General features: G+C 45.5%; 15 protein-coding genes across 17 annotated transcripts; 9 read left to right on the forward strand and 6 right to left on the reverse strand.

Moving 5' to 3' along the window:
• Window positions 1-40,128: 40,128 nt before the first annotated feature.
• FAM13A (family with sequence similarity 13 member A) lies at window positions 40,129-175,295 on the forward strand (the record flags this gene model as incomplete). The annotated part of the gene is made up of 23 exons (XM_082482901.1): window positions 40,129-40,155; window positions 43,561-43,750; window positions 48,904-49,113; window positions 58,437-58,617; window positions 67,979-68,138; window positions 99,659-99,831; window positions 125,962-126,003; window positions 135,540-135,584; window positions 137,209-137,388; window positions 140,224-140,410; window positions 143,332-143,408; window positions 144,119-144,161; window positions 149,270-149,420; window positions 157,139-157,352; window positions 157,736-157,874; window positions 158,969-159,050; window positions 159,189-159,409; window positions 160,723-160,806; window positions 165,047-165,142; window positions 166,701-166,784; window positions 170,956-171,152; window positions 172,763-172,864; window positions 173,904-175,295. The coding sequence occupies 23 exons, from the start codon at window positions 40,129-40,131 to the stop codon at window positions 174,028-174,030; spliced, it is 3,012 nt and encodes a 1,003-aa protein (XP_082339027.1). The 3' UTR covers window positions 174,031-175,295.
• A 6,947-nt stretch (window positions 175,296-182,242) lies between these two features.
• On the reverse strand, window positions 182,243-231,694 carry HERC3 (HECT and RLD domain containing E3 ubiquitin protein ligase 3). Its single transcript, XM_082482026.1, has 24 exons — window positions 231,411-231,694; window positions 214,876-215,035; window positions 213,343-213,419; window positions 212,588-212,809; window positions 210,119-210,210; window positions 208,983-209,113; window positions 208,225-208,385; window positions 207,624-207,700; window positions 206,712-206,836; window positions 206,101-206,160; window positions 203,587-203,698; window positions 202,686-202,875; window positions 200,772-200,935; window positions 200,127-200,240; window positions 198,854-198,877; window positions 198,678-198,767; window positions 197,051-197,221; window positions 196,275-196,418; window positions 194,755-194,921; window positions 193,588-193,654; window positions 191,713-191,795; window positions 187,250-187,433; window positions 186,417-186,519; window positions 182,243-184,333 (listed from the first exon to the last, which is right to left on the reverse strand). The coding sequence occupies exons 1-24, from the start codon at window positions 231,634-231,636 to the stop codon at window positions 184,125-184,127; spliced, it is 3,153 nt and encodes a 1,050-aa protein (XP_082338152.1). The 5' UTR covers window positions 231,637-231,694; the 3' UTR covers window positions 182,243-184,124.
• Window positions 231,695-240,335: 8,641 nt separating this feature from the next.
• On the reverse strand, window positions 240,336-260,410 carry LOC309671763 (putative E3 ubiquitin-protein ligase HERC4; the record flags this gene model as incomplete). Its single annotated transcript, XM_082483059.1, has 23 exons — window positions 240,336-241,536; window positions 242,162-242,261; window positions 242,631-242,814; window positions 243,857-243,930; window positions 244,133-244,199; window positions 245,223-245,389; window positions 245,476-245,616; window positions 248,842-248,964; window positions 249,043-249,147; window positions 250,326-250,424; window positions 251,576-251,754; window positions 252,078-252,261; window positions 252,438-252,540; window positions 253,106-253,165; window positions 254,370-254,464; window positions 254,778-254,854; window positions 255,186-255,325; window positions 256,119-256,249; window positions 256,819-256,910; window positions 257,673-257,894; window positions 258,478-258,554; window positions 259,137-259,269; window positions 260,341-260,410. The coding sequence occupies 23 exons, from the start codon at window positions 260,408-260,410 to the stop codon at window positions 241,322-241,324; spliced, it is 2,838 nt and encodes a 945-aa protein (XP_082339185.1). The 3' UTR covers window positions 240,336-241,321.
• PYURF (PIGY upstream open reading frame) lies at window positions 245,780-246,269 on the forward strand (the record flags this gene model as incomplete). Its single annotated transcript, XM_082482662.1, has 2 exons — window positions 245,780-245,977; window positions 246,134-246,269. Exons 1-2 carry the CDS (start codon window positions 245,817-245,819, stop codon window positions 246,267-246,269), a joined length of 297 nt encoding a protein of 98 aa, XP_082338788.1. The 5' UTR covers window positions 245,780-245,816.
• Window positions 246,309-247,017, forward strand: PIGY (phosphatidylinositol glycan anchor biosynthesis class Y; the record flags this gene model as incomplete). The annotated part of the gene is made up of 1 exon (XM_082482664.1): window positions 246,309-247,017. One exon carries the CDS (start codon window positions 246,309-246,311, stop codon window positions 246,537-246,539), a length of 231 nt encoding a protein of 76 aa, XP_082338790.1. The 3' UTR covers window positions 246,540-247,017.
• Window positions 260,411-263,794: 3,384 nt separating the features above from the next.
• On the forward strand, window positions 263,795-281,595 carry IGFBP7 (insulin like growth factor binding protein 7; the record flags this gene model as incomplete). The annotated part of the gene is made up of 5 exons (XM_082482098.1): window positions 263,795-264,278; window positions 276,795-276,904; window positions 278,448-278,564; window positions 279,657-279,783; window positions 281,361-281,595. The coding sequence occupies 5 exons, from the start codon at window positions 263,795-263,797 to the stop codon at window positions 281,378-281,380; spliced, it is 858 nt and encodes a 285-aa protein (XP_082338224.1). The 3' UTR covers window positions 281,381-281,595.
• Window positions 281,596-281,665: 70 nt separating this feature from the next.
• POLR2B (RNA polymerase II subunit B) lies at window positions 281,666-301,975 on the reverse strand (the record flags this gene model as incomplete). Its single annotated transcript, XM_082483060.1, has 25 exons — window positions 281,666-281,802; window positions 282,698-282,893; window positions 284,208-284,368; window positions 284,462-284,575; window positions 285,058-285,165; window positions 285,426-285,515; window positions 285,606-285,856; window positions 286,152-286,246; window positions 287,576-287,672; window positions 288,121-288,289; window positions 288,399-288,597; window positions 288,836-288,990; window positions 289,470-289,581; window positions 289,713-289,852; window positions 290,133-290,276; window positions 291,386-291,572; window positions 291,958-292,077; window positions 293,131-293,327; window positions 293,869-294,033; window positions 295,097-295,255; window positions 296,181-296,400; window positions 296,667-296,779; window positions 299,877-300,027; window positions 301,660-301,732; window positions 301,957-301,975. The coding sequence occupies 25 exons, from the start codon at window positions 301,973-301,975 to the stop codon at window positions 281,713-281,715; spliced, it is 3,525 nt and encodes a 1,174-aa protein (XP_082339186.1). The 3' UTR covers window positions 281,666-281,712.
• A 218-nt stretch (window positions 301,976-302,193) lies between these two features.
• NOA1 (nitric oxide associated 1) lies at window positions 302,194-313,089 on the forward strand. 2 transcript variants are annotated; one of them, XM_082482897.1, is made up of 7 exons: window positions 302,194-303,221; window positions 303,949-304,113; window positions 304,953-305,149; window positions 307,498-307,629; window positions 309,832-309,948; window positions 311,441-311,558; window positions 312,149-313,089. In XM_082482897.1, the coding sequence occupies exons 1-7, from the start codon at window positions 302,234-302,236 to the stop codon at window positions 312,352-312,354; spliced, it is 1,923 nt and encodes a 640-aa protein (XP_082339023.1). In that variant the 5' UTR covers window positions 302,194-302,233; the 3' UTR covers window positions 312,355-313,089. The 2 variants fall into 2 exon arrangements, with proteins under 2 accessions (XP_082339023.1, XP_082339024.1); XM_082482898.1 differs by lacking the exons at window positions 311,441-311,558; window positions 312,149-313,089 and adding an exon at window positions 311,582-311,746.
• A 9,779-nt stretch (window positions 313,090-322,868) lies between these two features.
• REST (RE1 silencing transcription factor) lies at window positions 322,869-334,386 on the reverse strand (the record flags this gene model as incomplete). The annotated part of the gene is made up of 3 exons (XM_082482315.1): window positions 322,869-324,728; window positions 327,822-327,905; window positions 333,486-334,386. 3 exons carry the CDS (start codon window positions 334,384-334,386, stop codon window positions 323,029-323,031), a joined length of 2,685 nt encoding a protein of 894 aa, XP_082338441.1. The 3' UTR covers window positions 322,869-323,028.
• A 14,442-nt stretch (window positions 334,387-348,828) lies between these two features.
• On the reverse strand, window positions 348,829-359,259 carry SARAF (store-operated calcium entry associated regulatory factor). The gene is made up of 6 exons (XM_082482918.1): window positions 359,180-359,259; window positions 358,526-358,701; window positions 356,881-357,271; window positions 353,646-353,754; window positions 351,527-351,645; window positions 348,829-351,010 (listed from the first exon to the last, which is right to left on the reverse strand). The coding sequence occupies exons 1-6, from the start codon at window positions 359,247-359,249 to the stop codon at window positions 350,985-350,987; spliced, it is 891 nt and encodes a 296-aa protein (XP_082339044.1). The 5' UTR covers window positions 359,250-359,259; the 3' UTR covers window positions 348,829-350,984.
• A 357-nt stretch (window positions 359,260-359,616) lies between these two features.
• On the forward strand, window positions 359,617-365,141 carry LEPROTL1 (leptin receptor overlapping transcript like 1). Its single transcript, XM_082483126.1, has 4 exons — window positions 359,617-359,650; window positions 359,977-360,052; window positions 361,344-361,530; window positions 362,591-365,141. Exons 1-4 carry the CDS (start codon window positions 359,635-359,637, stop codon window positions 362,705-362,707), a joined length of 396 nt encoding a protein of 131 aa, XP_082339252.1. The 5' UTR covers window positions 359,617-359,634; the 3' UTR covers window positions 362,708-365,141.
• Window positions 365,142-365,995: 854 nt separating this feature from the next.
• On the forward strand, window positions 365,996-381,241 carry SRP72 (signal recognition particle 72). The gene is made up of 19 exons (XM_082482896.1): window positions 365,996-366,141; window positions 367,298-367,418; window positions 369,945-370,068; window positions 370,890-371,033; window positions 371,814-371,925; window positions 373,089-373,120; window positions 373,746-373,870; window positions 373,961-374,018; window positions 374,206-374,337; window positions 374,747-374,875; window positions 375,412-375,484; window positions 376,052-376,116; window positions 377,063-377,158; window positions 377,623-377,726; window positions 378,358-378,435; window positions 379,069-379,206; window positions 379,468-379,505; window positions 379,818-379,977; window positions 380,977-381,241. Exons 1-19 carry the CDS (start codon window positions 366,027-366,029, stop codon window positions 381,149-381,151), a joined length of 2,019 nt encoding a protein of 672 aa, XP_082339022.1. The 5' UTR covers window positions 365,996-366,026; the 3' UTR covers window positions 381,152-381,241.
• A 1,584-nt stretch (window positions 381,242-382,825) lies between these two features.
• Window positions 382,826-393,143, forward strand: ARL9 (ARF like GTPase 9; the record flags this gene model as incomplete). 2 transcript variants are annotated; one of them, XR_014269162.1, is made up of 7 exons in its annotated part: window positions 382,826-382,981; window positions 383,451-383,619; window positions 386,336-386,511; window positions 387,629-387,949; window positions 389,807-389,840; window positions 392,036-392,086; window positions 393,106-393,143. XR_014269162.1 is itself a non-coding variant. In XM_082482860.1 (4 exons), 4 exons carry the CDS (start codon window positions 382,826-382,828, stop codon window positions 387,806-387,808), a joined length of 681 nt encoding a protein of 226 aa, XP_082338986.1. In that variant the 3' UTR covers window positions 387,809-388,759. The 2 variants fall into 2 exon arrangements, 1 of the variants encoding a protein (XP_082338986.1); XM_082482860.1 differs by lacking the exons at window positions 389,807-389,840; window positions 392,036-392,086; window positions 393,106-393,143 and having other exon boundaries at window positions 387,629-388,759.
• Window positions 393,144-399,844: 6,701 nt separating this feature from the next.
• Window positions 399,845-403,538, reverse strand: HOPX (HOP homeobox). The gene is made up of 3 exons (XM_082482993.1): window positions 403,481-403,538; window positions 403,050-403,225; window positions 399,845-400,544 (listed from the first exon to the last, which is right to left on the reverse strand). The coding sequence occupies exons 2-3, from the start codon at window positions 403,191-403,193 to the stop codon at window positions 400,467-400,469; spliced, it is 222 nt and encodes a 73-aa protein (XP_082339119.1). The 5' UTR covers window positions 403,194-403,225; window positions 403,481-403,538; the 3' UTR covers window positions 399,845-400,466.
• Window positions 403,539-534,561: 131,023 nt separating this feature from the next.
• Window positions 534,562-539,458, forward strand: DUSP4 (dual specificity phosphatase 4; the record flags this gene model as incomplete). The annotated part of the gene is made up of 4 exons (XM_082482984.1): window positions 534,562-534,964; window positions 537,937-538,073; window positions 538,476-538,695; window positions 538,928-539,458. The coding sequence occupies 4 exons, from the start codon at window positions 534,562-534,564 to the stop codon at window positions 539,311-539,313; spliced, it is 1,146 nt and encodes a 381-aa protein (XP_082339110.1). The 3' UTR covers window positions 539,314-539,458.
• Between the last annotated feature and the right edge of the window lie 2,697 nt (window positions 539,459-542,155).

Here is a 542,155-nt window from a genome sequence, read left to right on the forward strand (position 1 = left end):
TTTCAATCCTGCAAAGCACTGAGGATTTGGATATTGTAATCCTGCAGAGTACTAGAGTTAAATAGGGGTTATTTTTATTCCATTAAAGATTTTTCATGAATCATGATGACAATTTATTTCTGTCTCTAGTACCACACACCTGACTTACTCTGTAGATCTTACTCTTACGACTTACTCTGTAAATCTTACAGGTTTACACAGTGCAAGTGAGTATTAATATCTTTTTTTCTCTTTTTCCTGTGAAGCAGACCTGAGGTGGTCCCCTTTTATTTAGGAGGCCAGACTTTTTGAGTATATCAACTACCAAGCCTTCAAAGCAGCTGTTTTGGGGCAATTTTTCCCCAGCAGAGAGGTAAAATACTGTGAGATACAGTATTTTAACCTAGTTCAATGAAAAGCGTTGCCCCTAGGCGTAGTGCTGAATTGACTCCTCGTGTTCCTCTGGTATATTTTGGGGGGCTTTATGGCACGTCCTTCTTCCATTTCTGTACATTATTTCAAGTCCTCTCCCACTTGATGTTGAATTGCTAATTCTGAAATACCACATTGGAGTGTGTTGCCACCACTGCCTGCCAGGAGGAAAGTCTCCTACCTTTTTTCTGTTAGTACTACTGTATCCACCCCCTTCCTAGCAGTGTCCGAGATGTGAGTTTTATGTGAAATTTTGTGTGGGATTAATATTGGCAGTCTCATTAGGTCAGGTTAGTCGACAAGTTCAGTGTCTCTTCCCACATCGTGTCCGTTTCAGCCCTGAAGAGGTTCCCAGAGCTGTCCGTGATGTTTGCTGTGTCCTGTCCAGGTCTAAGGCTTTGCGCTGCTCCTTTCGCCTCCCTTCTGCCCCCTCCTTCGCTAGCTGCTGCCCAGCCTGTCTTCCTGCGAAACCGTGTCCCTTGGCTCAGCTCGCGTCCCTCTCTCCACTGTCCCCCCTCGCTGTAGCGTTGTCAGCCTCTGAACTGTCCCTTTACAAATATGCTCAGTCTGGATATATAAATGGATTGTCGTTTTTTTTTTTTTCCAGAGGAGAATAAATGGCTATCGCTCATTCACCTATTTCCATGAACTTTATCCTTTAGCTTAAGCTCTGCGAAATATTTCTAGCATCTGGGTATGAGTTGATTTATTGGGACCAAACTGGACTTGGCAATGAATGAGCAGGGTGCTGGGCCAGCACTGGAATTAACTCTTCTTCATGAGGAATGGGAGATCTCTCCTGGTTCCCTGCAGCTGCTTTCAGCTGTGAGTCTTCACCAGCTGGTCCAACCATACCTCCCTCCCCACCCCAAATGACCTTTCTTCCAGGAAAATTTCATCAATACATACGTACCACAAAACACCGACGGGCAAGTTACTAAGTGGATGCATCTGAACAACTGCAGGGGCATGACTGGAAAAACCGTAGTGATCAGCAGAGCACTGTGCTTTTGTATTCTGGGAAAATACAAGTGCAAAGACAAACTACAAAATGCCGGTGAGGCTGCCAGGTGGGCCCAGAAGTCCTGCAGGCATGCGTTTGAAGCCAAGCAATAACGTGCCAAAAACCAACACAGAAAAAATGAGTCGATAATCACCAGCGCACCTCATGGAAAATATTTTAGGTTTTCATGTTGCCTTGCTAGGGCAGACTGTAGGCAACCTGCTAGTTTAATACCGGTAATTTATGCTTTCTCCTGTGTATAATGTCTAGATGATGATGTGAATCCTCATAGGGATGATGCATCTTTCACCAGCAGCAAAACAGAACCGTGTTTTGGGTAGCAACTAGCAAATATCGTGCATGGGAGTGGTCTTGTAGCAGCCAAGAAAGACAGTTCTTGGTGTCACGTCAGCATCAAAAATGAAGGTATGCTTGGAGTAGCGGTATGGCAGAGGGCAGGGGGAGATGACCTGTGTGTCACCATCCCACTCTTTTTCTTTGCCCAGTGACTCAGAATCATATTGCATTGGTTTAATGGATAAGAAGCAAGGAAATCCATTTGGGCTAATAAAAAGAGGGTTTAAAAGATAAAGCAGTTTGTCATGCCCAAGAATAAATCGGGAAGGGGGGGGGGGGGGGGAGAAAAATATCTGTGTTGCAGCCTAGCCAGTTGAAGCAGCTCTTAAATTCAGTTTGTTGCAAGATGAGAAATTTTGGGAAACAAGATAATTGTCAGGACACTCTTCCCTGTTGGTTGCATCTTCTGGGACGGTTGGTAGGGCCAGAGCCATTAATAAAAGCAGTGAATGAGAATGGAAGAGTTACTTCTAGTTTCACTTCAGGAACTCTCCACTGGGAAACATGAGAATAAGCATGTTCCAGTGTTGCCAATACAAAACCTGAGTCGAAGGAGAACCTCATTGTAGGCAATTTGCAATATAGTCCTGGATTTCGTGTGAGGCTGTGACATCCACCACTGTCTGTGTGTACTTGGTTGGTGTCTGCCAGCTTTGCATTGCCTTGGGCACAAGTGCTGAAGTCCTGCCTTGTTTCTGCTGACTTGGTTGGGAAAAAAAGAGTGGGGAAAGAACTGGAGGGACAAGGAGAATATCTGTCTTCTTTTCAGAAGAAAACCTTCTTTTGAATATACAAGAAAGAATTGCTGAGAAACATCAGGAGGGAGGGACCAAAAGATAAGTAAAGTGAAGTTCATGTAGGTGCTTCACAAGGCATTCCCATTCCTGTCTATAAAGCCAATGTTTTGCCTAAGTTTTGCCCGTTTGTTCATTCTGAGCTCACACATTTTTCATATTGTTGGTGTCCCGTGGCTTTTAGGAAAATGAGTATTTCCAAAGGCTGTCTATTTTTCTAGTATGTGTAGATATATCCAAATATGATTCAACAAAACCACTAGGCAAACAATCTCAGTTTATTACTGCTACTACCACATAAGCTTGTAAAATGCACCCACCGTTTGGAGAAGTATATTCAAGGGTTTCAGACAAGTTGAATATATGCTCTAAAGATAACACCAGCTTTTATCTTGAATTTCATTACTATGTTGCCATGTTAAAGTCTGAAGTGGAAATACAAATGAAAATCAGTGTTGAAGGTGATGGAAAATTCAAGTTGGCTGGCACTGGTTTTCAGTTTGGAAACTTGATGGAATCTACCATACCAGTGTTTCATAACTGAGCTCAGTATATGCCAGGTTTTTATGTAAGTACAGATTTGTATGGAGCTTGTTAGCTTCATTGTCTTGTTCGGTGTCTATCCTTCGACACCTTTTAGAAATGAATGCAAAAGGTTACCAAGACAGAGTAAGTCTTTCACACCCAGCTTATGGAAATGGCTCCTCTGAATGAGAGACAACTGATCATCAGGATTCATTGTCTTTGAAAGTTAAGGGCTACTGTCTGAAGGAAACTTTCCTCTCTTCCCCCCCACCCCACCCCTCCCCCCCAATTTTTGTAACATCTCAACCTCGGCTGGTTTATTTTTTGGTGACTCTAATGCCTGTATGAGTGGCCAGTATTTTCAGTCATCCCAAAGATGTGCACATAGATCCTCATCCAAATGCTGCACACTACCAAATATCTCTATCTCTGGAGTCACTGGATACTGCAGTGGTCCATGGACCTGAACATCAGATCCCGTACGTTAAAATAGCTACAATGTTCTCTTAGGGGCCTAAATTACCCCACTTGAGTCAGTGTAGATGTTTAAAAGAAAGAATGAAGTATTACAGCTGAATTGCGCCGAACTGAAATTAATATCATCCTTTTTTTAAAAAAAAATATCTGAGATTTATTGTTTTATCTGCTTTGTGTTCTTCCATCCCAGAGTTTATAATGTGGATTTTGTATCATGTCCTGGCAAGGAAGATTTTGCAATGTGAAATGTATCTTTCATCATTCAGGCTTCTTTAAAGAAGAAAATTATGTTATTACTGAGCCAAATCACACAGAGAGGAAATATCCTTTCCTCTAGGAAGAAGTTTGCTGTAGGTAAGCTTGTGTGTGTGTGTGTCCATGTTTAAAAAGGGTGTACATGCTGCAGGTCTCATGCATTACTCATACCCTAAGACAATTTTTCCCTTTGCCCTTCTGATTGAATGCTAGAGATTTAGCATTTTCCACAGCTTTGAGGCAAGTTTAGATCACTCTGCAATACAAAACCAAGGATTTTCTCCTTAACTGGTCTCTAAAAAAAAATCCCACAGCTATATGTATAAAACAAACAAACAAAAAAAACAGTTGGCCAACCCCCGTGTCTAGACTGTCAACAGAAGGTGCAGTAGCTGGGGTGTACAGAGATGCACACTGGCTCCTGAGCTTCGCGGTAATCCACACTTGTATGTACAAACTGGTTTCTGCACACAAAGACTGGTGATAGGTGATAGGCGATAGGAAGCATCTGAGCTCATTAGGAACAGAATCACGTCAACTGAGTCCTGTTTGAAATACTAGACCTTAAGTTTTTGTTAGGTTTCCTCTTAGACTGACAATCTCTGGCGTAGAAATAAATGAGAACTCTGCCAGCAAAGTCTCCAGCAGTTGTCTGCTGCAGAATACATGAGTCTCTCAGGTGCTTCTCAGCAGCTCTGCTACAACAGGTGACCCTTCTGCTGGAGGGTCCTCCTAACAACACTTCCCTTAGTCCAATTCATAATTAATAGTTTCAAGTACATCAAACGCACATTTAGACACTGCCCTGAGGAATGTCTGTAAAATGGAAGAGAAAGATCCATGTGTTCGTGGTACATAAAATCACATCTCAAGCTTGAAGTTGAGGTCTCAGTTGCAGCTGAAAAGCATTGGGAGTTTCTATATAGAGTTAGAGAGGGCGGCTGAACTTCGAATACCTGGCTGTTGCAAGGACCACAAAACTGATGGCCGTGCATCAGTCAGCAGCAGAAGAAAACCAGCTTGGGGGCTTCTAACGAGAACTAATATTATTGCGGCTTTATTATTTTTATAGTTACACTGACTGAACGTGATGTACTGTATGAAGTAAAGCTAGTATTAGGCTTCCAGGTGTACCGTGGCATCATTCGAGACATACCAACAGAAGTTTGCATGTGAAGAAGTCTTACAGTGATACTAAAGCAATGTTACCCACCTGATTGAGTCTTTAGGAATTTAATGTTCTGTTGTTTTACATCTCCTGGTTTCCATGCTGAGTACAATAAAATGAACACTGTCTTAATTATTCTGGGTCTCTGTTTGTAGGCTGACATGGGAAAAGAAAGGACTTTTAAGTGTCATTGGCTGTTCTGGCTAAATCTGTGGATGTCTGTAAGACAGAGCAGCTACAAAGGCCTTTTTGATTTCAGGCCTGAGACCTGGCACCTTGCAAAGCTCAGTGCGGTGGAAGCCACCACGTGCTGTCCCTGCCAAAGAGACCCATCTGCTTCCTTCTGTGTCAGTGCCTTTGTCTTTTCACAGCTGTTCCTGAGCACAGGCTTTTCTTTGGTGGCCCTACTCTACCCTTCTGCATGAATTCACTCAGCCTTTCAGCGGCCCTTTCAGTTGCCACACAGCAACACATTATTCATGGGGAAGCAACCCAGGATCCAAGGTGGAAAGGGCAGCGCTTTAACCCTGCGGTGCCACTGCTGTAGCAAATTGTCACCGCCATCCACCAGCACGCCTGCACACCACGCACAAAGCCACGAGTGTCAGCATCAAAGTAACCTGAAGCATTTTCCTCCCAAAAAAGAAATCATGTTTATCTCATAGTACAAAAGAGCATAAGATAACAAATGATGGCAGTGAAGTGTTTTGATCCGGTGTTGTCACAGGTATGGTATTTTAATGTGCCCATTTACTACTACCGGGCATGAGGATCCCACCTCGGCGTACTCTTTCCTATGGCGAGGGGAGAAGAGCGGAACAAGCCCTGAGATAATGTGGTTGCACGGTGCCTGTGCTACCAGGGACGTTCTGGCTGCTCAGCCCAAGCTGGAGCCCTCTTCCCAAAAATAGTTGTTTCCTTCGCTGTGTTTCTGTACTTCTTGTGTCTTGTGGTTGGCTGCTAGGGTTCAGGCTGCTTCAATTAACTGCTCAGTGCTTTGGGCAATCACACAGGGTATTGTATTAACGAGCTTTGCTGGATTCCTTGTGGTATGGTTCAGGTTCCTGCGTGCCAGTGGCTGCCAAAGATTAGTCCCAAACTCAAACTGCCAGGAGCAGGCGGTATTTCCCTACAATAGTTGGGTTCATTCAACTGTGTGCCGTAATTGGCAAGCTCTCTTTGTAGGCAGGAAAACTGAGGTCTCCCTTTCCTACTTCATCCCCGTAGTCTTTCTACAGTAGGGAAACAGCCTAAAGATCCCCCACCCCCAGAGGACTGGCCCAGCAGGACGAGGACCAGTACAGAAAACAAGCTATCATCCTACCAAACCAATAATCACCAGTGCACATTTTCCATCTGTCCCAGTTTTTATATCTTATAACATAGCAGTTTCAGGGAGAGAGTGCCTTCATATATAAAGAATAAGCCTGGCTTCTTTATGCATCAGCTGAATTACTGAGGATGTCAGCTCTCCAAGCAGCAGCACTACATCCCGTGGTCGCTGCTTCACTTCTTTAACCAGCTAAAGAAACCCCCGTGCCTTTAGGGATTCAAATGCCATCAAAAACACTCTTTGGCAGGTGGCAGTATTGTGAGCGGAAAACTTAAGATTTCCTCATCCACTTTCAGATTGCTCCTTGGGAACTATAAATTGCTAGTTTTACTAGCCAATGTTCTAAAAAGTAGGCACTTAAATCTGCAGCTGAGCATTTAGATACATATGGCCTCAACTGTGAGAAGTGTGGAGTGCTCCTAGCTCCTGTTGAGGTCAGGTCGTGGACGCTTGGTATCTCCACAAAGAAAGCCACCGTTAATGACACACCTATACCCAGTACAGTAGTAGGTACCTCATAGTAGGCAACTCCGAGCAGTAATGACAGCCTGCATGTTTGGACCAACAGAAAGTTGTCAGAGGAAATTAGGAAATGGGAACGTGTGCCCCATTGCTACTTGTATTTCAGCAGTGTTTGCAGGAGTGGGGGGTACCGCTGCTTGCATCGCAGAGCACCCTGCTCCCTTTGCACTCGCAAGAGTCACATCAAGCGGGATCAGCAGCTTGGCAGAGTGGGTGCCAGCCTGCAAAGGAATTTGCCTTTGCTGTGCCATCTTAGTGATGAATTAACTTCTTAAAAAGAAGAAAGTTTTCTAATAGCCTGCTGTGGACTGCGGCACAAGGAAGGGATTTGGGTCATTCATGCTGAGGTTCTGCCTTAATTCCATAATTCTATTTATTTCTTTTCCTAATTAGAAACCTGCTCATGGCAGTGCTTTTTCTCTAAATCCACTTATATAACATCAGAAAGACATAAGCGAGCTGAGCACTTAAGAACGTGTTTCTCACGGGCTGGTGAAACACACCCTGGCAGCCTGAGCACAACCTCTTGGCACCCGCCTTTTCCGCGGCGCCTGTTAGAACATGGCTGGTGCGTAGGGACGGCTGCTGTGTCCTGCAAAGCCTCCGCATCCACGCTGAGCCAGGGACTGCTGGGCTGCCTCACCTTGGGCTCAGGAAGGAGGAGAGATGAGGTCCACCCGGGGAACGGCAGAGGTGAGGCCATCCATTAAGCCGCTCCTCCTGTGATTTGGGAGCGCCTCATGTTTCTTCCCTCGTGTTTTGTGTCTTTTCCTCTTTTAAGGACAGTTACTGAGCTATTAATTAATGAGACAAATTGCTTGTAAGGTTTAGTAAGTCTTAAGCTAAGGGAAAAACCTGTGGGGAGACACTGGCTCCATGCATTGGGTTACTCACCCTTCTGAAGCGCCTGGGCTCCCATTAGGTTTTGGATGCTTTGAGTGACTGCTCTGTAGGCAGAGGCTTCCCTGTTTTTTCCTGGCTCCAGCAAGGAAGGAATGGGGAAAAAATAGGGCTGACACTTGCTTGGGTCATATCCAGATGTCTCCCCACACCCAATGTGACCTCATCTTTATGGATAGCAGCTATTTAAAGCAGAAATGCTGGCTGAGAAAGCAGAGAGCTATACAGCAGTTTAGGTAGGACACTGCGATCAGATGAGTCCTACAAAACACCTGAGGCAAATGCAAATGCAGTATATGCTCCGATTTTGGTTAATGATACGAAATATTCTTTAGTACGGGTTTATCTCCTTGCCTTTACTGACATGGCTCTGCATGCTTATATATTTCCTGCTGGGAAATTTTCCCTGGTATTCACCCTAACTTCCCTGCCGCACAGCTTATGCTACAGCAGGCTATAGCTCCTTCATCCACCCAGCTTAAGCAGCGCTCTCTCTCCTCCCAAACTCACCCACCTTTCCAGCCTGACTCAGTTGACGTCGAAGGACTGTTTGGAAGAGTGAAGCAGCTGGTCGTTCACTCTCATCTGCTCTTCCCTTTTTGGAAGCGATACTAGCAATGGTCTTGCATTTCTTCTTGTGAGTTCCTGTGCCTTGGGGACATACCCTGAGATCATCAAACTGAGAGCAAACAACACAGCCAGTACATGGCTTCTGCTCCCTGGGGCGGGCGTAGGTGAGCGGCCTCTTCCTCCTCTGCCACTCATCTCTCACATCTCCCTCTGCCCTTGCAAAGCCAAAGCCAGGTTCTCTGGCCCGTTCCCCCGTGGCAGCACAGGTGGAGCGGAAAGCTATCATATTTTCTCCACTGGATATTTCCCTGAGATGGCACGCTTCCCACAGGCACAGAGCTGTGGTAACCATCTCATAATGTCCACTCCTTTGCTTGCAGGGAGAAAATCTGTCCCGTTTCGTTTGTGCACTTTCTTTCTAGCCTGGCTGACATACAGGCTGGAATAGCTACTGCAAACTAATTGCTGGTGCTATGAAGAGAGCCTACGAAATTGGGGGCAGTCCCTAAATGGTCCTCATCTCTGCTGAAATAGAAGCTGGAGCTTTTGTAGAACCTGCCCCTGACAAAAAGGAAGCTATATGGTATAGCTTACAGCTTTTTTTCTAGCGACACATGTGGAGGTTGTGTCCCGCTGCGGCACAGATGGTCCTTTCTGTCTCCAGTGCAGGTTAAAAAAGTAAAAGAGAAAACTACACTGAAGCCTCCCTCTACTGGGGCACACTTCTCTCTTTTCTTCATCCAAGCACATGTAGTGGCGCAATGTACACATTGCTCTTTCCTGGGAGTCTGCTCTGATGTCACACTTTTCTACCATTGCACAGCATCCAATACCAGCTCCAGAAGAGCTTTCATACTTCTTTAACCTGTTTGGCAAGTTTTGCTTGAATAAATTATTTGGGGCTTTCAGTCCTAGGGCTTATTTCTTTAAAAGGTTATATGCCTAATCAAAACAAAACAAAACAAAAAAAAACAACAACAAAAAAAAAAAAAACACCCAACTACATTTCCAGATGCTCAGAGGAAAAAAACGTTTGGTTTCAGTGTCTGAGAATGTGGCATGTGCAACAAACAAGTGCGACTGGGAAGAACACCACGGCACAGAACTTTGCTTTGATAGTGAAGAGAAAGGTCTGTAGGGGAAGGGGTGGGCTGGTTTAAATGTTCCTTTTCCTGGGATGCTCCACACTTTTCCAGATGAATGAGTTATATTTTGCAAAGACATTTCAGCACTGTTAATACAGTTCAGTTTGGCTTTCAAAAATCAAGCAATTGACATGTTTTCCAAAGTGCTGCAATATGGATGAAAATGAGCAATAGCTCATTAAAAGAAAAATACCCATTTGTGTGAAAAATCTCTGAGCAGCTTTTCTGTAAGACTGGTTTCTAACCAGTGGTCTTGGCAGGCTGGACCTTGCCAGGGAGGACAGTAAGAAAGCAAGCTCCCATCTCTCCCCACCTTTGCAAACACCAGGTGTATTGGTGGTGTACATTAAGCTCAGGAGGCAGTAGAGGCTCTACAGGGTGGGAGGAAGGCAGGGGCACAAGTGCTCTTCATTACTTAAGCCCAGTGAGCAGGGGGAGATGAAAGGCAAGAGCCTAAAGGCAGCTGATATCAATCTGGTGAGTTGCAGCAGTGACCTAGGTATAAAAGTGGGCAAGGGTGTCTTGCAGGAGAGATGGCAAACCTTGGGTGATGGTTTGAGAAGATGGGTCATCCTGCAGAATAGCTGAGAGGCTCAGGGAGCTGCAGGTAAGGTGCAATATTGAGTTCTTGCCTGTGTGATTGTTATTCAAGGTTGGTTCAAAGAGTTGTGAAACTTGAATCTGGCAAGCAGAGGGTAGAGAGCCTGGGTTGAGAGGAAGGATCCAAGGTGGGGTAACATGCTACATGGGGTGTATAGTGTTATTAATGCATAGCAAGGAAAAAGTGCAGCTTCTGGGAGAGGCTTTGATTCTCTGCACAGATGTGAAGTGGTTTGAGATGCTGGGCTGGGTTTATGGTTCTTGCTTTGCAGAACAAGTAGAGTCAGATCCAAAGAAAAGAAGGACAAGAGAGCCAAGGCTGCAGCAGGTGTTTCTGTGGTCCCACCAGCCAGGGCAGCCCAGTGAGTACAAAGTGGCACAGCTGTCTGGACTTGCCAGAAAGGCAGACAAAACCTTGTAAGGCCAGGATTTCACCCAAAGGTTTTCTTGCATCCCTTGGAAAGAGAAAGAGAGGGAAATATAGCTGCAAAAAGAAATGTGAAGTTCCTGGTAGAGTGTTTGCATTGGTTTTAGCAGGAGAAAAATGCGTTGGCTGGGCTTTGATGGATAGAAAAGGCAGATGTAGGTGGATTGGGTAACCTCCCAGAGTACTAGAGAAATGGACACAAAAGCTTTTACATATATTAAAAGGTATTGTCAGCAAACTCTTAGCATTAAGACTCCAATAGAAGAAGGAAAACACGCTCTGGTAATTTGCATGTTCTTGGCAAGTTATATGGGATTGTCTCCTATCTTAAATTAGATCTATCTTAAATGGAGCTGAATTATTGAGTCCTCTGCCTTGTAGCTCTCATCCTAGCTCTGCCTGCCTTGTTTACCAGGGACCAAACATTGCCTGCAGGTATACACACCACACATTGATTTTAATGTCACACTAACACACTGCACGCAAACACCATAACAGTTCTCGGGAGCAGCACCAGCCACAATGTCACATGCATATTTGACTCTTTCTCACCCTGTGCCTTTGGCATGCAAGTGCCTGAAGGGGATTTGGCCCTGCAGAGTCTCTGTTTCTATTTGGGGAGGGGCAGAATCTGAGGTTTGGCTCTCCAAACTGCAAAGATTACCTTGAAATTGTGCCTTCAGCATAATCGATGCAGCTATATGCCTTAAACCTGCAGGTAGCACTAAATCACTTCTTGCAGTGCAAATTAATATCTGACTGAAGAATCAATTTTAAAGCCCAAAAAGACTGTTGGCAATATTAGTGCACAGAACTTGGTCCTCCCCTGCTGTTAGCTATGGCATAGCATAGAAAAGCCAGGAAAAGTGAAGGTCACTTTTTCTTCTTTGTTTGAGCAAAAGGTTAAGACTCTTTGCTTTGCTTCTAAGTGAAGCAAATAAAATTTTTTTCCTTTCTGAACTTTTAATGAGCTGTCAAACCTTGATAGAAACTAAGAGGAAACGGCTGATCTTGGCAGGACTCTTGCACTGCAAAGCTAATTGTCCCTTCTGGAGAGAATGACCCTCCCTAGGTCTATACAGCTGCAGCATGCATGTTGACCAAGCTTACAGCTTCCTTGATAAACTGTTTCAGCAAACTACAGACTATTTCAAGCCCAGGGAAATCAGAAGTGTCACGTGAAGTAACGCTTCTGTGTTACGAGCAGCAAAACATCTCACCCTGTAAATGTACTTTTTAGCAAAGGAAATGCCTTCCCCTTCTGAGTGCCTGCTGCCATGGCTCAGGGCTGGCGTGCTCTATGTCTGAGCTCCCCCTCCTCCCGGTATAACCTTTCTGAAGAATTTTGCAAATGGATCACTCTGCCTTAAGGAAACCACTGAAACCCAAAGGGAGCATCTACCAAGCATGACTTCTTATGTTGTGGTGATATAGTGCTTGCATACAGACTCTTGCTCACAAGAGCAACAAATTTGCAGTAGAGCGGGCAAATGTGTTGGCCTAGGGTTTAGTTCTTGCATGTCTTGCTCTAGTGAGACACCCCCCAGTAGTGCTCTCTTTGCCTATTGAACCGGCAAGGGACTGGTTAGTCCCAGGACCATAGTCTTTCCTCACTGTGTTGCTTTGTAGAAGTTACCATCAAAATGGCCAACCTGGTAAATATGGAGGCATTTTTGATTCTTATGTACTTAGCCGCCACTTTTATTGTATGCTATCCGAAATCCACCAGACAGTAGGGAATCTTGGGTACTGCTGTCTAGGTAGGTTTCAGCTGGTGATCTAAGTGTACTGGGCTTTTAAGCCTTAGCCTTAATGTATGAGAGAAAGAGGGTCCTTAATCTTCTAATTACCTGCCATATTCAGAGAAAGTCTTTCCTTCCATGTCACTTGAATACATGCCTGTGCCCTCTGTTACCTCCAGTCTAAGAGAATGTTTTTCTCTAGGATGTGCTGATTGCAGGGGAGCCGGAAAATGCTGCAGTCACACTGCAGGACACTTACAGCTTCTGTACTGAGCCCAAGTGTTTTAACCCTATTGCCTTCAACATGCAAAGTGCTCAGGTATGGCTTTGATGGTTGTTTCTTTTAAAGCCACTCAGCTGTTGATCAGCTCATGGCCTGGAGAGGGTACAAGGTATGGAGGCCATAGTAAGGCAATGCAGCCTTGCAAGTACCAAATAGTGTCAGTGCTGGAGTCTGGAAATGGGAATGTTGTCTAGCTGAGTCACTTGGGAGTGTTTCAGGCAAGACCAGTAAGCTCCAGCTCAGTCAGCTGGGTGCAGAAATTGGTTAATGTGTTGCTCTGGCATATTAGACACACAATCTGTTTAGGTGATTAGGAGGGTCCCTTCTGGTGATAAAACCTGCAGAAGACCTGCTCTTCACTGGGGTTTTCCATGTCTCAGAGGACATAACCTTGCAGAAAACAATTCCTTCCAGAAGTTGAGCTACTCTCTTCCCATGGGGCTCAACAGGGAGAAAAGGCCTCCAGATTGGGTCCCCAGTAAGTGGAGGCAGACAGCTTTTGCATCCTTTTGCTAAGCAGGGAACCTCTGCTAATTAAATAATGCTGCTCCCTGGAAGAATTTGTAAATCAGTGCTTGTCTGCCAACCTGCCCAAGCATTGGCACCTTCCAGCCAAATCTGCAGTAGCATCACTAACAGACCTGTGACGCATCTCAGTGCCACCTCACCGTCTCTGGTGCTGTGATATAGGGACACCTTACAGCGTGCCCTCTGCAGAAGCGTGAATAAGGCACAGCATCTGCACCACTTGCTCCGTACTGCCCCGGCTGCCCTCAAGTAGTACATGCTTTGGTTACTCTTCAATGCCATCTCCTCAGCCCTGTGATTAGTACTGGCAGCCTTACCTGGATCACTAGGAAAGGAGGTGGCCAAGGCTTTTCTTAAGGGAATGCAAGGTTACAGGAAACCCACTGGAGCCAATCTCCTGTTGCCTTCATGTCCAACTTTGGGCCAAACTGTCCTTGTGCAAGATGGAAACAGCCTGGCTGCTGATCAGCAGCCAGCTCTGCCTGGGACTGTCACCTGGCCCAAGAAGACCCAGCTCCCTCCTGCCCAGGCCAGGTGGGATGCTATGTTAATGCTGTCCTCTTCCCAGGATCACATGCAGGTGTTGTAGAGAATGGCTTTTTTGTTTGGCTTAATCCCACCTCTACTTTATCTCTTCAGTAGGACTCCCCCCTGGAAGTCTTATCACTCCTTCTGTTCCTCAACCATAAGAATTGATTAGATAAAAGAAATGCCTGAACTGTGGGAACTCCAGGAGGATCTCTGGCACCAGAGCACAGCAGCATTGCTCAGCAGGGAGATTCTTACCAGGAAACAAAATTAAGAGCTTTAATTTCCTCCTGAAGCCCAGAGGGAATCTGCCTTTACCTATTCCCCAGCATCCTATTTGGCTTTTAGTTCAGCCAGCCCCTGGACTGCAATCACCAGCACTCTGGGCATTGCAGTCGACGCAGATGACTGCCCTGGAATGTAATGAGACTGCAGCGTATCAAGAATAATAATACATATCATACTTCTCAGCTGCACTGCATTCTTCTTGTATAGAAGGACAGGGACTCTGGTTTATGTAGCTTCTTCTAAAGAGACACACTGTGTCTCACTTGCATTTGAAAACAAAACAAAAAACCCCACCATAGCTGTTATACGTGGGGTGAAAAAAATCACCTATTTCTTCCAGTTCTAATCAATGGGCTTTCCACAAATGTGTCTGCAGCTTCTCATATTGGTGTTTAGTTGATTAGAGGTTTGTGTCTGAATCAAACCCCAAGGGCCAGATTATCAGCTGGAGTTAACGAACATAGTGGTATCGACTGCAACAAAGCCATTGGTCATTTTATAGTGGCTGATGAATTGACTTTGATTCTGAATAACTCCATACACTACTGCACTTAAGACCTGAATCTGACTTTGACTGCTGCTTTCCTGTAGATAGTAAGACTCAGCTTTGCACATTTTGGGGGGGGTTAGATGTACTACACCGTTACATTTTTGAGGCTTACCTTAACTGAGTCCTTGCCGAAAACCCAGTGTTCAGAGTCAATGGAGCCCATTTTACTGACTATTTCTCCACCTTCCAGCCCTGAGACCTTTTGTTTTGCTTTTCTGCTCTATTCCAGTTGTCAAGAAAGGGGACTGCAGACCCAGAGGGGAAGAGAAACCACCCTCGCCGCAAGCTGTACAGTGCCTGGTGTAAAGGGGCTCTGCCTCCTGAGTGACCCTCTTGCTGTTACCTGACTATGAAGTCACTGAATATTTGTGAGAAGCTGACAGGGCTGTTAGTGCTATCTGTAGGGCATTTGGTCCATCCACTGAAGCACGCTTGATTTAATTGGTTATTCGCTAGTGTTTCTATTTAGGAGTGATTGGTGGGACTTGCTTGTTTGCTGTAGCTGTTTCCACATCTGGATGTGACCTCCACAGCCTGCAGAGCTAGAGCCCTTTGATCCCTGAAGTCTCCTGGGGGTTTCCTTCCCCACACGTGCAGGGCCTGAGAATGCTGCTGCGGCCACATGGCCGTGACACACAGGTCTGTTTCCTCCCTTCTGCTTTGGGAAGGGCTTCAAGTCTTACCTGCAGACCTGACTGCAGTCTTGTGCCTGGTTAACATGTGCACTTCTCTGTGTAAACCCAGTCCAATGCTGTGGTCTCTGCCAGGAAGCCACAGGAAACATCTCATAGCTACCATATGCTGGGTTGCTAACAACACTAAACAGAAGGTTTGGGGTGTCACTGATCCTGATCACCATCAAATGATGCTTTAATCCCATTCCCATGGATGTGTAATTAGGTTAAGTTTTCAGCAGCTCCTTCTCTTCACCAGGTGTTTTATGCATGCTGTTGTAGTGAAAGGCATTTGGCATCCCAGATTTTATGGGTCAGTTCAGGCGGAGATGGTTTGGGAGGGAGAGAGCATCTGCAAATTCGGGCTTATCTCTGGAGACATGCCTGAGAGATAATGATGATCAGTGGCATAATAGCTAATAGCATCTTGAGGCAGCTGAGCTGGTAAGAAACAGTCCAGTTGTGGAGGTGGAGCTGGCATAGCCTGTATGGTCACTTGAAACAGATGCGGGAGTGGGGAAATATTCAATTTGCACCAATGTGGCTTTTGTCTCTGTGAAGGCGGCATGATCAGGGGATGCTGAAACTCCTGATCTTCTCTTCTGGGGACTTATCACTCCCAACTTAAGTGATGGGGAATAGCAGGCTCTACTGGCAGCCCTAAGCCCTGAGGGGATGAGAGCTCAAGGCTTAAGTGTTTAAGCAGCCAGAGGCTCTGTGTATGCGGAAGCAAGAGGTAGTAAAGAACTCAATACCAGAAGAAGTCATCCTTATTCCAAGGGCAAGTGTTGCTCTGGCAATTCTTTCCTATCTCCTACTTTCTGTCTATAATGCACTGATTTCTAAAGCTTTCTGTCTTTTACTGTGGGTCTTCTGTTTGTTGCAGAGGAAGTGGCCATGGTCTGTGATGGTATGTGGAAGAGTGTTTTGTGGCTAAATTATACCACCACTCTGCAGAAAACATTACTTGATCATCAATGTCTGTCTTTTTTTTTTTTTTTTGCTGCTTGCCTATGTGAGAAGGAAAAAGTGCACTGCTGCCTTAGCTTTAAGCAATATCTTCAATACTTCTTGAATCTACTGGCTAACTGCTTCTTATGCTAGTCAAGGAAACACATAGAAATAATTAGATGAGTGAACATATGATGGTTTAAGGCATTAATAGCATATCTTTAACTCCTCAGATGTATCCAGATTCAGGGAAAAATTATGAAAACGGCAGGAAATTCGGTGAGTCTTGACAGGTCATTGTGATTTTCTCTTATTTTTTTTTTTTTTAAATGGACAAGCTGAGACTGTCTGTTTAGTGTTATTACTCTTGGGCTTAAAGCATAAGCTGTGATGGTCTCCTCTGCAACATTCCCTGCAGTGAATTAATGAAGCTATCCCAGTGCTTTAATACCTAGTCAGATTCTCATTTACTGAATCTTTATAAAGAGTAAGTGTCTTGCAGTGAAATTGTACTATTAAAGTAGTAATTTTAGGGAGGGCTTAAGTAACAGCAAGCCCATTATTTTCACCAGGCAGAATTTCACTATGCTGAAACTGAGGGCTCACACAACTGCTTTTATATTAATTGTAATACTGTTCTTTCTGGTAGATGGGGTCTGGAAAGATCAGAAATGGGTACAAGAGGAATGACACAAAATTTTTGCTTGGCATTTATATTTATAATCTCGGATCACTGCAAAATCCTGGCCGTTTTTAAGACTTCCACTGATATCAGAAGTCTTGTTTGGTTGCTGGTGGGTTTTGTTATGTTTTGTTTTGTGTGGGTTTTTTTTTTTTCCCCCCCTTGGGGAGCATGTTGTCTTTCCTTCTAAATTTTCAGCAGAAAAAAAAAACATCAGGAACAAGTTTGTGCCACCTTACGGCCCAGCTGAAAACCAGGTTACTTTCTAAGTGGCTTCACACAGGCACAGTCTTCAGATGTCTGTCCTGTTGTGTCTGCAGGATGAGCCGATGGGCAGCGACACATTGACTGGGTAATGGCTCTCTCCAGCAGCAGGCTAGCCTGCAGGAAGCCTTTGGCACAAGTTCAGAACAACATTTGGGGTCCAGAGCAAAAAGCACACGCAGCACGGAGCTCAGAGTGAGGCAACAGCCCTGACCGATAACTGAGGGGTTCTTCTGGTGGCTGGGTGTGTTGCGAAGCGCTCATCTTCAGATGTGTCGTGCACACATCCCCTCTTGTTGCTGGGTCATTGGGGGTGGTGTTGCCTGAGGAAGGCTATCTGCTGTTCGCTCTGTTATTGACAGCACCTGGCAGGTCCCTAGTGAATTTTGCCTCTTAGTGTTAATGTCTCAAAACATGCTTATAAACCATTAAGTATATAGGTGCTACTTTTCATGCATTGCTTCTGACAAAGTCAATGTGTGTGTCCCAGGTGTCCCCAGCTAAAAAATGCATAGCTAAGCTAACTGGGACCAGTATGTATGGATTAGCACTAACTTCAGCTTTCCCAGCCCGATATGCCTGTATACATCATTTCAGTGGGGAGAGCATCCTTCAGATTACACAGGTGTCCTTCCTGTTTGGATAAAGCTTCTACAGAGCAGTGAAAGAAGCTGTGTCTAGGGGATATAAATAGACAACCTTTTTGAATGAAAACATGTCTGTCATCTTTAAAACAACAGCAGTGAGAAACAGCCTAGGGATATGTGTGACAGATGCCCTGTAATAGATATTACAGGAGCCATCTATCAGCAGTGTCTGTCCACTGTTGTATCTGAACTGCCTTTGGAACTAGACAAAATACTTTATTCTGATAGAGGAACCCAGAGCAAAATTAAAAATCTCTTCTGATTTGAACCAGATACATCTTCATTACAAATAGAGTTCAGACCTCATCTCGTGATCACCAAATCTGAATCTTCATTCCTCCCTGACAGTTTAGGGTGTTCTTCTATCAACAGGGTTTTCCTAAATCTTCCCATCCATTTCCAAGTCTGGCTCCAAGAAGGATTTTAAGACAGTACCTAGCTCCGATGCCAAGGTATGCAGGACTCGGAAGTCATGTCACTTCTATTTGAACTAGATCATATACATTAGCAATACCACCTCTTATGTAAACCAAGTAGACAGATGTTCCTTCCTTGGTCTCTTAGTGGAAGAAGCATGTTTTGGCTACAGAATGCAGATGCCACCAAACCAGGGAGTCCAGAAAAACGATGAACAACTAGTAAGTGCTTAAAAACTCTTCTTTCTAGCCATGGGCAAATGAGTTACGGAAACAAGATATCAAGAGCTGCTAAAATTTTCTACAAGTGTATCTTTCTGGTGCTTCAGTTCTGCCTCTGCCCCTGGAAACAAGAGCTGTACTATTCCAGCAGCATTAAATTCACTGCATTAAATACTGCCACTTGTTGCATGCGTATTCTCAGCACTCTTATACTGAGCCTCTTCCTGCTGCAGAGGCATTGGCTGCAGTGGGCGGAGAGTGTACATGCTTTAACTTCTGATTTTCCAAACATTTGGCATTTAAAATTTTGAAGTGACTGATGCAAAAGCTCTCCAAAGTTATAGAGGCTTTGCTCGCTCCCCATTTGTTGCCTGTCTTTTGTTGTGTTGTTTTTTGTTTTTTTTTTTTCCAAATGATGCCAATACCTGGCAGCAGCTGTAGCAGGTCAGTGTCATCCAAACCTGGTGTTTTGGCTTGGCTGTGGAAGAGGCAGAAACTGCTGTGATTTAATGTTTCATGCACTTGCAGGCAAAAGTTGTAATAAATCATCACTGATAAGAAGAGATAAAATAGCTGTGTAGAGATCAACTTCATGGTTCAGTGGAAAGTGTGTCCAGTAGGCATATAAAGTAATAATCTTGGCTATTCTTACATTGTTTTCCATTAAATTACTTTGCATCAGTACTGTCCATCCCAAATATTTAAAATATCATCAGAAAACTGACATCTTCGTGACAATGCATATAAACTGTTTATCTCTGTCCTCTAATTTTTATGCCTGTAGCTAAGTGGTCCAGAAACTTGTAATCAGGAAGTGATAAATTATTGTACATAACAGCACAGCCACTTCAAATACTGTCAAATAACAGTTCCTGTTCTGTGGAGGGGCAACATGCATATTCTGTAATGCTTCTCTAAATCCTCCTTCATTCAGTGTAGCAAGCTTTGGTCTTACTCTTTTTTTCTATAGAAAAGACCAGCTGAAAATGAAGTAAAAACTTTCTAAAGCAAACTAACAAGGTGGGGGGGGGGAACCCACTGGGGTTATTTTCATACTGAGCAGAAATTTTGCTCCTTTCCTATCCTGAGCCTCAGTGGTGCTACTTTTGCTTAGTATCTGGCAGGTTACTCTGGGGAGACTGCTAACTCATGCCATGCAGAGTTATAAAACAGGTTTTATCTTGCTGGACTGACTCCACAAAGGTCTGCTGCATCAAACCCCAGCTCTATTTAGCCCTGCTCAGCTGTGATTCGGCTGCTGTTCTGTGTCAGGCTACAATGCATTGGGTTATGAGGAAGTTTGTGTGCTAATTGCAAGCATCATGATTTGAGTGGGGCTCAGCCTCCTCCTTCCTTTTGCTCTGGTTTGTGTCTATCACTGGGAATGCAGAAGGAAAAAAAATCAGCAGAAATTGCCCCTAGATTTCACCTGTCTCTTGAACTAAGTGGAAAATGAGGGCAGTGGTCAGCAGGGTTCACAACTATAAATATCTTCCAAAATGAAGAGTGACTTAAAACTACACCTCAGATTTTTGGCCTCTAAGAGCCTGAGAAAACTACGTTGACTAATTTGTGTCTCAACGGTGCTTGAGGCTCCAAACAAGAAACCAATGGCACTGGTGCCAGCAGAAGGAGTATTCACACTGACCAAATAAAATCCCCTTGTGCTTCTTGCAGGATGGTCGTCTACTTAGTGTATTAGTGAGAGCTGTTGTTCGCAGGATTTGGTTTCTGTGGTTGTAGTATAGCAAAATCCTGAGCAACTCTGCAATAAGTAGTGGTGGACTATCCCTGTGTTAGGTCCCAATGGGAAAATGAAGCTCAATCTTAAGGCTGCTCATAAGGTTACCTTGTGATTGGTCCTTCTGTACACTGTTGGCAACATTTCTTATTTTCCCTTTGCCTGCAAAAATCCTAGTTTTGATTCTTAGAGAAGTAAATGTTGATCCAAGTAATTTGTTGCTAATGTGGGGTTTTCCTGGGTACTAGTTTGCTTCTGCTGTTTGCCTCAAACTTCAGCACTTGTGATAATAGCGCATGTGTGCACTTAGTATACTATAGATCATAGAATAGGTTAGGTTGGAAAAGACCCTTAAGATCATAAAGTCCATCCATACACCTAACACTGCCAAGTCTACCACTAAACCATGAAGATGTTAGAATTGGGGACTGAACTGAACAGGCATGACTGGCATACAGCTGAGATGAGTTTGAGGGTAGTCATTAAAATCTGTCAAATACTAATACTCAGTTCTTTTCTATAGCAACCTTCTTTGCTGTCAAATACTAGTACTCAGTTCTCTTCTATAGCAACCTTCTCTGCTTTCCTGCAATTCAGGGCAGCTTCATCAGTTTAACACTTCTCTGGATGGTGAGGGACACCAGCGAGTCTCCTAGGCCTGCAGAAAGTAGACAATTAGTCAGACTTAGAGAACTCAGTCATTGAGTCACCAAGAGACAATATTTCTGAGAGCGTGTCAGGCTTCCCAGCATCTTAGTGCTAATATGACTCAGCCTACACTAGAGGAACCATTAGTATTCCAGGAGTTTCACTGGCATTTCCTGAAAGTTTAAAATGCATTTGCTGCTTTCGTGACAAAAGAGGAAATGATGGAGCAGCCCTTAGTGCGGTTGGTATCAGAAAGGACTTTTGCACAGGAGCAGGTGCGTTTTTAAAGTGCTCGTGTAACCTTGCAGGCAGAAGGTAAAAAGAGAAAGGAAACTGGATGCAACTCTGTTGTACTAGCCTGGAACTTCCTTTAGGCATTCTAAACCTGAATTTTGTGTCTGTATCCAAGGCGAAAATAGATGCTGTCCGTTTAGATTGTAATGCAAACACAGCAGCACTGGCAGCTGTGGAGAAGACATAGTAAAGAAGACATAGCTAACAGCTCTGTAAAAACCACCACTTGTGGGATAATTGGCTGTTAGTGCCTTCAGCTTGAGTATATTGCAATGACCATTACTTCATGATTGAGTTGAATAAGGCAGCTATACTGCTATACTTCAAAAGTTATATTTTACCCACCAGGAAAAGTAATACAAAAAAGCTTAACATAGATCTGAAGCTAAATTCAGATTTGTGGCACCTGCTGCTGGAATAACTGTTGAGAATAAATGGTATTAAGCATTCCTGGTCAAAACAATTATTTATCACAAGGCAAATGTTTTAAGTCAGTCTTTGTAATCCAAAGATTTATCTTTGAGATCTGTCTTTTACCCCACCAAAGCCAACAAACAGTACAAAATAGGAACGCCAGAGTTGTTTCTTTTTTTTTTCAATGTTATTAAGAATGAGCTTTAGAAATACTAGAAGCTGATGAAACTGGGCAGACATTTCTTTCACTTGGGTAAAGCTGCCCTTCACTTTTACAAATTGCTCAGTCAATCACAATCAAATACTTCTCCCAGTTTTGTTAAAGAGCTTCCTGTTCCTACTTGGTGAGAATTTTTTCTTCCTTCTAGATGCAGTTCACACAATCATGTACTTGTGGCTGGAAGGTGACCCTGGAGATCATCTAGTCCAACCCCCAAGCTCAGAGCAGAGTCAGCTAGAGCAGGTTGCTCAGGGCTGTGTCCAACCAGGTTTTGAGTATCTCCAATGATGGAGACTTCACAACCTCTCAATCTCTTGGGCCAAACTGTGACAGTGTTTGACCACCCTCACAAGAAGGAAAAAAAAAAAAACCCACACTATTTTAAAATGGCATTTCCTGTACTCCCATTTGTGCCCATTGCCCCTTGTTCTGTCACTGGATAGTACTGAGAAGAGTTGGGCTCCATGTTCTCTATCTCTCCCCCCATATCAGATATTTTTATACACTGAGATCTTCCCTCAGCTGTCTCTTTTTGAGTCTGTACAGTCCCAGCTCTGTCTTTCCTTGTATGACAGATGGTCCAGTTCCTTAATCATCTTGTAACCCATTCTCTTGACTCACTCCAATGAATCGATATCCTCCTTGTATGGGGAGCCCATGACTGGACCCACCACTCCATTTGTGCCTCACCAGTGCTGGAGAAAGGATCACTTCCTTTGACCTGCTGGCAATGCCCCTCCTAATGCACCCCAAGAAGTTGGTGGTCTTCCTTGTCACAAGGACACATTGCCGGCTTAAGGTCAACTTGGTGTCCACCAGGACCCCCAGGAATATCACTCAAGCATTTGTATTGTCTGTACAGCTGTTGGGCAGCAGTACAGCAAAGCGCATGAATTATCCCTTCTGCTGTCAATACTCATGTGCCCAAAGTTAAGCACATATTTAAAAGCTTTGGGAAATGGGCCTTTAATTTCCATCAATGTGAAATGCTTCAAACACAATCTGCTGCTATTTAAATCTTATCTGAGACATCTACAGAGCACAAAATTGTACACATTCAAAGATCAATTTAAAGAATTGCTGCTAGCAAAGGAAAATGATAGAAAATAAGAGAACAGCTAAGAGTGGTGATTTTTAAGGAGGATTAGGAGCTGGACCAGACTGACGTTCTCATGCTTGGTATGCATTTGCAAAGCTGGATGTGTGTGTTTAGATGCATTTGGAAAGGGGCTGTATAAAGCCCAAAACACTGATCTTGAAACACAGAAGACTTAAGATATGCAGAAAAACTTAAACTCATCCCGGCTCTGAGCACCTCTTTTCCTCAGATAAGGAGTTGCCTTTACTATGTGCACTGACATTTTCAGCTACAGAAATTCAAGTCTTGGTTCTATGGGGCCTCGGATGTTTACATCTAAGCCTGGTAATGCAAAGAACACAGAGTGTCTTGCCAAGTGTGTCAGTCCAGCGTCCCTGGGGACACTTCTCTCTCTGTGTATCTTGACCCCCTCCTTCATTAGCCTTTCTGCTAGGACACACAGTTCTTGATTGTAAGGACAACTTTGTACAGGGTAGAAAAGGCGTTTAGCTGGTTCCTGTAACTATGACTGATTTGGAAGTCAGAAATGAGTGTTCACTTTGTAATACTGCTGATGTCATTTCATTTCTCAGGGTGGAGGAGTTGCCTTTGTAAATTGTTTCCGGCGAGAGCTGTGTCTTTACACAGTCTCTGCCTTGCTGGGAACCACGGCTTTTGCTTAATCTGCTACTTTGAGAGTAATAACAGTTAATTATTGTAATGGGACCAAGATCACAAGTCCCTGGTCTGAAAAGCAGCAGAGCAGTTACCATGTGCCAACAGGGTAATCAGTGCTGGCTTTTGAGAAGAGCTCTTCCCAAAAGGTTATAGAGATGACAGCCTGACCTCAAGTTGTTAAGGGCTTTCTTGTAAAACTGAGGGATTAGTTTGATTTAGATTAGCCCTGCCAGATTCTGACCTGGCTGTTTGCATCCTTCTTCCTGAAATTATCTTTGAAGTCTCAGTGAGATTTGGTGCAACAAGGCTTTTTGCTACTTAGCATCAGTTTGCTGTTTTCTTCTGTCTTCTCTCTAGAATAGGTCTGTGGGAACACACAGAAGAGAGGCTGCACTGAGGTCAAACATGAGCTGACACAAAAATGCAGCCCTTCAGTTTTTGCAAGTGCCCTGAGGCTCCTTGAGATGAGGAATATGAGGAAAACATAAGCATTTAATATTGTTCATGTAGGTATAGTCTTGATTAACACATGTGTTAATAGTGCTATCAATAGCACCACCTACTGCCTTCGGGACAACAGGACACAAGTTCTGTGTTACGATAGCAGAGATGAGTAGTGAAATGAGAAGAGGGCATCTAAAGAGGTTGCTCTCATCACCTCCTGGTAGCAATGGTGCTGGAGAGCCACTGCATCCACCTGTGTGCACAATGCAGGCAACCTGCTGGGAGCCGGTATGGCAAATCCCTGTTTGTGCTTTGCAGATCTGTTTTCAAGTTATTGGGACCCTCTTCTCAGACATGCATCACCAAAGCATCCCATCTGAATTGGTAACAAATACCAGAAATTATTTTTTTTTCCAGCACTTTGCCGTGTTTTCTCCACTTGCCCTTGTCAGTCTTTAAGCCCGTTTAGAGGCCAGCATCACCTTCTCCTCCTCACTGCCAACCCACTGCATCTGCTTCTCTGCAAGGCCATCACAACGCAATTTCCTTTCTCCCCTCCCCAAGATACAGGCTATGAATGTTCCTGAACCTTTGTTTGGAAACTAAGCAAGCCAGGCAAGAGAATACAGATGAAGAGACATGGATATGGCTGGCCCAAACTAAAATAATGAGCTGATGCAAGCCCTTGTGGGTTTTATTAACCATACAATGTACATGTTTAATAGGAGACCACAACACAGCACGCAGTCTGAACACCTACCTGAGCATCAGGGGATGACAAGGTCCCCATTCTTTGCATAGGTCAGATTGAATGGTGATCTGCATATGATGCCATCTTTAATTTCTTTTCCCCTCCCAGGATACTTTGGACCCCTTGGTTCTACAGAGCCATAAGCCCTTAGCCTTGTCTATGAAGAGTGAGCTTTATCCCAAAGTGAGTGCTCCAGCCCCACCCCTGGAATTTGATTATGAAAAGCAACCACCTTATTCACTCCAGATTTACCTTCTTGTCAAAAGGAACAAACTTTTCTTGTTCTTTTGGCCTTTTTTGTGTTGTTCCAGGACAGGACGTCTCACTTAAAATTCTAATTATTTTTTTTTTAAGAGGTATTCAATTTGTTACCCTGCTGCAGCATTCATGAGCCACTGCTCTGCCCCAGGGAACTTTAAAAAAAAAAAAAAAAAAAAAAACCAAAAAAAAAAAACAAACCCCAAACAGAATAATGAGAAGTGGCCAGCATCAACACAGGAATGAGGAGTTTTAGGAAAAGAGCAGTTGTTTGCAGTACTGCAGAGCCAAGGACACCTGAGATATGTACATGGATTTTCAGGGGGAGTCTGTGGTGTCTGCCAAGGGCTGAGCCTGTATGCCTGCCCACCCTGTAGGACGGTGGGGAAAAAATGCCTCTTTCCCCTTCCTCAGACAATGGTAGGAACCTAATGTCTCTGCGGCTCCTAATCATCTCCAGACTGGCAGAAACCAACAACTGGGTTCAGCATTGACTGTGGTTAGGGACAAGGGCTGGGATGGGTGAACAGAAAGATTGTCCCTTTGTGCTGCTCCGACAATCTTCTGCAGCAAATAAGCCAGACTGATAGCCCGGCATAAGGCTCAGGGTCACACACTCAGCAACAAAAATGGAAACATTTCTCATGTGGTAAATTACCATGGGGTTCTCTGGAGAAAAAATATTGCATGATCATGTCATTAAGGGGTCTATAATGATGCATCTGCCTTTGGGGTCAACTTAAAGCTGTACAGAGAGCCCTTGTTATAGCTCTTACTCAGTTCTGAGTGTTAGGCTATGCAGATTAAATACTGCTCTTTTGCTTCAAGATTTGGGGGTGTTGTGTAAATTTATGCCATAAGAAAGTCAATAAGTGACAGCAGTTTAAAGATCTGCTTCACAGAAAAGTAAAAAAGAAAAAACAAATCCAAGCAAAAAAAAAAAAAAAAAACAACCAAACAATTGAACACATCAATCCTGTCTGGATTTGAAGATCAGATAGCTCCATAGCTAATATCAAACAGGAGAAAAATTCAAGTGCTTACAAGACACTCAGGACCATGTCTGAATATTAATTATGAAGCTGACTTAAACTGAGATGCTTCTATGGGGATGTTTCTACTGGCTTAATTGTAGTAATAGTTTGATGGGGCAGCAGTGATGCTGTGAACAAGCACATTAGTCCTCAGGAAGGTCAGGGACCCTACTAGTACCAGTCAATTAATTGGCTAACCTATGATTCGACAATGCTGAAACATCGACAAGTGCTTGTGGAGCATTTCAGCACTGCTAATCACTCCTGAAGCACTTGGGCATTCACTGCAGGCAACAGGAGGCAATTTTACCATTGAGTAGTTCCTGGGCTTGGCGAGATCTCCCCTCCCCTGCTTCCCCATGCTGTACCCCCCCTTTCCTCCCCATCAGCATACACATTTTTCAGCTCAGTGCCTTTCTCTAGCCCCCTGCTGCTGTCTTGTCAGGGCATTAATCACAAATACATCTAATTGGAATTCTTCTGGGACCCGTTAGCCTTCATGCCATTAATTTGAATCGGGGTGGCTTGAGAAAGGGGATTTCCTCCCTGCATCCCTGAGCTGGCGGACAAAGCCCTGGTGCCCCGCTCCTCAGGAGTGGGTTTGCTTTCAGTGCCCTGATGGGTGCGTGATTCTGTCCATTGCCAACCCGTCCATTACAACCAATTGTAAAAAGCAATTGACAGCCTGGTTGCCACAAGGCAAACTCCAGGTCCCTTCTTTGTACTCCTGGACACGTGAAAATGTCTTCAGCCCATTAGCAATGACCTGTAAGTTTTCTCTGAGGGTCCCTGTGCTGATTGTGAGGAGGGATTGGGTTTTTTTTCACCCCACCTTGAATAGTGGGAAAGGAAGAAGTTGCTTGGGTAGGGAGAGAATAGAGTGGGTTGGGCAAACCCATGAGGTTGGGTGGATAAGGACATGTGCCATTGTGTGTTCTATAATCCAGTATGAAAACAATTATTAACAAGTATTCACAGCAGGCAATGAGCCACAGAGACCCATGAAAATGACCTGCTTTCTGCTTTCACCTCTTCTGAATCCTGACCTTGCTTTAAGGGGACTCATCAAGACAGATCCCAAGGAGCTGAGGGCACAGTGAGGTCCTTCAGCAAGTGGTGCACATCAATGCTGCATCCCCGTGCTGGTTATCATGTACCTCTGTATGCTGTGTTGACTTTTTAGTGTTGGTTTAGCATTCATGAGTGCTACAGCTGTTATGTTATACATGTCTATAGTGTACTTGAATTCATACTTCTGGGAGCAGAATCATTTGGAGAGTCTAAACTCCCCTGCAATTCCAACACTGCCTTTGAAAACTGGTCTAATACCACCAGCAATAAGTACCCCTTGCTAACTCAGAGCACTGACTCAATGTCAGGAGGACATATGTGTTCCTGTCTCTGACTGCTCATGGTTTTGTGGTGTGCTGGGTGGTGACAAGCAGCAGTAGTTGCCCTCTGGGGAGCCAGAGCCATGGGTGGCCATTGCTTTGGGTGTTCCCAGGGCATAGTCTCTCCCCACTGTTTTTGCCCTGAGTTGCAAATTAAGCATATAGAGGTCTTACTAGAAGGACACTGCAGGATCCATCTATACTTTCACTGTGAAATAGGGATTGTGCCCCTTTCTTGGCATGGTGAATACAACTATGCAATGAAAGCAGGCTTTATAATTGTGATGCACTAAGGTGACAATTGTTTCATCTACATCCAAGCTGTACCGTTTCCATTGACCTTGTCTGGTGCCTGTATGACCCTCAATACCTATATGGGCTGTGAAACATAAACAGAATTATCTGTGCATGGAGACTTTACTGTCTCTGCTGAGGACAGGCACAGCAAGCAGCAGCAATCCCCACTGCTTTATGTTCCCTTTTATAGGCAAGGGTGCTGCGACTCCAAATCGTTAGGCACTGTGTGGGAGAGATACAGTAAAAATGACCTTACAGCCTCTCTGAGCCAGCACAGACACTAAATCAGTTCACAGCTACAGCAGGAAAAGGGGGGGGGGGGGGGGGGGACGGACACGACGGGGTAAATCAGAGCAATCAGCCATGTCTAAGTTAGATCTACACATGTCCATTTTTGCTCAGCGGGGCTCTGACAAGCTGGGATGCACTAGAGGAGAGCTGCTGCCTCCACTGCTTCCCACAGAAACTTTCAGGCATGGAGAATCTTCTCTCTGCAGCAGGAAGCACACTGTGTGTATGCACACAGGTACACTTTTTTGATTAGCCAACATTGCAAAGAAGATGGGTTGCAACCCAAAATTATGGTTCATAGTTGGAACAACTCCTGAGCTGTGGGCAGTATAAGATCATGAAATGAATCTGAAACCTGTGGCTGAGCCCCCCCCCACATCTTGCTGATAATCAAGCTTTTAAAAAGCTGCATGAAAGAGCTGAGCTGAATTCTGTGCTAATTCAAGCTTGTTGAACTGCATTTCCCAAGACACTTGTAGGTGGCAAAAATGTGGAACACCTGTCAGAGGATGCATCTTCTCCAGGCAGAAAATTTGTTATTCCAGATGTATAAGAGGTACAGAGCTCTGTGTGACTCACAGGATGAGTGAGCAGGCAAGTAGGAGAGAAGGGCGCTGCTGCAATGGGTAGAACTTCATTTCTTAAACAGAAGAATTTTGTAATGGAATCACTGAAAAACAGGCTCTTCAATCCCACTTCTCCTCTTGGAATAGAATTACTACTCAAATAATTACATGCTTTTTACTGTAGCCTGGGTTCATGAAATGCCTCTTGTTTCATCCAACACAACCCTTGGCTGATTTATTGAAAACAATAATTTATTGTTATTTATTATTTTACCCTTTTATTCAGCTTTATTCCATTAAGAGCTTGTGGATTGCGAAGTCGTGTTTGAGTTTTCTATGGTCACGTTCATCGTTTGGCTTACATCGTTGCAGAACTCTCCCCTCTGGCCTGGCTGCTGTCCCAAGTGTGTCAGGATCCCTTGCTGCCCTCTCCTCTTGCGGACAGCCCATGGAAAGGCGAGCTGAGAGAAGCTGGACAGACTCTCTGCTCCCCTCACTCAGTCATCCTTTATTTGTCTGTCTCGTCAATGGGGTGCTTGGTACTGAAGAAACAAACGAGGAGACAAGGCTGTTGGCCGTGGGGTTTACAGTCCAAGCAGCTGTTAGCACGCAGGCTTCTTGAAAATTTCCGGATGAACTACTTTTCAGTGGAAAAAAGCTGCTTGACTAAATAAGCATGTTTGTGGAATGTGTCTGCTTCCCATGGATAAGTCCTCTTTTGCTGAAAAAGGGAAAGTCCCAAACTCAAAGAAAAAAATCAATTTGGAAACTCAGTTCCTGTAAAACAGTGTGACCTGGGGTTGCTATGTCATGTGTCTTTCCCTATTGAGCCTCCCCTTTGACCACAGACAGGAAAAAACCTGCTGGGTCCCTTCTGGCTAAAACAGCACCCCCATTGCACAATCTACCTTCACACTACTTAGGTTTCTTGCCTTTACTTCCCCATTCAAAAAGCTGCTCCAGAACTTTGCTAGGTTTTTAAATATTCTTATTTTTTCCACCCTAACGTTATTCAATAGCCACATATGCCAGTTTGACTTTTTGCTGATGATGTTCCATACATTATAGCTTTCTTCTCTCTCTGCTGTTTGCTTACTGCCATAACATAGTAGAGGTAATCATATTTGTTTTCAGTCTTCATTTTGCAACATCAAAGTGAATTTTTTCCTTCGTGTTTCATCCTGCTAGTTCTTTTCTGCTCCTTGTCTTCATTTAGATTAATCTTTCATGAAGCAGGACTGAACACAGTACTGCAGATGAGCTTATGCCCGTGCCTCAAACCACAGAATTGATATTTCTTTGATTCAGATGGAAACGCATCACATCACAGATCCTAGGATTTTCACCAGGGTTCATTTTTATACTGCAGCCAAAGCACTTCTTGGACTTCCAGCTAAAGCAAAGGATAGGAGCAGGAGTCATCTGGCCAGAACATCAGTGGGATGTGGTGGGGGAATTTCAGAGTTGAAATAATTGATTTTCAGCCAAAATGGTGTGCCTAACACTTTACCTCCCCCCAAAAAATCAGCATTTTCTCCTGAAGAAAACTCTTGCTGACCAGCTTTGCTGAGCTCCAGATCTCTCTTTGGTACTAGCATTCAGGGCAGTGAACAAGCCTAAAAATTCTGGACAAAATCAGATTTGCAAAACTTGCCTCTGGTATGATTCAGTGTTGCTGGGCTCCAGGGTGCACAATTTCCAACCAGAACAGGTAATCGATGGTTTTGTTACAGTTGCTTTTTGACAGCAATTTCAGTGGGCTTCAGCTGGGATGATAACTTTTACACTAAATCAACTTGTCAAATGCCATTCATTCTCAAAGTGCTTATTTTGCACACTCTGTAAATGCCCGATAAATTAAAAAATAACTAAAAATAACTTACAGAATGATGGCAACCAACACAAGATCTTCCTTCTTATCCTCTGCAGAGCAGCTGGGTAGCTACAGTAACGCCTCAGAGGTTTACCGTGAAGGTTGACTTTTGCTCTCCTGGGCAATGACAAACTCTTGAGGGACCAGAGATTCTTAAAACAGGTCAGATTTAATGCAAGTGTTACATGTTTGCACCATGGAGCCTAAGCGCTAATTCCCTGTTGTGTGGGTCTCACCTCCAGCACCTGAATCCTGGCTCTGCTCATACAAATTCAAAGGCAGGATCCTTTAGCAGTATCAGATGTGGCTCTCTGCAGTCTGGTACTCGGAGACGTTTTTGTTATTTACACAGACTTGTCTTTTCAAGACAACACCAAAACCCACCAAATGTGTAGAAGTTTTATTTAGGCCCAGCCCACACATTTCTCTCTTACTGATTGTGCTTCATTTTACCTTGCAGTAAGGGATGTGAGATTTCTGTTGCCTCTTTGACTTGGCTCTAACATTCACAGCCTCTTCTGAGGCAACGTCTGCTCGTAACACTCTTTTTGCAATGTTCAAAGTCAGTAAGAACAAAGTTTTCTGACAAAATAATAGAAGCTCACAGTCATGGTCTGCCCTGGGTAAGACTTCACAGTATTTTGAGTTGGGACACATTTGCAAGTACTTTTATTTTTTTCCCCAGTTACACTTGAAAGGGGGTGAATGACTCTGATGGTAATTTGCCAACTGATGCCTCATCTTTAAGGCTACCAAGTTAACTCGCAACAGTCGGGGCAAAGGTCTGTGTTTTGTGGCTCCATTTCCCTAATGGCAAAATCCTCAACAAACAAACTGAATAGTTTTGGTAGATTTTGAGGGGGTTTTGAGTATTAGCTTGTGTCGGCAAAATCAGGCAAGTCTCCAGGGGTGCTGGGGAGTAGCTGCTTTGAAGGGAAAGCCTGGGTTTTTACATTTGTAGTGCAGAGAGGCAATGAAAAGCAAAGTTACTGAAGAGCAGAAAATCCTGACTGCTGTCAATAGCCAGCCCTGCTGCCTTGTGTTGCTTTTGGGGCCAGCCATCTCCTGGGCAGGCAGCAGTGGGGACATAGCTGCCGGCTTTGCCTGAGAAAGGGACGTGAGATTAAGCTCATGCACACAACAAATGAAATTTAAAAAAAAAATAAAAAATTAACCTGGTCTGCTGCATGTAGCTGGTCACTGAAGGATGAACACTTTTAATATGAAATATTGGAGGTAATTCCCTTATCAAAAGATGATGGCAAAAAATAATTTCTTGCCTTCCTGTTTTTTTCCTCTCTTCCACCGTCCATCTCCCTGGGGAATCCTGGAAACTCTTCCCTGCTTTCTGACAGTTGCCTGGAGTGGCTGGTATTCTCAAAATAACAGCAGCCCAAACACACTGGGCTGTGTTGCAACCTTTTCACAAAGTCCAGCCCAGATTCAAGGGCTCAGATTCTCTTTTCAGTTGACTTAAGTCTAAATCTTCACTTATGGCTAAGGTTACCTCCTTACCAGGTGTTAGCTCAGCTCACACAACATTGCCCAGCTCACAGCTGTATTCTAGTGGGGTCTCCATCCCTCTAAACCTGGGCTCCTGGCCTGCACTGGGCACAGAGGTGTAGCCAGACGCAAAGGCTGTATTATACTGGTTTTCTAGGTCAGAAAATACAGGCTGAAACTTCTGAGGTCTTTGGAATAAGGTAGACATCCCATTAATGTCCCCAGAAACATGTCTCAACAGCGGCACAGGCTCCCCCACTCCTCTTGTCCCATGAGGATCCTACATATTATGCTACTGCAAGCTGCAGTCCTGCCAGCAGCTGCCTGGATCTGCCTGGCTTTAAAAGTGTGTGTAGGTTTCACCCTGGATCAATTTTAGGACCATATAGCTCACTGTGGGATAGGGTAGCAATGCCATTCTCTCTCCTTGTAGAGCTGTTGATCTTTAGCAGTTTAATTGCTAATGTTAACTCACAAGCTGAGGTGGGGAGAGAAAGAGGGGACAAAATTGCTTATCTGTTCGTAAAGCTCGTCACTATTCTTGCAGGGTTTCCAACTAAGTAGTAGTATTCTGCTGTAGGCTTATTATATTGAATTGGATATTGGGAAATACTGCTTCACTGAAAGGGTTGGCAAGCACTGGGACAGGCTGCCCAGGGAAGTGGTTGAGTCACCATCCCTGGAGGTACTTAAAAGACATGTAGATGTGGTGCTTAGGGACATGGTTTAGTGGTGGACTTGGCAGTGCTAGATTAATGATTGGGCTTGATGATCTTAAAAGTCTTTTCCAACCTAAACAATTCTATTTTTTCACACTCTGACCTTCCCATGCCATGTTTCAACATATATTCCCAACATATTTCAACTGTTTTCTTTGCTTCTGCATTCTTAATAATATGTCCCAGCAGCTGGTGTTGGGTAAAACACACAACTCTCGTGTTTGGGATGCAACATGCTGCGCTTCCCTGCTCTGGGTCAGCATGACCACGTACATCACCCAGCATAAGTACTAACCACTCTGAAATACGGCTGTCTCAGAGGTGAAACAATCCATGCAGTGGGGGTATTAAAACGTTTGTGCTCAAAGTGAGACACCCACAACCAATGAGTATGTTGAGACTGCCTTTGCGGCAGTGTGCTAACAGCTCTGCTGGCAATGCTCACCTGGTTTCTTGGTTGATTTTGTAGCCCCTAAGATTTTCCTTCCCAAACTGACAGGTAACATTTAAAGATCTGCCTGAAAAATCAGATTGGAAAAAAAAATAAAGGGAAAGAACTTTGGTAAAAGTATATCACCAGGGACAAAAAATACTTTCCTAAAAGCTAAGGACAAAAAAAAAATAAATTGGAATAGCCAAGTAGTCTACCTCCAAAATAATACTGGATGCTTTTGATGTACTGTGCACTGTGAAAATGTAACATCATGTTATCATCAGTGTCAGTTCTTGCTGTAACCTCTAGTAACTAGAAACCGGCTTAAGAGAGAAGTAGTGTGTGTACAAACTTCATAACGAGGTTATCTGTACAGCCTGAGCGTGCAAGCCCAGGGCAAGAAGGCTTTGCTATGCAAGCCTTTCTTTCAAGAAAGTGCCTTCTGGAAAAATGGACCTGTTCCCTGTTCTGATCTTCACAGCAGCCCACACCTCTTAACTCCTGTTTTACTTACAGCGATCCAAACCTTACCAGCAGTCTGTGAAATTAATGGACTTAAGCTCAGGTCTCCTCCACTAAGATGGGATTCAGAAGAGGATGTTGTTCCTAAAGTATAGCAAACAGATTTCCTAAACCAGTTGGCACAGTGCTGGAATGGAGACCTTTTCTTCACCAACCCAGTGCTGAGATTTTAGAAACAACTACTTTTTTTTTTTTTTTTTCTCTTGACCAGGACAGGATTTTCCTTGGGCCCCTCTTACTGATGTGGCAGGAGAGGTCCAGGCAGAGGGCCTGGTGTGAGATTAGAAACTTCATGACAGCAGTTATGGAGCCAAGAGGACACGCCTTATGCATCCCTGCTGGTTGTTTGCGAAAACCATGGTTACCATAGACCACAAAGTAGAGTTTTCTTTTGCTGCTTTGCAACCATTCCCTTTCGCCACAAGATGGGGATGTAAGCACGAGTTTAGGTATGAAAAGGCTTGTTCCCGCGCAGGAATGCCTCTCCATGATCCTTGCCGACTCAAGGACCTTGTTTCGTTGCTATTATTTGGAGCATGCAGACTGAAAAGAGATATTAATTCATGAATAATAGCTGGTGGGCTGCTTTGCTGTTATGGAGGGGTGTTTGGGCCTGAAACAATTCTGTTTCTTATCTTTGTTGAAATTAAAACACCTCCACAATGTAGTGGGCCGTAAAATGTTTGAGCTCCTCGCAACCCCATGTCAAATTTTAAATCATTGCAGCAGTAGTAAGAGGCAAACCTCTCTCTAAAAACACCTATGTGAATTTATGGCACTAAGTAGAGATTAGCGAGCTAAGAGCTGACTATTGATTTAGTCAGCTAAATCAATTCTAAACTTATATAAGCTGCTTTATTTTCTGTTTTCAACTTCAAGAGTCATCAAATACCCACAAATGTTTGGTCCCGAGTGGCCAAGGGAAGAAATCCAGGCTAAAATGTGGCTGGGGCAGGCCTTTGCTCTGCAGATCTGATGTTCACCTGAAGGGGCGAGCGGCTTGGCTGAAATGAGCAACAGGCTACGTTTCATAACATAGCAATGGGCAGCCCCCAAAAGGTTTTGGTAGAAAACACTGTGTCACACGGATATTTATTTTCTTTATGTTGCTGTAATGAAGCCTCTCATTCCTTCTGAGCTAAGGGCAAGTGCTCAGCCATCCATTTAGCCAGCATTTTCTTTGGCATTAGCACTACTTGCACATGTACAAGGGGTTGAAAGGGACTTGAGCACCCAAGATCCCGTCTTGCATCATCCATGCTATGAGATGTTCCATCCTTCTATTACTAGTTTGGGACCACTGATATCTTTGTGAGTAGCTCAAATCACTCTCGCAGGTCTAGCTCTAGGATGTGGGCACTCTACAGAGATCAAACACTGCAGCACTTTGATGGAATTTGTGTTTGCAGTTATATGGGGGACAAGGAAAGCAAAGGAGAGGAGAGGAAGAAAATAAAACTTCATGTACCGGAAGCCACAAACCTTAAAAAAATCTTTCCCTCCCCAAAAATGCTATATCAAAATACATGTACTGGATGTTCTTCGTTGCTTACCTACAATAAAAAATAAATTATTTATAAATACTTTTCCTATTTATCACCACTTATTATTTCTATGCTGTCTTTTATAGTACTGTTTATATGGTTAAATATTCATCATTCAGCGTACTCTACATTTAGAGAAGTCACATGTAGTAATGAGCGCCTCCAACAAATACTGACTTTTTCTAAAAGAAATTTTGTATCAATAAAAAGGGATGTTGAGCAGCAGAACAACATTATTCAGGCTTGATTAAACTGTAAATTGTGTTTCAAGAACAAGAAATTTTTTTTTTCTTTTTACTTTATGATCGTAGCTTTCGTATTGGATTTCTCCTTCTCCCTGCATACTTCCATGCCTTGAAGGGTAAAGGTGCTGTGAAGACATTCCAAATTCAGCCCGCCATTTCTGCAGGGTTTACATTGGAAAGGAGTCACACAACAAAGCCCTGCCCCATCTTTCAGCGAAAGAGCTCTCAAAAATGCCAAAAATTTTGTCCTCCATGTGCTGCCCAGTAGCTTTTGATGTTTCTCTATTTGGACAAGGCAATGAAGTGAAAATGAGCTAGTTCCTAGTCCCCTTCACTTTCTGGTTTTCACACAAAAGTACAAGGTATTAATGTATTTGTTTGCAAAAGCATACAAAGAAAAAAAATTTACATTTGGTTTAGATATTTAGGATGTTTAATCTGTTTACAAGATCAACATCCTGGGGAAAGCCATCCTTCTTTTGACAGCGAAACCCAGCGTCTTTTGGTCTGGTGTTACTGAAGGGCACACACTATCGTTAACAAGCAAAGACGCATGGAAAGCTGATCAAAGTGGAGCCAGGGGTTGGGGGGGGAGAAGGCAGCATTTTGTTTATTCATTTATTTATATTTATTTTGTGTCCCACTAGCACCCAGGGGGGCAGGATGCGGGGCCCTGCTGCTATCCCTGACCACTGGCAGGCTGAGCCCAAGTGCTGGCGCCATCGCCAGCCTCTGCGCATCGTTCTTTAACAGGGGCGCAGGCTGGGTTACTGAGGAGTGAAATCCTCAGGGGCAGTTTGGCTGTCAGGCAGCTTGCACCGCATTTAGGCAGAAATTGTGTAACACGCTTTCATGCTTTTAGTCTCCCACATACGTTTTAACAACCACTGTGATTTTTAGCATGACTTCACCCAGGTATAGCGATTTGCCTGGGCACAAGTTAACTGCTGTGATTATAGTTTTGGTTTGGGGAGGGGGTGAGGGGAGATATTTCTGTGTTGTGCTATAAACCGGGAGCTGGGGTGGCATCAGGAGCACTCCTGCTGCTGGTATTCTATTGTTTTAAAAACACAGCTTTCCCTGGATCGTAACCTAAATTATCACACAGTTTCGCAACGGCACTGTTTCTCTGCACAGCAAAATTACTTAGATCACCAAATCGTCAAACGGTTTTGCGTGGACATGTTTAACTTTGTAATTAGTGAGTCTGAAGAAGCCTTGTATCATTTTAAATAATTTTGTAATTAGTATGACTGCCTTCATCTCATTGATTCAGTAGGTTGGTAACCCTGCTGCTTAAGTACACATTGATTTTGTATTTGGCTATTTGATAGCTATTTGTTTTTCCCTAATTCCTGATCCTTATAGTTAGTAGTTTACTGAGCCAAACCAGTTCAGTAATACTTCAATATTTGACATCGATGTCTTGATCAAAGTGAATCGCATGCTTTTTATTACATGCTTTTTTAAATTTTTTTTTATTATTTTATTTTTTAGAAAAGGTGTCTTGTTGGTGCTTTTCGGATGAGAATTTCCAGTTAGTTACACAATGGTAGAGAAACCTGTCAGCCAGATGCATTGGTCTGGCAATTTGCAGCTGCTCTTGCATGTTTCTTGATTTGTCTCCTTCTCTCACCTGCAGCTGCCAGGTCTTACACCATGCTGGTCACTGGAGCGTGCCCCACGTTTTGTGGGACTGGCCTTCTCATGAGTGCCCTGGAAGGTCACGGCGAGTGTCCTGTGGCTGGCTGCTTGGAGAGAATGGCGTTATGTTCAAGCATGCCAGAGCTGGCAGTAGACATTTATTTCACAGCCGCCTGCTTTTATGCTGGCTGTTGTGAAATGAGTGCCGAATTCTGATGTCACAGTGGAAATGTTGAATAACAGCCAGGTTAAAGCAACATATTGCATCGCAGAGATAATGGGATTATTCACAGAAGTGGCGTGAGGAAGTTCCTTTGAACTTCTAACACTTACCCCAGCTGTTCTTCCCTTCTGGGAATGTTGTTTCAACATCTGAGGTTAAATGCCTTATTTGTAAACAAGTGGAGGGGGAAAAAAACACATTTTTTTCCTGTCTTGAGTCATTGCATGATTTTATTAGCTTGTCCTTTGCTGTGTTTCTACATTAGCTTTTAGCTGTTATGTGGAATTAGAGAGTAGATGATGGTGGTGCGTATCTCAGCCAAAGAAAATATTCTGTTGCGCCCCCTTAAAAGACAGGCATGTTAAAAAGCCATCGAGTAGTTCTTGCACACAGATGATATGAAGAACTACAGCAAACACCTGTGTGACCAAAGGTAGGTAGGCTTGATACGTCATAAAAGCTAGTGATACTCAACTTGTGTGTCTCACAGACTTTTCATCAGTCTTTCACAATGCATTTGTTCTGATTTGAGCTCTCACATCTCTAGACATATTTATGACAAGTTTGCATAAATATTCATCCTGCAGTTGTACTGCCCATGCAGTACAAAATTCCTCAGGAGTAGAAAAGGGAGGAGACAGTGGTTTGATGCAGCACCTTAGCCAGAGAACTTGAAGTGGCATAATCTATCTTCTACAGAGGTGTGCTGCATTGTTGTTGGGTTTGGGGAGTTTTTTGTTTCTCTGTGATAGGCGTGACTGCTTCTGATTTTTTTTTTGTTTTGTTTTCTAAGGGTTTTTCTGAATTGCTTACAGGAAAACAGTGAAGGTTTCCTGAGCAGGGCGCAACCTACAGTCAAATACCACAGCACGTTTTGGCTGACTTCTGTGGTGCCAGAAGTACATCCTGGTGTTCCCCACTCATTACACCTTTCCTTTGAACAGTCATCCTGAAGGGCGGTGGTTCAGTGAAGAGAGAGGAGGAAGATCAGGATATATAGAAACATATCTCTGTGGGAAGAGTAGGTGGTGCAGGAAGGAATGCGCTTACTTCTGGGCTGGGGCTGAGGAAAAGTTCAAGTAAATCGTACTCTGCCCTGCGCAGGGGAAGCTGGTCCCATAGGGTGCTGATGAGGAAAAGTTAGGACAGGACAGAGGCACTGAGGAAGTTCCAGTCTGGTTTCCATTCTTCTGCCACACAGGAGATGAGTATGCTGGCCTTCAGCTCTCTCAAGACTTTAAGCAAGTACATAAGTGTCTTTATTAACCCAGAGAAAAGTTACCGGCGTGTCACAGCCCCAAGTGCTCCAGGGACTTAACAGAAGCATGACTTCCCCAGCTCTGACAAACGGCTGTGGTGGAAAAATACTGTACTCCAGACAGAATACTGGCTCTGGGGCTGCTGCTGCTTGTCTTCTGGATTTGCTTTTTACAGAATGAGAACCTACCTGCTGCCTCTCAACATGTATTTACAAAAGCCTTAATGCCGTAGCTGCCGCTCACTGTGGGTTTGTGTCTAACTCCTCAGCTCCAGGGAGCTGTGGTTTCTCGTTGTTCACTTTCCAGATTACAGTTTGAAGCATGCCACTTGGTTTTACTGTGAAGCTGCAATTAGGACTAAGAAGGAGAGCGCTGTGTGTGATTTGTTAGAGGCTTACAGTAAAGAGGGGGATAGAGGAGGAGGAGGATGTTACATCAGCTCACTTTGAGAGTCTCACAGTGGACTTAAAAGGAAACACTAATACCACAGTCCAACTTTCTGTTGTAAACTCAAAAACTGGGAAAGTAGTCATTTTGGGTTAGACTGGCTTAGAGAGGAAAACAGAAACCAGGTACGAAGGAAATTCTGACTGCAGCACTCAATAAAAAATAAATTGTGAATGAAAACTCAAATCTGCAGGTAGCACTTTCCCTCCTGGATGGAGAGCTCGATAAAATGTTCTTCTTCCTCTCTTTTTCTCTACTTAGTCAGACTTTCTTTTGTCGCTGTACTGGAGGCAGGTATTTCTCAGCAGCACTTTGCAAAGAGCTTCGCTCCTACCCCGATGCTAAGGCCCTGATGAGCAATGCATGCACCTCAGCAGATACAGAAATAAGCGCGCTTTTCTTCCACAAAAAAAAAAAAAAAGGGTCAAATGTTTGAAACACCACAACGCCCCCAATGCCGTTTGGAAACGTGCTTTAAATTTTAAATTTAAAAATGAGGATAAACACTGCTTCCAGCCTGCGGTGACCTGGAGCGGGGCGCTGGGGAAATGAATTCCCCTTCCCGCCGCTGCCATGCCGTCACTGCTGGCAGTCAATACCTCCCCTTACTCGCTTCAACTTTTCTCTTATTTCACCAGCATACCCCTAGATGGAAAAATCCCGGGGGAGCGAACGTTTACACTGCTTCACACTTCTTAAGTTCAGGCCGAGCGCTGCGCCACGTGGGGCTGGGCCGGGCCCTGGCACACCTGGCAGCGCCATCGGAGGCTTCCATGGCACAGGGCTGGGCTTTGCCTCGCCGACTCGACCCCGCGCCGCCCTGTCCGGCGCTCTGTTAACTTTTAAGCGTGCAAGGGCAGGGGACGCTCAGGATTCGCACCAGGCTTTGTTCCTTCCCCATGCCACGGGCCCCGCTAGCGTTACTTGGCTGGAAGCGGGTTTTGGCATGGTTGTTCCCCGCGGCGGCCCGGCGGTTCGGACCGAGCCCAGGCTCTCACACAGGCGGGCCGTTCCCGCTCGGCACCAAGCGGCAGCTGCCTGGGGGGGCGGTGATGCCGGGGTGGGGGGTCGCCGGGACCAGCCGCGGGGCCTGCCCCTCGTCCGCCATGACCCGGGGGAGCCTTGGTGAGGGAGATCCCCCTCTCTCTTCCTCGCACAGCCCTCCTGGCGGCTCCCGCGGGAGGGGCAGGGGGCAGGCCCTGCTCCCCTCGCAGGCCGCGGGGCGGGCCGGCAGGGCGGGCGGTACCCGCGGGCCGGGCCTCCCGCCTTGAGGGGGGCCGCCGTGGGCCGGGGAAGGCGGGGGCGCGCTCAGGGCGGGCTGCGGGAGCCGGCCCAGCCGCCGGCCGGTCATGGGGGCCGGGGCCCTGGCCATACGCGTGAGTAGGGGCTGGGAAGCCGAGGACGGGAGGCCGGGGATGGGGGGGGAGCGGCTGCGGAGCGCGGCCGGGCCGTGGGGAGCCGGGGGGGAGCGGCTGCCGGCTCCCTCCCGCTTTCCCTCCCTCTCTCCCTCCGCCGGGCTCCATCGCGGGTCAGCGGGGGGAAGAGAGGCCGGCCTGGGCCCGGTGCCTTCTCCTGGTCCCGAGCGCTCCCCTTCTTCCCGTTTGGGAAAGGTGATGAAGGTTAATAAAGGCGTTTCCAGGGGTTTGGGTGTTTCTGGTTCTTTTTACCTCTTGCCCGTTTTTTAGGCTAGCAAGCAACGGCGCTGTGTGGTTGCCTGTGTTAAAGTTGTCGGATGAGGTGGAAAAGTGCCTGCCTCTGGCGTATAAATAGCTTTTCTCAACTTCAGGCATGTTGTCTGGGTGGCACTGCGCGGCAGCATCGTGCGGAGATAAGTTGCTTTTTCCAGTCTCGGTGATCCGTAACGGTCGCATTAATGTTTGGACGAATTTTGCCAGTGTAAAATCACTTCTTCCATCTGTAAGATCGTATAACTTTGAACTCGCTGTTTTGAGGGAGTGATTTCATTTTGTTTTTGGTTAGGTACATATTTTGGATAACCATGCGTAATTTTTTGTTCCTAGTTAGCACATCCTTTCCAGATCCTGAAACAAGCTTAAAAATTTCCTATGCTGTTCCTGTGGACATGGGAGATGTCTCTTGGTTCTCTTGCAAATGTAAATAGTGAGTTTTCCCAAGTAAATCCAGCTCCGTGACTCAGGTTTTCAAATGCTGAAATGGAAACAGGCTGGAAACCTGTAACTGAGCAAGACTGTGAGCCTAATTGAAGGCCTTAATTGGAAAAGCTCCTCTGAGCATCACAGCTGCTCAGAAACTGCTCAAAGCATTTTTGCTGTCTTTTGAATTTACCCCAAGCTACATGATTTTTGCCTTGGCATGTGTCTGCTTGGAGTAAAAATCATATATTATTCATTTAATCCTGAATGGGAACATCTCTTTTTAAAAGCAATGTGATATTTTAATAAGTCAGTCAAATTTTAGTTCAAACACTGATGTATGTAGTGTTTATCGCAAGTATTTGTAAGGTGGTCACAGTAATGCTGCTTTTATTTATATATTGCAATTCTGTTTCACAAATACTAAAACACAACGACATTTATACAAGCAACATCTTTCATAAAGATCTGATAAGCATTGCGTAGGACCTGGGAGACACATGTGCTCCAAATAGCTGTGTTTAATAGGAAAACCACAGGAAAGTGAGTGAAATGAACTGCAAGATCATTTTATATTTGAAAGAAGGAGAATCATGTTTAATAGCAACACTACAGATGTTCATATTGCTTACAGACTGCAGTAAAAATATTGTCTCACAAATGAAGATATTTCAAGGGTTTGTTTAAAATAAAAGATGTATACCTTGCTAAAATCTGTCATAACACAGTCAAGTACCAAGACCTAGGCAAGAGGCTGAGCACTTCTTTGTGTTACTGTACAATATTCTGTATGTGTAAGGTTTCTACTACCTGTTTCTTAATAACATGCAGTAGGAATAAGTTCATTTTTAAGTGTCCAGCTAGGGGTGGACTTCTTAAATAGATTGAACTCTATGGAAGCACTTGCCCCTGGTTTCTCCAGTGTGATGTCAGAAACATGAGGAAATTCATCAATAAAAGAATGTTTGGGGTTTTTTTTAAGCAAGGTTTGCTGAGTTGTACTGTGCTTGCCCATATTAGTGAAATAATGCTTAGGTATGGATGGAAATCACAGCTGTGGTAGGTGATGCTGCTGATCTGCCTTCTCGAGTTCTTTCCAAACCTAACAACGCTGTATGCTGGTTTAGGTTTCTGCCTATTATTGATCCTATGAATTAATTCTGTATTATGTTATTCCATTGGGTTTTAGTGGCTATGCTCTCATGTTTGTTTCCTCATTGCAACTCAAAACTTATGAGATTGTTGTGCCTTCAGAAGAACCTATGGGATGTATGCAGTTAAGGGTTTATTGTGGAGTGTTTTTTCCACCCCCTTTATCATGTGAGATTAGATTACATACTCCTTGTCTAACCCTAAAACATTAGTAATTGCATTTCAGATGTAACAGATACTAAAAATAACATAAGATCTTTCATAAGGATCCATGTGGGGAGTCCTGCACTTGGGCCACAACAACCCCATGCAACGCTACAGGCTTGGGGAGGAGTGGCTGGAAAGCTGCCTGGAGGAAAAGGACCTGGGGGCGCTGGTCAACAACCGGCTGAACATGAGCCAGCAGTGTGCCCAGGTGGCCAAGAAGGCTAATAGCATAATTTCCTGTATTGGGAATAGCGTAGCCAGCAGGACTAGGGAAGTGATTGTCCTGCTGTACTCAGCACTGGTGAGGCCCTAACTTGAGTACTGTGTTCAGTTTTGGGCGCCGCGGTATAAGAAGGCTATTGAGGTACTGGAGCGTGTCCAGAGAAGGGCAACAAAGCTGGTGAAGGGTCTTGAGAATAAGTCTTAATGAGGAGTGGTTGAGGGACTTGGGGTTGTTTAGTCTGAAGAAAAGGAGGCTGAGGGGAGACCTTATCGGTCTTTGCAACTATCTGAAAGGAGGTTGTAGAGAGGTGGGTCTCTTCTCACAAGTTACAACCGCTAGGACAAGAGGAAATGGCATCAAGTTGCGCCAGGGGAGGTTTAGGTTAGACATTAGGAAAAACTTCTACACTGAAAGGGTTATCAAAGACTGGAGCAGGCTGCCCAGGGAAGGGGTTGAATTGCCATCCTTGGATGTATTTAAAAGCTTTCTAGATATGGTGCTCAGGGACATGGTTTAGAAGTGGGCCTGGTAGAGTTAGATAACAGTTGGACTTGATGATCTGAAAGGTCATTTCCAGCCATAATGATTCTATGATTCTGTCACCTCACCTGACAGTGGCCAAAATGAATCCCTAGGGAATAGCATCTGGAAGAAGGGTGCAGTGAACCTTCTCCAGGGTACTCTCCCAGACTGTGACAGGCATCCTGGAGACAGCCTGAACTAATGGTTGGCTATCAGGATTTTTTGTGTTCGTGTTTGTCCAGTTACTTTGGTAACCCTTGCGAACTGCATGAGTTACAAAAGCAATCTCCTACAAGTCCCAATTACTTGTAACAAGCTTCCATACAAAAATGTCTTTCTCCCTTATCTTAACTACAGACTCTTTTCCTCTTAGTTACTCTTCTAGTTTTTTCTCTGTTCATTTATATTTTAATACTTCGCAGAGATTTTCCTATTGATTGAAAGGAAGTGAGACCACAACCTTATTCTGGAGCGTAAAAGCCAGTTTTGATGGATGTGCTTATGTTGTAACTATTTCTGCAGCAAATGTGACTAACGCATGTTTTTTCCTTGGCTCCTTTAAGCAAAGCAAATCGGCTGTGAGATTGAAGGAGGACATGAAAAAGATAGCTGCACTTCCACTGAACAAGCAGAGGGACACGACCTGTCCAAAGGTGTTTGGTGTGAGTCTTCTGGAGCTCCAGCAGCAGGGACTGAGCAAGAATGGCATCCCAATAGTTGTGTGGAATATAGTTGAGTACCTCACCCAGCATGGTAAGCTTAATGGAGTCACTTTTGCTTAGTAGCACTTGTTATGGGAGACTCTTCAAAGGGAGGGATCTGTCTCTTTTGTGGTACAGGGACTGAATAAGGTTGTGGCACTAAACACATGCAAAGAATGTTACTGTACATGGTTTGCTGCTTTTGCTTTTTGCCTTGATGCTGAACTTACTTTGTAATAGGATGTTTGTAGAGGGACACTACAGTGTTACGAAGCAGGACACTCTCATAAGTAAGCTGTTCAGTTCATAAATGGAATGTATTTCATTTGTGAAGGTTTGTGTCATTTTCTAGTTGCAAAAAATTTGTAACACTTTCTGACAGTGAGAAGACATAAATATCTATATAGAGAAATTCACGTGCTCACACCTACCCCATCAGACTACATTACTGAATAGGAATACATGTTCTTACAAGTTTGTAGATAGATTCCAGTTATTATTAATCCCTTCAGGGTAGTAGGTGTCCAATGCTTAGTTTCTCTTTGCATTCATTTAATAGGACTTTAGTTGCTGTTGTTGAAATACATCTCTGCAGAAATCTAGAGCAGCATTTACCACTGAGTAAAAAAACTGGCTGGAGGGCCGAGCCCAAAGAGTTGTGGTGAATGGAGTTAAATCCAGTTGGCAGCCAGTCACACGTGGTGTTCTCCAGGGGCCAGTACTGGGGCCTGTTCTCTTTAATATCTTTATCAACAGTGTGGACGAGGGGATCAAGTGCACCCTCAGTGAGTTTGCAGATGACAACAAGCTGGGCGGGAGTGTTGATCTGCCTGAGGGTAGGAAAGCTCTAGAGAGGGATCTGGACTGGCTGGATTGATGGGCCAAGGCCACTGGTATGAGGTTCAACAAGGCCAAGTGCCGGGTCCTGCACCTGGGTCACAACAACTCCATGCAGCACTACAGATTTGGGGAAGAGTGCCTGGAGAGCTGCCTGGTGGAAAAGGACCTGGGGGTGTTGGTCGATGGCCAGCCAAATGTGAACCAGCAGCATGCCCAGGTGGCCAAGAAGGCCAACAGCATCCTGGCTTGTATCAGAAGTAGTGTGGCCAGCAGGACTAGGGAAGCGATCATCCCTTTGTACTTGGCACTGATGAGGCTGCATCTTGAGTAATGTGTTCATTTTTGGGCCCCTCACTACAAGAAAGACATTGAGATGCTGGAGTGTGTCCAGAGAAGGGCAACAAAGCTGGTGAGGGGTCTAGAGCACAAGTCTTGTGAGTAGTGGCTGAGGGAACTGGGGTTGTTTAGTCTGAAGAAAAGGAGGCTGAGGGGAGACCTTCTTGCTCTCTACAACTATCTGAAAGGAGGTTGTAGTGAGGTGGCAGTCGGTCTCTTCTCCCAAGTAACAATTGATAGGACAAGAAGAAACGGCCTCAAGTTGCACGAGGGTGGACTGCGAACTGGCTGAAGGAGAGAAGCCAGAGAGTCGTAGTCAATGGGACAGAGTCCAGTTGGAGGCCAGTAACCAGTGGAGTGCCTCAAGGGTCGGTACTGGGGCCCATATTATTCAATATATTCATCAATGATTTAGATGAGGGAATTGAGTGTACTATCAGCAAGTTTGCTGATGACACTAAGCTAGGAGGAGTGGCTGATACGCCAGAGGGCTGTGCTGCCATCCAGAGAGACTTGGACAGGCTGGAGATTTGGGCAGGGAATAACTTAATGAAATACAACAAGGGAAAGTGTAGGGTCCTACATCTGGGCAGAAACAACCCCAGGTTCCAGTATAGGATGGGGAGCTACCTGTTAGAGAGCAGTGTAGAGGAAAGGGACCTGGGGGTCCTGGTGGACAGCAGGATGACCATGAGCCAGCACTGTGCCCTTGTGGCCAAGAAGGCCAATGGCATCCTGGGCTGTATTAGAAGGGGGGTGGTTAGCAGATCGAGAGAGGTCCTCCTTCCCCTCTACTCTGCCCTGGTGAGACCGCATCTGGAATATTGTGTCCAGTTCTGGGCCCCTCAGTTCAAGAAGGACAGAGAGCTGCTGGAGAGAGTCCAGCGTAGGGCAACTAAGATGATTAAGGGAGTGGAGCATCTCCCTTATGAGGAAAGACTGAGGGAGCTGGGTCTCTTTAGTTTGGAGAAGAGGAGACTGAGGGGTGATCTTATTAGCGTTTATAAATATATAAAGGGGGAATGTCATGAGGATGGAGCCAGGCTCTTCTCAGTAGCGACCAATGATAGGACAAGGGGTAATGGATTCAAGCTGGAACACAAGAGGTTCCACTTAAATTTGAGAAGAAACTTCTCAGTGAGGGTGACAGAGCACTGGAACAGGCTGCCCAGGGAGGTTGTGGAGTCTCCTTCTCTGGAGACATTCAAAACTCGCCTGGACGCCTTCCTGTGCAACCTCATCTAGGTGTTCCTGCTCCAACAGGGGGATTGGACTAGATGATCTTTTGAGGTCCCTTCCAATCCCTAGCATACTGTGATAGATTGGCTATTAGGAAAATTTTCTTCACAAAAAGGGTTGACAAGCACTCGGACAGGCTGCCTAGGGAAGTGGTTGAGTCACCATCCCCAGAGGTATTTAAAAGACGTAGACATGGTGCTTAGGGACATGGTTTAGTGGTGGACTTCGTAGTGTTAGGTTAACAGTTGGACTCAATCTCAAAGGTCTTTTCCAACCTAAATGATTCTGTTGTTGGTGCACAGATCCACTGGCAGTTGTTAAGCAATGGAAAAGATTTTGTGGAGGCAATTTCATCTTGTAAGGAGCTGCATCTGGTTTTACCCTAAGGTTTTTCTTTTAGCTACTTAGTAAAGATAATCCAATTGCAGAGCCTTAGATTCCATGTCTGTATCTTGATAGACCCTTAGAAGCTGGTAGATGCAAACATGGCTTGAAAGTTAGCTTGGATTAAGGTACAGTGCAAATTTAAAATATGATCCTACCTTTACACATCAGCATCTTGCTTGATCTAGTTCGGCTTGCCTTAAAGTGGTCTGCTAGAACACTGAAAGAGCAAAGGTGGAAAACATTTTTGCATCATTTAGGTTTAATCAAAACCAGAAGCTGACAAATGCTCTTGACTGCAAGTTGTGGGCTGTACTCTGTGTTCCATAAAAAGATCTGAATCCCACGCAAGTGTTTCCCAAATATGAACTAAACAAGCCAAGTCCTCTAGTCTGCAGCAAGAGCTAGGCTTCTGAACACCAAGGTGATTATCCAGCCCCAATAAAGGTATAATTCATTCTCTTTCTGAAAAGTGCAAGCAAGCTCTCAAGATGCCTGCTTACATGGGCAGTTCCTGACATGGGTTTCCTGTGCCTGCCTAATGTTTGTTTTGTGAATTAATGGTGAAGTTAACTGTGAAGACATTTTTAACAGAGGCCGAGGTATGAATTCAAACTATTTGGGGGCAGAGTGTTCCATGAATCGTGGTTACTGTTTGTTCAGTGTTGTCTTACAACTCCTATTCTGCAAAGATGCTGTAATAGACATTGTATCACAGTATCACACAGTATCACAGTATGCTAGGGATTGGAAGGGACCTCAAAAGATCATCTAGTCCAATCCCCCTGTCGGAGCAGGAACACCTAGACGAGGTTGCACAGGAAGGTGTCCAGGCGAGTTTTGAATGTCTCCAGAGAAGGAGACTCCACAACCTCCCTGGGCAGCCTGTTCCAGTGCTCTGTCACCCTCACTGAGAAGAAGTTTCTTCTCAAATTTAAGTGGAACCTCTTGTGTTGTAGGGCTTTTTAAAACTGGACCATTTCAGAGTCTGTCTTCTAGCTCATGAGGAACTGACTACCCATTTGTAAAAGCTGAGCTCACTATTGGGCAGCTACATCCTTGAACTAAGTTTCCATTAAGTTGCCTATTTTCAAATTTATAAATAAAACCAAGTTTTCCTATGCTGAATTTAGTAGTATCTGATCATTGTTACCAGCCTGTTCTAGCTGCAATTTTTTTCTGTAAATGACTGAGGAAGAACAAAGGAAGTTCTGTCTGCATGGGGACTCTGTCCGTTGCTCACTCATTGCTGCAGAAATGAAAATCATTATTGAGATGTGGTGTTTGCTGCTGCCCCCAAGATGGCAGTACAGCATGTCACATAAGAATGTGTTTTGTTGTGAATACAGGAATATAGGGTCTGTAAGCAGTATCTTATATTGGTCTAGCAAAATGCTTGTGTGCTTGTACTTTTATTTTTTTCCTTACTAGATCAGTTTGTCTTCTAGTCCAATAAAGAGGTTATTTCTCCCTACAAACTCTGCTGCATCAGTATTGATTTCTAGGATTGGAAGCATTCTGTCAGGCTGCTGCTTTGTGATGTCGGCTCTGAACTGATGAAAACCGTATATATTTTGATTCTTTCGGTGTTACGCTTCTGAAGAAGAATAAGCAGGTCTATACACATAGTGTTAGAAAAGGCAGAATTTTTGAGGTGAAAGTGTTTTAGAGAAAAATTAACTTATTGAGTTCAGCTTTAGGCACTTGCTTTATTGAAGGTTTTGAACCTTAGCATATGCCTAGAAAGTGTTGTTTGTTACAGTATGATTAATCTGGCTTCCTCCGTTGAAACCTCCTTCTTTCTGCTTGTCCCTCACTGGGTGTGGGGTGTCTGGCCTGAAGTTATCAATACCTCTTCTTTTTCATTGTGAAATACTTTGGGCTTCATGTTGTCTGAAATACATATTTGCTCACTGAGATTTGCTATCGTAAATTTGCAGTGCTCATTATGGAGTTACTGCTGCAATCAGCATGCATTCAGATATGCTCACTTCATGATGGTCACAGGTAAGAAGCTGTTACCCTACAGCATGAAGCTGGAAGTAGTCACATATGCATCTTTGGCAGAGTCCCACTGAAGGTAATGGGCTACTTGCAAAAGTGAAACAACGGAACTGTTTTGTAGAGGTGCGAGGTTATAGCAATGCCACTGAGTTTTGTGGGTTTTCAAAGAGTATCCTGGGCCTCAAGATCTGGTCACTAGTATTTGTTAACTATCATAATCCAATTACTTGACTAGAAGGGATTTTTTGGGGGGGGAAATAGTATATTTTTTTAAAACTTTGTTGTATTAATTGCTGTCCATTGTATTGTTACAAGTGTATTATTCACACTAGAATATCTGTTTCATCATATCACTGGGACGTCTTAGTTCAGATCAATCTCATATGCAACATATAATTACAGGTATGACGCAGGAAGGCCTCTTCAGGGTAAATGGCAGCATGAAAATGGTAGAACAGTTGCGTCTGCAATATGAGCGTGGAGAAGAGGTGGAACTTGTTAAAGATGGTGATGTGTACTCAGCAGCCAGTCTGTTGAAATTATTTTTGAGAGAGTTACCAGATGGGATTATCACCTCTGCCTTACATCCCAGATTCATTCAGCTTTACCAGGGTAAGTGAGAGGTAAAATCTTCATCCTTCAACACTCTTTCTTTCTGGTTAATTGGTTATGCAGTGAGCATAACCAATACTCTCTTAGTTTACCTACTTTGTTCTGCGTTTTCTTTGACTTTAACTCTCACTTGCTCACAGAGTGCTCACAGATGTGCTATTCTGTTACAAGAGACAGAAGATTCTTTCTTATGTGTTTGGTAAAGTCTGGGCTATTTCTCATTTTCCAATCCAGTTATATCTGCTGAATATAAACTGAAACAATTAGCTGGTTTCTTTGAGCAAGCTTGTAGACAATAACTGCAGTCTCGTTAGGACACAGGTTTGCTTCTGTTTTGCTAGGGTGATTTCTGGCAATTTCATTCTAATGGACTCTGAAAAAGTTGTAACAACTTCATCTACTAATCAAATTGAATATCCATTGGGCTCAAAGCATACATTGTCTAAGCTTCTACTTCTCACTAAGTAATGTGCTTGTCTGTCAAAAAATGAGCCAGTTTGTAAGGTAACAGCAGACTATGTTTTATTCCCCATCATAACACACAATGTAGAAGACTTCTTTTTTCTTTCTTTTTTTTCTCCCCCTTGAAGTGGTGGATCAACCATAAGAAAGAACATCACTTCTGCTTTAGAAGCTTGAAACTTGCACAGCTGTCTGTCAAATGATTTCTTAATCTAATTTGTCTGCATCAGTCTGTGGTGGTGTTGTGTGGAATACGTGGTGGTTGGCCCTGTTCCTTGACCATGTGGGTCAGTGGCAGTTCTTTTCTCTTGCTGCAGGCGGTTGATGCCTCTTCTTGCTGCCTTCCTAAGAAGCTGCAAAGTGAGCGGGTAAATATTACTAGAGATGTGCTTTTTTTCAGTAAAGCAGGCAAGTGTGATGCATGATGCAGGGGAAGAATGTGCGCTCTGATGTGCATCTGCAGTGGAAGGCCGTGCAAGGTTCTCACACTCTTGTCGTGAGGTTTCCCTTCTGCTTTTCCTGCCTGCAGTGGAAATGAAGTTTAGCCATTGCTTGGAAGAGGGAGAACACAACCATGTCCTTTCTTTCTTGTTTGGGGCAGTACAGACTGTTGAGGGTGCACTAGAGAAGAGCTCTGTGCCTTCCCTTGAGTGCAGGCATTTCAGCTTGAATCAGGTTGCATGTGGGCTGTGTAAAATACCTTCCTCATTTAGCGAATCTTTCTAGGGCCGAAGCATAGGGTGCAGGAAGTGTTGTGGAGGAAGGTGCCATTGTTTTAGAAAGTGCTTTTTTTCTGGTCATAGCTGTGCTTTCTTTTGGGTCTTTTAGATTTTACCAGGTCTGACTCATGAGCTGTATTTAATTATGTTCTTTCTTGTAAATCACCGTTTCAGTGAAAATTTTGTTTAAGTCGTGCCTTCCCTGTTTTACATCCCTGTCCCCACAAACATCATACTCATGTATTGCACCAGGAACTACTGATGTACTTCGTGAACAGTGCTGTTTGTGGAAAGTTTCATTCTTACTTCCCACAGGAAATGCAAAATCCTCCCAGTACTTTCTATGGAAATGAGATAGTTATCCTTACTTAGCAGTTTCAGCCACCGAGCTTTTTCTGGAAGAGTCAGTCCAACTGTGACGTGTCTTCATAGTGAAGTTTGCCTGTATTGCAAAATAAGCTCCAGTTATAGTCCCATTATAATTTTGACTAGGAAAAGAAAATCTTATTTGAAAAATGCCAGATTGGCTGTTATGGCAGGGGGGAGGCTTTTGTAAAGTTTGGAGAAAACTGAAGATTTTTTCATGCCCCAGAAAATATAGCATAAATGAGTTGCTATGAAAGGCACTGATGACTTTCATTGGGTTCAGATTAGTTTAAGTGGTAGATGGGCCTTTGTTTACAGTTAAATGATCAACCAGCTATGCAGGATTAAAGGAGTTATCTATTCACTTACCAAAGTATGTACAAGGGTAGTTGTTGCAAAATGGTACCAAGAGGGTGCGTGCATGGGTGTTCTTTCTGTAAACTATGAAGAAAGTAGGTCAAGCTGTTTCTGAGCCAACAGGTTATTAAAAAATAACTTTGAATCTGTAGCCACTTCGCTGCATGTCTACAGTGAAGGCAATTACAAGCTCTGTTGCAACCTCTGTATTCCCTTCTGTTGAAGCTTTGCATGGGAAATGTTTTTTTGGGATTATATTCCTTTGGAATATTTTCAGGGATTGGTATCAGCATTTTTTTAAGCCAGCTGAGATCTTGGCCTGAGAATAACATACAATTACTTTAGTTCCTGTAAAAATTGTTAGGGAGTGATTACTCTAGTTAAAAATAGCTGGACTGAAAAGTACAAATTTTACCTGTGGCTGTAACCCATTTTAATTCCAGGTATAGTCTTTGTTACGAAATCAAAGAGTAAATAATCTTCCCTTTATGAAAAAGCGGGAACTTGACCCATTGGTAGTTCAGGACGTCTGTGCAGCTGGTTTGGCATGCTGTCTGCAGCCTGTGCAGTGTCGCGTGAAACGGAGCTCTGCACGCTGCCCCCAAATCCTGACGCATTGCTGTTTATATAAATATTCAGTGTAATGCCAAGACTATTCAGTTCCAGAAGACATCACATAGCGTATCCTAAAGGCCATTTGGTGTGTCCTGACATTCTTTCTCTGCCCTTGGGGAAGGGCAGTGGCAGTGGGAGCTGAGAAAAACCTCCCTCTGTAAATGATGTTGATCGGAGATGTGTGTAACAAGTGCAAGCCAAGGACACACTGATAGTGATCTTTGTGTTGTCTGGTCTCCTCGAAGTGTCTGACAAATATGAAGGCTGCTCCTTGCGGGGAGTCCTGGAGTAAAAAATGTTCATCACAATCTCTTCTGTGACTGAGGCTTCACTGTAGAGCAGAGCTGTGACTGCCTGTACAGAACAGGCTGTGCTTACAGAGCAGTGAAAGTTTCTTTCAGAAATGTCAGCTGGCAGAAATCAGCAGCCCCCATACAGCAATCCCTGCTTGAACTTGTTTATTCCTTTTGGCTTTTAATTCCTTATCTTTTATATCGTGATCGCTGACTCTTAAAAAATTTGTACATACGAGGAACTGTATGCACAGCTCGTATCCCCTTTCATGGGTCACTTGCTTTCAGCAAGACAGGTTGCTATTGTACTTTTCCTTTTTAGCATACAGAAAGCTTTTCCCTTCTGTGAATTTCTTTTTTGTCCTTGTTGTTGCATTCCATCCTCCAGCGGGGATACAATGAAATGTGTGCTCTTTTCTTTGTTTGGTACTCAGTCTAATTAAGTTAAATGCTATTTGATCACTCTGGCTTCTCGACATTGCTCCGTCCTGGAGAATTTATGTTTTTCAGTGGGCAGCAGCTAGATGTGAGTTCTATCTCACATACCTCCTCCTGCTCGCAGCCTGCCATGGCTGGCAAGGTTTTGTCTGGTGCCTATGAGCAGCCCTGCTAGTTTCTGGGAGAAGGATGGGAGGTGGCAGAAGGAAACTCCCTCCCAGGTGGCTCCCACCTGCATCAACAGGTCACTTTAGGGAATGCTTAGTAGCCAGGAGCTGTTTGAGTTATATGAACAAGTAGAACCAAAAATATAGGTTGTGTTGGGGGATTTTAGAGGCCACATTTCAACCTGAACAGTGACTGTGAAAATGAATGAATGAGTGTGAAAGTGAATAGAAGAGAACTGACCCTTTAATCATAGTAACCGCAGCAGTGCAGCAAATCAGATTTGCTAGATGTCTGTGGTTCTCCAGGCTTTTGTGGCATGATTTTAACCTTTTCCTTTGGCTTTTATTTTGGTGTTATCAGGACTAGTTTCAAACGAGAGAAAAAACTTCTGTTTTCCACATGCTTGTTATGCGGTAAAAACTCTTGGAACTGGATTTCTTATGCAGACGATGACACGCAGCAGAGCTGCAAAAGAAGGGAGAGTGCTCTGCTCCCAATATGTAGGAATGAAGCATAAATATAGTGCTGTGAAGTGCCATAATGATCCAGAGCGAGGGGTCTCAAGTTGGATTGTGATGACAACCTTCCTATGATGAGGACTTCCAGCATTTCTGCTACTGGTGGCAACAAGGCAGGATTATTTTTTTTCCTCTGTGGCAGGATCATGTCTGAAGCAAACTGCTTCTTGGCAGAGGGAGGCTGAAGTCCCTTTTCTCGTAGATGCGGAGGTGGAAAGAAATGCTTTGATTCCTCCGACAGCCTGGTGGGTGCAGTGGTACTGCAATGTACAACCTGTTGCCTGTGTGCTGAAAATTAACTTCCTAGGGCGCGTTGATAGCTACAAACAGATGTAAGCTTTTATGTCTGCTCTCCAAGCTGGTAGTATGCAAGGCAGCTAAAAGCTATGCAGACATGGTAGCATGACACTAAGTCCTAGACTCTCTTCCTCGCCTCACAGCAGAGATAATTAGCTAGGGCATGGCACCACACTGGTACGGTTTTAGTGCTTCCAGGCTGGAGTTGTTTGGGGTCAGACCATTTGAGACATGAGCAAAGCAATTACACGCACCTGTCTGCAGTCATCTGTACCTTCAGTGATGTTCAGGCAGCATGCTCTGCAGGGGGAAGGAGTAGCATGAAGAGGGATGGATTGGGGAATTAGATCGTGTCTGTAGCATGTCAAAGAAACTCAATATGTTCAGAAATAGGATGAACCATTGGAAAATATGCCTCTCTTGTTGTGATCTGTGGGTGTATACTGAAATTAAATGAGACTGAAAACACCCTTGGAAATGTGTCTGTGCCTCCTACGCTGTCGAGGCTCCTGTTTCTAGTTAATTAACATTTTTAGAGAGACTACCTCTCCTTTTGAGTTGTCTCCTTGACTTGTCCCTCAGTAGTGAGTCCCTAGTTCAGCTTTGAGGTGTCACGCAGCCCTTGCTGTCTTCCTTGGCCCTCTTCCACACTGTGTTCTGTGTCCTCTGGCTGCTGAGCCTAGACGTGGCCTGAGGCTGCTGGTTTTGTTCCCTTCCTCAGCCCAGAAACTACCATCTCATCCCTGGTTTCAAGCCCTTCCTGGCTGCTCATCTAGCTAGGCTTCTCTTGCAGACCTCTGCTGGGGTGTCATCTGCCTCACATGGCTTCTAGCAAGCTCCCAAAATAAAAAAGTGAATGCTTTTGACTCAGCCTGGAGAGAACCTTCCCCTTAGCCTTCATTCTTCTTCTACTCCTTTCTCCTTCTGTCTGGTGTATTGGGCAAAATGTTCAAAAGAGCTTCATGTGCTGTGCTTGAAAATCATGAGTGTGTTGGTAGCTGGGCATATCTGGAAATATAACTTGAATTTAGGTTCCTGAATTGCCTTTGAAAATCTGGCACTCTGCTGTTTCCACTATTGACAAGCTCGTGTCTCGTCTCAGGATGCTGCAGAGACTAAAGCATCTGCTTAGATTCATGTCACCCTCTTTAATATGATTGAATAAGAAAGGCTGTACTTGGTAGTCTTGACTTCCATGGGACAGCTTGTACTTCACAAAATTAGGCGTGTACATAAGCTTAGGGCTTTGGTACACTTGATCTTTGTCTGCATGGTAGCATAAACAGCTCTGGTGCTCTACCATTTCTCTGATAGTCAGTACCAGCTGAGTAAGCCTTAGTGACTGACTTTGAAGCAAATTGAAAAATTGTGTAGCAGGTGGACAAAAGGAGGAGGAACGCTCCAAGCAATTGGTTGTCATGACTCAAGACTGGTTTTGCTCTCTAATAAGTTGAAAAGCTGTTTTATTTGAAGTAATACGGCCATGGATAGCAGAGGTACACTTGTCCTGGAAAATGTACAGTGTGTGGAATACTGTGTACACATGTCAGTTTCCAAATTCACCATGAATTGTAATAGTAATTTTTAAAAATAAAAGGTGAAATCCATGAAATAAGTGTCAGCAGCAGGAGAATTAACAAATTAGTTTTGACTTTGATTGTATTAGGAGAAAGGCTTGAGTTCCTTCCCTTGGTTTTTCACTGGAAAAGGAGGAGAGAGAGGAAAGCTCTATTTTCTCTCTTCCGTTTCACAATGACAAGGAATTTCATGGCTTAGTAAATGAGGCTTGCTGCCTCATGTTGTTCAGTGTCTCTGTGTCCTTTAATTGGGGTAATTTTTCAAGATCTTACAATCTGCTATCTGTCTCTGTTCTTGAAAGTACAAAAATGAACAAAGGTTTGGCTGTGCCCAGCGATAAGCATCTCTGATGTTGATCCACACTACGTAATATATCATGGTTAATGAACAGGGACATCGTGCCCACCAAATACAACTGATGCTATGAGGCCAATAGCTGTGTTTGTTGTCAGAGTGCAAACCTGTGTTCGGAATGTTTTGTGGCAGTTATTAGCATCTTTCTAGTTTGGAAGGGATGGAAAATCCTTCAGTAAATGGAAAAGTACTTGTCAATCTATAGCCCCACTGGGAGGCGCAGAGAGGCAATTAGTTCTCAAGGGCATTCCCTAATTAGGTGGTGGAGTGATGGTGGTGGAAGAGGTGTTTTTTCTGAGATGGCTTTGGCTTTCCTTATCATAACTGCAAGCAATTTGTAGTGGAAAATAGTATGTGCTAGTTATTTTGTTATCTAAAGAGAACTATGTTAGGACATGAATTTTAATGATCTGGCTATGTGGAAATTAGTTGTGTTTTGTTTTTCCTTACGCTTCATGAAAAGATAATTAGTAATTAAGTCAGAGACTGTCCAGTTTGCTTTCATCAGTGCAAATACAAATCCAATTAAATTCCATATTGTTATTCCATTTAATACAGCCTTCAGAAACATCCTGAAATTCTGCAGTAGAAATAAAAATAATGAATCAGATTACTTACTGTTACCAAGTTGATTCATAGTAGCAAAGTCATGATTGTTTTTATTCTGTGTAGCTCTAAAAAATTTTGAGAGAAGTACTTGTGATGAGGAAAAAATGTATTTGCTTATTTATCTGCTTCATGCATACTTGATATTTGGCTTTTCTGAAGGAGTTAATTTTTTAGCTATGGAAGAAAAGGATATAATTAATCAGTTGGTAGAAATGTTTGGTCCTGTAATTTGACTGGCATTTTAAACTTTGGCCTGCTGTCATGAAAGAATTCATACTAAGTCTGTGGTACCAAAACAGATACATAAAAATGAATTCTCCATGCATATAAAAATGAATTCTCCATGCGTATAAAAAAGGCTTCTCTCACCAGGTACTGTATTATGCATGTCATATAAGGCAGAAAACTTAAGCTTGGAAGCAGATGAAATCCCGCAAGTTCAACTGTATGAAGTGGCCAGTATGCACCTACAAAACTCATTTATTTCCCAAACTACATGTGGGATAAATCCTGTTTATTATCCACAAAAATATCTGGTTGTAGGACAGAAATCATCTTGCTACTTAATGGTTGAGTTCTCAGGAGTCACTTCCAGATATTTTTATACAGACTGCTGATTTACATAGCTAACCACTTTTTAAGCATTCTCCCCCTTCAATACTGAGCAATCCAGCCCTGGAAAATTTCTGGGAAATGAAAAGTAAAAATGAAGATGAAACTTCTGAAGCATTTGTACATACCTTATGCTGTGTTCAAAGCACCTCCCTTTTGCCTCCTTAAATGTTAGGCAAATGTAAAATGTTCTTTGTTCCTACAAAAAAAGGCATGGGATGTTTTCCTGCCAGTCTTCTCTGCATGCTGATAGCAGGACATATAGCAGAGGTAGCAACTAGTTGCTGAAGTGTTTCAGATGCAGCCTGTTTTATTACATCTTTTTGACTAAAAACGAGTCTCGAAGATTGAGCAGGGTTTGGTCTTGACTGAATGCTGGGTGAATCTCCTCGCTAAGGATCATAACATTCTCTGAATGAAAAAATACCTTGTTACCCTAAGCATGGGGAAGATGTCTGTATTCCCATGGTAAGCCAGCAGCTACTTTGGGACCAGGCAATCTGTTACAGAGAGCACAGAGGGTTAGCATTTAGTGTGAGCTGACTTTGGCTTTGTAGAATAAAGACATCCTTCCAACCCCTAGAACTGCTTTATGTGCATCTCAATTGAAAAATCAGTTACCCAACAACAGTCTTGCAGCATGAACACCATCAACCTATACGGCCGAGAAAGAAGGAAAGTACTATAAATGCACAGTTGCCCTCATGTTAATGGACACTGCTTGTGGTTAGACTGGTGAGGAAAACCTTTGGGGCCTGAGGTCTTCTGTCTGGAAATGCTGTTGCACAAAAACCGAAGAACTCTGTGTATGGGAGAGTTTCAGTGAAATTTCATTTTGATGGAGAGTAAAAATTAATATTTCCAAGTGTTAAGGCATCCTGTTTTGGCATGAAGGGAAGGAAATACTGAATTGTTTTCAAAATTTTGCTTTTATTAATATGCAAACCCAAGATTTTGGTGGGTACAAATTACTTTTTGGAAGATGTTTTGGGGGTGGACGAGGGGAGCAAAGAATTTTGCAGGTTTTGAGTTCAATTCCAGAAGCAAAATGCAATTAAGTAGAAGCTGTGTGTGAGGCCAAGCTTGCGTTCACTGCCTGGATCTGTATAAATACAGCATCTGTGAAGTTCACGCAATTTTTGCTTTAAAAAGAAAAACAACCAAAAACCTGCATGAAAGAAAATTTACCTTAGTCATACTTGGATATTACTCAGTTCAGTATGGGAAACTTTTATCCATACTGAAATTCTAGAAGATTGTACAGTATAACAAGGCTATTCTCTAAAGTTATGCCAAGTTTTGGCTCATTATGGAGCGTAACACTGCCCTGAACAGCCTTTTTTCATAAGCAGGACTACTCACCTAAGACTTAGTACAGAGTTGTCACTCTGAAAAAAGATACAAAATTGAGCTTTTCATAAAATGTTCCCACAGAAAGTACTGTAGTACTGTTATTCTAACAATACCTGTGTTTCAGGAGACTCCTTGTTTTACTGTTCTTGCTTTCTTTTTGAAGGTTTTCATGAGAGGGGACACTAAAACAGAGTATGAGATGGGGTTTGGGAAGCAGAGATGACATCCAGAAGAAGCATAGAAGCTGGAGATCTGGTAGAGCTGGAGTTAAAGCAGATTTGGCTACAGACCGGGTGGGAATAAACATGCTCCAATGCTTTTAGCTATGGCCACTGCTGATTCTGCTCAGGAAAACAGTTACAACATAAAGGTGTGCATGAAACAGTGCCAGTGGTGGCCAATGTGAGCCTCAGGAGAAAGGTGCAGGTTCCCTGAAGAAAATTTAGGGGTTTGGAGGATTCTGTGCCTCTGAAGAGAAACAAGACTAAATTGTAGATGCCTTTGCTTACTCACCCACGTAAATAAATTGATAGCAATGTAGAAAACCATATACATATGGTTTTTTCTTCTCTTGTTTTTCCTAGACACTCGAGACGACACGCAGAAGGAAAGTAACTTGAAAGAACTCCTTAAAGAACTGCCTGATGCTCATTACTGCCTGCTGAAGTATCTGTGCCAGTTCCTGGTAAAGGTTGCTGAACATCATGTAGAGAACAGGATGAACCTTTGCAATCTTGCCACTGTATTTGGACCAAACTGCTTTCAGTAAGTTGGGCTTTTCACTTTTCCCCATATGTTGACAGAGAGTGTAATGGAGCAGATGACCAGAAATGTAGCTCAGAACCCTAATTTGTTAGGGTGATCAAACGGAGGCAATGACTAGGGCTTTGTGATAAATTCTAGTGCTAAAGCTATTGTTTGACCTGAATGGGTTTTGATTTGCTTTCCCATCTCCTCTCACTATTTTGCTGAACAGTTGGTCGGTTTTCTATTGCTGTGTTGACAGCAGAGCAGGAGTATAATAATGAAAGGCCTTCGAACTGTGTAAGTGCAAGGAAACTTGTGCTCATACAGCTTTCTTCCTTTGCCATTAGATAATATGGATGCTTCTCTGCAGAAGGCTTTGAGAAAGTGTACATGGGGGAAAAGAACTCCTGTGCAGCACCCAGGTGCTCTATAATTTCTAGACATGGATACAGCGTACCCTCTGCAGATTTGGCCTTGTGATCTGGTGTCTGTCCTTAAGATGCTGATGATTCTGGGGTCTTTATCCTTCCAGTATATTTAGAAACTGGTCTGGAGGTTAGGGAGTTCCACTGGTCTCTTAAGTCTTCTTACTGGACTCACTAGTTTTACAAGTTTATTTCATCGGGCCCAGTTCCTTAGCGCTGGTGGTGAAGACAACACGTTGTACATTCTAGCAGAGCTTGCAGCAGTAGCGAGAAGAGTTATTTCCAGGGGCCAACACACTTGAGTAGGAATGTTTCTGTCAAGTCACTGCATCTTCACCTCAGTCTTGTCTATAATACACCCACTGGTTGGCATCCAAGATCTGAGACATGGGAGACACGTAGGGAGTTTGGTTCAGTCATCAGTCTTGAAAGATGTGTGATATCTGTGAAAAGAGACAAGTGAGTCCCTTGTTACAAATGTCGGCTTTATATTGATCCTTTTAAAATTTTGCTCTGGAATAGTACTGATAATAATACTAATAATTCTAAACCTAATGAGACTTGGATTAGATTAATTACCTAATGAGACTGTCTCCCTAGGCTTCCTCTGTAGCCAGTGGAAAGAAGCAGACTTGTTTAAACAGAGAAAACATGAGTTAGATTCCTTCACATGTATTGAACCAGTACCACATACCTAGGCTAGATGCTGCCTGCTCTCTTTTTAAAAGAGCATATCTTTTTCCATTGATTAGGAGAGGGCATGTGGAGATGAGACATTTAAACCAAAGCTTGTCCTTGTGACTACGCTGCTGCCTAGTCTTAAGATGTTGCTCGTGAATGATGAAGGTGAATATGTAAGGATTCAAGCATTTGCTGTGTTAGTACAAAAAGATAAAGCACATTTTGAAAACAATTGTCTTCCTCTCCAAAGGAAAGAAAACTCAGAAGACAGTAGCATGTGCAGGAACACATGAATATGAGAGTTAGTGGAAGCACAATACAGCAAATTTCTGATGAGGAGAAGCAAAACAATTTTTAAAGATTACATTTCTATGGGCAGTTTGGGGATTTCTGTCTAAATGTATTCGTAGAGTTAAGAACAAACAAAATAAATTAGAAGAATGCCTAATCTCTATGACTCAAAGTCCCAAGCAGCCATTAGAATAATTTTTAGTTTACTCATCACTTCATTCAGGAAAGTTTAAAAATTAGCTCTGCATACTTGTTGGTGTAGAATGCAGAGAGTTGCAGTTTGGAATTGCAATTGGCATTCCTAAGATTAAACCAAAGCATACTTCTTAAAAGCTGCATAGTTGTTGCCTCAACTGATCTCTGCTCCTAAGATGGCGTAGAAAAGATGTAATAATTTTTTAAGGTATAGGGCTTGTGTGCAAGTGGGGCAGAATGGTAAATTGTATCATTCTGTTGCAGAATACTGAGAAAGGCAGAGTTCACTGGAGGTGAAAACAAAGGGCTCTTGTGGTGGTGTACTAATGCAGCCAGACCTGCAGTTGTGACACACAGTGAAATAAATGCTCATGTAGTAAAAGAGGCAGTGAAAGCAAGGCTTAACACTTAACAAATGGCTAATGCGTTTTTTAGAAGACCCAAATATATCAGGATTATGGATGCAGATTTTAATTTAAACTAAGTTTCACCATCAGATAATTCAGCTATATGTTTCATCAGGTCTTGATCTTTTCAAGGTAGTTTCAGGATTGTGGTCCAGACACAAAGATTGCAAGCAACAGTTCAAATACCCTCTTCTATGTTAATGGATGCAGTCGTAAATTGCTGGAACCGTGACCATCTGCATCAACAAAGATTTGATAGGAGGAGGAAAGAACATGCAGCACTGAACTTCAGGCATTGGGCTTAGCCAGCTGGTTGGCCAAGCAGCCAGAGAGATCCTCAGAATGCAATTCAGAGCTCTGGAGTAAGGCTGCCTGAAGCCTGCTTGACAAGGGCTCTCTTACTACTGGCAACAGGCAGCCCCTAGAGAGACTAGCAGAAATTAAATATCAGCAGGTAGCTGAAGCAAACACTCCTCTCTTTTGGAATTGTTTGTTCAGAGCCGCTCATGGGGTGTTTCTCTGGAACGAGGAAAGAAGGCTTAGTGTCCAGCCTGTCAGCAATTACACTGCTGACGCAGGAAGATCTGAGATTTTTCTGTCAGAAATTCAGACTCACGTCTAAAATCAGCATCAGAGTCTATGTAGTTAATGCACAGTGTTAAAGAAGATAAAGCCAATCTGATTATACCTTCTACAAGGTATTTTAGTGATGTTTTAGCTATTTAAACATATTATCTCCTACTCTATAACTGAAGCTGTTTAACAATTGAATAAATCTCACTGCTGGGCCACTTTCAAGACATTTAGACTTCATTTTAATTCTCTTCATCTTATTCTATTTTTCTACATCATGTTCTCAATAAGTTATGTCATCTCCTAAACTTTCAACCCTTATGACTTTTATCTTATCCACTACTTCCCTTGTTTCTTTACTTGCTGTTTGACAAACTGCACTGGTGCTTTTCTAGTGAAAGGTTATCTTGTGCTTTCTGTATTTCTAACTAGTAGAAGAGGGGAGAAAACAGCTATTTGCATTGTTTGTAATGAAGTGTGATGTAAGATGTAGGAAAATGCAAAGGACAAGGTCAAACAGCTCAAAAAAGGAAAATATGATGGTTTAAGATTTAGAGCACTGTTTTCTTCCAACTTGGATTGTTCTGATTTATTGTGGTGGAAGCCAGAGGTCAATTATACAGAGAAATACAGCCCTTGAGGACCAACAAGCATGAAGGTATAAGAACATAAATGGTTGTCTTTTCTGTCACTGAGTAATCTGTGTGGAGGATTAACGCTTGCAGCGTGGTTACTCGTGGAGGAAGTTATTGTCCATTGACCTGAATTTCAGCTCCTGTAGAGCCGTAGCCTTAGTTATGGCCTGGTGTGTGTCTCTGCTCAGCTCTCACAGCTTGTGCTGAAGAAGGAGGAGAGGACCAACTGGGTTTTCTGTCCTCCTCTCTGCTCTCTTGGAGCTGGGTGTCAGAGGGGCTGCTGTATTCATACTGTCCTTTGGTTGGAATGGTTAGAGATGCGAGGTCTACCAGGTACAGAGTAAGCAGAGGATCCATTTGAACCCTCTTTTGCAGCTCTGTCTCAAAGAATGATCTGTGTGTGTGGCCTCCATCGTTCAAGCCCTCACTAACTGGACTGTATTCCAACAGAGATTAAGCTTGTCATGAGGGATTGCTCCATGCCCCCAAAAGTGGCTGGCAAATGCAGGTATCCAGTTGAAATGCTAGAGTTAGATGCAGTTATTTCTGTATAATGACTACATAATAGAAGTTACCTGAAGGGTTGTACAAGAAAGCATTAGGTATGGAGAAAAGATAGATTGTCTTTAGGTATGAAGATGTAGATTGTAAGGTAGCTGTAGGTATATCAGAGATTCAAAAAGATTTCCAGTGTGTTGCTGAATTTGTAATAGTTAAAATCTGATCTAAAGTTCTGCATGAATGTCTTGCCTTGGTTTCTAGCAGCTTGGGAGTCTACACAGATTTGGTATATGAAGCTGAAGTGAAAGCAGAGGGACTGAAGTAGAACTCCTCAGTGAGTAATGATGGCCTTTGAAACATTATGTGAATGGGCTTTGTCTTCAGGCAGTGCAGTCCCAATCCTTCATCGGTCTTAAAACCAATTGTAAGTCCAGGATCAGGGTCAAATTGAGTACTGAAAGTTGTTGTTCTAACATTTGTTATTGCAAATTGGAGTGTACAAGATAACCTTTCTTACGGGGTTTGTATAGATTTTAAATACTGCATTTGCCAGCAGGGTAAACGAGTTGTTTTTCAGAAGAATTCAGTATACTACACCCTATGATGCCAGTCTAAAGCATCAAGTGCAATATAGGAAGGCCATAAATGTTCTCATCCATAATCATATTAAATAGCCATGAGTGCTTGCCTCATTTTTAGGAAGTGCATAGGGGACTATATTGCTCAGCCTTTCAGTGATATATTTTTACGTTTTCTTCTCCTGTTTCTTTTCTGTTGTATACTCAGCTTTGTAATCTGGAGTCCATTGAATGCCCTATATGTAAAATAAACTGATGATGGCTAAAGATGCGTCGGTCTCTTCGTAAGTGGAGGGGTGTTCCAGTCAAATTCCATCTCAAGTCCTTCGTTCTCCTAGTGAGCACTCGCCCCTTAAAGTTTCAGTTGAGAAAGTTTCTTTTTTATGATCTGGCCAGTGCCAGGTGTTACAATATTTCCTATGACATCTTTTGAATGAAATAGTGATTATTTCAATACAAAATATTCTGTGGTTTGGTTTTGGCTTTTGGGGTTGTATTATTATTATTATCAACCTTTCAGTATATACCTTTATTGAAATACTCCATGAAAATAAGTAACTGCTCTGGGTTGAAAATGTTCTGTCTTCTGATCTTGATTGAGGATTGGCAATAAAGCATACACACAGAATTTAAGTGGAAGAGCAGTTTCACAGGAAAAACTACAATCATAGAATATCCTGAGTTCAAAGGGGCCCATGAGGATCATCGAGTCCAACTCCTGTCTCTGCACAATGCAACCTAAAAGTTAAACCATGTATCTAAGAATGTTGTCCGAATGCTTCTTGAGCACTAACAGGCTTGGGGCTGTGACCACTCCCCTGGGGAGCTTCTTCCACTGCTTGGCCACCCTCTTAGTGAAGAACTTTTTCCTAATGTGTGCAAAAGAAAGTGGTGTTTGAGCTCAATTGTACAGCTCAGATAAAATCACAAGGAGCATTTTTGAAGAGCCTCTGTCTAGAAATGTTTGTAGATAGGAGTGATGTACTTTCTGAGTGGGTGTTAGGCTATGGACTGCCCTTTGTCTACCTTTGTGTAGGTTGCACTTCCAAAACTGCCTACTATCACTGCAGTTTCCTGATGAAAAATAGAGCTTTTGCTGGAGCAAAAGATTTTGCATATAAATGAATCCAGTCAGTAAAGTCTTTGCATCACTGACTGCTTTGCGTTACCTGCATTGCCTGCATTTTGCATTATGCATCTACTGCACGTAATGTAGACAGAGATAGAATTACGAGCAGATTTAGACTCCTAAATCTGATGTTACAGAAAATAATCTAGAAGAGATCTTAAAAGGTAGGTAGTTAGATGACTCATGAGATTCTCCAGTGTCTCAGAAGCTAAGGCACTTGCGTAAAATCTCAGTAGTGACACGTCCTTGTGTTTGGTCCAAACTGGTAAGACTTAAGTTTGTAAATGATGCAGAGCATGTAAATGACACACAGCGAGATGAACACCTACCTCAACTTAGTGTTGCTGTGTCTTCAGCTACCTGTTTGCCTCTGATCTTGCAGCAGAATCTGCAGACGTGAATATGTGCCTGTTTTCAGCTGTAGCAGTTTGTGGTCCAGTGTGTTAAGACAAATCACTTTGATCAGCTGAAGTACAGGGCTGAGTTGCGACCATGAGGTTGCATCTGCTATAGACACAGTAACATCTGTGTAGAGGAACAGAGTGGCCTGCCTGAAATTGTAACCTTTTAAGATTACTGCAGCTCTGCTCTCAGAACCTTCAGTCATGCTTGTTGAAGGGCTCGTGGGCACCTGAGGTACTAATAGAAATGTTTTGTGAGGGCTAGAGAAACGAGACACCCATGCAGTGTTCCTTATCCTCTGAGTGACTTAATTTCTTCTGGGATTCCCTAGGAGAATGGCAAGGGGGCTTTGTGGTGCTCCTCTGCAAAAGGTACTGTACAAACAGCAAAAGTAGCAGTCTGAGAAGACATCATACAGCCCTCGGTGGTTTGCAAATTAGGATTACAGTGCTTGTCATTCCACGCAAGCTACTTCTGCAGATCCACTTAAGGAAATGGTAATGTGCATTCTTCGTCTCAGACAGGGTGGGGTGAACACTGTTGGGAATTTATAATGAGATGCAGAGTTTCACATGGAAATCGCTGGTTCTCAGTTGTGAGAGGGAGCTGTCAGCAGTTGCTGCCTGGGGAAATCAATTCAGTGATCTCAGTCCAGCTTATTACAGGCAGATGACTACATCCCAAGTGCTCCTGGCCCTCGTTTCCACTTGAAGCAAGTTTCTCAGGTGTGATGGATGGTGACAAGAGCCTTGTAGTGATGATGCCTGTCTTGTGCCAGATGCCTTCGTGTTTGGATGTGTTACTGCACAACTCAGCATAGTCTGGCGATTTGCTCTGTCATGAGCCCACTCTGCATTTAGCCTGTTACAGCTTGTTTACAGGGACCCTGTGGTAAATTCATTTAAATAACTCATGAAATGTAAGTAATTCTTTCACAGTGCATTAATCTGACCTCAGGTCACTTCAGTTCGGAGGAAGAGTTGTGACTGAGCGCTTTGATGTGGTTTAACTCATTTGAGACTAGGTTTCTTGAGCATCCCCATGAAAGCAGACACACTCTTGGCTTAAAGTGGTCTGGAAGTACCCAAAGAACAAGTGGACTGCATGGACATGAGTGGCATGGAGCTGTGGTGGGTGGGCCAGGCATGCTGGCAGGACATTGTGCAGAAGTGTGATATACTGCTGTGTGTCATGTTTTGAAATGAAGGGCTAATGACTTGATCTTATTCCCAAGTAATGTTTTAACTTTGAGAACTACTGTTTTTTCTGCTTTAAAGTGGCTTCACCAATAATTTCAATCTTTAATATCCTGTAAAACTTGTGGTGCTAATGCCCCTTTGCCCTGCTTGACTGAGTCAGAGGCTGTTAATGCGGATGCCTCATTTAAACAAAGCACATGTTTTCCAAATGCTTAATGTGGAGCCGCTGTGCTTTTCGCACAGATCAGTCTGAGCATCCCTCTGGGAAGAGCAGGGTGTCTGAGGAATCTAAGGGGGCACACTAGAGAATTAGCTTCTGTCACTGCCTATATACTATGTATCTGTTCATGACTTTGCAAGCTACTGCAAGAACTTAGTGGGAGTTTTCCCGCTCAAATCTCTAAGATAGACCTGAACCCATCAACATTTTCTCTTCTAGAAATGACCACAGAAATTACAGGTTTATGCCTCCCTTCTAGAAAATGTATTTCTGGTAATGAAACTGATGTTCCGCTGCTGTTTCTGGTGCTGCTACGGAAGTAGTTTGTACATATGTGTCTATAAAGGGATACAGTCCTGCCATTGAGGATTTTGTAACCTGAGTAAGATGTACATCTGATTCTATAAACAACACAGTTATAATGCCTAGTTAACATGAAAATTAGACATAAAGGAACCATGACTATGAACACAGTTTTGCTGAAATGTTTTAATAAGGTATTCACAAAAGAATATGAAAAATTTCTAAAGAGTAGGGTGTGCATCATGAAAGTGGTAGTGTGAGGAATACTTTCTCATAAGACTGGGTTTTTCTAGTGGGTTGAAGTGAACTTTGTAGATACTACAACTTTTCAGACTAAGAAAAGCTACAGTAAGATATTCTTTTTTTGCACACATTTTCAGAAAAGTCTAGTAGACTGATGGATCATGTAGTGTGGCAACAGATGGGTTTTAACTTGAATAAATATGTAGGGTGGTGCGTGCTCGTAATCTAAACTTCTTATATGTGCTGAGCTGAAGATCTATTGCAAGGAAAAGGTCACCATAGATAGCTCAAAGAGTATAATAGTCTTTGCCGTGATGGAGGTCTAATAGCAGCAATTAAAGGAAAAAATAAATGAGAAACTGTAAAATATACCCGTTTCAGTGGCAGAGAGATGACAATGGATAAAGTACGTTACACTACCATTAAAATAAAACAATTCATGCTGCTCTGCTTGGTTACATTCAGAGAGGGGTGATAAAAGAAGACTAAAGGTGTGAGCTTCAGCCTTGTGTTCTGCCTATGCATCTCACCATACATGTACAGAATTGTTCAGGATAAGACGTTGGACTTTTCGCAGATTTTATTTAATAAAGTTTAACTGACACAGTAATGTGAGGAAGGGAGGGCAAGAAAGGCATGGAATTGTGCAGAAATTAAATACTGTTTGTGTGCTTTGTGGAAACTTTATAGGCTGGACTGTTTTTCAGCCAGGAAGAGTTATTTGGTGTTAGCTGTTGCCAGTAGGGAGGTGTTGGCTGTAGTTCCCAGCAGATGTGGTTTAGGTCAAGGTTCTGCTCTACAACTCTTTGAAGCTATCTGGAGTCTTTATTTTGACTCGAACTCACTGTAGTACATTTCCAGTCCATTTCCTAGAAATGAGGTTCACGGGGCTGCCAGGCTTACTTTAGTGGTACCCTGTTTTGGAGAAACATTCTCCCAGAAAGTGGAGAAACCTCTTTTTATATGAGTCTTTTAGGCTGTTCTGCAGAAGGCAGTCTCCATCTCCATGTTTTAAAAAGCCCTATGAGTTATCAGCCTACCTTCAAGAGAAATGGCAACTCAAAAATTACATTAAGAAGTCTGGTGTACAGCATGGGGTCACCTGAAGCTGTGAAGAACTTGCTTAACTTTTGCTTTTAGTGTTCTGCTCGGCATGTGGGTTTTCTTAATTTTTTGACTGATCGTTCTTCTATACTTTTGAGGTTATCACAAACCACTTTTTTTAGGAATCTGACTCTTCCCATTAACAGTTTAGAGCATTTAAATGCCTCCTGGTGTCTGTGTTGCAGTCATGAACCCAACTTTTAGCAAATTTGGTGGTATCTCATTTGGTGGTTGTCTCAATTAGATCTCTACCTAGATTCTGTGGAGTAGATAGTTTGACCAACGGATATGGTATTTAATATCTGTAAGAAAAACTGCAAACAAACTGTGGTAGTTGTTAACACCATAGACACAATCCTTCTTTCCCAGACAAAGTTTCCTGTGCCTGTTAGCCAGCCTGTATCCACAATTGAAATGTTACAGAGACTCTGTGCAGGAACTTTTGTATGTTGAGTACCTGTAACACTCTGCCTTGTGTTCTATCCAATTTTAGCGTGCCGTCTGGATTTGAAGGTATAAAAGAACAGGAGATCTGCAACAAGATAATGACAAAAATGCTGGAAAATTACAATACCTTGTTTGAATTGGAAGGTTTGAAGAAGGATGAAGAAAAGCCTGTGTGTGAAGAGCTAGCAAGAATTATTTTGGTAAAAGTGAGTGTCTCTAATATCTTGTTTTCTTATAGCAAATCAATAATGCAGGCTTATTGCAGGCTTCAATTCAGAAATCTTTTAGGTAAGTGGAAGGCAAGTATTGTAATAATGTTCTGTGTTATTGATTGTTATGCAGATTACAAACCAATTCTGCTGATAGGCTAACTTTCATTACTGTCTGGAAGTTGATTCTGTTAAGCTTTATTCTTTGTTAGCTACTCACTGTTATTTGTATAGGAAATATGTCTGCTAGAAATTAAATGCTTTTAAATGGGGAGGCAGAAGAATTCTAGGAAATACTCAAGCATTCTGATGCGATGATCATTTATGTACATCAGTGATGATAAACTTTTGCACTTTAGGACAGTATGAGGTCTCTAGCCTTTGCCACTATGAAGTCTGCTTGGTTCAAACATGTACCTGAATTTAAAAATCGCATGTTCTGACTTAGAACAGCCATTTCTGAGTGCACTTGAAGACAAGCATTAAATAGTGGTTACTACTTGAAGAAAGTACATTGGAGCTGTTAAATAGAAGTGATATAATTAAAGTATAATATCTTTGGTGGGAAGAGGGCATATGTGTAACATCAGAGGATTCTAAAGTTCAGAAAAAGTTGACGAAAATAAGTAGGGCAGCCAGAAGGGCTTTGTTGTGGCTTATGCCGTCTCCACTACAGTAAGCAACCTGAAGTTTGTGCAGGAAATGGTTGTGAGGGTGGTTTGCAATTGCCTTATTTCTTTTTATGTGTTAGCTGTGCAGATAATTATTCCCTTCCAAGGTGTGAACTCTTGAGTTTGAGATGGTTGATCTACATGCCTTCCCTTGGTAGGATTTTGCAAGCACACACTGATAAAACCACTGTAGCCTTCACTGGCTGGAGTGGAAGTCATCAGAAAATAAGTTATAAAAATATAGTGTCTTTGTCCTGAAGTCTGGTGTGAGCCCAAGTTCTGCCAGTCAAGTGAAATCAGCTGAAAACATCTCTGCTTTTGCAATGTATCACTGGAGGGTCTGTTGAATCTGAACTGCAAGGCAATCTGTACAAGTCAGAGCCAGCTGCCTTTAGAAGGGTTGGTTGTTTTCTTATGTGGTGAATCAGAGGAAGTCTTTAGTTGCTTAGTCTTATAGTTGTTACTAACTTTCACCTAAAGTGCTTCTGTGGAAGGAGATAGAATGACTGACGACTTGCAATGTCCTCCCTGGTATATGTTACTGAAGTCACAGTAACTTCTGGGTAATGGAAATGATCTGCCTGGTAGATGACAGTGATGTTTAGCAGCTGATGATCACTTCAGTAACAAAAACAGTTTAAGAAGAAAGTAATTGTAAAAAACCATGGTACTTTAAAGAGCCCAGAAGAAAGGCTTCAGGTATGTCTTCACCTCCTTCAAGCTTCAGCCTGTTGCAAAAGCCAAGATAGTCTTTCACTTCTAAGGACTTACTAGTAATTGGGAGTGCACAAAGGTGGAGACCTGGGATATTTCCCACAGCAGTTCAGAGATCTGAGCTATCAAAGTGCATGGTGACAACCAGAATTACTCCAACAAAATAGCCTGAAAGATAGTTACTCAAGTGAGATGAAAAACGTTGCCCATCGCTTAGCCTCAGGAGACAGATGACTGCCTGACAGGAATGAGCCATGTCTAAACACAAAGGCTTACCTTGTGTTTGTGTCTTTGGATCTTGTTGACAGCTTCGAAATTCTGCTGGCAGTCTGCTGCAAAAATTTGACCTTGTTCTTCGTCCATCTAATTTGAGCAGGAAGTTTTCTAGTTTAACCAAGACACAAACTCAAGAAACACAAGCATCTAAGTTCATGTAGCAAAGCTACATAAGAGGTACGTGTTGAGATTTGACATGTGGCTCATTGAAAGGATGTTTTATACCATTCCCAAAGGTTACTTTTCTTGTATCTGTCGTGGTTTGGCCTCAGCCAGCAACAAAGAAGCACGCAGCTGCTCGCTCGACTTCCACAGCCGTGGGAAAAATCGGCAGAAAAAGGCAAAACTCGTGGGTTGAAATAGTGTAATTTAACAGAACAGCCAAAGGGAAGAAGAAAGAAAAACAGTAACACCGGTAAAGGACTATAAGAACGCGATTACAGTACCGCGCAGCCCGCCCCCGCGTGGCAACTGCCTCCCCCTCCCCGGCTAGCGCCTCTTATAGCCGGGCATGGGTCACGTGGGATGGAATACCTGCCTCCCCTGCCGCTCTTTGGGGAAATTAACCCCATCCTTGCTGGAACCAGGACAGTATCCTAGCAGATATCCCCTATCCTAGCCAATTTGTATAAAAAATGAGAGATGGTGCACTCGAAGAGAAAACCCACGTGGTAGTAAATGAGGTTCAGTAGAGAAATATGATTGCCAGTTTGCTAATGTATGAACTGTTACATACAGTAAGAGCTAGCTGGACTGTGTCATGAAAGAACAAATGCCTCAGATAATTATTTGACATGACCTGCATCACAGTGTCCAGAAAATAGCAAGCCATTTGTAAGCAAAGTTACCGCTTCTTGAAAAGCCATTGATGAACTCATATCTGCAGGTAGCTGGAGAGAGAATTGCCAAGTAATCCTGTTGGAAAGAGTGAAAAACATAGGATGCTGAGGACAACGCTCACAACTGAGGCCTTGTTAATTTTAAGGGTGTTGTATTCAAGCATGAACCATGGTGGAATGGGGGAGCAGACAGCAAGGAAAGGGAAGAAAATGAGGACCTGCCCTTTACCAAACTCAGCTGCATTTATCTAAATGGTTTTATTAGCTTTTACATTGTGAGCAGCAGGAGGGTGAGAAGGGGAGATTTAGATGACCTCACTCACTTCCTTCTGGGGTATATCTGTCATCCTTTCCTCCAAATCACTGGCTGTATTGCCAGTGTTTCACCCTGAGTCACTGCATTGCTACCTTTTCCATGATTGCCTTCACTCTCTCTCCTTTCTCTCTTTTCCATGCTTACGTTTTTCTCCCAAATTCCCAAAGCCCTGTCCCATTATTCTTCTGTACTCAATTCTGATAGCTCTTCATTCCCTCTCCAGAGAGAAGGCTGGCAGTCTGTAGTGAAGTGCAAAAGCTCCAGCACTCTTGATACTGCATGGCCTTCCATCACCCCCAGTTGCTGTGCATGCATGCTGTAGCCCATCCACAGTCTGTATTTCTTTGCCATCCTTTCTTTTATGTTCTTGAATGTGGAGATAGCTTTTCATCTAGATTAGTACAGTGCTTGTGGTAATGTGACCTGCCTTATGTGTTTTCCTGGGTGTATAGTGTGGCGTTGGGGCTTATTGAGACCCTTCTTAAATAAGCCTTAATGCTTCCTTTTGTTCGGAATGCTGCTGTTAGTTTTACCCAAAGGTAAGGTTCCCAAAATGGGGGTAGAAGTAGTTACAGGAAGAAATTGTTTTTTACATTGTGTTGAGAGATTAACCTTATGATGGTCAAAGCCATCACTGTTGATCCAGGTGTTTCTTGGTTAAGACTTTTGAAAGAGCCCCTGTAAACATGAAAATTCTTATACAGGGAGAAGAATGCCACAAATTTACAGGACTGACTTGAATCAAAACTTGAAACCCAATAACAAAGGTTTAAAAAAGTAAGGAGAGACATCAAAAAGTACAACATCGAACAATGTACTTCTCTCAGTGTTGTAGTATGCCTTTCTAGCTTATTGTGTTACAAAATTAGCCCTGCTTTTTCATACATCTTTTTCATGTCTTCAGGCTCTTACTTCAGTGCTGAAATCTCAACTGGAAAAGCAAGAACCTACATTTGGTTAGTGTCTAAAAGTATTGCAAGGATATTATTTGCTCCCGCAGTCTTTGGTTGTTCTTGAGGTGGCTTGGGTGCCTGTCGCTTCACATCGTTCACTCATAATTATCTTTTTTTGAAGCCAACATCCACCTTAAATCATTAGTTTTGAGCAAATATCTAGAAACAGGGAAGTAGTGTCTCATGCCATCCCGTCTCATCCCAATATGGGAACGCACCTCCTGTCGTGCTCAGGGGTGTTTACCATCTTCCTAAACTTGCATGACTCCTGACACTTCATTGTCTGGGTATCTTAAGATTTTCCTACACTTTGGTCATAAAATCAGTGGATTTTTAAAAGCAGGAAGTACTGCACTGTTAAAATGAAAACAAGAATATGTGGATCATTCAGATAAAGTCACGAAAGCATCAAGGTTCTTTTTGAGCAGTGTATTGGAAACGAAAAACAGCTTGAGTGGAGCAAGTTGCATCTTGTCTACCATGTTGGTCATAGCTAGAGGAAATACACAATGCTACAGACTTCCAGAAAGAGTAAGAGCATTTCATCAGGTACAGATTGTGGCAGCTTAAAGAAAATCTGTTTTAAGGAGGCCAAAATTTAATAAATTTTAGAGATGGAGAAAGAGAGACATGAATCTGTAGGGCTGTTGGTAGTTGAACCACCATTCTTGCTGTGCATGTGCACTGAGGAGTCAGAGGAACACCTTCACACCAGTTGTATTTCTTCTTTCAAAGAGTCATTGGGAAAGACAAGTTGTGCCAGGTAAAGGGATTTCTTGGCTTGCTTTCTCAGTGGATCATAATTCAGAAAGTAAGGGAGCTGAAAATCTCTGCAAGCCGTATTCCAGTCCCTGATTTGTTCCCAGGACTGTAAAGCTTCCTCTTGCTCGTTGCTCAGACATATGGTAGGATTATAGTTAGAAATGGTGGGGAGATTTTCTTTGGAAACCTCTATGTTAAAAAAAAAAAAAAAAGTGCAATTTTCACAAAATAGAAAATCTGTCTTAGAATAGTTTCTACTTCAATAGGAAATTGAACTGCCAGGTTTGTGATGCCTTGCTTGGAAGTTTCTCGCTCCTGGGAGAGCTTCCTCCTGGAAGAGTTTCTCATTCCACTGAGTAGAATGAGATCCATGTGATCTTCCAGGCAGGTGGCCAGCAGGTGGAAGTATAACATGTACTTTCTTCAGAAATATATATATATATGTAGATTTGGAAATTCCTTCCCATAAAAGAATTATGAGGTTTGATTATTTATTTATTCTAATTCCAAAATAAGTTGGGGTTTACAGGTCTTGTGTGTGGTCAGCTGTTATTACAATCCTTAAGACTGTTATCCAAGCTTCAGTTTAATTTCCTAACCCAGTAAAGGTTTGGAAGAGTCTCGGTCTGTTGATCAATAGGCTCTGCTAGAGAGAAATGAGTGGAGAAGTGTGCTGAGTGTTCTGATTAGCTATCTACTCTGTGTTCAGATTTTCAGGATTATAAATAGCTATTTTTTATTGGGCAGTGTTACATGTGAACAATTAATTCTCTGATAGTATATCTGCACTGCTGTGCATTTATCACATTATAAGTGTCAGAGTATTATAATAAAATGTTGTTTATGTTTTACTTTGAAACAGAATTCCTAGTGTGCATAAGTATGGTCCTGATAGATTTTTGTGGCACTAAACTGAGTGGTAACTCATGTAATGAAAGATTAGTCAGTCTTGTGTTGCTGTATTGCCAATGTTATCACCTTCTTGAATAAATAGGTTTACAAAACCTACAATAACAACAAAAATAGTAATTTTGAATGAGGACCTTTCATTTCCAAAGATCTTAAAGTGCTGTTCAATCTGCAGCTCCATATAATTCTATGTTGTATAGCTAGCCAGTGTTGTGTTGTTACAACTGTAATGAAATGGGACCTTGAATGACAGTGATTAGACTTTTTTAATGATCAAAGATAGGCAGTGAAGAGGATTTTTATTTAGTTCAAGTGGCAAGGGAAATATGGGTAGGCAAACTATTACAAGACTCACTTGTGGGAGATTTCTGGAATTACCCCTTCCACTGGTTTCAGGAGAAGTGTATCATCTTTAGTAGTATGATGGTTTTTAGCTTAGTATTGTCTTCAAATAAAACATATGACCTATTACCTAGTCACACAGGGTTACAAGATTTTTATTTTCTAATTTTTTCGCCTTTTCCCTCTAATGACTTCTTGACAGAGCACTTGTAGTTTTAAGAACCAGTCTGCTCAGAGCACATAAATATTTGCACTGGAACACAAGCACTGGCATGATGAGGATGTAATGCAGTTCCTGGCTTGAGTACATATTTGGGACAGGAATGCAAAAGGCTTTTCACTTTCTTCCCCCACAGGGTGGTAGAATACATAGCCCTGTTTACCTGAGGCAGAAGGGAAAACAAGTCCATTTATAAGATTAAAATTATAACACTAAAATTAAATTAAAAATCAAAGTTACAAAGTCAAATAAAATTATAAATGTGCAATTTCAACATTGTGAATATGATGTGGGTGCATTCTGATGACCTCTGAACAGGCAGATTTCACTCCCTGAAGAGCTACAGAAATTGGTCTCTTGCTGGCTTTTGCAAAAACTAGTAGTTTCAAAACAGCCCTTTTATTTTAGGTGCAATTAACTTCTTGCATTTTTATCCTGTTTGTTTCCAGTCTTCTAACAAAAGCTGCCACTTCAGTTGGGAGGATTAGTTGGCAAAATGGTTCTTTGTACTTTAAACGGCAGCAAAAGTGCATGCACTGTGTTCTGCAAGCCTGCTCTTAGATTCCTAAGGAGGGAAGCAGTCCAGCATACGTAGCTGCATCTGTTCGTGCTTGGTGTGTGCAAAGAGTGCAGTGCCCAACCCAGCCCTGCAAGCCCCTAAGTGCATTTTTTACATCAAGTAGAGTGCTCCAGCTGACTTTGGCAGCAATATTTTAAAGTGGAGTGCTTGCTTGCTCATTCCAGTTGAACACTCAGACCAGGTCATTCAGCCCTTGGTAGGATTTGAGCCCTTCATTCCTGGGGAGAGGTAAGAAAGGTAAAATGGTCAAAAATGTTCTCCGTCTCGGCTTGACTTTGCTCCCTTTGCAGTCAGTTGTAAAGCTCTATCTCCACTGAAAGCCACGATGTTTCAGATTATTTCCCCAGATGCATAAATCAAGATCTTCACTAATGAATGTTGGGGGGTTTTTTCCCCGCCTCAGCTGTTTTCGCTTAAATATCTTAGCATGAGGATATGACAAGATCCAGGAGAAACTGCTGAAAGCTCACCAACTCCATGGCTGAGTGGGCTCCCCCTCAATAAGTCACCCTTTCTTGCCACCTCAGTGCTCTGCCCCCATGGTTATAGGTTCAGCAGACAGGAGAGCAATCCCTCATTTACGTCAGGAAAAAAGGCATCCACTTCTAATCCACATTACACTGCCCTGGGTAAGCCTGCAGGGTCTAGATGGTTTCCTTTATTCCTCTTTCATGCCTGGGACCGTTTTAGCATCGTGTTAATGGTCAGCTTTTAGTACTGGATTAATTCTTTCCCATCGGGGGCAGCGGGAACTGATCTCCTTTGGAAATCCTTTCTGAAGGTCTCAAGAAACTTTTCCGTTTTGTTCAGTACCCCCTTATTTGGGCAAGTCACACCAGTTTTCTCCTGTCTGGGCCAGGGAGCCCCCAAGGGTAGGAGTGGGTTCACATGGGAGATGTGAAGACGGGTGGAAAGTTTGTGAGGAGAAGCAGCACCTGTGGAAGTCTGTCTCTGGTTTTTTGTTTAGTCTTTGTTCAGCTAGTATTCACTTCACAGTTGTCCACCAGTGAGCAGATGGGCATGTTTATAGGAAGGGTATATAGTGATTCAGCCAGAATGACATTTTAAGACGCGAGTTGACAGGAAATGAGCAATATGAGATTTGTAGGGGAAAGTTTATAAGCCTCCAAACGCTTCACCTATAGCGGATTCAACCTGGAGTGAGGACAGTTATATTTAGGCTGTGATTCAGAAAGGCAAGAGAAAAATCAAGATCCCCAAACAATTCCTTGTGTGATTTTGAAGTAGTCTTCCAGTGCTTGTAGCTCTGATGTTTTTGACAAGTCTGTATATGTAGTATTAAAACAGCATATTTCTGCTCCTGAAGTTCATTAAAGCATTCACAAGATTATAAATCTGTCACTTGTGGTGTTACTAAATGCAATCCTGAATATTTACACAAATATGTTAATGCTAAACTCTATAAAGTAATAAATGATTATGCTGCTATTTCTTTAGCTAGAAATTCACCAACAATATTTTCATTTTAACACATTAAGGTTTATCACATTTAAAGGGAACAGGGACGTGTAACAAATGTCTTTTTCTATCCTGCTGTCCATATTTCTAGTATACTATAAATTTTTTGAACCCAGATGGCAAATTTTGCAGTTGAGATGCTTAGGAACCTTGCTTTTACTCTCTCACAATTTTTTGTTTAAACAAATACCCAGTGATATTATCATTGCCCCGTGATAATACCCACGTAGAAAAAATAAGATCCATATGTGTGTCCCAGTGTGTATTTGCACATGTTGTACTTGAAATGGTTTTCATTCATTGTCTGTTACTGTTTCGTTGTGGGGTGGTGGGTTTTTCTGGGGAGTGACATCATGATATAGCACTTGGGAGCAGTCCCTTTTGGTCAGTACAACATCGTTCGAAAGGGAAGCATCAAAGTCAGCAGCAAGAAACAAGGTACAGTAAAATAAACATGTGAGCCCCTCCTTTAGCCAGCTGTTTCTGAGCATCCTTGCCGTACCCATGGGGAAAAAAGAAGGTTAGGAGGAGGATGAGAATTTTTCTGCTAAGACAAATTTCTTGTTTCCTCCTGTTCACATTCCCCAATGTTTATTCTGTTTCTTGTTAATTAGTCGTTCAGTTAATCAGGTTACAGAAAACAATCAGCATTATTCCAGCTGTTTAAATCAGCAGTCAGTGCTGTCTTTGTAACAAGGACATATTGCAGGCAGTCAGAACTGATCCAAAGCGGTGAGGTGTGAGACATTTTTCAGCCTGTGGAGGTTTAATTCTTGCTGACCTCTGCCATTAGTTTCACCTGTAGTACTTTCAAGGTGGGAGCTTCAGAAGGGCTCAGTGCTGGATTAATTCTTTTTCCCATTATATCTGAGTAGTGAAATGCTTATTGACTTCAGTATAAGTCCTGTGCATTTTTGAAAAGCCCTCCTTTGAGTACTATGAAGATCACTGTTTTGTCCAGGAGAAGCTGGTTGATACATCCTGGTGCGCCTGTAGCATCCACTGCTTTGCAGGATTTCTGGTGCCCCGAAACTTACTTGTAATAAACAGGGCTCAGGGCAGTCCGAGAGCAACAGAGTATGTGATGCAAGGGACCAGACACTCTGTATGTGTCTGAATATGTACGCTCTTGAAAATCTGATCTATCCAGCAGATCCCAGCAGCATTTGACCTTAATTACCAGCAGTGAAGATCTCAGTTTCACTGCTAAGAAAGGGATCTGTTCTCTGTACGCTGGAAATCTTACACCGGTAACTAGAACAATATAGAGACGCTTAGGGCTCCCTAATTTACTGCAACATCAGATATTCCTTTTAAAAGTAACACTGTTGAATTCCATGTGTGAAGAAGTTTTTTCCTGGTGAGTATTTTGATTTTTAGATCAGAAATGCAATTTAGCTTTTCCAAGACTGAGCTCAAGCAACTGTAACATGAGATGCAGGTCTGGAGAGCCTGAGTTTCTCCTATAGCTAGGTCATGTTTTTCTTTTAGATCATACTTTTTCTATTTATGAATAGCATTACAGTTAATAGATAAATCAGACTCCAGTTTTCAAAATTGCAAGGGAGAACAAAATATTCCCCTGTAACTGATCTTAGCTCTGTTGTTACTGAGCACACACACACACGTATATTAGGTACACCCAGAAAGAGAGTAGTGTTGTTGTGTCACTTTGTAAATGTTTGGTTTGGGTTTTTTTAATCTTAAATTCTGCTGCGGGCTCCTTATTTGTACCTCATCCATGAGAAGCTGAGTTGTGTTCATTAACCTGTTGTATGACACCTTAACCCTGCCAGCTAATATATGATGGGCACTTACAAATTTTGGGGATGGGCATGAAAGATAAATGTTTTCACTCAGTGAAGTCTTCATACCCTTTTACAAGTTCTGACATTATATTTGATCCCAGCATTACCAGTTTAACTTTTGGCAGCATTCAGTAACTGGTCCTCCTGGACGGCTGGAGACACATTTTTCTTTTCCTCCTAGAAAATACCGTGATGTTCCACAGATGTAGTTGCCAGCATGGAGGCCTATCATGGGATTATTACTATGTTTGTCATTTCCTTTTCTGTATTGCAGTCCTCTCTAAAAATAATGGATTTCCGCATCTCTCTCTTGCTTTCGTGTCACACTTCGTGACCTTTGTATGTGTTTCGTGGCAATAATTGCAGTAGGTTAAGGTTGTACTGAAGCGAAACAGAGTAACCTTTAGCTGTTTATTAAGAGATACGGTCCCAGGTAAAAGGTCATTTATATAAATAGTCTTGGGAGAACAAAGGAAATGAAAGGGGAACCGAATGGGGTATTAGTTTCATACTGAAAAGCAATGATGCGTATTTTGCAAACTGTGAGATTTTGCTTTTTATTACATCTGTCTGAAACAGCTCTGCTGAATCCTGGTTATTGAAGTATAGTGTAAATGATAGCAAGGTAGAACAGCATATAGATACCCAGCCAGCTTTGCTTTTCTTCCTATATGCCGATAGCAACCAAGGCAAAAATCCCATATATAAATAGTAGCTGTTTCAATCTTTCTTGCGTGGTTTGTTTAGTTAAGAGAACATTTAACAGCTTTGCTAACATCGTTCCCCCTTCTAACAAGGAAGTTTTCATCACTTTTTGGATACAAAACAGAAAGGATATCTACTACATTGCAAAGAGATTATTTTTTTTTAATTACTGTTCATGTTAAATCATTGTCTGTGTTTTTCCTGAAGGTGTCTGTGTCACTGGATGATGACTCTGTGAATTGATATCTGAATAAAAATTAGTTGTTCCATCCAGTTAACATTCATGAAAATACCTGTCACCTCATGAATTAGAAAATGCCTTTCAAAATCGCCATGCCATCAGCTATGCAATTTTAGTCTTCAAAACATAGATTATTTGATACTTTGTCTGTTTTATGGAGCCTTAATCAGCCATGAGCTATTTGGCATGATCACAGAGGGGAAGAGATTCCATATTTTCTTCTTCTTGTGAGTAGGAGGAGAAGCAGCTCTGTAATTACTGTGGCCCTTTTGCTTCTGTGTTGACAGCAGTACTGCATGTTCCTCATGCATGGCGTTCCTCAGTGATCAGTACTGGGACCTGTACTGTTCAACATCTTTGTCAGCAACATGGACAGTGGGGTCGAGTGCACCCTCAACAAGTTTGCTGATGATACCAAGCTGTTTGTTGAGGTAGACACACTGGAGGGGAGGGATGCCATCCAGAGGGACCTGGACAGGCTGGAGAGGTGGGCCCAAGCCAACCTCATGAAGTTCAACAAGGCCAAGTGCAAGGTCCTACATCTGGGTCAGGGCAATCCCAAGCACAAATAAAGGCTTAGCGGGGAATTGCTGGAGAGCAGCCCTGAGGAGGAGAAGGACCTGGGTGTGCTGATTGACGAGAAGCTCAACATGAGCCAGCAATGTGCGATTGCAGCCCAGGTGGCCAACTGTATCCTGGGCTGCATCAGAAGTGTGGCCAGCAGGTCAAAGGAGGTGATTCTGCCCCTCTACTCCACTCTTGTGAGACCCCACCTGGAGTCCTGCATCCAGCTCTGGAGTCCCCAACATAAGAAGGACATGGACCTGTTGGAGCGTGTCCCGAGGAGGGCCACAAGGATGATCCGAGGCTGGAGCACCTCTCCTATGAGGAGAGGCTGAGAGAGTTGGGGCTGTTCAGCCTGGAGAAGAGAAGGCTCCAGGAAGACCTTATTGCGGCCTTCCAGTACCTAAAGGGGGCCTACAGGAGAGCTAGAGGACATTTTCCTAGGGCATGTAGTGATAGGATGAGGGGGAATAGCTTTAAACTGGAAGAGGTCATGTTCAGATTGAACATTAGGAAGAAGTTTTTCACTTTGAGGGTGGAACAGGTTGCCCAGAGAAGTTGTTGAGGCCGCAACCCTGGAGGTGTTCAAGGCCAGGCTGGACGTGGCCTTGGGCAACCTGGTCTAGTGAGAGGTGTCCCTGCCTATGGCAGGGGGGTTGGAACTCGATGCTCTTCAAGGTCCCTTCCAATCTAAACCATTCTGTGATTCTATGTCACGTCTGCACTGCAGTGCTCCAGGGAACTTTGTGCAGGGGACAGCGTTGCTTTGGGTAATATTCCCTGCTCCAACATCAAATGAAGGGAAACCCAGCAATTCTGAAATTCACTGTTTCTTCTGGACTGCTCCATGGACAACAGTGTTGTGCACTTTTGTTGTAGCCTAGGGAGACATGGCAGATGTGAGCCTGCTGACACCTACCTGAAGCAAAGACTGCATTGCACTGTTACATGGGGTGCTGCTGAGAGAAATAGAATATTCCCTCCTCTGTGGTGTACAGCTGCTGACCCAGTAAAGAGTCAGCTGCTGCAGGCTATCCCAGTGCAATCAGCTAATGCATCATTTTTGCAATCATTTGCAGCATTGAATTCACTGGGTAATCCTCTTAATGGTTGCTCATCCTACAGAAGAGTAGTTGTACTGGTTCAGACTTGGGATCCATCTAGCCTGGTGTCCTGCTCCCACAGCGGCTGTAAGCAGATGTCCAGGAAGGAGTAAGAATAGGGCAGCAAGATGTTTCCTTCAATTACTCTACCAATTCGTGACTATCCTCAGAGGCTTTCCTGGTCTTGATGTGTTTTGTGTATTTAGCAATGTCCAAAGTAATTGTCTTGTGTACCCCTTGCATACATGTAAGCTTTTTGCTTCCACCATGTCATCTGGCAAAGAGTGCCACAAATTACTTCCTCTTATGCGAAGAACTGACTCCTTTTGTTTATTGTAAACGTGGCTTTTACTAGTGTCATTTGAAGGTCACGTTTTTTTCTTTTTTCCTGTTTTTTTTTTTTTTTTTTAACTGAAGGAGATAGTGAACATTCCACCTTCTCTCCACCACCCGTGACTTTGTATATCTCTGTCAGATCCTCCCTACAAGCTACCATGATTTTTTTTTTTCTAATGAAAAAATAGTACTGATATTTGCAGCCTTAATCACTGCAATGACAACAGCTGTTTTTTCTGTCAAAGCCACTGCATGGAGTCAGTGAGCAAACAATGGTGTTATAGCTCTTCTCTTTTGGGGCATAAGGCCAAAGACTTCGATGTGGTAAATTGGATGGCATTTTGGTGAAGTTCAGAGCTGCACCTTCTTTATATCAGAAGGGAATCTGACTCCTTGTTTCTGTAAAAAAAATAGTCTGTGCCTTAGTTAAGAAAAAGCTTCACATCAATGAAGTTTGAGTTTGTTTTAATTAAGGTCTTCTTGAAGGTATTAAAAGCTAACAAAATAGATCTGATGCTTTATAGTAGCATTTAAAACTTGAACTGAAAATCCCACAGGCCTGTTTCCTCTGATTACACAGTTTGTGAGGCCAAAAAGAGATTAATTACTGAACCAAGTACGAGAGAGAGGGTGAGCACAGCAATAATAATGAGATTGTTACAAAGATATCTTGGAATACCAAGTTATCAACAAATAAGTTTATCTCTGTCATTAAAATAGAGCACAGTGTATAACCGTGTTTTTTTTCTAACTCTTATTTTCCTCATTCCTTCCTGGGGCAATTGTAATCAGATGCATTTTAAACTCTTGTGATACAGTGTGATAGTGTGCTGCACATACCAAAGACTGTAAATTTACTGTGCTGCTCGATATCTCTGGGACTGCGCTTGACTGAGGCTGAAACTTAACAATTTTTATGCCCATTCAACAATTTGTTGAAAAGGATAAAAGCAAGGGTAGTATTCTCTTCAGTTTGAACTTTGCATCCTAGCCAGATAGTGCTGCGAGATGCAAGTATGCTGTATGAATCCCTCTTACTTAATATTGGCAATGAGTAAAGGAATCAGTGCAGTTTATTTTGTTTGAAGAAAAGGTATAATGAATAACTAAAGCTGACCTACTGTAGCGAGTATTTTCTCGTTCCATTGAAATTTACCAAAAATTCACCAAGGTTCTCATCTAGAGCCAGTCATGCTAACTATTCAGGATGTGGGACATGAGGTCTTTTTGTGCTAGGGTCTTTCTCAGTCTTTTCTGCTGATGTTAGTCATCTCCCTAAAATTAATGCAAGTACGTAACTGAAAATAAATATGTAATTAAACACTCTCACCCTTCCACCAATAATCCTGGTTGGTCTGTCTGTCCAAAGAGATAAACGTAAAGAGAAATAAGTGCAGGAAGAGTAACTGAGTAAGAGACATTGCTAAGTATCTTATACCCTGCCTATGATTTAGTCTCTCCTTTAAGGATGCCCTTGACTTAGTGTGTTTCTTTATTCATGTGGGAGGAAGCTGGGAGCTGGAGTACTCAACCACCTGTCTTTATTAGCGTCAGTGCTTCTTGACGTGAAAGGATTATTCTCTTGAAGAATAAATAGGTCAAAGAGTATTCTAGGCATGCTCTAATCTTTCCTAATCATCAAGGTCTCCATAGTTAATTGGTTTAAAGCTTTTATTGAGGTGGAGTCCCATGCATTGTAAAATCTGTATTTTATATGACTTGCAAAGAATCTGCCAGAGAGAAAAATTTCCTTACTAACATAATAGCCTTCCTAAGGCAGAGGACCTGTTCCTTGGGCCCGATCGTCCAATCTAAGTGTAGGAACACTGGGCTGGGATTTGAATGAAGTTAGTTCTTTTTTGTTTTGGGAGGTATGGACAAGTCTCCAGTGCTCTGTAATGGGTTTTGATAATTATTAGTGTTTGTAGCAGAGCCTTAACTAAGAATCTTATTTGATGGTCAGGAAGGACTGCTATGTTAACCCAGAGCTAAAAGATGTTCTCAGGCATGCTTGAGGGAGCTTAAAGACTTGTTGAGCTGTTTGAGCAATATAAAGTATTTAGAAGTTTTGGTATGATGGTAATAAGTCTTATGGAAAATAACAGTCCATGATTTAGAAATGAGCCAATGGAAGTTATAGCATAAGTTTAGGAAGATATGAAGGTCTCTAAATTTGCTATGTTTGCAAATGTAGGAGATGACTAGAAACTTTGCTTTATGCTGACGTACTTGGGACTGGACCATTTGCCAATAAATATTGCCTATCAAAGTTAGGAAATTGCATGAATAGTCTCTGGCTTTCCCCATGATCTTCTCAATTCTTGCTTAGAAATCATTAGAGAAACTTAGTTCAAAACCTGAGTTTTGACAGTGTCCTTTACAGATCCAGACTATTTACTCTGGCCCAAGTATTCTTGATAGAAGATTTCCCTTAGTAACAGTAGTGGGGCTTGATGGTGGAACTTAATGCCATGTTGAGCAGGTACTCTAGTTTGGGCAGGTTTTGGAGAGACTCTGCTTCATCATTTGGAGTTGTTAGGTGAGAGGTGGCAGTTTTTCCAGGTGGAACTGTCTTTATGGGGAGTGTGGGATGGAGAGGTGGTTGCTGGCAGCTATTGACAGTAAGCAGGACTTGGGTAATTTTTTAGATGTAAACAGTTAGGTTACACTGATCACTAAGCACACACAATTGAGCAAAACAAAGCTTGAGCATGTTTTGTACCCAGTATGCTGTACTGGTGACTTTTTTCTTCATATGAGAATGGAAAGAATGCAATTGCTAATAAGCCTGCTCCTCACAGCATTCTCTGGAGGTCCGTAATGGTTTAGAAGAGGGGTACTCAGGTAGTACTTCTGGATGGGATGCATGCTAGTCATTTTATGGCTCCAAGTTGATTTATCCCAGCTGTACAGAAGGTTTTGGTCATTGGTTTTAAAGGAAATCAGTCTTTAAAGCACAACAGATTTCATCCCATAGTTTCATAAATTTCACAAGCAACACTAAAAATGAATAAATAGAAATCTCAAAGAATTCTCAACTTCAGTAATTCAGAGATGCACAGAAATGCATTTAGGTAATTACATAATAAAATTATGTTTTATGCAAGTACAAAAGTTGGTGTAATTGCATAATCTTTCTTATCAGAAACACGGGCAGACATCTGCTCTTTAAGTCTTTGCAAACGTGAAGACTAAATTTTGACATTTTTAGTACTCCATGTGGAATGCAGGTGCCTGACTTTAAATACTCACATTTGAAAATTATGACTTACGTTTATTGTTTGAATCCCAAAACCAGAGTGTGTTCTGAGAATGCCACAGTCAGGTTTCTGAAGATGTACAGTTATTTAATCTGTGCTAGCAGAGTTAGGAATCAGTATAACTATAGTCAAAAATATCTTAAATGACTTAACTTTTTTGAGCTGCAAGTTCACAGGATGTTTCAAAAACCAAAACATACTCCAAAATATGCTTAGTTAGTGAAGTGTGACATATTATTGGAAATGAGCATGTGTTCTTTCTACTTTCTGGATTTTAAAGGGAAACGTCCTTCAGGAGCTAATATGTAAGAATAAAACATTGACAACAGTGGATTCTCAGCTTGAACGGTGTTTGAGGTTCTGGTTTTGCATTGTTTTAAGTTTTGCAAGTAGCATAGGCAGCCTGAAAACGTGGCTGTTAGGCCTGCCTGGTACCTTCTACTAGCTTTTGTCTTTCAACTTGCATCTTTTGCTTTAATGGTGGCAAGCTCTTCCCCTTGTCTTAATTAACATAAAGATATGCTGTAAAGTTTAAGTAAGAGAAAACAGGCAGTTTGTAGGAGGAGTGGTATAATCTTGTGCTAACGATTGCCTTGTAAAAACCAGCGTCGATTGGAGGACAGTAGGGAGGGGACAGGAGATTTGCCAGTGTTGGAATAAACTGTAAATCTTTTTTTAGAGAGCCACAAAAATACACTTGTGTACACTCTGCCCAGTGCAAATAAGCTCTCTTGCCACAGCCTGTATTGAGCGGACTCGTGGAGGTTAATGTTTAATAGGTTCTTAGCTAGAGCTGCTTGCTGTGTTCTCAGTATATGGATCTCCTGTTCCCTTGGAATCATTATTTTGTATAAACTAAATGCATTTTTATACCAAAGCACATCAATCTTCAGATTGTTACAGAATCCATGATAGAGCAGTTAATAGTGTGCTATCAAAGGGTTTTCTGCTTTTAGTTCGCACACTTCTGTTCTCATTTTTCATCTCCATTCAACGTAATGAAAGCAATTATTGTACTGCATGATTCCTGCAAGCACTGACTGTTGCATGCTCATCTTAATAGTATTCGGGCAAACCTGGTCTGACGCTAACTGCAGGAATGTTAATTTCTAACTTTTGCTAGCAAGTGACAGAAGAATCTGATCTAACACACCTACGTGATTCACTTGAGTCATTTGTCTGCAATGACTCGTACTTAAAATTAGAGGTATACTTATAATGAAGATACAATGCCATGAAAATGGGAGATGGAAAAGACCTGTGAGATCACCTGGAAGATCCTGTTACAGTACAGAATGTATTTTTCTGATTATTCTTCTAGTTCAGAGGTGAATGTTCCAAGAACAGGAAGTTTGTAACCCTTTTTTGCTGGATTGTTACACGGTTCTGTGGAATTTCTAGTGGAATCTCACTCAGCTTATCTGTATTACCCAGTGTTGATTCAGAGGGCCATAAAAAAACGTACTAGCTGAGCTCGGGCACGTGTAGTACCAGTTTATTGGTATGCTTGAAAGTGCTGCTCCCCCTCTCTTCAAAATCCCTAAGGTCTGAACCTGCTTTTTTCACAGAGTTCGTAAACATCATTCTTTATTGCTGAGAAGGAAAAGTGATTGAAGGGTGGGTGGGTAGCTGGAGTAAACCTCTGCGGTCATCGTTTCATTTCTTCAGGTTCCTTTGTTAATGAGTTGGCCATGTGGTATTGCAGGGCAGGAGAAAAACAGAGGTAAAACTAATCTATTTTCCTTGAAGGATCTGTCTGCACTTTATGGGATATAGTACAGTTCAGGCCAGTGCCAACAGTGTCTTTTAGGCAGCAAATTCTTTCATTGCTGTTTAATTCATTGTCATGCTGTGAACAGGAGTACCATACATGGAGAAAGACAGGTTTCTCAGCAGCTTGTTTGAGACTTTGCGACCTACTTACATGGACTTCAGTGGAGCAGCTCTGAATTTTGGCACAGCTTCACACTTCTCTAACACAGAAATCCTTTGGCAAACACATACTTGTTTATACCTCAAACAGTTAGCCAACAGGAAAGATGGATGAATGTCATGGGTGCTGTACTGACTTACCTCTGTTCCTTGGCTTTTGATGGTATCATTAGCATTTGCCCCTTAACGGCATTGCTGATACTTATAGAGCATTTGCTTTAAGATTACTTCACTGGAGGTGGCATATTTATTTTAAGAATATATTGAAATATTAAATGATGTCCATTGTAACTACAGTAACCTACCATAATTTTACTGTTCTCACTATTGTTCTCAGTTGGCAGCTAGATACAGACGTGAGCAGAAAGTCTGCCCTGTGGGAATTTGAAAACAGAAATCATCACCTTAGCCAGCCTTCTAAGTTCATTCCTACGTCTCTCTTCTGATTGTGTTCACCTTGCCATATTTGTGCTTCTTATTCTTGATACATCTTCTGTTCAAACTAGGAGAGTCCGAAGAAACCAAGTGAATGTTATTTAGTTATTCTGAGAGGAACAGTTGTCTCCGTAGTCAGGTGAGAACTCTAAGATTTGGATACAGATACTTATATATCCTTGCTGTCTGTGGGGAAGCTCTTGACTATTCAGGATAGCAACTGAGGCTTGGTTTGTATGTTTCTCAAGAGGCCATAGGTTTTGCTGCTGCACAGAGGTACTCTGACTGTGGGCTAGATAGGTCCACACGAGGAGTTGGAACAGACCAACTGTTCAGCAGTAATTGCTTGACCTGTGGTGCTGTTCCCACTTAAGCATGCCTGAAAGAGGATTAAGCTGATTCTTGATGCTCATAGCGTCCAGTTGCCTTTGTCGGAGCCTGTGATAGAATTCCTGGTTGGTGCAAGGTGTCTCCTTATGAAAGAAACCTTGGGACTCATTACCAAAGCTTCACTTGGTAATTTGAGTTAGCAGGATGCCTGGTATCTCATTGGCATCTCTGCTGTGCTTGATGCTGCTTAAAAATACTGAAGATGAAGAACAGTCACCAGTATGGAGCAAAAGCCATAAGAAATACTCATTTACTTGCTGTGGCCAAGCAATGGTAGAACCATCTTTCCAGTCTCCATATGTGAAACAGAAATGTAAGGGAAAAGAAGGTGAATGATGTTTACAGTCCACTAACTGGTTTTACCTGTGAGGTTGGTTTGTCCCTGCTTTGTACTTAATGGTGATGTTCATAAGTGCATAGACTTAATCACAGAGCATAGGAGAAAACCTCCAGCCTGATGTGTTAGTGCATTGCCTGGGAGTTAAGAACACAGGATTTAAGAAGAGGGAGTTTGAGGTCCTTGGAGTTCCAAAATGAATTTGTGAGAGACTTTGCAAGAGTATGTGGAACCAGGCTTATACATGGGGCAGATTTAGGTTATCAGCAGTTCATATGCTGATTAATTAATTAATTAATATGCTTAATTTCATAAATTTTAGAGTGGAAACTAGAAAACAAAACAAATCAAAACCCAAACTAAACAAAGTCTTTTTCAGTGCATTAAGACCACCTGTGACACAAAGACAGTATATGCCAAACCATTAGCTGATGGAAATTTCAAGAAAGGAGTGCAAGAGAGGATTATTTCATATTATCCTGTAAAACATACACATAAGGAATTTGGTATTACCTCAAGAAGGAGGAGGTATTTTTGTTATTATGTGAATTTTTTCCTGTATATTACTTTGAAACTAGGCAGCGTATCTCCCTGATGTGAAAGCACACATGCTTGGTTTGCATTTGAGCTTTTTTTTTTGTTTTTTGTTTTAGTCCATGAAGGAGCCTTTCATGTACCTTTTACTGAGATGCCTCATTGGTGGGTGCAGTTGTGAAATCAGAGACTTAAGCATTTCATTGCAATTTGCAGTGAACTGGCTGTGCACTCAGCTGTGGGCCCGCTATTCTCTGCCGCACCTGCAGACCCTTGACTTGTGAGGTCTACATCAATCCCACCCTTTCCTCTCTGCTTGGAGAAAGCTCTCTCCTCCCTGATTCAGAACATTGCCCATGCTAGGTTTCCTTCTGCTAATAGATGCCATGCGGCAGTTGGCAATCACTGGGAGCTTGTTGTATCTTCTGGCTTGAAGCTCATACATCTTGTTGCTTTTTGGCCTGCATCCTATGCGTGCTGCACGCTTGCAGCATTTTGATGAAGCTGCCTGTAGAGCTGCACAGGGTAGGAGGCTGAAGGGATTCCCTTAGGCAAACGCACCTGGCCTTCTGCAGAAAAGGGACCTTAAGGTGTTGTTGATTCCCTTCAACAACCTCCTGTTGTGTGCAGTGGAGAATCCCAGGTTTGAAGATAATCTTACTACTGGGTTGATTTCTTGAATTTGAATGTTTTTAGGACAGGACAGCCTTTGGGTTCAAATTACATCTTTCGGGAGTGTACAGTTTTTTATGTTTAGCCTTCAGGAAGAATTTGGAATTTGTTCACTGAATCTGCCCTAGCAGCAGTGTCACCAGCATTATTTTTTCACTGTTCATCCAGACCTTACTTGAGCACTGTAATGTCAGTTATATTTGGTAAAGCACTTAATCAACACCTTTGATATTTGGAATTGCCAGTTGCACAGAGAAAACAGGCAAATCTTGTGTTTTCCTTAAATATTGATAATGTGAGTGTTGTCCCAGGTCATAATAAATGGCCACTTCGCTATCAAAGTATTTTGTATTGGATTTATTTTTCCTACATATCATGAAGCAATGTATTTACAGTAAAAGGCCTTTTTCACTGGTAGCAAAATGATTCAATAAGTTATATGATATGTCTTAAGGAATAGAGCTAATGGGGATAAATGGGATCGTTATTGAAGGCTTTTAGGGAGCTTATATGTGTCATTAAGTCTAGCCTTCTTAGTCATATGCGGACAGTTCAAACTGAGATAGTGCCTGCCTAAATAAAGGAAGTGTGGAAACACACGTAGCATGGGTAAACACTGGGAAATGAAGACACAGTGAAGATATGCACAGGGCTTCTCCCTTCCTGTGCCCTTCTATATTAGGGGATCCACTGAGTAGGCTGGTTTGACTTAGTGTTTGAGAAGCGAGTCTGGGAAGAAGATAAATTTAACCAAAGATTTTCCAGTTAATGAAGCTGGAGGCTGGGGTAACAGTATGTGGTGCACAGGGTAAGTACCACTACAGTCATCTTCACTGATGCCTTAAATTTAGTGCAGGGACTTGCATTATGTAGCCAAAGTATGCAGATTCTGGGATGCCCCATTTCTGTAGACTTGTTTAAAGATGAGGGTAGCTGTTCCTCTGTGCATCTCCTTTTCATTTTCCCGGTACAAAGAACAGTGAGTAGCAAGCTCAAATACATCCTCTGAGACATCATAATTTAAACAGCTCTGATAAACCACAGGTGCAATCTCCTAGAGTGGTTTCATGTGGCCTTAGACCAGAATCAGCCATATGGTACAGATTTCTTCAGACTTTTCTATAGGCAGTGTTTCTAAAGTTTTAAGGTATTTGCTTTAGTAGAGAAATAACTGGGAAAAACTGTTACCATCACAATGAATTTCAGTCTATATTCAGAATCCCGTCTGTTAACTTTGATAAGTAAAATAAGTGTCTACAGCTCTTCATTTAGATTAGCTCTGTGAATCTGGTGCAGTTAGAGACAGTGAGTTTATTGTGATTTGGGTATCTGCAACACCATTAGTAATTAACTTGCTGTTACAGCATTAATTTAAAACTTCACTAAAGACAGGCAAAATTCGGTACACCAGTTACAAACAAGAAAATGGTCGTAAGTCTGAGACAAGTAATTCCTATACCATTTGAAGTCCACGGGCTTTGAACAGTCTACAATAAAGACATGACTTGCACTTTGAGAAATTTTACTGAAACAAAATTACGGGATGCACAGCCAGTGACAAGTGAACTAACTCTGGAGCTAGAAATGTGGTATCTGCATAGCTGTGCTTGAATTTCATAGGCTTTCTGAGACCATTTGCCATCTCCTTACCTCTGGAATCATGCAGTGTTAAAAAATGTTTTAAGTTTGTGTTTTCTTTTAAACATTTAAACAGTTATGCTGTTGCAGTGGATTCTGTCAAATATCAAGGCTGTGGTGATGTGGTTTAAAGGAAGATAATACTCGGTTCTGTGAATCCAAAGGGTCTTGTCCTCATTAAGACACAGCAGTTTGCCTAAAACATCAGAACTTGGTTGAACTTTAAAGCTTCACACATTTTGGGATTGCATCAAATTTGTAACTTTGATATCTGAGTAGGGTGGAGTACAGAGGAGGTGTTTTAGTGATCTAATGCCTAAAAATACAAGTAGAGTAAGAGAAATCCAAATTTGGCAGTGGCAGCTGCACAGATTGTAAGGATGACTGCATTCATCGTGACTTTATGATTGCAGCGTGGCAGTTAATCAAGGAAGGATTGGGGGCTTGGTTCTGAGTAAGGAAGAGAGCTGGTAACTGAATTTTGCAAGTATGCATTACTGCTTATGTTATCTGTACTGACTCTCTGCTAAACCTGGTAAGAATTGTAGACCTATTGATCTTTGTCTCCTAGTATTAGTAATTTAGGATGATGAAGCATTTCTACTTCAAGAAGAACTTGTCAGCTGTAATATGCCTACGTGGTTTTAAAATCAATATCATAGGTGGTAGCTGAAGTGACAAATTGAGGTGTTTTTTAATTACTTTTTTACAGTTTATTACTTCCTGAACTGAATCTGCTTCAGCAAGTATTTGAGCACAAGCCTGGTTTTAGCACTTACAGCAGTCCTGCTAAAGACGACTCTTCTTGCTTTAAGGAAGATATTAAACAGTGCTGGTCCAAATATGGACCCCTAAGGGACACCACTTGTCACTGATCTCCATCTGGACATTGAGCCATTGACCACAACCCTCTGGATGCAGCCATCCAACCAATTTCTTATCCACCAAATCCATCTCTCTCCAGTTTAGAAAGGAGGATGTTGGGGGACCGTGTCAAAGGCCTTACAGAAGTCCAGATAGATGACATCCATAGCTCTTCCTTTGCCTTAAGCTCTACTATTATGGAAAAAAAATGCCAGCATAGTTACATATATTTAGATTATGTTGTTCCACAGCCTCTCTGAGATCTTTGTCCTTACTAGTGTAGTGCACGTAGCATTCAAACCACAACTTTGGTACTTGCTTCCTCCCACACAGAAATTCTGTGCCATGGCCACTGACCTAATGAATCAGGCCCTCATTTGGAGCATAGGAATAGAAAGTGAGAGAATATTACAAGAAGCGTAAGGGGAATGTAACTGAAAAGCCTCACTGCAGAATTATCCCTCCTTTTGAAAGCCCTTTGAGCCTGTTAGATGTGTGGTCCTCACAGCTGCAGGAGAATCATCCCATCCAGATTCATCCCAGAAGTCCCTGACCGTAATAAAATGGTGGTGAATCTGGTGTTGTGTGAGAGCTGACTGCACTATGAAGCTTTGGGAGAACAGTGCAAGTGCAGCATACTTGGTCTGTTCACCGAATGACTTGAAGGGCTTTGCTGTCTTAGCAGGAATTTCCACCTGATTCCCTGGGACAACTTAGGATGACCTAAACCCTCCAACTGAAGTCTGCATCTCTAAGCAAGGCCTGATACAATTTGCTGTCATTGTCATTACTGTTAAATAACCCTGGTAGAGAGCTTACAGCTGTGTGTATGTGTGATTAGAAATCCCATTGAAATAGTTGGTGATTTAAATGGCGTGAACATAATATATTTCTTTCCAGGGGTATCGGTGGCTGAATACCAAGCCTGGGTGACTTCAGCAGGTGGCTCGTTCCTTGGTTATTTGACTGGACAGCACTGGTTGAATTAGGTTGGTTAGCAATCAAGCAAGATGTACATCTGGCTAATGGTCTCCCTTTCTCGGTCGTTCATGAAGCAGAGGTAATACTGATGAATGGATAGGTTAACATGTAAGGTTTGTGTTGATAGATAGCTATGTTGTCATAACCAAATTGAGACTAGAGTGAGAAAGAAAACAACATTCTCAATTTCCCTGCACTGCTCAGTCATGCCTATGTTTTTGCAAAGAAACGTGCCTTTTTCTAATCTGTAGAATATTTGTATTGATATACACAAATTGTAAACCGAAAGAGCTGATAAAATATGAAGCCCCTCAAAGGGTAATATTGACCTCTTTGTTTTGATGGACAACTCTTAACAGTACAATTTGTTTTTTAAGGAAGTTTTTGAGTGAGGTTTCTCTCTTGTCTGGAAGAGTACTATGTTCATGCAGTATTAAATAAAAGAATGTGCTGTATATGTTTTAAATACCTCCTGGTTTTTTGATGATAAAACTTATGGAAACATTTTTATCATCCCTTCAATTATGACATTTAAATATAAACTCATAGGTAGCTTCTTCCAAAAGTTCTGCATTTAGATTTCATAATTACTTACTCAAATGGGTATGAGCTGTCCTACTTATTTACGTGTTCCTGCATAGCTTGGGATATTGAAAGTTTTTCTTTTTCCTCCTAGAGAAGAGGTACTCAGAAAAGCAATATGGTCTGTGCTAAGGATCCTATCTTTACTCCATGTCAATGCACACGTGCAGAGCTCTCCAGACTCGTATTCATGTGGAGCAGTACCTGTTCTTCAAGAACAGAGAGACTAGGGTCATCATACCACAACAGATCTTTAGAATGTATGGCATATTTATCTTTGATCTTTGATCCCAGGAACTTCTGACACCTCACAGGGAGATGAAACATCCCTATGATGCACCCAGTCGGTTATGAAGAATCATGGCAGTGGTATGTGTGGGATGATGCCACCTTGACTGGTCAGCCTGTACCTCTAGGAGAAAGATTTTCTTTTTTCAGCACCCATCGTGATATATGTTTATACTGATCATAAAACTGTCTAGTCTCTATTAAAACTGCAAACACAGTTCCTTGCATCTGAACTTCCTGAGACAGCAAAACTTGAAAGCCAAATGCAGGATGTATGGTATAATAATTCCTCGTGGTGTCCTGTCTTCAGTGTTTTGGTTATGCTTTATTGGGATGTCGCTTTGATCCTCAGTAGCATCTGATACTATTTTACTTGTATTTAGCTGAGAATGAAGTTGTATTTTAAATTACAGAGTAGCAGACTTTGGCATAACCCAGGCTTTCAGCAGCCACAGCCTGTAACTATAGTGTAACAGCCCACAACATTACTTATTCAGGCTGAATCTGATCTTTGTCAAGTGCACTTTGAGGTTAAGCTTCACTAGATAATAAACTTTCAGGAGATTAATATCAAATCATTTGCTCTTCAACCAAAACATCCCTATTCTTTGGGGTTGTCCTTGGATTTATTGGTGTTGTCTTTCAAAGTGAAGCTTTTTATGTATTCACAGACATTGATAGATTTCTCTTTGACAGACCATATCGATTACATTTTGCCTGGGACAAAATGCACCTTTGACACGTGCCACACCACATTGGGCATCTCAGTATGCAGCACTTCATATGCTCAGTTCATTTGCTGGATAGATGAGAATGTCAAAGGGGAAATTATAAAATCATGGAGTGGTTGAGGTTGAAGGGATCTCTGAGGGTCATCTTGTCCAACCCCCTTGCTCAAGCAGGATCACCTAGAGCCAGTTGCACAGGACCATGTCCAGATGGATTTTTAATATTTCCACCGATGGAGACTCCACAACCTCGCTGGGCAGCTTGTGCCAGTGCTCAGTCACGTTCACAGTGAAAAAGTGCTTCCTGATGTTCAGAGGGAACCTCTTGTGTTCCAGTTTGTGCCCATTGCCTCCTGTCCTGTCACTGGGCACCACTGAAAAGAGCCTGTCTCTGTTCTCTTTGTACCCTCCCTTCAGGTATTTGTACACTTCAGTAAGTTCCCTCTTGAGCCTTCTGTCCTCTAGGCTGAACAGTCCCAGCTCTTTCAGCCTTTCCTGAGAGGAGAGATATTCCAGTCCCTTCGTCATCTTCATGGCTCTTCTTTGGACTCTCTCCAGTATGTCCATGTCTCTCTTGTACAACACTGGGGAGCCCAGAACTGGTCCCATCACTTGAGGTTGTGGCCTCACCAGTGCTAAGTAGAGGGGAAGGGTCACCTCCTTCGACCTGCTGGCAACACTCTTCTGAATGCAGTACAGGACACTATTGGCCTTCTTTGTGGCAAGGGCACATTGTTGGCTCATGGTCAATTTCTTGTCCACCAGGACTCCCAGGTCCTTCTCTGCCAAGCTGCTTTCCAGCTGGGTAGCCTCCAGGATGTACAGGCTGTTTCTCCCCAGATGCAGGAGTTTGCACTTCCTCTTGTTGAACTGCATGAGGTTCTTGGGAGCCCATTTCTCCATCCTGTCACGGTCTCTCTGGATGGCAACATGACCCTCTGGCATGTCAGTCACTCCTTGCAGCTTTGTGTCATTCGTAAACTTGCTGATGGTAGACTCTGCCCCATCATCCAGATCATTAAGGCTAGTTACTTGCCTTCAAGTGATCAAACAGATAAGCAATGCTGTCAGGTTAATATTTGCTCGATGATACAGTGTTAAGTATGAAGGGGAAAAAAAAAACACCTAAAAGCATCATAAACCAAATGTGAAGGGCTGTGAGCAAAAACACAAAGCATGATACTGGTTCCAAAAGTCTTCTTGCAAAAAGCAAAACAGCCACTGTACAAGATGGTATTTTAATTAATAGTCAGTGGCATTCTTTTCTGTTTGCTAATATTTTTAAGAACACGATAAGCTGAAAAAAACCCTGCCTTGTAGTTAAGGGTGGTCCTTACCTGGAGAATAGGGGGATTCTTCTACTCACAACCTTTGTAAACCTCACTTGACTCTTTCTTTGTCATTCAGTGGATTGCCTGCTCCAGAGGCAAAATGCAAGTGAAGGTGTGCTGCATGGATAATTACAAACGTCCTACAATACTCGGTACAGAGTGTAACAAGATACAGACTGTAGAAGTGTGTTACAACACGCAACAAGTTTCCATAGGGGCCTTTTTTTGTTTCCTTTTAAACTAATGCTTGAACTTCTTATAGTTTTCTTGTGTGTCTTTGTAATAGCCCTCCCAGGGGTTTCACTGGCAATCCTCCATATACCCCAGAGGGTAAGGTTGCACTTTAGGGTGATCACAAAAAGGGTTACACTGGAGAAAATTAGAATATCCTTTATAAAGTATTTGGTTTGGGTGTTTTTCTTCATCTTTTCTACCATTTAACAACTAAATACGTTTGTCTTCCAGTATTGTCTTGATAATGGATAACATAGCATTTCTGTTTTGCAAGGTATTGTCCTCACTTTGTAAGGTATTGTTGTCTCAAACTTCATTGCATGAAACATATGCATGTGCATGAACAAAGGAATCTGCCAAAAAAATTTCTCTTGAGAGCTCCACCACCCAAAAAGCATTTAAGGTGTCTCTGTCCATCGTTATTTAATCTGCTTTGTGAGGAATTCAAATCACAGAAGTCTCTGTCTGCGTACGGGCATGTCTTCATCTTAGTGGCACTCCAGTGAAGGGCTTGTGTTACGACAGTTGTGCGGGTGGCTTTTTCCCTGGGTCACTAAAAACTGCCGAATGAGATGGTGAACATTGTTCCTTCTTATTGTAAATAAGGATTAAAGACATTACTTACATGGAAAAGTTTATTTAACTTTTAATACATATGAGTTCAAGGGATACTTTTTTCTACATACATTTTTACACTGATACAACTGAAAGCAGTTTTTCACAGAAAGAAAATTAATGTAAGTTTAATTCAGATATAAGTTGCCATTACTTGTAGGCTTTATTGCTAAAGAAACAACTACAATGCAATAATATTGTATTCCACAGCTATCAAAATACTTATAGTATTATAGCTTATAGTTCATCTCGAACAGAGGATGGAGACACTGATTCCTTCCACTTCTTAATGATTTTGAAGTGCCCTAAAAATGCAGTGGTAATCCTAAATTTCAATCTGATCTTTCAAAGATAATTTTCCTGTAGAACTTGTTTGTGATTGGCATGCCTTTTTTTGGAAGTGCCTGCATCCAAGTGATCTTTTACAGCCAGAAAATGAGAAGAATTGAAGACTGTTCCAGAACTTTTTTTTTTCCTGTTAGTGCACCAGAATAGTAAATAGGGTTGGGGTTTTTTTATGGAATTCCTAAGTATAAGGAGCTTCTGTAAATCAGCATGAAGTTCATGAACAATTTGCTCAGAGGGAATCTGATACATGCTGTTCAGTAGATGTTCCCCATTTCACAGTATCACAGTATCACAGTATGCTAGGGATTGGAAGGAACCTCAAAAGATCATCTAGTCCAATCCCCCTGTCGGAGCAGGAACACCTAGATGAGGTTGCACAGGAAGGCGTCCAGGCGAGTTTTGAATGTCTCCAGAGAAGGAGACTCCACAACCTCCCTGGGCAGCCTGTTCCAGTGCTCTGTCACCCTCACTGAGAAGAAGTTTCTTCTCAGATTTAAGTGGAACCTCTTGTGTTCCACCTTGAATCCATTACCACTTGTCCTATCACTATCATTTCCTACCACTTCTTGTTGGGTAAGGCAGATTCTACAAATGCAGTACCTGGTAGCAAAATTATTTAGCTTTGCTAATTGCGTTCTTAAAATCAGGATGCACACGGTATGGTGGGGTGGAAAGACGGGCTTCCTGCTGCTTTCCAGGCTTCGATCGCTGCTGTCATATGTGGTATGTAGAAGTTGCCCATTTTGCTTACACCTGCATGTGCTTCTGTAAAGTACTAATAGGACAGTGTAGGAACTGTTTTAGTTTAGAGGTTCATGCATGCGTATAGCCACCATTTCTTGTTACTCTGGTGGAGAGCTTTTCTGGTATGCATGGCATCATCTCTAGCAGGTGATGATGAAGTAGCATGACGACCACAGTGAGAGATATGCCTGAGGCACAACAGGCAATGGTCACTTCCAGCTGCCAAAAAGCTAAATGACTGGCTGCAAGCTTTTGGTGGGGAAGAAAGGCTTAACAGCCATTCCAGCAGAATTCGGTGAGTCGGTGCCTCCAGATCCCAGGCCCTGCTGCCTCCTGTCGTGCTTCCCTCTTGTAATGCTGCTGATGCATAGCTCCCTGCCTCCCCCCCTCCCCGCAGGCATGGCCTTCCCCTTTTAAAGCACAGCACTGCTGCTGCCATTTTGTAGCAGCTGAGAGACACGTCTGGGGTGTCCACGTGCTGTATGCCCACCTCCTGTGGTGTCAGCAGTCAGTTAACCCTGCAGGTGGTGGGCTAACAGAGTATTGCTGGAAGCCAGCGGTGGTCCAAAGGTGAGATCTTGACTCCGGTCAAAATGCCTGTTGACATCAGCGAAGGCAGAATCTTGCCGAGAGCGTGCGGTCCAGAGCCTGAAACTGGGAAGCTCTCTCAACGTATCTCTCTAGTTTCGCTTTGCCTCTGATATACATATGATTTTTCAGTTTGTCTTCAGAGCTCAGTAAGAAGCATCTTTCTGTCCCGTGAAACTTTTCAACACACACAAAGCATTAGAAAACAACTGTGAGAGAAACAAAGTGTTGAGAAACAGAGGTAAACCCAAGAATTTTACAAAAAATCTTAGGGTAAGCCAGGTATGAAAAGGGTTCAGGAGTCATCCAGAAAGTCTGACTAGCAGATTTGTAGAAACTATAGCAAGCAGCAGAATTAATAAATAAATGGATAATTAGAGTCATGAGGAGGCACCAGCATTACTTCTTTAGAGAAAAAGTGATCGCAGAAGAGCCAGTGAGCATGTGGATAGGTATAGTCAATCTAGTGCATTTGAATTTTCAAAAGGTTTTGGTAGGATTATCAAAGGTTTTTAAAGAAGCAAAGATGTCTTGTGATTAGAAGGAAATACTTTTTATGGATTAATCATTACAGAGCAATAAAAATATATGGTGGGTTTATCAGTGGAGAAGAGGTTGCCTGTGAAGTCCCTCAAGGATCTTTGTTGGAATCTGTGCTGTTCAACCTCTTCAATAGTGACCCAGAAAGAGACTGAATGTGCTGACAATAGAAAATTATTCGAGGTAGGAAAAACTGAAAGCTGGCTATAGGGACCTACAGAAGGTTCCTAATTTACTCTGTATTGGGTGAAAAAATGATTAGTTGAGTTTCTGTCACTATATGCTAACTACTGTCCACAAAAACCCACAAATTATTTAAATGTGTATACCGATGAGCTCCAAATTAGCTATTGTTTTCAGAAAATAGATCTTGATACTGCAGAAATCTCACAAAGCTGTCAGCTCAGTAAACAATCATGAAAGCAAACAAAAAGTTGGGTTTTGATAAGATGCCACCACTGAATCTATCTACATATATAATGCTGCCTGCAGTTCTGCCTACATTTCAAAAAGGACCTAGTAGAAGGTGAAGGGGTCTAGAGAAAAGCAGCAAAAACGATCAAACGCATCAGAACAACTTGTACAGTTTTTCTGTCTGATTAAGAGGCTACCACTGGAGTAGTAGAAAGTCAAGAATGGTATGGGGAAGGTGAGAAAGGAACAATTATTTGCAACTTCTCGTATTTCGAAAACAAGGGAAACATTATCTGTCACCATATCTAAAGTAGAAGTACTTTTTTTTTCCGATTTTAATCAATGTGTAACAATGTTGTGAAACTCCTAGCCATAGGATCTTGCAAAGGCTAAAGATAGAGACACAAGAGAAAACTGAAGGTAATAACAAAGGTTAGGTTCAATGTTTGCTGTTAAACACAGTGAACCAGGTGCAACCTCCAAGCCAAAATAGCCCTAAACCACAGTCTGCCAAAAGCTGGGAAGGGCATGAAGGGCATGAAGTGCATGAAGGGCAGACCTCTGAACTTGCTCTCTTTCTCCCCTAAGTATTCTTTATCTGTCACTAATACCGGACACCTGCCTGACGCAGCACTGTCTCTTGTTATGTTCTGGATGCTTCTGCTGAAGGGTCAGAGCAAGAGCCTTGGCCATCCTGCAGGTGGGCTCCGTGATGCTTGGAAACTTTTTTCTTGGGTTTAGGGAGCCTGGCTTCCAACACTGTGTCCTGGCTGCCTCGGCAAAGAACACCGATCCAGAACATTCATGGCCTGAGAACTTTCCTTGTAGGGTACCTGTTGACATCAAATTGCCATTAAAAGTGATGGGAGAGGGGTTGAGAAGAGGTGTATAATTGCTTTTATCATCTGTTTTTCTAGTCGTGTCAAGAAGCAAATCCAATGGGAAGTTTTTTAGTCTGTCTTCTGTGATAGAGAATAACTTTGTTTACTTTTCTTACCTTTCTTTTTTTAATTTCACTCTTGCCCCTGTTCTTTAAATTGACACACCTTTATTTTTCTTTAAATAGTCTTTATCAAGCAGAATGTTTGATTTATATGTATTTTATGTCATTATTTTGCACCTTGTCATATTCTTTGCTGTTTGTACACTGGTACAGAATGTCTTTCTGTTACAGATTATCTGAAAAGGCTGCTCTGTCCTTTCTTCCTTTCATGTTTCATTTTTCTCTCTCTTTGCTTCTGTAGATGACAAAGTCCACAATGGAAGGATCCAGCCAAACGTGCCTAGTGCCACAACCAAGCCTGTCAGATGGAATACCTCAGCTCAGCCTCCGATTAACAGACGGTGATTCATGTTGGAAGGAGATGGATTTAACAGATGAAATCTCCTTCGTTAACAGTGATGCATTTTGCTCCAGGTCAGTACTCCTTTTTTTGTCTGTGTTTGTTTCTTTGTTTGTTCTGTACCTGCGCCTCCAACTCTGAGCATTCTGAACAATCTTTTTTCCACTGATGCTTACAACATCAGCATGCTGGGCTGTAAGGCCAATTAATGTGTGTATCCCTGTTGAAGCCACACGTTCCAAAAGGTTCCTACAAAGCCAGCTGTGTGCTTTAGTTTGTCTTTCCAATATGCGTTTTCAAGCAAATGAAGGTGGCCTGCTTGGTGAAGGAGTGCAGAATGGACAGGATCAGACACTAGAAATTACACTGACCACAAGGTGCAACCAAAATGTAAGGTATCTTCCCTGAGTAATTAAGCGTATTTGATCTGCCCAGTTTAAGTCTGAATAGATGGCTGACTTTATTCCCATTCTCAGTCCAAAAAGGAAGGGGCTTTTGAGGGATTTTATCTTTCTGGCAGGAATGATGATAGTACTAGTGTTGTACAGACAAGACAGAATAAAAGGGTATCTGTAGAGTATCTATAAGAATATCTCTCTGAATTTATCTGTAAGAGTCTTATCTGTCTAGAGCATCTATAAGAGTATCTGTCTAAAAGAGTATCTTGAGTTTTGATTGCTGGCACTTTGTCAGTGACGTGAACAGGCAATTTGGTTTCTTGTAAAGTCCTTCCCTGAACGTCAGACTGAACCAATATCTTTTCGTTGTTCTCAGGATATTGAATTGAGTCTGTCATTCCCTTTCTTCTTGTGTCTAGTGCAGCACATGAAGGATTCGGATTACTGTGGGAAATTGCTGTATGCTACTGAAATATGGGGTTGGCCTAATGTGGGAAACAGTGCTATTTACATGTCATGAAACACGACACCGCAGTGTCTCTGCATACCAATGCAGAACACAAAGCAGAGGCAGCGCTGCCAGACACGTAACTGAGTGACTTCACTGTGTAAGCAGGAGACGGGTGCTATTCTCAGCACAAGCACAGACAGACAGACAGCACTCAGCTTACGAGATGAGTTAGCAAATTACGCACTAACACCAGATTTTGGTTCATAATAATGGTGGGACAAGTAAGGCAATTATGCACTAATACCAGATTTTGAATCATAATGATGGTGAAGTGTAGATGTCAAATCCGGTTTCTAGCCCTTGCAGGCACACATGTTCTTTAACTTCTAGCTGTGTGGTTTACTGTCCCCAAGCCATTCCCCAAAACTCCTGCAGCCAGAAGACATCACGTTTGTTTACACGTCTTCGTTAATCCAGCTCCTTTTGACCAAGGTGAGTTAGGAAACAATTACTGAAGCAGGTCTGCTGGCAAAACTGAGAAGGCAATACAGTTCTACCAGCTAGACAGGGCCAAGTAGGTGGGGCTGGGTCAGAAGTTATGGCCTCTTGCATTGATGTGCCGGAGCTTGGCAGAGGCTGTGCCCCTGCCTGTACTTCACTGCATGTTGCAAGGTGTAAAGGGAAATCAAGTGTTCGAGAGTTGAAACAAAGTACTGCTGAGTCTCATATCTGGGAAGGTATGTGTGACTGGTGTACTTCATGAGGTGCCCCCCAAAAAAAGTGATTTATCTTTTTTTTTTAGGAGAACATTCTCCAAAAGACTTAATTATTTGCTGTAGGAATTCATACTTTCCTGTCAACGTGTAATTCCTTAGAAGAGTACTGTTGAGGTAAGGGACAGTTGGGCCAATACTAGCACAGGACATTAAGCACTGAATGAGATTTGTTTGTAATTAGTCAAAAGCCTAATCCCCATGCTCAGGCCTTGAGATGAAAGATGTCTGCATCTCTGATTTTATCTGGGAAATTAATAAGCTGTAGAAATGAATTCTCTTGTAATCCCATTTTATTCAAGAATGCCCTATTTTTCCATCCTTTATCACACTTCTGTACATATTTACCTAATTGGGTTGAGCATCTGCACTGCCGTTAGCTTCCAGTACTTTTCTGTCAGTGATCTGCTGCTGCTGCTGAAGGAGTAGGTAGTGCTTGTTGTTTTCTACCCAGCTCCAGGATGGCAGGTTGTTGGGCAGGACGGGATGGAGAGAAGGCCCTGTATCACCCCTAAGAGGAAGAGGGGAGAGAGGTCTCTAGCAGACCTAACACACTTAGGGGACAGCTGTCAGATTCTCTGGCATTAATGTAGTGCTCTGATATATCAGGAGTGGTTTTAAACATGTTTTTGGTAGCCTTGTGTCACTCCTGTGTAATCTAAGCTCACAGTGAGGTGTTACCTGGTATTATCTCAGTGCAAGGCTGTATTAGAAAATTTCCCCTTTTTCAGCAGGACTCTGGCATCTGACCTAGACTATAAAGTGTTTCGCAAACACGCTGCTGTTCTGTTGGGGGGGATGGCAGGTTGTGTCACAAGATACTAACATTGTTAAATAAATGTTATCATCAATTATGTGTAATTATCAGGTATGTTTTAGTGAAATGACTGTATCTGCTCAGCTATCATATGATCTTTGTTAGAGAAGAATAAAGGTTGTTCTTGGCAATGATAACCATTTGCTGTTTCATGAAAATGCTTGTGGTTTGTTCCCTTTCCACGCTCAGATACCATGATATGGGTGGATTACAAGAGGATGAAGGGCTACACAGAAAGGTAGATGCAGAACTACACCTTTAGCAGGCTCACAAGTGTAACAGTGAAGAAGTAACCCCCCCACACTAAGCCTGTCAGGCCCCCCCACCAGCAAGGACTGTAATCTTTAATAAATTTTCAATCAGTTTCATTTGACGGTAGAGCAGAGGTCTTCAGGGAGAAAATTATAGACTTCTGGTCGATTAGTAATTTTTTATACTATTTTAAATACCTTTTAGTATGTGTTGTCATACAGTTGACCTTAAAATGAAGATCTGCATATAAGTAGCAGCTACAGTTTTGACTATGTCTTCTAGAATGGCTTGCCAGTTTTTAAAATATTGAAAGACATGTTAAGCCTCCTTACAGGTATGATACTCCTCATAGGAGAAATTTTTTGAAGGTGCTGCTGTCATTTTAAATATGTGAAATATCAGTTACAGTCAAAACATGTTGCAGAGCATTAAATCTATATCACCTTCTGTTCACAGCTGTTATCTTAAGAAAATGGTATTTGTAAAGTTTATATATATTTTTTTTTTGAACAAAATAGGTGGATTAACTATATGTACCCATAATCCCCACTAGCACATAAGTATGTGCTCCCTTGAAAATTGCCTCATTATTAGAGCTGTGTGTCAAGGGCAAACTGCTAATTATGCCGTAGCAGAAAAACATACCTGTAATGCAGTCTTTGAGCAAATCCCACAACAGTGGAGAAAGAAAGGAGGGAAGGGGCAGGAGAGAAGAGACTGGTCCTCTGAAAGAAGGATGAAAATCTGCAGGCAATACGCAGCCTGTTACATATTTCTGTAAGGCTTATCTCATTTTTTGCAAGAGCTTCCTGTGCAGATCTTCAGAGCAGAGCAGCCAAACTCCTGGACCATGGGAACCACGTACTTTATCTTTACCTGGTTGAGAGCCTCAAGGCCCATACCACAGACCTTGGGAGGCAGCAGCTTTGGGACTAGGGTGTAGGCAGGAGAGAACGGGGCTCCCTGGGGCCTTACCAGACCCTCAGTGAGAGGGGGCTGGGGTGGACTTGCAGCTCTGTGAAGCTCAGAGTTCCTGTTTGGGTCTCTCTCTCTTTCAACTATCTAGAAGGAAAAAGTCTGGTTCAAAAGGTGCATATGTAACTGCAGTAGGAACTGGAGTGATTTTGGATGTCTCTAGAGGTGCTAAAACTTAAATGCTTCAAATAAATTAAAATGGATTTTATTTCAGGGACAAGATGTATTAAGATTTAACTGGATACAAAGGTTGGAGGGCCTCTCACAAGCGATGCTCTTAGCCTTTCACGCTAAACTTCATATACAAGCAAAGACAAGGGATAGCCTTCAGGCAGGAGGGAAAATGCTTCCTGCAGCCAAAATGTGAGGCAGGGGGATTGTTGATGGTGAGCAGAAATGTCTTTCCTGATGCTGGCTCAGAGGTACGCGCTGTCTGCAGACTTTTGTTGTCGCCATCCTGGATCTTTTGCCTGGCAAAGGGGGCTGAAATAGGCTTTGCTGTGTATGGCTGTTCTATCACTTGCTGGAGCTGCACCTCTTTGCAGCCCTGGTACTGTTTTGAAGGAGGATCCCTCAGTGGGAGGGCACCCACCTGTTTGAGGTGCTGTTAGGCTCAGTGCGCGTTCCTAGGTGGAAATATCGATCAAAGGAGTGTGACCGGGTACCCTTTCTTGCTAGCAGTGGTCAGGCACTGGGAACGGGTGCCTGTATGGCAGCCAAACTTTGTGAAAAACATTGTGCAGTTTCTGAGAGCCAAAGCTTAGAGCAACCACAGCAGTCAGTAAGCAAGCCGCCTTCTCTAGTACTTTCTAGCCGTGTCTTTGTGTGCCAAAGATCATAAATTCCTGTTTGTGGCTGCAGTCACAGCTGCAGTGAGATTTGCCAGCGCAGATACCCTGTGCTGGCTTTCTATCATGTGCGTGTTCTCAAAAAGAAGGTTTGTTTATATCACCCTTTTGTTCACAAAGATTCTTATATCTGGCCTATGTCCTGCAAATAAAGGGATCACATGCTGTAGTAGCCTCCCTAAAATAAGGGGTGGGTTAATGTACCCTGCTGCACCCTCTTAATGACACTGCATGTTCTTGCTGTTAATTGTTGAGGTATGAAAACACATGTATTTGTACACTGAGAAGTTTGTGCTTACTATAAACACTTTCCCTATTTGTTGGCTTTCCTTTTAGCAGCTGCGGTTTAAAACCAAGGCAAGCCAAAACTTACCATTACCCTCTGTCATGTGATAAGAACTTGGGTGCCTGTTGTTGCCAGAACAAATCAAGCAGGGGGGCTGGTGTTGTTTGCTTAGCTGACTATTTTTGTTTAGGTTTGGGGTTTTTTTTTGTTTTTGAAGTCTGTCACGGCAGTACATTCAGTTCCTATCCAAAGTAATAATTTGCCTTATCACTCAGGAGCCTTGCTGCCAGGTTTACATAAGGGATTGCAGCCAGGCAGCAGGCAGGGCTGCCCTACGACAGCCCTGGATTCTTCGAGAAAACTGCTCAGGAAAGGAGCAAAGGTCTGGAGTGAGGTTGGTGGGGAAGTGGTGAGGGCGGTTGCCTTACGCATTGTTCAGCAGCAGCCTCTGGTGGGCCCTGCTCTGAGCCCTCGGAGGGGACTTTTTTATGTAGGGTATTGCCGCTGTTTGTCACTTTCTCTTTAGGTTGGTTTGAGTTAGTTTTTCCAAGCTGACTCATTTAACTTCGAGAGTACATTTGTCTCCACCCTCCTATGCAATCAATTCCCTTCTTTCTTGCATTGTGAGATGCTGGCACTAGAAACTGCCTTACATAATGAGTTGTTAAGAAAAGTGTTCAGTTTTTAGAAAACACAGCCATAAAGGCATGTGATTTATGTGTCTCTCCAAGGTAGGTGACTGTGAATGGTGAGTCAGAGTGAGGTCTCAGCTCTTCCTGGGTTCTTCTCCCCTGGCAATAGCCAAGATGTAATGACAGTCATGGTAACGTGCAATTATGTAGATTTTTTTCCGTGCAAGTCACCTGGGTGGATTTCAGTTTACTTTTCCAAGCATTTGTCCTCTCTTTTCCACCCTGCACAGGTTACTCCTTTAGATTAGGCTTTTATACTAGTCTAGCCTTCCTATTTACCTCTAGCCATCTTATCTTTGCCTCTTTATGCAAGATTTACCTGGCGACAATTTATGGCTTCTGAGATGGAGAACATTTTGAATCTGGTGCCCTGACGTGTGCCACCGAAGTGGAGCTTTGTTCTGGAGGCAACAAGGATCATAAATGAAACAAAGATCTGACAACTATTAGATGTACAAAGCAGCACTTCAATGCCATAACATGCATATGGAAACAAAAGTTCTTCTTTCACCCCATGCGCCAAGTATGTTAGCTTTTCCTGTTTCCTGGGACAGCATCCAGCAGCCTTAGAAACCAGAAGGGGACTACAGTAAGTTCACAGAAATTGCGTAACAAAGCTGAAAAAAACTGACTCCCTTTCCATATCTTAGGCATTGCCCTCTCAGCTGGAAGGATTCTTTATATTGTCATCTTGTTCATTTATTACTTTTTTTTGTATCTGCTTTTGCTGTGAGGAGAAAGCCCCTTCATCTCATGAGGCTGATGGCTTCCTGATACCAGCCGGGTCAGACAGTAGATTTTGCTGTAGGAAGTAAGGTGCAAACATCTGCGACAATTTTGAGGTCATTTTGAAACAAAAGCATCAGTGACCTCTTACAGGAGAACACACAGCGAATAATAAGGAATTTAAACCAGCCTTGGAAATCTTTCTGCTTTTAATATTTGTGTTTACAAAAACCAAGACACCCATCATTAATCTGCCTTACTAGCAACTAGGGAAGAGGCAGAGCCCCTGCACCGTGACTTGACTTATTTTTACTGCAGTAAGCGAGCAGTTCCCTCTCCTTGCAGCTTCCTTAGCCTGGATCCTGAAGTGCCTGGTGCATTGTTCAGCCAAGGAGATTCAGCGTAGTGTGTGCCTTGTTTCCTGTAGCTTTGCAGAGCAAGCAGTTTTCTACCACCTGAAGCTGTGAGGTACTCCTTCCTGTGTGGCGTCCCAGAGGGGACCTGGGCAGGCGTCCTGCAGGCAGTCTGCAGGAAGATCAGCGGGCAGAGGTCACAGAGTTCTCAGCCAGGCTTGTTTGCTGCTGCAGCTTCCCAGTTCAGCTGAAAGAACTGTGCATTTGGACGTTGTGTTCAGCACATTGCGGTGTAGGCTGATGGAGTTCAGCTGTGACTTCCCATGACACGCATGCATATTTTTAATCAAAGTGGTCAGCTGGCTGGCTGACAAGAAGAGGGTGGGGATGGCAGGGCAGGGTTGTCACTCACTGCTCTTGTCATTTTACTTGCATCTGTTTGTCTCTGAGCTGTTTCAGTGTTGTAAAATCCTCCTCTTTCATGGTCAGTGGACATGAGAGATTTCCCGTCATTTTATCTGTTGCGAGGAATGCAATCCCAAGCTGGCTGCTTATCTACAAATTGCACTTTCTCACATTGGCTCAGTGCCTTCCTCCTGGCCTGAGAGGGTCGCAGTTAGGAAGTGTGACAATGGTTCTCTTTTCTGTACCAAAGCTTTCCTTTTCATTCTGCACCTGCTGCAAGAAGTGTATTTGCTCTAGGGATGACTGCAAAGAGAAGCCACTAGGTAACTGCAAAGAAATTACTAAAGGCCTCTTGGATGGTAATGACTTTTAGTCATTAAAGCTTTGACAGGACTCCTGGAAACAAGAGATTCCACCACCAATTCCTTGGGCCCTTTCACAGTCTTCAAGCTCTTCGCCTTCAGAAAGTTTGAGTCAAGTAGGGAGCGATAAATATCTAACAAAATAGTATTTTTATTGTCCTGCGTTATGGTTAGGAACCACCTAACCACCATGAAATGGTTACTCTCTGAGAGCACTGCTACCAGTACACCATGTTTTATAAAATATATAAAAATATAAATATATAAAATATATAAAAAAAAAAAACACCCCGAAACTCCAGAAAGTGTCAAATTGCAAAAAAATCCTTTTTGATGGGGCTACCAAGCATCACAGAAAATAAGTTTTTCTCTAAACTCTCGTTAGCTTTTGCTGGACTTGTGCCCCTTGGGTAGAAAACTTGAATTTTTCACAGGACTGTGAAGGTGGGTTGGGAAGTTGAAAGCTTACAGACCTTTCTCCTGTCATTCTGAATGTTCTTGGTAACTAAATGTAAGCTTACGCTGAACTTTTGCTTCCCTTCAGTATCCACTTGTGCAACTCCTACCGCTGCTCAGACCGGCCTGTAGCAGGATAGGAGCGTGTTTGCGCAGCCTGGACACATACGAAGTGGTTAAACTCGGAGCTGATGTTGCAGATGAAGAGCACAGCAGTGAGCTGCCCTGATTGAGCCCAGCATCGTTGTATCTGGCTGTGCATAAACAGTATTTTTTGTTGATGTACGCACAGCTGGGTGCAAGAAAAAGCCCTGGGACTGGCCTGAGGGGGCTGTGCTCCAGTCAAATACAGTCAGGTTTTGATAGATCTGGTCCGAGTGGTCTTGTAGCCAGGATCTCCCTTGCTTCCATGGCAGATGCATCTTCCAGCTCTAGGCAGAGGGGTGGAGTTATTCTCACCCAGCTCACTCTTCTCTTAGTGCCTCCCAGCTGGAGTCAGTCTCTCCCGCCAAGTCATCTTTTCCCACCACCTCTCCCGGGAGCTGGGCCGACTGCTGGAGCACTTGTGAAAGGGAGGACTCCTTTCAGTCATGTCATTAGCTGAAGATGAGGAGCTATTTCTAGAGGGTTTTTCTGGAGGGTAGCTCTGCCAGACTGCCTCCCTTGCCAAAACGGACGGCAGTTTATCTTTCAGTGGAGTAAAAAGCCACGTGCACCAAACGTGAATGGTGTGGCCTGCTCCTCCACTTTGCTCAGCCTCTTCTGATATGGTTGTTATTTTTGTGAGGCTAAGGGTGAACTACAAACATTTCACTTGAAGATGCTTTAGAAAGCAGGAAACATGGTGGGTGCAGAGGCATGCAGTTCAAAGGATAGTCATTTTGTAGAGGATTGGAAGGATGTTTTTGGAAGGTGAGAAAGTGTGAAACCAGTGACTTTTTTGGTGGGAAATATAAATAACACAGGGAGTACCAAGGGCTTGTGTAAAAAATTTTGGAATCTTTTTGCTGACCAATGAATGCTTTTTCTTCAGTGTTTTCTATGGCTGTTTCATTGGTCTGAAACAGCTGAATTTTTAAGGGGTCTTCGTGCAGGCTTTTTTATAAAAATAATGGTTTAGAGGAGTGGGAGAAATTTCATTAGATGTTAATGTTTAGGAATTTCATAAGATTAGCAGAGCTTTGGAAAAAAGCCTGCTTTGAAAATAACTTGTACGCGACCGGACTCCTGCTTGTTTGCTTGCTCTCCCGTGCTCTGGCACTTGAACTAACTGGTGCAAACGAAGAACCTGGTGACCTGTTGCACAGCATGCTTTACCCTGTTCCCACAGCAGATTAGCTGGCAAAACCATTCATTATTTGTTGCTTTCCCAGAAAACCCTTTAGGAACCTACTCCCAATCCTCCCCCTTCTCCAGGAGGGAGGCCAAGAAATAATTTCTGGGCTATTCCATGGAGTGAGAGTCCTTTGGAACAAGTTAAAGTGGCTGACAAGCGGGTGTGGCAGTGCTTGCAAAGGACACCGCTGCTTAATGAAGAGCATCCACAGCAGCTACTCCAGGTCTCCTAGGAGCTTGGGGTGTCCCTCTTGATGGGAAATGCACTTGCACGCTCATCTGTTGGCTGAGATCCGGAGCTCTGAGAAGCTTTCAGCTTGGTGTTTACTTTTCTTCTGTCCCAGCAAGTTTAAGGAACAATTCTGGAATATGTTTCCTCCTTAACAGATTTTAACTAGCTTTGTTTAAAAGGTAATTTGGCCTCCAAGTAGCAGGAAGGAACAGAAGAGCTGCAGTGCAAAAAACCAGCTATATTCCCCACAGATATGCCAACACCACTTGCATTTCTATGCTAGTGCAAAAAATAAAAAGGGTAAAATGAACTCAAGTGAGAGCAACCTGCTTCTCTTTTGGACAAGAGGAGTATTAGTTAACAAAATGAGTAAGAGAATTCTGCAAATTACATCTGGGCAGTTTGTCTAAGTCTTGGTGTTCATAACCAGAGGCAACTGTAAGTTGTAAGAACATTAAAAATTCACCATCGTCTTCGAATTGCATCAGTAGTTAGTTCTCCTTACCATTTAAAAATGTCTCATTTCTAGTCATAATTTGTCTTTGACTTCTAGCCATTGGATCTTGGTCAGCTTGCGAGTACTAGGTCAAATATTAACATTTCCTGCATGCATAGGCTGTTTTCTTTGCAAAGCACTAAATGTATGGGGTTTAGTTCTTCCATTCCCTTCATGAGGCATCTCTGAGCACTCTTCAGTTTTTCACAACTTGCTTGAGAATGGGAATTCCCAAACTGATCCGTCTTCTGTAGCAACCACCCCAGTAGTAAATCCAGACATAATACACCTTTTCCAGGCAATATCCAAGTTGATGCCTCCGAGGACTTTGTTAATTTCCTTAGCCACACAGTCGCTCAGAGCTTGTATAGAAGTGCTTATCTGGTGTGACGTTGTATCCCCCAGTAGGACCTGTCATCTTGCATATAGTTCCCAGATTTGACTCTTACGTGGCTGTACGGAAACTTCTCATGCTGGCTTGCACCCAAAGAACCACCAGTGTTATTTTACATTTTCTTTCAGATCATTGATAAAAGCATTGAGTGATACAGGGCTGAGTACCAGCTTTGCAAAGTTAGTACTTACCCCTTTCAGAGGATTCCCCTTTTACTAAATTAAGTTTTTGACATATTAGTTGCTCGCTCTTCCTGTTTGTGCTCTTTCGGACAGGGCCTATTTAATCATCTGTCTGTTTTGTTTGGATGTGAAGGGCTACAGTTTCCAAATATGGTTTCTATTTACGTGTGACTTGCTTATTTCATGTGTGCACACAAATCTTCTAGCCTGGGGGAGAGTTTCCAGGGTATTTATCATTTGTAATTGCAGATGTTTATATGCACAGATACTCTAAAAAGAAAAATGCATGTATCGATGCATGAATGTGTACATAAATAATGTCATTTTAAATTTTGTATTAGTGGTATTTTGAGAAGTACATTCTTTACTTTTCAGTCTGAAGATTGCTTTACTTTGTATTTCATGTTTCTGCCAGGGGGAAATTATTGCGTAACTTAGTAAACACAGTGGGAATACATTGATGGTATTGAGCAGAACTCCAGCATCTTAAAAACCCTCAGATTTTATCAGACGAGGCAAGATTTTTTTTTTCTTTTTTTAAAAAATAGCGTCTGATTTGTGTATTACAGTGCAGTGAGGCAAGGGGTAACTGCTCTCCAGGAGGCAGACACAGCCACATCTTCATAAAATCCATTATCTAGATCACTTATATCTCATATCCTCTGGTGCTGTTCACAGATCCTCTTCTCTTGTTGCTTTATATGCTGAGAAAATTACTTGGTGTGCAGCTAAGTATGAAAAGGAAAGAAAGAGGAGAAAGCACTTCTGTAATGATGATTGACAGGAGACTTCCTTTCCAAACGTGTGTTCATTCTTTAAATGTCAATGGTGGTGGAGAAAAGTGATTATTCATATTCAGTTCCAGCCAGTGTCTTTTTTTCTTTTTTGAACCTCAGTAAGAAATTTGCAAATCAAATAGTTTGAACCCAGGTGTTGCCTTGGTGTAGGTGCTGAAGTGTGGTGAGATATGTGTTGGTATTTTAGGCAACTTCATAATTTTTTATTGTCATTTGCTGTCTATTCCTGAAGACTCACGATACACTAAGGAGCATACAGTCAGTGGAGAGGAATGCTGTGCCTGTCCTGAGAGACGGTGTTTTTCCCCATCCTCTGTATGTATGTTTGGCTGTACCATAAATAGCCACTGCGGTGCATTGTTGCTGCCAATAGACAAGTTTGGCCTTTCTGAGCAATAGGAATGCAAGAATTGTATGAAACTTGCAGAAGAGGTTTTGTTTTCCATGTTTAACATGGGAGAACAAATTCAACAAGTACAAACAAATCCAAAACAAAATGTTGTATAATCCCAGGTTTTATACGTGATAACCCATCTTGAATTACACTAGTTAAAAAGGGTGCAAGAGGGCAGGGAGGGGGTAGGAATTCCTGCCTCTGTCAAGGAGCGAGTTGGCTTTAATGTAAACATCTGTGAGAAGGAAGTGGAATTGTTTGGAGTTAAGGCTGCAGTTTTCTGGCAGTTTTTGTCTGACTACTGTTGCTACAAATACATCGCTTGTGGTCTAGTACCTATGAACAGGAGAGGTGAAGAATTAAGGGGTTGCATGCTCGTTTAGCAGTGAGAGATTCAAAGGGCCCATTGAGATGACACAAACTGAAGTAAGGTGACGTGTACCGTGGGGCGATTTCCCACTGTTTAAGTAACAGGTACCACTGCTCTTACTGACAGATGGCCACTGTGCCTCAAAGTACGTTTTTCAATTTCACTCTTTCACATTTCTCCATGTTAAAATCTTTTATTGCAATATCTGCAGCTGTTCCAGAAATAATTAAAACCTTGGGAAACCAGCAGTGCTAGCAAAAGTCCACCACCTGAATTTTTTCATCTTTGATCTCCTTTCTTTTAATGGGTGTTGAAGTTGCACGCCAGTGGGTATGCAGAGAAACATGAGCTAGGGTACCTCTTCTTAGTTATGACATTTTTGGCAATGAGGAAGAGGCAGATGAGGAAGGAGACAAGAAAACTGATACCCCATTGAGAGGACTCCAAAAGAAGAGAACAAAACCAGAAGGTGAACCTGAAGGTGCTGATGGCCCAGGGAGCCCTGGGAAACTTTATTGTTCTCCCAAGGCATCTGGTTGATTTTAGCATGATGCCATGAACTAACCTTCTTCACTGATGCTAATTCATAAATTAATCTTTCTGGTTACTACAGCATAAATTTTTGTTAGTGAATTCTTTGTCGAGGATCTTAGTACTTTTAAGCTCATTTATACAGGCAAGTGCCATGGAAGTTATGACAAAATAGCTAGGGTATAAATTCAGACTACAGCAGCTATTTGAGTTATTCCACTTCTGTTTATTCAGCAAGCTGCTCTGGAGAACCCTGACTCCTTCCCCATGTAGATGGGTCCTTAGTTAAATGTGGAAAATTAATATTTTTTTTGGCATCCCAATGGTAACACTCAGTTTATAGAAGTGTAATAAACTATGAATAATTGTGTGTGTATAAAAAAAGACTGACCAGGAAGAGGCAGTTTGATTTATTGTCAAATTGTGAAACAGTACAAGGTGCTTTTGTTTTATACTGAAGCAGTGTTATATATCAGAGTAAAATCTTTCTCTCGTGGTTTTAGTTGCTTAAGAGCACATATGGCACATTTAATTTAGCAGGAAGTCATCAAGATATTCATTTAATTGCCACAGATAAGAGCAGCCCAGATCGGTGATGGCAGAGTGCTTTATCAGCATTGCTGACTTTCCTAAAAAGGGGCCCTGTGCTGTGCCTGGCGTGACTGTGGCGCAGCAGAACAGGCTTGTGCTGAGACAACGGGCAGCAGCATTACTAATGCGCTTCTTCCACTCAGCCTGCTGACAGGAGCAGATATTAAACAGTTCAGCGTGCTGAAGCGGAGCCACTTCTCGACTGACCTCTGCATCTCTACTCCATGCCACTGCTTTCTGAGGCTGCAGCTGCCTGCTGCTCTTGTTTTGAGATAGAAAACGCCCCTGCCTCCTGCTGAGAAAGGTCAGGGTCTGTTAGGCAACCCTGTGAAACCTCTGATATCCTCCTCCTGTGAGTGTCTGTTGCTTCTCCAGAAGGATGATGTGGCTCTTACCTAATTCGCGTGACCTACATCTGTACGGAAGTCTTAAACATACAGGTACTAAGCTCTTAGAATCAGAATCACTGAGGTTGGAAGGGGCCTTTAAGATCATCAAGTCCAACCATTAACCTAATCTGACAAAACCACTTCTAAACCATGTCCCCAGGTACCACATTTACCCTTTTTTTAAACACCTCCAGGGATGGTGAATCCACCACCTCCCTGGGCAGCCTATTCCAATGTTTAATAACCCTTTCAGTGAAAAAAATTTCCCTAATATCCATCTAAACCTCATCTGACATAATTTGAACCCATTTCCTCTCGTCCTATCACTTGTCACCAGGGAGAAGAGGTCAGCCCCCACCTCTCTACAACCTCCTTTCAGGTAGTTGTAGAGAGTGATAAGGTCTCCCCTCAGCCTCCTTTTCTCCAGGAGCCACAGCTTTGTCCCAAACCAGTGCCAGTCCTCACTGGGGTTGAAGGTGACAGTGCTTTTAATATTGACTTGAATTTTTGAAGATTGGCATGTCTGGCTGTACCAGAATTAGCCATTAGGCTTTTACCACCTAAAATGATGAAAGGATCTGTTTTCTTATGCCCCTTTCTCCGTTTGAGATTGTCCCCTTCTCTGTCGCATAAAGTGTGCAGTGTGGTAAGGTCGTTCACAGGTAGGGCAGCAGCAGAAGTGTTTCTGTCCAGTGTCGGGGGAAGTTGAAGGTCATTCCTTAGGCCTTGTGGGCAGAGGAGGTGCAAATTTAATAAAAACAAACAACTTTGGGTATGCTCCTTCAGCAGCCATCAAACATTCCAGTACAAGACCTTCTGACAGATGTTGTACTGCTCATTTTCCAAGGCTGCTGTGTCCTGGGAAGTGGCACGTCCATTGTGTAGGGTTCTTTTGTTACCACTCTTCCCAACCCCAAACTTCCATCAAATAAAACGTTGGGATTTGCTGTTTCAGAGCAGTATTTGGTCAGCAGCCACAGATGTCAAAGCAGGAGTGCTTGAGGGTGGCCCATTGGGAACATCAGCAAAAATAAGTTCAGCTTCTGCAACGCTTACCTCTTCATTTCAAATGTTAAGGGAAGAGTTCTCATATGCTCCTCTTTGCTGTGTGTTCAAATCGACCAGTCGACTGCTGCGCGAACCCTCCGAACCCCGGTAGCATCTGTTGCAACCCAGAGGGATGGTAAATTCAAAGGCCCAGTTGTGCCAGCCCCGATGGACATCTGTACATGGTGAAGGCGTGTGTATGCAGCAGCATGGCTCGGTGCGGCTTTCGGAGAGGGAGTAGCCCAACGGGTGGGCTAGGTGCCCTGCCCGTGGGCATCCTGGGGGTTGTGGGTGGCTACCTTGCACCCTGGGTGGCATTTAGGAAGGGGTGGTGTTTATAGTAACCGAAAGGGATACAAAAGACCTTGTGGGGTGTTTTTTCTTAAAAGGCATCCTGCGGTAACCAACCCCCAGCTTGTGGCATTTCTAGCAGGTCCCAGGACCAACTTGGACATCATAAACCTCTTCTGGTTAACCGTCGGGACGGGACGGGGATGGGGCCGGGGCGGGTGTCCCTCTCTCCCCGGCGGCAGCCAGAGGGGGGCCGGGCCGGGGACCCCGGCGGCGGGGCGGGTCGCCGTCAGCCGCCAACCCGGGGCCGGCGGCCCCCTTCGCTCCTCCCCGGGGCCGGGCCGCGCCGCAGGCTGTCCGCGGCGAGGAGAGGCGCTGGTGGCGCGGCGAGGGGCGAGGCGGGCGGCTGGCTGGGCTGCTGGCTGGCTGGCTGGCTGGCTGGCTAGCTAGCTAGCTGGGCGAGCAGTGGCCCCATGGCCAGCATGGCTTGCGAAGTCATGCCCCTGCAGAGGTACGTTGTCCGGCCGGGGCAGCCCCCGGTCCGAAAGGTTGCGGCGGGCGAGCGGGATGCGGGGCTTGTTGCCGGGCTGCTGGGCACGGGGGGAGCCCGGGAGTCCGGCCCTGCCGGGAAGGGCACCGTCCGGGCGGTGTAATAGGTCCGTGTATCATAACGGGGCTCGGGGGATGGGGGAAATCTCTGGTGTACTCGTGCGGAGGGGGGCGGGGAGGGGAGGTGTCGATGTAGCGCCCCGAAATCCACGCAGTCCTGTCCTTTGGGGGGGGGGGGGGCGGGGGGAGCTTGCCGCGGGGTAGGGGCAGCTCGGAGATGCGTAGGGGTTTATGTGCCGCGGGGCGAGCGGTGGGGGTCTGCGCCCGGGCGAACCTCTCCCTCCCGCCGCTTGGCTGCAGCGGAGGCTGTAATGCGGTAAGGGAGCCCGGGCGGGCTTGCCCCTGTGCGCACCCCTCCTGTGGCTCTCTGCTCACACGCCCGGCGTGGTCTGCCTCTGCAGCGGCGTGGGCGAGAGGTTTAGTTTAGGGAAGAAAAAGGGGCTGTTTTGTTTCCAGGATGTCGAGACACACCTCCCTTCAGCACCGGCTGGGAGTCCGTACCTGTGCTGGCGTGTGCTCCTGCCACGCTATGGCAGGGACAGCTGCAGCCAGGCTTCTGAAATGGCAGTGCACAGACCCACTGGGGTGGGGGTGGTGTACACAGACCTCTTACCGAGTCATTAATTTATTTTGTTTTCCTTTTTTTGATTGGTCTTTCAGTTCTCTAAATCGCGCGCTCCATACCTCCTTGCCTTCTTTGAATGGGCTGAATATCAATCTTTATGTAATCTACGAAACAGTAAATAAGCAATTTAGTGTGCTATTTCAGCAATGTGGTGGTGCTGTTTCAGCAGTAGCTGCGGAGTTGCTGCTTGCTTGGACGCGATAAAATAGCGACTGAAATTGCTGCCCAAACCGTTGTTGCCTTGACAAAGCGCGGGGTCCTCTGCAGATAGGTGTGGAGGAAGTCTCTTTTGCGGTAATGCAGCCACGGGGTTCCATGTTGATGACTGCAGAGAAACAGAAATGCAGTTTGAATGTCTTAAAGAAGTAGTAATTCCTATTTGAAGGACAAGTTTCACATCATATTTTTAACCTTTTTGTGTTTCCGAGGATCTGTGACTGTCATAGCAGCAGTCAGACCAAGTGGTTGTTATTGCGCTTTTCACTATTTACCCCAGGGGAAGATAGGTTTCACAGGATAGCTCTAATTAGACTCTCGGGTTTTGTTGTTGCAAGCGTTAACTCTCAAACAGTTGGACATCTGCTCCATACTTTAAAACTGAAGATTTTTCTTCAGATTCCTGTTACACTTTGAACGTGGCACAGAATTGTTTGAGCTTTGCAGTCAAAAAAGAAGATTCACAAAATTTTGGCTTTTTTTCCATCTCCTTGATCTACTGGTAGGATGTGTATGCTGTACTTTTAGCACCTAATTTTCTTTGGACCTTGGGGCAAACAAGCACAGACTCCAAGATCCCTGTACTGTGGCATCTATCTTCCCCTCTCAGGAAAGCAAATGAGCTGCCAGCAGTGATCACTCTTGGTTCCTTTCCCGGGCAGCTAAACTCCCTCATGCCCGTCTCCTGCAAGTGCCCCACTCTGTGCTCTCTTTGGGCCACAAGCTGCCTGTGCTACACCTGCCACGGGAACCCTCCCGTGCTGAAGCGATAGGAATACATCTCTGTGTGGCTGGTGTGTAAAACTTGGGAGAGGGAAAAAGGCTCTGTTTAAGAAGCTGTGACATTTAAATAGCATTTGTCACTAGAGTGGCAAAGTATTGTATCTACCAAGGCATCTGTAAGCTGTGAGTTTGTCTTCCTACAAATCGTATAATGTGCTTCCATAGAGCCATATGTACTCTACAGTGTCGTTTTATTCTATGTATAGAAGTCTGTGGAATGGCACATGATGGGATATAGTGGCTGGCTGCGAGGGAGTGACAGTGGGGACATCAGGGTTGTGTTTCATTGCATGGGAAGAGGTGGAAGGCCGAATGTATTGAACCCTCCGCTGCGATAGGTGCTGTATTGCCCAAGCCCTGCAAAAGGCACCTGTGAATGTCACACGGGTTGCATTACTGATTTTCCAACAACCTATCCACCGGTAATTGTCTCTTCCATTGCTAATAGGCTAACATGTTTTCTGAATAGCATTAGCTTACTTTAATAACCTAAATTCCTAGTTAGAGCATTACTAATGCTGTTAGTGTATGTTTTAATTCATTTATTCCAGCTCAATCTATTGCAGATTTAACAAAAGCTGTGCAAAGCTGAAACCTGTGGCAGCCGCCTTCGCCAGTCGCATCTGCCAGTTTCCGTAGGAGATAAGAAAGGCAGGTACACACTCGGGCCTTGTTTGTGATCAGTGGCCTCTCTCTGGCTTTGCACTTTGCTGGAACAAATCAAGGCAGAGGAAGAGTGAAGCTGTCACAAATATTTTTAGAAAGTGTGTCTAATAGAAGTAGGGAGTGTGACCGATCTGTTTCTAACCTGTACAGCAGCAGCTGTCTGCATGGGCTGTCTCACTTGCAGTCATCATCATGTTTGATTTACCTTACTGGTTTGTTTGCTTGGGGTCTTTCACAAATACCAAGTATTTTAGTCTGAGAACACTATTTGTATTCCACCGCATTTTCTTTTTTCAGAATGGCCGCCGTGTTCTCTTCAACAGATTAGTGAGCATTTGTGCATGTAAAGTTGTATGGTAAATAAGTTTGATCCTTTGGACCTTGTTATCACTTTCTATCCAAGGTACGGGGTGTGCTTGACAAGCCCTAGTGAAGTATGTTCTGGAATATGTATGTGAAGTGAAGTATGTTCTCTGAGGGTGGAGGGAACTCGTATCTGATTTTGTTTGATTTGCTTTTGGTTTTTCTTTTTTTCTGGTGGAAGAATAAAGAGAAATTCAAACCTGTGGTTCCCATCTTTGTCAAGTCATAGTTGTAGCCTAGTACAAAATGCTATGTGAATTTTTGGCCTTCCAAGCACAGGTGGGTACCCTGTCTTGTCACAGCTGTGACATGAGGGGTGTAGGAGCCTGGGGAAAGCTCTTCCTGGGTACCACTGGGGCCCGGGAGGGGGGAAAGGCTCTGACTAAAAGCAGAAATTCATGTGGAAATTTTCTGCGGTGCTTGCCCCAGGGTATCCACCTGATTAAGCAAGAAAATATGAATATTTACCTAAAAACTGGGCTCTTAGATAACTTTATTTAAGGCGTGCAAGCTTTTAACAAACAATCCTGAAATCGAAATTGCTGGTTACCTAGTAACAGTTCTTCACCATTATAATGCAACAGGTATGTGTGTGTTATGCAACTTCGCACTGTTAAATTCTGAGAAGAGGTGAGACTTTGGCTGGTACATTCATTCCGCCTCTTTCCGACCCATTTTCTAGTTTTATCCTAGTGAGGACTACTGCCAAACCGCAAGTAGAAGAAAAGACACTGCCCTGTCTTTCATAATAAGCCTCAACTAGTATAAGAAGTAAAACAACAAAAGCAAGCTGTTTAACATTGACGTCATTTTATAAAAGATAAACATATTTGCAATCCAGGAGGATAGTGAGTAGAAAATAATTATACAAGATTATGCTGTCAAGGGTTCCAGTAGATTCAGATAGGTTAATATAAATGGAAAATCAGCCTCTCGCTCAGAGTGCATTTAATCGGCGAGAAGTTCTGCTCATTTCAGCTTGCCATGGGATAGCCTGTACTTCCCTGGTGTGGCTTTGAAGTGGGAGGAGGTGTGCAAAAGGGCTTCAGTGTATTTTTTTTTTCTGTTCAGGCAACGTGCCTCAGTCTCAGTGCCCCCTCACACACAGTCTGCGCGGTTATGCCTGTGAATAATGCAGTATATTCCCAATGTGTATGGTTGTGTTGTACATCAGTGTTTCCTAGAATTAAAAGACTCCTGCTCTGGGCTTGGATACTTGTGCTCTAATCTTGGCTGTGGAAAATAGAACAAGAAATAGTACGTGCTCCTCAGATGCGGGACAGAGTGATCCTTTGTATTCACCACAGCTTGTCTCTATGATATAGTAATATTGGCATTTTGAATGCTGGATAAAATAGGACACAGAAGCTCGTGCTTTTGGAGGGCTGATAGGGAGCTCTCCTCCAAAGAGATCCCTTCCTACGGGCCCGCCGATGCATTTCTGCACTCTGTGGTCTCGCGGGCTTAAGACATAACTTAGTTCAGAGACCTTTACGAAAAACACTGCTGAAGGCACAGCTTTGGGAAGAATGGCGGGATCCTTGGAGATTAATATTTAAACCAATACCAATCCCCCCTGCCCAAGATATTGGAGATATTTTGCGTAATATGTGAGTTCAGAATAAAGAAGCCGGGTTGTCCAGCTGGTATTTTGACATGTGGCTCCTTTGGTGAGTAGCTTACGCAGGTACTTAAGCATGAGCTGAACTTAGTTTCAGTGGTAAGCATGGTTAGGTGTAAGTGTAACTATTGTGAAGACTGGAGATAAATATCTGAAATGACATGTTATGGTTTTGACTGTGAAAGTCTTCAGGGAAAATGCAAATGTTTGCATGGAAGTAACACTCACAGAGAAATAGCTGTTAAACGTTTGTTTCTTAGACAGTTACTATATAGTGCATTCCTCCTGATTAAGGGTATAGAGCAAGGGTGGCATTGCTCAACAGTTGATGGTAAGTGTTGACTTTTAATGATGACCATTGTGTCACCACAGTGTTATCATGTTAGATTAAATTTATTGTTACTCTTGCATCAAGGTTAGTATTATTCTTTCTTCTTTTGCATAACATACTTCAATATTCTTGCTTTACTTGAAGGAAGAAGCTCATATTGCCTGCTATTTCTCATTTGCAAAAACATTACCTTTTACCCACTGCTGTGAAGCACAAACAATGAGTAAATCACTCTACTGAGAAAATGAGTATATAGTAAGTTTTCACAAGCAGCTTTAATCTTGCATTTGTCGCAAGCTTGAAATAACTTTTATGGGGAAATGACTTGCGGGGGGGTGAAGAAGTGCTTAAAAATTTGTGAATAAGACAAGACATTCAGCAGAAAGCACTGCTGTGGCCTCAAAACTGAGGCTTCCTTGAAGCTGTTTTTAGTGTTGCTAATGTTGAATGTCAGCATAAGTAAACAGTATCATTAAAATCCCCTGCAATAGCAAAGATGACATGTCTGTTAATCCAAGGTGGCATGGTGGTTCTAAATGGTGAGAGGAAATCAAGAGGAAGGTAACTTTGAAGTCATCACCCAAGCTTAGTCTTCCTTCTCCTGCCCCCAAAAGCTGCATTAACTTTTGATATCATTAGTAATTTGATGCCATTTAATTTTCAATGCCTTTTAGTTTTATTGCATTAAAATTAAAGCAGCAATCATCTTGCCTGAAAAAAGTATTCTCACTAAAAAATAATTAATTTCTTTTGAAGTCCAGAATATCTGTGGCGGAATAGAAACCCAGCCATTTCCTTATCTAACTTTTGAGGTCAGAACAAATAGAGCCTATGGCAAGGCATTAGGAAAACATGACCTTGGCTGAGCAGCATGACCCTGCCAGTGTCTAGACCCTTCATCTCTGGTGCAAAATGTTGACACTTGTGTCAAAGTACATTTTCATGATTGTAAAAAAAAAAAACCAACCAACCAAACAAACAAAAAAACTATGGCTTTTTTTTATTTATTTAATCGACTAAATGTCCCATTTAACTTTTGAAAAGAGGTGTGGAGTAGGAAAGCAGCAGTAGCTTTACAGTGGAGGTTCCAGTGCCAGCAAGCCAGGAGGGAAGGACTGCTGATAATTAAGTGCGAATAAAACAAGGGGTAAGCACCCTGAGGCACCCTCTGACCTGAGGTGTCCATATAACATATGGGATATCCCATATGCATGTAAATAAATTGGGAACTCTCCATCTAAATGGATGTTTTACAGCATCAGCTCAGCAGCTCCCTTATTTTTTCTGAAGGGCAAGATGAGACATCAAAAAAAAAAAAAAGGAAACCATCATTGCGTATTTGAGAATGTGATGGCCGAACAGTTGCCTGTAACATTCCTGTTGCAAAAGGGAGAGGGAATAAAAGGTAACTGTGGTTCTGTAATGGAAATACATCGTTTAACAGGCTTCACCCAAGCTTTCCTATTTCCTTCTTTAGAGGCAGAAAGGATGCATTGCATAAATGCTGTAAAATACATGTGCCTGAAAATCCAAAGATGTGCTAAACTAACTGGTGGGCAATACTGGTGTTCCTTCCAGTCTGACAGACTTTTTCATTAGCTCAGTGGAGATCACAAACATAACAATATTACTTCTTTAGTCGTAAAATAAAGAGAACAAGTTTTTTCAGTTTGGCTGATATCTGTTTTGGCTTTTAGTGAGAAGGAAGTGATCAGATACTTAGGTGTTCTTTAGGAGTGTGAGAAACTGCTTTCCCAAATATTGCATGAAGGAGCAATTCATTTCTGCATAATCCCTTCTCTTATGGGAACTATGTACATGTCTGAGAAGAAAGGGACTGCTGTATTTTGCACTCACATGCTTGGCCAGGTAATCGGTGATAATTGAATACATAATCAATTTATTTTTTTTTAAGTTATTTCATCACTTCAGTGCTTTCTTACATAAAGCATGTATAAAGCTGGACAAAACTGTGATGGTATAAAAACCAAACAAACAACAAAAAACCCAACCACGTAATTTACTACAAAACCTGCTTGCCTAATGGATAAATTCTTTGCTGGGCGAGGTAGGAATTTAGACTATATGAGAGGTGCACATCGGAATGACTTGTCCCCTCCATGCTGTGGATGGCTGACTTAGTTTGCTAGGTCACTGTGCCAGCTATTAGGCTTTCCTTTCTTTCTGGAAGGGTTCTATACCCCTTTAACCAAAGAGGAATTATGCAGTCCAAGTGCAGTACAGTTAAATGTTAAACATATCTTAATGACTTTTCTAGCATTTTCTTTTGAAAGTATACATGATAGAAAGGGCTTCCTAGCAATGCTAATAAACCCTTCAGTACAAGATGTTTTAAAAACAAGTAAGCAGTTGTTTTTTAATAAGCATAGTGTGAGTGACAGTGACAAAGAATCCTGTGTGGAAGGTTTTCAACCAATTTCTAGCCTGTTTATTGTGTAATAGCAACTGATGATCATTTATGATTCATATCTTGTACATTGTTCTTGCTTGCCTGTCTCTTTTATATCCGAAACCACATGATTAGGTATACGCAGGTTTAAAACCTCTTACACACAGTTTTCATTTCTTCCCTTAAACTAATCTGTGCTTGTATGTGTAATAGAAGCACATCGGTTTTATTACCTTACAACACGAAGAATTCATTCTTTCCTAAAGCATTTTAATCAAAACAGAATCCTTGTGCCCTAAGTGATTGCAGCAGGGCTTGGTGGTCCCACATCAATTTGAGGGATTGTGAATTATGTGAAATAGCTGGTTTAAATCTGTTCGTAACTTACACAGCTCGTCCTCCAGCTTGCACAGATGAGTTGACTAAGCTGCATGAAGTTAGGGAAAGATGTTTGGGATGCGCTGTTTTTAATGATTAGGGGAAAATGGATAATGTGCTTTACTCAGGTGCAGGAGATCTTTTTAAAGTTAAAAGATTTTTATGGTTTTCTCAAAAGTCTAGATTTCATACTAGTTAGCTTGGAGCTCTTCATCCCAGATGTGGCTACTGATCAGTGCTGCACGTGTAAAACTACAAAGCACTATTGGATACGAGAGGTTATGCGCAGCTACAATTATTATTGACTGTGTGGAATTTTGAAATGTGATGATCTAAATGAAACTGGTATTTGGTTTCTGATTTCTCTAGAGCTTCTTTCTCCCCCATTCCCAGCTAATGTTCTTAAAGTATTTGTTTCTCCTGAGTTACTTTGTATGAGTGGATAATGGGTTTCCTTGTACAGATATAAAACTTGCTTGAACTTGTGGAGCAGTGGTTGTACTTGCTGTGGAAGAAAAGGAAGGAAATGCAAGAGATTTCAGAGTCCCTGCTGAATACTACTTTCCCATCTGATCTGTCAAAGCAACTAGGGGGAGTATAAATAGAAGTTAATTGGGCTTTTTCAGTATCCTTGTGCTTCTGTGACTTGGAAGTTAATTACATACCCTGAGATGAGGAAGGGGTTTTATGACGGAAAAGAAAGCATGTTTGGTGTGGCTTTGGCAACTGCCACTTGTACACAAAGCAGCATTTGGTGTTGTCATTTGAAGTTGCGTTGATGCACAGAAATCTTGATGCCACTGTGAACTTTACACGAGAAAAGATTTTTCATGTTTTGTGTGTGCCATTGGGACTTATTTGCATTGAGATTACAAGTACAGCCGTTAACGCAATGAACTGAACGTAGCAAAAAGTTTACCAGCAACTTTGTGAGTTTAAAGTAGCTTCTTTACACTTTTTAAAAAAACAAAGTACATTCTGTAAGTGTTAAATAAAGAGATAACGTGTGCAAGCTGAGAGAGTGCATGACATCAGGGGAGGGAGCCTGCACCTGGCAGAGGTTCTTACCTGTGCCTTTGTTGCAGGTCGTCTTCTGGGAAGCGCAACAATGGGCACTTCCAAGTTTCCCTCCGCTTCTTTCTAGGCTGTCTCAAAGCTGTAGCAGTTTCTCGCAAAGACCCTTCGGGTGATGTTTAACCTCAGTCCACACGCAGGCAGCTGCATTACCTACCTGGCTGCAGGCAGGCGCTGCCAGCCTGCTTTGCCCTGCTCCTTGCGCTGGCTGGGTCTGGGAGGAGGGCGACAGTGGCGTTTAGTGCTCCTGCAGCAGCGGCCGACTGCAGCTTGCTCCAGCAGCTGAAGTCAGGCTTGTGGAAATGGCAGCAAAGTTTCCCATAGCAGCCGTCCTCCCAATCTTCTTGGGGAGCCGCTGAAAACTGCCTGGTCACTGTTGCATTACAGGGGCGATGTGAGTTTTGGCAGACAGTGCTGATTTCAGAAGCAGCTTCTCTTCCTTCTGGTCTGTGGTATTTTGTGTTACCCTTCAGTCAGGATTTTGGGCTTCCCGCATGATGTGCTGGAAGGTCTTTTCTGTAGATGTCTGTAGTTGTCTCTATAAATCTCTGCGTACTGTAGGGGGGGATCAAAATGATGCAGAATGAACAGCTGTGATTTATTTCTGACTCATCGGCTTGCTCATCTATCTGTTTGTCCACTTTCCTGGCCTTTCTTACTCCTTTGCATCCTGCCTCCTCCCTCATGCTCCTGCCCCCCCGATGAATTTGGTGTTCTTATTTGTGGATCTGTTATGACGTTGGCTGGGCTTGAAATGAGCCACGGTGAAATCTGCCTGTGGCTATATTCAGTGTGAGCAGGGTGCTTACCTGGCTGCGGGCCAGTTTCAGCTCATCTTGCTGAGGGAGCTTCCTGCTGGCTCCGCTGGAAGCTGCAAAAGGTACCTGTGAGTATTTGCTCTCCTAGCTACAAAACCCACTGAGATGTTCCTTCCCCCTTTATTTTGTGCGTAGAGACGCTTTTATAGACCAATAAATAAAAGCCTTCAAAATTCAATAGATGAGTGAACTTGGGCTTGGTTTTCAAAAGTTGTTCTGGCTTGGTCTACTTCAGATCCCTGTTGAAAGTTGGCTGGGGGTCGGGGCGATCAAAGCCCCCGAGTGACTTGAGGTTGAAGCTGAGCTCACCTTACCCAGAGAGTTCTCCCATATTCTCTCATCTTCTGAAGAAGCTCAAAAGTGATGGATGCCTTCACAACGTGGCTGTGCCCTGGTTCCTGTGGCAAGTTGCTGAGTGCTGGCGCAGTCCCAGGCTGCTGGAACAGCAGTGCTGTTCCAAGAAAGTGCTTGCTTTCCAGTGCCTGTGAGATGTTATCCTTTCTCCTTTTGTTTAAAGTAATTGATGCAGCTTCCCATCTTTTCTGCCGAACTTGCTGTGCTCTTCAGCAGACCCAATTCTAAGTCCCATGGGGACAAACCTCTGTGGCGTTTACCGTGTGCTTGGAGGAAGATGAGTGTTCCTGCCCTGGAGAGTTACAAGGCTTAAATGCCCTTCAAGGCTGACCATTTATCTGGTTGGGATGACTAGGTGAAACTTGTTTGAACCCCTTCTTACAGTGGAACAGTCTTAACTTGACTTAAACCATCAGTCCACCACACCTTTAAGCTTCAGCTCCCCAACAGCCCATTCTTACCCTTGTGCCAGCACAGGCATGATGAGCTGGATCAGGGAACTGATCGGCCACACACCACGTAGTTATGTACGGACGAGGTCAGTTGACCACTGAAACACCATTATGACAGGGGAGCTCCACGGCAGCCAATGGCAGCCCTTGATCTCAATCCTAGGGAGATTTCAGCAGAGTCAAATTGGCTTTCTGCAGGAGTGATAAAACCGGGGAATTCCTATCCTCACACATATACCCGTGGCCGTTTCTTTCGTCTCTCAAGACGTCTTTTTTTTTTTTTTTTTCTCAACTTTTGCTTTAATAGGCAGGTGGTTTAATTCTGGAACAGCAGATGCCAAAAGACTCTGGTGGTTTTGCTGGCAAAATACTTTATTGTTGCTATGGGAATAGTCCTGGCACCACTGCAGAGCCGGCGCGACTCCTGGCCATCTAGCAGGAGATCTGTTACACCACGTGTGTGGACACTGAGCAATGAGTTGGATTCTCAGGATTTAAGGAATGTACAACCAGAGGACAAAACAGGCCATAAGTGTTACTTCTGTAACAGGTGTACTGTTTCACTTTTGTTGTTTCTAATTCTTGAGTATCTTGCTGTAAATGAACTGCAAATATGAGACAGAGCTGCATACTAACTTTAAAAAATATGTTTTGTTTTTAGCTCCCAAGAAGATGAGCGGCCTATGTCACCCTTCTATGTGAGGTATTTACTCAATTGTTTTAATTTATTTTTCTGTGTGGGATTGACTTGTTGAAATTAAATGCAGGAAGTGATGCCGGAGATGTTGAACAGACTGTAATCAAACCGAAGATTAATGTTAAGTTTGTAATTATTGCTCAGCTAGTGGGATGAATGAGCTTTCAGAGATACAAACTCTGTTGATTTTTTTGTATTTAGAGACAAGTCTCGGGGTTTAATGCCAGTCTTGTAAATTCTTAATTAGAAGATGGACATTTGTTTTCTTTTTCCTTCAGTTCATTATGTAGCTTAAGATACCCATCATGAATAGCTTATAATCAGTGGGCACAGGAGAGAGTTCTGCCACAAGCTTTGAGGAACTGGCAGCGTGTGCTGCTCAGAAAGAAACCAGGAACCAGATGGTGAGTCAGCAGCCCGTGCAGCGACTGCTCCTCGGAAAAGCAGGAGAGAGCCTGGGTCCCCAGCGCGCCTGCCTGCAGGGAATGGCCCTCGCGCCGCATTTGAACAAACTGCGTTTCTTGTTTTGCCAATTTGAGGGCAAAGTCACTGCTTGTAAAAGTGGCCTAATTCTGGTGACATCAGGGAAAGTTTGCTGCGCTTGCTTCAGTAGCAGGCTCAACTCCAGTGCTTTCATTTATACTTAGTGGAAGAACAGGAGCCAGGGCAATTAACGGTGAAGGGCCGCAGAGGAGGAAGGGCCAGATATTATAATTGGGTTCTTTGATCTCTGTGGAGTTTAAACAAATAAAAAGAAATCCCTGTGGTGCTTTTTGTGAGAGCGGTGATATTTGGAATTCGTACAGTGATCTCTTCAATTTGTTAATTCTTTTGCATTTATTCCTATTTATCTTTGTAGCTTGTTTTTTTTTTTCGGAGAGAACTTTTCTAACAAACTACAGAAAGTGTGCATTTCATGCGCACTCTTAATATGGAGGCTTGCATTAAAACTGTGTAGTAATGTGGATCAGTGAACTGTTCGGGGACCAGCTTGGTTGCATGGTCTTGTCTTGCCTTCCTGTTGATTCACCTTCGTTCCCTGCAGTGTATTTGCGCAGATGTTGCCTAGTCTGTGCTCCAGAAGCTCCAAACTGCCCGGGAAGGTTCTGCTTTTTCCTTTGGGAGATTATTTTGTAGCTGCTGTAACTGCCCTGTTACGAGTCTTCCCCAGTTTGAATGCTGGTTCGGTCTTTCCATTGAAAATAGCCCCCCTCTTTCTTTTCCTTTCTGGCTCGTTGTGACCTTCAAGTGATCGTAGGCTTTCATTACATTTCCATTTGTCTTTCTGCTTAAAACTGTCCTTCCAAGCACTTTCCCGGGTTGTGGAAAGATGATCCAGGAAGGAGATTCTCTTCAGCTGACCTTGTCAGGATTGCTGAGGAGATGGGGAACGAGGAGCGGACCTGAAGAAACTGGTGTCAAAGCAGGACATTTCTGAGAGGGAGAAAACAGGTTTGGAAATTGTAAACAGAGATGTGGGCATATTTTGGTGGGGAGCAAAGCGTGAGCGTGTCCATTAGAATGAAGGGATGGCTTTCCCTGGGAATGTGTCTTGCAAATAGGAAGGGAACAGTCAGGAATAAACGCATAGTTAGGAAGTTAAGAAATGGCTAGTACGGGCAGAGAGGGAGCAGCTCACCTTGCAACATAAGGCTTCATGCCAAGCTTGCATCTTTTGTAACACTACTGAGACACAATTACTTGTAAATAAAGCTAACAGCTTGTAAGTCTTGCTGTTGTTTATCACACATCAAAAATGTGTGCTCCTGAGGTCAGTTGCCAAGTGCAGTTAATTTGGCAGGAGAGCTGGTGCTGGCTGGGCAATTGGTGGTGCTTCAACAACTGAGAACTTGAGTGGGTGGCCAGTTTTTCTGCAACTTTGAATGTTCTAATTGTTGCCCCAGAGCTGTGCATGATATATGTAGGAATTGCATTTCACACCATGGAAAAGGAAGGGGAGACTGTCAGCTTTAGCCATCAAATGATGGTCAAATTTATTTGTATTGCTACCAGCCACACTTACATAGTTTGAAATACTGTTCAAGTAATCCTTCAAGTGAATCATGAATGTGTATGTACAGACCAATCACTGCTGCGTTTATACAGCAGTTCCATATAGATAATTGTGCAACAAGTTAATTAAATGGAAACAAGAGCTCTTTGGCTTCCAAACGCTACATAATACTTGGCTTTTGACAGACTGAAGGAGCATTGTGTGCCTCCGTAAACCAGTTCTGGTTGGATCAAACCAGAGACTTGGTTCTTCAGTGCTGTACCGTGCCAGCTAGCAATGGAGATGTTTCCCTGGATATTATTTTTAACAATAAGGCAAATGCTCAAGGTCTTAACTTGAAGTCAAACTGTCAGGATGACACCAATACACGATTTCCTAAAATGACACTGATTTGAGGTTGTGGATTTGTTTGTTCTTTTTTTTTCTTTAGACATTGGGCAAATCACGACCAAGTACAGAATTAATGACCACTGGTGCTCTGTAGGGGAATAAGCAGTCATTAATGGTATGAGAGTAAGTAGTAAATGAGGCAAAATGTGACTTAGGTTTGTCAAGAGAGGTGATACTGGTACAACCAAATTATTTTTTATAAGGCTTTCCAGAGAGAGGAAGAAAAGGAGTATACCTAATCTGTCCGATGTCAGCAAAACGCTTTATAGCATGCCATCTGTATGGAGATAATGGGCATTAGTATTAGAGCTTAAAGATGGGTAGGGAGGGGATTGACACCTATAGGTATTGCTGGCAGGAGAGGAAGGAGATTGCTAGTGAAGCTCCTTTAAGTGTCATGGGCTTTTTTTCTTTCATAGCCACTGGCATGATAAAATAGAATCATGTTCATGAATTTGGATTATAGCAGAAATTTAGGAGGGGTGAATGGGATGGGGGTGTCCTCTGCGAGAAAATATATGACAGTGAGATATGATATAGGGTGATTGAGATCGATACAGATATATATAAAGATAACATGAAATATAAGATACAGGATGAAAAATAATAACATAGGTAATAAAGTCATACATCTCAGGACTAATAATGAAAATCCATGACATGAAAAGGGGAGTTTCTTGCGTATGGAAATACCAGGGAAGAAAAGGATGTGGGCATACTTGTTTGTGGAGAGATGTAAGGGAGGAGTGGGATGAAAATACTCAAGTTGAAGTATATCCACTTGACAGTGGATATATAAAGTGAAGTATTTTCAGTATACTTAGAGGAAGTATGGATGCCTTTGTACAAGAGTCAGATGAGGCCTCATACAGTTTCAGTAACTCACGTTCAAATGGCATTAGATTTGTGAAGATGATTAAAGACGTGGGCAGACCCTGCTACAAGATGAAGAAAAGAGCAGGGAAGGCTTATTTACCAAAGAAATGAACCAGAGAACACATATTCCGTCTGGGTTTTAGCCAGAGGGGAAAGATTGTTTATGTTAAGTAACAATGCCTGATGCAAGGGAAAATGTGTACAAACAGGCTATGAATAAATTTGGACAGAAAATTTGTTGTAGCTGGAGCCCTCTTTTGTTGGGCATTGCAAGGATGAGGTGTGCTTGACCAGTTTGTGAGATCTGGGGTTTGAATCCATTCACCTGCTGCTGGCCGAGGTTATTCTCTCCCTCTCTGTACTCCTTGGTAAGACAATTTGTTGACTCAGCTGTGCTCAATACCAGCCAAGGAGATTTCTGCGCTGTTAAAAGAAGAGGAAAACCTTGCTGGGTGATTGATTGTTCTAGGGAGTCATGCCTGAAGGGCATTTATGTTCCAAAACCTTTTGTAACGAAACCTAGTGGTAAAGGGAGTTGAGATTCGTTTAAAAATTTGTAGCGCTGCTCTTGGTATAATTCTGTAATAAGACTGTGCATGCCAGCTGTACCGAGTAATCCGTACTGAGAAACAGTGTGCCGTTTCAGGTAATGAAGCAGCATCTGGCAACGGCAATTCCCTGTAAGCATACTTCTACTCAACATGTGCAATGAGTTTTTAGAAGACACAGAATCTGCAGACGTGCTTCGTGCTGGCGTATATGCTTTAGATTTGACACTAGTCACGTACATGGTTTCAGAGGAGTTTCCTGATGATTACATCCTGAGATAAACCAGGGTGATATTACAGGGGAAAAAAGCGAGAGCTTTGTAGTGTGGAGCTTCCTTCTTAACATGCAGAGCATTAAACTGACATTGGGATGAGAGCTGACATCACAAGCAATGCCAAAAATTGCATTAGATACCCGTGAGTGCAGCACAAGGCTCTGGACAGTTTCGCCTGTTTTAGTACTTCTCTTCTTTTGAAGTACTAATATCCTGTTGGCGGTATTCAGTACAGCCGACTGTTTCTTCTTTGAACAGTTGTGATCTGAGACAACTCTTGTTATATAATGCAAGTCAGGTATTCTCAGCCTATAGGATATTGGGTAAGATGTTTTACTCTACTTGTTCTCAGGTCAATTTTCTGAAGAAACTGAAAAAATCTTGTTGTACATTTCTCGCCCGCTCAGAAGTTTGCTTGGCCCCCTTCCCACTGGACGCTTCCTCCTCAGTATGGGACATGCCATAAGAGCTCCTGGGGCCCACAGGAGTGCTGGGCCCTTTTACTACTCACGATTATGTTGCGTGATGCATGTTAATGTCCTACGTCACATCAGCATTGAAAGAAGATAGACTCAAGGCTGCTGAGTGCCCCTGCTCACAGAGTCCAGCTCACGTGTGGGTCTGAGGCCTCCAGAGGAGCATTTCCCTTCTCTGTCGAGGAACCTGCACAGACAGAGCTGCCCAAATTCATTGAGCTAAGTTGGGTGGTATGTATGAATTCCCTTCACGGTTCTCTCTGCTCCAAGCAGTAGGTGTCAGTGTGCAACCATCGCACAGGGTGATCCCAGCGCAAGTGAAAAACAGCAGGAATCCTGATGAAAACAAGGCAGTTGCTTTTCGTGGGGTTAGTTTTCTGCATAGTAAGAAGGTAGTGTCAAATACAATGTATCACATTTAAAGGAAGTATTAATTGGGTCCGAGCTTGTGAAAGTGTGAAGGTGCTGAGAAAAGGTTGAAAGTGTGTCCTTTCTGTGATGGGACATCCCAGTAAGTAAGAGCACACCTCTTTATTTTTAAACTCATTATTTTCATTTTGTATGCAGACACAATCTTTCTTTTGGGGGAATGTGTGTCAAATGAAGTAGTTGCTTTAAAATAGATCCCACGTGAGTCTGCAGTATTGCATGTTGCAGTGTGCAACAGTTGTGGAGAGTGAACAGTGTTTAGACTATATAAATACCTATGAAAAAGGAATTTCCTAGGTCACAGGTTGGAAAAATAGATTTGGCATGACTTCAGAAATTTCCCATCTGAAATGTCAAAGCCATTTAAACGTCCTCTATCTTGCTGGAATGGCAAAATGGTAAAAATTTTTTTTGCATCTATTGAGGCTTTCTTACTGTTGTGCGTGGCTTAAAAAAAAAAAAAGACAAAAACGGGAAAAAAATAGCTTTGCTTCTTGAATAAAGCAAATGGATCATAATAAAACTCCGCAATGATTTGCCTTAGTTCCAGTCATATAGCTTATGATTTAGGCCATTAAGTATGGTCAGGAATTAATTCATTGACTTCATAAATAAAAACCCAATCTGGGAAAATACTATGCCAGTAAGTCAGTTTTCTCTGGTTGATGTTCTTACTTTGCTCTTTTCATACCTGGATACTAATACATTTTGCTCAATAGTGCCTTGAATGAAAAAAAGCAGGAGGGGAGGTTTGATACCCAACTCAGTTATTTGCCTGTTGTCACGAGATGCCCGCTGCAGACCAAACAGGGTGCAGGTATTGCATGAGATAATTCTCGCTCCAGTGCATATCTTTTAAACCTAAAGTACTAGTTAGAGGGGTAGGGGAGATTTAATGTGCTTAAAGGTGGTGGAAAATGCCACCTTCCTATACTTGAGGTTGAAATGAAATGGGAGAAGAGGCCGTGCAGTAAGAGTTTACCTTATGTGTGAAGCAAGACGTTATCCAGAGCTGATGGGGCACCTCTGAAAGTGAGCAAAAGACTTTGGTAAACAAGTTAGACAGCACTGGGAAGTGCTAGAGGTCAGACTTCCCCAAAGGAAAAGCACAGGGGTCATAAGAAGCCAGTTCCGAAGTGTGTAGCACTTAAAACAGCTGTGTACTTTAATGCAGGTTTTGTGGCTGGCTCTCTGAAAGTAAAAGTTCCCAGCACTGGGAAACTCTCCTGCTGCTTTCTGTCATCTGAGGAGAACCTTTAATTTCTGTCGAAAGTCACCATTTCTCAGCGTGCTCTGCAGCAGCTGCATAATTTAATAAAGACAATCTAGCTATGGAGATAATTGACCATACGTATCAGTGAAATGGAGCAGACGTGAGGAGAAAATAATTAACTGAACATGAGTTCCCGTTGTCCGGATGAGCAAAGCAGCTCTTCCGAGGCAGCTGCCTGCGCGGGCGGGCATGCCGAGAGGGCTCTTCTGGGCACGGCTCACCTCGCCTGCTCCGTGGAGCGTAAATCCAACATCGGAGCGACTTTTGCCACCCAAGAAGTTTGGAAAACCCCGCAGGGTGCACCCCGCCTGCCTGATTGCTCTTCTGGGCTGTGAAATCCTTACAGGGCTGTGCCGTTCCCTGAGTTTGCTACTGCGCTCCAGCGCCTCCCACTCTGTCCTGGGCAGGCTCGACTCTTAAAACAACTGTGTAACTCTCTCCCCTCCGCTCTTTGTTTTGGATGTGAACTTCCTTGATGTAAAAAAAGTTGGTGCGCAGTAAATCAAGCAATTTAGCAATGCATTTGAATTAAGCTTCAAAATGAAACAGCAAGGAAAGCTACCAATTGTGAAATTAAAAGAAATTCAGTGTATCTGAAAAAAACTCTGATTTAAAATCTCCGTCTTATTGAGAACGGGCTAATAAAAGCATTAAAATATCACAAGGCTAAGAATAAAGTTATATGCAGTATACAAGGAAGACATATTTAGAAGGCAAATAAAATCAGAATGTCAGAGCTTCATGTTGTAGTCATCCACTCAGCTGACATGTAGCTGTATACATATTTCTTTGTTATGTGCCAGTAGTTTGAAAATCACCATATTACTGGCTTTCTAACAGAATCTATGTTGTCTGAGTAGTGCTTTTCTAGATACCACAAAGTAACTGTTAGGCAGATATGCGTCATTGTGAATTAGCAAGATTAATGGACTTAAAACTGAATTGGTGTCAGTAAAGCACACAGTCAACCGAAAATTAGACAACTACAGAATGTATTGGGGAGTTATGAAAAATTTTGGCATTTTACTTAGATATTTTTTCAGCTTTATCTTTTGTTTCTTCTTTTTACTACTTTTTGTGTAAAGAAGCTGGTGTGTTTTCAGTTATGATGCGAGTGGTTTGCAGATAGTGACTGTTGGCCTTGAACACCTCAGATGGAGTTAACAGCACGAACACTACCTCGCCTTTCATTAGGTTTATGTGAACCAGGAGGTTGGATTTTTGCATGGTATTAATCCTGTTGGAAATACAGGGAAGAGCTGTTTCCCGAGATTTTCTGTCTTGTCTCATGGGTAGATATACCTACATCCTAGGGATGTTTTAAAAAGAAAAACAGAATCCAAACAATCCTATCTCCCTCTCCACAACCACTTTCCTGACATAAAAACAGAGAAGAAAGGTGTGATATGAAAGACACCCCCGCTCAGTACGGATTGCATATAAATGTTACAGAAAGTTGATACAATACTCACTCCCACACATGTAGGAATGGTAGCCAGCACATGAATTGTATCTTATAATGTGGTTTAAACTACCACACTAGCATCTTGCTTGCTAACCCATCTCCCATGGGAGGCCAGGTCTTAAAAAATAGTTTCGGACTGGGAAGAGGCAAAACATTTTATAAGTGAACAGAAAAGCAAGTAGGATGCTTGAAATGCGCACTTTGAATTGCAAAGCCATCTGGTAGTTAATAGTCAAGATGTTATGTATGGGAAGAGGGGGAATCTTGAATATTTTTTTTCCTATATGGAAATGTCTGTATGTGACTTGCATGTCTGTAATAAAAAATACAGTAATACTTACTTGTACGTCTTGTGTTCATGAAATCGTCTGAACGGCACAGCTGCTTGGGTAATGTGGGACATATTGGCAAATCCGTGACTGCTTTCATGCTGTGCCACCGCACCAGGGTCCTGTGCCGGGGCTGGAGATGAGCACCGGGTGACACCGGGACAGGAAGGGCTGCATGTGTGGTTAGGGCACACTGCTTTCCTTACACACACCAAGGTGACTGCACTGACTCAGACGAAGGAAGCTGAAGCATCTTGTGAGTCTGATTTGCAGCTGGGTGTTTGTGGGGTTTCTACTTCACGGCAGGAGTTAGGCTGTTTCATTGGTTTTATTGAACTGGCTGTAGTGGCCCCTCGTTTACCGCTCTCGTCCTCTGTCACCTGCCCTCTGCCGCAAGTGACTCTCAAACCCAGCGAAGCCACAGAGTGGTTATCATCTGAGAGTGCTGTAGCTTTTTAGCTAGCACTAGATCCATACGGGGAAATGCGAAATATTCAAGGGAAGCAGACAGGAAACCTTTGGTTAATTAAGGGAAGTCGGCTGGTTTTAGTTCTTCTGCATTGAAACGGTTTGGGAGAAACTGGTAAAGACTGAAGGTGATAAATGGCTGTTTTGGCAGGAAGCACATCGTACAGCCAATTCCTCTGCTAAATCCAAATGAAACCCCTAGGCTGTAGCTTACTTGATTTGAAGAAGATCACGGGAGTGATGAACAGGCAAAAAGTGTCACCTTATCTGCAGAGCTGAGTCAGCGTGGGGGAAAAGGGGGCAGGACGGGACTCAGCTTGGCCAGGTTGAATCTGGCCCTGTGCAGAGGGAGGAAAGCTGTGACAGCTGTGTGAGGTGGCACGTCAGCTTGTTCAGAAGGGCTTTGAACAGCAAGCAATGACACCTATAATTGTGTCAGCTCTTCCTCAGCCTGAAAACAGACTGAAGGAAAAGGGAAAGAAGAGAGCATAAATTTTATTTTTAAAAATGTGAAGCAAAGAACACGAATATCAGAGAGCAGCAGGAGAGAAGAACTGTGCAAAGCCTGTGGTTTGCCTTTGTCCTCTGTTAAGATTGAAAGATTCTTAAATGTTAAGACCCCTTTCAGAATGTATACATTTTCAAGTTGGCTGCAAAAGGCAGGGACTTCTGCGATGAGGCTAAAACAACCTGCAGTGGCAGAAAGCTCAGAAGAAAGCAAAAAAATCTGCAACATGCTGAAGTTGAAATACTTTCCGTTAGACCTTGGCCACTGCAAGGGAGTGACAGGGAAATTAATTCTTGAGGATATTGGCATTGTCAAAATGCTCCACGTCACCATGGGAGAGAAAATTCCTTAAGGGGAAAGCTTGTGGCATGCGCATGCAATTGTTGAGACAACTCAGACTTTTAAATCTTAGTGCTGCAAACAACAAGGGTTTTTAAGACCTTATTGTGATAATTAGATCTAACCTTCTCCTCTTTTTTTCTTTTACGCAGTGCTCACGTATCACAAGTCAGTAACAACATTCCTGCTACAGGAGAGTAAGTGTCTCTCTTACAATTTCATAGCTACCTTTTTCATGTATTGGAGCTTTTTAAAAGAGCTGGTTATTCTTTGATTTCTCTTTAAGGATTGTTCTTGCACAAACGAAAAAAAAAAGACAGTGTTTCCCAAACCAAAGCATCTGCAGTGATAATAAATCATTTCCTCCTGAAAAATTCCCAGGCCCTTGGTTCTTTCCTTGGATTGTGCCTGTGATGTTTTGGTTAGGCAGAACTTACGTATTTAGAGAAGCCATTCACACTGTGTCATCCTCTTGCTCTTGTTTGCACCCAGTTGCATCTCAGCAGAGGATGGGGCTTGACCCCACTGCCATAGCTGGGAGCAGCAGAGCTAACGAGTTGGCTCCCTTGCTGGAGCTGGAAATTCCCAATGGCTAATGGGTTTGCAAAACTGATTCTTGTCAATATGTGAAACACAGACATTCTTGCCAAGTTAAATCATGTGGTTTTTTTCATTTGCTAAGATCTTTTGACTTTTTCAGGAACTTGTTGGAGTCTCAGCAGACTTACAACTGTAGCAGCTTAGCAACAAATTTTGTAAATTCTCTGGAGAAGTTAGCCCAGGTACAGGTTCCCGTACTCATAGCTACTCATTTGAAAATTAACCAGCAAATCCTGCAAATATTTTTTTTTCAATTATGGAAAAAGCACTAGAAGCTGTGTATGGACTTTGGAAAGGCATGTTTGAAAAACTCATTCTTCAGCAGACTACTTAAAGCATTGCAAGAAACACGGATGTACAGAAATGTGTTTCCGAATGATCTTTTCACACACAAAAAAAGTTAGATTTTGCCCATAAAAACTTCCTCTGTTGAACGAAAGAAAGAAATATTACAAGAAAATTTCAGTACCAAAAGGAAGGAGATTTGGTTGCGTTGAAAGTTCAAGTAGTCTCACATCTTTAACTGATACAACTGCAGAGGCTCCCTTGCTGTGGCTTGTGTGGATGCCCTCTTACTGCCAGTGGGTGTGATGGTGATCTCACACCAGTGTAAGTCCAGGGTGACTGTGGGTGGATTCATGGCACAAGAACAGTGCAAAACCAGCATGAACTCGGAACCAAATCTGTGCTTGGTCACCAAGTTAAGCATATGAGGAGTTTGTAGTCAGGTACTGTTTGCGTGTTCTCATCCCTGTGTGAGACAGCAGTGAATCACCTTCTTGCGGATGATCCATTGCCTTATTGAGCTCAGATTGCACAAGAGACTTGACCAGTGTCAGCACAGCTGGGTATCAAATACAGTTTTGTCAGGGCAAGGACTATTAAAGTGGAGGGTGAAAATTAGCTGCCAAAGTCTATAGTTGCAGTAAGTAAAATCAGCCTTTTTACTGAAGGTTCAAACATCCCTAGAAATAAAAAAAAAAAAAAAAAAAGGGCAAGATGAATTGGGAAGGCTTAGCTCTTCTGAGGAACCTGAACATCAGGGTATCGGAAGATTTTGGCTTAGCTCTTTGGAGATGTCACAGCCCTCGGACATTTTATACTGCCTTGCCATAGTAATAAAACATAAACCACGGAGATACCCTTGCTTTATTTATTGTTGCAGAGAGGGAGCTCCGCAAAGTCTTTGAGCTCAATTGACCTTATTTTTCGGCTTGACAGGTATTTAGAGAAGACAATCCGCTCAGCCGTGGAGCAGCATCTCTTTGATGTTCATGGCTCAGGCGGCCAGAGTTCAGAGGACTCTGAATCGGGAACATCTTCAGCCTCTTCTAATGTGTCTGCCAGGCAGAGGAGGCGACAGCACAAAGAGCAGGAGGAAGCCCGGAGAAACAGAGACATGTACGAGCCTGATTTCTTTGTTTTGGAAAGTATATTTGATTAAGTGTACCCTAGTCATGTCCTCTTATCAAAGGCAATACTTAGTTCTGTGATGAAATGCGCTGGCCCTTGCCCGGAGTTGAAAGTGCAGAGCTCCATTGCATCAGTTAGAGCTGGGAAATGTAGAGTTTATTAGAGGTCATGGAGTGGGGCAAACCATGATAAGAATCCATTTTTTTACAAGGTATGGTAGAGTTCTTAATTACAGTATTTGGAATTGTTTAATTGCAGTATTTGTTGCTTTAGTGGGAATCCCCAAGCAGTTGGCCCCATTGCCTGTAACTTTCTTTAATTAAAAACATTGGGTTTAGATGCTTTTCTGAATTCAGACTGTCTTAAAAACTGAGATCAAGTTCTCCTTTTGTATGTGGAGGCACAGCTTACGTTTGGGTTTATTGAGGAAGCCTGGGAGTTTGAAAGTGGAAAACTCTTCTTTTTGATTAATCAAATTTAAGAATTTTTATTCACCCTGTTACACAAAGTTTAAACATGATTTAGTGGTGAATTTCATTATATGTCCGTCAAAGAGTAAAAGTAATACCTATTTTTCCTTTCATACTCCTCTACGTGTGGCATATTTTGTGTGGTACAGATGTATTACCACCACAACCTTGCCCAAGGAATAGCTATCTTTGAGAAACTAACTACAGACTTTGAAAGTCCACAGTCTTGTCAGTGCTTATGCATACGTCTAGCTTTAACACAGCACTAGTTCTTGTAAAGAATGTGTATACTTCACTTGGATTGCTAGGTTTTCAAGTTAGATTCCAAAATAAGCATCTAGTCTCTCGTTGCTTTCTCCTGGGTGCTGAATTCCCCAGATCCTATTGGGTCTGCAGCTTCCTATACGAAGCCACTTTTATGCAGGTGCCTTGTGTTAACATTGCAGTCATGCTATTTCCCAAACTGTGTCAATGTTAACATTGTAAAAAAATCCATAGTTACAAAATAAAAGCCATTTCCATAGTGAGTGAGCGTATGCTGTGAAAATGGACTGGGAAATTAGCACTTGCAAGGCACCAAAGTATCTGGCAGCAGCTCTGAAGTAGATTTTCTTGTTTAGTAGCCCCGCTGACAGGCGTCTCAGGTAAGTAGGTCAGAGACTGGCTAGTGTACGTGTTTGGAAGCATATAGTGCTGCAGGGCTTTTTTTCAACATTGCATTACAGAGCTGCCTTTAGACAAGGTTGACACAGTTGTTCAGGTTCGGTCCGTAAAGCTGGAGCCAAGGATTTAAAGCTCATCGGAAGTTTTGAATGCTGGCTAGGTTTCAAATTGTTTTCCCTGGTTCCCTTAGGTCAGGTTGCTGGAGGTTCTTTGGGTGAATTATCAAAATTGACAATTCCTTTCAAAACTTCTTTCTGAAGTTGTTGTTTTAATTGTCAGTGACTTCATCTCCTTGCCTTGTGATGGATCACAAGAGGATTTGTAATGTCACAAGATGGGACTTCAACTAGGAAGAGTGTTTATCACAGAAGTACATACATGAACTCCCAGGCTTTGCCGTCTACATGATGTACAGGCTATGTACGTGTAATTGGTCTGCTCAGGGAGTTGTAAAAACTTCCACAAAGGCAAATGTGTTATTTTAGAAGTTTAATCATAGATTTACAATACCTCTTTGTATCTCTCTTCCACCAACAAAACCTAGAGACTTGTCATCTAGAAAATCACTGAAATTTTCTGGTTTTGTTTTTGATCTGAATACTTTGTCATGTTGGCACTACCTGGATACTAGACAGTAATTGGTTTCTTGTCACACTAGCGCAAGTCTAGTGAAGTCCTCCTGCTGTTTGTGAAAGCAGATTTTGGAGTCTCCCAGCACTGTGTAAGGCAGCCACGCTTAAAACAGTTAGCAAACATTCCGGTTTCAATGCCAAGTGCCAGTAGCCTGCCTTTAGCCTCCGGCGGGGTGAAATGGTGAAGGATGAAATGCGTTGTGTTTCTCCTGTTCCCATAATGTAGTGATGTGTTATGTATGTGCATCTTCATTATTGCACAAAGTAGAGGGAAGACTACTAAACAGGTTGTGAAGGGAAAGCTGCGTGCCGATGGATCCAGCAGGCTAATTGTGCAGGGCAAGATAAGCCATACACCAGGCTGCTGGAAAACATGCACAAACCCCTGCGAGCCCAGAGAGACCGGCGAGTGCATTGCGTGACGACTTAAAGCTAGTTGTCCCGTTCGCTTCCCAACATAGCAGAACAGTCCTCTGTCCTAGCAGTTGTGTTGCCGTTGCAGAGATTCATTCCCTTTTCTGTTTTGTGTAATTCCCAAATAGGAATCAAGTATTTGGCCAAGGCACCATGATCCTGCTCTTGCATTTGAGAATATGAGTAAGAGGGCTGATTATGCGGTGTCATGCACCAAAGGAGATCCTTGGACCGCAGCTGTGAATCACTTTTCTAAATTAGAAGCACGTGTCTCAAAGGGAAATAATGCTGCATATTCTCTAGAAAAGTACCACAAACAGCCAGGAGCTAGTCCAGTTTCCCTGTGAAGTCAATGGGATTCTCTGCGTTGGCTTTAGTGGGAAGTGAATCAAGTCTCAACCATTGATCCTCACAGCTTTCTCACCTGAGGTATATACACCTGGCTTTCACTCCTCAGCGGGATCTGGCATTGCACAGTGTGTGTTGTTTGCTGTAGGAGGAACCAGAGATACTGGTTTCATAGGGCGTAGAAGATGTTGCCGGATCTGCACCAGTCAGCATGATGCATTTCTCTATTGCTACCATAAATGTAGCGGGAGCGTTTTTTATACAACCTCTTGTTGTAATGTCCCTTTTCTTTGTAGGGAAGTCGTCAACAAAGAAAACATTCCCTCTGGATTCAGCAATCTTGAAGACTGTATTCTAGCTGCTCAAGAAGTAGAAAAATTACAAGACAACAGCTCCGGATATCTTAGTGAAAGGAATAAACCAAAACGGCAGAAATCCAGCACCAAGCTTTCCGAGCTTAATGACAACCAGGACAGTCCTGTGGTAAGCTGGCACGCTGTACTATTTGACACCTAGTACTAGGGCGGGAAAAAGTCTTTTTTATTTCAGTGCACATCTGGTTCCCTTGGGTAGGCGTTTTTACCTACAGTACAAGCGTGTCTATTTTGGACTATGGGGAACACCGATCCCACACATGTAACCTTTGTGATGAGGCAAATGAGAAGCCGTATTTCTGCTATGATCCTCTTACTCCATCCATAGTGATTTTCTCTTTACACAACTTTTTTCTTTTTTCTTCTGAATTCAACAAAGCATTTTGGAAAGAGAAAAAAGAAGTAAGTCTTTCTCCTAGTCTTTCAAAAGTCTTGCAAGGACCTTGGAACCTCAGATGTAGGTTCACATGTTTAGGTCAAGTTTATTTTTATATTCCTGCAAAGTTCTTGATAATGAGATGACAAAGGTGTTTTATGCCTTTTCCCTAAAGCCTGTGTGTTACTGTGGTGTTTGCAGTTTGCAGAACACTTTGCAGTGGGTTGGTCCAAAAGATGATTCCTGTAGCTGCCTTTTACTGAGGAGGTAAATGAAACCGATATAACGTCCTAAAAATCTGGAATACTGTAGAATTTGCCCAGTGTGTTCTTGTGTGACTTTCACAGTAGAAGACAGTTTGCCAACTTTTACAAGCTGTGGAATAAAACTAATGCACCCTCCTTCCCTCTCAACGAGACCAGACACTGATTATAGTGTCAGCAGTTGCAAAACTGTACTATGCTTCAACGCAAAGTCTGCTTACGGTAGCAGAAGTGCTGTGTCCTGGTGCCTGGCAGCAGGCATGAATTACCCGGTCACTAGTAACAGTGAAAGCTGTCTGAAAAGACTGTCCTTCCGAGCTGTAGGGCATTTCCTTCAGTTGTACTTGTTTAAGTTTTAGAGCCTGCTGTGAGTGAGTTCCTTCTTAACGTGACATTGTGTTGGGACTCATTTTGTTTAGGTCACCAAATTGCAATGACCTGTTGCTCTTACTCTGCACAGAGATTCTAGAGAGGCGCAGATTTGGCTTCTCTTTGTGATAAAAAGAAGGCAAGATGCCAAAAGTTGTAGGCTGTGATTAGGTTTAGTGCTCAATATCAGTAACCTATTCATGTAATACTTTATGAAAGAGCACAGAGATATAGACACATTCTCACTTAGCATCTTTGCTTGTAGCAATGGACTTTAAAATAGGCAAAGGTCAAGTGCTTACACTTTTTTCTGCACCTCTTCTCTGTACCTGTGGAGTGTAAAGCAGTTTAAGTGTAAATGAGAATTTGACTCAGGATTTGGGAAATGAAAGACTGAGAAAGTGTCCACTTTTGCTGTGGACCTGAATAACATTCATGAAGTCTTAAAACATGCCCAGGAGAAATGTCCTCAAACTTACCTGTGTCCACTGGACTTTGCCCTGCCCCTCATTTTTGGATCTCTTAAGGGGCAAAGGCTAAAAGAAACGTAAAAAGGACTAACCTTGCACAAAAAGCGCTTTGACCAAGATGACCATCAGTGTGGTTCTTGCTTGCTTTGCTAGAGGAAGTGTCGCAGTGGGATTGCCAACTGGGAGCATCGTTATGAAACAGCTTGCAGAGAGCACGGTGCTACTCTTTTTGGAAGAGCAAAGGCTGCTTTTTAAGTTTTCATGAGTGTGCTTATTTCATACTTGCATTTCAGACACTGCCAGCAGGATGTGCGATGGTTTAGCTTTCTTTTGGCTGCATCTTTACGGTTCAAATAATAACCCAAATTAGACTACCTACTTGGAGTATCAAAGGACATAACCTGCACCTTAGCACTTACTAATAGGGCTTCATCATGTAAACAAGTTTGTGATGTTGTATCTTCTTACCCACCATTTTCTGAGCCTTCCTTTTTTTTAAAGCCTGAAAGAGTATTTAGGACAGTGTGTGGAAGCTTTCCTCTTAGCTGTCTAATTGCATCTGACTCAAAAGCGTAAGTCAGCAGTGGAAAAACTGTCAGTTCCGCTTACTCTCCCCAGCAAACCAACCACGAAGCATTAAAAGCCTGTAGCTGCATTTCAGAGGCATGGTAGCCAGGTACCAGTAGGACTTGAAGAATCACATTAAGCAAGGCTGGAATGACTGAGCTGCGTCACCTTATGGGGCTGGAGGTGTAGCAAGGTGAGAGGGGGCTGTGACTGTCCCAAGAAGTCTGTGTGCACAGTTCCCAGGGCTGGTGCAGGAACACTCCACTCTACTGACTGACTTCCTCCTATTTAAGAGGGACTTGCCCCAAAAACAGGGTAGAAAACCTCCTGGAGATGTGCTCAAAGTGGCAATGTGGCTTGTCTTCGCAATACTTTCTCAAGCTCTTTGATGACAACAGTATTAATATTCCTAATGGTACCCAAGACAAATTTCGGACCAAGTTGTCATAACCTTTGAATTTCTTGCTCTGCATTCGTATCAGCACAACTTAACATTACTTCTGCGCATATGGCAGTCTCTTTGCAGTCTTCTGCCCCTTTAAAAAGAAACTAGGGAAGGGTTTGGCTGAGAAGGGGAGTTATTTTCAAAGGTGAGCATAAGTAGTCCTTTTGGGAAGATGCTGTGGATTTTGGTACCTGCTATTAGAGGACTTGTACTCACTACAGAATTGCTCTCAAGCTCAGCCTGTCTTGTCAGCCTGTAAAATAGGAACTGGAGGTATATGATGCAGCGTTATTCTGTTAGGCATTTTGAGGTCATGTGATGAGACAAACGAAGCAGTGAGCAGTTTGGGGTTTTCTGCAGGTTACGGACAATAAAGCGTGGGATTTGTTTTGTTATAAATGTGCAGCAGGCAGTGGTCTGATTGTTGTCGTGTTTCTAGAAGTTCTGTTGGATATTTCTCTATTTGATCTGTTTAATGGCCAGCAGCTTGAATATTTTTCCCTTGTGTATCTTACTGCTTTAACATTTACTGTATTACAGAGTATGGAAAGCTTTAGCTCATCCAGGCCTATAGACAGAACAGGACCTGATGACATGGAAATTTTATCTGAAGAAAGGTGATATTTTTATTTTCTTTTTAATATACGTATGTTTTATTTTCCCTGTGGTTGTAGTACAGCCTAAGAGATCTTCCACCACAGACTATGAGGGTGACATTTAGTTATGCTGCAGAACGTTGTTACCCACCATGTTAGCTTCAAAGCAGAACTGTATGGAGGCACTGCATATGTTGTGCGGGCTCTCCCCAGCACCATACGCCAGGAAGACTTCTCCCAGCCTGTTAGGAATGGCACTGAAGATGCTGATGGTGCAGACTTGAAAAGAAGTCAGCTGTGAAGCACCTGAACCAGCACGCCACTCTCCACATAGGGGACTGGAGAGCCTGTTTCACCTGGCCTCTGGGTTGGGAATCCAGCCCTATTCCTTGTGCTTCGCTCTACTGCGAGAGCTGTACAGCCCCACTGTGCTCTCCTGAGATGGCCATTTCTCTTCACGGTTATGTTTGGTGGGACAGATGTATTGGTTTGGATTAAGGGCACAAGAATTACATTTTTCACAAATAGCTCCTGAGAGGAAGCAAAATGCATAGTTCAGCAGCATGAAGTGCTGCAGCCCAGAGTGTCCCTTCATTTATGGAACGTATTAGCAAGTGTGAAGCAATAGCAAGAATCTAAAAACCTATGTGTGCGGAAGTCCTTCTTGTTTTTGTTCAAGACAAGTCTGGCTTTGTATTTGTAATATGTTGGTTTGTTTTTGTTTTTTGTAGCAAAGAAAGTGAAAACGATGAGGTTTTTTTCAGGCACTCTCAGGTTGGTATTTTTTGGTTTTTGTTTTTCAGTTTTGTGGGCTCTAAATGGGCTTTTTATTGAGTAGAAACAAGTAGCTAGGCATATAGTTCTGTGAAATTTTGTTTCTCCAGAGAAATGGAGTTAGCGCTTGCTTTTGCTTTCCCTCCCCTCCCCTCTGCTTTTTATTTACATAATTTAGGGAGCCTCTCAACCAGTGAGGAGTCTGAAAGCATCTGCTTCAGTCCCTTCGATCCCTCCTTGCCAAAAAGGGAAGCGTCACTGAAGTAAGCACTTTGGTTTAAGTGATGCCAAGATCCCTTATTAATTATTGCGAACAGGGTGTGTGAGTGGTTATCTCCCAGGGTAGTAAGATTAGCTTGTCTCTCTTGATTTCTCTAAAATCATTTTGGTCTTTTATTTATGATTTCCCAATGCGGCCTGTTGCTTTTGAACATAGGTGTCTGTGATCATTTGTCTTAGAAAACTGGATCATCTCCTGCTTCTCTCTAAGGGTTGGTGGTTGGGATGGATGTCTGGAGGGGAGATGTGTCATTGACAGCAACAGCTTTTTCCCTGACTTTCTGTTTCTGCTCAACACCCACCTCCTGCATTCGCTTTATGTTGTTTTTCATCTAACTGTTCAGCAAAGCGAAGATTGGGGTTGGGTTAGGTGAACACCTTTGCAGTCACTGGTTCTTTTGGGTTTGCTTGAAGTACCTCTAGACAGCCAATCATTGAAAATACTAGGGAGAGTTGTCTGAGGCACCTCTCCCTCAGTTGTGCGCCCATTTTAGAGGAGCATAGAAAAGCAGCTGTGGACAGTGTCTGGTTTCTCTGGCTGTCTGGAGTTAACTGACGGCTGACAGTATTTTTTAAACTACCGTCCTCTTGTGTTGTTTTTTTTTTTTTTTTAAATAAAAGCCACTATGCATTTATTGCCTTTGAAAGACTTCATTTTTGGTAGGTATTATTTCCATCTAGCAGGAAGGGTAGAAGAGATTATTTGCTAACAGCTGAGCTCTGACCAACTGTGTTGTAGCTGGAGAAGTTCATGGGACACTGAAAAACGTAACATCTGCAAGGGGTGCTCAGTGCTGCCTTTGATCACTGCTCTGACTTGGCTTAGATGGATTTCCTACATTGCTCCCAGAGGGTCAGTAATCCCCAGTGGTTCTGCACTTGCTCGTGAGCTGTTGCATTTTCCAGAGCGTGAGTTTTGCAATACCGTGTTCCTCACGTACCTGCTTGCGTGTGGAGAAGGTGCTGTCACTGCCATGCCACACAATACTCCCATTAAGCTTTTAAATTAGTCTGAGAGAGGTAGGTTTGAATATGAAATCATAATCTTAAAATAAACTTCTCCTTAGGAAGAGTTTTAAAATTTAGAATTGTAATGGCAGGAGAAGACGTAGCCTTAACCCAGAGATTGTATTATATAGGAATTACAAGGTCAAGAAAATGTTACATTCCTGCAGGGTAGTTTTACGTTCCTTGTCCCTTATAAGCCTTTTGCTTAGGGCAGCTTAAAGACATACCTTCCGTAACAAACAACTCATTCAGGATGAGGAAGGGACAGGAACTTTCTTACTCTTAGCTCTTTCTCACCCTGTCTCCAGTCTGAAGATATTAGGAAACGTATTTGGAATTTTCCATAGCTACTGGTTGTGCAGAGTCGGGTCTCCATGAGGTAGTACAAATACCTTGAAACATATATCCTGAATGAACTTTCAGTGCTTTTGTAGCTTTCATAATCTGCCCTTGGAAGTAGCTAAGCTCAAGAATGTAGACTGTGATTTGAAAAAAAAAAAACCAAACAGATTTCTAGTACCCAGGTACTAGATAAGCGAAGGGAGTTTAAGATCCACACCAACATGGCAGCAAGTGTAGAGGGGGATTGGTGTGACTCAGGATTAAGGCAGCAGAATGGCTGCGTTCTTGCATCAGATTGTATCACCAAGAGGTGCTTAAGGATGCTTCCTGCTTGTGGTCGTAACGGATGGTCAGATGTAGGGGAAGCAAGCCTTTTAAATAAAACTGATTTGAATCCACATGTGATCGAACGGAGTACAACTTCCTGATAAGAATTCAAAGATCTTTCTGTTGCTGTTTATTGCTAGCTGCCTGAGCTACTCTTTATGCTGAATCTCCTTTGGAGTGGGGAGAATGAAAGCAGCCGACTTACCCCAAGTTACTTAGATCTGTAGTTACTGGTACCTGCAAAGCATGGCTGCAGAAGCAGCTTCTAAAAAGCAGAACTCGAGTGCCTAGTTGGAAGATTATTTTTTTTTTGTGGTCATTTATGTAATATCCGCAGAGCACTGTGACTGCCAACTGCTACTGGGATTGACAACTTGCTGCCCTTTTGGTTTGTAAGAAATTGTGGCACATCCGTACCTAAAGCTCAATAGTTCTCACTTCCTTGATTTTCATCCTGGAGGTTGGCAACTGGTGGCATCAGGAAATCAAATAGGAAAACAAGTGATGGGAATGCTGAATTATCTACCAATCTACGGGTTTGGAACGTTAATGCAAAGAAGGTTAAACATCTGCTTTCTGGAGTCTCCTGGGTTTGTCCTTCAGAACACCTAATGATTTATTCATTGTATTAGAGGCTACATCAGTGAGCAAGGAAGGGAGAGTAGCTGGCTGCAGGCACGGCACAGGCCTGTTTTTAAACAGCTTTAAAATATTTCCAACAACTGGAGTGACTTTCAAAGGAAGAAGACATTGATATGATCTTTCTAATACATCTGCAATTGAGGTGTTTACCCATCTGGAAAGTGCTGTTATATCTGCTACAGATATCTTTTAAGATATCTTAATAATTCAAGAGACTGTACACTCTTCATAGAAAGACATTTAACTCTGGAATTAGTATCAGTAGTGGTGGCGAGATGGTATTTTCAGGTTTCTCCCTTTGAAATTGTTAAAATCTAGATAAGTTCCGCTCTTTACGCTTCTTGATGTTATTAAAAATAGCACCTATTTTGAAACTTATTGCTCTATATCTTTCAGCCTTAAAATACTCTGCTGGCAATTTAAATGCAGTTTGTCAACTGGTACAATTTGTTCTTTAGTAAATGTAAAGGTCTGCCTGTTTCTGGCCACTAACCAGTTTTTCTGTTTGTAATGTACACTGACTATTTAGATTCTGGCAAGAAATTTGTTACTGGACCTTAAAGAAATATTTAAGTCCTCCCAACCTGGAAGCAGCTTAAAAGATACTGAATGGTGAATTAGCATTTTTCCATGTACAGCTCTCACAATAAACACATTTGTAATCAGATTTAGTGTCAAGCTGTGCGAGTTATTAGTGCTTGGCAAACTGTCATCCAGTGTTTCCTTTTGTTATAATGTTTCAAAAAGGCAATTTATTGAAATGAAAAGGAAATACAAACCTTATACAAATACAATGCAGAACACTTTTTACAAATACCAGGCTGTTCATCACCCAGGTTTTTAGAACCGTAGAACAGCCCAGGTTGGGAGGGATCTCAAAAGATCACCTAGTCCAACCTTTCGTGGGAAAGGGAACCTAGATGAGATTATCTAGCACCCTCTTCAGTTGCAGAGATTGATGGGATTGAATCCAGAGAAAAACATTTATTCATATGATTTGTCTACTGGGCAGGTTTTTTCCCCTCTCTACATGGAGCTTGCTTGGTTTTCTCTGCTCAAAGGGAGGAAAAAAAAAACCAAACACATCATTAGCCTTATGTGGATGAAAAAAATTAAATGTGCCTTAGTGGCATGTACTAAGGATATTGATTTAGTGCAGTTTGGCCATGCTTCTGGATTCACAAGTAAAATACATCCAGATGTACCAGTTATTTTCTTAAGGCCCATTTACTTCACCCACCAGCATATGCAGATTGTTAACTAGATTATCAAAATACCTGCGGGGCAGGGGGGCAATCCGCGTCGCTACCTGATAGAGCGAATTATGCCTAAACTGTTCTTACCAGGATCAAATAGTTTATGTAGTAATGTAATGCTCTTGGGATAGCTCTATGCTTGTTGGTGGGTTTATACATATCACACTATATGTTTGTGTACGTGCTTTACACTTCCTTTTCCCTACTGCCCTCTGTGAGGCATTACAGCTAATTTATTTTAGAATGACAAAACTGCTCGTGTCATCAGGCACTATTACAGACACGCGCACTGTGTATCTGGTTTGTGGGAATGGCAGTGATTTCTGCATAAATGCACACGACGTGTGGTATGTGCAGGGGTGAACGGTGGTGAGACAAACAGCGGTTGCTTCTAGGTAGCGCTAAATGATGAATCATTTACTTGACAGCATTCTGCCTCTCTCTTTTTTCTTCTTCTTTTTTTCCTAAGTCACTGGATGCCTGTGTGAATATTTTGGCTTTTTCCCAGAGTCCACACTGCTTCCAGCTGAGATGCCAAACCCCACTGCCGTTTGGATTTGCGCAACACTGCTTTAATACCCAGAGCTCCTCCATAAATAGTTCTGCTCTCCCCACGCCCAGCTAGAAAACAACCACAGGAAATCGGGGAATGTGCAGCCAGCGCAGCTTAGCTGGCACTAATTGATCTGAGCCAGCACCGCCTGCATGAGAGCGTTCGTGTACGTAGCCTGCACTGCTTGCTGTCTGCGGCTGCTACCTCAGGAGCTCCGGTGCCTGCTTTTTAGAAGACACCATATTGCTACAGCCTTACAACAGCAGCGGCGTTCTTCTTGTTGCTCCGAGGAGTTGCGCTCCTGTAGGAAGTGTATGCAGCCACCCCCTCTCTCTTCCTTTCTCCCTGCCTTCCTCCCTCCCTTTTCATCCCCATCGATTACTGGAGGCTTTTTCAGCTGCATGCAGTTGTCAGGGCAGGCGGTCTCAGGAACTTGCAGTGGCTTTCTAAAGAAGGAAAAATTCAAGGAAGGCAGATGGACAGATGTTTTTACCGGTGTGAGTGAGCAATTAGTACGTAGGGGTCACTGAGCAGGGGATTTGGATTTGGAGCTGGAAATGTCAGGGTCTGTTTATTTGGATCTTTTTAGCTAAAGGCGTGAGCTTACTGCTGCTGTGACTGCAGGGTGTTTTTTCTTCTCTGCCTCCTGAAACGGTTTTTTTTTCTTTCTCTCTCATTTCTGTGGCTTTATGGGAATATAGCTGACTTCGAGTATGAAGATTCAAGAGCATCCAAGCATTCCTGAAAACAAGTTGCAAAGAAATCAAGATGCTGATGATCAGGAAAACAGCTTTGTGTCAGAAGTGCCTCGGCTGGATTTGACAGCACTATGTGATGACAACAACTGGGAAGGTAGGATTGCGTGATGGCGGGTCGTATGAGTGAAAGGAGAGAGAGGGAAACCTGAGTGGGCTGGGTATTATCTTTGTGTGATCATGTTCCCTTGCCAAAAACAACAGGAAAGCAATTTTGCCCTGAATATGGAACTGAAAGTTTGGAGAAGCTGGACGAGTAACAATTCTAATTGTCACTTAGAGGAAGAAATTAATTGTTTTATTCCTGAAGTTACTTTCATGTGCTGTTTAGTAGTATTAAGTCCATGAGTGTTTAAGGATCACTTATTTCTTGGTGGATGATTACTTGAGTATTGAGCTAGGCTGCCCTACACTTCAAAGAAACCGGGTATTTCACAGTCTAAAAGGAGCTTCCTTCTTTCTCCCTTTTCTTCCACTTCGGTCACTGTTTGGAAATAAATGATTTGGATCTGAAAAGCACAGCTGGAAAAAAGGCTGTCTATCTGCTACTCTGTCTTTTGATGGCTCTTACAAAAAACTTCCTTTTTTTATGTATGCTGTGAAAAAATTCTGATCACCAGCTCAAACAGCAGTATTTTAGTACTGTTTCTTAACTCTCCTCTCTAAAGTGCATGCTTGGCTGGCTATTTGCGCTGACTAACTTGAGAGGGAAATCTGAGGGAACTCTGTGGGTGCCACGAACCTCAATTTCATTGGAAATTGAGATGATTTGAAGGTGTCCAGTGCCTCTGGGATCAAGCCCTTCTCCAATTACTGAGTATGTCTCTGCGTATAAGCAAGAATTCTTCTGTTAGGATGTGCTTTAGGAGAGAACGAGGGGCTTTGACAGGGAAGAAACAGGAAAACGCAAATATGGTATTTTAATAAAGCAAGAGAGGAAAAAAAATTTAAAAAAAAAAGTGTCTGAGGAACACTGAGAAGTTAAGTTCTCTGCTCCTGCCTCAACAGCGTACGTGACCTAGTATATTTTGCCTTTCCCTCTAGGAGGGGAGTAGTTATGACACTTTAGGCATGAGTAAAGGAAACCCGCAGCCGTGGCTGCCTTTCATTCAGCCAGGCAACTAGTCACCATGGTCGGGAGAGAATTTCTCCACTTGCTTGGTAGGCGGGGATTCCCTGGGTGGTATCACCACGCGTGCAGCATGGCTGATCAAAGCACCATGGAAGGGCTCCCAGGAGGCCTTGGCTGCCTTACTTGTTTGCTGAGATGCTAATTAGCACTGGCCCGCAGGGTCTCGAGCCAGGGTGAGCACGTCTGTTCTCAGAGGCGATGTGTGGCTTCAGCCGTCATGTGAACCTTTGGAAATAATGACTTTTTTTTTTTCTTCCTGGGTTACTAATGGGAGTCATATGAATGCATGAAGAGGAGAACACAGCTCCTTTCTGTCTGCCAGAGCCTTTCCCATCGTGTGAAAAAAGTTGCACCTTTGGTACAACTCCTTCTTCATAGGCAGGCTCTTATGTTTGGATTCTAGCTTTCTTGGCCTGCAAATGTGAAACAAGATTATGAGCACGTGTGACCGTGCTTGAAGAGTGCTTCTTTCGGATTCTTCCTTCCTCCATTCTGTTCACGTGTTTCACAAGAGGAGGAGGTGGGCAGCTGCAAAAGAATCAGCTGTCCGGAGCGAGAGAGATGTCATCTATAATACTTGCCTTCTGGAATCACCATTTTGTTGGCGCAGATGAAAGAGCAGCAAAATGGTGCCTTCTGTGTCTCAGCAAGGAAAGACTGAGTCTTTCTTAGCTGTGGATGTGAAATCAAGCTGGCAGCAGCCAGGAAGGGGAAGATGTTAATGTCAACTCTGACTGCTTCTGCAGTCTGTCGTTGAGACTGGCTGTGCAAGGCAGGGTTGTACCACTCAGCCACAGCTCTAGCGCAGCCAGGGCATCCTCCCCTCCCCTCCCCTCCCCTGCCAGCCTGTGTCACTCAAACCTTCACACGTCTCTTCAGGATCTGTGCTGCATCTCTGGTTGCATCCCCAGTGAAATGAGAACTGTGCCTCCAAATGCAGTACCACTGGCTTATTTATTGCTTTGCTCTAGCAAATTCGGTAGGTCCATCTTTCAGAAAGTTACCGATTCCTCCAGGACGTAGTTGAGCTGACTTTTGGGGGCAGGGTTCGCTGTATCATACTGCAGGAGATACAGAGCATCTAGTCACCAGGGCAGCTGCTCGCCCGTTCACAAGCCCGTCCTCGCTTGTGAGGACAATGACACGTTGAGGGGTTGCCTTCAGCCGTAGCTTTCACTGCCTCCAGTCAAATGTTAGGAAAGGGCCTTGAAGAATGGGCACAATATTATGCCATTGACTAGCTTTTATTTGTCGCTCAGGCAGACTCTCCATCTGTTAAGACCAGAGCTGCCTTAAAATCCTCATTTGGGGGCACAGAACTGTGATAACTGCTTCTAGGTGAGCTGACAGGGCCCCCTGCCTTTTATGTTATGCTAGAAGTAATTTTTACCAGATTTATTTTTTTTTTAAGGTTCACTGCATAGTCAGATCTGTACACAAGAAGAGAAATTTGCTGTACTTCTCCAGGCTGTGATGTTCCCTTTACCTAAAGCTGAGCAGAGAGAGGACAGAGACATTTGCTTCCCGCTTCCTCCAGTGCATGGGCTCACACTCTGGCGTGTGCCTGCTTTCTGCCTCCGCCTTGCCTGCTACGTATAGGGGCATATGTCTAGTAATCACCAGGCTATTGGTGTAGTATGGAGGGTGTGAGCAGTGCCCCAGCCAAATTCAGGTGCTGAACACTTAGCCTAGGTGCATTTCCCGTGGTCCAAGAGAAGTAGTTTACTTGTGTGCGTTTGGCGGATGCAAATCAAATAGTTTTATTCTTCAGGCTGTGTGTGAACCGAGCTGTCTCTGTGACCTGGGGTGTCTGACTGCCAGGCTTGCCCGCTAAGCCGGTCAGTCGGTGCCAGCTGAGACGACTTGCGAGCGAGCGTTTTCAGAGCTACTTTCATAGCAAAGGTTTTTAATTGTTGTGGATTACGTTTGAATCGAGTGCTGTGAGCGAGGAGGACAGAGTGTTCTCTCACAGCCCAGCGCTATTGTGCAGATTTCTTACCAAATGTTTCTAATTCAAGCCCAGAACTCGCTATCCTGCCCTCAAGGAAAATCTGGAAGTATGTGGCTCTTCGTAACAGGGGCTGGCCCTGTCAGCAGCCTGGAGCTGAACAGGCAGTTCAGTAAATCGATACGATGCGTGTGATTGCTGCCTACGTCGCCTGATTACTGACGTTTTAAAAAAAGTTCTGTAGATGAGATTTCAAGCGGAGTGTGCAGTAACAAACACTTATGAAACAATCAGCGGACGTTTTTCTGCAAACTTTCAAGCTTAAAAAAACCCCAAAGAATAGAAGCAGAAGTTTAAAACACAATTTGAGTTCTCAGTGTTGAGAACTCAAGTACTGCAGCAGTGAAACCCTGTGGGTAAAGCTGATCTACAAACAGTTTCGACACTGACTTTACTGATAATTTCCCATGAAAAAAAAGGACAGAGTAATGCTAAAAAAAATCCAAAGAGTATAACAACAGGGAAGATGGATTTAGATTTCCTTTTTTCAACAGTGTGGACCGAAATACATCAGTGTATTTGTGTATAACACTCTTCAGCGTAAGAAATCAAAAGGTGATGAAACACACTGCATTTTTATTACCATGCCTAGAAAAGAGTAATTGTATTGTTTACTGATTTTATAGCATCAATATTTTAAATATGTGTTTTTTCATTGTTTATTATGATATATTATAAACAAAATACAAAGTTGGCTTGCTAGCTGAGAGATGTGTCATCTCACTAACTGAAAAGGTGTGGTAGCGCTTTATTTGGGCCATCCTTTTTGATCTACGTAGGAAGAATACCTCCTGATGTATTCAAACAAGATGTTTTCAGTTATTTATAAGATGGGTAAAATAGGTTGTTACTGAGCTAGTGAATGTGTTATTTGTTTCATTATGAGAGGCCTTTCTGAGGTCTTTCAAGTGGGGTTTAGTATTAGGACCTCAGGTGTTTAATTAGTTGCGGCTTTTTAATCCCTTTGGACCTCCTTCAGTTTACAGCAGCTAAGATTTGGCCTTCTTTGTTTATCAGATGTGTGTGTCTAAAAGCAGTGTTAGCAGCATATATCAGCTGTGTGGCTGCAGGGAGGGAAGCGGGAGATGCCTGAGGCATTTTGCCGGCCACATCTCAGGTAGGATGTGTGTGTGGGTACCCCTCTGTTGGCCCTGCAGCCCCCAGTAATTCTGTGGCAAATGTGCAATGCAATGATAAAAAAAGTCAGTTTTTTTCAGCAAGGGAGCTTGGAGCTCACCAGTAATATACCAATTTGAAGCACTTAATCTTTCTTCCTTCTCGCGTGTGACACAGGTTTATTAATATCTCCAGCCCTCTATGCGGCAGGTTGGCAGAGAGGTGGTGTTGCCACAGGCGTATGTGTGCCTACAGAGTTCTGCAGAGCAACACCTGGCAGATGGCTGACAGCTTTGTTGAAAGATTAGCTGGTTGTGGGATGTTGAGAGGGAGTGTAGCACTTCTGAAGGACTGCAGGCTCAATACCAGCGTGTTTCACTACTTCTGTGCCAACTTGGAAAAGACATACTTAAAAGAAATGCGTTGAGAGTCTGACCATAAATAGAAAACTTTTTCACCCTTTCTCTGCACTGGTACAGCCATGGTGGTTGAATGTTCCCAAATATTTTTTTTTTATGAAAGGTTGTCATTGTGGAAAATGGGCAAAAAAGTAGTACATAGAAAGAACGTGGAGATGAGTAGAAAGTTGAGAGTTTTCACTGAGCAAGAGAAATCTGTTCAAGACAGAAGATGAAGAAGGGTAACTGCTCTGTCAAGTTAGTGGCAAAGAAAAGGTAAAGCAATTACATTTTTTGCTGAGATTTTATTCTTCAATTAGCAGAAGGGCAAAAGGGTGACAACATTAATCCTGGTAGCAGATACTTCAAACCTGAACCATTAAGTTCATATATAAGGAATATAACAGCCGTCAGAAGAGGCTCAACACTTTGATAGCGATCTTGGATAAATGAATAACAAAAGGTATTATGTATTTTGTTAAAAAGGAATTGATTGATTGTGCAGTGTCAGAAAAAGTGGCAGCTTACCTTTAGCGTGTTCCTGTATATTTGTGCAATCCAGCAATTCCAGTGCTTCCAGCTGAAGCGCCTGGCACCTGGCCAGTATGCGAGAGAAGTCAGTCGGACTACAGCTCTGGGCCACTTCATGATCTAGTGTAGATAAAAATCCATAATCCTATATACCTAAATATGTTCCTTAATTAATTGCTGTGTTATTTTCTAGGGGTTAGCCGTTTTGCGTCCAGATGAGATTTTTTTTTCTTCTAAATACTTACAGTCAGCAAGGGAAACAAGTTACCCATAGAGTCAGGCCTTCCAGGAGCAAGGGTTAAAACCAGCTGATTTTCTATAGCAGCCATTTCTTATGTCAAGTCTCAAATTTGATTTTTCTTTTAAGGGCTTTTTTCCTTCTCCTTTTTAACACTTTCTCCTTTGGAATGTGAGTTTCTGGTTTTGGGCAGTATTTTGAAATCAACAAAATAGAAAGTACCCATACCTCGGTCTCCGCTAGCTTGCATGAACTGCTTTGCTCTCTGTTGGGGTTTGACCAGAGGCTCTTTGAGTCATTGCAATTCCCTGAATGTCGCATGCTATCTGGTATATAAATCCACCTTGGGACAAAGTCACATGCATCATGCATGATTAATAATGGCTTTGTTAGCTGGTGTGGTAGGAGCTTAATTTGGTTACTGCTAAATATGCTGCTGATTTCTTCTAAGTTTATTCCATCTATGTAAATCTCATGGAGGTGTGATTTAACAATTTCCAAGAGCAAATTCTGTTTGGGGTGAGAGTGTATTCCAAAAATTGGAAGTGAGAGTTGTCTGGAAGAATCACATGCATGGCTTAACCTCATTCCTGCTAGTCAAATGTATCAAATTTGTTCCTTTTGTGTTATTGGCCTTTATTTTGCTACAAGAGATCTTGTGAGAACCTTCTCGAAATCATGAGAGATTCAGGGAAGTGTGCAACACCAAAGTGCTGCAGTTTGACTGAAGGGTTTGCCCTTCATTTCACCTTCCTTCTTATCAGATTCCTTGAGCAAAATATTTCAGGTATTAGGAACTGCCAAGATTGAACACAGCTTAGAAGAAAACTCTTGTTCCAGAAATTAACTGAGAGCAGTGTGGGCTGCGTAAGCTTTCCAGTCCATGGGAAAACAACCTACATACACTTGGGACTTGCACACCTCATCAAAGTAGCCTCTGTCAGCCAGGCTCGTATGTGCTTCGCTTATCACACCACCTGCATTAAGCTCTTACGCAAAACCCTCCAGCCATCCCCTTTGAGAGCAAAGCGTCAGTTTGCGTGCAGCAACAACCTCTAAGCAGAGGCATGCCATTTATATTCATGTGCTAAGGAAGAAGGGAAGAGGAGGGAGAGCATCGTTTGACACTGTGTACAGGCGAAATACCACTGAGCCTGTCATTACTGAATTGTGGATGATCTTGTGCTGTCCTAATTGTATGCGGAGGGGAATGTTAAACAGCGGAGAGGTTCTGTAAGGGAATCCTCATGCAATGCATTCCGAGCCATGAAAATGTTAACCTTGTTCAGCAAAAGGAAATGCTGCTTTTTGTTCAAGAATTGTTAACTTCAAAAGCTCCTTCTCTTTGTGGCAGGAGAATAGACGCACTAGGCACGGGAAATGATGAGTCCATAGCCCTGCAACTGATCTGGGAGCTTTCTATAAGGTTTTTGTTTTGTTACTTGACTCTAGAACTATTTGTTAGATTTATAAGTTCAAAGCCTGGCTCTTAAACTGTCTAATCCTGTGGTGCTAAGTAGGAGCATGCAAATCAGCTTAGTAAACTATCTGAACACAAAACGTTAGACTCCTTAGGGCATCTGGAGGGAGTGATCACAAGATTGAGGCGATTGCTTTCCGTGGGCTCCACTATGCTAATCAGTAATGCGAAGTTGGGTTTCCCTTTCTCTCCCACTGCACCATCTCCCTGTAGAACGTTGCTTTTACTTCCAGCTGGTTTGATCGTCCAGGGGACTGAAGATTTCCTCACTTGTCTGCCATGCTGTTAAGCATCAGGATTGCATGTGAAAGAGAAAAGGGGGAAACTCAGTCATTGTTAATTTACAGGCTGGGCACCCCGTGGAACAAGTAGTAATGTGAGACACCTTTTCCTTGCAGACTAGAAGAACCTATGCTTACTCCTAGTTTTTGAATTTCCAACAGCGGGCGTCAGGGTTATATTGGAGTGCTGGAGGCTACGGGAGGACAATTAATAGGCTATTCATTTACAGCGTTTGTACATCCTGAAACTGAAAAAACAATCCTCCTGTAATCCAGTTGCCTCCTTTATACTGTCATGTGCCAATAGTTCTCTCTTGTCCAGCATAACATTTTCCTCAAAGGAGTTGGCTGGTGATAGCCTCGTTTGGTGTCAGCCTGTGGTAATTACTGCCCAACTTTTGGGTACGGTTTTCTGTTGCACCGAGGAGGTTATTTATGTTTGTGTAGAGTACTCACTGCGGCCAGGCAATGCTTTGCATTGCTTTGCACACCGGGCAGATGCAGGAATGCCTGACGACAAGGAATAGCGGTCCAGGACAAATGGGTCAGGGTTCGTTAGAAAAGTTGCCTGGAGTCTGTCATACGTGTAAAACAAAAACGATAAAACCAGCCTTTGTCTTACTGTTCCCAGAGCCCATCCCTGCTCTTTCCTCATGGCAGCGAGACGGCTTAGACTCAGATGAGGCTCGCCTTTCCCCGCAGGCCGGTCGCTTAATTCGCCAGCTTCTGGATGAGGACAGCGATCCTATGCTGTCCCCTCGCTTCTATGCCTATGGACAGAGCCAACAGTACCTGGATGATACAGAAGTGCCTCCTTCCCCTCCCAATTCTCATTCCTTCATGAGGTGGGTTGTGATTTGCCTGCGCTCCCTCTCGCACCCAGCTGTAAAGGGTTTGCACAGTTGCATCGAGCAACATCTCTTTGAATCACGTATGTCGGATAGCTATGCTGTGTTGGTTTTCTGTTCCTACTGATGGGAAACTGATATTTTTAGAAAAGTTCTTGGTAACTAATCGTTTCTGGGTTTGTGAATTAATATCTAAGGATTGCTGTTGCTCAAAGGCTGTTACAGCATCTTTTGCTCCTTGCCATTACAGAGTAGCAACATAGCTTTCTCACTTTTGTGGGATTTGCCTTTAGTTACACAAGGTTTAAGAGGCCTTCTCTGCATGAAGGTGTGCCGTGGCGGTTTGGATAAGCTCTTTCTGCATTCTGTGCTCTTGGTAGGAGGCGGAGTTCATCTTTGGGATCTTATGAGGATGACAGAGAGGACCTTACCCCTGCACAACTCACCCGGAGGATTCAGGGACTGAAGAAAAAGATCAGGAGATTTGAGGACAAATTTGAAGAAGAGCGGAAATATAGAGTGAGTCTCTAGGACTTGTATGGAGAGGTATTCATTAGCAACAAACGGAAGGAAGGGACATCAGGGAATTCTGTCAAACATACAGAGGGCTTGAAAGCTTTCATAAGGGGGAGGGGGGGAGAGAAGAAAAAAGCTGCTGCCCAAAAAAAGAAAATGTACATCCATGCCAAGCAAATTACCTTTCCAGGCACTGTGTACTATCAGTGCAGCACAAGAGATAGCCTAATAGACTCATAGGATTTTGATCACTGCTTAAGACAGTGTGCCAAAAGCACACTCTGTGTAGGAACAGCTATGTTTCATTTCTCTTTGTTTATTTATTCAAGTTCATCTTATGGGAACCACAATTGCACATCTCATTTGCATGATGGTAATCCCAGGACACCAGTGCATTGCAGAGGAGAGAGAGCAGCCGCCTTTCCTCCTGAGCAAGGAACCACAGTGAAGTGCTGCTGAGCAGTAGCAGTGTACTGTACTCTAATTATTCCTGACATGCCCTTCCGATGCACAGAAAGCTTTTTATGGAACTAAAGCTTTGCATGTGTGCATCTTTATTGGTGATCTAAACCACAAAGGATTGTACTGAAAGGATCTTGACCAGAGTTGGAAAGCTGGAAGAAATTGCTCAGAGCTTGCTGTAGCCTGGCATTTCGGTTATTTCAGTGTCGTTGGATGTCAGGGAGCCTTTGGTGTGGAAACATGCATCCTAATGCTTCTCAAACTGTTCATGCTAGGTTTCCTCTATTTTGGAGGTGTCCTCTTGTTAGGAAACAGTAAGCACAAGGATTCCAATGTGCATCTGGCCCTCTGAGCCGCTCCTACACCTTAATGTTTGCCATCAAAAGTTTTGTGTTTTCGGAAAAGAAAATCAATCTCACGATGCCCCTAAGAGACAGTGTTGTAACAGGCAGGAGCAATTAGCGCAAGGTCTGAAATGAGCTGGTCAGAGGTATGCTGGTGGTGGTCAGAAGCCTGTGCCCATGCTCTGTGGTGGGTCCAAATTCTGTTGTACCTCTTTTTGTGACACACGCTTGTTTCAGTGGGTCTCTCCTGTTGGCTTAACACAGATTCAGCATACTACTCTTTCCTCCCAGCCTTCCCACAGCGACAAAGCAGCCAACCCTGAAGTGCTCAAATGGACAAATGATTTGGCCAAATTCCGAAAGCAACTTAAAGGTGAGCAGCCACCACTGGTGCACCTTGGGGGGAAGCTGGGCTCTGCCTCATTTAAATTTTATGTTAGGCAGCAATCTTGTCACTGTCACATTTTTAAAAAGAAAACATATTCCTCTTCCCCCAAATGTCCCTGTTCAGAGTCAAAACTGAAGATATCTGAGGAAGACCTTGGACCTGTTGTGCGTCAGCGAAGCAACACGCTCCCCAAGAGCTTTGGCTCCCAGCTCGAAAAGGACGACGACAAGAAGCAAGACCTGTCAGATAAATCTGCCAAGCCTGCCGTGGAAGCAACCCTTGATTCTATCCAGAAGAAGCTTCAAGAAAAACGAACAGAGACAAACCGACCTGAAGATATTAAGGTACAATGTAGACAGACCAGATTTAGGCCTTTAAGTACAAGTGGGTAACTTGTGGCTGCACAGTCACTTGTGAAAGCCCTGTGATCTTCTACGTTTTGTCACAAAGTCTACAACCTTTACTCCTGACTCACTTGCTTTAGTTTCTTTCCCTCTGCCTTTAGTATCTGATTTTTTTTCCAGAGCTTGGTTTCTTTTGAATGTCATTGTGTGTTCTTTTTTTGATCCTTTTATATTCCAAGTAATGTTTCTGATTTATTGCAATATTTCCTGTCCTGAATTTGGCTATTTCTGTTGTTATGTTGAAAGGCTTTTGGCAAATTCTGAGTCTTCCAGTGATTCTGGAGATTGGGTCATCTGTTTTCTTCTAGTTCACTCCGAAGCTGAATGCTCTTCTCCCAGGGCGTTTTTATCACTGCTCTTCAGAGTTTCATATTGAGCTCTGTAATCTCTGAGGATTATCAGCAGGGAGGTCTTTGTGTCTGATGCTGCTGGTTCCTGAGGTTTGGGCAGCCTTGTAAGTGAAGTCCTTGAGTCTGCTGACATGTAAATTGTGCAGTGCTTTGTAAGAGAGGGGCAGACAGTATTATCTTTGTTTACAAGATCTGCAGAAGAAGAGACACACAGTGTGTGTTTGGCTGATGGTAGCAAGAATCCACAGCCCGGCTGTTCAAAGAGGGCCTGTGATAGTGTTTGGTGCTGTGATAGGGAGAGAAGGCTCAGTGTCAGGCAAGTTCAGTGGGGGAACTCTGGCAAACTTACTTAGGGAAGTGTTCTCCAACTGTCTGCCCTTTTTTTGGCTTGGTCCCCTCAGCCTGTCTGGCAGAGCTTTTCACTCCAGAGCAGAATTGGCAGAAAGAGGCGGTCTGACTGCTCTTCAGTTCTTGGTAAAATGTGTTTGTGGAAGTCAAAGCAAAGATGGAAAGCTTTGCAAGAGGTACTGGAGCTTGTCTTGGATTTGGAGAACAAGAAAGAACATGTGTTTTGTTGTAGAACTTATACTTCGGATCTTAACTGAAAAAGAGCTGCCATCATTAAAAGTTGCATACCGTTATTTTTTCAAAGCACACTGATAATTGATAAATCCCCCTTAAGTACACAGAATACCTTCATATGCAAAATTTATGTGGTTTTATGTTAGAAGTCTCTTTGGCAGTATAGCTGGGAAAGGAGGACTGGAAGGCAGACATGAGTCTTCAAAACATTAATGACAAAATGACATGACTTTGGTTAGGCCACAAATCAGTACTGTTTGAGTCCAGGAATCTGACTTTTTTTTTTTTCTTCCTCCTCTCTCTCTCTGCCACTTTTCATAGGACATGACAAGAGACCAGATAGCAGCTGAAAAAGTGGCTCTTCAAAAAGCTTTGCTGTATTACGAAAGCATTCATGGCAGACCGGTAAGTACAGCAGCATTTTTTTCATAGTACGTCTTTATATGTCTTTGTCTTTGGTAAGTGATCCCCCTAATGCTCCTTTGACATCACGCTCACTAGAACTTGTCGCTGTTCAAACTACATGTGCATCCTCTAATCCACCTCCCTGATCCTTCACTACCGCTGCTACTGAGGAGTGTGTTCCCTGCGAGGTGATGTCTGCACGCAGCACTGGATTTGGCAGATACCTGGAGGACCGAGCCTGCAGGCTGAATGAGGCGTAATGGGCATTGTTTTGGCACCACACTCACCAAGATCCGCAGACATCCAGTTTGTGGCCCAGCTGACTCACCAGCTTTGCCAGGGATAGAGTCTGCAGAGGAATAGTTGTGTGTGGTCCCCCACGCAGCCGGGAATTTTGCCATTTGCTGGTATTAATGGCTAACTGAGAAGACAAGTGTGGGTACATTGCTCCTTCTGGGAGGAGCTACAGTGTATTTCTCCCGGCACCGTGCTGTTTGCAGGAAGGCACCTGTGCCTTGCTATTGGCCAATCCTCTTGTGCCAAGGGATTTGTGAAAGAGCTTGTCTCTTGAGCATCACAGCATAAGTTGAGAGGAGATTTCATTCTTCCCCTGAGAAATGGATGGTTTTTTCCATGTGCCAGTGGAAGGGAAGGGCATAAGGTTTCTTGCACATTTGATCTTAACAAAGGAAAATTATTTCTGAAGGCAGAGAATTAAGTATTGTGTACTGTTGGTCCCTGCCATGGCAAAAACATAGTGGCTTCCAGGCCACCAGGTTGGCTTTGTATGAATCCCTTCTGTTTCACTGATGACATTGTAATCTTTGCTACCAGCTGTATAGGTAAAGTAACTTAATTTCAGAGTAGTGCTAATCCCTTGAGCAGTGGCTTGGGAGCAGCAAATTACTTTTTATAAGGAGTACTTGATTAGTGCAGCTGACAAATCTGTCATTCTGCTGCATGGGAGTTCTAATCTCTTCCTTCCTTTTGCTCCTGAATTATTTCCTCCTTTGTCCATTGTTTTAAAAAAAGTCTCACTAATTTATTTAAATGCCTTCATGAAGTGCTAATATTGTACAGTCACATATACCAGCAGCTGAAAACAGCATAGTTGTATGAGAGGACATGCAGTTTTATTATTGTGCAAAATAGCAAAAGGCCAACACAAGGAAATCCGCTTACCCTTCTCTGTCTTCTCCGTGAGACTGAGTCTGGTTTTGCTGCAATTTACAAAATGCTTTTACACTATAAATCAACAGGTGGCATCTGGTTGAAGTGAACTCACTTCAATCTGTTTAAAAAGAGAACAAGCCCAGAGAATAGCTTGTCAGCATACCTTTTGTTTTTTTCTCCCCTTTCTGATGCTTTATTTATACAACTGCTTTTTAATTTGTTTGGTTTTAAGTACGCAGTCTATACCTAGCAACACTGAACTGCATGGCAGGGAAGACTGCAGCTGATCAGCTTTTGCTGTTCCCAGCTCCTGGCACTGCAGCAGTGGAAAAATACTGGGAGCTTGAGGAGAATGAGGATAGTTCAGCCAAGTTTTTTTTTTTTCTTAAAGATATTTAACTAAACAAGAAAAACAATGGAGCTCAGATTTATTGTGCAACTAGGTCTTTCTGCACCAGTGATAGATGAACCTGCAAAGGTGGAACTGAACTGTTTTACTTAAGCCAAAAAGTCCATCTCTGCATAAATTCTCGAGCCGCTCTAACAATGCAAGCAATGGTCTGTTCCTCAGCTGTTGCTCTTTTGCCATGTGGAGTGTGCCCCAGAGTTGTGTCAAAGGCTCCATTATTCCAACAGGCTTTTTGCATTTTGATGTTCTACCAAAATACACTCGGGTTTTGCTGGTATTACTTGTGTTTACCTAGTGAGACAGTTTGCCCATGTGCTAAACGTTTTCTTTCAGAGTCTGCTTTCTGTTAAGTGTGCTGGTGTAACTCTGCAGGGCTGACTCAGGCCCCATACACTTAAATTCAATGCCTAAATTAATTCTCTGTGTTCTTCCTCCATACTGATGTTCAGACACTCCAGCATGGTATTCATTTTTTCCATTCTTCAAGATACTTAAGGATTTTCTGCCCATTCCAAGGCTTATGTTTATTTTTCTGTACAGAATCATGGCATGGGGGTTGGAACTAGTTGATCTTTAAGGTCCCTTCCAACCCAAACCATTCTATGATTCTATTTATCAACTTGGAAATGTCATTAATTGAAGGTTTGGTTCTCAGCCTCAGCATAGTCTTTTGGTTTGTTTAAGTAACAGAGACTGTCTGAGCTGACAGTAGCGCTGTGCCTCCTGTTCTAATAACTGCTAGCCTAGTAAAGCTAGGAGTAATATAATATATATATAAGCTACTCAGTTTCTCCAGTTGTATGCTTGATTGGCTGCAGAGAAATGTCCAAAGTTGGAGGCAACTTGCTAGCCAGTGCAATTGACTGCGGACACATCAACATGGAACTTGATACAGAGAGGGCTGACTGAATTGTTTGATGCTGCTCGCATCCCTCTAATCCATGCGAGCTGCTTACTCACTCGACAAACAGCCGGCTTGAGGCCCTCCGATACTGGAGGCAGCCTGCGCTTTGGAGGTGTGGGACACGCAGGCCCTAGAGCTCAGACTGCCCCTCTATATGCCCCTTCTCAGGCTTGAGGGTGTTTGCATTGAACCCAGAAAGGGAGGAAAAGGGCTTCCTTCTTCTTCCTCCCTATTGGTCTGCCCCCAACGTAGGAAATAGGCTTAGTTATCAGCTGCCTCCAGATTCTTAGGAGTTCATCCCTGCCAGTCCCATTCCTGGCAATACTTACAGCTCTTCGGCCCCTTGCAAACCAACACCCTCCCCTGCTCTGGAGGGAGGATGTGAAAGCTTTAGAAAGCTTAGTCCACTGAAAGTCAACTTAGACAAAATAAAATACAGTTCATTTTAAAATTTCCTCCCTGTCTCAAGCTGTGTTCCCTTTCCTCCTATTTCTATTGTAGAAAGGGAGCCTGTACAAAGTTTGCTAGGGGTTGATCTTGATTTTTATATGGCAGCTGTTCAGGTGCTCTGGTGATTAGCAGCAGTAAAAAGTCTTGAGGAAGATAGGCACGACATCAGACTCAGTTAAAGCTTCCCCTCATAAGAGCTTTATAATCTAAAGTTAGACAAAAGATCTAATGGAAGGACAGTCATAGAATGTGGGTCAGACAGTGCTGAATTCAAAGAAAGATGATGATCGGGTTGGTTCTGCTGAGTATTTTTTTTGTTTTGTTACAGCAGGGTTAGAAAACAAGCATTGAAGAGATAAAACCCAACTTCCTCACAACTAGTACTTAGACAGACCTTTGCTTTCCCATACTAGCTGCTGTCTTTAAGGCTTTCCCTTCTCCTGCACTGTCACTACTACTGAGATTTTCAGCTTAGCTTGGATCTGAAAGAAGAACAGAAATGAACGCTCACAGTTTGCAACACACTCAAACTGAGGAGGGAGCATGACACAGCTAGGAGGAGTGGAGTTACGGACAGAGCAATGTAAGGAAGGCTTGGGGTGGGCGTCACAGCGCTATTCTGTCTTCTCTGTGCCCCACATCCCTGCCACCTTCATCCCTTCTCAGCTCTGTGGTAAATCCTCTCCAGCAAGGTTGCTGGGAGGAGGGGTGGAGGGGAAGGGTAGGGGGTTAAAAAGATGAACAACTGCTGGCTTGGACGGGAAATTATGAGGAACAGCAAAGCCAGAAAGTCAGCTTTTGTGAAATCTATAGTTTAACCTACCCTGGGAAAGTCTCCTTTCATTGCAGTACCCAGTCATTGCAGCTCCTTTGTCTTTTCCTAGGTCATAAACACTGCCTCTGAGGTCCCAGCCACAAGAATAAGGGTGGGAAACCTCATGTTGTGCCTTATAATAGTAGACGTGATTACAAGCACAGACTGCTGCCTCTATGGGTCATTTTGTGCTGTGGACATATACCTAAGTTGGTCATTTCAACCACCACGTACGTGGTGGATGTCTCATACATCCTCATTACAAGACACCCCACAGCTTGCGTGCTGCTTCATCTGGCACCGGAGACAGGAGATGCAATGATGTATACAAGCACTCGCACTACTGGTTTCAGGGCTAATGCTGCTAACCTGTCATCCTCATGAAATTCCCTTCAAGCCCCCTCTGACTGATAGCGATCACAGGCACATGCATTATAGAGTGGAATATCTGCTGCAGGCTTAACGGATGTTGCTTCTTTTTTCTTTTCAGGTTACCAAAAATGAACGACAGGTGATGAAACCGTTGTATGACAGGTACCGCTTGGTCAAGCAGATCCTCTCCAGAGCCAACACCATCCCTATCATTGTGAGTAGAGCATTCTTTTGGGGGCTGGTTTTTTGGTTATGAGCTGAGGAAACAGGAATCAGCACACTTTCGCATACAACGCAATCACTAAGGCCAAGTCCCAACCTCTCTTATCACTCAAAGATCAAGTAAATGAATGAATGAATGACACACCGTATACTGAAGTCGGGCAAAGCCGGTCAAGGTACTCTAGTGCCCACCCATGAGCCATGGGGCACATCTCATCTTGTGTTGTTTCTCCTCTTTCCATTGGGCTGCTGCTGTTATTTCATCATCTTGTGTTTGGCTACAGCCTCACTTCCCTTTGCTTACCAATCCACTCTGTAGGTCTTCCATGCTGCTTGGTTACACAGGATTGTATGTCAGGAACACAGACTTGTGTGGGTCCCACAGGAGATACCAGTCTCCTTGGCTGAGAGAAAGGGCCAACAGTCTCCTAACACTTCATTTGTGTTAAAGGGATCCTGCAAGTGGTGCATATTCCCTCATTCAAGGTGGTGCTTTCGCAAGGAGGCACTGCCCCCAGCAGGGAATCCAGCGTACCCCTCTAGGGAGCAAATGTACTATCTCTAATTTTAGACAACTTGCATAGGCCACTTTTTGAAAATCATTTGGTCTAAAAAATACACACAATATACTTTCAGCCTGTCTATGGAAAGAGAATTGTTTTATCGTGGTTCCTGTTTACTCTGTCTGTCATGTATGATCCTTTACTTTATTTGCTGATTCCAAGCAGTGCTGATACCCCAGCTGCTTTTCGTAGACCGTCAGTGAAGTGAATGGACTGGCACAGGATACTCAGCGCAGTCACACTGAGAAGTGGGGTTGCTTTTTTCTGCAAATAGTGGGAGGTGGTCCTGTAGTCAAAACAAGACAAAAAGCTGTTCTTCCTTGAATACGCAAAGTACTCCCCAAAATGTGTGCTGTGAAGACGGTGCTGGTGATCAAGAAGGAAGAAACTGTGTAGCTGCGCATGGGCAGTTTAGCACAAAGCTCTCAAAAGAGAGCTCAGGTCCTGTTCGGACTCAAAACTGAAAGTGCAGAGTGGCTGGCAGGGGAGAGACGAGACTGGCTTTCCCCAGCCCCTTGAGTGAGAACAGTGGGAGGCTCGCACAGAGGCAGGACACATTTGAAAATCTACATCATTAGGCACCTCGGTGGGACATGAGGCTCCTGGAAAGCAAGCCTGGAGAGTCTAGCTGGGCTTGTGCTGTAGCTCTGGAGAGCCAACCAAATCGGGGGAGGGGGGAGGGAGTGTATGGGCCTCGGGATGGGGATTATTTTCTTGCAGCCTTTACTTTGTCCTTCCTGCCCAGCTAGTATCCCAGCATCCAGGCTTTTTTCTTAAAATTGTTTGGCAGTGATGTCCCTTGCTAAGCAACATCCTGAGAGAAAACAGCCTAAGGTTCAGGGGGCATGTTTTTCTTCTTTAAGAAATAGATTTCTCCTGACGGTCCAGCGATGAGCTGAGTGAATGTGTGGGTGAGAATGAGATGAGAGCAGGTGGTGGAGGAGAAAGGGGTTCATAATGTAACATACTTGTTAACACCTGTCACAGGGTTCCCCCTCCAGCAAGCGGAGAAGCCCTTTGCTGCAGCCAATTATCGAGGGCGAAACAGCTTCCTTCTTCAAGGAGATAAAGGTGAAGACCTCCAGCTGCTAACTAATTGCTCAGTTTGCATCGATTTTCCCCTTATACCAATGAAAGAGAATGATTGATTGATTGATTATTTTTTTCCCATCAGTGTTGATTTTTTTGCAGTGTCCGCCTGAAAAATCAGTAGCTGCTTTAAGCCTCGCCAGTTCTGATCAAATTCTTCCCTTGTTGTAGAAAAGACTACAGTATTTCCTTGGCTTTGCATTCTTTCCCATCCTTCCCCCTCCACCTGCACATAATATATTTTATTTGCTTTTTTTAAAAAAAAACCCTCACAATTACCTTTGTTCCTTGCTTTCTTCCTTTCTTTTTAATGACACTAACTTGTTTTGCGGTAGTTTCTCTCACTCTAAAGCTCTGTGGCTTGCACACAGCACCGTGGCAGGAATGAGCCTTCACAAAACTAACACTCACTGGTGGAGCCAACTGGGGCACTTATGGGATCCGTACCTACTCCCATTCACATGCTTATTTTATCCAGGGCTGTTTGTCACCACCTTGTGAAGGGTATTTCTAACCAAGTCACATGAGGATGGAAGTAAGAACAACTCAGTTCTGCTAGTTAAAGCTTGGTCAGATTTGGATGGCAGGATTGTTGTGTTTCTTTCTCGTGCTGCTGCGGGGAAGTAATTCTTGGTGGTGAAGAAATTCTTTTTGGTGAAGACTGCTACAATATCAGGCCTTCTTGCTCTGAGAAGGGAAGTCCAATGCTTCACCAGGACACGCAGTGTGGAGCTGGGCCCTGGCTTGCTTTTGTTGCCCTTGCAATGTAACAGGGCAAAAAGGGAAAAAGGTGCTTCAGCACACTTGGGTCATATCATAGAATCACAGAATGGTTTAGGTTGGAAGGGACCTTGAAGGTCATAAAGTTCCACCCCCCCTGCCATGGGCAGGGACACCTCCCACTAGACCAGGTTGCTCAAAGCCCCATCCAGCCTGGCCTTGAACACCTCCAGGGATGGGGCTTCTCCAACTTCTCTGGGCACCCTGTTCTAGTGTCCCACCACCCTCAGAGTGAAATTTATCCAGCCAGAGTTTGCTTAATGGTGTAAACACTGCAGACCTAGACATTCAAGGTGATTTGATTATTAGGCAATTACAGTAGATTGTATATTAATGGACTATTCAAGGCATATATTTATTAAAACCAGATTGCAGACTGAAGACGTTAAGCTGCTGTTGGGAGGCTGGTTAATCATCACCGAGCTCTCAGTATTTTCTAGGTAACTGCTGGATCAAACCTGCAATAGTAGTCTTGTGGGGCATATTTTTCTTTGGCTTTGTTTTATTCTTTTAGCGTGTCCTCTATTTTTCACGTATGCTTGTACCCAGAGTCAAAACTTAGCTATCAGTTATGGTAATCTCTGATGACCAAGCATGGCTGCTGCTGCCAGGGCACCAGTTCAGCAGTGTCCTGCAGCGATATACAAACCTTGAGAGGTTTCTGACTGAAGATCAGGGTGACAGCCTTAAGCCCATTAATACTTTAACTGCCTTGTTAACACTTAAATGGGGCCTTGTGAAGCTTCGTTTGCACTGCACTACACTCAGAACTAAAGAGAGGAAATTGCCAAAAGGCCTCAAAAATTAACCTCTGTATAGGTCTGCTATGGGCAGAGCACTGCCTACCTTGACGGCCTCAACGCCGTCAGGTTTTTTGATTTTATTTTATTTTATTTTTTAAAAGCATTTGGGAGTGTTGGATAAAAGCTTCAAAGGACATTTGAGGTGAGGTCTTACCAAACATTTGAGTATAATATCTTGAATATTGTCTGTGTTGAAAAAAATCATTAGGAAGCTTGCTTGCTGGGAGCGCTGATGATGGGATACTCTGGAGACTTTATATTTGTAATTCTGGGAAATTTAAATGCCTCATGATTGCCTAAAGATCCAAGCGGGTGCAAGCCAAATGGATGGAGTCAATGAAGATCATTCTGGTTCGAGGTGTAAATGCCAGTGCAGGATTAAAATAAGATTCCCATGTGAGACTTGTTTAAAGTGAAGGCCCAAGATGGCCATTTCCATTTGAGTTCTCTCTAAGAATCCTTTTAGTTCACTCCTTCGTTTTAAACAGCAAAATGCTTTAAGAGGTCTTTTGTCAGCCAGATGTAGTGTTTTGGCACTGAGGTCTAAACAAGTGAAATTTCTACCCTTTCTTTTCCTCCCATGGGCTTCCGTTGGCAGGAGGTAATCCTTGCTGTTTTGGGCAGTGCGCTGATGCCCTGGAGTGAGGCAAACAAAACAGGCTCATGGACATCTGTGGGGAAGACACTTCGCATCTGTCCTTGGGAGCAGTTTGTGACACTGCTTGTGGAAATTGTCCCTTTCCTTTCTCTCCAGAAGGGGAATGCAGAAGCAGCTTGCTCTTCCCAGGAAAGGGCACAGGAGCTCCTCCTTCAGTGCCAGAAAGATTCCCCTAAAATAATGTGTATCGTTTTTACTGCTTAGATTGATTTAGCAAATCCTCCTCCATGCCACAGCAGGATCAGCGTTCTCCTGCTTCAGTCCTAGTTGCCCTGACCCAGCGGGGCAGGACGGCGTGCTTGAGGACTGGCAGAGAGCGATGGTCTCCCCTCCCCAGCCCAGCCTGAAGTTGTTTGCAGGGTTTAAGGACAGTACATGGCTGCTGGTTTATGCCTGGTGATTAAACTGTATAAATTACCTCTGGAGAAATGGTCTTACCTAATCATATGCTAAATATTGCTTTAACTTTCACAAGTTCCCTGCAGATTTTCCTGAGATGTTTTCAAACTTCTCTGTATCTTTTATTGTTCCTCAAAACTTCTCTCCAGCTAATCTTTTTTTTCATCCTCAAGCCTACATCTTGGTTGTAATTCTCAGCCTGTGGCTTTGCATTGCATTTTGATGGCCTAGAGCCTTAACATAAAATGAAAACTCTGGGCAAACGCTGATTTCATGTAGATGTATGCATTTATAAATCATAGGCTTTGGGGATTTAGTGGGACTATGCCAGGTCCTAGTGTCACTTTCTCCCTTTTTACTTGAAATATGGGAGCAATCTCTTAGGACTAATTGGACTATTCACAAGGAATCACATGAAAAAAGCAAAGAAAATGGCTTCTTTTGATCCCAGTGCAACAATATATTTTTGCATACACTTGAAGGTTTCAATGGTACTAGCCCTCAAAAGCTTTTAAAGATATGCATGTGCTTAGATCCTTCCTGGCTAGAGGTACATGATTGTAAAATAAATATATATACATATACGTAGCTGTTTAAGAGACTTACTGTCCATGCTGGCATTTATTACCTTCCTCTAATGCTCATGCCTCCTTTCTTATATCAAGGTTGAAAACTGCCCTCCAGAAATGTCTCTGTAAGTAAGAGAAAACTGTTCCCTGAAAATCCAAATGATTTCTGGTCAGTGTTGCAGGACAAGCCTTACATTTGAGAGCGCTATGAATCAGCAAGTACCAAGTGCAGCAGAGACTTCCAAATCTTGTGCCTAGAAATCTTGCAAAAAATCCAAATACGACCAATTCATCAGTGTACTTTGGGGAAGTTGCACTGGGCAGAGTGTTTCCACTCCAATTTTTAGTGTATTCCAGCGAAATGGTACAGAGCTGATGTCGAGAACATGTTAGCGACAGCAATCCTTTTACAGTCAGTCATACCCCACATTTGGGCCATTGAAAGACTGATTTGAGCTCATTGATACCAGTGTATGAGTGTTTGAGGTCTTGAATTCAGCCATTAGAGAAAGCTGCATCTGAGAGAATATTTCACATTTTAACCTGGCAATCCGTACCCTGCCAGGTGTACGTGTAGAGGATGGCTGGTATGCTTTAGACAGTATGCATAATGACTGTAAGTGGTTTTATTTACATCAGAATACATCGATTAAAGGAACAGGTTGCTAAGAACCCCGGGTATTTTTTCACTCAGTTTTGTTGCCTTGGGTCTCCTTAACCAGTCTGAGTTGGTGGTTGCAGTTTCTCTGATGTGCTTTGGGTATAGGGTGTCTTACTGATGGTCTTCTGGTGTCCTGTACTGCTTAGCAATTAAAGTGCTTGCTCTGCCTATCCACTTCTTCTCATACCTGTTCCCCAGTGCATGTGGTGAAAGGAGGTGCCTGTTTCTGAGAAGGGAAGCAGTAACCTATTCTGTTACCGTGGTGTTCTGTCCCTCTCTATAGGAGGAGGAGGAGGGGTCCGAGGAGGACAGCAACGTGAAGCCAGACTTCACAATTACCATGAAAACAGATTTCAACGTGCGTAGCTTCTTGGATCAACTAGAAGATGATGCTGATGGCTTTGTTTCGCCGGTGGACGATAAGATGCCATCTAGGAGCAATCAGGATATGGGGCTTTCAAATCTCCATGAAGCATCCATGTATGTTGAATTTGCAGGCAACTTCAAAACGTTATTTCTTGCTAAGATAGCATTTTATTTGTTGGCAAAGTGTCTAGATTTAATTTTTTTTTCCATTTACATTCAGAGTCAGAAGGTTTTGCCCTTTATTTTTACATACAATAGACCCTCATATGAAAGGGTTTGGGAAGAAACTACCTTGTCCTGATACTGATATTTGACTTCTGTATCCTTGGAATCTAGCACTACGTAGCAGCTCCACTTCACCAGTGGCAACCTTTATCACGTAAACAACCCTGTACTCAAAAAGGTTTTTTCAGGAGAGGTCAAACCGCCTTGCTCAACTTCAGCAAGGCTTTTGACACTGTCTCCCATAACATCCTCATAGCTAAGCTTAGGAAGTGTGGGTTAAACAAGTGCACAGTGAGGTGGATTGAGAACTCAGAGGGTTGTGATCAGCAACGCAGAGTCTAGTTAGAGACCTGTAACCAGCAGTGTTCCCCAGGAGTCAGTACTGAGTCCAGTCTTGTTGAACATATTCAACAAGCCTGATGAGGGGACACTGTACCCTCAATAAGTTTGCTGATGACACAAAACTGGGAGGAGTGGCCAACACACCAGAAGGCTGTGCTGCCATTCAGCAAGACCTGGAGAGGGTAGAGTGTTGGGCAGAGAGGAACCTAATGAAGTTCAACAAGGGTAAGTGTAGGGTCCTGCACCTAGGGAGGAATAACCCCATGCACCAGTACAGGTTAGGCTTTGACCTGCTGGAAAGCAGCTCTGCGCAGAGCAACCTGGGAATCCTGGTGGACAAGTTGACCATAAGCCAGCAATGTGCCCTTGTGGCCAAGAAGACCAATGGTGTCCTGGGGTGCATTAAAAAGAGCGTGGCCAGCAGGTCAAGGGAGGTTATCCTCCCCCTCTACTCTGCCCTGGTGAGACCACATCTGGAGTGCTGTGTCCAGTTCTGGGCTCTCCAGTTCAAGAAGGACAGGGAATTACTGGAGAGAGTCCAGCAGAGGGCTATGAAGATGATCATGGGACTGGAGCATCTCTCTTAGGAGGAAGAGCTGAGAGACCTGGGTCTGTTTAATCTGGAGAAGACTGAGAGGGGGGAATCTCATCAATGCTTTTAAGTATCTAAAGGGCGGGTGTCAAGAGGACGGGGCCAGACTCTTTTCAGTGGTGCTCAGCAACAGGACAAGAGGCAACGGGCACAAACTGGAACACAGGAAATTCCATCTGAACAAAAGTTGAACTAGCTTTTCTAATTTTAAGCACCTAGGTCTAATGAGAACACACATAGGTGGTAGCTTTAAGTCATTGATTCTTGATCCTATGAAAGTCACCAAAACCAGACCCTCTTCAGCAAGTAAGTTTCATAGAAGTTAATGGTGAATTGTGAAATGCGCCCTTGACTTCCTTAGAGGCTTCAGCTTAAGTCTATGATCGTTTTGCTGCGCTAAATTCAGAAAGCTTTTTGTTGCAAGTAGCATCAGGTTGCCAGAGCTGCTTGCAGGAACTGCTCTGTTGCTTGGCATACGTACAACTGTACATTTGTAGATTTGCTGTATGTTTCCTGTTATAATTGTGTACATACTTGTAATCTTGTTTATATTTAAACCCAACAGCCCTGAACTGTTAGAGCAGCTCCAAGAAGTCAGGGAAGAGAAGAAGCGAATCAGAAAAAAATTGAGAGACTTTGAAGATAATTTTTTCCGACAAAATGGAAGGTAATAATTTCTCAGCTGTCTCTCTGTCCTTCAGCTACTTTTAATCTGTTTGGCACCCACAAAGACCTCCAAATGTGGAAAGTTACCGGAACTCACTGTTACATATTTCTTCATCATCATCAGTGTTCTACCAACGTTCATTACAGTTGCCCATTAAAATGAATTACTTCCCCCCTCCTCCCCCAGAACTTTAGGGACCACAGCCTCGTTGAAAACTTGGTCTTAGGACAAGCAGTGGGAAGCAAAAGTATCAACGGGGAAAATCCAGCTGCCTCTAGCACCACTGACATTGCATGGTAGAAGAGTTTCTCAGTAGTAGAATAATTGGGGTTTTTCCTGATGATGTATGTTTAGATTTCTGTCCTATTCTTGCTTGTCTGTGAGGTATTCAGACAGTAGTTTAACAAGTATGTGTAGCTGGGTTTATCATTTTCAGAAAATGTCCCACATTAATAAGCTGACAGAATGCTGTAATACATTTATACTCTTAAGTTATCGTGTTAGTTTCTTGCCACCAGCTGTCATCTGTAGAGGTTCTTGTAAAATCACTGTGAAAACTTGAGTGTTTCATGTAAGCCGAGAGAAACCTGTTCAGATATCTTCTTCCTTTTCACAAGTGTGCCTGTTCACGTAAGTGATGTGGTGCCAAGCCAGAAGAAGACGTATTTTATTTTGCCGTGCCAACGGGCTGACATTCAGATGGCTGCTGAAACAGAAGGGGCTCTTCTGTCTTTTTTTCAGCTGTTGTGTAGGGGCTGGCAATTTCAGAGAAGCGGGACGTGCTTTCAAATAAAGTCTTGCATTTGGAACCACGGGATTGTGTTTAGCCTCAATACGCAAGCATCCCGCACTTTGTCGGAGCAGAGGGTTTGCCCCTCTTGGTTTTTTCCTCTCAAAGGATGAAAGTTTGGGGTTTGTTCTCTGATGGGGAGTGGAGGAGAGAAGCTGCTTTGTAGGTCTTGTTGAGGGAGGGAGGGAGGCTGCTGAGGGAAGACGCCCTGTTACAGAAATCCTCATGACCTGCTTTCACTCCCACTAGGAACGTGCAGAAAGAAGACCGCACTCCTATGGCTGAAGAATACAATGAATACAAGCAGATTAAGGCCAAGCTGAGGCTGCTGGAGGTCCTGATCAGTAAAAGAGATATTAGCGCCAAGATCATGTAAAGGAGGAGATTGGTTTTGCCCGTAAACAAAGAAGAGAGAGCACCAAATGGACAAATGCATGAAGTGGACGCAGCAGGAGCCTGGCTGGGGAGAGCTGAGGAGCTCCCTGGGAACTGAAGGGCCATTCCCAGAGGCGGAAGGGGGAGAAAAGATGGCTTTCCATCACTCTCTGCACTTGCTGTTGCCCACTCTTTCTCCAGGCCTGATGCCCAAAATGGAGTTTGCCAGTGTAGGAGACATGACACCGCGCTCAGTGACTGCACTGAAGGGATCCTTCTGTTTTGATTTGCTTACATATCCTGTAATATTTAGAATATCAAAGCCAGCCATGCTATTCTGTTTTCCCAGGATATCATAGCAAGAGGCAAAGTAGGATGAATAGTGATTAAATCATCAAATAGCTTCTACTTTAGTTTAACAGGTGAGTGTCCTGACTGATCTCATGTGAAGGCACAGGTCAGATAGCGCCAACACTGTTCTCTTGCAGCTACAGTAAAGATTTGCTCAGACTTCTGACCTGACTGTTCGGAGTCTAGCATCTTCTGTTGCTCAAGATAAGTGCTGTAAGAATCTCTCGGTCATCACCCAGAGCTGGTTTGAGTTACAGTTTTGCCCAGGCTTGAGTTGGGTTTTCTTCCTGCTTTTTTGATGGCCAGTTCGATTGAAGTAGAAGACAGTACCTACATCTGTTTGGGATAGCAAAGAAGATGAGCTGTGCAGCGAGGTCCTTGCCGGCTTGTTCTGCTTGGAAGGAGATACTGTAACATTATGACCATGTTTGGGCAACTGGGAAGAAAAGAGGTTTTAAAAGCTTTAAGTCAGAATCCCTTGGGATTTTGCTAGCTGATCAGTTCAATGTCTGGTGTCAATAAATCTGGAAGATGTCTAGAAGACCCACCCCATTAGTACGTGTGCTTCATCATCTGATACAAATGTAGGAGTCCAAGCTGAACAGTCCACGTGGGTGTCATACATACTCGCTAGCCTAAATTTTGTTCTTTTATGTACACTGTCAATCAGACTATGTGGGCTGCAGCAATAACACTGTGATGGTGGCATCAGAGGATGGGCTTTTCTTCCTGGTGCATATAGGTGGTGTACCAACACAGAGGGTACTGCAGGGAACCGAAAGCCCAGAGCCGTGCTCTGCCCGTGGAAAGGGCCTTTGTCTCAGGTGCAAGTTTTGACAATTCAATGCTTTCAAATTCGTTTATGACTTTCCGAAAAGAAAGTCCTGGGACACCTGTTTCAGCTGCTGGTGTCAGGCAGATGCTGCCTGAAGGAGTGAAAGGCAGCAAGTTCAGGAATGCACTGAGTAGCTGAGGGCTCAGAGTTCTGCAGTCCCGGGCCACCTGGGACTCCCACCCCAGAGGCTTGTGCGCACCAACTCACTCTGCCCTGAGCCAGGGCTGATGTCCCAGACCCTGATGTCCCAGGGAGAGCATCTCTGTAACGCTTTCTTTTGCATCGATCCCCTGGGCAGCTAATGTGCAGAAGCCAAATGGCTGAAATCAAATGCAGTGCCAGTCATCAAGCAAGTCACGCTGGAGGAGGCAAGAAGAGGACCCCCAGAACAACTTCTACCCTTTCTTTCTTTATATGGGCAAGTGGGCTCACAGATAGATATATTTGGGTTGTGGCACTTAGACTTACCCCCTTCCACTTGCTGCATGTGTTGTGTTAATTCTTGCCAAAACTGATGCTGAGGGTGTTTTGGTCTCCAGGATCCCACAAACACTTCAGAAGGCAGCCTTCTCCCTGTGGGTTTGCACGTGCCCATAACTAGTCTGGGTGGGTGATGTTCGCGTGTGAGTGAAAGCACTTAGGAGGGGGACTCCTGGGTTGTTGGGGTTTTTTACTGATTGCAGAATTGCCCTTTCTGTATAAAATCAGTGAAGACTGAATTTTGTGTTTCCAAAGAGTCCGGAGGACTTGTGTGCTGACCTGGGGCTTGGCTTTTCAGAGATGCTGAGTCTCCATTGCTTGAGAGATGCGGGGCTCTGCCTCTGCAGAACTCATCCTTTGAATGCGTTAACCGGGCTGACAAATGGGCTCCAAACCCGCTTTTGAAGATGTTTGTCTGGAAGGGAAGCCTGACCAGGGTAAAACCCTGTCTGAACACAGGGCAGCCCAGGAGACAGAGTTGTGCCTTTGTCCTTCAGCCTGCTCTTACGGGCTCTTCCTCTCAGAGTCCATAGTGATTTTAGGTATAGCAGCCGAGCCAAACTGGCTGCGGTGTCACTCTACTAGTAGAAGTGTGGGATGAGAAAGGATGTTGGGTTACCAAAAAGTCCTTAGCGCCGGCTCGGTTTGGTATTGTTCAGGCCTGGTTCTGCAAAGCTAAATCACGCGTGGTGAGCGTGTGCCTCGGGCTGGTCAGCGTTTGGGATTTTGCAGAATGAGGATGGACTGAAGCTTGGGTGCTTTGCTGGACAGCTTTATATGGATAAGAGAAGCAGTTTCCGCCCTTTCTTCATAGTCGTACATTTTTCCAGCGGGCCAAGGCTTCCCGGGAGTATGTTTTCTCTGCTTATTTTTAAAAGCCTGTTTGCACTGTGTATTGATAAATTATCTGTTTTGCTGGGTTTTGCCCCTGACAAATCTTGATAAATGATATGTAGGGAACAGTCCATTTTATTTTTAAACTGATGAGATTGTAGCATTTTCTGATGCTTAGTTACCGCTGTTTACATGGTATATTGCTAGAATTTCAGATAGTTTATATGAAATGTAAGTACAATTATGCACTTTAGAGAGTTTATATTTTTGAACTTTGAAAGCTAAAAGCAACAAAAACCTGTTAACTGAAATTGTACATTAAAAGAAAAAAAAACACGCCTACCCATCTCTCTTTTTAAACCGTTCTTTTCAAGTCTCTCCCCGTGGCAAAAAAATAACATTCTCCTCCTAGTTGCAAAGGGAACGGCTAGGAAAGACCATCGTAGAGAAGAAGTGAATTTTAAAATTCCAGTCCTGGAAAGACACATACAAACGCTTAACTTTCTGTCCCGGGTTTGCAGATGCTGTGACTCCCCTCTCCCAAGCCTGCGCAGGAGGAGGGCTCTAAGGCCTGAGCACTAAAATGTTGTCTTTGTATCTCCCACAGATGATTTGAGTTCCCACTAACCACAAATAACCACAAACGATGTTTGCCCCGCCACACTCCTCCCAGTCAATCCGAGCAACGTTTGTGCGTTTTGTTTGATGATTTGTCTATGCCAACATCCATGAGTATTGACTGGAGAACATTAATACAAGACTTGTGTTTTTAAAAGGTGTGAAGTACTGTACAAAAATCTACTTTATGTGATATAAATAAGCTGTTATAGTGTAAGACTATAAGACTGTTTCCATGTCCCTAGAACAAACTGTCTGCTGTAGGATGGCAGTACGGTCTGTTGGGCTTCCCATCCGCTGGGGCCATTTCAGACACGCACGGCTGTGTGTTACCACATTGCGGTATAATAAATGGTTGTGGCTTGTTTAAATGATGACGATGGACGGGTTGTGGACAAAGTAAGATTGCGAGAGTTAAAGACAGAGGAAAAACTTGTCATTCTTACAAGTTGCATTTGGTTTTATTCTGTTTACTCCTGAGTAAACAGTCAAATATTGGATGTTTATGTTAAAGGCAGTGAAATTAAAGCATCTGATCTTTTAATCATTCTGCTAAGACATCGGTTGTTATTCCTGGTGTGTGCAAGTTTTGGATGGTAAGTGCTGCAGCCTGAGGTGCTTCCCAAGTCCTCTTTGGAGATGTTTGCCAATTGGTGCTTGAAAGGAGCTGCCGAGGGGAGAGCGGGGCTGTAGCCTGTAACTGTCCCCATGGTGCGCGGGGGCGAAGCTCACCCTGTTTGTGTGGCCACTCAGTGGGGCCGTCCTGGGGCTGCGCTGATGCCATTGCCACCGGTGGCCCTTGAAGATGGCCACGGCACAGAAGCAGAGCTGCCAGTGGCTGGGCATCCGCTGTGGCCTTTGTCATGCGTGAAACCAGTGGGGGCTTGGTGTACGTACAGGGCGCAGAGCTGTACTTTGGCTTGTTCTTCAACTTCCTTCAGCTTCGCTGTTTCTGGTTCCCATCTCTTGGGGAAGGGATCCAAGGACTTCTGGCTGCTGGGGAGGGAATTTGAGTCCAGACTCGTTACTCTAAGCCCAGGCCTAGGAGGGGACTTTGCTTGCTCAAGTGCAGATGAGGAAGTTAACTTTGCGTTGGAGAACTGGAACAACTGATGCGTTCATTGACCCTCTAGTGTGGGACAACTCGGTGGAAATGGTGGGTCACTTCCTTCCTATCTCTGGATACTGCCATATTACCGAGGGGCAAAAGAGACCCTTATCCCAGTGGGTGTGCTTAAAAAGTGCTTTCTGGGTTGGCAGAGGATGCCAATTCCAGCAATATCCCCCTGGATTTGTTACAAAAAGTGCTGTCTGTTAGCGCTGGGAGCATCCGCAGAACCAGAGCAAAACCTGGGCCGTGTGCCTGTTGCCTCCCTCATGGGCTGCGGGGATTTCACGGCCGTGTGCATGGGGAAGTGATGTTGTTGGTCATTTGCCCTGGGGAAACACCGCAGTGGTTCACGTGCACGGACCGTGTTGGGGCCTGACCCTGCTGCTGATGGAGTTCACAGCCCTCTCCTTACTGACTGCAGCAGGAGGGCGGCCCGTGGGGTGAGGTGTGTTCTCGGTGCGGGTACCAGCGCTTGCCCATACCGGGGCTCAGCTCTTCCAAATTCCTTATTATGCGGTTTGTGATACTGGGCCGGCTGCAAGAATTTACGTGTTCAGAGAGTAATCTCTCCCTATGTCTGAGTCACCAAAAATCCTTCTCTCGCGCCGTGAAGACTAGCTGCTTTTCTTAATGTGCTGCCCCTGTGGTCCCTGCTTCGGAGCCGGTGAGATGTCTTAATGCTGGTAAACAGGGTCTGTTGGGGTTCAGGGGCAGATGAGCTCTGTTTCTGCAGGGGATTTCCCTCACAAACATTTAAAGAATGCATAAAACAACTGTTTTCCAGCCATAAAATGGTAAATGGCAAGTGCAACTACTGAAGAAGCGAAGGAGCTTATTCTCCGTAAGTGCAGTGGGTGAAATCCTGGCACTACTGAAAGCAAGTGTTGCCATGGGGTTTAGAAAAGTGTGACTGCACCTGAGCATTTGGGGTTTTTTTTAGGCAAGGAGTAATGACATTAGCCCAGCCTCAGCTGGCTGTGATGAACAAACTCCTCTTCATTTCCACTTTTTGGGAAAAAAAAAAAGATGGGGGGGCTGAAATTGTCACAAAGTCAAAAATAAATTTTGCACTGATTTCAGTACCTGGAAAAGTACGAAGTAACCCACAGCGCTAGAAGGAATAAAAGTGGTGTATCGTACTAGCTTAATTAAGTTTGCTAATGTTCATAGCCTGCGATGGCTACAGCAGAGTGAGGCAACCAGCGGAGATGCAACAGGAGAGCGAGGCAGGCTGACGGCTGAGGAGCAGCTCCTGATCTCCTCCTCTGGCAGTTCTGAGGTATTGTTGCCTTTGACTATCCCAGCTCCCCGTGGCTCAGGCCCTCCGCTTGGGCTGTGAGACACGTAAATTGGCTCCAAGAGTCCAACCGTGAAGAGCCCACCTCCACCCCGTGCGTCCTGGTGCCCAGCGTCAAGAAGACTCATGGAAAACCTGTAAAAAGCTCTTGCCCCGGCAGCCAGCAGTGGCGCGATGCCTCCACAGATATTGAGGGGGACATTCGAGCCTCACCAACCTGTACGGTCACTCGCAGCACGGGGTGTGGGACACTTTCTGGGCCTCGTATGGTTGGAGTGGTCCTTCTGTCTCTCATTCGACACCTGCATCCAGTGGTGAGCCAGTATATGGCGTTGTATGTGCATCAAACAAGACATATTTATGCAAATAACTTCTGGTGTATTTGATTTGGTTGGCGTGCAGAAGCTAGTACCGGGGGGGGAGTTGGTGCCTGACTGAAAAAAAATTAATAATAATCAATTTTTCGGACTTCATTTGCTATATAGAAGCAACCCTGTCATGCAACCAATGTATTCCACAGCTAACGAAACCTTAGCCAACATGGGCTGGGGACTATGTTTATGTGATTTATGTTTTGAATCTACAGCATCTTTTTTAATGTAAATGGGTCGACAAACATTATGTGTCCATTTTGGTACATTCTGTATTTTGTATAAAAGAGGAAAATGAAACTATTTTGCCTGCAGGTGTTTGGCGATGTTTTTTTTGTTCCCAGCTGCTAATGGTGGCTGAGGTGGGTAAGCAACAGGCTGGGCACCAGCACTCACCCGGCCCGTGTCCCCGCAGCCCTGAGCTCTTCTCCCACCTCCCGCTTGCTCTCCTCACCTAAGAGAGGAGAAGTGGGGTTGAAGTTTGATTCCCCCCTGCCTTGCATTAAACATCACCCTGCCCTGAGATGAGGTGGCCAGTCAGGGCCTGAGCAGGGTATGCAGACACATGTGCACAGCTGTGCACAGTGAGCAGACCAGCCCTGGCCACCACCTCTGCCCCAGCTGAACATGGCTGACATCTGCTCATGGAAAATAGATATAAGAGTGTGTGTGTGTGTGTGTGTGTATGCATGCATGCATGATGTATAAATACATATATACCCACATTTTGCAGGTATATACATTATTAAAAAGTATGCACACATATCTGTATATTGTGTATAATACACACATGCATTATAGCTACCATAATACAACACATGCCATAAACTAGATGCACTAGATAAACTAGAGCCAAGTCGTTTCGTTTCATTTCCGCTTGCCCATCTTGCCAATATAACACAAATACGCTGAATACATGGGTTTACGTTGATAAGATGTATTTGTAGGTATATTATAACAGCTCATAGACTCAATCATAGAATGGTTAGAGTTGGAAGGGACCTTAAAGATCATCTAGTTCCAAATGTGAGAGGTGTAGTACTATCAGTAACATTAATTACAAATTATGTTGCAAACATATATATGTCTATTTTTATAGATAAACATACTATATATCTATACATGCATATATGCACATGGTACCAAATTATTAATCCTACGTAGATGCTGTGTGTTCACCTGCACAGTTAAAGGAACGAGAGCAGCGCTCTTCCTTCATAAGCTCATGAATGTTGAAGCCGTAAGGCCATGTGACAGAAATCCTGTACTAAGCCAGCAAATTAACTATATTTGCATACGCTAACGATGTCCCACAGCACTGGGGAGCCAGGTGAGCACCATGAGGCCACATCATTGCTGGCTGAAGCCTGAGGCTGCAGCTGACAAATGGGTGCTGAGCACCCACTCTGTGGGCCTGGTTTTGGGGTGAGACCGGTGTTTCCCCAAGCAAACAGGGCAAGGGGCCCAAGGGGCCAAACTGCACCCCGGCCACGGACGCAGACAGACAACACAGATACACACAGACTCACTCTCCCTCTGCAAGTGCCTGGTGTTGCCGTTCCTCTGGTATTGCTGCCACAGCTCCTGTACATACAAGCCCCTTGTTCATTAACTACTTGCCATTAATTAATGAAGAATCAGCTCTGAGGCTAGTCCAATGTAGAGGAGAAACATGGGGTACTGCAGGGCTGCCACTGCCTCGCTGTCTCCTGCAACCAGCTGGGACCCCATTCTCCTCAGGGTGCTCAGACCATGGGGGACATGGGGACCTTGTCCCAGGGGTGCTGCCTACACCTGCAGGGCTGCAGGCCAGGCAGGAGAGGCCACGGGCTGGAGAAGCCCTTGGTGGCCTTCAGTGCCCTGAGGAAAGGCACCGCTGTACCCCCCTCCTGCCTGCGAGGTGAGAGGAAAGGAGGAGAAACAGTGGGGATGAGAGGATAAAGGGATAGGGGTGAGTGGACTCAGGTCTGGTCTCAATTCCCATCTCTCCCACAGAGGACTTGGACTTCAGTTGAGCCAGGAGGGGCAGATAAAACTCCTCCTGTGCTGTCTTCGGAGACAGCGCGTCCCCTGGGGCTGGGGCTGCCACCCTGCCATGCTCTCATTTAGCGAGCAGCACATCAGGGCCAAATCTGGGTGAGGAAGGTGAAGGGCAACATTCGATCCAAGTGAGCAAGGAGGGGACAGGCTGGGGCACTCACCAGCAGCTGGGCCAAGGGAGAGGACTGCAGAGGTACGGCGAGACCAGCAGGAGAGCCGGTGCCTGGTGCAGCCCCTCCTTCGCTTTCTGACACAAAGGCAGCCACTCGGTCATAATTAAACATCAAATTTATTGCATAATACTGTACTATGTACACACACATTGAAAATAAACATTTGATATAACTGTATATTTTTCTTCAATGCTGCATTAGAAAGAGGCTGGAGGGCTCTCAGTGTAGCCCACAGCCTGTCTTAAAAAAAAAAGGAAAAATAACCCAGAAGCCTAAAACCTTTTGTTACGAGGTGCAAAGTTCAATACTGTATATTGAACATGGTGCATAAATACTATGTCCTAATAACAAGTCAATGTCAAAACCACCCTAGGCTTAAAATGAGATTTACACCAAGACCTGAAAAATGGGGGGAATCATTCAAACTTCATTTACTGGGAGCGCAGGACAAGGGGAAAGAGGATAAAGGCTCTCCAATCTTACAGGATAGATTTAAGTAATGACTTTGCCTACTCAAGTCACAGAATCACAGAATCATGGAGTTTTCAGAGTTAGAAGGGACCTCTAGAGATCATCTAGTCCAACTCCCCTGCTAAAGCAGGATTGCCCAGAGCACATTACTCAGGACTGCATCCAGGCGGGTCTTGAAAATCTCCAGAGAAGGGGACTCCACAACCTCCCTGGGCAGCCTGTGCCAGTGCTCTGTCACCCTCACCTTAAAGAAGTTTTTCTGTGTATTTGAACGGAACTTCCTGTGTTCTAACTTGTGCCCATTACCCCTTGTCCTAATGTACATTTCCAGTCTAATTCATATAGATTGTCCTTTAGGCTCCCCCAGCAAAACAGATGTCAAGTCAAAGGGCTCCTCTGAAACAGCAAAATAAAGTTACCCTAACTGCAAAAATAAACCCAACCTCCTAACAGAGGTTTATCACTCAAATGTGGATCTCATGCTTCTTTCTCTTCCTGACCTGGTGAGATTGGAGAGCCTGTACACACCTCCCACACACCTGCAGGCTCACACACACACACACACACGCACATTCACACACGAGTCCTCTGGAGAAAGGCGGCAGTGGTAAAAGCAGCCACCTCACCTTGTATTGGAATAACAGGTCTGTTCAGATGGAAAAACAGGGCTCAGCAAAGCCCACCCATCTAACTTGTAGACTTTCCAAGATAGAAACACAACACAAGAGAGATGTAATTTGAGAAACCCCTTTTTGTAGGTAGGGTTTGTCCTTCCACAAGCCTGAACACAAACTCCACTCCAGAGGAGTCTGAGGCTTCTTTAAAAAGACACTGCTTGGAAACAAAATTTGAGACAAGTGAGGAAAAACAAGCCAACCCCCCCAAATGATATTCTCCATCAGACATCCCGGTGCAAAAAGACAGAGCATGTACCGTCACTAATACACTGCCCTGGGGGTCACAAATGACCTCCCAGCCCAGTACCATCCGCCAAGGACCAAAGGGCAGAGGGGATATTTCCATTCAAAGCAAGCAAGAACCAGCTTGCATTTAAAAAGGGAGGAAAAAAAGGCGGGGGGAAATCACAGCTTTTCATAAAGGAGATCGCTATTTCATCCTCAATTTCCACCACAGCCTAAATGCAAGGAACATCAAAATACTTAAACTGGATTAAAAGGAGAGGTAAGTTTGTGTGTGTGTAGGGGTGATGATAAAAGCAAACTACAAGGAATTGCCCGGAGGGCAGTGATGTCAAGTTGGAGGGGAGACAACAAAAATGCCCACTGAACTGATGTTGTTCAGTAGACAAGAAAATTCAAAGCAATAGCCTCTCCCTGCTGAAGCCCCACAAAATGCTGGCAGCATCAGGCTGAGACCGCATCATCTCAATCTATTATTATTACTAATAATTATTTTTTCCCCAGAAGTGTTCCGATCCATTCCCTTACAAAAATAAAGCCAAGCCCATCATTTTCTTCCTCCGTACCCAAGTGTCTGTGCCTCTCCCACAGTGCTCACGCTAAGCTAAAGCCCTCGTAGTGGTCGATGGCTTGCACCAGCCGGGCGCTGAGGATCTCCTTGCTGCTGTACTTGGGCAGGTCCAGGAGATTGTAGCAGGTGTGCGCCACGGGCAGGTACTGCTCCCCACTGGCGGTGGACTGGATGACGATGCGCAGGCTGGACATGCCGTAGATGGGAATGCGGTCGCTGCCCGTCAGAAACACTAGGAGAAGCAGAAGGAAGGTTGGACAGTTAGGGCAGGCGACCTCGCATTGAGGGCTGCACACGAAGGCAAACTCCAACCCCATCCACGTGACAGGACCCTGCCTGGAGGGGCCAAAACGCTGACTGAACTCCATACAGGGCATGGCTGGTGCATGGAGAGGTGCAGGAGAGCAGAGGCAAGAAGCAAGGCCACTGTTGGGCGTGCAGATGAGTAAATTAAGTGGCCCACAGCACCCCTTCTCCCCTGGAAATATACGAACTTAAAAGCTCCTTCTCATGCTCAAGCAGGATAAAAAGGAGCAAAGCCAGGGTTGCCTGATGCCCATGGCAGGGCTGCACCCCTGGGGAGAGGCAGAGGGGACCCAGGCACGCTCCCTGCTGCCACCCCTCCCATGCACAGCACTTCGATGCCGGGACCAGGGTTGGTTCCTCCTTGCTGCTCCCCATCACACCCATGGCTCCCCTTGAGCACAACCTTTGTGTACTGTCCCTGGCACAGCAGTTCGGGGTGGGGGACTCCTGCGACCCTTCTACACAGCTGCTAACTTCAGCATGCAAGTTTTGGCCAAGCCATTTTTCCATCTCAATCATGCAGGACAACTAGTTGACTGCTTTTTTCTTTGGGGAAAATATCGCCTAAAAACACCAGCCTTTACCTTTCCAGCAGTCACAGAATCACAGAGTGGATGAGGTTGAAGGGATCTCTGGAGGTCCTCTGGGCCACCCGCCCTGTTCAAGCAGGGCCACCTAGAGCAGGCTGCCCAGGACTGCGTCCAGCTTTTGCATATCTCCAAGGATGGGGACTCCACGACCTCTCTGGGCAACTATGCCAGTGTTCAGTCACTCTCACAGGCAAAAAGTATTTCCTGATGTTCAGCAGGAACCCATTGTGTTTCAGTTTGTGCCCATTTGCCTCTGGTCCTGTCACTGGCCACCACTAAAAAGTGCCTGGCTCCATCCTTTTTGCACCCTCCCTTCAGGTATTCACACACATTGATGAAGTCCGCTGTGAGGCTTCTCTTCTCCAGGCTGAACAGACCAAGCTCTCACAGCCTTTCTTCATAGGAGAGATGCTCCAGTCCCCCAGACATCTTGGCAGCCCTTTGCTGGACTTTCTCCAGTATGTCCATGTCTCTCTTGTACAGTGGGGAGTCCAGAACTTGACCCATCACTGCAGGTGTGGCCTCACCAGTGCTAAGTAGAGGGGAAAGATCATCCCCTTTGACCTGCTGGCAACAGTCCCCCTAATGCAACCCAGGATACCATTCACCACCTTTGCAGCCAGAGCACATTGTTGGCTCATGGTCAACTTGGTGTCCACCAGGACTCACAAGGGAGCAAAAGTTGCTGGCTGGTGCAACAAACTCAAACCACCTGCCCTTAAAACTATCTATTTCTCCTCCTCTCCCCTTCTGTCCCAAATAAAGTGACTCCCATGCAGCAGCTCAGATCTGGGGGTGGCTGGGACACTTGAAGCAATGCACACACACACAGAGACACGCACTTCCCAAAGCCACTTCTGCAGGGATATCCTCTTCTTCTCAGCACACCACCCACCAATACCAGCACAAGGAGACCACCATCAGAGGGGAGGTATCTGCTACTCAGTCACACCAATACGCAGTCTTATTTTCCTGCCACATTATACACCAGTTTCTCCACTCAGCTGTCACCCGACAATTGCTCTGGTGCACCTAAAAAGAGTGCTGCAATGCCTGAAACTCAGCTTGCAGAAGAAGGAACCAGATTAAGTATGGGCACTGGGAACTACTATGAATTCACCTCCTGGCAATGCAAACAGACAGATGCTGCACTCCCTTGTCAGAGACTGCATTGGATCTTGCACTGCAGATATCACAGCGATTTTGAGAGTAGAAGTGAACATCAAAGAAAAAAAAAAAAACACACAAGAGAGGGAGAAAACAGATTATCTGACCAGCAGGTAACTCAGGAGATAGGCATTCATGCTGGATCATCTTCTAGCAGTTAATGTAACGTGCCATAACCCTGGAGCTCTGCAGACACTCCCACCTGAGCCTTTTGATTTCATGAAACACTCTGCACCACTGCAAGATACTTACAGAGAAATTTCTTCTTCTTTTCCAAGGGAAAAGCATGAAAGGTTTCCCAAAACATTCTCACAGTTGGGTGTGTCGCAGTGTAGTCTCCCTTATAGACAGCGCTCTATTAAAAAACAAAAAGTCATATAATTTCATCTGACACTAGAAAGCAAAGACTAAGCAGAACCCAGACCTGACCTCTTCTGGTATCTGACATCAGATCGATGTCTGACAGTTACGAAATGAAGCACAGGATGGGTCACGGGCACTAGAATGGCTCAAAGACCCAGTAAAGGGTTCTCCTAGAAGTATGTGGAAGGCAGGCATTGGGCTTTTAGCTATTCAGCTAATTACATACGTCGTGAGGAATCCTGGAGTACCTGTTCACAGGTTGGATTCATGAACAGGATCATGTGTTCTGCACTGGAAACCCACTTTTACTGCTAAGGTTGAGACAGAGCAAGTAACTTGCTGATCTATGCATTTTGAGAGGATACAACTCTTAATTTGTGTCCAGGCTCGCCTTGGAACCTTTGGCTGTGTACTTTTTGCCCTTGTGCAGTGGAGTGGGTTTTACTGTAGGTGGAGACCCTGACTTTGTTTCTTCCCTTCAGTCTTAGGTTTCATCCCTAACAACAGCAGATGGAAGTCCTTCTCCCCTGTCCTTTCTCATCCTGAATTTCCCCCGAGTAGCAGGACAGCCCAGTAAGAAACTTTTCATGTGAATAGTGGCAAAACGTACAAGGAACATAAAAGAAGACATCTGTGGCTCATCACATCTCACGTCCCAGGCTAGTGCCCACCCCATGGAACTGGGCAATCCTGGTACTTGTGAAAAAGAAGAAAAATATTACCTCTTCCAATTCCTCCCAGTTGTAGTTACTGTTTCCGACTATCATGGCCCTGAGCTCTGTGGGCTGGAAGAGTTCCAGAACTTTCCCACCACACACTTTCAGGAATCCAGTGGAAAAGGCCGTGTACCACTCATGGATGGAGAGGTTGAAGATGTAATTTACGTAGGCTTCAACAAATTCTTCCCTAGTGCATTGAGAGAGAGCAGGCAAAGGAAAGCACTTTTAATCATATGCCTGAGCAGCAGCACTACTAAGTTTTCCTGTTTCTGCCTGTAACGTGTCTTGCAACTTTCCAACAGGTTCGACCCACTGCCTTTCTCTCACTGAACTGAGTCATTGCATCGCGGACAAAGAATTGGGCAGCAAGTACCACCGTGGGTCTGCTTATTCGCCGGCAGTGCCAGCATGGGAAGTCCCCCAGCAGCCCAGGCTCTATACTACCAGTGAACCCACCCAAGTGGCCTTAGATCCAGTTGCCCACGAGGCCAGGAGGGAGCCAGGGTGGCACCAAGCACTGGGGAGGTGTCAGGAACAGAGCCCTCTTCCCTGTGGAACCCTGCACAGAGGTTGTGTTACACAAATCTCAGGATTCAGTCACCAGAGGATCATATCCACCCCCTGGCCCAGCTCCTGCAACCCTCATTTAGGAAGTCCAGGAAATAAGCTACGGCTCTTCTCAGTCTGCAGGTGTCCAGGGTTACTCAGCACAGGGCTCTGTGTCCCCCTGCAATGACCTCGGACTGCCAGGTATGACCTCAGACTGTCAGGTTGCTGTGAGCAAGCACTCTGCCCGGAAGGGGAAACCAAATCAAACAGACAGTGCCCAGAAGAATACCACTTCCAAAACCAAAAGCCTCATGGAGCCCTACGCAGGTACCCTGTGAATTCAGAGGCAGCTACTGCTGACTCAGTCCCCAACGAGTCTTGCCAGTGGTTTAGCCCTTTCAAAGCCAAAGCTGCAGCCTAGAGGCAGACTGAGGAAATCCCGCTCTGAAAAGGCTTGATCGGAAACTGCATGGCCAATTCCCTCCCTCCTGGCCCCAAAGAGAAAGCAATCAAAAGAAATTAAGAAACACCCCTTACTACAGGGCAAGAAAACTGTCTTAGGAAACCTCCTCTTCAGCCTTCACACTCCAGTTGAATACATACAGGACTTGTGCATTTGCAGTACGTGGCAAAGAGAATGACTCCTCTCAGAATGACAACCCTGTTTTGCTTTAAGGGTTCCCAAGAACAGCATTGAAATAAAAACACCATTCTGTAGTCATTGGCAAGAAACTCGTGGCAGGCCCTGGCCAAACCCTGCCTCTGGATTTTGTTAGGAGGTTAAACATACAGAATCACAGAATAGTCAGGGTTGGAAGGGACCTCTGGAGATCATCTAGTCCAACCCCCCTGCCAGAGCAGGGTCACCTACAACAGGCTGCACAGAACAGCACCCAGGCGGGTTTTGAACGTCTCCAGAGTGGGAGACTCCACAACCTCTCTGGGCAGCCTGTTCCAGTGCTCCACTACCCTCAAAGTGAAGAAGTTCCTCCTCATGTTAAGATGGAACTTCCTATGTTCAAGCTTGTGCCCATTACCCCTCGTCCTATCAATGGGCACCACTGAAAAAAGACTCCTCCCATCCCTCTGGCACCCTCCCTTTAAGTATTTGAAAGCATTAATAAGATCCCCCCTCAGTCTTCTTTTCTCTAGACTAAAAGAGACCCAAGTTCCTCAGCCCTTCCTCATATGAAAGATGTTCTAATCCCCTAATCATCTTCGTAGCCCTTTGCAGGACCCTCTCCAGCAGATCCCTGTCTTTCTTGAACTGGGGAGCCCAGAACTGGACGCAGTACTCCAGATGTGGCCTCACCAGGGCAGAGTAGAGGGGGAGGATGACCTCCCTCGACCTGCTGGCCACACTCTTTTTGATGCACCCCAGGATGCCATTGGTCCTCTTGGCCGCCAGGGCACATTACTGGCTCATGGTCATCCTGTTGTCCACCAGGACTCCCAGGTCCCTTTCCGCAGAGCTGCTCTCCAGGAAGTCAGCCCCCAACCTGTACTGATGCATGGGGTTGTTCCTCCCCAGATGCAGTACCCTACATTTACCCTTGTTGAATTTCATTAGGTTCCTCCCTGCCCAACTCTCCAGCGTGTCCAGGTCACGCTGTAAAGCCGCACAGCCTTCTGGCATGTCAGCCACTCCTCCCAGTTTAGTGTCATCAGCAAACTTGCTGATGGTACACTCTATCCCTTCATCCAGATCATCGATGAATATATTGAACAGGACTGGACCCAGTACTGACCCTTGAGGGACATCTTTATTCTGCTCTCTCTTTCCTATTCTCAAAGCACCATGACCTAAGTGCAACACTAGAATTTTATTTGTGCACTGACTTAAAGTATTTCCCCTGACTTTTTTTTTTTTTTTTTAAACACCTGACCATGATGCACCAGCCAATGTGGCAAACTGGGACGTGAAACTATTCTGTGGATGGGGCTGTCGTTTTTGCCTGACATTCGAGCACAGCTCACACCTGCACTCAGATAAGCGGATCAGGGAACACCACGGAATCCCACATCGCAGTCTCCACCTAAGGAGGTCACAATTGAAAGAAATATTTTGACGTTTTGGTGGAGGAATTCTCAATGCATATGCTATGTAAAAGCAGCGAGGGATGGCTGAAAAACTAAAAAAGAAAAATAAGGATGCAGACTGACAAATATGAAAACTTGGAATAAAAAATCATATACTGAAGGGGGAGTTATTTTCCAGCACATTTGTTTTATTGTCATTTTCCTGATAGTCACCTGAGCATTAGGGAAATCCAAGCTGATTAAGCACTTAACTGTTGCTTAATACCTCTCTGGCTGTTACGGTCATGAACCCTTTATCAAGAACATTTTATGTTGTGACACGCAATATGAACTCCAAAGGAGAAAGGGAAAACACAGGCTTCTCCTACTCAGCATTTTTCAGTCAAAGCAATCCTGAGCACTCTTCAGTTCCTGGTGAACTTTCCTCAAGCAGGAAGGGCACTGCCCAAAGACATGCACACAGCAAACTATTCAGGCCAGGAAGGCAGCAAATTGGTCCCTGGCCTCTAAATGTAGGGGTGGAGGAAGTCATTAAGCACTGTAAGGTGGATGAATTGACAGCCATGTCTAGACTTGGATTTAGAGGTTAGCTTGAGTTCAAAACTCTGGTCAAGACAAAGTGATTGCATTCTGGAATGTGTTAAGCCAGTGGAGCTACATACTAGCCTTTCTCCTTAAGGATTTTCTTCTCTTGTCGCCTATCCTGACTTAATAAACAGTTGCAGGAGCTAACCTGGGTGCTCTTCCCAAACATTTGCTCAGCTAAAATCTTTGTTCCTCCCCCTAGGCCAGTACAGCACACAGTAGAAAAATGGCCATTTCTCTTTTGAGTGTACACGCCCAGCCTAAAAACCTAAAGGCCACTATCACTGGCATTTTCATCTTTATTTCACTGTAGCAAGCGTAGATTAAACTCTCCGCTATTTACCTGAAGCCCATCTTTTCTTTGCAGGGAGACAGGCTTACACTGCTTGATCTCCGTGTGGGTTTTGCATAGAAGCAGCTATTTAGCTGTAAAATTGCACCCTTTGGGGCAGTAGTAAAGTAGGTAAGAAGGTAATACAGACAAAGCTTTTGTTACAGCAATGGCTTTAGACACAATCAGAACCCTTTTAAATAATCAGATTAATAGGAAATGACTTCATCTCCAGGTTTGCCAGCAAGGTCTTCAGCAATCCTAGCTCAAGCCCCTAACCATGCTGCTGACTAGTCACTGGATCACACTGTTTTGCCAGCAGAGAAGAATTTGAACACTGCTTCAAGTAATAAAGGCATTTGTAGAAATCCAATTACAGGATTATGAAAAAAAAATAGTTTAGCAGCTGGAAAAAAAGAAAGGAGGGGAAATGGTAGCTGTGCTAGTAACTCTCAGGTGTTCGGTCAAATGGAAAGGAATCTAAGTACAGTATAGCCTTACGGCTCTAATCAGGGATGGTGGTCCCCCATCAGACACACTCAAGGGAAAGTGTTTCTGGCTCCAGAGTTAATAATATAAACAAGTTTGCCAAGCTCACATTTGTTGATCACGTACCGTTCCTCTCTAAACCATCAGGGAGATTAATCTTCAAGGGCCAAAATCATTTGCAATCTCCATTTACCATGAGAAAACTGCCAAGGGTCTATACGAAGGCCTTTTATAGGGAAAATATCCATCCAAAAGGGTCTGGGACATTTTCCAAACATTGGTGGAAAGATGACAAAAACTCACTTTTTATTCAAGTGCCACTGGCATCCAGCAACTTTTGAACAACTGGTCTTAGAAACTGTTCACAGTGACTCCTAATTGTCTCCCACATTTCACCTCAGCCAAATTTTCCGTGGCACTGTACCTGACTTCACCACAAGTATGAGTCCATCCCCTCATAGGCCCAACTTACCTATTGTCCTTCTGCACCAGAATTTTATCTCCATCTTCAATCAGATTCTTCTGCTCTGTCACACCATAGCTTTCCCTGCAGATCTATACAAAACCAGAAACCTAATTTTACCAGAAGTACTTTTCAGGCCATATGCCTGCAGAAAGATACAGAGTTCTCTTTCACAGTTGATGACTGGCATGTGAAGCGTGGGCCAGAGAAAAGGGCATACGCAGAACATTTTTTTCTCTGCTCCAAATGCCCTGCATGCTTCACCACCTTCCATCATTTACATTTGCTGTAGGACTGCTATTAAGTCTAAATGCAAACTCAGAAAAGAAAAGTTTTTCTTGTAGGTAAATTTCCTGTGGGGAAAAAAAAAACAAGAATGATAACTAAAAAACTGTATTTAACTATGCCCACACGCTCTGGCAATAAAAAGGACTCCCTTTTCTATAACAACAGCTCAGTAAGTTAATTCATCTACTCTCATGCGAAATGACATGATCACAAACAGCTTCCTGCTTTTGCCTGGCCTAGGCTGGTACCAGTACAAACATATATTCTGTACATATAAAACTGGTCACGTAGAGAAAAAGCAAAAGGGTCAATTTTCAAATTGCCATATGCAAAAGAGGATCAGATCTTGACATGCAAATTTGCCAAAATATTAATTTCAAGGTTTGGGATATCAGTTATTTATTCATTTCAAAGTTTTAGCAGATGTATCTGCATCTCTTTATATATTATGCAGTATATAGTACAAGAGAGAGTAAGAATGCCCTTTTTGTGTGAAAAGAGAAAAACCTCTTGTGTTACTTCAAAGGTATTGTTTTTTACACAGTCTGCATTACCATCATTATGGCTTCATTACCTCATCCTGGATTGCAGCTCTGACCTGCACGAGACACAGTCAGAGCCAGGTCTGACTTACTCCAGAGCTAAGTTTGATCTAAGAGCCTTTATGTGCTGCCATTTATGAAACAAAGAAATGGACAACACTCTCCTAGCTCAGCAAGGATTTTCTTCACAGTGTGTAGCACTTTTTCCTGGTACCTTGGTTTTACCCCAGGCAGGCCCTGGACAGAGTCAAGAACTCAGATCAAGCTTACATCACTCACAACCTGTTACAGCACCAGGAATTTAAAGCAAAGACATTAAAACACGGAAGCCTTTACCCTGCCCGAGTCAGAGGAGAACAGAGCTTGGAGAATAATGATGCTGTATCTCTTTGTGAGGTTCTAAATATTTGCACATGATCAGGGATATACCCGATGCTCCAATGTATATCAAAATCGAACTCTTAATTATAGGTAATCTCCACTGTGTAATAGAAACTATTGCATGCAGGTTACTAGCTAGAAAAAAATGTCTTTTACTGCGGTAGTAGCACAGGAAAGCTTACTACCTCAGCATGTCTCCTAGCAATAGCCTCCAGCATTTTGTTTCTAAGAAAGTCTGACCAAGTACACTCACTAAAAATTTTTAAGTTAAAAAAGTATTAATATTATGACAGCAAGGAAAATTCTAAGTTGCATTAGCATTTCAAGAATTGATCTAGTGGTGTCAAAGCCTAACTTCTGTTTTCAAGGAGGATTTAGGAATCTACTTCCGACTGTCTAGTGTGAGAAGTTTGCCACTGGCATTTAAGTCACAGTGACAACAAGGCTATTTTAAAAATCACTCTGCTTAATCTTCTTACTAGGTCAGTTTTCATGACCACATACAAAAGAACAAGGGATCTGACAGCAAAGAATTTTAACATTAATATTTAACATTAACATGGGGTATGGGCTACAGGCATCTTTTGGAATAAACCATAATACACATGAATAAGTAAATGGGCTTCAAATGTACCACAACAATCACAGAGCTGGTATCTTAAATGTGCCTTACTGTAAAATTCAAGCAGAATGTCTCTTCTACATCTTCCCCAGGGTACTCTAAAAGTTGCTGAAGACTCCTACATGACAGGTAGGGAAAGAAATGAGAAAAAAAATCAGAGACTCAAAAAGCAAAAGTGAATCAGCAAAAGTAAACAGCATCATAAATGTGGGTAATAGGATTGCAAGAGAGAGAATCTGAATCACCTCAAGGGGTATGAAAGAAATACACCTCAAATAAAGAGATGCTTTGTTAGCAGCACATGCCTAGTACATGGATCTGCTTTAATGATCCTGGCCTTAGAACAGAATTACATTTCTAGTTCTTAAGGACTGCTAGGTACTTATGTCATCACCACAGAAAGGTCTAATAGAGTGGAGGAAAAGAGGGTGGTGGATTATATCTGTATCCACATCATGCAGAAAATATTCTTCTCCTATCCCTCAAAATCCTGCTGCTGTCTTCCTAGAATTTTACCTCATTATTGTTAAATACAGCTGTAGCTTTGTGCAGATAAATCAGATGGCAACTCTGAAGAAAAAAAGAAGACAGCAGTCAAACAGTGGGATCTTAACCTCTCAGCGTCAGAGGGAACAAATACCCCCATGCAATTAGGCAGAAAAGAGTCAATACACCATTTAGAAAAAGTCATTCCTTCACTCCCTTCTTTCTGGCACGGGAGCAGGTCAGAGTTACACTGGATCAGAGATGACACAGTTCGCATTCTACATACAGCTCCTGTCCTGGGCTACATCGTGAGACACGCAGCAGATCTGCTTGCTAACCCAAGCCTGGCTTGGGGGGAAGGGCTGGGGCTCGGATCCGGGGTCGTGCATGCAATCGCACACAATGGAGGGACAGGCCCCCACCCCTGTTTTCAAAGGAGTGTGGTAGGTATCTTTTGGCTGTGTTGATACCCAGTTTCTGAGGGTCGGGAAGGTGGGTACAGAGGTTAGAGCCTAAGCAGATGGATCTGATAGCCTGTGGGAGAGAAGTCGTCTTACATGAATTTCACCACTGGCTTATGTACTTTGCTAGGATCACAGCGCCCCAGGTTAATCAGTCACTCAAAAGGATCAGGAGGTGTTTTATTGAACAGCTTTTACCAAGTTTGGCATTTCTTGTTCCCAGATGGTCAGTCTCCCTTCCCAGAAAAGCTGCAAATTTTGTTTTTCATACCTTCCTTCTGTAGGGGATAACTCCTTCAAATCCTCTAAGCAGGGCTTCACATTCAAGAGTTTTTTGTACAAAGCCAAGGGAAAGTGAAGGTCTACCACTGTGAAGTTGTATATTGCAAGACCACATATGATGCCAATCAAGTGAAACCAGTTGTGTTCTACAAAACACTGCAAAACCACACAGAGAAATCCTGATGAGACACGCTGTCACGCGTGCAATGCACAGTACACTTTCCCTGTACACTTTCCTGACAAAGAAGCCAGCCCCTGCTTTTCCAACTGGGACAAAATCAGAGCGCTCCCACCACGTCCCAGTTTGGTTATGAATTCCTTGCTGGAGTGTGGCACAGAAATGAAGATTCAGAAACCAAGCCTTATTACTTTTGTAAGCTGGGATTAGCTGTGGAAACAGCAACAGCTGCTTTCCACCTTATCTGCCTTTTATTTTCTTTTTACACACCTCTGCATTTAGACATTAACAAAGCTTCAGTGTTTGCTGTCTATGTACTGCAAGAAAATGTGTTAAGAATTCTCTCCCTACCAACCATCCTATCTTCTATTAAAAGCTTATGCATAACCACAATGCCACACAGGCAAATACACCAACATAGGTGTTGGTATACTGGCCTTCATTCTTTCACGTATTTACTCTCACACTGGTACATCAGTCACAGAGTGGCTGCCTATATTTGTTAAATGTTATAAATATGCGACTCTCGTTTTCAGTGCTTACACTGTCATTCTGTCAAAAGACTTGTTGTTTTTATAGCATTAACATGAGGAGTAATTGCTCTGTAATACTGTTCACAAGTTACAAAAGGTACCATGTAACTTGCTTCCTTGTAAAATGTAATTAATAAATTAAAAGAACCCCTGCCAGGGCAGCTATACCTTAAGGGAAGACTGACAATATCATTTCCCATCTTGCTAGCTAGGCAAGTGAAGAAAAAAGGACATAAACCACCACCTCCAGCACAATGCTACCTGACAGGTACAGCACTTGTACTCCCCTCCCTCCCCAAACCAACCAACTTTCACTACAAACTGTGTTTCTTGCCATTTAAGAGCTTCTTTACATAAAGCATTGACAAGTTTAGATCCTGAAGGTGATAGTGATGCATGACTAAGTGTATTGGTTGCAATTACGTGAACAGCAAGGGAAGCACAGAATTCTAATGCACAGAATTCTAATGCCACTACCTCTGGTTCTGGAAAAGAGCACGATTATCACATTCGTGATAATAAGAGTTCTGTTAACTGTCATCTGATACTTAACACAAGTTTTATTACAGAATGAGAATAAAGAGAAAGAGCCAACTCCTTAACAGGTACAGTCATCACCATTCTACTAAAGTTAATGGACCTATACTAATTTACACTAACTGTAAAAAGAGCTCACATTGTATCGTGGGTGGAAAATGAGAGGAAGATAATTTCTTTCCCATAGTTTGCCACTAACTTTCTTGTCATTCAAACACAGCATATTATTCGAGCCTGGGTGTGTAGAGGGCAAGGGCTTACCGTGTCTGAAAACCACAGCAGGTTTGACTCTGGGTAGTAAGTGAACATGCCATAGATGGGGTTGAGGAGTTCTTTTAACAACAGGAGGAAAAATTCCTTTGTCACTCCTCCAGCGTCAACAGCTTCCTCACCATCAAAGATGACCTGTAGAAAAAGCAGGTCAGTAGCAGGGATGCAGAGCTGAGACTGAATCAGACATCTTTCTAATTGTGAGCCATGCAAAGCAGTTTGTCTAAGATGCTCAAATCCACTGCAACTCACGATCCTGTTTCAGTGCTCTGCTTGCAGGGAGGCAAAGGGAACAGGGGGGTGGCGAATCAGATAGTTTGAAAATGTTTAACTCCTTATGCAAATCATAAATAACCACCTGTACTCCCAATAACAGACACAGAAACATGACAGCAGCTGCTGAATTTTGTAGCAACCTCTCAGATGTAAAATATGTCCTATTGTAAGCAGCCTGTTCCTGCAGAACAGCAAAACAGAGACTGCGTAATATCATAGAAATTTTTCCTCCCCTGCCCCTTGTACAGCAGACACACCAGGAAAAGAGAGTAAACCCCCTGCTTGCCTTCGTGTAAACTGTCCACTGCCAAAACACCCTGTGAGTCAGAGAGGAGAAAGACTCAACCCCCACATTGATTAGATCAAGCGTCCCTGTGTGCTATACTTATGGAGAAGCCACTGTACACTGGTGAAGTGGTAACGTGAAGGGCTGACAGGCTACAGAAATGCCAGCTGGATGAGACGGTACTAAAGGTGTGGGGAAAACTTACTTTAAGAGGCTTTTTCAAATCAATGTCTGAATGGATGCTCAGCTCCCTTAAAGCATCGCCAACTAAGTTACTCCTTCGAACATGAAGTACCAAGAAAGGGCTTCTGGCCAGCAGAGGCTCCAGGGTGAGAAGCATGAAGACATTCTGCAAATTTGCACCATTTATTGCAACCTGTAAATAAGAGAGGGGTGAAAAACAGCCACTGCTCAGCTCCTTTCTTCCTATGGAAGGAAAACAGTTAACAACTATATGCATGCCATTCCCTTCTTCCTTACTCTTTTAGTTTGGTTTCCCCAGGCTACAAGGATTACATGCTCACTCTACAAATGCGTGTGTACGTGTGCCTACCTGTCCACCCCATTTCCCACACCAACACTTTTGAGTCCTCTGATTGATTAACCAACTTTGATCAACAGAGAGATCAAATTCCTGAACACTTTTTGACATTAGACGGGTGGGTGGGGAAAAAAGGTTTTATTCATGCTCTTATTGAGTTAAGAAACTCAGTGTGAACACAACCCTGATAAGAGGCAGAGAGTCCATGAGGAGAGCAGTGCTACTAACATACCAAGCGAGGAGCCAGGTGACAACCACATCTGGCAAGGCACCAGAGAACCCATCGCATACAATGCTCTCATCTACATGAATTTTCTGGAGTCAGGTAAGGCACAAAGCCCAGTCAAAGCTTTGACGACACAGAGCGTATTCATTCCTATGCATCGTCCATAGTAAGTGGCATATTCACATTTGTAAATTCAATTTAAAAGTCAGCTGACCCAGAGACAGAAGTCCACTGGAAACCAGACTTCCTCCATTCCAGAACTCACAGAAATAATGGTTTCTTTGGCCTCAAAGTGGTTTGTCTTCATAAAGATTCTCTCAGTGCAACAAAACCTTTACCAGCCTGCTGCTCTGCTAAGATAAGGTAGATACCCTCCTCACAGTAATGTGCTGCTCACAAACTGGGCAGCTGAAAATACAACAGGGTGGCAAAATGAAGGAAGAAGGTGACTCCAGCTTCTGAGTATAGGCCGAGCCTCTTCTGCCTTGCTGCGGGTTATGTGTTCAAGTGGACATAGAAAAGCTAAGAGATGGATATCACATGGAACCAACACCATAGCCATGAGTAACTGTGATGACAGTTTTCCACCCTGAAGGAACCTGACAACTAAGGACCTCAGCAAACTTGTTTCACGGACTAGTCCCAGACCCCAGCTGCACTGGATGAGGGACCAGTGCTCAATGCTTTGCCTCTCTTAGGAGTGACCTGCATGAGCAATGCCTGGCACTAGGAGGTTTACATTGGCACAAAGGTCAGCTGTCCTTGTCACAGCCTGGCTGTGAGCTGGCTTGGCTGCCACCTACAGGGTAAGGGTGCTGGAGCTGAACACCTGCCACGAACACTTCCCTGGAGAGCCCCAGCTCTGCACAAAAGTGAAAGACACCAAGCGCTGCCTCTGCAATATCCAGGGCAAAAAGGTTCTCCAGCTGCTCTGCTCTCCTGTATCACAGAAACAATAAAGTGCTGCACACACTAACTCCCAGTGAACTCCTTTCCTTGCACACATCAATGCAAAAGGCAGGAAAAAAGAAATGGGGCAGGAAAATTGGTAGAGAGAAGGATTACCTGCATCTGTAATTCTGCGTCCGTCTGTAACATCTTGGTCTTAGCCTGAGCATCGAAGATGAAAGGATAAGAACAGAGTGTGACAGCATCCTGCAAGAAAGGCAGGCAGATTTGTTCCTATTCACAGCTTCCACAGCACTTCTTTAAATAAGAGTTGTGAAAAACTATCTTCTTACCTGCATGATAGATGGTCTTACTTTCTGTGAAGGAAAACAGAGAACTATGAAAATCTTTTACTCTTGATTTTGTGTCTTCTACTTTTTGGACAGACTAGTTCAAAGGCAACCCAAAGAGAATCTTTCTCCTCTCCTCCAACAACCTTTCCTCTTAAAGAAAAACACAGGAACTCCCTTCTCAAGAAAATGCACAAGTTCAATTCAAAACTTCAACATCAAACGTTACTAAGAGGACTAACTGGCACAGAAGCCTGTGTTAACCTGCCATAGGTGAAACTTACTCTTATGAAGAAAAACAAGAAAACTACCCCCAAGGCAGAGACCATATGAAACAGGAGAGACCATAAGGCCACAACATGACAATATAAGACCGCTCCTGCAATGCAAATTACTCCTTTCATTAGCCATATTGATACATTTTTAACTATCACTGTTACTTAAATTTGAGTCAGTATTTTATTGTTCTGCTCACTTAAAGTAAGCACAGAGCAGCACTATTTAAACGATGGAAAGTAGGGGATGAGGGACACAGCATACACAACATTTAGAAAGTCCACTAAAACACACAAAAATTCTTGCTACAGTCAGGTTTTACTCTTGCAGCATCCCTTGGTGGATGTTTTTTGGTGTTTTCTCACACTTGGCATTCCTTTCCCTGCTATAATTAAATAATCTCACCAGGGTCCTACACAGCATATTCCAGCCCTTAGTTTAGTTATCTCCTTTCTTACAGATGGGAAAGCGAGGCATAAAAGAGGTGAAGGGTCTTACCCAAGATCACCCAGCAGGTTACTGGAAGAGCCAGGAATAGAACCCACATCTCTTGAGTCTTGGTTCAGTCCCCTAGCCAGAACGCCACACTGCCTCCTCTTACAGAGCAACATTTTAAGATCACTGGCTACATTATTCACAATACCTGCCTAAACAGCAGAAGTAAAGGGTAAAAATTATAATTTTAGAATGCAGGATTTGGCTCCTGAGGTCTTGATTACATTAAAAGGATCCAGTGACTGAATTAATCACCTTGTGCAAGGGTTGAATGAGATTCACATGAATAATCACAGAGATCGTTGCAAGCATCAGTTAAATATTGTTAGCTCCAGCTCTTCTGACAGCCTTATTTTAAGTCAACTTTTTCAAGCCACTGAGTACCCAAATCTGAAAGACTTAACATATAGATGCTCCTATACTGAATACATTACACTCTCACTAAGGATATTAAAAATACAGATCTCTACAACCAGAGAGACAAACATGGACAGCTAAAACTTACCATTCCAGCCTGATGTAAGAACCACATGAGATAATCCTCTTGAATGTCCACCAAGCTGGAAATCTCAGGGATATAAAACTTATCATATTCTACATGTTTAACCTTCTGATTTACCTAGTGAAGAAAAGAGATGGTTTTTAAAATATGGATATATTCAGCATCTTTCTTAGAATACACAGGTTTGCTTTCATAAAATCAATTATAGCAGCTTGCAACAACAAGCCTCAGAAAGTCTTGTAAAAACACATAGTCCCTTATATTTTAGTACAAACCAAGAAAAATAGAGATAAACCTTTCTGATTTATTTTAGTTCCCCATTCTCCTCACACAGAGTAACCAGCACCAACACAGTGGGAGCAGAAAACATCATAAGACAGGTATTTGTGATGCCACAGTGCACGCAGTCTGGTGGCTCAGCAGCAGCATTCTTTAGGGTAAATTTTTCCTAGTGTTTGAGACGGGACTAAACAATCTTCAAGTACCTTGAATTCAGGAAAACCACTAACATCTTCCCCATGTGGTGTCTTGGTGGACAATGACACAGCTCACAAGCCAGGGCCGTGACCACTCTGTCCCTGCCAATTGGCAAAGGGCAGACAAAACTGAATCATCTTGAGCCAACACACACCCACACTTTCCTCTTACCTTGTGGAGTTTCTCCAGAAGCCTGAGAGCAGCTGTAATGTAGCTACTGAACAGGACTGGGATCAACAGTGTCTTTCTTCCACTGAGGAGGTAAACCACTGCGCCTTTATAGAGATCCACTAGCCTGAGGAAATATCTTGGGCACACTTGAGACCACCAGTTATCTGGAAAGCAGAGGAACATCAATATAAATCCAGAATTAAAAGCCAGAGTAACCCCTAAACAAGGGGTTACGGCTGAAAATAGGGGAACACACCTAAAGATTGTTTCAAAAAGCTTCCCTGTTTCTCTCCTAACTGTAGCAACAGGGAAGTCAGCAGAGAGTCAGCTAGATACCAGAAACTGAAAAGTTCTCCCTTTCCACTCTCATACAACCACCCTAGTCATTACCCAGCCCCAATCCCTGATCAGTGCGAGAGCCTGAATTCAGAGTTTCTCAACTTTGAATTCCAGATACTGTTTCACACATCTTGTATTCAAGATACTGTGATCTTGCAGGCAAACCGTCGTCTCTCATGAGTGATGCTCATGAGTGAGCAGTTGCCTGGGCAATTCTCCATAGTACCACATACTTTTCTAGCAGGTGTCAGCGCGTGTCACCCGGCACATCTGCACTAAAGGTCTGAACTCCTCCTCTTCAGAAAGGCTGATTTCTTTCTTGCCAAGGACAGGTAACCCTTACCTCTCCTCTGAAGGGACCCTGACTATTAGCTTCTTTGCTAGAACCAATCTACCTGCAAAGTAGAAGCTGGAGCCTGGGAAACCACTATGTCAACGGTTAGAAACAAAACCAATTTATCCTCTCAAGTGTCAGCACAACAATAGATTCCAGCAGGCAAAGGTAGGAGAATCCTTTACATTTCTAACAATTTCTAACAATCACAGAGGACTACTCTGAGTAGAGGAGAAAACTTCGTTCCAAAGCCTCTTTGAATAAAAAAACCAAACCGTTAAACTTCAAAATAAATTTCACTGAAGCAATGCTCCTGGAGGCCTGAATTCATTACATAGCATTTTACATGATAATATGAGATTTGGTATAAGACAACCTTGAGAAACAGAATAAGATACAAGAAAAGTAAGAGCTTAGCAAACATGAGTAACAATCATTAAGCAGCATATGTTCTGCTTAGCTTAAAATAAGCTCATAGAAAATAATATTAGCAAAAATGAGAAGATTCAGAAGTGGGAGAAGAGCTGGTGGGTTCAGCTTGGCCATGGGCCAGCCAATAGGTTTTTCTGCACCTTATACAGGACATAGTAACTTTATAGTTAGTATATTCTTTTATTTACCTTATACAGAAAAGATATTTTACTGTCGACAATATCTGATTAAATTTAAGAGAATAAGATCATTTAATCTTCGTGATATACAAAATCTATGTTCATATACATTTATGCAAACTTAACTGGAATGAAGTCTCTGAACGTAGGTAAGCTAGATAAGGTAAATTAGATTAACCTCCCTAATAAGCGTTCTTTGAAGTGATATTTTACTTCTAAACCAAAACAGTTCTTAACCCAAAATGTATTTCTCGTTTATTATCCACATCACCATAAACTTTATATTTTATATTACTGTAACTAACTTCCCATACCATACCTGCACGGCACATTCTTCATTTCCTCATAGTTCATGTTTAAAATTCAAGTTTTATATTTATAGTTCTTTTACATGGGAACATAGGTTTTGCGGGAAGGATTACTTGAGTCTTTTTGGTTCCCAGCTGCTTTTTAGAGGTGACTGCTTCATAACAACACAATATCACAAATAATACCCAATTATCATTGCAGCCATTGTAACAGAATAGAAAAAATAAACCAAAACTAAAACACGACTGAAAAACCTAAAGGCAACACTGTGTCCCAGCTGGATACTGAGAGTAACACGCATCTTAAATGACAGCCTCTTACCAAGAACTTTGCTGGGGTTGGTATCTAGGCGCAGAATAGCCATTGCTAGAGGAAGAGTTAACGTGATATAATACTTGGAGTCTTGGAAGGGTGGGAATTCAGGGAGAATCAGATAGATCCTCATTGCCTCAACATCTGGTGGTGAGCTGGAGAGCTGAGGTATCAAAAAACTTTCAAAGCTCTTCAGTATCTGGAGGAAAACAAGACAAAAGAAGGCAACTTATCCTGGGTGATAGAGCACCTACAATATAGATGATGTGTAAGAACTGACGAAATGGAGCACACTCGGAATGGGTGGACTTAATAGCTTTTGCTCACAAAATTTTAAAAACACTCCATAGGACAGGACTAAGTTCCAATTTTTCCAAAATGCATGAACATTTGGATAGGTTTTTCCAGGGCTGGCTAAAGGTTAGTTAACCCTTCTTGTTGAGGTCACACCCCTGCTTTAAAAGTCAAACCCAGAGTAAAAAAAAAAAGCTATAAAAATTATAGCTAAAAAATGGCATGGGGAACATATGTGATTTTATCCCACAGCTCTGCACTCGTGAAAGAAATCCTCTGAGTTAGAATAAATTATACAACCATAAAGTACTCAACTCCTGACAGGCAATACATGAACATAGTCATTATTTACAAGTATAACATACACAGAATTGACTTCAGCAGCCATTTCAAGTATTAAATGCCATGAGATAAAACTTTTTTAAAAACAAGTTTAGAGACACATTCTGAGAAGGTGAAAATCAGCCCAGGCCAATGGAGAAGCATCCATGATAGATCTGGCCTAATGATTTGCAATACAATCCTTCCCTAAAAAAAGCTGTTGTTACTTGCATGTTACAGAGGGAGAAAGCCTTTATTTCACCTCTGGATACCCAAAACCCCAGGAGTGCAATACCTGGTCTAGGAGAATGGAGTGCTGAGAGTTCATCAGCTTCTCAAACAGCACTCTGGTGGAGTTCAGATCAATTCCTGGGATCTTCGGACTGGTTTTAAAATGTTCGTCAATTCTTAAAAAAAAAATCCCACAGACAGGAGTAAGTTTAAGGAAAAGACACCATAACGTGCATCCTGGCATGGCCTGAGAGCAAGCAATGGAGAAATAACCTCTAGGGAATTAATCGGACTAGAAACAAAGCAGAGGTTGGAATCTTCTTGCTAAAGACAAGATGGACAACTATCCCTTCTGAACTCCTCTGGACCTTGGTTAGGGTTGGGATTCTTGCAGAGAAACACTTTATCAATGTCTTTGATTTCCCCAAGACTCCTTCATTGATGTAACAGTCTGCCTAAACAGGCCAGACTGGTTAAAAAAAAATCTATAAAATATGTATCTATCATGCGTATCAGGATTCTCTGTGGAGTCTTCATACACACTACTTTTATAGTAAAATCTGTTTAATCACACCCAGTAAGAAAGGAGAGGGTGATGCATAAGAAGACATTGACTGCTATACAAGAGAACATCAGATGAGGGGTTTCAAAAGAAAACAGGGGAAGATCTTCAGAGTAGCTTTTTGGGAATTCCACCCTCAAATTTTCTAAAACTAAACAATGACCACAATCAAAACACAGCACAGCTGAGAACAGTCTTCACATGGTCTTTAGTTGCAACAAACATGTGCTGTCCTTTCTGCTGTGCTTGAAAGGCTGTAATTTCCTCAGGCTACCTGTATAAGAAGAATAATGAAGGCAAGCCTGCGGAGGATGATAACCTAACAGGCAGATCTAGCAACACCAAATGTCCAGGCCAGCAGGTACATTACCTAGCTCAGCATGCACAGCACGATCAGCATCTGTAGCAGAGGCTCTCAGCATCATTGTATGCAGTAAAGCTACACATAAAACCTTGCAGTTGCTAGTAAAAAAAGGTCATTGCTACCATTCCATTGACCTCAAGGATTTCCCATGTCTGTCACTATTCATCTGAGGCTGTGCCGTACTAGATACTCTGAAGGAAAAGGTAGCAATTAAAGATGGGGTGCATTTGTCAGTTTGCTGGCGTGGCTATAACAACACAAGACGCTAAACATAGCCCACTGTAGTTGAGTGGCTATTTCCATAACAGCACAGGCACCAGGCTGGAAACAGCTCCTCAGAGTCACACTGCGGTACAGAGCACTTCAGGCTGTGATGTGCAGAAGTAGTACTGAAGCATGCTCAGTCACGCAGCCATCAAAAAGCTGCTTTTCCATCTAACTCTGTGTACCATAATGCTGTATTGCAAACAGGTCTATATGGCATTAGGATACTGAAGGACTACAGTAGGGTATTTCTGTCAAGTGCACCATGACATAAGGCTTCACATATAAAGGTACATGGTTAAATACAGCCTCACCTCAGTGTATGGTGGCTTCAAATTTTATTATTCATTTGGTCAAAGATCTTCTGTAAAAGTTAAGTCCTGCACTAGCCAAGACATCACTGAAGTGGAAGGAGAACTGCATTGGAGTGATGAAGTCATAAACCCCATTCATTTCCACATTCAACGGAGATGTGGGACTATTTATAGTGACTCAACAACGTGGATATCTCAACAAGTGTTTTAAACCAACATGACACAACTCTCCTGATGCAGTAACACCCTGTCTTGTCACAACACTAAAGAAACAACCATCGGACAAGCAGAAAAAACCACAAGAACAATGAATAAATTGTTTTCTTTTTCGAGTTCTTCCTGGAAAATATTACTCAAAGATTACTCAGAGTAACTAAGCTTTTCTTCACCTAGTTACAGGTCATTTACTCATCACATCACCATAAAAAATTTCCCCTCCTCCTCATCTTATGCTGTTCCCTCCCCAACATTTACAGACACAGCCAACACAATCCTTTCCAACCCACAGCCTTTGACTCAGCTATGCATATTACACCCTTGTCACCACCTGTTGTTGGTTACACCCATTTGAAATTCCTGCTTTTGTAAGCAGGAGCACAAAACTTTCCACAACTGATGTCACCTAAAAGGAAAGTGCTTCCGTGCTGCCCCAGATGTATCTTTCAAGAACAGCTTGTGTTGAAGTGTACCTCCACAGGCATCAGTCCCCACCAGCTAGCTCAGATGGGTAAGAGACTATTCAGATACCTGGCATCACTCATTCCCCTTAATGTCATATTCCTATCCTTCTTTTTTTTTTTTTTTTAAAAGATGGTGATATTCATTTCATAAGGAAAAATAACAGTTGTGACAACTCCAAGGAATCTGTGCCACTTACAGTACACTGACCATGCACTTTCTTAGACCTTTTGCCTTCCTTACCCAGCTCTGACCACCCACCTCTTTAGTGAACACTCTGCCCCTGTCTCCTGTCTGATCAGAAAAATCAAATCCCACTGCAGCAGTGACTGAAGTAAAGGGATTCCAGTCTGCCTCAAGGGAAAGCCACACTTCAGGACTCTGTTTGCCACTTACTTCTTCTCCAAGAAGCTTCCATTCCAGCAGGCAGCTGAGGACAGGATCTGAACAACATTACTGTTTGCAGCAGGAAGACAAAAGAAAACAGATATAGCGGTTATGAATAGATGTCCCAGCAAGTCTCTTCAGCTCTGTTCCCTTCCTTCTATGGGAAACAACGTCAGGATCACCCCTTCAGAGGCACAGAGGGTAAGTGGTTCATTCAGGATCATGTAACGTCCCTCTTTGAAAGGAGGGATGTTAGCAGTGCCTCCTTTCCGCCTATTCTGCCCTTCTCACGGTGGGCACGCAGGGGAAGGAATTTAATCAGTCTGCTTGCAAGTTCTTGCTGCTTTTCATGAACTCTAAGCACACAATGAAGGACAACTTTAAAAACCATTTCCCACCCACCATTTGCAATGTTCTGAGGCAGCCTCAAATTCCTCTGGTTTTGCTCAGAAGTTCTAACTTGGCAGCCTTGTGACTGGCAACTGTCCTCCCCTTAGAAATGATGAAGAACCACACTTGAAAAGGCTGCAGAATTTCAAGTGAAAGCATGGCACGGAAGCCAACAAAATTATTTAAATAACACTTTCAACAAAAGGCTTGTCCAGTGCCACAATACCTACTTGACAGAATTAGAACTGTTCTTTTCTAAAAGCTTTTGCCTCCAGACATCTATAGTTTCATCATTTATTAAACAGGTGTAACGTGTTTCATTTATGGTCCGGAAATCATCAGCAGGCAAGGAATTCTGTGAGAAGATACAGATTTCAGCAAAGACAAGGCTTGTAAAACAATTCCTTCTTATCCATAATCTCTGGTTTTTATATATAACTGATAGCTTCCTTAGTGTGGTCTTTGAACAGGTTGGGTTAGGAAGCTGAGGCATTACTAAGAAATCCAAAAGGAAAGTCATGGAAAGGTATTGGAAAAAAACCAAGATCATCACCAAGTACATTTTAAAAACAGGAAAAGAAAAAACCCCAAAATATAATTTCCTTAAATGTACCAAAGCCCTCTTAAATACCACCATATATAACTATAGGCTTAGTACATTTATTATAGACCTAATTCCACGCCTCAAAGTGTATGTCAAGCACTTCTTGAAAGAAATAAGAAGACAGAAGCAGAAAAATCAATTCAACATTCAGCCCTCCATCCAACCTATCTTGACAAAAGCCCAGTGTACATGGTCCACAGCCCTACACTCTAATCACACAGAGCCCAGTGTCTCAGCAAGAAAACAGCCCCTCGCTTCCAATCTGCACAGGAAATAACTCCCCTCCCTGCTGATCAAACTGAAATCAGTGTCTTCCCAATGGCTTTTTGACATGCCTCTAAAGGAAGTCAGCTTTCAGCCACTGCTAAAAAGTTGTAAATCCCTGTAACAACTGTCATCATCAGTAAGGTTTGTAAGGCAGAATAGACTCCAAAGCAACATTTCACTTGCAGGAGGTGTTAAAAAAAAGAAAAAAAAAGATGCATTGTGAAGGTTGGGACAGCAGAGCAGACTTGAGAAGATACTTCATTTGTTTTACCTCATATTTGGAGCAAAGGACAAATGTTTGGTCTCCTCCAGAGAAGATATGTTTAACAATGTGATATTTACAGGCATCTGTTGAAGAAAGAGACACCTTATGTTAGAGGGTGATGAATGCAAGCTCCTACTGAGCCTTTTTCCCCACACTTGCACTGCCAGCATCTCAGGCTCTACACTACAAGGAGCACCTGGGTCCCTTAAAGGCCAGGCTGAAATCAGTTGGAACTCAAGCCACCATAGCACTTTCTTGAAATACACAGGGTCTAGCAGGAAGGAAAAGCTGTAACTTTTAAACTGCAATGGGGGTTTTAAAGATAAATCAAAGCCCTCAGAAATCAGTATTAGTACAATTTCATGAAGGTTCAAGATTGCCAAATGTTGAGCTCTACCATACAAAGAGAAAGGCAGAGGGCACACATTAACAGAGAGAGCAAGAGGTCACCCAGTAATTTCCATAGTACATTTGGGACAGGAGGATGGGTTTCCTTTGCTATTTCGGGAACTTTCACAGAACAATGTCAAGATGTCTTTTAGACAGCCATAGGTGAAATGAAACTATTTATGTCCATTTGCGACTCCAAATCACACACAGTACGTACCAGGTTTCCCTGAGAGTTGCCCATTGTGAGCTGCCCAGTGACCCTTGACAGGAGAGGGACAATTAACATTGCAAGTGTGCCCCGTTCCCAGCTGGCCTCTTGTTCCACAGCCAAATGCATAGATCATTCCTGAAGAAGGCACAAAGGCTAAAGTGTGATGTCTGCAACAGAGACAGGTACAAAGTTTAGGCCTTGTTTAACAATTAAAAAACAAAACAAAAAAAAAAAAAAAACCAAACCATAGCCTAAAACTTATGCTCAGTTACCCTGGGCCAGAAGTATCTTTACACTAGCACCAATGCTCAGTTTTTGCCACCTGATGGCACCAGTTTATGGGACGAAGCTCTTTAGGTGGAAGTGACAAAGAGCAGCGTGTGCCAGCATAGAGCTGGTATTAGGCTTACAGGCGGAATTAGCTTAGTCATTTGCTAAGCCTGGCAACAACACAGCACCAGTGCTACTAACTCTCTTTTCATGAAAGAGGCTGGAAACTTGTGACCAAAGGGGCTGCTGCTCTAAAGTCTTGCTGAATTTTTATGATGGATAGATATCTTTTAGCAGGTAACAGCACAGGGGACAACCTCAATTAAAAAACAACCTCCTTTAGAGGGCCTTAAAATTCTCATGGGAAGTAAAATTTAAATTAATTTAATTTTGACACGTAGGATGCAGAAGCAAGACTATTCCTCCTGTTTACAAGGTTCAGTGTCAGCATTAACCTCCACCAAAGAAAATTTCTAACCGCACACAGGACTCACCTGCCACAAGCAATCTGGGATACTTCACTGCCCATTAGCTCAAGAACTCTTCGGGGGTTCACTTCATCATTCATGGAGTCATGTCCCAGTTGCCCGCAGGAACCTGCACCGAACGTGAACACCCCTCCACTCTGTTAGCAAATCAAACAGCATATTCTCCATTTAGGGACCCATAACCCAGCAGCATCTCTCTGACTCCAGTTTCCGTACGAGCCCAAGCTTAAGCAGAGATGGCTGGGGATTTCCAAAGGATTCAGAAAAGAAACGTGGGTTCTCCTAATGCAGCTTCCAAGTAGCTATCTCACTACCCATCAGAGAATGACAGAATTATCTTTAGGTATGTCTACAATAGCCCAGCTTCCCGCCAGCATCACCAGATGAGTCTGAAATCCCATCAGGCTTAAACATGGCTGAGTGGCACCCATTTCCATAGTACTTTACATCCATCTTTGTCAGCTGCCGATCTAAAGGGCTGTGATCTTTTTCCTTCATGAAGAGCTTCTAGGTAACTGATCTTCTACAGTGTTTTTCACACAGGAATCCCAATGTTAGCTGTTTTAATTCATTTTACAGTGGAGAACACTGAGGCACCAAAAGAGGAAGCAACACCCTGGAAGTGGCAGAGGCAAGGCAAGAACTGAGCAGGGATCTTCTAAATCCTAGCCCTGTCCTCTGTCCACTAAACCATACAACACTGGGAAATGGCAGGTTTGGAACTGAAAGCCTCTTGTAAATGCTGTGAGTCCACTAATGTTTCATTTAAACACCCATTCATTTTGACCTGCATTTTATTCTGACGCACAATATCATTCTCTTTTTATCATCCAAAAAACCGCTATTTTCACCACTTTAGATGTGTTTGTTAATTTTTTTTGCCTTTTTTTTTCCTTTGAGCAATTCACCTGAATTTTATTATTCGTTGTCACAGATTAGTAACATCTTCATCTTCAAAAACAGCAACGGATCATGTTAGCAATGAATCTCAGAATAAATTATAGTTAAAACTATACTTTCCGTTTAGTTTCTGGGGTTGGATGGAATATGGTAAGTCAACCTGTTCTTTTCTACCAGGTCATTAATGTGAAACCACTAGGCAGGTGAGACAGAAGCCAGGATTCCGAGGTTAGCATCTTTACCTTTGTCAGGACTGCTGTGTGTTCCTCTCCACAGCTGATGTAAACAACCTTCTGAGACCGCAACAGCTTCACATGACAAGGAGATTCTCGGTCTGCGTTGAAGACAAAGAAAATAAAGGAGCTGTTTGATAAACACAAACCTAAATGTCTGAGAAAACCACTGGTAGTCTGTTTTTCAGATGTGGTTTACGTGTGCAATGGAAGCTTTAACAACTATGGAAAAAAGCCATGGCCTTGAGTACTTCACTGCTGCTTTCCTCCTCCAATTCTTAATAGATTTGTCCTGGCTCAAAGAAGGTTGTCCAGAACAAGAATACAAAAATTGAGAATCTTGTATAAACTCTACATGCACTTGCAGTGCAGGAGGTATGATGAGTGCAGCCTAGCTACACCCACCTTCAGCTTCGTGCTCCATTCCAGACTCCTTGCTGACAACTGCAAACATTTGTTTCCAAAACCTTGCTCAGACCTTTTCCAAACAGAACAATCCTGACACATGGGAGACACCAGCACAACACACACGACAACCTGAATCCCAAGTGTATGTCTAGCCTTCCTTCTGTTGTCATCCTTTAAGAAGATCCTCCTACTTGCAAAGGCTAATCTCTGCCAACCGTTAAATGATGTTTTTCTCCTTCACTCTGACATTCTCATCATTAAAAGTGGGTCTCCCAAGGATGAATACACTACACAAGGTTACATGTTTTACTGATGTAAAAATAAAAAAGCTAAGCATTTCAAGGAGCAGTAGGGACCCCAAAACAGTTAGATATTAAGGGGAGCAGCTGCTTACTTCATACCGACAAAAAAATCAGGTTCTACCTAGAGAAGTTGTCTATTTTTTGAGACTCTCACCCAAGGATTTGACAGGTGCTCTTTTTCTGGGTAGTGAAAGGAAAGTGGTCACATTTTCATGGATTCAGAAATGAGAACAGATTTTTCATTTACTTTGTTCTGTATTTTAGCACTCTGATCTTTATTTTGACAGGAATGACACTTATCTCTACAGCATAATTGTTTAAATAACAGTGCTGCAGACTACTCATGTTCACTCTTCGTGTTCACTAAGTATAATTCACACTGTCTTACCATAGATATCACATATTTACTACAGTGCTATGTATTGAGGGGTAAGCAGGGTATGATTCCTGGCCAACACAGCCCCACAAGCAGATACCCCTTATATATTCATTTAAGATTAGCCCCATGTCAAAGCAAGCCTCTCTTATATAAACTGCAGCTTTGTTGAAATTAGAAGCGTTTATCTGCCAGTCTACGTGGCAGGAATATGGCTGCTCTTATACTAGATCAACTCTAGCTTACATACAGTACAAGAGAATATACTCAGCATTTCTGAGAGAATACGAGGTATCTTACAAGTCTTACAATTGTGTTTTATATTTCTGAAAGTGCAAAGTAAGATGAAATGACGCATACAACATTTGAGCCTCCTTTGCTAAACTGCAGGCTGCTTTTGAGCAATTGCTTTAAATACATTTCAGTTGGTAGGGTGGGTCGTCAAAATGCATCATTCAATTACAGGAACACAAAATGTGAGGTAACGCTTTTCTCTTGCAACACACAGTGTTTATATGCTACTACATTATGCTACCTAACATTTACAAATATATACAACTCATGTACTCACCCACGCAAAATAAATTATCCATGTATGCTACGTATTGCATCCACACTCAGTAACTTGCCTAGATATTTAATGCTACTCAGCAACTATGCAGAAAATGATGAAGAGGTTGATTGGAAGCTCCAAAGAGCATCTTCCATTCACTTGCTTTTGCAAAAAGTTAAGAATGTGTTAACAACAAGCAGAGTAGATCAGGGCTTCGCAGACGAGCGATAATGTCATATCCAGTCATCAGCCTCATTTATAGACCTATCTTCAAGTTTGTTGATGGCCAGGCTTCACCGAACATGGCCACCTGAAAAAAACTACCATAGGCCCTGTGTGTCTGGAAATTGTGCAACAAATAAACTAGGTGTTTTACAATACTGAGATACTATGTGTTGCCGTCATTTTGTAGCATACAGATGCTCGCCAGTCACAAACAAGTTGGCAAACAAGGAGATGGGTTCACCCTGCTGTTTCTCAGGGAGAGCTTTTGCTCCACACCAATTTCAAACAAAATATGGACAAAGCATTTTTGAGAAGAGAAAGAAGGAATATGAGCACCTCCTTTGATGCCCGCATGTTGACACCCACATTTGAAAGATCTTTCTTTTGACCTTCCTGGCTTCCACTAACATCCACAAGGGGAAAAAAAAGTGTATTTGTTCCTACTAAGTTCAAAAAGCCTGTAGAGTCCATCAGAGACTGTTCCTCTGCCCTCTCCTCCCAAGGAGTTGCTGAGGGTTATGCATCTGCTCAGTAAAAATACACTGTCAATGCAAAAGGAGAGACTAGGCCAGTAAAGTCCATCCTTCATTCACCTAGGAGCATAATTTTAATACCTCGTTCATCACTTAATCCCAGCTGTCCTGAGCTGTTCTTCCCCCAGCCAAACACAGCTCCTGAGAGAGAGAGGGCAAAACTGTGGGCTCCACCTGCAGCAACCTGAGCCAAAGGGATTCCATCAAGAGACTTGACACGTTGTGGACTGGCTTGGGAGGGACATTCTTTACCCAGTCCCAGCTGACCATAGCTGTTCTGCCCCCATGTGAAGAACTGGCCATCTGAAACAAGAAAAGAAAGAGAACAGCAAGTAAAAGCTGGTCAACAGAAAAGTAAGTTTGTCAAAATGAACAAGAACAGATGCTGAGGCCTTCGCTCCTGCTCAAGTATTATGATGGAAAAATCAAGCAACACATTCTTTGCACAGTCTGAAGACACCAGGTAAACAAACAGATATACAACTAAGTACAAAATACAACATCAGACTGCTGTAGCATAAAATAGCGTAACAAAGAACAGTCCACACGTTGCATACAGAAGAGTAATAGCCAAGGATAATTTCAACAAAAAAAAATTAATTACACACATTTTTCTACATCAAGATGGAAAGCTTTTAAGTGTTCCTGCCACCGTTCACCGGTGAGACAGTGTGGCCTGTGCGTAACATGGCCTGTGATCCATTTTATAGCCTCCCATTTGGCCTAAAAGCAGTTGGGACAGGGATGTCCTTGGTTTATTATGCAGAAATATGCAACCTTGGACACTGCAAAATAACAGCACAAATCTTGGTAATAAATAATGAATGTTACAGTACCTGCTGCCAAAGCCAGGCAATGCCAATTTCCACAGGAAACCTGCAGTATCGTCTGTTGGTTCAATTTCTTTATCAACCTAAAAAAGACATTGTTAGAATAAGTGTCCACAAATACAGTATCACCTTAGTTCAAAATTATGATTTCCATTCCGATACTCGTTCTACACATACGCATAACCTATGATTTTGAGACTGAGGAATGGAGTTCCGAAGGTGATAGAGATCCATATATAATAGCTGCAAATCTGTGGAGACCATTAGACACTTGACTACTAACTCCAACTACGTTTCCTGCTATAACACTGAATCCAGCCATCTGGAAATGGTGAAAATAACTGGTTCTTGGTGTCTCTCTCACTACACTTTTTCAGGCATCAACATTTCTCATGCTGTCAGGGGCATAGCAGTTACTGTGAGTTACAGCAGCAAAACCGCTTCAGTGCTTTGTGCAGAGAATAGCATGTCAAAGATTCAAGTTATTTCATAAAAATGTTATTTTTATAATGGCACTATCACATTGACATGTGAGCTTGTCTCTCTCTGTTATAACGGAGTCACCTACAAGTTAAGGGCTGTTCTCCCACAGAGCCCTTCCGCTCAAACATCAATGTTTTGAGACTGAAACGCTTTTCCTTTAAATACCGTTTCAACAATGACAGCCACCCTAGACAGATGTCCCAAACTTCCGCTCTGTACTGGATCTGCAGAGGCAGACTGAATGAGAGACAGACTACAGTCGTTATTAATGTAGCAAGACACAACACCATTAAGTACAAAGAGACTAGTTTTCTTTATTATGGCAGTAAGCTGAGACCTATCATCTGTGAACTGCCTTGGACGGAGAAGCCTTGGTGTCTCCCACTGGCCACTGCCACCATCTACTTGTCCTTGCACTTAACCCTGTTAGTGCTCTGACACAGGTAAGACACATTAAATAAGTAAATGAAGAAGATTGAGCGCTACCCTAAAGTTTCTGAGCAACATTCGCTATTCAGAATTGCAGTAGGCTGGCTTAGTAGCTTTGCTGCTAACGGGCAACACCACAAAAGAGTTTCAGAGCTGAGGTGCCAGTTTATGCAGCTATTTATTTTTTTTTCCGTTATTGAAATGTATCTCCTACCTCAGAGGACTTCCTAGGGACTGAAATAGAGACAGATATCACACACAGCATTTCTATTTTTGGGTCCTCCCTCATGCACCTCCTTGCTCTGTACAAAACATGGTGGCATTTTTCATTGAGGAAGCCGAGCACATTCTGATTTTCTTTTCTGTGCCCCAAGCACACACAGGCAGAAGTCCTGGCCTGTCCAAACCTCCTGTGGACTCCCCTGAGTCCCAGGGGAGCTCAAGGACTACCAGTAGAGTATGGAAAATGAGAAGGCATCACTCTCACATCCCTATGTGAGAAGTGCCCGATTACTGCCCCTCTGAACAAAAGTGCTCCCACCAACTCCAGGCTGGAAGGTGAGCAACCCTTGATGCATCACCTCCAAGGAGCTACCTTAAGGAAACCCGAACCTGTTAAAAATTTACCTTGGTACTGCCACTGCGTCTTCGACAGTAGTGAGACCCAACTGTCCATCGCTGCCAGCACCCCAGGAGAAGAGCTGTCCCTGGTCGCTGAGCGCCAAGCTGTGAGACTCTCCACAGGCCACGTGCACAATGTGCTGCCCAGCGAGGGCTCCAATTTGCTCTGAGGAAAACAGAAAACCTCTCCAGTCACAGGATTCATCTCACAGTGACATGCAGACATCAGGTCTAGGCGAATTTGTTTGCAAAGCCATTCTGATGGGTGCACTGATCCCCTATTTATTTTTAAAACACTTCCTACAAGAGGAAAGCTCCCGGTTTTACTGAAAACATACAGCTGCTGAGCTCTTCTGAAAGCCTGATCTGTAAGTCAGGTACATGCCCCCAAGCACAATGACAGTCTACACACAGCCAGCCTCACAGATACAGGGAAACCTATCAGGTTATTTAGGAACAACCAGACTTCCTAGATCTGAGTTTTTTTCACTCAGTTTTGATGTGGGGATTAGCCAGGACCCAGAAGCTGGCAGAGCCTGTAAAACATATTTGACCTTCCACAGCTCTCATATCCAATGAAGACAAGTCATCCACAAAGGGTATGTGTTACGACATCCCCTGTGCTAAGCTTGGAACAGGTTTGAACCTATCAACCTATTACTACCACTGTCAGACACTCATAAAAAAAGTCCCATAAAAAGAGGCAAAGCAAGAAGACCTTATGGAGGAATAAAAGTGTGTGTGGGGGGATCACTCAGTCCTCTAGATGATCACCCACAACCGACTTTTCATCACTACACCATGTTAGGTAACTGCGGGAAAATAACAGAAGAATGCCAAGGCAGATTGTAAATACACTGAAGTGACTTGCAGCTAGGGTGTAGTAAAACACATATACCGTACTAATCTTTAATTTTGTGTGCTTAACAAGTAGAACATCTGTGTTTAGATAACACAAGCCTGTGATAGACTTAAACAGGCTTGAAATTCCCATCCTGCTGTGGGAAGGATCAAAGCACAGAGGTAAACTACGCCTGTGTGAAACCCTGATAAACAGGCGAAAACAGCAGGTTCAGCAATGCTCTAGCAAGGACTGAGCTTCGCGGTGCTTCCATTCCCACTTGTATGCCTCTGCCTGGGTGCTGCTTCGGGGATCCCCCAGTCCGTGAGATAACGAAAATAAATTTACTCTTTGCATTTCATCCATGGTTTTGTGGTTGCTCCCGTGTCCTGCCTGTGCCAGCTCACGCAGCAACTGAAGTATATTTGACAACTAGTCTTACAACATCAACAACCAAATCTTATTCATTGTGCAGAGTTTTTACAAATGCACATGAAAATGTCTTGTTTTGCAATAAAACATTGGAAATGCCACACATCTGATGGAAAAACTCCCCACAAGCCAGACAGAAGCAAAGTTGGTTTTCTTTTTTCTTCCCTGAATAAATACAAATGTTTCAGGTAGATAACGAAAGATTTCACCCTATAAGCTACAAGGCAGTGATTAGTTTTATTAAAGTCCCTCTTGCCCGTGATATGAGAGGGAAGGGTAGTTACATGTCATTCTATGAAAACGATACCCCGTATCAAGAAATCATTAACGTACTTAGCACGAAAAACTGCATACCAATCATTCTAAATGTATTAAGCAAATTTAAAAGGAATAGACCCCAAGGAGGGCTTGCCTTTTAAGTCTGGAATTCAGAAAATGAGAATAATTCCTAATGAATGTTATAGAAGAGAAAGGTGACAATTACTTAGATCTATTCTAACAGAGGAAAATGCTTCCTTTCACTCTAAAGAATTACTGGCAATGGAGGTGCAGATGACAAGTAATAAGTACACAAACATCTAGGAGGGCTTGAGGACTGGGCCTGCCTGCCTTTCAGCCATCCTTTAGCCCTGCAGCTCTTTCCAGCAGGACTAACTTCACCCAGTCCCACTGCCAACCCTACACAAAGACAGACAGGTTTTGCAGGCAGTAACTTGATTTGCACATGCAGTTTCCACACTTGGGCCCATAAGCATCCAACTGTAGCACTGCTTGGCAGCCTGTTTTATGTTCATTTGAACGTATAATTGAGGGAACCTATTTTTATAGTTGAGCTATAAACAACCAGCAGCTGTATGGGCTGGTCAAGGTCAATCACAAACAACAGACAAGGTATCTCAAGAGAACATGTGGCTACGGTCTCTTCCTCTCTGTCAACCAGCAAGACACCAAAATACCTGCTGCAATGTGCTGGACATGCCACCTAAGTTCAGCCAAGCTTGCTTGCCAGGGTGCATGGAGCCTTGCTGTTAGCCAGAGCACCTGAGCTCTTAAAACTGGTCACAAACTCAACAGCCTGTCTTTCTTCCAAAGATGGTCCCTGCCCACTGCCAAACATTCCAGGGCACAACATGAGCCTGACAAAAAGACAAACATGGACAATAAGCAAGGATAGGGCATCCATAATGAAGAATGTGTTTTGCTACCTGCAGCCATGACTGAGCTAATTTCTTCCCTGGGAAAGCAGTATTTGTCATTAAGTATATAATCTTATTTGCGAGCTGCCCGAGCCATGGGAGCACCTTGGGGAAGTGACAGAAGACTCAAGTGACCAAAGAACAGCATCAGGAGCTGCAGGAGGCAGGACTCTGATCACAGCAGTACAGCAACTGGAGAAAAAGTACCCTGCGGTACTGGGAGGCTCTGGCAAGGACTACGTAACAACAGCTTCACACACTAGGACATGGAGAGAACATCCAGCAGTTTTAGAAATCAAGAGTGGTCACTTCAGTCCCCACAGACTCTATCTTTAAATTTAATTCGGCAACACAAACCTGACCTTGCTCTATGTGCCATCCCAGGGGACTAATAAATACCAGCTTGTTTTGAAAGGCTGCCCTATGTCACTGAAAGCCTTCAGTGACTGCACTGCTCACCCAAGAAGCAGCATACAGCCTCACATGGACTTGCTGGGTAACCACAGGTCTGTCTTGGAGCTGGAGATCTTTGTCTTTAGAAATGTATGCCCATGGCCCATCTCACCACATTCCTAAGAGCCTGTATATCGCAGCTTGCCTGCAAAGTCATGAGAAATGTAAACTCCAAACAGTTTAAGTTTTACAGGCTCACACAAATGTCTTCCCAGAGATGGAAAAATGCCAGCCTTCCCCTGGGGGCACAGACAGCCTGGCCAAGCCAACAAGGGTCCCAGTTCACTGGTAGGCTTGCCAAGCCACTGAAAGTACCATCTCCCTGCTAACATGGGTAGTATTATCAAAGACATCTGACAATTATTTCTTTGTTGAGCTCCCATCCCTTCCTCACAACAAAATATGAGGCATTACAGTGATTGGTATACAACTGTTTTAATTTCCAGAGCATCACAACACCATTATTCATTCCCTAGAAGAGATGCATCACTGCACTGAGATGAAGGGTGCAAAGTGTGAAGTTTATTCTTAGTGTTGTGTCTTCAGTAACTGATGAATAAAATCAGTCAAGTGGAGCTTAACAGGCACAATTATATACAAAGCTAAACAGAACAAAACCCTGAAAGCAACAAGGAAGGGCTGAAGTACTTATGCAATACAGTATTTCAACATGTCATAAAACTTTCAGAAAAAACAAACAGAAAACCCCAAGTTCCAAGAAGCACATGCTGATCTTATCTTTTCTTTCTCAAGTCATCAGCTGTCTCAGAACAGCACCAACGCTTGGAAGTCATTTATCAGTTCTTCATATCTGGTGGAGTTCCAGTTTTCATTTCTCTCTTCTGTCCACTTTAACTCACGAATCTCAACATAAACAGACATATCAAGGTTTGATTTCTTTTGACCTTAACCTTGTTACGATCTTTTCATAAAATATACATTGAATCAATGAATGAGGTCCAGGCAAAACACCATCAGGACAGCTCTTCTCTGAATGGTGACAGGCCTGGTTCCCAGGACTGCTGTTCTGTTTTCTTGCCTGTTTGTGTTCACAGGGACACTCCAGCAAAAGTTGAGGACAGGTGCTATATGTTTCTGTGACTCAGCTTTTGAACAGTCAGTGCATTTAGCTTGAATGTCTGGAAATGCCGGTAAAGCTGGGCCAAGAATGAAAGCCCCTGAAAAAGCCCACCTTCAGTCCATAGCTTCACTACTTATAAAACAGGGCTTATACTTTGTCCCCAGTGTTGGAAAGCTATACAAGATCTTCAGTGTCTGCAACTGCTGAAAGCACAAAGCACTCAGTTATATTGCACTGACTGGAATGCACAGGCAATGAATGATTAATTAGCTTTCCTACTCCTAGTAAGTTTATCAGAGAGTTGGTACACCCTTTCTGTGTATAGCTTCCAGCTGCTCGCAGGACAGGCTTTTGCTAGAGGATGAGGCGGAATCCATCAGTCATATCTCTACTGGGATGTACACAAACAGCACCAGATGGCTTCTACTGTCCAAAAACAATGTAGAGAAGCCATCAGCCCTGAGGTGACACCTTCAGTGGCAAAATCTTGATTTCTTCACTGGTGAGAAGCAGCTGTGGCTTAGAAGAGTTTCAAGTGACTTCAGTCTGCCAGGACACCTGGCCAAAACTCCTCATTACTTCCACAGCTTGACAATAAGCAACTCAGAACATTTGCTCATCTTGGTTGTTGCTGTCTGCTAGAAAAGTGCTCACAGACTCTACAATAGGTGTCCTACTAGCATGCCTGGATAAGAAAGAGATGGTGGTAGAAATACAGGGGTGAAACAACTGTTGGCAAGAATCTCCTCTGGGTTAAATGCTAGCAGCTGGCAAGCCTGAGGACAGATGAGCCAATTTCTTCACATTGCCATGCTTGTTAATATAGTCCACATCGAGGATGCCTGAGCATTGTGTAACTAAAAATCAGAAGTGAGATATAACACTTTAATGCAGGAGGCAGCTCAATACTTAATCAGATACCAATATCAGCCTAAACTTTACCCATATGGTTTTTCTGTTCTCCAAGTACTGAAAAGCCTTAATTCTTACAGAAAATGAGCCGAGTTCTCTCCTTTTGGAGATGAATTACACCAACGCTTTAAACCATCTAACAGGATCAAGCTAGAAGCATTAGCGCTTACAGGAGCCTGATCCAACAGCCAAAAACTCCATGAAAGACCTGCTACTGCCTTCAACAGGTACAAGAAAATGAGAAAAAACACTATGGCCCAAACTTACCAGTCACCAGCATTTTATTTAACCACTGTACAAAAAAATCAAGTAAACAACAGTGGATCACCAAACTCCCTGACAAGATTTTTATACATTAAGTAGGAAACTTCAGCTGACTGCTGATTCCCCCAGTCTCCACCAGCACATCCCAGAGATGCTTCTACATATGGACATCCTGGCTGCATTTCTAGTCTGTGATGAGCTTCATGATTTCAGCCCCAAGGAAGTCAGCTGAGCATTAAAATACATCCAAGTGTTTTAATGAAACTGGAAAAAGGAAAAGAGAAAAAACAAAGTGCAGCAACTGAAATGTTGCAACCCAAAGGGCACTAAGAGAGTACACCCAAGATTTCGCCCTCCCCTTATGAAGGGTTCTCCTTATTTTGTCAGCATAACTTTAACAATATCTTCGCATTTCAACGCTTTTACTAGTATTAGCAGCACGAGTACACTCATCAACTTTTCCAGGAAAAATCATCCCCAGTGGAAGTGTGATTCTGCCACTTGGAAACTGGTAACTAGGGAGGGGAAAAGTCATACTGTTTTTCAGGGCCTTTTTTGCTTCTTCCTCTCTCCTTTAAAGCCCCCAAGAATGAGCCTCTGATTTCCCTCTGAACACTTTCAACCCCAAGCACCTAGGTACCTTGGGCTCACAGCTGCCATGGACAACATCTGGAACCCAGGACTGGGAGGAAGAAATCAGACTCTAAGCCACTTAAGCAAAAATACAGATTTTCCAAAGCTATTGGGTGCTTTTGAAAACATAATCTAACCCAGCCAGCTAAAACTGCTCCTGGGGCTTCATTCACACCACCTCTGTGTGCTGTGGTTTGTCAGCAGTAACACCAGAGGAAGGCTCACAGGGAGGAGGTAAGGGCTGAAGGACAGTTTCAGGAACACACCTTTGTGACTGCAGACAGCCTCTGGCATGGCCAGGTGTACAACATGCACAACACGTAGGCAGCTGGAACCACCCTGCCCAACACCAGCCCCACAATTTCACCCCTGCTACCTTCCTTCTCCTTGCTGAGCCTCTCTGAGAAGAGATTACATGCTTGTCATGTCTTGCATCCAGAGTACATGAGTCTGCTGCTCCCAAAGGTGTGGGAAACCTCGTGCTCTGCACAGCACAAGACTCCAAGAGCAAAGCCATAGGGAGGCCACATCCCTGCTGTACAACAGCAACCCTTGCTTTCTGCCTGCTGTTCTCACCCATGTATGTCAGCCCACCTTATTGTCAAACTTCTCTTGTTATGGGGCAAAAGCTCTGAAGTATGGAGCAAATGTTTCCATAAGCATGTAACCTCCTCCAACTTTTCACAACTGAATTTTTACTATATCCATCAACAAGGCTAGGTTTTACAAGTCCAACTCACAAATCTTAAGGTCTTCCTTTCACAAGCTTCATGAACTGTCATTACGCTTGCAGCAGAAAGCTGAGCAGTACCAAGAGCAGCCCAATTAGAGAGACTGGCAACAGCAGCACTGGAGCTGATAAGGCTCTGATAATTTTATTACAAAGAAATGTACACAGAGTAGACTCACTGAACAAAAAATAAATGAGGGGAAGATAGTAAAGGACAGAGGACACACCAAAGCAGGTGACATTCCCAGGAACACTGTTGGTCACAGGGGTGGGAACACTGTCTATAGGTCAAGGCTGAGAAACTCCAAGTAACAGAGACAATGATTCTGCAGTCCCCTTTCATCCACAGGCACTAATGACACTTATCAAGATGACTGTTTCCCTGCACAACACATACAGTACTGCTCATCAGTTCAGATAGCCCAGCTATTCACAGGCTTAAATCTCGGAGAGGCTGGTTTAGTTATTAGCACTTCCTTCACTTTATAAAGCTGCCTGTGGTCATGTCAAGGCATGAATGTAAGAGCAATAAGTGAGAGGCCACCATGACAGCCCAGTATGTCACTTCACATACGCTTTGCCAGCTACTCCCCCTCACAGCTATGAAAGCAGACACCCACCCTGAGAAAGCAAGTCCCTTCCTCAGACATAGCTACAGAAAACCTTTTACCTCCCCACATCACTGCCTTTTGTCTAGGGGACACAGCCTCTCCGAGGAGCCGTAGGCAGACTGGTGTGGGCACAGCTAGACAGAGAAGGCTCCTGGGAAGGGCTGGGCAGGCAGAGAAGGCTTCAGTCTGACAAGTATCAGCTAGCAGAGGGAAGAATCCACCTTCAGACCCTGGAGGTAAACAAGTAAGGGCAGCTCTTTCAAAGAGGGAAGGCACCAAGATTTGTGAGAGAAACATAGGAAAAAACATATGTTCAGAAAACCCAGAGAGCCTGTTTTCCTCTTCAGGTAACTGCAGAGAGCAGTAAAGGTGGTAACTCAGCCAGGTTTGGCTGGCCACTGACAGCACAGAAGCTGAAGCCAGGCTGTGACTGCTGAGAAACCCCCAAGGTCCACCATGCACACCCCAGGAAGTGCTATGGCTCCAGGGCAGTAACTCCAGCATGGGCAGGATGCACTAGACTTTGGGGAGACATGCTGAGGATGGACGCCAGCAGTGGAAGGAGTAATCAGGGAGATGGGTGTGTAGATACTGGATTTGATGTGCTGGTATTACACAGTGGAAACCTGTATTTCTGCCTGAGAAATCCCAAACAAAACTACAGCAATCTTGAGAGCTGTGACAAAGGTCGATGGCAGTAAGCAGGGATAGCAGACTAGGGAAAAGGAAGAATAAGCCCATCACTACAGTCCATCACAGCAACATGGAGGAGTTAACATAGTCCTGTGGTAATTATTGAGCCAACCTTATAAGTGCAAAAGAAGAGGCAACCAGCATAAAATTGACAGCTCTGCCTAAAAGCCAGCACTTTCACCTCCTAGCACTGCAAGGAAGAAATCTGTTTCTTCCCTGCAGTGCTCCCTCAAACACAGCACTGTTCTCTTCCCAGCTGCTTTAACCCAGCTCCTTCCAGCATACATGCTGGCAAACCACAACAGCTTTAAGGCTCAAAGACCCAGGAATGTCTACAGCCTGTCCTTGGGGCTCAGTCAGTTGCTCCAGGCAGCAAATCACTGTCCCAGGAGGTAAGATAAGAGTTTACTATTATCCAACTGCTGCACTCAATCCTGCAGATCCCTGCTGTACAAGTGTCCTTCTTTGGCAGGTGATCATGGCTGAGCAGACGGCTCAAAGTGAAGCACCTCCAAGACCCTGCAAGACAAAGAGCACTGCTATATACCATACACATTGCAAGCCAGCCACAAGGGCTTCGCTCCGTTTTTTGCCTCTGGACTGGTGCTATTTTGCCATCTTTTCACATTATTGGAGCAGGTTTGCACAACAGGAAGCATTTAGCCTTCACATGGGCATTTTATATTTTCTTCTAGACAGGAGGCTACATTTTCTAGGTAGCTACACTTGGCAGAGTCTCACTTGTGGCAGCCCCAGGCTTTGACAAAGTAGCATGTGATTTTCAAAAGCACTCTGTGTGCTCCTCACTCTGTTCCCATTTATTCCAATCCTGCAGTGATTCACATGGGAGCAAGGCAAAGCCACATGTTCCTGAAAAGCTACTCCTGCACAGTGCAGACTGAGTGCAGCACCCTTGCCCTTGCTGTCAATGACATCCCCATTGGGTTCACTAATACTGCTTGAGAATATGTTACTGCAAAGCAGCATGGTGACTGAGAAAGGCAGGTAATGAATGCAGCCCTATTACATTTACATTTACAGAAGTTTTAGTTTTCTCTACTGTAAGATTTGAAGGGCATTCTGAGAATAGGAAATATAAGCATCTGTACATTCCTTCTTGGTGAGTTTATATAGGCAGGCAGCTGTTTAAAAGGCAGGTCAGGTGCTAAGAGAGTGGCATTTCTTCACAGCTCTGCTGTAGGAACAGCTGTTTTCTGCTAGCAGCCTTAAGTGTCAAAAATATTTTATTTCTGAGAGGTTTCACAGAGATCTTTGAGATAAATTTTTCTTTCCAATACAGCTTAAGGAAGAGTATCAGGCTGTTTAATGTTGACCAAGTCAAACTTAATCAGAGACACGGTTATGCATCTTCTGGAAGATTTGATGTCTACAGACAGAGCAAGCAACAAGCATATACCATGAGCCAGAATCAAAATCGGTCTTTCCACATAATAGTTACACACTGAAAAACAAGCCAACTCTTTTCCATCAGGAAAGGGGACATTCATACTGAAGACCCTATACACTCTTGTGAGCCTTCAAGATTAAATCATACAGAAAGCTTTACATTCACCTTTACCAAACTCAGGCTTTGTTACCTCAAAATACGCCTGCATGTTTTCATGCAAAGGAAACCTAGGATAGTAAGGCAAGAGAAAAAGCAAAACATCCTTTCTGAAGAAAAGCACCAAGGCTGCTTTATTGGGAGCGAGAATAGAGTTTTTGGAGTTGGTGGGGAGAGATTTCTTATCTCAGACATCTATTCATAGACCTCCTACACAAAAGTTGCCCAATAACTGCATAGTGCAATTTGTGGTTGTGTCTCGTAACGCATCTTGAAGACAAGAACAATGAACTTCCAGCATCAACAGCCAAACTACTGAAATCTCTCCTGGAAGCTGGGACTCTAACCCCTACCTATGCATTCACAGCTTAATGAAATCATCACTTTCATCTAGCACAACTATTCCGAGTACAAAAAGGTTGAGGCATTCAGAAAATGCGCATCTATCACCTCTAGCTTCTATACTGCTCTTTCCCTTTACCTCACCACCCACCCATTTTATCCTGAACCCATCTTTTAGCTTCAGCATGGTTGCAGGAGAGGGGACAGTCATTAGCACCATACAGCATGCCAACACCAGGGTTTCATGCTCCTTCCAAGCCAGGCATGCAGACAGCCTTTATTTCTCTGTTGCACCTTCAGAAAGCCTTTGAATAGTACACACAATACAGGAATAACAAATATTACCAAGATAGATGCAAGTTTAGGTTGCTAAACTGCCCTACAAATCCCCAATTAAAGGGAAAGAGATGGTCATTCCTACTCCAGCTCTTCCTTTTGAGACAAAGGGACATTAAAATGGTCCCTCACATCCTCAGTAACATAGGCTGTACTGATTCAAAAAAAAAAAAACAACACCAAACCCACACCAGTATCTTGCTTCCCTGCGCTCACTCTTGTTTTCACCCCTCAAAGTGAAATCAAGAGAGATCTTGTTGTTGTAGTAATACATGTGTTTTTAGAAATAGCACTTCAGAGTTACATCTGAGAACACATTACAGCTATTTCAGGCTCAGACTGTAAATTTCTTTACTGACAAGAGACCAGATTTCTACTGGTTTAGGCTCTGCTAAAGAGCCTTATTTCTCTTCAGTTCAAGGTCTCCTAATCCTGCAATCTCAGAGCGTATTGGTGAAAGTCAGTTCTCATGATTGAGACCACACAAATTTTAAAACAGCCCACTATAAATATCTGGCATATTCAGAGCCCTCGGCCAAACAATTCAACATAATGCATGCATATTTAAGATACCTAAGGGAAAGCACTTCCTTTGATTTTATTTCTCATTTGACCATATACATATTGTTTCTAAATGAAGTAATTTTTTAATCTAGCCTTCTAATTTTGAAACCTAAAAATCATCCCGAAGCCCAAATTGCACTAATCCAACTGAGATGGACACACCATAACACAAGTCCACATTGCTGGATGCTGCTGCAGTCAGTAGTGGAAGCATAACAATCTCAAATAGCTTGGTCAGATCCTGTGAGCGATCAAAGGAGGGAAAAGGACAAGTACAAATAAACACACCTGACTCTGCAATGGATGGCCAGTTTAGTGATCTGACTCTTCTTACAAATAAGATTTACAATAGGTGCTAAAACATAAGTTGTGTCCTAATCCTTCCTTTTTTATTTTTCCAGTTTAAAGTCAGCTGCTGCAGGCCAGCACCAAAGACCTGACTCTGCAAGGGCCTCCCTGTCCCCCAGGTCACTTCATCCGTCCCCATAGATCCCTCAGCACACTCCTTTCCACGCTCATCCTCCCAGGCTTGGGCAGGACTGATACCTACAAGCAGAGCTGCCATGCCTCTACTACATCTTTTACAGCATGCAGCTCTGCTTTGGGGGTGTAGAGAGAGTGTGATGAATGCAAAGCAGGACCCTCCCAGACCACAGCACTTGGGAAGCACCGCAATAGCTGCATGCTGAGCCTCAGCTCCATGCCCAAACAGGAGGACAAAAAAAAAAAAAAAAAAAACTGTCTCAGATCCTCTGTGAAGAGCCTGCTTAGTGGACCCTCCTAGTTACTGGTGTTTAAGCTCTTTTTTTCTTGTTTCACTCCTCATGCAAAGAGGAGGAAGGCAGGGGAAATTTACCATTCTTCTGCCACTGTCACCCCACCCATTAGCAGCTTTCAACCTTACCTATTCAGTGCAGCAGCCCACCTCCTCCTCTGCAACCTGCTCACTGCCACGGCTGCTTCCAACACACACAAGCCTTGCCACCTCTCCTCCTGAGCAACCAGGGCCTCCTGGCTGACTTCTCACCCACCAGGAATAAGCTAAAAGAGGAAGATCCATACAGACTGCCCTTCCAAGCAGGTCGCACATCTGAATTCTCAGCTGTTACAGGGTTTATGATTAACAGGCATGCCACAGTGAGCACCAAGGTCTCTGGTCACCGTAACCCCGTGCTGAAGTTCAGGACAAGTGGATTTATGTTTGAAAAGAAATGTCATTGAGTTCAGAGAAATCCAGGGGATCTGGATCATGTAGTGTTTTGTGTTTTTTTTTTTTTTTTTTTTTTTCTTTTGGTGGGTTTTTTTCCTGCCTTTTTTTTTTTTTTCTTTGAGAGAGTGAACCTAATGATGTTTCTAGCCCTGCAGCTATAAGCAAATAGATTCCACAATGCACATGGAAGCAATGCTACCCTGCATATTTGCATCCAGACAGGAAATTCAGTAAAAAAGCATGGGTTTGTCTGCTATATGTTACCATATGAAACATTTGAGGCAAATTTGGCACCATTTTCCTGTAACTCCCTTGAGACATTAGTTACCAAAGCCCAAGTTTTCTCAGTAGCAGAAGTCAAATGAAGTCTGAATGGCTTGCAGAGTACAAATCTCTAAACCAGAAAGTTTCACATCTCAGACTCAAGCATGTTTCTAAAGCTTTACAAATGGCTAAGAACCAGCTAGTTTTACATGCCTCTAATTCAGCCCAAATCCCAAAAGAGCCTTTACCTTTAGGTACCTGGGTCAGCCTTTTGTTCCCCAGTACATGCCTACACATTCAGATAAAACACACTTATCTAAGAATCATCACAGGGAGTCAAGACATCATGTCAGACCTGGAGAAAATCACTCCAAGTGATACTACAGGGCTAAAGAAGTAGAAATTTAGATATAATTACAGAGAATAAATTTTACGTTTCCTAAAACTATGGCAGTACAAAATTATCTCTTCCTATTGAAGACACGTTAACATCTGATGATGCTCAGGAAATTAATGCAAACTCAGACTGATTTTGTATAACAATGGGCTCAATACTGCACAACTAAGATCGCCAAGTTCCTTCTCCTAAGCTATTGTCAGAGACTCTGGGGACTCCCAAGTGTCTAACAACACAAGTAAAAATTAAGACAGATCAGACAGAAGCTTTATTAACTATGGTCACAGTGAGAGAACACCAGGACAGTGCCTCCCCCTCTGCATCCCTGCCAAGTGACTGCAGAGACAAACTATAGACTGTTTCAGGGGAAAAAAAAAAAAAAGTGTGAGGAAAAATAACAATTTCAATATTAACAAAGCCAGATACCCATCCCTGAGAGGAATGGACTCCTCAAGTAGCTTGCTACCCACTACAATTCAAAGAAGGAATGAAACAGTAAATAGCATGACAATGTGGGCAGATGGCCCTTAGTGGAGCCCATAGGAGTGGCACACCTGGTATTACCCTAGCTCAGAAATGGGGAGTTGGAAACAATCACAAGCTGTTAGCTTTTAGTCTAAAGGAATGGTCTAAGAAGTTTATCCAAACTAAAAGAGATCTTAAATATTAATTTTATCACCACAATGTAAAATCCAAGGAAAAGGCGCTTCTAGAAAATAAACCTCTATTGACTCATATTCATTCAGTGGCATGTACTCCCCCAGTACTTTCTGTTCCCTGTAGTGGTGAGCCACAAGAACCACTTCACTGGTTGCTATCCTGTCACTGAATTACATCCACAAAGCTCAGGTGATGTGACAGCAAACACAGCTTTTTAATTATCAAGTTTCTTTCAATTCAAAAGGTGCCCTCTAAGGGACTCCTCTAAGAGGAATTACTGAAACACACTTCTATGGCACTGTTTGAGGTTTTTGCAAGTAGCATGAATGAGAAGCAAAACTGAATCCTCCTACTACAGATACATGTAAATGGGCAGTAAAAAAGTGAAAAAGTATTTATTGGGAATACATAGTAAGGGAAGAAAGGGAGGCAAAGTCTTCAAAAGCACAAATATAACAACTCTTCTCCCACTGGAATTCATTAGTAAAACCTGTAAGCTTTTCAAGGAGAATAGGGTTAGATCCATGTTCAGTGCATTGCAAAGTCCCACAATTTTATTCGTGAGCAGACATCATCCTGGGAAATAATCATCTCTGGATAAACAACATGATCACACATTCTGAAAACACTACTTGAAGCCTTTCAGCATGCTGGCAGCATAAGCCTCACGTACACACACAAAAAAGTGCAAGAGGTAAAAGGGAGTTTCCTCTTACGAGCACAGACCTGGGCAGCAGGAATGAGATAACTCCACCCCTCTAAAGTCATCCAGCATTTTTATACAGCCTTCAAAAGGTCCAAGACCCCCCACATATTTTCATGTCCTGATGTCTAACATGACCAAGCCCGTCTGCAGGCCATGGTAAGCATCTCTGAAGTCCAGAAGGGGCTCTCCAGAGGCTGCCTGAAGGGAGCAATCAGTCTTGCATCACAACCTCCCGCAGCAGGAGATGCAGCTCACTTTCAGAGCTGGGCAGAGGTCAGACACTTTTAGCTGCTCTCACAGGCTAGGCAAAAATCAAACCACAAGGCAGTAAAAACCAAGAGGCCTCACTCAGCCCACACCACCCTGTCTGGCAGAGGCTGGAGAGATCCAGCTTGCAAGACTCCCAGTTCCGGGCATTTCTCCCATTCGCTCCCTCAAATACCTGCTGGCAGTCTTCCCTCCATCTTCAACAGCTCAGGACCCTATGGCCCACACATACATCTTCACTTGCTACCAGACAGAGCTTTTTTCATAGATCCACAACTAAGAAAGTCTTCTGTATAGAAAGGTATGTCAAAGATTCTAAGGTCATTTTTATCCTATGCAGGGAAGGTGGGGTTCAAAGATGGTGGCTCGATTCTTCTTGTTCCTCTCTGCGAAACAGAACTAAGAAATTCAGCTCCCATTGCCGGAAGCCAAAGCAGACCCACACAAAACAGTGTGTGGGATGGGACTCTCCCCCAATTTACTGCTATCATAAAGACTGCTGTGGCTGTTCACCATAAGCTAAAAAGAAAGGCTGTTCCTTACTTTACAGCACACCCCTCCCACCTGCCCCAACCAGCAGAAACTCCACTGCAGGCAAAGCCAGTAGTGCTGTGTCAGTAGATAAACATGATTTCTCAAGGATGGTCACAGGCTCCTCAGAGAACAGCACTGCAGAACCTTTTTCAGAATAACTGCAAGTTATTCTGAAAACCAGTAACAGTCTCGTAATTTAAAGTGTAGAAAGGCACTTGGGATCAAACCCAAATAAATTTTTATTTCTATTTCCAAATCTCAGACTGCTCCTTTTCTAGAGTCCTAGCTGAAGACAGGATTACCTAGTTGCTACAGGTCTACGCTTCAGCATTCAGGATTCGTAAGATCCATTCCCAGCTCTGACCTATGTGCTGTGAAGCCTCCATTTCATTACCATCTTAGACTTGCTTTATTTTGTGGGCAAAGAGCAAACTAACTCAAAAGTGTTTCTCAGAGTACACACCTACAGCACACAGAAGGGTAGCACTGAATTTCTGGGACCTCTGCACTGGAGTCATGCAGCTAGTTAGAGGACTTGCAGGACAAAGTATCCTCATCAGATCAGGTGGAATATTCACTATGCTTGGCTTCCTTTTACTAAGCATCTCATTAATTCAAGGGCCTAAGTTTACAAGTCCTCAGAAGATGAACAGTGGTTGCGCACAGAGAGGACTTAAGCACTCCTGATAGACCTGACCTCTTTTAGTAATTGCCTGAAAATCACTTTTAGGAAAAGCAAAAGAGGGCAGATTCAAGGTCAACTCCTCTAATCCAGCATCACAGACATCCAGCACCTCATGCTTGAGAGAAAGAGACAAAATACACTGACAGAAAAAAAGTAGTGGAATCAGTCAGGTCAGATTTGCACATACTACATGGGAAACTGTGGGTATTTTGTACACATCTTATATCTGTCCTCCAATAATAAGGTATGCTACAGAAGCCCCAAGTCCTACAGAGGGTAGCCTGTAGTTTGAGGAATGATGATGTCTTATTGCTCTAATTACCCATGGAGGGATTTTTATTATGTTATGGAAACATATGGAAAATACCTGTATCTTTACCACATGCCAAAACCAAGAAATTAACGGAAAGTGAATTGTAAGGTCGACATTCAAAACAACGTCAGTAAGAAAGGCTTCAGGGTTTCTCAGAATAACAATACACAATTAAACCACTCCTTCACCCTGGGAAGGAGAGGCATCAGCTGCCTATGGATCAGCACACACAGGTTCTGCCTGTTAGAACACAATGAAGATGCAATTTGAGTCTGGGGAACACGAGGCTACAATGACCTCTTCCTAGATTAAGAAAGCATGAAGGGGAGAAGGCACAAATCAACAAGGTATTTTCAAGAGAGGAAAACAAAATTTATAACTCCTCTTGGCCAAAAGCAAGATTATTCTCCACAACTATACTCACAGATCTATTCTTTTTGAGGTAAATGAGAAAATTCCCCAAAATAACTGAACAAGAGTAGGCATAAGGATACAGTACAACTGGAAAGACAAAGTAGAACACACTTGTGACTCATGGCCCTCTCTTCCCTTTTATAAAAAAAGCAACATAATGCCAAATAACAAAGTCTGCCCTGAGACCATCTGCGCTTGCCTCTGTTTTGATGCATTTCCCAGACAAACTGAGCAGACCTGTCCCCCCCACCCATGCTGCTCAGCTTTAGCTTTCCAGAGCCAGCAAATATTATTCAGCATCATTACTGTGTTATTACACATGATCTTGAGCTCTGTTAGCTGCTCCAGCTCCATAGCAATCAACACAAAGCAGCTTCCATGGTCTTCCCAGCCCACCAGCCTCGACACAGTTTGAAGCACGTGTAGAAAGCGAACTTACCTGGCTTGCTTCCTTCACAGTCATGCCCCAGTTGGCCTTTGGTGTTCAAGCCACAGGTATACACTTCCCCATCTTCCAACAGGAACACAGAGTGGTTTCCTCCACATGCCACCTCCTTCACATTTCTGTCATGAATAAATCCATACACCTGCGGTTCAGGAATGATGACCTGGAGGTTGCTACCTATCCCAGGTTGTCCAAAAGACGAGTAACCCCAGCATAGCATTTTCTCTCTTTTCAGCAAGTCATGTATCCTTCCTGGGCAAGAGAAACAGGGGAGGGAGTGTGAATGAAGCAAGCAGTCAAACGGTCCCACAGAGATGAGCTGCTCAGAGCAGGAGGTGGAAACAACCAAAAAAGGCATTTCCTGCATGATTATAAGGCTTGTGGACCTGAGGGTAAAAAGGGATTTCCACCATTGCACAGACAAACAAAGAGGAATCAAGCCAGCTCAGCTCAGGTGCTGAATCAGCACCTTCATGCCCTGGCCATCTCCATCTGTAAGGCAGTAGAAGTGTTCTGAAACCCAGTAGACCTGAACTTTTATTTCAGCAAAATCACTCTGCTTTGAAAACCAAAAATCAACCTTCTCCCCAAACCAACTGTAATGCTTTTTAGACTAATGGGTCCAAACATGAACTTTGAGTGTTATAGTGTCATATCTGGGACCGCTGCTTAAAGAAGTCTTTAAAAAAAAAAAACAAACAACCTCAAAGCTGGTCATACTAGTCCTGAATAGACAGACACAGGTATTTGTGGTGTACTGGCCAATACAGAACTGTATTATTTCTGATAAATCTAGAATAAGTAGTATTTTACCCAACAAAACACATTCTTGCAACCCAAATATGTGCACACACACACCCCACACCCCCAAACTTCCCAAGAAGTAGCAGTTCACATGGAGCAGCACACCGACAGCTTGGCCGCGACAACAACGTACAGATAACACTGACACAACTTGCCAGCAGTCAGGTGTTATCTTTTGTGCTGCACTCAGGAAAAGTCAGGCATTTCAGAGTGGGATAACACAGGAAGGGAAAAACACACAGCAATATAAAAAGGCCCAAGGAATTACTCAGCTTGAACTTGATGCCGATGCATAAAAGCTGGGGGGAGGGAAAGAGCTCTCATTCCAAAAGCATCAGAAAGATTTCAGTAACACTCCCTTGTCACTCCTAATCTCAATAGGTTTGGGTTATTTGTTAAACATGCTATATTAATAAGACATTGAGAACTCCTCTGCTTGAACCATAAAGTAATTAAAGCTTTTTTTGTAAAGGGAAGAAGAAAGAAGAAAATGAGAGATCTGAGACATCAAATCTTATGACTCACCGTGCCAAGTTTTAAGCTAATGCAATTTACAGCAGCAGCATTTACTACCTCAGCACAGGATCAAAAAGCAGACAGTAACCCTTGAAGCACCAAAGATTCCTCAAGGAAATGAGATTCCTTCTCCTACACTGAGCAGATAGGAAACGTGTGCATCCAGTTTGTTTCCAAAGCCTGGTGCTAATTCAAGCTCTAGGTATTAGCAATAAAGCCTTTCCTAATCTAAGCCCTAAGCAACGAGTGTTCATCTCTTACCCCGCTATCCTTGCCTGTCAGCTGCAGTCCCTTCCACTGAGGGAGGGCTGAGCTGCATGGGGGAGAGAGAGGATTGGATTTTTTAGTTGCACTTCATCAGTGGTGCAATTTCCTACCACAAACCATTTACTAGGATCTCTTATTCGGTGTTTTAAAGCATGCTATGAATCCCATTTATCTCCAACAGCCCTTGCTCCTTTATAGAATAATTCAATTCATTCACATCCACACATGTGCTTATCACTGGTCAGCTCTAGAGCACCCAGAGGTTGTTGTGTACACCCTGTACTTGTTTGCCCTCGGCACAAAAGCCTGATGGAAGATACCCTCTCGCCGGCTACACTATTTCCTACACTAAGAATAGGAATGCCGTGGGACATGGTAAAATTGAAGTGCATGCATGTGCTTTAAATGACACAACTGCTATATTTATAGTGAACTTCATGTTCTGTCTCTAATAAGAAAAAAAAAAAAAAACAACCCAGCATAAGCAACACCCTGAAGGCAGCAACACTAAGGCAGGGAATCATTTCAAAGCTGACATCTGAAACAGCAGAAATCTGGGACTGCCATTTCTCTCAGCCTGGGGAATTACCTTGTTACAAAGATATAAGCAGCACAGTAGCAGCAAACCCAAAGATCCAAAGATCGTATTCCCTGCTAGTATGAGTGGATGTTGCCTCTGAGCTAAAACGACTTCAGCACTATATGACTTGAACTACAATGACATTGTACAATATGAGCTAAATATTAATTTGGGCTATCTTTCTAAAAGCGTTCTTGAACAGTCTGCTCCCCATAGACTACAGTAATTTTTCCTAGTGCTAATTTCATTTAAAATGCTAAAAATACTTCAGTTACTTTTCTTGTGTTCATATTCCACAAGAGAAGTTGCTGTAACGGGCAGGGGGATTCAACATGATTGGCAAGAGATGTTTTTTTCCTCTGGATAAGATAGTATTTAAAACAGTGAGAGTTCAAACTCCCAGTAATTCATATGCACACTAGGGTGATATTTCAGAGGATTTCAGCCATCATTCATACCAGTGGGCAAATTTTTTGAAACACCCTGAAGTTTAACAATCCCTATGGCAGGCGATGAGGCATGTCAGACCCTTCAGAAAAATCTGGTCTCAAATAGATTTTTGGTAAGTTGTGTTTTTTTGTTTTTTTTTTTTTTTTTTTTTTTTTTTTTTTTTTTTTTTTTAAAGCATCTCCCTTGAACCCCACCCTCCCATCCTCCAAACATTTTGCTGATAAATCCCCATTCAGCTGTATTCCAAGGGAAGAGAGCAGCACTTTCCAATCAAGAGTGAAAACCAATATAACCACTTTCCATTTGAGTGTATGGGCACAGCCAAATATTTTACATTGGCCTGGTAAGCCATATTTTTAAGTTTACTTATTTTGAAGACATAACACATTTTAAAAAACTACAACTGTTTTAATATTTGATTTTTTCTCTCCCCAGAAAAGCTGCTGCAAGTCTTAATATATCATGTGTTCAAGTAGGAGCTGTATCCTGAAACATAACAAGGCTTCAAGTGACAATTTCACACTCCATTTCCAGTCTGGTTAAGGCAGTTACTCTGCTTTGAAATTAGGAAGGAAGTAAAAATGCATGTTATACAGCAAACTACCTCTACAAACTGCATACCCTCCTCACACTAAAACAATTATATAAAAAGTTTCTAATGTGGGCAAGCACTAACACAGATGTGTGTCCACACATATACACAAAATACAGGCAAGGTTTATATCCACTTATCTGAAATTTTTTAAGTGACTAATTATTCCTAGCACTTAGTTCAATACATCTTAAAAAAGTTGAATTTTTATCTTCAGAGGACAAACACTTCAGGAGTGTGGGTTTTGTGTTGTTGTTTGGTTTGTTTTTTTTTTTTTTTTTTTTAAAATGCATCAGTTAGTGCATTCCCAGTCCCTTTTAAAAATTGGATTGTGAAAAGTGCAAGAGCTGCAACCACATCACCTATTCCTGTTTTTCACAGATCACAACACAGCCAGCTTGGTATTCATGCTTTAGAGATAAGAATAGATGCAATACAGCAAATCTGATCATTTGCAGAGACTCTCCATATATAGCAAAAAAAAAAAAAGGGAGGGGGTATAACTCAGCCTCCTCAAACACTGACATTCCAGGAATAATTCACCAGCAAAACAGTGAAGGATGTATACTAGAGAAAGGAAAACCTCACAATGTGGGGAACATTTTGAGGAAATCTATTGTGGCTGGAAAATCCACCCTCTGCTATAATAAGGCTCAGCTGACTTAGTAAGTATACATCCTTTGCTGAGAAAACAACCTTGGTGGTTTGGTAAAATAATAATGCCACATGCAAGATCATGACAGGATATGTTTTATTTTGCCCTTTTTTTCTTTTCTTTCTTTCTCACAGCTATCATGACATACACAGTCTCGTCCCACAATCGTACAAACATATTCTAAAGCCATAGCTGCAACCACAATTGCATCCTTTCTGGAAAAGTTAGTTAAGTAAATATTGTGCTTGCAACAAGCAATACTCAAGGCTGAACGCTCTCTAAACAAAGAGATCTGCCAACTGGCAGGGCATCAATAAACGAGTTTTTTTCCTTCCCTGTTGTTTGTGAGATTTCAGCTAGCAAACGCGCTCCTTTTATCAGCATTGCCCAAGAATGAAGGAATTTACTGCTTCCTTCTGCCACTATGACTCTAAGCCCACTTTCTTCTTCCTTTTGCCTTCATTTTACTCCAACTCAACGTCCAGTGCAGACCAGGCTGCAGAGCAGGACAATGCAAGGCGCAACAGTGAATGAGTTAGAGCAGAAACGCAGCATTTCCATTGTACAACCACATGCCCTCAGCAAGAGGTGTCCCGACAGAAAAACATTTAAAAAAACCCCAGATAATTAAAACCCAAACAAGACACACACACCCCCCATCATCTCCATTTTGCAACCCCAGTGCGAACACCTCCCTGCCTTCACCCCAGACACAGCCTTCTTGTGCTTGCTGCTGCTCACCACCCCCGCACCGGCGTTGCCCGCCGGGCATACCGACCTCCCCGCCACACCACCACCCGGGAACGGCGGCCTCGGGCACCCGCCGCCCCCAGCCCCGGCACCCCACGGCAACGATCCCCCTGCCCACCCCGCAGCCACCCGCACCCGCTGATTCAGCAGCAGCAGCCCCGACCGGCTGCTACCGCAGCCCCGCCACCGCCGCCCCCGGTTCCCCGCACCGGCCCGGGGAGGCCCCGCCCGGGGACGCGCGTCCTGCGCCGGGACTCCGCTGTGCTACCGGGCTGCTCCGCGCACCCTCGCACTGCCGCCGTTGCCTTTTTCCCCGTCTCCCCACCACCACCGTTTCGGCAGCAGGACCGGCAGTAGCCCTACCAGCGGCCACGCCGGGGAGCGGGGCTTTCCCTCCTCCGGCCAGGCCCAACCCCAACGCAACGGGCCTGGGCTCGGGCCCACCCCGGCGAGGCTCCGACCGCACCGAGCAGGGCGCCCGGGGCAAGCAACTGCCGCCGACCTCCGCCCTGCTCCCACACCGGTTCTACGGCCACTGCGGCCCGTCTCCCTGCCGCTCATCTACCTACCGCCGGCCCCGCCGCTGCCGCCACGGCAACGAGGAAGTCCAGCCCCCTGATACCGCCGCCGCCGGCGGGAGTGACAGCTCCAATATGGAGCAGTGACCAATGGGAAGCGCGGGGTCGGCTCCGGAGCACAAATCGGCGGCGGGTGCTGCCCGCAGGGGGCGGGGCTTTCTGTCAGCCGGTAGGTCCGCGCTGGCGGGTGGCGGCGCCTCTCGCCGTTCGCCGCCGTCTCAGCGCTTTCCCCGGGCCCGCGGGGCAGGTGCGGGTGCGGGTGCGGGAAGACCTCTGCGCCGCGCACGCACCGACCGAACAGCCCACGGCACCGGGCGAACGTGGGGGCGCTCCCCCGAGGCAGCGTGAGGGGGCGGCTGCAGGCTGGCAAACGCTCTGGAGTTTTAAGCCGTTCTAAATGAAGGTCTGGAGGGGAAGCCGGCCTTCCGCCGCTTCGAAACCGCTCTCTTGGCTCTGTTAAGCGTGAAATGTCACTTATTAATAGCAATAGTCAGTTCCTTTCCCCTCTCCTTTTTCCCCACAGTGCGTTTTACATGGCCTCTGGGCGCCTGATGGGGTTGTCGGTTGAGGAGCTCGTACATTTCATACAAAGTTTCAACCTGAAGAAAATATTTGTGGTATAAAAGTATAAACCTCTGTTGGGAGAAAAAGGAAGAAGAAAAAGGAAAAAAAAAAAAAAAAAAAAAGAGGCTGGTGAGCAAGCAATCCTATAACTCTCAAGCACTCATTTTCTGATGTGAATGCCACCCATCAGAAGAAGACGGCGCAGGCCGGAGGAGCCATCACCAGCTGGATCCCGCACGGCACGTCGAAAACGGCAGCCGGTATTTGAGCAAACTGCACAGCGAGGTTCGCAAGGGCTGGGAGTGAAGGGGGAAGAGTCCAGTGCCCGCAGTGTTCATCTCCCGTGGGCACACCTCTGGCGGTTTGCGGCGTTGGGGTGCTGAGCATGCCATGTGGCACGTACTGGATAAAAAAAAAAAAAACAAAAAAAAAAAACACCTCACCCCTATTTGCATGGATCTGTTTAGCACAGAGCTGCTCTCCAGTGTAAAATTACACCTGTGACGTAACGGCTTTTACTTCACCAGTGTTACAAGCGGCTTCCAGGATGACTGAACGCGTAGAGGAAAAAAAGAAATATTTCCTTTGTTTGTGTTTGTTTCTGTTTTATTTATTTCGTCATCTGGAGACCTTTGCAAAATTGGTGGTGTTTCCCTTTACACTCGGTTTCCTCTGTTTGTTTCTGATTGAGTAATCAAGGAGGTGAAGGTATGCGCAAAAAAAAATCGGGGGAAAAAAAAAAAAAGAAGTAGATGAGGGATCAAAGTCTGCAATTTGTCCGAGGGAGCCAGGTTCATGGAGAACTGTCGAGGCTGGTCCTTTATAAATGGATCAAATTAAATAAAGGCACCGAAATAAACCCATTTTGTTTGTGTCCGCCGCACTCCACTGTGCGGAGCTCCCTCTGGAGGCCGCTGCCTCCGCGAAGTTCTTCCAAAGAGCCCAGGTTTCATCGCACCGTGGGTCTTCCTCCCCTGGGGGTGGTCAGGCTGGAGTCCACATCTCCCTGCTAGCTAAGGGCTGCCCTAGGCAGGCCCATGGCGAGGTTGGACCTTCTCCAGAAGAACATGTAGCTTGCCATTTCCTTGATAGGTTAGGTCATCCAGAAATCAGGTCTGAAGATACCCAGGGATGCCAAAATCTGCAGCTCATCTTGATTTCCAAAGCACTTCTCCTCCCCCCAAGCAGCTGAATAGCAGTCTGGTGTCAAGAACCACACGGGCCAACATGTGGTGAGGTCTCCTGAATGTTGTGGTAATACAAGTTATTATTCATAAGAGTTATCTCCACAAAGGAAGACAGGGCAGCTGGCAGCTTTCACCTGCTCTGTGAACCTTCCAGGAGGAATTTTCCCCTCCCAGTCCTTCACTAGGTGTCATTGGTAGCCTGCTGCTCCTGTGGGCCATGGCACAGACCTCTTACCGGGGCTTACAAGGTAGCGATGCTTTATGTCTCATGTCTCGTCAGTCCTGCCTGTTGTCAGAGCTTTTCACCAGTGTGGCAACCTGAGGAGGGGAGGAAAGCTAGCCACAGAGCACGCCACCACAGGGAAACTGCCCGCATGGGCCACAAGTCTATGCCCCAGGGACCTGGGCCAGAAAGCTGGTGTGGGTAAGGAAAATCCTTCTGTGTGGCCACTGATGTCTCTGCATCGCTCTAGAAGCAATGAACATTTCTGTATTTTTTTCTTTTTTGCCCTTTACCATGTTAGGGAAGAGTTTCTCAGAGGGGCTCAGCTGGGGATTAGCTAGCCAAGGCAATGTCCTGCTACCTCCCACGGAAGCAGTATTTCTACACGGTGCCCTTTGCAGCAAATCCAGCACGAAGCTCACCCCCAGCGCACTTCACCAGGCTTCCTTTCTCACAGCTTACAAACTGCCAGGGTGTCCTGGTTGCCCCAGATCCACCCTGGTTACATCAGCTGCTCTGCCAGGCTCTTGTGCTTCTCTACAGGTGACATTCAGATCAGATGAGTGGTCTAAAAAAAAGTTCCCGCTGCAGGTTCAATATACTTCTGCTGCCTGTGTAAAGCCTTTTAAACTCATAGCTGAGTGCAAGGCTCGGTCACATTATATTCCTCTGCATATTTTATAATGAGCACTGCTTGAGAAAATGTAGACACAGCTTGGTGCTCAAATTCAATGCAGAAAACGACAGAGGAGCAGTGTACTCCCCTTGAAATTATTTATTTCTTTTTTTATAAAAGCAGGGCTTATTTGAGGACAAATTAAAAATAACTTAGAAAGTTAGTCTGGGCTTTAATCTCCCATGTGATGTTGCATCATACGTGATGAGAAGGAAATTCCTTCAGGCTCTAAATAAACCTATTATCATTTAATCTCTAATGGGTTATTCTGAAATCCAAACAGAACACATCTTTTGTGCGCTTGCACAGCAACAAAGATCACTCCGGATTTCCAAGACCTAACAGAGGCTTAGAAAAGCATAAAAAAGGAAACAAGCAGCCAGGAGCAGGCTGGAGAAGAGCAGCAGGCTAAGCTGCCGTGACAGACAGCTGTGAAGGTGTGGCAGCATCAGCCGGGCATGGGATGGGGACCCTCTGGCTCAATGGGGACAACACCTTGGGCTTCTGCCACTTCCCTCTTTCCACAAAAATACACCTGCAGCAGGGTGGTGCCATTCCCAGAGGATACAAGTGTCCCTGTGGTGATTTTTCTTCACTAATAACTATACTGTAACTTAAGAAGGAAGCTTTCTTTTTCTTAATATGTAACAACGTCCTCTTTACCGAGCTGGAAATTCATAAATAATGCCTATGTTTTTCCTAGGAAACATCTACTTTCCTAAAGAAAAAAAGCACTAGCCCAACAGTCACTTCTAAAAAAGGTTTATGTAGTTTACCAACATTTCAAAGAGATGGCCTCCCCAGTCCAAGAGGGTGTGTATGTAGTACCCAACACAAAGTCAAGATGGAACAGGAGGTAAAAATTGCTGTCTTCTTCTCGCCCTCAATTTTTACATTCATCTGAAGCACCAAATGGGAAAGACCTTGACTTGTCAGCCTATGCAACGCACCTATTTGAAATACACTTACCTTTGACTCTCTTGTGAACGGCTTCCCCATGTTGACAAGGACAGAAAACACAGATACACTGTCAAGCATAGGCAGCTGCGTAACAAAGGAAGAACACAACTACAGGTGTGCAAATTTAATCAACCGTCATTTAATTCAACACATTAGTCTTCTTTACATATACATGTCCACTGACACATTTAACACACCAATGGAAAGAAGGGAGGACTGCTGAAAAATCATGATTGTTGTCTTTTTCTATTTTTACACAAAGCAAAATATACAGAAAAATACACACCCTGCCTTTACATTATCAATATGCTGCCAGTGCTACACACTGTTTCCACAATGAGCTTCCAGCAGCCCTGCAAGCCTCTTGTCCACAGGGCTCTGTAGACAGAGCTGCTCTGCAAGCCTAATATTTTGTTTAATTGCCAAACATCTTAGAAGACATAAAGAAACATGACAAATATCATAGTGTTATCACATTAAATAATAAAAAGTCCATAATGCTTTACAAATACAGTTTTTGACAAAGTCTAGGAATGATCAAACCCTCATCCTAAGAAAATCTCTCAGATACATCAAAGGCCACATTCAGGTAAGCAGACTGCTGTTTCAATCCACAGTTTCCAGGAACATGTCTCCTTAGCGCTAGTGGCTCCCCAAGAGAATGCTTAAATAATACAGAGGAAAACTTTACCCTCGCTTCCTCTTGCGACAATGACTGCTTAGCATATACTGGCTGTATGTTTGGTAACATGCAAATCACAGAATCCCTGCTGCTGAAAGCTCGCCAACTAAACAAGACCAGCACAGGGCAGACAGGATGGACGTATATGTAAACAAAGTTGCTTATCAGCTTGCTTCTTGGAAGCACGTTAAAGAGGATTCTTCTTTCCCAACTTTATAATCCAACGATCAAGTATCTGGCCAAAGCTCATTTTTAGAATCAATATAAAAATCTCAGTGAATACACACACTCAAGTGCTTATGAAGTGCAGTAGATAAGGCAGGGTAGAAACCAGTAAATTGGAGTTATTAAGAGAAAAATAAGACAAATGAAACAAAGACTTGTTTTCTTATTTTTGCTTTAAAGTGCTCCTGACCATGAGTTAGGGCAAGGAAAAAGTTCCCTTATGCTCTATGGCATAGAGCAGTTTTGTTCTGAGTATTCCTTTACTGCTGTATCTAGGGAGGAACAAAGTGCGGTAGCAGGTACTGGCAAAAGGATAGAACTCATCTGGATTTTCTACTTTATGTTCGGCAATAGTAAATGTAAAATGTTCCAGTCCATAGCCAGGGATTCGATCAGATCCTGTCAAAAAAACTGGAAGGGGAAAAAGAAGAACAAAAACAAGTTAGCAAATTAAAAAAAAAAAATAAACAAGGGAATGTTATCAGAAGATGAAAATCATGAGGGAAAAATAGTGTAAAAACAGAGCTATTTCCATAAGCTAATGGAATAAGCTTTGTTGAATTTGCACCTGACTATAACAGTCTCTTGCTGATTCATAATTATAAGCGCTCTTGTACTTTTATTTATATAGACTGTGTGGATGAGAAAGGCCAGGCCCGGTTTGACCTTCTACATTTAAAAAGGATGAGCTAGCTTCTGCCATCCTTTGAGAAAGCTAAACTGCTTACAGCAGCATGGTCTGCTCACACAAGTTGAGCTCTCTGACCAACAACTGATAACCACAAAATAAAGGATAAAGGAATTGCAAGGTTCAGGGTGGTCAGATGCACTCAGGCAAGCCTCAAGGAATGTGAGAAGGGTCAGAACTGTGCATGTGCAGTTCTTTGTGTCACTTCTTTGGGGCGGGAGTGGGTTGAGGGGAAACGTGTCAAAAAGTAGTTTGGAACTATAATATTTTTCATGTGCAAGCATCTAAAATGAGTGTTGTGGGGAAGAGAAAAGGGCTATGAAAAGTTTAAAATGCCCGATACATTACCAAAAAACATTTTCTTTTTTTCTTCTGTGAGTTTGTAAAACACAGTCCAAAAATTCCTGATGGTTCGATCTAACTTTTCGTACTCGCTGTATTTCACATTCTGTCAAAGAGGTAAAAATAAAACTGGCCAGTTAATCTTCACTATTTCCATTTTTATTTAAAACAACAGTTTATCCGGTAAATTTTATAATACTGTTCATAGATATTAACATCCTCTTAACGTCTGGAATCTGCTTGTTCATTTATCTTTCAAAGATTCATATGACAATCCTTGATTTTTAGTCCCCTTTATTCTTGTACCTGATGTAGATTAGAAACAGATTTAAACAACACCACAAATCAAGAAAAGAGAAAATCCCTTGAGCTTCTGTTTTTCTGTTCATGACCTATGCACTCAACAAAAGAACAGGTCAGAGAGAGTTTATGCTCAGCAGACATAGCAGAAGTACACTGTGCTTGTATCCAATACCTCTTGCAGCAGATTCCAGTCACATTTTCTGTGTCCCTGGAGAACAATCTGGAGTTCTGCAGGGAGAAACATCTTCCACTTTACAGCTGGGCAGCCTCTTGAAAACCCTTTCTTAAAGTCCTCAAATGGCTTCTGTATCGATTCATTGAACATATAATTCACATACAAGTCAACAAATTCCTTCCTGCAAAGATATTTTGAATGAAACAAGCAATGCAATAGGTGCTTTTTTAAAAGAAGAATTATAGAGAACTTTATTCCTTTACTCTGTATGACCTGCTCTCCTGTATTTACTGAGAGCAGTCATCACTGGCAATTATTTATTCACTGAATAAGCTGGAAGGATCATCACAAATAAAAGGGAATGCTGGCCAACATGGATTCATTTTGATCATCCTTCTTGTACTTCATGTGAACTCTCAAATCAAATCCTATCAGACACTTCACTATTAAGATGGAACCTAGCAGACCTAAATGGTGTAAATTTGGCAAATCTCCCACTGAATGCCCAAGAATTACCCTGAAATCAAAATAAGTATTTGCACAGCTGCTAATCAGTACAGTTTCACTCTTCTATTTGTGATGGGGATTCATTTAGTGACGTTGTACTTGTACAATCAATTCAATCTAAATGCTATACTTTAAGCTTCCTAAACAGCCCTTTCATGCATCCCTGTGGGTCCTCAGATCATCTGCGTAACTCAGGCCACAGAATTTCTCTCTGTCCCCTGTGCTGAGGGTAAATTGACACAATACCTTATTGACAGACCGCTCCTCCTCTGTTACATATAAGGCACATTTCATACAAGGTACATCTTATACATGTAACAAAGCAGGAAACATTCTGCTCATAAAATAACCTCATAGAGGTGTACCTATACCTGGATTTCCCAGACATGTTGTCTGCATTTCCCTGAAAATATTGTTCAGAGGTATTTTATACATTTTTTAGGAATTTCCCTGATAAGCCCAGGCATCTCTGTATATGCAGATGCCAGGATGTCCAAAGATCCCCTCCCTGTCCACTGCTTGCACAAACTGCTGATGTCTAGCACATATGCAGCACATACAACAAGAACTAAAAGCATACAATGCACTGGACCAAGACCAGCGGCATGATGCTGATGTTCAATATTTTCTATGACTATATAGGGATGGGTATAGGTATGGTATTTCATACGGTCATAACAAAACAACACAATAAGAAAAATAAAAATAAAACCGACCTGTTATCCCTAGTGACAGGAATGTTGGCACCATTTTTTTTAAGTTCAACAATGGAACCTCCTTCTTCTATTATCTACACAAATAAATGAAAACATTAGATACTATATTTACATATGACAGATAAGTATGTGCTACATCTATCATTCTTTCCTTCTGTACGGCCTGACATAACACTCTTACTAGTTTGAGTTTACAGACAAGTTGTGCCATTTACAGTGGGACATTGTCTTGCCTGAGTCTGCATGGCACGTCTGAATGGCGTAATAATGTCTTACCATGAAGTCCATGTCCAGGGTCTCAACGTTATGACCAGATTCTTCATCCAAAATTCCCTGAAGTCTCCTTTCGAAAAACAAAGAACAAATAAGAGAGAAGAAACATTACCATTCAATGCACTTTCAAATTCTGCTGAAAACCATACTTGGACAAACAGTATTTAAATTCATATACATACAGAACACCTATACTCACACAGAATCTTCATATATGGCCCTAAACTGATCTGTACACTTATGTGTGCTGCCATAAGCTGAGGGCAAATGCCTTCACCACGAAGGATTCCAGGCAAGTCCATCCCCACGCCCTGTAGGAATAACTTTACACAAAGTTCCATGGCAAGCAGGCTTGGACCATAGCCTTGTTCTTCCAAATATCATCTAGCGAGGAATTAAGTGTGGACCAGTGGGATGATCTGGTAGAACTGTTTTGGGGTGCATCACCTCTCAAAGTATTGCAGGCAACCTGATGTTTCAGCCCACTTCAACAATCACTGGCTCATGGGAAGGGGCTCTCATCTTCTCAGCTATTTATAGCACTTGTGTAGAAAGCTGGGCTTCAGGGGACTTGAAGTTTTACATTGGTAGCAGCAGCACCTCTTGCTGCTCTGTCTGCCTGAAATCTCCTTTCCCGGCATGTGGAAACCCCGCATACAGGTTCTCAGACTTGGCATAACCACAGCATGTGGTAATACTGTGCTTGTGCATAACATCATTGTGGAAACTGGTAATTGGTAAATCAGAAAATACCCCAACATTAGTAACAGGGTGCTCAGTTCTTCCAAGTCCGAACTACAGCTCAAAGTAGTTTTGAACTATATATTCACAGTGTGGACTTAAGCTCATGTAGAGCAGAAATCTGAGTTCTTCTAAGCCACGGGGCTCAGCTTTGTATTTTGGTGATGCCAGCCTCTGTTCAAGAGCAACATCCGTGCCCTGGACAAGGACCACCTTGGAAGTCTGTGGCTTTTTACAGCTCCGCAATGGCAAACATAGCTGCCATGGGTACCCCAAGTATGGCCTTGGGGATCTCTGTGCAAGTGAGGAGACCCGCCTTAGCTGTAGCTTCCCAGCTCGGCCTGGCTCATACCGGCCTACATCTGGCAACAGCTCCTTTAAGTCCTCCAGGGTGGGCGCCAGGCCCAGCAGCTTCTTGTAGAGAGCCAAGGGGAAGGGGAAGGGCGCCAGGCACCCATTATACAGGGCCATTCCGCACAGTGTCCCGATCTGGAAGAAGGTGTCATCGCAGCTCGATACCTGGTTAGAAACAAACATATTTACTATAATCCATGTCTGCCTTTGCCTGGAGCAGTCCCCTCTGCCTCCCCAGCCTGGCCCCTTACCTGGCTAGGGAACCACACTAGGCCGGAGGGGAAGAGGCGGAAGGCCCCGCTGCTGGGCTGGCAGAGGCTCCTGGTGGCGACGCTGAAGAGATCCTGCGCTGGCCCGCCTTCATCCACTCCTGCCTCTCCCACGAACACCACCTGCGAGACCCGAGACACCCATAGCGACGGGGAAACCAGCACCGGAGGGGATTCGGGGGGAAGGAGAGAAGCGGAACCACTGTGTGTGGACCACCGCGCAGCCCGGGGCGGGTTGGCGGGCGCACCGGAAGCGACGCACAGCGCCGCTTCCGGTGCGCCCGCCAACCCGCCCCGGGCTGCGCGGCCGGGAGGGACCGGCCATGTTTCGCGGCGCGACGGCAGTGCTGCGGCGGGCGGCAAGTGGCGGGCAGGGCCAGGGCCCGGAGCTGGGTCAGGGCCCGGGCTCGGGCTCGGGCTCGGCGCGGCTGGAGCCGTCGTTGCTGCGTTTTCTGGTGTGCCCGCTGTCCAAGCGACCGCTGAGGTGAGAGGCCGGGGCCGGGGCTTCCAGGGCAGGAGAGCAGCTCTCGCTGCCCGCCTTTGGCCTGCTGCTGCCCCCGAGGGGCTGCCAAAGGGCAAACCCCAGTTATTCATTCCTCCTTTTGTTTTGTTTTTTTTAATCCCTGACTTGCCTGGCCAGGTACGAAGAGGCTACAAACGAGCTCATTAACGAGGAGCTGGGCATTGCCTACCCCATCATCGACGGCATCCCGAACATGATCCCAGAGGCTGCCAGGACGACTCAGAAGAAGTCCCCAGCTGAAGGCTCAAAGTAGCCTTGAAGACCCACCAGCCACAGTGGTAAACTGGGGCCGATGGCCGGAGGAGGCATGCTCCCTTCCCTGCCCACACTGACGGTACTTGTTCCCCTCCTGTCGCTAGCAGGCTTGTTTTATTCAGCCAGCATAGATGAAACCTTCCCACAGGGATGCACCAGCACAAACAGTTTATGTTTCTACAGTCTACTCCTTCCTGTTACAATACCAGTTTATGTATTCTTCCACCTGTGGACCTGGATGGGGATTAAGCTTTTTAGGCATAACTAGTGCAATGCATTTGCTAACCTCTGGGCTTCCCTAAAGCAATGCAGTTTATTTACCCTCATCAGGTATTGCAGTTGATTTGAGGAGTTCCCTTCTGGCACTACTGACTGTCGTCATTTTTCCAGTGATATCTGCAACTGTACAAAGTCCTCTGCAGCAGCCTATTACTTAATTACTGCTAAGGCAGATAAAGAGGAGGAACAACAAGAAGCACTAATTTCTTCTAGTGTATCCCTTCAAGAGTGGTGCGTGTTTGTAGTAGCACTAATGAAAATCTAGGTGGTGATCACTTTTACGAGGAAGAACTGTACCCAGACTAACATCTTAAATGGAATAACATCTTAAATAATGAGCAATGATAACATGCACCAATATGAAACTCTCTTTGAATTATGAGCTTTTGGTTTGTTTATTTGTTCTGAACTGATGTTTCACTGTCAGAAGAACATAAAATAAATCAGACTGATGTTTAATAACCAAACTTGAGTTAAATGAAGACATTTTCTTGGATGATACCCACATCTGTATGTCCAGTAGCTACTAGCTTGCCGCCTTTTTTTTTTTGTTTTGTTTAAGAAAAAGATGGGAAAATGACAGCACTGCAGAAAAGATGCATGTGGGCATTTGGGGATTTTGTTAGAGTGGCCTCCAACATATTCCTGCTTAGGAGACGTATGTCCCTCTACTATTTGTTAAATGTGTCTGAGTGCCCAAGTTTGATAGCCAGGCTGGGTCATCTTCATTCAAGAGGCATCTCCTGAATAACTCCAACTGAGCCCAGGATTTGGTAGCCAAGTTGGCAGCTACAAATGCTATCTAAGTATGTAGAGTACCTTTCCCCTTAGCACTATCTCCTCCTCAGTAGAGAGGAAAGAGAAGATACTTCTGCTAAATACTTCAACCTTCCCTGTTTGCATTTACAATAACACTAGAGGATGGAGTGACAGACCACCATGAGGGTGTCACATGTAAAGTTCTTGGTACTGTCTGACAAAATGTCTTAACAGGACAGAGCTATGAACGGGACAGTCTAATGCTATGATAATCTATTACAAAGCTTTCTTTTTTATGTTTTGCTACTGTGTGGTTTATATCTGCAACACAAACACACAAATGTCCTTTACCTGCTGAAAAATTCAGAAATGCAGCACCAAGCTGTAAATATTGCAGACCTCAGTGTCTCTTTGTGGGATACTAATAATGCAGTCGAATTGATCAGGCTGCTGCTGGGCAAATAATGCTGTGATGCCCGGTATGACAGGCAGTGCCCGCAAGAGGTGTATTTGCAGGCTGAATCTATCTGCTTGTCAGGGCTGCTTGTACAGTCAGTGGAGAGAGAGTCTAGACCTGGAAGACAGTACAGAGCACGAGCTGTATTGCCTGCATAAATAAACATTTCTTTCAGCTGATGTAGTGAGGAAGGGGGAAAGAAAGGTAGCTCTAGGAGCCATTGTGAATATCCTCCTAAGTGTACAGGAAAGAAAAGCTTTGATGGCTCTGGTGGCAAGAAGGCTCACTTGGAAAGAACCAGAACTAGGTAATAGGGCACTGAGGTTAATAGTTCCTGCTGCACAGGCGTGGTGCCAGACTCTGATGGCCCTTGTGTCACTGACTGGTGTGGCATATGGTCCCTGAGCTGAGCTCTACTCTGGCCAGGTGCCCTGTTCCCACGTCAGCCATCTAATGGCTTTTGCAGGGCAGGGCTAGCGTTGTGATACCTGAAGAAAACACGGCTGGCAGAACCTTTGGGTTTGTGTGGAAACCACAGACTAACAGCCACACGGAGACAGCAGCATTATAATCAGCTTTTCATCTCTCTTGCTGGCACTATCCTTCCTTTCCCTTCAGGCAGCATCTCCATGACAGAAATGGCTTTTGTGGCTATGTCGCTTGCTGGCCTCTAATGCTGGCTCCCCAGCCACCAGGTGTTTCACGTACAGCAAACTAGGCTAGAGTCTTTAAAGTCAGTCTAGCAGTAATAGTAATGGACTTGGCCAATTACCAGTTTCCTGAGTAATCCTATTACATTACCCAAAGCAACCTCACAGTCAGTACCATTGCCACTTGCATTTAACTTACGCCAACAAAGCTTGATTGCTACCTGGAATAAGAATGTAAGATACTGCCCTCCAGATTTACTCTACATCCCCTGTAGAACGTTTTATAACAGTTTGATAAGTAGTTGTTTTGTTTTATGCTCACTGAATACCAGAACCCGTCTACCAATACTTCAGTAACACTGAAAACCAAAGAACACTGCAGCAATATATCCAGAGCTAACAAAGAATACAATTTGGTATCTTACCTTTAACGTGTTCCTGAATTCCAGTGTTGCTGCATTATTTAAATGGGTCCATAGGTCTTGCAGAAGGCTCTGTCTTCTGATCTGAAAAACCCACTGCATGCAGCCCATCAGCATGAAGGGTACCTGAAGAGTGAAATAACAGTGTGTTAGCAGCGGTGTGTTTATCTCTCCTAAATTGTAAAAATAATTGGCCACACTTACATTACTTAAGAACCTCGAAAGAATTTTGCATTCTATATTGTGAACGTTGACCTTGTCGTGCATGTCAAAGATGCATGGATATTTGATCAGCTTCCATATGGCCATCTGAAATGGCAAGAAAGAAAAAGACGTGTTGATTTACTCTTGCAAAATCAGAGTTCGGGCATACATGTGCAGCCTGAACTGCCAGTCTGTACCCTGGCAAACTCCCTTATCTCCGAAACACATCCTTGTTGCTTACATGAACGCTACACCAGCAGAGGCACACTTTCTAAAAGCAGCTTCTAAACACTTCTGTGAGTGGGAAGCCCTGACAGAGAGGTACCTGAACTGTCTGCACAGGCAGACGCTTGATTTTAATAGCATCTTCCATAATGCAGCTAAACCGAAACACATAGTAAAAATGCCCTGGTTACCCAGGTTATGGTACATTGTTGTTAAAAATTGTTGGGTTTATTATCTGTAATATCAAAAGTAGATACCGGTACACAAAATAATCTAATTCAAAGTGCTAAACCTCCAGTACGATAAGGCAGCAACTTCAGGTAATGTCCTATTCGTCTCTTGATTCTATACTGTTTCTCAAGCCTCCTCCTCCGCTCTGATTAATTGGTACAAAATTGGTACATTAGCAAGTGAAAGCTTATGAAAGAACTAGGCAATTGCCCTGCAAATTCCAGCCAAGTTGCCAGAAAACTGCATTTTTTGCCAAAGGAAGCCCCTACTATCCACATTTCCATTTCATGCTGCTTCCTGTGACACCGATTGCATTTGGTAGCTAATTTTCATGCCTCATGTCATCAAAAAATGAACCATTTCACAGATTTTTTTTTTATTACGACAGATTTTTTTTTAGATGTAAGTAAACTGAAATGCTCAGTAGGTTTGTTACACAAAAGTTTAAAGGGATCTCACCATATTTCTCTTCATTAAACACAGTAAAATACAGAGCAACATGAAGTATAGCAACCATCCCTCCCAGTGCTATTTCACACTGGTCACCAGTTCAAAGCAAATAGAGTTGCTTAAGATGCTGGAAGGACAGCCACAACTCTCAGAACCAGGGGGTCATCTCAGGAAAGGCACTATTGTAGCTGCTAAAATACCAGGATGGTAAATGGCTTGCATAATTTAGAAGAGCTGAAGGACTAAGGAAAATGCATTGTCTTTGAGATGTACTGGGCTATAGTCTAGAGTTGACTTCCATATATATAGAGACTCATTTAAATAAAACAGAAAAAAAAAAAAGTTGTTCTGCACTGTTGGTAAGATTTTATACTTACATCTTTTACATTAAAGAATGCACACCATCCAATAATCTCTTTCACTTGAGTCACGTAGAAGTTGTTTTCTTGTACTCTGAAACCCGTCCTGGAGTTCACCTGCATTGACAGATGCAGTAAGACAAGGGGTGCCAGCAGCCTTGGTGAGCTACACATCTGCGTGGCAGGACAGCACTAAGGAGTAACAGGGCGCTCTGCAGAAAGAGCTTGGAGACCCTGCACAGAAGTGGAAGGATAGAAACACTACAAGTAGCACAGCACAACAGTGAGAAGTCTCAGAAAGCCACGTATAAACTAGCAGGAAAGCAATTTTCATTTACAGTGAAGGCCCCTTAACAGGACTCCGTCAGGAAAGGTATGTTTCGCTTCGAGTGTCTTTCATGTTGCAGGAGAACCTGAAGTTCCCTGTTCATGTTCATACTTGTTGCCTGGCAAAGATATGATTTTTGGGGAGACAGTGAACATGTAAAGCTCCAAATGATGTAATCACTTATGGAGGAGTAGCCCTGCTGCACTTTTGAGTTTATTTATCTGGATAAATACGGATCCAAGAGTCTAAACTTTGGGGCTCAAATCTCCATTCTCAGCTAAAAGGATATTCGATTCTGAACAAAATTTAACAACTCTCTCCAATTCATACTAAGTGCATGCTTGAGCTCTTGACTTTCCTGAACTTTGAACATCGTAGCAGGAGAAAAGATGGTTATCAAGAAGAATATAGTTACTGCCCCCTTTCTTCCCCTTGTTCATATGCAGCTAAAGATGCTCTAACTGTTGCCCCAGAAAATTTCTTAGGTAACAGGCTCTTAAAGTACCACGCAGTGTTACTGTGGCAGCCACCATATGCCAAGCAGGTAGGTCATCTTTTAAATGCCATGAGCAGTTGAGGGATCTCACAAGCAGAAAGGGGAACGGGAGTGCTACGTAACGGACACCACATCCGTAGCTCTGCACACATCAATGCATGCACTCCTCACCCCCACCAAAAACATCCCTCCCCCTGCCAGGAGCTATAACATGCTTCAGCTCTTCGTTTCTATAGAGGGTCAGCCAGGCACAACTCAAGAGCGGTATTCCTTCAAAGCTATGCTGGTGTGGAGCCAAAGAGATTCCTGAAGCAATGTCAAATGAAGAGGCCCTGTGTTCCCTTGTAAGAAGGAAAACCAGAGAATTCAAGAAGTAAAAAGGATTAAAATACTCTAATTCATACTGGTACATCCTATCTAATCACGGTCCAAACACTTTCTCACCTGGTAAAGAATCTGCAGAATTTGCAGAGTTGCGGTTTCATGTGGGTGCAGGTCACAGGGTTGTCTTTGGTGGCCTCTGACTTCCATGATAAATTGAGACAGATTTTTCTGGGAAACCTTCTGATATAGAACGACCAGCTTCTTGAAAAAGGATGTTTTTAGATTTGACCACAGGCATTCTGTAAAGGAAACATCTAGTGAAGTATCCATCACAGGTAACATGCAAATAACTGCAATTTCTGGATGAAGCTGCATTTTCTCTTTTTATCAAATAACTAAACCAAAAAAATACTTAATTTTGCACTACAAAAATCAGTAGACCTCAGACTCAGATTTTTTTTTTCTTGTGTCTTGCTGTGTAGTCCCCATGTTTCTATGTCTACCAAAAGCATTTCTCTCAGGCTGAACTCTAACAAATTAGATCAGCAATACTAACTCTTGCTCCACAGCCAAAAATGACCAAACATTTAAGTCATTCAGTTTTATCATCATAAAACCCTACCAAGAGTTTGCAGGTCCTTTGATTGGAGCTTCCTGATGGCTTGTGCTAGCAGCCCGAGAGAACGGAAAGAGCTGCCATCCTCTCCCTGCAGGATGAAAGGCAAGATCAAGTAGACTCTGAAATTTTCTGGTGAGATGGGAGAGGAAGACAACGATGGCAGTAACTTCTCAATCTCCTTTTGCACCTTCAGAGGGGAAAGGCGGGAAAAAAAAAATATAAAGAGAGACAAGGGTTAAAAATGCAATTATGTTTTGCCAAAATCATCTATGAATTAGGTTGGCACAAAATTCCCAAGTTTCGTGCACAAATCCAGAGCTCCTCAGTATCTGAGTAGTAAGAATCCTTACATCGAGTCCTTACCTCCTCGAAGACTTTTGGCTTCTGTCTGATCTTCTCATAAAAACGTTGCACTTCTGAAAAGTCTACACCCGAAAATTCCTTGGAAGTTTTGAAATGTTTGTCTCTATCACAGAGGTAAAATAAAAGAACACCAAATGATGTGAGAAGCTGGTTTTTGTTACTGACTGAATAGGGAAGCATCCTAACATCAGAAAATACTTGGGAAGTTCAGCTCTGACCCCAGTGGGTATAATTTCATCTGTTCTAAGAAGATGTTCTTACTGTGGTATGGCTTGCTTAACACTCTGTCCTTCCTGCCTTGTGTAGCTGTGCACTGTTAATTGTAGGCTTCCTGTATTTCACCCTAAAACGACTCGCACTTCAGTGCCGGGAGGAGCTATTATGGATCCTTTGGGAGCTTAATATTGCCTAAAGGGATTATCATCATCTGTCAAATGGCACTACGAGATAATCTGCTAGGATGTGAGCTTCTGTAGCAAATTTTGGTAGGACTAGGGGACAAAAAAATTAATTTTAGCTTCGACTTTGAAAAATACAGACTTGCTTCTTGCAAATTCAGCTATGACTAATCTTCTGTGATTATCTATGTACCCGGCCTAAAATAACATTTTCTGGCCAGTTTACATGCAGCCAATATATTCTATTACGTCTATGTCGGCACACGCTACCTTTTCTCCAGGAAGCTTCCGTTGATGCAAGCCTCAGATGAAAAGATCAGTCTGATATTCCTGATAGTAAAAAACAAACCAAAGTCAATCCTTTCAACATGAGGAGCAACTTCAGGTTTTTAATTCTGCAAGGACAAAAACTATGTGTACAAGTGGGTCTGCACCTGACCACAGAAAACTTTTCTTAGCACCACTTTATTGAGACCGTTGCAGAAGACGACATGTTAGTGATCTTCGGCCAGCCACCTCTGCTCTCATGGGCCTTGTGAGAGAACCTGCTCAAGCGTCCCATGCCAGCCTGTGCTGCGTGCTGGTGGGTGTTATGATGGAGATATTTTCTCCTGACAGGTTGGGACATTATCTGGCTTTGTTTGTTATGAAAACTAAAAGGCACTGTGGCATGGGAAGGAAGATGAACCCCTCCACAGGTGGGATCTCTGTAGCATGCTGAGGGAAAATCCGTCAGGGTATCCATTCGCTGCTGCACGAAAGCTGGGTTCCCAGCATCTGAAGGGACATTAGACTTACTCACTAGCTGTATTCCTGGTTCTACTCTTATTAAAGCAGTTATTTTATCAAGCAATTTACTGTCAGGCCCTTCCTATTGAGATCTGGGAAGAACCCTCTCTCCCTCACCCTCTCAACAATCACTTTCCATATGATCCAAACCATACTGAAAGTGGTCAGGAAAACATTTAAATACAAATTAGCTAAGATTTTTAAATGCTCAAAATCAGCAGCTGGAGCCAGTCTTTCCCAAAGAAAATAACCTCCCATGTAAGATCTGAAAAAAGACTACATAATCGTGATTCTCAGCCATAAGGGTAAGGCTTCCCACAGTGGTATATACTTACTGCTTTTGAAAATCAGTAAGAAGGGATCACTAATTTTTAAATGCTGACGCACACAAAACGTTCCAGTTTGGGTACTCTGAATTATGATTTTTGCACAAGGCCTCGGTCTGCAGACCGAATCTTTCACTGATTTAACCTGTCAGCTCTTCATCAACTAAACAACCGTTCCATGGAAGAAGAGGAGGACAGGCTTCCAAAGCCAGGCAGCACATCTGCTCTGTTCCTGCAAAAGGGTTATCGAAGAGCTGTTGCTTATCAACAAATCTTTTTCCTGTGCAAGAACTAAGTAAGAAGTGCTGGTTCAAGATTCTGTCTCAGCTAAATAGTCTCCAAGGAATAATTATTTTTAGAGAAAGTCATGTATCGGGAAAAAAAAAAAAAAACACCAAACCATCAGGTTTCTGACTTACTTTTTTACACTCTGCCAGCGTTGCGAACTGGAATTAGAAATCCATGCGTCCACATCTTCAACCCTCAGAGTGGCAATACCATTCAAACAGGAATTCTGTATGAAATGCATGAAAATACTGACAAGATTACAGGTCTAGCAGACAGGATTCTTTTTTTTAAGGAAATCATTACAAGAAGATTTCAGCCTAAGTATGAACAAATTAATGGTCATCCAGCACGATCCAGATGGATTAACCACAGAACAGATATATAATTGCAATGCAAGTTAGTTTCTGGGTAAGCATGGAAAGAACTGCAGGAGACATACATGAACTCGGAGTGCTAAAAGTAGGATGGAAAATCCAAATGTTTCTAGCAGTAATGTGAACAATGGTAAAATTAGAAGGCATGATCAAATAGGCAGATACCTTGTTCTTCTTGCAAAGGACGATACTTTGGCTTCCTCCTGCAATAACTTCAGTCGCCTTCTGTGATGTGTTGTTTTCTGTGAAAGAGTAAAAAGATTTTCAAAGGAACATTTGAAGAGACAGTTATTATCTTCAGAGAGTTCAGTGCACAGATGTGGAACAGTAAAAAAAAATTCCTCAGGTAGTAGCTGTCTGTCTATAATTTGATTCTATGTGGCCATTACCCATGATGATAAATCAAGCAGCAAATGGAATTATCCACTGCAGAATCTGTTCGGATGACCAAGCAAGCATGAGACATAATGTTAGCCTCTCGGTGTAAACATGAAATCACAAAAGCAAACTACTCCCTGGAAGAAACAAACACAGACTGTACAATGTCATTGTACATTGTGCAATGGTCATTACCCTGACAGGATTTTCCAATATTTGCTGGAAAATTGATCGGAAGTGGTATCAACTGATTAGGCTCATCTCCCAGCTGTCCTTCACCAGAACCAAACAAATAGACTTTGTCCAAGGAGGGGACATAGACCAGGGTGTGCCATCTGTTCAGAAAAAGAAAAATGGTCATAATAAGCTAATACCACTGGGCTAGTCAGAATAAAATGTACAGATACATTTTCAGAGTGGATAGCTGAGGCCTGTCTTTAAAAGCCCTGGTGGTCCAGCTAGAGAATCCCTTTAACCAAAGTCTTAGGACCTTTCCTTGCATAAACATTCAGCAATAAAGAAACATATGGACTCAAATTTCCTATACTATCCTCTAATGTTTGTGATTTACGCTGGTTCCACATAAATTGCATAAAAATAAAGTGTTATGCCTTGCTAGCTTCACGCCCTTCTATTTTTAAAAGCACAGTTTCTATGCTGCTGAGCCTGACACAAAGCCCAGGAAAGCTGATGGGACACTTTTTCTGGACCCGTTCCAGAAAGGCAGAATGAAGTTGGGTAATTATCACTGCTCTTCGGTTCTTTCTAAGGAACCGTTTGTCAAAGTGGATTGGAATTCGGTGACTATCCCAATGCAGGCTTTTAAGTGTCTTTTGCCCTTTGGAACCCAGTACATCCTTCATTTCTTAAAAGAGAAAAAAAAACCAAGGGCTTCTGGTGGGTTTTTTTTGCAGCCCTCTCCCTCTGCTCGGCACAGGCTGAGGGTTCTGCTTGCACTGGGGCTGTGGCAGGAGGGTGGGTTACATTTGAAGAGCGGGCAATACTCTGACAGCGCTGACCTACTGGGATACAGGGATTTGAACATCTTGGTGACTCCCCTCCCTGCTGTTCTTCAGTGATTCCCCTAAGACCTCAACCTTAGAAGGCATGTTATTGGTACTTTCCCACCTGCCACAGGCAACCTGCGAAACTCTTGCTCCCCACAGCTCAGCCACCACGCGAGGCGTGAGTTCATTCCGGGTGGAGTTGTGACCAAGCTGGCCAGCCCCTCCAGCTCCGAAGGTGCACACCAACCCCTCCTTGAAGATGAAGAAGCAAACAACAGGATTACCGCACTATTAACAGCATTCAAATGGTCACCACTGAGAGTGAGAGCCAGCAAGACACAGTATGTTACATGGGACTTGATTTAAAACATCCCTGATTCAGACATTACATCAAGCCTAATCTTACATTGTCTAATGTCCAAATCATTTAACTCCTGAGAAAAGCAATTTAACTCCTGAGAATTGCCTGTTATTTAAAAGTTTTACTTGTATGAGTAAACCCTAGTGAATTAGCTATTGTTCACATTTTCTGAAGTCCCCAATATACTACAAAAAAGATAATATTTTCAAAAATACTGAGATTTGAGCTGCACCTCTTTGCCCCAGGATTCACATTCACTGTCTCCCTGCAAAAGTTTGCAGGCAGGTAACTGGAATCCTGGCCAGTTTTCCCAATAGCTTAGTTAGCATCCCTTGGGAATCGTCTTCAGTCTGGGATGGAAGCAGGCATTGCCACCCCAACTTCTCCATGCCGACTTTTAGCAGTGTATCTTTTCTCCCAGCGTGAGGTCTCAGATGCTGACTTTCCATTTCAGACTCACCTTGGAGAGAACTGCGGTATGATCTGCCCCACATGAGATAAATACAGTCTTCCAGTGCTCTAATGCTCCAATGTATGATGGGCAGTCCCTGTCTGGAAAGAAAATAGTACTGCTGAAGTGAAAGAGTACTGGGGAGTCTCACACAAAGGATTTGGAAAATAGGGGCTTTTCGTGCTTTTCAGCCCTCTCTTACAGCAATTCACGTATTTACAACTTGATTTTGAGTTGTTTTCTACCCTCCACTGCAACGTACTCTTTCTTGTAATGTTCTGTCTTTTCCATAGTATTTTCTTTTCATTTACATTAGGTCTGAAACAAAACACAGCGCTTTCACATCTGGTTGCCAAAAGGTACCTGGCTTCAAAATATCTGGCTCTCAAGGGTGTGGACTGATTCAGATCCCGCTGACTTCGGGTTCTGTCTAGCTACAGCAACCCTGTTCTAGCCTTCTACGTTTGAAGACAATGGGTGATTTTAATTCTCCTCTCACCTTGTGTTTACAGAGAACGAACGAAGGCAGAGAGGTATAAAATTAATTTCCTTCATGGAATACTGCCTGGAGAGAGCATGGGAGTGGAAAGAGACCTCTGAGATATATGGTTTTAAGAGTCCACTATCCAGTTGGCCACATAAAATGATCGGAAGTTCACTGTAGAAATACAACCACAAAATCCCTTGTCCCTGCATGCCTCTCCTGGGCATTAAACAAAGAACTTAGCCAGATATACTTTCTTCAAAAGACTTTACTGTCCACTGCTCCTCCAATGGTGCTTGACAGTCCTGAGGAGCCACTCCTGTGTCTGCAGTAAGCTCACTGACCAGGAAAACGCCTTTCTGCTGCTGTCCTTCCTTACCTTCTGTGTCTCCAAGTCCCAGCTGTCCAAAATCGTTCTTTCCCCAGGAGTACACAGCTCCAGAGAGTGACACGACAGCGCTGTGAGCTCCTCCAGCAGCAATTTGAGCAAGTGAGATGCCCTTTAGTCTTTCCACCAGCTGCGGTTGGGGGATGAGCGTGGTTTTGCTCCCCACTCCAAGCTGACCATGAGTGTTCTTGCCCCAGGTGAAGAGCTCACCTCCTTCACGCACAAAACAGAAGAAAACAGCTCAGCCTCACTGCTTCCCTTGAGTCTGTGCACTTTGGGAGTGGGAGCAAAAATCAGTGCTGTTTTCAGGGGTCTAGCTGCAAGGTGAGACCACCAGCAGCAACCAAATCTCCCTGTTTGCTTCTGACCCCTTTGAGGCAGTCCCATGCTGCCCGTGTGACTCAGCACAGCAAGAATAAAGCAGGGTGTTCCCACCTCTAAAGCCATACACTTGGAAGAAGTTCCCAACCAAAGAGGTTCTCCAACTTAAGAGTGGATCAGGTCTGGTGACTGCAGAGTGAGGCAGCCACGTCTGCTCACCACAACACACCTTTGGGGGGGGTGGGGGGAGGGAGGTAGTGCTAAGGAACTGGAGAGAGAGTCAGCTGCAGGTCCCTGGGTGCTGGGAGGAAAGGTCAGCGCTGATAACCAGCACACTTTGTGTCCCCCACCCATCTTTCATTACTTTCTAATGGTGTCACCAACTACTGGAAGGAGTTCAAATGCCCCCTTCCGAGAGCAAGCCTGCCATAAGGTGACTCCCATTTGGAGGAGAACTGTGCTTGAAAGAGGTTACCTCTGGAGAGCGCCATGGCGTGCTGGTCCCCACATGCTATTTGAACGATATTTTGGTTTCCTAGTTCTTTCATTAGCCTACAAAAATAAGGAAAAACAAAACCAAATCAAAATAGATAGATGCTGTGCCATGACACAAAGTAAAGGAAGAAGATCCTCTGCTCACCAAGTTTGAGCACATTTAGTGGGAATTACTTGGAAAAATACAGGTCACCTGTAAGTTGATTTATCCTGCTTTTATGCTAGCCTACTGCAGCAAGGCTAACTGATTTGATTGTGGCTTGCACCATGGGAAGCTGGAAGAGAATCAGGCTCATCCCTGGGCAAGTTAAAAGAAAGTCCCACCACAAACTGCTGTGCCATTTCCAGATGATGGTTACCGTCACAGCTTAACCAGAAGATGGCAAGGTCCTTACTAAGTTTGAGAGAAACCTGTCTCATATGCATCCCAAGCAGCTCAGATCTTAGTATTATCCTCAAAATCAGTGCAGTTCTTGCTGGATAACAAAAGAAGATAAAGTTTCGAGTACTAGGAAGGAATGTGTTCCAGTTCCCCCTCTACAACAGGAACACGCCTCAGTCTCTTGGATGTTACCTTTAGGAAAAGTGGGCCACCTTCTCTGTTACCATCCATACCTCTACCTTGTGAAAGCTTCTTACCTTATCCTAGAGCAGCTGGCTGAAGCTGTAGCCCAGTGTTCCGAAAGCTTCCCATCAGGGGAGAGAATGAGCATATGTGTTTCATCGTGGTTTGAACATTGCATCTTCTCCTTTTTCTGCAACTGCGTGTGCTCTGCAGAATAAATAGAGACAGGCACGACCGTCACACTAAGGCAGCAGGCATCTGAACCATCTCGGCCCCCTCCCCAAGATCTCTGTGGGCTACTGCTTTCACCAAGAGCTTCTGCTCCTCAGGAAGAAGTGAGACAAGTGTGCCTGACTTATTTTCTCGGCCACTTGGGGTTTCAGTGTCCTACCCATTGCTTGGTTTCATGCCAGACAACTCTCCTGGCTATCACTGAAAGGCATTTCTCCATCTCTCAGGCTGTTGTGCCACCAGTTGCCAAGACAACTGGCAAAATGTCAGCAGAAGCACACTCTGTTACTTTTGCACAGCTGTGGAGAATGTCCCAGGGAGATAAAGCACTTAATGAGCTATCTGACCACCCCAGATTTGTCACAGCTGTGGGGATGGGATGCCTTGAAGTCAGATGTTTTACAAGACACTGGAGAAGCCACGGTGGAAAATTCACACATTGCCTATTTACAGCAGAAGTCCCTCCTTGCCTGCAGCTGAGGGTCCAAGTGCTTTCCTGACCCTGACCACTAGATTTATGCAATTACTGGCGTGTGGCCCTACTGCAGCACAAGTGCCTGACAGCCAGGATGCCCGAGCGTGAAAGGCAGTCATCAGCAAAGCCTTCCCTGATTTACCTAACACCTCTGGAGGTGGACCGCTGTTGCCAGACTCACTGTCCACCCTTCTCACACCTTAAGCTTAATCACAAGACGTAACCAGAGAGGGAAATTCATGTCTATTCCCCAGCACGGCCGTCTCCCTCCTTCCAGCCTCCCCCGGTTGCTCACACTGGGACATGTTAAAGCCCCTCATGCAGTGGCTCTCCCTCCCTGCGGGGCAGCACAGCAGATTATTGCACCTTCAGCCGCTTCATCCCCATGGACCCGTCCTCGCCCACGCACCGACGCGTCCCGAAGGGTCTCCCCGCCAAGCGCACGGCTCGGGGAGAGCGTCTCCCCTCTGCCGGGAGGCTCCCAGCCCCGCCAGGGCTCCGTCTACCCCCGCCGCCCTCCCCGACCGTTCCGCTCCGTTCCGCCGCGCCGCGCCGCTCCCGCCGGTCGGTACCTCCCGTGCCCCGCGGCCGCTGCTGGGGGTCGCTCCCCCGGCCCCGCCGCTGCCGCCGACCCGCCGCCATCCCCGCTCGCCGGCCGGCCGACTACTGGGAGGCAGCGCCGGTGACAGCACCGGGGTAGCGCCGAGGGACGCCCCGCCCCGTCGGGGAAACGAGAACCGAAACTCGGCGGGTGCAGCGGCAGGAGGAGCGGGCGCGGCCGGTTCCCGGGATCCCCCGGCGTCTGAAAGTCCGGGGCTGGCGCAAACTGTGACCCCTGCGCTGAAAAGGGGTGAGCTGCCGGGCTTTGGGGAGCTCCCGGCTCTCCCAGGCGGCGGCTGCTGGGGGTGGGCGGGGAGGGAGAAAACAGAAAGCGGGTAGAAGGATTGCCGGGGTTTTCCGTGGGGAAAAGGCACCTGTTTGACTCCGTTATTCAACTCGGAGAGTGACTCGCCTGTGTCCATCCTTTATCGTACTCTATAAGCTCGGAGACCTACTCCTGCTGCTCCCTGTATCCCGAGTAAGAGCCCGCAAAAATCCAGAAGGGCTCTACTGGGCTGCGTGAAGTCAAGGAGGAAGTGAAATGCCCGGTTTAGCAACATAGCGACATCTACGAGCCGTCTGCTTCCATTCTCACATAGTCTCTCCTATCGTCTGCTAAATCTCCCCCTCCCTTCAAAGACCCTGGAAGCTTCCCCCTCCCCAGAAAGGCCGCCCACCCCACCTCCCACACTCTCTCACTGGAGCAATGCAGGCGGGACCATCTTGGTGACGAAATAAGGGATACCCATCTGAACGATGATATGGATCGAAACACATAAGAGCATTTTTGTTCTATTCCTAATAGCTTCCACTCCTGAATTAAATTCTGTCTGCTGAAGAAAAATTTATGCTGCTGAATACTAAGCACAGATTTTGGCGGGGCGTTCTACAAGAGTCCCAAGAAGCACAACCTGAATCTACAGGTTTATACTGGTGTTCACTGAAACACAGTGGAAAAATTTGTTACTGAGACACCACAAGCTTTTAATGTATTTGAATGGAGCAGCCTGTGGTGTACAAAAAGACACACAGAGGCCCCTGGGGTGAAGAAAAAGGGATGTGGAGGAGCCGCGGAAGCAAAGCAAAGTGAACCTGGGGCATACAGTAGTTGACTTCTCCCCAGGGAGGAGCAACCCGGCCTGTCCTTCCCAGCCACTTCCCTACACACACCTATGGGGACCTTATCTCCTTCCACAGTACATGGGAAAGTCTTAAGATCAAGAAATCCCGAGCTAGAGCTGTGAGGCCAAAGCACGAACTACAAAGGGACACTAGAGGTCCTTCTGCACCGATGTATGAACTAACACCTCCTGCCTGAGAGGAAGACCCGTGCTCCTAGCAGAGGAAAGGGCACTCGCCTCCCATTTGGCACAGAAATGACGAGATTGGAAATGACGGAAGGGAAACACATTGATCTCTTTCTTCCTTTTGGAGCTGCATTTCTCTTTCTGCCAAGTGGACTGTGGACAGTGATTTCAGGTTAGAAAGGCTTGCTCTGGTAACCTACTGCAGGTTCCTTAAACACCCTGTGGTTCTCTGCCCAGGAGATATTGGGGCTTGTGACAGTCTGACCAAAAGGACGCTGGGGGCCCATGAGGGAGATGCCTGCGAATTGGCAGGAGACAGAGGAAAGAGGTGAACGGTGCAAAATAGTTTTCATAGCTAGAACTGTATTTGACAGACATGTCCATCCATACTTTAGCCATTTCACCCCTTTTCATCACTTCTGTAGTGATTTACCCATACCAAAAAAAAAAGAAAAAAAGAAAAAAAAAAAAAAACAACAAACCCCCATGTGTCCAACACCTCGAGTTTGGTGTAGTGCTTGCTTATGAAGGCAGCCCTTCTCCCAGGAGAACAGCATGGAGCACTTCCAGGGTGAGGGGAGTGGAGAAATCCAAGGACACGTATGCAGGTGCCATGATGTCCCAGGAGGAATGTCCCATGGTGGGCCCCAGGGAGTCAAGGAAGCACAGGGCAGAAGCACATACCCACCGTGTCGGCAGCCAAATGGGCATAAGCAGGTCAATCCTTCCAGAGCAGATTTGGGAGCGTGGGTACTCGCAGCCCCTCTCAGCCGGCCTGTCTGACTCACGGCACCCAACTCACGTGGTGCTCTACGTGGGAAGGGACACAGTGACTTGGGGACCACCCAGCAGGGCTCAGCCACTGGCAACCCAGCAGGGCAGTGCCGCATCCCCCAGTTTCACAGCGAGGGACAACTCATCCCTCCCCACCCCAGAGTGCCAAAGCAATGCCCGCTGCACAGGCGCCGGCAGTACCAGGGCTGAGCATCGCCTCGGCCTGGACTGTCACACACGAGATGAAGCCCCCGCAGGCACAGCCAGGCCTGAGGGGAGGGAACAAGTGTAAAGGCAGAAAAGAGCACTCTGGGCCACCCCACTGCCCTCTGCCAGAGGGGTTTAACAGCACCATGATGCTTTGGGGTGCTGCACTTTCTGGGCACTGTCCCTCCCGACAGACTCAAGCAGCATCGCCCAGAGCTGCCCGAGGAATATTCCCAGTTTCACCTGGTGGCAACAGCCCCCCACCCTCAGCCCCACAGGGACCCCTCAAGAGCCTTCCCAGGCCAGTTGTTACAAGCCAAGGTGAAAGGTGGCAGCGGCAACAACTTTGACCCAAGTATGTAGAACAGAATCAGAATCATAGAATGGCTTGGGATGGAAGGGACCTTAAAGATCACTTAGTTCCAACCCCCCTGCCATGGGCAGGGACGCCTTGCACTAGACCAGATTGCTCTGAGCCCCATCCAACCTGACCTGGAATGTTTCCAGGGATGGAGCATCTACCACCCCTCTGGGCAACCTTTGCCAGTGTTTCACCACCCTCAGCGTAAAATATTTCTTCCTTACATCTAGTCTGAATCTACCCTCTTTTAGTTTAAAACTGTTACACCTTGTCCTATTGCTACAGGCCCTATTAAAAAGTCCCCCCCTGTCTTTCTTATAAGCCCCCTTTAGGCACTGGAAGGACGCTATAAGACCTCCCTGGAGCCTTCTCTTCTCCAGGCTGAACAACCCCAACTCTCTCAGTCTGTCCTCATAGGAGAGGTGCTCCAGCCCTCAGATCATCTTCGTGGCCCTCCTCTGAACCTGCTCCAACAGGTCCATGTCCTTCTTATGTTGGGGGCCCCAGAGTACTCCAGGAGGGGTCTCCCCAGAGCAGAGGGGCAGAATCCGCTCCCCCGACCGGCTGTCCACGCTTCTTTTCGGTGCAGCCCAGGACGCGAGTGGCTCTCGGGGCTGCGAGCGCACATCGCGGCGGCCGCGGGGGGGCGGCGGCGGCCGTGACCGTGGCCGTGGCCGTGACCGGGACCGGGGCCGGGGCCGGGCCGGCGCCACCGGGGAGGGGTTTCCCCCCGCCGCGGCTTAAGTGCCTGCCGTGGGCGGGCGGCGCCGTGCCGCCATGCCGCCCTCCGCGCTGCTGCTGCTGCTGCTACCGCTGCTGGCGGCGCTGGCCGTGCCCGCCCCGGCGGCGGCGGCGGGGGGCTGCGGGCCCTGCGAGGCGGCCCAGTGCCCGCCGCTGCCGCCGCGGGGCTGCCCGCTGGGCCGGGTGCGGGACGGCTGCGGCTGCTGCTGGCAGTGCGGCCGCGGGGAGGGTGAGGCGTGCGGCGGCGGCGGCGGTGCGGGGGGACGCTGCGCCCCCGGCCTGGAGTGCGTGAAGAGCCGGCAGCGCCGCAAGGCCAAGGGCGGACCGGTCCCGGCGCTGCCCTCCCTCGCCGCCGCCGGCGGTCCGCCCGGTGTCTGTCTCTGCAAGAGCCGCTACCCGGTGTGCGGCAGCGACGGGCTGACCTACGGCAGCGGCTGCCAGCTCCGCGCCGCCAGCCTGCGAGCCCAGAGCCGCGGCGAGCCCGCCATCACCCAGCGCAGCAAGGGAGCCTGCGAGCAAGGTGCGGGGCGGCGGCGGGGGGGACCGGAGCGGGCGACGGGGCGGGAGCGGAGGGGAGGTGTCCGGCTGCGCTGTGTGGCTTCACGGTGAAAAAGCCGGTCCCCCAGTGCGCCTCGTGCTGTTTCATCCCGTCGTGATGCTTACTGGTACAGCCAAGACGGTTTCAAAACCACCTTAAATGGAGCTGGGAGCCCCAGGCGGGTGGTACTGCCTAAACTTGGAGTAAGACTTTAGACCAGCCCCAGAAACGCGGAGAAACTCAGCCGCTCTCTCTTGGCTTCCAGCTGTGCTGGAGCTGCACTGCCCTGCTTCTCCTGCAGTTTGCAATTTGGGATGCTGCGACATGGGACAAAAGGGTTGAGCTATCCAAGGGAGAGTTCGGCAGAGGAAGATCGCCAACAGTGAGAAAAGGAAATGATTAAATGGATGCGAAAGCCACAGAAATTCAGAGCCAACATTCACTGGCTTGCTTTGGTTCGAAATAGAAACAAGCAGTGACTTTCCTGTGAGCTGCTCACAGCAGTTTGCACTTGCAGCGTTTTCAACCAGCAGCTTGATTCTTCCCAAGCTTTTGCTTAGGGATGGTGGTCAAGGAAGAAATTATTCTGCTGCGGAGCCTCTACTAGAAATCCTGGCTTCTGAGAAGGGGTTTTGCTGGGAGGGAAGGAGGGAGGGAGGGGTGAGACAGAGCACGCAAGCCTTTTACTGAACATCTCAAGGACAATATAGCAGCGCCAATGCCGTTTTGGTGGAGGAGTGTTTTCATAAACACAGTATGTGTAGGGTCACAACCTCCACCTCCTCCTTCTCTTTCTTCCCATAACTGAGGCCAAGTATGTCTTGCAAAAAAAATGTTTCTGAAACTCCCAAGGAAAGTATGAAAGGCTGGGTAAGGATTGGGTTACGTGCTTTGATGTTGCCCATTAAATGCCCTGCATGGCTTTTCACAAACCTTGTGCAAAACATCAGGCTTACATATTAGCCAGAAATGTTGTGGTACAGTGTTAACTCCTGGAGGGAAGGAGCTTCAGCCCTCCGGCTAATGTGGGATGAGACAAGAGCAGCCTCTGTCTGGGACTCAATCTGGCATTTGGAAGGAGCCTTTCCTGCCCAGCGGGCTCAGGAGACGGTCACAGGAGTCCTAAAAATGTGTGCTGCTTCTTGGCCCTGCCAGCCCAGACCAAGTGAGCAGATGTGTTTGAAAGATGTACTTCAGGTGTGCACCAAAGTCACCTGGGAGTTTGTGGCAAAACAGGTATTGATACTCACATCATAAGCTGCTGCCCCAGCCCTTGGCTGCACTTCTCTGTATCTGTCCCAAACTGGATGCTGGCTTGGCCTGGTGGGGCTTTGACCCAGACTATGGAGACAGAGTTTGATGAGGTCAATGCAAACACGAGCAACTAGGCAGGATGCTGGGAGGTCACTAACCCACCAACCTCAACTCCTGCGAGACTTTTTCCATTCTCTGGCCATCACAGTGGCAGCTTCTTTGAAGAGGGTCACAGTGCGGGGACAGCCACTCCATGCACAAGCTGCATCCCTTCCTTGGAGAAGGTCCCTTTGGGTGCAAGATGTGCAGCAAGGCACCTTTGCAGGCCATTACCTGTTGTTAAGAACTTTGCTGGAGCACGTGGTGCCAAGACACTGGCAAAATGTCTCCTCCTCTGTCACTCTGGGGAGCTGCTCTTTTGGCTCCTGCTGCTGGGAGAGAAGCATCTCGGGGAAGGGAGCAGGAGGGACATGGGCTGCTCAGCAGTGGTGGGACAACTGAAACTTCCCTCAGTTGTGTGAACCTTTCTTGTGCTGTGGACCTTCTTCTGGTGATACGCATCACTCGGTGGCTCGCAGCTGAGGCCGGGACTCAGCCCACACACGTGGTAGACATCTGGAAGTATTTCTGTAGCCCTCAGGGCTTCCTGGCAGTTAGGACTGTTGGGTGGGGAGGAAGGTGTAATCTCTACATGGGTTTTGAAAGAATGGCAGGAGAGGACATGCATCCCATCAGCCTGGTGGGGTAGAACCTCTTCTGGTATCTTTCCAGATAGGAGACAGCACTTTTCTGAGTTTCTAAAAGAACCTAAATGTTGTGGAAGACAAAGAGTGGAAGTTCTGGCTTTTGCCATTTCCCACCACAAACAGACGTGGTCTTCTTAAGGTGCTGCCTAGGGTGGGATCCCACACAGGGAGACCACAGTCAGGATCCTGCCTGCATTGGTCACTTGTGTGACAGCTTTTGCACAGAAAGAAGTCCTTTGGGGACAGGGCACTCGGGCTTCCTGCTCGTGGCAGATGGGCTCTGAGGTGTCTGCCTGCGCTCACTGGACTATCAGGATTGTGTCCTTTGCGTCCAAGGACAAGCAGCCTTTCAAGTCTGAGAAGAGATCCAGAAAACTTGTGTCCAGCAGCAGGTCCTGACTGTGTTTGATTGCTCTTATTTTTCAAGCAGAGCTGGAGAGGGAGGACTTATTCTGCACACCCTATTTGAAAGCTGGTCCTCGGGAGGAGGAAATGCAGAGCTGCAGCTGCCATTGGCCTTTGCTGTCATTGGCAGGAAGGGTGGAAGCTGGAGATGAGGCATCCAGCGGAAGAAGGAAATGTGTCTGGGAACGGCTTCTTGCTAGATGCTCCTCTTCACCCACCCTAGCACTGCTGCAGGAGACAGGACATGGACAGATACAAATGGGGCAAACACTGCCCATTTATCTCTTTCTTGATTCCTGCTTTTGCTCAAACCTCACCTCCCAGGCAAGGTGGGAATGAGTCTTATTGAAACTACCTCCTCTTCTCCTGCCTTGAAATATGCGTTTGAGACACAGGGATCGGCCACAACCAATTAAAAGACTTGGGCAATTAAAATTCCTTGGTCAACTGGGGTTGCATTTCATACCCTCTCCCTTGCCTTGTCTCCCTCTCTGTCCCTGTACCAGGTATTCAAAGGGTCTGAAGGAGGTCTGCCTGCTGGGAGGGACAGTCCTACGAGTTTGTCATAGGCAACACCATGTGGGTATGACTAAAGCCACCTGGAAACAAAGCGCTCCGCTACATAAGGCTTAACATACAAAATACTCCTTGAGACACACATCTTTTATCCTGTTGAAAATGTATCTATGGTGGAAAAGTTCATTAAAATTATATTTGACAGTTTTTGCTTACTGAGAGATACTGCCCACCAACTGGGAACAACTTGGATGTTTCTTTGTTGTTCAATAGCAAAAGGAAGGAGCCGGTTCTTGGCCCTACGTAATTCGCCTTGACCTTGTCCTCAGCATTCTCTTTCTGCTGTTTGTTTCCCAGAGCTCTTGAATCTGGTGCCTGTGTTCTTTGTACAAAAATAGTGAAGCCATGCAGAAAAAGGTATTTCCGTTGCTGCCAAAACTTCCTGCTGGAGTTCCAAAGAAGGCACAGTTGAGAAGAGTTTGAGAGGGTGGAAGTAACCCTTGCTATACCTGCACTTGGCCGGTGAGGGGATCCAGACAGTCCTTGCTGGACTGGGTTGCACGTGGGCAGGATGGTTGGGAATGGCTGGAAAAAGGCACCCTACTCGATTCCCCCAGCTCCTCGAGGCTGCGGGGCTGCTGTTGATGTGGGGTCAGTGGGGGATGGCAAAGTTGCCTGCCTTTGCTGTGGGGGGACTGGGTGGTGATGCCATGGTGCTCCCTCCCAGCGGGACTCGTGCTGTGCCCCCATGCTTGTACTCACAGCTGGCTCGGGGTTTGCCCCGCTCCCAGCCAGCGAGCCACTGCCTGCATCCCATCTCTACCCTTGCACCCCAGCAGCCTCTCTTGTAGCTATTCCCAGTGCTGAGGCGGTGTGGGAGATGGATGCTGTGAAGTTTTCCAGCTGCGTTCTGGCATTGCCTTTAAATGGATTGGCCCTTTGCTCTCTCCCTATGAATATGAATAGCTCTGCTTAGGTCTGCTGCCAGCTCTTGCAGGCAGGGCAGGTCCAGACATAAAGCAGGAGCCTGATGGTTGGGCTGGTACAGGTGGCCAGAGGTGCCACCACCGGTGGTCCCCTCAGCAGGCGGGGAGGCCACCGTAACAGCTGGGGAGTTGCCATCGGCTGCTGCTGTCACCCAGCTGTGCACAGATGTTCAGAAGACCCTCTTATGGAGTTGGTGCCTTCAGTAATTTAGGCTGAAATTCATTTTGCAGTGAGGCTGTTTATGGCCAGCTAGGACCTGGGACAGGAGGACCATGGTATCCACTGCCAGGCAAAGCCAGCTGGCATAAAGAATTAGGGTTGCGTGGCTCAGCTCAAGCCAGGCAGAAATACAACCTCAAAGCACCAACCCCCATCAAAAAGCTAGAAGGAATTTTGGCATGATGACCTCTTTGAGCTGAAAAATACCAGGCACGGGCTTGTTGCCTAACCAGTGCAAGAAGGGACAAATACCCCCGAGTCTCTCTTATCGTTAGCTACCAGCAAATACCTGCTTCAGGGGACACGTCGTGACTCCTTGAGTTACTGCTGACATTGCCTTATTACAGCCCAAAGGCATGATGGTTTGAAGTCCCTGATACTTGCTCCAGCAAGGTTGGGGTCTCCGGGTTGTTTTGCTGTTGTCAGTCAAGGCCTCGCCTTTCTTCTGTGCTCACTTCTCTCATGTTGAAAGCCGAGTTCTTGTTCTTGCCCAAATGCAGTGTACCACAAAGCAGCTCTCAGCAGACATCAGAGGACAGCGTTTCACTCTTCAGTGAACTGGTGCTGCTTTGTGCCTACCTACAAAGACCTCCCAGAGGTAGAAACTCAGGGCTTCTCTGGGTGAAGCGTAGATTCGCTGGCTTGCCAAGCAGCCTGCTTTATTTCTATTGGTCTCAACATGGCTTAAATCTCCATGGCTCTGTGAAAGTATTTTCCCAGTGTTGGGAACGTGCAGGGGCTTGCCCTGTGGCGATGAGGGCTCAGCACCTTGCAGGATCTGTCCCACAGGCTGCAGAGCTTATGGACAGCAGGACCAGGAGAGAAACTCTTTTAAAGCTGACTGTAACCAGCACTAAAGGATGCCCGGTTTGGGGAAGATCCCAGTCACTGGAGCAGAGCTTTCCTCCCAGAGGGGTATCTTTTTGCCTTGCCAGAAGCCAAGACAGCATCCCTCCTCCAAGGGGTTTTTGCTAAGGTGCCACCCGCCAGTTCTGGGGCTCAGGGAAAGGTGGGTGCAAGGTTTCTTGGATGTCCACCGGGCTTAAAAAATGGGCTGATGGATGTAAGATCACGGCTGCCAGGCTCTTGTGGAGACTGATGGCTGCAGGGGCAAGTGCACCCCCCCAAATTCCTGCCACTTTCCCCCAGCAAAGGTTTTGCTTTGCCGGTGCTCCAGTGTCCCATAAATCTACATCTGTGCTGCAAATGAAGAGGCGCCGAGTTCCCCACAGGTCAATTTTAAAACACGAAACATAAATCACATCTATTGGCTCATTCCGTCCAATTCAGCTGTTGAGGCTTTGCCAGAAATGTTTTAGTTTTGAGGGTGGTTTGGTTGGGTTTTTTTAATCCACTGCCAGGGTAGATCAGAAACAGGGGATTTGGGGAAAATCTTCCTGGGAGATGGCAGGCTGCTGTTATCACTGACCTTGGCTTGTCTTCTCCTGATACAGCTGCCTTAAGTTCAAAGGCTCCCAACTCTTTTAGACACCAGAGACCATAGTTCGTATCCAATCACGTTTTGCAAGAAGCTCCTCTGGATTTGTGTTTTTTAGTTAACAAGTGGCCAAGGGTGCTGTAGTTCTTTCCTCCTGTTCTTCCTTTCCTGGATTTTAAGGGACTTAAGAGAATATCCACATTTTGTGAGTGCTTTCTTCTTTGCTGGGGAGAGAGTGATTTAGACAAGTTTTTGCTAAGTCATCTGTGGTTGGAAGTGAACTGAATTCCCTAATTTTCCTGGGAAGCTGGTTTGGGTTTCCACATCAGCTGGGAGCTGGGGTCTCACAGCAGTGGCCTGCTACCCGCTTTCTCCCACCGCAAAGGGAAGCGATGCGTTCGCGGGTGGATCTTGCCAGCACTTTTGTACTGCGTCCAGAGAGTCCGTGGCAGAGCAGAGCTGCGCAGGTGCGTGGTGGGGTTGCGCCTTTTGTTTTGTACCACGGGGTCCTTTCAGACAGAGGGTGGTGCGGGATGTGGTTCACTGGGCAGCTTGCTTTTCCAGCACACAGTGCACTGGGACCTTCAGACAGAGTTTTGGGGGCTGAAGCTTTATGCTGGCATTGTTAAAATTCATCTGTAACTTTGGGGTTTTCCACTGTTGTAGGATAGGCTATAAATTCCTCCCTAAAAGACATTTAGTTATTTGAGAAGGTTTTGGTTCATTGGAGCTTGAGTTTTTATGGTTACTATGCTAAAATCTTATTAGGGAAGCTGTTTAATACATCACTCAGTAGCTCAGTCTCGGAGAGCACCAGTATGCCTGGGACCATACAAACACCTCCACTACCCAAGAGGATCCCATATTTCACCTGTGTCTTCATTCTCAATCATCATAGCATATTAAAAATCACTAGGAAGGAATAATTACAGATCAGCAAATTCCTGCCCGTGTTTGTTTTTTCTGTTGCTGGAAAGGCATGCTGTGTTTAAAAAAAAAAAGCATTTAATCCTTTGTTGGGCTGAGGTTGATTGAGGTTCATACTAAATAGGAGATTACCGTGTAACAAGTCTAATCAGGTCGGACTTTTGAAAGCCCTACTTGCTTTTCCATGCATAAACGCTGCCGTGCCTTGTTTCCGCGGCTCCCACTGCCAGCTTTTCACATTCTTTCCAGGCTTCAGCTCATGGTCCTCCTTGTGCCATAATGACAGTTTTCTTAGTAAAACTGAGCCAAGGTCAGACAGAGAGAAGAGGGGGAGGCGGTGGCCTCTGTCAAGTTTCTTGATAGAGTTTGTCTGGGAGATCCGGGACAAAAAAACCCAAATACACATGCAGATAGGGCTAGGAAGCAGCAAGCACGTTTACAGAAGGCTACTGCCTGTTTGGCCCCAGGGACAGCATACTACAGACACTGGCAAAAGGAAGGGGAGGTGGGAAAAAATGGCAGGACAGGGGGAAAAGGCAGGAGAGAGGTTGGCTTGTGGCAGTCCGCTAGCAAGGGCAGTGTCATCTCTGCACAGAGGGTTTGGCCTTTCCCCATTTGGCTGTTTCTAGGGGCAGGTGTGGTTATAATCTAGCAGCTCAGCTTCAGAGCGACCTCAGCCATATTGGCCTCTCCATTACCCCAGGTTTGAGATTGGGATTGCATTGCAGATGCCACTGGATGTGGCAGAGAGAGAGAAAGGGCTTGGGGTTTTGTTCTTTGCACAGCCACCCTGTCCTCCCTCCCAGCCCATATGTAAACGCCACGGAGGACCAATAAGTAGCCGTATAAAGGTGATGCACAGGGTCTCTGAAGGCAGCATTCCCAAACTGTGGGATTTCCAGCTGCACTGGTCTGCTTTGCACTGAGCCCGGTGGGGTGGGAAGCAGGAGGAGATCTGTGGCAGATAGATAGTGGCCAGGGGTCCTGCCTCACGCTGATGCTGACTCAGTCTCAAGTCTTCAGGGCTTGGGGCAAAGCTCTGTTTGCATTTGCAGCCTTTCCAGGGCCACTGGGCTGCTAAAGTCGGGGCGGGGGGGCAATCCAAAGAGGCTTAGCATCCATCATCTCCTTTGGTCTGGATGTCTCGGAGCCTCTTGTGGTGACTCCTTAGTCTCTTCAAGGCCAGGCTAAAGGGAGACAGAGAAATGCGTTCCAGAAGAGGTAAAGAAGGAGGCTTGTAAACCTGCCAGAAAGCAGCAGGCAGCTTTGGGAGTGGGGAAGGCCAGAAGCTGTTTGCACTTCCCGTCTGCTGCTGCTTCTCTCAGAGCACTGACCTGGGAGGGAGCAGCTGAGGCCATGTCAGCTAGAACGCGTAGATGCTGCTTACGGAAGGTTTCCCCTTCTCCATATAAAGTCATTTTGAAGGGAAAATACTTTCCCAGCAACTTTGGAGACTGGTGTGGGTCTGTTTTCAGACTTGCAAGGATGCTTGCGACGATGAACAACGTCTGGCTTTTGCTTTCAGTTGCTGTCTCATGGGGGAGCGTTCCCAGTCTGTGTTCCAGCCGGGGCTGTGGCACAGTGGTGTGGGGCTCAGGGAGGCTGGCTGGGAGCCAGGCTGGCACCCACGTGAGCTTTGGCGTGGGGTTTGCAGCTTTGTGTGTTTGTGGTCGGGACTTCCCATGCGCACCCAAGCACCAGGGCATACCCCACAGCGCTTAATGTTGAGCTTGTTTCTGCCTTTAGCAATGTACCTGTAGCCCCCTTGATTTTAGTGACGGAGTTATTGCTCTGCTTGCTGGGGTGTGATTTATTTCTCTGTGTGTGTGGACACCAAAGGAAGATCAGCGAGGACTTGAGCTGTGATAGACCATCCTGGTACCAGTGAGGGGCAGGTGGGTGGGCTGGGAGACACCAGATCTCTGCCTGCTGCGGCTGAGCAGAGAAGAGGTGCCCAGGGCCGGAGGGGTGTCCGGACCAAATGCCAAATGATAGCCTCATCGAGGAAGTCACAGGCTCTGCCGCATGCTGCTGCAGCAGAAAAATGACTGCATAACAGCAATGGGAACTCCTCTCTGGCTGCTGATTTTGACATAACGCAGGCTGTCAGCTCCCTGTGATCTGCAGAAAAAACAATCCCTGCATTTTCAGGCTCTTCTGCTGGGGTGAATGAGATCGCTGGCTCTGTAAATAAGCCCCTTCCCGGGCCAGGGAGAGATATTTGTCTTAGGAACAATGGGCAGAGCAGGGAGGAAATGCCTGAAGTGCCTGGGGAGAGCAGCTGATCTCCATCAACAGCCTGTGCTGTCCTCTTGGCCAAGGAGCTCCTGCACAGTCAGGGCAAGTACGGGCTGGGAGCATCCTGAACATCCACGGTACCCCTGGGTCAGTCCCCAGGGGGGAGCAGAGACCACTCAGCCACATTGATGGTGGGGGCTGGCTCTGGTCTTGGTGACCATTTTCATCAGCAGGTGCAACCCACAAGTCCTGAGCCCGAAGGAAGCAGACGGAGAAACGTTCCCCATTGTGGGCAGTGCTGCACGTAGAGCAGCAAGGCCTCTCAGATGCAGGCTGCAGAACGAGGGCCAGGGGGCTCCTTGCTGGCAGGAATCAGGTCATCTGCTCTGTATAAGGTGGGCTTGTTTCCAGTCCTGCTGAGCGCATGGTGGCCTTGCTCCCGAAGCAAGAATGGTGACTTGCAGGAGAGAAGGTCCTCACGTCCTCTGAAGTCCCTGCAAGGCTCAGGCATCCTCTGCTTCTCCTCTTGTGGCAGGTCACCGTGTCCCTTCTCCATCTCTGGCTGCTTCGGGGGACTGTGGGAGAGATCATGACTGGGACCAGCGCAGGCAGTGAGCAGGGTGGTTGCCGTGCACTGGAGTGTCAGCTGGCTGCGGTGGGAGTCGAGCTACTGCTGTGATTCGACTTCAAATCTGCTGACTTCTTGGCCTTTCTCATTTATTTTTAGTGGAGGAAGAAGCCCAGCTCTCAAGTTTTGGCTGTCTGGATTTAAGTCAAATATCCCGAGAGACCACACTGACTCTTCCCATGACATTGTTGCATCTCTCGGGATATGTATTCCCTCCCGGCCTCAGGGCTGTGCCGGATGGAGGCGGAGGCCTGTAAACGCTTCCAGTTCCTTTTGCAGCCAAAGTCTGTCTCTCACATTCCTCCTGGTTGGATCAGGATGTACATCCCAAGCTTGGGGTCGCCTCATTACGGCCAGGCTCTCACCATGCTGTGGCTGCTGTGTCAAGCCAGCCGGAGCTTCGCTGTGAAGCTGTGCAGGCAATTCTCCTTTCCAGGGAAGATAAACAATTTCTCCTCGCCCAGGAGGTGGGTAGAAATTCCCTCTCTTTTCCTCTGCCAGCAGTTGCTGCAGAACAATCCTGGTGTGACCTGCTCCTGGCAGGGTGAGCAAACATCCAGGGGCAGAGGGTGCCCAGGCCCTTGATACAGGGGGGAGCTCAGTGGCAGCCGAGACAGAGACACTACTGGCAGTGGATTTAGTGCTGCTGGTTCCCAACGAGGGAAGAATTGAGCCAGATCCTGGAAGAGTGTAACTGTGTTAAAATCCACCTGGCTTTTAACATAAGAACCACGATCTCTCCTTTCCTGTGGTGGTCATTCTGGGGCAGCTGTGTTTCTCCTGCCTCGTGGAGAACCCCAGCAACCGGTGATAAAGAGGACAATGTCAACAGAGGCAGACGTAGCCCTGCCTCTCGGGGACAGCTCTGCCCTAGGAAGGGCACCTTGCACATGGAAGGTTTCGCATGGCCGGAGCAGAAGGCAGTGGCAGGCTATACTGTGTGCACATCAGCTGGAGGTCCTTGCAGAGCATGGGGTGAGCTAAGCAGCCTGGGGACATCCAGGTCCCACCAGAGCTGCCAAGCATCCTATTGTTCAAGGGACACCAGAAAAAGAACAGCGGGGCTATGGCAGGAACAGCCACGCTGGGGAAGGGGAGTAGAAGGTGTGACCTGCGGTGGCCCTGTTGTGGCAACGGCAATGCCCAGGGCTGGCCGCAGCCCTGCTGCTGTGTGGGGACCAGGCAGTGCTTCAGGCAGGGGCACACTGGGGGTGCCAGCCCCTTTACTACCCTACGGTGGTGGTACTTGGGGGAACACACCCCAGCGGGGTGTTGCTGAACGTGCAGAGCTGGGCACTGCCTGGAGGGTACAGATCTGCTCAGAGCCACCTAGAGCAAGGATAGCTCCGACACACCCCTGTCCTGGCCAGTGCACAGGAATCAATCCAGGCAGCAACAGAACCAACAGTGTAATGAAACACTGCTGAAATCCTTTTCTCAGCGGAGAGAATCAGTTCTGTGCAGATGAGGAGCACCTGGGCTTCAATGTCTGCCAGGAAACCAGCCCTGCTGATTGTTAGGTGTGTTTTTTTAACCATCGCCTGGGGCTACACATAAAAATTCCCTGCTTCTGCACAGCTGCCTTCTGTTAAAACCAGGGCTGGGATACCTCTGTAACAAAGATATTTGGACATCCCTAGGCTCTTAGTGGCTTCCCACCAGCAGGCCATGTACAATCACTCCTGGAGAGGGAAGCCTCAGAAGAGAAGAGCAAACACTTCTCTGGGATGCCACCAGCTGCTCAGGAGTGGGGAGCCACCTCAGCATCCCTTGTGCTAAGACAGAGGGATGGCTGATGTCCTCTGGTTGGTGATAACATCTGCCCTCAGATCCTGAGGAGGTAAAAAGATGTCAGCTTTCTGCTGGAAGATGTTGGTGCAGTGGGATGCACTTGAAACCTGCTCCCAGCTGCCTGCAAGAGGGCTGCAGGGCAGAGTGCACGTGCAGGGCTGAGGTCAGTGCATGTTTAGGACCTCAGAAGGAGCATCAGGACCCAAATCTGCCCCTCTTTATGGGGCTGGGAATGAGCCATGGTCTCTGAGCCAGCATACCCAGGGGCTTCAGTCAGGCTGGCTCTGGAGGACTTGTTCCCATAGGAAATACATTCTCCTGGTGGAGCCTAATGGGAGCTTCAGTTTCCTGTTACAGCCTGCATCTTCAGAGCAGAAGGGGAAAATCTGCTGTGTTCTTCAAGCTATCAATAAGTGGAAATAAACACTATGTGCTCCTTTGGGCTGCACTTCCTATTGTGGGGAATTAATAGCTGCATTTTGCAAAACAGCCCCACTAAAGAGGGATTGAACAGAAAAGGCCGTTCTTCCCTTTCTGGGATATGGGTTATGTTTCCAACATTTCCCAGCCCGAGGGGTAAACATCTCCAGCCAGATCTGCAAAATAGCTCTGTTCCCATGTGGCATTGGAAACAACTCCCTGTTTAACCAGGGATCGGAGCTCTTTGGGGAAAAGGGAGCTCTGCATTCACCTGGTCCTTTCCTGGACAACCCCCCCGCAAGGAGAGCTCTGCCCTCCTCCAGCCAGTCTCCTTTGGCTGAATATTGCACACAGGTAAAAAGCGGAGCAGCATGACATTGAATTCTACTAGCCAGCTGCCACAGGCTTTGCTGCAGAATAAAATCGTGGCAGGAAAAGGGACGCTGCAAAGCTGGCCAAGCTCTCTGTGGCGTGGGACAGTGAGTGGGACCCACCCCACCTCCCAGGAGGTCCTTTCCTCCATGCCAGCTGGGAGTCAACGATGCACTTGGCAGCTGAATGGTGAGCAAAGGCAGCAGTTTGTAAAAGTCCTGCTTAGTCCCTAAGAGAATAGAATACAAACGCTATCCTACCTCTGACCTCAGTCTTGCAAGTAGATGGACTGATGACCTGAACTGCTCAGCACCTGAGTTTCCATCTGGGTCAAGCGCCCATCAGCCTGAACAGTGTAAGGTGAACAGTGTAAGGTGGGATGCATGTGTAGCTTTGGAGAGGGAAGTGCAGTGTCCAGCAAACTTTGCTCCAAGCAGGCTCCCCCCCTTCACCTTATCCTCAAAACCCATCAGAAGTGACTGTCCCCATGTAAAAGATTAGCAAGGAGACAGGCTTGCAGTCACTCGGTGCTTAAGAGCACGTCTCCCTTTTTGCAGGACCCTCCATCGTGACCCCTCCTAAGGATATCTGGAATGTGACAGGAGCACAGATCTACCTGAGCTGTGAAGTCATAGGCATCCCAACCCCTGTCCTCATCTGGAACAAGGTAAGGGCCCTGCTAGCAGCTCATGGGACACAGCAAACCGGAGGCAGCTGAAACTGCCTGGCAAGCATAAAGGCTTTACAAGCAGATCCCTTCTTAGAAACACACAGCTTTGATGAGTTCTCCCATCCGTGCAGTTCTGTCCAGCCCCAAACATCTGGCTTTGCTTAATCTTTTTCTAAACTCTTGTTGATCCTGAGGCAGAACAGGATTTGTGTTTCTCTTGGTAGCGCCTGGTATTCAGAGCACGCAGGGAATGTCCCTTGGCCTACTATCGTGCTGCTGGCAGCAGCAACTCTGAGGTGGCTGGACACAGCTCGCCCACGTCAGGCACGGGAACTGCATGGGGCAGTTATCTCTGGTAGCATGCCCATTTTGGCAAAGTGCTGATAACACCTGGCATAGGGCAGGGGCCAGTCTTGAGCAGAGAGGATCCTACCCATAGGTCTGAGAGCCACTGCATGGTCCCCATAGCCTCTTCAAATGCCACAGGTTTGTGAACGCCTGTTTCATCTTAAAACTAAGATGAAACAATACTAGATTAAGAAATAAACTAGATTGGCCCAGAGATTGCTCTGTTCTGAGACAGCAAAGTCTATTCATAAGGATCCCAGAGTAAACTGTCGGGTGAGCATACACTGTAGATATATTGACCCAGGCAGCATTTTTTGCTTGTTTACGAGCAGATGCCATGTTTATGCTGACTGTCAGTGCTGCTCTGCTTTGCGTGCCTCTTCCTCGTGGCTGAGACACCGTTTGACCTGGTGATAACAAGGGCTGAGTACCACTTATCCCATGCTGTGCTCTGGGCTCAGACACGCAGCACTGGGAAATGACTGCACTGCTGCTCTCTAGTCGATGCTCTGCCCACCAGGAGGGAGCGCCTGGTTTGCTGCAGCAGAAGCCTGCAGGGCTGCTGCTGGCCTGTTGGGAAGAGGGCAGGTCATGCAGGGAGAGCCCATTCCAGGAGCAACATGCAGACGCTCAGTTCTGTGCTACTGGTACGCTTAAGAAGCCTGATTGTCAGGGAAGTTGATGGGGAGCCTCTCCAAACAAGGACAACAGTCAGCTCCTGCTGTCCCCCCAGTTCCAAGCCAGAAGGCAGCTGCTCCAGCCTGCTGAACTGGATTGATGTACGGCTACCAGCAGGCAGCTGAATCCTCCTTGTTCAGCACAGGCATCATTTGATGGCCTAAACACACCATTGGGACCACACACACACGAGTTCTGTGGGACCAGGTCAGTGCAGGGCATATTTGCACACCCAGCTGCCCAGCACCATCCACACCAGAAAGCTGTGCTGCTCCAACTGTTCCTGCTGAGGCAGGGGGAACGCAGCCCCCATGCAGACGCTGAGGCATTGGGGTAGTGGGGCTGCAGTGCACAGAGGAGACAGTGAAATGCTGGCACGAGGAAAAACACTGCTACTGCACAAAATACGTTCATGTAAAACTAGTGTTGATCGTTCCTGTGCGCAGGTACAGTCCTAACAGTTCTAGCATAAACAAGCCCCAATGTTCTCACAGTTTTCTACCCTTCTGTGTAGATAATTCGGGGACAGTACGGTGTCCAGAGGATGGAGCTTCTGCCTGGGGATCGGGAAAACTTGGCTATCCAGACCCGAGGGGGCCCTGAGAAACACGAAGTGACTGGCTGGGTGCTTGTAAGTACTTTGCGTATGCGCACAGAGCTGCACAAACAGCACAGCACAGTTTGCAAACAACTTGTGAACAAAGAACAGTATGGAAGACACATGGGAACAGACAGGGCATTTAGAGGAAAACAACCTGTGTGAATTAGACACGAAGGGGAAGGGTGGCTGCTGGCTCCCTCCAGTCTTACCTGTTAACCTGTCTAGCATGCATTCTATGATCAGAGAAGGCGAGACTTAAATAAAAGATCTCCTTTCTGTATGTCATTACTTTCCTGCTGCCATTAGTGAGAAGGAGACCCTGTCCATGTCTAGAAAGGAATCAGTACAGAGGCAAGGCATCCCTAATAAAAACTCACACCTGAGGAACCCTTAAAGATCTGGCAGAACCATCTTTTCCTCAGTGAAGCACATCACCTGCCTGAGAATAGCCCAGCGCAGAAGCCATTGGCTCTCATTCAACAGACTTCCTGAGCTTCAGGAGTACCTTCAGGCTAATCAGTGATCACCACACATGAGAGGGAGCTGCTGTGCATCCCACTAAGGGAATTGCGAGTATGGTAGCTCCCAGCTGCAGAGAAGCTGGCAGCAGGGGAGCACAGCTCAGGGCATTGGTTCCTGCACCACTTGCAAAAAAAAAGAGGTGGGAAAAAGGAGAAGGAAAGGTTTGAGCCAATGATTTTGCTGAACTGACTGACTGGACACAACATGTTGTAGGAAGGCTTTTTCTTCCTGCCTCTCTCCCCTTAACCAAGCATGCAGTGCTCTGACACACGTCCAAAATAAGTAAACAATAAAAGACATGGAGGGAGTGTTAGAACACAATCTGGCCTAGCAGAGGAGAAGAAAACTAGGCTGATCCACAGGAGTGGGTGCTTGTCCCAAACCTTACTGAAGAGAGCCACCATCAGAACCAGACTGTTCAGAGCAGGCAGGAGAAATCACGCACTCAGTGTGGTCCCTAAGGATTAACTGCTATTTCATGCACTCTGTTAATCTCATTATGTCTCAAGCAATTAACAAGTTACATAAGATACCTTAAAACAGAATAAGGCCTACCTATGCATAGGATACTTACTGAGGGGGGGGTGTTTCTTCCCCTAGATCTCTCCTCTGAGCAAAGAGGATGCTGGAGAATATGAGTGTCATGCATCAAATGCCAAAGGAGAGGCAACAGCTTCTGCAAAAATCCATGTTGTGGAAACTCTGCATGAAATAGCCCTGACCAAAGGTAGGTAGCATGGCTGAATGCTCAGCAGCTTTTTCCTCTAACAGTTTATTCAGTTATTTGATACTGAAGGATCACCTCTGTTTAATGCTTTCTGAAAAAGAAAAAAAAAAATGCACACTAGAAATACCAGTTAACATGCAGCTTTTACTGGGTTTGGCAGAACTTTCCCAGCAAGTATCAGCTGCTAGAGTTCTTAAGGGATTGTTAAATAACTCCCCCAGTGCTGTAAAGTACTGGAGATGAAGGTACTAAATTAAACACACCTTTTGGGGTTTTTACAAAGCAACTTTCAGTGGTTTTCCAGCCCTAAATTTGTATCGGTCTTTCAGTGTTCTCTGAACACTTCCAAACCTGCCCATCTCTCCTAGGAGCAGTATTGGCACAGCCAGCCCCAAGACAGAAGGGGAACTTCAAGCACTTAAATTCCTGCCAAGCCCCTGCACCTCCTTATTACTCCCCATCCTGGAAAAATCCTAGTCCCTGCCATTCTCTCCACACGCTAGAGTCTCAAACTGAGGAGGGGACAGATATGCCACAGCAGACCTTTATGCAAGACCTGAAGCCTTTATCCTCCAGCCCTCAGCCAAGTTTCAAACCCAGATCCTCTTTGCCAGGCTGCATGCAAAGCTGATGGCAAACCAACCACCCTCATTCCAGCTGTAAAGAAGCTGGCTTAGTACCACGGTCACATGTGCTTCAGAATAAATCGTGAGAGCTGGAGGCAGAGGCAACAGGAACAAAGCATTCAGCTAGAGGATACTGTGCTGCCCAAATCCACTTTTGGACATAAATCCCTAGTTTTAATCCCAGTAGCTTTATACAAACTATATAGTCTTGACTTTCTATATCCTTATATCCCTGAATAGCTGAAAGACTTCCTTTAGGAGAACATTAACAGCACCTCACATCGAAATAAGAGCATAAAATGAATCCCAGTATCACTTACTCATTAGGAACCTTGCTAAAGGGTTTTAGCTAGTCTCTAATCGCTTCCTTTTCAAACATCTTATTTATGGATGCGAATGAAATTGAGTTTTACCAAGTTGTGCCATGAGCAGCGCACTTATACCCCAGAATAGAAAATGTTCACTCCCCCTTCTCAGTAACTCTTCTGCAAGGTTGTAGTACTGCCGGTATTTGCCTCATGGTTTATTTCTTATACACACACCACATATTACAGCTGTTTCTTTTCAGCTGTAGGAAAGCTCTCAAGTAAGCATGCTGTAGCTAAGCAATAAGCTGGCAGTCCACAATTATTTAAAAGTAAATTGATAACATTAATGGAACAAACTGTCGGATGTAACAGGCCCCTCCATAGCTACACACTAGGCAGTTAGGGAGCCTGTGTTCCGTGTCCAGATGATCTCAGCACAGAAAAATGCTATCTATTACCATCCCCCTGCTGCTGCAGTCCTGCAGTAGGGAAGGAAGTAAAGGAGGAAGGAGGGTTGGAACTGGGTTGTTAGGTCTCGCCCTCAGCATAGACATCATAAAACTCACGCACCGTGCTACTGCCCAAGTTGTGATATCACCCCTCGGAACAGTACAGAGTGTAACATGTTTCTGTTTTTCCACAGATGATGGCGCAGAGCTGTGATGTGAGGACTTTCACTTACGCACAGTTTTAAACTAGTATTTTGGAAAGCTGCAACTTCTGACTTTTTCTAGCTCACTAATCATTCCCTCTTAACTCCCTTCCTCTTTAATTACCAATTTGCTTGCACACTTTCAGATACACAAATAAAGAGATTCACAAGTTTGATTACAAATTTTAATTCTATTTACAGGAAATAAACATACTTTTGAACAGCACATAGCAGATGGGTAAAACTGTATTTTAAATGCAACCTACACAAAATGAAACAAAACCCAAGCACTTCAGTCTCACCATTAAAAAAAAAAAAAAAGAAGAAAGTGCCCTTTTAAAGGCTAAACACTCATCATACGAGGTGCAATACTCATAGACATCAGTTCTTGGAAGAGGAGTTTGCAGGCATAGGGCATCCGAACCAAAGATATCTAGAAAGAGATTTTAAAAGGCTTGTGATAAGCACTCCTAAAGCATCATCTTCCACCACCCTCTACACAAATAACTTGTTAAGTTTTTGGCTCAAAAGTGAATCTGAAGTTATGCATCAAAGCATTTAACAAGAATCACTCACAGACAGTAACAAAGCAAGAGGGAAGCTGAGACTGAATTGGGGGGGCTACACAGCACCTATCCAGAACACAATTTTAATAAAACCTGCAGCCAAGGGATCTGATCTTAAACAAGAACCATTTAACAAGGGAACGTGTGCATAGCAAAGCGTGCCTGATATGCAGTAAATGCAATTAAGATTTCCAGCACACATCTCTTCAGTAACCCCAAAGCCACTGTTAGAGTTGCAGCAGTCAGTCCCTAGCACAAGAACGAGCCTGTTTAAGGCAACTATTTTTCTCTCTGCTGACACTCTCCTTTGACATAGTTCTGTAACCAAGCACACACTATAAAGCTTTTTTCTTTAAAAAAAAAAAAAAAGTGCAACACAAAAGACCTCCCATGGGGACCCAGCTCTGCAAGAATAAATATCTTCATGGGGACAGTCACAAGGGCGATGGTTCTAAATTCCTGTGATTCTGAGTTTTACTTCTAAAAATAAGCTCTCAAGCATTTGCTTTTAAAGTGTATGAAAACTCTGTGCTGCAAAATGCTTGAACAGCACTTCCTGCCAAGTGACAAGCCAACACTAAAATTAATAAGGAAACATTCAAATTAACTAGGACACTATAAACACTTAAAACAGTTATGAAACCAAAATAGCAATTGTTCTGGTGCTTCTTTAAATATTTACTTCCCTGTCCTCCTGCTCACCCAAGTGGCATTTCCTCTTACCCACAAAGAGGAACGCTGGCTGATGAAAACCACACGTACCTGAGTTTTATTACGGCATCCCCGGCATTCATAGGTGTGAGTCCTTGTGTTTGCAATCGCCATGATTCCACAGAGATTACAGACATGAACTTGGTATGGGTCTGAAGCTTCAAACAATCTTTCTCTCAAGAACTGGGCTGCTCCATGAGCAATCTGGCAATCTCGTTCCATTTCTCCAAAACGAAGGCCACCATCACTGAAAAAAGAGAAAGAAAAAGAGAAAAACCTTCAACTTTTGAGTCCATTGGAAAAATACATCAGTTCTTGGTGGTGGAACAAGTAACTAAGCAGAAACACAACAGCAGTACTACAATGTAGGAGTAAAGCAGTGTGTTCATTTTCCTCTAACACCTCACAATAAAACTGTTAGGGACAATGCGAACACAATAATTTGTAACTGCTCCTGAGCATTTCTAAAGAACATGTCAGCTAATAGCCACAGCACAACCATATAGCAAAATGAGGTTAACAATTAAATCATTCTCTACTTGTCTGTGGTGGATTTAATCTTGGCTGGCTGCCAGATCCCCACCAAGCAGCTCTCACTCCCCCACGTTGACAGGATGGGAAGAAAATAAGATGGAAAAGCTTGTTGGTCAAGAAAGGAGACTGCTTACCAATGACCATTGCTGGCAAAACAGACTCAGCATGGGGAAAACCAGTTTAATTTATTGCCCATTAAGAATGGAGTAGGATGGTGAAAAACAGAGACAAAACTAAAAACATCTTTTCCCCCACCTTCATCCCAGGCTCAACTTCACTCATTCATTCCCAACTCCTCCTTCCCCTCCCCGTGGTCACAGGGGGAACAGGGGTTGCGGTCAGTGCAATCGCCACTTCTTCTTCAACACTTTCTCCCTGCTCCAGCATGGGCCCTTCCCACAGGGTACAATCCTTCAGGAACAGACTGCTGCAGCATGGGTGCCCCACAGATTGCATGTCCTGCCAGGAGCCTGCTCCAGGGTGGGCTTTTCACAGGCTGCAGTGTGGATATCTGATCTGCCATGGTCCTCCATGGGCTGCAGGTAGACAACTTGCTTCACCATGGGCTATAGGGGCTCTGTTCCGGCACCTGGAGCATCTCCTCTCTCTCCTCCTTCTCTGACCTGGGTGTCTGCAGAGCTGTTCCTCTTACATTTTCTCACTCCTCTCTGAGCTGCTGCACAGCATTTTTTACCCTTTAATAAATATGCTACCACAGAGGTGCCACTAGTGTCACTGATAGGCTCAGCTTTGGCCAGCGGTGGGTCTGTTGGACCCAGCTCTAAGTGGTTGTGTCCAGCACAGGGCAACCCCTGATCCCTTCTCAGAGAGGCCACCCAAGCAGCACCTCCTGCTACCGGAACCTTGACACCTGCACCCAACACATCATCTTAAGCCAAACACATGAAAACAGGTAGCTAATTGGGGTGAGCTGAGTTCTAGCTGCAAAGTTGAGGCAGCTGATTTTCAGGGCTAAAAACTTCAAAGAAAAAGAAAACCCCGTATAGAAACTAACAAACATCCTTACCGAGATCTACCTTCCATGGGCTGTCTGTTAAGTATCTGGATCGGCCCTCTTGCACGAGAATGGATTTTGTCATCTACCATGTGCTTCAACCGCTGATAATATGTAGGACCAATGAAGATCTGTGATGTGATTTTTCGACCAGTGAAGCCATTGTAGAGGACCTGAAGTAGTCAATGCAATCACTGAATCATAAGCCTTACTATCCATCAAATGTATATTAAAAAAATTACAGTGAACTGATATATTGATTATACCTCATTTCCTCTTAGATGGTAGCCATAATCTGACAAAAGATTGGAAATCTTCTGCACATTGACAGCATCGTTAAAAGGTGTAGCATCACCAATTTCTCCCTTGTTTGCGGACACCTACAGAGAAGAGATTTGCAAAAGCCTGTAAGATTTCTGAAGGACTGGTCAGACAACATTAAGCTGTTTCAAACAGTTTTAACTCAATGCCAGAACTTGAGATTCCATGTCCATGACAGCAGCCTATCTCGCTTTGTTTATCAGCTACACAGCTTCCAGCGAGATTTTTAAAAATACATAGTAGCAACAATTTTGGTACTCCTTTTTCTAGGTCGCATGAAATGTTTGGAATAAAAGCAACAGATGAGAGAGTACACTGTAGTCTGACTTAGTGGAGAGAATTTTCAGGGCTTTAGATCTTCCCTAAGAAACCTGCTTTTGCTATCAAGTAACTGGAGAACAATCCTTATGTTTTAGTGGATTAACACCTACCAGGCAGTAATATCTTTACAAAAAAAAAAAAAAAAAGAAAAGAGGAAAAGGAAAAGAAAAAGGTTTTAATTCATATTGCTCAGGCATGCAGCATAAAAGATTCTTCTTACCTTCCCCTGAAGACACTCAATCAAGTGACCAATGGTCATGCGGGAAGGAATGGCATGGGGGTTGATAATTATATCAGGTGTGATTCCTTCACAGGTGAAGGGCATATCCTAGAGCAGGGAAACATACAGTCAGTACTTCCCAGAATATCAGCTTTAAGAAAAGCAGGTCTGTGAATTCAAATTGAATCTTATAAAACATTTCAAAGGCATGTAAGTACCACATAAGAAGCAGCTGTGCTTTCTAAATATATTTTAGCTAAATTTAAGTCAATATATTGCACCGTAGTAGATATTCCACAGACAACTCATTTAAGGCAGTTCCAATGGTAAGAACATCAGAGGTAAAATGTTAAGGGGGGAATCACTACCTCTTGCCTGTACTGGATACCACAGGTTCCTTTCTGACCATGTCTACTGGCAAATTTATCTCCAATTTGTGGGATTCTTACAGAGCGTACCTGTAAACCACAGGAAAGCATTCAATTGGTAACTTCTGAACAAAAGAAGAAAGACGATTAAAAGTAGAAAGCAGATATGTCAGTGCTCACCCTAATCTTGCAGAACTTGTATCCTTCCTGGTTAAGGGTTACCATGACCTGATCTACAATACCAGTTTCACTAGTTCGCAGAAAAGTGCTACAGTCTCTCTTTGTGAAACGTCTGTTAGTGCTTTCCAATTCATCTTCATTTTCTGGCAGCGTTACCGTTTTGCCAATGATGACATCATCCCCAGACACACGTACCCCAGGTGCTATCAAACCATCGTCATCGAGTTTGTCATAGATTGCATGTCTCATACCTTGGGAAAAAACAAAACAAAAACCAAAAAACCTAGACTTCCAAATTTTTCAACGTATTGACTTTGATGTTGTTCTGTAGAAATTCAACAAGTCTGCTTGCAACTTCAGACTACTGCTGAAATGTCTAAAGATAGTTTTATGCAAATATCTTAATAGCAAAATACATCAGTTAATACAGACATTTCTGCTATTTTATATATCCCAAAATAAAGACTGAATCAGTTCAACAACATTAATAACCTTGCCCACAAAAAATTAATTTAAAGACTCAGTCTTCATACACTTCTGTCTTACCTTGGCAAGTTTCACGTGTAGGCTTTTCAAAAACTTCCTCTTGGTCATAACCTTTTTTAGATTCTTGCTCTTTGTATGAGCGATAGAACACAGATCTGAAACAAAGTTATAAAGGCTTTTCCAGTGAAACCAGCATCATTTTTCATCTGTACATCTCAATTTCACTATAATCATCCTTTTATCATATATTATGGCTACTGTTACTAATGACAACCAAAACAAACAATATTCATGTGCCACACACCCTTTCCTCTAAAGTCTTATTAATCTGTCCACCATTTAGGAGGGAAAAACAAAACCAAAAACCACCCCACCAAACAAGCTAAAAACAGTTTCAGGTGGCATTTTGATGGTCACTTTTCAGATATTGCCAAAGTACCTATAAATAACATGCTAATTTTTTTATGAACTGCAGAGACCTTCAGATCTGCTTGACATCTCAAAAGCAGTTGTTATTATTCCTAAATTAGATTATTCACAGCTTCATCATATCGTTCTCATATTACTTTTTTCCTTATACCTGCCATTTTGCAAGCGTTTTTAGGCTTCTAGTGCTACCTTGAATTGCCACACGCGGTACAACTGAGCTGCAATGGGAAACTTTCAATTTATATAGGCTTCTTTCTGGGGCTTTACGGGCTTTTGTTTGCTGCCTCATTTGCCAGCACGCCAAAGACACAGCCTTTCAGATAAATATTATCCATATTTAATTACTCCCATGCAGACCAGAGATTCTAGAAAAGCTTCGCATGAGCCATAAAAGTGTAATAGCCTCATAATTATACTACATTGGAAAGCAGTAGATCCAAGATACCATGCACAGACTTCTTGGGCTCAACTTGGATAAAAGAAAATGAACAAAACTAGAAACTCATTGACCAGCTATACAGCTAAGCACAGACATCTGAAAACTATAATGCACAAAGTCACATCAGTTGCCAGTTGTCCCAATAGTTGTTCCTACTAAGGAGAAGAACATTCCAATCCTCACTGTTAGCAATTGTTATGCTACTAAAGACAAGACTATATTACAAAGCTGCAATATTGGCATTAAGGAGTTCATATAACTGGCAAGAGTTATATGAAAATATAACAGCAAAGAGTCCAAATATTTTTTCATTTAACCACCATACAAAGAACATACTAAAGAAGACCAAAATGGAAGAGTTGGGAAGACAGAGCGGGAAGTCAGGTTACACAAAGGATGAACCATTACTCACTGTGTTTTGCTAAGATACACATTCACCACTTTCATTGTGCTACTCCATCAACCCCCATTAAAACAAATAAATAAAAAAGCTGCTCAGGTTGAAAAGACTGAGAATGGTGTCTTCCAGCATAAGGTAACTTTTTCTTGAGCCTTTGGAAAACTCAATATACTTTTATTTTTCTTCCAAACAGTTAAAAAATTTACGAAGTCTCACCTGAAGAAGCCTCTGTCAACAGCAGAACGGTTCATGATGACAGAGTCTTCCTGGTTATAGCCTGTGTATGATGCAATGGCTACAATCGAGTTGATACCTATAATACATAGAGCAAATACTTTGGAAGGATGCACACATACCAGACAGGCATATCTTCTAACTCAAAATAAGCTGTATTCTCTACAGTGAAGCTGTTCTACACTGTCTGAGATAAAATCTTTATGTCCCACACAGAAAAACCACCTGGTATCAGCAGATGCAACTTTAGGTAGAAAAGAGAGTCACGAGAGACCCCTTGTGAAGAACCTAGCAAATACCAATACAGATTTGCACACTTAGATTTTACCAGACTATATGGATAAAGTAGTTTCAGCTGCAATGTATTTTTTGCAGTCTAGGTGTCAAGCTACAACATTTAACCTATAATTATTTTTTAAGTTACATATATTCACTAAACATTCAAGTATTATAACACATAACATTTGGGATACAGTTTAAACAAAACAGTAATATTTTCATTTGATAAACATTAACTGACAACATACCTGCTGGTAACTCTCTAAATCGCAAGTACTCCATGGAGCGCGTTGTTACAAGGGGCTTCTGAGGATAATACAACACATGTGCCAGCGTATCCATGCGAACATGAAAGTTTGTAATGTAGACTCCCATAGCCTGTTTACCCATAGCAGACTGGTACGTGTTCCTGGGAGACTAGACAGACAAGGAAAGACAGATATATATGTACATAAAGCTCTGTACGCATACACCAGTGGGTTTTCCATCAACTTTAAAAGCAGGATGTTAGAAGTGATGCACTGACCTGGTTGTGATCAGGGAAAGGGATAATAGATGCACATACTCCCAGGATCATAGATGGGTGAATCTCACAGTGCGTGTACGTTGAACAATATGCCACACCTTTCTCTTGCAAGTCATCTGGAGTCATTGCCAGCATCACAGTCTCTTCTTCCAGTGTATCAATGTACTCTACTACACCACTGGCCACGAGATCCTGCCAACTGAACAACCAATGTCCAAAATACTCAGCTAACACATAAAATGGGTCTCTCAGCAGCAACAAGAACAAGGACTTCCCTGGTTTATTATTACTACCACTGTGTCAACATGATAAAAACATGAATTAAGCTACCAGGCAGAGAAAGCATCTTTGTGTTGCACAAAGCTTTAAACATTTTGCTCTACGATCTGGGGATGGAAAACTTAGACATTCAGTTGAATTTCAGGAACATATCTCACCTGTAATTGTTATACTCTCGTTCTTTCAGTTGGTCAATATGCCTTTTCTTCAACAGCAACTTCTGTTTTTCCACAATTAAAAGGGGTCGACAAATTCTGCCTGCATCAGTATAGATGCGGATTTCTCGCTCACGAATATCTCTAATCATTGAGACCTGTACAAGAAAGCAGCACCCCGTGAGGACAAAATCTCAGTCCAGAATCAGAACTATGGAACGCAAAATAGGATAACAAAGTTCCCTAAAGCAAAGACCTTACAGATGCTATCAGCAGCACAGAACAAACATTAACATCCTACAAACAGATGCATTTCAAGATAGTTTTCAACTGTTTTTTCAATTGGATTATCTTTAAAAAACAAAAAAAAAAAACAACAAAAAAAACCCGAAAACCAAACACCAACAAGAAAAAAACATCCAAAGACAAACCTCACAAACAACAAATCACATACAACATCAAACAAACCAACCCCCAAAAAGCACCAAACCCCAGAAAACTCCCAAAACAAACAAAAAAAAACCCAAGTATGTTCAGAGACTTGCAAATAATGCTATTTGGAGCTTGCAAAGTAGTATCAAGGCATTATTCTCTCTCATCTAAAAAGATATCCAAAGCCTAGATGTAAAACTTATACCTCTGACACAATGATGTCCATCTGACGACGGAGCTTCCTTAGGGTATTCATAAGCTGCTCTGGATCTTTGTGTATTCCTACCCAGCAGCCGTTAACAAAGATCTTGGTAGCACTAGAACGAGGGAAAAACAAACAAATAAAAAGTATGCACCAAAACCCCAAAACCTTGAAGTGTAAAAAGCTTAAGTCTTTTAAGTTTAAGACTTAAGTCTCTTAAGTTTAAACAGTTTCGTTTGCACATACTCAGCTATTGCTGCTGGAGATATTTCTTCCAGATTTTCCATACTCCACTCTTCCAAGAACTCCAAAATTGGAGATGGCTGAGACCCCACAGAAATGTAAGCCATCAGTGCTAAGTTCTTCACAAGTCCTACTGCATGACCCTAGTAGAGAGACAAAGTTAACTTGCATTTCCAAATCAAGAGATTTCCAAGAAGATCTGAGAATTTAAACTTCAAGTCCTCTAGGATCTGGACACAAAACACGCTATTTACTTTATTCATTTCTACCATTCAGCTACAGTTAGCTATAAAGCTAAATATTCATGTCAGCATTTCAAAAAAAGTGCAAGTGATCATCACAAGTGCCATGACTACAAAATGAATAGCAGATAAAAGCAGTTAGGCAAGAGTAAGAACTAACATAAATACCACTTTTCATTACCTCTGGGGTCTCAGCAGGGCAAACCATTCCCCACAGTGTATTGTGCAGCTGCCTGGGTTTTGCTAGTTTACCATCTCTACCAATTGGAGAATTCAGGCGTCTCAGATGTGAAAGCGTAGATGCAAAAGTCAGGCGGTTTAACACCTGCACAGAGTAAGGAATTCAGTTAGTCAAGCTTCTTAAGTGTGTTGTTGACAGGCATCATTATACATTACAGCAAAGGATCAATGCCCTCTAGATACTATCTACTTCAAAAGAACTAAAGTAGCTCTGATTTTTGTTACCTACACTTTTTAGTTCACCTCCATTAATCTTAGACTAAGTTTACCCTTAAAATCTATTTTTTTGTAGCACAGCTTACTCTGATCAGGTAACTAGGATGAGTGATACTTGTAAAAAGACTTTTTAAGCTGCATTTTCATCACGAGGGTTTGCCAGTACGATGACACAGACACCTTTTCAAACTTAGTTTAAAAAACTAAGATGACTTAGTTATTAGGAGCAGATCAGCATTTACATTCTCTTCAGATTCTGCTCAAGGCTTCCCAAAAATTTAAGGAAATTTAATATTACAGCCTGAAACATGAGAGTTTATTTAAAAAGCAAACAAGTCCCTCATACACATACACCAACAACACACCGTCCAGGGACAGTTACCATCTTCGTTCCTTTCCTAACTTTGCTTTCCCCAAACGATGATCTCACTAGGGCTCCAAACAACAAAATGTGCTGGCGTTTAAAAACTGTCACCTCTTTCCCGTTTCCACCTTTATGAGAAACAACCTCAACTAAGCACTGGTCTGGGCTAATAAAGTCAGTGCTCCTCATCATTAGCTGTGGAATACATAACGGTTATATTACAAGGTGTCAAGTTTCTTTAACCACCTGTGAAGCACTGGCAATAATTAAAGGAAAGAAATCCAACCTCCCTAAGGATTCCCTGGGACTAGGACTTGACCAGACACACAGGCGTATGCTCTAACACAAAAAGTCTTTACAAGAGCGACACCAGCTGTTTAGCAGGGAAAACAATAGCTAAACAAAAAACCAAACAACAACAAAAAAAACAAACCCCACACCAGACTCAACTACTTGGATCTTCATCTATTTCAGCTACAGAAGTTTCCTTTTAAAAATGGTTCTACTTAACATACAACATGCATGGCTGCCAAGCAATGTTAAAACATCCACAATATAGTTTTACTCTTATGTAAACCTGACAAACGCTACCGTGCCTTATTTAGCTGTTGTACCTGAGATACTCCTGCTCTGGCCTGATGAGCTTTCTTCTGGTCACCCCAGTTTCCAGTTGCCAATGAATACTTCAAACCGTCTGAAATAATTCTCGTTTTAATTGCCAGTTCCAAGTTGAAATCTTTCCCTCTGTCAATAAACTTTTGTGCATATATTCTCACTTCCTTCAGCAAATTCTTAAACATTCTGTAGAAAAGGATGCCAATAAACATGATTAAACAGTACTGTAGCAATTCAGCCTACCCACCACTATTTAGGAAAAACGCCACTGGCCTCCTGAACAGAAGCAAGTAATTTGTAACTAGAGGAGGAGGGGGAGAAAAAAAAACAAAACAAATTAACCTGTTTGTGAACATGCACAAAATATGCTTCAAAAACAGCTGGTGCTAGCCACCTACTATTAGAGGAAACTTACCCACTCCATGAAAAAGTCATAATCATTGGGCTGTGCTGCCCAAAACTGGTTATCAGACAACACAAGTCTGATAGAGTACAGTAGATTTACAAGCACTGAGTTGGCAATGCCTCTACCGTTAATTATCTCCAAAGAAAGTGTACATATTATAGTTACCCTCTGAACAGGAAAGCCAACAGTGGCCCAGCAAGATCCAGTCTTTTGTTGCCATAATGATCTCTGTCATCAAGCTCTCTTCTTCCCAGTGCTGCCAGCAACAATCTATGAACCATATACCTAAGCAAATAAGATAGTTTATAATTTAAATTGACTGCAGATATTCAAAACAAAGACTACATGCTTTCATAGATAAATCACTGAACTGTTTCCTAAAGGCTGTCCATTCTAGATCTTTAGAGTACTGCTGTCCTAAAACAGACCTCTTCAGCATGTACATCCTTAGAAGTGAATGACTCACGGAAAGTTCAGAAGTTAATATTTACATCATCATCAGCTGGGGAAGGACTTTTTACTAGGACATGTAGCGATAGGACAAGGGGGAAATGGCTTTAAACTGGAAGAGAGCAGGTTCAGATTGAACATTAGGAAGAAGTTTTTCCACTTTGAGGGTGGTAAGGCACTGGAACAGGTTGCCCAGAGAGGCTGTTGAAGCCCCATCCCTGGAGGTGTTCAAGGCCAGGCTGGATGTGGTAACCTGGTCTAGTCGGAGGTGTCCCTGTCTATGGCAGGGGGGTTGAAACTTGATGATCTTCAAGGTCCCTTCCAACATAAACCATTCTATGATTCTATGATCATGATGGCAATGCGTCTTCTGCTACATGCCTGTCCTGTACTGTAATACAGGCTACCTTTAAGCATGTGAAATCAGGTGTAAAATGGTAAGTCTCCTGATGCTACAGTTCATCTGCACATCAATAAGCAGTGATTAAGTGGATGCGCTAGTAGTTTTGAAGAGTGGGTTTATGTTACAAACAGCTTATCAGTAGTTATCTACACATTAGTTATCAACCTCTATATGTTGTTCATGCAACACGATGTCAAAGAGTCATTTATCACTATCACCACCTCTAACTTAAGATCCAGAATGTATCGGAGGCTTTTTTGTTTCAATTTTTTTTTCTATTTTCTTGATATTGGCATTTTCTCAGCTACAAAAAAAAAAAAAAAAAAAAATATACCAGTGCCCTAAAGTTTATCACTAAGTGTCCAGAAGACTGAGGTTAAAAACACACTTCCATTCAGTGCGCTCTTCCCACTATATACATATACGTGAATAAAATCTGTATTCAGGGTCCATTTGCAGATGTGTGACAGAAAATACTGACATACCCTAGAAAATAGGCCTTTTTGGTTTCGCAGAAGTCACTGACACCAACATGCGGGAGCATTTCTTTCTGCAAGACTTCTTTAGCATACTTGATTCTCTTTTCTTTGGTGACACCTGGCTTAGCACCTCTTGATCCAATGAAGTTTAGAGCAACATTTTGCTCCTGAATGACAAACGCTTCATCCAGAGAAGGTTTGACCTAATGCACAAAATACAGCAGAACCCTGTAGTATCCAGTGACCGTTGAGGTTGAAGGAAACTAAGCAGTTGTTTGCTGATAATTCTTTTCAGGAACTGCTAATTACTGATGCAGTTCTTTCTGGCTTTGCTACAGAAGCTCTTTCAAGAGCAGCAGAAAACAGTAATGAAGCACACAGGAAACACACAAAAAAATAGCTTAGACTTCAGAAAATAGTTCTCATCCAAGTACACTCTAGGCCTGTTGCTGCTTCAGGTACGAATTGGGATTTTACAATTAAAGTCAATGGCAGCAAGATAAGACCCTACCTTCCCAAATACATGCCAACTCTTTAAAAACTCTATTGCGCTTTCTTCACTTAAAATACTCTTTATAATAGGTTTAGGCAGAGAACTTTTGACATTTCTAATAGACAACCCACAAAAATAAAGTAATAAATTACAATTGGAAAACGAACAATATGAAAATGAAAATGATGATTAGCCACATCTACACATCGCCAAACGTCAAGACAGGAAATAACATATTTAACATATATTACCATCTCCATCATTTCTGGATCTTCAAAATCATATATGATGTGCTCTAAAATGTCCCTGTCAGACACAAAGCCTAATGCACGAAAGACAATTATGATGGGGACTTCTTGTTTGATATATGGCAACGTTGCTACAATGCGCTGACCAATAGCGCTCTTCTTCGCACCCTGAAATGATGGGGAAAAACATACATTAGTCTAAAATGATCTTGCCTTTAAATAATATCATCTCTCTGGACTTGGACGATGTACCATAACTGTATTTATTCAAGCACTACAGGAAACCACAACCTCTCAGCAGGCAACTAAGGAACTATTCTGAAACCTTACTCCAGCAGTGACTTTTTTATTTTAAAAACATTTCTAACTTTAGAAGTCTGCAAAAACATAGAAGGCTTTTGGATACAAAGGAATTTAAATAATACTATTTATTCACTCGTATGCATCCTTTCTCTCCCCTTGTGTATTTGCAAAGAGCAATCCTATCCATCTTCAGCTTTCCTTCTGTCAGCTTAAGTCCAGCTTTTCTAATGCACTGTGTAAGACTCTCCATTCTCGCAATTATTCAAGTAGCTACTCCCCCCTCCCAGAGAGAAACAAACATTGTGGTATGCAGAGTGACAACCACTCAAGAGTGCTCCAGCCATCAGGAGCAAGAGTGGTGTAAGGCTTCTATTAAAGTTACTCTATGAACATGTTTGGGAATTTCCAAACATAAGTGCAATGGTAAATGAGTACTGACACCTTCTGCTTTTGAAGTTATGAACAGCACTTCCTTCCTTTCACAAATGGCACAATTAGATGTTAAATATGAATTAATATGGGGCCTGCAAAACACATCCAAACACTAACTTGGCCATCAGCAAAGACAGGCCCCCTTCTCCTATTCTTGTCCTTTGTCAAAAACACATGAAACAGCTTGTTTGGATTTTCTAACAACTCATTTACAGTAATTCTAAAATGATTTTTTTAGCCTCATCCCACAACCTGCAACAAACTGAATCTTCATTTCAGTCCTCAAATTATCTGTCCCAGAGACAGGCATAATTCTATGACAAACAGAATACATTTTCATTTAATTTTACCTTCTTTATAACTTAATGTCAGAAGAAATTTCTTCTCAAAATCCCAAAAGTAAATGACATGAAGAGACAGGACAGTAACAAAACTCCTAAAACAATGTAACGTTAATGTAAGCCCCAGGGCAGGGGTTATTACTGCTTAGGCTTACCTGCCCACCTCTGGCCAGCATGCTAACCCATATAGTACTTGTTGGTCGAGAGGAATTTTCCAGACAAGATCTACACTCTCCTGTGTAGGCATATTTTGAGTCCTTCTTTGCAAACACATACACTGTGTTTGTAGCCATTTTCTCTTGAGCAATCAGAACCTGTGTTGGAAACAAGAACACCAGTAAACAACAAAGAAAAAGGCATGCTGAAAGCAATGAGCACAGTGTGTTTCTGCAGTGTCTTAAAATTAAGAGCACTGCACAGCATGAAGTCAATTTCCCAAACTCAGATGGATTATACTCTACATTTTAGAAATACAGTATGAAGCAAAACATCGACCTGGTTAAGATAGAATAACCAAAACAAAAGATTCCCAGAACACCATTCTCTATGATGTACTTACAGCATCTGCTAGCTGTGCAAGGTATTTATGTTAGCTTTAGGCACAACATAGACCATGAAATGCTTTCTTTATCAGTTTCCAAGGTCAATGCGCTACACAGGCATTTAAATTTAAATGCCAGCTTAAATAGTCAGAGCCAGATTTATTTATTTTTCCCCATGAAGAAAAATACAATTCGATTTCTTTTGCTGCATTTGCTCAGGTGTCAGTTACAAAAAAATGGCAGTTTCATTGGTGAGGCACAAGCATGGAGAGCATATGATTTGCTGAAGCTGAATCCACAGCAATGTAGGGAAGAACCTGTTCTTATAATAAAATGCATCTCTACGGCTGTGAACAAACTGGAGGAGACCCCAAATGAAGAAGTACCTCAATTTAGGGTGCATGCTGTTCTGCAATGTTGAAAACAGAAAGAAAAATATCTAGAATACTTAGTGGCATTCAATGCAAAAGGGTTTATGAAACTGAAGAAGGGAAACATGCCTCAGAGAAGAAGAAAAGGTGGCTCGATAAAGTCCTAACAGAGGATCAAAACCCTATCTTTCTACAAGATCACGAGTGTCCACAGTAACTGTGATACACAGGAATAAAAGTGCTTATGTTCCTGGCAAAACATATGGAAACAAGTAATAGAACTTTCAGTGTCTGTAAAGATGACTGTGCAAGGTATGATCCCTTACCTTTTCTGATCCATTAATGATGAAGTAGCCACCCGGATCAAGCGGGCATTCATTCAGTTCACAAAGATCACGGTCAGTTAAGCCATTTAACAAACAGTATGTCGAACGTAACATAATAGGAATTTTTCCTATAAAAGTTTTCTGATGCTGTGTCTGTAACTGATCCTCCCCTTCTTTAATAACTGTTTTAGTTATATCCACATACAAGGGGGCCGAATACCTACAGAATAAAAACACCATTGTGTTACCTGCCAGTTACTACTCCAGGTTGTACAGAAGGATAATGAATGCAGTTATTCAAGCACTCACTGGTAATATTAAGCATTATTAACAAATCATCATCTGGATTTAATAACTAGACATCGAAATTTAAATAGAGGAGTAGTTATTATATTTTCAAGGCACTACTAAATTGAAAAAGACTATCAATTAATAATGCAGAGCCAGTCCTTTCTCATATTTATCCACTACAGAGTTCATTCTTACGTAAGGTTTCTCAGTCTGGCTTCATTGGGCATCATAGGTGAGGGTGCTCCATCTCTTTCCCAATGTGTAGGTTTGGAGAGATAGATTTGTTCAAACTTCAACAGATACCGGGGCTGGAAAACAAGAACACATTTACCTTTAATGGCAGAAACATCCACTTTGTTTGTTCAAGAGCAGCCCTAGAGTTTAATACCCAATGCTGCTGCATGCCCTCAGCTCAAGGTTTGGAATCAATCCCTCTTCAGATGACTAGATCAAAAAAACACTTAAGAACTTTCAATATTTTCTGAACACCTCATTAATAAAAAAACCAAACAAAACCAAACCCAAACAAAAGAAACCAAAGGGTCAAAATCATTGGTAAGAGAAAACCCAAATAGGTCTTCTTCCTATAAAATAGCTAATAAATGCCAAATCTGCCAAGTCAGTGAATATATTAACAAATAGAATATGCCTTACATATGCATATTTAGATATTTATTATGTTAACTTTATATAAAACTGCTAGTTTTATGATGCAAAAAGGTGAATCTGCTTCAACACGTACAACGAGATAGATGATATACCAAAAAAGGTGCAAGTTTTTGTAAACCTTTGCTCCCATGCATAAAACATTAAATTTAATAGCTTTTCTTTTCGTTCCACAGAAATCCTTTCACGTTACAGAGAAACTATGAGCATGAAAGGACAGATATCATTCAGCAACAGAAAAATTCTCAGTTTTAAAACAATACTCTTATCAAAGCGCATTTGTGTATCTGGTAGAGGGAGCTAAAACTTAAAAGAAAGCAAGCAGTTACACAACAGTAGCTTTGTTAAGTGTTTCATATGTGTGGTCTCAGCCCTGGTGCACAAGCGTGCCGAGGCAACTTGGCTCTTGGCATTCTTGCATGCAAAAGGACCTAGGGATGAGCCATCCTACTCACAGACCAAAATCCAGGGAGGTAAACATAAGGAAATCATCAGACCTGCATGTATACAAGTTGAAAGACTTGTTTCCTTACAACCTTTTCTTCAAGTAGCTATTTCCCATCACACCCCTTTGCAGAACAGAAGCTAACACAAATAAAGAACTACAGTGCTGCCACCCCAACTACGTATCTGCCTAGAAGCCAGCTGAGAATATCTATTACTAAAACAAAACTTGAATTCCATGCAGGCATTTTAGTGTATCTTAGCCATAAGCAAGAGCAAGCTCCAATGCAGAGGAAAAATAGTCAGTTTACAGTTTATGTCATAAGTGGTTTTAGCCTTTCTAAAATATATTTTCAAAGTCCTCATATTCAGCCCTTTCTCTGGACTCACTATTAAATACAAAGGTGCAAATTATCCATCCCATACATTTTGTCCTACACAGAGCCACAGAAACCACCTTTTTAACATCTGTGCTAGGTGGTTTTGTTTCCTTTAGAGATTAAACACATTATTGCATCAATTTATCAAAAAAAAAACCACAGCCTTCAGAAAAACTGAAGTGTCATTGCTGCTCTGTCCTCAAGATACACTAATAATGAGCCTTCTGTATCCAAGATATTCTCTCTTACTTATTACTAACCAAAACTGCTACTGGACAAGGATAACCGTTATCAAGAACTGAAAACACAGCAACACCAGTTCCTAGGATGATTCCATAGGACCAGTAAACAAAGTAAGACTTGGAAGTATCAGAAAAGACCTGAAAACAATCTGATTTTAAGAAGTCACAAAAGTTTCCTACAATAGTAGGTGTCAGAACCTTGCTGGCAAACATCTTGTAGGTAAAAAAAATTCTCTGAAGTCTTACGCAAAGAAACACCTTTTTCCTGGATTTGCAGCAGCAACCATGTATAGTACCAAGTTTTCCAAGTTCTCATGCAAGCATTCTCAAGGAGAACACATTTACCACAATACTTGTCTCTAAGCATGGTTGTTAAACCCTCTGATGTGCTCTAAATTGCCCAAATTGCCTTCAAAATTTGAGGCAGAGAAGTGGAGGGAAAAAGAAACCAAAAGTCAAATTAGTCCACTACACTCAGTCTCCTTAAATTAATCCAGTATCTTTAAATGAGGCAAGAGGTTGCCTGCAAGTGACTCTGAGGGAAAAAGCAGGTTTCCTTTTTCTCATATCTAGACATATTCCTAAAAACTTTAATTTGGTAAGTAAGAATAAGAAACTAACCTCTCTGATTTGAGTAAGTAAAATACTAGCTTTTGGGCAAAAAGAAGCCTGGTACATACCACGCTTGCAATGTGAACCTTAATCACGTACAGCATATACAGCAATGCAGAACTGCACAACTAGAGATTTCAGCAATAATATAGACACAATAACAGAAAAAACATTAAAGAGAATTACAGCGAGATAAATATTTATGAACTGTTTGTCTAACAAAGAAACTAAAAGAAATCCCAGTTATTCTCCCTACAGCATAACTGTTTGCCTGCAAATAATGTAAAGGAACAGTCAAAACATGTAACAAATTCAATGCTCAGGTGTCTTAAAGTTCCTTTAAATCTCTACAGGCAAGCAGCAAGGTAGCAGGGGAACGGATCATCACTATTTGCACTTATGGAACAGGGAACACATCACATGATGGACATGGATGAAAGCACCACAGCCACTGAAGGAAGTGCACACTCATTGTACAAGAGCATCACTTAGATAATTTGTTATCCTTTGGAACATGGTACCAATGGAAGATAATGCACAATGGCACCTTTTGAAAACCTGGACATATCGTCAGCTGAGGAAAGCTATCAAAGAACTTTTCAGCCATAAACCTTTCTTGCTACTAAAAGCTACTGAAAATCAAAATCCCACCAAACCACGGTTTGCTTTTGGCTTCCTGACTTGCTCTACTACATCCCTGTCAGTGCAGTTTCATACAGTAACCAACAACATGAGCTGCAGCAGGCAGCAGTTCTTGGTCATTTCTCAACTCAATCAACAACTTAACCAGGGGGAGAGAGTAACTCTGTAGGAGAGGAAAGTTGGATTCCCTGGATAACAAAGCTCTTGCACATGTTTATCAGTCATATACCTCACTATCTGGAAACTTGACCATGTACCTCATAGACTCCAAAGAGTTCATACTTCTGTCCTATTGACTGCACAAGCAGTGTTACAACTCGGATGTATTTCCATCTCTTGAGATGGGGGTTGAATAAAACCCACCTAAAATAATTTTGCATTGTAAAAAATCATCACCTCTGCCGGGGGTCTCCACTTACCGGCTCTTCCACTTCTCCTGTGGCATGCTGGGCTTCAGCTTGCAAATCAATTGGTGGAGCATCTTCAACAATTCTCTGCACAGACATCTGAATAAACTCATCAAAAGAATCCAACTGTTGCCTGACTAAACCCTTTTCATCAAAATAGGAGCTAAAAAAAGAAAGAAAAAGAGTGCATTAATGAACAAGAGATCTTAATTTAAATCATGTACTTTATAAATCAGCAAGCTTAAGACGTATTTATAAGAACACCTTCAAAAGCCATGAAATACAGTACAGAATCAAACACATTGACTTGTCCCGAGTCATGAGTTTTGAATACAGATGCTCAAAAATGCTAAACAATTCTACCTCAGTGTTTGAAGACACAGACATTACAAAGTGACTTGCTGCCACCTCTTGGCTAAGCCATGACTGTACGCACAGTCTACCTTAAATTAGAAAGGAAACATTTAAACCTCAGTAAAAGTGGCTTCAGCTAATGTTTTCAACAATGCATGTAAATTACTTTGCTTTAATTAATTTTGCAAGCTGCAGGAAACTGAGTGCGTGCCCCTAAGTCAAGGTAAGTTCTCAGAACTTTTCTTAGCTTAGAACCCTTCTGTTCCAGCCACACAGATTCCCAGCTATGCTCCTCTGGATTTCCCCTAGCCTTTGTATCACCTAGCTTCAGCCCAGCACAATCTAACCATAAAAAAATCAAAACCTAAATTTGAAGCCACACATCCCAACTTTTAATGGGATGACCTAAACATGCCTGCTGCATGAGCTCCTGCCAGCAAGCTCCTCTACCTCATGTTCCTGAAGCCAGGGAACCCACACTACCTCAGCTTCTGCCTCATTACTGCAAAGATCTCTAGAGAAAAGTAGTATGAACTACCTCCTTACCAATAACCTCAGGCTTCCCCAAGAAGGGGAGCACAACTTTGGCTATCATGAGTCTTGTCAGCACAGTCTGCTGTTGCACAAGGGGAAGGAGGAAGAGAAGGGGCAACCTGTACTACAGAACACTTGAGGTTTGAAGGGACGTCTAGGGGTTATGTTGTCCTACTAGCCTGCTCAAGCAGGGTCACCTACAGCTGACTGCCCAAGACCAAGTCCAGATAGCTTCTGAATACCACCAAGGATGGAGACTCCATAACCTCTCTGGACAACGTGTGCCAGTGCTTGGTCACACTCACAGTAAAAGTGTTCCCTCATATAAAGTGAGGTGCAACCTCAGCTGAAGGACTTGCCTCAGTTACCTCCTACCTGACTGAAAGCAAAGGTTGCACGTGTCACTGGGCTGCAAAAGAAAGGACCTCCTTCTGCCCCCAAAATTTCCCATCTCTGTTCTCCATCCAGGCTGCCTATGGGACCATCCTCACAGATTTAGTGCCCTGTTTGCAGCTACGGCTCTAAGACACAAGTCATATATATTTTATGAATGATGCAATTAACAACAGAAACTTTTTACTCGGTTCCTCACAGCATCCCACTCCTTAACAATCACAAGAAACTGCAGGTGCTGGACATTCATGTCTTGTTAGAAAAACACCAACATGGTGAAATAGCCAAGTACTGATTTCCTACTGCCAGCACCAGCTGTGGGCAAAATCACATGCTTGATATGGACTCAACATCACTTCTTACTTCACTCAGAACAGTGTACCCCACCACACAACCTAGCATACCCAAACCTGCAGCTTCCACGACGCGCTGTGAGCAAATGGGGTGCTACCTGCAAGACCAAGAGCACAGATGCTGAGGCGTTAAGAACGGCGAGTTTTAAAAAAAAGGTCACCTAATAACGATCCAGCAGGCTTCTTGCCACAAGTCGGGGGTGATCTCATCGTCATCCTCATCATATTGCATATCTGCCGGGGAAGCGAAACGTTTAACCCGCTGGAGCCATTAAGCTCATCCTCGCCTGCTGAGGGACCCCTCCACCACCCCAGCAAAGCCCCTGCCCGCCCAAGGCCCGCAGCACCCTGCGGCAGACCCCGACCCCACCCCCACCCCCTTTCCGCGGGGCCTACACAGGCCCTGCCCGCCTCGCCTGCCCCGACAGGGGAACGGGCCGCAGCCGCCGCGCCCTCACCTTCGTCCGCGTCGTACATGATGGCAGCGGGATGAGCCGCGGGCGGCGGCGGCGGCGGCGGCGGCGACGGGCGGGAAGGGAGAGGAGCGGGCGGGCGGCGGAGCTCAGCGATGAGCGCCCGGTTAGCGCCGGCGACAGCGAGAGGGGCGGCAGAGCGGTTGCGCGCGCCGCCTCCCAGAAGGCAACGCGCGGGGGCGGGGAGTAGGCCGGCGCGCGTGCGCGGCTGCAGAGCCCCGCCCTTCTCCCGTCCGCCCGCTCGGGGGGAGCCGGCCCCGCCATGCTCCGACTGGCGCCGGTGCTCCTGGCCCGCCTGGCCCGCGCCCGGCCCTGGGCCCCGGTGCTGCGGCGTGGGGCGGCAGCCAGCGGCGAGGAGGAGCGGTTTGTCTTCCCCGAGTACGAGCCGGAGCCGAGCGAGGTGGCGGCAGCGGCAGTAGCAGCAGCAGCAGCAGCAGCGGCGGTGCCGGTGCCGGTGCCGGTGCCGGTGCCCAGCCGGGAACGGGAGCGGGAGCCGGGTAGGAGGCGGCGGGAGCGGGTCCCAGTGGTGGCAGCGGCGGGGCGGCCCGATCCGTCCGTGCCACCGAGCGGCGTGAGCTGCTCGGGCTGCGGGGCTGAGCTGCAGTGCCGCGACGGCGCGGCGCCGGGTTTCCTGCCGGCGGAGAAGTACCAGAGCCTGTCGGAGGGCCCCGACGGCGTGGCGGGGCTGCGGGGTGCCGTCTGCCAGCGCTGCTGGCTGCTGGCCCACCACGGCCGGGCCCTGCGGCTGCAGCTGCCGCCCGAGCAGCACCGGCTGGTGGTGAGCGCCGCCCTGCGCCGCCCGCCGCGCCACGGCCGCGGCCCGCTCCTCCTCTACATCCTCGACGTGCTGGAGCTGCCCGACCCGGTGCTGCCCCAGCTGCCGGGGCTGCTGGGCCCCGACACCCCCGCCGCCGGGCTGCTGGTGGTGGGCAACAAGGTGGACCTGCTGCCCGCCGACTCCCCCGGCCACCTGGGGCGGCTGCGGCGGCGGGTGGCGGAGGCCTGCGCCCAGGCCGGCCTGCGCGGGGCCCCGCTGGTGGACGTCCGCCTGGTGAGCGCCAAGACGGGCTTCGGGCTGGAGGGGCTGGTCAGCCGGCTGCAGCGCTCCTGGAAGTGCGCCGGGGACGTCTACCTGCTGGGCGCCACCAACTCCGGCAAGTCGACGCTCTTCAACACCCTCCTGCGCTCCGACTACTGCAAGTCCCGTGCCCCCGACGCCGTGGACAGGGCCACCGTCTCCCCCTGGCCAGGTCAGGGGTGCTGATGCTCTTCCCATCGTGGTGGGTCACCTGCAGTGTTGGGCACTCAGAGGCCAGCTAGCCCCAGGCCTCCTGCAGGGCTACACTCGGCCACCCCTGGGGTGGGGGGACCGATCACCAAACAGGTGCCTGCCACCACAAAGCATCGCCATTGTGGGCAGTGAGCTCCGGTGCTGTGCTGTGCTTTGAATCGTCACCTTCCTCAGGGTGGAAGGCATGTACAGAGGATGCTGTGTGTCTCGCAGCAGTAAGGGTCAGTGCTGGGTAAACCAGAGCTAGCCCGCTGTGCTCCCCTGGCAATGGGGACAATACCCAATCTGCGTGCCTTGGCATCTCGCTGTCAGTTAGGGGTGCCCTCCAATCTAGAGAGAGACTGGGAGGTGGACAGGTGAGCACCTGTAAAAGAACTGTAGGCCAAACCAAGCTACCTGGGTGTGGGACTTGCCTGGGGTGTATTAAGTCAGTCTGGGCACCACTTGGTTTTGAGACCTGTTTCCTCAAACCATAGGTGAGGGCAGATCTCAAGCGAGTGGATGCCTCCTTTCCACTACCCTGGCTGGGGAGACTAGTGATTTATGGAAGCAGCTGTAGTTCCACCTCTAACGTTGTGTTACTCCAACCCAAAAGTTTGAGAAGGATTTTTTTTTTTTTCCGTGTTCTGCAGACCTTAAGTGTGCCTGGCAGTCAGAGGCCCAAATGTACCTTCTGTTTTTTCCAGGAACAACACTGAACCTGTTGAAATTTCCAATTATTAATCCTACATGTGACAGGATATTCCGAAGGCAGGAGAGGCTGAAAGAGGAGGCAACAAAAACAGAAGATCAGCTAAGCAGTGAAGAAAAAAAGTACCTTAATCAGCTTAAAAAGCAAGGTTACTTAGTGGGTGAGTATTGCCTGAGTTAAAGGTATTGCCCCTCTGCCCCAGTGAAAATACTGCATTAAACAAAGGACTGTTAACTCCTTAATTTGCTATAGAATCCAGTTGGTTTTGGCAAGTAATTGCTTCCCACTCTGAAAGAACTCATTTCTGTTTAATTGTGGGAAGAACATGTTGTCTGTAGTAGCAATAAAAGATTTCCAAAGTTGCATTCAAGTTATTTTGACCAGTTTTTGTTCCCTGAGTAATGGGTGCAAGACCTCTAGCTCCTTTGTAAGTAGTATCATTAGTATTTCTTTTGAGTACTTTTCAGCTGTTGTAGTAGCATTGCAGTGCACCTCCCATCAGCATTTGCTAACCTAGTTCAGTTTACTATGATAATGCGTTATAGGCCATCTGTCATTCCCAAAGAAAGAAAACAAGTTTCATTTTTAAATAATCACATTTTGGCTGCAGGCCACAGTGGTTGTATGTCATTTTAGTATGTATCCAAAAGAGGGTCTTGCCGGAAGATAGCTCTGATTTTTCAAATAATTTTGTGTTTGACAGTCTAAGGCACTGAAAAAAAGAAGGCAGCCTGCTTTACTGTAAAACAGAAATAATGGAGTGTGTGTGATCTGGTCCCTGCTAAGGTTTTGGAGCTTGAGGAGTGCTAAGCAAGAATTGTAGAAGGTATTTCTTAGCATCTTGGCTTTTGAACACACAAATTTCTGCTTGTATAGCATCTTTATCACCTTTATATTACTGATGTGCATCTTTTTTAAGCAAAGGAAGGGACAGATGTCCAATTGAAGGAAAGGCAAGTTAATAAATTAATTACCAGGAAACCTTTCATTTTAATCCAGGAAGAGTTGGAAGAACATTTCAACAACAGAAGTCTAGCCCTGTGGTTGACTTTGACCCTGACATGCTCTCCTACAGCATAGATGAAGATCCCAGACATTCCCCTAGGAAGCGTGAGGAAAGAGAGGAGTTCACATACAATGAAGTGAAGGATGCTCGCTGGTGTTTTGACACTCCAGGGATTGTAAAGGAAAACTGCGTAAGTACTCTGTGGTGCTGTGTTTCGGGATGACAGGGTTTGGGAGGATTGTTCTGCCTTAGCTGTGCATGTGGGAGAGTAATTCTGCTGCAGTCCTGGGGTTAGGATTCTTTTGGTTTAGGCAATTGTGTTGAAATGTGGTTTGTATTTACTTGGGAAGGGTTCATTGTGTTAACACTGTTGCTTTTCTGAATAGTGCATACTGTGATCTTTGCAAAGGAATTGTATGACTGTGTCATCAAACTTGCTTAACATCTAAATGAAGGGAAGTAAGCAACAGGGCTGTAAGCAGATTTATACCAGCATCACCCAACGAAGCTTGCATTTTTTTAGCTCAACCAGCCTACTGAAAAAGGTGGAGCTTTAAAGGATAACCCGTGTTGTGTGACTGAACAAAATCTTTGAGAAAGCATTCTCCTGAAGCTAACAGGATCTGCAGTGTTCCTGTTAATAGTGCCAATGTGTCAGGCCTACCTCAGTGTTTCAGTGGAGCAATGGCTCTGAAGCCAGTGCTGATGTAGTGCACACATCCAAAGAAGTCGTGTTTTGATTTTTGATCGCTTTGATATATCTGTGGAGCTGCAGGTCACCTTTTGGGGAAAATTAAAAAGTACAAGGAGATAGGAAAGTTCTGAAGAGAAGGAAGTGCAAGAACTGTACTGAGACTGCGCAGCTGAAGTGCAGATACTGCTTTCATAAACACTAGAAAACTACTGGCTTTCTAGTAGATGTGTTTGCCAGATCCGGTAGCTGGTTCATGTCCAGTGTAAGGAGAGCCATCAGCTTAGAGACCTGGTTTGGTAACTGGAGATTGGGTGTGTTCTTCCTGTCTTCTGGAGCTAAATAAGCATGGAAATAAGTGGGCTTTCCTGCATCCAGAAATACGTGCTGCCATTTATGATTTTGATTATCATTGCTGTGCCTTTGGAGAGCTACATGTCAAGTTTCAGATCAAATTTTGTTTCTGCAGTCAGTGTTTGATCTGGCTGGAGGACAAGCGTATGGTCTATGTGGCAGATTTTGGCAGGGGAGATTTCTAGTGATGAGCAGGTTTGGGTTTTGTTTCTTATTTTGGAAGAAGAGGGAGGGAAAGTGGCTGTTAGCATACGATGGAATGACATTTTTGCCCTTACTCCCTGGAGGTTTGTTTTTAGCTGCTTCCTCAGGACTCCTTCCAAAGCCAAACTTCTTGAAAGCCTAGAAAATGATTACTGATAACTCTCAAATTTCGGTTTAAGCATTGTCAAACACATCAGAAAACCTGCAGCCAGCAGGGCAAAGCCTCCTCATCTTTTAGAATCAGGATTGAAGGCTGCCGTGACGTTCAAGCTAAAGATTATCTGCCTGTGAACATAAGAAGAGGATTCGCGGTTTTGGCTGCACCACAACCCTTGTTAGTTTTAATGCTGAATTGAGGTTAATCATCATGGCCAGACTGCTACAAACTTGTATTTGCATGACTGTGGCGTGGGGGGAAGCATTTCCCCTGTGAGTTCCCTGTGTTTAGGAAAGAGACGCCATCAACCTGGAGAGTAGTTGTTACCTTCAAGGCAGTGCTTCCTGAACTTTGCCTGCACATTGTTTCATAGCTGCGTTTGAACCGTGCTTCTTTAGGAAGCGATCAGACCGCTGTGACTGCAGCACTGCTGATTAAGTCACTGGCTTTTTAGTAGACTTTGGGGTGGATCATTTTACTGAAACAAGTTAGCACCTAAACAGATGAGCCAGTTAAGCCAGGAGATGGAAGGGAAGAGGAAGAAGAGGAATACAAGCAGCAGGAGCATTTGGGAGCCCTCACAGATGGGCGAGCTTGTTTCACTGTGCCCGGGGTAGGGATCCACACGATGGGGCAAGCTGGTCATCCTGCAGTTTTACTTGTTTAACAGTCTGATCCAGCACTTTTCTCTCAGTGAGATATTTGAGACTCGCTTTGCTGTTAGTATCGATTTGGCACTTTGTGTCACTGCCTAAGTGGATTAACCCAAATGTCAGAGCCAAAGGTGGTCTCCAGTTCATGGTACATGGCTGCACTCGTGTTAAAGCACAGTAAATCCTGTAAATCTTGCGTGAGCTTATTCCAGCCAGACCCAGGATTCGCAAATCCGTGGTCCAACAGGCTGCTGGCAGCTGTTTTACTTTGCTGTGGACCCTGCATTGCCATGGAAATAGGTGACATCCTTACCTCCTCCTGATTCTCAATTACTGTGTGGACCAGAATTGAACTGTTCTGTTAGATGTCACACTGCTCTATTTGATCTTTTTCCTCTAGCAATATAATACCAATATTAATTTCATTGTCCCTATTGAAACATCTGGAATAAGATATAACAGTACAACTTATTTTGCAGGTTTTAAATCTCCTGACAGAGAAAGAAATAAAGCTGGTTTTGCCAACACATGCCATTGTTCCACGGACCTTCATTCTCAAGCCGGGAATGGTCTTGTTTTTAGCAGCCTTGGGACGTGTAGACTACTTACAGGTAAGGGAAGAAAGGATTTTGGGAGCAGCTGCTTCATCTCTTGTTATAGTACCAGACAATAAAAGGCTTTCTGGGTAGCTTTCCCAGACACTTTCTGTGCTGCTTTTGAGATGATGAATCTGTTAATAAAGCACTGCATAAAGTCAGAATGCCTTTGGGTGGAGAGTTGGAGTTGAAAGGTTTGATACTTGTTACCAGTGTGCAATATTTTATATTTTATAATGGTAACTGCTTTTGAACGCTGACAAACGCCTTCAGTGTGATGTGCTTCCCATAACATACAAAGGCACAAGGCAGGGAGGGAGGGAAGGAGGAGAGTGCCTGAATTAACTGGGAAAATAGGTGGTTTTCCTCATTTCTGTGTTTCATGAAAGCTGTCTGCCAAGAGAGAAAAGCATGGGCATTTTTCTTTCCTGACACAGACCTCTCTGAAGAATTTTCCTAAGGAAGCAATTAAATGTACATCTATTTTAGTTTCTGTAAAAATGTTTTTAAAAGGTGCTGTGTCATCTGTGTCCTATCCTCCCCCAGCCTGTTTCTTCCATTTGTTAGAAATCTCATGCCATGCACCTTTATGGAGTTGTGTGGAGCTGACCTCCCATGATGTTTCCTCTGGAACGGGTGGTTTCTTCCACATAGGAGTCTAGCACTAACGATAATGCCTTTCTCAGTAGTTTCCCCCATTTTGGGAAGGGCTTGTGTGTATGGCTATTCCTTTGTTTCAGTCAGCTTTCCGAGATCACCATAGAAGTCTTGACTTTGTACTTTGCTGAGGACACTCTTGACGTGCTGGAAGAAAACCAGAAAGGTGAAGGGAACAGGGTTCTGTAAATAATAGTGTACCAGAGTGGTAGGAAAGTTCCATTGTAGTTAAGGTGAGAATCCAGAGCCCCAGACCAAAAGCCAGTTTGGCAGTACAGAGGAATAATTCCTCACTCGGGAAAAAATTGCTGTTTGTGAGGAGAGCGACCCAGCAGAAAAACCCCTGTCTTTACCCATACTGTGTTGGGCAAAGCTCTCGGGAAAGAACTACGCATGTTTGTTGGGCACTCTCAGGAACTTGAGAAAGCACCTGGATTTGCATGCCAGACAAAGTAGGACAGCGATACAGATGGTGACATCTTGCTGGCAGTAAACTCCCTCTGCAGAAACGCTGAGCACAGACGAGGCCTCTCATGTGATGAAGAGGATAGGGCAGGCAGTCTGGCCACAGGGCTGTCTGAGGCATTGTTTTGTCATGAGGGATGATTTTGGTTCTTGAGAGTTGTGGAGAATGCGTGTGATGTTGGCAGCCTGGGGAACCTGAGGTCAGGGTAAAGAAGTGTCACACCACCTCTCAATGAGAGAGGGTCAGGCTCAGAAACGTGTCCGGTACAGCAGGGCTGGCAGTTAGGCTTCGTGCTGTAAGCCTGTTCTCCATGTAGTGGTGCTCCTAGCAAGCTCAGCTGTGCACACGTAGGGCCCCAGAGATTCTCAGTATCTTTCTTAATCCATTTCTGTATAAGTCTTGCGTATCTTCATCTTCCGGAGACCTTGAAGGAAGACAGTTGCACTCAGACCACGACACAGGAGCCCCTGCCTCAGAATAGATCTGTGAGGAACTCGGAGGAATTGCTGCACTTGGGTTTCCTTATTTCAGGCTGCTAGCAGAGTTTGTAAAGGTCTTTCTCCTCTGTAACTTTGTTTGCTCTAAGTGCAAAAGTTATGAGAGTGCCTGCTGAAATTGCTCCATGTTCAGTCGTTGCATAGCTTGAGAGCAGCTTGGAACCAAGCATGGTTCGATGAGAGAGGCATGTTAGCAATGTAAAGTGATAGGAGAAGAAGCTCCAGGCACACGTCCATCACCTCAAATGCCAAATAACCACACAGAGTTTGTTCTTGGGAGTTAAACTTAAGCAAAAATATCTCTTGGATGATTTGCCTGAGCTGAGCAGATGTGATGGCAAGGCATATGGTATTGGGGGTGATTTGAGGCAGGATGGTGAAGCCATGGGTGCTTCTCCCATGGAAGCTCAGGTCCCCTGCTTATATAAACCCTGGCTGCTCTGCAGTGACAGAGGCAAGGACCCCTCCTTGGACAAGGAGGGCACATCAGTCAAAGAGGTTTTCAACATGCAGGAAAGAAATGGAGCAGGAGGGAGCAATTCAGGGCTGCTTTTCTGTTATCACAAGTAACGTCCTCCTCTTGTTAATGTATTTCAGGGAGAAAAGCCTGCCTGGTTTTCTGTTGTGGCTTCTAACCTGTTGCCAGTTCGCATTTCTACCCTGAGTAATGCAGATGCCATCTACGAGAAGCATGCTGGTCAGGAGTTACTAAAGGTAGGAGGAGATGCTGTCATGGCCTTTTGGTTGCAGGCAGGCAGGCTGTCCTGCCCACAGAAGCGCACTGGCTGGGGCACAGTTGACAGGGAAAACCAGCACATGTCAGGAGTTTGGGACTTCTGCCATGGGAGAGTGGAGATTTGTGGCATGGAACAGTCTTGCACAGACTGCATGGCTGCAGCTGTGGAAAAGAGCGCTGAGGATGATGCGTTTCAGCAGAGCTTCTGTTTCTAGCGTTCAGGCTGAAAAGAAGATTTGCGGTGCTCTGCTCTCTGACACTTGGCTTTTCTTGAACAGCCTTAAAGTGCAGGCAGCAATGGGGTTATTTTCCATGGCAAACTTCAGACTGGGGTTTCAGAACAGATTGCAGTTGAAAAATGTACCTTTCTTATTCTTTCCCTGCTGGATCCTCTGCACGTCCCTGCATATTTTGGTGGTCTGACTTTTTCCTTGGTATTGCCACATACTGTGTAGCACTTGCAGATTGATGGGGAACAGGGTGAGCTGTCCTTGTCCTGGCAGCTCCATCGAGAACACATTGAGAACAAGTGCTGTCACTCACATGAAGGTGGCTGGCTTGAGCCACCAGCTGGGTCCTATAGTGGGCACTGCATCTTTGCTCACCCCTCAGTGATCTCCCACTGGGTTGCTCCGGATGTGATCCTGATTCTGCTCTTGGCAAACCTGAAATAACTCCTGTAGGGTATTCAAGCCAGCTCTTACTTGGCTAACAACAGTCTAATATCTTTATTCCCACATGTGCTGTGATGTTATGGTTTGAGAAACCCACAACAATTTATCGTCCTTTAGACAATTATTCTCTCACCCAATGACCCCTCCCCACCTGGGAAGGGGAATCGGGGAAAACAAGGAAACCTGAGGGTTGAAATATAAACAGATTTAATAGAATAAGACTAGATAATTAACATTAATAACACTACAGAACCAATATTGATACTGATACCAATACAAAATATACAAGGATTATACTCAGCCAATTCCATCAGTGGGAAGCTGTGCTCTCCCAGCAGTGGACAGCAAATGTCGAACACTGCAAGCACTTTGTCTTCGGGAAGAAGGGAAGGGCTCAAAGTTCTGGCACCGGGGCAATAATTTCTCAGAATTGCAGCCATCAAGGGAGAGAGAGAGAACTTCTCAGCAAACTTTCTAATCTATATTGAATGTGATGTTCGTGGTATGAAATAATCTTGTTGGCCAGCTTGGGTCAAGTGCCCGGGTCTCGCTCCTCCTCATCCCTGCACCTGGCGAGCATGAAAACACTGAGACCTTGAAACCCACACACCATAGCTGGCTATAAAGTAAATATTTTCACAAATTCAGACACTGTAGTCTTCTAAAAGTGCACTTTTCCCAAGCATTAGAAGAGAAATTCTGTGTTGCTCAAACCAGAACATGTGCTCGCCAGTTTAAGGTAGTGCTAAAGCGTCTCTTGACTGTTAAATTTTTTTTCTCCATGTTTTGATGTTAGGTTCCCATGGGTGGGGAAGAGCGAATGAAAGAGTTCCCCCCACTTGTCCCTCAGGACATTACACTGAAAGGAATTGGTACTACTGAGGCAGTCGCAGATATCAAGCTTTCTTCCGCAGGTAATTCGATATTTCTTCATTAGTTTGCTTTTCAGGGTGTGCATCCTAGAAACATTGATGGGAAGAGGCCTCTGAAGGGATGAAGCTGTATTTCCTGCTCAGAGCAGGACTGGCACCAACACAAAATCTGGGCGGCCATGACTTTGTCCAGCTGAGGCTTGGCAACCTCCAAGAATGGACATTGACAACCATGCTGTACAGGATGACTACACCAGAATACTTTATGCTCTGGCTGCCATACAAGTTCCACAGCATGAGGAATGGCTGTGACATTTTCTGCTGTCCAGGTGAGAGAAGAAGGGCCATGGATTGGAAAGCTTTATTATTGTGGTTTTGGTAGTTCATACCCTCTCTCTGAAGTTCACCAGGAAAGAGCTGTGTCTGGGGAGAGTAAGATGTGGATTTAGGTGCTGCCTTCTATTGGGAAAGGGCTGGATATTACCTTTGAGCTTGGTTTCTCAAAGAAATCACACCTGAGTAGCTCAGGTTCTCCGCCAACACAGGAGGCACTGAGTTTGCATCAGAACCCTCATTCTGATACTAGTGGCTCATCTTACTGACTGTATGTATTTTTTTTTTTGGCTGTGCAGGCTGGGTGGCGGTGACAGCTCACGAGGAAGAGAAACTGCTGCTCCGAGCCTATACTCCCAAGGGTACCGCGTTGGTGGTGCGGGAGCCTCCCCTTTTGCCGTACATCAGTACCATCAGAGGGGCCCGGATCGCAGGCACTGCTGCCTATAGGACCAAAAAGCTTCCTTCCCTGGTGGAAAACCTGAAAACCACCGGGAAGAGATAGCACTTCATGTCCTCTGAGCAAGGCAGAAGACAGAACAGCCTCTGGAGAAACTTGTTGCTGATTGATATTTGGGAGAGCTTGGACTCCTTTTTAAAAGCAGACAGGCATGTTTTTGAAAGCAGGCTGGGGGGAAGTAAAGCGCCTGATTCCTACTCCACAAGCCCTGATACAGCTACTGAACTGCAGGCATTTTGAATGAGCTTAGTCGCTGGTACCTCGCTGTGAGAGGTGAAACAGCTTCTCCCTGGCACCTGCCAGTATCTATGAACAAATTCCTTTACATGTTCCCTCTTGAAATACAGGATGGAAACTCACCTGCCTGCCCTGGGCTGGCTTTGCTGCCTATAGAGTAGGTCTTCTCTTGCAGACATGCTCCATGGGTCAGAAACTATCACCTTGTTCTTGGAGGCTTTATGGTGTTTTCGGAGTTGAAAGAGGTGGGAGGGAGTGGGGAAGAGCAGGGAACGCTCCAGTGTGGGTATGACGCTCCTAGTGGTTAATAGTAATTCAACAACACCGCCCAAAAATCAGCTCCTTTCAGTCCTTCAAAATTTGAGGCAGGTGAGGGAGTGCAGCACCCTGATTTTGGATATAGGAAAGGTGAATTAATGAAAAGTAGGTCCGTTTGTATGCCTGAAGAGGAAACTTTTGCAACTTGCTGCTTTGGTTTGGTTTCTGTAGCTTGTGTAAAGGTTTCTGGAACTGAGGGTGTAGAATAAAACTCTTTCAAAGGCACTTACTCCTTTGTATCCTTTTCAAATTGCTGACAACACTCTCTTGTATAGGCATAAGCATCCTGCTAACTACACAAAAGCTCCAGCAGCAAGTCTTGTGTTAGAGGAAACTGTATCATGCCAGGTCTGACAGCCGAAGAGAGGCGAAGCTGCTCCAGCTCTGTCCTGCCAGGTCCTACCTCTAGTGAGGCTGAAGATATATTCCCAGTAGGCACAGAGCACACATATGTGCCACACACGTACGTGTCTGGTCACACAGATCACAGACAGACACACAGTACTTGGGAACACAGACAGCACCAACAGCCTGTGTGCACACATGCCCACGCATGGTAGATGCCTCCAGCTGCTGGGCTCGGACACTCAATCTGCCCAGAAACTGCTGGTTCCTGGATGACAGCCTCCCTCTTGCTGGCACCTGGAGATGTGAGCCCCTGAAGCTCCATGCCAGTCACCAGTACAGGCAGCCTGGCACACAGACACAACTGGCCAGGACTGCGCTGGTGCCGCAGATGAGATTCCCTCCCCAAGACAAAGACTTACTTTTCGCTCCTGGACAGAGGGGCTGATGGCTCTGCAAACACGGCCCTGAAAGGGCCCCAGACAGGTTGTTTATTCCTCAGGAGTCCTTCAGTTGTGTTTCTCTGTGCCCCTGTGCAGCTCTAGGCTTGTGCAGATGGGCCTTTGATGGGCTGATGGCCCTGGTGATGGTCCTGGGAGTAGCCTGGTGGGGCGTTATTTGGGCTCCCCATCCCACCACTGTCTGTGTTCTCCTTTGTGGGTCTGGAGCCTGGGCTGGAGAAGTTGCTTTAGTTTGGATGATGCTTAAAGATGCCTGTTCACTGACCTGCGCTGCAGCTATGTTGAGACAGCTCAACGGGGCCAGCCTGCAGAAACCCGGCACCAGCTCCATCTTGCTGCCTAAAATGACATTTCCATCCAGAGAAAGCAGACATGGAAAAAGGCACGGAACTCTCGGCTAAACTGGGAGGCAGGAGAAGGGTCTGGCTGCGATCTGTTCAGACTAGCTTGGCAAATCCAAACCAGGCATCCCCTATAACATTCCTGCGCTGCTGTACGTCTGGGAAAGGCACAACATGAAAGGCAAACAGCTCCGCATGCAGAAGGAGTGACTGGAAAACCTGCCTCTGTTTTCATGTCCAGGGGCTGGACATGAAAAATCTCAGCCAAGGCAAGTGATTGGTGTAGCAGACCCCCTGGTTTTTTTGGGGGGGAAAAGCCTTTTCGCGAGGTTGGGTGGGTTCAGGGGGTGCCGGAGGTGTATCCAGGAGAAAAGGCTTGCTGCCAACATGGGGAGGTGTGGGGAGGAGGCATGCAAGGCTCCTGTGCCCAGCATCCTTTCGTCGCCAACCCTGACATGCAGGTGGTGAGCCAGGGCAGCGCTGGGACTTGGCGTTGGGCAGGTGTTGAAGGGCTTTTGCAAAAGCTGCGCTGCGCCACGAGAGCAGCGGCCAGCTACTGACAGCCCTAGTCGGGAACAAAAATGGGTGCTCTGGACAGATGCTAAACCTCAGCAGGTAGGAGGTTGTAATGTGGAAGCAATTAGTGCCTCAATGAAAGCATAGACATGCCTTTTATGAGCTCCCAGGGCTGAATTACACCAGAGCTGAAGACCTGCTTGGAAATGCTTCTCAAAGGCAGGGTTCATGTCTGGTTTATGCCAAGGCAGCCTGAAAGGTAAGACAGTTTTTACCGTGCCTGTGGACAACGGCTAATTTCATTTTAGAACAGGAGCCAAAAGCAAAGGCGGTTTGAGTCTGTGTGCAAAACTGAGGCATAAGGAGAGGGCTGGGAAGGTCCAACCCCCTGGGAAGGTCTGCTCTTCACCCAGCGTGCACTGGCAGGGTGCAACCACTTAGAGCTGCTCCAGAAGAGCGTAATCAGCAGAACTGTTCAATTTGTTGGAGAACTGCCTAAAAAAACCCAGCTGATGGCTTAGGATGAGGTGGTTCAAATAGAGGTAAAATCCTACAGAAGGACAGCTTTGAAGGTCTAACAGCTAAAGCTGGCTGGCAATGCCTTTGAGCCGGTGGGGAGGGGGTGGGTTGCAGCACCCAGGGGTGTTTGTGTCCCTGGTGGGGGGTGACCCCCGGCTTCCTGGTCAAGCACGGAGCTGGGCTGGGAGCAGGGCAGCGTGGCAAGCAGAACCGGGACAGGCAAGGGGAGGGCTCTGCATCTCCCCGCCACTCTGCAAGCAGGGACGTGCCGCCACAGCCGGGAGCCCGTGGGTTGGTTTGCTTTGGCATGTGTCCCATGTGGCGCCAGCTCACCTCCCTCCTCAAAAAAAAAAAAAAGTAAAAAAAAAAAAAGTGGTTTCCTTTCCCTGCCCAGTGGCTATTCCCTTTTCTGAGCTGCTCATGGCAGGGGACTCCCAGCCTAGGAAAATGGCTGCTGTTTTTCGTGGCAAGAGCAGAACAAATCCTATGTAAAGGCTGAAATTTTGCCCACTGTTAACCTTCCCAAAGTAGGGGAGCGGTGCATTGGGCCGGGAGCCTAATGGACCAGAGGTTTCAAGCATCTGCTTCCTGCTGATTTTCCTGTGATTCACAGCTTGTAATTCCCCACAAACTCCCCTCACCAGCAACTGTCTTCACTGATCTTGTAGCTAAACTTCTGGGGTTGCCCAACATGATTGGTACTGGAGGAGACACTTGATGGTGGGGCCGTGTCCCGGTGGTGCATTGAATTGACCTGACCTGTCCTGGCGGTTCCTCTGGTGGCAGAGGAGAGCTGCGTCCATGCAGGTCAGCTAGCAGCATCCTGAAACACTGGGGGGAATTTTTGACCTGCTGCTGTTGAGGATGAGTTGGTGGTAACATCCCATGCCACATATTGGGTGCCACAGTGTGGCTCTAGCCACATCTTTGAATTATTCCGTGCCTCAGGTCTCCAGTCGGGCCTCACCAGGCAGCACTTAATCAAGAAAGAGGAGAAAAAGAAAGAAAGAAAGAAAAGCCCTCAAACAATCAGGGTTATTCTGTCCAGCTCAGAACAGACCCAGGGCTCAGTCCCTTTTTGGAAGGAGCAGAGCCCGTTATTAAAACCAGGACACCCAGCACAGAGATGGGAAAGGAGCTCAGCATTCTTTCTGGTTTTTCTCCATGATTGTAGGGCTCAGGGATGTTGAAAAGACAGTGCAAGCGGCCAGGCCTGGTCAGAGGGCAGGGGAGCAGGCGCTGTGCTGCCCACACACGTTGGCTGGGGAGTGCGTGCCACGCCGCGAGTGTGGGGTGCGTGCCTGTGACCCCCCCTGCTGTGTGTTAGGTGCTGTGCCGTGAGCGCGTGCTCCTGAAACCTCCACTTAGAAATTACTGCCCCTTGGCCGTTTAACCTCCTGAGTTGCTGCTGAAAGCAGCAGGCACTTGCGTCAGCACGCGGGAGGTGGTCAACATCCCAAGGTGTTGCTGATGTCCCTGTTCCCCACATCCCTACTGAGGGACTGGCAACCACCTTCCCACTCGACTCTCTGCCCCAACTCTCCTTTGTCTGTTTGTGGTGGAAACAAACCCAGGCGCAAACCTCACCTGTCCCCTCACCTCCAGCACAGCCTCTGCTGCAGGCGACAGCAGTTTGGGTGCTCTGACCTATACAGGGCGAAAGGAGACCAAGGATGGCCCCTTTGACTGGCCCGTGGGCAAGGGACAGGTTCAGCTGCCTGGCTCGAGCCCGAGGGTGCCAGAGCACCGCCAGAACACTGCCTTGGCTGCAGGTCTGGTGCTTCCAGCAAAGGAGGGAGATGCAGGGAACTCAATTTACCTAGTTTAAAAATAAAACCTGGCCAAGGGAAGGGTTTTTCCCTTCTAGAATTACATTTTCCTGTGTGTAGGTTATACATGAAACAAGGTAAAGCCACTTGTGTCAGCGTGCCTAAGCTTTCAAAACAAGCAAACAAAAACCAACCACCAAACCAACATCAGGAACCGAGCATTTTGCTTCCTTCAGAGCATCAGCAAAGCCCGAGTGTGGCAGCTGAATTAAGATATGAGCTTGCTCTGTCCCCACACAAGCCAGCAGGAAGGTAAGTCATCCCCCACTTGAGCTAACTCACCTTTTGGGCATCTCGGTGTGTGGGCAGGAGCTCACACTGCCCTGCAAAGCACTGTGGGGCCATGCACTTTGTGTCAGCTACCCAGTTCTGTAAAAAAAAAAAAAAAAAAAAAAAACCAAACAACTTAGTGTAAAGCAGCTGCTAAGCATTTTTTTTCAGCCTGGCAGGTTTTATCCGGGTTTTCTAGCAGGAAAAAACTAGTGGGTTTTCTGCCAAGGTGCAAGGAGCTAGTCAAATATAAGGATGACCTGACTGCAGGTTTACGGGAAAACTGGTTTCTCCCGTTGCCAGCCCACCTGTGTCCTCTCATTTCAGCTAGCTTGTCCCCAGAAAGCTATGCTGGGGGGGGGGGGGGGGCAGCACTGGCTGGTGATACAAAGGGCAGGGCCTCCTCTATCGATCCAGTTTGAAATCATTAACTCACACAGGACAGGCAAAGAGGCACACAAGTACCTATGAGGACAAGCTGAGAGAGTTGGGGTTGTTCAGCCTGGAGAAGAGAAGACTCCAGGGAGACCTTATTAGAGGCCTTCCAGTACCTAAAGGGAGTCTACAGGAGAGCTGGGGAAGGACTTTTTACAAGGGTATGTAGTGATAGGGGGAGGGGGAATGGCTTCAAACTGGAAGAGGGTAGATTTAGATTAGATATTAGAAAAATTTTTTGCTCTGAGGGTGGTAAGGCACTGGAACAGGATGCCTGGGGAAGTTGTGGATGCCCCATCCCTGGAGGTGCTTAAGGCCAGGCTGGATGGGGCTTTGAGCAGCCTGGTCTAGTGGGAGGTGTCCCTGCCCATGGCAGGGGGGTTGGAACGAGATGATCTTCAAGGTCACTTCCAACCTAAACCATTCTGTGATTCTACCCAGCACCTGCCATCTCTACGCCACGCTCTCAGAGTGTCTCCCCTCCAGCCCATGGGCAGGCTCGGGTACCACTCCTGTTCCTGGTCCTTACACTGGCTTCACCATAAGCTGCATAGACGCTGGCTACAGGACTTCAAGGGGAGCAAACCCAATCCTGCCCCTTACCCAGGTGGTGACAGCCCCTGCTAGCCCGCAGCCCTCCAAGGCTGTGTCCCGTGGTAGTGGTGCACCCTGCTCTTTGCTGCCTGGCTACTAACTGCACGGCTCCAGAGCCCAAATTCCCGTCCACTTACTAAGATGACTCCCAGGGGGCACCTTCTATGAGAAAACGTTTAATCAGAGGAAACAAAAGTTCACTTCTTACTCTTCTAGGAGCGCCCCAAATTGTTCAAAGCTGCAGCAGCTGCGTATACAACTACCCCCACAAGTTCATCAAATAAATGTCTTGATCCCTTGGCAAATAGGAATTGTTCTGCATTAGCTTAGCAGGAGGTAAGAATGACCGAGCCCTAGAAGGCTGGTTAGCGTCATGGGCTTAACCAGCTCAGGTTTTCAAAAAGGGCCAGGCTGGCAGAGAGATGAAAAGTCACCTTTGCAAGCTATATTGGACTCCACAGCTCTCAAGACATTTTGAAAATCTATATAGACAGTATCGTAGCCGTAGGGATAAGGGGTGACCTCATTTTTATAAATCTACTGTTAATTCCCCAAATGAGACAGCACCAGAGACCCATTTGGAACAGGAGGAATTGCCACCTGCATTACCTCTGAAAGTCCAATTCAAAATCCGCAGCCTCCATCAAGTTGCATTTCTCACGTGGCAGGGAATATGCCATCGGGCCTGTCCTGCCAAGTCACAGATAGGTACAGCATGAAGCGTGGACCTTGTCCGTACGCATGATCTCCCACCTTGCGTCCTGCCCTCACTGAAGCGGGCAGGGAAATGAATGCAGCGTGTTGAAATGGAAAAAGAACGTATTTCTGGAGCTGTTGTCCCTGTCCGCAGTCAAGTCTGTGTGTGCACACAGAGGGCATCTCTGTACTGGCTCCCCCAGACCTGCTGGCTTGAGATCGTGTAGAGCTCTGTCAACGATGCTTGTTCTGCTCCCGCCTTTAGTTACAAAGGGCTTTCGTAAGCCATCAATAACTGGAAGATAGAAGCCGCAAGTTCCTTAATAGAGTTTATTTAATCATAACTATGCTTAGGAAAATACACTTGTAAGGGTTAATATAATGCAATTTAGTTTAACTTTATACTACATTTTGGACAAAAGACTTATACATGTTTTAGGTAAAAACAGGATGTATGATCTGGCTTGTTGTACATCTATTACAAACATAGAAAAAACTGTCATGCACTACAGTAGAGAGAGCATGAAAAAAAATTACCTTTGGTTTAATTCAGAGAATACAAGTATTGCACTGTAAAAAGCATCAAACATGGTGCAACTAAACATCATAAACACGTTTCCATGCCAGCTTACAAAAGTTTGTTAGCTAGTGTAATTTTAGAGGGGGAAAAATATATGTACACATAGAACAATTCCATTAGCTATTTGGATTCTGTTAATATTGTATGCACGCCACATACCTACACAACTGACATTCAAGAAAACTCTTGAATTTGATTTAATACCTTTCAGCTACATTAGATCTCTTGAAATCAATGACGTTACTGTATCTTAACTGGCCTGTCAGTTGTCAAACATTCTTCTTTAAACGACTACAGTTCCAGCCTAGATCATCAAAATCCAGAAATAGCAATTACAATACCAGGGATTATTAATGCCTAGCTACCCACATCTACATCATTTCTCAGGGCAGTTGTTTTGAGTGTACAGATTCTTACAGCAAAAGCCCAGAACACCACGTTGCTCAACCAAGGGCTGGCAGTGTAGGGGCATCGTTGTGCTAATCCTTCCAACCACATATCAGAGGTTGAACGCTCGTACAGGTATTATTGCCAAGAAACACAAAAATGCTAGCATTGGCAAAACCAACACAAAATAATTTAGGAATATTGAAAAAGACAAAAAAGAAAAAAAAAAAAAAGACATTGTTTAAAGGGAGATACAGCAATGTAAGACCACCGTATACGGTGGGTTACCTGACCTGCACCCCCCCCACCCCTCCCAAATACTCAGTATTAGCAATGTCTAACATTTTAGGTACACATAATGCATTACATCCTTGCTGCTTTACCACAACTTACTCCCAAACCTTGATCTTAACCAAGCAGAGAATTCCGACACAGTTCTGCACCAACATTAGGTATTTCAGGACACTTTTGATGGGTCTCAGAAAGAAGAATCAACTTTTCTTCTTCTTAATATGTTAATAAATTATTTTTAGTTTCTAATCTTGTGGTAAGAAACACTGCCGAACAGTAGCCGACCGTCGTCTTCAAAGAGTTCTTGTCAGATCAAGCATTGAAACCTTGACCACTTCCCAGAAATGTGCAGCAGAGTATCTCAGAGAACCACATCTTTGTTTTTATCTCATAGAGAGAGATTTAAAGTCAGTACACCATTATTTTCATTTAAAAACAAACGAGAAAAATTATCAGGCCAGTCCACAAATTTATTTATCCACATAGCTAAAGTCCTTGAAGTCTCTCACAAGATGGCAAAGGCTCTTCGCAAGGATATGAAGGGAGCTATAAAACCTCTACACAGTACCAGAATTTCCAGCATCTGCTCACATAACTCACAAATGGTGGCAACATTTATATAGAAAGGAAACACTACTATGAAGAAAAAAAATACATCTAAGACTATTACAACTGGTTGTTTAGGAAAACAATTCAACTCGGTTTATTTTCTTAACATTTAACATAAATATAGTTGCAACTTGATCTTCAGTTGACAATGATTGTCACAGCCAAGGTAAGGATTGAACACTATCTAAGCAAACAAAAACTCACTATACATTATACAATTTATTTCTGCCACGAGGGATGCCTTCCCTCTCAAATCTTTGGCCTCCTATTACCAATCTCTCCCAAAAGCAGAAGCAATGTAGCATTGGTGCTCTCTATTCATTCAAGGCAGTGGGTTGGTCTGGAGGGGGAGATGACACGGGGACACGCAGAGAAGGACAGGGTTTACTCCAGAGCTTACACTGAGAGTATTTGTCATGAAGTGCTCTGACAAATACAGTCTGAGCTCCTCAGCTCCACTCCCCACTCTCCAAATGACACCTGCCTCCAAATTTTCTCCCTTGGAGTTGACCACCAGAGAAGCTGCTCCCAACTGCTCCCACTGAAAAGGCAGCTAATGACAGCCAGAAGAGTGCACAGATGGGACTGGAGGGTTTCCTGTGTCCCTGCTGGCTGGGATTTTCTTTACATTTTGCCACTGGTTGGCTACAAGCAGTGAGTCTGCAATCTCTCTTGTGTTTGTGTGTGCCAGAAATTAAATCTGTTTAGAATTAAAAAATCCTGGTATTACATGTAGACCTGAGATGACAGTATGATCACTTAGGTGTTTCTCTCTGCGTGGAAGCAGGATGACTTTATTAAATGCAACTTGAATGAATAAGGAGCAGGAATTCCTACAGTTTTTAATGCCAGGTTTGTTGCTTACCAGTTGATGTATCTTTATTTGTTTTTTTGGTGTGTGAGATGTTAGACTTTGATGAACCATACTTATATCAGTGCTACTATATTTTTTTAAGCTCATAAAGTTGGACTGCTGTCTACCACAGAAATGAAAAGGGGAGGGAGAAAAAAAATCATCTGAACTTGCAGAATTTGCAGACCGTTTCCACTGAGAGTGAGTATTTTCCTGTCTGGTGATCCCAAATTATAAATTAGAATTTATTACTCTGTATGTGTATTCAAAATAGCAGAAGTGGCATTTCCATGACAAAAAAAAAAAATCCTGTAAAATAGTGTTTTGAAATTGCATTGGTATCCTTTTGCTCAAGAACAATACAATTTTAAAGCCAGTCAAAAATATATAGCCAAGCACTTCATAATATCAGCAACTTCATGCACAACTAATAATACCCCAGGAAAATGAGAAAAATCTGCAGTAAAGAGCATCACAGAAAACTGTCACAGGAAACTGTCCCATGGTAAGCAACGAATCTGAACGTTTCCAAATAAAAAAAAAAAAAACTTACACAAACAAAACCAAACATGCATATATAAAGTGTACACGTACTGCTCAAGCGCTATTCCTAAAGGATTAAACTGCATAGGTAAAAATCAAAAACAATGTGCAATATTTTAAGCCCTTAAAGCACAATCAAAAAAAAAAGGCAGAAATTAAAAATAACAAACTTGCTCCCCCACAACAAAGCCAATTATATATCATAGTCATTAAGATATTAATCAAGACAGAGGTTCTCCAATCAAAAGTTGGAAGGACTACTCCCAAATTTTGGCTCACCATTCATGCTTAGGGGATCTGAAATGTATGTTCACAATTATAATTATCTTAAACAGTTATGTTCATCACTAGCCAACTTTGATTTGTTTTACAAAGTGCTCTTTTATGTAATAGAAGCTATCTTCCTGGTAGAAAAACCATCAAGTAGTTTAACACTTTGAAAATCAAGACATATCAAGAAGAACTAAAAAAAAGGGGGGGGGAAAGAAGAGGGAAGAGAGAGAGAAGGAGTTGGCTGCTAGAACAAAAAGCAATTAATGCCAATGGCTCTAATAACATCCAACTTGTGTATTGGTAGCTACAGTCTTATTCCTAAAAATTTATAAAGGAATTGCATAAGCTAACAGACTAGAAGCTTACACTGACTTTAAAGGACACAGCCTTATACACCCTACGTGCCTTCTCTAACAAAGAGATCCAATAGTTAATGAGTTCACCATTACACAAAAGGTCAAAAAATATTTTCAACTTAAAAAAACAAAACAGAACAAAAAAGCCAACAAACCAATGCAGATACTAAAGCAAACCGTGCTTTTTAAAAAAAAGAATCTACAATATCTGTACATAAGCTGTATAAGATCTTACAAAAGACGATTCCCCCAAACCACAGCTACTTCTACTCCTGCCCTTTTGTTGCCTTCTCAAGATAATAGACATTGACTAAGTGGCGATTGAGGTGCTTGCTGTATTCACCTTCCTTTTTAAATGAGCGGTCACAAAAAATGCACACATAGTTCTCCTTGGCCACTGTGTTGTTTGCAGCTCCTTGTGACGTCTTTGGACTTGTTTCCTCTTGTACGGAGCGAGTGCCATTTAACCCCGAGTCATCACTGCCTTCTGATATGTTGTCACTTATGTCACTGCCTTCATGGCTGTGGATGCCCTCATCCTCATCCATTTCCTGAGATTCATTCACTGCTGTGTTATCCGGAGATGATAAGGCCAGAACTACTTTAGGGCTTTGAGTACACCCTTCTGGGGGTGCAGGTGCCAGCACAGCACCTCCTGTTGGCTCTGTCGCTGGCAGGCACGTCTTAGTCAGGTCCACTGGGTCGGAGTTACTCACAGTTTCTGCCACACAGGTTTCCTCTGGCTCCTTCTCAGGAGCCAGTCCTGATACCACATCCATGGGCACATCCAAGTTTTTTTCAGAAGACACTTCGTGGGAAGATTCCTCAGCGCAAGCATCTTCCCTTCTGTCCGCCTTTCTCTCCTCCTTTTCACCAACAGTGTCTTCGCTGTCTCCTGCTGCAGCAGGCATTTCTTGGTCCTCTACCTCAGCTTCTGTGTTTGCACCCTCAGCTGGCAGACAAAGCTGCCCTGGGTCTTGTATGCAGCCTCCTTTGGGATCAGTGCTCTCCCCCTTGAGAGCATGGCCACCATCATTGTTTAATGCAGCTGTGTCAGTAGGATCTTGCTCCTTCTGGTCTCTGCCCCCAGCGTCAGGCTTCACGCATCCATCCTCTTCTGTGATAGGACACTCGTCTGGCATCTCCTCATCCTCGATCTTCTCCTGATCGAGTTTACTGCTTTTCTTACTGTGCTTATTTTTCAGAGCTTTCTTTTTTCTGTTTTTCTTGAGGCAAAAATTTTGCTTTTTAGGCTCCTCCTCTGGTACAACGTCACTTTTCTGAGCTTCCTGGCAGTCTCTGGGTTTAGTTTCCACTTTCTTTTTCTTTTTCATTAGTGCGGAGGTATCATTTGCAGGCTCTTGCTTTGAGGAAGTTACTTCAGCCTCTGCCTTTCTTTTGATCTTCTTTGTTTTACATGTTTTCTCAGTATTTTTCTCAGTTTTAATGTCCACCTCCTTGTTTTCTGAAGCCGATTTCCGACTTCTGGTTGTCACCTGGCCTGCAGAAACATTGCTCGTTGGCTTCTTTTCCTTTGCCAAATTATCTTTTTTCTCCACTTTCACAATTTTCTCAGTTTTCTTTGCAGCTGAATCCCCTTTTGTTTGTTCCTTCTCCACTTTGTCATTAATGCTTTCAGAAAAGTCAGCTTCACTCTTTTTTGTCCGTAGCTTCACCTTTGAAACATCCATAGTGATGTCAGAACAATCAGGATGCCTGGATTTGATGTGATACTGCAGGTTACATTTTTTAGATGCTGCATAATCACAAACAGGGCAAAGAAACTGGCGCGGATTGACGTGGAGCTCAACGTGCTTTTTGAAATTGCTGCGGTCAGCTGTTTTGTAGTCACAGTGTGGGCAAGTCAGAGGCTTCGGCCCATTGTGAACCTGCCTTGCGTGACGAGTTACTTCATGCTGGTTTGAGGCCACATAGCTGCACTGATCACATTTGAATGGCTTCTCACCTAAGGAAGGAAGGGCGGAAGGGAATGATGGTGATTATTAAGCATGGGGGGGTCAGGGGGGAATCGCTTCCCACTAATACAGATACGGAAATATGAAATTCAAAAAGAAAAAGAAAAAATTATCCATGCGCCTTTAAAATTAAGTAAAATCAACATAAGAAATCCACGAGTCACAAACACATTCACAAGACACCAAGAACAAAATACAAAAAAGAGAGAAGGGGGAAGGGTTGGGACGAAGGGGATCCAAAACCAAACAAGCAGTAACAATGTCACAGGTTCTGGCTATGTATGCATACATACCGGCAGAGATCTCTCTACAGTAATATTACCAAATGGAATCCATACCCAACTGGTCCATTGAATGCATTGTAGAAAAATGGAAATGTTAACATTTGATGAATAGCAGTTTCACACAAACGTTTCAAAAAAGTCCAACTTTACACAGATTTAGCATACTTCATGTTTGCATTGAAAAGGAAATGAGGGAAAAAAAGCTAGCAAAACCCAGAGCATGTGAAGGGACACAGTGCTCAGATGATCTTTATCTCTGATAATTCAGTTCGCTGTTACAGTGTCTCAAACACATGACATATTGGCTGCAGACTACTCTTCCCGAGCCAACCAAATGCAGTTCAAACCCATCATGTTACTACTGAAATCTGCATTTACAGTTTTGCAATGACTCTTGCAGAAGTGTTCCTGAAATGTTCGGCTTAGTGTATGCTGCTGCACCAGAAGTGGCTTTCCATTTACACATCAAAGCAAACAGGAAAAACACTTCTAGTGCAACAACTCAAGTCCAGAAATACTTTAAGAACATCTGTCCATGTATAAATTCAGCTGAGGAACCGGGGATGCTCCCAAGCTCTGAACCAGCATCTCAAAACTGACCTGCAAAACTAATGCATGCCACTTCCCAAATACGCTGAAAATCCACTCCAGCCCCTTCTGCTGACGGTACAATAGTACTTCTCCCATCCCTGCAACCTGCTGCCCTGATACTGCCCATACTCATGCTGCTCCTCTGCAGCACGACTCAGGAGACCAGAGCAGCCTGCATTGAAGATAAAGTCACTGTGACTGTGGGGTGTGTGTGTTAGCCACACGGCTGATCTGCAACGCCCTCACAAACTTCAGAAAAGGCTGTGCTGCCTCACTGGCAGGAAGGATGGGGACACTTGTTTAAAAGTCTAGATCATTTCATGTCTGACTGCAGCATCTTTTTATTATTTAAAGAAGGGTTATTTTGATTCCCTACCATCTTAGCATATCATCTTTCCTTCTTTCCTTTTTCCCCCCACTTCCTGGCAACATTTTCCACAAGTTTAAGCTTCATGTGCTTCACTGGTCATCCTTCTTGCCTACACTTCAAGGAACAGTTCCATATTACATACAGTGAGGACAAGAACAGCCTCTCTCTTACATGCACTTGAACAAGCACAGAGTGCCCAGAGGTGGCTGCAACAGGGTAACTCAAAGGTTATATGTGATGAGTTTGTGTTCATCACATCCTCTAAATCCAGGGGGTTTGTTGCACAAGTGGAAAGGACATGTACCAAGATGGCTACAATACAGCTGCAGTTATGAAGTAGGCTCTAAAGCACTGTCATTCACTGTGTGACATTTGAAGAAAGCTCCAGCACAAGTTTGCCTTAAAAGACCAGCCTGTGAACTGCAGGAGTCCAGAAATTGCCACAGAAAAGGTTCACCTGCCCAGGCAATGTGGCAAGACACGCAACAGACGTTACGAGAGCTATTAATAAAACACCCCTGATAGCAAGAGTCCCATGTCCACTCCTACTTCTGTCAGCACAGCTCACACCCACCCTCCCAGACCTTTAAGGGCCAAGGACAGATCCCACTCCTCACCTCCTTTGGATTTGAGACTTCCTTGCACAAACAAGGGGAGAATTAAAATGTTCACGACATGGTTTCCAGGCTCAGTATTGGCAAAACTATTTGCAAATTCGCGTTTAGCCGAGATTCAGCCAAAAATTATTTTTGTTTCTGGAACCAGAATATTTCATTCACAAAATTCTCAAACCAAAATACTGGTACGTTATTTTGAAGCTGGCTATTTTTAATGGGTCGAAATTCCCCCTCCACTACACTTAAAACTGCCTCCCTTCTGGTTTCACTTAAAAGCCTCATCTATTGAACTTGAAAGAATTACTGTTCAGGAGACTTGCACTACTTTTTGCTAGAATTAGGAATTCATCTAGGTCTGGTCAATTCAGATGTTAGCAAACCAAAAGCACAGTCTGAGATCGACCTGAGCTCCCCTAGGAGGGTCACAAAGAACAACTGTGTTGGTGTCTAGCATGCCTATGCTGTTACAAGTCACAAAAATGCTATTAATTCATCCAAAAAGAGATTTGCAAGAGAAAGAGAGCAGGAGATCTTTGTAACACCACATCTTATGACCAGTAATGGGAAACAAAGGCTAATGAAAATTGCTAATTTGGCTATTAGTGCCACAAGACCAAGTTGCTTGTGAACACCCTCCGAGTTTGCTCTTTTCTCCTCTGTGTTTCCTTGCCATAAGCAGACACTATTTTGCATCTTTCTGTAATACTAACCAAAAGCTACATTTCCCTCAGAACCCCTGGATGAGACAAGATCACAGACATTTCAGGGAAGACTCTCAGCTGCTCAGAATTTTTCCAGCTTCGTTGATTTGAACTGAATTATGGCAGCAGACAGAAGACAAGAATCTGCTCCTGTATCATCACAATGTTGTATTTGCTACTACATTACTAGGACTACTAGAGCAGCCATGTGAACCTCAGAATACATCTTGGAGGGTAAAAGGGAAAGGAAAAGATATATTCCCCTGTTATCACTTTTATTAGTGACACTTAGCATTTCCTTAGCAGGTAAAGGCAACCTGTTAAAACAGGAGCTAAAGCTCAGGCTGTACTGGATGAGATGACATCTCACACAGAACTGGGCAGCCTGCAATAAGTGGCCCTGCTTGAGCAGAGGGGCTGAAACAGATGACCTCCAGAGGTCCCTGCCAACTTCAACCATGCCGTGATTCTGTGAACCACCCCCTTTTCCTGAGCCATGCTGCTGCTGCCCCTTACCAACCTGAGTGGGTGCGCATGTGCCTGGTTAAATGGGTCTTCTGAGAGCTGGAATAAGGACACATAGCACATTGATAGGGTCGCTCTCCTGCAAAAACAAACAGCAAATTAGTTAGTGAAACACAGCTGATTCCCAAACTTGGCTACTGAGCCACACATGTGAGGCTGTCACAGATCCCCAACTTGTATTTGAGGGCACATTACCTCTCAGCAAAGGGTCACAGTGAGAATCATATGCCCGAGATGGACATGCAACATGTCATGCTTTATGAACGAGGGTAGTGAAGGGGCAGAGTATGTCTATCTGAGGTCAGATGGTAACTTCAGGCAAAAGGTGATGATGACAGCCACCTTTAGGAAGCCCTAAGCCACCAGAGCTGACTTTCCTACAGTATTTTCTCCCAGCACTCAGAAGATGCACAAAAGACACAGAACCTGTAAGAAACTAGGTATGTTCTCGCTTCACATAACATCTTACCTGAAACCTCTGTGTTTAATTTGGATTAAGATGGGGAACAAACATCCAACCTGCATTTGCCAGAACACAAGCGCAGATCAAGACTGGGTTTCTACTTCCAAAGTTTTATTGGCAGCATGAAATTAGCTTGGAGCATGGAAAAGCATGATGCCCTGCTCAGTGAAACTATGCTGCTAGCAAAAGCTCAAGTGTAGCAGCAACATTTATTTTGAAGACTCTAATCCCTCTGCCTGCAGAGTTATTGTTTCTGGAGAACTAATGGAAACTAACCTGTCATAAATTAGGTCTCCACAAGGGACAGTTAGCTTGTGTAACTATCAGTACAATGATATTGAAAATCCTTTTCATGTGAAGACAAGCCCCAAATAATGGCAGTTAGTTTTAGAACTAAAGTCTGTTAGGCAGGTCCAGATAAGTACCAGGGGTGTTTGCCCCAAACTGCCAGCATAGCCAAGACACTGAGGCTGCCTGGTCTCCACTACAAGTTGTGAAAACACTTTTTAGTGTCAGGTGGATACGCCCAACAGAAGAGGGGAGTGAAGTTTGGGAGAGAAAAGTGACTCGGGTGTAATATTTATTCAAGTCACAGTCAGAATGACACTACAGCATTTTGCTACATCAGTTGAAGCATACAACCAACGTGCTCTCCAAATCACTGTGAGACCTGGACGTCAGCAAAAGCCCTGCATACAAGCTATTTGTTCACTTTCAGAGGCACAGCTCTCTCTGCAGCAGCAAAGACCTTCATCTGCCAGTATGTGATGTGAGGCTCCACTGCAGGCCTTTGCCAAAATAGCAGTAGAAGCAGTCTTTGTAATGCAGACTAATCCCACATTTCTTCCTCCCATGAAACATTTAAACTATCGTTCTTTATTAGATCAGCAGTTTAAAGGTAAATTCACCCTAACAACCGTAACCCCCCCCTTTCCAGTTAAAACAAGGTAGGAGATTGGTGCAATACACACAATAAAATTAAGTCACGTACAAGGGAGGGGTAAGCCTTTTGTTATAACGAGATGGTTTTGTTTTTAAATGACTCCTTACAATCTGAAAATGTGGTCAAAGGTCCTGGAATATTCAGTCATGTCTTCTTCCCATTACCTGAAATTTCATATATTTAAAGTTACCTATGACATTAGGAATGTGGAAAAGGCTTTCTTCTAGGTATTTTATACAGGGCACAACAACAAAATGTACTAGATTTAAAGTATGATGAATGCAACTAGTTTAAAATGTGTTATTGCCACTTGAGAATTACATGCCTGGCTACATTGTAAGGGCTGTTTTATAAAATGCTATTCCCCAAAGGATTTTTATTGTAATTTTACAGGCTCATTATATGCAAACAAGCCACCAAAAAAACCCCTCTCCACAAGACACTTAAAGAATAAGCCCCAACCTAGCAAAAGCTTAAGCAGGCACTTAACTCCCTGGAAATGAACAGGCAGACAGACATCAGTGAACAAATTTAAGATCGTGTCTTTATAAAGCTGTTCTTGCAATGCTATTAAAAGTTCTGTCTGCTTGAAACAAAACTTCTTCCATCAAACTTCCAACACAGTAGCAAGTAAGAAAGATCCCCTATGACAATCAAAATAAATAAATAACTAAAAATTACATCCCAGAGCTAAGCACTGAACGCTGGGACTGCCTGAAGTAGATGTCTTACACAGCCTTGCAGACAATTTTCAAATAAGTTTTCTAGAAATTGCTTCTAACAAGTAAAATGGAAAAAAGAGAACAATGCTGCACTGTCTTGTACACAGTATGGTTCCAGGATCAGCAGCGTGGAGAGTTGATGGGATAAATCAAGTCAAAACTTGGTCTAACATGTCTAATGAACACAAACGAGTCCGGGTAGATCTGTCCCTGACATAAAGGGTCCTTTCTGCACCATCAGCAAAGGAAGGGATGGCCCTGTACGTCTCCAGCCACCTCCTCCTGGGCAGCAGACAGGCCCTTACAGATGTAGCTCTCCCAGCTGACGAGCTTATGACCATCTGCAGGGTCCTTAAACCACCTCTCTGCCAGAGGTCCCCCATATTTGTCAGCAGCCTGCCACACAAGCACTGTCATAAGCTGCAAGGTATCTTCCAGTACAGTGCAGGTTCACGGAGGCCTGCCTTCCAACATGGACACAAGCAAGAGGCCAAGCAGATAACCTCTGCCTGCCTTCTCGTGGTCCCCAAACATGCCGAGGATCAGGATTTCTCCCACCATGCAAGGTACTGGCAGACAGTCCCCTTCCCTGCTCCTGGCCATGTGCTCTGGCATTTCTATGTGTCCTTAGTAAGTCGATTCAGTTCACTAATCAGCAGAAAACCTACCTGGGGAAGAGGAAAGGAATATTTTACTGCCATTTTAGTGAGCTGAATCAACCAGTCCCAGGATAGGGGGAGAAAACTGAGACTGCCTTTCTCCAGCAGCAGCAGAGCATTTGATCCTGTGAAACTGCACTCTGTACAGAGTCAGTGTTTCAGGAAACTGGATGGCTCAAACACAGCAGAATCCAATTATCTGCAGGGAGGCATTTTCCCACACAGAAAAAAAAAGCAGGTAAAGTACAAAAAATAGGAGAGAGAAAAAAGCATCTGTCCAGAATTACTTAACCTATTCGCAATCAGAAAACTAAAGAAACAAATAATTCCAACTTTCTTATTAAAATTCTGAAGCCATAAAATAGGAAGAAAATGCAGTATGTATGTGTATCCCTCTCATCTTTTTTCCAACAAATATTTTTCTTTAGTTTTAAATGAAAACTATAATCCAAGGATATTTTATATAATCCAAAGATATTTTAGTGTTATTCAGAGAGTTTTTATTAAATTCAGTGCTGTTATGTTAACAGTCTGCAAACACTTCTGACTGTAAAATATCTGTGGGTGTTTTTTGGTGGTTTCTGGGGGGTGGGTTCTTTGTTTGGGGAGGTGGGGGGGGTGTTGTGCATTGTGGTTTTGTTTGTGGTTTTTTAAGGCAATTGATTACACATTAATACCAGCAGAAACATTTAGCCTGGTGTATAAATCTACCTGCCAGTAGCTTATTCATTCTTCAAATACTCTTCCTTAAGATTTAACACTCTTCCCCACAAAACCAATGTTACTGGAAACAAGGCACATTCCTACATGAGTCTACTAACATATTTGAAAGTTTTTTCTCTAGTGAGAACTGGCTGAAAGATCTTAACTTTTAGGTAAGAGCTAGCAAAGAAACAACTGCTGGGGTGGACTAAAAAATGCTGAAATCATAATCACTCATATCAGCTTAATTAATGAAAAGACATGGCAAACCAAAGAACCAGAAGCCTTGATTGCACCACCACTTTTAAATGAGAAAAGAGGAACTGGACAATATCCTACATAGTTCAGCATGCTTGATTTTTTTTTTCTTTTCATTTTAATACAGTTCACTGGTAAATTGGTCAAATGCAGCGACAACAGAGTGCTTCCTCAGCAAATACGCTTTCATGGTTAGCTCCTGTAAAACTCAACAAGAGCTTTCAGAGATCAGAGGGGGGTCCTAATGTCATGTACAAACATAAGCAGGGATGAATTTAAAGTCGAGACAAATGTAAAACAGACAGGCACCACAGCATGGGCTCACATTTGGCCATGAGTTCCCCAGATGATTTATTTAGCTTTCTCCTATTACTTTGTCATTTTTACCTGGTCTCTTTCCTGTTATCTCCCACAATACACACAAAGAAAACAAACTGGAGGATAACCACACCATTTTCTTAACATCTCTCACAATAATCTTTGTTTACTTGTTTAGGAAAAAAATATTTAGACAGGACTGATTTTTAAACTGATGGTATTCTCTAAACAACAGCACGTGGCTATTGTTAAGAATATGTCTTAACGTACTAAAAATCCCAGCAGACCCTCCCAACCCCGTCAAAGCATGCTGACGAACACAAACTTCTGCACACTTGAGCTCAAGCCCAGCCCCGAGGCCGCCCAAGTCCAGCCCTCCCCTTCCAGACAGCTGCAGACAACTGAACTGAAGCCTCCAAACCATTCATGTCACTGCTGTGACAAAACATGACTTCAAAGGAGACATTCCCCAGTGTTTTGCTCAGCCAGCACAGCCTACAATAAAGGGGAACAGAGTCAGGTCAGCGCAGCAGAAGATGGTTAGCGAGTCTACCCTCTTCTCAGAAAGCCCTGACAAGGGGCAAATAAAGGCTTCCGAGAAGCTGCAGGAATGTTCTGAACTGCCCTCCTGCTTCCACAAAAGGGATCAGGAGGCAAAGCAACTGTACCTCACCGCCTGAAGAGGGGAGGTGGGTGTAACATCCCCTTGCCAGTTTTGGTCTTGGGCTAGAAAGGAGTCTCCAGTTTGGGTACGCTTCAGGACTCCCCATGTGAGAGGCTGGCAAGGCTTTGATACAAAGCAAGGAGTTTCCTAAACCACGGGCAGACCCAACGCACCCGACAGCAGTGACACCGAAGGTCCTCCAATTCTGCTTGGTATAAACCAGAGTAGAAAGGGGCCTCACGCTTTTCTTTGAGATTACAAACCAACATTAGGAGAAGACAGGACATCAGGCCAAAGGCTCCCTTGAGGGTTTCCTATAGGCCAACAGAAGCATGCGGCTGCTTCTGGGTACTGCAGTGATGCAGACCTTATTAAAAACGAGGCCCCTGTACATTAAGAGGAATTCATTCACTAGGAACACTACTCAGTGCTTATTCTGACTTGGTAGATGCTGGAGGGCTCCTACACATGTGTGTATCAGCTCGCTCGTCTCTGTAATTACCACTTAGTCAAGTTTCAGCTCAGTCTGAACGTACCATTTTCAAAACTACCTATGTGATTTAGGCAGCTTTTGTCAACCCGTTTGTTTTGTTTTTGCAGCACATCAGGCATTTGTGTTGTAGACCTTGACAATCATTACAGGCACACTATGTCATGCCCTCTTCAAAAAAATTAAAATTACTAAACGGGATGCTCTTCATCTCCTCTTGGGCCCCTGAAATTGAGAGATTTTCTCAGTCCTCTGCAGACTGGAGCTCAACCTAAATCCACACTTCCATGAGGCTACAACCTGGTAGCACTGAGATGAGAGAGCGCAGAGCTTTATCAGGGTGGAATGAACTTTGCAAACAGAAGACTCTGAGCTTGCTTCATTCATCACAGTTTCCCAGTACTCTTACCACACTTAAATCAAAAGGATGAAAAGCTTACCTGTGTGAGTTCGAATATGTTGAATATAATTGTTCTTCCTGTCGGAAAAATAGGAGCACTGTGAGCAGGTATACACTTTCCTGGGAAAATGATTTCTTAGGTGTTTCTTCCAGTGATATTCACTGACAGTAGTATAAGTGCATATGGTACACTTGTAGACTCTCTCATTTTCCCCTGCTTTGTTGTGGTGCTTCAAGTGAGCCAGATAGTGATCATATCTGTTAGTGTTATAGCCACAACGATCACAACGGATTGGGCCCTTAGAGAAATCCACCTCTTCTGCAGTGCAAGAGTCAGACTCCTTCACCTGGGCTTGCTTTTCTGCATTTTCTTCCACAAAGAATTTCTTAGCACTGTGAACCCTAATATGATGCACAAACTCCTCTTCAGATTCTGCCTCATACTGGCAAGGCTTACAACGAAACGGCTTACTCTTCAAGCTCTTACACTTGTCCTCTGTACTTTCTGGAGTACCCGGTGCTTCCAATGGGACATCTTTGTCTGCACTGGGAGTCTTAGGAGGGGGGCAAGCGGCTGCATCTTGGGTTTCCACACTAGGAACTTCAAGAGAGCTCAACTCCACATTTTCAGGTGTGTCGCGGTCACTCTCCGCAGCTTGGGTATCTTCCATACCCTCTCCATCGCTGTCTGAGAAGTTGCTGTCCCCCACTGTTTTCAGTTCTGCCATTTGCCTCTCTTCCCCAACCAGGTAATCGCAGCAGTTGCCATTAACTTCTCCCGTCAAGGCCACATTTGCCAACATAATGAGCTGAGGAGCTGCCAGCTCAGCTTTAGAAAGGTCGTGTAAGTCATACATGTCATTGGACAACGCCATACCAATATTAGAACTGCCAGGAAAGAGGCTGTTCCCACCAGACTGTCCCAGCACTTGGGTTGCCATGGCAGTAATTCTGTTGGAACAGAAAAGGAACACCTGTAAGCACCCGAGTTGCAGAAAAGCCTCCTCTGCCTTGTGCTGTCCAAGCAGCCCCCGCCCCAGGTAACACCAGAGGATTAACCCCTTTCGCTGCAGCACCGCGGGGCAGAACCCGGGGTCAGACACTTCCCCTGCTACCACAGGCCACGCTGGGCCTCGGGGGGCGGGCGGGGGAGACCCGTCCCCTTCCTCAAAAGAGCTACGTGTGGTGCAGGATCCCGCCCTGTGGAGGCCGGGAGGGGGGGTGGCACTGACAGCGGGGTCCCACGTCCCCTGTCCCGCAGGGCCCCGGGCCGGGCCGCATCGCTGCCCGCTCCCACGGGGGGGGCCGGGACCCACCCGGGGCCGCAGGCCCGCCATTGTCAGACACCGGGGGCGGCGCTGCCGCCCGCCGGTGGGTGCTGAGGCCGCCGGGCCCCGCCGAGGGCCCCCGCCCGGCTGCCGGCTGCCCGAAAGGACCCCTCCAGGTCCAAGGCCGCCAACAAAAGGGGGCGGCCCGGCCCGGCCCAGCCGCCGCTCCCCCCCCCGCACATCCGCCGGGGGTAGGCGGCCAGGGGGAGCCGTGCCGTGCCCCCGCCGCCGCCCTCCCTGCCTGCCAGGCATGCGGCCATTTTCTGCCTGCCCACACAAAGCGGCCCTCCCCGCGCCGCCCCCGGCCCGCCCGCCGCCGCCGCCGCCGCCGGGGGGGCCTGGCCGGGCACGGCCGCCCCGCCGCTCCCCCTGCCGCCGGCCCGCGGGGACGGGAGGCGAGGCGAGGGCTCGGCTTCCTCCTCCCCCCCCGCGGCGGGCAGAGCAGGGCAGGGCAGGGCAGCGGCCCCGCTGCGGGGGCGCGGGGTGGGGGAAGCGCCTCGGTACCGGCAAGGTCACGGCGGCCGCGCCCACCCGGTGCCCGGCAGCGGGAGGACGAGCGGCGCCCCGGGCCTCCGCCCGGGCCCGCGGCCTGAGGCTGGGGCTGCGCCCGGCCCGGCCCGGCCCGCCCGGCGGCGGCATCGCCTTCCGGCGGCGGCGAGGCCCGGCGAGCGCCCCCGCGGCCGGCGCGGCTCCTTAGCCGTGGTGCTGATCCCCCCCCCCGCTCCCTCCCGCCGCGGCCCGGCCGGGCCCGGCCGCCCCCGCCCGCCCGCCCGCCCGCCCGCAGATCAGCCCTGGACAGCGCCTCTCAGCCGGCCCGGCCCGACCCGGCCCGGGCTCGCCCCCCCAACCGCTTTCCCCGGGCCCCGCCGCACTCACCGGCGGCGCGGGGCCGCCTGGCCGCGCGGCGGCGGCGGCGGTAGCGGTGGTGGCGGCGGCTGCTGCGGGGCGCGGGGCGGTGCGCGCGGAGCCGGGCGCGCGCGAGGCGGGGAAGCGCTGCTGGCGGCGGCAGCGGCGGCGCGGCGGGAGGCGCCGCGCATTCCAGCACACAGCGCGCAGCGGCGGCACCGCCCCGCCCCCGCCCCGCCCGCCCCCACCGGCGCCGCGCGCCCCGCCCCGGCCCGCCCCGCCCCGGCCGCGCGGAGGGGGGGTGGGAGGGTGGCGGAGAAACGGGGCTGCGGCGGCGGAAGGGGCAGCGGGGGGCGGAGGGTGACACACCGGAGACGCGGGTCGGCAGGGCGGAGCCCCGACCACCCCTACTCCCCCCCTTCCCCCCGGGCGGTAGCGTTCGTGGCCTCCACCCGCGGGAGAAGGTCCGTGCCCCTGGAGCGGAACCGGCAGACGGGGGGTTGTCCGTTTTGGGGCCGCCTTTGTCCCGTTCGGGGGGTCGAGCTGCACCGACCCCACCGCACGGTGGTGGTGCCCATGGTGTCCTGACCTCACCACCTACTGCCGGGGCCACCGGCCGGGCAACCGAGCATCATCCACCACGTTGCCTATGAAGTGTAAAAGCGCCACGAGGACTCCCAAAAATGCCCATAACTATCCCTCTTGGTTCCAAAACTAGGCAAAAAAAACCTCACCAAAACCCAACCTGTTGCCGTTGCAGAGCCTTGGCCACCTGTGCACCCTCGCTGAGGCAGGTCCCAGCTGGGTCGGCCATGAGTGCCCATCGTACATGAGGAACACCAACCCTTCCTAGCGGTTGTCTTCGCTCTTGGGTGCTGGTGGGGCTCCTGGGCACCGACAGTGGGAAAAGTCACCCTGGGCCTGGAATTCTTCAGGTTGCGCCGGTTTGGAAATCACAAACTCCTCAGTTTCAGATGACTGAGCCGACATCATGGGGAGGCTGCAAAAAAAAACCCCAAACCCTCTCCTCGTTTCGTTGGGCCATGGTCAAAGACAGCTTTGACATGCCACAGGGCAGCGGGCGCAGAGATGGGGGCAGCCCCCTCCCCCCCGCCCCCAGCTGACAAAGCCGAAATGTTTCCGCAACTGGGGGAAGCAACCAGTGTTTTTCCTAGGTGCAAAAACAACTGGAGAATTCAAATGACATCGGGAATTGTTGTAAAGATACTTTGTTGGATATTGTGTCCGATATTTAAACGGGGTATCTAAGGAGCATCCCCGATCGCCTGTCTCCCAGCAAGAGTTCCAGCTCAGCTGAACCCAGTCGGTGCTGATACTCCCATGCTCCATTTCAAGTTCCGGAACATTCTGAAGCTTCTTCCCCAGACGGCTGAGGGATTTCATACGGCATTTTCCCCCCTGGCCTTTGAAAGTTGAGTTTTTTCTAACCCTTGTCAGCAGAGGCTCTGGTGGGCTGGAGGAGCCCCTGGAGGGCTATAAAGCAGGGCTGGGGAGTTTGGCTTCAAATCAACTGTACAGTATTTAATTTAATGGAGTAGCACGGGTGCGGGGGTCAAGGTACGGGATGGTGGGATGCAGACCGCAGCCTGGTGACTTCTCCAGAGGCACTCGCGTCTGTCTTTGTCAGAATCCAAGCCCACATCAATTTACTTAAATCGATATTTAGACAAACACCGAGATTTTAGGACTCGGCCTGAGGTGTGATGGTGAGCAATGCCCTTCCTGGCCGGTACAGCAGAGGGTTGGTTTGGGGTAGCCGCCTTGCCGCTCTCCTTGCCAACACGCCTGCCACAGCCACGCACCGTTACCCTCAGGTGTAATACACCACCACCGCCTGGTCACGAGTCAGCTCCTCTTCACTCCATTGGCTGAGTTGGGGTTGTGCAGCCTGGAGAAGACTCCAGAAAGACCTTATAGCAGCCTTTCAGTACCGAAAGAGGCTACAGGAAAGATGGGGAGGGACTTTTTATCGGGGATTGCAGTGATAGGATGAGGGGGAATGGTTTTAAACTGAAAGAGGGTGGATTTAGATTAGCTGTTAGGAAGAAATTCCTTACTCTGAGGGTGGTGAGACACTGGAACAGGTTGCCCAGACACGTTGTGAAGGCCCCATCCCTGGAGGTGCTTAAGGCCAGGCTGGATGGGGCTTTGAGCAACCTGGTCTAAGTGGAAGGTGTCCCTGCCCACGGCAGGGGGGTTGGAATGAGATGATCTTCAAGGTCCCTTCCAACTCTAACCATTCTGTGATCTTTTTTTCAGTGTCTGATGAAGACCTGTGGTGATTTGGGGTTTATGCTGGAGGTTGGTGCTTTTTTTTTTCAGGAAAGTGTAAAAGTGGACTCTTGCACCACTTCAGTGCTTTTTTAACTGTGACATTGCACTTGTAGCTTTCAGAAAGCTTCTGAGTAAAACTTAGCAATGCACATAAATAACCTAAGAACCTATCTTTCTTTCAATAAGGCTTCATTTTCTAAGCCATTTTAAAGTTTTGATGTTTCCCACCTCTTTAGAAAAAAATTTAAATGCCTTTTACAATTTACATTTCTAGAAGAGTTTCTTCATTGTATATTAAAAAACAAAACAAAACAAAACAAAAACAACCTGAAAAACTTATTTACTAGCAGTTACAGAAATGCCAGCCATGCTTGCAAATCTTCCCAGCTGGCCCTACTTCTACTTAGGTATTTCTGGTTCCCAAGGGCAACCTTCTTTCTCCAATCCCCATGTCTGCTTGCCTGTCATTTTTTTTCATCCAGAAGAGGAACTCTGTAAAACAGAGTTTGTATATTTTTGTATACTTTGTATATTTTTTTTTCATATATATGGATTTATATATATATCATGTTATGGATTTATTTGAAAGAGGTTGCCCTAAATCTTAGGTCCCTTGCCAAAGCATCACACATTCTTGCAACCTCCATGTGTCGTTTCTCCTGCTCTGAGGATAAACTCCCCTGGTTTGGAGCGGGGTGCCTGGACCACAGCCGCACTCCGGTATTAATCCAGGCTGCAGCTCTGAGCTGCTCTTGGGGCAGAGGGAGCCCAGACTCCCACCTGAGCTTTGCCTTTCCGAAAGATGCAGATGCGGCTGGCTCAGACTACTTGGCTCCAAAAAATCTAACCCAACTTTCAGTCCAGCTTCAGTAAGTGGTTCCAGCATCGCCGTTGCCTGCCTCTCTTCCTGAAGAACTCACGTTTTTCGCAGACAGCTCTTTGCTCAGTGCTCTCCTTATCCCAGCCCAACACAAAAGATGCAGTTCCCCGGTGAAAAGCTCCTTTGAGCTCCAAGTTGAACATTGCCCCTAAGTCAACCCTGAGCCATTCACAAGCCCCCTTAACTCTAGTGGCTGCCCCATCGGATTTGTAGGTTAAAACTCAAGTTACACCACTCTTTAGCTGCACCAGTAGTCAAGTGCTGTCAGTTCTCCAGTGCTTTCCAAAAAAAATCCCACATGTGCACCCCAAGAAATCTTAAAGGCACACGGAAGTGGCTGCAGCAGCAATTATTTTGTGGTCAGGATACTTTCGAGCAGCTTGAATGTTGATAATTCCGCAGTGAATATGTATCCTGAAATAAATGATCCACATCAAAGCCTGTAATGTCTGCAAAAAAAATGCAATAGTAAATAAAAACTTCTGCCAGAACAAGAAACTTGACGTTATCACCAGGATGGATTGTTTCCATTCTGGATCAGCTGGGGAGTAGGGAGTTGAAACTGGGTTTGTAATAGAAAGCATACTTCAATATTAACATCCATCTGTTATGAAAATAAAGGCGCTGCATTTATAACTGCTAAAGCATTTTAGATGACTCGAAGTTCCTAGCTGCATTTATAACTGCTAAAGCATTTTAGATGACTCGAAGTTCCTAAGGGAACTTAGGTTCTTTCCTTTGTGTATAATTTCACAATTGGATTTGACATAAGTGCCCTTTTAGCTTCCCTGGAAGTGTTTTTTTTCTTCACGGTCTGGTTTTCCTCCTCTATTGTTTTTTGTTGGTTTTTGGTTTTTTTGAGTGACCAAATTGCTTAGGCTTCTCTGAAAGCACCACTATTAATGTTATCTTAATAGTATTTTAATGTTTATCACTTCAACAGAGATCTCTCTCGCCTTTCAGAAACCAGTCCGACCAGATTTCTCAACTTTTGTACTCTGCAAGTACGCCAATTTGCTGTAACTGTCTATGTTAATGTTGTAAAAATGTGTTTATGGTTCCAGTGTTCTAAAAAACTAAAGCATGAATTGCTTCAGTGCCAGGAAAACAGACCCTACAAGCACTTGCTTTAAAAATACAATGTGGGCTCTACTGACCTTCTAACAAGCTATTCAGAGCATCACACCATATATGCGCTTTGCAGTATCGTGCTCTGAGACGACTCTCTTTTGGTGCTAGTGGAGAAAAAGCATTGCTGCCTGGGTTAGAAAAGGTTCCCATTTGGGTCATTTCTCCTTGTAATGAATCTCAAATCTTGTTTGAAGGTCAGACCGGGCCAAAATTTTGAGCCTTATGCAGCATCACTTGCGTTTCAGAAATTCTGGCTTTAATCCTTTTGAAAAATCTTTCTACAGCTTTCAGGAAATGCAGGTCTCATGCTGACAGGAACCTAATAAATTACTTTTTTCAAATATTCAGTAAAATTCTCTGACTTGTAGTCATTCCACTGTGGCGTCTCCTCCCTCCTTCCTATGTGACGGTTTCTGCATGTGTGGTGAATGGGGTCAGTAAAACAACACCTATTAAAATGACGCCTCCAAAAAGCTGCTCTTTGGTCAGCAGCGCCGGCTTATCCCACCTCAAAGGGTCAGTGGAAGTGCCACATTAGCTCTTCTGCCTAAAAATGAATGTAATGCAGGGTCAGTTTGCGGGAATACCAACTTTACAGATGGTTATCCAGACTTAGCTACTTGCTCTTTGCTCTTGCAGAAAAGCACACGGAATAGGCTGCTTTTGTTACGGTTTTGCTGCCTGCTTGGGTAGCAGTGGGTACTGTGAAGGGGCAAACTTCAGAGAAACTGTAATTTCACACAGTACAAAAATATCATGCTCAAATAAGGCAAAGACTCTTTCAGATAAGTACTTACTTAAAAATCATTTTTCTGCTCATGGGGCATTTCTCTACAAGCGGTCAGGCTTAAGATTTCTACCTGTTTTTACACAGCCTTTTCAAAATGTCTTTTTGCTGCAAACCTACACCTGTCGCCGACTGCTGTGGCAGTGATTTTACCGAGCAGTAAATCCAGCATTAAGGCTGCCGCTGCCGGACCTAAACCCACCCCAGCCATCTGACTCGGTGGTCAATTTTGTGCTATCAGATTTTACATGGCTCCCAATTATGTGGTCGGGGTTTCCAAACGATTTCAAAAGCCACGGAAGGGAGAGCCGGCAGGTACCGAGCGCTGTGGAAAACCTGCTCTCAAAGTCTGCAGCTGGAAGCCGTGCAGCCGGGTGTCAGGGCTCAGCACATGGCACCGAATCCTCTGCGGCCATTCCTAGCTTCTAAACTGGACAAGTAAAGTTGTCCGAGTAATTGTTTGGAGGGGAGGCTAATGTTGTCCTTGGAGTTACAGTGCTACAGCCTAACAGATGTGCAGCTGCAACACATAAAACTTTTTTAGAAGCCCTTCTATGGGAGTGGAGGAGTTTGCACTGGTGTAATTGGATTTGGAGCGGTACATCTTTTGTCTGGGGCAATGGCAGGGTAGGGAACCGGTGCTCAGTGTTTGACAACAGTTCTCTGGGGGAGCAGCTGTTTCTTAAGCAACAGCCCTCTGCTCTTTGCCACTGGCTAATTGGCAGCGACAGGGATTGTGTGGGGAGGAGAGAGGATGTAATGGGCCATTACTGGGTGAGAGGAAGAATAAGGGAGGAGGAAGGCCCTCTTTAGAAAGGACATGCGGTTGTGCGGTGGGGCTGAGACGACCCCGGGTCCTCTGCCTTGGTTTCCCTTTCATTCCCAGCAAGTCAAACTCCATATAACTGCTCTCCATAACTCTCCTGCTGGGAAGAGCCCGGCTTATTCACCTCAGGTTCAGAAATTCTCCCTAACTTTCCCAAAACACCTCTGTGTTTCACCCACAATCCCCTCGCTCCTGCTTCTCACCAGGCGTCCCGTGCCCACTGGCTTGGAAGCGTTACTCAGCCAAACCCACCCAGGATGTTCACCCCATCTGTAATTGTGCACTTTCTTCCTCTGTTCCCTCCTTCACCGCATCTTCCCCAGCGCAGGAGGCGCTGGCTGCTCCTGCACCTGCGCCAGCACAAGCCCACCCTCTCACCACCAGGCAATATTTATCCCTGAGTTTGAGACTCCAAAGAGCTGTACCTTTCCAGTTCCAGGGATAAAAGAGGTCAGATTGGACAACAGTGAGGGGAAGGTACCCTAAATCACGCGGTAAGACTGAAACACATCCAGCGTTAGATGGAGAGACATAATAAAAGCATCTTTGCCACTTGCCTCAGTGCACAGCTTTTTTACCAGAAGACGTGAAGATGCAATTTCACTGTAGCAAGTCACTGTTTGCTCCAGCCCAGATCTCCAACCTTTGCTGTTTGCACCAGTGCAACTATACCGGGGGAAAAGAAATGAAAACATAGCCTAAATAAACATATAAACTATGTGTCCTTTCCACTTCGCCTCCAGTAATTGTTCAGTCAACAGAAACATCGTTTCACCAGCCTGAAATAATCCCTAAGAATCAGTGAAGTGTACGAGCGTTTTCCCAAGCGCACTCTCTGCGCATTTCCCTGGAGTTTTACAGGCTTTTCCAAACGCCCAACTCTTGGCGATGCTGTGGCTTTCAGTGCCGGGAAAGCCGCTCAGGGCAGGACACCCCGTTACCGGCTGGACAAAGCCCCCGAGGGTGTTTTTTGCCTTTCTGTTCCCAGGGTCAGCTGTAGGGTTGCAGCACAGTTTCACCAGAGGTTTCCCTGATGCGGCCACCCCAGTACAATACTGCCTACTGCCCAGATTTATGCGAGGCCTAACACTTCTTTTAAATATGGAAAATTCTGTGCTCTGTGCAGAGAAAATGTCTTTGCTATTGTCCTTTTTTTTTTCTTTTTTTTTTTTTTTTCATGGGAAGTCAGGAATACAAAAAAAGCCCCACAGTGCTGCGGCTTCACCGATTGACCCAGCTGGGCAGTTCCATCTCAACCCCCAGTTACCCATGTGTCCCTTTTCACTCTTTTCTTTCGAGTATCTCAGCGGCTCATCTCGGACTAACAAAACTCTGCCCACCAGGTAAGAAAGGAACCGGAAAAACCGCATCCCACCCATCCCTGCAGGGCCATCCCTGCCTCAGCCTTTTGTCTGGGGGCCCAGCAGGATGCAGATCGTGTCTTACTGGGGGGAGATTGTGTTTTACTGGGGGGATGCAGTGCCCAGTACAATCAGATTCCTCTCCCAGACTGGGCCAGGGCCCTGAGGCATTACTGCAGGGTAGGAAAATCACGCTGGTCCTGTTAACTCTCCCCTCGCCAGCCAGCCAGCTCGCTCAGAGACCTTCTCTGGAAGAGAAGTTGTTGTCACCTGAACTCAGTGGGCCTCAGTGGCACGAGGAAAAATGAGTTCTTAAAGGAAAAATAAACTGAAAAAGCTTATTGAAGAAAAACGGTGAGGAAAAAGCAAAATTCAAGCCCTGTTTCATGCGAACAAAAGATATTTCTTCTCCCTGCAGTTCTCACCTGGCTTATAAAAGTAAGCTGCCGTGGCTAGATGAAGCTCCTGCAACGTCCCTGTCTCAGGTGGAGATGCAGAATAGCGCACTGAGATTTTATTTGTTAAGATCTGTGAGATCTTACAATCTATCTTCTGTAGAGCTAGACGTTATGTGACCGCTGTAATATAGCACAAGCTGTAATATAGCACAGACTGCAGCTCCATCTCTTGAAATGCAAATGAAGTATTTAATAATTGGCTTTTTGTTTATTTAAGGTGTTCATTAAAAATGGCATAGTTGTCCAAAATGCTGACCATGCCCTTTCTCCTGATTCCAGTGGGAAAGCAGGCCACTTACTGAGATGAAAGAATACGGATTTTATTTCATCATCAAAATCTTAACATTAATGTTTCATGCACAAACTTTCCTGGAAGACAGGTAATACTGTTACCTGCCCTCGCGTGGCACTTCGAAAAATTCACACTTGTTTAGCAGTCTTGCCTGCAAAGTGTGAAGGTGTCTGAATGCAGTAAGGGTAACTTCCTATTCTTATTCTAACAGAAATGCTGAATAAGGGGTTGCCAACTGTTACAACTTTATTATTGTTTGGTCTATGTTTAAATTTTCTGCCAAGATGGTATATTAGGACAGGAATGCAAAATGCCTGTGCTCTTCTCTCTTTCCACCTCTGCCAGCAAAAGCTCTAGTGCAATTACAGGTATGCTCTTTGCAGAATGTCAGTAAACTGTAGCGGGAAAAGCACTTTTCAGCTAGCATTATCTTTCTGTACTAGGAGGCTGTGCCCGGAGACTCCCACTCGTAGATAAGGATGTAAAAGCTGTCATGCTGCCTCGGAGGAGGAAAGCTCCATCTACCCCAGTACCCTGACTCTGATGGAGGCCATTAACACCTTCTGCTTCTGGAATTCAAGATGTAGGGATTCTGGAGTCAGAAGTCACATAATGGCTCAGTTGCTGGTGTGTTTACCTTCCTGAGAAATCACCTAATCCTTTCCATCTCATCTTTGGTTTCAGTAAGGAGTTTCATAAACCAGAGGGCCTGTATTTCGAGGTGTATGTATCTCTGAGCTGGCAAAAGTGTGAAAATGTATGGTTAGGCCATACATTAGGGAGGAGGAGAAGAAAAGAATAACAGGTCCGGCCTGTCCTGACAGATGAATGTATATGGTGTCCTCGTAAGCCATGTGCAGACTGGGGGATGCAGCTCCTTTAGTGTGCACAGAGCACAAGGACACCCTCCAGTATGTCAACTGGCTTCACCAGAGCATCCTACCTCTTTTTTTCCAAAAAGATCTCTGTTGTTGAGCGTTCCTTGCCCTTGCTTCATTTGTCGTTCCAGGGCATGAAACATTCCTGTACCTCAGCTGTCTTTCTGAGCCTCTCCTGACATGCCGTCCAAAGGTCATCAAATACAATTTTCCCTCGCCCACAGTCTCTTGGCTTGGAGGTCCGCCAAGCTGAGGCTAAGTGGTAGCACTCCATGAGGCCTCTCAGGTGCTTGAGCAAACAAAGACTGGAGAGAAACAGATGCCTCGGTAGCATGTTCAGGCTAGAAACGCTCACCGGTTCCTGTCTGGGACTCCTTGCTCTCCCCCTGCTCTTCTGAGGTTGAATGCTGTTGGCGATGGTTCGCGTTGTGTTTCTCTCTCAGCTGCTGCAGAAAGTTCTGTTTCTCAGTTATGCCCAAAGCAGCTTTGCAATGTAAATCCCCCAAAATGTCCGAACCCTAATTTCTCTTTAGCAGCCGCAGGAGCTGAGCTAAAGGGAATGTATTAGTATCTTGGGTAAAACTGGATTACTTGTGGTCTTCCTCTCATGACTTATGTTTGCACTGTTTCAGCTCTATACACATTGACTTAGTTGCAGCCTAATCCCCAGCTCCTTGTTAAAAAGGGAATAAATCCTCCCACCTGAATGAGAGCACGTAGAATTAACCAGCCAAGTGAGAATCAGACTGCTCTGTGACCCCAGGGGCCCTGGCTGGTTTTCTAATAGTCACGATGAGGACGTGGGATTTGCCCCCCTAAGGAAAACAGCACTTCACTGCTGACAGTAGGTGTCAGCAGCACATGACAGTTGGTGCTCCTTGGCTTGAAAGCAAAGATGGAACAACTTTCTGAGCTGTTTCAGCCTACTTTGAGCTTGATTTTGACCTCGATTTTGACCTCCATTTCAGAAACAGCACGGATCAACCCCAAACGGGTCTGGCTTTATTGAACACCAAACCTGTTACAGTTCGTAGTCTCCCACTCTTGCTGGAGTGGTGCAGAAATCACTGGTGGTCTTATTCAAATCCACAGCAATAATAAAGTACTACTCCTACTCCTCCTGGAAAAAGAATGCTGATAATGTATTCTCAGCGTGAGGATCAGCTCTGCAAAGCTGTTCCACCTCAACATTTTATCTACATTCATTACACCTCTTTTTTTCCTTTTTCCCCTCAACCATCATTGTTTTCTGTCCATTAAAGCAGATGTGCTAATCAACGTGAAAACGACTTACAGGAGTTGACTGGGAGATGAATAACTCCCATTACTCAGCAACAGTAAAAGGTATTTTGGATTGCTGGTAATCCCAGTGCTGCCTCAATAAAAACATCCACACACCCTGATTACAAAGGCACAGGAGACCTATACAAGATGGCCAGCAGGGGCCATGGTCTCAGGGCTGTGATCTGAAGGCCAAGTCTCAGAGGATCCTGTAGAACAACATCCAAATACAGTTGTAGAGCAAAGACTGCAGAAGGGTCTCAATGCCAGGGAATTCAAGGCAAATCCAGTAAACAAGCAAAAATTCCCTGTGCAGTAACTCAGAGAAGCTGGTCTTTAAGCAGATGGTGATTTCTCTCTACCGAAATTCACAGTGGACATCTTGAAAACTGAATTCGGCTATGGCTGAGATTGTCCTCAGAGCAAAAGGTATCATACATAGCACCAGTAATTGTCCTTAGGATTTCTTTAGGAATCCAGGATGAAACTTTCAAGCCTGGTAAAATAATCCTGATACAACTGCTATTAGAGCTGCCTAATAATTTCCCGCTGTTGTGTGAGAAGAACGAGCAGACAGGACATACCATAGCAAAGGCTCCACTTCCAAGCCTGCCTGGGTGCCCTTCATCACGCTTGCTTGCCACCCTTTCCATTTCTGACCTTCTCGGTTCATTCCAAGACACGCTGCAGTGGGAAAGAAACACAGACGCAGGGCCAAGCCCCCTTTCTTGTGCTTGGCACTAGCACTGTGGCATTTGCAGAAGCATCTGGTATCTTCAGACATCCATCTACCTACAGGATTTGCTACGGCACGTCTGTGGGGTGGCTGAGCTAGCATATCCTAGGCCAGGCATATCCTGGTTACACTAGTATAAGCCTTCGTCATTCCTAAGGTAGGACAAAGAAGATGTTTTCAGGTCTTCTCCATGCTGCAGTTTCACTGGTTCTTAACCTGCTCCAGCCACCAGCTGCCAATACCGTACCCTCGACAAAAATCCTTCTGACTGAAGGCTGGAAAAAGTTATTTTCACAGATGTACTGCCCACAAAGGTCAATTCACACATCTCACAGTTCACTCCCTTGAATTCATCTCAATCTTCTCCTGCCGTTCCCAGCTTGATGTACTTTTTGCAAGTGCTTGTCACTTCCTCACTGTTCTAAGAAACATTGACACTCAGCAGGAACAGAGGGAACCAGAAGACGGTGGGAAAGATGGATTACAGGCCTCAAAGGGAGTCTGCTGATTATTTTCATTAGCACTGGTAAAGCACACTGCAATAGAAAGGGGATGTCAGAAAGTGAAAAATACTGTAGCTGGACTTGATATTGGGGAAAGCAAGAGAATGGGCTGCAGAGGAAGGTTGTGCCAAAATACGCTGAGGGATATGGAACCACTCCCAAGCAGCACTTAACCCTGAATGGCCCCAATAGGTATGGAAGGGGAACAAGCGACCTGACAACATGTTTCATTATCACAACATGAGACAACACCATTGTCTGTTGGTACAGACTCCATCTCCATGAGAGTTTTTGTTTGTTTGTTTTTTAATTTATTTTTGTGGGTTTGTCCATATACTTTAGTCTGGAGGTAGCTGGGCTATTTCTGTACCAGAATCACTGGTTGATAGGTACTCTGAAAATATTAAGAACTAATACTAATTTGCTTTACTAAGGAGGGAAAAATACAACACTTGTAACTGGTGCTAAGGGGACCGTCTGTGTACAAATACTGCACTTTCAGCTTTTAGGTGGCTGCGCAGGCCGGCATCACTTGCCACTTTATTCCAGCAATTCCTCTGTGCAGCAACTCCTAGTGCTGGAAATCATGCCAATTTCCCTTTTGGAACTTAATGCTGAAAAGTGATGCTGGAAGATTTTTATTTTTTAAAAAAACAACATACCATCTCGCCTCACTGATAAGCCTAACACACACCTTGCACCAAGAGAAAAGAGCAAGCTGCGTAGCATGACAGTCTGCAGAAGTAGCCAAGATCTGACCTGGGAGCTGAGTCACAAGACAGAGAGTGGCATAGAGAAAGCTTATCTCTGTGCATCTTTTTTTTTTTTTTTTTTTTTCTTTCATCACATGCTTCAGGGGAAGTCAGCTGTAAAACCAGGACTTTCGTTCCTGTAATGAGCTTTAGCTTTGTGTGAGGATGTAAGCCATGTCAGAGTACGAGCAGAACTAGTCCCAGGTGCCAAGTGGAACTGCAATTATCCTACAGCAGCATTTAACAGTTTAAAGCATTTACATGTGCCTTGCAACTATGAAGTTGCTGTGAAGATGCTGCCAAAACCCTGTCCAGGAGCAGAAGGAAGACTAGGGCCTTCCAGAGCAGATGTTCAGGAAGGAAGGTCAAGGTCTGCCACAAGTCTGAGCTTTAAGCTGCCTTCCAAAAGTTCTTTTCATTCAGGAGCCTCACCAACATACTTGATCTTTGATCAAGGAAACTTTGATATCAGAATTTGCAGAATCTGTTTAACCTTACATTACTATTGACAAGTGGAACTGCCTCTCTCTGTAGGCCATGTCTTTGTTCAGCAGTGACACATTCTTGGTATAAGAAGCAGATCTGTCAGCTGCTGTCCCAGGGTAGAATTCTGCTATATCCACAGCTGGCAACAGCAGAAGTGATGGTTAACTTCTTCTGAAAGGTTCAGCTCATCACGTTGTAAAACCAGGAACTCACCGACATAATGGAGCTTTTCTGCAGACTTGGAAGCAAAACCTTGATTTACAAGAAATCCTTCATTTCCTCACACGTTCAGTATTTTGTTGTTGAAAATCCAGTCAATAAAATAACTTTATTCCCAGTATTGTTTGGTTTGTTGAAACAATATACAGGTTACCAGCTCTGTGTCTGGGGGTAAAGGATGTTATTACACCACCCAGGAAGCTGATGATGAGACACAGCCAACCCTGAAAAACAGACAGTGCCATCCCTGCAGGCCTCAAGATAGTGCTTTAAATAAGCGAATAAGGAATATTTGTGTATTTCATTACTTTATCAAAGGGAAGGGCAAAAATATCCTACAGACTGATTCAGAAACTATGGTAATTTATCAGGTTTATGCATCAAAACACATTTCACACAGAAACTATAAATACAAATGAAAACATTGTCTAAAACATTTCATAACACATCATAATTTGAGAGCAAGCTTCAGCTTCAAACTACCAAGTTAGCAAAACTCCAGTTTCATTGTTATGCAACTAGTTGGCAAAGACAGTATCGTGTGACAAGTTTCAACCTGAATACACTTAGAAATAAGTAAAAACTCCACATTTAAAATACATTATTTTGCTACATTTATCAAAAAGATAAAGATTTAACATATACTTTTCCTCATAAAAGGTAAAACTTTCTAATAGGCCAACAGTAAGGTCTTTGACATATCCCTACTTTCTAGGCTGATAGAGCAGGCTGTTAATGAGGATATTTCTCCCCAGTCCTCAAGCAGCTTTGAGTAGTAAACCATTATTTTATCCTCAAGTTATCAATTTTATCAAGATTTTCACATTTTCAGCGTAAGTTCTACACTTTTTTGTAGCTTCTGTTGACATCTTAAAGATTTCTATGAGTTTTTTTGTTGCTTAAGCCCAACACTGAATGCAGGCATTATCATTTGAGCCAATTATTTCTGTACTCATCAATGGACATAGTTGCTTTTTGATGAGTAATGCTGAAGTCACTTTCCTAGACTAACCATACTGGCTAAATGTCCTTGTGGAGATGCAGCTTGTACTAGGAAAACAGTGCTTTGCGTTTGCCATAACAGTTTACATCAATTTCCAGGCACAGTATTTTCACAAGGATGAATGCTCTGCTTCTCAGACTGCTGCCAGTACAGAAAAGCTGTGTACACACACACATGCTTCTAAGCTGCGTTAGGATGGCCTCTAGAGAAGACCCGGTGGTCAAGCAGCCCATTTTTCACTCTTCCCCCTTGCACCAATCCTGAGAAATTTGTCTGTTTTTTTTTTTTTTTTTTTTTTTTTCTTTCAGCAATGCCTCTCCCAGGGCACAGTCAATCACAGCAGAACTGAGACACTTTTCAGAGCCACAAAATATCATCACAGAACAAAGCAAGACCTCTCTGCTTCCCAATCTTTGGCAGCACTTTGTTTTTACAAAGTACATTTCAGATAGTTTACATACCACATGACATTGAATTTCTTTTCTTTGCATAGTCTCAAGGCCTGCTATATTTCAGAGATACCATCAGCTTTGAATTAAGAATGCCCCCTTCCCTTCTGCAATGAGCACCTTTGGTTTACTGTGTCCTGGACAGGTCATCTAGCAGGACAGGCAGGGGCTGAGATATAAGACAATTCAAGTTTTCGTAGCATTGCTAACATCCACCATAAAAAGAAAAGTCTGGAGCCTCAATGTGGGCAAAGTGTCTGCAGCCGCTTGAATTTAAATGACCTTGGTCTTCCAGAAAAAGATTCAAATTAGAGAAGGACCATCTTGTCTCATTTCAGGTTATTATTTTTATTCCATAATTTATACACAAAATCCCCACAGCCACTTGGATAAACTCTAAAACATGGAGTGTCCTGGAAGATGTAAGTTTTGGCTCCAGTAGTCACATAGCACAGATACAAACATTATATTAATGTTAGTTGCGCTCCCTAGTTTTGCTCTTTTCCACTAAGGAAAAACCCCAACACCCATCCAAGTATCTGATTGCACTTACAGTAATCTTCACATGAATTTTACAAAGACAAATAAAAGTAGCTTCAAAGAGCAATGGCCCTTAGATATCAGGTGTATTACACACTAGGCCTTTCAGTTGCTGAACCACCAAGAAAATTTAAAACTCAGAAATTCTGAATTAAGTTAAATTAAGCCCAGAACATGAGTAAACTATTTGCTTTGAAAGTCTGGTAAGGCTACCATTGCCATAATCCCTTAAGTACAGACAGGTATATAGGCACCGTAACATCATTCTTGTTAACTTATATGACTTCATTTTGTATCTTATAGTGGATGTTCCAGCACCTGTAATACCCTAAACAAGAGTGAAAGTCCACATTTCCACAGGGAAAGTGAGGACTTCTTTGCCTAGTCTTTCACACCTGTTCTCATACCACTTCTGAAGCCTAATAAAAAAAGTGCTAGCACACAGGATGGTTTAGTTCAATCACTCAGACGTAATAACATCAAGGATTTTATCTTCGTTTTGTGCCTCCAAAGCCTGCAAAGAAAATAAAAGAAGTGTCAACTCCACCACAGCCTTTCCACTGGGCTCTCTAGTTCTAATAAGGCTAAAGGTGGTATGAGAGAGGAGATAAACGTATTCTCATAAAGTACAACAGTAAGCAACTGTGGGCTAACTAGCCTGAAAAAGATTCTATTCTTGCAGATTAGACAACATGCTTTCTACAAAGAAATCATGTTTGTACATGTTTGCTGGAGAAGGGCATGTGTGGTGCATGCCAAAGGGGAAAGCCTTAAACTAATGCACCTTGAGATGAAGACAAACCCAGTGCTGGTGATACCATGTCCATTGTAGACCTGTGGGGAGTTTCAGGTACCACAATGCTGCCCTCCTTCCATAGGAAACAGAAATAAGGGACATTGTTACATGCCCAGCTGTACCAATTGGTAAAATAAAACAAAGAATGCTTACTGAACTTCAACTAACATCTACGTATTTTTGATAGGTCTAAGTCTCTCAAGTTTCAGGAGGTTAAAAGGTCTTTTGCCTTACCAGAAGCAGTTCTTGTTCCTGAACTGCTGCCTTGTGTGGAATTGCTTGACTGCCCATTCATTGGAGGTGCTGCCTTGGGATCCGTCCACATACTGTAATATGGGGAATGTGGCTGCGCTCTAACGAGAAACAGAGTAGAAGGAAGGCTTCATTAGTGACCTTATGAAAAATTAAGTTACCATTCCAAACAAGGGGACTTCATCTCTGAGGGAAAACTGGAAGCAGGCAGTTGTTTCAAAGCTGGAAATGACCCTACTTAATGTAATTAGTATGTTCAGAGCAAGGATATCCAGTGTTGTCACAATAACCACTGTAGACTTTCAACAGGAAATACAAGGATAAGCAATTTTAACAATTGTAAGTGAGGAATTTTTTCCCTCTGAAATTCTGACCTTAGTTTCTGTCAGACAAGAAAATAGATTTTACATCTGAAGCTTAAATGCATTTTGGTAAAATCTACGTCCCAGCCATGTAAGACAAAAGAAAACATCTCTCTGTTCTGTTAACTATTTTGAAAAAGTTGTATCAGTAGACAAACATATCATGACCTTTGGCTCACTGATTGAAATTACTTGCTTCTATGGATATGGAATTTCCTGCTGTTGAAAATTACAAATAGCTATCTCACACTTTGTGGCACCAGCATTTTCGAGCACATCATTTCAAACTGAAGAAAAAAAAAATAGTGGACCAAAATGTTTTTAAAGAAAAGAATCCCAATTTAGGAAGCTTGTTCATGTATTTGGACTTAATATTCAGTTAGGGCTCTAATCTTGAACAATAAGAGGTAGCTTCTGAAATGGGGGGTGTGTGTGGAAATCAAGGAACCAACCTGTATGTAGATAATAAATACAATGCTTAAACACAAGGGTCATGTATTGAAGACTTAAGAAATATCAAGTCAATAAAACCTTGAACACACATTATACCTTTTAAGAATTCTTAGCAGGGCTAATATAATAAAACAAGATCACAAAATCACTTTGGTTGGAAAAGACCTTCAAGATCATCAAAAAGATATGACTTTTCAACCTCTAAAGCTCTACTCAAAGTGAATTTATAGACAATTTCCACTGTTGATGGCATCACTGTCGGAGTTTCACCTTACTTGACTCTACAAGAGACTGCAAGACTGCACATCGGACACAAGAAATTCTCTTACGTCTCAAGTTTTTACTTCCTTAATAAACAAGCAATCCTGATGAGGCTTCTGTCATTACTTCACAATGGAGGAAGATGCTTTAACACACTTCTTCCACATGATCTTACTCATAAACTTTCAATACAAAAAAACTATATGTGGTTATATTTCATCTGTTATATTACTGCATTCCTACAGGATTAGACTTGATACACATGCAGTTATTCAATACATAGAGGAAACTGCTTGGGTTCTAAAGATTCCCTGCTGGAACCTCATATGTGGAATGACGCCTAAAGCAGCGGCAACTGCTCCCTTTAAACTGTTTATCTGAAAATGATGCATTTTCAATGTTTAAAAGTGTTTAGCAAATATGACCAGCAGACCTTTACTCCAGCACTGAAACTGCTTTTGAATGCTGTTATGTTTTGTTTCTTATGTTTGAATGCTGTGTTATATTTTTCCAAAATCCAACTTACGTATGACCCACAAATCCTTCATAAACCCACACCTCTTGGATTTCCCTACATGGGCCATTAGGAGACTACAGATTAAAGGCTGTTTAATCTGACCACACTGAGTATCACAGAAGAGCAGCTGCCATCCAGACTGATTTTAGGAATGTTGACACTGATGCAAGAGGCCTATCTACAGATGGTTTTGTGCATAAAATGATTATCTGTGTTTTAAGGCAGTCTGCAGATGGAGGATTTAAATGCTCTTTTTAAATTTGCAGGCCATCATGCCAGGTCAGAGTAATCAGCTAAAGCAGAATAAAGTATCTCAGTTCTCCCAGTTCTTCTCCCCCAGAAACATGTTTAAAATGTCTCTGCTGCTGGAGCTATAGATTGCTTCTCAAAATTGTACTAGAAATAGGATTTTACAGCTTGAACGATACAGACCGGAAAGCTTAGAAACAATGTAAACATAGTCCCTGAAAGCTTAAATACTTAAAATCTGATAGCGTGCATATTTTACCTGTGACTGCCAGCCAAGTAGCCTAGCAAGCCTCCTGCTCCTAATCCAGTCCAAAATCCTGGTCCTGAATTGGTTTCATGACTGGAACGAGTCCCATAGCTGTCGCCTCCTTAAAATGAAAATGTAAAACGTATCAGTTAGTGGCACCTAATCCTCAGGCCAGCTGTTGCAACAAGACTCTCCCCTGTTAAATATAATGGAAAATTAGATGATAAACTCCCAATTTCAGTAGTTTCTTGATCAAACTTAACTTGAAAGGCCTCACAGTTCAGAAAAAAACATAGAAGCAAACACTAATGTGAAGAGTTTTACTTTAAAATTAGCTTCCACTCAGTCTCACAGCCCTGATGTTTGCAAAACATGGCAAATAGTCCCTACCTGCAGATTTATAATCAGACAAGATAGATTAAAAAACAGAAAAGGAAATGAAGAAAGAATAACCCACTCAAGGTCACAGAGCAGGCCAGAAGCAGACGTATGAACAAAAATCAAGTATATAAAACCAAACAGTGAACTAACCACTAAGACATACTGCTGCTAATCTCACTCAGAACAGCTGCACGTTTTGAGTAACGGTGGCTCAGTCTAATGGCTAACATTACTTTGTATTGTTTCTGGTAATCCTAGTCTGGTATTTGTTATCAAAAGACATGCTAACTGTAATCACATTGCAAAGTTTTTATTATGCGTGAGTCACCAAGTTTGACAAATACCTTGATGCAACTGTGAGCATATCAAGTGGGTTGTGGGGGGAGGGGAGTCACAGACTTTTACATGTGACCTGCATAACATGAGGTTCTGACTCAGAACCAAATGTCTTCCACTTAGAAATAAAAAAAAGAAGATGCAAAACCAAAGTAGAATCATTTTCTGGTCTAGAGAAAAACACGTATGCAAGAATAACCTCAACCACAGGTTTGAAGTGTAAAAGGCAAGAACTGAAGAGAACGTAACAGTCACCCTGAAATATGTCCACCTAAACAAGTGGACCAGAGATTTCATATGTAAAAGTTATACAGGGCCAGGTTTGATTTCAAACTGGTGTGGATCGTTTGAAGTCATGGAAGATAAAAAAAAAAAAAACATTTAAATAATCAGTTTAAGTCTACATTGGATTTGATATTGAATTTAATTTTGAATGCATTGGGATAAAGATCAACTCTCATTGGGATGATACACCCATTAAACTACGCTGATTTGGAACAAAAAATAGTACTTAGTTTACTGTAAAAATTATGTTAATCAGGGAGATGAAGCTACTCATTTGTTCAAAAGCACCATGGCTGAACACTGACTCAGAATAATGAGTCATTTTTTGTTGAAATATCTAAAGTAAACATTAAGGATCATGTCAAACCACTAACAGAGAAAAAGCAGAATTTAATTAAGACAGGCTAGCTAAACAAGTTTCACAGGACACATTCTGCATGTTAAGGGGACTTAAAATGAGGCAAATTAAATATTAACAGCAATAAGTGAACAACATTGCTTTTCATTACCAACCAGATTTTCAAAGACTAATATATTCCTGGAGCACATGGACATACACACTCAGAGATGTGCTTTTGCTCCACTGCCAAAATTTAGTGCCCCACAGCTGCTGAGTATTGCCTGAGAACAATACTCTGTTCCATGTATGCACACTGAAAGCCTACAGGCAAAACTATGTGAGGGCCCTATGAAGGTATCTCTGCAATTCTTAAGTAAAGCTAACAGGTTAAACTTAAGAGTTAATTAAGCTCATCTTGTGAGGTGGCATTAGATTTCTTCTTGAAATCTAAGGAAAAAAATCATTGACACTCGCTATTAAAAATGTCATAAGTTAAACTTTATATTTATGGCTCCCAACGTGCATTTTAACTATATAAATTTTCAGTAATCATAAAGAAAACATATTTTCAAGGCCCTACCCTTGCTAGATTTCAGACTCCTGTAATGAGAATGCATTGGTGCAATTAATTGACAAGGAACAGGACAGAAAATACAGAAAGTAACTCTTCGCTCTGTTTTTGCCTGTGCCCAGTATGACAGAGCCCCGTCTTATGACCAGGGCTCTTATTAACTACCACAATAATGCAAGTGGCATGCCCACACAAGGTCGCAGATGCACACACAGCATAGACAGACTGTGTGAAGTAACTACATGGAAACCAATTTGCAAAGCCACTAGTAATACAGAAGTAGAACACCTGATTTTCTGCTGCAGGAACATCTGAAAGTCTCTGCTTCACATGCCCTGTGCAAGGGCACCCAGCAGAGTTGTAGTGGCACCCTCTGTTGGCCGAGTGGCTTGAGCAAACCCAGAAGGCAGCATTAACAAGCATTACTAAAATATAAGCTTTTGACTAAGTAAACTTAATCCTTGCTATTTATTTACTGGATAGAACCCCTTCTCTATTTCACACACACACAAAAAAGGAAAATATACAGCTTGTCAGAATATAATTTGAGTTCCAGTGCTGTGAGCACCTCACATGTTCACAGGGTTAAACGAGTTGGTCAGACAACAGATGAATACTGTTTATTTCCCTTAGGCACTATGACAGTCTAAGGCAGACCATTTATTAAGTGACAAAAGTCACCAGTTTTCCAGGAAAAGAAAAAGCACATCTCTTCCAAGCAGCAGTCTTGTTATTGCTTATACTCTTTCCAATTTCAGATGAAAGGCACCACATAAGACTCAGGTGCTGCACTGCTAATGATAATTCACAGACACCATTCTCTGCTGTGGGAACGGACTGCACTGCAGCACCTGTTAAACAGAGGACTGGTACATGATACTCAACTCCAACTGTTTTGTGAATGAAATCAAGGCTCTGGCAGCCCAACAGCTGAAAGACCCTTCTGTTTCAAAGTGCTTCTTTGGCATGAGTTTGTTTCTGCCTGCGTGAGACTATTCTCTCTTCCAGATTACTTATGAAAATTATTCTTCCCTGTCACAATCCTCATATTTCAACAGAGTAGGAAAACAATGCTTGCAGAGCATGGGAAGATGGATTTTCGAAGGTTCAAAGGGCAGCTTGCTGCACAGCCTGCCCTGAAAGCCTGTTCTTATTTTTATTTTTTAAGCAAGTTCTTATTTTCACTTTTGAACAAAGAACAGAAAGCAAAGCTGGCTGCAGGCTCTGCAGCCAATTTAGCAGTCAAGTCTATCCCAGCTGCACTTACTGAAGATAAAATAGTACAATCCTGCTTGATCTTTTGAGTACTATAAATGTCTCCGAGCCATCCATACCTGTGAAGCTGGCCTTAAAACCAGGAGGAGGAGGTGCCTGCTGACTCTGCCAGAAAGGTCTAGTGAATCCATCACTGTCACCAAAACTCTGCTGAGGCTGCTGGTTACTGAGGAAGAGCTTGTATACTCCAAAAGCAAGAACCAGAAGAACAATTACAACAACCGCTCCAGCACCAGCATCAGAAGAATCCTTCCTTGAGTGATAATAGCCAGAACCAAAGCTTCCAGAGTTCTTCACTTTCCTTTCACCTTCCTCAGTCAGCTCTAGCCTGAACATCAAACTACAGGAGCCTCGTAAGATGTAAGGATCATCCGGATAATCATAGCCTTCACAGCTCACTTCAATTTGTCCAAAACGGTAGGTATTTTCCAAGTCTGCTTTGCACTGCCACTGAAAAAATAAACACAAAACAAAGTAAAACCTGCTGCTCCAGAGATGAAAATACCTGTCTTCCCCAAATATGCTCTGAAATAAAGCTGTAATTGCTAACAAATCATGTAAAAGACCACAAGGTAAGACACTTCTGAGCACTCTTATTTTGAAAAGGACTAAGAATTTGAGATTAACTAAGAACGTTTTTTTTAAATCCCAAAAGTTAAAAAAAAATCTCATCTTTCCAAACACAGAAGAGTTACAACTCAGGAAGATTTTGGTTTTGTATACTGAACAGGTTTTTCAAGTACTGCTTCTTTAGGTATAGGAATACTTCTAAAAAAAAACCTGTAACTTGTGCAACAGTTACTAATAAATCCTGTCCCACGAAAACTGGATGGCAGCTACAAAAATGTAATATGGAATCCTGAAATCCAGTGCACCTGATTCCATTTGTATCCACAAAGAAATTAAAAGAAATTGGCACAGACATCATTAGCCGTTCATATGCAACTCTTTACAATCAGATAGTGATTCTGCAGTTGAAAGTATTCAGATTCCTCAGTCTCACATTTCCTTGAAGTATCTGAATTCAGGTATCACCTCTAACAGCAAGTGACACACATTTTGGGAAGAAAAAAAACAGTAGCTTCTAAATTAATCATTCAGGACCACACTACCAGCTGCCAATTCAAATTTGACTGTACTTTTATAATACTGCATTAGTTTTAACCATTATCTGCAGCTTTGGTTCCTGGTTAGTCTATTGGCAGAAGCGTAGGTAATAGCTAACAAAATATAAATATACGTCTGTCTATTGAAATACCTGACTGAAGTACTAACAGGCATGAGGAAGTCACAGAAGCCCAAACTTTAGTTTTTAAAAGGCAGAGCTGAAGTGATGCAAATATTTATAGCCCTTTCTACTCTAAAAATTGGAAATCCACGCAGCAATATCAAAGCAAAAGTATCCTCAAGGGTTAACAAAAGTTTGATTTTACAAACTCGAGCAGCATTTTAATTAAAACCAATGAAGCTCTGTTATGCAGTGTTTTTACATTACAGCCTTCAGGGATATTTCAGAGATATAACTACAGAAGTTCTAGAAAATCCAAACTCAAAAAGTACTTAAGTTAAGCTTTAGTTATCAAAGGCTCTCTAACAAAAAGCAAACTGAACTGACACTCTAGCCCGTTACTCTTTTCTCCTTCAGAAGTTACCAAGTCTGAGGGAAGATGATTTCATTAAACGTTTAACAAGTTTTAAAGTTACCTGTACGTCATAGCCATCCCAACCTTTGTTGTAACACTGAACAACCTCAGGGACATGGGAACATCCAGCAGTGCCTCCCGTGCACTGTAACTGAGGGACCGCAGCTGTCCGCCGGGATGTCGTGTACCGACCTCTGTAGAGAGTGAGCGCCTGCACCTCCCTCAGCAGAATCCTCCCTGAAACAGGCAGCACAAAGGCCAACGTTTACCAAGATGCATCCCCCTTAGCCACGAGGGCCTCCTTCCAGGAAAAAAGGCTGACAGTACAAAGGACGCAACAGCGTGCTTCTTCAAGGAGTGAAGCTTTAAGAAGCACCAAACACGCAGAGAGGAACACGGCAGGGTTTCCCCGCTTCCTTCCGAGGGGCTTCTACGTTACTCCTCTCAGAGGATATAACCACCGCTGACCCCACTGTGGAATGATCACTACGGCACACGCCGATTTAAAGGGAGCCCAAACCCTAAAGCCCCCTTGGCGCAGGCCCCGGCCCGGCCCGCCCCCTCCCCCGTACCAGGCCACCGTTAACCCGGCAGCGCTGCGCAGCGCTCGGGCGTGAGAAGCCCCGCCCGGCCGCAAACGCCGCCATGGCGACGGGAGAGGCGGAAGGGGCAGCCGAGGGCCTAGCAGAGGTTAACCCAGCCCCCCGCATCTCACCCGACTGGTCCCAGCATCGCCCGGGGCCGGCGACAGCGCAGAGGAGGAGCAGGAGCGCGGCCACCGCCATGACAGCTCTGAGGTGAGTCAGCCTTCTTCTTCGCGCGCGGCGCCGCCTGGTGCCGGATCCTGCCGGAAGGGGCGGGGCCTGAAGAGGAGCACACGCTCCGCCCCCAAGCCCCGCCCTAGCAGCCCGCAGGGCCAATGGGCGACGAGGGAGCGGCGCGCGGCGGGAGGGTCTTTTGCTTCCCGCGCTCCGGGCAGGGGGCGGAGCTGGTGCTGTGGGCTCTTCACGCGCGTACTCACGTAGCGCACGTCACGTGGCCGGAGCGGGCGCGGGGAGCGCGCTCGGCGCCTGCGCGCTCCCCGACCGGAAGCGCCTCACCGGCGGCGCCAGTTCCGCTTCCCGGCGCGCGCGCCCCTCCGCCGGTGCGGCTCGCGGGACGGGCGGCGCCATGGCCGGCATCAAAGGTGCGTACGGGGAGCGGGGAGGATGGGGAGTGGGGGGGCGCCGAGCGGTTGCCATGGTAACGGTGGGGGGGGCGTTCACTACCCCGCCGTTGCCTTCAGTGGGCCGCGCAGCGCCCGGCGGTCGGGCCGGCCCCGGGGCCTCCGCCGGTGAAGCGGGGGTGTGTGCGTGTAAGGGACCGGGGCTGCCCGCTGCCACCCGCGAGGGGAGCGCTGCCTCGGCGGGGGGGAGAGCGACGCGGCGCGTCCCGGGCGGCCGCGGCCCCGGCTCCGGCCCCGTTCCAGCGTGGGCAGCCCCTCACCTGGTGCCGGTGTGTGCTCTGTTGCAGCCCTGATCAGCCTGTCCTTCGGGGGAGCCGTCGGCCTGATGTTCCTGATGCTGGGATGTGCCCTTCCCCAGTACAAGTAACGTGCACTCCTTTTTCGGTGTAACTCCGGGACGGTTTGGCTTTCATAACCGGGGACTGACAAGGCCTCTGTGTGCAGGAGGGGGTTTGGGGTTTTGTTTTTTGGCGTTTTTTTTTTTTTTTTTTGCTTAAAAAGACTTGGGCGGGGAAAAAGAATGTACGGTCCTAACGTGTCTCCAATATGGTCCCCCCCTTGGCGGGTCAGCAGGTAGCATCACCTGAAGCAGATAGCAAGTATCTGTTATCAGGGGAGCGTTTGCCTTTCCTCTGGCTCCTTGGTGGTAGCCGGAGTGGTGGTGGCTATCGGGGGGGGGGCTTGTCTGGGTACCACACTGGGTGAGGTAGCCTCTGGCATAATCGCAGCTGCTATCTGTGCTGCTATCTGTTCTGCTATCTGTCTGTTGATTCCTGTCTCCGCATTTCCAGGAGATACGAAGCAATAGACCAGTAGTCTAGGAAGTCAAGGCCTGGGGCTTTGATGCTTTGCAAGTGAATGCTGACTTTACAGAAAATCTTTTAAATCAACTTATTTAACGTTGAATAAGTATCAAATACCCTGTTCGTATGCCTTCTTCTACTGGTTGTGAATTGCGGTTTTATACATATATGACTAGCTTTTTTATGCCAGCTTTCTTCTGTTTTAAAACCAGGGCTGGTGCACAAACCCTTAGGAAGGAGGTCGTTATGCAGTCACCCTTCAAACAATGCAATAAAGTTTTATTGAAACAACGTGCAGCTGCATTGGTGTGTCTGAGAAATTTAGCCTGGCGAGCTGCAAGCAATAAAAGAAAATATTGCCAACTATGATAGTGTAATTTTTGTAGGTTTTTGTTAGCTGCATTCAGATTTAAGAAAAAAAAGTCTCAGTGCCCTGAGTACTGGCTGAGAAGAATATTCTGTTCCATGTATGCGCACTGAAAGCTTATGGGCAAAACTATGTGAGGGCCCTATGAAGGTATCTCTGAAATTCTTAAGTAAAGCTAACAGGTTAAACTTAAGAGTTAAGCTTATCTTGTGAGGTGGCATTAGATCTAGGCTTGCTTAGTGAAATCTTGCTTTATGAATATCCTGTTAGCACATTCTCTGCTGCTGCCATTGAGGTCAGCTGAAGCTGCTCACAAACACGGTCTGCTGGATTAATGTCAGCTTGTTCCAAGACAAAGGATTTGCTTTTTCTGGGCTTGTGTCTGTGTTTCCCAAATGGGAATGCTGGATGGGGAAAATGCCTTGCATTGATTTGAGGAAAAACAGGAAGTAAATCAAGTCAACTTTTCTTCTTTCTTTTTCAGCCAGTACTGGCCACTGTTTGTTCTGTTTTTTTACATCCTTTCTCCTATCCCGTACTGCATAGCAAGAAGATTGGTAGATGACACAGATGCTACAAGTAATGCCTGCAAGGAGCTCGCAATATTTCTTACAACAGGCATTGTTGTCTCAGCATTTGGGCTACCGATAGTGTTTGCGAGAGCAGAACTGGTTAGTAATATTTCCATCTATAAAACTATGACTTTTTTTTTTTTCTAGAAAACTTTGTTCTTGATGTTTTCTTATTGAAGGTAAAGCACTCCTGCAGTAAGCAACTTTTATAAATACATTCTTAAGATGCTTGCAGTGGAAACAGAATAAGAATTTTCTTGGCAAGAAAAACTAATACTAGAAATAGAAGCATGGCAGAATGTCGTGATTGCCAGTTGCTTCACGTCATCATGGAATACAAATCCTAACAGCCTATACGCAATGCAGAGAAAACAAGACAGAAAATAGTGTGAGAACTTAACAGGCAAGTAACCAAACAGAAAAGTGTATAGAATACTTTGAAGGCAATTTGTGGAATTGTGGGGCTAAAGAAGCATAAATAAACAATGCATTTTTGCGCTTGCTGTAAATGATACTGGTGTTATTTTTTTCAATTTCTGAGTTGTTGTTACATCTTTCCCAATACATGGCTTTTCATAAAATCCTTTAAAAGATGGCCTTGTTTGTGTGAGTTTCAGAGAGCGCTAATACCTCAAAAAATATGGATCGCACTCTTTTAAAACCTCTTTAGGCAAGAACAGCTCAGATGGTCGGTTTGAATGCGTCACACCCTTTGAGTAATCCACTTGCCTTGGAAAACATTCACCTCCTTTTTTGTTACTGGGATATCTGCTGGCATTTTGAAGACCTGCATCCTTAAATGTCTGTTTAAAAAAGCCTTATACCATGGTTAGCAAGTATAGCTGGGCTGCAGATGTGTTTGATGCTGTTGCCTAGCCTTACATTACTATTTTTGGATGTTGCAGCAAAACAGCTGTGCGCAGTAGCTAGTGCTTTGAACGCGACCAAAAGAAATGTGCAGTGCTGCTTGGCTAACTGTAGATTGATTGAGTCATTTTGCGTAAACTGAGCCTTCTTGGCATAACCACAGACAATGAGATAGAACCTTCTTGTATCACAGACCTGTTGCTGAACTTCGTAATGTGACATTAAGACATCACCTTTTGTCTCATCAGTATTCGGTTCAGAACGTGTCTAACTAAATTTCCCTTGTTTGCAGATTTACTGGGGCGCGTGTGCACTTGTTCTTACGGGGAATACAGTCATCTTTGCCACAATCCTAGGATTTTTCTTGGTCTTTGGCAGCAATGACGACTTCAGCTGGCAGCAGTGGTGAAAGGAAGATAAGAGAACTATCCCAGGCATCTTGTCATGCGGTGGCCATCCATACAAAGGAGAGAATGGGCAATAAAGAGAAGTAGCGTAGCAAGCCTCTTGAGTATTCTAGATGCTCCTTTTCACCTTGTTCATTCTGAGTGTACTACTGTTGCTGACAGGGTTTCTACATTTTTATGAAGTGGAGAGATGATTGATTTCATTTTTACCTATGGTATGTTTTTAGGTGCTCTCTTGGTTTAAAATTGTCATCCTTCTGTCCGGTGTTTATGTGAAGCTTTAAATCTGGAACAAGAACATTTAAACATGGTTTCAAAGAAGATTCAAAGTTGGGGATTTTTTGGTTTTTGTTTTTGTTTTTGTTTTTTTTTTCCCCAGTTAAGCATTAATACTATGTTTCAAAATAACTTTTTTTTTATATAGTGATTAAATTATGTACAAGCTGAACTGAGGTAAGAGATTGTGCACCACTATTGTCAATTACCAGATCAATAGATTGTTGTTATATTTTAGCAGAGGCAAGGCGGGGCGGGGAGTACCAGTTGCAGATTTTTCTTCTGCCCATACCTCAAACTGGGTGATGAATGTTGATAGCCTTCATTTCAGGGGAAGGCTGAGGAGCAGGTAGTTATTTGGGAGAAGTCCTAAATTTTAACACCGCTAGCACTTTTACCTGCTTCTTTATCAGTTCTTGCGTGGATATGACATTCAAATACTCTGTAAATGTATTGACGCTATGACATACAAAACTAGAGTGTATTGTAGGGGAAGGGAAAATGATGTTTAAATTCCATTTTTTAAAAAAATATCTTTTGAACTCTTTCTATTTGTAAGTATTGTATGGTTTTGAACTTTTATGTCAACTTTTTACCACAAGGATGGTAAAATGTTCATTTATGGAACTACTGGTCTGCGTTAATTTGAAGCATATACAAAGCTATTTCCTCCTTCCCCTTCTTAATTTATTTTATACATAGTATATATATATAATAAAACAGCTTTTCAAATGTAGATTAAAACTTTGTGTTAAACTTGCCTAAGAATGATTTTTTTTTTTTTTTTCCGCCCCCTTCACACAATGCAGTTGAGGCATGACTTTTTTGGAAGTCACTGGCTGAACTGGTTTCACTGACTGTTTTTAAGTTCTTATGCACTATTGGTTAATAAGATTTAATGATATGTCTGTAACTGTAGCTTGTGTTCTGTAAGATTGCACATGTAGCTTCAAATATTTAAGATGTTTTCTGCATACCTCTCAATTGTCTGGATTTTTCATTTAAAGAAATCTGCCATTAGACATTCCATCCCGAGATAGTTGATGAGTGCCAGTTAACCAGGTTTGATTGTACCACATGCAGTGATAAACTTGACCAAACGTTCTTCTAAAATATATTTTTGTTCAATTCTTTAAAAAAAAAAAGTATAGGAAACTCATTGTGCATAATTAAAAGCTGACGATTGCTAAGGTTTTGCTTAACAGTGGAGCAGTATGAAAAGGCACAGAATTGGAGGTCTTAGCTGTAGTATTTGTGCGCAGATTTAAACCAAGTATAAAGCTTGAATATTTCAAGTGTGATAATAATGGTAGTTACTTGCATGATGTGCTCAAGGAACCGATACCAGCAGGTATGGGCTGAACGGGTGTAGCTACCTACAGGCGTTACTTTGTTAATGTCGTCCTGTGTGTAAAATAAGAGCTCAATTTTATCTGTGCTGGTAGAGGAGCAAATAGGTGCCAAGACCCTCGTGCTGAAGCCGGTCTATGGCAGATGGTCTTTCAGCCATAGGTAAGTGCTCCACCAGACTGCCTGTGATGGTGGCGATCAGAGGTGCGTGAGGGCTGTAGAATCACTCGTTTTATTGCCTTTTGCAGGGAGACTTCTGCATCCCTGCCCCAGCATGATGGATGCTTTGGAAAATCTCCCAAACCAGTGGCTAAATTTGCAGTCCTTAGCAGTCCTTGTGAAGGAAGAATGCTCAGGACTCGCACAAATTTTCTGAATCTGTTACCAACTCCTTTTTTGTGGTCAGGAACAGTTTTCTTTTTCATTCCTGTGCTGCTAAGCCTACTTCTCAACGTGATGCTACTGTCTGGATCACTGGCTGTAGAACTGACCATGTATGTATTGGTGGTTTATTTTTTTTGTATGTTATTTGCATTATGGCATTACCTTCTTTTGCTTGCACACCGGGTATGTGCAGTATTGCTCTGATTTATGAGCTAGACACTTGAGAGGTGTGATCCTTCCATATAGTACGCACTGAAATAGCGTTACCGTCCCTCTAGAGGGAAAAACTTTGAACGATAAAAATTTTAAATAGCAATCTTGAGTTCTGTATGTTTAATCAAAAATACTCTAATAAAAGAGTATTTTGTTTAAAGTATTAATTGTTTTTTTCTCTTTAATGTGGTTGTCATTCCTGTTGAAGAGATGTCACCAGATTACTCAATAGTCCTTCAGAGTGAACATTTGTGTCATTTACCTCAGACTACTGTATATCAAGAGGACCGTCCAGCGCTGTACTAGTTGCACTGAGATAGCTTTGCTGGTTGTATCTCACATCTGCAGTTTATCTTCAGTTTGTGTTTGAAGTCCAAATTCTGATATGTTGGTGTTATTATACAAAGCGATAGCCACCTTCACCCTCTGAATTATTTATAATTTTTATTAAAAAATACTGGCCTTTGTAATATTTGTAATCATTCATGACACTGCTGAAATTTGAAAACTGATGACTGATGGTAGTCTTTTAGCAGAAGAAAGTAATGGGAATTGGTGGAAAATCCTTTTTTTTTTGTGGGGCAATTGCCCCCTTCCCCCTCCTCGCACATGCTCACTTTGGTCATATCTTGATTTCATTATTTTATTTTATTCTGAGAGGGGAAAAATAGTTGGTTAAAATATTAACCACCCCCCCCCCCCCCCCTTCAGTTAAAACACTGGAAGGGAAGTGGAGCTGAGCAATTTGGCAATAACCAAGGTGCTCCAGCTGCATGCCACTTTTTCATGAAATCCAACCAAACTCCCAGTGGGGCGTGTACGAGTAAAAAGTTGGGAGGGGAACGAAGAAAATTACAGTGCATCAGCTGAGCAGGTGTACGTCACACCCTATCCCCCGCCCAGTGCCTACCGTCAGGCGCTTCTTAGGGAGAAGGCTGGGCCATGGCGGTCTGAGGGGCGGGGCTGTTGCGACGCCCCTCGCGACGTGGCGGGCGGCCGGCGCGCGCGCGCGGCCCTTCCGCTTCCGGGGCAGCCGCCGCTCCGCTCCGCCCTCCCTCCGCCCCCGCCCCCCGACGTGTTTCTCCTCCCGGTTCCAAGATGGCGGCGGCGGCGGCGGCGGGCGGCGCGGGGTCGGCGGCGGCGCTGTGGAGCGAGGTGAACCGCTGCGGCCAGAACGGCGACTTCGCCCGCGCGCTCAAGTCCGTTAACAAGAGTGAGTGACTGCGTGAGGGCCGCCGCCATGTCGGCGCCGGGCCCGCCGCGGGGCCGCCGGGAGAAGGCTGCGTGCGGGCCGGGCGCGGGGCCATTGCCGGCGTCCGCGTCCCCTTCCCCGGCCCCGCCTCACGCCTCTCCCGGCCGGCGTGGTCCGTGCCCCGCGGCTTGGCCTTGTGCAGGGGCGCTGTGGCCGAGGCAGGGCTGTGGTGGGGAGCGGAGGGGGGGGGGAGTTCCGTGCTCCGGTGCGGCTCTGGAGGTTTCACTGTACTGGAGGAGAGGCGACAGCGGAGGGGGAGCCGAGCGGTGTGGCCGCCTAGGCCCCCGCTCCTGCACCGAGACCATCGGTCGCTTCTATTGCACGGCGTAGCCCTTGCTGTGGGCCGAGCCCTCAGAGTTGCTCGTGGGTTTTCCTTCAGGTTTGGTCGTGGGAGGAAGGGAAACCGCTTTTCCCCTGGGAATTGAAGCAGCCGTGTTGAGCGTATGGACCCGCTGACTTGGGAGTGATAACTTGCTCGTGGATGAGAGGCCACCCTTGATATGTGTTGTTTTGATAGTTGGGCGTCCAAAATGGGATTGCATGTTATAAGGCACATTATGGTTAGAAGTTCTCTCTTTGTGGTTTTGTAGGGAATAGAGGCTCATCTCCTGTCCCATAAGATCTGAGAGTTGGGATCAGGTGAAAAAAATCAAATACCAAAACCTGTTTCTTTCTCCTAGTTCTCCCTCACTGTCTTCCACTAACAGAAAGTATTAGCATATAAAGTGACTACCTGTGTAGACCCATACTGTTCTTCTATATCAGGTGCTTTTCTTCCTGTATATGCTTTACGTGGCACTCAGGTTTTGGCACTGTGTTCTCTGCCTGGAATTGAAATGCCAATGAAAGGTCTGTCCAGGTGTGCACAGCTCTTGTTGAAGGCATGTTAGCACAGTGGCCACTTGGGGTAAGTTCAGTATTTACACTGGATTCTTTTATGCTGACAGGATTCGTTTCATGATCTAAGCCAAAGCAAGCCATGCCGGGACCCTTTTAAATTGATGTGACTGCTGTCTGTGCTGGGTTTTTGCAACTGTAACAAGATATGGCTTTTACGCAGCTTTAGTGTGTCTGATAATGGGTTAGATCCTTGTGTTAAAATTGCTTTCCCTTCCAGTACTGCAGATCAGCAAGGACGATGTGACAGCACTTCAGTGTAAAGTTGTGTGTCTTATCCAGAATGGGAACTTCAAGGAAGCCCTTGGCGTAATCAACACCCACACTAAAGTGTTAACCAGGTGAGTTGTGTCTTGCTGTACTCTACAAAATATGAAACAGCCAGTCCTTGAGAAGCTGCTTCAGCTTCGGTGGAGGTGACTAATAGGCAGCAAAATAAAGAGCAGGAGGTTCTCGGAGCCATTGGGATTGGGCTTCTCAGTGAAACACTGATTTATTCTGGGTGTGAGAGGTGGTCTGGATGAGTTTGAGGCAGTCTAACATCTTGCTGTTACTGTTGAAGGGCTTCTCCCTAATCTAGTTTTCAGCTACCTTCTTGAGCTGAGTCTGCTTGTTGATGTGGTTGAGCACAGTAGCTGGTACAAGGGAAGAGGAGAGGTCTCATGGAGAGTGAAGAGAAGAGGGGAAAGCCCTTGCCAGTGGCAGCGAGCTGTTAGCTTTGCTTGGCTGTCTCATCATACTGCTCCTTCGGGTCCTTTTCTTTGCCAGCCTGAAAGTACTGCTTCAGCTTTCAGGGTGGTGCGAGCCCTTTGTGCGTTCCCAAAATCAGGACCTTGGGGACAACTTGTGTTTGAGAACAAGTCAAATTTCTCATTTGTGTCATTAAGCGGACTCTAATTTTCTTCCTAATAAAGATGCTCTTTGTGCAAAGACTGGGATGAAAATCATCACCCAAAAATTGCCTGGCAGCAAAATTTTTGTATTTCAGATACTGCTCTTGCTTCCTGGTTTGAGATAGAACAAAACCAACTTTCTTTTCAGTAATGTTACTTTTCAGTTAAGTCTCTTCTAACTGCCTGCATTTTCTGAAATTAGCAGTATATTTTTTCAAACAGTATCTGCTTCTTGCAGTGATAACCTCTGGTGTTTATAGTTAATACCAAGGAATGGTATGCAGAGAAGCTCTTGCTTATACTTACTGCTATAACAACGAAGGTCACCTAACTTTGTTATGTGCTTCCTTGGAGGGATGGAAGCAGAAGAGTGTAGAGGGTTGCACTTGCAGGGAGGAATGGACAGGACAGGTGGCCTGAAACTGACCAACAGGGTATTCCATCTGCATCGTACTCAGTGTAAAAGCTGAGGGATCAAAGGAGTCAAGCCTCTTTTTCAGTGGCTGGTGTCCAAGGAGGACTCTGTTCTTCTGCCTTTGATCCCAGTCTGTGTGTTCCTGAATCCAGTTCTTGAATGCAGTTCCCATCTGCCGCTGAGTCCAGTCCCAGTGCTTGCCAGTGACGTGAGAGCTCGATACTGGTGTTGTATATATTTCATTATTTTCTTATTTATATTATCTTTTTATTGTTAATATTTCATTATAGCTGTCTTAGTTTTTTTCCAACCCATAAGTCTCTCTCCTTTATTCTCTTTTCCTTCCCCTCTGGGAAGGGAGAGAGGTTAATAGAGAGAGTCTGTCATTCATTTAGTGGCCAGCCTAAACCATTGACATCTTGTTAAGGAACTTCCTAGAAAAGTGTGTTGTAGTATCAGTGCGATGAAGCATATCCTCACTTATGTTCACATCTGAAAAAAAAACTTACCTTATTCACAAATTCTTTCTTTCTTGGAATGGAAGGGGTTTAATTTAACTTTTTTTAGCTTGTTTTTTTTCAGTATATGGTGAGGAGGAGGAATAATTTCTCTAAATTCAACTGCCTTCAGAGTTCTCCCTATAATTTCTTTAGCTTGGCTGTACTATGTGTCTGTCTCTGTATCCTGCAGAGCAGGGAAAGTGGTGGTTCTTGCTGTGCCTTGAAGTTGTCCTGTCCTGCACTGTGGCTGGCCCACTGCTTTGCTTTAATTCTTAATGCTGTTTGTTTGTTTCCAGACTTCGCTAATATTCAGCTGGACTGAGATAATTTTAAATAGACAGAGAAATAGCTGGTGACAAGTGGCACCAATGATGAACTGAGGAAATCGCTGATTAATTTTCCTTTTGGCTTAAGTGGTAACTCAGGGGGTAGGTGGAACATAGCATTCAAGGCTCTGCTTGTTTGATAGTGCTTCCCTGCTGGTGTGAGCTTGCTTTGAAGCCAATTTTATGTTAACACTGGCAAACTCTTTTGCTGCAGTTCTGCTGCGCTGATATTTCAAAATAGGTTAATGATACCGTTGACTTAGTATTAGACTATAAGAGGGACTGTGTTTTACACCATTTCCTTTCCGTGTGAGTCGATTGTCTTTGAAAGTTTGCACTAACAATCTTTTGCTCTAATGATATGTCTTAAGAAGGAGTAAAACAATGAAGTTGGTATGCATTTAAGCATTTGATTCGCATGATCTGTAGGAGGCCAGGGGAGATTTGAAATGCCATGTGTCTGGAGACACCAGAAAAAAGGAACCTCGTGTTTTAGATGAAGTTTTGATATTCCTTTTCTGTTGAACACAAAGTACGTTTAAGATATTTTCAGTGCTTAACAGGTACATAATTCAGTAATCTGGGATTATGTGCTCACCTCTGGTGTTTGGTTCTTTGGGAATGTAGCAGTCTGTGACTAATTAGGGCTGCCTAAACAAGGGTGTTCAGGCGCGTGAATGCCGTTGAATGTGGACTACAGTGCCTGCTGTCAGCCTTTGTCTTGTCTTTGCAGTGACATTATTGCCTTTGAGAAGGCCTACTGTGAATACAGGTTGAATCGTATTGAAAATGCTCTCAAGACCATTCAGAGTGCCAGTCAGCAGACAGACAAACTGAAGGAGCTTTATGGACAAGTGGTAATTACAAGCTTTTCTTCCTGGTGGCGGTTTCATGTGTTGGATGCCTTGTCCCACCTCTAATGTGGGGCAAGTATGGGGACAGAATTTCCCTTTCTGTCTTGAAAGTAAGGAGAGGTACAGTTGCCAACTTCTTCAGTTTATGTGGAGCTTCAGTCACATGTTGCTGGAGAGAGAGCCATCATCTTATTGCTGCTGAACCAAAGCAATACATATGTGACTCCCTCTCCCTTCCTGGGTCTGGCCTGATAATAGCTATCTGGCTGAGGGGATTGAGGATGGAAGAGAGCTGATGAGATTTATTTGTGGTTGAGCCATCTGCTTGCATTAGATACCTGTCCAGGAATGGTTTGCAGGATCTGACATCTGTCCTCGTTTGCAATTTTCTTTTCAATAATTTTACTTTTCACTTGAGTTTCTTCTAATTGACGGTACTCTAAAATTAACGGTGTGTTTTTCAGATGTTATTGCTGCTAGAAACAGACACTGCCCGAAAAATACACCGTTTTTAATTTAGTCTCTCTCATAGAGAGGTGATCTGATCTGGAAAAAGGCTGTTTGAGGGCAAAACTGTGTAAACTGCTGCTTTTAAGGAAGCTCTTTTTAGGAGTAAGAACTGTGCCACTGGTGTCATTGCTTCAGTCCTTCCAAACGTATCTATAGAGTTTGCCCTTAAAGGTAGATGCAAATGTTAATAATGTTCAGCTTAAAACATACGATGCTCTGCTACTACCAGTCCATGGGGAGGGTGGAAGGAGGCTGTAGTTACTAGCATACACAAGACAATACTATTCTGAAGGCTAATCCCTTCCCCTTCTCAGTTGTACAGGTTGGAGCGTTACGATGATTGTCTGGCTGCATACAGGGATCTCATCCGCAACTCCCAGGATGAGTATGAGGAAGAGAGAAAAACTAACCTCTCTGCTGTTGTGGCAGCCCAAAGCACATGGGAGAAGGTGATGCCGGTAAGTAAGTGTGTGCATGTATGTATGTAAGAGTGACAGCCAAGGAATAAAGGATATAAGATTTATAGATGTTTAACAGGATAGAAATGTGTTCCTGTCTCTTAATGACCTCTGGGTGTATTGAAGATCACCTAGTGGTTTCCCCTGTATGGAGGAATAAATGCTGTTACTGTTCTGAGGGGCAAAGAGTTATACTTCATCTTTGATCTCTTGTATTAGTAGAAGTCACACAGAGCAGGAAGTGTATCTCTTTGAGCCTGTGTTAGGCAGAACACCTGTGGTGACTAGCGCTTTCCTCTGTCTCATTACCCTCTTGCCCAGGGTAAAGCTAACTGCCTGGGTCACCCAGCCATGCTCGGAAATGTTTTTGTTAACGAGCAGTGCAGATCGTAATGTTCTATTTTTTTCAGAAATCTTTGTCCTTGAAGGTGTGCACAGCATGCTCAGTTTTCTATTCAGTGCTGTGGATCCACTTTCTAGTTCTCTAGAGTAGCGGTTATTACCTGCCCTCTTTCAGCAGCCTAAGTAGTCTCCAGGTTCAGGCTGGAGTTTTGTTGCTGCCTTGTTAATTGCCTCTGACTTTGTTGTGCAGTGTAAGGGAAGACCCTTTGCACTGTGTTACTTATTTGCCAGATGTGTGCCCCTTTAAAATTGTGTCTAAATTTATTTTGCAAGGAATAGTTTGAATGTACCTGAAAACTATAGTTTGTATCCATTACCTGTCAAATCTGTATAGATCAGTGGGTGTTTATTCAGTGTTACATTTGCTTTCCCTGCTAGGAGGATTTGGGCCTTCGAGAAGCTACCTACGAGCTGTGTTATAACAGTGCGTGTGCGTTGATTGGGCAAGGGAAGTTGAATGAAGCAATGAAAAAACTACAGAAAGCAGAAGGTAAACACATGGTGAGGTGAGAGGGAAGCTTTGTGTGATAGAAGTAGTAACTTGCTCTTTATAGACACATTTAATCAGAGAGAAAGAGGTTTTGAAAATTTGAAAACTGACCAACAGCAGGATTTGTTGTGTAAGTTTCCAGATGTTTCCTGACAGAACTGGTGTTTTTGTAGAAGTGTTGCTCTGGAGCTCTTTTCCAGAGCTATGTGGCATGTACCATCTCCTGGCTCTGTTACATCCCCCTAATTGGTGTTCAGTGCCTTTGAGTAGTTTTTTGAAGTAGGAAGTAGACATGAGTGTAATCTTTCCTCATAAGCGTAAGGTGTTTCATCTATTCTAACTCATGGTTTTGTTAGTATATGTATATATATTAACATATATAAAAACTATAAAAAATAAAAATACTTCATGGTCTGAATTAGGTATGAAATAAGTATAAGCCAATAAACAAGCTTTTTTTTGTGAAGAGGATTTTTTTTTATTGGGTGGAAGGGGATTTTGTGTGTATTAAAAAAAAAAAAAAACTGGGGGGAAAATTAGGAAAAAATAGTTTTCTTCTGATCTAATTGCTCTTGCAGATAAATAGGTCAGTTTTGTCCTGATTTTGATGATAGAATAGCAGCTCTCCCATACAACTTATTAATCGAGCATGTGGTAATTTGAACATATGTGCTGTGATAGTAGTCCTTTGGAGAGCAAAACAAGTGATGTTCTGGTAAGGTATGTGAGAAAGTTAAGAAGTGATTGGTATGTGTACTGAAAATTGATGGAATTGCTGCCCCATAAAGGGTAGTGTAATCTGAATATTGCAGGCTTGCATCACTTAAAATAACTCCCAAGATGGTGATCCCTATGGAAAAGATCAGGAGCTAGGTTTAAGGAAACTTGTTCCGGAGAGAAAATGAGTGTGCGACTCTGCTCTCAGAAGGCAGCTTTTGCAGGGAACGGTATTTGATGTGCATTTGATATTTCTTCTGCATCATCTAGTTGTCATCTTCATGCTCAGTCCCATCCATCATCAGAATTGTAGTCTGATGTGCCCTTGTAATGCTGCAGAAGTTTCGGGGATACATGAAAAAAGCGTATGTTCTGCCCTGCTTCTAGGCTGGGTTTTTCTCGTAAAGCCTTCTAAATTGTGTTCTTCAATTTGTTTTTCCTTTTAGGGCTGTGCCGCCAGTCACTATCAGAAGACTCTGTAAGTTCTTGATGTTGTTCTGGAAAGTGTTTGCTTTACACCAACTTGAACAAGGGTGCAGCCATAAAGTGTATTTCAGATAGCCAGAGGATAGCCAAAGCTGCTGTGCAGTATTACCCAGCAAGACTTGCCACTGCTGCTGGTACCAGCTTGTGAGGCTGGGGCAGCAATCATGGTTGTTGCAAAAGTGTAGCTAACACTGCAGGCTGTTTGCTGCTGTGTTCCTTGCACAGTTGCCTATGCTGGTGCAGGCAGGATGGGTACAGGTTGTCTGAAACCTCCCTGTGACCTACCCCTACTATGGATGAACATGGTGAGTGGATGGTGGGAAGCATAGGAAATTTGTAGTTGCTGTCTTTGGCTCAAGCAGACAGGCAGATTCAGCATACAAGTTAAGGGTATCTTCAAACTCTTGCAAGAGCAGGTGAAGCTTTCTTTTCTCATGGTTTAACCCAGATATGCTTGTATTTGTGCTGTGACTACAATCTTCACCTGTAGTAGCTGGGATACTTTGCTTCTAATACTGCCCAAGAGAGCTCGTAGACATTTGCCAGCAGAATGCTGAAGCCAGGGGAAGAGAGATAAGATGGCAGCTTTTTTTCTTTTTGCCTTGATTTTCCTTCAGGACGTGACGGAGGAAGACATTGAGGCTGAACTGGCCATTATTCATGGTCAGATGGCTTATATCATGCAACTGCAGGGTCGTACAGAGGACGCTCTACAGCTTTACAATCAAATAATCAAGTTGAAGTAAGGGCTTTTCTAAAACAAATGCTCAGTCTTCCATCTGTAGAGACCACTGTTTAATAACAATGTGCTTTCTGCTTTTCTTATTTGCAGGCCAACAGATGTAGGACTGCTTGCTGTCATTGCAAATAACATCATCACAATTAACAAGGTATAGAATTACCTTGCTGCTTTCAATGTGTCCCTTTCTAGTGGTTACTTGGCCTACTTCTCTGCTTCTGTGGAGAGAAGGGGGATACTGAGGAAACTGTTTCCTGAACAGTAGTTAAATTGCAGACCCAGAGACCTTTTCTTCAAAGAATGTAGTGAAATCTTCTCATCATGTGTGATTTCCCCAGGACCAAAATGTCTTTGACTCAAAGAAAAAGGTGAAGCTGACCAATGCAGAAGGTGTTGAGCATAAACTCTCCAAGAAACAGCTCCAGGCGATTGAATTCAACAAAGCTTTGCTGGCAATGTACACTAACCAGGTAGGGAAAACTGATCTGCAGTAAGTAGCTAGAGATTTAGCATTCTCCACAGGAATTTGACTAGGCAAAACTGGATTATATAGCTGTTCTGTATCAGAAGATAAGACCACTTGGTTTAGGCACATAAGTGAGGAGAGAAAAAATCATCCCCAAAAGAAGACAGCCAGTTGTGTAGTGACTTGAGTGTTGCAGTAGGGAGGATGGTGTGGAGATGACTAGGAGATAGAAGGGGTGTGTGGGGTTCTTAGTAGCACTTTAGATGCATCTAAGAGCACTTGCTGTTGGTTCTGTGTACCCATTTCAGGGAAGTCATTGCTAGCATCTCTTCTTAGATACAACTGGTATGTTAGTCCTGCATTAGGTGCTTGCAGAGGTTGAGAAAATTGTATTCTCTCTTCCCATTCCTCAGGCAGATCAGTGCCGCAAGCTGTCAGCAAGCCTGCAGTCTCAGAGCCCTGAGCATCTCCTCCCTGTGCTTATCCAGGCGGCCCAACTGTGTCGTGAGAAGCAGCATGCAAAGGCTGTAGGGCTTCTGCAGGTAGGTTAAGAGAAAGTACGCCTTTTGCCAAGCTCCATTTAAACTTGTGCTTTGTATTCTCGTGTACTGGTTCCCTTAGCTTGTTTCGTCTGGTTTAAATTTCCAGGGGTATATGGCTATGCTTATTTTGGTTTGGTGTAATGCTGCTGGAAAGCATTTACACCCGATTGAACGATGCTGCTTTTAAAGAGAAATAGTTCCCTTGCACCTCTGATTTTTTTTTTTTTTTTTTTTGCTTAGGAAGCTGTAGTAGGTGACTTCTAGGGTAAGCAGTGGGGTTTGCTGCTCTGCTTGCAGGCAGTTTGCAACAGCCTCCTTTTGGGAGGGAGTGAGTGGCCTGGAATGGAAATCTGAGAGGATGATGGGCCACTGGCACGGTTTGGGGCCCTCCCCTGCTGTGTGCTGAAGCCTGCCTGTGGTGGAAAGCTCCTTTTGGCTCTTGCTAGCTTGCTGTGACTGAACGTGAGATATGATTCACCAGAGCAGCAGCCTGGTGCCCACACACATGTTGAATTGTTCTTTCCTCTGACTCTCAGGACTTTGCAGACCAGCACCCTGCCAATGCAGCTGAGATCAAGCTGACGATGGCCCAGCTAAAAATTGCTCAAGGTATCCAGTGTTCTCCTTTGTTGTGAAGTGTCTACACATGATAATGGTACAAGGGGTGAGAAAAACAGGCTTTAGGGCAATCTTTGCTGCAGTCACTGTTGTGACAGGGGTGCAGAGCAGAGATACTTTCAGTCTCATATTCGATATATTTTGTGGCAGGACAGAGCTCATAGCTTAACGTGTGGATGTCCAGGCTCCACAAATCCCTGGCAGAGATGTCTGCAGTCTTTGTGAATGGTAGGGCTGAGTCTGTTCTGGGGCAGGAGAATCTTGGGACCAGTGTGGAGCTCCCTGGTGGTACCATTCCTGTATATAGTTGGGCAGCACAGAGTTGCTCCTGGAAGAGAAGACCCTGCTTGCAAAAGCTTTCTCCTGAACCCTTGCTGGATGTGATAATGGCAGAAAGGTCCTTTGTGTGGAGGCCTGTCCTTTATTCCTGGAAACAGGAGAGAGATTTTGAGAAGGGGATCGTTGTGTCTCCATTGTTTGCCTTTGGCTGGAAGTTCACTGGCAGGGTGAAATGTTACTATGCCACTCAGAGCATGTTCCTCCCTGTCTCTCTTCTAGGCAGCATCACCAAAGCCTGCATGATCCTGAGGAGCATAGAAGAACTTCAGCACAAGCCTGGTATGGTAAGCAAAACTCAGTCTGAACTGTGTGAGGTTTTTCCCTTGTAGTACAGCTTTGTACTGCCTGCTCACTGTTGCCCCTTTCCTGTGGCTTTCACTTGACCTGAGTGTCTGCAGGGAATTTGAGCCCATCTTCTTTGTCTTGGACAAAGGTGGAATTATAACTTGCACCAGGTGACCTGAACTTAGCCACAGAAGTACTCTGCCTGTCAGCAGAGATGCTCTCTGCCTATATTCCCACTCCTTTAGACCTGCGTGTTGCCTGGATTTACTTGCATAACATGACTGGAGCAGCTGCTTCCCTGGTATGTGCTGTTGGGAAGTTTTTGAAGCAGCTTTAGGACAACAGGCGTTAGGGAGAGTGCTATGTGTTCCATCCCCACAGCATCACCCTGGTCTGCATGCATGTCCATGTCTGATATTTGAAAGAGCTTGATGACCTTGTCATCATGCTCAAGAGTACAGCGTAAGCATCTGAGCAGAGGCTGACAGTTGTAGGTCTGTTCCAATTGCAAGTGTGAATGACCAAATGAATTTATATGGGCAGTCAGCAATACCAGCTCCTTACCTTGGGTCACCTCTGATTGTGACTGGGTTGTATCATCTCTTCAGTGCTGATTTCTTTTTTCATGGCTCTTGGGATAGAGTTTCTAATGAAACTGTGTCCAGTGGCAAGCAAAGAAAGTGTCAAGACAAGAAGTTTTTTTCTGTGAATGCAGTGTTAAGCTTGTACCGCAGGAGAAAGATCGCTGGGGATGTTTCTTTGGGAGGGACCTGGGTAGGAAGGTGTCACATGGGTATCCTGCCTGTTACCACAGCTGGTTTTTAGGGACAGAACAGAAAGCTCACATTGAGTGTGCTTTTAGGAAATTCCATCATTTAACTGCTGACTCCGGCTATAGCCAGCTTGTGTGAGGATCTGTTATAAGCTGCTCTTGAATGTTTTCAGGTGTCTGCCTTGGTGACAATGTACAGTCATGAAGAGGACATTGACAGTGCAATCGAGGTCTTCACACAGGCTATCCAGTGGTATCAGCAATTCCAGGCAAGTCAGACCAGAGGAGCTAATGTGCAAGGTCTTGTCTCAGCCTTTTCTAGCTAGTCCAACTCAGCTTTTCCTGTTTGCACAGCCCCAGCAGCTCCTTCAGTTGGAGTTCTGGAGACCTGTGGGCTCCTGGTTTGTGAGCGTTCATTTTATCACTGTTTCATTATTTGAGATGTGTTGCAAACAGGGAGCAGCAGTTCCTGTCTGTTAGGAGAGTGGGGGCAATGGTTGCCCAAATATAGCAATCCGGCCTTCTCCCTGATTAGACAGCATTGTGGAGCAGCAAGCTGCCTTGTCCCATGCAGTTCTGCGTCACGTCCTAGAGTGCAGAGGTGGTATGCTTTCTGCATGACAGGGTGCTAACTCAGTTCTCCTTGGCCAGGTCTCAGGGGCATTAAAGCCAGCTACAGCTGGGCTCTATGCTGTGATAATAAGGAACTAATTATGGCTGCTGTGTGTTTCAGCCAAAGTCTCCTGTCCATTTGTCACTGATAAGGGAAGCTGCCAACTTCAAACTAAAGCATGGCAGGAAGAAGGAAGCAATCAGCGACTTGGAGGAGCTCTGGAAGTGAGTTGAGTGGTTGCTGAAACAGGTCTCCACTCAGAGACCTCTGCAAACTGTCTGGTGCCAGGCAGTGTCTGACAATGTTGGTTGGCTGGTAGCTATCCTTTAGTGTTGCTTCTGCACAGGGGCTTGAATGCAAAGCTGTACTTTGGAGGAGGGGACATTATTCATTTGATCTATAGCTGAAGTTCACTTGAAAACCTGGTTGAATTGTCCCAGAGGCCTCTTGTGTGCAGTGAAGATTGCTTTTGGGACTGGGAGGCATCATTTTTTCTAGTGCTGCATAAACCATGGATGTCTAGGTTTTAGTTCTTATTATGCACTTGATGGGATTTTTTGGGGGGGACTGTTAACTTGCCTTTGCTACTGGGACCTGAAGGATTTTTGTCTTTCATTGCTTGCTTCATGATACTGTGGAGGTGTCTGCACCTGTATTTGTCCACACCAGTGATGTTTGGTGGTGTGCTCTGGAGGAGACCACAGACTGATGTGCCTGTCCCCACAGATAACAGCTATGCTGCAGCAGCAAGCATTGCATGGTGATGCCAGTCTTTGGGACTTTGGGATGAGTGTGTACCTTGGTAACTTGGTCTTTCTTTTCTTTTTTTTATTTTTTTCTTTTCCCCCTGCAAAGGCAAAACCCAAAAGATGTGCATACTCTGGCACAGCTCATCTCTGCCTACTCCCTGGTGGACCCTGAAAAAGCTAAAGTGTATCCTTTTGATGGTGGTATCAGAGCAAAGAAAAAGGTGTTTAGGCATTGGATTCCAGCTGCGTGGGGAGTTCAGACCCACTCTCACGTGAAGAAAGGCAAGGAACATCTCCAGAACAGCTACATATCCAGGTCAAGTTGTCTGGAGCTACATTATTTCCCTACTGTGGGATCCCAGGACCCTTTTGTCTTTGGCCTCCTTCTCTCTGAGAATTGGTAACTTAAGATTAGGTGCAAGCAAAACCAGGAACTCCTCCATCTTTTCTATTGGAATCTTAAACCTATGGTAGTAATGCAGGACTGGGCCTGACAAAACATGGCTAAGCTCTCACTGACCTAAAATACCAGGTTCACATGCTGCTTTTGTCATCCTGAGCAGTTTTCAGAGGAAGTAGCAGCTTCAGTCCCCACATCAAAGAAGTGAAAAATGAGGCAGGTGGCGATTAAGCAGCTCATCCCAGCTTGTGTGGGAAGCTGGTGAGAGAGGCAGAACTAGCCTTGTAGGCCTGTCTGGTGTCTATGTTGCTAACAGGCTGAATTTGTTCAAGCTGAAGTTGCTCATTGGTATCTGGACAAACCTGGGTGTTTATCTTTTTGCTTGCTGGTTTGCATCCCTGAACTCTTCCCTCGCAGTCTTAGCAAACACTTGCCTTCCTCGGACACCATGTCACTGAAAGTAGATGTTGATGCGCTGGAGAACTCCCATGGAGCAACCTATGTTCGGAAGAAAGCTGGGAAGCTCACCGGAGACAACCAGCAGAAGGAGCAAGGGTAAAGCAGGCTGCTGTTGCTGTGGTGCAGTCATTCTTTGAGGTGGCACAAGAACCATGGTTGGTGTGGTGGGGGCATTGTTGTAGAAGGCAGGCTGGTGGAAAATGAGCCTGTTGTTTAACTGCAAGGAGTTTCAGGTAGTTGCAGACCATGTTTTGAGAGATATGGGAATGGTTTAGCTTCTTCAGAGCAAGTTTTCAGATGACTTGTCTTCTGTGTCTGTGCTGTGTCACAGCATCTGTTTCCCTTCTTGCTTTTCAGACAAGGGGATGTGAAGAAGAAGAAGAAAAAAAAGAAGGGTAAGTTGCATTTTCTAGCTGTTGATGCGGCATGGCTCTGGAGAACTTGCCAGATTTTTTCTTCAAATCTCCTTGAGCTCCACAGGAGCTGGAGCCCTTTGCTGGAACTGGGTCCTTGTGAACCCAGATCTTCATGATAGATTGTTTGGATGGGGCATTTTTCCACAGAAGTGAGAGCAACATCCTGATAGGATGATGTGGGTTGCTGGGCTCTTGTGCTTCCTGGCTACTGACATCCCATGTGTATCCCTTGGTGATGTCTCTCTAGTGTGTTGACTCCAATCTCATTTCCTGGCACTGGATGTTCTGCAGGAAAGCTGCCTAAGAACTACGACCCCAAGGTGACTCCTGACCCTGAGCGGTGGCTTCCAATGCGAGAGCGTTCCTACTATCGTGGACGGAAGAAGGGCAAGAAGAAGGATCAGGTTGGCAAGGGGACTCAGGGTTCAACCACAGCTGGCTCCTCTGAACTGTAAGTACCCATTTCGCAGGGCTTGGTGTGGGGAATCACTGGGCAGCTGGGAGGGCCGGGTTTGTGCTGCCTTTCTGTGGCTCCTTCACCACACCAACCATGGGTAGCACAAGTGAAACTGTACTTTGCCAGTTGAACCTTATACCAGCTGTTCTTGCCAAAGATCCCTATAGGTCGCTGAAAACCAAAACAATATGATAGGTGTACTCGAAGGTGCCAAGGTGCAAATAAAATTACTGTAGTCTTTTAATGAGCTTTTCTTAGCTTTGATGATAAGTTGAATTTTGCATGCTTTCTCTCAAGCTATTTGCTTGAAAGTCTTTTGTCAGCTGGAGAACCATTAGCCATGATTTGGGAAAACGCTCTATGTCCTTCTAAATTGACACTGATTATTTGAGCTGGAATCAGGGTTTACCATGGTGTATGAGGTCTGACAGCAAGGTGGTGACTTACTAGTATCTGAGAGAAGGAAGTACTTCTAAAATGATAGCAATGCAGGGAATTGCCAGTGCTGTCCAATAGTTTCTCTTTACACAGCTGTCTCAAAACAGAAGCATGAAAAGCCTTTTGTGGCACCATTGGCTTGAGCAGTGTTTGCAAGGAGAGCTGGCACAAAGATGCCTTTGGTTAAGAAGAGAGAAAGTATATTGGGTTTGCACTGCCTAAGTGTGGGGGCCTGAAAGGATTCTCATGTGTTGCACAAGCTGTCACATGTCTATTCCAAAGTTAGCTTTGCTTTTGTTGTTGGGGATTTATACTATCTAGTGAACATCAGTTAGAAGGTGATTGTCTGCCCTTTGAGACATGTTCCTGTCATCTATCAGCCCTTCTGTATATGTTGAAGTTTATTTATGATCTCCTTGCATGAGTGCCCTCCCATACATAATGCTGTCTTATGGGGCAGCTGCTGTTTTTCCCTGACAGCTTCCTGCAGTAGTGCCATATCTTGCAGGTGGTTGTCAACCCACATGGTATCTCCTTCTCTCGTCTTCCCCACAGGGATGCCAGTAGGACTGCCAGCAGCCCACCTACCTCCCCTCGGCCCGGCAGCGCTGCAGCTGTATCGGCCACAAGTAATGTCATCCCTCCCAGGCACCAAAAACCTGCTGGTGCCCCGGCCACCAAGAAGAAACAGCAGCAGAAGAAGAAGAAAGGATCTAAAGGAGGGTGGTAAAAAGCAGGATGTGTAACCATCCTCCCTCAGTAGGTGATGCTGGTTGCAGAATAAAGGTGAAAAGCAAGTGCTGGCGAAAGGCTCTTGGCATCTGGATCTCTGTCCCGCCTGTCAGTGGTCTGGGGGAGATGGGCTGGTATAGGTGCCAGGATGTGTCTGCTCACCAAGCTGCCTTCCTCACGCTTACCCCCACTGTGACTTAGGGTGTTGGCATCAAACTCAAATGCAGCCCCTAAGAAATACATCCATGTTGCCAAACACTTAAAAGATGTGGAGTAATCAAGAACTTCTTGAAATGTAGATTTATGCTCTTCCTGCATTTGTTGGTTAAGGCCTTCAACAGATTTGTCTGGCAATGTCTCTGACTATGCGTGATGCGAGCACTGTCCTGTATGTCTCATCCTGGTCAGTCATTGACCACTGAACAGCACAAGTGCGAAGGGTCTTGGAAAACAACATATGGGCTAGGTTATACCGGAGAAGATAATCCGAAGGGGAGGCTGTTAGGAGAAAGCATGGTGAAGTGTGTAGCATCTGACTCAGTGTCCCCTTTTCTGCAAGCCAGCTGCCGCCTTCTAGTAGGCTTGGCAAGACGAGAGTGAGCTAAAACAAAGTGGCTGGTTCTGGTGGTGGGCTGCATTGAAGAGGCATTGCACTTCTCAAGTGGAAGCTGTTGGTGAGATGGAGAAGTGCCTGCTCTCCTAGCACCCCACAGGTAGCCCGCAAGCTTCTCTTGAAAATTCTGGCTTGGTCTAAGTAGCAAAAACATTTTTTCATACATGGACTTTCAATGGGTAGAAATAGCACCTCAGGGAGAGTTGCCCAAAAGGCAAAGGCTTCTGTCTCTGAAAGAATTTAAAGCAAAGGTCTGAAGAGGCAGGGAGCAAAGGAAATATTACTGTGGCTTAACCCTCCGCTGGCCCAAGTGACCATGGAGTAAAAATCTGATAAGTAGAATCCAGTCTTTATTACCTTGACTGTACACTGGGAGCATCTGGAAGGGGCCTGAATGTGTGTTGTCCTCCGAGTGAGAAAGAAGAACAGAGCATAAAGCAAACAGCTCTATGAAAGGCTGGCAGAGTCACTCGCTGCCAAGTGGGTGCTGAATAGGAAGGATTGTTCTAAATGACTTGCCTGGGTGATGTACCTCCTCTTAGCCAGCAGCTGGTGACTGCAGGAGAGAGCACTGTCCCGCAGCCATGCGGTTTCTGGAGGGTGATGGGGAGAGAGGAGAAACTGGTGGAGAATGCAACTCCGTGTTCTCTAGGCGTCTCCTCTGGTTGCACCTGGCTGAGACGCTGACCAGATGGCAATGCTGACTTTGTGGCACTGCTGGAGCCCTGACCATGCTGCCAGGACAGTGCCTTGACCACTTGCCCGGGAGATGGATGCCCGGGTAGAAGAAAGCTGGGCACAGTCCCGTTGTGGAGGGGGAGGAGAGGGCAGCAGCAGCAGCAGCTGCGGGGAAAGCAAAAGGCGCCTTGTTGAACGGCTCACTCTTTTTTACCGAGGACGTTCTCAGCTCGCTGCTGAGAGCCCAGCTGATGCGGCGGCAGCCGTGCGTTCAGGGCTGCAGGGGGAGCCGTCTCCGCGCGTAGGCTCTGCAGGGGGACCTCGCTGCCTGTGTCCGCCTGTCCCTGCACGCCGCCGGCCGCCGAGCGGAGCGGGGCGGCCATGACCACCCGCCCGCGGCCCGCCGCGCTGTGCGGGGCGGCGCTGGCCGTGGCGGGCGGCGCGGCCGTGGCGGCCTGGGCCTGGGCCCGCCTGCGCAGCCGGGCCGCGCCGCCCGCCGCCCGCCATGCCGCCACGGCCGCTGCTGCCGCCGATCAGGTACCGGGGCCGGGTGGGGGCAGCGGGTGAGGCCTTTGGGTCGGGGAACGCCGAAGGGGCGTCTCGGTGGGGCTGCGCCGCCCCCGCCCGACTCGGTGCCAACGGGCCCCTCGGCCCTGCCGTGACCTCCCCCCCGCGCTTCCCGCCAGCGCGGTGGGGCCCGGGGCCGGGCGGCGGGGCCCACGGCGGGCGGGCGGGCAGGCCGCGGCCGCGCTCTCCGCCTTCCTCCCCGGTCGCCTGCGGTCGGGCCGGGGCCGGCGGGTGTCCCGGGCTTCCCTTGGCCTGGCCGGCGCTGCGGGCCCGACCTTGTACCGCAGGAGCCCGGCAGACACCTTCTCCCTCTTCACCGTAAAGGGGCTTTTGCTGTTCCTTCGAGAGCCCTTGTTACGCCTCCTTTTTCCCCTCAGCCCTGCTAAGCTTTGCACCTGCTCCAGCTGCCCGGCTAAGCGTGCCGCCCCTCGCTTTGCAGGGTAAAGGACACAGCAAGCAGATACTGGTACTGGGCCTGGATGGGGCTGGGAAGACCAGTGTTCTCCACTGCCTGGCAACTAACCACGTCAAGCGCAGCATGGCTCCCACCGAGGGCTTCAACGCCATCTGCGTCAACACCGAAGAGTCCCACATGGAGTTCCTGGAGAGTGAGTGGACCTGGTTTAGTACAGAATATAAAATAAATCCCTGTCCTGTGCCCCGGGCATCGGCCCTGTATTTTAAAACCCGCATATTCCCTTGTGCCTGCTCTGGTAATGTGAGGTTGTGATTATTTTCTGCTTGGGGATTCTGCTATCCCACCCCACTTCTTGAAGGAGATGATGTACTGATGTTAGAGGGGCATCTGTGTTTGTTCAGGCAGGTCCTCCTGGGAGGTGTCCCGGAGAGGGAAGGATAACAAGTCTGTGTGAAACCACCTGGAGCAGAAGTTTCCCCGGGAAGCCCTGTGTTGTGATCGATAGCTGTTGTGTGTTGTCCAGCTTCTCCTTGGTGCTCATGCCTGGCAAAGGGCAAGAGCAGAAGAGGAGGAAATAATAAGGTGAAAGAAGAGAGGAGGAAGAGAAAAGCTTGGTATGCTTTTTGTTCAAAAGCCTCATAAATGCTATTTTCTAGTCTTTAGTGGCTTTTGAATGCCTGTAGGTTTTCGCTAAATTTTCTGTGTTGCCCATGTCTTTGGGTATCATCTGTGCCTGCAGAGAGTGTCTCCTGTGATGCTTTTGAGGTGTCACAGCTGTTTCTAGGTGCAGCTAGCTGATGGGGAAGGTAGAGACCCTGGTGTCAGGTCAGTCCCTGGTACAGAGAGGCTGATATCCTAGTGTCATCGATGCCTGCCTTCTGTGGAGGCAGAAGCTGCCCTTTGCTTCCTGCTGTTTCTGCACTGTGCTGTACCAGTGCTTGACTGGCTTAGTTGGCAGCCAGCCCAAGGACACCTCTGTACCTTTGTCAGCAGGCCTATACGGAGTTGTGCTGTTCCCAGGTAAGTCTTTGGGATGTGAGGATGAGGCCACTAAGGTGGAGTTTCATTCCCAGTCCTACTACCGTAGGTGTCTCTGTGGTGTCTCAGGGAAATCATCTCTCCAGAGATGCTTGCAGTCTGTGCCCCTCTCCTAGTAGGTTTAAGAAACCTGTGTCTCCTACTGGAAGGTGCTTTGCTTACCTGAGTCCAGAGGAACCCACAGTATCTCTGTTCCTGCCCTGGGGGGTGGCCTTGGCCCAGTGCTGTGCAACCCACAGCAGAACCGTTGTTTCTGAGTTGTCCTTCCCTCTCTGGTCCAGGTTGGTAGTGACTGAGATGTGATGGCTGCGATCTGACCCATGGGAAATGAAATGTCTCAGGCCAGTTTCAGCCAGGTAAATCCGTGCATGGCTCTCTAATCTGGTTACTTACTCAGTCTGTACCATTGTGTAGCCCAGGGGTCAGCAGCCTCTGCTGTGATCACGTGGCACAAGGTGATCATCAGGCAGTAGGGTTTTTATTTTGCTGGCTTAGACAGATAGAAAACTTTTTCTTTGTACCATCGTATAGATAAGTGGGAGGTATCTTGCCTTTGCAAGGGATAGGAGCTCCTGGCTTCTGCTGAGCTCCTAGTGGTTTGGGAAAGAAAAATATTCTCTGTGAGGTGGCTGACCCCTGGGTTATGCTATGCATGAATGCACTTAACAAAGGGAACGGTGTTGAGCCCCCACGTCACAGTACAGAATCAGAGGCATCTGTCCCAAGCGTGACGTGTCAGCCGCAGCCCTTTGGCTCCTTTCCACAGGGGCAGACTTGCGATTCTGCCTGCAGATACTCTGGGACTCTTGAAGAAGAGTCAGACCTGCCCTAGTGAGAAATGTTGCTTCCCTTTCTATGTTCCAGAAACTACTTAATCATTTTGACTTAAGTGAAAGCAAAATTGCTTGGAAACGGAGCAGAGTCACTGAGGGCAGTAAAAGGTGGCTGACTAGCAAGTCAGCTTTGAAAAGAGCTTCTGTATAAGGTAGGAGGCAATTATAGGGAACCCCAGATGTATTGCTTTGAAAACTTGCTGCATTTGCGGGACTCATCCATGCCTTTTGAGCACCTCAGTACTCTTGAGCGAGTGGTTCTGCAGTGTACCTAGAAGACCTGGAGAACTGAAAACGCTTATGAAATACTTCATATACTGTTGCTACTCCTGCTCCTATCAAACTCAGCAAACTACCAAACTCTTTTTGTCCCTGGACGAGAAGAACAATCTCAGGCAACTTGCTGTATATGGTTTCACCACAGAATTGTTATAAGATCTGGTTTTGAAGGAGGACAGATTTCCTCTGTATCCAGCAGCAAAGGGGTCAGGTAGAAATGTATCCTGTGCAAAGGATGTGAAAGCTGTGGGAGTTTTGAACTAGTCCCTAGTGTCATACAAACCTGATGAGAGCCCTCCCTACCTCAGAGCTAAATTTCTTCTTTGGCAATTGTAGGCTTGCTTTGTCTTAAGATGAGACGGGCATGCAGAGATAGGCTATTTGGGGACATTCTCACATGGTGTTTATGGATGCTGAACCTCTTTCTGCTCTCCCTACTAGCTTGATAGCAAGAACTAACAAGGCAGAAAGCAACCATAAGGAAATTGAGCCCGGAATCCTCTCAAAATAAGATCTTAAAACGAAAGACTCCTCCCACCCCCCCACCCCACCCTCCGAGCATGCACATGTGCCTGCATCGGACTTGACTGGGGAAAACAAAGCTGTTTCCAGCCTCGTATACAGTAGCCCAAATACTTTGAGTTTTTGGTCACCCAAATACTTTGGGTTTTCAGCCCAGGGCCTGCTGTCTGCACCTCTGGAAGCGGTGCTGCTTGGATTACTTGGTGAATCCTGTGCTGCTGTCTTCTCTTCCAGTCGGGGGCAGTGAATCTCTTCGTTCATACTGGAAGATGTACCTGCCCAAAGTGCTGTTGCTAATCTATGTCGTGGACTCGGCTGATCATGCCCGACTGCCTGTGGCGAAACAGCTGCTTCATCAACTGATCCAGAACAACTCCACCCTGCCGGTGGTGGTTCTGGCCAACAAGCAGGTAAGAGTTCCCTGCTGCTAGCTGAGCTTGGGCTGGCAGCAGCTGGCAACAACACCTTTCAAAGGAGGCTTCATGCATTTAAGGAGGCCACACGTCTGGGAGCTGGGGGGTCTTTCTGGGACATCTGCTGGACGCAAAAGAAAATAATCTGAGGTTGACTTTTTGGACCTGCAAGATGCAGGTCCTGTGCTTGGAGACAGTGCAGTCAGAGCTGTGGGTGGAAATAATGGTGAGAACTGTTGTAGAGCTGCAGGGTTTGAGAGCTGCAAGGGAGACCACAGTTAAACGTGGAGTTAGGTTTCTCTTCTGAATGTTTACCTAGCAGCAGCCGCAAAGTGAAGCACTGTTTTTTGGCTTCAGATTATCTGGTTGGTTGCTCCTAAGGCTGCTGCTGAAGCATGAGAGAAGAGAAGCTTTCTTTACCAGACAGTGCTTTCTCCTAAGATCTTTGTGGAAGTGTCAACGACCTGGAATAGAGTTTTGCCTGTGGCACAGTCACAGAACAGAACAGCCCAGGGTTTTTAAGCCCACATTTCCTTTTATGAGGGCTGTGTGCTTGGTTTGCTCTATGCTGTTACCTCCTAAATTTCTAGTAACTTAGGCATGTTACTAGTATTTCCTTGTGTTACTTCTGAATGCAAGTGCAGGCTTTGGCTTCATCAAACACAAACGCTACTACTGATTCTCTAGGTCCCAGAGTCAGAAACACTGGTGGCTGAGAAGGTAGGTAGGGAATGACTGTTGTGTGTTTGCCCTGTTCTTGTAACTCTGCTCGGCTCCTGGGGTCTTGGGCCAGCAAGACTTTTGTCTGCCTTGTACAGGTAGTCTTACATACATTATTATCAGAAACACTGGAATTATTAGAAACAGAACTGTACCCTTATTTCTTTGGGAAGAAATTAGGTTAAGGATAAACATTTTTTCCCCATTTTAGGGCATGGGAACTTGATCTCATAGAAGGTACTTAAGAATGGTGCCCACAGAGCCTTTGAGACCCTTCCCCTCCCTGGACAAAGGTAGTGGCTCCAAGCGGGAATGGTGCCGCCACCTCTTGTGATGCAGGAATGCTGCCATCACTTCTTGCAACTAACAGGCTCATTTTGTTTTTGTGTATCAGGACCTCGAAGGTGCATATTGCATCACCGACATCCATGATGCTCTGGCTCTGTCTGATATTGGGGATGAGAGGAAGATGTTCTTGATTGGTACCCATGTGGCAGAGGACGGCTCCGAGATCTCCTCCAGCATGATGGATGCCAAGGAGCTGATAGCGCAGCTGGTTCTGGAAGCACAGTGACAGCTCTTTCCCTACAGCATGACGTGTGCAGCTGAGGGAGATGAGGTGTTAGTGTATGGTCAGTTTGCCGTGTGGTGACTGAAATGTACAGATATTTTTTCCTTGTGGGTGTGTAATTCCTCTGAAAATGATCTCTAGTTGGTAAGAAAATCTAATTTATAGTGGTTTGAAAATACGTTTGAAAAGTAGTCTATTTTTTAGCATATTTGTAGGGGAAAATTAGTCTCAAGGCAGCACAGTTAAGGGGATATATAGCTTAGATGGGCTGAGATGTCTTCTTGCTAGGTGGGAATCAAGCATTGACTTCAGTGGAACAAAGCTGTATCCAGAGAATTTAACCTGATGTCTCAGGCTTAAATTGAAATATGTTTACTTCACGGGTTTTACAGAGCCTTGTTAACAGTGGTGTTCTGTTAAATATGAGACCTCACCTCTTGACAGTGTCAGCAATTTAAAGTGCTGCAACTACTATTTTTGACAGTGACAATTTTTGTTGCTCTCTATTGGAGCTGGTTTTAAAGGAAGTGTTAAATTAGTATTCTGTGGAAATTGGGTTGGTAACTGCTTCTTTTGTGGGTAAGAACAAGAAAATGAAAGTGGTAAGGCATTGTTTCTTTGCCTACAGGGAAAGACCAAAACAGTATAATTTAAGGTAGTGATGGGAAGCATTTAAGTTAAATTGGCACCACAGGTGGAAGAGTCCTGCTTATTTCGGTTTAACCCAGGTTGTCCCTGAGCAAGCACTCTTTCATGTGAAAAAACTGTTGTTTTTTGAAAGTGATTCCTGTTAGCGCAGCAGGTGAGGGCGGGGAGTTGCTGGCACCGGTCACTGTCCCAGTGTCCTCGTAATCATCTGTAAAGGACCTGTTCTGCAACCGCATTTATTGTGTTGAGGGTTTTACAGCTTTGTCCTTTGGAACGGGTGCATAAAGCAGACAATTTTACTCTAAACAGTGGTCTGGCCTTCATTTACCCGAACAAGGAGCGCTGCAGCAGACCCTCCCGGCCTTTTCCTGGGCCCTTCCACCCCTCCTCGAGGGCCGGGTGCCCAGCCGCCCCGCTCTGAGGAGCCCTGCCCACCAGCCTCAGCCTTCCGCCGCAGCCGCAACCGGCGGGGTGCCCGGGCCCCCCCGCAGCAGGAGCGGGAGCCGTTGGTTCCCTCAGCCGCGGGCGCCGCCGTTGCCGTGGCGGCGGGAGCCATGGTGGCTGCAGGCCGGCGCGGCGGTGGGTGGGGAAGGGGCGGTGGAAGCCTACCGGGGGCAGCGGCCCTTGGCGGGGGAGGGTCCCGCCGTCTCGCTCAGGCGGCGGCTACCCCGTGCCCCGCGGCGGGGATCGGCCGCCGTGGAGGGCTCCCGGGCATGGCCGGCAGTTGGCAGCACGGCTGAGAGCGCCTGCTTGGGCACAGCGATGGCAGTGCCCCTCGGGAGGCCGTTGCCGCCATGGGGTGTGGGGAGTGCGGGGCTCCCTGGTGAAATCGCGCCTGGTTTAACCCACAGCACCGGTATCGGTATCACCACGTCTCTGGTTTTACTGCCCCCCGCCCCCCCCTTTAAAACATGGCGGCTCGTTTTGTACTGCTGCGGAGTCCCAGTTTAATACAGCTGCGGCTCCCCCGGGCTCTCAAAACGTGCCCTTGGATGTTATCTAAGGCGATGACAAGGGGTGGCCGCACTGAGGCAGTTGGGAGCCCGCAGGTCAGCAGTGGCCGCTGGTGCTTGTCCCATGAGGAGGAGGATGCTGGTGAGGGGAGGTGGTGCTGGGGGTGCTGCCGGCACCCACCCGGAGGGGAGCAGCCCCTTCACCTGCCAGTGCATCGCTGTGCAGCTGCACCGGGGAGGGACCCGGGAAAAACGGTGCAAATAGCTGCCAAGCAATTGCGTTGTCCTCCGGAGACGCACAAGCTTCATCTGCCTTGTGATTATTTCACGCCAAATTGTAGACAGCCCCGGCTGCAAAGTGTTACCAAGCTTTTAAATTTCCCTCTTCTTGTCTTTGCAGTTTCTTGTTACTTGTCTGCACGTTCACGTGACAGGTAAGAAACCCTCCCAGCCCCGGCCTCCTGGCTTGGGGGTCCGGGCCATTCCCCATGTCTCCTGGGGAGGGCTCCGTGGGGGATTTACGCTGAGCAGTGAGTCAGTATATCGGATAACGCTGTGATAAACAGACAGAGGAAATGATGCCTGGTTTTGCCCTTCCCGCTGCTTCTCATGACAAACAACGTCTGACCATCCTGCCCCTTCAAAACGGAAGCTGTGACCCTTTGCTTTACAAGGAATTGTTCTCAGAGGAGTTGATCCCCCTTAAGCAATGCGTATGGATGAGCTCAGGCAGCGAAGGGGATGTGTTTCTGTGTCTGGCTGGAGCCAGGCCTTGAACCCTTTGCCTGCTGGGAAGGATGAGGAGGACCAAAGGGCAAAGGCTCCCCCAGGGCTGTCCCCTTGTCCTTCAAGTTGCAGAGCTGCTGCAGATGCATCCTGTGTGGGTATGCCTGTCTGTCCGTAGCTTTTGCCTTGATGAAAGAGTAGAAAGTCATCTATTTTTGTAATTGGGAAAAAAAAAAACTGAACGATTGTCAAGTGAGTTGTGGGACCTGATTTGGACACGTGTGACTCGTCCCTTGGCTGGCTCATGACAAAAGCTTTGCACAGCAGTGTCCAAGCCAGCGGTGTGGGGCACTAGGGCCACGTCCACCCTGTGCTAGGTTTGGCTGTGGCTATGTGGTGGATCTGTGCCAGCGGTGGAGACAAAGCAATGAGCCTGCCTGCAAGGAGAGGGTGCCAGCACTGCGATGCAGCTCGGCTGGGGAGGGGAGGACCACTGCATGGTAATCCTTCACCCACTTACACCTTTGCAAGGAAAAGCATCTGGTGAGCTGCTTGGGAATGAACAGCTGAAACTGGTTTTTAGCTCCTGAAGTGACGTTTTCTTTCCTGAGCATGTTCTGTCTTGAACTGGTGGCAGGGAGCCAAAGTCCCACAGGCAGTTCCCTCTGGGATCTCAGTGGGAGCCGTGTTTGCAGTGTTGTGACCAGCAGTTAGGTGTGACAAGGAGATAAATCAGCAGGTGTCTGACAGGGAGTGTGCAGCGAGGATGCTCTAACAGCAGTTCACCATTGCAAGGGTCTCTGTGGTGCTGGCAAGTGTTTACTGGGGCTCAGCATCTCACTAGCGGTATCGGCCCCATCAGAGAAACCACAGGTGTGTCCCCCAAGCACAGACTGTTTTCTGTCAGCAAACACCTCTCTCTATTGCTGTCCCTGCGCCTCTCTAGGGCTATGCTGCCTTATTGCTGGATGATACTAAGCAGGGAAGCAATGTCCCAGGCTTTCACCTTCTGTGCTTTTTCCATGGTGGGGCACTTCCACAGCTGCCTGCATCGTGTGGTTGTTCCCCAGCTGGCTGGGAGCAGGCACCTGCAGCCCCAATGGGTGGATATGGGCTTGATCCGTGACACCAGGGAGTTCTGCAATGCACTTGTGGCACTGACATTGTCTTGTCTTTCTCTTTGTACCGAGGGTCACAAAGCACAAGCGCTTCCCAGGCACTGTGGTTTCAGGCCTGGGAAGCCTGAGCAGCAGGAGCAGACAGCGATATCTGACCTTCCTGAAAGGTTTTGGTCTGATCAATATTCAGAAAAAACATTTTCAGTGCTGCTTCTAGGGCACAGACCGTGTATATTCCTGTGTCTCTGTAGCATCTAAGACCTCTGTGCTAAATGGACTGAAATAAAATGATAATTTTCTTTTATTTGTCTTCACCTGTGCTTCTAAAGCCACGTGGGAACAGTGCTGTCTCCATGGTGCCTTTTACTAAACCACAAGAGTGTTGATAACAGGTGTTTGTTTATCTGGGCTCCTGTAGGCTGGGAGATAATCCATCTTCTACCTGCTGAGGTTACATGGCATGTTATTAACCAGAAAAGTACCTTCCCCCTCTCCCTGCCATGTCCCAAAGGGACCCTGCAGTGGGGGCGGAATTGCAAATTCGTGTCTCTGCAATCCAAGAGATCGCACAAAAATCCATAGGCTGGTGAGTTCACCAGATTAAGCGTATGGAAAATTACTCGGAGAGTGAAATCCCTTAAACGCACTCTCACAAGGTATGCCTCACAAAGGCACAGGGGTTCAAGAGTGTGTTGTAGGTTTGAGTACAGCAGTAGCTTCTTTAGGCTTTGTTGGTTTAACTGTACATTTAATGGCATGTTTGTGCTTTTCTGCAATTTTGACAGGATACAAGAACTTGCAGAACCCAAGAAAGCGGCTTGTGCAAATGATCCCAGGTAAGGAGGTGCCTAGGCAGCCCTGGCTCCAGGGCTGGTGACTGATGGGGCCCCAGCAGGTGCAGAGCCTTTGCCTTTGTCTTGCTACTGCTTTCCTCTCAAGAGCAGAAGTGGTTCCAAAAAGCCAGATTGAGATGTTCAGTGTGTGAGGGGCTCTCTTCAATTTGCTGTTTCTTATTTTCAATCAAAAAACTGGGCTTTACCCGAGTCTTGCCTTTGATGCCCCATCTGAGCTGCTCCACTGAGATGCTGCGGGGTGGGATGGTGCTGTGGTGCAAGGGGACCGGACTTTGTTGGAGCCGCAGACTGCTGTATCCTGGAGGACACAGCCAAGCTTTAGGAGCAGACTTGCTGTCTGCATTACAGGGTCAGTCTATGGTTTGATAAGCCAGGGCAACAGTCTCTTGGTAACATCTCTTCTCCACTGTCTGGATGGGTGTCACTCTGCTTTAAAAAGGCTCCATAAACCCATCATCCTGCTGTTCCCTGTTGTGACTGCCCTGGTACCCTCTCCCACCGTGTCCTCCCTCTCAATGGGGGATGAGCAACTCCAAATTTGCCCTGGGCACGGGAGAGTAACCACTAACGTGCTGAAAAACCTCACCCACTTTCCATGGCACACCCTGACCGTAACATTATTATTATTTTTACTGTCATACTTGTGGTATAGTTAGGTGGTAATGGTGAGGCAAGAAAAATGCAATCATGAAACTCCCCCAGGGGTTTCAGAGATATAATGAAACGACCCTTTCTGCACATCCACTGGGAACTGTAAAACCAGACCCATCACTTGAAGGCTCTTTTTTTTGAGTTGACAACAACCACCTGGACAGTGTTAGGAAATTCAATATCAGAGAAGGTGAGTGCTCAGGGGATGGCAGTGGCACTTTACAGCTGTGGGGAGCCATAGGAACTGTGTGTGTGTCTGTCACATCCTAGGCAGGGAAGGATAGCCCCGGCAAGCACGTTTCACACTTATGCATGTTTCTAAAATTTCACACCCTTGCTGTTATTACTAGGCTTGTATGGGGAAACCAAGAGATGATCTGGACCCTCTCCCGAGGTGCTGTGACAGCTCAACCATCCCCAAGAACAGTGGCACTGGCCAAGCCCAAGCAAGATTATGGCAAGCACCAGTGCAGGTCAGTGGTGTGGTAGCAGATCCTGGGGAAGGAGGCAGCTCAGATGGTGCTCTCTATTCACGGGGATATGCTGGGTCCCAGGGGAAGGGGAAATGCCATCTCCTCTCCTGCCACTGCTGCCCCACAGGGAGCTCCATGCTGCTGAGACCCACCAGGCTGTACTGATGCTTGGAACAGGGGCCATCTGTAGCAGGGAAGAAAGTGCTATGGGAGCATAGTGACCCTGAGTGCTTGATTGCCAAAGTGAAGAGGAACTTGGGGGGTGCTAAGTTTTGGTGCCCTTTTATTTCCTCATACCCACTTCCTGGCTCTGGGGAGGGCTTCTGCAACACATGGTGGGTGCTGGTCTGATTACAGCTCTGGGTTTGGATCAGCTGCCATAAGAGCCAGCCTTGATCTCAGCCTCTAAGGACATGGGAGCATGTTCCTTTGCTGTAACAAAAAAAAAAACAAACCAAAACCCAAACAAAACAACAGATCTGCTTCAGCTTGGAAGCAGAGACAATCGTGTTCATGCATGTGTGCCTTGATGGAAACATGTATGTGTCATACCTGTGTGTACAGAGGGACTGTCCATCCCTAGAGTGTTTGCTGTCTGTACTGGGGCCCAGATAGGAACCTGGGCACAATTAGTGATTCCCTGCATCCTCTTGGAGCCTGGTCTAAATCTTGAGCATAAAGGTTAGGAAGTGCTATGAACAGAGAAATCTTGCAGCATCCTGCTGGCTAGAGGGAATCCAGATCTCTCTTGCTTTGAGTTAAACCTCTGCTGTCACTGCATGGTGAACAACCAGTCAAAGCAGTCCATGTTTGGGAATAGGAGTGAAAAATTATGTAAAAAAAATGTAAACTTCAGTGGGGCAGGGTGATGCTGCATTACTTGAAACAACTAATCTGTTGCTCTGTTGGAGGGGATGAAGCTTTTTTGGAGACAGGATGGTGGTTGCTAGTCTATAGGCAGTCCTAGCAATGAGAGTGGAGATGAAACTGTGCTGCACTCCTGGCTTTCCTGTACCTGGAGGAATGTCAAGACACATGTGTCTATAGTTTCCTCTCCTCTGCCACTATCATCAGTTCAGGGGCTCTCATCCTCCTGAGAGTTTCTACCACTGACTAATGGTGTCCATCTAACAGCCCTTCCTGCCTTTCTGCTCACCTCTGCTCACCTCTTCCCTGGTGCTGACAGGCATCTGCCAACAGCTGTAGCTGATGGAAAGCTGGATGAGCATGGACTAGGGAAGCCTGGGGAGATCCCAAAATGAAAGGAGCTGCAAGAGCACAAGCCATTGCAACAAAGAGGTTTCTAAATTGGCACCTTGCAGAACTGAACACAGAGGTGCTGCCAGGTTTGTGTTGTAGAGCGGCTTCTTGAAATGGTCCAGGGAAAAGCCTAGACTTTCAAAGCAATGCACTGAGGGTGCTTAAAAGAAGACTCTTCATATGCAAACAGCATTTACCTCTGAAGTCAGGAAATCTCAGGGGTAAATGCCCATTTGTTCATGGCTCTTCCATGCGCGCTGGTGACAACTTTAGTACATGCAGCAGGCATGGATGTTTAACCAGACTTAGGATGCCATCTGCCAGAATCATATTCTCTGTCAGTTGTCTTTTACTAACTCTTCTGTGCTCTTCCTCATCATTTCTCTTCTTGTACAGCTCTGGATGGAAATCAATGATCTGGGACCGTCCCTCACTAGTGGATTTTGGCTTCCCTTCTGATCGGCTGCTGAAGTTGTCTGAACCTAAAAAATTACAAGCTGCTTACCTGCAGCAAAGGTGAGAGGTCAGAAAGCCTATAGGATGCTATAGGTAGGCCCTTGGGCCCTGTACCATCAATGCAGCTTCAAAGTAACAAATACAGGAACAGTGGGTGGGTACAACAGAGGGCAAAATGCAGAGCAGGGACTATGCTGGGATTAGGACCTCTGGAATCTCTTGTGGGATAAGTGGGTTCTACGCTGGGAATGGCCACAAGACAAAGCTGCCTTCTGCTGCAGCAAACATGAGGCGTAAACATCCCAGCTGCAGCCTGGTTTAGCCAGTGTGGGGGAATATCTGTGGGTGGCAGTGCTGTGACTCTCTGCTTCCAGACCTCGCCAGTCCCCTGAGTGGCCCGTGTCGCCAGCTGCACTGAGCTATAAGGCCTCCCCACGGATCCTGGAGCTTGCTCGGCCAAAGGTGCTGCATCCAGAGTTCCTGATGGCCAGAGAGGTGAGCAGGTGGTTGAGTGAGATTTGGAGGTGACAGCAATGCAGCAAATTGTCCTGAGTTTTTACACCCTGTACCCTGCCCCTGGATGTGCCTAGTGTGTGTTATGGAGGCGAGAAGCTGTCTGGTTCTGGTGCAGTTTGTGATACTGAGAGAAGCTGCCTTTTTGGAGTTAGATGCTGTCTTTGAAAATCTCCCTCCTGAGAGACAGAAAACAGCCAGGCTGGAGCAGCCTAGAATAGCAGGAGAGCCAAGGGAGGAATCTGGGTTGCATCCACTGATAAAGCAGCCTGGGAACGTGGAGAACCCTGATGGGAATGGCCTATTTAGCTCCTAGGGAGTACAGTTATGTTTGTAGTTGGGCAGCTGTGCTCCTATCTGTCTATATAGGAGGGATGAGCCTGCAAATAGTATGTATATTTTAACAGCATTTTACCAGAAGCCTAATTTAGGGATGTATTTCTGAACTGGCTCCTTTTAGGCGAGTCATTGCTTTGGCAGGGGTGAAAGGGCTTGGGGCAATCTCAGATTACACTCATTTCCACGGCAAAGGCTAAATTTTCTGGCTGCAGTCCCTGGGCTGGGAAATAAGGGAGGCTGTGCTGGAGCAGGCCTTGGCATCAGTAATCCTGTGAAAAATAGGGGAAGTTGTCCCATGCTGGAACAGAAATCACTTTTGCCATAGGAATGCAGTTAACTGCACCAGCACTTTTACCCTGAAATCTGAGCATCTCTCCTTAGCAAGGAATTTATTTGATTCAGCCAGGAAGATGAATACAAAAAACCATATTTCTCCTATGGAAGAAATCTCTCTGAACTTTTACCTGGTTACACAGGCTCTCATTACAGGCATTCCTCTCCTGGCTATGAGTAGGCGACAGTTGGGGGAAAAAGTAATATTGGATAAGGTGTACAAATCCCAGTAGTGCCAAAATTACCTTGTAGTTAGGTTGAAAGAAAAATAACGGGTGCTGGGAAAATAAGAATGCTGCTTCTTGTGACCATATCTGCAGAGGAAGGGTGCTGGGTGCTCATCCATTTGGAGAGGGAGTGTGTCCCTGTGGGCTGCTGTGGACGAGCTCTGTGTCAGCACATCCCTCCTCTATTCTGAACCCATGTAGGTGCCAACACAGGTTACAAAAGTTGCGGCCTTGGCCAGAGCATCCTTGCGGTTGCAGCGTCTCGCAGAGCCCTGTGTCAGGAAGGTGAACTGCTGCTATGAGCACAGCTTTCTGGAATCTGTCATCCGTCCGGTAAGGCAGTGTCACCCAGGACCATGCGTGGCGGGGATGCTGGGCAGAGGGGAGGGACCTGGGTGCCCAGTTGGTGGTGGCTCTCTTCATGGCAGCCCTGGATTTGCTGCTGTCTGTGAGGCTGACATAGCTGCTTCCTGGGCTGGAGAGCAGGACTCGTCCTCTATCCAGAGCATGAATTGGCTCCCAGCAGACATCGCCAGAGAAAGGCAGGCCTGTGCCCAGCCTGCAGTTGTGGGGATGGGGAGAGATGGATGAGTTTCTAATTGGGATCTCCAGTGCCGGGGGATAGGTTGGACAATTGGCTAGGAGTATGAGGAGGCTGGAGGGCAGGTTGTGGGACTGGCCAGGCAGTGATTTCTCCTTCCATGGCTTGTCTGGTGCCAAGCACAGCTATGGACAGGACCGCGTACCATCTGTGTGTGGCCAGTGGCTGTGAACCTGGGTACAGTGAGTTTCAGGCTAGTCACCCTTGAATACCTGTAAGGACCTTCCTCCCCATTCTTCCACAGGTTTCCAAGTTTGCTCAAAAGGCAATTGCGAGCCCTCGGACCCTGGAGCTGGCTAGGGTAAAAAGATTGCATCCTGACTATGTGCCCTCACGGGATGCTCAGTGGCCAGTGACAAAGGCTGCAAAGAACGCAGTGGCCACACCAAGGCTCGTGGAACTGGCCCAGCCTTGCAAAAGGTAGGTGCTGCTTCCCTGCTGTGAGGAAATGATCAACTGTCAGCCCATTTTGTGCAGGCTGTGGCACCTTGCTGATTTGGGTTTGGCCAGAGTGATTAAGCCACTGCTCTTCCACTTCCCAAATGCATGGATTTTATATGGAAGAACGTGCTAATGCTACAAAGACTGTGGTTTAAAAAGCATTTGTGAGGTGGAAGGAGAATTAAAAGAGAAGAAATAGGAACTTTCTAATTCCAGTAGGAATTACTGTTTGGGATTTCTTAATTATTAATTGCAATTTTAAAAAGCAACCAGCTGACACATGGCACAGTGTAGCACATTCATGTTGCCCAGCACGATGCAGCTGGCCTCAGCCCCAGCTGCAGGAACTGGTGGGGAGGATGTTTCACAGAGGGGGAGGGTAGTGGCTGTGACAGCTTCAGTGAGAGACAGGGCACCCTCTCCCACTATCGTCCTGGTGACAGGAGCGGAGGCATAACTGCTTTTGTCCTCCCTTGACAGGGAAGGGCAGGTCTCAAGTGGAGGTGTGTCAGCTGGCAGGAAGCTTTGAGAGCTAGCCCTGCTCCAGTCAGAATTGACCAGCTCTGTCCTCGCTCCCCCAGGCCTTCTATGGGCTCGGTTCAATTCAACCCAGATGCTTTCACTGTGAAGGAGACTGCTAAGAAGGCAATTTGTTCTGCTCGGATCCAAGAACTGGCCCGTCCGGTTAAGTGCTGAGCTCCCTCAGAAACATAGCCCATTGCTTGTGCCAGCTGCCCCGATCACCCCTCGGAACATCACCTTCTTTGGACTCTGCTGTGTCTGGAAAACCTGCTTGAATACGGCGCAGAAGCAGCACCCAGTCAGGGACACTTTCTTATGAGCAGCAAATTTTACTGGGCTTGTCTGGGGAGTTAAATAAAATGGTCATTGCTTAAGAACAAAAGAGTCACCAGGGGAAAAGAGCAGAATTTGACTTAATGTGGGAAGCCACTCTCCCTAGAATGGGTTATGTCTGGAGTTTATCGCTCGTCTTATTTTTCTGCTGTAACAGTTAAAGAAGTAATGAAACAACTGCTGGGGGAAGCCAGCACAGGAACTGTTCTTTCACATAAAGAAGTGTGGCAAACCAAAGCTGACAGCACACAGTAGGTTGATGCAACACAAGTCCTGACCTTGGGTTTCAAAATTTTTGCTAAAGTTCAGAGATCTTCTTAGTAATGCTTAAAGTTTTGTGCTTGTGACAGAAGTAGAAACACAAAAGGCTGCAAAATTCCAGATCCAGGGCTGGATTTGGTAAGGCGAAAAGCTTTAGTAGAGACTTTGGAAATGCTGGGGTGGCATGTGTGTTGAGTTGGCTTGGATTTGGGGCCTGTTTTCTCAAATGCCTGGAGAACAGGCAGATACAGCCTTCTGCTTTACATGCATCTTTGACACAAGTTACACAGGTGGGTTAAATCTGTGCAGTTCAGATATTCAGTCCTGTGACCCTGGGCAGAATAATGGAACTCTGCACTGGGATTTTTGGAGCCTAACTCAAAAAAGCAGAGTTCTCCTCAGTGTAAAGGAGAAGGCACATTGCAAAGACTAAGAATGAAACAGATATTGGTGCCAGACTCTGCAGAACAAAACCTGAGCTCCAGTCAGGTCTGAGAGTGAGTCAGTTTGGCAGCTGGATTGCAGGGGAACGACACAGCCTGTGTGGGACATGGCACAGGGAAATTGCTTTAATCTGTTTCCTGTGAGTCTGCTGTTCTTTGCTCTGGCAACATAACCACTGGCGATGGGGTGGAGATACTGAGGCAAGAGAGGTGCTCTCCAGCAAGGGACAAAAGCCATAGATGAAAGTACCATTAAAGGAGAAGAACAACCAAAAATAAGGATTCTTTCAAGCGTGTGGCAGTTTCAGTGCCAGTGTATCTTAATCTTCCTTATGTTAAGCTGATTCTCCTTCCAAAGGAGTAGAGGCAGGTGACCACAAACCAGAAGAGGATTAATCAGAGGATCCACCAATTGATTCAATAATCCCCTAAGCAGAGGATTTTTGAACCCTTTTGGACAAGGTAAGGTCACTGGGCAATGGTGCTGGATATTTTTTAGCCCATGTGTTGTCCTGTACCAGGATGGATGAGAGTTTGGGCTTTGTGCAAAATCCCCAGTGCAGCTGCATCCCTCAGGCTTGAGAATGGCCAGGAGCAGGCTGGGGTCTGCCCCCCACCCCCCCGGCCATGGGGCAACCCCAGCACTACTAGCCTCTGCCACCCTGGGGCTTGGGCTGTGCCTGGAACTGTGTGGGCTGCCAGGGATGCACCCACGGGTGCCCTAGAAGAAGAGGTTGCCCATGTCTGCAGGCTACCCCTGTGGCAAGAGGGAAAACCCACAGCGCCCACTGAGGCTGCCTTGGAGACGTGTTGCCCTCCAGAGAAGGCTGCCTCCTGCCACTGGGGCAGGGAGCACAAGTAGGGACATAACACAGCTCCTCTCATAAAAAAAACTTTTTTTTTTTTTATTATCACATTGGAAAAACAAAAAAGACCATTTTTTTCCCTTTGGTGACCTTTAATAGAAATGTGAGAAATGCATTCAAGGGGGGCTTGGCTTGCTCTGATTATGGTGTAGGCATTCAGTTTGCCAATATCCAGAGCTGACTCAGGCATCTTGAGCTAACCAAAATCACTTGAACAACACATCTGGTTTTCCAGGTGCCCCCCTCTCTGGATGGTCTGTATATTAAAGCTAGCATACATACTTTGCCTCTGGGGATCATAAGGAAAAGAAATCTTTTTTCCCGCCTTCTATGTTTGAACCTTTCATGGCAACTTTTCTGCAAGCCTGGGACAAGGGAGTGAGATTGTCTTGCCCTGTGCAGCTGCTGTTAATGGTTGGGAATCACTAGACAGGTTATGCAGCCATCAGAAGCTGTATACACACATATATATACACATAAAATATGCTTTTCCTGGTTATGTACACTTTAAATAAAACATGTTAAATAGCAGGGTATTACTTTGTATCTCAAAACCTATTGCAGCAGAAGAACCCCAAGGAAACCCACTCTGAAGAGCTTCACTATCATTTACAGCCAGGTATGGGGATCGAAGCAGCATCCTCTAGTCCCTGACAGACCCGCTTTCTGAGGGCAGCCCTTCTGACTTCCTCCACTCTGCCAGGCGCTGCTTGAACCATTTCTGGAGGGAAAAAAAAAAAAAAAAGATATATTGAATGCACTGGGTTGAGTGAGCCCTTTGCTAAAGGTGCAGATGTCAGCATGTGGGACCAGGTGAGGGAAACTCATGGCGCTGCACTGTTCTCAGGCAACACAGGCAGCAGGACAGCCGCTCCTGACCGAACAGTCTCGTTATCCATGTGGGCGCCTCTTTCAAACTCATTTCTCTTGCTTGCTTCAGACCTTGATAGCACGGGTGAGTCATTGGCTTATTGCTGTCAGTTCTTGCAAACAGAGTAAGAGATTGGCTAAGGAGCTGCTGCATAGTGTCTGTTTAAATGGCTGGAGCAGTGAAACAATCACTGCGGGTCCAAAAAATACAGGAACCAGAAGTTGACCTGCTTCAGAAAGGATGAGAGGGACAACACAGTGGCTCTCAGCAGATTTAAGGACAAATAGATTTTAAAGATGGGTTAAATATGGTCTTAGTCTTCAAGAACTATGCATGGCTATGTTATACTGTAGTAACTTAGCATCCCTAAGCCAACTCCCAGAGCTGCTGATACCACTTAAACACAGCTGCAATTTAAAATGTTAGATAAAATGCAGCTGAATAAAGTCACGCTACCTCCGTAAGAAGAGAGATATAATTCGTGTGCCGGAAGCACAGCTCAGCCTTTTGTTTGGGAATGTGCCTGTGATTTGCTTTGTTGCTGCTCATTTTGTTGCTATATTTGTTCATGGCTATTTTTGAAGCTATTGTGGTCTGTAATGATACAACCACAGCGCTCTCTACAAGTGGCTCTCGCACTAGCACTGCCTTGGACCACATCCAGTCAGACAATTGCTTGCCTAGCCTCCTCCCAAAAATGTCACTTCCTATCCTAAACCATCATCTCCTGTTGACTCAGTACCTCTTTGCATCTCATTTTTACTAAATTTTTTATTAAAGTGGTTGCTATATCTAGCCGATAAAGCACTCCAGATGTCAGAAGCAATGATTCTATGTGTCATAACGTAATGCAGGTACTTTGTAGCTCACCATCCCAGTCTCTATCCTGTCCCCAGCATGACCTTCTTCTCCAGATCTCTAGGAGCACCTGGATTCATGGAAAAAGATGGCTAACAGGGAAAATTTTAAGACATCTCCAGGGTTGTCCTGGGCTTATATGTCCTGTGTTTACAACTTGCTTTAGGAAAAAAAAAAACATGCAGCAGTGCTATTTCTAAGGAGGAAAAAGTATTTCGGGGGTACTGCCTCCTTGCTGCCTCAATCAAGTAGTGCAATGTGGTACCCACCTGTCACCAAAGCACAGTAGAGAAGGGGTCTCCTTTTCCACTCCAGCCAAGGACTATCAGTGCAATGGATGCTAGCCCGGCATCCTTCCCTGGGACAGGCTAAATGCTGGCATCGCCTACTTGGCTCTCATATCCCTTTGGTTTTGCCCGGGCAGAGCCAGACTTGGCAGCTCTCTGGAAAATGCTGCTAACTTTTCAGTGCATTGGATTTATTTTCTATCCCCATCAATGCTGCTATGGGTCTAGTAGCTTATAAAACACCTGCATCAAAACTGGCTGCACTGCAACCTGAAGGAATTGGGAAGGAGCCGTTTGCTTCTGAAGCCCAGGGTAGTCTGCAGGCAGCCAGATGGAGCACAAGGCTCAGTGGAAGTCCCAGACAGTGGCAGTCTGTCCCTGTGGAGGGACATTTGGAGGCCTCTATGTCTCCTGGAGAGGCTGGTAGACTTTCCTGACATCTGGGCTTTGGGGATGCTGAAGTAGTTAATTGCAGCAAGGAGTAGTATGCACAGCTTGAGCATGTCTCACAGCACATCTGCAGGAGTTGCATCTACCCTTTATTGGTTTTAAAATGACTGTAGTTTCTTCAGACCATAAAGCCAGGAGTGGTTTGGGCACCCTAGACTATCGGAAATAGGTTGGAAGGAAAGGACAGCATGCATGGGTTGTATATTCAGGGCTCCACAGCCAGCCTATGCCCCTTGGTGGGTGCCCTTGTTCTGGCTGCAGGAAGCACTAGCCTAGTCTCCAAGCCCAGGCTGTGGATGAGGCTCCCGGGCAGGGGGGTTGCGAAGATCCCAGTGGGGCACAGGGCTGCTGTGCGGGAGGCCACAGGTGTGGGATTAAGGGTCTGTGATTACAGGGGAAGAGGCTTTGGGGATGTGGGGGCAGGAACACGAGGGGTACAGGGAGGTGCAGTGGTGCAGTAGAGCTCTGTGGGTAGAATGTGGGGTTGGGAGTGCACTGGGGGTTGCAGAAATGCAGAGGAGACTTGTGGGTGCAGTGTGGGGTGCAGAGAGGTGCAGAGAGTGTAAGTAGGGAGCGTATGGTGCACAAAGGGGTGCAGGGGGTGCAGCAGGAAGCATGTGGGGGGACGGAAGGGTGCAGGAGATATGACAGAGAGCTAGGGACAGGACAGGCAGGAGATGTGGGGGGAGTGTTTGGGGCACAGAGGCATGCAGGGGGAGCAGGGTTGGTGCCAAGGTGGGGGTGAAGGACGCACACTCACCAGGGTCTGCTCCTCGGAGAGTCCGGTCTCAGCCGCAATGAGGCACAGTGTGGTGGGGTCAGGATGCTTGTTCACCTTGCAGAAGTTGTATTCCAGGATCTCCAGCTGCTCCTCAGTGGGAATCACTGGCTTCTCCGTGGCCATCGTCTTCTGGGCAAGGGCTATAGAGCCAGGCACTGTGGAGAGGGGCTGGCGTCATTGCCCAAGCTGGGGGTGGCCAGTGGGGCCACACTTGCTGAGCCCCAGGTTTGCCATCCCCATCCCCCCAGCTCCTCCCCTCCCCAGTGGCCTCTGGCTGCGTCAGGGTACATCTCCCTTCCCAAAAACATGCTGGGGAGCTCAGCCGGGAGCCCCAGCCCCCCAGCAACTCCTGCCTCGGTTTCCCCACTGTGGCAACCGCACACCAACAGCTCCCAGCTGAGCTGTCTCACCATCCTCAGCTGGCAGGAGACTGCAGCCTGTCCTCTGCTCAGCGCTCCCCAGTTGCTGTATTTATAGCCAGTGTGACTGCCATGGGGACGATTCCTGTTTACAACCACATTTAGGCCTGGGCGTCACTTGGGAGTGATGTCACAGCAATGGGCATGTTGAGGGGGTTAATTTAAAGACATTAATTAAAAAACGTTATTTATCCTCTGGGTGAGGGGACAGTATCTGGCATCCAGCCTAGTGGTTTTTGCTTTTTTTTTTTTTTTTAACTTCTCCCCAGAGACCAGGCAAGTTTGTGCAGGGGAATCACAAACCAGAGGATGCAGGAAGTGTTGGGAGCATGGGCTTGGAGCCAGCAATCACCCCATTTTCTCTCCTGATCAGTGTCCTGGTCCTCTTCCTAGCAGTGTGGCCAGACATCACCCAAAGCTGGTGATAAGCAGGTGAGCTGCTTTTTTTTTTACTAATATTTAATGTTATCAGGCATGGGCATAAACAGTTAGTTTTGTTGTTCCTGAGCATTGCTGAACTGTGTGTTTGGTTTTTGATGTAGAAGTGAAGGGTCAGTCCTTGGAGGACTGTACCCTGTGCATGTCCATTGCCCAAGCACTCACTGCCATTGGCTGTGGTCATTGCTAGGTGCTCCTGGAATGGCAGAAGCAAGAAGTGCACATTCTTCTCCGGAGTAACATTTGTCCCACTTGTGCTTTGCACAAATTTCTGGCAGACTTGGCACAAAAGCACAAGCAAAACAAGTCTTGAGTAAGTCCCCCACCTCTCTTCTGCAGGGCTCCAAGTTTGCTCCCGCATGGCAGAGGGTCAAGCCTGCCAATTCGGTCAACTAAAACATGAGGCGTTGCCCCCACAAAGCATGCAGAAGTCCCTTGACGCTGAATCATTTTGGTGTTTCCGAAACCAAGCTGTTGGGTGTTGGCGGGGGAGGAGCTGGATGCAAAAATGTGGCCTTTCTCGATCTGCTCTCCTGCTGTCCGAGTTGCATGGCCTGTCTCTGTCAGGCGGGCTGGTTGGTGTTGCTGGTTCTCCAGTACTGCCAGGAGCCCTGGCCCGCCTTGGACTCCTCTGGGCTGTCTGGTGCAGACCTACCCTGCCTCCACCTTGCAGTCCAGCTTCTCCTTCTCTTTGGCTTGTATCTTTGGATGTAACCCAGGCACCTCCATCATGCTGCACCCCTACTGCATAGCTTCAAACCCAACTGCTTTCCTGGTTGACGGATAACACACCTTAACCCACTCGGTACCCTGGGGTGTACTGAATGCCTCAGGGCTCTCGCTGGCTGATAGCACTGCTGGGATGGGGCTCAGCTCCAAAACTGCCTTGCATCTTGCAAAGAGCCAACTCTCCTATTTTCAGAGGCTGGAGAGATCCTCTTCTTTGAGCTTTACCTCAAAAAGCAAAGGCCCCACTGAGCCTTGTCTGCAGGAGTTTGCTTTGACTAATGAAAGGATCCTTTGGCATTTGAGTAGAGGCTTATAAATAGACCAGGGCTGGTTGTGAAACAGCCCACTCTGCTTGAGTCATTGGTTACTGATTGTAACACAGTGGTTGTGTAAGGCAGGAGGACCTCTGAGTTTGATGGAGTGTGCTGGTAGGTGGCATCATCCACCATCCTGGGTGGACTGGGGAAACACCATCTTTAACCCCATGTACTGCAAGCGAGCTGGCCTTGTCTGCAGAGTGTTGTGGCCACAGGTGTGTGGCAGCAGCTGCCCGGGCTTTCCTGGCGTCAGCTCAGTTCTGAGGTGTCCATATAGGAAGGGGACAGACAAAGTTCAGTCCCTCATGCGTATGAGCAGGTGGGGGTGAGGTGAATGCTGCTTACCTACCTTGGGCATTTGGAGACGTCTGGAAATGATGCAGGGGGAGAAGGAGATCCCCTGAACGTGAGGTGCTGCTCTCTAGCACTGTGGCTGCTGGGCTCTCCATGAAGTCAAAGTGCATATGAGGCCACAAGTCCTTCCTCCCCTTCTTGATCAGCACCCCACATCAACTCCAAGCTACCTGCCCTTCTCCTAGAAAACCCAGTCACCACAGGGCTCCTCATCACCTCTGGATCATGCATCTAGCCTGGGCCACCAGCAGCAACAGGTCCTAGCGGTTTATAAGTCATCATTTGCAGCCTGCTGCATTAATGTACGTTAATGTGTGTGCATTGATTTGCATAGGGAACACATGCTTCAACTTTCATGTTTCATCTTCGTACCTGTTTCTATTTCTGATAATCTCCAGGCTCCTGAGGTGTTTCCCCGTAGGACACAGTATCTTCTACCTGGCAGCTCAGGGTGTCACAGCACTCAGGATTTGATGCCTGATGGTTTTTTGTTGTCTACCCTCTACCCGTGAATGTAGAACAGTTCCTACCTCTCAAGGCTGTGAGTTGTTTTTCAGGAAAAGGTCAAAACCCTGGGGGTCCTGGAGGGCTCTGCAGGTCTCCTCACATTGCTTCATTGGCTCCCAGAGGTTTTCCAGAGCCACATGGCCCTGTGCAGTGTGTGGGACCCAGCACTTGGCACCTCTTGGGTGCTAAAAATTGAGGGTATATGACAGGATTTGAGGGCACCAGGAGTGCCTAAATGTCCTGATTGGCTGTATCTGGACTACTACTCACCCATCTGCCATTTAAATGGAGCCCTGTTTCAGCCCAAGCCTGGAGCCTGGCCTTCAGGCTGCACAGGACCTCTTCCCTCTACAGGGCGGGGGTGATTTTCTTGCTTACATTTCCTTAAGCCTGGCAGAAATATGGAGAATCACAACTGTTTTGCTCAGTTGCTGAAAAGCACCACTGCTCATTGCTTTTTTCTGCCTAAAGTTTTGTAGGCATTGGAAAAAAAAATGGCTTTTTTCAGTGCAAAGGGTGTAAACCACCTATTTGGCTTTCAGAAAGGCTTGGGGGCTATGGTCCTCATTCAGCTCTGTGAGCAGTCCCATGCCCACTGCTGTCTTCCCTGGGCAGAACAGGGATGAGAGTTTGGTGGCAGGGGTGTGTGTGTTACTTACCCATGCAGAAATGACAATGCCAGATGCACTGTCATAGTGAAACCACAGCACTGGTGACACCTGCTCTTGTCCTACATGTCAAGCTAAAGCATCCTGGGGAATTCACACTTGGCTCTGACTAACTGTCGTGGTTTTAGGTGGAGCAATGTGAAAGCTGCCACCAGCTGAAGCTTGCAAGGGCTTCATCGGTTGTCAGGGCTGTGGGCGGCTCCTGCCAGCATTGCTGTGTACATGGAGGCTGTGCAGGCAGCACCTGGTGCTCTGACTGTGGCTGATGGGGAATTTGAATGCACCTCCAGGGCTATTTTGGAGTGAGCAGACAAAAGGCAATGGCTAATGGACACAAGTTGCAGCAAGAGAAAGTCTTATTAGATATCGGAAAAAAAATCTTCATAGTGTGTGTGGGCTCAACATGGGGACAGGGACCAGAGAGGTGGGGGCACCTCCATCCTTGGTAACCTCTACAAATCAGCTGGACAAGGTGACCTGACCTAGATGTGAGGTAGGAGCAGTGCGGTGGAGAGAAACCTTCCTCTGCAATTATACTGCCCATGTCCTGTGGTTGCATCCAGCTCCCCAGAGATACCCTGGGGTTACTAGCAGAGCTCCCAGCTCTGGCCTGAGATGGGAGAGGACAACCCTCTGCCTCCCAGCATGCCTACCCAGCACTGCTAGCGCAGTCAGCATTTACTATCCTGGCAGAAAACAGACACTTTTCCAGAAAAGACATGATCTCTGTTTGCTCAGCTTTGCTTTTTTGAACAGCAGACACAATAGCTGGCTGGCTGTGCACCTTTCTAATGATTTACTGCACCCGAAGCCCCTGGAAAACTCTCTGAGTAGTAGCTCCTGCCCAGCTGATGGGGCCCCATAGCCCCTGCTGGGCTTCCTGACCCCTTCCCCAGTGCCCTCCCCACTGCCAGGGCTGGGATGCAACTAGAGGCATCTGCATCTGGTTTTAGCTTGCAGCTATTTCCTGCCACTGCAGGGATCAAAATAGCAGTTCTCTATGCAAACGAGCCCTCCTGCCCTGCCTTGCTCTTCTGCAGAGCCCTGTCCTGTCCCCAGCTTTGCTTGGCCTCCTGCTGTGGGGTGGCTGTGGATAACATCAGCCGGCATGGAGCACAGGATAAGGTGGGACAGAGGCTTTAAAAATAAACCGGACCCTGTCATAAATAAGGAAAAACCACCTGTCATGCATCCTGTAAACTACCCGTTCAGCCTTTTAGAAGATAACATCGGATGGGAACAAAGCAAACGAGCACAGCAGCAGCTGAAGCAGAGGCAGGCTCCCGTGGTACCCCCACCCTGGGGTCTCTGCCTGCCTCTGTGCCCCCCTCCCTGCCCCACGCATGAAGCTTTCCCATCACAGCCCTGCTGGGCGCTGCTCCAACCTCCCCAGCATCAGTAGGCGCAGGTCACCTCATCCCTCCACCCCTCTCCCCCCCCCATCCTCAACTGCAAATCCACCCCAGCACCCCCAGCTCAAAGCCTGCACTTACCTGGAGCTGGCAGGGACCAGAAGTGTGTAAAACAAGAACCCCGCAGGTCCTTGGGTGACTGCTTAAGTATCTGCGTGTGTGTGTGACAGGCGGGGACCTGAAAAACCTGCCGCAAATCACAGGAGCTCCCGGGATCCACAGCCACTCTCTGGGCTGGTAATTCAGGTTTGGCATCCACTCTCCTTGGCAGGGCTCAACGCATGGTTGTACACGCTGCGGGGCTCTCTGGACGGGTGGCACGGGGAGCCGTCGGGGCTCGTCCCACCACGCTGTGGGCTAGTGGTGGCCCCGGGCGAGGGCCGCTGGGGTTGTTTTCTGCAGGGGTGCAGGAAGGGTGAAGGCAGTGTGCGGCAGAAACCGTGCTCAGTTTATCTGTGCTCCTGCAGATCCTGCCTGCCCCTCTGGGGGCCCTGGGGCACTCACCACTGTCCCCTCTGCCCGGCTGTGACCAGCTGCCCTGCTGTGAAGCAGCCCCGCTCCTGGCTTTTCTGATGGAGCACCGCAGCAGCTGCTGCTGTGCGGGGCTGGCTTTTCATTTCACTTTAGCCCCCTGCAAATGATTTGTCCAGATTTAAGGTTCCTGACTCTGCTGTTGCTTTAGCCAACCCTGTGATCCCGCCAGGGTGGGTATAGGGGCAGGACTGGGACCTGGTTCTGACCTGCTGCTGCAGCCCAAGTGCCCTCAGAGGCACAGGGCAGCAGCCTGGCTAGGGGTGGGGAGGAGGTCAGGGCATCCTCTTCTGCCAAAGACCTGTATTTGCCTGGATTAAAGTGCGTGGAAGCCTGCAGTCCCCAGTGGGGTGGGCTGGAAGCATCAGACAGCAGCTTAAAAAGAGGCATCTTGCGGGGCGGGGTGCAGTGGGGAGGAGCTGATTTTCTCTCAGCTCCCAGACAGCTGGAAGGGGATGCTAGAAAGTCAGAGGGGCTGGAGAGAGGACTCATGAGAAACCGAGTATGGGTTGCAATGGTTGATCTGCCAGAGCAAAAGGAAAACTGGCACTGGATGCAAAAAGTTGTGGAGCTAGCTGGAGCCAGGGGCAGGGAGACTTGGCCCTGGGGAGAAGTGGCTGGCCAAACCTAGGCAAGAAACCTGCCATACATTTAGTAATAAGCCAAAACCATCCTGAAGATCGAGTGGTTTTGTAATGTGGGGAGAGACACGGGCCAAAACAAGGGGATTGTGAAGAGATCTGCACTAAAGGGCAGGCAGACCGGTGCTGATTTTCCTAACAGGATGACGTTGATCAAGCAAGAGTGCTTTTGCTACAGGAATAGCCTTGCTGCCTGATAAACCAAGTGGAGCTGTTGAGTGGCTGCCAGTGGAGGTTTTTGGGAGAAGACTTGATCCTGCATGCCTTGGGCAGGCACCTGGCCAAGGGGATATGTCCTGTTTATCACTGGTGCTAAGCAACAGGAGCATGGGTAGGAACAGGTGGGAGCAAGCAGGTTGGAAAATGTGTCCAATGGGATGACTCCAGCAGCCGTGGCTGGGGGGATCGGGGTGCGTTCAAGGAGGCTGGAGCAGACCCCTGCAGCAGGACACAGCCCTGGATTTTGAACCCAGCATGGGAGGTCCTGGCAGAGGCCCTGAATTGCATACTGCCATGTGCTTGGGGGAGCTCTGGTGGGTATTGCTACTTACCTGCCCCATGCCTATACTCTGCTCTGACACCTGCTCTTGGCCACCCTTGGAGACAGGACAGATGGGAAGATATTCTGGCCGAGAAAGGCTTTCTTGCATTAGTATGCTGTCTTTTGTTTTCTTCCATGCCGGTGCCCCAAGCATTGCAAAATGTGGGTAACCTGGCCCGCGGGAACAGGATCGGCTCCTCTCTTCCCTTGTTTATTACTGTCAACAGAGAGAAAGTCTTTAATGTGGAAAAACCCATTTTCCCTTAGCCTGTGAACCCAGCCCAGACTTGCAGTGGGAATGCTGGCAGTGACATGTTTCAGGCTGAGACATGCCACTGAAATGGCTTCAGATCTGCTGGGAGTCCTGCAGTGACAGTGTGAAAGTCACGTTGCGAATCCGTCTGTGTCTGGCTGGCAAATAATGCTTTTCTGATCCTGAAATCTTTTAGGCCCCATTTCTCTTCCTGGGAGAGGGTCAGAGTACTGCTGGAGTTTATGCCTCACCTGGTAGAAGGAGATCCTGCCCCCAGAGGACATCCCTTTGTCAGGAGTGTTAGATTAAACAGAAACAAAATGCAGGGTGCATCCAGGTGCATGACAGAGTTTTCCTCCCTATGGGTGAAGAAATACAGCTGTTGTGATGTGCATTTGACAATTTTGCATGATACTGTGGCATTGCAGGGACGATTTGGCAGCTGCAGCCTGTATTCAGCATCCTTCTCCTCTGGACCCCTCTTGCAGATGCTTGAATATTATCCAGTGCTTGCGCTATGGCAACAGGTTGTGGGGGCGTTGGACACATAGCTCATGGCCATCCCAGCCCAAATGTTGTGGCTCTGTGTGGAGAAAGGATGGAAAAAAGATGAAGACGATAGGGGGGAAGCAACTTGTCAAGCTGTCAGGAGAGAACGGGATATAATTCAGTTTTTCTGACTCGTTCATACTGCCTCCTTTGCATTCATGTGTCTCTCCTGAATTTTGCCGTGTTTTCCTTCCTGAAAATGAGGCTTAGTACCAGCACCTCTTGTCTGGGCATTAAGCATAGATATTTTTCTTTTTCTAAGTATATGAGTTTAAAAGTGTGTGCTTTCCAGAGACTCCCCCCCAACCCAATTGTCAGAGAGAGAGAGCAAAACCTTCCCTTCTCCCCCTGAACACACCAATGCAAAGGAAAACTGCAAAAGCCATCTTCTGTTTTGTTTCCAGTGCTTTTTTTCCTGATGTGCTGGGGTTTTCTGGCTACTAACCCAAAAAATGTGTCTGGAAACAAGGCTTTACAGAATTTTTTGGCTTCCATTCAGTTAGAGGAGAGTTTCCTAACTAGCCAGTACCGACTCACAGGATAACTTGCAGCTAATCAGTTGAGATTTCTACCTGCAAAATCCACTTGCCCCAAAACAGTGTAAGCGATGGTTTGCTCTGCAGGGTGCAGCTAACAGTTGCCTTTGTCTGATACCCCAAATCACAGGAACCTGACTGAATCATTGATCTTTTGATCCGTTTTTCCCTGGGAGAGCAGCAACACTAGCTGCAGCTCAAGAGCCAGCAGCACGCAGCACTCACTCAGATCATGTCCCGGGCAGGGGAAAGGGGAGGAGGTGGGCACAGGAGGCTCCTTGCTGCCCTTGTTGCTGGAGCAGGGCTGCCTGCTGGCTGCCCCCGCTCAGCAGCTGCCTTGGCTGCCCTCTCCCTCATGCATTTTCCTTTTGTTTTAGTGGGCAGGGCTCAGCCTGTCTCTCCTCAGCATCAGGACTGATTCAGGCCAGACAGATACGAATCAGATGTGACTTCCAATAAGATCCCTGCCTTTTCTTTGTCCGTGGGATACAGCCGTGTGGATGGAAACTGTGGTGTTTTATTGCTCCTCCTGTTGTTCCAATACTTCTCAGAGAACAGTGTCACCTCATTGGTATTTCCATGTGCAACCTCTGCCTGGGGTACAGTCTTCCTCCCTCCTCTCCCTCTTACTAACCAGATTGTTTTGAGGTGACTAAACTAGGCACTGATACATGCAGTTCCTTGCCAGGAGGCTTTTCAAGCAGTGCTACCATTGCTTGTAGGCAGAGCGTGCCCTAGCACGCAGAGAGAGCCGGCAGGGCATTGCTTGTGTGAGCCCAGGAAAACATGGGTTCCGGCACTGCTGAGAGGCAGGGAAGAGGCTAGAGGAGACACGCAAATCTGCTTTCAACTCTTGGAGTGCTAGAGGGATGTGAAGAGGAGCGAGCACCCTTCCGGAGATTCAGATGGCCAAGCATTTTCTAGGGAGCAAGTCAGGGAGGAGGGAGATTGGAAAATACCTGCTGAAATCCATCCTGGTCTAAACCTCTTGGCCAAAGCTGCCTGGTTTTGGAAGTCCTGACTCAAATACTTGTATACAGGTCAATGAAAGGATGTTACCCCTCCCTGGAGCAGGGAAGAGCTCTGTCAGACCACTACCATGCGACCAATGTGGCCCTCCTGGCTGCATGCACGCTGTCCCGAAGGCATACCCCGAGGAGAGCGAGGGGCCATAGCAGGGTGAGCACGGGCACAGACCAGCCTGTAGCTGTGCCATCAAGCCTGGCCGCTTTCCTCAACCTTCACCATGAGGGACAAGGACCATGTTTTTCCCTGTGCTGTTCCAGGCTGGCAGCGGTCCCTGTGGTTTCTGTTGGACCAGTTTGGGCAGGTGGCATGGTGCCATGGTGGGCGTTTGCTGAGAGGTCACCCTGGTGCCACCAGCTGCTGGGGCATCACCACAGGCCCAGGGCTGTGAGCAGGATGAGGCATCTCCATGCGATACGTGCTACAGCCCCCGGTGGACCTGCGGAGCCCCCATGGCACTGGCAGGTGACCAAGATGACTTGCAGAGTGACAGTGAACAGGGAAGGGATGTAATGGAGGCTGGCCCTCTGCTCCTGCTGCTTGGTGTTGGGGAGTGGCTTCAGAGGCCCTGAACTTAAAAAATGTTTTCCCTTTAGCAACCTGGGTTTTGCTGCTCTTGGGAAGCCAGCGCTGACAAAGGTGTTGCAGCTACCTGGGTGCTAGCTGCCACCAGCCTTCTCTATGCAGCTGGCCATGGGGACAGCTAGGTGAGCACAGCAGCTCTGACAGCCTCGTTGCCCAAGGGAGATGGTCACCTGTAGTGGGACATTCCCTGCTCCTAGGAGCTCCACCCTCCTCCAGCTTTGGGGGCTGGGGCACTCTGCTGTCAGTGTTGGCTGTGTCCCGGGGGTCTGGCAGAGACGCTCCAGGCTGGAGGAGGATGCTCCTTGCCATCTGTCTCAGGATGCTGTGACTGGGCTGATGGATGGGGGTGCTTTCCAGGGAGGAGCAGTGGGAGCAGGGTGCTGTGCCACACAGGCAAGCAGCTGGAGAGTGCTCAACCCAGGGGAGAGCCCAGCAGGCTCAAACAAGCACAGAACATCCTAACAAACCTGAGCTGAAGAAGCTGTACCTGCGCCACCACTTAAGGAAGTCCCACTCTGGCCTGCGGCAGGTGTTTTTGCTCCTTGTTCCGCTGGAGGGGAGTGGCGTGGGGGACATGAGAGGCTGGGGGTGCTGGTTCCCATCGTCAGTGAGGTCAGGTCTTGAGGGCTTGCTGCCAAACTGAGGCTGTTTGGAGCAGAAGGAGGGCTTCTGGCGCTGGCGTGGGATTGCCTTCATGTTGCCCCAGGTGTCTATGTGCTCATCTCTTGGCTGGCTGGTACTGCATAGAGCCAATGTGTCTGGCTTCCCTGGGTGGGTTTTTCTCCCTTCTTTGAAGGCTGTTTCTTGGCTCAGGCCCAGTCCTGGCTAGTAAGATCTTCAGAGAAGGCTTGGTGTAGGGCCATGTCTCCTGTTTCGTAAATCTATGGCCTGAACACAGGGAACTGCTGCAGTAGGGTGTCAGCTTGGCTGCGTTACTTACTCTTTGTAGCGTGTTTTGGATGTAAATGCACCACTTTCAGCCAGCTCCTGATTTCAGCCTGGCCACCCAACCCCCTGACTGTGTTCCATGTTACTGACCACCACAATGGATCAGGGCTCCATGTATATCTAAGGGCTGTCATGAGCTCAGCAGAGTTCCCCCAGCTCAGCTGGGTGAGCAGAAATGCTGTTGTGCCTGATCATAGCAAATATGAGCCATGGAGAAAAAAAGATACATGAGGGGCCAGCTCTGCTCTCCATGCCCAGTCTGCTGTCACACTGGAAATCTGGGTGACCTGGTGGTGGAACACACAGGTGACGATGTACCCTGCCTGGAAAGACCTGGTGTGAGACAGGGACTGTTCACAACCTGCTGGTTTCTGTCAGCTGCAGTTCAGGCCTGCCATTTCTGAAGACCTGGAGGCTTTCCTGAGCCTCTGAGACTGTACTATCTCTTCTGAAGAAAGTCATCTTATCACTCCCTAACGGCTGGCTATTGAACCTAAGCACTCGTTTTATGAAGTTTGCACCCAAAGAGCTTGAATCCAATAGATGGGAAATTAAGCAAAAATTTCAGAGGCATTTCTCTGCTGGGTACCTGCACACCGCACTCCAGATGACTTAAGTGCTTTCTCATAAGTAGTCAGGCCTGTCAGGGTGGTTCAGATAACGCCCGACTTTGGGTAGTGCAGGTGCCAGTTGAAAATGCACTAGCTTCTTGCTATTATAAATTACAGAATAATTGAGATGGAAAGGACCTCTCAAGGTCTCTCTTTGCCAGGTGAAAAACTGTCTGGGGGGCTGGGCCCAAAGAGTTGTGGTGAATGGAGTTAAATTAAATTGGTGGCCAGTCACAAGTGGTGTTCCCCAGGGCTCAGTACTGGGGCTTGTTCTCTTTAATAGCTTTATCAATGATCCGGATGAGGGGATCGAGTGCATCCTCAGCAAATTTGCAGGCAACACCAAGCTGGGCAGGACTGTTGATCTTCTTGAGAGTAGGATGCCCCTACAGAGGGATCTGGACAGGCTGGATTGATGGGCCAAGGCCAATGGTATGAGGTTCAACAAGGCCAAGTACTGGGTCCTGCATTGGGTCACAACAACCCCATGCAGTGCTACAAGCTTGGGGAGGAGTGGCTGGAAAGGTGCCCAGCAGAAAAGGACATGGGGGTGTTGATTGACAGACAGCTGAATATGAGCCAGCAGTGTGCCCAGGTGGCTAAGAAGGCCAATAGCATCCTGACTTGTCTCACAAACAGTATGGCCAGCAGGACTAGGGAAGTGATTGTCCCCCTGTACTCGGCACTGGTGACGCTGCATCTCGAATACTGTGTTCACCTTTGGACCCCTCACTACAAGAAAGACATTGAGGTGCTGGAGTGTGTCCAGAGAAAGGCAACAAAGCTGGTGAGGGATCTAGAGCATGAGTCTTATGAGGAGCAGCTGAGGGAACTGGAGTTGTTTAGCTTGGAGAAAAGGAAACTGAGAAAAGACCTTATTGCTGTCTGGAACTGCCTGAGACAAGGTTGCAGTGAGGTGGGGTTGGTCTCTTCTCCCAAGAAACAAGTGATAGGATGAGAGGAAATGGCCTCAAGTTGTGCCAGGGCAGGTTTAGATTGGATATTAGGAAAAATTTTCTTCACTGAAAGGGTTGGCAAGCTCTGGGACAGGCTGCCCAGGAAAGTGGTTGAGTCACCATCCCTGGAGGTATTTAAAAGATATGTAGATGTGGTGCTTAGGGACATGGTTTAGTGGGACCTGGCAGTGCTAGGTTGATGGTTGGACTTGATGATATTAAAGGTCTTTTCCAACCTAAATGATTCTATGATTCTTATTACATAAACTTAATCATTGACGTGACTTCCCATTCACAATCATTTCACTACTCCTTTGTGCATTCTAGCTGTATTTATGTCTTCTAGCATAAGCTTAGGAAAGGCAGGAACATTGTGGGTTAAGCTTATCCATAAATTTACAGAACACCACCTACTCCGTAACAAAAGAAATCCACAGCAAAGCTCTGAATCCCACGTTAATGCAAAGCTGATTTTTAAGAAACTCACAGAGAGAAACAAGCTACTTGGAGTTTCCGAATGCTTACCAGGTGGTAAGAGTATGCATGCAGATAGCTATTGTAGAGCAGCCCTGAAGCTTCCTAAAGGCCTCTCTCCTCACTTTGACAGATATTCTTCAAACAGAGATGAAGAGAGAGGGCTCACTTCAGGTGTCCATTTACAGACATCTGCAACTTCCTGGGTATCCAAAATATTTGAAGGGTATTGGCAGAGAAGAAAAAGTATTTCCAGGAAACCCAGGCCCTTCCAGGGCAGCAGTTTGAGTCTTGCTGCAATACGCCACGCAACCTACAATGACACCAGACTATTACTAGATAAGTCCAACACCTCAGTCCCAGCTCTGTTCTCTGCTTGAGAGAGTCTCACAGTAGGATTTTTCAGCCCGTTTGCCTCTGTCACTGGGGAAGCTGGAACAGTTAAGTAGGAACAGTTTTAGGTCAACTCTAAACACTGTTGCATCTAATGTCAGGAAGAAGAATTCAGATCTGCTTAAAAGGTAAAATAAAACAAGTGTACCGGAATCTTATATAATTTCTCACCAGCTGACAAAAAAAAAGCACTTTAAAAGGGTTAATTTTTCCTCAATGTAAAGATGAGACTCAGTCACAGAGGAAAATTACTTTTTTTTCTCTGGGTTTTCTAGCTAAGAATGCTCTGTCCAGAAACCTATGCTGCTTCTATAAATGTTTAGGGTTTAGGAAATGAAACAACTGCAATGTGACCAGCTAGAAAATTGTAAAGCTAAGACAGAACCCAATGCAGTCCTACACATGGCAATGAATGCCACAGGTTCTCATCTATGAGGCACCTGCCCACAGAATAAAATTTTTACAAAGTGGTGTACTGTAGGGTCTCTTTCAGCAAACATACTTGGATTCAATGATCGGGGAAAAAAGCAAGTTAACTTTGCCAAGTAAATGAGATTGACTGTGTAGCAACGACACTAATAGTACAGATGAAAAGAAACAGCTCCTAACAGAACGTTTATGCATACAAACCATAATTATTAACAAAAAGTCTATTCCACACCCCTACTAAGAACACAAAATAAAATGAGATTTAAAAGAAAACAAATACTGCCGCCTAGGGAGCAAGATGGAAATCCACAAGTTCAAGCCCTTCGTTCTGACTTGTCTCCCACATGAGTCAGACCATGGCTCCCCCAGTTAGACCTCTCCCTTCTCTCTTGCTCAAGTTTCTGTGCCACCCAGGACAAATGGAGTGGCTACATACGAGTACAGGCTAACACTGCACTGGTACCCCAGAGGAAGAGAGAAGTCTCTCCTGGGTGACTGTTAATGGCCTGTGCCTTTGGAAAAATGTTCTCCGATAGACAGGGGTTTTCAACAGCTGGCAATATTTTTTGAGCCTTAAACGTTTCAGTGGAAGCCTGGTGGCTTTGAGACGTTTCTATCCCACCCAAGAGAACTTCAGGATCTCCAGTCCTGAAAGACTCTGACAGCAATTCAAGGAGAGATGCTTTCCTCCATGTTCAAAGTGTGTTACCACCTCTGGTTGAGAGAAACCTGCAAACCCTCAAAAGAGTGCCTGAAGCAAAGGGGCTGAGCATTTCCAAACTACCTGCAGCTAAGTTGGGAGCTGGAGCCCAGCTGTCCCGGAGAACACACCCACCGTGTCTACTGGGCAACAGTGCATGGAGTACAGGGCACATTTTGTTCAAGTACGTTTCCTGAACAAATTTTTTTTTTAATATTTCCACAGGAGGAAGAGTCAGAAATGTAATCAGCTGTAAAAGCTCTTCTTTTAGCTCAACCAGGAGCAAACCTGTTCATATCTACCCTTCATTAGCAAAAGCCAGTAAGACATCTTCTGGCCTTCATTTGACGTAGATGGATGGCTGCACATTCACCTTGCAGACAGATCAAGACTGTGCTGATCCTGGGAAGCTACAAAATATCATAAAATCCTAATCAAACTAAATATTATCCAACCATCTGAAGTCAGAGAGACTAGAGATCCTTTCATATCTTGTTTCACAATCATGCCATTCAGCTAGTATAATCCCTTGTTAGCCTCACGCAGATGTAATAAGCTAATGCATGAGAATGCTTGGCATAAGGTTTGTTGATGTCTAAAGGTTATTGTAACATCCTTCTATGTTACTGATTTTAGCTAGTTCATAAATGCCATCAGTAGATGCCAGTCAACACTTGGAGCAATCAAAGTGACATGTAGATTTTAATGCATTTGATGAATCAAACACGGTGGTCACCAAACACTGGTGAGTAGTCCTGTACTAGTCAATTTTTAATTTCAAGGAAGCTGGGATTTTATCGGTTCCTGTCATAGCCAGGCATGGCATGACTCTATGCTGTACACCAGTCTCTCTGTTAAAGAGAAATGCACCCCTTTGCTCCAGCTGGAAAAGTATGTTTAAACAATTTGAAGAACAGCAAGAAGTATAAAGCACAATTTAAAATGCAAGGAGAGAGAGCAAAAGGAAAGCTGGGTAACAGAGCTACAGCAGTCACAACAAACTTTCAGAACTGATCCATCCAAAAACCAGTTTACCTGGAGGGTGAATAACAGTAAGATACATGAAAATAAAAGTAAAATTAAAAGAAGTTTACAAAAATAAGGAGATTCTGGGCAACTCCTGATTTCAATGATTCGGTTTATTTACTACAATAGGAAGAGCAATGTAAAAAGTTTAAAAGAAAAATAATCTCAAGAGAAAAGAAATACTTCTGCCTTGGTTTCGTGGAAAAGTTAATGCCACCTGCTCCACGGGGCTCTGGGCACCAAGACTGAGAGTGTTGCTAGACCCAGTGCGATGTGGCTATGGCCTCAGCGCTGGGGTACTTCATCACACTCTGAGCCTGCTCGGTCACCTTCCCCTCCAAGTAACACACTTCCAGAATCCAATGATACCAGAAAGAGAAAGGATGGGAGCATAGTCTGGCTTCAAAAACCTCCTTGCTCGGTGACTTTCCTGAGCAGCGGAGGCTAGAGTCGCCAGCAGTGAAACCATTCCTGCAGCCAAAGAGGCAGCTGGGTGACAATTTTGGGAACAACTAGGTTGTTGCCCAAATGTTGGGCAATCTGGGCATGTGGAAGTCATCAATGTTGACCCACTGCAGCTGCTGATGCAAGACCCACAGGCTGTCTTTCCCTCTTTGCCACTTAATTTTGCTGCTCTAGCACTCTGTCATCTGGACGACTTCCTACCTTACCTGTATGTAAAATGGACCTCTAGCAGCACCACTGAAGGCAGCTGGATTAAATCATAAGAGTGAGGACTCTTCATACAAGTAAGCCTTGTCCTAAGGCTTCATAGGAAGCCTTCGAGTCCTACTCTAGAAGTGTGAGTCCTACTCTTCATGTGAATACGACCAGCATTGTCCTAAATGTAATGTACAATTTTAATTCAAAACAAAAATTAAGGCCATCATACTGAAATTCACCATCTTGTTGAGCTATAAAGCTTCAACTGGTTATATTATTGGTTTTTTTCCTGAGTTTAGGAAAGGATTTTTTTACAGTGAGGATTAAGATATGACACAATGAAGCCTTTCTAGCATTGTCCCACATGCACCACAAAATTCTGTTTTTAAACAAAAATTAAGTCCACCATACTAAAATTCTGAGACATCAACTTTTTGATCTATAAATGTTCATAAACCCAAACTGGAGTACAACATTGTTTTGGTTTGTTTTGTTTGTTTGTTTGTTTTTCTTTGAATTTGGGAAAGCATACAAGTGATGTTTTACATTCAGCTCTGGAAGGATCCAGTTGAGAGCACTGATGGTCATTTCTTTTTCTACATTTTAGTTTTCATCATTGCAAAGCACATCAAGAAGGTGGCACTACATAAAGCAGGAATATCACTTCATAATAAAATACACTATAAGAAATGTTGAAACGTTACTTAAAAAGATACCAAATGTCCATCAAGATTATTTCAGACTTCTGCTCCTACATCATAACCCTTCTCCATTAGTCTTCATAGACAGCAGTCCAGAAGTTACTGCGAAATGGTGTTCACCTCTGAAGACTCTGACTTGTTCTAGACATTCCTAAGCACAGGAATCATTTCACCCACCTTCTCTGTAGATCTCTACTGAATCAGAGGTATCTTGACTTGGGTAAGACTAAAAAGAAGTATGATCTGTGACATACATCTGCACTTCTTCACAAATCTTGCTGTCAAAATTTACCTGTGGGAATTGCCAGAACTTTTTAATGTACAGAAAATGAAGTATAGAAGTCAGGGGCAGATTTGGTGAGTAATTACATGAAGTGCTGGATTCGCCACTTTTCAAATATGCAGAAAAATAGGAAGATTTAAAGTCAGGGCTAAGGTTATATCTTAAGCATTCATATGCTGGGAGCAGTGCTCTAGTGTGATTATAATTGTCAGTCTACATGCTATTTTTAATTTGGATTTGTTTCGTTTAGTGGTGTTTACAAAAACAGATTTTTTTTCTGAGTTTTGCAAAATGAAGTGCAATGCTATGCACACTTTTGTCAAATAATGAAGGAACGTTTCTACAACTAACGAGAGTGGAGTAGTTAAAGTTCCCTTGTAAGCACAATTAGTTATCAAAATAGAAATACAAAAAGAAGCAGCTTATTGTTTCCATCCACTTGTTAATTCATAGCATAGCACACAACTACTTTGGCTTTTGGTACAATTTGAAAAAGTGAAAATTTCCAGATCTGGATGTGGAAACAGCAGCTGGGAGCACACAGGAACTTTCTCAAGAGGATTTGCCACCAACAGAGAAATTGATTTTCCATCCACAACTGATACCTTGTTGGGAGGCACTGGTTGTCTTTTCCATTCACATATTCTTGTCTCCACGTGACCACTTTATCATAAGCTTCCAGCCCTCCAGTTGTGCCGCACATGACATCCCTCTGTCAATGATTAGTCTTTGCATGAAGGAAACGAAAGCAGGCATGTGCTGCAAGAGAAGGATAGCTTTGACCTTTTAAAGGAGCTATAAGACAAAAGCATTGTTTTTTTTCAAAACCAAAGTCACTGACCTGTGAATGTTCATCAGGCATGCGGTGTGCCGTACACCTCTGCCTGTGCTGCTGCTGCCCAGCAAAGCCTGACGAAGACATTGTGTGGGGCCAGGGCTGGAGCAGGTGCCACCTGGCTTGGATCAAAAGGTAGAAGCCATCCGTGTATTACCTACACACCATAAGATGGCCCAAATACAATTCATTTCAAGCATCATGCAGAAAGCAGAGGATCTTAGCAGAACAGAAAGGAACAAACGTAACAAGGGCTATGTACCCATGTGCACGACAAGTGGGTGAAGGAAAGGACCGAACCCCAGTGCTCCCACACCCTCCCTGCGGGAAGGTCCACTAGATCCACTCCAGAGCGCACCCTTTTACACCAGTCTTGAGTTTTCTGATTTTGCTTTTATGTTTGCCGTGGGAAGTGGCTCTTGGGTGCCAGTCCACGGCAGTGACACTGGTGCTCCAAGGAGCAGAGCCCAGAGGGCTGGGGGCGTGAGGGGCAGCCTGTGCCCCCTGCCCACGCCTCCAGCCCTCCAAAACAGCCCTTACTTGCAGCAGGAGCAGAAGGTCCTCAGGTTGCTGCCCCCCACCAGCAGGACCTGCAGGTAGGCACCCCGGGGCAGAGGCTTGGTACATGTTAGGCCACCATCACCAGTTTGGTAGCCACCACAGGAAACCCCTCTGGTGGCTCCCCAGGGGTCACTGGCACCTGCAGTCTCAGATCCTCCCAGAAACCACCAGCAGCCGCTGCCACCAGCACTGCCCACGGCAGAGGTGCTGGGGCCTCCTTGCTCCCAGGTGCTGCTGTGGGAATGGCACTGTGTACCTGCTCATTTCCTTCTCCAAACAACTGACTTACTGGTATACAATCAGGACATCTCTTTCTTACCCTTTGATCTGTCTTGGGTGAGAAAATAAATCAGGGTTCAGGTTATAACTGTACTATGGCCATGGTTATAAACACTGGTTTTAATACAGTAACAGTACTTTGTTTAAACAGGCAAACTTATTTATTAAGACAGGTTCTATAGAAGGTACATTTAATGCATTTCCATTTGGACTGTCTGTGTCCCTCTCATTTTCTTGAAAAGTGGCCATCTGTCATATCAGCATCTTCCCATCTTGAAAATTTGGACATCCTTTTTATTTTCACTGCAAGCAGAAGAAAAATATTTTAGAAGAGAAGCACTACACTTGAATTTAATAGAGACATTTTATAAAGCGGACTCTCCTGTGTCCTTTTATGTGTTCAATTAAGTGCAGCGATGCATTTAATTGTATCACTTACGGCAAACATGACCGCAAAGTGACTATGATGCAAAGATTTATGAATCACACAAACAGAGCGAGTAACTTACCAGAGACAGCCTCACGTCAGGTTCTGTTACCTATAAAAACCTGATAGAGCCATCTGCAAATCTGAGAAGTATCAAACCACATGACAAATCTTGCAATGAGGACTAAAGTGCCCATTACAAAGCAGTAATGCAAGTCAAACTTCACACTCCCTGAAGTGGGAAACAGTTCTAATGCTTACAAGATTTCCCCCTTTCATGTGGGAAGTGGGTAGGATGTGCATCCTGATGCATCTCTGCATCCCAGGCTTCACTAAAATTTGAACCTTTCCTTCATTAAGGAAATTTTAGCCAAGTCTCCCTTAGTTTGGGAACACTCGGGGTTTTTTTTTGAAAGTCCCATACATGGTACTTTGGGGCGGTCCATTTACAAATCTCAGTTTACCAAGCAAGTGCAGATACAAAAAGAAAGTGCTGGAATGCAAACTTGCCCTAGGTCTTCAGTTTGCTTCCCTATCTTAACAGAATCAAGCTGGTTTACTCCTCGTGAAATTCAAGAGGCTTACAATTACCCAAAAGCAGGGATAATCTGTACTAATAGTTATATCAGGGATCTTTTAGCCAGAAGGTAGTGGAGCAGATTAGGAATACGAAAGGAAAAATCAAGCCTAGGGGATGTAAAACGTGTAAAGTTGTAAGGAAAAGCTCTAGCTGAAGGACAGCCCTTACGCTAAACCCTGTAGAGGCAGCTCCAGCTGCTCTGTCTGTTTGCAAAGAGCTTGTGGTGCTGCCAGACTAGGTTTAAATTAAGATCAGCTGTTGCCACTGCTACTGGATGCTAAGTGTGGAAGAGACCTGGGATTTGCATTTGAACACCCACTTAAGAATGGATGCTGCACCTTTGCTCCAGGTGTCTCATGTTATCATGGACCAGCCACAGCAAGCTCACCTGCAGTACTCCTGGTGCCCATGGGTTTCTCCAGGTGCCCACACAGTCTTGAATGGCTACAAGAGCCCAGGGACAGTACCGCCTTGGCCACCAGGGAAGTGCAACTCCCTTTAAAAAGTCCTTTAATGGGCTTAAACATGGGCTGGAAGTGACCTGCAAGTTGGCTGTTGAGAATCACCTAAGTTAATTTAGAACTGACTGGTTTGTAATTCACTAAGGGATATGCCCATATACCTGTTTCTACATCACTACGTTACACTATTTATCTCAGCAACTACTGGTCGTACAGCTTGTTAAGAAGGGCAGAAAGATCTTTGTTCTCCCTTTCTAAGGAGCATGATGAACTGTACTTTAGACTCCTTGAAGTGAAATGACCATTGCTTATGACTATGAACCATTTTTCAAAGCCGAAATTCTTCCAATAAGGCAGAGTATTTTATCCTTGTTGTGTTCATGCCAAGTCAAACACTTTAGAACAACAACTCCAGACTGAACTGGAAAGCCATTGAGTATGCCAACTACTGAATTATTAAAGAAAAAGAAATCAGGATAGTATCTGATCACCCTTCAGTCCAAAATGCATGTTTTCAAGCATGTAAGATGCTAGCAAAAAAAAGATGGTTAAGATAGATTTTTATCTTGTGTGTGTAACTGATTAAATCCCACGTAATGTAAAAAACATGCACATTACATCTCATACTAATAAGATGTAAGCCCCATCACGTGTTACTTAAGGAACTGAGTGGAAAAAACCAGCAGGTTTGCTTAGAGAACCCTTTGTGCTATGTGCAATGCTGTATTGAGGAATCTACCATGCACCCATCTGGAATGGAGGGATCATGCCTAGAAAACGAAACATCCAATAAATGTAAGGCTGGATCTCAAAGCCCATCATTCTGCTCTGAGAAAGGATCAAATATACTGCTTAGGTCATGAGACACTCTCCTCTCTGTAACATGGGTTTGCACTCTCTCTGTGTGATACTTAGCACTTCTCTTTGACTTCTATTGTACTGATTTCAGTCCATTTCTCCAGATCCCTGGGAATTTTGATACTGTCCTGCACAGGTCATTGTATCTCATGCCATTTTGCAAATTTTTTGTTGTCTTGTTTCCGATATCCAATCCATTACAAAAATGATATATTACACCTAAAGGAAATCCCACTTAATACCTCTTTCCAGTTTGACTGTAAAATGCTGATTACTGCTTTTAAACTACAGCAGTTCAAACTGCTGTGACTTCGTCCTTTAACAATTTCAGCTGAATAACTGTTTGTCTGCTTATGTGAATATCACATGGAGCTATGTAAAATGCTTTATTAATGTCATGGAGCAACACTTCCGTTTCCTCCAGTTATCTTGCCAAAAAAATAAATCTCATGGATTGATTGGATTATTTCTGACAAATCTGTATCAGCTTTGCTTGCTCTCCTTTTTACCTCTGGCTGTCTACAAGTCAATCACTTAATAACTTACTCCAGCACTGCAGCAAAGATGGGTAGGCTCCTAATACGTAACATACCAGCACCTCTCTTCTCCCCTTTTCACAGGCTGTACTGTGTGTGCCCTTTGAGTCCCTGGTTGGTTTTTCTTTTTTTTTTTTCTCCAAACTGTAGGTTTACCAATTCTCTTTGCAAATTCTCATTTGCTTGGGTAGTTTGTGCTGTACTCGGGTGAAAATGTTACCAAATTCTGCAGATCTGCATACCTTTGAACATACTTCGACACACTTTGGCACCTCCTTTGACATAGTTTCCTTCAGTGTCCTTTGATACCTTTGACACTTCCCTTATTCTGGCCTATGTTCCCTCTATCTCGGTCATTTGAATTTTGCAAATTATCTGGTCACAATTATTCTTTCTCCTGCCCCAAACTCAGAAACATATTTCAGCCTTCCCTTTCTTGAGATCTATCTATTTGTAATTTTGTAAATGCCCATCACTGCTGTTCTGCTACTCTCACTTCTTCCCTCTGCTGGAAACAGAAATTCTGTTATTTCAGGAATATAAATTGCCTTTCACCATCAAATTCAATTCATACGCAGTTTGTACTGAGAGGACACTCTATAGGTTTTCCAGTCAATCATAGTAGGAGGTAACAATGCTCATTAAGTACTGATTTTCTATGTTTTCAATTTGTTTTAAAAACCCATTAAATTATTAAAGAATAAAATACCCTGTCTCAAGTATCAGGCAATCTTTTTCTTGAGTTTTAGACAATCTGAATGGTAAAATCATATTTTCTCCTAATATTTTGCGTTCTTACTCTTCTCTGTGAAAGAAAGTACAGGAGATGGGATCTTGAACATAAACATTTGATAGTGAAAGCTGCATTTTGCATGGGAACTTTCCTGTTTTCTGTTGGAGAGTGTGGAAGAGATCAGCATTATATTTAACAATAATATGGCACTGTATGAACGTGACAGGCAATGTCACCCTCTGAGATGCTCCTCCTTAAGAATTACAAAAGCGAATATTCAGTAGTTCCAGCTAACAGAATCCAATCTAAGCCGTTTACAGGTGTCATGCTAAAAGCCGTTGCAAAGGATTGACAGTTGAGAAGACACTGCTAACCCTGCAGTTTTTCAGTGTGAACAATCCAAAGCCACTAAACTATCAGTTAATTGGGGTGTGAGGGTGAATATTTTGCTTGCATATCGGCAAGGGAAGGTTAGGAGGCCAATTGAGTGAGTACCTGTTCGAAAGGCAGAGCACACACTCGTTTGAGTAGGTCTGTCCATCGGTCCCACAGACTGGATTGTAGTCCCTTGGACATCCAGGCACACCATACTGGTAGCAAGCAGGCTGGGGAAGAACAGGAACACAAAATACGATACCCCACGTGAAACAGGTCTCTGAAAGACACCGGCGTGCTCGTGCACAGAAAGGAGCGCTCAACAGGAGCTGGCACAGCATTATAAAGTGCCGCATTATCTTTCATGCCACTATGGGTATTTCTCGCTTGAGGTTTGGCTTCTACTGCCCTCAGCTGTGGGGAGAGACCACCTGGGGCACCTCCTGGGGCATCATCTCCTGGGGCATCTCCTGGGGCATCCCAAGCCAGGGCTCTGGGGAAGGGTCCTGGCTGGTGACACAGAGGGTAGGTGGGACCGTCCTTCCCGGGGGGCGATGGGTCAGGCCATACTCACCGGGATGCTGGCAGAGGCTCCGGGACAGGAGAGGAGCCCTGTGGAGAGCAACCGGCGTTAACGGCGTCTGGTCCCGACTGGATTCGCCCCGTCCCAGAAACGGACCGGATTCCCCCCCGCCGCGACCTCCCCCCGACCAGCCGGTGTCTGGTACCGTTCCGTGCCGGTTCTTCCCCCTGCTCCCGGCTGGTTGATGCCCGCTACCGGCGCCCCCCCCTCCCCAAAACCGGCCGATGCCCGGTACCCGGTTCAGATTTCCCCTTCCCCGGGACGGGACCGGCCGGGGCACGGTACCGATCCGCCCCCCCATCTTCCTCCCGTCACTGCCCCGGCGCCGTGCGCCCGGTACCGGCGAGGAGGGCGGGCAGCAACACCAGCACCGGCAGCGGCACCGCCATGTCCGCGAATGGAGCAACGGCAACCGGCGGAGGCGCGGGGGCGGGCGGGGGGAGACACACCGGGGCGAAACGGCCGCGGCGGAGCGCGGGGGGCCGGCACGGGCGGGAGCGGGCGGGCGCGGGGGCCGGGAGGGTTGGGGGAGGACGGACGGACGGACGGACACGCGGATGCCACGAGGGGACCCGTGTTGAGGACCCGTGGGGCACCCACGGGAGCGGGAAGGCCGCGGGACATGCCGGAGAGGCCGGGAGTAAGGATGCGCCGCGGGGAGCGGTGTCACCCGTGGGGCTGGAGGCGCCGGGAGGGGTGGGGACGGCTGTGCTGTCCTCTCTCCTGTGGGCTTGGGGAGGGGGTGGGCACCGCCAGAGGCACCCCCGGCGGTGGAGAAGGAACAGGGGCTCCTCCCCGGGGGTGGTGGGGGGATGTGGGGTTAAGGTGCCCGATTGCGGTCCTTGGCAAGCAAGCCCGTGCCTGCCCTACCAGTACGTCCCCATGGGGACGCTTATCCCTGCCATTTCCACGGGGAACCCCCAAAATATCCAGTCATCAGCAACTAATCAAGCTCTGCTTCTGCGATGCGCCGAGCAGTGCAGAAACCTCACAAGGGCCACGCTTACGGGATGGAAATCTTTAACTTCAGGTCTGTGCCCGGCTGTAATCTCAGCATTCCCTGGGACTCCCTGCTTGACTTCACCTCGTTAGCGTTTGACTTCACCTCCTCTGCTTTGATTGCAGAATGACTTGGGCAACATGAGGAAGTTGGAAATAAGTGTGCAGTGCCATTGTGGCTGTTAAGGTCCTAGCCCCTCGTTTCGTCATAAAGTGACACAAGATGGTTTGTGCTGAGCTATGAATACATCCCTGCCAAGAGGAAGAGAAAATTAATACAGCCCCAGCAATAAAGCCACGCTGCCTGCATCCGAAGTTGCGGGAATCCGGGCCAGCGGGGTCTGGAACAGCTTGGCACACTGTCCTGCCAGCATGACCGGGTGTCTCGGCAGCGTGGCTCTCCAGAGTATCTCATCTGTCAGTCGCTGATAAGCGTGGTTAGCTTTGCAAAGCCCAGGGGTTAGCTTACACAGAGTCTGGCTCTGGAATTTTTTTTTTTATGCAGTTTCCTAAAATCTAAGGTATGGGCTTCTTGTGAAATGGCCTGTGCTCATGTATATGAGCTGGGGCTTACACCTGTCAAGTGTTTTGATAGGTCCTTACACAGGCATCACACTCAGCCTTCTTGCCTCTGTTTCAGCCTCTGGGTCCTTCCAAGCATGGCTTTTCTTCTCCTGTGTGTTTCTGGTAGTGTGCCCTTCCCGCATGGCGTCATAGTGAGGTTATTTCATTATCTGTTGAATATGGTCTTATTCCTCCAGTTAACCTCTGCAAAGAGATTTTCGTTCAGAGTACAGCTTTGAAATGAATACCCATCACAAGGCATGCTTCATACAAAAGCCTCTGGCTTGGATATTGCAAGCAAGGTGCCTAATCAGAATGTTTCATGGCTGATGGAGCATGTAGAGGGGTATTTCTCTCTGATGGATCTCCTTCCCTAGCTTTGCCCAAGTTTTTGCCCCAGCTTTGCCTGCTGAGCCATTTGAGAAGAGTGCATCTTTCTGCTACCTTGTTATTGGTGGGGTGGTTGCTGGATTTGCCATTTTGGGGGGACCTTTAGGTCCCAGAGAGATTTCCTTCAGAGAAGGAGGTTCGTCAGAGGGTTAAATACTGGCAAGTTAGACCGGGATGGGTTTCCTTGCTTCTTATTCAAAGGAAAAGGTGCCAGCTGAAGGTGGAGAAAGCAAAACCAAGAGTTGGAGTTATCTCTTAAGTTGTTTGTTTCTTAAGTTCATGTCACTAAACAGTTATGTGCAAAACTCTTGCACAGAGCTGTGTTTGCACAGGAAAAAACCCAAACACAACAAACCAAGTAAGAGCTCGATGCCCCAGCTGTTGCCAGCCCAGACAAGCTTTCTCCTGGACAAATCCAGCACAGTAAGCACAAGATGGATGTGTACTGTCATCATGTCATCTAGAAGAATAGCTGCCCCCTAAAAAAAAATTCTCCATACTAATGCATTTTCCAATGACTTAATTACATGCTCATCCATTTGTTGCACTTGATCCCAGATAAATGGGGTGAATGGGGCCATTTTGGGTTAACACCGCTTCAGTTGCCTCTCTGTGACAGTAACACGAACTCATTCAAAGCCATGTGTTCTGTCCCAGATGCTTTCCCTTGATGTTGCAGAGAAAATATGGAAAAGTAATCTGCAGGTGCTTTATTAACTCTCAACGCAAAGCTCCTATTTTAAATTGGTGCCAGTCCAGCCTCCTCAGTGCTGAAAGCATTTCCTTTCACTTGTTCAAAAGTCTTTCCACTGAGAGTATTTAACTTTGCCTTATTTGAATAAAATTTCAGATACAGGTCTTTAGAGAAGGGAAAATGAAAAATAAGAGATTTTAAAAAAAGAAGAAAAGATAACTTGCACAACTTTTCTTCTGGCAAGATAGAATATCTATTAGAAAATACCCATTTTCTTCCATAAATTTTTAAGAACTGGAGGCAAGGAAGTTGACAAATATGCAGGGGGCTTCTTAACAGCCTTTGTATCCTGTTAACACATTTCTGATATGAACGCTGAGTCACTGGAAAATAAAATTGAAAATTGCAGAATTATTTGCATGTCTCCTAGAAGTTATCTTCTTGTTAAAATCAGGTAACTGATTAATAAACATGGAAGATGGTAACGATCCTGGCATATAGGCTGCAGGAAGCAATACATAATTAGAAGTTACATCCCTGCAGAGAAGATCTGTTTCTGCCTTACGCTTAGTGGAATAAGCCTGTGCTCAGAAGCTAGAATTTATTTGAACTTTAGTCACTTTTCTAAGTAAGTGTGTATGACGCCCTGAAAGAAAAAAGTTCCTTTGGTGAGTTTATATGTACTTCATATTCTTCTGCTGCCCGGTGGTTAGGTACTAGCAAGGTTGTGACCCAACGCATAGAGATTTTGTGACTGACAGATTGACCAAGGGCAGGTTTCACACCAGAAGTGTGTGCCTGTGTCTTTCTCTTGGAGTAAAGAAGTGTTACACATGAGAGTCTATGTCTGGCCTGGAGAACACAAGGGCATAGTTCAGAGCTTCAGGTTCACCTAAAAAGAAAGTGATTGTATAGGAAGGAGTGACTGAGTACTTACCACTGCTTCCAGCAGGACTGGCGTGAAGTCTGGCTGCATCTTGGAAGAAACAAAATAAACCAAGCTGCTGAGCAAAACCTTTGGGGTTGAAACTCTTCTGGTGCTCCTCGGTCTTGCTCCTGCTCCAGTGAGTGCTAGCCAGGTGCTTCTGAGATGTACCTGCTGCGAAGACTGGCCACTGATCATGACCAACTTACTGAGGGTGAGAGGAAGCCCTTGTATGGCTCCACCTGTATAGTTTATCCTCAGCCACTCATGACTGCCTTGCTTACTGGAGATGTTCGGCTGCTCAGGTCTGCCTGTGAGAGTGTTTCGTCTCTTAAATCTCTGCAAACCAGCTAGGTGAGCAGAGACCTACTGCTAAAAATCCCCAAGTACTCCAGACACATTGGACTGAAGTGGTGACCTCTGGCACAAGGCCATGGCATGAGTAGCCCCAGCTTATTCCAAGATGAGAAAGTTTGTTCCCTATCTCCCCAAACCAGTCTAAGCAAAAGAGGGACAGTTTTTATATACAGTCAGTAATGAGTAGGTCTTAAATGAAACAGCTAGTAATTAAGGCAGGTACCAACAAAGAGCAGTGCAAAGAATTTGGTTGAATGTGGACTGGATTCAACATCAAGGAAAGCCTTTAGATAAAGAATGATAAATGCCATTATCTGATGTTCCTTTTTAAATAATTGAGTCCCCCTGTGAAAAACTGAACTTGCCTCACTCTTGGTGTTCCTCAGAAAGAAAATCTGTTGAAGATCTGTGGACTCTGACATCTTCATCCTTGGGGATTTCCAAGACTCAGATAGACAAGGTTACAGCTTCGGTGAGGTTGTTGGGAAGGGACCCAGAGGTCATTTACAGCTATCACTGCCATGACTCTATGTCCCTGTTCCTGAAATCCATTCAGAGCTTTCATCTGCTTATTCATACTGCGTTTACTTATGCCGCCTATCCTCCTGAAATCAATAAGCATCAGGCACCAGAGGGATGGAGACAGCCCAAAACTCATGCCTGTGCTAAGAACTTTTACCAGTATCATTTTGCAACATTTCAATACTGACAAAACTCTGGATATACAGCTTAATACAGATATCAAAAATGTATTTGGTGGTGCCATTTAGCCCTGTTATTTGAAATGGTATCACCTTTGTTGGGAAAGAGGCATTGGCTGGCATACCTGCGCCGGGATGGGTGTGCCAAAGCTGAAGGGACAACAGGTTGTTATTTGTCAGGTCCTCAGGAACTTATCAGTGAGACACAGGCAATTTCTGGGAGTGCAGAAGTGCCTGCATTGCAGTAGAAAGGTCTTCAATATGTTCTTTACTCTTCTATCACCTGAAAAAAAATTGGGTGAGGATCTGGGTTATAAACCTTAGCAGAATTCTCTGTTATTCTCTGATTCATGGAAAGCTTTTGAATTAGTGGATTAACACTTCAGGCCTCTCCCCGTTCCTCAGAGAGTAAGACCACTGAGCCTAATAAAAAACCGCATTATTTCACGAAGATGGGACAACTGGAGAGCTGTTTTGCACTATTTAGTGAAATGAAATCTCTTTGCAAACAGGGAGTCAGGCTGCTTACAACTTTGCTCAAGCACAAGACCAGCATGGGCTTAGGTGGCAGGGCAAGTTGGGAACAAGCTTAAAGACACCGGTTCTCAGTATAAAATTAGTTCACAGTCTCGAAAGAAAGCTGATCCATCACCTCATCTGCTTAAAACAGTGTCCTGGTTTCAGTTGGGATAGAGTTCATTTTCTTCCTAGTAGCTGCTGTTTTGGATTTTGTATGAGAAAAATGTTGGTAACGTGTACTGTTTTAGTTGTTGCTAAGTAATGTTTATAGTAAGTCAAGGACTTTTTCGGCTTCCCATAGAAGCTGAGAGGGAGCATAGACAGGATAAACTGGCCAAAGGATTATTCCATACCACAGACATCACGTTCAGTATAAAAAAGGGGCTTGGTGAGGGGGCAGGGATCTGCAATCGCTGCTTGGGATGGGCAACTGATCATTGGCTGGTGAGAGCAATTTGTGTTGCGTCACTTTATTTTGTATGTTCTTTTACCGTTATTATTATTTTTCTCTTCCGTTACTGTTCTAATGAACTGTCTTAATCTCAAGCCACAAGTTTTTTTTCCCTTTTTCTCCCTCATCTCCCTACCCTACTGGCTGGGGGAGGAAGTGAGTGAACGGCTGTGTGGTCCGAGTTGCTGGCTGGGGTTAAACCATGACAAAGTTATAGGGAGAGGTTCAGGTGCCAGCAGGACTGGGACTAAGGCACTGGATTGCCTGCTACCTTAAACTGGAGGATTCAGCAGTGTGGTGTGGAATATCCTCTCTGCCACAGGTTGCGATGGATGCCAAAATTTTAAAAATGGAAGAAAAAATATAGAGTTGCAGAGCAAGAAACCATAGGTGGCCTTAAACACACAAAAATTCCCACGTGAACAGGTTCCTGCAGGCTGCTGCAGGCAGGAAAGTGGCACAGAAGGTCTGGCTGTGCATTTGCTCCGGTTTTCTCTTCTCTTGGCCATCTCTGCTGGCGTCTCTTGGAGAGAGGAAGCTGGTGAGAAGGATGCTACAGTCATGCATAACCTGCAGTTAAGGTCCTCCTGCAGCCCCCAGTCATATGGGGGAGGATGTTTACGTCCAGTGAAGCAGCAGGAGGGTGCAGCTGGCTCGCCTGCACTGCTTCGGGCCGTCTGGCAGGGCACAGTGCTTGGGCACGTCCCAGCTGTACTTGTGCCACGCATGTGAGTCTCTTGCCGTAAGTACGGGAGCGTGTCTTTCCACCTGAGTAATTATTGGGATAAAAGCAAGCAACGCCCCTGAAGGAACATAGCACAGGACAATCAAAAATGTTTCTGAGCTGCTTTTCAGCCCATCAGCCTGGGGCGGCTCTGCTGAAAGCCTCTTTCCTAAGTCACTGGAGGGTCCCTGCTTCTGGTGAGACTGGGGGTGCCCAAGAAATGGTTTGGCACCTGCTAACTGGCTGTTTCTGCCAACTTGAACCTGGCACAGCAGCAAAGCAGAGAAGGACAGAGAGGAAAGATATGATTTTCCTGAACATTTTCGTCTCCCTGACAATGATTCCTGTAGGGAAGAAGTCAGCAGCACCGAGCAGATTAGTAAGTTTTTGGTGTAAGTCTGGGTTTGTTGTGCGGGGGGGATTGGTTCCAGTTGACAAGCTGCCTCCCCAGCCAGGTCCAGAGCTCTGAGCTGTGGCATCACCTCTAATTTTGGGAGACTCCTCCAGGCTGTTTTTGTAAAGGCTGGGTTCAAAGGTTCACAGAAAGATGTGGAGGAAACTCCTTGTCTCATCACATTCCCTCACCAGCCTGTCAGTGGCATTCCCACCCCCACACCAATAAGAGATTGCTCTGGGGGTCCTATCTGTCACACACAGCCCGTGAATCATTCACCTCAGCTGTACAATCCCACATTTGCAATCCCACGTAGCCCAAAAAACAGGATCCAGGCCTCAGGGATTCAATTATATACACGCCGCTCCGTCTCTCCTTCCTTGATCCCTCCGTGCCCATTCATTTTACTCCATCCCGCGCTGTTCTCTGCTGTAACAGTCACAGATGGGCAATTTGTCCTCTCCCGTTTCCCACAGGAACCCCATCGATCACCTGCCTGCCTTTGAAATTAATTTACTGGCTGGCCGAGTGCCTGCTTTGCGTCCCTGGCTCCCTCCCATCTGTGTGTAATGTGGGGGGTACTCCCTGGAGGGGGAGGGCGAGCATCTCATGGCGGCTGCATGTGCTGCCTCCTTCTATGGCCCCGAGGAGGGTTGCTGACCTGTGGGCAGTGCTGCTGGATGGCACCGCTGCACATGCTGTGGGACGGCAGGGAAAGGGCTGCTGTGAGTTACCCACGGGCTCCTGGAGGATCTGCTCATGCCCTCAGTTGCCATCACAGCACAAAGCAGCAGCAGCCTTCTGCCCGGCAGAGAAATGCGTGTGGATTGCTGTGATGCTCAGTCTGGAGCGAGGGCTTTAGCAGTTCCCGGAGCCTCCAGAAACCTCCTGAAGGGGTGTCCTGCTGGGCAGAAATCAACAGTTTTCCTTTTCCCTCTCCTCCAGAAGTTTTTTTCTGCTGTTGTTTTCAACTCGACTAAGCGCATCCATCTCCTTGATCTGTCATGGACAGATTTACAGGTGCTGGCTTTGACTTCTGCTGTCTGTCTGGGTGCTAGTTCAAATGATGTATGGCAGACCAGGGCCACACATGCTGCTAGAGGGGAATTGCACTTCATCTTAGTGATTTGCCCTGGGATCATAACCACTTTGGAGGGAGGTGGCTGGTCCCAGTGCCATTTCTTATGTCAAAAGTTTACTCAAAGAGCAGAAAGTTTGAAGACAAGCTGTAAAAGCTTCCTTTAACTGCTGAAGCTGTTAAAGGAGACAGGAGCCTGCCTGGAAGGCTGCTCACCTTTTTCTAGTGCTAAGGCTAAACCCCATAGATGACCTGCAGCTATAGAACAACAGCCAGGCTGGTGGGTCAGCAGAAACTGCGTTCAGTTGTGACAGGGCAGAAATTGTCCATGGGGGGTGTGTGTGAGCAAAACTGCTGCTGCATCAGCACAGTGCTTGAAAGTTAATTGATCCAGCAACGCTTGTCTTATTTCCATATGGGAAGACACTTTGAAAAGTCAAAGGCATCTTCTGTAATGGCCACCTATTTCTCACAAAGTGGGTGGTTTCAGCCAGGGCAGTGTCCATCCGAAGCTGCTTTCAGAGACAACCTCACACCCTCTTCTGTCTCTTCACCCTGCAGGAACAGGCTCTGTGCATGGAGTGGTCACCTGAGAAATGCCTAATCCAAGCAAAGACGTGTTCCCCGTCTTTGTCCCAGCAGAGCTTCTGTCCAGCTTCGGCTGGGTTTGTGGGACATGAGCACTGTATCTGATCAGTGCCAGGGGGAAAGGGCTGCTGGTAGCTTTCACCATGGCAGAGGGAGGGCAGGTGGAAGGGAGGACAGGCAGTAGTGTCAGCATCCACATTTTCCTTGTGCCTTGTTTATGCAGTGCTGTGTCCTGAGCATGTTTCATGGCGTGTGCTGCAGCTCTCTCTGACCCCACAAATGAAGGTATTCTTTCCCTGGGAAAACCCACCCAATGTACTTTATGGTCTCCAGGAGTGAGGATGAACTGCAGATAAGAATTTCAAAGTTGGCTGGTATATCGCAGCCAGGGTCAGTCAGGCTTTGACACCTGTCTGCCTGATGGATTGTCTGGTGAAATGGAGGATAAAAAGACCTTTATTCATCAGGGAAGTTGAGATGGCTTGGAGATGGAGGTGAGTTTGCTGCAAAGTGGCAAGCACCATCCCTATGAAGGCTCGATGCTGCTGAAGGTTGTACCTTCCCTGTGAAGGCCAGTGTGAAGGTGCCACTTCATGATGGGGGTGTGTGTATCTCACTGCCCTGCACCACTGCCAGTCACAGCTGCGGGGCCTGTATTTTCATGAGAAACCTGCCATTGCTCAAGAGAGAACAGCAAAAGGAGGAGGTGACAAAGCCTGGGGCTTGTTGTAGGCACCTTTTCTGAGTGGCACTGCTGGATGGAAGACCTACAAAAGGCAGGAGTCCCCAAAACACTGCCTGGGCTTGAGGGTGATGGAGGAAGGTAAATCTCAGCTTCATTTTCCCCTCACCCTTTTATGGCCTGACCTGGCCCATACTCCTCTGTCACAAAGCTGTGGTTTCTCTTGCTCTTCTTGCTTCTACATTTGGGGCAGTATCTGGCACCTGGGGTGTGTATTGGTAGGCCTGCATTCTAGAGAAAGTTTTTTTTTTTAAATAGTGTTTGAAATGTTTTTTACATGCACAATCTTTTTTTCCAACAATAAAGGCAATTTTCATGTGTAATGGAAAAATCTCAGTTTTCCTCTAGATTTTCAATTCCTCTCTTCCCCATATTTTTGGGGAATATTTTAAGGGCCCTGAAAGGGAAGAAGAAAAAAAATATTTTCTGTCTTTTGCAGATGGTTCTGTTATTGCAGAGCAGAATCATAGTTACAGGGTGGTAAGGCACTGGAACAGGTTACCCAGAGAGGTTGCTGAGGCCCCATCCCTGGAGGTGTTCAAGGCCAGGCTGGACGTGGCCTTGGGCAACCTGGTCTAGTGGGAGGTGTCCCTGCCCGTGGCAGGGGGGTTGGAACTCGCTGATCTTCAAGGTCCTTTCCAACCTAGACCATTCTATGATTCTATGATTCTATGAACTGCTCTGTAGTTCAACACAAGAAGCCAAGGCTCCCCAGCCATTATTGGAAGTACCATGCTTTTGGATTAGTTCCACACCTGCAAGCAATGAGACTTTAGGAACTGCAGGAGCTTGAGATATTTTTGTCTATCAGTGCTCTCAGGCTCCACTTTTCTGATCTGTGGGGCACTCTTGAACTGGTTCCTGTGATTCAAATCTTCCCTAGGAAAAACAGCCAGATCTCATCTGTGCCTTAGGAATCCCTATTTTGCAAGATTCTGGTGGTTTCTTTGCAAGAGATTTTAATGACTTGGAGGGGAGGGAAGGGTGTGAGAGCGACAGTGCCTGAGCCAAATTAAGTGATCCAGCTGAGACATCAGGATCTGGCCGTATGAGGCCAGGACTGGTTGGAGGAGCATGCATGGTTTTTCCCGCTCCCGCTCTGGCTCAAGGAGTCTGCAGACTTATCCTTGTACCATGTGGTGGCAGCCTTGCTCACGGTACGTGCTCCACGTTGCCTACTCGCCTGACTGGTTTTGTTTGCAGCATTTTTTAGGGTGAAGAGCTCAATGGACCATACATGCTGTCAGCTGGATAATACTGTACTGTAATGTAGTGCGTTCATCCCCACAGCATCAGCAATGCACAACCGCTTCCTTCCCTTGCCGTGCTGGAGACTTCTATAATTCATTGTGAAACAGCCCCGTTGCGTTGGACTGGGTGCTCCCACAAATATTGTCAGGGCCACACAAGTGACAGAGCTGTGCAGGAATGAGGTTGTGAGGATATTTGGGGCATGGGAGACCTCACCCAGCCTTGCAGATCCCTACCTGGCAATTCCAGAGGCTTCCAGGAGCTGTGAGCAAGGACTGGTAGCAGGGGCCATCCCTAGCTGAGTCCCTTCCCTGTTTCCCTGCTAATTCACGCAGGATTTATCTGCTCTGTACTCCATCTCGCTCTGAGCCCCATTTTGGAGGGCTGGGGTTTCTTCTGCTGACCAGTTTGCCTGCGCTGGTGCTTGAGGGGAGGAAGGAGACAGGTGGTATTTATTTGGATTGAGCTGCAGTGTTGTGTTTGGTGGGGCTTTTCAGCAGCAATGGCTTAGCAGGTTGTGGGCATACTGGGGAGTGAGTCACCAAGCAGTAATGACAGTAGGAAGAGGAGAAGAAAAATGCTTCAAGAGTTGTTCAGATTTTCCTGACGGGAGCCGGACACAGGGGCAAGGTTTACTTGGAGTGGCAGAAGGCATCTAAGCTGAAAGGTCACCGGAGGTGATCTGGGGACATGGCTCAGCTGTGGTCTCTGTCTCGAATCCTCATATGTCCCTGTCACCAGCTGATGTGGAGATTTCTTGGCAGATGCATATGATGTTGACAGGACAACTTTCTACTTATCAGCTTCTCTAGCCACCAGGAATCTTGTCAGGCTGATGTGGCTGTCCCGAGGCACGTTTGCTTCCGTGCAAGCTGGCTTTACTAGAAATCATCCAAACACCTCATATTTAAACGGAGAAGCACTTACTGCTGTAATAAAAAGCGTCTGCACGGAGATTACAGTGTGCCGTGACTGGTTTACACTTCACTGAGCCCCAGCAGAAAGGATGTGTGTGGTTTGCAATATTGTTTTTTTCCCCTTGATTCTGGCTTTTGCTGCTGTTTCCGATCAGAGATGCATATATGGCATAGCAATTAGTTAGGAAATATTTTTCAGGCTGCATTTTGGCAAATGCAAAGCTACTGTTGGTGGTTTTGCTCTGCAATAAACACTGGCTAGGTGGCCTAAATGAGGAAGGCCACGTTTGTTATGCTTCAGATATGTGTGCCACACTAGAGGACTAGTACCCCATGAGCACCATTACTATGGGATCCTGCAAATCCCAGTTTCCCTACATTTAGAGACCCTGTTGCTTGCAGACACTTAACACCGTGATAACGACCAGAGTATAAAAACCTGCAGAGAGAGTAGGGGGGAAAAGTAGGTAGGAAGTTGATCTCACAGCATTTTTCTTAAACATGCATTTAAACTATTTGGAGAACTGAGTCTGGGCTGGTGGGTTTCCTTTTCAGCTTATAGAACGGAGGGGACCCTTTGCAGCAGATCTACTTAGTGCAGGTGGCTTTGGGCTTCAAGTGGAGGGCTTGGAGCTATGAGGTGAATTTGTTCTAAGAACCAAGTGTAGTGCAGTAACTAATGACAGAATAATATCAGTATGGAGCTTGGGAATGAACTGCAGTTGCTGATGGCAGCGTCTCCAGGTGCAAAGAACAAAGAAGTTGTGGCTTCTTACTCGTGTGTTTGCTATTACTTTAGCATGGAGCTTTTCCTGCTGGTAAGTGGCACCGTGCAAGTTCCTCACCCTGTTGCATTGGTCCAGGAGGAGATTCTCCCTGTTTTACTGTGATTCCAAATAGTTCCTTGCTCATTATGAGGTTTATCTACCGGACTCTGGAAGTAACTGGTGGTTAATGCTGAGGTTGCCCCCGAGGACTGTGGCTATATTGCCTGCAGGAGAGGCAAGGAGTGACCTGGCCTGTGGAGCAGCACACTTAGGTACGCCTAGCTTATGGGAAGCCTCTGTGTGAGCAGGTGTGTGGAGAAATGTGGAGCTGAAGCCGAGGCCCCAAATGACACCATTCTACAACTATAATGTTCTGTCCTTTTAAAAATGCCTTCAACCTTGGGTCAGGCCTGCCATATTTAGGATGGACAGGGTTACTGACATTGCCCCCCAACTCTGTGCTAGAGGTGCTTGGGGCGGTGGATCCTCTTTATTTTGGGAATGATGGTGTTAGAGAAACATGGCTTAGGGGTTCGTCTAAAAGTGGCAACAGAAAGGCATCAGAGATATATTCTAACTGCTCAACTCTGACTTTCCTTGGTTGCTTCCAGCTCTGAGTCTGAGCAGGTGGTGATCAGTGGCTGCAAAGTCTCATATGCCACATGAAAGGAGACAAGAAGGGCTGGAGGGAAGCCCCAAGCTCTGCTGTCCTTCTAAGACTGGGGAAAAAAGGCCTCTTGTCTGTGCATCTCCGAGTAATCTTTGTGGGTGAATTGGATATGCAGCAATCCTCAAAGGTGAATTGATGCTCTGTTCACCTCAGTTGTCTCTTCAGTCCCTTCTTCTGTGTTCTGCATGCCCATTCCCATGGTGACCATACCTGACATGGACATATGGACACCTCTGCAGTTTCTAGGAGATATCAGCAAGCCTCTTCCATGGATGGCTAGGGACTGCACATGGAGCAGAAAGTGCAGTGGGAAATTGGGCCTAGGACCACTGTTCAGAGTAGGCATTGGTTTGAGTCTCCCAAAACGCAGTAAGGGCTAGAAGCAGAATGCCTATGGTCTGTGCTCAGTCGGTGCCAAATCTGGAACATGCACCCCACCAAGAGCATTGCTGAGAAGTAGAGCTTTTTCCAGAAGTTTTAGAGAAACTAAAAAATTTCACTCTGAAGTGCAACCTCAGCCTTGTGCTAGTGGAGCTTCTAGTTGCTGCCATAAGGGCAGAGAGGACAGGCTGAGCTTGCAAACCCCCTGTGGGCATACTCCAAAGCCTATCAACATCGGGAGCCAAAGAAGTTGCCTTGGAAACTGTGACGAAGCTGAAGTTGCAGGGAGCTCCTGGCAGGCTAACTGGAATTGCGAGGTAGATGCTGTCCCTGATGCTGACATCAGGCAGAGCTCAGTAGTCCTGGGGATTGTCATCCCAAGCCAAATGTTAGAAAGGGCCATCCTGGTATAGCCGGAGGCCAGGCAGCTTTTCAGTTGTGGGTCTGCCCACCTTGGGGGCAGCATGAAGAGAGGCAGGGTTTATATCCAGGTACTTTCTTCTCAGGGAAAGAGTGATGTGAGTCAACTGTGCCTGTTCCGTGGTTATCTTATCCTCTTAGAAAGATAAGTGAGCAAAGCAGGTACATTTGCAGCGGTGGAGGAAAGGGATTCTGCATGGAGTGGGAAAGGAGATGGACTGGAAGACCAAGCAGCAGATAATTTGCCCAAGGGACAAAGAGAATGACGCTGGTTACTCACTTTTTTTTTTTTTACACTTGCCACAGGCTAATTAAGGAATCGATGTAATGCTAGAAACCTCTGAATGTTTAATAGAAAAACAGCTAATTAATTAACATTACAAATCATAATCATTAAGGAATTAATCTTTCATGAACTTAATTAGGAATGGTGAGTGACTGGGTGCATGGGAGAATGACTTTTGGAATATGAATTATCGTTGTTTCTTTCCGAATCACTGCTAGTTAATGAAGGCAGAGCAATATTACTGAACAAACAATGCAGAAGGGACCAAGGCTGTGTAATGATCCCAGCTAGGAATGGTAATTGATTCGTTTGTTGGGAAGGCTCACAAACTGGAAATGGTATTTGGCATGATCGTTCTGTTGCTGGAGACGACCATTTGCTTATGGTAATAAAGGGCTAACTTGTCCTTGACTGTCTGCCTGGAAGGCAAAACTCCTGACTGTGGCTGAGGCTTTGTGTCCAGTTCCCAGGGTTGGTTGTAGTCACTGCCCAGGGACCTCAGGTGTTCTCTCATCACAAGGTAATATGACGTAGGTGAGAAACGCAGTTTTCAAAAGGGGAAAAATGGCCATAGTGCTTTGTGAGGGCTGTATAGAAAGAGATTGGAAGGCCTGAGACGACTGTGGTGGTCTGGACCATGAGACTTCCCTATCTGGCATTTTCCAAAGAGGTGTGCGCTGGCTCAATCTGGATTTAAAAACTCCAAGTGATGGTTCCCAGCATATGTGGATCCACCTGTGGATTTCCAGACTGTTACCAATGCATATCTCATTTTGCGCCTGCATTAGAGATCAGCTTCCCACTGTCTGACCCCCTTCTACTGCCTTCTGCTAAGCAGAGATCCTTTCTGCGCCAGTGGTGTGAATGTGTCAGGGCTGCTCCCAGTGGTGCCAGGCAGAGCACTAAGCGAGCAGAAAACCCCGGCTGTGGTTTGGAGAGCTTTATGCCTTAATTAATCAGCTCTGTTTCCTGTTCAGTGCTCGTTTGGCGATCGTTCTGCTACTAATTGTTCTTAAACTTGGCAATCAGACAGACAGAGAATTGATTGAGGCTAAGGACTCATATGGGGTGGGGGAAGAGGCAGATCTTATTGGGGTTTACCCTGGTGAGCACATGCCAGTGGAGTTACACTAATAGAAAAAGGAGGGAACATTGGCCTTCTATTTTTATTTCTGGCATGGGTTTCTGACGTAAGGTTCCTCCAGGGAATAGAAAACTACAAATTGGAACAAAAGTTAATGAACACCCTAACTTCTTGAAATATGACTTAAACTACATGGTTAGATACATATTGCTATGATAACACAGCTCTTCTAGCAGCAATTGCTAGATTTCTCTTTCATTAAAGAAGCTCCTTAAGGACTTATTCTCCTTTTTTTTTTTTTCTTTTTTCTTTTTAATGGATTTAGGTTGTTTGTTCTGGACACAGAAAACAATCTATGTCAGAGGCTAACACAGTCAAAGAATAAAGGATGCTTATGGACACTATCTACTCTTCACTGAAGATTTCTTTCTGATGCTGCACACCTGGAGTTAGGCTGCATGTCTGCTGAGGGATCTGTTTGCATTCTCCCCTTCCTGCAGAGGAGGAATCGTGTTTCTCAGGTGAAAGCGGTAAGAGGCACAGGATGTTTTCGGGGCTTTTCTGTTCCAGGCTCTTTTTGACGGTCCCAGTCCCTTCTGTGAGTACACAATGGTTTTAGCTAGTCCCCAGTCTTTGGGATGCAGAGACTTGGTATGTAGCGCAATGCAGTAAATACAATATCTGCAAAGAGGTAGTGGAACCAACCTTGTGGGTGGTGAAGTGGAAAGAAGACAAGCTAGTCATGGACCTCGCTTACCAGAAGTCATTCTGATTAGGTGCAGAAAGTCCAGTGCTCAAAAGAATGAGCTCTTACAGATTGGGGATTAGAGACCTTTCAGACTGAGCATTTTGCTTTGCTCTGATAATGAGCCCATCTGTAACGTTCAGACTTGCTTCTGGCGCGAGTGCTTGGCCTGTTTCCCCACAGAGCTTGCGCCTTTCCTAGACTAGCATGTGGTTGCGGGGAGCATGCAGTAGCCCTTGGCATTACTTTGTGCGTGATGGCCTGTATGATGACGAGGAACCAGCCAAATGCCAACACAACTAACCTACAAGCAGGAGTCCTATGCAGCATGAAGCAGCACTAATTTCTTCATGCTGGGCTCACTGGACCTTCAGCGAGGGAAGGTTTCCCACTCTTGCAGGGAAGGCTGCAAAAGGCATCAATTCATTTAAATAAATAATCAAATAAACAAAAGAGAACAAGTTCTACTAACATGGGGTTTAGGATCCTACATATCTTTGTGAATTTGGGCTTTAGATATTGGGCAGAATCAAACATTCATATGACTTGAAGGGGCCCCGTGTACTCTTTATGAATTTTACTAAAAGAAAAAAGTGAGCAAGTATGTGCTTATCAAGCACATTATTAGGCTAATTTACTACAGTTTCATGAAACTAATTAAAGAGGAACAAGACAAGGATGAAAATAAGGTCACAATTAAGACTGAATCAATACATCACTGGATTCAACAATTTAATACAGCAACTAATTGAATCAAATTATGAGTTTGGCATCAGAAAGAATTACTTTTTGTGTAAATCCTGTTCAGCGGATGATAAAGGAGACTCAGCTCTATTTGAACTAAAGCGTACAACCCGTTTCCTTGTGGGTTAGTGCATTGACTTTGCTTGGGAGGACTTGAGAACTTGACCCACTGTGTGCAGAAGCCTCTGCAGGGTCTAGGCACCAGGTCTGCCCCTCAGCAGTTGGGGTTGCTCAGTGCAGACTGCTCTCTGCCCCAAAAGCCTCCCATGAGGAAGGAAGCAACACGACTATCCAGAGCAGTTCCTTTTTAACACGCTGTCCTTGACTGTCTCAGTGCTTACATGGTTTTACCTTGGTCCTTATTTCCCTCTGCCAAGTCTATGCAAATGTAAAAGAGCCTTTTCACACCCTTCATATAACAGCAATAACCAAATCAAGTTGAACAGCAGCTTGAAGCAGTGGTCTTTTTTGATCACCTATATGTACTGACAAACTGGGAGATGCACATACTCAAGAAGAAGAGGTCGGACCTGCCAGGGTCCTTTTGCCAAAGAAAAGGTGAAGATCCATTGAGGGATTCCTTGATGGCTTCAAGCACTGTAGCAGAAACCAAGAAATCATTTTGGATGTGAAGCTTTTTCTGGAAGACTGTTAGGAAATGTTGCTTGCTTCACAATTAGGAGCAGACATTTAAAGAAACTTGTGTACTCTGTGATGAAATTAGGCGTGTTGAATGCATATAGATTTAGTATTTCTTTAAATACTCAACAGCATATACCAAAATTGACAAACTGACAAAAAAAAAAAAAAGCAGACTAATGCAAACAATTCCTCCATAAATAAATTAGCAACTGCTACAAAAAGATTTGCCTATTGAACATCCTTCTACTTTGAATTTCAGAAGTTTAGGAAATTCCAGGGGAAGACTGGAATTCACTAGAATGCCCAGATCCTGAACTCGGAGATTGTCAGATTTTTTTCACTTCGTCATATGATCCACTATACATCTACTGAAAATGATCAAATCTTCCAGAACTGATATCTAGTCTCTCAATATCTTCACTGTGGCCTGGTTTCCACTTGGCTGTTTTGAAATGTTAACTCTCAAAGTAAGGGACATTGTGTATGAGTTTTCAGCTATTTTAAAAATAGGTTAAATTTATCTTCAGCTATTTGACTCTATTGTGGCATTGCCTTCTATCAACTGTCCCTGTCCAGGACAAGTCCGGGGTGTCTGGTGGGGCTCGCTGCTCCTTCTGACATTTCTGGGCTTGCTGCGGCTTGTGCCACTCTCTCTTCTCTCATTGCATTAATTAAACTTTATGAGGGAAAGATAATATGTTAACAGTAATAAAGTCCTTATGAACTGGCCAATTCCTCTAGTAGCCAAGTATTAATTTTAAGTGTTTCTCTTCATTAAGAGGTCTTCAAGAATCGCAATGCTGTAGATTATTGTTGCAGAACACTTGAGATTATGCCCTTATAGCAAATTTCACGCTGAAATGAGTGACCGTGAAGCACTTATATGATCTGGCAACTTTTAATAGTTATGTCCTACTCCTAGTGACTACCTACTGCTCTTGCTTCATCGTTCCCAGACTGACACTATAGTGGAAAGATGTCAGTGTAAATGTTACCAAAACTAATGCTTCAATCAGTGCCAGTGCCTGATATTTAATGAAGCCCTGACCTCTCTCAGATTGAAAGGGTTAAAAAAAAAATTAATTTACAAGGCAGGATATGAGGGGAGACAAAGAGTGGCTTTGGGTTTTTTTTTGCCCTCAGTGTATTGAAAAATAAGTTTGAAGCATGATCATCAGCCTTGTTAACTTACTGGGCTGTCCAATGTATCTGATACTGATGCCACTGCTTCTAAAACTATCGCTCTCAAGGGGTCAGCGACGGTGATTTACCGGCTTGCAGCAACTTGAAGAATTAGTCTGGCATTGCTAAATTCCAAACCCGAGCACAACTTCCGAGATGTGAAATCACCTGGGAAAATGTGCAACTATCTAAAATAATTTGCTGTTAATTGTCTCTTACTGCTGGAATGTCTCAGACTGCTTTCTAACTCAATGGGAATGAAATGGACAAAAAAAAAAAAGCAAAACAAAAGGACAAATTAGGGCTCCATGATCTGGTGCGTGAAGAAAAATTGCACTCTTGGGTGAAATTGCAAGTGTCTGCAAAAGTATCGAGGAGCAGTGGAATCTGTAACTGGTATTGCATTAGTGGATGCTGATCTCAGCACCAGCCCTTAAATTATACGTTTCTCCTTTTATTATCAGCAGAGTTACTGAAGATTATTCTAGTTATAGATGAGATCATAGACACAGAGGAGCTGCAATGTTTGTCACTTATCTATCTGATTAGTACAAGGCGGATCTCTGAAATAACCTGACACAGAAGAAGAAATATGCAAAAATTGTTTGTTCCCATTTATTCTTCTTCTGTAGGCAAACGTATTAATAAGGTAGAAATAAATGCGGTGAAAGAACTACATGTAAGTGCCATGTTAATACATCAGAACAGAGTACTTGCTCTTATGTCCAGGTTTTTGGAGAACAAAAATAGCTGCAAGCTAATCCATCAGTCCAACTCACTTTAATTAGGTTCTGTGTGCAGGCAGGGGTCTTTCCCTTTAAGCAGAAGGATGACAGTCCCTTGCTTTTATAAATCATGCTTCTGAGGAGCTCATGGAGGAGGATGGCATCACAGTGCTGTTTTACAAATGGGGCTGTGGAGGCAGAGGGAGAAGTGAGGGGATCTTGCCAACTACAGGTACCGATGCCGTGTAAAGTAGCGTGTGGCTTTATTCCAGTGGTCCCCCTGATCAACAGATTGCAAAAATGCCGGTAGCTTTTTGCCCCATTGCTCAGCCTGACCACATGCACTCAACTGTTACCTGTTACGGGAGCCTAGGCGTTGCTTTAGGTTAAAAAGGAAAATAACACACTGTGTTTAAAAGAAACATGGGGAAAATGCCTGTGAATTTTTCAGGTGGCTCACACAAGTTGCAGTTGGTCTTAAAGCCCCAGTTCCTGGAGTCCCGTGATTATGCCAGGCTCCCTGCTTGCAATGAAAGGGAAAGGGTGAGTTTGGGTTTTGAAATTGCGGAGGAAAAACTAAACACAGAAAGGTGTAAGAAATCTTCTTTCAGGATATTAATCAACACAGTTGGAATGTTGCCTGGTGGGAAATTCTTAGAAAAACTAAGAAGTAAGTGACAAAGAGCATAAAATCAAGAATATTGTTAGACAATTCCCAAATATGGGTGCATTTTAAAATTTCGTGATTCTTGCAGTGGGTAGGAGCTGGCCTGATTTTTTAACAACTCCTCTTGCTCTGCTGGCCACTCATCTAATGTAGGCCAGGATGTGGTTTAGCTCTATTTTCAGGGAAAGTTCTCTGCCAGCTACTTCAGCTTTCTGTGCAGCATCACCCCCGGGGCCTTTCCACCCAGGACTGAGGGCTCTCAGCTTCTGAGTGGTGTGAAAGCCAGTTCTCTTCTCTCACCCCTCTGCTGGGCACGGCTGCCTCTGACTTGCAGCCAGCAGCTCTCCAAGGAGCCCTCTGCCCGCCGGCCTGGGTCTCGGCTCTCCAGCTTATGGGCAGTAAGTACCATCCATGGTCAAACCCCTGCCCTGCGGGAATTGCTGCGGGAGGCAGAGAGATGAGGGAGAGTGCACCAACAAAGCTTCCTGTGAGGAAACAAAGCTTGCGCTTGACGTGCAAGCAAGGTGCGAGGACTCCTCTGATATATATGCGTGCTGACAGATGGTCTGACTTGAAATACTCTCTCCGAATTCCATTAAGCCCAAGGAAGGGAGCGGGCAGCTAGAAGCCGCGAGGAAGTAAGTGGTTTCTTATTAACCAGCCCCCACGCTTCCCAACCCCTGCTAACAGCAGCTGGTGGAGTGTCTTTTCCGGATGTCAGTTATCTGTCCATCTGGCAGGTACTTTCAAGCCTGCAAAGATGAGTATAAAAAGAAGGGCTTTTAGGGAAAAAATGGCAGACTTCTGTTGCAGACCCTGTATGTGCTGGGTTATGAGGGGTCCTGGTGGCTCTTGCTTCAAAGCGGTGCTTTGCCATGGATGTTTTAGTACTGGCATGGATAAGCAAGTTTTCTTTTCCTAAAAGAATTTACTTTTTCGAAGAGAAAATTTAAAGGCTGCTGTCTTGCCTCGCTTTTAAACGCTGTAAAGAATGACCCGGGAAGCTAAGCAAAAGGTTTCTTCTCTTTTTTTTTTTTTTTTTCCACCACAGGAATAAAGACTGATTCAGTTGTGCCGGATCAGGGTGACTGAGTTGTTTGCATTTAGAGCCCCCAAATGAAGTTTAAAGGAGACTGACTAGATTTTATGGTACTTGAGCAGTGTTGCAACCAGACTCTTGTATAAGCAGTGTGCAATATTACCAAGAGAGAGGCAGCCTGGTAGAGACACTTTTAGCGCTCTTCTCTGCCCACATCTTTCAGGGCATCATCTAGAAAAGCACTTTGTTTTCAGGTGTGGATCTGGTCTAGAACAGCCAATGCTCAGATTTGGCAGTAGTGGGCAAGTACGCCTGTGTTTGCAGGTGAGTTAACTGTCAGTGGGGTGAGAAGGATACTGGCTAGAGATCTTGGATGCTACATGTGAATTGAGGCACTTCATTTCCACCTAAGCATTGTGATGCTAATGCAATTTATCCATTGTTCAGTGTAACTGTTAGCGTCTTTGTTATGATTTGTCTGTCCAGATTGAGGTATCATCTCCAGTACCATGCTCTATCCCTGTGCTAGTGGTCTGAATTCCCTCCTGCAGATGGTGGAGAGATGAGCGCTTTGTCTCATTCTAAGATGGGCACCTAAAGTCAGGTGAGATGACTCCCATCTCATATCCAGTCCCTGGCTCAGGGGAGCCATGAGTTACTAAAGATGTTACAGTAATGGAGGCACAGGTCCATATGGTGGAAAGAGAGTGTGAATTTCCTTGTGAGCATTGGTGTTTCTAGGTGGCTTATAAGGTGGATCTTCCCTATAATAATGCAAACTGGGAGCTAACTAGTCCTGGTTTCTATGGCTGACAAAGTGCAGGGAAACAGCCAAGTTTTGCCATTTGGGCAAATGAGTGTGTTGGCTTTTCCTGGTTCAAGTGAATGTGAAAAGGATAAAAAAACATGAGGAAAAGCAGCAGGGAGTTGGAAGATGGCAACTTAGCAAGATGAAGGCCTAGCCCACTCCAAGAAGCAGTAAAGACTAACCCTTTTCCATCTGATCGAGCCTACTGCCCAGGCAGTCAGCCTTAGTTGGGGTGCATGGTAGTCCCAAACATTTTGTGTGAGTGTATTAGCCAACAGATAATTGCTGTGTACTTATAAATTGTATATAACCTGTCTTTCAATTTTCTATTCATTTTTAAATATGCCCATCTAAAAGTGACCCTAAGAGCTGAGGGTTACAGAAAGTGTGGTGTTCTTGTGGGACCCATGGCAATGCTGCTGTCCCCACTTGGCCCAACCAAGGAAATTAAAAGCAATTGTTCAGAGAATAGTTCTCATGTTCCTCTTAACAGACTTCACAGGTACTTTGATGAGGCTAACTCTTCTCACTGTTTCATCTGCAGCCCAAACCAGAAGACATCCCATCCCACTAGCCAGCAGAGGAAGGCAGCAACATGCTGCTGAGATCAGGGATGTTGCATGTGCCCTGTCAGCACCAGCTTATCCAAAATACAGTCTCTGACACTGCTGAAAATTTAAGCCTCAGAAACAAACTCTTTGGAAAGTGTTTGATGGTGTCAGAAAGCACAGCTGGTGTTCCTCAGCAGCTGGTGCAAGACATACCAAAGGGCCCTGGGACTCAGGTTTATGTGGTGACTTTTAGCTTGGTTCAGAATATATTGTATTGATCTGAATGGGAACTCTCTGTAGTATGGAAGGTAATCTGTCTCCATCTATCCATCTGGTATTTGTGCTTTCTGCCTCGCTCTTTGGGAAAGGAGATGGCTTTCCCCCGTGGTCTGGATCTTAGGGTATGATGTAAATGTGTTTTTTTCACAGTATAGACAGGCAGTCATGATCCAGACTACACCTTTCTTTCCCTACTGCTGTGCTGCTGAAGTACCAGACAACTGAAGATTATCCAAGATGATCTCAGAGACAGCTCAGCCTGGATGGTGCCTTGGTATTTCATATGAGCGCACAAACTGTTTCCTGTCAGGTATACTTAACAACGCTCCTCTATTTAACCATTGGCTCAGGCCAACTTCGTGCTCATCTGGAGAGTAGGACTGAGGATGCTGTATCAGAACAGGTCTCTCCAGGTACAGAGGTCCATCATGTTTCCATCCAAACTCACTGATTTGATACATGCTGTGTCCTTAAGGAGGAGACCTGGGTACTTCTAGAAAGAAATATCTGAAACCACTAGAGGGGCTTATTTCTCTCTGTTGATTATAAAGGGAGTCTGGATGATCGGTTCAGATGTAGGTGTGCTTGTTTAAAGGCTAGGAAAATAAATCCCACCACTTCTGGCCCTGAATCCCACCCTTTCTCATCTCTGATCTCTGGGATGGTCAGTATGGTGTACAGTGAATTCTCTATAAAGTATGGTTATTCTTACTGTGGTGGCAATTCCACGGAGCAAAGCTAATCCTGTGGGCTGAGATTTAGGTGAATATCCTCGTGATTTCTCTCATTTGCTGTGAAAATATTTGGCAGACTGTTTCGGTTTTCTAAAGTGTGCAAAGTGGGCTTGTTGGCAGCAAGTGCTAAAAAAGGGTATGTCCTGCAGCACTTGAGTTTCTATACTTCCACATATTTCAATCGAATATGAATGTAAGGTATCCTGTCCTAATGACTGGTGTAAATCATGTCCATGTCCCACAAAGCTTAAGGAGCTTTGTGGAACAGGTAACACCTAAGGCTAGTGGTGTGATGTGCTTTCAGGACTTGCAGTATCATGGAGCATCTTCTCTTCTCATGAGGACACGTAAATTAGCTGACCCGATGCTCACCTTTAGTAGTATTTTTTGCTTTATGTATCTCATCTATGGTATTTTATTTATCCTCTTTGCATATAGAATAGCCCTCATCTCCTTAGAGTGCCTGGTACATATGCATCTCTCGAGACCTCACTGTGTTTATCAGGAGCTCTTTTTCCATTTGGGATGCCCATGCAGCTGTTATGCTGCTGTCTGCTGGTGCGAAAAGAGAAATCCTCCAGCCAGAGAAGGCAAATCACCTGCTCATTTGCTTATTTTCTGTATCATCTTCTGGAGGTTGAAGGCATAGCAGGGAGGAGGAGAGCTAGCTCTGCAGACTGCTTGTGAATGCTGCCTGTTTCGGTGGCACGAGGCCAGCTGGGTTGCCCTTTGGCAGTGTGGGATTGTAAGATGGATTGGCCGGCATGTGGTCTCTGTGCTCGAGTGCCCGGGGAGCTGGCTCGGAGGAGTAATGGAGCACGCTCCCAGGCACGCGCTCGCCATCCATTGATTCAGCAAGCTGTTCGCTCCCGTCTGTCAGAGCTCACAGGCTTCTCCAGGCTGCCTGCGCAGCCCCTGCCAGGACAGGATGAATGAAACTCTGGTAATTACTACAGCGTGACTTCACTAGAACCATATTGGTAGGGTTCAGCAGCAGCTCATTAATTAAATGGTTGCCATGGTGACGGTTGCCCTGGTAGCATGAAATCCTTTCTCCTCCTTTCCCCCTCCTCCTCCCCTCTTTGCAGGGTTTCTCATTCATAATCTCGTGTTTTACATGAATGAAACCAGAGGGGATCACAGAGCAAGGAAAAGAGGTGCTCGAGGAAAGATGATGCCCGTTTCCCCACCGTGCCTGTCCCCTTCTGGGCCTGAATGATCACTCAGCCCTGTCCCTATGTTCGGCTTTCCTTGGATACACAAAGTCTGCCTCATAGCCATCCTATTTATTTTCTCTGGTTGCTTATGGCTCAAATCCTGATTATCCTGAGCACCTGTGTTATTCTGGGGTCCTGGGACCAGCTCCTGTGATTGCCAATGGTGCAAATGAAGGACTGGGCACTTCATTTGCAGCCCAACTGCGGAGACTTGGCAGTCTTCCAGAGCTGAGCCTTTGCCCATATGGGTTTTCTGTGCTTGATTAAATCGCAATATTTCTTTTGGCTCTGAAGCCAGAAAGGACCATTAACTCTTCCAGGCTGGCCACCTGCGTAGTACAGATCAGCGACTCCTACCCAATGCCTTTTGCTTCTTGCCTGAAAGCTTCTGGCTGAGCTGTGATTTCCTTGTCAGAAGGTGTCTCATCTTGGTATAAATATTGATAGTGATGGAGAACACTGTGCCCTGTGGCAATCTGTCCAGGTGTTTAAGCATCCCTCACTGCTAAGAATCCACTTCCCCAGTGTGCATGGTGAGTCTTTGGCATTGCTTCTCCCTTTCATGGTCCTGACTGCCTGTGGCTGCTTTCTCCCAGCATCTAGCACCCCCCTTCTTCACACAGAGCTGGGATCCTTTTTAGTCCCCGTGGATGCACATGGATGGTTGATGATTTGCCCTGAGCTCACCATTCTCATATGAAAAAGATTTTTTTCTTCATGCAATTTTGTGATTCATTTCTCATATTTCTTGTCATATTTAGAGAAGAAATATATCCTCAGTCGATAGCAAGAGATGCCTGTATTCATTGTGTAAGGGTGTTTTCCCAGTTCGAAGTATTCAAAGTAATGACAGGGATGTGTTTCAGCATCCAAGAACAATGTTTTCATAGCACAAAGTTGAGAGCATGTGTTGTGTAGGACTGTGAGGAAGTACAGCCTGCTGGGACGGTGTCAGAGCAACATATACGGTCACAGAGCCCAAACTGACCTTGCCCATATAGCTGCTAGGAGCGGTCACTGGTGCAGGCTGTCCTTTGAGCCGTGTCCTGGGGAAAGACGCAGTTGGTAAGGACCAAAATCATACCTGTACTGTGCGAATGGTTAGGTAGTTTGGACAGTCGGGGTTCTGGAGTTCATCTTTCTCCCTGGCTCTGTTTTATTTAACAGTCTAGATATTGCATTGGAAGTAGGGATAAAATTTAGCCCGTGGGATGGATTATCCCTTGTCTGCCTGCTACCAGGTTTCATACAACTTTGTCCAAAGTGCCTGGCAATGGCAATGCTCTGAAGGAGGCCATTGGAGCAGATGGACCTAGGGTCTGAGCAAAATTGAAAAGTCACACGTTCCTGACGTAGCCCTACCCAGAAATGTGAAAAATTGCCAGGTCTATAACGTCAGCCCTGTTTTCTCCAGCCACGATATGCTCTGGTTGACTGCCTGCCCTTTCAGAGGCACGTAAAACTCTTGTGAAAGTGCTAGAAGTGGGACACCTGGCAGAGGACAGCACCCGCCTCCCTGGTAGCTCACAGCTGTCACGTGTGACTCTGCATCGGGGTTGCTGTAAAGCTTACTGAGCACAAATACAAGGACAAGCAGAGCCAGACCAAGTCCCCATTGTATTCCGTTGCCAAAATACTTTCAGCCCACCTGAGGGTAAAGGAAGAAGGACCCCAGTTGTCTCACTGCCTCTAAATCACTGTGGGAGCGACTAGGAAATATGTGGCTCGGTGTGGAAAAGCGTCCCATATTAGAGATGGGAAACCTGACAGTTTTGGCCTGCCCCTTTTGCGGGCTGTTATTTGGTTTCTCACTGTGGTTTTCCTTCCCCTTGAGTTTTTCTGCGCTAATTTTGTAATAACAGTTAGCGCTGGGTTTCATAACACAGACATACAACATGCAATTAGAAATTGCTTTGTGTGAAATAAAGTAGCTGTGAGTCATATCCAGACAAGTGAATTATCTGTGATTATTCAGCCAAGAAGGGAGACAGTGGTGAGCAGAGGAATGTGCACACCAAGGACTACACATCATTATTAGCATTTCCATACTATTTGGAAGCATAAGGAGGAAAGCAAAGCCGTCTATCATGATAGAGTTTGGCTTATTGGGATGTCTGTGTATAAACTTCCACGTGCTCAAGTCCTCATGGGGAGGAACATGTGATTTTCCTCTGACCCTAAGACTTGTGCATCCAAAGGATGGAGCAGTAACCTCACTAGGGCTCCCTCTGTTTCTAAAATAAAAGGGGGAATATATGGCAGATATGAGTATCTTTTAGAGTTCTAAAGTTATGTGAAGCAAAGCCGGTACTTAAGGACTTAGCCTATAGAGGAACTAAAGCTTCTCCAAGAGAAGATAGGAAAAAAAAGATAGATTTCCAGCATTGCCCTTGTTTGATGTGCCTAGTGGATCTGCTCCTTTTCGTCCTCTGGGAATGAAAGAACACATTAGGAAGGGGCCCTTGGCTGTGCGGAAACTTGGCTGGGAAACTTCAGGGGGTGAAAAGCTGCCAGCTCTGTGAAACAAGGTGGTTTCTGCAGCGGCCTCCCTGTGTGTTTGTTATTTATTGCCAGATAAGCAACTTCGAGGCTGTGACTGCAGTCAGGGGAGCACGGACTGGAGGGCGATTTGCATTTCTTGAGTGGCAGTTAATCAGCCAGCGAGCGAGACAGCGACGGCAATGGGATAATGTGGGCAGGGAGCGCGCCGGCTGCCTGCTTCGCACAGTTGCACACTTGTCACAGCGAGGGTGATTTTTTTGGAAGGCGCACGGCAAAACTGGAGGTCCTTCTGCAAGGCGAGAGTTACGTACAGAGAGGGGGCTGACAGCACTTGCTAAAGAGCATCTTCACAGTCCTCAGTGTGTCTCTTCAACTGCCCAAAGAAGTTCGTTTTTCATCCATTGCCGAGAATCAGTTGACCCTTCCTCAGCCAGTCACAAATGCCTCCATCTGTAAAATGACAGTGAGAAATGCTTAATCTTCCAAGATGAATCTAACAGATGCTTCTCCCAGGAAATGAACTAAAGGTTGCAGCTTTACTTGAGCGATTGTGAGTCAGGTATGAGTCATTTCTCTCTTGAAGGGCATCTGGATGTGCTTTGCTGATAAACACACAAAGAGCACGAAGCCTGGGGTGAAAGGTTATCACAGGAAGGAGAAACTGAAAAAAAAAAACCACAACCACCCCCCCCAAAAAGCCTCTGAGATATACCAGTGTAGCCTGAACCCTATTCTGTGGCCCGCAGGATGCCTTAGCTGGGAGTTTCAGAGACATTGTCTCTCAACTTCCACTGCATGATAACTTGTAAAAAGGAGACAGGAGCCGTCTGTTTTAATTTGGATATTTCTACCATATCTATTGTTTCTGTTGGTTCTGGTTGCTGCAGGTGCCTTGAGCCCAGGGAACCAGGGGTTGTGAATAAAGTACAACTTCAGCTGTTTTTCCGCACGAAAGCAAGGTGGTCTGAGTATAGATTAAAGTCAGAGCCACCGAGTGTGATAGCACAGTGTTTGACAGCCCAGTAATTGATCCGTGTGAAAAAATAGTCATCTGCAGGGAATAACATGGTACTGGATGGCTTTCCAAAGTGATCATAAATGAATGAAGTCAGTGCAGAAATTGCTGGACAAAATTACCTGGTATTGTGCTATGCAAATCAGAATAAGGGATCCCAGTAATTCTGCTTGGCTTTGACAAAATCACGGAAGGAGTGACTGGACTATAAAGATTTAGGTGTAAAACTTGTTTCCAGGAGCAGACCACAACTGTTCTTAGACGATCCTGTTAGCTCAATGGTAATCCCTGCTCCCATAGGACATCAGAGGTAGGAAAGCTGGCTGCAGCAGCAACAAATTAGCATTAATTGTGCTTCATCTGATGGAGCTAATCCTGTCCAAGTGCAGCCAGACTCTGATTTTCATATATTGCCATTCTGAGCATTTTACTATCAAGCTGTTTCTTAGTGACGTACATTTATTCATGGCAAAGGGCTTACAAAAGGCAGCCTAGCATCCTGCCTTAGGAAGCCAGCGAAGCGTGGTCTGTAGGAAGAGCTCATATCTTTTACCAGGCTGACAGATACAGCAGGGAGGGAGAGGGCAGACATGCTGGCCAGAATGTAAGTTCTTTCCCAGGTCCGGAATGTACTTCTTCCAAGTACAGGCAGGTTGGGAGCAATTACTCTGAGTTAGGAGCAATTACTCTGGGTTCAACTTAATTATGCTAATCAATCACACAATTAGAGGGATAAGGGTGGCTAACCTGCAGGGATGAAGAAGTCGCTAGCCTTTTGGGGAAAAGAGAGACTAATAATTAGCTTAGTTTCAGCTGGTAGAGGAAGAGGTGGTGGAGAAGATGGAAATAAAAATCTTGGATTGTGCCTGTAGCTTTAGATGCCTGGGAGGGGGTTACAATTTTTAGATTTTGGGCTCAAAGGCTTACACTTTGCCATGTGGTAGGATAGTCTGTGGAGATGCTGTTTGTCCTGGCTGCTGATGCTGGTGGATGCATGGAGTACCGGTGTTCCTTGTTTCTACATGTTTGTATTGCAGGAGACCCCCTCCCTGTCCCCAGACCAAGAGAGAAAATTCTAGCTCATTCTGTGGGACCAGCCAGGTTATGTTGTTTGGGGATTTTTTGCACAGGTGTGTAAAACAGAGCTCAATTTTTCAGATTTGTTATCATGACAACCAGGGGAGTGACAGGTTTGGGCCATCTCGTAGCCAAGCTGTTGTGCATACCCCTGGCCTGTGCAAACGCGATACCTCCTGCCCCAGCTGCTCACAAACTGCCTTTCACCCATGGCTTTGTGCCTGGCACAGTCGTGGGTTCAAAAGTGTCCAGAGAATGACAGTCAGGCCAGAATGTGACCAAGGCTGGGAGATTAGCCCTTGTAGCCCTCTGCCAGCTCTTTGGGGTTGTCACATCTGCATGGCCAGGATGAAGGAATAGCACAGCGAAGAGCCTGTTCTGGCTCAAGCATCTCTTCCAGAGATGTTCTTAACTTGAATGAGTCTTAACTTGAAGAGCTGGAGCATTTACTGTGTTCCTTGAAAGTCATTTAACTATGGCAATCACCTTGACAGGAAAAAGTTCAGGCAAGAGAGAGCATATCCTTCTTAGAGGAACAGCTGCTGTTGGATAAAGGACACATTTTTGGTCCTTCCTCAGATTTGAAATAGAAGTAGCAGACTTTAAGATAAATCAAGGGTGCTCGGGATTTAATTAGTTGTGTACCACTGAGGTCACCTTTGAAAGAAAAGGTGTACCTGTAAAATAGAGGAGGGAAGAGAGAAGTGGAAGGGTGTGTCTCTGAAGGGAGAGAGATTTCAGCGTGTCCTTCTAATGAAGAGGGCTTTAGTGGCTGAAGCTTTCCCTGCCCGGAGGGGAAAAGCATCTGTAGGGCAGGCCTGCAGGGATAGTGTGTTGGCCTTCTCTGTTTCCTCCTCCAGACCTGGCTGTCACAGACCAGCTTTGACAAAACTGCAGCAAGGCAGGCTGGAAAACTTTCTCAGAAATAGAAAAGTCAAGAAGTATTCTACTCAAAAAACAGCTTCCCAAGGCTGGTGACGTACTTCAAGATGGTGAATAATCGACCTCAACAGCGGAAGGGAAAAAACCCAAAAAAACTATCTGCTCTTCCCTCTGGCAGGCTCCAGTGCCTTGGGAGATGGCTCTGCTGACTCATTCAGAAAGCAGTTTTCAAAACATGACTCCTTCACTTGGATCCAGACAGCTCCTTTCCCTGGGAACAGCAGCCCACCTGCCCTGATCAGCGAAGGCAGGGTGGGAAACCTGCCCTCCTCCTGCGGCACGGCTCTTGCCTGGCTGCCAGCTCGGGTCTCTTGGCACAGGCTTAGTCTACGTTGAATTCCCAAAAGCCTGATTGCAAAAAAAAGCTGGGGTCTGATTTTTGGAAGTCGCTCCAATGTGGTGTTCATCTCCTGTGCTCTGTGGTAGAGCGCCATGTAAAATAGTAAATAAATAGATAAGAAAATACCAGAAACATGAAACAGAAGAGGCTGCTGGTTCGGTTCTTTCCCATTAAGCGTTTGGTTTCTAATATATGAAGCTTGGAGCGTGGTGCAATGTAAATACAACTCCCTGCTTTAAATGTACAAATTCTGTCCCAGGATGGGCCTACGGTACCTGGCAAGACATGCCAGGCAAGAGGTGGCTCAGGGCTTGTCCCATTGCAGGCTCTGTATACGCAGGCTCACTCCTGGCTGCTGTGGGAGGCAGGGTGCTGGCAGCATGGCACATTGGATGGCCCTTTTTGTGCGCGTGAATTAGGAGTCCTTTACCTAGTTCCTAGCCAGAGGACATCACTGTGTCTGTCTTGTGGGTGCTAAGAAGTTTTTTGCTTGGGCACAGATCAGAGAAAGCTACTGGAGAGATCAGAGTAGCGAGAGGGCTGTGTTGGAGGACAGCCCAAACAAGGCCACCTTTCTTCCGAAAGCTTGCTTTGGTACCAGGACTCTTTCCACGGGGGACATTTAGTGCTGGCACCACTGCTACCTTTCCCCCAGCTGTGGTCGCGGTGGTGGGGAAACGCCTGGGGGTGGAAAAAGGAGAATTTTATTCACATAGCTCTCGGCAGGGCTATCTCTGCCCTGAAGCCGGAATCTGTGCTGGAGAGAGGATTTAACTCCTCAAAGTTTTCCCCACAAATTCCCGTCACTTTGGCATGGCTGGAGTCAAGCTGGCATCAGCAGCATCCTTCTCTGAGCAACCTGATGGTGGCGGTGAAGCAGAGAGGAAGCAGGAGAGCTCCCTGTGGGAGCTGCTGGGTGGCAACTTGGGTGGAAGGGGGGACATAGTGGTTGTTCCTTGTCTGATCTGTAGTGGCACAAGCAGGCTCTTGGACCTCAGTTCTCAGTCTGAGGGACTGTGTGAAGCGTTTTATCCCTTGCCTGCTTCCCATGAAGCCAGTCCTTCTTCCTCCCTTTGCGGGGGGGGGGGGGGGGGCAAGTAGCAAATGCAGTTTCTGCAGACAAACAAGGGGCTGAGGAGCAAAGGGGAGCTGGGGCTTGGGCATCTGTTTCACAGGAGATTGGGTCAGATCTGCAAGGCTGGAGCTGGCTCATCTGCCTTCCTGGCTGATGACAGCTGACAGCTGTGGGAGACAGAGGGAGAGGGGGAGACGGGCTTGATGTGACAAGGAAGGGAGCTGGGATTGCAAAAACACACTGATGATGGTTTTGCTAGTAGAATTCCAATTCCAAATCTACATGTGATGAATTAAAACCTGAAATGGTGTTTAGAAAACGCTGCTTGCCAGGCCAAATTAGCAGACTCATTTGTTGCTAGTGGCAGCTCTTTAAAACTCTTAAAGAGGGGCTCCTTTTAAAATGTGGCATAAATAGGATGTTTTCTCAACAGTAACATTTCCTCGCTTGAGCTTCGCAGTAATTTTTGTACCCTTTGGTCTCCTGCAGCTGGTATACCAAAAGAAAATGACAGCACAAAACCCAGCCAAGCTCCTTGGAAATGTAAATAGACCGGAACCACTGGTGTCCTCTTAACACAGCATCAATCACTGCTGGGTACTGGAAGTGGCAACACGTTCGTTACGGTCCAGGCAACTATCACAGGCAGCAGATGGAGAAGGTTTTAGATCTAGTGGCAGTGTTTTGGAGGTATGCATGATTCTCTGCAGAAAGTGGAGCACAGATGGATTCTGCTTTGACCTGCTCACTCAGTAACTGCAAAATCCTTGTGTTTTCAGACCAGCTCTGTATTTATCACTGAGCTCTGTGGCATGGCTTGGAAACCCCGCACATGCTCCCTACTCGTGCTGATCTCTGCTGGCTGTTAGCTGAGCTTCCTGTGGATTTGCAGTGAAGTAGTAGACAGTAAACCAAGGCAGGTCCTTAGCTTCTGGTGGGCTCTTCTCAAGAAATAATTAACCCATTTACTTTCTCCAAGCATATTGTGTTTCCAAAAATAGCAGTCTTTGGAGGCAGTTGCTGCGGGTGAACCGTTGCAGCTCGTGCTCAGCCACAAGAAGAGAATCAGATCTGTCCATACCGGAGGATTCCCATGCCACAGAGACTTCTCCCAGAAGACAGGGGACCTTAGAAAGCATGGAGGGCCATGCTAGGCTCTTATTAGCATTGTGGTGGTGTGAGATGATTTGACTTGGTGATGAAGTGGAGGGTGGCTTTTAGCCATAGTATGTTCTGACTGATAAATACTGGCTTACCAAGTAAGATGAAGTCTACTGCTGATTTCAAGGCAAAGAGAGCAAATCTTTTAAGGAGGAAGGTGATAAATAGAAGGAATATAGTAAATACTGTGTTGTGCTCTGGTTTGCCTTCCAGCGTGGCTGTCATCAGGAAATAAGTGCAGATGTGACTTCTTGGGTGTGCCATCTTCGTGGAGAACAAGCAACAGTCACTCTCCAGTGGACGGACTTACACCTGGCCTGTTTCAGAGGCCTGCTTCTTGAGGAGCTGTCTCTTACCACCTCTTCTTCCTCACTGACTATCAAGGGAGCCTCGGAGAACAAACCAAAGAGGTGTCTGTCTTACAAGTCTCTGAAGTGATGCAAGATAAATCCCACCTGTAGAGACCTTGTCATGTGTCCAAGCCTGGTGAGCTTCCCGTGTCTTCAGTTATAACTATGTGAGGACAAATCGAGTTGCTCCTTTCATTTCTCCTTGTGCACTCAGAAGCTTCAGAGAGGTCTCTGATGAATCTATAGCTTAAAGATGTGTTCAGTGAAAAATATTAACCCAGTTGACACATTAATTCACACATCAGGAAAAATTCAGTTTTCAGTAGCATATTACCAGCCTACATAGACCTTGGGGCAGGACATCTTTCTTCCTCCTGGTTGTCCTTTGAGTCCTGATTGTGCTGTCCATGTGGACAGCCCTGTTGTTTCCCAGGAGACTGTAATCTATTTCCCAGAGATCTGTGATTTTTTATTTCTCTTGGCCAGGTCTACATGACACATACCTGACTGCATTGCTCTGTTGATCAGTGGGTAGGTAATATGTGATCCTGATGGACACAGGAGGCCAGAAGATGACTGTTTTGAAGATTACGTTGCAGCTGTAGTTATATCAGCAATGCTGCTTTCAGAGCTTGTTTTATTTGAGTAGCTCTAGGGATGAATGTTGGGCTGTGCTCAGAAGGATAACACGTTATATTATCCTGAGTGCCTCATGTAGGAGCATGCCAATTCTTGGATGTCCTTGTGGGATGTTTGTTTCTCAGCCAATTTCTGTTTCAAAGCTTGCTTTTTCCAAGAACACCAGGTGGTTATGCGAGTCACTGCTTTTCAGGTTACTGTCTTTTTCATGCCATGGAGCAGTGAGGGGTATGTGATGCAGCTGCCCAGACGAACTGCTGAGGATTAGTAGTCACTGAAGGCTAGTACATACTAGAGGTGATTAATAGCTGTGTTGGTGGTAATATAACTGAAGGATCAATCCAGCCTGTGTGGAACTACAGCTCAGAGCAGGGAAATATTTCATGCCAGTGTAGGAGGATATTCGCACCACCTCTGTCTTTTAAGATGCTTATCATACGTTGCCTCCAGGGAGGGTGGTTGGGAGCCAGAGCCCAGCTTGGGAGATGTTGTACATCCTTTTCTCCCACTTTAACTACAGGTGGAGCTGAGGGGCCACTTTCTAACTTAAGGAATAGTTTGACAAATCTTGCCACATGAAGTGTCACAGATTTCCTTTTTCCCTGAGTATGTCCTCCTGCTTCTCTCCATCTCCCTGAATCAAACCATTGTACAGGAAGCTGATCCCCCTGAAAGCAAAACTTTTTTTTCTCTTTCCCTTCCCCCAGCAATATCACTTCCCTGCTCCTGCTCCCTGCCTGATCCCACAAACTTCAGTCTTGATGCAGTGAAAATGGTGGGCAGGACTAGTCTCAGGATGGTGGCCACCATTATCAAAAGAACCCACAAGTTGGGCCAGGCCTTAAATCTCAAAATGTTACAAGATGAGAGAGGTTGAGATGGATGGAGGGGAAGACGCTGCCTCAACTGTTGCCCTGAAAATAAGGAAGGATCATAGTGAAAAAGCAGGGCATACTTGCAGGATCCTCAACACAGTGCTTAGCCAAGGACAGCAATTGCTCTACACCAGCATGTGGCATCACTTTAAAAGCTGGATGTTGTGAGCCCTGTGAGGTTCTGGCATGTCTTATGCAGCTTTACAACCTACCTACCATCAATAGCATGAGGACAATTGGTGAATGCTTCTTCTGTAAGAATGAATAAGCTCCATCTTAACTAAGAAACAATCTCAGTCAAAATTCAGAGATGAGGGCATTCCCCACACCATCTTCTGCAATGTGGTCTCCAGGAAAGCATGCCTTCAGTGTCCTTCCTTTGGCTCCTGTGTGTGGGAATCTAGCCCCAGTGGCAGGCATCCAGCAATACTGTAGAGGCTGTTCGCTGCCATCTGGCCTACTTTTGTGCAAAATCCAGTGACAATTTAGAAAAACAAGGCATGTCCTTTATGATAGATAATTGGATTCCATGAGCAGAGCAGAGCAGGGAAGTTACAGCTGTGTTCAGGACTCTGTCCCACCACTCAGGTAGCAAGAAGGAGGGTGACAATGCCAACAATCAAAGAAACAATCACTCATTTCATCACCTGAACACTCTCAGAGGGTTGAATGCACCCTCAGGTCAGGGCACTCTAGCCACTGGTTTCTATCAGTCCATCTTTTTCCAGGCATTGCAACTGGCACTGCCATCAGTTTCATGTCAAGCCAGCTGAATCAGAAGAGGTCCTCCACGGTGTCGGGGTGTTTCACAGCCTGTTGGCTGGGGTAACAGAGGGGCATCCTGACAAAGAGCTGCATGGTATGCAGAAGGCAGTAGTCCTGGGAAAGGCTACCTGGTGCCCTTCAGGGATTAACAACCCATGGATCTGACACAGATGAACCCTCTGTCCCTGTCCTCCTCAATATTTCTGTGCCAAGCAAGGGTGGCTGCTGCAGCTGGGTGGCTGCTGGCCCACGGGACAGTTGCCCTCACCTGGACTCCTGTCTTGGAGACCAGTACAGCAGGGTGGGAGCCAAGCAGGAGGCAGAGCTCGGATGTAGATACAATTCGTTGTAAAGGATGTAAAACAAGCAGCACTGTTTACTTTCTGCCCACAGTGGACAATACGCCCTCTAACCTTCACCTTCCCATGCAGTGCTGCGGTCAGGGCTATTGTATTTTTTATTATTATTATTATTATTTTCCTCCCGGTTGTTAGAAGACACGATTTCATTGTTGTAATTTTAATCTGCTAGCTCCAGAGCGTTAGGGTGCTACCTGCTGACCCTCTGTTTCAATTAAAATCATACCTTTTTCCTGGTAGCATTTGTATCGCAGCGACAAGCCTGCTCCTGAAAACAACAATGGTGCATTATGCAGACTTTGACTTCTCAGCTGATGGGAGATAAAATTATAAAGAGGGGTAGGTGAATCATCTGCTCTGAAGCACTGATGAATACACACGAGGTTTTCAGATCGCAGCTCTGTGTGGTACGATGAGTGAGTGGAGAGAGGGGAACAATAAGAGATTCAGACAAATCCAGGAAAGCAAAATGACCGTACGTGCTGGTAGGAGGGTGTCTTTTTCCACTTTCTAGCTGGACTCTCCTGGCAGAACTGGAGCATTGCAACAGTGCTTTCACCCTCTCCTTTTTCAATCTTGTCTTGTGGCAGATTCAGTGAGAAAAAGGGGTTAGTGTGGCATGAAGATGGGGGCCCTTGTCTCACCGGGTGGTCACTGTCACCCAGGCCATGCTCACTGCACCATAGAGTGGGTGAATGAATGAAGAGTCAAGGGTGGCTCAAGAGAGGATTTTGAGAAGCAGTTCCTGAGTACATCAAGGCACATACAGCTTTGGGGAGGGATCAAAATAACAGAGCTTCATGTTAATTTTTAAAAACCCATAAATTTTTCCTTCCTTAAATGTTAAGGAGATAGGGAAGATTCTCCCCTTTTCCCTAACAACTCTCTCCTTTGCTTCTCTCACCTCAAAAAGCAGGGAAATATGTTTGCTTGGAGATCTTTTCTTATGTCTGAAAAACTGAGAGGGTGGAAAAGCTCTCTTGTTCTTCTTTTTGCTTTACTTGGAAGATCTGGAAAAGACAAAAGAAAGTACTGCTTTGAATGTTCGGTTTTGTTCTGTGACTGTCCTTCAAGATATGTCCTTCAAGCTTGTGAGCAAGCTTTTTGAATTTTTATGGAGGAAACAGAGCATTCAGAAAACAAATCTACACTTTTCTGAGTGCCAGATAGTATCTGTGAAGCAAGAATCCTGGATAATATCAGGAACTTCTTTAGCAATAAACCAGTGCCAAATCTGCCCAATTAAGTGAGAAGTCCAGGAGGTGACCTGAACATGGTGCTTTCATGTGTTGTCAAGATAAGACACCACATGCCAGAAGGCTCCTTTAGTTGGTAGGGCCAGGTCCAATAGAAAAATGGACGTTAAGAATAGCTATGGCAGATAAAGTTTGCGGACTATTTAACAGAGCATGCAGTGAACCACTGGTATGAGAAGAGAGGGAGACATCTTTCTGGTCTAAATCAGCTCACCTAAGCTTCCCAAAATTTCTATTACATAGTATGAAGCAGGTTATTTTTAGGGAGAGAGGGAAAGACCATTGACTTTGTGCTGACATCAGATTTCCCTGCCTCATGGTTGAAGCATTTGCTGTGGAAGGAAGGTCTGCAAACCAATGTGGAGATTAAACTGCTCATGCAGCAATGTAAAGACAACAGACATGAGAGGTCTTCCTCCAGATGTAAAAGATGCATAAAAAGGCATGAAGATTTTCCCCTAGCCATTTAAATCTGCCCCAGGACAACTGATGTACTTTCCTTTGGAGCGGTTGTGCTCTGCCCGCACTGTACGGAGAGCTGTATTTCCACTGGGTCACAAAGGCTCACAGTACCCTTCTCTGTAGCACTGGCTCTCCATAGTAATTTAATAACTCACATTTATTGCAAAACTGTTATTCGTATCCCATTAGATTTTGGGGGGGCTTGTGGGGTGTGCGCAGCAGTAAGCAATGTACATTGTCATGGTTCACAAAGCTCTTGTGACACTTGACAAGTGAGAGGAAATTGCATTTTTCCCCGCTGTAAAGCAGCTACAGAGATGGAAGGTATGAAATTAGTCAGCCTTAACGTGCATTAATCAAGGAAAAGAACTTGAAGATGCCCTTGGAGAAAGACAGACTGGGAGGCTGGGCCTAGAGCCTGTTTTTTTTGCTGGTGGCACATGCTAGAGAGGCAGCTCTTGTCAATGGCAGCAGAGGAGCTGGGTATGAGCGGTGGGCAAGAGACAGTTAAATAGCCAGTCTGGAGAGACCATGCTAGCATGAAAGCAGCTAAGACCAAGAGGCTGATGAGGATTTCAGCACCGGGAGCATGAGGAAGGAAAATATGGAAACAGTAGGTCTAAGGGAGGCTTTCCTGAGCCACCTGGGATTTCAGAGTCTTCAAGTTGCTCCCAGTGGGAGAGGTACCATGTGAAGACTGGAAGGGGTACAGCTGGCTCTGCATCTTCTCTGCTCTGACACTGTGCCTGCAGGTGGGGCAGGTGACCGGTCTGCATGGTGTGCATGTCCCCTGGCAGCATGGATCTGCTGACAGACCTTTGCATAGGATGATGCTGCATCCTCCCCTCCCTTGCGAGCACTGTTGTGCTTTCTCCCAGGGGTAGCTGTGACACTGAGACACAGGCATGTTCTGCAAACATCACTGGGCTGGGGGAAGAAGAAAGAGGAGAGAGAAGGTTGTGTCTGCTTCCTCCAGGAAACTGGCTGGAAAATCCCAGGCTGGCCTGAAGTTCAGTGCCTCCGGAGCGCCAGTAACGGTGTTGGAAGCACACACAGGAAGACGAGTCAATCACGAGCCAGCACGTAGACAGCCATAAGCACTGTCCTCAACGCACGGCCAGAAAGCTGATCTTCCCTGTAACTCTGCCTGCAGAATCACTGAGAGCTCACAGAAAAGCCAGCTTCATCCTTGCAGCTTTTTTTATTCAGTGTGTTATTCACCCATGACCCTGGCTTACAGTTGTGCTTTTTTTCTCCTGGGCTCAAAGGCTGTGTGTTGGAGATCCCTGGGTGGAAGATGATTGGTTTTGGTGGTGAATACAGCCTTTTGGGGTTGATGCAAGACTGATTCCATTCCTGAAACTCGAGGTGACTTCTCAGCTCTAGCAATATGAAATGGGAGTACAGCTCACCTTGCAGATGGTTGACTAAAATATTAAACAGTGATTCACCATTACTCACTGTCTCATCAGCTCATAAATTTAAAATAAGTCCTCTTTCTATCTTTTATTTTATTTAAGAAAAAATAAAAGAAGTAAAACTGTATTATGCGTAACTATGCTAAATTGATCCTCTGGAGAGGTCTGCTTTTTACTGGCTTCTGCCTCTTTACATTAGTTGAGAACTGAAGCAAAGGGAGAGGGAAGAAATCTTGCATTTCTATGTTTATAGAGAAAATAGAAACGGTGACATCTCTGGCAAAATAAGGGAGAAGAAATGTGAATGCAATTGTCCATTGTACTACTTAGGAGGATGAAAATGATAGCTGGGCACTGTGATCACAGGCACACCCCGATTTTAGCTATTCTGGGATCCAGCCTAGACCGTGGCCTACTAAAAGCTACCGAGAGCTGTAATACTTGAATTTGCCTCAGATATGAGCCACCTCCCCACCACAGCCATGGCAGGGCAGAAAGCATGTCGCTTATCAGTGTTTGTGCCTGCTGGGACCCATCCAGTGGTCTCCCAAGGTTGGACCGGTGCATGCAGCCCTTTGTGTGCCTGCTTGAGAAAGAAAAGATGCTGAGGGACATTTGCAACATTTCTGCTGACTAATACCAAAATTCAGGGATTTTGCTGTTTTGTGTCATCTCTCATCATCCTCCAGTGGCTGTAGTACTTGCTTTTTTAACATCAAGTAGAACTGAAGTCCCATTTTAAAGGATTATTCTGCTGCTGTGAATGAAAGCTGGTGGGACCATAAGCATGACTGGGCTGCAGAACTGTTGTTTGCTCTCTCCTTGAGCCAAATAAAAGGAGAGAGAGTCAGCCTAAGAAAGCAGCATAGCATTAGCTCTTTCAGTGATCAGCAAACACTTCTGAAAAAGAAAGAATGATGGCAGAAAAGCACTGGCACTAATACCTTTGAATGGTGGCAGTGAGACAAATAGACTGAAATCAGAGCTCCTCCCTTTTATGATAAAGGAGAGACACCCTCTCTAGGGTCTTCCCGTTGTTGGCTCCTGCCTCATGCAGGAGTGAAGCCAGAGAACATACTCTGGTCCACCAGGCGTCTCATGAGTTATGAAATTATGCCATGGGAAGTTGTCTTCACCATGTTATGTCTCAATTGCTGTCTTGGAATGAGTCTTGCCCCGTAAATCAAGTCTTATGATAGAGTCCCGATGTCTGTTATCTCATCATGTCAGTAAGCTCCACGCTCATTCTTCAAGCGTGGGGTAGGCATGCCCGGTGCCTTTGCAGAGGATGGATGGGACTGGTCCCCTGGCAGCCCTGGGAGGCAGGATTTGACTCACACTGTGAGTGCAGCCTGGGCCTCGCAGTAAGCATGATGCATGGGCATTGGAGAGGAAGAAAACCACCACAGGCCTGAGGCTTAGGCTCTCCAGGGCCTCTTTCCTAGCTTTGCAGCTGAAGATGGCCTTTAATATCACTGTTTTCTGTGCCCCCAGCTCCTCTTTGAAAACCATTACTGTGCTGGCCCTGGGGCTTGGTTGGATGAGGAAGCAGTGCCGTAGGCTCCCAGAGAAGTTGCCATTCTTTTGTGTTCATATCAGCTGCATCTCTCCTGGTGGTGCCTTTCCCTGGTTGAGGTGCTGGTTACACACCAGCTGCCCAGGAGCATCACGATCATGCAACCAGGGAGTTTGGGTGCTCAACAGCACGTGTAGAAGAGGGTGGGTGCTGGCAGTGCAAGGTTTCTTATTTCTGCCTTGCACCAAGGTTCATGTTACCCATATGATGTCACAGGTAGGAATTTGAGAGCCATTGTAGACATTGACTGAGGGAAAACCGGCTGGAGAGTGGCTTATTTGCCACTTGGACGCTGAGTATGACAGGAAAAGCACATGGTCCTTCCTCTCCTTGCGCTCTCACCTCTGCCCTCAGACACCATGGCAGCTTGGGAACAGCCTGGCTCTTTATTTTGGTGTCTTAGCCTCTGTTGTCCTGATGAAAGGTGGGTCATGTTTGACCTTGCTGTGCCTTCAGGGTTCCTGTGAAGATTTCCTGCTTTCTTCCATACAGGGGGCCAAAAATGCTTAAGGAAATTGCAGTTTCCCAGGCAACGACACTCAACAATTTCATCAATTAATCAGGAGGAAACTAAGGAAGAGAATGGGAAGCAGATGCTCTAAAGAGGAAAAGGCTATGAATGATTGATGCCATCTAAGAGACGGGGAGAATTTACGCCAGGAGAGACCCCAGCCTGAGGCTGAGGCAATTTCCTGTACAAGAGCTCGTTACAGCAAAATGATGGCAGTGAGCCGGGAATGGCTTCCTAGGCGAATGTCCAGTCCAATATTTAGAAAATTATGAGGCACACTGCAAAAATATGGCCAGGTTGGCTCAGAATGGCACAGAAAGACTCAAAGAGACATGAAGCAGGAGTTGTGTGCTAGTTTTCCACACCATACGTGACAGTTCTCCTATTGAGCTTAATAAAAATGGATATTTGATGCTCCCCAGCCAAAGTAATGGCTAGGTATGATCTCTTCAAGATGTTAATTTCTTGTTGCATTTGACGTCATGACGTGTTAGCTAACCTGTCTGTATATTGTAGTCCATGCAGACATATCTAACAACCAGTACTGCCTTAAAATACCGCCTGCATATGCAAGGGAGCTGAGGTAGAGAGTGGATTTCTTCTGGGGGTCCATGGTGGGATTAAAGGCTGTAGAGGTATTAACAAAATGTATCGGTGCTCTTGTTCAAGCCTTGCTGAGAGTGACAATGGCAAAGGGAGGAAATCAGGCAAAGATTCTCCAGGTTTTGGTGTTTTCTTGCAACTTGATCAGAATGAAAATGGAAAGGTCTTGAAGAATCTCCTGAGACAATAAAGTGAAAAATGTCTTGTCATGATAGAAGTTTGTTACAGTAACTTTGAATCCATTCTTTTATTCTTTGCTTTTAAAACATCTTTTATACTTAATTTTGTTTCTTCATGGCATTTTCTTCATAAGATTTTATTCCTTCCATTTCCCTCCATATTTAACACTGCAACTTTTGTCACTGATGGAAGCAGATAACTGGACTGAAGGATGAAGACAGCATTGTGAGTACCCCTTCTTCTATATGCTGCACAGCTTTTCTCTATATGAAGTCATATGACAGTGTATTCTTTCCTTAACATTTTCATTTAAGTGAGTGCTGCAATAGAGATTTTGCGTAAATCAGAAAGAAAAAACAAACCATCTCTTGCTGTAACCATTTTTTCCTTTTACCTCAGTAATAAATCCTTCCTGGGAATGACGAGCTGACGTAATTTATCAATTGATCGTTGTAATGCACATTGTGGTACTGTATTTTACATGCCTGGAGTGCATCTTTTGATTTGAGCAGACCTCAGATTTCTGTTTGTAAAAGCAAATGAGAAGATGCTCTCAATTGCTATGTTGAAATGAGTATTAATTGCATTCAAAAATCAGTAAGTAAAAGAGAAAGAGTCAAACAATCTAAGTGTTTGTAAGGAGAAAGCTAATCAGAAATATTAGAACCACATTAAATCTATTCTCTTTACTAGAATGGATTTGCTGCCTGTAAGGATATCAGCCCTGTGGGTTTTCCTTTTCTGATACATTCAAATACGATTAAATGCACCTTCCAGCTTAAATTTTGGGTACCTGAGATAGAAGATGTTTCAGCCTTCTATTTCTTTTAGATAATTCATTTTAGGCCTTTCCTTTGGTAAGGAGTGGGAAATGTTATTTCATACCAAACAAACTGGATTAACCAGCTTTTCCAAAGCAGGACCTTTTGGTCCTTCCAGGTGCAATTTTCTGTCAGGTGTGTGGGATGAGCAGGGACATGCGTCTTTCTGCATGTATCGAGTCAGGCTGGTGGGCCATGATGGTTCAACATTGCATGTATATTGAGTCCCATGTCAGGAAGAGGGACAAAATGTCAGGGCCTCAGCCAGGACAATTTTCAAGAGCAATGCCAGCTGGCAGCCTCACATTCCCCAGGTGCCTCCCAGTGCCACAGCTTCTCTCCTGCCCTGGGATGTCTTTTCTAAGTGATGGCTCAATCTGCACGAGCCTCAACTGGAAAAAGATGGTGTGAGGTGCAAATAAATAGGTCTCAGAGATGTTCCTTAGACATGACGGGCTGGGAGGTTGCTTTCTTGAATTATGGGCATGTCCCCTGTTACTGTGGGAGCTGAGCACTTCAGTGCCCTTCCCATGCCTCTCCTTATATTGTCTCCCACATGGTAAGATCGTAAAGAGGGAAGTTAGGACACAGGGAATATGAACTCCCTGGGCACCAAAAAATGTCATCAGGCAGATCTTCAACCATCCTGCTCAGCTGCTGTCTAAACCTTGGGAGAGACCTAAACTAGACAAGGGATCAGTTCTTCCCCTAGCCAATGTCTTGACCTGGAGTCTGTTCTGGGTCAGGCTTGAGCAATGGTGAGTTCAAAGGATGACTGAGGAAGATGTGCTTTCCTGGGTAAAATGACCATCGTGAAGTAAGTCCTACACCAGAAAATGAGAGGCAACTACACAGGGTCTTCAACCCTCTCTCCCATTGTGTTTTGGGTGACAGCCCTTGATGTTGTCTTCTCCTGGACACCTAGCAAAAAAGTCTTTATTTTTTTCCACCTCCCCCTCTTTAGCATCCTGCTAAGGTGCCAAACGCATGTCTTTTGTGTTGGTCTGCTGAAATACAAAACAGCATGGGATAAGTGGAATTTAACATCAGACTGAGTGAAGGAAGAACAGTTAGTTGGGTGGTCCTCTCTGTTCTTGCCTGGCCAAAATATGAGTGAAATAGTAGGCAGGGTGCAGATCTGCACTGAGAAGGGAAAAAGTACTCATTGAAGGCCACAGTTTGTCCATCCCAAAGCAAACGCAAGCCGCACTCCCCCAGGGATGAGAGAGGGGCCAAGCGCCTTCTCAGTGTGCTGCCACAGGGCTGCTGAACATGGAGCTGCTTAGAGCAGAGTGCCAGCTGAAACTGAGGCTCCCACCAAGAAATTCCCGTGGGTAACCTGCCAGACCACGATGCAAGTTTACACGAAACGTGTTTGCTCCTGCCCATAAATACCTTCCAGAAGCATGATTGCAATCTGACACTGCTTTATTGGTTGGGCTGTGCTAATTATAAGCCAACCCAGTGGTAAATTAAGGAGAAGGAGTGACGTGCTCTCTCCGGCACCGAAAGCTTGTTGACTGGCTTAGTCTCCGCTTTGCAACAAAACTTTGCAACACAGATTCAGACGGCAGAAGCTGAAGTTCCTTTGTGCACAGGGAAATATGTTAAGCGTTAGCTGCAATTAACCCACAGATGGCAATAACAAAAGCAATTATATGTCCATCTCAGCAAACTGCAGAGTCAATTACAGATTCATGATGAGGACTCTGCTCATGCCGAAAACTGGGGTGTCATGAGAAGGGGTGACAGATGCACACTGCAGAAAGTTGATGTGCTTGGTTTTGCCCTGTGCTGCTTACGTGATGACAAGGTTCTCAGAGGAAAGTCTTGTCATCTCAGAATAAGTTTGAAGCACCTCCTGGCCAGCAACAGACTCACTTGGATTAAACCTGGTGTAATCAAGGTCAGAAACAGACCAGAGGAATGCGCCTGTGCACACACATACCTACCATCTGTATGACAAGGAATACTACCAGAAGGCTTCAAAATTGCTGAATTAAATAAAGTTCAAGAATCTTCCTGATTTCCTGAGAAAAGTGATGTGTCTCTATTTCAGGTATTTTTTATATTGCTGTTACTCAGTGGGACCTTAACAATATGAACTCGTTTGTTGTGATCAGACACTAAATGGCTTTTTAAAATAAAGAACAGTGGTACTGGTTGTTTGTTTTTTTTTTTTTTTTTTTTAAATCAGAGGACCTGGCCCTTGAGATACGTTAGATGCTGCTTGCCTCTGAAAAGCAAGCATGAGAGAGCAATTACACTGGCTGCACCTCGCCTGCATGGATGTGGACTGTCAGCTGGGAAAGCCTTTTGCTGTGGTTCTGCACAGTGCTGATGAGCTGGGCAGCAGTTTGGCATCCCTCCCTGAAAGACCTGTGCTAGTCCAGGTGCAGAAAGGTGCATAGAGATTTCCTTGATGCTTTCTTTTAAAAGATGGTGTTGATCTCTAGGCAAAGCATTATTCACTCAAGCAACAATGTCCCTGGTGCCTGCCTGGCCCAGGCTTGACCTTTTTGGAAAGTTACAGCTCGGGCAAGTTGTCTGTTTCCCAGAAGGAGGAGAGGCAAAACGATGCATTAAAAAAGTTCTGACACCTTCAAGACCCTTCCTGTTTTGAAGCGGAATGTGATAGTTGGTAGAAGAAACCCAGCTCGGGGTCAGGCTTTCCTAGGTCTAGCTAGAGTTTGCATTGATAAAAGCTATATTTTCTTTTGAGTCAAAACCTCCTACTGTAAAAAATCAAGCACTGGGGTAGAGTCCGAAAGCAGGTAACTCCTCTTCTCAGCTCAGGTCACAGATACCCTTGTGTTTTGGGGGACACAAAGAGCATCTTGATTTTGAATGTTTTGGGGAGAGCAACTCAGGAGTGGAAGGGGCTGAAGGGCCATAGGTGGTCACAGACACAAAACTGGTCTTAGAACGGCTCTAACTATTTCAAAGGAGCGATTTTATCCTGACTTCTCCTGACAGGAAGTGATGGCTGGGGCAGATACTTCCTCAGTCATGGTCCCCAAGTTGCAAAAAGAAGGACATTTACATAGATGAGATGAGTATCCAGGAGCCAGAGGACTGCTCAGCTCCTTCAGTACCACACTTGGACTGATCTCTGCTGATCTTTCACAACCCGCCAGAGGACCTAACACTCCTGTGGACTAGGCTGAGGAAAGCATGGGAAGCTGAATGTGGTCCTGTAATAGGTGAGGACGTGGTTGCATCCTCAGTGGACCTGCTTTTCTTGCTGCAGGTGAGCCTGTGCTAGGGTGGTGGACTGAGTCCCTGCTGATTTGTTGAGCAGGCTGGGAAGGGATCCTACTGCTCCTGGGGGTGCGGAGGGGTGGGGGATAAGACTGTTCTCTGGGATTGTCCTTCTCTACGTTTCGCCATACTTTGCCCTATTTAATCCAGTCATCTAATATATGCTTCTAGACCCAGAGAGTCCATGTGATATTTTGTCTGAGCTGCATTGCCAGATAAAGGGGAAAGTGCATAAAATATGAGAAAAACAAGAAGGCAGAGAAAAGGGAAATCACTAAGGTTCTGGTGTTGAAGCTCTGGTCTCTCCTTCTAGGGAAACGTGTCTATTTACCTTTTTGCAAATTATCTCTTCTTCCCATTGAAAGGCCTCCCATTCAGCTGTGCCTTCAGCAAGTGGAACGGTGGAGTAATGTTGTCTGTGGACGAGATGCTTGTTAGCTTGGCGACTGGTGCTAACAAGAGTGGGACTAGCTTAGGAAAGCAGTTAAACATGAGTGCTCTTTATCTTGGCTTTCCTAATTAGATCTGGGTTGTGAGCTCAGTTGTGAGACCATCCACATCTCTGTTGCGACTCTGACTGCCTCAGCTCGCAGCAGTGCCTGGCCATGGTTCAGATGAAACAACAGTACAGTGAGTGCTTCAGAGATGTACAGTTAGAGAAGAGAGGTGAGTTGTATGGATGTGAATTCTGCTGTGCTACTTGCCCTCTAGGTCAGACAGTGAGCCTTGGCCCATGTTATTTACCAGCCCAGATAAAGCTAGTGGGACTTCAGCCCATGGTTGACACCTATTGGAGAAGTGACGCCTTTGAGTCACACTGCAGTGTCAGCACAGCATCACCTCCTCTATTGACAAAGAAGCAACATTTCCAGCATGCTGCAGGTTTTGGGGAGGGAACTTTGGCAGCTGAGACACAGAGAGCTGCGAGTGCTGGTGCAAAGAGTCCCAAGTGCCATCCTCTGGAGGCCCACCTCAGTATTTGAGTCAGAATGACTCTTCTCCTCTTCTTTCCCTTTCTGAGTCACTGCCACAGTCTATTTCTGGCCTGTGCTTTAGGAAGAGTGAATTGACGAGAATGTGTTAAAGAGGTCATAGCTGATACCGAGGGGTGCACACTAACATGTTTTCCATAACTAGATTAGTCCAGTTGGGCTATACATGGTGACACTTTGATATTCACTGCTGAGAAGAAGGTTGAGGCAAAAGTCCAGCTGGGGTTGAGACTGCCACCAGTGTTGGAGCTTTTTCAGGTCCCCTGGTGCCCTGTCTGTGAAGAGCAGGTGCCTGACAGTTCCAGAACCTAGTCTTAGCCTGGAGAAAGCCTGAAGGAACCCAAGAAAAGTTCATCCATTACACTCTTGCCAGAAGATGACTCTGGAAAGGGGGAACTGACTACTGTTAGGTCACTCTCAGAGGGGATAGAATTTGCACCTTAGAGCAGGATTGCGCAGACACGCTTTTTAATTCAAATACCTCATCTCCTAGATGGGTTCAATTCTCCCTTTCCGGATATCAGGTAGGGGGGAATGTTCCCCACCTGGAGGTGCCTGTGTCTGTCCAGGGACTTCACAATACTAAGCCTGAAGGACACGGCTGAAATCAGGTGAGAAGATTCCAAGCCACTTTGGCTTATGAGGTGGCAGCTGTGAGACTCAATGTTCCAGTTCATCTGCACCAAAGGTCCTGGACAAAAGGAGGACAGGTTTCTGGGATCCAGCCTTTTGGGGAGCAGGCTACAGACTCTCTAGGGTCTCTGGCACTGAGGCAGCACAGGGCCAAACAGTCAGGAGGAACTGTCAGAGGTCTCAAGGCTTGTCTCAGGTTTTCTTCTTTGGTGCTATTGGATGCAGAAGCTGGTGGTACTGGCTGCTTTCCAGGCAGCTGCTTTGTGGGACCTGAGAAGATAAAGCTACAGCAAATGAGGAATATCATGGCCATGGGTTGAAAGAAGCATGCCAGGACCCAGATTGTTGAGAGATATCTAATTGTGCTGACATGAGTCCTGGAGATATGATCTGCTCCTTACAGTGTTTGAACTCAGGCTGATGGCTGTCATATCCTGGCTGAGCACAGACTGCATTAAAAATGTCATTGAGAATAAACTCCAGGCAGTGGAAGATCTCTGCCCACTCAGAGAATGAGAGATCCCCCCTGATAAGGATATACCTTGATGCAGTGGCCAACACAGCCTTCAAAGTGGTGGTCATTGTGGCTTCCACTCTGCTCCTTTGGGAGTTCAAAAGTGCAAGGCATTGAAGAGATCCATCATTTTAAAATTAAGGGATCTCTCCTCAGTTCAGAGGGGAGCTTGGAAAGTAATATGCCATCAATAAAAAGAAGAACAGAAAGCAGTCCTGAGAGAGGCAAACCTCTGAATGGGCTCTGCTAATGCTCTCCAACAGCATATGCCATGGCCTTGGTGTTTGGTGTCAGCAATGTTCTCCAAGTGTGTTGCGACCCTGTATTCACTACAGAACAACCATTTTCTCTCTGCATGTTCATTTACACAAGCCAGATCAGGTAGCTATGTATAAGAGCTGCCTCCTCAAGAAAGAGGACTGAAATTGTTAATTAGGCTTTAACAATAATGAAAGAAGGTGGCTGAAGGGGCTGGAAGATAGATAGAGAAGGCAGAGCTGGAAAACGTCAGGGAAGGCACAAGGTGAGATGACTGATATGCTACAGCTAAATTGAAGCCAAAACACCTCCTAACCCTCACAGGCAAAGGTCCTACAAAAGACACCCTTAATTTATGAGTCTATCGGAAATGATTCTTTCTACTTGCGGCTCAGCATTGCTGCCTGCACATGATGAATGTTCCCACGTGGCAGTGCATGGTCAGGTGGGGAACTAGATGCTTGTTGAAAGGGCAGCGTTCAGGCAGCGGCTGTGACCCAGCAAGTTGGGGGTGTTCCTGGGCTGCCCACTGGGGCTCTACACCTCAGTGGGCTTTGCCGTGCCCCTGCTGCTTTGTCCTGAAGCGGGCTCCAGAAATAGTACGAATTAAAGACATCCCTCCTGTCAAGAAAGAAAGAGACAAGAGGGGCTGAGGGTCTCAAAATGGCTTCTCCACTACATTAAGGGACTATATTGGGACTTGTGCTTTCACAGGACCAGTCAGGCAATTGTTTTACTGGAACAAGAAAAGACATTAAGAAGAAGGGAAAACATTTATGTTCAGTGTCAATAGAAACACAGCATGCCAAAGCAAGAGCCCTGTCCCCAGTGCAACATACATCTCTTCTTAATTAAATCTCCTGCAACCCTCAAACCCCATACAGTCCCAGCAGTCAGCTGCAGATGATGCGTGAGATGAGCCATACCAACCCTCCTACTCTGCACATCTCTGCTTGCTCCGTGCTGGTGGGCTGCTCAAGATAACAACAAAGCCAGATGCAGGGAGAAAGACAGAAGGAGTTGGTCCCTTCTCTGTTAAATAAATTATTTACAAGATTAATTTTTTAGATCTGCTCCCTCCCTGCCACTTTGTGTTTGGTAAACATGGGAAAGATTTCCTAGTCTACCCAGGTCTTTCCTTCTTGGAAGTATTGAGTGTGAAGAGTTTTAACCCATCAGGAGCTTTGGGAACGGCTCCCACTGGGTCTGTACCACTTTTGGATTCGCTTTTTTTATTCCAACCCTAGTTTTGGAAGACGTGTATTTCACAACTAGTTCGAAGAAAGGAGAGCCAGATTATGTGCCTAGGGTCAGGAAAGGGTCTCTGAGCCAGCCAGCCACCTTCTCTGGAGCTTTCCATCAGTCAGAGACCAAGGTCTTCACCTGCCAGTTACTTTACCTTTTGGAGCACCAAGAGCATAGCACAGCTCATGCAAGGCCAGAAAATCTGCCCTGATTAATGAAGCAACATTGTGGTTTAGAAATCATCCCTTTCATTTTGATGAGGAGCAATGTTGTTTCTGAGGAGGACACAGCATCCTGTATCCTGGAGCAGAAGCCTGAAAACAGCTGAAACCTCTTTTCACCAGTCCTCCATTCAAGAAAGTCAGTTTCAAGGTCAAGTAATCTATGGCTCTGGCTCTGGTTCCTCACTGTATTCTTTGGCTACTTATGCAGTTTCTCCTGCCTCCTTCACACACACAGAGCCTCTGCAATAAACCCTGCGAAGCCCTCTGTGCCACGCTGGTTGTGTTTTTCAATGAGCTTACATGGATATGAGTTTGGGATGAAAGCTCCAGCCTGTGGTTCAGTTTGCACCATGTTGTCTCTGGTCTTTGTGTCCTTGCTGGAACACATCTGAATGAAGTCCAGAAACACTTTCCAGTGTCAGACAGTGTAACTCTACCTTCAATAATAATAATTAGACTCTTCTCATCACCCCCATTTGCTGCCATTCTTAGGATCAAAGCTCCTGTAAGCACCTGAAAGCTGTGTTACTCTGAAATTCTGTAGGAGCAGAGGCATTTTGCAGTGTAGTTTCAATAGGAATAGGATAAAGATCTTATGTTTACTTGTCTGTGGGTGAGTCTTTCCAGATTTTCATTCATCTTCTTTACTCAATTTCTAATGGAAGTCTGCTTCTCACAGGATGTAAACAGCATACCAGATGTTTCTGCAAAGTTAAGGCAATTAATTGAACCAACCATGCCTGCTGCCCAAGCAATTTAAAGTAGTTCTTTGCTTTTGTAAGCACCGATTATTTCCTTGGTCAAGCAAAAAGACTGTTGTTCTCTGTGGGGATGAAGAAAAAGAGACTGCCACCAAAGAAAGGTTTGGGGAAAGAAGATGAGGGAAAAAAAGGGTTTGAAAAGCTACCCTGGTCTTCCTTTTTGGGTGACTCCACTGGAACTTAACCATTTCCTGCCATTGGGGATTATTTCCCATTTACAATAGCATTAAAATTTAAGTTGCTCGTCCACTTTGTGAGTGGCAGAAGGAAGGCAGTGTAGCACACCTACATCTTTCTGCTGTTAGATGCTCAGTTCCAAATTTGATGAGATTTGTTGCAATGAGGCATTGCTGTTTTCATACTTGCTTCTTTTAAGCAGGTGCTGATAAACAACAAAGCACCATTTCTGAAGGTTATGATAGGACTGTAAAGACTGAAAAGACTAATACCTGCAGAGAATGAATCATCTGCTCAGCTTATACACCCACCCTGGGATGAGATGAAGCCCATCTGGAAATAGCTACACCAGCTCACTCAGTTTGGATGCATGCACGTCACACTGGCATAGCAGTCTAGGCTTTGGTTTTCCTGTTTTCTTTTTGGTTTTGAAGGTTCCACCAGCTGTAAATGTGGATTTCACTGGTGGGGGAAAAGTGAGGGGAGCTCTCAAACCAGGCAGAAGTCTGCCAGCACTGGGAGAGTTCACCTGAAAGCACAAGTAGCAAAAAAACCCACCACCTCTTTGCGGAGGAAAAGGATTCCCTGGTGAGCTAAAAGCTGAAGCCATATTAGAACCAGGTTTGTGATCTTGATGTTGGTTTTTTTTAAGCTGATCCTTTTCTTATGAGAAAGCCACGCATTTAGTGCACATTCACAAAACTAAATAATTGCTTGTATATCTTCAAACCACAGATAAAGACAGACAGTGAAATTAAAGTGTCACTTTGGCCTGTGCCCACTTTGTGTGTCCCCATGAAAGACCTCTCAGCTCCTAACAGCCTCCTGGTGCTAAGTGCTCTGCTCACAATGCCCAGCCTGACTGATGCTCCTGATTCTCCCCTCTTCTGATGGGACAGGATGTGACAAGCCCATTTTCTGCAGTATGTGAACAACAGCTAAGTCTAGGACAAATCCTGAACAAGAATCTAATCTAATGTTAAACTGAAGACAGCCACACTAGGGAGGACAACCACATACCTGGCTGGCTTCTGTGGTGACTCAGACTTGGCTTGGGCTGCAGTCCCCATCCATCATTAATTGCTGCATTGAAAAGCCCCAGAGCTCAAGTAAGCATTGATGGGAACAATTTCCCCAAGGTAATTGGGGACCTCAATAGCAGAGTTAATGCCCAGAAGCAGTGAGGCCCCACCTTAGGTCCTCCCTAAAGAACAGGAGCCAAGCATGGTAACACAGCCAGCAAGGCATGGGCTTTGCAAAACAGGGCCCCAGTGTGCAGTACCCAGGCAAAGCAGGCCTAGATGACAGCCAGTTTCAGCCAAGAATTATCATCAGGAGAGTTCATGGTGACAAGACATGTCCTAGGTCAACTCAGGAAGCCAGCCTGCAGATGACAGCCCAGACCAATAAGGTCCGTGGCCAGGCCCAGGCATAGCTGTGGCTGAGCAAAACCACAGCACAGATCAAACAGGAATTGAAGGCCCAGGGCTGGGCTTAACTGGAGCCATTGGGTGTGAGTGTGTTTATGTGCACTCAGAGCCCTGACAAGTCAGGACACCTGGCTCACAGCCCTCAACAAGACCACACTGTTGAATTGATAAACTGGGCAACTTGAAGATCAAGTGCCCTGAATTCTGACATTTATTGACTTACAATATTCAAGTTGGACCTTCTTCATAGGTCCCTGTGGATCCCTGTGCAGCTGGATGGCTGCAAAGCCAGTTGAGTCATTCCAGGGTAAACTGGTCCTTCTGTGAGTTCAGCATAAGGACAAGAGAAACTTTTATTGATTTTTTGCTTATCCAGTAATTGCAAAAAATACAGGACACTGAAAAGGTGCTAATGAGCAGTATTGGAAGGGTCGGTGCATATGCATGTTTCTTTGGAGAAGGGAGTATACTTCCTGAGAGGCCGTGCTGGCTGCTAGAGGCTAAAAAGACCTGTGTCATTGGAGGAGATGTGCAAAAATTAGAAGTATTGTACTTTTCCCTTCATATGGTATTCAGCAGGAAATATCATAGCATCAGGAAGAGATTTAGGTGGGAAAGAAAGAACCTCTGGAGATTTGTCTCCAAATCCTGCACCAAGCAGGGCCACCCTACATGCTAGATCAGGTTGTTCAGGACAATTTGAAGTAGAGAAGCTCATCTCCTCCATTCTCTGGACTGGCTCTGCAAGTCAGAGCTCAGAAAGGATCTGGGTCCAAAACGCCAAAAGGAGCAGGCCTGGTTTCAGCATGCTTTTGGTTTACTTATTTTTCTGAAGACCAAATTAAATTGCTAGACCTTATTCATATGGCAGCTTAACACACAAGCCTGGCTCAGTTTCATTTGTGATGGAAGTTGTTCTCAGGAAAACCTTTTCCCTTCCTTTTCCTGATCTGCATCACATGCAGGGATGGAGGGATGGAGCCTCCTCTCGCATGTCTGCCATATGCCCTAGGCGGGTACTGCAGCCAGCTCTGGACTGCAGACAACACGCAAGGTCTTTGGACCATACCTGCCTTGCTGTTCTTGCTTGGGACATGAGCTCATGCCTGCTTGTGCCACGGTCTGTGCATTCCTTCACTGGCCTCCTGGGGTCTGAGTCACTGTGCCCTCTCTTAGGTGTACAGTAATAGCAAAACCAGTGGTGAATAATCAGAGTTAATAATAATGCTTGCCAAAGGTACTTGGTGCACTTTGTTCCCAAATAACTGTTGAACGAAAACACCCTGTCTGCTAGGGACATGCAGTGGCTGTGCAGCATTGTGAGATTTAACAACATCTGACAACAGCCAGCCCCCCTGGCAAGCTGTGGGTTTCACCCAGCCATCACTGAGCCCCTTTTTTTCTGTGAAAGTGCTGAAAGTCAGCTAAGTAACGCTCTGCCAGTGAACGAATTCCCCCAGCGGCACACAGACCAGAGTGGATCCATTCCCTGGGTGCTCACCCAGGAAGTCATTAGCAGCTTGCAGGCAGAGGTCGATCCCATTACCATGGTTTTGTAATGCTTTGTTGGAAAAAATAAGCTGGTGCCGTAGGACTGGAGCTGACCTTGAATGAACAAGAAGGAAAAGCAATCGTGTCTGGAGCTTGCCTCTTTGCGAGCTCAAATGCATTTCTGTTGGGATGCTAATTATGGGGAAAGCAATTTAGGGGAAAAAGGCAAGGTGGGAGCAATGTTTCAGAGCTGGAACAATTGTTTCATCAATGTATTGACTGCCCCTAAAGAAGAGCATTTCTGTGACTCCTTCTACCCTCTGCAGTATGACTGAAAGACACCTGGAAAAGGACCTGACTAAGACCTTGCTCATTGGTGCGATGATTTCTGTGCAGATGTTCTGGGTGTGAGCAGGTAGCAGTCAGCTGCACACATGGACAGCCTCCATTTCTCTGCTGGCAGATAGCTCTCATTTTGGTGCCTTTCCTTTAGGCTAGAATGAGTCATTTCTGTGAATGGAAAGTAGATTCTTTCCACCAGTAGATCCTGGGTAGTTAACAAATACCCAGGCAAAAACAGTGGATCCAAAAGAAGTCAGGTAGGGTATCCATCTGCATGAGTTGCACATTAATCCATGCTCCTTCTCAGCTGGATTTTCCTGCTCTCTGCAGTTTTAGTTTTCAGAGTTCAAGTGCTGGGTGCTGGAGGTGGTTGTGGAGAGGGGGAAGATTAAGATATGTCTTATTATACGCCCATTTTCCTTTTTCTGCGGTTTAGGTGGATCAAGAGAAGCTCCAGCCCAGAAAACTACATGATGAGCAAAGGGGATTTGAAGAAAGTACTGCGTCCAGCTCTGGAGCCCCCAGCACAGGAAAGACATGGACCTGTTGGAGTGGGTTCAGAGGAGGTCCACCAAGATGATCAGAGGGCTGGAGCACCTCTCCTATGAAGACAGGCTGAGAGAGTTGGGGTTGTGCAGCCTGGAGAAGAGAAGGCTCTGGGGACACCTTATAGTGGCCTTCCAGTACCTAAAGGGGGTCTACAGGAGAGGTGGGGAAGGACCTTTTACAAGGATATGCAGCGATAGGATGAGGGAGAATGGCTTCAAACTGGAAGAGGTAGATTTAGATTAGATATTAGGAAGAAATTTTTTACTTTGAGGGTGGTAAGGCACTGGAACAGGTTGCCTGGAGAAGTTGTGAAAGCTCCATCCCTGGAGGTGTTTAAGGCCAGGTTGGATGGGGCTTTGAGAAACCTGTTCTAGCAGGAGGTGTCCCTACCTATGACAGGGGGGTTGGAACTCTGTGATCTTCAAGGTCTCTTCCAACCTCAACCATTCTATGATTTTAAAGAAGCATGCTGTGGTTGATACTCACACAGCTTTAAAGACGGCTCCTGGTGTCACTAGATGCTTTCTCATCCAGAACCGGACTTCCTCTCTTCTGCCTAGCAGGCTCTTCTCTGTGATGGCCTCTATTAGATGAGTCAAAGCATACTATTCACTTTGATGCAATAATACAAGTGTAAGCTGCTTCCTGCTTAATGTGGGTCCATTTGCTTCCATTTATGATGAATTAATATTTTCTTCTATGCTGTGAGTGGTAGCACTAAGCATACAGCAGGTAGCTACTAATTTTGTCAGCAAAGCTGGTTAGGGAAGGAGATAAGAGGGGAAATAATGAATCATTGAAGATAATAGCTGGCTCAGGCACTGCCATGTTATCATCACGACTGCACAGCAGTGTCTGTGCCCACTCACCCGCCTGGCATGAGGTCCATTTGGACCTCCAGAGACACACTGTGACATGAAACTGTCTTTCCTTTAAGCTTCCCAGCAAGCTCTGGGCTCAAATGAGCTGGCAGAGAAATAGCTCAGTCACGATCTCCAACCACTGGGAACCTTCAGAGCATTCCTGACAACCAAACGCAACTTGATCCAGTAGACAGAGGCAAATGTAATGGCTGGAACCAGATGTGAGGCGGGTTAAGAAAAGCCAGGAGGTACCTAGTTTTATTACCTGGGAAGGAAACTAAATCCTGGGATAGCACATGCAGTAGATTCTCCAAAGTCCATGCATTGAGAGCAGGTGTCACTTTCGACATGATCCCATCAGATGAGATTTGTCTGAGAGGGCATACTTTTGTGGGAAAGAGGAGAACAGGGTTTGAGCAGAAGAGAACAGGGTTTGGGAAGCAAATGAAATACTATTGGTAGTTCTAGATTGCCAAGGACCTCTGTAATAAGAAGGTGAATAAGTTGTAGCAGAGTCCTTACCATTTGACCTTAGCATTTCCTAGTGCTGCTACTGTTGGGTCCTCCTGCCTCCCCAGATTGCTGTATTAGACATTCCAGGTTTCATAGTGGTGCCCACACGTTGCCATGGCTTTGACTGTGTAAAATTTTGACAGAAAGAAAAGGCTTTGTTCCAGCACAAACAAACCCTTCAGCTCAATCAGAACCACTTAGAGGTAACCACACAACTTTGCTCTTGTGTACAACAGCAGATACCATGTGATACCGACCCAGGTCCAAGTCCAACACCTCCAAGCTCATCTGCAAACCACCTTGAATTGCTGCAGAAGTGCAAAGTGTTGTTTGTTTTTTATTAAACAGCAGAGAAACTCCCCCTCTTCTTCATTTTTCTTCCCCCTTCTCATCCACAAGTAAAAAAATCGAGGAGGATAAAAAGAGCATCCTAAGGCGGAGAGTTACCACCTGCTGCTGTCAGTGTTAGGAAAACAGTATTGAGTCACACAAATAATTTTAGATGCTTCTAAATACACTGTGCTCTCAGCAGGCAGCCTTTCCAGCTATAATCTTGCCTGCTGTCCCTAATTCTGAGCACACAGTATACTCGACTTCCTTCCTTGTTGCAAATGAGTCACTTACCTGAGCCAGAAGGAGTTCACCGGCTTGGCACTTGAACGCTAATACACAATTAGAGGATGTATTCCCTCCTCCTGAAAAAAAACCCTCCCAACCCCAAACAAAAAATGCAAGGTATAATTGTGATTCCCTACTGAAATGTGATAGCTGGGAAACAGTTTTCACAGAATCACAGTCACAGAATGGTAGGGGTTGGAAGGGACCTTCAGAGATCTTCTTGTCCAACCCCCCTGCCAAAGCAGGTTCACCTAGAGCAGGTTGGACAGGAACACATCCAGGAGGGTTTTGAATAGCTCCAGAGAAGGAGACTCCACAACCTTTCTGGGCAGCCTCTTCCAGTGCTCTGTCACCCTCAAAGAAAAGAAGTTTTTCCTCATGTTGAGATGGAATTTCTTGTGTTCCAGTTTGTGCCCATTGCCCCTTGTCCTGTCGCTGGGCACCACTGAAAAGAGTCTCGCCCCATCCTCTTGACACCCGCCTTTTAGATATTTATAAGCATTTATGAGATCCCCTCTCAGTCTTCTCTTCTCCAGGCTAAACAGACCCAGGTTTCTCAGCTTTCCTCATAAGAGAGATGCTCCAGTCCTTTGATCATCTTTGTAGCCCACCGCTGTACTCTCTCCAGTAATTCCCTGTCCTTCTTGAAATTAAGAGTCCAGAACTGGACACAGTACTCCAGATGCGGCCTCACTAGGGCCCCCACCAGAGGGGGAAGATGACCTCCCCCAACCTGCTCGCCACGGTCTTTTTAAGGCACCCCAGGATACCATTGGCCCTCTTGGCCCCAAGGGCACATTGCTGGCTCATGGTCAACTTGTCCACCAAGACTCCCAGGTTGCTTTGTGCAGAGCTGCTTTCCAGCAGGTCAAAGCCTAACCTGTACTGGTGCATGGGGTTATTCCTCCCTAGGTGCAGGACCCTACACTTGCCCTTGTTGAACTTCATTAGGTTCCTCTCCGCCCAACACTCTACCCTCTCCAGGTCTTGCTGAATGGCAGCACAGCCTTCTGGTGTGTTGGCCACTCCTCCCAGTTTTGTGTCATCAGCAAACTTGCTGAGGGTACACTGTGTCCCCTCATCCAGGTCATTGAATATGTTCAACAAGACTGGGCCCAATACTGACCCCTGGGGAACGCTTCTGGTTACAGGCCTCCAACTAGACTGCACCACTGATCACAACCCTCTAAGCTGTGCCATTCAGCCAATTCTCAATCCACCTCACTGTCCACTTGTCTAACCCACACTTCCTAAGCTTACGTATGAGGATGTTATGGAAGACAGTGGCTCTGTTGATGTGGTAGGATGGGAGAGCTGGCCATGCTCCTTGGAAGGGCAGCTTACCTAAGTTTTGCTTGCTAGTTGAGGAGATGTCAGCTCTCAATGGACGCAGTGCGGCAGGGAACAAGGTCATCAGAGCCCCACAGAGACTTAAGCCCCATAGCTCTCACTAGCTGCATAAAAAAGCCAGGACCAGGCCTCTGAAGAAAAGAAAGTGGAAGAAGTAAAGGGTCAGTCTGGGAGCCAGGATGAGTTTAGGAATCTCAGGAGACTAGTTCATGTTTGTATACTGCTGTCTGGATGATAGCAGAGCTGAGAGGGTAAAAGGAGACGTGTCTTTCACATTTTAGTCAGGGCTTCTCTCTAAGAGGTAGGAAAGCAGAGTGGAGGCCATGTCAGTTTCAGGAGCCTCTCTACTGACAATGCATTTCTCTCTCAGACTGCCTGCTAGAAAGGACAGGACTGTAGAAATAATCTGCGTGCCAAGTACAGCACCCACACTCAGCAAAAGCCATAGCACATACCATGGCTAGACCACAACTTACATCTTGAATATATGAAGCACAAAAGAGCCACAGGCTATCAAATACCACTTCAGAACCCCTTGGCTCACTAGGGAAAGCTGTCTCCTGCAATGTCACTGGTATGACTTCCCTGATGCATTAAATTGGCACACTTGGGCAATGGGAGCCCAACAGCCCCTCTGCAAATGAAGCAATAGCATCCAAGGGACAGTTTTTACATCCAGCAATCTGAATGTTTGTTGTGACTTCTTGCTTCAAAGCACTTAAACATTGAGCAGACCACAAACCGTGTCCTGGTACCAAGAACAAATTACCTGGGAGAGAAGGAATGATAGCAGAGGACCATGGTGGATAAGGCTCCGTACTCCAGCAATACCTGTCTGGGAAGAGTCCCTCACTGGTCCAAGAAGGACTGGTGACAAAAGAAGAAAGAAAAAAAAGAGATAGGACATAGAAAGAGGAGACATCTCTCTGGTGTTATCCACAGAAACTATGGAAGATGAGTAGACAGTTCAGAAGCGCTTCCTGTGAATAACTGGTTGAGCTCCTCCATAGGCTTCCTGTTGGTATTTCCCTCAGCACTTTGCATTTTTTTTTTTGTCTAGCAACCAATAATGCAGTCTGGAAGTTTCAGAGGAAAATCTTGGTTTAGGAGATGAAGTGACACCACTGTAAAGCAAATTCCAGCATTGCCACCTCTTGCAGTATTCATCTGAGCCTTGTACTTGAAGTCTTTCTCTAAGCTTCAGCTTTCACTGATGGAGGAAATCTCAGCTCACTCTATTTTTTTTTAAATAATATTTTTAAGGCAATTTGAAAAATTCTGTCAATCCCAACATGGAAAAGACAAATAGGCAAAATCCAGTCTTAGATGAAGTGGTACATTTGCCCAATTGTGTATTTTTATCAGATTAGAAGAACCTAATTTTACTTTATTTTTGTCTGCAGAAGTTGGCTAAGTGAAAGCACTCCCAGATTTTGCTTTCATTTGCTGTTCTTTTCTCCTCTATGCATCACCTTAAATATGATCTTGTCCAGCTCTTCCAGTTATCTAACATAGGTGAATCCTTGGTTTTATCTGTATGTCTCTTTCTGTGTTGGGTATACACAAATTCTTTTTATTCTCTCAAAGAAAACCAATAAAAAGTTAATTAGAAAAAAAATCTTATCTAAAAAGCTGTTGTAGGTTCTATTATCTTTGTTTTTCAAGGGCAAAAGAAAGGGGAGTGCCAGAAGTAAAGATGTGGAGTGAAAATCCAGGAAGGAAATGGAGAACACACACACAAAAGAATGCAAATGAGAAAAGAGTAATGCTAAGATGCTAAGGGAAAAAGCAATCTTGGGTAGTAGTAAGCAGTCTCCAGAAAAGTAATAGGATCATGACTCAGGGGTTGTTCTGTCGTCAAACGTGGGCCGATGAAATGGCAAGAGGGCAGGCGAATATTAAGCCATGGTAATGCACAGAAAGAGCAAGAGGTCACCAAAGGTGATGGAAGTGCCTCCAGGGGATATCAAGAGCAATTTATTATCAAAAGATGTTGAACCTACTTAAAAAAACAACAATACTAAATGAAACATTGTCCAAGTGTTCTCAGGGGAAGGAGTAAGACAGATGGCAAACAGACCCAATAGCTCCTCCGGGAAAGATGGAAATTGCTGATGGAAATGGCAATTATGAAAGAGCAGGTGATGAAAAAGTAGTGCATCTGAAGACAGACTGAGCTCCTTGAGCAGATGAGACATTGGGCACCTGCTGGCAGAGACTGAAGACACACTTTCAGTGACTGCTTCCCATGTAAAGTGGATCAGACCTTGCCCACATTGTGCACAGAGTAAACAGGGAATGTCCTTATGGTCCTTACATGTCATGTGGCCCTGTGAGGAGAGCAGTGGTTGCCATGAATTCCAAATGCAACATGAGGCTCATGCAGCCAACCTTGGTCACTGAAAGCTGGACTGCATTTTAAAATTCCTTCTCACTATATTGCCCTTTTTGAAAAAGTGGGAACAAATAATTGGAAAAATACTTTGTATCATTTCAAAGAAAAAAGATACCAACAGCCCCCCAAAGAGGTTTTTTTTTCTGAAATATGAAAGACAAAATAACCCTAAAAGTTGTTGGCAAGAGCTGAAACCCTTCTGATCACCTCAAGCGTATGACAAGGGTATGGAAGGCATAGGTATGAGCTAGGATACTTCATATAAGCACTGACATATATGGGGAAGTGTTCAATGCCAAGCCCACTCCTCTACCATTGTGATGACTTGGTCTTCCCATTGCTGTAGGAACCCTGACATCAGGATAAAGGGCTTTTTGGGGAGCAGCACCAGAGACCCTTTCAGCATCTCTCACCCCAGAGGGCTCACTGTGAATCCAGAGCCCCCTAGGAGCCCGGGTCCTCCTCCCAGCCATGCAGCCCTCTGTAGCCAGGGCATGACAAGTCATTGTCTATATGACTGGGCCTCTATGTAAAACCCACTCTAATCTGCTCATGACCATTTTTCGGTGTCACAAAACCCTTTCTTGATGACCTCTGCTTGACATCTCCTCGTTCTTCCTAGCTACCTGCAGAGACAGAAATGCAGAGCTGTCACTTCAAGAACAAACAAAGGTGATGCTGCAGAATAGCGTGGAGGTGATCCCAGCTGGCAGTGAGAATGGAATCCTGAGTGCTGGAGAAAGTTCATGCCCCACCCCCCAAGTTTTTCCCAGTAAGAGCTGTATCAGCATGCAGAGGAAGGAAACTGTTAGTGGCTAAACCGAAAAGATGCCAGCTAGTCCAACAGATCCTTAGCTTTCTGTCACAACTATGTTCAGAAGAGATTGTGGAGGATGAAGAAGGTACTTTAGCTCCAACACGCCTAAATGGCTTTTTTAAATGGGTATTTTTATAAGTCCTTTTGCTTAAAAAGAAATTCCAACAACTAAACCCCAGCCTGGGTTGTTGACTAAAAGTTTCTGTGCTTTGGTTTCACCAAACCCAGTCCAGCATTACCCTGAATGGAAACGACTCGGGAGAGAGGCATAACACTCTGCTTGGGAAGCAGGACGCTCCAACTCAAGGCTGTGGTGGTTTGGCCTCAGCCAGCAACAAAGAAGCACACAGCCGCTCGCTCGACTTCCACAGCCGTGGGAAAAATCGGCAGAAAAAGGCAAAACTCGTGGGTTAAAATAGTGTAATTTAACAGAACAGCCAAAGGGAAGAAGAAAGAAAAGCAATAATACCGATAAAGGAGTATAAGGATGCGATTACAGTACCGCCGCCCGACCGGACCCGAACGCTGCAGCCCGCCCCCGAGTGGCGACTACCCGCCCCCCCCGGCTAGCGCCTCTTATAGCCGGGCATGGGTCACGTGGGATGGAATGCCTGCCTCCCCTGCCGCTCCTTGGGGAAATTAACCCCATCCTTGCCGGAACCAGGACAAAGGCCATGTCCCAGACCAGGTATGGAAGGGATTTGAGTCAGAGCATCAAATAACACCAGGCAAGTGCTTTAGAGACTAACTGCTGAAGGTCACAGAGGTGGAACTGACCTCCTTCTTTCACAGTGCATTGGTTGTCTGAGAAGAACTACTGCATCCCCGTGGACAGACAAGACCAAGACAGCTTTTGGAGCACAGCGAATCCTTCCTGTCTGTGTTTTGTGTGCTGTGGTTCCTCTCCAGGTCAGATGGTGTGGCACAATCCTATGATGATTTCTTTTGTTTAGATGCTAAAAGTTGCTCCGGCTAGATGTGGGATTTTATTCTGATTTACCAGTGAGCTGACAAGACAATGGCCCGGCAATCACTCTGGAAGAGCAAACTGTATGGGAATTGGTTGTATTACAGCTGTATTATAGGCTGCACTGGTTGCAATGCCTATCATTATGATTGCCTGATGCTTCTTATAAGAAACTATTTTGCTTGTGTCTAACTTAGAACGTCAGAAGTGAAATTCTCAGTGTCACCCTCTGCCTCGGGCTGAATTTTTTTTCAGTCAAACAAGCTCACCTGTTTCTGAAAGTGAGGCTGGGGAAAAATCTGTCTTTTGTCCCAGCTAAAAAACAAATTAAAAACTTTCAAGGTTTGGGCTGCAATTTGCAGTTTCTCTGGAAGGCAGTGAAAAAAACATCCAAAACTCAGTGGATGTATAAACTGCTATGAGACCTCAGTGCTCAAGTGCTCAGAAAGACCTTTCTTCTCCTAGTCTCTGTGTAGGGTTGACTGGTAAACCTTTCCCAGTCTTCAGCAACACCATGAGCTGGGGCAGGTGCAGATGTGGTAGGTGAAAGTATAACCTCGTGGGTAGCTGAAATTTTCAGAAGAGAGTGTAGAGTGTTATAACACTGGCCAGTGGCTTGATTTGTCCTTGGCTTTGTTCCTGCAAACAGCTGAGCCAGTTGTCACACAGATTTCAAAATAGGTGGGTACCTGGGAGGGAAAATGGCAGCCCAACATCAGGCAAAGCTCTAAGCATCACAAGACAAGGGTAGCGTTCCGGTAGCTCCCTGTGCATCACAGCTTCTTCCTTCTCTTTGAGACTTGGGCATCAATTTCAATCAAGATGCAATTAATATTTTTTTTAGCTATCTGCATGCCAACAGCTTCCCAAAGCTCCCTGAATCTAGCAGAAAAAGGAAAAGGCTAGTTCACTGAACAGGACTAGAAACCACTTCCACCCTGCGTTTTAATTAGTATCATAAAAATGAAAAACACTTTTTTGTATTATTTTCTGAGAAGTGCTTGTCAGCGTGATTGATGCCTCTGTCTTGGAGTGGTTCTGTGCATTATCAGGGCGGTATCACTCACTAACAGATGGAAACATAGGAATTATTTCCATTTGCAATGGGGAAAAAGAAGGCTTTTTGCCTTTAAATGGCGCAGCAAAAGACCCACGACCCATAACACCCATGCTTAATTTTTTTTTCAGACATTTTTTTGGTGGATTTTGATGTGAGATTAAAGAATGTTGTGATGGGAAACACTGTGGTCATTGCTGGCCTGTAGTGGCCACAGATGTAAAGGAGAGCTGCACACTTCCCCGCAGGGACATCCTTGTTGGTGGCCTCTGGATGGGTAGCAAGGAGGAGTGGACATCATGTGGGTGACCAAAATGCATAGATCTGTTTTTCTCTGGTTCTGTCCTACCATTTAATGCACCTATAAACTGTACATGGTTAAAATCAAAACCCGTGCTTCCACCAAAGCATTTACTGAAAAGCAACCTGATTAACTAGAGCCACCAACTTCAAACGTTGCATGAAACCAAAATTCAGTGGAAACACTTCAGTGCTGCCAATATGTTTATGGCTAGTTTGGATTTGTGAAGAGGAGATTATATCAAGTTGACATAATTTTCTCCTATGATAGGTCATCTGGCCTTGAAATCGGGACAGGTCAGGTGATATGCCTTGACAGAAGATATTTTGAAATTGCCCTAGGTGACAGTCTCAGGATCAAGTCAGGAATTATAGCATAGGTTAGACTCTTGTTAAATAGAATAGAATAGAATAGAATAGAATAGAACAGAACAGAACAGAACAGAACAGAATAGAACAGCACAGAACTATTTCAGCTGGAAGGAACCTACAACAATCATCCAGGCCAACAGGCTGACCAATTCAGGGCTGACCAAGTTAAAGCAAGTTATTAAGGGCATTGTCCAAGTGCCTCTTAAACACTGACAGGCTTGGGGCATTGGCCAGCTCTCTAGGAAGCCTGTTCCAGTGTTTGACCACCCTGTTGGTAAAGAAATGCTTCCTAATGTCCAGTCTAAACCCCCCCTGGAGCAGCTTGGAGCCATTCCCACTCAGCCTGTCACTGGATCCCAGGCGGAAGAGATCAGCACCTCCTGCTCCACTTCCCCTCCTCAGGAAGCTGCAGAGAGCCATGAGGTTGCACCTCAGCCTCCTTTTCTCCAAACTAGACAAACCCAGCCACTCCTCATAGCACATCCCTTCCATATAAATCCTTATTAAAAAAAAGAAGAAAAAGAGTAGTTACCAGCAATTTGCAGGCAACTGTCAAACTGGAAGGGCTTTACAGTTCTACCTTCAAGGGATGCATCACAGTGCAGTTGCTATTTTAGATTTCTGTTAATAATTTGGACAAAGGACCAAGGAGCATGGTATTTAATTCGTGGGGCCAGATCACAAGAACTTTGACAGCAAGGATTAGAAGTTCATCATGATGTGTCAAACGGGAGAGAAGGTCTGAAATCCATGAGATAAAATTTGATAAAAGACAGGTGTAGCATTTTGCACTTCAGAAGGTGAAGTAAAATTCCCAATGCCAAGCTAGCTGGATGGAATTAAAGACCTTGTGAGCATGTGATCTATGATTTTTTTATGAATGGAAAATAACTGTCTGAGCAGTACTTCAGAAAAGCATCTGGGGGTTGTAGAGGAACATGGACCAAATGTGAGCTGTCAGTGTGGTCCTACTGTAAAAATCAAGGCAGGACTCAGAGAAGCACTAAAAGCATTTTTGTCTGACTTCTAGCTAGTGTTTCTGAAGAGGCAAAGAAAAAGAAACTGTGATTCAGAAGGAAGCCTGGAAAATTTGTCCTCTTATCTCCATTAAATGTAAAATTTTCCTCCTCCCAAGATCAGATGATGCTGGGATTTCTTTGGTTGACAGAGTTTGAACTAGTTAAACTAAGGATGTCATCACATCTCTCCAATCCTGTGAAATAAAATCATGTGAAACCCTGTGAAGTAAATCATTTGCACAATACAAATAAATGCAAACCTGTATCTTTAACAGCACAAATATTTAATTAGCCACAGGAACAGCACACCAAGGCAGTTTGAAGGACACTGTCCTGTGGACTTCTTGAGTCCAAACCAAACAGCCTTTATCAAAGGAAGTGCCTCAGCTGAAGATTCTGGTCTTCCTGCAGGAAATTCTATCCTGTGCAACACTTTATGCTAACTGAACAAAAATGGTCCTTTTTCTCGTCAGAACCTACAGTGAGGATAACAGCTTGTGCTGTGTGCACTTTTCCTGGCAGATCAAACTGTTGTGTGTAGAAAAAGGATGGTTTTGTGGTGCTTCAGCTGCAAGGCTGTTTTTTGATCACATACTTTTCTTTCTTTCTTCACTGTTATAAAGAAGATGTTTTTCTCAGTTGGCTTTGCATAGGTATAACAATGAGATGGACCGGGAATTGCTGTATCACAGTGACATTTTGCATTTTGGGCAAAAGGTGCATTGCAAGCTCACTACCTTCTGATTTATTTGCCTGGCCATGAAGAATTTGCCTCTTTTGATGACAGTAATAAAACTTAAAAACCCCACAACCTCCTTTGTATAAGCTGCAGAAGAGCAAGATGCTGACCTGTGCTTTGGAGTGGAGGAAGAACTATGAATTGGCACTTTCCTTGAGAATCAGACCTGAAAGTCTCTTAAGTATGGTGCAGGAGCCGTAGGACGATATCAGTGACATCACCTGTCCCACTGTTTGATATTACTCTGATACCAGCTCCAGTAGCCATATGATGTGAGTGTCTTGGATCTGTTTTGTACCTGAGATATGGTCTACCATATCTTAGGTAGGCTCTGGGTGAAAAATCTGGGGTGAAGTTTAGGTTAATCTCTGGCTGAAGTAAACTTTGAGTCCTGCTTGGTTGTTGTCACATGTAGGTCAACCTGGAAATGCACCTAATCCAGATTTAGCAGGTGAGGCATTTCTGTTAAGGTTTATGAGCCTCTTTTAGATCCAAACCCACTCAAAATTACTGCACTGCTTCCCCTTTTCTAATGTGAAGCCATGATTAGACATTGGCAGCATCAGCTAGGACTTCTTCCCTGGCAAACTGAGAGGACAGCAACAAATAGGACAGAGGAGCACCACAAAGATGAAGAGAGGGCTGGAGCACCTCTCCTATGATGACAGGCTGAGAGATTTGGGGTTGTTCAGCCTGGAGAAAAGAAGGCTCCAGGGAGACCTTATAACAGCCTTCCAGTATCTGAAGGGGGCCTACAAGAAAGCTAGAGAGGGACTTTTTACCAGGGCATGTAGCAATAGGACGGGGGGTAACGTCTTCAAACTGGAAGAGGGTAGACTCAGATTAGATAGTAGGAAAGAATTTTTCACTATGAGGGTGGTGAGACACTGGAACAGGATGCCCAGGGAAGTTGTGGAGGCCCCATCCTTGGAGGTGTTAAAGGCCAGGTTGGATGGGGCTTCGAGCAACCTGGTCTAGTGGGAGGTGTCCCTGCCCATGGCAGGAGGGTTGGAACTTGATGATCTTTAAGGTCCCTTCCAACCTAAAACATTCTATGGTTCTATAATTCTATGAAACATTCAGAACAGAAAACTGGTTTGGGTCTTGCATCAGCCAGTCTGTGGTGTAAACATATCTGCTCCAGCCAAGCGGAGATGTGTCTGCTGAGATCAGCTCTGAGTTCAGTCCTTGGTGTGCCGTCATGGGATGGCAAAACCCATCCAGGGCACCTCCCCAAATCCTCTTGTCTTTCAGAGTCAAGGGCCTTTACTTGGCTCTCCCTCGTTGCCACAAGAGGGCTCTGGAAGAGCAGCCCAGCACCCTCAACAAGCAAATGCGTCCTCCAGTTTGGACCTTTAAACTGAGCTACATGATTGCAAAAGCCTGTAGAAAGGCAGCTGAGACTAGGTTGGCTAGGAACAATATGTTGGCAAGGGTCTGGAATAGTCCTCCGATTTTAAACCTGCTATGTACCAACACAGCTGTTATTTGTCAGGACAGTAGAAGAATCAGTGGCTTGAGTCAGACAAAGGGGTCAAACAGAGGTGTTAGCGCCTGCAAGCAGGGGCTTTGCACAGGAAACCTAGAAGAAACCATCCAGAGTGAAGACCTTGCCTTTTTAGCCCTGATGCTATTTGTCCTGCAGCAGGTTGGCTGCAGATCTCTGCTTCCACACCTGAGCCATGGATGGGAAATTTTATGTTCACATCCCAGACAGCAAGGCCACTGCTGGGTTTTGACTGCTTTTTTTTTTTGATGCCTTTTCTGCTAGAGGCTGATTTCACAAAGCAGCCAATTCACAGACCAACATCTGGCCAAACTGGGTATCATGGCAGGGCAATATGCTGAATCATGACTTACACACCCATGGAGAAGCAGCTTACACTGAGGTGACAGTAGGATGGGCTAGGGCAGGAGGAAAAACCTACACCAGGTGCCATTTTAGCAGTACATGTTTGGGAGAGAAAAAGATATCTTTTATTTCCCAACCTTCCCGCTCCAAAATTAGCAGAAGATTTGATTAGATAAGTGGTTTAAAGCATACGTATGTATGAACACATCGGAAGATGTAATGAGGTAGTAAATTTGGCACTTAGGTGGAGTATTGAAATTGAAGACAACAAGGCCATTTTCTCCCTTCTCCCCATTGTAATTTAGTTTAATTCACTTATTCTATAGTAATTTAAGTAAATGGCTGGCAAATTATGAGCTCTTTGCTGCACACCATGTTGTGATGAAGAATTCATTCAGCTTTTTCTTAAATGTCACAGATGGTTACAAATGCAAGCCCGGAATGAGGTGGACTCACTTACTGGAGACGTAGGCTGGAGGGGAGAGGAGGAATTCCCCTCATAGTGGAAGTTCTTCTTTACTCAGCAGACTTAAATTATTCTCAAACCCTTTAAGCAGATATATTTGAGGGAAATACCAACCAAATAGGATGATGTGACCAAAGATGACTGTGGATGTAGAGATGTGTAAGAAAAGCTCTCCTGTCATGTCCCAAACTAGTATCATGAATAAAGCCAGGGGATGGAGGCAGGGGGAAGAAGGAGGGAGTCTCGCACACAAGACATGCTATTGTCTAGACCTGGATCTTAAGACATCAGAAGGTGTTCGGGGCAGCAGAGGGACAGACTATGTCTCAGGAGTGTCATCTCAGGAAGATCAGCAACAGAATGAGACCTCTTTCAATTGCCACAGAAGTTGATGGGAAGCTTTCCATTGAGTAATACTGCTTGTTTTTGTTGTCTCTTCAATAAAACCTGCAAGGTGGAAGGAAGCCAGACTCATGACTCAGAAAACTAACCTCAAAATCACCATCTGTCCTGGAGCTGGGACCTTCCCCTTCAGAGGGATGTCCTCTGGGACGCCTTGTTAAGGGGCAGGTTGGCGAGAAGAAGGGACAGGTTTAACTCTTCAGCATTTCAGCATCCTGTGTCATTCTGAGCACTGTGTTAAATTGCTCCCTTCTCTCTTCTCTGAGGTTTTCCTGTGGCTAATTAATTACAGAGAAAATTCAGAGGCCTTTGTGGGTAGTTTGTCAACTTTGTGCTATGAGTCAAGAGGAGTGCACCTCAACAAGGCCTGGAATGTGGGCTGGGCTCCATGAGGCATTCCCAAATTTGGTAGTTTATCTGGATTTGTCTGGGACATTTTGCATCCTCTCTGTACGGCCAGTCCATCTTGCTTTCGAGGTAGCGCATGGCATGAAGCATGCATCAAGCAAAGAGAGTGGCAGCCACCATGGAGTCCCAGGAACCTTGAATGGTTCCTATAGTCACCAAATCAATGCAATATTGCAACATCTTTCCTCTGGCTTTCCCTTGTTGTAGCAAAGAGCAGGAATGCACAGAAAAAATCGGGATGTGATTCTTCTTTTCCTATTTTATACACAAGAACAACGGTGGCAAGAATATGAAGATCCAGACTTGACATAAATATTTTCCTTGCTTCCTATGAAGCAAGAGACTGAAGGGATAGCTGAGCATAAACATCTTTGATCTTCAGACTTCACTGTTAAGCCCAAACCTATACAAAATATTAGCCCAGGAAAAGCCGTGTCCTTCCAAACAACTGGGGCATTTTTTGGCATGACATGGGTTCACCTCCTTACCATCTGTTTAGAGTCCTCTTCTCCAGGAAGGGTTTCCTCCTGCTTCTATATAGTCTTGTGGCTTAGGCTCGTGGCATTACTGCTGTGGAAATTCAAAATAGTCGATGTTCAGCTTGCAGAGGTTTGATCATAACTTGCCCAGTATCCCCTGGGGAGAGGCTGTCTTGTTTGAAGAACCTGAGGTCTGTGGGCAAGCTCAGGTTGTCTCAGCAGGAACTGGTCTTATTTGTGGTTTATTATTATGCAGTGAGCTGGAAGAAATGATGGGTGACTTCAGTGACCAGTCATACAGCCTAAATGACAAATGCACTGCCACTCAGATGAAGTTGAGGGTCCACTGGCTGATACGCACCTAGCAGATATCGGGCTGGAGAAAAAATAGGTTTATAGCTAATTCCCAAGCAACAAATTGGTGAAATTATGCCAGAAAGAATTCAATAAGCCCCATTCCTCATCTCCCTGATTATTTGAATAGTGCAGTCTATGTTACATGCATTTGCCTTCTGCCCGGCTTACATCATTGGTAAACCCAGCTACGTGAAACAGTCTTAAAAAAGGAAGGGAAAAGATTCATAAGAAATGCAGATGAAATAGCCTATGAGTGAAGGCAAGAAGGATGTTTAAGGATCGTTATTAGGGCTCAGGAGTAATTGTCATTTGAGGGCTTCTGTAATTTTGGTGCTGTATATTGCAATCTTTTATTTGTGAATTTTTTGGATGTGTTCCCATGTTACAATTTTCGGTCTTTGGCCTCAAAATCACAAACAGGAAAAAGAGGTGATAAGAGATGACCTTAGGCTTGAAACAAGAAAGAAATTGGTCTTGTTTGCACCAGCTGTCAACTTCCAGGCTATCAAGGTCACATGGATTCAGCCGAACCCTGACCAGCTCTCTGAGCCGACTTCAGCTGACAGTCACAACTGATTTGAGCTAGTTGTGGCTGTACTGCTAGCACACAGCAGGGCTCAAATAAAATCCCTGTTCTCTGTATCCTCTTAGCTGTCCTTTCCCAATGCCTGAGCCTTCTCATGGGAAAGAAGAACTTTTCAGACTTGACTTATGGTGGGATCCCAGAGTCTGCAAGACAGATCCCCTCACTTGAGAGTGCAAGGGTGACAATCACTGGTGGAACAGGTGCACAAGACTTGGCCTAACACACCAGCAAGAGCTGGTGACAATGGTGTGCGTGGAATGGTGGCTGTTATTTGAAGGTACGAGTACAGAAGCTCGCGTCTGAACCTTGAACCTACCACCCAGTTTCCTTTCAAGGATGATTTTCAAAAGCCTTTGAATTGAATGGCATTGTCAGAGGGCCATTTCAGCAATGTGGCCTCATATTTTTAGATGCTTTTCCTAAGCTGCCAAGAAGATGGGATGGGAACTTGAATGTGTAAACAACCCAAATGTTAGGGGAAGGTTGTGAACATGTGTTGGGCTTACTTTCCTGGGGCATAATTATTACAGATACTTAAGTAGCAGAGTGGTTGCACAATACCTTAATTACTATGTTTAGATGAAGCCTGTTCGTTGTAGGAGTCATACTCTGTGGCTCTACTTTCTCTTCAAGGTGTAATTTGAACAGTCATTGCTGCGATGCATGGGTGGCCAGCATGCACTAAAGTTTTCTGTATGGTTCATACAGTTGATAAATAGGTATTCTTCACCCTACCTTTCAAGGCGCAGCACTTTGTAAGCTCGTGGTCTCTTGTGTAAAAGGTGCCAATCCTTTGAAGTAGAAAGGAGGCAGATTAAGATATGTGTGCAATGAGGACATGGTGATTCCTCTTACAGGCATCTTTTGGTTGTTTCCTCTTTCTGAAACATATGCACATACTTGTACTACTGAATCTGATCGGTATGCAGATTGTTAGGGGAGCAGAAGGAAATTTGCAGATGAATCTGAGCAACATTCTGGGGAAGGTGCACTACAAATACATCTAGTACCTGGTGGTACACCTGAGTCCACTGTTTGTTTTACCTTTGAAAGCCTGAAGAAAATGAAAGACAAAAAGAGAGAAAGAACAGAGGTGGCTTCAGCTTCACATAAACCCCACGACACAGACCTAGGAGGGGGGGTCATTCTACCTAGCTTCAGGAGTCTGCAATCTAAGGTTGCTGCTTGGTGCCAGCATAACTAATGGTTAGAAGGGGGCATTGTAGGAAGTGATTGATGTCTGTAAAACTCTTCCCTCTGTTCAGGGACTTGTCTCACCCCAACAGCAAACCTGCTGGTAGGGGAGGAGTTTACAGTCCTTGTCTGTTCTCATCACAGTCTTTGGTAAAAATAAATGTATAAACCAAGGAACCTCATCCCCTTTTCAATCTCTAACTCAGCACTAGGGGTGCCGAAACATCTGAGGATGCTGGAAGAGGATATCTGGAAATAGAAGATTGTCCAGTGGTTTCTCACTTCTTAACCTTGGAGAGCAATTGGCCAGAGCTGTGTCATGGGAGATAAGGAATTTGGGGAGGGGGATCAGTAGACACAAAAGAATGCAAATGAGCTGCGGCCAACACTTCCTAACATGAGGTACCCATGACTGGGGTACCTGTGTTGGACCACAAGGACTTATTCCAACTTCTCCCACATTGGAGACATTCAAAACCCGCTTGGACGCTGTCCTGTGCAAGCTGCTCTAGGTGACCCTGCTCTGGCAGGGTGGTTGGACTTGATGATCTCCAGAGGTGCCTTCCAACCCTGACCATTCTGTGACTGTGATTCTCTCAATCATGTTAATGCTGTCAGCCGCAAGCAGTCCCAGTCAGCAATCTCTTAGGCTCATTCAGAGGAGCTTAACACCTACCATTTTGTTGCTTTCTCTGGACCCAGTCCCTGCTCAGTATCCCAAAATGTGCTATTTCTTAGACCACAGATAGGTTAGGAGTGCTTCCCTTTGGGGCCCCTCTCACTGGGAATATGTCTTCTGGATCCTACTGCATGGCATAGGCCTAAACTAAATATTAGTGTCCCACTTCATCTCCTGCTGTGAGCTCAGCTGGCTCTTCTCCCAGCTATTTTTTTTTCTAGATGAACGAATAAACAAAGCCACCCAGTTTAAATGCCTGTGTTACAATTTTTATCTGAGCAAGAAAACATTTCCCAGTAGCTCTAGCCACGTGCCCAAGAGTAAGGACCTGTGGCAATTAGCAAGTGTGGGGAGAGAATATTGGGTCATGTTGAGGCAGGTTTTTCAGTAATTGTATAGGGGCAACAATTAGAAGAGGCAGGAGACTCATTAGATATGCTAATCCCCCAGAGTAGGCAGTGGATTGCAGAACAGCCATCCAATCCAAATGATTGCTCACAGCTCATGGTGTGCCTGAAGTGAAAAAATCCTCACCCTTTTCTGAGAGGCAACTCATACGGGTGAACATCAGTGATGAGGGAAGCAGTGTGGGATCTCTCCTTCTAGTCATAGCCCTCAGCTTCTGCAAAGCAAAGGGATTCCGGTGAAAAGACTGCTACCAGTACTTCATTGATGATTTTATTTGTTCCTCTTCCCCTCATCCCCTAGCCCCCAGATCTTTGCTCTGTGGTGACATTCACAAACCACACTGCTGGCAGCTCTCACAAGCAGGGCAGATGCAGTCATCTGGGATATGAGGAGAAGCACATGACATACAAGGAGATGCTGAGGGAGCTGGGTATGCTCAGCTTGGAGAAGAGAAAGATGTGTGTGTACAGGGGGAATGTAGCTGCTGTCTGCCTCTGCCGAGTGGGGGACTACACAGAAGATAAAGTCAGACTCCTCTCCACGCTTATCAAGGACAACTCCTTCAGCATTTCTCCTCATATGCCGTCTGCTCCAGGCCCTGGCCATCTTGGTGGCATCTGATGGACTTTGTCCAGTTTATTGATGCCTCTCTTGCACTGACGGGACTCAAAACTGGACACAGCCCTTCAGATGCAGCCTCATCAGTGTGAAGCAGAGAGGAATAATAACTTCTCTCATTCTTCTGGCTGTACTTTTGCTAGTGTTAACTGAGATGCAACTGGGCTTCACGGCTGTGAAGGCACACTGCTGAATCATGTTCAACTTCTTGTCCACCTCAGGCCCTATTCCACAGAGCTGCTTCCCAGTCAGCAAGCCCCCAGCTTGTCCTGGTGCCAGGGGTGGCTTCATCCTGGGTGCAGGAGTCTGCTCTTGCCTTGGTCAAACTTCCTAAGATTCCTGCTGGCACAGTACTCCAGCCCATTGCACTCCCTCTGAATTACAGCCCTCCCTGCCTGCCAGCACATCAGCTGCTCCCCCCAGTTTGCTGTTGTCCCTGAAACTGGAGAGAATATGCTCAGTCTCATAAATCCAGCTGATGAACAAGATGGTTTCTCTTGTTCTAAAGGCCCTAAAAACTCACAAGATCTAAAAGAGGTAATAAATAACTTTAGAACAAGTAAGTTTTCCCACAAAGTGGGAAAAAAATTTCTATCTTCTGGAGATATTTAAATAAAATACTGAGATTTTCTCAGAGCCACAGGATCCTGGGGCTTCAGGGTTTCAGAGATTGCAGGAAATACCATGAGACCTCATTACATGTTAACACTTAAGCTTATGGTTTAACTACATGCCTTTTGGTGTTTTGTAGCTCGATAGTCACCTGTTCTTTGTGGGCTTACTATATATCCCTAACATATTGCACATGGGCTACAGTGATGTGCAGTAGGGTCACAGGAAGGTGAAAGTTGTTTACTACGCCTCTGCCCTGCCCAGAACTGGTTCCTGTGATTTCCACCAGACTGGCTGTTTTTTGGTTTGTTTGTTGTTTTTTTTTGTTTGTTTGTTTGTTTTTTTTCTTTTCTCCATGGAAGAGGTCTCTGGGAAGAGTCAGTGCTGCTGTTTTGAAGCTCCAGTTCTCTGGGATCTTTGCTCTTTTTTTGTCCTGAAAGAGGCTAATATTACCAATGGGCTTATTCGTATGCCTCTGCAAGAGCAACACGTTGGCTCATCATGAAGCCAATGAGGGGTATGCTACCAAGGACACTCCAAAAGGAATTGCCTTTGCATGTCCTCAGATCGACTTTCTCACTGCCTGAGGCAGTGGCCACAATTAGGACTGCCACATGAAAAAGGCAAGCAGAACTATTGCTTGAGAGAGAGATGTGGAACACACCTTGCTTGAACATTGGTTGACCATAGCTAAGTATGGAAGATGATGCTGCATCTATGGATGCTAGTGAGCTTTCCAAGTGCCTGGCTGGTGTGTCTTGCCCAGAGTTAAACAGTCTATCAAATCTGGAGTCAGGAAGGAATTTCAAGTCAAATTGGCTGGCAAAAGCAGGGTTGGGTTAGTTGTTGTTTTGCCTTCTGTTACGGGGATGTGATCTATTTACTAGGCACACATAGGAATGTCACTTACCAAATTCTGCTCCCTTGCAGGCACCAATGACATCGGCAACAACATTCAGCTCTCTTGTTGTCTTCCTAGAGTAGGAATTTTTGTTGCTTTTGGGGTAGGTTTTTTTGGTAGAGAATCTTATGCTTGCTTAAGAGCATTAGAGTTGCTCTATAGCTGGTGGAGTACAACCCTGTGTCTGTATCAGGACTGAATCAACTCAGTGGTTGCCTCTGACTGCGGGAGGCTGGATGAGACTGCCTGAGAGCTCCTGCTCTATGTTCTACATCAAACCAAGCAGAGCATATCACACTCTTGTATCACGGACAAGTGCTGCTCTTCTAAAGCAAGTTCCATCGGGAAAAGTTGTATCTTAGAGGGTCCTTAAGACCAAGCTACCAAGATCCACTGATCAACCCCTGTTGAACTGCTGCAACAGGAACAAGAAGTATTGTTCTCTCTTCTCTCTCTCGTTACAAGCACATAACCTGCTAGCAAAATTTTGTCCTAGGTTCTAGACCATTTCACAGCTGTCTGCTGGGATTGGAATGAATATTTTAATGGCTTCTAGAACAGATCCTCTCACAGATTTGGCCCAGACAGAGTAAAAAAATATGCTGGAGAATGTGTAAACCCCCTGTGTGTGAGGTATGCCACCCAGTTGCCAGACCGACTGTTCCCAGGCTGTCTACACATCCTCATTGCCACCGAAAAAGCCCAGATGCTTCTTTGAAAGGCAAACAGGTATATGGCAGACTCCATCTTGTGTAATACCTAATAGAAAGTCTGAGCCACCTCCCAAAAGATGAGTGTCATGTCTCTCCACCTTTGATAAAACATTGTTGACAAATAGCAGGTTTGCCATAATTAGAAGCATAATAACTAGGAAGTGCAGTTCAGAACCAATTCAGGCGTCTAACTCTCTCCAGCTGCTATTAAAGCTGATGTCTCAGGCAATCAGCTGCAAATGGGTATTATTTTCTAATTGAATCCACAGCTCCCTACATGTGAGTTGTGAATGAATGAGGTAAACACACGTGCAGCCAGCGAAACTCACAGCTGGCTGTCATCCCTTCAGTGCCACTAACATGTCCCTCATTCATCCCAGAAGCTGTTGGGGACCTTGCTACAGTTAGCTAGAGAAATTGCATCTGCTTTGCTTCTGATGCTTTGGTTAAGGGCCTGCTTAAAGCTGCATAGGCGTTCTGCAGGCACAGGGGACTTTCAAACACACACCCGGGGTGAATATCTGCAAGCCGTGCAAAAGGACTGAGCTGGAAAATGTGAAATAGCTCTTCCAGCACAATAAATCACTCCACGTGCTTTATCTGGACTGGGCTCCAGCCTTCATTCTGGTGGAGGCTGTCCTGTCTTGCCAAAACCCTGTCAGAAAGGAAGTTGCAAGAGACATCACAGGGTTAGACCCCCAGATCAAGCACTGTGGGGAGATTAGCACCACTGGACTGGCCTTTCCTGCTTCCTGGAGTGCCCTGGACATACCCCACAGGAAATCTGTCAGTGCATTCTGCACATGCGAATGGATAGAGGTGTTCTTCACTCCTGGCAGAGTTGTGACGCTTGTGTGGAGGACGGGCTGTAGGGTTAGTGTCCCCTGATTCTTGAAAGTGCCTCATCCCTTCTGCGAGTGGTTCAGAGCAAAGGTACCATGTCTCTGGTACCCAATCAGCATAATACAATAATGTTTGACCAGAACACAAAGAAGGATGATTTCATTAGAAGCAGGTGGTGGGGCTGCTTCTGAGAAGATTTCATATATAGTGTGCCTTTCTCCCCTCCATGACAAGTATTTGCTTGAGATGTTAAATGATGGAGGACTCCCCATACTCCCTAGGTACTCTGCTACATTGTTAGAAAACATTTGACTTTGCTGTCAGCCTGCATTTGTCTGGTATCCATGTCCCACCTCTAGATTCTGTTTTGTGTTTGCCTATAAATTAGAAACCTCAGCTGTCAGAAACCTTCCTTCCATATGGATGCATGTAGAGGTGTGAGGTCTCTTTCTAAGCTAAACAGATGAGCCTCATCCACATCCCATTGGGAGAGAGGCTCTGCAGCCCGCATCCTACCATTCTTGCCACTTTTCACCTGAATGCTTTCTGTGAGTCAGCAAGCACTGTGTGACTCAATGAAAGCACACATAGGGCAAAACAGCCATGAACTAAATTCAGTGCTTGCTAAAGAACGTGCAGGTGTTATTCTGGGGATCAACAAACCTTCTAATGATGATACTGGATGGATTGTGGCCAGAAAGGTGTGCTGTGCTGAAGGAAGGTGGGAGGAGGGCCTGGGAGCAACGCAGCAGGATTTGGAAAGAAGAGTTGGCGCCACAGAGGAGGAAGATTCACAGGATTCACAGCAGAGCAACAAGAAGGTGCTAGAGGAGGACTGAGCCTGGGGGTAACCCTAAATGGGATAGCTGGATGTTGTAGAGGCACCAAACAGTACAGTAACTTGCCCCTTGGAGTTGTCCTCTCCAGTTGAGCTGTGAGGTGCTACCATTGCTCTGAAATGGTCAGAGATATCTAAAGACAGACCAGCTCCCATGGTACCATAGGGCCTGGCAGGCTTCTTGAAGTCAGAGTGCAAGGTGCCCCACAAACAGGGAGCAGGACCAGAGAAATCCACGGGAAAACCCTCCTCATTTTTCAGAGAAGCGGGTCAAGGTAGAGAAAGACATACTGAAATGGCTGGGATGGTGAGATACTGATGCAAAGGACCTGATGCAATCACCTCATCACAGTTCCTGTTCCTCCTGGCTTGTGTGAGTGTTTCCTCAATGCATGAGACATACGTTCAGAGGGTGACACCACTCCTTTCTCTACCCTTCCCATGCCCAGGAGCACTTCTGACCGTGAGAAAGTTCTGACATGCAAAGAAGACTCCTGTAACAACGCCTTGCTTGCTGTCAGCTGAAAGCAAGTGACACCCTCTCTAATGACTAGTTTCAGAAAGAAAGCAAATACACAAGGATGCGCTCACCTGTCCCAGGTGATCACTGCTGTCTCCCACGGGTGGAATTGGTGGGGCTCTTCAGCACATGTGTTGCCAGCTGTATCACCAAGGTCAGGACACATCCTAGCTGGGGGAACAGAGGGGCCTTAGGGACCTTTGCCCTGGCAGATACTGCTCTGAATATTGCGTATCTGGACAATACTTATGTAGCGCAGGGATATTTCCTGGAGGCTTCCCAGTTCTTCGGTACAAAGGGGCAAAATCCCTTCAAGATCATCCACCAGTGGGGAATGGAGCAAAGAGTAGCTCCAAAGCTTTCTTTCTCCATATTTTTCAAGGTTGCTGCCCCATAGACTAGAGCCAGTGCACATATTGAAGACCCTAATGCCACCTGTGCTTCCCACCCCCCTGTACTTGGCAAATTGCCCCATGGGAACCTCTGGCTGGCAGAAGGTGACAAAGCCACGTTGCACATGTGAGGGTGGTTTGGGAGCCTGGCTCGCAGCATCCAGAGGGAGTGTCTGCCACCATCGATAGCATTTCCAAAGAAAGGAGCCAAATCCACCCACATGGGTCACGGAGACTGTGTCTTTCTGCCACACGCCTTCCCTCTCGCCCAGCTCTGGCAGGGCCCCATCATTCCTCACGTGTTGCCCTGTGTGCTGAGGGAGACCCGCCAATGCCTGCCAGGCTCCGTGGCCCGTGAATCTGGCTTTAGATCCAAAACATCTGTCCAATCCAGGTATTCTGGGTGAAGGACTGGGATTTGGGCTTTGATTTGATTTGAAAGGAGGAGTGGGAATTGTAAGGTCAACTAGAAATCTGCAGATCCCCATAATGCGATCAAGAGGGTATATTAAAAAAAATAAAAATCAGTAATATGTAGGCTTGTGGTTCATGGAAAATACAAAATAGAAGAGGCTTTCTGGTCCAATTCTGTGATTTTTTTTTTTCTCATTCTCCAGACTTCCCATGTTTGTTTTCCCCATGGTCACAGCTTTGTGATTCTCTGCAGAAGTAAAATCGTCATTATTTCAGCATCCCCTCCAGATGCATCAGTCTTTGCTCCAGCCTCAGAGGCTGGTAGGCACTTATAAGACATGGAGAGAGCCCAGAGTAAAGCCCAAGCAGCTGGCTTCTAATGTTTATTCATCTTCTCAAAACATGAGGCTTTTAAAGAGATCTTCCTTCAGCTCCATTCAGGGACAGTTGCTCTTCCAGAGATCCCCATGTGGCTTCTCTTGCATTGGGTGTGAGCTCAAAACTCTTCTTTTAGGGAGGGTGTATGTGCTTTAGAAGCTATGCTAGTAATTACCTTAAAGGTTTAAAGTGCTGGTCTTCTTTCTGCAGAGGGGGCCACACGTGTGTACAGCAGCAGCCAGGATTGTTAACAGGAACAGAGACCATAGAAGTGGCCAGGAGGAGGAGTGGGATCACTCACAGCAGCAATATCTCCCTCGGAAATTTAGATCCAGATCCACCAATGTTCTTAACCACGAGTTTAAATTTAAGCCATTCCCTAATGAGCTGCATAACATGGTCCAGCAGAGCTTGGAGTGGTACGTCACACTGCTCGCTACTTTGCGAAGAAAGAAGCGCACAGGGTAAGAAAATTCACAGCATCAGTGTACAAAACTGTGTAAGATCTCAGAAGCCCCATTTTTTGGCTTAATTTGGCTGAGGAAAAATCAGTAAAGAGGTGAGGAACTGTTATACATGACATCCAGGGCCTTTGCCTGTCCAGTGCTTCCCCCATCTTTGGTGTATCCTGCTACCATGGCAATTGGGAACAGTTCCTCAAGACTGGAAGAAAGCAAGTGCCACTCCTGTCTTCAGGAAGGTCAAAAAGGAAGATATGGGGAACTACAGGCCAGCCAGCCTCACCTCACCTAATCCTGGAAATCATTTCCAGACCCATGAAGGACAAGAATGTGCTCAGGAGTAATCAGCACAGACTTACAAAGGATAAATCATGCTTAACTGACCCAATAACCTTCTGCATTGAAGTGCGGGCCGGAGCGAGGTGCCATACCAGCTGTGCGCCAGGCCATGTCACTTGTTTGCATGATTTTGCCATCCTTGTGTGGCAGAGGATGCAGTGCTGGGAGCGGTTAATGGTGGAGACCAAGGGATGAAATTTGGGAAGCTGGGATTCTGGGGAACTGCTTTCAAATGGTTGGGCCTTTCCGCTGTCCTGGGAGACTGTCAAATCCCACAGTGTGCACAAAGAGTTTGCCTCCCTGACACCTTATTCCTGGGGATGGGGCATAGCCACTTCTCTGCCGTGTGCTCTGGCAGATGGCAGCAGGTCATCATGGGAAGACGGGCAGTGCTTGGGGTGCTTTCAGACAGCTGGACGTCAGGAGAGCAACCTGACAAGCACCTTCTCAGAGGACTTCCAAGATGCCTAACAAACTCATCAGTCAGCTCTCAACAGCTGTTTGTCCACATGTCATATGTGAAAAACTAGCCAGCTGCCGTATCTCAGTGGCTTTGGTGCTTCTGTTGCAGTCTTTTCTTCCTTTTCCTTCAAACTTCTCCTCTGCATCCAGTGGCTTTCCTGAAAAGATGATGGGTTTTCCAGCACTGGGGGGTAGAGATAGAACAAGAAACTGAACCTGAGTTTCCTCTGCCGGCCCTTTCCCAGGCTGTGTGGTGAACCTGAAACATGCACACCAGACCAGGGTTTAGCCTTCTAGCACGGCACAGAACACCTCTCCTGTGAGGACAGACTGAGACAGTTGGGGTTGTTCAGCCTGGAGGAGAAAAGGGCTCAGGGAGACCTTATTGTGGCCTTCCAATACTTAAAGGGGGCTTATATGAAAGATGGGGACAGACCTTTTAATAGGGCCTGTAGTGATAGAACAAGGGGTAATGGTTTTAAATTAAAAGAGGGTAGATTCAGACTAGATATAAGGAAGACATTTTTTACAATGAGGGTGGTAAAACACAAGAACAGGTTGCCCAGAGAGGTGGTAGATGCCCCATCCCTGGAAACATTCAAGGTCAGGTTGGACGGAGCTCTGAGCAACCTGATCTAGTTGAAGATGACCCTGCTCATTGCAGGGTGGTTGGACTAGATGACCTTCAAAGGTCCCTTCCAACCCAAACTATTCTATGATTTTCTCTCTGTCCATTTGCATCACTCAAAGCCTAGAAGCCTTCCTGTTATCCCACATTGAGCAACAATCTCCTGGTTTTGTTTTGGAAGGTCCTTTCTTCTCAGCTACCCTGACCTTGCAGGGCCATTAGCTGGGCACCCTGCACTTTTGCTGATTTACTAGACAATGTTTTGAAGCTGAATTACTGGCTCTGTGCTACCTGCTGCCCTGCCAGCAGCACGGTGGCACTGAGCAGTGCTTGCCCACAGATCCAAGGGACATGGATGGCACTTTCCCCCCTTCCCCCCCTCCCCCCCGGCTTTCTGTTGGCTGAATGTAGTCAGAACAAGGATGCTGTTACCTGTTCTGACTGCTGGGCTGGCAGAGCGAGCTGGCTGTACAGACCTGGTACCTCTCTGCTTCCTCTGGGGAACATGATCTGGCAGTGGTGGTGCTTAAAGAGCATCAGCCAGAGAAAGGACAGTGCGAGAGACAGCTTTTGTAAAACAACCTGTGACCCACATTGCAGCCTGCTTACAGAGATGGAAGGCGTCCGACATCACCAAAGTTAGGATCGTGTTTCTGCCTTTTCTTTCACAGACACACTAGTGCACACACAAAAACTTGTTATGCGGGAGTCAATGTTCTTGGCTTTTCCAGACCTACCTCTATCACCAAACGACAACACATATAACCCCCTCACACCCCCAGTCCCATGCATGCAATTCCAAGAAAACTCTGAAGATTTTCAGTGGGAAGGAAATGTTGATGTTTCTGCTGAAATGCAGAGATATTTCAGACAGAAAAAAAGGGCATTTCAGAGATAGGTATCCCATGGAAAAGACATCAATTTTGACAAAAACAAAACCAAACCCACCTTATTTTAGCAGAAAAAAAGCCGATGAAGACCATGTTGAACAATGCAGGCAGCTGGTACCATGTTTCTCAGGAGGCATCATCATTTCCCATCCTAGACTTCATTTTTAAGAACTCAGCCAGATGAGAGCATGCTGTAACTGACATCCCTGGATAAAATAAAGAGGTGGTTTACAGTGCTGGACTTGGAAAAGATCTTCAAGTAAACTGGCCCTGGTTTCTTTTAATTTGCTTGTACCGGGAATGGGGGCAGTCACTGCAGGTGTAGGCCGCTAGGGATTCATGAGGTGCAAATCTTCCCATGACGGGTTCCTCAGCTGCACTTAACCAAGTGAAAACAAAGATGGGGAGCTCAGCCAGGAGCCCTTTAAAAATTCCTTGTCCCCCTTCAGTCATAAACCCATTCTCCCTGGTTGTTGCACACTGCTGAGCATTCACCCATCTCCCTGCTCCAGCACTGATTTGATCTGTGTTGACCAAATTCTGTGCAAAATTTTGAGCCAAATTTGTGCTTTGTTTCTCAGCCCCTCCCACCCCCTGACTGCTTTTGAATTAAGCCCTGGTTTTGAGCACCTGTTGTTGGTAAGACAACCCAGCTGTTGTCCATGTGCCTCGATGAACTGAAATATCTTCACCAAAATGAAAAAAACAACTTGTTCATTAAGAAGACATGCCATATTTAGTTCAGACTTTTATGTAGCACCAAGATTTACTGCTGGAAATCACCACCCCACCATATCCATCTTCTTTGTCTCATTTTGCATGTCAGGATCTTGAATCTTATCAGAAGAGCAATTTGTGACAAAAATCTCAAGAGAAGGGGGGCAGAGCATGTCACTGGAGTCTTACTGAAAAAAAAACAGCAAGGCTTCATGTTCAGGGGAAGCATCATTCCTCTGACAGTTAATTTTGTTGTGAATCAGAGCAAACAATTTTTATTTTTTTTTTAATTTCCTGATTTTCCCTTTTAACTGTCCCTTGTCTTCCTTGCAGGATTTCTTCTGTACACATCTCCCCCAAAGGCAGAGAACAGGCAGTGACTGCCAAGGATCGCAACCGTGTGCTAACCCAGTTTTGTATTTGGTGAACCTTTTGTGAACCAAAAACCATTTCATATTTCTCAGTGAATATACACTTTTTAAAGAAGCTGAGTAGCTCTCTACATACACCTGAGGTGTCATCAGCACACACAAACACACCCCTGCACACCGATAATGCACAGGTACTCATACAGTACTCATTAGAGAGAGCTATTTTCAGATGCACAGAGGTTTATTAGGAACAGTGGAAAATAAAATAAACAACTATTAAGAGCAACCCAGTAGAGAGCTCTATTAACTCTGCAGGAAATATTTGTCCTTTCTTACAGAATGATAGGTTTATACTAATGCTCAAGCCAGTCTGCTAATACAATCGTTTTGTTTCCACAGCTCATTTCCATGATAATTTTAGGGCCAAAGTTTTGCTGCTTAGATTTCATTTTCTCACCCGTTCAACCCCATCCTCTGGGTTAGATGCGGGCAGCTCACAGGTTTGTAAAATTACAGAAGGGTTTAGGTGGGAAGGGAGGTCTGGGGGTCTCTGTGCTCCTCGTCTCCTCCACACCCTCACAGCCAGATCAGGTCTGATGGTGAGTGGTCCCCAAGGATGGACATGCCACCATGCCCCTGGGCCCTGATCCAGGGCTGCCCCGCTCTCCCAGGACAGATTTGTTTCCTCCGACCCCATCAATGTTTGCCTTACTTCATGTCTTTGCCCTGATCTCAGCTGGCCTCTCGAGCATGGGCTGCTCCCTTCTCTTCTACATCAAACAACTCTGACTGGGCTGTCTTTCACCTACTTTCTTTTGACTTGGGGGAGAGGAACTATGGGGTTGTCCTAGCACAAGGTAGATTGGGAAATTCCCAGATTTATTGGGAAAAGGAGAAGCAAGGAACGGCAGAGAGACCATGACTGAAATCTGGTCAGTAGTCTGAAGAACTGAACCCAGAATGCATTAAATCTGCCACTTGTATCTGGGCATGCTATATTTTCCCATTTGGACAGCTCTGTATATAGCCTGATTTTTCTAATACGTGAATCATCTAGGTACGCTTGTTAAAAATGAGGTCATTTAATTGAAATGCTAAATATGGCCTAGGATTCAATTTCTATTTTTACCACATCTGTGCTTAGGACAAATAACATTTTTCCCTCCATTGATGGTGAGCAGAAGGCTGCTCAGGACACATTGCATGGGAGTTTTTCTATGACTTAACAGAGCGAGCACTGATAGAAAATTCACCACTCCAGTTTTGTGTAAGATGTCCACTGCTGCTCTGTTTTTTTTTAACATTTCAAGCCCAGGTTTCACTTTTGACTGTAAAAGAAACCAAATTGTATTGGGGGAAAAAAAAGCAGAAGATCACCTCAAACCACATACAGTTGTGTACACTCAGACCTCCCTGCTTGACTGGACAGACCGTATCTGGCAAATGGTGATCGATGAGTCTGTGAAACTCGAGTTGGGAAAGGAAGCTGGGTGACTGTTTTTATATGACTCCTTTCTTGCTCACTCGCTGAAAACACAATGTCCTCTTGATGCAGAAAAGCTGCCTTGCCATCAGAAATGGGTGTGCGTTGCTCACGTTGTACGGATGGGCTCTGTGCCCAGGGAGGGGTGGATATCAGCTAGGCCAATGTCAGACGGGCTTGTTGCCTGGGTGGGACAAGCGCCTATTGACTCTCAGGAAAGAACAAACAACAGATCGATAAAAGCAACAGGCTTTTAGACAGACTAACCTAGTGCGTGAGACACAGGGGGAGAGAAGGGTACCATCAAATGGAACATTTCCAGCCCAGATCCTCAGCACTTTTCTGAAACCTTTGGAATCTCTCTAGATCACTGGCAGGGCCAAGAATTTGCCACAGCAGCTACCAAGCAGGAATAAACCCTCCAGGGAAGAGACGGTCAACAGGGTCTTGATCTCCTCAGATTTAGACAGATTTAGACAGATTTTTGCATTTGCAGCAGGAGAGTGTTAAATTCAATGAAGGCCAAACCCAGACAGCTCATCCAGACAACAGTATTGGAGGAACCACAGGCCAAATGTTGAAGAGGGGCTTGCATAAAAATTAGTCTCTGGAGCTTGTGCAACTTGCTGAATATTCTGAAATCAAACCAAGCTCTGTTACTCAGGTAAAACCTGAGCATCTCATCTACTTGCTTCTGTGCGTCAGTGTGCGGATGGACAATGGAGAGGGATGAGAGAATGTGGACTTCTCTCCTGCCTAGGTCTGCAGGGTTGCTTCCCTTTAACCAGGCTAGTTCACTCTGCTTCTCGCAACAGGGACCTCCCAGATAAAGGTGATAAAGGGAAGATGCTAAATAAAGAAACCACTTGACTGGGTAGAAAGACCAAAAGACCTAAGTGTTGGACATGTCTTCCCAGGTGATGCATGGACACCCAAGCTCATCATGACAAATCTGATTTCTTGTGCAGGAGCCGTGATGAGCCCTCTTTCTTTGGATCATAATGCATTTCTTATTCTCTTCTGCTCTGTGCATATTTGCCCCTTACCTATACATCCTGTATATAACTCCTGCTGCTGTGATCAGAGGAGTCTGCAAATGTACAGATGCAGATGAACAGCAAATCCAGCCCTCCTGCAGGTAACAGGAATTTCCACCCCAGCAACAGCAACTTTATTAATTCGCCGAATCACATTGGCTCAGGACTAATTACGCAAAGCATGATAGCACGCACAGGCTCTTCAAGCTTGTTAATGATTCATGTGCATTTTAGCCTCTGGGAAGAAAAAATCAACAGGAGGCAGGGACGGTGCCTTCAAATCAGGGGGGCAGTTCAGGCAAAAAGGTGTAACTTTCTTCTCTGCCTCCTCGCATTAGCAATACATCTTGCTCCTGGGGACTTTTCCATAGGGCTCACAGATACGCTCCCAAGATAAAGGGAAAAGTTTTTCTTTTTTTTCTGGGCAGTTTTGTTTGTAGTCTTACGACAGTGCTACTTGGAGTTAGAGGGAATTTTCTTCATAGGCAGGAAATCCTGTGTAGGTCTGTAGTATTCCCAGGTCAACATTGCATGGCCACATGTTCATGTGAGACCAGCACTACTCAGCCCATCTGTCCCCTCTCTATAAAGGACCAGGAGAAAAAAGCCCAGCAAGAAGAAGAAACATAGGGCTAGCATGTTCTGATACTATCCCAGGGTACTGTCCTGGCCTCGAGAAGTGTGGAACTGAGGGAATTCCTGAAGCAGACACTCTGTCTTTGCAATTAATAGCCCTTGATGGATTTTTCTGTCATGAATTTGTTTAATTGCTCTTTGAACTTGTATGAGCTTTTAGCATGCACAACATCCTGTGGTTCAGTGTGTCCATGCTCTAACTATGCACTGTGGAAAGATGTCCCTTCTTTGGAAACTGTCATCTAGTGTCATTTGCTTATCCCGGCCCCTGTACCATCCTGGGTCATCAACACGTGAGCCAAGCAGCACAGACCCGGGTGTGCTTCCCTCTGTGACTCTCCTTTAAGAAATTAGCCATACGCACACGCAAAAGACACTCTGCTGGATCCAAGCTTAATTTTATATGGCAGGGAAAGCCAACAGATTTTTAAGACAATTGATCAGTTTTGTCAGCTTGGAGCTGGACATTGCTGTGGGTGTGACTCAGGCACGAGCTAAGAGTGTGCATAGATCTGAGTCTAAAATTTCTTCTTTTGTGGTCCTGCTGTCTAAGTCTGGTTTTGTAACAGCAATCAGCTTGTGGAATGAGCTTGTCCAGGATAGAATCATCAGAATATTCATAGATACTAGAGGAGACAGTCTTTGAGCCGTGAAGGAAATTGAATAGCAATGAAACATTTCATTAAGAACGATCTCTTCTGAAGGAAGCCCAACTCCTGGACCACATGTCTGGCACCGTACAGAGAGTCTTGGTAGGTCACTGCACTTGCAACCTCTGCAACTGTTGCCATAACATCAGTCAGAATCCTCACATCCGTGGTTTGCTGATGGCAGGTTGAAAAGGTACACGATAGGTGATTTGAAATCATTGATAAGGATAATGATTGTGGCTTAATCCTCTGTTTGCAGACAAAACCTCACACCTTATTGGTGCCATCAGCTACAAGCAACCCCTGGACACTAGATGCAATGCACTGTGTGGGAGTAATGTGCCAAGTGCAAAGCTGAGCTGCTGCAACGCTCTGTCCTGTCCTCATCAGGTTAGGAGTAGGACCAGGCAAAGAGAAACACCTATCTTAGAAAGAGGTTTGTCAAACAAACCTAAATATTCATCCTCTTTGGATAGGTGATTTTCTGGTGTAGTTAAAATGATCAGACTGGCTGAAAGTGGGTTTTTCTTCTGTTTCACAGGTTGCCTTCATTAAATTCATTGATGTCCTCCATGTCCTTGGCTTCCTTTCCACCTGGTTTCTCTGTCCTTTCATTATTTTATAAGCCGTTGCATGGTTTTGCAAAAAACTTGTTGTAACTCCTAATCCATTTGCACAATTCAGGAGGTTTTACCATGTTGCTGAAGGTGATTCATCCATCAAATGAGCTTTTGGGGCTTTCTGTGGTCACCTTTAAGGATCATGCCCTGTTGACCTGCATTTTTTTATTTCTCTTAGTTGTAGAGGAAAGAATGGACCATTACTGCTTAATGTGTCCGTAGCAGCTCCCAAGATTAATGTCTTGAAGTGGCAAGAAACTTCTGTGATGTTTTCTAACTGGCTGCATTATGCATGTAGCAGCTGCTCTGCATTTTCTCCACATCCTGCGTGGCTGACCTGCCCTGCCTGTTAAATCTGAGGCACCCAAGGCTCTTTACCAGAGTCTGAGCGAGCTGTGCAAGGATAACTGCATTTTGTGGGCTTGGGTTTTGGGACTTTAGCTTCTGTTTTTAACAAGTCAATTGTTTTTCCAATAGGTTTGCAAAAGCTGTGCTGACTAAGCTGTGTCACAGGCAGGATGAGCTATGCCGGGGAGAACAGGAGACGTTCAATTTGGGGATTTCCTCTTCCTGTCCCCTGGCCAGGCTAGTGTGCCCACCTCATCCTGAGCTCCTGCCTAACTCCCACAGAAGTTTAAAAACAGGGATTTGAAAAGTGGTCTCACTAAGGACAGGGTAAAGGGCAATCCTCCTGTGAGAACAACCCTCAGCCTCTCTGCATTTCTGAAGTTGGAGCAGTTGCCCTTACTGGAACAGATTGGGATACTCAGGTAAAGAGTCAGAGTCTGATTTCCTTGAAATCCCCCAACGCGCCGGAGTGCTGTCCTCAAACAAGCCAAGGCTTCTCATTTCGGCCAGCTCTGGTTATTTATATTGTTGTCTGACCCAAAGCAACGTAGGCTAGCGGTAGAGATACCCCAACTGTAGCCAGGGAAGCCAGTTTAATTGCATTAATAATAAACCTTGAAAGAAGGCTGCCACGGAAAGCAAAGTGTTGGTTAATTGGGTGAGTTTTCTACTGGTCTGAAGAACACTAAATTAGCCATCTCTTCCTGGCTTGTCTTCCCTGGCCAGTCAATGTGGTTTGTAACTTGAGTAGCACCTCCAGCCTGGGTCCCATCCGCAATGCAAGCCTCTTTGACTGAAGTGTGGTGGTGCTTGACTGTGATATGCTAAAGGCTAGCCTCCAGCTAAGCTGTCTTAACATCACAAACCCACTGTCTCAGCCCAGGGCTCAACAGCCTTACACTAGTGTGAACACCTGTGTGGAAGGTCAAGTCCCAGTAGCTCCTCAGATGCTTAGTAAATCTAGACTTGATCTTGCTAAAGGTCTCACATGAGATGGGTAATACCAAACAGCCAATGTCTCAAAGCAGGACAACTGAAATCCTGTTGTGGCTGATGCAGAGGAGCAGATATCTGCATCAGATAATTCATCTGAACTGTCTTAGGCAGATGAATCACTGGCTGGCAGTGGCTTTGACACTTGCCTATGACATGTGAGATGGCAGTTGCAGCCCGGGCCTTCAATGAGCCCTATGTCCACAGATGGACCTTTCTGGTCTCCTCTGACAGGCTGGACTACCTGTGCTTTGCTGCCCTGGGAGACAGCAGCAGCCTCCAGGTCCCAGCCATGACTTATTTCTGGGTACTGCCTTGAGGACACTTCTGCCCATGATGGGTTTTCCACCTAGGGTACAGAGGGATAGCACATCCCAGGGTAAAAAACCAAGGATAAAACCAGAGAGGAATTGGCCCCTGGACCAACAGCTCATAGGACTGAGTGGGCTCTCTGTCTTGCAGAGCCGTTACCTGAGCCTGCACATTTCTAGACATGGCTATCAGTCTCGCCATCACATGCCAAGGACTTCTCTGCCTCACTGAGGGAACAGGAGTGCTCTGAACAGATGACGTCCTTCCTAAAGTACTGGTTATTTGCCATTCATGGGTATTGTCTAGCAACTTTGACATTTCATATCAAGGCCGAGCCATTGCTTGCCTGGGAAACACGGAGCTGAGCTCCTGCCAGGTTGTGCTGGTTCTTTCAATTTTATTTTCTTTAATTAAGTGAGCAATAAGTCTCCAATGTCTTCTTCATGATGTCTGAATTGATTACCTGCAGGTGTGTAAAAAGAGTGTCCTGCCTGAGTCTGATGAGTGGCTGGATGCAAGGGAGCATTGGTAGGAGCCCTGTCCCTTCACTCATTCAGCTTTTGAGTCCATGCCGTGGCAGGGGCTGACTCTGCCTGTGCATGGCCCTAGGCTGAATCAGTTGATATTGTTTTTTTTTCATCGTCTCCTTTCTTTTTTCTTCTTCCGTCTTTCTTCTTAGCTTCACAGCTCCTCTGTGAGGAGCCATGTGTTGCTGTGTGGCTCCATGCTGCATTAAGGAGCTGGCAGACGCAATCCTGGTTCATTTGCCCCATTATCTCATTACGGTTTTCTTTTATGGTCCTCATGTCATCTAGCCTACGGAGAAGCACTCCCATCATCTCGATGAGACAATATTCCAGCAACTGGCATACCAGCGATGTCTGTCATTACTCTTCAATTATTTTCCCTTGGGCAGGAACAGCTGTGGCAGCGAAGACCTCTGAAAGCTCAGTTTCCTCCCTGTGCACACATTTCTGTGCACATCTTACCTAGTTGTAAAGGCACACCAGAGCCCAATCTTCTGCAAATGGGCCCGTCGCTGGCATGTTCAAGAAAGTTGTGAAGGCATGCCTGCAGCCAACAGCTCTGGTGGCTTAGACAATTTGTGCTGCAAGGTCTTGGTGCTTGTTGAAGGCCAGGATGAGGCAAAGTCAAAGGAAAATTAAAACTTTATATCACCAGAGGAGCAGGAAGATGGGGCACACAGAAAAAGAGGGTGTCAGTTATGACTGCAGTTTGGATTGCAGTCCAGAGCGGTGATAGAAAATGGGCTAAATACTATGGCACCTGGAAAAGAGTATTTATTTCATATTTTAAGTGACTCTTGAATAACATTACCCACACGTCAGTACAAGGGTAACTAGAAGCCACATCCAAGGACTGGTGATGTTTGTACCATCTCATGGCAGCAGTGCAGAGCAGAGAGCTGCAGCACTCTGTAAACCCGAGTTCCCGACAACTTTCTCTTGGTTCACCTCCATCTCTCTGCTCCAGTGCCTTGAGGTGGATTGTTTTGAAGGACGATCTAAGTCGCAGTGTTTTTCTGCATGCAGAAAGCACATTTGTCTCCTTGGGTCAGAACAGACCCTTGCATGTTGATGGCCAAGGTGTCAAGGTTACAAAGACATCTTGTGTGTTAAGACAAGACAGGGCAGGATGTCTGACTTTAAAATGGGGTTTACTGCTAAAGGGAAGTCTTGACATGGGACACTTCATCCTTTGAAGGGTGCAGTACACAAGGACACAGCATCATGCAGGAACATGAGCACCATTTAGTTCCTCTCAATTCTCCCCTCTTCCCAGACCTTTAAATCGGTTGCACACATCAATTAAGTACAACTCACACACCCTATGAGGCAACTAAATGCTATTTTACTTATTTTATTACCAGATGGGGAAACAAATGTGTAGAAAGGCCTACTGACACGTGGCTTCAAAGCCTCTGGCAGAACACAGAGTTTGTCCATTTTTGCTGCGTCCCCTTGATCGTCCTCTTCCCCTGTTGCCCTTCCAGGGCTCAGTCCAGCACCTTCTCACTGCAAAAGTGCCCATCTGCAGAGAGTGTTCTAGGTCCTTCTTACATCGACCTGGCTGAGCTATGGGCGAGCCCCACAGGGTCTCAGTCACCCACACACAAAGTCGGCTTTTCTCAGGCAGAAAAGCAGCACCCACCAGCCAAGCAGCCTGTGTTGAGGTCTGTGCCCAACCGTGAGGGGGCCTGGTGAGCAGCGGGGCTATTGGTAGGGGCAGAAAAATTGGTTGTACGGATTAATTCTGGGCCTAGTGGCGGTTGCATATTAACGATAAACTGGAAATGACAACTAGGCTGAGTTCACATTTGATTGATGTGGAATGATTTAATTAACCCAGGCTTACATTTGAGCATTGCCCATTAGCACCTGGCATTAAAAACTCTCTGAACTGTCCGAGCTTAGCAGCTACCTCAAGGAAGCCATTTGACATCTATTCAGGAGATTTAATTGTGCCATTATGTGCCTATGTATGGTACTGAGTGCCATTTAACCATTGCCCTTGCTAGTTGATTAATTACTAGGCTCGAGTGAATAAGTGTGGGAGCTCACTACATGCTCCTCCATGGCTGGAGCAGAGACAATAGCGCGTCCAAGACGAACACCAGCCTGGTTGTGGCATGCAGTGGATAAGTTTGGATCTGCAGGCAAAACCTGTTTGTTTTACTGGAGAGGCAGAAAGCATTAGGAACTGGCATGAACCAGAGAGGAGCAGTGTGTGAGGTAACCCAAGAAGCTTTCCAGCTCCAGGGCTTTTTGGAGAAAGAGGCCAGCACTTAAAATAGCTAATGCAAATGAATTTCAACAGCAGTAGACTATCCCCAGGGAGGGGGAATGTTTTAAACGACATGTTATGGACCCCTGTGAGCCTCGACTGCCAGGATGTCTCTTCCCCCTTTGCTTTCTAGTCCTGGGCTCCCATAGCGAATGAGGTGGGCTCATTCGGTGGCCACCGCTGGGACTGAAGATGCTGTGATGGAGGCCTCACTTGGGGAGTCAGGCAGAGACTCAGTGAGGACGGCCACAGCAGAGGGGCCCTCCAGCCTGTGAGCTGGCTGCTTTCTTGCCGAGGCTGTTATTTCTGCAGGCAGTCCCGCTCTCTGTGTTTCCCCCTTGAGCAATACACCTGTAGGAGTCTGTTGAGGCGGCGGTGGCCTCGGCAGGTCTCCCAGTGTCACCAGCTGACGCCCACCGCGGGGCAGAACCGGCTCTTAAGCACCACTACCAAACGTGAGCAGGTCCTGCTCCGGGCACGTGGAGGAGCCTGGGCGGCCGCACTGGCTGTGGGCGGCGGGTGGGAGTGGGGTGCAGTGCCTTGGGGCTGGGGCCTGCTGTGGAGGTGCTGGACGGCGCTGACGGCTTCCCGCTTTGGGGATCTGACCCAGCACCTAATGCAGAAGCACAGGCTGGAGCTGGCGTGCATATGAGAGAGGGCTGGAATTTAGCAGGCTCCTGCAAAAGCAGGTACACATGCACATGCCTCTGCTGGGCCGGACACCTTCTCCCCATGTGCATTCAACTTTCCTCCTCAGATAACGTTACACCTCTTTTAATTTTGCTGGAAGGAAGTAGATAGCAATTTGGCAGGTCACAAGAGAGCCCAGCATCTCTCAGAGCCTTCAGCAGCCCGTTTCCGGCTGCGGTTTGATCAGGTTTCTATATTCATCACTGTGTTTCCTGTGGGGGCATTTCTGATAAGCTTTGCACTTCGCATCCTGTGGTCCCCCCCTCGCCTCTGGTGCTCGCAGGATGTTCGCTGCACTACGAGCAACTCGGGGCTGCTAAATCGCTTGCCAAAAAATGAGTAATTGCTGGGTGTCATGGGCACTGTCCCAAGGATGTGGTGAGTGGAGTGAGCTGAGACACTGGCAGGCAGGGTGGGTGCCAGGGGCTGGAAGCTGGAGGCTGTGCCAGGGGAGTGCTGGGTATTTAACAACTGTGCCCTACGGACTGAGGAGAGCCCCAGGAGATGGTGACTTCAGCCCAGATTTTGCTCAGCCTCTCTTGGGTGTCCCTTTGGCTTGTCTCTGTGGAGGCACCCCGCTCCTGCTGCCATTGAGGCCATGCTGAGCTGAGGGTTTCAGCCTGGACTACTAACGGACAAAGGGAGAGGCAGAGAAATGCAGGAAGCAGGGAAATAATGCAAAGAGAAGAATTATGACCACATTTTCAGATGAACCCCATTCTCTCTTGGCAGGTCCATATATCACTGAATACCACTGATTTCCTCTCATTGCAATTCCAGCAGTGATGTTTAACAGTGGAGCTAGAAGTCATCTCCAAAGGGAGATTTAGGGAATTGATGTGATTCCCAAATTGAAGACTGGGGAAAAGCATAGTACTTGCTCACTTAATTGACTTTCGGTACAAATTTTTACTCCTCACCAGTGAAAAAACATCATCTTCCTTTGACACCTATTACATTTACATGGGATTTCCTTGACTTCTTTCTTTTTTAATCAAAGCCTGAATTTTGTTCTGTTGTGCTGGTGTAAATCCAGACCAGTTTCATTAACGCTCCCAGATTTGGCTGAGTGCAGTGGCTTGCATGTCAATCAATCTAGGCACATCCGCACCCTCCTACAAATACTTTTCTCTGTACTTTCAGAGTCTGAAATGAGGAGTGGGTTTTATCTTGGCGAGTCACCTGGGAAGGAGGCAGGCTTGTTTCCCACGTGGGGAACTCAGCAATGGAGCACAGTGTTAGATTCCAGCTGGGAAAGGAACCTGGTTGGTGGTTCAGGTGCTCTGCTCTGGGGTGAATAGGAGCTTAATAGGATGGATGTGACCGGGCTGTGCAAAAGGTTGCTCTCAGGGGCAGAGGAAAGGGCATGAAAAGGACCTGGCACTTCTTGTTTTATGGGGCTACAAGTAGCCGCAGTTCATCGTAGGTACTATGGTTATGGGCTCATATAAGAAAAGTCATGTCAAAAGTTGTAGAAAAGCCTCATTAAACAGCTTCTCATTTGTCAGAGGAGATCATGGGAAGAGTCAAGTAAACAACACCCAATTTCCAAACAAATGCAGTCTCCCACTTTTCCAGGGTGTAACGAATAGCTGTCGCACCGCCCAAAATCTTGGCGCAGAGAGCCAGGGACATAGCAAGTGCCAAATATTGTAGGCATTTGTGGAGGAGTGGACCTCGGCCAAGGGAGCCACCTCTTCGGATGGGAGCTGGGGTGCGGCTGACTCTGGCACGGCTGTGACTGGGAGGGCTTAGCCACAGCCCTCCCTTGATCAGCACATTTCCAGCCCAGGTGAACCCCTTACACCCCAAACCTGCCCAAAATCCCAGAGATGGGGCCTGACATGATCCTCGGGCTGGCTCTGGGCAAGGTCCTGCTGGGCTGCGTGGCCCTGGTGCATAGGGTGGTGGACACAGCCGGGCACAGGCAGAGGCTGGATGCCTCTCACACATGGGGCACGGGCACCTCACCATTCCACCGGACCCTGCTAGCGCTCCGGACTGGGCCCACACGCCAAGCAGCTGTGCCCAACCTCACCTCCTGGCTTGCCCTCAGAGCATGGATTAGTGCACAGACACCAGTAATTAGGGCCATGTGTGCTGCAAACACAAACAGACCGTTTCATCAGCACCCAGCCCCCCAGCCCTCGCTGTGGTCCGATGCCCAGGAAGCCGCTCGCGTGGCTGCCTTCTCCCACGTTTTACAGCCCGTGGGCAGGAACCACGTTATTTGTCTGCTGGCTCAACTGCTCGAAGGGTTTGCCAGGCACTGCGGAGACCCCAAAGGAGGTGCCACTTTATGGCTGCCCTGCTGTAGGGGGCTGTTAGCATCTTTGGGGTACGCAATGGGCAGTGCATGGACATGGACCTTGTACAGCTGTTGGCAGCTGGCCAGGGGAGGTTTTCAAGGCTAACACTAAATGTCCTCCATTCAGCACAAGTGGAACTGGAGTTGGGGCTGGGATAACCTGGATGTTGTCCTGTGTGGGACAGGTACTGAGCCAAACTGGGCTTTCACAGTCCTAAATAGTCCTCATACCTTTAGCAGCCAAATAAGCACAACCTTCCCCTTTGCTGCCCATCTTCAGTGAGTTTCTCCTGAGAGTCCCACCATGCCCTGGGAGCCACGGCAGGGACTCTTTCAGGCAGCCTCAGAGATACTGCACCAGGGGCCAGAGAGAGACAGACAGGCACACAATTATATCTGGGGACAGAGGAACAAGCCCCGCGTTACTGGCCAGCAAGGGAGGTGAAACCAAGGTATGGTCTGGTTGCAAGGCAAGTCTGCTGCGACATCCTTCAAGATGTGATGGCTGAGCAAATCGGAAGCACAACGAGTTGGACATGGAAAATACAATTGGGATGGACATTTCACCCCTGGGAATTTCCCTTGGGCGGTGGCAAAAAAAATCATGACACCACCATTCACAAAGCGGAGCAAGCGCGTGTCTATTTATGCTGCCGCCCAGGGCTGTCCCTGTGCCTGGGACGCCATTTCTGCTTTCTGCCGCTAATCTGTGTTTCTCAGCTGACCATTTCAGCTGTGGTTCAAAACAGTGCTGCTCCTGGTTTTGGAAAAGGAGAGATCCATGCCGGACACAGCATGGAGGGGCACCCAGTGGGCACAGTCACAAGAGGACCTCTGAGAGATGCTTTTCCTTCAGGCTGCGCGAGCATCCTGGCTCGTGACAGTACCTTTCCACAGACAGGAGCGATGCAAATTAGGAGCAGCCTGCTGAAACCCATTAGCAGGCAGCAGAGCGAGCTGTCCCATCTGCTGTTTATTCCTTTCCGCTTCCCCAGGGGGAAACCTAACCACGGGATAACGGCTTCGCAGCCCTGGACCCCCAGGCTCAGCTTGGAGCTGCTGGGGGGGTCAAACCTCCCTGCAGCAGCTGCAGACAAGCCAGGCAAGGCTCCCAGGTCCTTCCCATTGGAGTCTGGATGATGGTGGCCTGGGATGGTCATCATTTTATGCCTTCAAGGGAAGCCCGGGGCTGAAAAGCTTCCCTGCTTCCAGGTTATTTCACACAGGAGAAGCCCAAAGCATCGCGGCTCCACAGCTGTGCGCGTGTGCATCCTAGAAACAAAAGCTCTGCAGTCAGCCCTGACAAGCCAAAAGTGGGTCAGGTGGAAATGCGGGAGACCAGTGACTCATCCTGTGGTTGACTGGGCAATTTGGGAGGAGGAAAAAGCAGCTGCCTCTAGGAAATGGAGAGCATTTCCAACCCTTTCTTTCCTCTGCCCCTAATCCTAACATCTCTTCCGCCAAAAAAATGATAAAGCTGGAGAGTCAGCCCTTAACACCAGAAAGCACTGGCCCTCAGAGAGAGAATCTAAGGGCCCAAATATGACAGCAAGGCTGAATGTGCGTTTGGCTTGAAGGGTCTGGGCCCCCCACCCCACAGCTAAGCGAGATGGTCTGGGTGGGTGGGTATCTGGGTTTAAGCACATGCATCCGTACACCGTCATATGCTGGGGGGGATTTGAGAAGCCATGAAGTAGCCACTCCTGGAGGCTGCGGGGCCAAGGGAAGGGGGGAAAGGGGACACATGTGCTGGTGCGGCTCCGGAGGGCATCTCTGCTGTCCCCGGGTTGCAAGCACACAGTGCGTCAAAGAAGGAGACACCTGCCCTGACACCCTGACATTGCCTCTGTGCATGGAAAGGGGGAGGACGCAAAGCCAGGGGATTACAGCTGCTTGTTAACAATATTTGCTCATTACATCGAGCAAGCAGCGGTCATTCATGAGCCTGGCCAGCCTCCCCTGCTGGGACTTTGTGTCTCACGGCCAGTGGCCATAGCAGCTAGCCAACCTCCCTGCCGGCACCTGCAGTCACGCCAGGAAACTCCCCACCGAGCAATGGACAATGCAGGATGGCATAGCTTCTGGGGAAAAAAAAAGGGACAAAGAGGACACTTTGCCTGCCAGGGATTTCGAACTAAGGAAGAGATGCTGTGGGAAGGCAGGTCAGCAGCCAGCATTGCTGGGCAGCAAGGAGCCGTCTGTGCTGCTGTGATGGTTAGATGAGGATGAAGAGGGTGTGTTGCAGACAGGGCTGACCCTTGGCTGTGTGACAGTGGGTTAAAAGCTGAGTCTGACATGCTTTAAGCGGATGCCATAGTGAAGCGGGCCCCCTCTGCTCCCTCCCCTCCGGCCCCGGGGCCCCCTTCACCAGGGACAGCCTTCAGAGAAGGGGATGTGGCCACCACCCACTTCTTCCTTTCCAAGAGGGTAGGAAACAACGCTAATGCAAGACAAATTTCTCTTGTGTCAGGGAAAAGGAAATGGGCTAATACAAACCCAATCCGTGCGGGTTAAACGTGCCTTTGGTCCACATGCAACAGGCACTGGCAATGCTTAGGCATGTGTGTGCCCCCAAATACTCAGTATTGAGTCATTAAGACTGTGGCAAAAATTCACATGTACAATTAAAACCACTGGTTCATCCCAGTTATTTTCCCCATGAGACCCTGACACCACAGGCACACGCACATCAGGGTTTGCTGTATGCCCTGGTTGCACTTTTCTGGGGAGGAAGGATGCTCTGCCCTGATGGTTTTGGTGTTTCCAGGCTCTTTACAGTCCCTGGTGCTTTGGCAGAGCTATTTTTTTCCAACAGGCTCAATCAAGGAAGTTCAGGAAAAAAGTAAGAGTGGTATAAGCAATGGATTCTACCCCCATTGCCCTTTCCTGGTGGACAGGACAGGGTAGGATGCAATGGGATATCTCAGTGGTGCAGGATGGGTTTCCTCAGCTGTCCAGCAGCAAAGCTGTCAGGGGCATGTGTTACACAGGGTGAAAATTATCACAACAGATTTGATGAGAATCAGAAAGCTCAGCTTTGCCTGGAGACCTCTGCAGTTTTTCCCAAGCACGCAGAAAGAGGGAGGTCAGCCCTCATGTGAGGAAGCAAAAGCACATCCCTCCTAATTTGCTCTCCCAGTACAAGGAGGGAAAGTCAGGCAGGTTTTCCCTTGGCCCAGGAGATCTGCAGGAGAGGTACCATTGTGGTCCTCAAAAATTTTCTGCAAAGCAGCTGTGTGGCCACATTAAAAGAAATTTTCCTTGCAGATGAAGTGAACTTTTACAAGGTCAAACAAATGCAATGGACAGCTCTGGAAAACCCTTCTCTTGGAATTTTTCGTTTCCTCTTCTGGCTTAATACCACATACTTAAGCCCAGGAGGAGTTTTAGGTGGAACTGAAACCAGCACATGGTGCAAGGGGGGTGCAGGGATTGCCATGGGTTGCAATTGCACCTCTGGCTTCGGCCTGGCTGGGAGATCCCAGGTACTAATCCTGATTCACGAGGTTCCCTTAATGTGGTGGTAACCCTGTTGAGGTCCTTGCTTCTGGGTAAATCGTCTCAGTTTCCCTTCTTCAAACAAAGCCTCCTGGTGGTATCACTGATGCTGGCAGATGGGCCCATCCCATCCCCCTGAAAATTTCTGTGAACCCCTATTTCTATTGGGATAGTCTCAAGGCTACTTCTGTTGAAAAGTGTCTGGCCATCTCTTTAAGGCAACGTAAGTTCAGATTAACTTCTCTGAGCACTGCACTCAGACCTGGGTCAGGTACACCAGCCAGGTATCCCTCTATTCAGGAGAGCCCCAAGGATGCTGAGAAGTTGTAGGATGGTCCGAAGGCAGTGGCTAGGGCTGGCTTTCCCAGAAGGGGTGCTAGGTCCCTTCTCTGCACGAGGAACCCAAGCAAGTGTTGGGAAGGAGGTGGCCACCCCCAGGGGACCCCTGTGATTCCAGACAACCCCTCTCCCCTTGCAGCAAGGTGTTTGAGATCAGCAGCAGGCAGATGGGGTTCAGGTTTGTGGTAGTAGCAAGGGCAATGCCTCCCAGAAAGGCTCCCAGAGGTGGCACAGAAGGGCTGGAGCAGGCAGCTGTAAGGCTCCCCGTCACCAGCTGGCCACGCATTGCTGGATAATGCGCTCTGGCAACTTGGTCTTGCACACCTTCCCCAGGGGATGCCCAGTAAAGGGCCGGCAGTTCCCCATTTTTTTTCTTTTGCTTCCTCTTTTGTGCACTTCGTCACCAGCGCTCTGCCCTTTGGAGAGCCTGAGGGGCCCGCGCTGTCTGTGCCCCTTCCTCCCCCTCGCTGCACTTCCTTATGTCAGTCTTTCCTCATGTCGTTACTCACCATGCTTTCCCTCAGCCACTGAGTAATGGTCACACCAATGACACTGAAAAAGAGAGAGAGAGGAAAACCATTCCTTTTCAAAATAAAATGGAAAAAAAAAAAAGAACCCAGGGAAAGCAGAACAGCCCTACGGTAGCTTCTCCCTGCTAAAATGCAGGGGTGAAAAAGCGATGTCGCCAGACACCTCCCTGCCGCGGGACCTTGATGCCTTGCAGCACAGGAGGGATTTGATGTGAGGCTGGGAGAGCCCGGTGCTGTGGTGCCCACACCTCTGTGCCTCCAGCCTGGGCAGCAGCTGGCTTTCATCTGGCATGGCTGAAATTGCTTTTCTTAGTGAGTTTGGTGATGCGCTGGCTCCAAAGGAGGCAGACTATTCACGCTGGCCTCTGCTAGCTGCCAGCTGTCATGGCAGAACAGATGGCCTCATCAGCGGTGCTGTGTGCTGGGGACTTACAGCAGCGATGCTGAAAACAGGCGAGAACAACCCCCAGACCTGGCGTACATATTTGTGTGCGTACATGACTTGTCCCACCCATATGTTTTGCCTCCTATGCAAAGCTTGCTAGATACTACCTATTCATTCCTCTTTGCCTTCAGAGGTGATCGTTTGACCACTTCTCCCTTTATTATCAGCCACTGGCAAGCATGTGCTGGCAGCACAGAGCGCCACAAATGTGCGCGGGCTCCCACGTCATTGCCAAACTCCGCAAAAACGCAACTTCCCCCTCTGATAATCATGCTACACCCCATGAGCTCACTGAGCTGGAGCTCAGAGCTCAGAACAATAGGGCTTGAATGACCAGCAACCCGGGGAGCCTCATAGAAAGACTTTCATAAATCGTTTCCATCCCCTGACAAGAGCATGGTGCTATATGGTGCTGTTCTCAGAAGATGATGTCCTGACAACGTTATTTAGCGAGTCTTGACAGTGAAGAGCTGTCTACAAACGCTGAGGAAAAACCTGTCTATGCACCCTTCATGTGATAAAGCAAACAAGCCACAAAAAGGGCAATATTTTCCTGAGTGTGTTGTGCAGAATTACACTTAGCTCTTATCACTTAATTCAGGGGAACACTCTCAGTTCCCCAAATAAAGCAGCAAGTAAGATGCCATTTCTTCTGCTCCCATTGCTGGAGGGAGATGGGTTTGAAATGACCCTCTCTTCCAGGACAGAAATGGGGAGGAGCAGTGAAACAAGGAGGTGGCAGGTTCAAAGCAAGCCCAAGGAAGTGGCTCTGGTATGATGAAGCGGTGGAACTCCTCACTGCAGGATGCTGCGGATGCTGAACATTTGCATGAGTTCAAAAAGTACCCGGGCCTATTCATGGAGGAAAAACCTATTAGGGGTTATTAGGGGCACAGAATCCCAGCGCTGGCTCAGGAAGTCCCCCAGGCACATTGCACGAGATGGGAAGAGTCACCAGGGAAGCGCTGGCTCGCCAGCCTGGGTTCATGCTGTTTCCGAGGCGCCTGGAGCAGGTTAGCTGCACTTGCAGCCGGGTCGTTGATCCAGCTGGACTTTTTACATCTCTATATTGTGGCTGGAGTACAAACACCCTTTTAGTGCTCCCAGTGCTGTTGGACTGGCTGGGACATCTACCAAATGCATCTATTTAGCACATAGTTTTACTCTTTCTGCTGTTTCTGCTGTTCTACTGCTTACTGTTTCAACTGGATTTTTTTTCCCTGATTTCTGCTGAGCCAGCACTGCTGGTGCTCAACACCGTTCCTGGGGTTAAGCCACCCGGTTTGGGGGCGGCTGCTCAGAGAGAGTCAGTGGGTCAGTGCTGGGCTCTGGCTGGCCGGGACACCAAGGGGTCTGTCAGAGTGTTCCCTATTCTGTTAGGGGGTTTCTTTTCCCTTTCATGAACTCATTGACAAAGCCGAGTGCAGACGGAGCGAGCTCCTGGGAGAGATTTTTCAAGGGCATAAACTCTTGCCAGCCAGGCGGGGGCATGTGCGGGGCCGTCCGCATGCCAACTGCTGCAGAAGTTGATTTCAGCCGCGAGAGCATCTGTTTGGCAGCAGCCTGAAAGCCTGAGGTCTCTGCTGCTTCCCTCTGTCCCTGCTGGAGCTACCAAGGGCTTTGTCACGACAGCAAAGGCAACAGGATCAGGCCTTTCTGGGATCAGGTCTTTTTTTTGGGAGAGAGACCTCACATTGGCACAGAGAAGCAAATTGCAGGAGGCAGGGAGAGTTGTCCAGCCTGGTTTCACGTTCCTGTGGAGGCCCAGACCATTGCCAGCAAAGGTCTCCCATCCGCCTCCCCCTCCAAAAGAAGGCCCAGTTTCAAAGTTCAGTGGGGACGCTTGGGGCAAAGTCCATGAAGCCCTTCACGGATACAGCCATCTGACGCATTTTGGGTGTGAGTCAATGCCTGATGCACCAAGACAGGAGGTGAATCAGTCACAGGGCTCTGCTGGGGGTGTCTAGGAAAACATCACAGCAGCTGCGGTCGCTTCTGACCCCCTGGGCCATCCACACTTGACCCTATGGCTGCTTCATCTCCGGTGGGGGACAGCAGGGCATGACAAGCCAGGGCCACACGTCCCCGCTGGATTTGTGTGATCAGGCCACAGCGGGAGCTGAGCTCATCTGTGAAGCAGGGAAGGAAGATTAGCCGGAGGCACAAAGGAGCCCCACAGGGATTTCTGACTTTCTCCTCTTGCCGTGGCCTCCTGTGGATGGCTCTGATGCTCAGATCTCTGGGGTCCATGGCTGCTGGCACAGGGGCCATGAGAGGGACCCCAGGAGAAGCAGTGATGTGCAATTCTTTGCCATGTTGAGACAGTGCTTAAGGCAGAGCCCAGAATGGGAGGCAATGGAGAAGGAAAAAGCCTGGCTTTAGACTTGAACCTCATCTAGGGTTTTGTCTGGTGGCAATTACGATGACTGCTTTTCTGTGCCTTAGAAGTAATTTCTGGATTTGAATCTTCCTTTGATTTTTTTATATACAGTTGCCATTATCTTGATCCCAGGGAGGCATCAGGCCATGCCAGCCAAGTTAGGCCCACACAGCTAAGGCTGTGTTAGTCTAAGTGTGGCCATTTTGGTTCAAACCTCGTTGCTCAGTAGCTTTACACTGAGCAGCACCAATATTAGGGACAAATATATGGAACCAGGGCAAGTGTATGCCATAAGGACTCCAACCACACTTCCAGCCTTGAACATTTCTGGCTCAGCAATCTCCGCGTGTTTAGTAACCCCCGATGAGCATTGCTTCCAGCAATTTATCCTTTCAGTTTTGAAACCCTGTAAACTCTGAGCACGCACAGGGTCCTGCAGGGAGGCGTTCCCCTGGTTAACACTTATGTTGTTTTGACCTTGCCAGCAGACACTTTTAGTTCCCGTGCCCTGACACCTGGGTGAACACTCAGCATCTCCATGCCTCGTAACAGGGCAGAGTCCTGTTGGAAGAGCCTCTGAGGAGCCCAGCTCCCGCCTGGCCCACTGCTTGAGGGACAAGAGCCCAGGAAAGGCAGCAGGTTTCCGTTCCCCTGGTGCCTGCCATTTGGGCCTTGGGATCAGGAATGGCTGCAAGGGAGCTGCCTGAAGCCAACTGCACCCACTGTGCCTATATAAGTAGAAGTGCCAGACAGAAGTCACCCCTCCCTTGGTATAATTTGGAGGGGAGTCCCAGTTACAGCTGATACAGAACAACATGCATTACCACTGCTGTTGCAAAACTCAAATAGGGACCTCTGTTATATTCATAGAAATTAGTGGGAGATTTGTCATTCATAGCCTGATTGTATGAGTCTGACACTATGTATAAATAGGTTATAGTCACACTTACATAACACTGCCTTATTTATGATCTTAAGCCCAGGGGAGAAACGTCTCTTCCCCAGCCCTTTCTTCCCAGCAAAAAACGTCATTCAAAGCTCAGCTTCAATCCTATCACCGAAGCCGGATGCTTAACCAAACACTGGGAAATTTAAGTGAGGCTTTTCTCTTTCAACTTGCAAACAGCGATGTCCCCAAAGAAGGCAGCTGCTAGGATCTGCATGCCTGTGATTAAACACTGTGCTGGGGCTAGAGAGCTTTCAGCAGGCTTTCAGGAAGCTTTCAGGGCTTCACAACTACGTGGGATCCAATTTGTGTTAAGGCAAAATGTCACAGGTTATGTTAAAGGTTAAAATGCCGCAACTCTTACTGGCTTCAACCTGCTTTCCAAAGCTGATCCCTTACATTGAATCTGTCTCACAGTAAATTGAGAGGAGGGGATCAACCTGCCTCCACAGATTCCCTTCTCTGTCTCTGCTGCATCCACAAATCCTGCAGCCAGAGATACTAGTCTAATCCCCACGGCACTTGAAATTTTGGGATTAAGGGACCCATGTGCTTGTTTTATCCACCTCACTTATACATCTGCTTTAGAATCTGCGGTGGCAATAATGTGATCGCAGACCATGTGTGTCCCGATACCTGGAATTGGGAAAGCTCCAGGGCTTTTGGAGGAGGCAGGAGGCCAAAGGGGATGGGCACAGGGTACTGACAGCATCTGACAGCCAGCAAAGCATCACAGTTATATCAAACATGACAAAATGTCAAGGAAAACTCATGCAGATTCTCATGCCAGGAAGCAGCTGATGTGGCTCACCCTTGTGTGCCAAGGCTACAGAAATGTTCAGCAGTGACCCTGCATCCAACCGGCCACCGCTCACATTGAACCACGTGCTGGAAGACACTCTGCCCAGGGGACAGCCAGGCTGGCTCTGCACCTGCTGGGCCCTGTGTCAGGGCTGGTCTCCGGGTCCTGGTGATATTAGGGACAAGTCTGCCACATCTGTGGGACCAGTGGGCTCCTAAGTCCTTCAGAGCTGGAGTGATGCGTTGGATCTGTGGGCCTTTCCCCACCGTCCAGTCCTTGGGAATGCCACCAGCAGCTAACCTCCAAACCCTGTGGTTTGTGTACCCCCACAACCAAACGGGTCAAAAAGAAACAGCATGGGGATTTTGGGAAGGGAGCCTCTCTGTTTCCACAGGCAGAACCCCCTCCCACCAACACCAGGCCTAATTAACCACCTGAGCTAACTGACTAGCAGAAACCCTATATCCTCTTAAAAACTTGCTCCTGTTCACTCACTGTCCTGGGTCAGACCTCACATTTCTCACCCCACGTGGTTGGAGCCGCATTGACTTTTACAGGCAGAGATGAAGCAGAGGCAAAAGGCAGGGGGGTGAGAGAAACAGAGAGAGAAGAAACCAAACCTGCAGCAGAAAATGGCTTGGGTCACTTTGCATCCTGCTAATTTGAGTGGGTCCTGCCCTGATCACATTTGCATGGGCACGAACCAGCTGCAGCTGTTGGGGGTAGATGGAGCGCCCCATCATTGTTCTGAAGAAGGGCTGCTTTGCTTTCAGAAATAAAGGCTGCTTTTTCCATCTCCTACTCTAAATCAGATCAGATCAGATCAGATCAGATCAGATCAGGGGCCCGGTGATTAGTCTCCTATCTAGTGATTTACAGCTGATTTCCCTGTGGCTATAAACCCTCACTCTATCTGCTATTGCATGGCAAAAGCAAGAGCTTATTTGTTCTTCTTGAGGTAAAATCTGTAGGGCAGTCCACTGCAGTGGGGATTACAAACTGATGCCTCAGCAGAGAGCGGAGAAAGCAGACCTAGCGAAGCTTCTGGCATTTTTCATGTGCTGTCAGAGGCTTTTGGGCTGGCGTGCAGGGCTTTGGGCTTTGGGCTTTGAGGCAACAAAGGCTGTGACAGGGTTCAAGCATACGCTGCAGCTACTTGCAGCCTGGTGTAAAGGAGCAGGGATAGGAAAGGGAGGCACTTCGGCCCAGACTGGGTCAAATCCCCTTCCCTGGCTCCATATCCCCCTGCACCAAGCACCGTGCTGCTGAAAAGCCCTGGGAGATCCTCTGATGAAAACGAGTTGTGGGTGAACTGCTCTGTTGACAGCACACCAAGAGCTGCATTTTATCCGCATGCCTGGGAGGACAGGGTGATGATTTGGGACACGCTTGCTGAAATCTGCTGTTGTGGCCCTGGGTTTAAAATAAAAGCATGTCTGGGGCAACGTGAAGCTTAGCAGGCCCATGAGAAACCAGGAGGAATGCAGGTGGGTCAGAATGGCTACCTGCGCTCAGGTATCCCCTTCACTCCCAGGGTGTCCCACTCAGCAAGGCGCTGCCCTGGAGCTCAGGTTGCTCACGTGCTTTTGCAGCTGAGGGGTTGGAAAGCACTGGAAATGAACATTTTCCCCTCCTCCACCTTCTCAGCCAACCTTGCATAATTTTCCCTTTAGCCTCCCTAGACAGGTTCGTTACAATTCCCCTCCATTAATATGCAAATATGCCCTGGAGGAAAGAGAGCCTGAATTTATTAACATGAATCTGTTAACCCTGTCACTGCTGCACTGCCCTTTGCAGACAAGAGGATGCTTTCCCCAGCCTGAAAGCTGTGAGAAAGAGAGACACCATGAAAGGACCACCATGAGGTGCAGCATGAGGACAGACTGGAGCAGTGGCCCCATGGCACGTTGGGAAGGCCAGGTTTTGTGGGTAAGCGCAGTCTTGCAAGCTGTTAAGACCTTGATTCCACCTTTCATTTCTGCCAAAGGCTTCCTGTGCATGCCAGGGCAAATCACTCAACCCTTGGGCTAACTGCTGGGAGGTGCTGGGGGAAGGCGGCAGCATCCTTACGTTGCAACCTCTGCCACATGGCGAGAGTAGCGGGGATGCAGCTCTGTGCTTCGTCCATCCGCAGCTGTGCAGCTGGCTGACTGTCTGACCAGGAGGACGGAGGGCATCGAGCTCTTGGGAAAACTCCGGCACAACGAATTCCTGGCTGGTGCTCCAGCCCAGGTGGCACAGAGGCAGGCACATCTGCCAGGTAGCTGAGATGGGCAGTGTGACACAGCACGCCAGGACCCCACGTGTGTGCGTCTGGTCCAGGAGCCCAGGGGGGAGCAGAGCCAGGAAAGCCTGGAGGAGCCCCGAGGGCTCGCTGAGCTCAGCAGCTTACCAGCTGCCCACAGCAGCCATTGGCCACCCAGGGGACTCGTGCTTCAGCGTTTCTTCAGGCAGGAAAAGCATTTAGATAGCCAAACAATTTGTTATCTATTGGCTGGCGAATTTACAGCCTGGCTCTAATTTGGTTTTCACTGCCACAGTGAGATGAAGTGTAAATTCGTTTTCCTTAATTCAAGGTACATATTGACATTTAATCATCCAAACGTGCTCCTCCTTTGACAATTCATTTCCCTTCAGCCTTCTGCCACAATTGCCTCTTCTGGCCAGGGCCCTATAAAAGATAATTCTTTGACTCTGTTGCAAAGGAAATGAATGTCTCTTGCTCCCTTCTCTTTTGGTTGTTAGTTTTCCAGCAGGATGTATTTCAGTTTGCGCCATACGGATGCTGTTTGACAGGAATATTCGCTTTCAAGCTTCTCCAGGTTTGCAAAGTCAGGACGAGAGACCGTATGGCCTTCTCCCATCCCCAGTCCTTTTGCCCCCCCCCCCCCTCCCCCCCCGTAATTGTGCTGCTTCTTTTGCCTTGTGGCTTCTGCCATGCAAGCATTCCTGGTGGCTCTTGGTTGTCCCTTCATAACACCTCCACAGACAAAGTTAGCTAGATTTCCTTTTGAGCTAATTGCAGTGAGGAAGATCCCTGTTTTCCTCCAGTTGTGGCTCCTGACTTGGTCTGATTTGGGCACTCCCACCTTCAGGTTCAATTTCTTCACTGCCAGCTGTCTGGGAGCCACCTTCCTCACTGCAGCATCAGCTTCAGATGTGACCAGCCAGGAGCACAGCCGTGAGAATGGCTGGTGTGGGCGCGCAATGGCATTTCCAGCAGCCTGGCTGGGTGCAGTTTATTTTCCAGGAAGAAAGAGCCAAAAACCTGCCACATCCACACAGACAGCAGGAAGGGACACACAACGGGGAAAGGAGGTTTCAGGCATGTGGAAACACTTGGAAATCTCCATCAGATGCACATGAAGGCACATCCATCCATGCTTCATCCTGAAATAATGTCCTCCATCAGTGCTCATGCAAACATCCAGGGACAGCAGCCCAAATCCCCCTGCTCCTCTATGCATGCCAACGGTGCCTTCCTCTCCCACCTCAGACCTGTTTGGCCCAGTCACACGCTGGACCAGAAAGGGAAAAATTAGGATGCCAGGCCCTGCCTCTGAGGACATACACTCTGTGCCCTTGGTCATCCAATTTTAGTGTAAAAGCTGGAGTGAATACTGCACTGGAGTGAATAGTTCCACCCCTGCTGTATTAGGCAACAGGCTCAAATAAATACATTCCTGGAGTGGGGTGTATGACACAAATGGCAGCTATGTTTCCCCCGTGGCTAATCTGGTTCGGTTTGGCTGGCGAAGGGTTGGCACAGGGCACAAAAGCCAGGGGTGCAAAGATCAGGCTGACGTTGATGACAGGGAGAATCCCACAGCGGTCAGAGAAGAGAGCGTAAGGGAGAGGCAGCAGCGGGGCGCAGGGGTGTCACCGGCTGTAGGCCTCGAACGTGCATGGTAGGCTGGATTCCTCCCAGGTAGGCACACACAGCAAGGTGTTACCCTGCCTTGCCCAAATAAACGGCTGCTGGGAGAGGAAGTCAAGCTGCCCGACCAAATGCTGCCCTCTGTAGAAAGTGTTGACCGGGGCAGATAGAATCATAGAATCATAGAATCATTGAATCATTGAATCGCTGAGGTTGGAAGGGACCTTTAAGATCATCGAGTCCAACCGTTAACCTACCCTGACAAAACCACTTCTAAACCATGTCCCCAAGTACCACATCTACCCTTTTTTTAAACACCTCCAGGGATGGTGAATCCACCACCTCCCTGGGCAGCCTATTCCAATGTTTAATAACCCTTTCAGTGAAAAAATGTTTCCTAATATCCAATCTAAACCTCCCCTGACATAACTTGAACCCATTTCCTCTCATCCTATCACTTGTCACCGGGGAGAAGAGGTCAGCCCCCACTTCTCTACAACCTCCTTTCAGGTAGTTGTAGAGAGTGATAAGGTCTCCCCTCAGCCTCCTCCAGGCTAAACAACCCCAGTTCCCTCAGTCGTTCCTCATAAGGTTTGTCCTCCAGACCCCTCACCAGCTTTGTAGCCCTTCTCTGGACACGCTCCAGCACCTCAATGTCCTTCTTGTAGTGGGGGGCCCAAAACTGAACACAATACTAGAGGTGGGGTCTCACCAGTGCTGAGTACAGGGGGACGATCACTTCCCTAGTCTGGGCTTGGATATCCATTGGGCCCTTAATCTTACGCCACATTCAGGTCTACATCAGCGTAGCTGAGCGCCTCCAGGTCTTTGAAGCAAACTCACCTGGGACTGGCCAGTGGCTGGTTGCAGGAAATGCCCCGAGCGCAACTGCTGGCATTGGGGTTTGCGGCATCGCTTTTGTTCGAAAGCAGCCCAAAAGGGGAGCTCTGGGTGAAACGACTGCTTGGTGTTTAGGCAGCGGTTACGGGAAGACCCTCTTGGGGTCACTTCAGGGCTGTGAATTTGCTACTTTGGCTTGTAGGCCAAAATAGCATTCCTCCAGGTGAGGAATCAAATTGAGGAGCCTTCCACGGGGCTGCTTCCCAGGCAGGGTGCTACCGTGTTTTTTTAGGCTCCGCAGCGAACGAGCCGTCATTTTCTGGCAGGGAAAACGGTTGGCGGTGGCAGATACGTAGTCAGAGGGACTCTGCGGAGCTTTCAGCGGGTCCCGTCGTAGTGCCCCCCCGCCGCGGCGGCCAGTCCGGCCCGAGCGGGAGGTAGGGGACAAAAAGGGAAGGCGGCGTGTGCACCCGGTGGTGTGTGTGTATGCGCGCGTGTGTGCGCGTGTGGTCTACAGTGTGTGTGCGTACATGCGTGTGCCCAGCAGCGCGTGCACACGCGCGCGCCCTGCCGTGCCTGTGACCCCCAACGTGCCCCGGCGGGGGTGACAAGGGGCGGGGGGGGGGGCGGGGGGCGGCCAGGGCCGGGGCCGGGCGGCCGACGGCCGCCCCACCGTGACAAAGGCGCGGCGCCGCCCGCCGCTCTACCCCATTCACAAAAAAAAAAAAAACCAACCAAAAAAAAAAACCAAAACCAAAACCCGCCGGGAGAACATGGCCGGCTGCCGGGGAGGCCGGATTTATTTGCTTTATTTTATTTATTTATTTATTTTTTTGTGAATGGAGGCGGTGACGTCGCCCGCGCCCGCCTTCCGCCCATTCATGCGGCCGCGGCGCGGGATGAATGGGCGGGGCGGGGCGGCGGGGGGTGGGAGCGCGCGCCGGCGGCCGCCGGGTAGTAAAGGCTCCGCCGCGCGCGCGGGGCTGCGCGAGCCACACCGGCACTGGTACCGGCACCGGCCGCAGGGCCCCGCCGCCTCCCCACCAGCCCGCTCGCCATGGTGGCCACCGAGGGGCTGCGGGAGATGGAGGGCAGCGCGCTGCGGCGCCTGGTGTGCCGCGACGAGGCCGGCCCCGGTAGCCCCGGTGGCCCCGGCCGGTGCCTGGTGCTGGACTGCCGCCCCTTCCTGGCGCACAGCGCCGGCCACATCCGCGGGGCGCTCAACGTGCGCTGCAACACGATCGTGCGGCGGCGGGCCAAGGGGGCGGTGAGCCTGGAGCAGATCCTGCCGGCGGAGGGCGAGGTGCGGGCGCGGCTGCGGGCCGGGCTCTACGCCGCCGTGGTGGTGTACGACGAGCGCAGCCCGCGGGCGGAGGCCCTGCGCGAGGACAGCACCGTGGCGCTGGTGGTGCGCGCGCTGCGCCGCGACACGGCGCGCGCCGACATCCGCCTCCTGGCAGGTACGGCGGGGGCGAAGCGCGGGGGGGTGGGGTGGTGGTGGTGGTGGTGGTGGGGTGGCTGGTGGGTGCTGGCCGCGGGCGACCGGCCCCGGGGATGGGGGTCCGGCCTCGCTGCGCCCCCTTCCCGCCGTCCTGCCGGGAGTTGGGAGCCGGCGCCGGAGGGTGTGTATTTGGGGGGGGGGGGTGTTGGTGCGTTTGGGGGGTGCGCCCAGCCAGGCTGTGGTGTCCCCGGGGGGACGACGACAACGACGACGACGACACAGTCCGCCCCGCGCGTAGGTGGCCCGGGAGGAGCGCGGGCTGAGCCACCTCGGGCTGGGCTGGGCGACCACGGGGCGGGGGGGGGGCAACGTGCAAACCCAGTGGCACAAGCCACTCCGGAGAGAAGCCGGGGAGGGGGGAGAGGGAGGGGAACACACCGCCCCCCCTCCCCCCTTTGTTTGGGTGCGCCCCCAGCCCCGCGGTGCAGAGGAGGTATTTGTTGTGCAGGACCAAATACGCGGTGTCACCCCGATGTGCCTTCGCAGAGGGCAGACCCCCACCCTCCCCGGGGTGCCGCTGGGCTCCTTTGGCGAGTACAGTAGCGATGGGGGCTCCCCCGCTCCCCACTCCCGGCGCTGGCATGTGTTAAACGAGGTGCTGTGAGCGGTTGGGGTTGCTGGTCCTGAGAACTGCCCTGAGATGGTTTAGGGGAGGGGGGTGCTCAGCTGGGGCTCCTGGATGAGCTCCGTAGGTTTGTTTTTGTGTTTTTCTTTTTTGTTTACAGCCCAAGAGTTAATTTATTCCCTGGTTTACTTACAGCCGGGGTGAGGATGCGTATGCGGAGTAGCAAATCCATTCAGAGGGTTGATAGATGGAGGAGGCAGTGCTTCTGTTGTAGTAGATACAGTGAAAACAGCAGGAGCCGTTCCAAGGATGCGATACGATGCACTGCTGCGGGAGCGCCTGCATGGCAAGGGCTCACTCGGGGAAATGTGCTTTTGGGTCCTTCACCAGGAGCCGTCGTGGTGCCAGGAGCCGGGCACGTGGCAGGGAAACGCTGTGGTGCTTCAAGGGTGGCCTTTGTCAGCTGAAGGCTTCTGGTGTTCCCGTGGCTCTCATGGGAGGTCGTTTGGGGTTTCCAATCTTTTCTTTTGAAGGAACGGGCTCCTGGAGACTCAGTCTTGCTGCTAGAGACCTCTTCCTCACTTGGCACAGGGCTACTAAAAATCATCAAGCTGGCTTTTACTTCACAAGAGCCGTGCTAACCCAGCACCGCACCTGGCCAAATGCAAAACTGTGGGGTGCAGGTCGGGGTGAAGACACCCGGTTCTGTTCAGTGCAGGTCAGACTGCTGCCAGGTTCCCTGTGAAACCACCTGGCGGGATGTTGCGTGGCCACAGGCACCGGTGCAGCATGGTTCTTGTGCTGGGCAGGGCCTGCATCCACATCCAGGATCTGCACACTGCTGGATGTGGTGCTGGACTGAAGTGGCATTAGATCTGATGACATATGTTGATGAGAAACACCTTGGACTGTTTGAAAGGGCTGCTCTGCTTTTCCAAGGAGGGAGCCCATTTCCACGCATCACCCTGGGTAGCTTCTCCTTCTCAGGATGGTGTGATGATCACTGGCATGCAATGTGATAGATCCTGGGATTTTCAGGTCAGACGTCCTGAAGATATCTAACAGGGAGCACTTGGTTTTGGGTGCCCCTCCAAATCGAACGAGTAGGACTGGGAAGGGATGTCAGGACCTGGAAACGCAGCCTCTGCCAAATGTCCTGCTTTCCTGGGAGGGACAATGCAAATTCAGTGATGCATATGCATGTTTCTGCTTCAAGGAACTGGAGCCCTTCCTTGCAAAGGGGGAGGGGAACCATAAAGGACACCGAGGTGCTGGCAGTATTGACTGGTCTCTAGCTGCCTAGGGCTTCCTCAGCTGCTTTGCTGCAGATGTTTGCATCTACTGGTCTTTTGAACCCCCAGCCTTGCTCAGGGCAGTCGGAGCTGAGGCTGGACAGAGGAATACATGCCCTGCTGTGTGTGCTGTGGCAAGCCCAAATCTGCAGGCAGAGAGATCCTGCAGTCGGGGAGAGTCTTCAGGAGCTATCCTGGCAGCCAGGGCTTGGTCTAGCTAGGTTCCTATGGTGATAGTAAAATACTTGATTTCCATTGGTTTTAAGGCTCGAGTTGGGACTCTACAAGAGTGTCAGGGTTGTTGATTTAGTTGAATGAGAGAAGGAAGTCCCACCAGAAGTGTTTATCCACAGCCAACACTGTGGTTTCCCTGTCCTGGTAAGTCGATGGGGTTTGCTCTTGTTTTGCTTGCTGTTAGGAAGATCGGAGGTCATCTTTGCTTACCCCCTGGCAACAGGTCAAAGGAGCAGGCTGCTCTGTCACAGGGCACTCACCTCCATGTTCAGCTCACACCCACGTCTTTGAGGGGCAGTGGACACCTCTCTCTGGAGAACAGCTTTGCTGTGGGGTTAGCTTCACTGTGCCAGAGCTTCCCTGGCCTGTTCTGGGAGCTCTGGGCTGGAGGATCAGGTTGGGAAAGTGGGAGACCTCCCTGTGCTTTGGGGCAGAAAGCTGGAAATTGAACAGTCTTTGGCCTGGGAGCAGCTTTTCCCATTAAAGTCAGTGGATGCTGGCAACAAATCTTCTCCATCATCTCAGAGAGCAACCTTGGCCTCCATCTGGGGTTTTGGCTGGTGGTATGTAGGGGACTAAACCCTGGACCAGAGACTTCGGGCAGCCAAGAGCATCGCAGAGCTCTTGGAGCTCTTGCTCCAAGGGAGTGGTGGAGCCTCAAGGATTCCCCCTCTTGCTGGTGGGAGCCTGGTCGCTCATCCTGGGGCAGGAGACCACTCTCCATCATTGTAGCATCATCTAGTGGCAAGGGACATGGCGAGATGTGTCAGCTCTGGCTATGCTGTTCTGCGGTGCTGTGAATGTAGCCTGGGATAACGCTTTGTGCCTCTCTTTTTGCAGGGGGTTACGAGCGTTTCTCCTCAGAGTACCCTGAATTCTGTGCAAAAACCAAGTCCCTGAGCAATGTGTCACCCCCAACCAGCGCTGAGCCCTTGGATTTGGGCTGCAGTTCCTGTGGGACCCCCCTTCATGACCAGGTATGTCTAGAAGCCCAGTGCTCAGCTATTTTGACTGCTCTCTCCAGCACTGCAACCTGGTCCTGCTGGTGTCTCTCTGCTCTCCCTCAGCTGAGGCCTGCAGAGCCAAACCCCTGCTCCCTTCCCTCTTATGAGAGAGCATGGTGGTCCTCCTGATCCCAGGGCGTTTGTGCTCCCTGGGGAGTAGACAAGCCCAAATCTCGTTAACCACACCTGCCCATTCCTGAAGAGGACAAAGAGGGAGGGAGGGCTGAAATGGTTTTAACAGCTCAGAAAGGCATCCTCAGCTCCCACTGCTCAGGGCCTCCAAGCCATCTGGATGTGTCCTGCCCACTGCTTTCCCCTGGTCACCCCCATATCTGTTGTTGTGGTTTTTTTTTTTTTTTTTTTCCTCTGTAACAGGGTGGCCCTGTGGAAATCCTTCCCTTCCTCTACCTTGGCAGCGCCTACCATGCTGCCCGGCGGGACATGCTTGATGCACTGGGCATCACAGCCCTGCTGAACGTTTCCTCAGACTGCCCCAACCACTTTGAGGGACACTACCAGTACAAGTGTATCCCCGTGGAGGATAACCACAAAGCTGACATCAGCTCCTGGTTCATGGAGGCAATTGAGTACATCGGTGAGTACCTGCGCAGAAGAGCTGAGTCCGTGTGTGTGTTTCACCAGGGAGGGAAGTTCCTGCCTCAAAGACCTGGAGCCTTTGGCTCAGAGGGAACTGGGGTCCAGCAGAGTCCAGGCCATCTGTTGCACTGGTGGGAGGGAGGTTAGCCACCACCTGCAGGTTTGGCGAGGGGCTGGGCTTTGTTGGAAGGAAGGGTGTTGGTCTCACATCTCATCCTGTTGTCCTCCAGACTCGGTGAAGGAGTGTTGCGGCCGGGTCCTAGTCCACTGCCAGGCTGGTATCTCCCGCTCCGCCACCATCTGCTTGGCTTACCTGATGATGAAGAAGCGTGTCAAGCTGGAGGAGGCCTTTGAATTTGTCAAGCAGCGCCGGAGCATCATCTCCCCTAACTTCAGCTTCATGGGGCAGCTGCTGCAGTTTGAGTCACAGGTGTTGGCCACTTCATGCGCAGTGGAAGCTGTCAGCCCCTCGGGGACACTGCGGGAGAGGGGCAAGGCCACCTCCACCCCCACCTCCCAGTTTGTCTTCAGCTTCCCAGTCTCTGTCGGTGTCCATGCCACCCCCAGCAGCCTCCCATACCTGCACAGCCCCATCACCACGTCGCCCAGCTGTTAGCTCAGGGGCTGAGGCCAGCCAGGCAGATAGTGCCTGGCATGGAGGGGGCAGGTGGGTATGGAGCCCCATCATGTTAAGCAATAGTGCCGGACACTGCCGCTCACCCTGGACTCAACGTCTTTTTCGTAGAGAAATTTTTTACCTCATCTTGGTTTGTTGTTTTTTTTTTTTTTTTTCTTTTTATGTTTCGAAAGCATGAAAGTTGTAAAAGCCACAAACCCTGACATAGTCCAGGCTCGTTGGGGGAGGAAGAAAAATAGTATACTGGGTTTCCTCAAGTGCCTGGTCTTCATCTCTTTCCATCCCTATTTTATTGTCCTTTTTTTTTTTAAAAAAAAAAAAAGGAAAAAACACAAACAACACCTCCCCTTCTCCCCTTATTTCTGCCTCTAGGTCATTCGGGTTGAAAAGGGAGCATACCCTCTTTTTATCATGCAGCAGTCACCCTCTTGCACGAAGAGACATGGCTGGGGGCTGCTGACCTGAGCCAGTTAGGCTGGGTGACAAGCAGAGCAGCAGGCAGGGCCTTGGGGCAGGCAGGAGTGGTGGCACAGGGCTGCCTGCAGTCAGCCTCAGCCCTGCCAGTGCCAGAGAGGCGATGCAGGAGCCAGCAGGCACCTCCAGAGTCACCAGCTGAGCCTGTTCCTGTGGGGGAGAGCAATCCCTTGGCTGGGGGGTGGTTTGGAGAAGGAGATGCAGTCCTAAATGCCTTTTTTTTTTTTGCCTCTGTGGATCTCTGGTTCCTGCAAAACTTTTGTCTGATCTCCTGTGGCTTCAAGAGGAGAAAGAAGGTGTGGGGGCAGCAGTCTGAGCTTTTGATTACTCTCTGTTCAGTTTCCTCTCCCCCCATCACACTTCTGCTCTTCCAGAAGGAGTAGGATGGGGCATGGTTGGGCTGTAATGAAAAGAAGCAGCTGGGTGGAGAAGAGGCTGGCCCAGGAATATCATCCATCCATCCTTTCCAAACTTCCTCCACTTCATGACCAGTGTGTGCCACAGGCTGGGGCCTCTTTGTACAACATTCTCCACCTGAGCTGGGTCTCGCTCACCTGTGCAATGCAGCTTTTGGTCCAAGCCTAGAACATGGCTCATCTTCCACCCACCTGAAGCCTCATTTCCCACCCTACCTCTCTCCTTCCCCCCCACAGTCCAACACACAAGATGCCTGTGTGGCTGATGTACATATGTATGGTTTTGTTCTTTTTTTTTTTATTAGAGATTAACTTTTTATTTATTGCCTGAGGGAGGGAGAAAACAAATTGTTTGGAGAAAATACAAATAAAACTGTTTTCAGCAGTTGTGGCTGGCATGGGTTTGTCCTAAGACCAAGAAGAATAGCAGCTTGTGCAAACACTCAGCTTTCACAGAGCAACTGTTAAAAATGCATTTATTGAATTTTAAACTATTACAAGTATTGCAGATCAGACATTTAGCCAAGCACATTTATAGATCAAACTCAGTTGTTATAGAGGTGTTACCTAAAGTCCACCATGTAGGTAGGCTGAGAACCTGCCCATCGTCTTCTTTGAGAGAGAGGGTAAAGGAGGAAATAAATAAATGATATCCCAGCTCCAGGTAAGTGGCAACCAAGAGAGGAAACATACAGGGCTAGTTATGAAAACAAGTTATACAAAAAAAGGTCTAAAAACTCAACCCCTGGGTACATTGCCATTTGGGTTGGCAGAGAAAGCAATTAGGAATGAAGATACACAAGCTTACAGGCCTGTGGCACAGAAAAATCCCCATTTCAATTTCCAAAGCTGAAGCAAGTTCTGCAGCTATTAGGAAGAAAGTGTCAAAATTACTTTGTAATACAGACTAATCAAACTACACTAGTAATTAATGGAACCAACACTAAAACTTGCCACCAACAGGTTCAGTAAGACAGAAATAGATGTATCAAACCCAGTCAGATAGTATGACCTAACAGGTGTATGTTAGTGTAATGGGAAATGCATCTGTTTCTCGTGTTCCCTACTGACTCATGGGCTCATTCACCTTGCTTCAGAAGTTTTAACATGCTGTCCCCTGATCCTCTAGGTTTCACAGCTACGATGTGTTCAGAGAGGTGGGAACACTGCCACTCCATCTCTGCGTGCGTGTCCAGCCGCTCTCTGGAAGATCAGGAGCGCATTCTGGACTGTGCCAAAGCCACCACCTCCGGTCATCAATGTATTCAGGTCTATGGAAGTTCATGAGCCACTTGCTACCTGTGGCTAGAATGGAATTTGAACTTTCCCACATCTTCCTCAGCAGGGCTGTGGCATGGCTTAAAATGACTGAAGCATGCATCAGATGCATCTCCTTTTAGATTTCCAAGCTAGATTTTCTGTGTCAAAGCAGCATGGAAAGGAAGAAATCCCATTAAAAAATAAATTCACACACTTCCTGACCTTCAGCTTCTGAGAATGATCAGCAATGTTCAAACAAATCTGTTTTGTGGTTGGACCCTTCCTTTTACCCATCTTTCGGAAAAATCTGCTCTGGGTAATTTCTGTTAACAGTCCCCTGTGGAAATTGTAGGTAAGCGTGTACTGTGCAGGAGCTCTGAATCCACTGCAGGGATGATCTTTCTGAAGATTTGCCACTGTCTTAGGTAGTTGCCAAGGGCCACACAGTGGCACGTGTTAGCATCCCTCAGCGCTTCCCGCATTCACGGGGAGCAGACGTCTCCTCTAACCTACAAAAAACAGTAGGACCCGTTGATTTCCAGAGCCAAGGAAGTGCCCTTCTCCAGGAGCTACTCCATCCCATATACCATGTTGCCTTTTCTGTGTCTGCTGCCCACCAAAGCCAGAAGTACAGAACATTTTGTGGGGCTTTCTTTTTGCTTCAATTGTAG

Source organism: Vanellus vanellus (genome assembly GCF_965231255.1).
Source record: "Vanellus vanellus genome assembly, chromosome: 4".
Classification (NCBI taxonomy): domain Eukaryota; kingdom Metazoa; phylum Chordata; class Aves; order Charadriiformes; family Charadriidae; genus Vanellus; species Vanellus vanellus.

Excerpts from the sequence above, each read along its gene's own strand:
- LEPROTL1 (XM_082483126.1), top strand. Across the intron at positions 360,053-361,343 it reads TGTGCCCTTCCCCAGTACAA|CCAGTACTGGCCACTGTTTG; the intron begins GTAACGTGCACT and ends TTTCTTTTTCAG. Across the intron at positions 361,531-362,590 it reads TGTTTGCGAGAGCAGAACTG|ATTTACTGGGGCGCGTGTGC; the intron begins GTTAGTAATATT and ends CCTTGTTTGCAG.
- HOPX (XM_082482993.1), bottom strand. The coding sequence starts at position 403,193 with ATGGCCACGGAGAAGCCAGTGATTCCCACTGAGGAGCAGCTGGAGATC. Across the intron at positions 400,545-403,049 it reads TCTCCGAGGAGCAGACCCTG|AAATGGTTCAAGCAGCGCCT; the intron begins GTGAGTGTGCGT and ends TTTTCCCTCCAG.
- SRP72 (XM_082482896.1), top strand. The coding sequence starts at position 366,027 with ATGGCGGCGGCGGCGGCGGCGGGCGGCGCGGGGTCGGCGGCGGCGCTG. Across the intron at positions 370,069-370,889 it reads AGGAGCTTTATGGACAAGTG|TTGTACAGGTTGGAGCGTTA; the intron begins GTAATTACAAGC and ends TCCCCTTCTCAG. Across the intron at positions 379,506-379,817 it reads GAAGAAGAAAAAAAAGAAGG|GAAAGCTGCCTAAGAACTAC; the intron begins GTAAGTTGCATT and ends GATGTTCTGCAG.
- NOA1 (XM_082482897.1), top strand. The coding sequence starts at position 302,234 with ATGCTCCGACTGGCGCCGGTGCTCCTGGCCCGCCTGGCCCGCGCCCGG. Across the intron at positions 305,150-307,497 it reads GGATTGTAAAGGAAAACTGC|GTTTTAAATCTCCTGACAGA; the intron begins GTAAGTACTCTG and ends CTTATTTTGCAG. Across the intron at positions 311,559-312,148 it reads TATCAAGCTTTCTTCCGCAG|GCTGGGTGGCGGTGACAGCT; the intron begins GTAATTCGATAT and ends TTGGCTGTGCAG.
- HERC3 (XM_082482026.1), bottom strand. The coding sequence starts at position 231,636 with ATGCTATGCTGGGGTTACTCGTCTTTTGGACAACCTGGGATAGGTAGC. Across the intron at positions 208,386-208,982 it reads TCCCAGATTGCTTGTGGCAG|ACATCACACTTTAGCCTTTG; the intron begins GTGAGTCCTGTG and ends TCTCTGTTGCAG. Across the intron at positions 193,655-194,754 it reads TTATCCCCTACAGAAGGAAG|GAGTCTTCAGCAACTTTTAG; the intron begins GTATGAAAAACA and ends CCTGTCATGTAG.
- SARAF (XM_082482918.1), bottom strand. The coding sequence starts at position 359,249 with ATGGCGGTGGCCGCGCTCCTGCTCCTCCTCTGCGCTGTCGCCGGCCCC. Across the intron at positions 358,702-359,179 it reads GCGATGCTGGGACCAGTCGG|GGAGGATTCTGCTGAGGGAG; the intron begins GTGAGATGCGGG and ends TGCCTGTTTCAG. Across the intron at positions 357,272-358,525 it reads GGGATGGCTATGACGTACAG|TGGCAGTGCAAAGCAGACTT; the intron begins GTAACTTTAAAA and ends TTATTTTTTCAG.